Source organism: Hypanus sabinus, chromosome 19 (genome assembly GCF_030144855.1).
Source record: "Hypanus sabinus isolate sHypSab1 chromosome 19, sHypSab1.hap1, whole genome shotgun sequence".
Classification (NCBI taxonomy): domain Eukaryota; kingdom Metazoa; phylum Chordata; class Chondrichthyes; order Myliobatiformes; family Dasyatidae; genus Hypanus; species Hypanus sabinus.
Genome location: NC_082724.1, coordinates 71,601,514 through 72,178,229, shown reverse-complemented (window position 1 = coordinate 72,178,229; position 576,716 = coordinate 71,601,514). Strand labels below are relative to the sequence as shown.

The window sequence follows — 576,716 nt, the reverse complement described above, 5'->3', positions numbered from 1 at the left end:
CGTCAGATCAATTGATTCACAATTCATTAGCAGGACCAAATAAAGTAAAGCAGGGTCAAAGAGGAGTGGCCATTGTGTGAATGGACCAGTGTAGGAGTGGGAACTTGAGGCTTTGGCTCAAGAGGCTTTGGCAGGGAGGCTTTTGTAGTGATTGAATTAAGAAGTCACTAAATTACAGCTAATTAACTAAAGGGATGATGCAGGATCAGGTGATGTGCTGTGGCTGCATGATGTGGGTACTTGGTGACCACATTTGCAGCAAATGTTGGCTGCTCGAGGAACTCAGGTTCAAAGTTGATGACCTTCAATCTGAGCTTCAAACACTGCAGCACATCAGGGAGGGAGAGAGTTACCCAGATTCTCTGTTTCAGGAGGTAGCCACACCCATTAGGTTAGCTGCCTCAGATTCGGTCTCTGGTCAGGGACAAGAAGGCATGACTGCGAGTGACGTGGGTAGTGGGATCAGAGAGACTGTACTGGAGGAGCCTCAGCCCTTGAGCCTGTCCAACAGTCTGAGATCCTTGCTCCCTGTGTGGATGAGAGTGGGGGCTGTAGGAAGGATGAGCAACCTAACTCTGGCACCATTCAAGGGGTGGGGGGAGAGAAGAGAAATGTAGTGGTAATTGTGAATAGTATTGTGGTAACTTCTACTTTAAAAAAGGGCCACTCGACAATTTCATGCCCAAAAGAACATCTTTATCTGTAAAGAGCAAAACCCATACTTATGAGGCTTTCAGGTAACTCATGCGGCCTGGTGGGGGAACTATATATAACGCATACTGGAAGTAAAAAGAGCGACAGTAAAACATCGTCAACCCCGAACCAGCCTCATTACCAACAGCTTCCCGATTCGTATTAACTCACTGTTAATAACACTCACATTACAACAAGTATAGTCAAAGGAATAGACAAAGATCTCTGTCACAGGGAAAGAGCTTCTCGAAGGCTGTGTTGCCGGCCTGATACCCAGGTTCGGGACATCTTATCTGACCTGCAGAGGAATTTGCAGTGGGAAGGGAAAGTTCCAGTTGTCATGGTCCATGTGGGCACCAACAACACAGGTAGAATGAGGAAAGGGATTCTGCTGAGGGAATTTGAACCGCTAGGGACTAAATTAAAAACCAGAACCAAAAAGGTGGGAATCTCTGGATTACTACCTGAGCCACGTGCAAATTGGCATAGGGTCAAGAAGATTAGAGAGTTAAATGTGTGGCTGAAGGATTGATGTGGGAGAAGTGGGTTTGAGTTCAAGGGAAATTGGCAGCTGTGTTGGGGAAGGAGGGAGATCTACCAATGGGACAGGCTCCACCTGAACTGTGCTGGGACGTGGATCCTAGCGAATCACATCACTAGGGCCGTGGATAGGGACTTAAAACTAAATAGTAGCGGGTAGGTTCAACGGATTGGAGAAGTATGGATAAACCAAAAGAGAAAAGTGTGGATAAAGAAAATGCAGAAGATAAAAAAGAGAAAAGTAAGATTAGAGTAAAGAAAAGCAAGTGCAAAAGAGGAAAAGATTACAAGATTTTAAGGCCCAATGAGTGTAAAGGCACTTTGTTTTAATGCCCTTAGTATTTGAAACATGGTCAGTGAACTTATGGCACAAATTAGTACAAAGAGGTATGATTTAGTGACCATTACATAAATGTGGTTGCAGGTGGACAGAATTAGGAATTGAACATGCAAGGATATCAGGTAATACAGAAGGATAGGCAGGAAGGTAAAGGAAGTGGGTAGCACTCTTAATTAAAGACGAGATCAGGGTGATAGTGAGAGATGATGTAAGATCTAAGGAGCAGAATGTTGAATCCATCTGGGTAGAGATTAGCAATACTAAAGAGAAAAATATCACTGGTGGGAGTTGTCTATCAGTCACTGAATAATTTCATTACAATGGCACAGGCAATAAACCAAGATATATCTGAGGTATTTAAGAATGGAACAGCAGTTATCATGGGGGGCTTTAACTTGCATGTAGATTAGCTGAATCTAATTGGTCAAGGCAGTCTTGACCAATTAGTGATCTTGTAGTTAGGAATCCCCTTGGAAAGAGTGATCACAGTATGATTGAGTTTCTTATACAAATGGAGGGTGCAATAGTTCAATCTAAAACCAGTGTGTTATGCCTACACAAGGGAGACTACAGTGAAATGAGGGAGGAGTTGGATAGGGTAGACTGGGAACAGAGGCAAGAAGGTGGGAGAGTTGAAGAACAGTGGAAGACTTTCAAAGAGATTTTTCATGTGCTCAACAGAAGTATATTCCAGTTAAACGCAAGGACAGTAAGAGTGGGGAGAGTCAGGCTTGGGTAACTAAGAATGTGAATGAAGGCATCAAACTAAAAGCTTGTGCATACAAAGTCACCAAGAGAAGTGGGAAACCTGAAGATTGGGAAAACTTTAAAAAGGAACAAAGAAACACTAAGTGAGCAATAAAGAAAAGGAAGCTAGATTATAAAAATAAACTAGCACTGAATATAAAAATGGATAGTAAAAGTTTTTATAAAGCGGAAAAAGATGGCCAAAGTAGACATAGGTCCCTTGGAAGACAAGGAGGATTTGATATTGGGTAATGAGGAAATGGCAGAGGCCTTGACTGACTAGATTGTGCTGATCTTCATGGTAGAGGACACACCTAACATGCCAAAGAGAGATGATATGGATGTGTTGGGAGGTGAGGACCTTGATACAATAGCTATCACCAAAGAGGTAGTGCTGAGCAAACATGTGTGCCTAAAGATAGACAATTCCCCTGGCCCTGATGGAATGCACCCCTGGGTACTGAAAGAAATGGAAGATGTTATAATAGAGGCTTTGGTGATAATTTCCCAAAATTCTCTGGACTCTGGGCAGGTTCCAGCAGATTAGGAGATGGTGAATGTCACACCACTGTTCAAAAAAGGTAACCATAGTTCAGTTAGTTCAACATCTGTAGTTGGGAAAATGCTTGAAGCTGCCATTAAAGAAGAAATAGCGAGACATCTGGAAAGAAATGGATCTATCAGACAGACGCAGCATGGATTCAGCATAGGCAGGTCCTGTTTGACAAATTTACGGAATTTTTGAGGACATAGCTAGTGAAGTGGATAGAGAGGAACAGATTGATGTTATTTACTTGGATTTCCAGAAGGCATTCAATAAGGTGCCGTATAAAAGATTTAACCATAAGATAAGGATGCATAGAGTTGGGGGTGATGTATTAGCATGGGTAGAGGACTGATTAACTAACAGAAAGCAAAGAGTTGGGATACATGGGTGCTACTCTAGTTGGCAATCAGTCATGAGCGATGTGCCGCAGGGGTCAGAGCTGACCCCACAGCTGTTCACAATATACATTAGCGATCTGGAAGAGAGGTCCGAGTATAGTGTATCTAAGTTTGCTGATGATACTAAATTGAGTGGAAAAGCAAATTGTACAGAAGGTATGGAGAATCTGCAGAGAGATATAAACAGGTTAAGTGAGTGGGCAAGGGTCTGGCAGATGAAGTACAATGTTGGTAAATATGAGGTCATCCAATTTGGAAGGGAAAATGGAAGAACATATTATTACTTAAATGGTAAAAATATTTCAGCATGCTGCTGTGCAGAGGGACTTGGGAGTGCTTGTGCATGAATCACAAAAGGTTGGTTTGCAGGTACAGCAGGCTATCGAGAAGGCAAATGGAACATTGGCCTTCATTGCTAGAGGGATTGAATTTTACAGCAGGGAGGTTATGCTGCAACTGTACAGGGTGCTGGTGAGGCTGAACCTGGAGTACTGTGTGTAGTTCTGGTCTCTTTACTTGAAGAAGGATATACTGGCTTTGGAGGTGGTGCAGATGAGGTTCACCAAGTTGATTCCCAAGATGAGGGGGTTAGACTATGAGGAGAGATACATGAGAGTAACATGAAATTGAGTAACTCACTGGAATTCGGAAGAATGAGAGGAGATCTTATACAAACGTATAGAATTATAAAACGGATAGCTAAGATAAAGGCAGGAAAGTTGTTTCCACAGGTAGGTGAGGTTAGAACAAGGGGACATAGCTTCAAGATTCGGGGGAGTAAATTTAGGAAGGAGATGAGGAGGAGCTGCTTTTCCCAGAGAGTGGTGAGTGGTGAATTCTCTGCCCAATGAACCTGTGGAGGCTGCCTTAGCAAATATATTTAAGACAAGGTTGGACAGATTTTTGCACAGTAGGCAACCAAGGGTTATGGAGAATAGGCAGGTAGGGGAGATGAGTCCATGGCCCGATCAGCCATGATCTTATTGAATGGTGGAGCGGGCTCAACGGGCCAGATGGCCGACTCCTGCTCCTATTTCTTATGTTCTTACGACATAATTTTAAGATGATTGGTGGAAAGTATAATAGGCAAATTTTTGCACAGGGAGTGGTGAGTGTGTGGAATTCCTGCTATTGGTGGTAGTAGAGGCAGATATATTAGGTCATTTGTTCAAAGTTCAAAGTAAAGTTATTATCCAAGTACATATATGTCACCAAATACAATCTTGAGATTAATTTTGTTGCAGGCATATTCAATAAATCCATAACAAAATCAATGAAAGGCCACACCAACTTGGCCATTCAACCAGTGTGCAAAAGACAGCAAAATGTACAAATACAAAAAGGAATAAGTAATAAATAAGCAATAAATATTGAAAGCATGAGACGAAGAGTTCTTGAAAGTGAGACCATAGGTTATGGAACAGTTCAGTGATGAGGTGAGTGAAGTTACATGAAGTTATCAGCTCTGGTTCTAAGATACTCTTAGGCAGGCCAATAGATAATGGAACAAATGGAGGGTTATGTAAGAGTCAGGCTAGATTGATTTTAGGGTAGATTAAAAGGTCAGCACAACAGTTTGGGCTGACCTGCCTGTACTTAGCTATAACGTTGTATGATTTGCCTTTTAACTATTCAGTTTAGACCTCATAGTTGGAGGATGAGCAGTTAAATTGAACCATAATGTTCAATTCTGCTCCTTTGAATGCATGTAGTCACCCAAAGAGAGTTCTGATGAAGCCTAACTCCACCATCAAACATCTAAATGCAAGCTGTTGAGAAGATAATAAAATTCAGAGAACTGAAGAGATTTCAGTTACTGAAAACAATTTGGAATTCTGCTGATTTGAAAAGAGTTTTCAAAACAATTACTGTAGCTGTCTGTCACATTACGTGGTTCTGTGATGGCCCTTTGATCTCAGGGAAGTATAACAAAAAAGAGAAGAATATTGCAGAATGCTGCGTTCCGAGTGCTCTGCTGAAGTTGTAGTGTGAAGTTGCAATGCTACAGAAAGGTCACAGCTGTTAAAACTCTTCCCCAAAAGATGTGTCAACTCATAGATTCTGAGCACATTTGATTTCCTTTCTCTCTTCTGGAACAGAATAAACTGTGTTTCTACTACATTGTAGGGAAATTGAAGTGAAAGATAAACCTGGATTAAGATAATTAAACGCAGCATGGGCAGAATAAAGTTTCGGCTGTGACTTTCAACTTTAATTTTCAATAGTCTTGAGGAATACTCTCTTGCTTCTTTGTCAACAATCCATTTCCCAAACTAGCACTTACAGTTCAAGCTGGTTTAAATCACAAGCCTTATTTTTATGCGCTGTTACGTTGGGAAAAGAAAACACGTTTGCTAGAACATTTGGAATATGTACTATTATCCCATATTCATTCCTGATGAACCACAGATGGGGCTGCAGTAACACTTTATTCACCAGATGCAATTCACTTCAGACTGAAACAAAGTATAATTTGAATGTGAAAGGCTACAATGGACAGAACTGGGGATTCACATGCATAAATCTTTTAGAGGCCAGGACAAGTTATAAACACTTAATGCAGATGGAATTCTTGTTTAATTGCTCAGACCCCATAAATATTGTGGATGGTCACTGTGCTTTAAAATATCAAGCATTAGCAATTTCAATTTATTGCAGAGAGCACAGGGGTGATCTCCCTTAATGCTGAAAACTGTCTGGCATTTTAATACCAGAGGTGGTGATAGGTACTTTGATGCACAAAAGGTAAGAGCTAGAGTGGAACTGATTATGGGAAGCATCACACCAGCAGCAGGTCAGGCAGTACCTATGGAGAGGAATATGTAGCTGACCTTTAATCAGAATTGGAAATGAAGGGTGATGAAGCTAGAATCATTCCAGCATCGAGATAAGCAAAGCTGTGATAGCTTTGACTAGGAATTTTGACAGCACAGTGAAGAAGCGAGTGGAATCGTTGTCTCGGGGTATTGGATACCTGGGTTCAACCGTCCATGCAGTGTTTGCACATTCTTACTGTCACCACAGGAGTTTCTTGCAGCTGTTCTCTTCCCTCATACATCAAAAAGATATGCCTGCGTCGTCATCTATTATAAGATAAAGTTACTAAGATCACTGGGCCCAGAACACATGCACTCTTACAACTCAAACACACTTAATTTTACTTGTGCACAAGGAGAGCAACATGTGGCCCCTGTCACCCTCACTGTTCCGAACAGAAAACTGCTAGTTTTACACTGAATTGGCTTGTCAGTTATGGATATTGACCATATGGTAAATTGTATATGTTTATTTTTTATTCGTAAGATAATCACCATTCACAAAAGAGGTGTTAAAAGTCAATAGAAACTACAAACTGACACCCGATGGCACTTTGAAGCTTTTTTAAAACAATGATCCCTTTGTGGGTGTGCTTTTGGTGGTCCTGTCTCGCCTCTGTCTGGCACCCTGTGCTGTGGGAAGGGAAGCTACAGTATGTTCTTCCAGGTGGATTACAGTCTGCCACAGCCACAGACTGTCTGCAGTTAGCTCCACTGCAAATGTCCACTTTGTCTAGGTTTGATACACAAGACATCCTTACCAGGATGTTGTCTAACCCTTGCCTTACTACAATTTCCACACATGCATGTCAGTAGATTAATTGCTCATTGGAAGCAGACTCCAGTGAATCTAGGAAACATAGAAAGCCTACAGCACAATGCAGGCCCTTCAGCCCACAATGCTGTGCTGAATATGTGTTTACTTTAGAAATTACTTATGGTTACCCAAAGCACTCTATTTTTCTAAGCTCCATGTACCTATCCAACAGTCTCTTAAAAGACCCTATCGTATCTGCCTCCACCCCCCTCACCGACAGCCCATTCCACACACTCACCACCCTCTTTGTAAAAAAAACTTACCCCTGATATCACCTCTGTATCTACTTCCAAGCACCTTAAAGCTGTGCCCTCTCATGTTACCCATTCCAGCCCCGGCAAAAAGCCTCTGACTATCCACACGATCAATGACTCTCATCATCTTATACACCTCTATCAGGTCACCTCTCATCTTCTGCCGTTCCAAGGAGAAAAGGCTGAGTTCACTCAACCTGCTTTCATAAGGCATGCTCCCCAATCCAGGCAACATCCTTGTAAATCTCCTCTGCACCCTTTCTATGGTTTCCACATCCTTCCTGTAGTGAGGTGACTAGAACTGAGCACAGTACTCCAAGAGGGGTCTGACCAGTGTCCTATATAGCTGCAACATTACCTCTCGGCTCCTAAACTCAGTCCCACAATTGTTGAAGGCCAATACACCGTATGCCTCCTTAACCACAGAGTCAACCTGTGTAGCAGCTTTGAGTGTCCTATGGACTCAGGGCCCCAAGATCCCTCTGATCCTCCACACTGCCAAGAGTCTTACCATTAATACTATATTCTGTCATCATATTTGACCTACCAAACTGAACCACCTCACACTTATCTGGGTTGAACTCCATCTGCCACTTCTCACCCCAGTTTTGCATCCTATCAATGTCCTGCTGTAACCTCTGACAGCCCTCCACTCTATTCAAAACACCCCCAACATTTGTGTTATCAGCAAATTTACTAACCCATCCTTCCACTTCCTCATCCAGGTCTGGCTCTTGAAGTAACCATTCCTGCCCCTGAGCCATCCAAGTCTCTGTAATGACCACAATATCATGCCTCCAAGTATTGATCCATGCTCTGAGCTCATCCACTTTGTTCATGATACTCTTTGCATTAAAATAGACACATCTCAAACCATCAGTTTGAGTGCATCCCTTCTCTATCACCTGCCTCTCCCTCCTCTCACACTATCTACAAGCTTTCTCAATTTGTGAGCCAATGGCCCATTCCTGCGTCTCTTCAATTCAGTTTCTAACCCCGATCAATTCTAGTTTAAATTCTCCCCAAATGCCTTAGAAAGTCTCCCTGCCAGAATATTGGTCCCCTCAGATTCAAGTGCAACCCGTCCTTTTTGTACAGGTCACACCTGCCCCAAAAGAAGTCCCAATGATGCAGAAATCTGAATCCCTGCCCCTTGCTCCAATCCCTCAGCTATACATTTAACCTCCTCCTCACTCTATTCCTATTCTCACTGTCACGTGGCACAGGCAGTAATCCTGAGATTTCTACTTTTGCAGTCCTGCTTCTCAACTTCTTTCCTAACTTCCTGTAATTTGTTTTCAGGACCTCCTCCCTTTTCCTACCTATGTCGTTGCTACAATATGTACCATGACCTCCGGCTGTCCTCCTTCCCACTTCAGTGTATTGTGGACATGATCAGAAACATCCCGGATCCAGGCACCTGGGAGTCAAACTACCATCAGTGTTTCTTTCCTGCATCCACGGAATTGCCTGTCTGACACCCCTAACTATAGAGTTCCCTATTACTGTTGCCTTCTTCCTTTCCCTACCCTTCTGAGCCACAGGGCCAGACTCTGCGCCAGAATCATGGCCACTGCCGCTTCCCTCAGGTAAGCTGTACCCCCCCCGCCCCAACAGTACTCGAACAGGAGTACTTATTGTTAAGAGGGACAGTCACAGAGGTACTCTCTAGCATCTTCCCTCTCCTGACTGTTACCCACTTATCTGTCTTCTGAGACCCCAGTGTGACTACTTGGCTATAACTCCTATCTATCACCTCACTTTCCCTGACCAGACGAAGGTCATCGAGCTGCATCTCCAGTTCCGTAACGTGGTCCCTAAGGAGCTGCAGCTCGGCGCACTTGGTAAAGATGTGGCCGTTTGAGATGCTGGGAGTCTCCTGGACATCCCACATCTGACACCGAGCACAGAACACTGGCCTCACACACATACTTTCTGTTTCTATATGTATTTTTATTTATAGAGTTGGACTATATTTTTAGTGACACTGTATTTTACTGCTATCTTATATCTGTTCTATGTGCCTTGTGCTGTGAATGCCTGTTGGTTCTGTGTTTTGCACCTTGGTCCCAGAGTCATGATGTCTTATTTGGCAGTATTCATGTATGTTGAGTGACAATTAAACTTGAACCTGAACAATCAGTTTATGTACAGCCTAGGATCACTTTATGGACATATAATAATCGAAGCTATCTTATCATTTATATTTATGCCTGTTTCTGTTATTGTGTCCTTGATCTTTAGTGTATATTCTTCTGTGCTGCATCAGATCTGGAGTAACAATTATTTCATTCTCATTACACATGTACAGGAAATGACATTAAAGAATCTTGAATCCAGTAATTATGAGAGGCAGTCAGAAAACAGGAGATTCAAATGACTCCAGAAGTTTTACCACGTCAGCTAACACAGTAATTGGAAAGTGAGTTTGCACAAATACTCCTCCCTCCCCAATGCCCTTTTATGATGGGGACTGAATTCATTTTTACTTCACACATTGTACTTAAAGGCTAACCTTTTTAAATGTGTTGGTGTGAAAGGTTAATGGCAGTTAAAATTGGGGATTATACTTCTGCAGATGGGAGGTGGTGTCACACTCTGAGTGGAGGTGAGGCTGACGAGTCTGTTGAAATCATTCTGTGCACTAGAATTTACAGCAAAAAGCACTCTGAAAGAAGCTCTAATTAAACTCTAACACTAAGATAAATAGATTGATCGTTTACTTCCAGACTTTCTCTTGCTTTCATGGCAAGGTACGTCTTCAACTCCTCAGCATGACTGTCCTCTATTGATATGAAGCTCTGACCCTAAAGCTAGACCAATACTCTAGGTTCAAGATTACTTAAAGTCATTTCCTGTACGCAAGTGTAAAGGAGAACAAAATAATTGTTCTGGATTCGATGCAGCACAAAAAGTCACAAAAGATAAAGAGTGCAATGATAGTAAAAATACACATTCAATATAAATATATAGGACAGCTTATTAGGTAGATTGATTGTATGTCCATAAAGTGATGCTAAACTGTACACAGGAAATAATGAAGTAGTGGCGGAGTTATTGGGTGGAGGTGTTGCTCAGCCTTGCCGCTTTTGGAAGCTAACTGTTTATGAGTCTGATGCTCCTGGCAGGGGCACCAGGCAGCCTCCTCCCTGATGGGAATGACCGGGATCCTTCGTAATGTTACTGCTCTTTTTCTGTCTCCTTCCACTTTTCTGTATACACATGAAAGTGTGTGGATGCTGGAAGTCCAGAGCAACACACACAGCATGCTGGAGGAACTCAGCAGGGCAGGTGGCCCCTATGGAAATGAATAAACAGTTGACAAGAGACATAGGAGAAAGGGAAGGAGGATGGAACCCAGCAGGTGAGAATGAGTAAAAGCTCTGATTTCCATTCCCATTCCACCGTGTCAGTCCATGGTCTGGTCTTGTGCCACGATGAAGCCCCCCTCAGTGTGGAGGTGCAACATTCTGGCTGGGTAGCCTCCAACCTGATGGCACAGACATCGATGTCTCATTTCAGTAGACAAATTTGCTCCCCTTTCTCTATTCCCCACAATGACCTTCTACTTCAACGGTTTATCCATAGAATCAGCCTGAGCTGCTGAGTGCCTGCAGCAGTTGGTGTCTGTTCCTTTTCTGTATGATTGTCCTGATAGTGGGCAGGCAGGTGCCAGTGATGCATTGGGAACTTTTGACTGCCCATCATAGAGCCTTCTATGTGTCACGGTGCAGTTTCCGTACTGTGCAGTGATGTAGCTTGTCGGGACGCCACACACCATCCTTCAGCTTACCGTTCAATTGAACGAGATCAGCTTATTAAAAGTGATGCATAGGGTTCAGATGAGGAGTGTCCAGATAGCTGATGCGGCTAATAAATTAAAAACATATGAACTTAAGCATTGAGTGGAAAGAGTAAAACATGTGGTTAAGGTTCACATCTGCTATGTAATCTGAAAATAACCATCGAGAACTCCTTGGGGACAAATGAAATTTGAAAGAAGTAGAAAATAAACGCACAATATTGGAGTGCTGTAGTATTACTGTAGGCTACTGGTGGGAACTTATCAGCAAAGTATTTCATTTCACAAATTCTAAAGAATTGTGCGCCTGGTCATTTTGATAGGCGATTGATGAATGAGTAGAGAATGGAGAATGAGCAGCAATGCAGCTCGGGTTTCTGTACAGCCCCTGGTGGTGCAGCAGATAAGGACATGCAGGAGGACTGATGTCCTCACAGCTGACTGCTCACTCTGATGCTGGACTCCCTACTCAGAGACGCACTGCGTAAGTTGCTGAGCCACAGGACACGATATACTTTCTGTCTGACTCATCCAGTGTGCTACATTTTTAATTTTTTTAGTTACTATTGCTCAACTCTCTCCATATGTCTCAGAGCCATTTGGAAACAATGAAAAGGCTTTTCTCAGCGCAAGCTGTTGAAAAGTCATCACAGCGGTCTGTGGTTCTTGCCACGTGAGGCTTTGTTGTCACTCAAGGCCAGCTCCACTAGAAGACCCTATGGGCTACAGGGCTGCACATTACAGTGGTGCCAGTGGGAGCATGGGCTGAAACTAGCATGTCTCAGATGCAAAGTGATGTTTGAGAATACTGGGGAATGAAACAGGATAGCCAACATGAACATTCGGGTCTCCAGATTTAGGGGAACATTCACTTCTAATGGTTCTATCATTTACAGTATCAAAGCATCTTTTACACTGTCGATGGAAGGGTATAACAGTTGACATTTTGGGCCAAAACCCTTTGTCAAGACACCTCCAGCGTTTCAGCCCAAAATGTTTACAGTTTATTCCCATCCATAGAGGCTGTCTGACTAGCTGAGTTCCTCCATCATTTGGGGTATGTTGCTTAAGATTTCCAGCTTTTGCAGAATCTTGTGTATTTGTGATCTAGGAAATGGACTTGGACTTGGCAGCTCTATAGCCAGCAGCCTCTCCTCATGATGTCCTTTAAATCTATGGTAATATGGGTTAAGAGCAACCAGAGTCTACCCAAACAGGAGCCTGACATTCAAAAGTTCAAAGTAAATTTATTATCAATGTACATATACATCACCATACACAAACCCTGAGATTCATTTTCTTGTGGGCATTCTCAATAAATCTATAATAGAATAATAACTTTAACAGAGGAGCTTTAACATGATAGCTTTCTTGAACAGCATGTTACTGAATCTACAAGGGAACATGTTATCTTAGATCTGGTCCTGTGCAGTGAGATAGGTAAAATTAGTGATCTTGTAGTTAGGAATCCCCTTGAAAAGAGTGATCACAGTATGATCGTGTTTCTCATACAAATGGAGGGTGCAATAGTTCAATCTAAAACCAGTGTGTTATGCCTACACAAGGAAGACTACAATGAGATGAGGGAGGAGTTGGATAGGGTAGACTGGGAACACAGGCGAGATGGTGGGATGGTTGAAGAACAGTGGATCAAAAAGATTTTTCACGGTGCTCAACAAAAGTACATTCTAGTTAACAGCAAGGACAGTAAAGGTGAGGAGAGCCAGCCTTGGGTAACTAAGGAAATGAACGAAGGCATCAAACTACAAACGTAAAAGCTTGTGTATACAAATTTGCCAAGAGAAGTGGGAAACCTGAAGACTGGGAAAACTTTAAAAAGCAACAAAGAAACACTAAGTGAGCAATAAAGAAATGGAAGCTAGATTATAAAAATAAATTGCACTAAATATAAAAGTGGATAGTAAGAGTATTTATAATTATATAAAGTGGGAAAAGATGGCCAAAGTGAACATAGGTCCCTTGGAAGACAAGAAGGGGGATTTGATATTGGGTAATGAGGAAATGGCCGAGGCTTTGAATGACTATTTTGTGTCAGTTTTCACTGATTTGGATTTTGTCAGTCTCAATCCGAATTATAGGATTTTCAGTAAGATCTCTTTGCATTCTTCTGTACTCTGATTAGTATATCAACATCAACCTTTTCTGTAATCTTTGCAATGCAAGCACACCTTTCTTTAACAATGGAGACCAGACTGCATGCATTTTACCACGTCCCACTGAAACCCTGTAAAGTTGCTTCATAACTTTCCTACCATACTCCTTGCAACAAAGGTCAACATTCTGCAAAGTGTCATGGCCACTTGTTATGTTTGCCTGCTAACTTTTTCTGTTTTGTGTACATGAACAGCTAGATCTCCTTGAACCTCACTCATCTACAATCGTTCTCCAGTCACAACTCTGACTTTAAATTCCTCTTAATTCCTCATTTGCACATTCTCCATTTTGCTTATTCTATCTATATTGTATTGCAGATTCCAAAAATCTTCATTGCAACATGCTCTATAACATATTTTTGTGACACTGATAGACTTGGACACTCACTCTGAACCTTCTCTCTGAGTCATTGATGTTAGTCATAAATTATTAAAAGTAAAGTATTCTGGTTATATCATTCCTGTTTGAGAAACATTGCAGAGCACTCTCTCATGCTCTGGAAATTTTCTAGAAAGCCAAATATACTACACCTACAGTCTCACCTTTAACCACCTTATTTACTACAACATTATAGAACACCTGTCAAAAATTTTCAGAAAATCTCTGTGACTCTGCTAGGCATGCGATATGACCCAAATTTTATGGTTAGTGGTGCGGCAACAGTTTTGAGCACGGACCTCAAGGAGTGTTTCTCACAAAGACTCATTGCTCGCTGCAGCTTCTTCTGACTTTGGTGACAAATTGGCATATAGGAGGAAGCTGTAAAATCTGGTTGACTGGTGTCATAACAGCAAACTCTTGTTTGGTGTCAACAAAACGAAAGAGCTGGTTATTGACTAGATGAGAGTGAAGCTGGAGATCCATGAGGCTGTCCTCATTAGGGTGCTTTAATTTGGCATGACCAGAGGGGCTGACCTTGGATCGGCACGTAAGTGTCATCACAAACAAGGCACACCTCTACTTTCAATAGGTTTCAATAGGTGCATTTAATGCCAGAGAAATGTATACAATATACATCCTGAAGTTCTTTTTCTTCACAAGCAGCCACTAAAACAGAAGAGTTCCCCAAAGGATGAATGTTAGAACCCCAAATCTTAGAAGTTTGTGTAGATTCATCATGTCACTGAAAGCTTTGACTAGATGCAATGGGGAGAGTATCCTAATGGGTTGCATCACAGCCTGGTATGGAAACACTAATGCCCAGGAGTGGAAAAGGCTAGAGGAAGTGGTAGATACACCTAGTCCATCACAGGGAAAACCCTTCCCACCATTGAGCACACTTACATGGAGCACTGTACAAGAATCCATCATCAAAGACACCCACAGTCCAGTGCACGCTATCTTCTTGCTGTTACCAGGTACAGGAGGTACAGAAGACTTAGGTCCCACACCAGCAGGTGTGGGGACAGTTTATACCCTACAATCATCAGGCTCTTGAACCAGTGTGGATAACTTCACTCACTTCAACTCTGAATTAATTCTACAACCTACAGACTCACTTTCAAGGACTCCCTGCAATCTACGTTCTCAATTTTTAAAATTTACACCATTTGTCTTCATTTGCACATTAGTTGTCAGTCTTTGTTTATGTATAGTTTTTCAGAAACTTTATTGCATTTTTTTATTTTCCTGTAAATACCTGCAAGAAAATGAACCTCAAGGTAGTATATATTAACATAAATGTACTTTGGTAATAAATTTTACTTACTCAGCTGTCTGAAGGATGGTTTAATGGATGTGAGGTCATCAGGCTGATTGGCAGCATATCAGAAATCTCAAATACAGATTTTGAAGTAAATTTGGAACAGATATGTATTCATAGAGCACCTGCAGCTGGACCATAGTCCTCCTTACCTTCCTCATCAGAGTATCTATTCAAACTGCTGTTGGACCCTCATCTGAGACCTCTGAGCCAGCTCATTCCATCATGAGTGATGGAGTTTCCCTTCAGATTTCCCTTAAATATTTCACCTTCCTCTCTAAACCTAATTGCAGTCTCACTCAATATGAGGGGGTAAAACTCGAGTATTTTAGGAGCACTTCAGTCAGTCTGTCAACAGATTTCTGAACATGACTTTTGCACAACTTATTTTCTTTGGTAATTTAAGTGAGTTTATGTCTTTTACTGCAATCTGCAGCAAAAAAATTTCAAGACATAAATTGGTGATAATAAATCTGATCCTGACTCTATCCAGTAACCCCATATCCCCCATTCACTCCCAGTGTTCCAGAGATCTCAAGTACGCACCTTCCCTCCTGCATCAATTCTCCAGCCAAAAAGTTTCCTGTGCATTCCTCTTATTCCTGTACCTAGCGCATGCCGAGAATCAGCCCAGCAGTGAGCAGAGGAACAGAAGTTGTTCCTTTCTTGTTAACTATGAAAGTCAGAGAAGAGCACAAACTGAACCCTTAAAGAACTTCTTTGTGAAGCTAGAGACCCAATTTCATGCATAAGAGCTGGGGCAGGGCTTGTAGGCCATTACGTCCTTCAAGGTGAAGCGCAACAGCATAAGCAGGGTGATGGTTTACTCCCCAGTGAGCTCTCAATACTTTCTGCAGGTTTTGAAAGGAAGAATGCACTTGTGCAAATCCCCACAGCACCTGGTAATCCTGTGATCTCTGTCTTGGGGGCTGAGTGTCACATTAAAGTTTGTAAAACATTGAATGAACATCTGAACAGTTCAAAATGACGATTTAACTCTTTCTGAGCCCTTAGCATGTGGGGTCTGTATGTCTGTTACTGAGTAATGTGTATGATGTGTCTGTTAATGTCTGTAGCTGGACTCTAAGTCTTTTTTTACAAAACTAAAAAGTTTTTTTACATTACATATACACAAGGTGCAGCCATTCAATGTTTACAAGACAGTAGCTATACTGAAATTACTATATGTTTATTACCATCTATAAAACAGTCAATACCCCAGGGGACCAACTACTCCCGGAAGCCCCCCACTGTACCCACTGCGACCGCGTGCTTCCTCTCTCAGGACAGCCGGGCACAAATGTATCCTTAGAAAAGGGGCAGGCAGTCAGACTGAGCAGCCCTCTCCACTTCCTGCCGCCTCAGCCAGTCCCAGACAAGCCCACCAGAGATCCTCCTCACACCCCGCCCCTTCTCAACTGGGTGCCCGCAGATGAGGAGCGCGGCACTGAGGTGCAGCCAGAACCTCAGCAGCAGCCCCCTGAGAAACTCAAACATCGGCTGCAACCTCTCCCATTCAGAATTAAAATGTGAATGTTTGTGAAGCTGGCTTGATAGATTCCTTTTTGGGTTCAGGCTTATTGCTTATATTTAATATTAATGTTCTTTTGTAAGTCCAAAGAATACTTTGTGTTTTGGGAGTGACCATTAAAGTGTCTAACTGATTTATGAGAACTGTGTTAATGGACACAGGAAGTGTTTGAAAAAAGACAGGCTGTGTCTGAAACGATCAATGAGTTTATCTGTTTCTAGGTCTCTTTGTGCTTGTGAAACTTGTATTTATTGGGGTGCTCTTCCTGGTTTCCTTGGACTTCAGCTGAGGGCTGCAAATCATGATCAGTGCCTAGGATCCAGGAGTGGTGAGAGAGGTGGAATTTGGACTTCACTGACAACAGCAACAATCAAGTGAAGACTAAGAATCATGAACACTGACAATCATTTTGACTTGCTTTGAAGCATTTTGCATGTTTTACTTGTGCTTTTTATTTTATGATAATAAATTAGGCTAAGTTACTTTGTTGTGCTTGTACGCTTATTACCACATCTCCCAGACACTTGAATAGGTTGGGTCTGATCAACCCAACCCATTACAGGCCAATGTCAGAATATTTTGTAAGATGGTGAACCCTCTCAAGGTGTCAGGCAAAGCCAAAATATTATAAACATCAAAAATAAATTACAATGTATAATTTACTACATTTTGATATAGCTATGTGAGTTATCTCACTTAGACTTCAAGCAATGACATTAGAATATTTTTTGTAAAGGAATAAGAAAAAGAAAGAAGAATACTGTGCATTATCCAGACCATCACACTTGTTCTGCCATTCAATAAAAACTTGGCTAACATTTTAGCTCAGAACTAATTCCATAACCCTTGATGTCCTTATTGTCCTTAACCTATCGATTCCTTTCCTGAATATACTTAGTAACGACCACAATCATCTTCGATAGAGTCTCTATTCTCAATGAAGATATTTCATCTCATCATTTTCCCAAATGGCTGACCCTTATTTTGACTCTTCTAAGTACCACTTGTAGATATTCCTCCCAGGGGAATATTGACCCTGTATCTACCTCATCAAGCCTCTTAAGGAATGTTCACATTTCACTGTAATCAGTGAGAGAAGCTTGCTACTTTGTTCCTTGTAAGACAAGTATTCTAATTGCATCAAGTCACAGGCAGTACTTAAACTTTCAAACTGCCTTGTTCTAATTTTTATGTCCAGGGCAAGTTAAATACGGAAAGAGACTCTGGTATAGATTTTCAATCAGAGTGTGTAAAATCATCTGCACATTGAAATTGATACTCCTGTTCAATTAACTACTATTGGATGCTTGGGTACCAGCTTAAAATTCTATTGGTATTCATCTGTCTGTCACAGTGTTAGCCTGTGCTTTTGCTGGTCTGTTTCAGCAGCTCTCTGAGTTTCTGAGAGTAGGTGGCAATCAGAGTGTTTACATTGCCATAGCATCGTTAGTAATCATGGTGTTTTGAACATCAGCATTAATGTCTGCCAAATGATGAACAGGGAGTCTGAAGTTTCCCCATGTTTGCTAAGCAATGGTATGCCTTCTGAAAGTGGTCCTCTTGGTGTCCATGAGTTTGCCGATAAATGGCATTGCTTCACTGTCCTGATGGAAATATTGCCTTGCTGGTCCTGTCCAACAAATAACTAACTGGCTCTGAGTTCAAACCAGACTGCCTCTATTGAACAAAACCTTTATGTCCTCCTGTTGTGGATATCAATTGAAGAGATCCTACCTTGCTCCTCAGTAAATAAATGTAACACTGTGTTGCAAACTTGAATACAGTACTCATTTTCTTTTCAGATGCAATTAACAAATCTGCCTGATTTCAAGCCCACAGGAAATTAGAATCGCAGCCCAAAACATTGCTTGTTTACTTCCCACAATAGATGCAGCCTAACTTGCTGAGCTCCTCCAGCATCTTGTGTATTGTTGCTCAAGTTTTCCAGCATCTGCAGCATCTCTTGTGTTTAGGGAATTATGACTCACTGTTTAGGAATCCCACTTAAAGTTTATTTGTGTATATATATATATATATCACCTTTTGGACTTTACATAAAGATTAGTGTAGTGGTTAGCACAATGCTTCACAGTACCAGCAGTACCAGCAACCCAGGTTCAATTCCTGCTCTGCCTGTAAGGAGTTGATACGTACTTCCCCGTGATTGTGTGGGTTTCCTCTGGGTGCTCCAGTTTCCTTCCACAGTCCAAAGACATACAGCTTAGTAGGTTAATTGGTCGTTGTAAATTGTCCTGTGATTCGGCTAAGGTTAAATCTGGGTTGCTAGGCAGCACAACTCAAAGAAGGGCCTATTCCATGCTGCATCTCAATAAATAAATAGACCCTCCTGTTTGAATGCAGTTTTTTTTGCTCTAAGTTGAGTGGCATTAAATTTTTTTCAGGGGTGCACATACAATCTAACGCAAATCATTAGTGAGCCTTGGATTCATTCCAATTTGTCCAATGGCCCAACAGGTCCACCGCAGATGCCATTTCATTGGCTTTTCACTCAAGCCTGGAGCACTTGAACAGCAAGGGTGAATACATCAGGATGCTCTTCATCATTGAATACTGCTCAGTGTTCCAAACTAATCAATCATCTTCAAGACCTTGGCCTCAGTACCTCTTTGATCAACTGGATCCTCAATTTCCTCACTCAGAAACCCTAGTCAGTTTAGATTGTCAACAACATCTCCTCCAAAATCTCCATCAGCATAGGTGCACCACAAGGCTGTGAGCTTGGAACCTGCTCTACTCACTTTACACATAACTGTGAGGCTAAGCACAGCTCCAACGCCATGTTTAAGTTTGCTGAGACTTGCACTATCATTGGCTGAATCAAAGGTTGTGATGAATCGGGAGACTGAAAACCCTTAGAAGTTTGCAATGATTTGGCATGACATTTAAAGCTTTTGACAAACTTCTATGGATGTGTGGTGGAGAGTATGTTGACTAGTTGCATCATGGCCTAGTATGGAAACACAATGCCCTTGAATCCTGTGGCTGTACCCTTTAACAATAAGTACAACATTTTGAATGCTGTTGGGGGCAGGAATGACAACCTACCTGGGGAAGCAATAGTGGCCTTGTCTCTGGCACTGAGTCTGGCCCTGTGACTCAGATTTGCAGGGGGGTGGGAACCAAAGTGACCAGGCATCAATAGGGACGGGAAAAATACTGGAGGTTTGGAGAGTTGCAAGTGTTGTTTCCTTGTTCAAGAAAGGGAGTAGAGATAACCCAGGAAATTATAGACAAGTGAAATCAGTGGTGGGCAAGTTGTTGGAGAAGATCCTGAGAGGCAGGATTTATGAGCTTTTGGAGAGACATAATCCGATTAGGGATAGTCAACATGACTTTGTCAAGGGTAGGTCATGCCTTACAAGCCTGTTTGAATTCTTTGAGAATGTAGGTAGAGCAGTGATAATAGACAATAGACAATAGGTGCAGAAGTAGACCATTCGGCCCCTCGAGTCTGTACCGCCATTCTGAGATCATGGCTGATCATTCACTATCCATACCCAGTCCCTGCCTTGTCCCCATATCCCTTGATTCCCCTATCCATCAGATATCTATCTAGCTCCTTCTTGAAAGCATCCAGAGAATTGGCCTCCACCGTCTTCCGAGGCAGTGCATTCCACACCTCCACAACTCTCTGGGAGAAGAAGTTTTTCCTCAACTCTGTTTTAAATAACTGACCTCTTATTCTCAATCCATGCCCTCTGGTACTGGACTCTCCCAACATCCGGAATATATTTCCTGCCTCAATCCTATCAAAAAATTTAATTATCTTAAGCGTTTCAATCAGATCCCCTCTCAATCTCCTCAATTCCAGTGCGTACAAGCCCAATCTCTCCAATCTCTCTGCGTAAGACAGCCCTGCCATCCCAGGAATCAACCTAGTGAATCTACGCTGCACTTCCTCAATTGCCAGAATGTCCTTCCTTAAACCTGGAGACCAAAACTGTACACAATATTCCAGGTGTGGTCTCACCAGGGCCCTGTACAAATGCAAAAGGACATCCTTGCTCTTGTACTCAATTCCCCTTGTAATAAAGGCCAACATTCCATTTGCCCTCTTCACTGCCTGTTGCACTTGCTCATTCACCTTCATTGACTGATGAACTAGGACTCCTAGGTCTCTTTGCATTTCTCCCTTACCTAACTCTACACCATTCAGACAATACTCTGCCCTCTTGTTCCTGCTTCCAAAGTGGATAACTTCACATTTATTCACATTGAATGACATCTGCCAAGTATCTGCCTACTCACCCAGCCTATCCAAGTCTCCCTGTATTCTCCTAACGTCCTCTTCGCATGTCACACTGCCACCCAGTTTAGTATTGTCAGCAAACTTGCTGATATAGTTTTCAATGCCCTCATCTAAATCATTGACATAAATCGTAAAGAGCTGTGGTCCCAATACAGAGCCCTGTGGTACCCCACTAGTCACCTCCAGCCAGTCCGAGAAACACCCATTCACTGCTACCCTTTGCTTTCTATCTGCCAACCAGTTTTCTATCCATGTTGAAACCCTGCCCCCAATGCCATGAGCTCTGATTTTACTCACCAATCTCCTATGTGGCACCTTATCAAATGCCTTCTGAAAATCTAGGTACACTACATCCACTGGCTTACCCTCGTCTGACATCCTTGTTACACCCTCAAAAAACTCCAACAGATTAGTCAAGCATGATTTGCCCTTGGTAAATCCATGCTGGCTCAGCATAATCCTATTACTGCCATCAAGATATGCCACTATTTCATCCTTAATAATGGACTCAAGCATCTTCCCCACGACTGACGTTAGGCTAACAGGGCGATAGTTCTCCGTTTTCTCCTTCCCTCCCTTCTTGAAAAGTGGGATAACATTAGCCACTCTCCAATCTTCAGAAACTGATCCTGAATCTAAGGAACATTGGAAAATGATTACCAATGCATCCGCAATTTCCTGAGCCGCCTCTTTTAGAACCCTCGGATGCAGACCATCTGGACTCGGGGATTTATTAGCCTTCAGTCCTATCAGTCTACTCATCACAGTTTCTTTCCTAATGTCAATCTGTTTCAATTCCTCTGATATCTTATGACCCTGGCCCATCCATACATCTGGGAGATTGCTTGTGTCCTCCCTGGTGAAGACAGATCTAAAGTACGCATTAAATTCTGTTGCCATTTCCCTGTTTCCCATAACAATTTCTCCCAATTCATTCTTCAAGGGGCCAACATTGTTCTTAACTATCTTCTTTCTCTTCACATAGCTAAAAAAGCTTTTGCTATCCCCTTTTATATTGCTGGCTAGACTGAGCTCATACCCGATTTTTCTCTCCGTAGACCAGTGGATGTAGTGTATATGGATTTCAGTAAAGCATTTGATAATGTTCCCCATGCAAGGCTCCTTCAGAAAATAAGGAGACATGGCATCCAAGGGGACCTTGCTCTGTGGATCCAGAGTTCGCATTCTGCATGGAGGTCGGTGACCAGTGGTGTTCCACAGGGATCTTTTCTGGGACCCCTCTTCTTTGTGATTTTTATAAATGACCTGGATGAAGAATTAGAAGGGTGGATAAGTAATTTTGCTGATGAGACAATATTGGGGTGTTGTGGATGGTCTGGAGGGTTGTCAAAGGTTACAGTTGGACATCAGTAGGATGTAGAACTTGGCTGAGAAGTGGCAGATGGACTTCAACCTAGATAAGTGTGAAGTGGTTCATCTTGTTAGGTCCAATTTGAAGACAGAATATAATATAAATGGTAAGATTGTTGGCAGTGGGGAGGACCTGAGAGATATTGGGGACCGTGTTGACACAACACTCAAAGCTGCAGTGCAGGTTGACAAAGTTGTTAAGAAGGCGTATGGTATGTTGACATTCATCAACTGTGGGATTGAATTCAAGAGCCGTGAGGTAATGTTACAGCTACACACTTAGAGTACTGTGTTCAGTTCTGGTTATCTCACTACAGGAAGAACGTGGATACTATAGACAGAATGCAGAGGAGATTTTAAAGTATGTTGCCTGAATTGGAGGCAGTACCTTATGAGAATAGGTTGAGTGAACTTGGCCTTTTCTCCTTAGAGTGACAGAGGATGAGAGGTGACCTGATAGAGGTCTGTAAGATAATGAGGATCATTGATCGTGTGGATAGCCAGAGGCTGTCTCCCAGTGTACGAGGGGGCATCATTTTAAGGTGCTTGGAAATAGGTACCAAGGGGATGTCAGGGGTAAGTTGAGTGGTGGGTGCATGGAATGCACTGTTTGTGATGGTGGTGGAAGTGGATACAATAATGTCTATTAAGAGCCTCTTACATAGCTACATGGAGCTTAGAAAAAAGGAGTGCTATGCACTAGGGAAATTCTAGGCAGTTTTTAGGGTATGTTATATGGTCGGCACAACATTGTGGGCCGAAGGGCCTGTAATGTGCTGTAGATTTCTATCTTCTATGTTCTATATAAAGCCTAATGGATTTGGGTCAGTCCATTGGGTACAGCCCTCCCCACAACTGAGCACATCTACATGGAGCGCTGATGCAGGAAAACAGCATCCATTATCAGGAACCCCTATCATCCAAGCCATGATCTTCTCACTGCTCCCATCAGGGAAGGCACAGGAGCCTCAGGATCCACACCACCAAATTCAGTAACAGTTATCGCCCCTGAGCCAATGGTCTGTTGAACCAGAGGTCACTTTCACTTGCCCCCTCTGTGGACTCATTTTCAAGGACTCTTCATCTCATGCTCTTAATATTTATTGCCTATTTATTTATTTATCAATCTCTCTATCTATTTATTTATTTTCTCTTTTTCTCTTTCTTTTTCTATCTTCTTGTTTTATTTTGGGCACTTTGGGTGGTTAACAGGAATGAAACATAGAAAACAGAAACATAGAAAATAGGTGCAGGAGTAGGCCATTCGGCCCTTTGAGCCTGCACCACCATTCAGTATGATCATGGCTGATCATCCAACTCAGAACCCTGTACCTGCTTTCTCTCCATAGCCCTGATCCCTTTAGCCACAAGGGCCATATCTAATGAGATGAGATGAGATGTATTTCTCTCAAGGCATTTCTTTTCTTTGGACAGAGGACTGACAAAAAGAAAAATCTGCCTTCGAAATTAATTCTTTCATCAAACAAACCTTTCTGTGATTTGAGGACTTGTTTATTATAACATAAGAAAGGAAAATAAAATAGGATTATCAAAAGGATATGCAGTATAATATCTCAAGCAAAATTACAAACAAGAGATTACCATTCAATATTCTATAGTAAATATATAGGCACTAACACAGCAATTAACCACACTAAGGAATGCCAAGGAATGTACATGCAGCCAATATTTCAGCTTTAAGTATTTGTGTATATGGTATAATATTTGTGTATACAGTACAATATTTGTGTATATGGTATGGTATTTGTGTGTATGGTATAGTATTTGTGTGCATGTTATAATATTTGTGTATATGGTATAATATTCTGCATTTCAGCTGCCAATTCTTCTATTTTCCACCACAACAGACAGGAACGGACATTATTTCCTTTTCCTTACATTAGTTGTTCAGATAGGTCATCTTATTCCATTTCACCCTTCAGTAGATCCCACAGACACTTCCCCTTCACATAGAAATCCATGATTCGAAGAACCCTCGCTGTTTCATGCTCTTTTTGAACTGCAGTGCATTCTGGTCAATAGGACCATCGGTTAATCGGGGCAGCCACTTATTTGGGACAACTCTTAAGGAATAAAACCTAATCAAGAAAGTAGCTGGGATTCTTTTGGTTTATTTGGGATGTTATGTCACTTAATTGGGACAGGAAACTGTTGCTAAACTGTTTCTAACTAGCGTCAGTCACGCTCATTTACAAGGCTGTTAAACATTAGACCGTGCTTCAAGTGAACAGTTTTTAAGAAGTGTTGGTTATGTGTGTTTGACTTTGAAAAGCAATGATTTCTGTCACTGATGGTTGGCGAGAAATAAGTAGTTAGACAATTCAGATCTGTTCTGTTCACTGTGGTTTCAAACATCCAGGTGTGGAGAAGCCAGAAACAGCTGGGAGTGAAATGAAATGATTTCACTAGTTCAACAAGTTAGGAATGATGAACAATTTGAAGGTATCAACAATCATCTTGGATGTTACAATGAAAATGAAGATGAAGAATGCAGTCATCAGCAACATTGTAGAAAAGCAACCCATTATCTGAACTAGGTGTCTGGTCTGATTTTGTTCATTTACAGTCAAAAGAACACAATGCAGATGAATTCCTCCATTGATAAGTATTAAGAACTAATACTCAGCTTTATAGTACTGTAGCAATACTGGTAATGTTCTAATGTTTATACCTTTTTAACTATTTCCAGGATACTTTGGCTAATGGGGCAGCCATTAATTGGGAGCAAAACGTACTGTTCCTTATGTATCCCAATTAGCTGGAATCCATTGTATTTATTTTTATTATTTTTCAATATGACTTAAAGTATTTTTGTATTGCATTGTACTGCTGCCACAAAACAAACTTTATATTATAAACTTGATTCTGATTTTGACGTTAAATTATTCATTCTTACTCATACAGAAACTTAGCCCTTGTCTCCATTTTTCATTCAATTTATCAGTGTAAATTCTTGAGACAGCTTGTTACATTTTGAGATGTCTAATTACATGCTTAGCTAAGTCATTAATGGATTGCACAGAAATGTCAACTTTCTTGGTGCTACTGATGTCACAGTTGATCACAGCTTTCAGACTGTGTGTAAGGGAGATAACAAGTCATAATATCGTAAATTGAAGACCCATTGTGATTTTAGTTTGTTGAATAGTTAGATCATTCATTCCCCTCCCATTAATGCCCTTTCTATGAAATAAACATCTACTTTCTGAGCAGAAACATACTGCTCAGTGGCCACTTTATTAAGTACTTTCTCATCACCAAGGAGGAAATATAGGAGCCAAATGGCTCACAGTCAAAGATTTAGGAACAGCATCTTCCCCTGGCTTCAGATTTCTGAATGGTCTATGGACCCATGAACACTACCTCTATGTTCCTCTCTTGCAATACATATATGTTCATTTTTATTGTAACTTGAGTCTCTCTGTTGGTCAGGGTCAATGATAGTTATTGCGTCCGAGTTGTCTATGTGATATGCACACCAGTAGGCAGAGCAGGGTGGTACGATGTGGGGAGCAAGCTGATGCCCATGCAGCAGACGACTCTACTTCGTGCATCTGATGAATCCAGTGGAATGGCAGACCAGTATAATTCAGCAGCAGCAGCACTGCCGGTGTTGCCAGCCAGTGTTGAACTCAGTGTAGGACTGCCTATGGACTCCAGCTCTGGACCTTCCCCGTGACTGGGTACAGCCACAAGGCAGTGGAGGTTTCAGATCAGAGTTTTTTTCTAGATGAACTGCCAACTACGAATGATGAGCCCCATCTGTCTGGAGCAACTGGTTTCAGGGTTCCAATAACCTGCCTTTGACCCTCCTACTGTCAGTAGAAATGACTCTGCCAGGCTTAGTAGCCAAGCCACACGTGAAGGCCTGGAGTTAGAGCTGGTTGTCAGAGGCTATTTGAGATGTACATCATTGGAAGCATTTAATAGGTAGTGGGAACTTATCCCCACTAGCTCTCACGGCTATGACAAACTTGAGGAACCATGGTAATTGTTGTAACATACAGTAATTTCTTATGTTTTGTGGTACACAGCTGCCAGAAAGCAACAAATTTCATGACATATGTCAGTGAAAATAAATCTGATTCTGAAATCTTCTTACTCACAAGCTTGTGAACTAACATATGGAAGAGACGGATGAGAAAAAAAACACTTGGAGTGATTACACAGGCCTCAAAGGTTAAGGAAAAGAGAGGTCAAACTCTGAAATTAATTATTTTGTCAAATAAATCTTTCAGTGGCTTGTACACAATTTTATTATTATAAAAATTCAAAACGAGATTTATTAAAAAGATACATAGCAACTCAAACAGAATGGCAAATAAGAGACACATGTGCCTTGGAAACTACAGTTAAGTCACGTTCAGTGGTTATAGGCCAGAGATACCTTTAAAACTAGCATATAAAAATGACAACCAAATTATTAGTTCCTGGAATTGCAGCATGATTCCAAACTGAGCATTAACCAAGAAGAGGAACACAATGTCTTACTGCTTTTCTCATAAGAACTAAATTATATGACTACAATTTTATTAACTCTGTTTGCTTTGCTGGCACGTTAGTCATAACTTTACGTTTCAGACTATCTTCCTTTTCCAATCAGTTCAGCAAGGATGTGAAACATTTGTGCTCTAGTTCTTGTTGGAGAAGGTTATAAACATAAATGAATTGTAACACACTCAAAATGTTGGTGGAGAAAGTTCCCTTCTCCAGCTCTGTATCCCTTTTGCCAATCACCTTTCCAGCTCTCAGCTTCACGCCACCCCCTCCTATCTTCTCATATCATTTCGGATTTCCCCCTCCCCCTCCCCCTCCTACTTTCAAATCTCTTACTATCTTTTCTTTCAGTTAGTCCTGACGAAGGGTCTCGGCCCGAAATGTCGACAGCGCTTCTCCCTATAGATGCTGCCTGGCCTGCTGTGTTCCACCAGCATCTTGTGTGTGTTGCTTGGATTTCCAGCATCTGCAGATTTCCTCGTGTTTACGAATATAAATGAATTAGTTGATTCAACATTATTGAAGGATGCAAAACGCAGTTCACTTCTTATGAAGAATGGTAGCTTATTTGGAATCTAAGGCCACATGCTTTCTCAGTAGAGGAAGCAAACAAAGGTAATTTAGTCAGCATTTGGAGGAGCACATCCTCGATGTTATAATGTGAAGGTATGTGGACATCTGTAGCCACAAAGTGTACATTCATTTGGATGATTACTGGGGGAGTCCTAATTCCCCTATTTCTCACTCCTTCCTGTCCTGGCCCTGCTGCACATCTCTCTTCAACAGAATGTTGTGGAGTACACAAGAGATGAAATGGAAGAAAGCAAAACACTCCATTTAGGCTGTCCCCTTGAGGACAGGTCTCACCCTCCACAAAGGGTTCATCCAGTTCATGATGCCAGGAGCACAGGGCTTGAGGAATGAGAATCCGACCACTCTTAATGTCATCTGATCCCATTACAGTTAAAGTTGTACCACAGCCTCCTGCTATTTCCCATTCAATTTGTCCTAGAAGAGAGTGGACTTTCAACACACAAAATCACAAACCGCAAGAACTGCTCATTAACAATTGGATAGACATCATTCTAAGTCTGAGCAAAATTGTGCAAAAATTTTCCTAACACAATTGGAAAGGCGTATCCATCTTCAAATATCACTCATCCCCAGTTACTGAGTTTAATCAGTGTGGTAAATTTTCTTCTGTTTACAGATGTGATTCAACATTCCCATGTTCACACAATCTATTCCAGTTGATGAAAAGAACAAGTGATTAATAACATTACCAGCGTCCAAATAAAAAGTGGTCCTGGATGTCTGGACATTAACATTATGCAATAGTTTGCTGCCGGAGGTGATTCAGTCTTTAAATGAAGTGGAACCAAATTACTTAACATGGTAATTAGCAATTTCTCTCTCAGTATCAATGAAGTCTTGAATGCCAGAGATCCTCTTGCCTTTGAATGAGTTTTCCAAAGCAATTAGTCATAAGATAATTTTTGTCTCAGTTTTATAATAGGGTGTATAATAGGTAATAATATACAGCTAAAGTCGTGTCATCTCCAGATTAGTTGAAAGTTGACAATCTTAATGAGTACAGAATATACAACGAACCACAAGAAAATTAAAGTAGTTTACATGATATGCTATTGTCTATTTTCTGTAATTTATGCATTTTAATTGTTATTGGAATGCTTTAAAACTTGAATTTAAAATGATTCTGTGCCTTTTCTACTCTTCAGTTATTCAAAAGCTGCTTCCATCATGTTAGAATTATAAATTTATTTGGAATTTTTTTTTTGCTTTGTGTGAGATTCTGTTCTAGGAATAGGATAGTTTTGCCTTTTTCTTTTAAGTCCAAATATCTGAATTAAGCACTTAGTTGATCAATAAAGTGTAGACAAGACACTGTATAGCTTCTCTAAGCAATAAATCAAAATATCACTAAATTACTGCCCTGGTACAGAGTGTCCAGTTTTCAATCCAATCACTGATTCTCTAAAGAGTCCTGTTAATTTAGTAATAACTGCAGAACGGTTTCTTCCAGATTGCCGTGAATGGGTCCCATGCCTGCTTCTATCTAAATTCAATTAGAACTCTTATTAAATACCAAAAATAGCTTAAATTGCCCAAGAAATATAATGTTAATGTAAAAGCCAAGCAACACACTCGTGATTTCTAGTTCACTCCACTAGAGAGCTAGTGGGAATAGATAGCTGTTATAGTGTAGGAGATTTCCTTATGTGTTGTATTCCCACTTGGCAAGGGAAGCATTTTACAACACATATTGTAGAGTATTACAGCAATTATACAACACTTATATACAATACTGTCATAGTGTAGCAAGGGAAGCATCACACACATATATACAATACTATTATCGTGTAGGTAGCTTCTATAGGTGTTGCATTACAACACTTGGCAAGGGAAGTGTTACAAGTCAGACTTCCAGACCATTACAACCAGTGAATCAAGAACATTACAGTTTATGGTTGACTGGTTTCTTGACAGACTTCTGCAGGATCGGTTTGCCAGTGTCCTGTTTTGTACTCAGCTCTCCTCTTTCCTTGTTCTGCTGCTTCTGCAGGAGCTGTTTCATGAGCATTGCCTCTCTTTTGCTCTCTTTTTTCACCTGCCTAAGCGAACGCTTAATCCTCTTCACCTTCTCGCGCAGATGATTGTTAGCCTTCTCAAGGGATCTCACTTTCTGGGAGAGTTTCCGTACCCGATCTTCCTCCTCATAAAGGGCTTTCTGTACAGTTGAACACAGGAGCTAAAGAAGACATCAAAGGCATTCATTAGAATGTGGAGCATGAAGATACAGTGACATTTTTTCACTGTAATACTGGTTCAATGAGTTAATACTGTGTGCCAATCAAAGTACTGCATTTTAACAAATAAACTTTCAATATAAATCTACTACACTGTCACCATTTGTAATGCAATCACGAACAAGAGAAAATCTGCAGATGCTGGAAATTCAAGCAACACACAAAATGCTGGAGGAACTCAGCAGACCAGGCAGCATCTATGGAAAAAAGTACAGTTGATGTTTTGGGCCGCAATCCTTTGGCAGGACTGGAGAAAGAAAGCTGAGGAGTAGATTTAGTACGGGGAAGGGGAGAGAGAAACACCACGTGATAGGTGAAACCTGAAGGGGCAGGGATGAAATAGAATTTGACTGGTGGAAGACATACAGGGCTGGCGAACGGGGAATCTGACAGAAGAGGACGAGGTATAAGTCCAGGTAACTGTGAGAGTCCGTGGGTTTGTAATAGACACCAGTGGATAAACTGCCTCCAGAGATCGAGACAGTGAGATGGAGAAAGGGGAGGGAAATGTCAGAAATGGACCAGGCAAATTTAAGGGAAGGATGGGTACCCCTACACCTCCTCCCTCACCACCATTCAGGGCCCCAAACAATCCTTCCAGGTGAGGCAACACTTCACCTGTGAGTCTGTAGGGTTTCCAGTGCACCTGGTGTGGCCTCTTGTATATTGGTAGGACCTAACATAGATTGGGAGACTGCTTCACTGAGCACCTACACTCCATCTGCCAGAAAGAAGCAGGATCTCCCAGTGGCCACCCATTTTAATTCCACTTCCCATACTGTCGTGATGAAGCTACACTTAGGTTGAAGGAACAACACCTTTGGGTAGCCTCCAACCTGATGGCATGAATATTGATTTCTCAAACTTCCAGTAATGTCCCCCCTTTCATCATTCCCCATCCCCTTTTCCCTCTCTCACCTTATCTCGCCCATGGCCTCCCTCAGGTGCTCCAAACCCTCCTTCTTTCTTCTGCGGCCTTCTGTCCTCTCCTATCAGATTCCCATTTCTCCAGCCTGTATCTCTTTCACCAATCAACTTCCCAGCTCAATACTTCATCCCTCTCCCTTCAGGTTTCACCTAACACCTTATGTTTCCTCTCTCCCCTCCCCCCACCTCTTCTCCTCAGCTTTTTTTCTCCAATCCTGCTGAAGGGTTTTGGCCCGAAACGTCGACTGTACTTTTTCCACAGATACTGCCGGGTTCTTCCAGCATTTTGTGTGTACCCCCTGCAATCCTGTGTGTTAGAAACTTCAGGAACCGGAAGACACACACTCAACATTTTAGAAACAGCCTCTTCCCCTCTACCATCAGATCACTGAACAGTCCATGAACCCAAGAGCACTGCCTCACTATTCTACTCTCTTTTGCACTTTATTTAAATATTTCTTATGTAACTTAGTATTTTTATGTATTGCACTGTACTACTGCCACAAAACAACAAATGTCACCACGTACAAAACTATGAGCAGAATAGAGAAGGTAAATGTTGAACGGGGCAGGGTTTCAGATCCCTGGATCATTGGAGCCTCTTCTGGGGGAGGTACAACCTGTACAAAAAGGACGGGTTACACCTGAGCCCAAATGGATCCAATATCCCAGCAGGCAGGTTTAATAGAGCTGCTTGGGAGGGTTTAAACTAATTTGGCAAGGGGGATGGGAACCAGAGTGATAAGGCTGAGGAAGGGGAAACAGAAATAAATCAAAGACAGCATGTAACAGAGATGAAAGAAAGGTCAGGCAGGAGATGAGGCATAATCACGGCCAGTGGGATGAGTTATAGGGCAATAGAGGTGTGGTGCAGTTAAAACAGAAAACAACAAATACTGAACTAAAAGTGCTATATTTGAATGCACGCAGCCCAAGAAATAAAATGGACGATCTTGAAAGTCAGTTAAACATTAACAAGTATGATGTGTGGCCATCTCTGAAACTTGGCTAAAGGTTGGCTGCCATTGGGAGCTGAATGTCCAGGGATAGATGGTGTATCGGAAAGATAGGTTAGTAGGCAGAAGGGGTGGTGTGGCCCTGTGCATAAGAAATAATATTAAACTATTAGAAAGGGATGGCATAGGATCGGAGGTGTAGAGTCTTATGGGTTGAGTCAAGAATTGGCAAGTGTAAAAGGACCCAATGGCAGTTGTATAAATGCCTCCAAACAGCAGCTGGGATGTGGATTACAAATTACAGCAGGAGATAGAAAAGGCATGTCAGAAGGGCAATGTCATGATATTCGTTGGGGAGTTTAACATGAAAGTGGATTGGGAAAACCAGGCCAGTACTGGACCTCAAGAGAGAGAATTTGTACAATGTCTAAGGGATAGCTTTTTAGAACATGGAAGCCATAGAAAGGGTGCAGAGGAGATTTACAAGGATGTTGCCTGGATTGGGGAGCATCCCTTATGAGAATAGGTCGCGTGAACTTGGCCTTTTCTCCTTGGAGCGACGGAGGATGAGAGGTGACCTGATAGAGGTGTATAAGATGATGAGAGGCATTGATGGTGTGGATAGTCAGAAGTTTTTTCCCAGGGTTGAAATGGTTGCTACAAGAGGACACAGGTTTAAGGTGCTGGGGAGTAGGTACAGAGGAGATCTCAGGGGTAAGTTGATACTTGCATTTCAGTATGCAAGCTAGGACAGTACAATACAGAAAGCAAGTTTTTGCCCCTGTAGCAGGCTCCCTCTCCCCACACAGGTGCTGAATCCAAAGGAATGGCAGAGACTGTTACATTTTGCACCAGCAGCATCGCAGGAGTTGCCTTAGTGACTTTAGGGCAGGGCTTTTCTACAGGGTTTACTCCTAAAGTCTTCCCCATGAGTGGGTACCACCATAAAGCAGTGGAGGTTTGAGATCAGAGTTTTCCTTCTCCTACCAACCACGGATGACATGTCCCATCTGCCTGGATCAACTGGTTTTAAGGCGCCCTAAACCCACAATTGACCCTTCTCCTGTTAGTAGAAATGGTTCCAATGGGTTTAGTAGCTAAGCCACATGTGAAGGGCAGGAGCTGGACTTTGTTGTCAGAGGCTATTTGAGGCACATGCTACTGGGAGCATTTTATATGTAGTAGGAGGTTATCCTCACTACCACTCCTCGGCTGTGACAAGCTTAAGGAACCACGACATACGTCAGTGATAATCACTCATATTGCTTCAGGTAACCAGATGCCTGACTTGTGGAAAAAAAAATTATCATTATGCTAGAGTACCGGAAGCCGACTATTGGGAAATGTGCACATGCAGAAGCTGAGCTTGGATGAAACAGAGTGTCCTTTCTTTTCCCATATAAACACACTGAACACACCAAACTTCAAAGGCATGGAAACCTCTATGGGTTAGCAGCCATATGCTGGTGTTTACATAACTATGATCCACAGCTTACTGGCACAGAGCACTGGTTAGCCTCTTTCTGCTTGTTGTAAACATTTGTAATTCTCTCCCTCAGAGAAATGTGGATGTTGGGTTATTGAGGATGTTTAAGGCTGACGGCAATAGAGTTTTGTGTTCAGAATAACTGGATATTGTAACCAAGTGCAAAGGCAGACAGTATGCATAAAGTCTTATTGTTCAGGCGACAAAATGTTCCAAGTTTGGTTTCTGTTTCAAATGTTTATTTTCAGCTAAATCCATCCTATTCTTTTATCATAGGATGGATCCTAAACATCCTTAAGCAACCATTCAAAACAGCTGTAGAAAAACAGCTCAATGAAAATGAAACAACACCTATTTGGGACAGATTTAAATATGCTATACAGCAATCAGCAGAGGAGATCATCCCAGTACAAGAAATCCAACACACCAACAAGGGGTGGAGAACCCAAGAAATTCTAGATCTGATGGAACAAAGAAGGTTAGTGAAGAATAATGAAGTTGAATACAGAGAGCTAGACAGACAGACCAGAAAATCGTGCAATGTTGCAAAGGAAGAATGGCTGAAACAAACATACAATGAAGTCAAAGGCTATATTACCAACAGCAAAGAAATGCACAAGAAAATTAAGGAAATTACTGGAATTAAGAAAACCTCCTCCACAGGATGCATAAGATCAGCAGACAGATGCATACTAACAGATCCAAATAAAGTATGTGAGAGGTGGATTCAGTATATAGAGCAGCTTTTTGAAGATAATAGAGGGATTGTGGTAAACCATGTATACCTGTCTGGACACACCCCTCTGCTGACTGCTCCTGTGGCTCCTCCCACAGACCCCGGTATAAAGGCAATTGGGGCACTGCTCCTCCCTCAGTCTCCGAGATGTCGTGCTCCCTTTCACTGTTAATAAAAGCCTATCGTTCACTTCCTGTCGCCGAGATTTATTGATGGTGCATCAATTTTATTAGCAGCAATTTTAAAACATGGAGAGCATTTTACAGATTGGACCTCGACCCACAATCCCAGGAAGCCGGCGACGCTTTCGAACTCTGGCTAGCATGCTTCGAATCGTACCTGGAGGAGATTCATGTGACCGATCCTGCCACAAAGTGCAGGGTTCTCCTCTCCAGAGTCAGTGCAAGGGTCTACTCCATGATCAGAGATCAAACGCACTACTGGGGTGCGATGGATGCCCTCAAGACAATACCGGCGGCCGGTGAACACCGTCTACGCAAGACATCACATAGCGACACGGTGGCAGTGGGCCGGAGAGTCGAGCACTGCGTTTGTCCGGGCCCTACAGACACTCGTGCGGGCCTACGACTGCAGGGGACTGACAGCAGAACAGCACGCGGAGCTGCTAGTAAGAGACGCCTTCATCATGGGGATCAGATCAGTGTACGTGTGCACCAGCGGCTGCTGGAACACGCCAATCTTACCTTACATTTGGCGATCGAGCTGGCCGACACGCTGGAGGCCGCTCTGCACAATGCTGACGCTGTCCAGGCACATGATCTCCCGCCGGCCTCATGGACGCTGCAGACACCGCAACCCGCCGGCGAACTGACATCAGCTGCTGCCAGTCGTGAGTCCGTGAAGTCCCCGCAACGCACCGACGAGTCGACCACGGCTACTGCCAGTCGCAAGTCCGCGCAGTGTAACTTCTGCGGACTCGAAAAGCACCCCTGACAACGCTGCCCGGCCCAAGAAGCGACCTGCTCCAGCTACGGGAAGAAGGGCCACTTCGCCAAGGCCTGTAAGTCTAAACCACGAGCGGGGTCGGGCAGCGCTGCTTGTGAGAAATGGGGGCCGCCATCTTGCCTGCCCACCACGTGCGAGGCATGGGGGCGGCCATCTTTGTCGGCGCCACCTCGCCCCGCCTCCGACCCACGGGTGCTTACCGGGCACCAAGACGGCGGTTCAACTCTGGCCTCTGTGACCCTCGACCAAAGTGCTCCACACCAGCTTGCAAGGTCAATGATGGACATCCTGGTGGAGGGGTGCAGGACTAGCTGCCTGTTTGACACGGGCAGCACTGAGAGTTTTATTTACCCGGACACAGTGCAACGCTGCGGACTTGTGACACAGCCGGTAAGCCAGAAGGTCACCATGGCTTCGGGATCGCATTCCACAGACATCCGGGGAGGTTGTGTAGCGACACTGGTAGCGCAAGGCACAGAATATTGGGACTTTGCGTTACTGGTCATGCCCCAACTGTGTGCGCCTGTGCTATTGGGGCTCGACTTCCAGAGCCACCTGTAAAGTGTGACAATGGAGTATGACGGGCCCCTCCCACCAATCACTGTCACAAATCCCCAGTTCTGTAGGAATTCATCACATACCTCGCTACTGACCACACACACACACCAACCCGCACATCCCACCCAACGCCATGCCAACGGCCGCGCTACTGACACCACTTGCAGCCTCTCCACCCTCAAGATCCCTCCCCCACTGCTGTTCGCCAACCTGACCCCCGACTGTAATCCTGTGGCAACTAAAAGCAGGAGGTACAGCGCGGGGGACAGGACCCGTGGGTCAGAGGGGCAGCGGCTGCTCAGGGAGGGGATCATTGAGGCAAGCACAAGCCCAGGTGGTCATTGTTCGGGCCGAGCAGAAAAATAGGATGGTCGTGGACTATAGCCAGACCATCAATAGGTTCACACAGCTTGACGCGTACCCCCACCCCACATCGCGGATATGGTCAATGAGATAACTCAGTACAAGTTATAGACTTGTATATAGTCTATAGACCTAGACCTATAGGTCTAGACCTATAGACCTATATAGACCTAAAATCTATAGACCTAAAATCCGCTTACCATCAGCTCCCCATCCGCCCGGAGGACTGCCCCTACACCGCCTTTGAGGCGGGCGGCAGGCCCTATCACTTCCGGCGCGTCCCCTTCGGTGTCACGAATGGTGTCTCTGTCTTCCAGAGGGAAATGGACCGGATGGTGGACCAGTGCCAACTGAAGACCACGTTCCCATATCTGGATAACATCACCATCTGTGGTCATGACTAGCAGGATCACAACAGCAACCTCCAATGATTTTTCCAAGCGGCCAAAGCTCTTAACCTCACCTATAACAGGGACAAGTGTGTGTTCGGAACCACCCGACTTGCTATCCTTGGGTATGTCGTGGAGAACGGAGTCATTGGCCCTGACCCCGTCCGTATGCGCCTCCTGTTGGAACTCCCTCTTCCCACCACCCTCAGAGCCCTCAAACGGTGCCTGGGCTTCTTTTCCTATTGCGCTCAATGGGTCCCTCACTATGCAGACGAGGCCCGCCCCCTGGTCAAGTCCACTGCATTTCTCCTCTCAGTCGAGGCCTGCGAGGCCTTCAGCCGCATTAAAGGGGACATTGCCAAAGCAACGATGCACGCGGTGGACCAGACCATTCCCTTCCAAGTAGAGAGTGACGCCTCTGACTTCTCGCTGGCTGCTACCCTCAATCAGGCAGGAAGGCCGGTAACATTCTTCTCTCGTACCCTTCAAGACTCTGAAATTCCGCACTCCGCAGTGGGGAAAGAAGCCCAGGTCACAGTGGAAGCTATTAGGCACTGGAGGCACTATCTCGCTGGCAAAAGGTTCACCTTGCTGACCGACCAGCGCTCAGTTGCGTTCATGTTCAGCAACCAACAGCGGGGCAAAATCAAAAATGATGAAATTTTGAGGTGGAGAATCGAACTCTCCACCTACAACTATGACATCCTGTACCGGCCTGGAAGACTCAATGAGCCCCCTGATGCCCTATCCCGGGGAACATGTGCCAGCGCACAGCTCGACCAGCTGTACACCCTCCATGCGGATCTTTGCCACCTGGGGGTCACCCGGGTTTTCCATTTCGTGAAAGCCCGGAACCTGCCCTACTCCCTTGAGGAAATCAATACGATGACCAGGAACTGCCAAGTCTGCACTGAGTGCAAACAGCAATTCTACCATCCTGAAAAGGCGCAACTTATCAAGGCCACCCGCCCCTTTGAGCAACTGAGTGTCAGCTTTAATGGCCCCCTTCCCTCCACCGACCGCAATCTGTACTTTCTTAACATAATCGGCGAGTACCCGCGGTTCCCCTTTGCCATCCCCTGCCCTGATACCACAGCCACATCCGTCATAAAGGCCCTGCGCCAGCTCTTCACTCTGTTTGGGTATCCCTGCTATATCCACAGTGATAGAGGGTCCTCGTTTATGAATGACGAGCTGCGCCAATACCTGCTGGCTAGGTGTATTGCTACTAGTAGGACCATGAGCTATAATCCCCGGGGGAATGTACAGGTGGAGAGGGAGAAGGCCACTGTGTGGAAGGCCACACTCTTAGCCCTTAGGTCAAAGGGACTGCCGGTCTCTCGCTGGCAGGAGGTCCTCCCCGAGGCACTCCACTCCATCTGCTCCATTATGTACGTCCACCAATGCCACCCCTCATGAGCGATTCTTTTCTTTTCCCAGGAAGTCGGCCACCGGGAGGGACAACCCTACCAGCTTGGCTGACGTCCCCAGGGCCAGTACTGCTCCAGAAACATGTGAGGAGCAATAAATACTCCCCATTTGTTGGGAGGGTTCACCTACTTCATGCAAACCCCCAGTATGCCTACGTGGTCTTACCTGATGGGCGGGAGGACACGGTCTCTGTCCATGACCTGGCACCCGCAGGAGCACCAGACCCCTACCCCAAACACTCCACGGTGACTACGAACCCTGTAGCTACCGATGTATATACCCACGAGACACCAAGCACACCAAGCCCTACACAGACTCATCACGACACTCCCAAACCGGGCGCCACACACACGCATGAGGGATTACTGATGGCTAACGGGCTGGCACCTCAAGTCAGGCCGGAGCCAGCACAACCACCGTCACCGGTGCAATCACCACCGGTGCTACATAGATCGCAGCGACAACCATCGAGTCTGCTCCGCCATTCAATCATTGCTGATCCTTTTTTTCTATCTCCTCCTCAACCCCAGTTTCCATCCTTGTCCCTGTAACCTTCGATGCCATGTCCAATCAAGAACCTATCAATCTCAGCCTTAGACCAGCTCCACAACTGCATGTGGCAACAAATTCCACAAATTCACCACCCTTTGGCTAAAGAAATTTCTCTGCATCTCTGATTTGAAAGGGTGCCCCTCTATCCTGAGGCTGTGCCCTCTTGTCCTAGACTCTCCCACCATGGGAAATATCCTTTCCACACCTTCTCTGTCTGGGCCTTTCAACGTTCGAAAGGTTTCAATGAGATCCCCCCCACCCCCCACATCCTTCTGAATTCCAGCAAGTACAGACCCAGAGCTATCAAATGTTACTCAAATGATAACCTTTTCATTCCTGGAATCATCTTTGTAACATACAGGACTAAACATCTGACTTGATTGCCATCCAATCAATCACAGAAAGTATTCCCTCTCTCCATGCTAACAAAGTCCCTTCCAGAAATAGGGCAAGGCTTCTTCAACAGAGCCTTTGAAGCTCAGTACCTCTACCACAACTAAGAGATGCACAGGAATACGATCGTCTACAAATTCTTTTCCCATGGACTGACCTGGAGATTTATCTCTGTAATTAATCACTCTGTTATTTTGCTGAGTACAAATCATGGCAAACCCTCCTCAACAGCAATGTGGAGTACTTTCACAACACAGACTGCACTGGTTGAAGTGGATGGCTCGCCATTACATTCTTAAGAATAACTCAAGCTGGCCAGTCAGCATTGGCTTTGCCAGTAACACCTGTATCTTAGAGCAATAAAAGGTAGACTCCCTTCTCATTATGTTACCCATGAAATATGAACAAGACAAAATAGCAATGTTTGCTGATTTTCTCAAATGTCATCCACACACCCCCTAGGGCCTTCAGCAAAATATAACTATAAGGCAGCTTACCTCCTCCCCCTACCTGCTACCTATTCTAACTTGTTTCTCTCTTTCCCAGTACCGATGAACAGTCCTCAGGTTAACAGTTTCTTTTTCCACAGATGCTGAGTGCTTCGATCACTTTCTGATTCTGTTTAGTTCTTGCCTGCTTGTGATAGGCCTTTGGCGCCCGAAATGACATTCAGCTGGAAACCAAATGAGTGAGCATCAGGAGAGAAGTTAGATGTTTATTTTGAATTTTGCCCCTTTGCCCGGCCATCAGGACAATTGCAAATGATGATTGGATCCCTACAAACCGGATTCTTCCATTCCACATGTACAGCCTTGTCTATGTACACTTTAACCCCCCTAACAGTGTAAGCTCACATAAGAAAATTATAATATCCCACTTCTCTGAAACTCTTCCAAAATCAAGTTAAACACACTAAACAATATTCCAGCTAGAAAAGCTGAAAATAGAGATCACTGGAATGGAATCAGACAGCTGGAATTTAAAATAGATTCTTCTCAAACCAAAAACAGAAGAATTGCTCTTTCCCAAAACAAGAAATACATGTTATAATTGAAAACGAGCCTTTGTAAATTTGGTTTTCGGTTTGTGCTTTGTGGATGCATAATATCAGAATTCTTGATGCCAGACCACTGGTTTATTTAAATTCCTCAGCACTGTGAAATGATTTCAGATTGTACAGTTCTTGTCAAGCACCTTTTTGTTTTGGGTGATTTCAACGTTTAAGAGAAGTTTGGATAAGTTCATAGATAGGAGGGCAATAGAGAACTATGGTTCCAGTGTGGGTTAATGAGACTTGGCAGAATAATAGACTGCTACAGACTAGATGGGCCAAATGGCCTGTTTTGCACTGTAGTGCTCTATGACTTGTGACCGACCCCAAGCTGTTTTACTCAGCATTGGACTGCAATTTGGAGTAAAAGATGATGATTGTCTTTCTCCTCCTCTGCCTTTTCAATCCTTCTTCAGGAAGGCTGCTTGAATCACAAGGGTTCCTTCAGTAAAATAGGATTAAGCATGGACCAGATTCTAGAAAAGTGCTGATGTTGATCTGAAGTCGACAAAGTATGCATTAGGTAATAGAATATAAAGCTTTTTGAGATCTTAAAGAGTAACCCATCATCACAGTGGTACTCTGACAATACCAGGATCTGAATGTCAAATTGCAAGGAAGTAAATCATATATCATAATGGCATAAGTACTGTATATTTCCTGTGCACTTTCTCATATCTAGTAAGCTCCCACAACCCCCTTAATCTAAGTTCACCCCAGTTTTAGTACAACTCCCTTGCTGTTTGATATACCATGTGACTGATTTGTGGAGCTAAAAATATTATCAACGACCAAACAGCCAGTGCCTATATATTTGTTTCTGTTTTCTAAGTTTCACAAAACTTACATAAGATGAGAAGGACTTAGTTAGTTCTTCTTTAGGTCTTCTATTCCCAGCATGTAAATTATAGAAGTATTTTTATCACCAACCCACGTAGTGTTGTGCATCATAAAAAATCAGGAATAGAAATAATTTGAGTAATTTGACTTTATTCTCCTTGAAGAAGGGTAGTTTTGTCTAAATGCTTAAGCTTTCTGTAGTTATTTACAGTATTCCCCATTAATAGTTGTTACTACCTTTGAACTTATTAGTCATAAAACAGACACAATGGACTGAAGAGCCTGCTCCTCTTCTCTGTGGTATGTAGGCAACTGGACACAAACAACTCTACTAGGTTGATCTAATCATGTATTTGACATGCAATTCTTTAACTCAGATCCAATACAAGGGGGCAAGACATTATGGGCCAAGAATGGTGAAAACCTGACTTGAGGCAGAAGGCAAAGAGCCACTGTCAAAGTTCAGGGTAAATTTATTATCAAAGCACATATATGTCACCAGATACAAACCTGAGATTCATTTTCTTGTGGGCTTACACAGTAGACCCAAGGAACACAACAGAATCAAAGGAAGACCACACCCAATAGGACAAACAACTAATGTGCAAGACACCAAACTGCGCAAATATAAAAAGAAAGGAACAATGAATAATAACAATAATAAATGAACAATAAATATCAAGAACTTGAAATGAAGAGCCCTTGAATTGAAAGTGAGTCCTAGGTGGTGTGAACCGTTCAGTGTTGGTCCGAGTGAAGTTGAGTGAAGTTATGCCCTTCTGGTTCAAGAACCTAAACACAAAGTACACTGCAAATGCTGTGGTCAATCGAGATGTACAAACAAGCTGGATGAAAACGTTGACAGCTCATTTCAACGGATGCTGCTGAGTTCTTCCAACTTGTTTGTACGTCTTGGTTCAAGAAACTGATGGTTGAGGAGTAATAACTATCCCTGAACCCGGTGATGTGGTTCCTGAGGCTTCTGTACCTTCTTCCTGATAGCAACAGTGAGAAGAGAGCATCTCCTGGGTGGTGGGGGTCCCTGATGATGGATGCTGCTTTTCTGTAACAGTACCCGGTGTAGATGTGCTCAGTGGTAGGTAGGGCTTTACCTGTGATGTCTTTCTTTAGTTCCCCAATTAATAACTAAAATGAGTTTTGATTTACGTTTGAAAGGCAGCTAAAGGAACTGTAAGAACCAATGGCATATATAAAAGACAAGATAAGACTGCTTGTTTGTCAAAGTGGTCTGAAACTGGCAGCATACTCCCAGTGTGCATATATTGGGCAATCTTTTTTCAGATGTGTAGGTGCCCAACTGAGCAACACAAACTGACATAGAAGATTATGCATTTTGTACATCATATTATGCAAGTACAGTAATATTCAATGATAAGGCTCTTATTTATTAAATAAACTAATCAAGGAAGTCCTACCCGATTGTCCTCTTGCAGATCCCATTCAGCTGAATATACATGATGATGGACACCACTGGTACAGTTGGAGAACTGGAAGAGACTGGCAAACATTTGGTTGTTCTCAGTGGTGTCAGGGAAAATTGGATCCTGGAAATTGATTCCATGTGGCACAATGTTGTAACTTTCATCCAGCCTAAAAGCAAGTGGAAATTTCAGAATCTTATTCCAGGCCCCTGCTTTGCGTACATTCAAGCCGTGTTCCAGAATATGACAATCTGTTGGCATAAACTGGCAGGTCTAAATTAAATGGAAGCAAACTGTAAGTACAGGCAACTCACAGCTGATCAGATCTTTTAGCCCAACAAAGTGATGCCAACCACTGACATTTTGTTTATAAAGGATATCATGGTATACATCAGATAATGTTTGTACCTGCTCCTGGATAGCAGTGGTTTGTATTTGTGGTACACTATACTGCTGCCACAGAACAACTAGCTTCATGGCAGATGTCAGTGGTAATCAGTGATTGTAATTCCTTTATCTTCAAAGCTAAAAATCCACCCTTTCCTCAAAATCTGCATAATACTTGCCTTCTTCACAACAATGGAGATCAGTCTTCAAAAGTAAGTTATTAATTTGTCTGAATGAAATATCTAGAGGCCATTAAATATATCGAGGGCTTGGTGAAGTAAATGCAGGGATATTAAGGTTCATAGCCTCAAAATAAGGGTTGGCAATTCAGAATTGAGATGAGAAGAAACTTCTTCACCAGCATACAATGAGTCTTTGGAAGTCTCTGCTAAAGAGAGCTGAGGAGACAATGTCGCTGAATATACTTAAGAAGTATATTAATAAAGTGGTAGCATAGCAGTCAGTGTGACACTATTACACCTCAGGGCGCTGGAGTTTGGAGTTCCACCTTGATGGCCCCCATACCAGTTTGTATGTTCTCCCCATAAGCTGCGTGGGTTTTCTCCTGCATATTCTGGTTTTCTCCTGCATTCCAAAGATGTACCAAGTGGTAGGTTAATTGGTCATTGTGAATTGTCCCGTGGTTACGCTAGGGTTAAATCAGGGCCACTGGACAGTGCAGCTCGAAGAGTCAAAAGGGCCTGTTCTGCGCTGTATCTCTAAAGAAAAAATAAATAAATGCTTGGAGGATAAGGGAGACAAGAGATTTGGAGTTGTTGCAGGAATGTGTGAAACGATCCTAACAAATGCGAGAGCAAGTTCTGGGGCTGAATGATTCATTCCTGCTTCTACTTCTTACGTTCATTTCGAACACATTTTGAAATGTCAAGAGAATATTTTGAAAGCATTACATATGATTGGAAAGGGAATTCCTCAATTTAAATTTGTATTCATTCTGATGAATCAGTAAGTTACTTTTGAAGACTAATCTCTGCTGTTGTGAAAACAGCAAGCATAATACAGGTTAACAGAAAGGCCGGATTATTAGCTCAGAGGATAAAGGGATTAGAATCTTTCCCCATAAATGTATGGGTTTCCTTCCACATCCAAAGGATACGCTGGGGAAAATAAATAACCCGTTAATGTAACTGAACAGCAAAGAGAATCACAGGGGAGTTAATGAGCATGTGAAAGAGAACAAACTGCAGGGAATGGAATTGATGCGACTCCTCTTCTCTGAGCTTTCATGGACAAGATGGACTGAATGGTCTCTTTCAATCTTATGATAAGTAAGTAAGAAAGCAAGTAAGTGCACCGACACAGATCTAAGTTAAGTTAATGTCCTAGCACTGCAGACCCATGATGTAAATTCACCAGATCTGTACATGGTTAGAGAATTTTATGTGTTCAGGTTCTTATCTGATGCTAACTTATGATCTGACAAAACAGACCAGTATCTTCACAACTTAAGTAACCAAGCCCCAAACCAAATATTTGGGGAATATAATTTCTAAATGAAAAACTAGTAATAGTGAAACTGGTAGTTTATTTTAAAATTATATCTGATGCCCTTTAGAGAGAAGAGAAATCTTCTGTTTTGTTTTTTTATTTATTGAGATACAGCTGGAAAAGGCCCTTCCGGTTTTTTTCAACCATGCCCTCCAGCAACCTACAATTTATCCCCAGCCTAATCGTGGGACAATTTACAAAGTCCAAGTAACCTCCCAACTGCTATGTATTTAGACTACGGGAGGTAACCAGAGGGCCCAGAGAGAGAAAAAAACATGCATTCCACGGGGAGGTCAAACAGACTCCTTACAGATGACATTGGAATTGAACTCTGAGCTCTGCGCCCCCAAGCTGCAATAGAGTCGTGCTAACCACTATACTAATTGGCACACAATTCGACTGGACTTTGAGTTTCCCAGTTGCTCTAAACTCAGCCCAAGTTAGAATACCACCAATCCACGGAGGCATTTTAAAACAAAATGAAGTACAATTATTAAGTTGATTAATGTATCTTATGTGTTATCTGGCAGTCCGGCTGTGTGATTTACAGCTTAGGTATAGCAGAGGTTACTAGGTGGTCTTGCTACATGATTTATGGCATTAATCCTCATTACCCAGTGGTCAGATCATATAAATGATGATATATACAAATTTTCAGCCTATGGAAATAATTATTTTGTTTTAAGATAACAACAATGTGCAATCTCAGATGTTAAATTACAATGACTGCCATGGCATTGTTATATTAGAAATGCATTGCGTTTACCTTGATAGTTATTTTTTGCAAATACAAGTAATTGTATTGTTTACCTATTGTTAATAAAATTCTGTTTGTAAGTGTATTGGAGTTAATGGCAATTAAGGTGACATAATTAATTCTAACTAGTTCATGGAAAGGTTCCTGACTGATGTATTTGGTATTGTAATTATATCTGATGTAGAATACAGTGATATGTTGGTATTTACACTCTTACCTTATCTGTGAAGTTCATTGCCATGGGCAGCTGTAGAGGCCAAGGCTTTGTGTATATTTAAGGCAGATTGATCAGGACATGAAAAGATACAAGGAGAAGGCAGGAGATTGGGGCTGAGAGGATAATTGGATCAGCCATGATGAAATAATGGAGCAGACTCAATGAGCCAAATAGCCTAATTCTGCTCCTATAACTTATGCTCTTATCGTCAATGGTCTTAGTAATTCAGTTGTGAAAGATGATGGAAAATAAACAGGTCTAATGAACGAAGGTTGTTTGCTAGTTACAGATAACTCTAGTCCAAAGTAGACTTCAAGGCTATTTCTGAGTTCTTCATTTAGAAATCATTGCAAGGCTTTCCTAAATTGGGAGCAACCTACACAGGATGCTGGATGGACTCAGCAGGTCAGGCAGCATCTGTTGAAATGACTAAACGGTTGAACAGTTAAACACTAAAAGTCAGAACAAATAGACTGAGGAACAGCTTCTACCCCAGAGCTGTGGCCTCCATCACACCACTCCCACAGAACAGTGACTGAAACTGTGAGCACACACACAGACTCAAATACTTGTACTAACGGCACTTTGTGCATTACTGTGACATTCTGGTGATGCTGTAACTTATTTTCTGCTACTTATCTATTTAATACTGTTTTTCTATTACTATCTTGTTTTTATCTACTGCTTTATTTAATTGCCTGAGAGGAAGCCAAATAGAGTTTCATTGTACCTATGTATAATGACAATAAAGATCATTCAATTCAATTCAATTCAATTCAATTCAATTCGATATTTCAGACCAAGACCCTTCATCGGGAATGGAAAGTATGGGGAAGATGCCAGAATAAGAAGGAGGAGGACAAGTGAGAATGTGATGGCTGAAGCCAGGTGGGTGGAAGAGGGGAGATGAAGTAAAAAACTGGGAGGTGATGGGTAGAAAAGTGAAACGGCTGGTGAAGAAGGAATTTGATAGGGGAGAAGAGTGAATTGTGTGAGAAAGGGAAGGAGAAGCAGACCAGGGAGAGGTGATAGGCCAGAGTGGGGAATTGAAGAGCAGGGAAGAGGGAGGGGTAAAATATATGGAAGTTGGAGGAATCAATGTTTATGCCATCAGGTTCAAGGCTCGCTAGGTGAAATATGAATGGTTGCTCCTTCAACCTGAGAGGTGCCCCATTGTAGTCATCAGGTTTCTTAAGCTGGTGTATTTGTAGAAATGAGTTGTCCTTTCTGAATGGTTTACAACACCTATACCAACTCTGGAAAACTGACTTTAAAGTGGAAGAGTGCAGCTTATATGACAGTTCTCACTTCCATGCGCGCTGAACCAAATCTTGTGACAGATATGACACTTTACAAACAAGAGAAAGTCTGCAGATGCTGGAAATCCAAGCAACACCCACAGAATGCTGGAGGAACTCAGCAGGCCAGGCAAGGGTGAACAGTTGACTATTCAGGCTTGATGAAGGGACTCAGCCCGAAACATCAACTGTTACTCCTTTCTGTGGATGCTGCCTGGCCTGATGAGTTCCTCCCACCATTTTTGTGTGTTGACAGATATGACCCTTCATTGTTTTGAGAATTTTATCCTGAATTTTCTTTCAAGCTTTGTGCTAGAAATCTTTGGTGGTAAGCTGACAAAGATCAAAGTTAAAAGTAAATTTATTATCACTATACATATATGTCACCATATACCACCCGGAGATTCATTTTCTTGCAGGCATACTTAATAAATCCAATAGCCATAATAGAATCAACAAAAGACAGTACCAACAGGGTGGACAACCAGAATGAAAAAGATAATAAATTGTGCAAATATAAAAAGAAAGAAAATAATAAGTAAATAAGCAATAAATATCAAGAACATGAGATGAAGAGTCCATAGGTTATGGGAACAGTTCAGTGGTGGGGCCCACTATAACTCAGTCTGTGCTTTACATTAAATATAAACTAAAGTAATACAACTATGTTGATACTTGTATCTACCTGTAAAGGAAGATGTGTGTTAATTATGTCTGTTATTGAAATCCTTTGATAAATATGTTCATCTTTACTTTCCTTTATTACATGCAAAATCATCTTGGTATGAGCATTAATTTCCAACTAATTTTGTTTGCTTTATTTGCTTTACCTTGCAAATGAGCTTTAAAGTCTGCTATCAGAATGACTGTAATAACTGCTAAAGCAATTCATATGAACTGAAATGCAGAGTATTAAATGCAAAATCCATTGGCATATTTTAGCAAACTCCAGAACATTGCTAGTGACTGAAGAAAGCATCCTGAAACCAATCACATTCTCTTATTTTGTCAATGATCTTCCTTCCTCTATGTGATCCAAAGCAAAGATGTTCCCAGATGATTTCAGTGTTGCATTTAATTTTCAATTCCTCACATAACAATGTCATTCAGAGCATTATCAGAACCAAAATCTGCTGCTCTCCCTACTCTCTATCGATGTTCTTGAATATCACCACTTCCATAAGTTTAAAAAGACAAGCTACAAAAATACTATTCCAATGAAGATTTTCCTCAATGTAATCTGAACATGCTGTTGGGTGGCAATGCCAATCAGACTCATGTTTTAGTCTTGGCCTGGTCTGCTTCTTATGAACCCTTCCCTTTTTCATAAGTCTGAGGGGCATGGTGAAGCAGATCAGGTAGTTTTGAAGTCTTATCCTCCTTGTCTAGTCAAACGTCATGTCCAGACAAATGTTTGTGTATTACATCCTGATTGCAAACATCTTCAACACCATTGCCCATAGTCAATTAGATCCAGAGCAAAATAGCTTAATTGGGTTCTCACCCACCACTCTAAACAGTCACTCTCTCTACTATTATAGCAACTTGTTTTCTGCATGAACCACCTACAAGATGCAGTCCATCGATTTACCACTTCTGTTTTGAAACATCCTATCAAACATCTCTACCACCTAGAGCCACTTCGAAATCCCTGTGTAGCTCCACAAATCATCCTAACCTCAGAATATATCAATGTTAATTCTGGGATTCTCACCTAAAAACTATTGTTCAAGTCTGTTCATTTTCACTTCCCAATCTGTAATTATAGTTGTCCTTGAATAATATGAAAGCTTTTCAGTTCAAAGACCAAGAAAGAGCTTAAATTTTAGTGACAGTCTTCAAAGCTACTTTGAACTTTCATTTCATTCTTCCTATTGGTTAAAATTAAATGAAAAAGAAACATCCAAACAAAAAATCTTGTTAACAGTTTTCTAGCTGTCTCCTGTGCTCTGGAGACAATTCCTTCACCAATGGAATGCACCATCTCATGTCATTATTTTCTCAAAGAGATATTTGAATACTTTTAATAGCTTCATTTGACCTTATAGTAACTATTACATTTTGGAATATTTTGATTGAAGCATAGTTCCCCTTGTCCTTACCTACCACTCCATGAGCCTCCACATCCACAACATCATCTTCTGCAACTTTTGCCATCTCTAAAAGGATTCTACCAATAAATTTATCTTTACCTCTCTCCCACTCTGCTTTCCACAATGATCGTTTCCTCCGTGATTCCCCTGTTCATTTGTCCCTCCCCACTAATCTCCCTCCCAGCACTTAACCCTGCAAATTGCCTAAGTGCTACACCTGTCCAGTCACCTCCTCCTTCCCCCCCATTCAGGGCCCCAAACAGTCCTTACAGTGAGGCAATACATCACATCCAAATCTGCCGGAGTTGTCTATTATGTCCAGTGCTCCCAATGCAGCCTCTTCTACATTGGTGATGCCCATCATAAATTGGGACTGTGTTTTCAAATACTTTCATTCCATCCACCAAAAGTAAAAACTCCTGGTGCCCAAATATTTCAATTCCATTCCCATTCCAATTCTGGCCTGTTGGTCCACGGTTTCCTCTTGGCCAAGACGAGGCCAGCATCAGGATGGAGGAGCCACATCTTCTGCTCTGTCTGGGTACAGGGTAGCCTCCAACCTCCCACCCCCCCCCCCACTTTCTTCTATTCCACCTTTGACCTGTTCTCACCTGTCTATCACTTCCCCCAGGTCCCCTCCTCCTATGGTCCACTCTCCTCTCCTATCACAATTCTTCTTCTCCAGCAGTTTACCTTGGCCACCCACATGGGTTCACCTATCACCTTCGAGGTAACCTCCTTCCCCTTTTTTATTCTGACATCTTCTCCCTTCTTTTACAGTCCTGATGAAGGGTCTCAGCCCAAAACATTGACTCTTTATTAATTTCCATAGATGCTGCCTGATCTTCTCAGTTCCTCCAGCATCTTGTATGTGTTGTTTGGATTTCAAGCATCTACAGACTTTCTCATGTTTATAATCCCAATTTTGTTGCCAATCATATTCTGTCACACCCAAAGTGATTTCAGTACAAGTTCTGATGAAAGGTCATTGACCTGAAATGGTAGCTCAGTTTCTCTTGCCACAGATCTCTCCTGACCTAACAGATACTTTCTAGAATCTGAGGCTTTTTATTCCGATTCCATACATCTTTATCAGATGGTAGAAAACACCTGCATCTGCATCCTTGAACCGCTACCATTTTAATTTGGTGGGCATAGACATGGACTCAAAAGTCTCCATGAAGTAGAAGCACCTCCAACCCCTGAAATGAAGACAGATTGCAACTTCACCATCAGATCTGATGGACAGGGATAGCTGTTTCCCATTAACAAAAAATGTTTATCTCGTTGGGAAACATCTGCATCAAATAGAAGTATCTGTGGATTGGAACATCTGCAATGAATTAGAGAAATCAGCATAAGATGAAAATAGTGCATCTCTATCAGTTTGAAGTGTGTATCTGCGCCAAGGCAGAAGCATCTGCAGCATATAAAATTACCTCTGCTGGACAAATGTAATATTTTGATCAGATGGATGCATATGTCCTCACCTGGACAAATACAACTGCAATAGAAACATAGAACCACATGTACCGTAAAGAATGGGACATTTCTCTCTGACGGACATCTACCTCTTCTAAATCTGGACAGAAACATCTGCTTTTAAGAGGATATCATATTTCAACTCTTTGGAAACTTAAAGTTATAGAAATATTTGCATCAGAAAAAACATCAACATAAGATTCCTTCTTCTCCAGCCCTCTACCTTTCCCACCTAACACCTTCTAGTTGGTCCTTCTTTTTAACCTGAAGTCTTCTCCCTTCCTTTAGGGTCCTGATGAAGGGTCTCAGCTCAAAACGTCAACTATTTATTAATTTCCATAGAAGCTGTCTGACCTGCTGAGTTCCTCCAGCATTTTGTGTGTGTTGTTCTGGATTTCCAGCATCTACAGAATCTCTTCAGGGGCATGGCACTGTTGATCAGAGATAGTGTCACGGTTGCAGAAAAGATGGACGCCATGGAGGGATTGTCTACGGAGTCTCTGTGGGTGGAGGTTAGGAATAGGAAGGGGTCAATAACTTCACTGAGTGTGATTCATAGGCCGCCTAATAGTAACAGGGAAACTGAGGAGCAGATAGGGAAACAGTCCCTGGAAAGGTGTAATAATAACAGAGTTGTCGTGATGGGAGATTTTAATTTCCCAGATATTGATTGGCATCTCCCTAGAGTAAAGAGTTTAGATGGGGGGAGTTTGTTAGGTGTGTTCAGTAAGGTTTCTTGACATAATATGTAGATAAGCCTACAAGAGGAGAGGCTGTAATTGATTTGGTATTGGGAAATGAACCTGGTCACGTGTCAGATCTCTCAGTGAGAGAGCAATTTGGAGATAGTGATCATAATTCTATCTCCTTTACAATAGCATTGGAGAGAGAAAGGAACAGACAAGTTAGAAAAGCGTTTAATTGGAGTAAGGGGAATTATGAGGAAACTGGAAGTTTAAATTAGGAACAGATGTTCTCAGGGAAATGTACGGCAAATGTTCAGGAAATATTTGTGTGGAGTTCTGCGCAGGTATGTTCCAAAGAGACAGGGAAGTTATGGTAGGGTACAGGAATCGTGGTGTACAAAGGCTGTAATAAATCTAGTCAAGATGAAAAGAAAAGCACAGAAAAGGTTCAGAGAGCTAGTTAATGTTAGAGATCCAGAAGATTATAAAGCTAACAGGAAGGAGCTTAAAAAGGAAATAAAGAGAGCCAGAATGGCCCATGAGAAGGCCTTGGCAGGCAGGATTAAGGAAAACCCCAAGGCATTCTACAAGCATGTGAAGAGCAAAAGGAAAGACGTAAAAGAATAGAACCAGCAAGTGTGACAGTGGGAAAGTGTGCAAGGAACTGGAGGAAATAGCAGAGGAACTTAATGAATACTTTACTTCAGTATTCACTATGGAAAAGGACCTTGGTGATTGTAGTGATGACTTTCAGCAGACTGAAAAGCTTGAGCATGTCGATATTAAGGAAGAGGATGTGCTGGAGCTGTTGGAAAGAGCATCAAGTTGGATAAGTTGCCGGGACCGGATGAGATGTACCACAAGCTACTTTGGGAGGCGAGGGAAGAGATTGCTGAGCCTCTGGCAATGATCTTTGCATCATCAATGCGGACGGGAGAGGTTCCAGAGGATTGGAGGTTTGCGGATGTGGTTCCTTTATTCAAGAAAGGGAGTAGCAATAGCCCAGGAAATTATAGACCAATGAGTCTTACCTCATTGGTTGGTAAGTTGATAGAGAAGATCCTGAGAGGCAGGATTTATGAACATTTGGAGAGATATAATATGATTTGGAATAGTCAGCATGGCTTTGTCAAGGGCAAGTCGTGCCTTACGAGTCTGAATGAATTTTTTGAGGATGTGACTAAACACATTGATGAAGAAAGAGCAGTAGATGTAGTGTATATGGATTTAATCAAGGTATTTGATAAGGTACCCTATGCAAGGCTTATTGCGAAAGTAAGGAGGCATGAGATCCAAGGGGACATTTGCTTTGTGGATCCAGAACTGGCTTGCCCACAGAAGGCAAAGAGTGGTTGTAAATGGGTCACATTCTGCCTGGCAGTCGGTGACTGCTGGTGCGCCTCAGGGATCTTTTCTGGGACCCTTACTCTTCGTGATCTTTATAAATGACCTGGATGAGGAAGTGGAGGGATGGGTTAGCAAGTTTGCTGATGACACAAAGGTTGGAGGTGTTGTGGATAGTGTGGAGGGCTGTCAGAGGTTACAGCGGGACATTGATAGGATGCAAAACAGGGCTGAGAAGTGGAAGATGGAGTTCAACCCAGATAAGTATGCAGTTGTTCATTTTGGTAGGTCAAATATGATGGCAGAATATAGTATTACTCCTGGCAGTGTAGAGATTTGGAGGGATCTTGGGGTCCATAGGACGCTTAAAGCAGCTGTGCAGGTTAACTCTGTGGTTAAGAAGGCATACAGTGTATTGGGCTTCATCAATCGTGGAATTGAATTTAGGAGCCAAGAGGTAAAGTTGTAGCTATATAGGACCCTGGTCAGACCCCACTTGAAGTACTGTGCTCAATTCTAGTTGTCTCACTACAGGAAGGATGTGGAAGCCATAGAAAGGGTGCAGAAGACATTTACAAGGATGTTGCCTGGATTGGGGAGCATGCCTTATAGGTTGCGTGAACTCGGCCTTTTCTCCTTGGAGTGCTGGAGGATAAGGGGTGATCTGATAGAGATGTACAAGATGATGAGAGGCATTGATCGCATGGACAATCAGAGGCTTTTTCTCAGGACTGAAATGGTTGGCATGAGAGGACACAGGTGCTGGGGAGCAGGTACAGAGGTGATGTCAGAGGTAAATTTTTTACCAAGAGAATGGTGAGTGCATGGAAGTGGCTACTGGCAACGGTGGTGGAGGCGGATATGATAGGGTCTTTTGGATAGGTACATGGAGCTTGGAAAAATAGAGAGCTATGGGTAAGCCTAGTTTTTTCTAAGGTTGGGACATGTTCAGCACAACTTTGTGGGCCGAAGGGCCTGTATTGTGCTGTAGATTTTCTATGTTTCTATGTTTCTTGTGTTTATTAACATAAGACAGCAGGGTACTTTCTGATGAGATTGACATTTAGACCTGTTTCTGGAATGAAGCATCTACATCAGATTGAAACATCAGCTCCAGATTTAATATTTTGTTCAGATGGTCACATATGTTTGTATTTGAACAGGAATGTGGCAATTCAGCAGATGATGTTGTCTGGATAAAGATTGAAAAGTCTCCATCGGAGACAGCGGAATAACTTAGAGAAAAATATTTGCTTTTGGCCAAAAAACCCTCTGTTTTTCATACTCATTCCAGTCTGGCAATGTGAGCCTTTTACCTGTATCAGACAGACAGTAATCTGCTCCTGTTCCTTTCTAACTGGCATCCAGGTAGATATCATTGCTAACCAATGGACAGACACAACTTCTTGGCTCTGTGATATTTAGAAGAGCTGAAAAGAGACTCCTCCGTGGTGCAGAAATAAAATCTACCCTCATCAGAAGACCAAATATATGCATACTTAGTCCCTGAACCAGCCCATATGCAGACTCAATTATTTACCAAGCAATAGTTCGGTTAACAGAATTGTACAGTATAAATAAGCATTTCCACCTATAGTGAATGACTGAATCTTTTTCCCTGGTATATCTTGCACAGCAAACTCCTCAGTTACAGTTCACTCAAGGCCCGAACACCCAATCACTTTCTACTCATTAATAAAAGTTTCAATGGTCACCTCAGGCAATGGTTAAATCAATTTTTCAATCTTCACCCCGACAACTCTAACAAATTGCACTGTTGTTTCTTGGATTTTATCTAAATTATATCCTGAACAGTTCAGGGTCCATTGTCACAAGGAGGTGCTTTAGATAGCAAGTAAACTACCCCACACATTCACTAATAGTCCTTGAATCTAAACCTGTGGCAATTGAGTATATGGAGACAAAGGTTTAAGTTGCTTCTTGGGGAATCCCTGAAGTCTCTGGCACTTCACCCATGGGAAACGGATCAGAGAGCCAAGCTCAGAGAAGTGTTAGTGTACAGGGCCAATCAAACTAAACGATTCTCAACATTTGTGGGAACCGTGACCATTGTTTTAATGCCACATTGCAAATGGAATCCACGTAAATCTAATAGTGGGGATTGCATCTCCGAACTATAGGTAAAACAAACCCCAATTTTTGAGGCGTTGATTTGCCACACTAAAGCACCCCCTTTCCATATGACCACAGACGCACACTGCCGCTCACTGTCCCCAGTCTCTACCCAGGAGATTGTCCTACCTCACGAAGAAATAGTAGGTGTTGTTCTCCACGACGGTGTAAGAATGACAGGGGAAGTAACCGAGTCCAGTCAAGTTAAACCTGGCTCCGGCTGGCATTTCCAGCATACTGCCCCAGGCCTGGTCACACAGTAGCTCCACTTCTGCAGAATAGAAGAGGTCTGTGTCATACTGCCACGGGAGGTAGTTATGCACGCTGTAAGTGTCCTTGTAGATAGCCAACACCTTTGCGTAGAGGATAATTTCGGCCAGTTCAGCCCGGCACGGCTCACTTTGCGGTCTCCAGTCGTGGGGCAGCTGACAGCCCCAACCTTCTGTCAGAAAGGTCAGTACCACAAGGATATGGAGCCACCGCATTCTGACACCGTCCGATCCCGTAGTGCAGAGGGTCAGAAATCCGTCTCCAGACAGTGCAGCGCTGCTTGAGTAAATTAGGGCTGCTTTGATCTCTCACCAACTTGCGCTAACTTTCTCTGCTTCTTTCCTCCCTGCCCTCTGACCACTGTGCATCCTTTGAAGGTGCGTTACAGAATGCAAATAACAGCCTATCTAACGAGATCCATGTGGTTTGCTGTATGTGTGTGTTGTGGCTAATCTATCGCTGGGCACTGAATACAAATCCCTGAAAAAAAAACTTACAGAAGCAAGATCAGTTTTCAAGGGGGTTGGAGTCGCCAGCATTTTCTTAAAGTGACAGTAACCACAGTGGCATGGGTCCAGACCTGTTCATAAGGAACATATCCCGCTCTTGTTATTGCGGGCTGTCTGGGGTTCCAGCAAGTTGAATTTTTGCTTGAACCTTATTTCTGAATGTTATTGCAGTAATCTAGCTCCTCCAAGAATGCGCCAAATAAACCTTCCACTTCTGCGGTTTGAAAACATAAAGCAGGGAAAAATGCGCTGTTTTTGGAAAAGCTGCCGGTTTCAGAGTGGGAAGTACAGATTAGAATAAAGCTGCATTTTTGTGCTTTCAGAAGGATTTATTCAGTCTTTTTCTGGCTAATTTGGCATTTGGGGATGTGAACGTGCAAGTCATCTGGGGAATTTCACGTTGGTTTTCATGTTTGAGTCTTGTCTCCCCGTGGATTTCAGGCTTAAATTCGTAAACTGTTTAACAGGCATCGATACGAAAGGTTTGGAAAGTGGAGTTCATCCTTTTTACAGTGCACGACTGGGAAAACGAGGAAAATCCCAAAGCGAAAATTGTTTTCAGCTTGAATTATCTTTACCTGCGTGTTTCCCAAAGGCATCTGCTCCGTTATTTCCACCTTCCTCCCTGGAGGAACGTTACCTGTGGCCTCCGCAGCACGAAAAGGCATAAAGGACAGCGGGAAAGTGAGGGGGTCAGTCGGCTGGTCTGCGCGGAAACGAGCTCTCAGTCCAGCTTCTCCATGCCAATCAGCTTCAATTCCATAACCACGAATCTGCCCCAATGCCCCAATTGTAATTGTACTCCCTCACCGCCACTTCTTTTGGTCCTTCATTCCATAGACCGGGTGTGTGTAGAAGTTTCCCTCGGGTCCTTCGTAAATCTCTGCCACCCCACCCCCACCAAAGTTTTCTCTCCACAACCCTGTGGGAAAGATCATGACCATCCATCTTATTTTATATCCTCATGATTTTGTTGTTGAAAGGTCACCCCTCTGCATTCTACATTCCAGGGATAAAGGGGGGGCTTTCAAATTCTCGGGGGATTAAGTCGTGAGTAAAATCATTTTAGATCCATGAACAGACCCGTTATTACAATTTAGTTGCTTTTAAACATTTCATGTGTAATAGGTTATAATTGTTCCATCTGCCAAGTTAATGTCAGCAATTTGTGAAGAAAGTTTTGGAATTGCCATGTATGGGTAATTTGGTATAACCATATAATCATATAACAATCACAGCACAGAAACAGGCCATGCCGAACGCTTACTCTCACCTAGTCCCACCTACCTGCACTCAGCCCATAACCCTCCACTCCTTTCCTGTCCATATACCTATCCAATTTTACCTTAAATGACACAACTGAACTGGCCTCTACTACTTCTACAGGAAGCTCATTCCACACAGCTATCACTCTCTGAGTAAAGAAATACCCCCTCGTGTTTCCCTTAAACTTCTGCCCCCTAACTCTCAAATCATGTCCTCTCATTTGAATCTCCCCTACTCTCAATGGAAACAGCCTATTCACGTCAACTCTATCTATCCCTCTCAAAATTTTAAATACCTCGATCAAATCCCCCCTCAACCTTCTACGCTCCAATGAATAGAGTTTGGGTTTATACTATGTTACGCTGCCATTGTATCTAAAATCTCTCAAAAAGAAACAATAAAATAAAAAATAGAGTAACACACACAAAATGCTGGAGGAACTTAGCAGGTCAGGCAGCATCTGTGGAATTAAATAAACAGTCAACATTTCAGACCAAGATCCTTCATTAGGACACTTGAGGGTCTCAGCCAGAAACACTGACTCTTTATCCCTCTCCGTTGATGCTGAGTTCCTCCAGCATTCTGGACTTCCTGCAGTTGCAGAATCTCTTGTGTTGATAAAAATACGGAGTTGCTTTTAATTGAATAAGCAGTCTTAGCTAGGGGAAACTGATTTGCTCTTACTTCCTACAGAACTCTTACAAAAAGTAGTGGATACGGCTCAGTCCTGATGTTGGTCCAAAGCATCAATTGTTTACTCTTTTCCATTGATGTTGCCTGGCCTCCTGAGCTCCTCCAGTATTTTGTGTGTGTTGCTTAGATTTCCAGCATTGTCAGATTTTCTTTTGTTTGGGATATGGCTCAGTCTATCATGGGTAAAACCCTCCCCACCACTGAACACATCTGCACGGAGTGCTGTCACAGAAAAGCAACATCCATCATCAAAGACCCAGGCCACACTCTCATCTTGCTGCTGCCATCAGGTAGAAGGTACAGGAACTTCAGGACCCACAGCTCCAGATTCAGGAGGAGTTTACTTCAACCCTCAGGCTCTTGAACCAGAGGTGGTAACTTTACTCAATTTCACTCGCTCCATCACTGAACTGTTCCCACAATCTAAGGACTCTCTTTCAAGGACTCTTCATCTCATGTTGTCAATATTTATTGCTTATTTATATATTATTATTACTATTTCTATTTCTCATTCTTTTTGTAGTTTCAGTTTGTTGTCTTTTGCACTTTGGTTGTTTGTCTATCATATCGAGTGCAGTCTTTCTCTGATTCTATTGTGTTTCTTGGGTTTACTGTGTATGCCTGCAAGAAAACGAATCTCAGGGTTGTATATGGTGTCATATATGCACTTTGATAATATATTTACTTTAAACTTTAAATAGAGATATGGAATTATTTACATCTGGGTTATATACCACCAGAAACTCTGTCAACAATTTTAGCTGAAAGGTGGCAGGAGTGAAGGAGTTTAATTCAACACAGTATTCACTTCAAGTTCAACTTAGAATGCCATAGCAAAATAGAACCACATTCGCCTAAGTTGGAGTTAGAACTGACATAATCAATATTGGAGTCCTACTGTTTGTCTTGTTAAATGCAACTGAAACATTGTAAAGATACCTTTAATTCTGTCTCCACATGATCCTCCAAACTCACTGGAAGGACAGGGAAAACAATATCAGCATTCTTTTCCAGGCCAACTTTCCTTAATTATGATCAGTATGCTTGCTGGACTGGCTACGCCAGATTCCTTCGGTAGATTCACTGTTCTGAGCTCTCTCAACGGAAGAGAGACAGGAACTGGATATAGAAAAAGAGCTCAAAGCCACATGAAAAAATGCAATATCCTGCTAATTCTTGGAAGTACTGCCCCATGACTTTGGAAAAGAAGAATTTGGGATGACATTGGCAACCACAAGGCCATGCATTGGGAGTACACAAAATCCTAGTGTAAGTAGTGGCATCACCTTACCAACTACACACCTGCCTACCGTATTGTCTATTACTTGTCCCACCTGTGGAAGACTGTGGCTTCTACATTGGCCTCATCACCTCGGAATCTACAAAACTGGAGGGAAACAATTAAAGCACAGACCTGCCCTCAGTGCTATGTTTGTGTCTCCATTCCTATTTCTTCGTATCCTTGATGATCAAAACTGCTATGACTATTTACCATATGGATTATGGTGCATTGAAATTTCTAGGTAAAGTGGATTGATTTCAATTTCCATAACCTAACCCAGGAGAGTAAACAAGGAAGCGGGTATAGAGAAAACAAAGTTGAAGAGAGAGTGTGGTACCAGACAGGCTTAAGAAATAAATATCAGTGCATGGAAGGTGTGTCAGTGGACAGCCACTTTGCTTGGAATGAGCACTCATAATCTGGTCAGATTTAGCACTGCAAAAGGAGAAACATAGAAGAGAGGCATTTCTAAATTGAGGAACTGTAAAGCTGAAATAGGTTTTAACAGAATTCTAGAAACAAAGGCATCTTATTATTGGAACATTGAAGGGTTTAGACCAAGTATATTCTTAATAAAACATGGTTTCAATTCTTGATATGCCAGGTGGTGAAGACACTGCAATCTCAAAACTATAGTTATCTTGACAGAATATTGGGAGTGTAGAAATGAAAATTTAAATGAAATAAAGAAATCAAAAAGAGTAAAAAAGAAAATAATGGCAGGTAAAATGAAAAAAAAACTCTAAACTGAGTTATAAATAAAAAGTGAATGACACTAGGAGAAAGAGTAGAGTATAATAGAGACCGAAGGAATAATCTCACAATGAAGGTTAAAGACAAGTATTGTTCTAAATGTACACTTTGAGGATATAATAAATATAGAGGGATCTTGGGGTCCAAGTCCATGGGACACTCAAAGCTGCTGCGCAGGTTGACTCTGTGGTTAAGAAGGTATACGATGCATTGGCCTTCATCAACCGTGGGATTGAGTTTAAGAGCCAAGAGGTAATGTTACAGCTATATAGGATGCTCATCAGACCCCAATTGGAGTACTGTGCTCAGTTCTGGTCACCTCACTACAGGAAGAGTATAGAAACCATAGAAAGTGTGCAGAGGAGATTTGCATGGATGCTGCCTGGATTGTGGAGCATGCCTTATGAGAATAGGTTGAAATAACGCGGCCTTTTCTCCTTGGAGTGACATCAGAGGATGAGAGGTGACCTGATAGAGGTGTATAAGATGATAAGAGGCATTGATCCTGTAGATAGTCGGAGACTTTTTCCCAGGGCTGAAATGGCTAACACGAGAGGGCACAGCTTTAAGGTGTTTAGAGGTAGGTACAGAGGAGATGTCAGGTCTAAGTTTTTTACACAGAGAGTGGTGAGTATGTGGAATGGGCTGCCAGTGACAGTGGTGGAGGTGGATATGATAGGGTCTTTTAACAGACTTCTGGATAGGTACATGGAGCTCAGAAAATTAGAGGGCTATGGGTAACCCTAGGTAATTTTTCAAGTTGGTATGTGTTTGCGACAGCATTGTAGGACAAAGGGCCTATATTGTGCTGTAGGTTTTCTACGTTCTACAGAGACTGAACCTATTAGAGGATTTATCATAAGCATTAAAATAAACAATGGAGGAAATTATGGTACCGTGTGCGGAACTTTGTTTATTGAGCCTATATCAATACTTCAGACTTAAGTCAGCATAATAGCAGTATGGTTGAAAATGAGGAAAATGAAACTGTAGGCAGCACAAAGGCATCAATGGAATTTCTAATGGGCCAAAAAGGTGCAACTGGAATTTATTTAAGAGAAGTGTCAGAATGCATTTAGGGGGGTGGGGAGAATAAGATGACCATCTCCTTCCTTGATGTCAACAAGACAAAGAAGATGATTATCAATTTACAGAGAACTCGCACCACTCACATCCTTCTTTACACCAGAGGCACAGTAGTGGAAACTGAAAGCAGTTTCAAACTCCTGGGAGTGCACACCACACACAACCTCTTGGTCCCAGAACACATTCTACACAGTCAAGGAAGCTCACAAATGCCTCTACTTTCTGAGGAGGCTGAAGAGGGCTGGGCTTTGCACATCCAAGCTCATGTTATTCTACAAATGAGCAGTAGAGAGCATCCTAACAAGCTGCCTCACTCTTTACAATATATGAAAAGTGCACTGCGGCAGACAGGAAGACTCTCCAAAGGGAACCAAAACTGTCCAATGCATTACCGGCACCAGCCTACCCACCATCTAGGACATACATAAATATATACTGAAAGGTGTTGGAAAAAGGCTAGTATCATCACAAAGGATCTGTCCAATGCATTGCCGGCACCAGCCTACCCACCGTCAAGGACATATATAAACACACACTGGAAGGTGTTGGAAAAAGGCTAACAACATCATGAAGGATCCCTCTCACTCTACTCATGGACTGTTTGTCCCACTCCCATCAGGGAGGAGGCTCCATAGCATCCATGCCTGGACCATTAGACTCAAAAACAGTTACTTTCCCCAAGTGGTAGTGGATGAACACCTTCTCCCATTAATTCCACCATTACTTTATTATTGTCCATCAGTCACCTTATATACAACCCAGTGTTACTTTGTAGACATACTATGTATATAAGCCATCATATGTATTTATTTATTGTGTTTTTAAAATTATTATTATTTTTTTTTTGTCTTTTGTGGGTTTTTTCAGCTGTATCAGATTTGGGGTAATAATTATTTTGTTTTCCTTTACATTTGTACAGTATACAGGAAATTTCATTAACCAATCTTGCATCTTGAATCAGACACAATAATCAATTATGAGATACTAATAAGTTTAGAATGAAGAGATATTGGAGTGTCTGTCTGCGGTTCCATGAATGATGAAAAATGGGTGATAAAGACCATTCAGAAGACTCTTGCCTTTAAAGGCTGAAATGCATCTAAGAGCAGTGTGCATTAAGCTGAGGCTGTGTAAAATAGTGCAAAAGCCACAGTTATATCACATGAGAGGAAGCAGAAATATATAGGCCTGGAAATTTAGGTTATGCAAAATGATTGTGGAGATTTAATCAAGGTATACAATTTAACACAAGAGGTTCTAGAGATGCTGGAAATCTGGAGAATGCTGGAGGAATTCAGCAGGTCAGGCAATTTCTATGGAGAGAAATAGAGAGTTGATATTTCAGGTCAAGACACTTCATCAGGACCCTGGTTACAAAAGGTACAGACCGAGTGAATGGGAAACATCCACCTCTCAGCAGAGAGGACAATTATGAAGGGGATACAATTAAACTAATCGCTAGAAAGATCTGAAAGAAGTTGAGGAATTTACCTTTTGGCCAGTAAGTAACCAGGATCTGGAAGTTATAACCTGAGAGTGTAGTGGAAACAGCAACTTTTATTATATTTTACAAATACCCACCCACCAAGAGCCAGAAAATTTGATTAATCAAAACAGGTAATTTTTATGCCTGCATGGATTGACCTTCTCTCTATATATGGTGCTCTAAATATCTATAAGTCCCCGCTTAAAGAAACCACCACCATGGAAACCAAATGGTGTACTAACTGCTTTTCTGCACGATGCCTGTTCCAGCCTGGCAGCTGCTGGGAATCGTGAAGAGTCAGAATCAGGTTTAATAACACTGAAATATGTCATGAAATTTGTTGTTTTGTGGCAGCAGTACATTGAAATATGTAACTAAAGAACTATAAATTACAATAATATGTATATAAAATAAAATTAAATAAATAGTGCAGCAAGAAGGGAAAATACTGAGGAAGTGTTCATGGATTCATTGTCCTTTCAGAAATCTGATGGCAGAGGGGAAGAAGCTGTTCCTGAAACCCTGAGTGTGTGTCTTCTGGTCCTTGCACCACTTCCTTGAGGGGGGCAATGACAAAAGGGCATGCCCTGGTTATAGGGACCCTTAATGATCAATGCCACCATTTTGAGGCATTGCCTTTTGAAGGTCTCCTGGATGCTAGGGAGATTAGTGCCTATGATGGTGCTGGCTGAGTTTCTAACTTTCTGCAGCTTTTTCTGATCTCGTGCAGAGGCCTCTCCATACCAGACACAAACCAGCTGATTTCCGGTACGTTGCGTTAATCACTTTCAGCCACATTGCATCTCATTTATACATGGGTGGTGGAGATATAGAGGAATCTGAGAATTTGATTTAAACATCTAAACTTCTGATCAGTTTGTATTTCGGTACCATTAACATTGTTATTCTTTGGGAAAGTAAGTTACTGACCTTTAACTATTGAACTGCAGGATAGCTGTTATTGGTGCACCTTATGCTAAGCAAGTAGCTTGGTAGGTGTTACTCTTTCAAACCAATGTCTTTATTGTACTTTTGAATTGAATCAACTTTGTTATTTACATGTTTCATATACATGAGGAGTAAAATTCTACATTACATCTCAGTCTAAATATGCAATGTGTAACTTTTAGTAATGTATAATAAATAGCATGTACAACGGGATAGTCAATATAACATAGAAATACAGCTGTGTTAGCATGAGTTAAGCAGTCTGATGGCCTGGTGGAAGAAGCGGCCCTGGAGCCTGTTGGTCCTGGCTTTTATGCTGGTAGCCATTCCAACAACCAAGAACTTAGCAGGTTATTCATTCTGCTGGTACATAGCAATTCTATTGGGATGTGGCATTCTGATACAGTAAATCAGAATTCTTCCTTTCTGTACTTAAACCACTCCACCTCACTTAGAGGTAAATCATTCTACACTGAGCCCAAGATTTTCTCACCAAATGTTCTCTTATTGTTTTGGACAGATTCCCTTCCTTAACCTACGTCCATATTTCTTTCCAGATGCTACTCCATAATGATTTCACCTGTGAATAATCTAACGTGATATACCGAGAACCTGATTGTCAAGATCACATTTTCGTTTTACTTCCAGTTTGTTAAATGTTAGTTATGCATTTGGAATCAATTAATTCAGAATGGACTGAATTCAGATGGAGCTTAATCCAACAATGTTCCCCTAGCGTTGGAGTTAAAACTTGGTGGTGCTCAAATGTCTCAAAATGCAAAGTTCTTTCTCAGGTTGTATTCGATATATCCAAACAAACTTGACTTAGGTCTACTGATAAGGTGATAAAAACATTATTTTACTATAGAGCATCTGCAGGTACATGGAAAAATCTAGGATTAAGAAATAAACACACTCAGATCTTTTCAATAATAATTACTTCTAAGCAATAATACACAAAATACAGTATTTAAAAACAGAGTTCCTAAATTCGATGAAAGGTCTCCGGGGGAAATTTCCTCTCCATAGATGCTACCTGATTTACTGAATTCCTCCAGCATTTTGCGGGTGTTATTCTGGCTTTCCAGCATCTGCAGAATCTCTTGTATTTTTAAATTTGTTTTCACTCCATCTTCATTCTCCATTTCGGATTAGAGAAGGAGTTCCATTCCGATCCTCCTTGTGAATCTTAGGGAATTATTAAAGAGTTTAATTCTCAAGTTCTTCATACAGGTGGCTCCATTGACATGGATGCCGGGTCGTCCTGACCCTGTGTCCAGAGTTCCAGGAGAACTCTGGCGAACTCGGAGCTGCACGTCGCTGCCTGAGGGCTGAACCTTCTGGGAGCGGTACCCAGGGAGACAGGTCCCCTTGTAGCACAGAGTGGGTTCAGCTTTGTAGACTCACCCCTGGTGTTATGGTTTCCTGAAGAATTGCTGCCGTAAGGGCTCTCTCTCTTCAGGATGGATTTCGGAGCCATTAAAATTGCCTCTTGTGGGACAGACAGTCTCCGGTGCCCTTTGAACTCCTTTGAATTAAGATTGAAAGTGACTGAGGATCTTCTTGGAGAATGGGCATCCCTTAAAGAGAGTGTCTTTGGGAAAGACTCTTCTGTAGCCATACAAGCTCCTATGGAAGCTGAACGAGCCCGGGGCTTTATTTTGGATTGCAGCAAGCTGTCTGGGCCGTGGACCGACTTTGACCGCACACTAATGCCCGGACCATTTTTTGACGAACGCCCTTCAGCCTCTGGGCACTCCTTGTGTGGTAATGGAAGAGGACATGTCCTCTCATTAGCCTTATCTGGTCGTGAAATTTTACGCAACCACCTTTCATATTGGCTAGTCATTTGCGATTCCTTTTGGAGCCGTTCCCCTGTTGAGGCTGTATTTAAATACTCTATTTTGGCAGTGAGCCAAACTAAACAAACCTTTATCTAATGTTGATATAAATAAACTGTTCTGTAGTAGTCTATTAACCAGAGGACACAATGATAAACTGAGAGCTCAATATAATCTATGATTTAGTCGGCTTGTTTGTTGTGGTGGTCAGTTTTAACAAGCGTTAACTGACCTGGGGCATTCTAACTGGATTTGCTGGCCTATATAAATGACATATAATCTGTTTTTAAAATGGCGTTTAAAGTATTTATCTAAGTGAGAAATGATGATGATTGAACTTACACAGGGAAGGTTACCTAACACCTCAGTTTGGACGCGTGATTGTATACAACTGGACACTTCCTTGCCCTTCAATAATGCATGTTTCATTTTTGTGGCATTTTAACCATAAGATCAAAATTAGGCCTTCTGGCCCATCAAGTCTACTCCACCATTCAATCATTGCTGATCCTTTTTTCTATCTCCTTCTCAACCCCAGTTCCCAGCCTTCTCCCCGTAATCTTTGATACCATGTCTAATGAAGAACCTATCAGTCTCTGCCTTAAATACACCCACCAACCTGGTCTCCACAGCTGCCTGTGGCAATAAATTTCACAAGTTCACCACCCTTTGGCTAGGGGAATTTCTCCGCATCTCTGTTTTGAAAAGGTGTCCCTCTGTCCTGAGGCTCTTGTCCTAGACTATCCCGCCATGGGAAACATCCTTTCCACATCTACTCTGTCTAAGTCTTTCAACGTTCGAAAGCTTTCAATGAGATCCCTCCTCATCCTTCTGAATTCCAGTGAGTGCAGACCCAGAGCTATCAAATGTTCCTCGTATGATACATACCTGGAATTATCCTTGTGAACCTCCTCTGGACCCTCTCCAATGCCAGCACATCTTTTCTACAATGAGGGGCCCAACACTGTTCACAATACTCAAGGTGAGGCCACACCAGTGTCTTAAAAAGCCTCAACATCACATCCTTTTTCTTGTAATCTAGGCCTCTTGAAATGAATGTTAACATGGCATTTGACTTCCTCAACACTGACTCAAACTGCAAGTTATCCTTCAGGGTGTTCTGCACAAGAACTTCCAAGTCCCTCTGAATCTCAGATTCCTGGATTTTCTCCATGTTTAGAAAAGAGTCTGCACGTTTTTTTCTTCTACCGAAGTACATGACTATTCATTTTCCAACATTGTATTTCATTTGCTACTTTCTTGCCCATTCTCAAAATCTGCCTAAGTCCTTCTGCATCCTACCTGTTTCCTCAACACTAACTGCTCTTCCACCAATCTTTGTATCACCTGCAAACTTGGCAACAAACCGTCTCTTCCATCATCTAAATCATTTATATACAGCGTAAACAGAAATGGTCCCAACACTTACCACTGTGGAACACCACCAGTCACTGGCAGCCAACCAGAAAAGGATCCTCTTATTCCCACTCGCTGCCTACTACCAATCAGCCAATGCTCTAACCATGTTAGTAACTTTCCTGTAATACCATGGGCGCTTAACTTAATAAGCAGCCTCATGTGTGGCACTTTGTCAAAGGCTTGAAAATCCACACAACATCCACTGCATCCCTTTTATCTATCTTACTTGTAATCTCCTCAAAAAATTCCAACAGGTTCATCAGGCAGGATTTTCCCTGAAGGAAACCATGCTGACTTTGTACTATCTTGACCTGTGCTTCCAAGTACCTCAACACCTCATCCTTAATAATTGACTCCAACATCTTCCCAACCACTGAGGTCAGGCTAACTTGTCTATGATTTCCTTTCTGCTGCCTTCCTCCTTTCTCAAAGAGTGGAGTAATGTTTGCAATTTCCAGTCCTCTGGCACCATGCTAGAGTCCAATGACTTCTGAAAGATCTTTTCTAATGCCTCCACAATCTCTACCGCTACCACTTTCAGAACCCTAGGGTGCAGTTCATCTGGTCTGGGTAACTTATGTACCCTTAGGTCTTTCAATGTGTTGAGCACCCTCTCTCTAGTAACAGCAACCTACTTCTCTTCCTTCACACACTACAACATCAGGCATACTGCTAGTGTCTTCCACAGTGAAGACTGATGCAAAATACTCATTTAGTTCAGCAGCCATCTTCTTATCCCCCCATTATTATTTCTCCTGCCTCATTTTCTAGTGGTCCTATATCCACTCTCATTTCTCTTTTATTTTTAACATACTTGAAAAAATTTAACTATCCACTTTGATATTATTTGCTAGCTTGCTTTTATATTTAATCTTTTCCCTTTTAATGATTTTTTTAGTTCCTTCTAATGATTTTTAAAACTTCCCAATCCTCTATCTTCCCACTAATTTTTGCTTTGTTGTATGCCCTTTCTCTTGCTTTTACAATAGCTTTGAATTCCCTTGTCGGAATACAGTTGTACTATTTTACCATTTGAGTATTTCATTTTTGGAATACACTTATCCTGCACCTTCCTCATTTTTCCCAGAAATGCATGCCATTGCTGCTGTACTGACATCCCTGCCAGCAGCTCCTTCCAATTTACTTTGGCCAACTCCTCTCTCATACCACTGTAATTTCCCTTACTCCACTAAAATACGGCTACATCAGACTTTGCTTTCAAGTTGAACAAAATCGTATTGGGATCACTGGTTCCTAAGGGTCCCTTTACCTTAAGCTCCCTACTTGCCTCCAGTTCACTACATAACACTAATCCAATATAGCTGATCTCCTAGTAGGCTGAATGACAAACTGCTCTAAAAAGCTCTCTTTGGCCTTCTTGTGATCCATTGCCAGCCTGATTTTCCCAATCAACCTGCATATTAAAATCTCTCATGACTACAATAACATTGCCCTTTTGACTCGCCTTTTCCCATTTCATGTTGTAACTTGTGATCCACCTCCTAGCCTTTGTTATATAAGGCCTGTATATAACTGCCATCAATGTCCTTTTACCCTTGCAGTTTCTTAATTCAGCCCACAAGGATTCAACATCTTCCGATCCTATGTCACATCTTTCTACTGATTTGATGCCATTCTTTACCAGTAGAGTCACACCACCCCCTCTGCCTACCTTCCTAACCCTGTGATACAATGTGTAACCTTGGACATTCAGCTCCCAATTACAACCATCCTTCAGGCATGATTCAGTGATGGCCACAACATCATACCTGACAATCTGTAATATTGCAACAAATATTATCGATCTTATTTCTTATACTACACGCATTTAGATACAACACCTTGTGTACCATATTTGCTGTCCTTTCTGATTCTGCATCCCTAATAATTTGATACTCAGCCTGTTAGCTGCAACTAAGTCCCATCACCTGCCTGCCCTTTTTGCAAGTCTGATTGCACACTATCTTTACTTTTTTACCATCCAACCTTTCTTGAGTCCCTTCACTCCGGTTCTCACCTCTCTGCCAAGTTAGTTTAAACTCTCCCCAACAGCTCTAACAAACCTGCCCACAAGAATATTGGTTCCCCTCAGGTTCAGGTGCAACCCATCACTTTTGAACAGGTCATACCTCCTCCAGAAAAGATCCCAATTTTCCAAGAACCTGAAGCCCTGCCCCCTGCACCATAATGGAACTGCTATGTGCTTATTCTTATAGAAACGTGCCTCTAGGACATCACATGAGCCATCAATCTTCAGGTCATGCCACTCATGGACTTGTTCTAACATTATGTTGTGACTGTATTATGCTTTATTGTAACTGTATATGTGCTGGATTGTAACTGTATGTGCCATGTGTGACTGTATGTACTGTGCGTGAATGTATATACTGTGTGAAAGTGTGTACTGTGTGTGACTCTTTGTGCTGTGTGTGACTGTATGTCCTGTGTGTGTTTGTATGTCCTGTGTGTGACTATATGTACCACGTATGACTGTATGTGCTATGTGTGACTGTACAGTGTGTGACTGTATATGCTGTGTGTGATTGTATGTACTGTGTATGGCTGTATGTACTTAGTGTGACTCTATGTACTGTGTGTGACTATGTTCTATGTTGATTGTATATACTGTGTGTTACTGTATACTGAGTGTGGTTGTATGTACTGCATGTGTCTGTATGTACTGTATTGATTGTATGTTCTATGTGTGACTATGCATAGTGTGTGACTTATGTACTGAGTGTGATTGTATATACTGTGTGTAACTGTACTGTGTGTGATTGTATGTACTGTGTGTAACTGTACTGTGTGTGATTGTATGTACTGTGTGTGACTATGTACTATGTGATTGTATGTACTGTGGCTGTATGTGCTGTGTGTGAAAGTATATACTGTGTGTGACTATGTGCTATGTTGATTCTATATACGATGAGTTACTATGTACTGAGTGTGGTTGTATGTACTGCATGTGACTGTATGTGCTGTGTGTGAGTACATTGTGTGTGACTGTATGTACTGTGGCTGTATGTGCTGTTTGTGACTGTATCTGCTATGCATGTCTGTATGTGTTGTGTGTGATTGTGTGTGCTGTGTGTGACTGTATGTACTGTGTGTGACTGTATGTGCTGTGTGTGATTGTATATACTGTGTGTGACTATGTACTATGTGACTGTATGTACTGTGTATGACTATGCGCTACGTTGATTGTATATGATGTGTGTTATTACGTACTGCATGCGATTGTATGTTCTGTATGTGCTGTATGTGGTGATGTACTGTCTGTGACTGCATGTACTGTGTGTGACTATGTGCTGCGTGTGACTTTATACTGTGTGCCACTGTATGTGTTGTGTGTGATTGTATGTGCTGTATGTGACTTTGTACTGTGTGTGATTGTAATTTGTGTGACTATGTACTACGTGTGACTGTATGTGTTGTGCGTGATTGTATGAACTGTGGGTGCCTATGTACTGTGTGGGACAATATACTCTCAGTGATCATATGTGCTGTGTGTGACTGTATGTACTGTATTAATCGTATATACTGTGTGACTGTGTATACTGAGTGTGATTGTATGTGTGTGTGACTATATGTACTATATGTGTTTGTACGTTCTGTATGCACTGTATGTGACTGTATGTACTGTGTGTGATGGTATATACTGTATGTGACTATGTACTTGTGTGACTTTATACTGTTTGTGATTGTTTGCTGTGTGATTGTATATGCTGTGTGTGACAGTATGTACTGTGTGTGACTGTATATACTGTGTGTGATTTTATGTGCTGTGTATGACTATGTACTGTCTGTGATTGTATGTGTTGTGTGTGACTGTATGTACTGTGGATGCCTGTGTACTGTGTGTGATTGTTTGTACTGTGTGTGACTGTTATGTATGTGAATATGTACTGTGTGTGACTCTATGTACAATGTCTTACTGTATGTACTGTGTGTGATTGTATGTACTGTGTGTGACTATGTACTGTGTATGACTGTATATACTGTGTGTGACTCTATGTGCTGTGTGTCATTGTACTGTGTCTGACTGTATGTACTGTGCTGATTGTATATATTGTGTGACTGTAAGTTATGTGTGTGACAGTATGTACTGTGTGTGACTGTATATACTGTGTGTGATTTTATGTGCTGTGTGTGACTATGTACTGTCTGTGACTGTATGTGTTGTGTGTGACTGTATGTACTGTGGGTGCCTGTGTACTGTGTGTGACTGTATATACTGTGTGCGATTGTTTGTACTGTGTGTGACTAAGTTCTGTATGTAAATATGTACTGTGTGTGATTCTATGTACAGTGTCTTACTGTATGTACCGTGTGTGACTGTGCTGTGTGTGATTGTACTGTGTATGAGTATGTACTGTGTGTGACTGTTCTGTACATGATTGTATATAATGTGTGTGATTATGTACTGTGTGACTGTATGTATGTATGTGTGTGATTGTATGTACTGTTTGTGACTATGTGCTGTGTGTAATTGTATGACTGTGTGACTATGTAGTGTGTGCAGCTATGTACTGTGTGTGACTGTATGTGCTGTGTGTGATTGTATGTACTGTGTGTGATTGTATGTACCGTTTGTGACTATGTGCTGTATGTCTGTATGTACTGTATGTGACTGTATGTACTGTGTGTGATTGAATGTTTTGTGTGACTGTGTGTGATTGAATGTTTTGTGTGACTGTGTGTGACTGTATGTATTTTATGTGACTGTATGTGCTCTGTGTGATTGTATGTACTGTGTGTGATTGTATGTACCGTTTGTGACTATGTGCTGTGTGTAACTGTATGACTGTGTGTACTGTGTGACTGTGTTGTGCATGTCTGTATGTACTGTATGTGTCTGTATGTACTGTATGCGACTGTATGCACTGTGTGTGACTGTATATACTGTGTGTGATTGAATGTGTTTTGTGTGACTGTGTGTGACTGTATGTACTGTATGTGACTGTATGTGCTCTGTGTGATTGATGTTACATGTTTTGCACCTTGGCCCCAGAAATTTGATGTTTCATTTATCTGTATACACGTCTATGATTGAATGACAACAAACTTGAACTTGAAAGAAAGCATGATATCAATGAATAAAAGATGCTGGGCAGTATTGGTATTGGTTGCTTGTAAGAGTAGGGTCCCTTTTATTAATGGTACTTCTACTGATTCTCATGGCCATTCAAGGTGGAGGATAAGCATTCAGAATGGTGTTGAGGATCTTAAAACTGTGTGCCAGGACCATACAGAAGCTCCCCATTCCACTTCTCCAGTGACCCGGCTACCCATTCTATCAGCAATAGTCTGCAGTTCCCTCAGTTGTCTCCAAAATGACAAAGTCAAGTGGAAGCAAGTCATCCTCAGTCCTGGGGACAACTGCTTCTTTATCCTAGCGTGTTTGACAATTTTTGACAGTGTCTCTCTAGGGAAGATCGTTATAAAGAGCAATTTAAAAGATGAACTTTTAAGCCACATATATTCTGACAAGTTTAAGAAAATGTACCAAAGTAAAACTGACTAATATGCATATTTTTGCACCAGAAATGAATGTGAAGCCACAACAATGTGGTTAATTGTGCAGAGTTGGAACTATTTATCAGAAGTGCCTATTCCGTCAGAAACTGCATTATATTATCACTATCTGACTCACTCTTCAAATACATTGAGTGCCAAAATGGAGTAATCATATCATGCCGAAAACTTAATTCCTCAAATAAGTCAGGATTTGTCTGCTTTAGTTTTGCGCAGTCTCACTTGCACCACCTACAGACAAACCTGCAGACCCAGATACGCCAAAATCTGGAGTGGAAGTAACTCAGCTTCCATCGCAAGGACCTGCCTAAACAGGAGTCTATTATTACTGTGGTTTTAAACTATTGATATACAAACTGTTCAATACTCACTATTAACTTCTGTCTGTCGAACTTCACTTACTAATGCAGCTTTTAGTTATTCTTGAGAATTGCAGTATTCTACTTCACTCAAAAATATGTCATTTAGAGCTCTGAAGGGTTCTCTTCTTTCTGTCTCATTTATCTGCCAATCCTATTTTTATTACGTTGATTCTGTTTTATATTTGGGAATTATTATATTTTTAATATAGCAAGTTAAATTTTATTCATGATAAAAATATTTACAAGAATAAACTGTGCAATGCTTTTTCATTCTTATATTTATAGACAATTTTTAAAGTACATTCCTTAAAACTCTTCAGGGGTGGTACACACTACTCCAATAATTGAGAGGCTTCCTCACCCATGTTCCTATTTCAGTTGCTCATTAACGATTGTTCAGACTAGCTAGTTAGACAGAATAATGGTTGTATGTCCTATTTAAACAAGGGTGACACCCTCTGTACTATGTGCTCCATTTCTTTACCCCACTAACTAGAGGTAAATGTGGTCTATTTCAGAATTTGCTCTTGCAAAGAGGTGCAAATGCAATGAATAGTTAACGTGCTTCGTTTTTCAGTAAAGCATTGCATGAAACATTAAAATAAGTTTACTTTTATAGAGTCATTGAGTCATGGAACACTAAAGCCCCTTCAGCCCATTTATTCCATGCCAAACTATTATTCTGCCTAGTCCCATTGACCTGCAACCAGACCATAGCCCTCCATATCACTTCTGTTTATTTACCTATCCAAATTTATTGTAAATGTTGAAATTAAACCTGCAACCACCACTTCTGATAGTAGCTCTCACCACCCTCCGCATGAAGAAGTTCCCTTTCATGTTCCCCTTAAACATTACACCTTTCACCCTTAACCCATGACCTCTAGTTCTTTTCTCACACAATCACAGTGGGAAAAGCCTGCTTGCTTTTACCATATCTATCTCTCTTAATCTGGTATGCCTCTATTAAATGTTCCCTCATTCTCCTATACACTAGGGAATAAAATCCTTATATCTATCACTTCTTCCTTCTTTCTCAAAGATAAAAGTACTGTAACAATAACACACTTAAGAACACCATTGTGTGCAATAGCATGAAGAAACTCGATTCAGAAAGGCCACATTGGCCCTGTATCATCAGCAAACAAACAATAACCTGCAGGGGAGGTCATTAGTGTTTTGAATGTGGCTGACTGATTGGTTTGAACATGTTTTGTGAAACATCATTAGCTTTGTTTAACTTATCTATAACTTTGTTGTTCTGAGTTGTTGGAGGTGGATTGTGTGTCTGAGGTGGTGTTGCCACTGTGCTGATTGATCATTGAAAGGGTTATGGTGGCTATTGATTTCTTCTGCACTGAACAGAAAGTGGCATTCCTCCCTTTTTCCTCCCTTATTCCACCCCACAGCCTTCTAGCAGGCTTTCCATCATCCCAATTGGCAAAGCTTAGAGAACTAGGAACTATCTGTACTGTTTCACAATTTCACTTCATTAGAACAGGAAAGTGCCTTGTATCTACTCAGTATCATTCCCATTGAACGTGGCAGAGAATATATAAAATAGAATACATAGGATTATAAAAGCAACCAATTATATTGAAATATAGCTACCAACATATTTTAAAAACTAATTTGTGATATAGTTATATACAGGTTTCTTTATAAACATATTAAATAACAAAATAATACATTTAAAATATAGGCAAGTTAAATTAAATGTTATTTTTCAAAGACATATCAGTGGCCTGTTGTGCTTAGCTTGAGTAAGAACATAAAACTGTGGGTGGTCTTTGACAAAGCCACGCGGCATGTCATGTTGGACATATAATAGTTTTTAAATGGTTACAAATGCTGAAAATATGATTCACCATGATAGATTGTTGGAAGTGAAATTAAACCTCCCATAATTCGCTTTACAAGGCAAGGAAAAGCTTCTTTCACGGAACACCAGAATTTTCCAAGGCTTTTTGGTCAGGTCTATACCTTCGAGACAGCTTATATCACAAAGAAAAGGATTGCAGATCCATGGTTCAAATTCAATGCCATCAAGTTGGAAATGACTTTTGAAAGAGTTCTGAACTGTTTCCAGGTGTTCACAGATGACACTCTTCAAAGAAATTGACAGACAATTTTGTATCTGAACTTCATCTTGATAAAGATCTTCTTCCAGCATTTGAAAGTTTACATATCAGCAGCTCAGCCAAGAAAGCTTGCAATTTTTCAATAGCATCCATAATGGTAACTTCAGTACCTTGAATTGAAAGATTTATTTCATTTATATGATTCAAAGTATTTGCCAGATAAGCCAATCCATGGATTCAAACTGTTCCAAGAGTGTTTTTTCTTTTAACCATATAAGATATAACAATCACAGCATGGAAACAGGCCATCTCGGCCCTCTAGTCCTTGCCAAACTCTTAATCTCACCTAGTCCCACCTACCCGCACTCAGCCCATAACCCTCCACTCCTTTCCTGTCCATATACCTATCCAATTTTACCTTAAATGACACAATTGAACTGGCCTCTACTACTTCTACAGGAAGCTCATTCCACACAGCTATCACTCTCTGAGTAAAGAAATACCCCCTCGTGTTTCCCTTAAACTTCTGCCCCCTAACTCTCAAATCATGTCCTCTCGTTTGAATCTCCCCTACTCTCAATGGAAACAGCCTATTCACGTCAACTCTATCTATCCCTCTCAAAATTTTAAATACCTCGATCAAATCCCCCCTCAACCTTCTGCGCTCCAATGAATAGAGACCTAACTTGTTCAACCTTTCTCTGTAACTTAAGTGCTGAAACCCGGGTAACATCCTAGTAAGTCGTCTCTGCACTCTCTCCAATTTATTGATATCTTTCCTATAATTCGGTGACCAGAACTGTACACAATATTCCAAATTTGGTCTTACTAATGCCTTGTACAATTTTAACATTACATCCCAACTTCTGTACTCAATGCTTTGATTTATAAAGGCCAGCGTTCCAAAAGCCTTCTTCACCACCCTATCTACATGAGACTCCACCTTCAGGGAACTATGCACTGTTATTCCTAGATCTCTCTGTTCCACTGCATTCCTCAATGCCCTACCATTTACCCTGTATGTTCTATTTGGATTATTCCTGCCAAAATGTAGAACCTCACACTTCTCAGCATTAAACTCCATCTGCCAACGTTCAGCCCATTCTTCTAACTGGCATAAATCTCCCTGCAAGCTTTGAAAACCCACCTCATTATCCACAACACCTCCTACCTTAGTATCATCGGCATACTTACTAATCCAATTTACCACCCCATCATCCAGATCATTTATGTATATTACAAACAACATTGGGCCCAAAACAGATCCCTGAGGCACCCCGCTAGTCACTGGCCTCCATCCCGATAAACAATTATCCACCACTATTCTCTGGCATCTCCCATCTAGCCACTGTTGAATCCATTTTATTACTCCAGCATTAATACCTAACGACTGAACCTTCTTAACCAACCTTCCATGTGGAACTTTGTCAAAGGCCTTGCTGAAGTCCATATAGACTACATCCACTGCCTTACCCTTGTCAACATTCCTCGTAACTTCTTCAAAAAATTCAAAAAGGTTTGTCAAACATGACCTTCCACGCACAAATCCATGCTGGCTACTCCTAATCAGATCCTGTCTATCCAGATAATTATAAATACTATCTCTAAGAATACTTTCCATTAATTTACCTACCACTGATGTCAAACTGACAGGTCTATAATTGCTAGGCTTACTTCTAGAACCCTTTTTAAACAATGGAACCACATGAGCAATACGCCAATCCTCTGGCACAATCCCTGTTTCTAATGACATCTGAAAGATCTCCGTCAGAGCTCCTGCTATTTCTACACAAACTTCCCTCAAGGTCCTGGGGAATATCCTGTCAGGATCCGGAGATTTATCCACTTTTAAATTTCTTAAAAGCGCCAGTACTTCCACCTCTTTAATTGTCATAGGTTCCATAACTTCCTTACTTGTTTCCCACACCTTACACAATTTAATATCCTTCTCCTTAGTGAATACCGAAGAGAAGAAATCATTCAAAATCTCTCCCATCTCCCTCGGCTCCACACATAGCTGACCACCCTGATTCTCTAAGGGACCAATTTTATCCCTCACTATCCTCTTGCTTTTAATATAACTGTAGAAACCTTTCGGATTTACTTTCACCTTATTTGCCAAACCAACCTCATATCTTCTTTTAGCTTTTCTAATCTCTTTCTTAAGATTCCTTTTACATTCTTTATACTCCTCGAGCAATTCCTTTACTCCATGCTGCCTATATCTATTGTAGACATCCCTCTTTTTCCGAACCAAGTTTCTAATATCCCTTGAAAACCATGGTGCTTTCAAACCTTTAACCTTTCCTTTCAACCTAACAGGAACATAAAGATTCTGTACCCTCATAATTTCACCGTTAAATGACCTCCATTTCTCTATTACATCCTTCCCATAAAACAACTTGACCCAATCCACTCTCTCTAAATCCCTTCGCATCTCCTCAAAGTTAGCCTTTCTCCAATCAAAAATCTCAACTCTAGGTCCAGTCCTGTCCTGCTCCATAATTATATTGAAGCTAATGCTATTGTGATCACTGGACCCGAAGTGCTCCCCAACACATACATCTGTCAGCTGACCTATCGCATTCCCTAACAGGAGATCCAACACTGCCCCATCTCTAGTCAGTACTTCTATGTATTGTTGCAAAAAACTATCCTGCACACATTTCACAAACTCTAAACCATCCAGCCCTTTTAAAGAATGAGCTTCCCAATCTACGTGTGGAAAAAATCTACTTTCAGAAAAAGTGAACCTTCAGTCCTTAGTTCAAACAAACGCTTCAAGACTTGTCCTCTTGAAAGCCAGCAGACTTCTGTGTGGTAGAGAAGCAGTACATATTTCTTAACTAAGTCTTATAAAAATGTGATTATTCAGGGGGGCCTGCTTCTAAAAAAGTTGATGACTTTTAAGGCTGTTGACAAAACTTCTTTCAGGGTTGTTGGGAAAGTCTTTGTTGCCAGTGCATGTCTGTCTGAAAAAAAAACAGTGAGTTACAATGACGCGAGGAGCTTCCTTTTTCACTAAAGTAGCAAAACCAGATGCATTACCAAGCATTGCAGGCGCTCCATCTGTGCAAAGGGTATGAATTTTTCTTTCCAGTCAAAGTTTTGGTTGGCAAAAAAACTTTTTACCTTTTCCAAAATGTTAATGACCTTTGTAGTTTCCAAAAGGGACTCAAATAAGAATTCTTTTTGATGGTGTCAGCATCCACATAACAAACAAAAACAGGGAGTTGACTACATTGAGAGATGTCTATTGTTTCATCCAGTAGCATACTGAACAGGAATTACGAGGCTGCCAATCTGCTTCAAAATGTTAAAAGAAATTTCAACTATTTGAGAACATATCACATTTTTTGATAAGGGAACTGCTTCCAGTTTGTTCCTCTCTTTCAGTCCACAAAGCAGCTCGACTATTTCCAGTGCACATGGCTTTTCTGAAGTCTCTGCAGCAGTGTAAGGCTTCTTTTGTTTGGCAACCCGGTAAGCAACTCTATAGGATGCTTCAAGAAAATATTTTTGTGAAATGGCAAAACCCAAGTTTTGTACACGTCCCAGCTTTTTTTGAATTGGTCTTTCTTCGCATGATGCATTTGCAAGATGGACATGCGTGAGATGCTCTTTCAGTTTTGCTGGCTTCATACTTCTGTTCACAAGAATTTTTCCACACAAAAAACACTGTGGCCTTTGGTGTCCTGTCATGTCCATTAATGCAGCTGAAACTGTATATCATACCCTTCATATTTCCTTTTCTTCAACATTTTAACTTAAATTTGGCCTGCAAAAAATACAAAATAAATTAAAATAAAATATTTGACTTTTTTTGAAATTCAGTAATTTTGTATGGTTTTTAAGTAATTAGATAAATCTGCAAAGAAATAAGTAATCAGTATGTTAATTAAGTGTAAGATAGTCAAGAAATTTGTATGCGAAGTAAGTTAAATAAGGCAAGTTTTACAATTCAGTCAAAGATTTAATACTTTTAATGGCTGTTGGATATTCAGACAGACACATAGATTACAGCAGTAGCTCAGGCGTTCCTGGAATTCGGCTATTGTTGTGTATGGAATCGTGTGGTATTACAAAAGGCTATGTGGCCTTATGGAGAGGTAATAATTCTCATTTAACTGTCCAGTTTTGCAAAACTTCAATAAACAATAAAAACAACTCACCTCCTTCTACATATTGACCAACAAGCAATTGTAGATAGGGGAATAATGGAGAGCAACATGGATGTCTGGGTCACAAGTGTGAGAACACATGATTACATCATTTGGTGGCTGAACAGCTACTAGGGACAGAGCTGGCCAGTTACATCACACGAGTGTCTGCAGACAGGAATACTGCAATCATGTTCAATTTATTGGTGGGTCTAATAACTAACATAATTTCTAAGTAGTGATGAACATGCCATAAATGATAGTTTGAGATATTTGTAACAACTGTAATGTGATATGGAAGTACCTGTGATTTATATTGGTGACAAAATCACAGGTACTGCTAATATTACTATGGTTTGTTGTCTGCATTTATAATTGAAGGAAATGCTAAATTTCAGTTGGAGGTCAGTGAAAATAAAGATGTAAATTTTTTACCATCCAAGTTCACAGACCCCCTGGAATCTATCCACAGATCCTTGAAGGGTCAATGGACTGCAGGTTAAGAACCCCTGCACTAAGTTCCATCTGTAGCACCTGCACTATATTCCATCTGCCACTTCTTTGCCCATTCTCCCAATCTGTCCAAGTCCTTTGTAGACTCCTGCTTCCTCAGCACTGTCTGCCTTTCCAACTACCTTTATATCATCCGCAAACCTGGCCACAAATCTATTAATTCAGTCATCCAAATCATTGATATATAATGTGAAAAAGATGGTCCGCTGTCACTGGCAGCCAACCAGAATCAGCCCTCTTTATTTGCACTCTTTGCCTCCTGCCAGTCTGCTAATCTTCTATCCATGCCAGTACCCTTCCTGTAATACCGTGCACTCTTGTTTAGCAGCCTTGGGTGCCGTCTTTCAAAGGTCTTTTGTAAATCCAAGTATACAACATCCACTGACTCTCCTTTGTCTATCCAGCTTGTTAATTCCTCAAAGAATTCAAACAGAGATGTCATGCAAAATATCCCTCAAGGAAACCATGCTAACTTTGGCCTATTTTATAATGTGCCTGCAAGTACCCTGAAACCTCTTCCTTAACAATGCACTACAACATCTTCCAAACTGTCTGAAGTTAGGAGAAATGGCCTTTAATTTCCTTTCTTCTGCTTCCCTCCCTTCTTAAAAAGTGTAGTGATATTTGCAATTTTCCAGTATTCCAAAACCATCCAGATTCTATTAATTCTTGAAAAATCATTATCAATGTCTTCACAATCTCTTTGGCTATCTCCTTCAGAACCCTTGGGTGTAGTTTATCTGGACCAGGTAACTTATCTACCTTTAGAACTTTCAGCTTCCCAAGCTCCTTAGTAAAAGCAACAACACTCACTTCTGCTCCCTGCCTTTCAGGCATACTGCTAGTGCCTTCCAGAGGAAAGACTGGCACAAAATACTTATTCAGTATGTCTGCCATATTACTAATCTCCAGCGTCCAATATCCACATAACCTCATAACAATTACAGCACGGAAACAGGCCATCTTGGCCCTTCTAGTCCATGCTGAACACTTATCCCACCAACCTGCACTCAGTCCATAACCCTCCATTCCTTTCCTGTCCATATACCTATCCATTTTTTTTTTAAATGACAATATCGAACCCGCCTCCACCACTTCTACTGAAAGCTTGTTCCACACAGCTACCACTCTCTGAGTAAAGAAGTTCCCCCTCATGTTACCCCTACACTTTTGCCCCTAAACCCTCAACTTATGTCCTCTTGTTTGAATCTCCCTACTCTCAATGGAAAAAGCCTATCCACGTCAACTCTATCTATCCCCTTCATAATTTTAAATACCTCTATCAAGTCCCCACTCAACCTTCTATGCTCCAAAGAATAAAGATCTAACTTGTTCAACCTTTCTCTGTAACTTAGGTGCTGAAACCCAGGTAACATTCTAGTAAATCTCCTCTGTACTCTCTCTATTCTTTCCTATAATTCATCTTTCCTATAATTCGGTGACCAGAACTGTACACAATACTCCAAATTTGGCCTTACCAATGCCTTGTACAATTTTAACATTACATCCTAACTCCTATACTCAATGCTCTGATTTATAAGGGTCAACATACCAAAAGCTTTCTTCACCACCCTATCCACATGAGGTTCCATCTTCAGGGAACTATGCACCATTATTCCTAGATCACTCTGTTCTACTGCATTCTTCAATGCCCTACCATTTACCATGTATGTCCTATCTTGATTAGTCCTACCAAAATGTAGTACCTCATACTTTTCAGCATAAAACTCCATCTGCCATCTTTCAGCTCACCCTTCTAACTGGCCTAAATCTCTCTGCAAGCTTTGAAAACCTACTTCATTATCCACAATGCCACCTATCTTAGTATCATCTGTATACTTACTAATCCAATTTACCACCCCATCATCCAGATCATTAATGTATATGACAAACAACATTGGACCCAGTACAGATCCCTGAGGTACACCACTAGTCACCAGCCTCCAACCTGACAAACAGTTATCCACCACTACTCTCTGGCATCTCCCATCCAGCCACTGTTGAATCCATTTTACTACTTCAATATTAACACCTAAAGATTGAACCTTCCTGACTAACCTTCCATGCAGAACCTTGTCAAAGGCCTTACTGAAGTCCATATTGACAACATCCACTGCTTTACCCTTGTCAACTTTCCTAGCAACCTCTTCAAAGAATTCAATAAGATTTGTCAAACAAGACCTTCCACGCACAAATCCATGTTGACTGTTCCTAATCAGACCCTGCCTATTCAGATAATTATATATACCATTTCTGAGAATACTTTCCATTAATTTACCCACCACTGACGTCAAACTTACAGGCCAATAATTGCTTGGTTTACTCTTAGAACACTTTTTAAACAATGGAATCACATAAGTAATATGCCAATCCTTTGGTACCATCCCCGTTTCTAATGACATTTGAAATATTTCTGTCAGAGCCCCTGCTATTTCTACACTAACTTCCCTCAAGGTCCTAGGGAATATCCTGTCAGAATCTGGAGATTTATCCACTTTTATATTCTTTAAAAGCGCCAGTAGTTCCTCTTCTTTAATCATCATAGTTTCCATAACTTCCCTACTTGTTTCCCTTACCTTACACAATTCAATATCCTTCTCCTTAGTGAATACCGAAGAAAAGAAATTGTTCAAAATCTCCCCCATCTCATATAGCTGTCCACTCTGATTCTCTAAGGGACCAATTTTACCCCTCACTAACCTTTTGCTATTAATATAACTGTAGAAACCCTTTGGATTTATTTTCACCTTACTTGCCAAAGCAACCTCATATCTTCTTTTAGCTTTTCTAATTTCTTTCTTAAGGTTCTTTTTACATTCTTTATATTCCTCGAGCACCTCATTTACTTCATGTTGCCTATATTTATTGTAGATCTCTCTCTTTTTCCAAACCAAGTTTCCAATATCCCTTGAAAACCATGGCTCTCTCAAACCTTTAACCTTTCCTTTCAAACTAACAGGAACATAAAGATTCTGTACCCTCAAAGTTTCACCTTTAAATGACCTCCATTTCTCTATTACATCCTTCTCATAAAACAAATTGTCCCAATCCACTCCTCCTAAATCCTTTCACATCTCCTCAAAGTTAACCTTTCTCCAATCAAAAATCTCAACCCTGGGTCCAGTCCTATCCTTCTCCATAATTATATTGAAACTAATGGCATTGTAATCACTGGACCCAAAGTGCTCCACAACACATACCTCCATCACCTGACCTATCTCATTCCCTAACAGGAGATCCAACACTGCCCCTTCTCTAGTCGGTACCTCTATGTATTGCTGCAAAAAACTATCCTGCACACATTTTGCAAACTCCAAACCATCCAGCCCTTTTACAGAATGGGCTTCACAGTCCATGTGTGGAAAATTAAAATCTCCCACAATCACAACCTTGTGCTTACTACAAATATCTGCTATCGCCTTACAAATTTGCTCCTCCAATTCTCGCTCCCCATTAGGTGGTCTATAATACACCCCTATAAGTGTTACTACACCTTTCCCATTCCTCAATTCCACCCAAATAGTCTCCCTAGACGAGCCCTCTAATCTATCCTGCCAGAGCACCGCTGTAATATTTTCTCTGACAAGCAATGCAACACCTCCCCCTCTTGTCCCTCCAATTCTATCACACCTGAAGCAACGAAATCCAGGAATATTTAGTTGCCAATCACACCCCTCCTGCAACCATGTTTCACTAATAGCTACAACATCACATTTCCAGGTATCAATCCATGCTCTAAGCTCATCCACCTTTCTTACAAAGCTCTTAGCATTAAAATAAATGCATTTAAGAAATTCTCCTTCTTCTTTTTCTTCTCCCCTACATCTTCGATCTGAGCGCTCCCCTTCTCTATCAACTGCCTATCCTCCCTCACACACTGTCTACAAGCTTTCTCTATTTGTGAACTAACCTCTTCTCCCCTAGTCTCTCTAAATTGATTCCCACCCCCAACCATTCTAGCTTAAACTCTCCCCAGTAGCCTTAGCAAATCTCCCCGTCAGGATATTGGACCCCTAGGATTCAAGTGTAACCCATCCTTTTTGCACAGGTCACACCTGCCCCAAAAGAGGTCCCAATGATCCAGAAACTTGAATCCCTGCCACTTGCTCCAATCCCTCAGCCATGCATTTATCCTCCACCTCATTCCATTCCTACTCTCACTGTCACATGGCACAGGTAGTAATCCCGAGATTACTACCTTTGCAATCCTTCTTTTCAACTCCCTTCCTAACTCCCTATACTCTCCTTTCAGGACCTCGTCCCTTTTCCTACCTATGTCATTGGTACCAATATGTACCACAACCTCTGGCTCCTCACCCTCCCACTTCAGGATATCTTGGACACGATCAGAAACATCCTGGACCTTGGCACTAGTGAGGCAAACTATCATCTGGGTCTCCTGACTGCGTCCATAGAATCGCCTATCTGACCTCCCAACTATCGAGTCCCCTATTACTACTGCCTTCCTCTTCCTTTCCCTACCCTTCTGAGCTACAGGGCCAGACTCTGTGCCAGAGGCACGGCCACTGTCGCTTCCCCCACGTAGGCTACACCTCCCCCAACAGTACTCAAACAGTATCAATCCTCTCTTGCCTTTCTTTAACTTCTTATATATCTGAAAACTTCCTACATATTCTTTGATATTATTAGCTAGCTTACCTTCATATTTCATCTTTTGTCTCCTTATGTATTTTAATTGCCTTCTGTTGGATTTAGAAAGCTTCCGAATCCTCTAACCTCTCACTAATTTTTGTTAGCAAACACGAGGAAATCTACAGATGCTGGAGATATGAAAGTTATATTAATTTTTGTTATAATATTTTCCTTCTCTTTTGCTTATAAGCTGTCCTTGACTTCCCTTGTCAGCCACATCATCCTCCCTTTAAAATGCTTCCTATTCAGGACATATCTACTCTGTGCCCTCTGAACTGCTGTCAGAAACTCCAGCCATTCCTGCTTTTCTAACATCCCTGCTAGTGTTCCCTTCCAATCAACTTGGGCCAGCTCCCCTCTCATACCTCTATAATTCCTTTTACTCCACTGTAATACTGATTCAGTATATCTGACTTTAGCTTCTCCTTCTCAAACTGCAGGGTGAATTCTATCATATTATGATCACTGCCTCCCAAGGGTTCCTTTACATTAAGCTCCCTAATTAAATCTGGTTTATTATGCAACACTCAATGCAGGACTGCTTTTCCTTAGTAGGCTCAACAAGTTGCTCTAAAGTGTTCTTCAAATTCCATCTCTTGAGATCCATCACCAGCCTCATTTTTCCCAATTTATTTGCATTTTGAACCCCCATGACTATCATAACATTGCCCTCTTTACGTGCCTTTGCTACCTTCCATTGTAATTTGAACCTCAAATCCTGACTGCCATTGGGAGGCCTGTATTTTTACCTTTGTGGTTTCTTAACTCTACTCTCGAGGCCTCTACGTCTTTCAGTCCTATGTCACCTCTTTCTAAGGATTTAATTTCCTTCTTTTACCAACAGTACCACCCCACCCCTTCTGCCTATCTGTCTGCCCTTTTGATGCAATGCGTGTCCTTGGATGTTAAGCTCCCAACTGTGATTTTCTTTCAGCCACAACTCTGATGTCATAGCTGCCAATCTTCAAATGCACCACAAGATCATCTGCCTTATTTCATATAGTATGTTCAAAGATAACACCTTCAGTCCTGTATTCAACACTCACATTACACTTCAACTCATTGCTGACTGCAATTTTGCTGTACTATCTGCCTGTCCTTCCTCCCAGTCTCAATAGACACTGTATCTAGTTGTATACCAACCCGCCCATCCTCAGCCCTATCAATCCTGTTCCACTCCCCCTGCCAAATTAACTTAAACCTTTCCCAACCCTTGTGGTTCAAGGATACTCAAAACCTCCTCAAAAAGTGTAGCATCCTATCATCGCCTTCTCCACCGGCTGTTTGAAATAGAGGCGATGGCATTATGAACTGTGTTTGTTCATTTGGAGTGTGCAGATAGTCAGTATAATTAGCAGAAGTACATCTGCTCCCAGGCTACTCACCCACATGCTCTATTCTGCCTCTCTGTCACACCTTTAGTAGATTTTGTAGATTGTAGACTCAGTGGCCATTTTATCAGGTGCCTCCTGTACCTAATAAAGTGCTCATTGAGGGTATATTCATGATATTCTGCTGCTGTAGCTTACTTCAAGGTTCAGTGTGTTGTGCTTTCAGAGATGCTTATTGGTTTTTTTTGCATCATTCTCTTGAAAATCTTGAGGCTGTTGAGTGAATCCCAGGAGATCAGCAGTTTCTGAGATGCTCGAACCACCTGTCTGGCACCATGGTCAAAGTCACATTTCTTCCCCATTCTGATGTTTGGTCAGAATAACTGAACTTCTTGACCTTGTGTGCATGTTTTATGCACCGAGCTGCTTCCACATAATAGGCTGATTAGATATTTGCATTGACAAGGAGAGTACACGGTGTACATAATGAAGTGGTCACTGAGCCTACTGCCCTTACCATGCACCCCTGTGCCACAGAACTGGCCTGAGAGAAAGTCACTTTCAACTGCAAGGAGAAGATGATGGAAGAGAACAATAAGTGGCACTGAGGGCATTTCCCTGTCATAATCACTAGCAGTCACCACCATTAAAACTGGTTGAAACTAGGCAAAATATTCTTCAGTAGAATCAGCTGCCGGTTCAGACATGGCCGAAGTGCGGAGTGAGAGACACTGAAAGGGGTCGATAGTTCACAGACGAACAGTGTTAAAAGGAGAAAATAATAAACGCTAGGCCAAACAAGGCCATTAACTAAAACTCTGAAATGGAAAATGAAGCCTACACTGCAGCTGAAAAGAACTAAGAAAAAAACGAATACTGCCAGTCTTCAGAGTCATTTCACTGGACAGTACAATTTCTCAGGCAAGGCTGAATGCAGAAAATGAAGCATAGCTATGTCCAAGTCTCAACAAATACTATGACAGAATGAATGGAGTTAAATACTATCACAATGAAATAATAATAAACTGACATATTCACAAGCGCAATTGCAGAATCTGACGTGCTGCCGAATCCATGATTGTGATACTGTACTGCCAATACTTTGCCATGTTAAAACAGCTGTTTCTTTTCTCTATGTTTTAGTACCTTTGATTTATTACACTGAATAGAAAGTTAGTATTGAATTCTCACAACAGGAGGCATTATTTCTCTGGAGGAAAGCTAAATATTTTTTATGCTGAGAGATAGCTGCTAGCCAGGCACTATCATTTTAACAGAACAACTTCCAGTGGTACATTTAAGATCTCTGTTTTCAATTGACTTTAACATTTTTTTCACAAATATGCCTTCAGATGCCTTCACGAACAGTCAGAATCATCTGTATGGCTTTGCTAACTGAAAGATTTGCTGTTGTTTGTCCATTCCAAGTCTAATTAAAGCATTTAGTTCATGTGCTCTCAGTTGGAGAGTATGTGTTGGCTTCAAGGATATTTGTAGATTTCACTAAGGTTCTAAAATTAGTCAATGTAAATGTAAATGCAGATACTTATACATTATTTAACAACATACATATCACAACAACATGTAATATCTGATCACTGAAGTTAGTGCTTGCATAATCTACAATGCAGTATTGTGCATTCATGATAATTGAGTGAATAATCATTACCACACGTGATACCCAGCTCCCTAAAGAAGAACATTTTGTAATTTATTTATTGGAGAAAGAGTCTTTTCTGGCTGAATGAGCCACACTGCTCAGTAACCCACCTATTTAACCCTAGCCTTATCACAGGACAATATAATAACTGATACGTCTTTGGACTGGGACTTTGCAGCAGGAAGAATGTGCAAGCTTTCTTACCGAGGACTCTGACCTCTGGCGGCTCATGCTGTAACAATGTGGCACGAACCACAACACTATTGTGGTGTCCCATAATGAAACGTGCTTCAGGAGATGGACAAACCCATTAGACTGATTGATTGAGAAATAGGCAGAAATGCAACAATATCTGTCACTCTGCCTGACCCAGTCAAGATTATTTATGGTTTATATTTTTATTCATAAAAGATTGATGCAATGGTATTCTGTCTCAAAGCCGAATATATAAACTTCACAGTTTTGCAGGCCTGTGCTCAAAGTACAGGGAGTTGACTAATTGGATAGCTCTTTCAGAGCTCCATAGGTGTATAATTGTGCAGAATGCTCCCAGTCTGCACTGACCCCTTAAGTAACATCACCTGCATCAGTTAACCTATTGCCATTTATGTCACTAGGCAGCTGGTCAGAATATTCAGGTTGGTAATGAAGCTACCTGGTAAATGACCTCTAACTGATTGAAATGCCATTTTACATGAAAATCCAAATACCTTTTATAGTTTGTGCTCAATACAAATTCCACTCTTCAGTTATTGAGTAAGTATTGTGAATTGACTAACTGGCTGGATGCTCTGCTGATGTGTCTAGTGTGGGTCTTCTGTTGCTGGCAGCCTGAGTTCAGTCTGTGACTCAATGGGCTGCACACATTTGTCTTCCCTATTAAGATACTTGGGGGGACATATTATCATCAAATATAAACAGTTTCAAAGCCAAGGTCCCTGTTCCTAGTGAGACTTTGTTACAACAATCAGTAATCATTCTAGATCAAATGCCAGTTAAGTCTTTATGATCAGAGTAATTACTTGTGTCCAATTGTGACCAGTGCTCTGCAGGAGGAGTGCTCATATAATAGTTGAATAAAGGATGGGATAGTTTTTAGAATCACTTTTCTCAGATGACAAATTCCTTTTCTCCGTTAATTAATGTGCTTTTTCTATGATCAGAAATTAGAATAGTAAAACCACATGATCAAGAATCTGCCAGGTCAAATCTCACCTGAAATATATGGCTAAGAATATCTCAGGTCGGAACCTGCTCTTGCTGACCTTTAATAGTCTATCATTTAGGATAAAACTTCATCACTACATCTCATAAATATGGATGAGGATGTGCATTGAGAATGCAGACTGGCAAGTTTCTACAGCTACACTGTGGAGAGCATTGAGACAGGTTGCATCACTGCCTGATATAGAGGCTCCAGTATAAAGAATCGAAGGAGGCTAGAGAGGGATGTAGACTCAGCCAGCTGTATCACAGGCACAACCTGTCCCACCATCTGGGACACACCCTCTTCTCTACGACCATCGAGGTGGATGTACTGATGAAATGAGCTCTTTAGGCCTCTGCTGGGTGCTGGAGGGCAGTAGGCACCGAGGCTTTTAGAGCACCTGAATTGGTTGATTTTTGTTTAGTAAGAGTCATTAATCATTTAGAATTCCTTGCGTTTCTCTCAAGTGATTCACTCTTTGTAATGTGGTCTCCTGCTGCTTTCTGTTTGAGCTTGTTAAGTTTATTTTCATAAGCTCAGGGATTCCATGGTACTTGCACCATTTAAGCAGATGCAGAATTAGCGCCAATAGTGGGGTCCTAATTTAGAGAATGTTATCTTTCTCAGTGTTGTTCAGCCAAACTTCTTTTGGAATTATTATGAATGAACTGTTAGAAACATAGAAAACCTACAGCACAATACAGGCCCTTCGGCCCACAAAGTCGTGTCGAACATGTCCCTACCTTAGAAATTACTAGGTTCACCCATATCCCTCTATTTTACTAAGCTCCATGTAACGATCTAAAAGTCTTTTAAAAGATCCTATCGTCTCCGCTTGCATCTCCGTTATCTCTACATTAGAGTCTCTCTTTCCTCGGCACTTAGGTTCAAACATTGCCAGCACACACTGTGACACCAGGAGCCTGAAGACCACACTAAACATTTTAGGAGCAGCTTTTTCCCCCTCCCTCAATGGACCTCTGAACAGTCCATGAACACTATCTCACTGTTACCCAAAACAAAACGAAACAATACTGTTGTTTACACAAAACAACAGAATTCATGACATGGAACGTAGAAGAGGGCACAGTTTTAAGGTGTTTCGAAGTAGGTACAGAGGAGATAGAAAACCTACAGCACAATACAGGCCCTTCAGCCCACAAAGCTCTGCTGGACATGTCCTTACCTTAAAAATTACCTAGGGTTACCCATATCCCTCTACTTTTCTGAGCTCCATGTACCTGTCCAGGGGTCTCTTAAAAGACCCTATCATCTCTGCTTCCACCACCGTCGCCGACAGCCCATTCCACGCATTCACCACTCCCTGCGTAAAAAACTTACCCCTGACTATATTGAGAAATATACCTGACATAACCACTATATATACCTGGAATATAATCACTGTGTATCAGCTATTTACTATACTATGTAATCACTTCTATGTACTGAATATTAGTATGTATTATTTTACTAGACACATGTTGCTATGTGTTGTTTTCACTAGATACTTTGTACTCTCTTAGCTGCATATTATGGCGCTTACAGAATACCTGTTTGGTTAGCAGCACTATTAGCTGAGATGTATCCCATGTATTACACCAGCCTTTGTTTAGTACGAGATAACGGTGGCGGACAGGATGATGCGAGCAGGAATGTAATGTGAGGGAGGTTGTCTGGAAAACATAACCTTGGCTAGGAATAAGGTCCCAATGTGAACAGGTGAAAAATAATGGTGGCACACCGCGGGCTAGGCAAGAGCGATTAATTAATTCATATATAAATGATATGCAATTAAAACTCGATTGGGTATGCTGATGAAACCGAAATGTAACTGAGATAAGAAATTACTATAAAGAATGCTGTACACTGGAGCTCGGCGGGCTTTCGGTGACAAGTTCATTGATTGCCTCAGCCTTTGTTTGCAAATAAAGGTTTAATTTTCTTGAAGAATTGTCTGTGTCTCCAGGTCATTTCTAGTAACCACGACAACATCTCCTCTGTACCTACTTCCAAGCACCTAAAAACTGTGTCCTCTCGCGCTAGCCATTCCGCCCTGGGAAAAAACCTCTGACCATCCACACGATGTATTTTCCAACATTTTTGTACCTAAAAATCTTTCTGTGTAAGGTTTGACACAATTACATGATGACTATCATACCTTGATCTGTTTTTTATTCCAAGTATCACAGGTACACATATACGTTTTGCACCTGAAATCTGCATAGTATCCTGTGAAGTTAGCTTTGTTTAAAGATATATAGTACCTTGGCACAGAAATCTAAAATTTGAGTCTCCTGTTTTTTGTAATTTATTTTTTTATTGAAGTTCATCATCAAACATATACATAAAGTGTATTTCAGACATTGTACATATATATCATATAATCATATATATCACAAATCTCCACAAAGTATTTATCTGAGGTGTGCATTATAGAAAAGAGTGAAAAGAAAAAAACAAGAAAAATGAAAGAACTATGTACAAGTAAGGAGTGATCTTGATTCATTGATTTGTGAGAATAAAATCAGGCCTATGAGGCATTATGTAGTTAAACCATTTTTCCCAGTATGAATCAAATTGTTCCAGTTTATGATTAACAGATGCTGTTATCTTCTCCATTTTGTAAATGTCCATTGTAATTTTCATCCATGTATTTAAAGCTGGGCTCTCCTGTGATAACCATTTCCTAGTAAGAGTCTTTTTACCAGCTACCAACAGTATATTCATTAAATATTTATCTCTTTTCAACCATTCTTGAGGTACATATCCAAAATATATGGTCTTACTCTCTAAGGGTATTTCACATTTAAAGATGTCTTGTAGGGAATTGTGTATCCCCCTCCAATAGTTTTTGATAACAGGGCAGTCCCAAAAAATATGATAATGATTTGCATTTTGATTTCCACAATTTCTCCAGCAAACAGGGAGGTTACTATCATAATGGGATTTCTGAGAGGGTGTAATAAAATATCTTATCAAGTTTTTTCCATCCAAACTCCCTCCATTTCTGTGAACTGGTACACTTCCATTGATATCTCCATATTGTTGAAAATTTGTGACTTCTGTCCTTGTAAACAAACAACCTGCAAGAATTTTTATATGTACCCTTTCTGCTCTTTACTGAAGTTAGCAAGCATTAGTTCAATTATCCTTTATAGGGGCATATACTAATTGATTTATCATAATAGATTCCAAAATATTGTCCAACTATTAATTCATAAGTCCTTGAAAAGAAGGAAATGGACATTATTTTCTATTGCACTTGCTATGGCTTCAGCTAATTCTGAAAAGTTTTACAGCCAATGAATAGTTTCTGAAACATGATAAAAAATCAGAAAATGTTCAAAATATTCAACAGGTCAGACAGCATCTGTGGAAAAAGAAATAAAGTTAATGTTTCAAGTCAAAAACCCTTTGCTAGAACTCGTTAACTCCTTGCTCACTTAACTCTCAATCAGCTATCTTCAGCAATATCCCTGAACCACAACGTTTTCTCTCCTTGACTGAAGGGACTTCAGTAGGGACTTCCCTACTGAAGGGACTTGAATTTGAATTTGTTTCTGATTTCCATATCCAAGTCACATGGTGAAGTCAGTTTCCAGTTGTAAAACTGGAATGATGGCAAAAGAGGCTCAAGAAGAAAACCCAAGATGCAACACTTTGCAATACATTATGGGCTTCCAGACGGGTCGATGAAGATGTCGGGTGCTCTCCAATGAACCAGTTTAGCAAATGAGTCCCATGTTTTCTTATGCCTGGAGTAGAAGATTGTAGCAGTTTCTCCCCCGGGGCCGCAGTTTCCCCGCACCCACAAACACTGAGGTAAACTCATTAAACTTTCATCCTTGAACAACCCAATCCCACCTCCTCCTAGGCTGAGGACTGAACTTTTTAGAATCACAGATACCCAAATGCACCTCTGTCTTGGAAATTAAGGCCGTCTCAAATTACCAGAAGTTGGAATAGAATCAAGAATGACCTAAAGGATGGCAAAATATAACAAAAAACTGTGGTGTCAACTGTGAGCACTTTCCTGTCTGTGAGCTGTTGTCAGTGAAGTGAAGGAGAGTTCAGTAAAATGGCAGCAAATGAAACAATATAAAACACTGTGTTAGGCCACACAGAGCCTGTCACCTCCAGAAATGATAGCAAATAACTCACACCTCCACGTGCACTTTAAGATGAATAATATACCAGACTGTGTTACTATGGAAAGACAAAGCAAGTGGGGGTGCATTACCATGATGTATGTATTCACTGAAAATATAGAGCTTAATACACTTGGCAAAGCACCAAAATACATACTTGTAATATATTCCACAACACAGGATATTGTAACAATAAAGCATCTCAGCACTGATGTATGCAACATAAGCTTGAAGTATTCTTTAATAAATGATGGTTTAGCGCAGAGCTAACTTACTCAATGTGGCCTCTTAGACTGAGACTCCTGTATTGTGATGGCTTTCTCCCTGGTCCATTAACCTGAATGGATAGAAAATTGAGGGAGATGTTCCTGTGATGTTACTTGTCGTTTTAATAGTATCACTGTTTTTAGTTTGAATGATTGATCTGTGCAATTATTGTTTTGTTTTATAGATTTAATATAAATTGAATCCTTTATAACATGTCAAATTCATTTTATGATATTTCCCCATTCTCACCATAAAACAAGTCCATACTCTACTGTTGTATTTATTTGTCATGATAAATGGCAAGGTTCCGATACCCTTTAAAATCTCAGCCTCTGTGTGACTATAAATGATATATTTTGTCACACCTTTTTACAGGATTTTCCTAAATGAGGGAGAATATTGCCCGAAATAACAACATGAAAAACTTAAAAGTTCAGGCAATGTAACTCCACCAAGGAGATTCTTTGTTGAGATTAATTCTTTGTCAGATTAATTGTTGGGAATTTGCCAATTTTCCCGACAACTATAGGCAAAAGCTTTTGTGTAAACCATTTGGCAGTTTAACAGTCCTAATTTTGTGTGTCCTGAAATTCCTTCCTTTTTATTGCTTCACTTTCCTAAGAAGTGCAAATGAATATGTGGAAACAAACCATCTGATCAGAAACTTTTGTCATGATTGAAACATTACTATGTGCATTTTTTACATTTAACATTTATTACATGGAAAAGTCTTAGGTACATATATACTATATAGCTAATGCACCTAAGAATTTTTCACAGTGCTGGAATAATTTTATGCATTGTTCTGCATTGCTACAGCTGCAAAAAAAAAACCGTGACATACGTATGTGAGTGATGATAAAACTGATTCTATTGTGGAACTAGGAAGGGGTAGGGAGAGAGGAATCATTGCTTGAAAAAGGAGAAGGGAGAGGGGAGGGAGCAGGAAGTACCAAAGAGACATTCTGTAATGGTTAATAACTCAATTGTTTGGAATCAGATGACTTTGCCTGATGTCTCAGGGCTGGGCATGTCTGCACCCATGCCAACCCCTGTCCTAGCACTCCTTCTTTGCCATGTGTCCCACACCCCTTCCGCCGTGCTCCACCCTCGCCATTCCCGACATTCTTTGTTCCTTCCAGATTTAAATCTTGCTCTCCACTCCACGTTGACAAATACATTACTGTGCAAAAGTCTTAGGCACCCTAACTAAGACAGGTATATTCCAAAGAAGAAGAATTTTCAAATGGAAAAAGGATGCAACGGTGGCTGACAAGAGAAGTCAAAGCCAAAGTAAAAGCAAAGCAGAGGGCATACAAGGAAGCAAAAATTAGTGGGAAGACAGAGGATTGGGAAGTTCTAAAAGCTTACAAAAGGAAACTAAGAAGGTCATTAAGAGGGAATAGATGAACTATGAAAGGAAGCTAGCAAATAATATCTAAGATGATACTAAAAGCTTTTTCAAGTATATAAAAAGTAAAAGACAGGAGAGAGTAGATATAAGACCTATAGAAAATGATGCTGGAGAAATTGTAATGGGAGATAAGGAAATTTTCTCTGAATTAAGTTTTTGAAGAAGTTTGGAACTTGCCCATGTGTTCAATGTATTTAAGGTATCTAATCTGTGTGCAAAGTGAAGAATTCTGACACCCAGATATCATTAAATGGCTGACTTAAACTGTGAATACAAGAGAACAGAGTTCACCTCCAATAAAAGAAAGGGCTAGACAGAGCTGATTGGGCGAATTGGATAATTCCTAGTTTTGTACGGTACTCCTTAAAAGCAATATATCCAGTCTGTTGGTTTATAGATTAGTTTTGTCATATATACATCAAAACATATGGTGAAGTGCGTAGTTCAAGTCAGTGACCACTCAGTTCCAGAATATGCTGGAGGCAGGCAACAATGTCATCACGTTATTGGCACCAACACTTTATGTCCACAACTTACTAACCCTAACCCAAACGTGGGAGGAAGCCAGAGAACCCCAAAGGAAGGCACAAGGTCATGGTGGGTCATATTAACTCCTTGCAGATAGAAGCAGGAATTGACTCTAGATCACTGACACTAGCACTGTAAAATATTAGGCTAACCACTACATCGTTGTGCTACCCAGGCAGTAAAAATGTTTATGCACTTTACCCCTCATGACCAGCATGAAAGGCACCAACTAAACTGGAAAAAGCTTCTGGCTGGGAACTAAATTACAAGAAAATAGAACCACCATGTGAAGGCATATTACACCTCTTCTGTATTGATGTTTGCTATCAATAGAGGAATAACTGATCGTGCGGTAAGGAGTTCTCTTTCTACAATAGGTCAAAATGGAAAGAAAATTTGCCACTGAAATGGGTACTACGTGAATTAATCACACACACCCTCCATGATTGACTGTCCCAATAATAACTCTGTCCTAGAAAATTCACAACCTCAGCAATTGTTCCATTTGGCTCTCACCCATGATCTCCAATACTAATTATGAGAGGTCAGTGGGAGGTCAAATAATTTACGTTAGTCTGGAGTTCAAACATGTGAATAAAGAGCGGAACTTTACAGCACGGAAGGAGAACATTCAGCTCATGTGCTGGTTCACTGAAGGAGCCATCCAATTAGCCCTGCTTCCTCACCATGAATGACTATTGATGGTATATCTATTACCCTGTTGAGAATTGGTGTTGAGTTCAAGCTTCTAGATTGAAGGAACAAAATGGAAATCAGAAATAGAAATAGAAGTCGAACATTTGTCCTCTCAAGCATGCTCTACCATTCAAAAGGATCAAGACTGATGTCCTTATATTCGTTATTTCTCTGTGTTTATATATTCTTAGCCTTGGATCTGCTCATATACTAGTCAACTATAGTCACCAAAGGAAGGACATGTCAGAAGTAGACAATGGGCCAAGTGAAAAAAAATCCTTCATTTCAAGTGCTAAATGGTTGCAAGGAAATTAGACCAGCTTGGACTGAGCCCAGAAAACAGTTGTTGTATTAGATGCAGTTGTACATTATGTAAGGGTATTAGAACATAAAAAGTGGAACAGTACATCAATGGTCCAAAATATCGTCCCACATTTTTAACCTCATCTCAGATCAATCTAATTCTTCCTTCCCACAAAGCCCTCTCTTTTTCATTTATCTTTTTGCTGATATCCATGTGATATAGGCTTCAGTTTAGAATGGCACCAATGCCATTAGTATTTAGATGAGGAGAGAATTCAAACTGCAGAGATGCAAAGGGACTTTGGAGTCCTTGTGCAGGATACCCTACAGGTTAACCTCCAGGTTGAGTCGGTGGTGAAGAAGGCGAATGCAATGTTGGCATTCATTTCTAGAGGTATAGCATATAAGGGCAGGGATGTGATGTTGAGACTCTGTAAGGCACTCGTGAGACCATATTTTGGAGTAGTGTGTGCAGTTTTATGCTCTTTATTTAAAAAAGGATATACCGACATTGGAAAGGGTTCAGAGAAGATTTGTGGCAATGATTCCAGGAAAGAAAGGATTACCATATAAGGGACATCTGGCAGCTCTTGGGCTGTATTCCCTGGAGTTCAGGAGAATGAGACGGGATCTCATAGAAACATCCCAAATGTTAAAAGGCATGAACAGATTAGATATTGCAAAGTTATTTCCCATGGTAGGAGATTCCAGGACAAGAGGGCATGACCTCAGGATTGAAGGAAGTCCATTTAGAACTGAGATATGGAGAAATGACTTTAGTCAGAGGATGGTAAATCTGTGGAATTTGTTGCCATGAGCAGCTGTGGAGGCCAAGTCATTGGGTGTATTTAAGGCAGAGATAGATAGGTTCTTGATTATCCAGGCATCAAAGGGTATGGGGAGAAGGCAGGGGAGTGGGAATGACTGGGAGAATTGGATCAGCCCATGATTGAATGACGAAGAAGACTCGATGGACCGAATAGCCTACTTCTGCTCCTATATCTTATGTTCTTATGGTTTTATAATTCTATCAGCCTGTTATCACTAAAATTAAGATCACATATAACAATTGCTTTAGTTACAAAGTGAAGGCACAATGTTAAAGTGTGTTGAGTGATATGATGAAAGGCAATATAGATGTACCGTATGTGTGTAAATATCTGAATGCATTTTGTGTTATTTCAATGGAAACCTTCAGTCATCTAACCTGTATTATGACTCACATTTGGGATCTTCAGCTCCAAGATGTTATGGAACTGGATAATGATTGCAACATGGGTAACAATGAAGTGATAGTTTTATGCAGTTGTAATGCACCATTCCTACTGGAGAAAGGATTCTGATGCTGGCCTGTGTGCAGCTGCCTGGACTGTCCTGTGCTGCACCTTCTTCTGTCTGAGCAGCCTGATGTATGAGATTGTTTTCTTTCAGTCATCGTCCATTTCACCTGGAATTGAAAGGTGCAGGAAGATCATAAAATGGCTGCATTACTGAAAGCACATCAAGCCACTGTATTTCTGAAGGATGTTAACCAGAAAGATCTACCTTCTACAAATTAGTGAACAGAAACAAGGCAAGGTAAATGGACAAAGCAAAAGTATTTGTTCTTGCCATGTGGTTGCAGGAATGGAAGTGGCCATTTTGTGAGACAGTCCTTGCAGCTGCCATTTTGTGAACCGTTTGCTAAATTGGTTCTTGTTTGGGGGTAGCTTAATCAGAGCAAGTGAATGAGAATACAAGGCATTTCTGCTAATGATCTGCTAAAACCATTCTCAGGCTACGTTCACACTACACCGGATAAATCCATAACCAAAGCTTTTTCTCTTGGTTTTACCCTTTGTCCACACTAAAATGGTGTTTTCGTCCCCCGAAACTGGAGCTTTTCAAAAACACTCTCCAAAGTGTGTATTTTTGAAAATGCTGGATTGGCCAGATCAGTGTGGACGGGGTAACTAGAGACTTCTGAAAATGCTGTCAGACGGCAGTGTGCTATTTCATTGTTTTCTTGAACACAACCTAACAATTTCAGAACAGACAGACAGATGTACTTTATTGATCCCAGAACTGACGCCAGAAGAGTTAGAAATGTACTCACCAAATACTTTGACCCATAACTTACCGAATAAATAAGTATACTCACTTTGCCCTGTTTTCTGTCCTCGCTCGTATGAAGGTGGTTTACCTATTTATGCAAGTACTTCTCTGACAATAGATGTGTAACAGCCTAATGTAACATTGTATGGAAATACAGGATAACACTGATGCAGACATGTTTTATACATTTAACAAGGTGCTTTATTAATGCAACAGAGTTAGTCAGTTTTTCAATGTTCGTCGTCAGCCAGGTCAATCTGTCCGTGAACTTCCTGTCGGTTGCCTCCGTACGCTCCAGTATTTGTTTTTTTTTACAAGTTCCCCTGCGCGAAAGCCAACAGCTGTCCTTCGTTTTAAGTTTTTCTAGTCTGTAACTACACAAACGCACACTTTTACAGCGAGATTCGACACCAAACATGTCGCTTGTTTTCAGTAGATGTGTCCTGCGCATGCGCAGGAGGACGAGATTTGCCGTAATCTCCGTTTCAATGTGGATAGGGATATTTTTAAAAACATAGTGTGGACGCCTATCGTTTTTACACAAAACTGGTGTTTTCAAAATTATCCGGTCTAGTGTGGACATAGCCTCAGATAAGAAGCTGTTTATTATGTAAAATGGCATGCTTGCAAAAGAAACACCTTATTATCTGGCCATCTGATTCCAGTATTGGGTTGACCTGGTTGGATAGATTTGAACCAGTGAATGTTGGAAAGAACAAAAGGCATCAGGTTGGAGGCTACCCAAAACCAAGGAGATGTCCTCCTTTTGAAAGAAAGGGGCTTCCCTCCTTCCACCATCAACACTGCCCTCTACCACATCTCTACCAGTTCACCACATCCTCCCGCCACCCTATCAGAGATAGGGTTCCTCTTGTCCTCTCCTACCACCCCACCAGCCTTTGTATTCAGCACATAATTCTCCATAAATTCCACCATCTCCAATGGGATTCCACTACCAAGCACATCTTCTCCTGCCCCCACTTCCTGCAGGGATTGCTCCCTATGTGACTCCTGTGTCAATTCATCCCTCCCCATTGATCTCCCTCCTGGCACTTATCCTTGCAAGTGGAGTGAGCTACACCTACCCCTACATCTCTTCCCTTACTACTATTCAGAGCCCCAAACAGTCCTTCCAGGTGAGGCAACACTTCACTCTGAGTCTGTTGGGGTCATCTACTGTATCTGGTGTTTCTGATGTGTCCTCTTTGTATATTGGTGAGACCCAACATAGACTGGAGACCACTTTGCTGAACACTTATGCTCTGTCTGCCAGGAAAAGCAGGATCTCCTAACGACCACTCATTTCAGTTCCACTTCCCATTCCCATTCTGACATGTCTGTCCAAGGCCTTCATGACTGTCAGGTTGTATTCCATCTGGGTAGCCTCCAAGTTAATGGCACAAACATTGATTTCTCGAACTTCCAGTAATGCCGCACCTCCCCATCTCCTTCACCGTTCACCAGTCCCATTTTTCCTCTTTCACCTTATCTCCTTGCCTGCTCCCTTTGGCGCTCCTCCCCTTTTCTTTCCTCCATGGCTTCTATCCTCTCCTGTCAGATTCCCCCTTCCCCAGCCCTGTATCTCTTCCACCAATCAACCTCCCAGCTCTTTACTTCACCCCTCCCCCTCCCGGAATCACCTCCTGTCCTCCCTGTACATTCTTTATCTGACTCCTCATCTTTTTCCTCCAGTCCTGATGAAGGTCCTCAGCCTGAAACATCAACTGTACTCTTTTCCATAGTTGCTGCCTGCTCTGCTGAGTTCCTTCAGCATTTTGTGTGTGTTGCTTTGGATTTCCAGCATCTGCAGATTTTCTTGTTTGTGATAAGACATTACTTTGGTCACAAGGCTGGAGGAAGTTATACTGTTTGTAGACTTGAGCCACATCCAATGGGAAACTGGCACAGGTCAGTCAGATGAGCTTGAGCCAATGAAAATGAAACATCAACCATTAGTCTCATAAGGAATAGAATAAAAGTGAAGAGCACAGGCACCAAAAGCTCTGTGGAGACCAACCATCGTGGATCCCATATGAGAAATGTGGAGATTACTTCGGGATCAAGAAGAATGCCTGGCCAGCCTTTTGCCATATATTATTTTCTCTCTTCTTTGACTGTTATGGAGGGTCCAGGAAAGTCAGTGGGTGTGCACATGGGTACATAGTTTTGTAAATTCATATGTTTGTGAACTGAGCCAATCAGGGTACCTGTCAGTAAATACAGATTCTCTCTGTGCCGAACTGATCATTATTGTTGAGGGTTAATATGTGTAACAAGGATTTTACTTTGTGCACTGTAAATCTCCTCCTCATGTTATTCAGTATCAGAAACTGCACCTGCTTTCCACCATGCTCCACTCTCCTGTCCTATCAGATTTTGCCTTCATCATCCAATTACCCATTCCACCCACCTAGCTTCTGGTGCCAGCTACTCTCCTTCCCTTCCCTCCATCTTTTTATTCGGGTAGCTTCCCTTTCCTTTCCAGTGCTGAAGAAAGGTCACAGCCCAAAATGTCAACTGTTTATTCACTTCCATAGATGCTGCCTGGGCTGCTGAGTTCCCCCAGTCGTTTGTATGTGTTGCTTGATAATACAGATAGCTCACTCAACTATTATTCAAGTAACTATAATAATAAAGAATCAGTGAGGTTTGGATAGGTACATGGGTGGTAGGGTATGGAGGTTTACGGTCCTGGTGCAGATAGATGGGAGTAGGCCGTTTAAATGGTTTTGGCATGGACTAGATGGGCAGAAGGGCTTGTTTCAGTGTAGCACTTCTCTATGACTCTATGGTTATGGTTGTTACCTTAGTTTACTACCAGCAATATAACTTCGAAAACATACAGAGTGATGTGGGCAGGCTGCCTCCTCTTTCTTTTTGGACTAGAGGGGCCAAAAGGCCCATTTCCGTGCTGTAGTTTTCCATGGCTTAATAAATCTCTTTGTCATTTTGCAAGTTCTGCCTTTTGGGAACTGGGTTATACATTCACTGGACCACCAGTTGTAGCTTTATGGAGCTTACATTTATATCAGGAAGTTGTTCTGGGCACCTAAATCATCAAAGCCACTAGATTTAGATGAAGATTAGTTTTATTAGCCACATGTATACTGAAACATAAAAACATGCAGTGAAATGCATATTTTACATCACGTCAAATCAGCAGGGATTGTGCCCGGGCCTCACTTCCAGCATCAACTTAGCATGTCCACAGCCTGCTAACCCTAACCGTACGTCTTTGGAATGTGGGAGGAAACTGGAGCACCAGAAAGAATTGCACACGAACACGGGCAGAATGAACAAACTCAGTACGAACAGTGGTGGCAACCAAACTCTGATCGGTAATTGTGGATACAGTAAAGCAATTGTGCTTAAGACTATGTTGTTGTGCCACCCAATAGCGTAGACAAGGAGTATAGTGCGTATTCATACAGTGTGTGCACAGCAGATGACAGTGACAATGTGAAATTTGGAAATCTAAAGCCAATGTTTCTCTGGAATAAGTGGTGACCATTGAATTTCACCAATAAATCTTCATTTCCAAGGATTCTCCGAACTGTCCCCTTTCCAGTACAATGAGTTTCAAAGGTTTCAAAGGTACATTTAATGTCAGAGAAATGAATACAATATGCATCCTGAAATGCTCTTTCTTCACAATCATCCACAAAAAATAGAATGCCCCAAAGAATGAACGACAGTTAAATGTTAGAACCCCAAAGCCTCTCAAGTTTCCCTGCCTCCCACATGTAAGTGGCAGCAAGAACAATCCCCCCTCTCCCCACCGGCAAATAAAAGCAACGGCACCCACCACCGAGCACTCCAACGTGAGCAAAGCAACGGCACCCACCACCGAGCACTCCAACGTGAGCAAAGCAACGGCGCCCACCACCGAGCACTCCAACGTGAGCAAAGCAACGGCGCCCACCACCGAGCACTCCAACGTGAGCAAAGCAACGGCGTCCACCACCGAGCACTCCAACGTGAGCAAAGCAACGGCACCCACCACCGAGCACTCCAACGTGAGCAAAGCAACGGGATCCACCACCGAGCACTCCAACGTGAGCAAAGCAACGGCGCCCACCACCGAGCACTCCAACGTGAGCAAAGCAACGGCGCCCACCACCGAGCACTCCAACGTGAGCAAAGCAACGGCACCCACCACCGAGCATGCCACTTCTGCGGGCTGGAGGAGACCATGTACCACATGTACATGGAGTGTGTGAGGCTGCAGCCTCTTTTTGCATATTTGCATGGGCTGCTTCTCGCCTTCTGGCTGCATTTTAGTCCCACCCTGTTTATATATGGTCATCCAGTAAGGAAGGGGGCATGGAGGGCTGAGGATGTCCTAGTCAACTTGCTCCTGGGGCTGGCGAAATCCGCCATCCGTGGGTCTTGGAAACGGGTGGCGGGAGGATCTCTCCGGGCAGACTGCCTGGCAATGTTTAGGGGGTATGTTCGTGCCCGGGTAACTATTGAAAAGGAACACGCGCAGTCCACAACGGCCTTGGAGGAGTTTCGAGACCGTTGGGCTCCGCGGGGTGTAAATGCCATCGTAGATAGGGATGGCAACATTCTGGTGTAATGTCTATTGTCTATTTGTAGTGCAGTAATTGTGTTTGCCACTGTTTTGTATATATTGTATAGCACCGAAATTTGTAATAAAGGATTTTGTAATGTAAAAAAAAGAGCACTCGACCGTGAGCAAAGCAACGGCACCCACCACTGAGCACTCCAACGTGAGCAAAGCAACGGCACCCACCACCGAGCACTCCAACGTGAGCAAAGCAACGGCACCCACCACCGAGCACTCCAACGTGAGCAAAGCAACGGCACCCACCACCGAGCACTCCAACGTGAGCAAAGCAACGGCACCCACCACCGAGCACTCCAACGTGAGCAAAGCAACGGCACCCACCACCGAGCACTCGACCGTGAGCAAAGCAACGGCGTCCACCACCGAGCACTCCAACGTGAGCAAAGCAACAGCACCCACCACCGAGCACTCCAACGTGAGCAAAGCAACGGCGTCCACCACCGAGCACTCCAACGTGAGCAAAGCAACAGCACCCACCACCGAGCACTCCAACGTGAGCAAAGCAACAGCACAGCACCCACCACCGAGCACTCCAACGTGAGCAAAGCAACGGCGTCCACCACCGAGCACTCCAACGTGAGCAAAGCAACGGCACCCACCACCGAGCACTCCAACGTGAGCAAAGCAACGGCACCCACCACCAAGCACTCCAACGTGAGCAAAGCAACGGCACCCACCACCGAGCACTCCAACGTGAGCAAAGCAAAGGCGTCCATCACCGAGCACTCCAACGTGAGCAAAGCAACGGCGTCCATCACCGAGCACTCCAACGTGAGCAAAGCAACGGCACCCACCACCGAGCACTCCAACGTGAGCAGAGCAACGGGATCCACCACCGAGCACTCCAACGTGAGCAAAGCAACGGCACCCACCACCGAGCACTCCAACGTGAGCAAAGCAACGGCGTCCACCACCGAGCATTCGACCGTGAGCAAAGCAACAGCACCCACCACCGAGCACTCCAACGTGAGCAAAGCAACGGCACCCACCACCGAGCACTCCAACGTGAGCAAAGCAACGGCACCCACCACCGAGCACTCCAACGTGAGCAAAGCAACGGCGTCCACCACCGAGCATTCGACCGTGAGCAAAGCAACAGCACCCACCACCGAGCACTCCAACGTGAGCAAAGCAACGGCGTCCACCACCGAGCACTCCAACGTGAGCAAAGCAACGGCACCCACCACCGAGCACTCGACCGTGAGCAAAGCAACGGCGCCCACCACCGAGCACTCCAACGTGAGCAAAGCAACGGCACCCACCACCGAGCACTCCAACGTGAGCAAAGCAACGGCGCCCACCACCGAGCACTCCAACGTGAGCAAAGCAACGGCGCCCACCACCGAGCACTCCAACGTGAGCAAAGCAACGGTCTCCACCACCGAGCACTCCAACGTGAGCAAAGCAACGGCACCCACCACCGAGCACTCCAACGTGAGCAAAGCAACGGCGTCCACCCACCACCGAGCACTCCAACGTGAGCAAAGCAACGGCGTCCACCACCGAGCACTCCAACGTGAGCAAAGCAACGGCGTCCACCACCGAGCACTCCAACGTGAGCAAAGCAACGGCACCCACCACCGAGCACTCCAACATGAGCAAAGCAACGGCACCCACCACCGAGCACTCCAACGTGAGCAGAGCAACGGCACCCACCACCGAGCACTCCAACGTGAGCAAAGCAACGGCGTCCACCACCGAGCACTCGAACGTGAGCAAAGCAACGGCACCCACCACCGAGCACTCCAACGTGAGCAAAGCAACGGGACCCACCACCGAGCACTCCAACGTGAGCAAAGCAACAGCGTCCACCACCGAGCACTCCAACGTGAGCAAAGCAACGGCACCCACCACCGAGCACTCGACCGTGAGCAAAGCAACGGCACCCACCACCGAGCACTCCAACGTGAGCAAAGCAACGGCACCCACCACCGAGCACTCCAACGTGAGCAAAGCAACGGCACCCACCACCCAGCACTCCAACGTGAGCAAAGCAACGGCACCCACCACCGAGCACTCCAACGTGAGCAGAGCAACGGCGCCCACCACCGAGCACTCCAACATGAGCAAAGCAACGGCACCCACCACCGAGCACTCCAACGTGAGCAAAGCAACAGCACCCACCACCGAGCACTCCAACGTGAGCAAAGCAACGGCACCCACCACCGAGCACTCGAACGTGAGCAAAGCAACGGCGCCCACCACCGAGCACTCCAACGTGAGTAAAGTAACAGCACCCACCACCGAGCACTCCAACGTGAGCAAAGCAACGGCACCCACCACCGAGCACTCCAACGTGAGCAAAGCAACGGCACCCACCACCGAGCACTCCAACGTGAGCAAAGCAACGGCACCCACCACCGAGCACTCCAACGTGAGTAAAGCAACAGCACCCACCACCGAGCACTCCAACGTGAGCAAAGCAACGGCACCCACCACCGAGCACTCGAACGTGAGCAAAGCAACGGCACCCACCACCGAGCACTCCAACGTGAGCAAAGCAACGGCACCCACCACCGAGCACTCCAACATGAGCAAAGCAACGGCACCCACCACCGAGCACTCCAACGTGAGCAGAGCAACGGCGTCCACCACCGAGCATGCCACTTCTGCGGGCTGGAGGAGACCATGTACCACATGTACATGGAGTGTGTGAGGCTGCAGCCTCTTTTTGCATATTTGCATGGGCTGCTTCTCGCCTTCTGGCTGCATTTTAGTCCCACCCTGTTTATATATGGTCATCCAGTAAGGAAGGGGGCATGGAGGGCTGAGGATGTCCTAGTCAACTTGCTCCTGGGGCTGGCGAAATCCGCCATCTGTGGGTCTTGGAAACGGGTGGCGGGAGGATCTCCCCGGGCAGACTGCCTGGCAATGTTTAGGGGGTATGTTCGTGCCCGGGTAACTATTGAAAAGGAACACGCGCAGTCCACAACGGCCTTGGAGGAGTTTCGAGACCGTTGGGCTCCGCGGGGTGTAAATGCCATCGTAGATAGGGATGGCAACATTCTGGTGTAATGTCTATTGTCTATTTGTAGTGCAGTAATTGTGTTTGCCACTGTTTTGTATATATTGTATAGCACCGAAATTTGTAATAAAGGATTTTGTAATAAAAAAAAAGCAGCTTCTCGCCTTCTGGCAGCATTTTAGTCCCACCCTGTTTATATATGGTCATCCAGTAAGGAAGGGGGCATGGAGGGCTGAGGATGTCCTAGTCAACTTGCTACTGGGGCTGGCGAAATCCGCCATCTGTGGGCCTTGGAAACGGGTGGCGGGAGGATCTCCCCGGGCAGACCGCCTGGCAATGTTTAGGGGGTATGTTCGTGCCCGGGAACTATAGAAAAGGAAGATGCGAAGTCCAAAAAGGCCTTGGAGGAGTTTCGAGACCGTTGGGCTCCGCGGGGTGTAAATGCCATCGTAGATAGGGATGGCAACATTCTGGTGTAATGTCTGTTGTCTATTTGTAGTGCAGTAATTGTGTTTGCCACTGTTTTGTATATATTGTATAGCACCGAAATTTGTAATAAAGAATTTTGTAATAAAAAAAAAGGGTCAGACACAGAGTGAATCTCCCTCCACACTGTCCCATCACACACTCCTGTGGTCAGACACAGAGTGAATCTCCCTCCACACCGTCCCATCACACACTCCCGGGGTCAGACACAGAGTGAATCTCCCTCCTCACCCTCCCATCACCCCCTCCCGGGGTCAGACACAGAGTGAATCTCCCGCCACACCGTCCCATCACACACTCCCGGGGTCAGACACAGAGTGAATCTCCCTCCACACTGTCCCATCACACACTCCCAGGGTCAGACACAGTGTGAATCTCCCTCCACACTGTCCCATCACACACTCCCAGCCATCGTAGATAGGGATGGCAAAATTCTGGTGTAATGTCTATTGTCTATTTGTAGTGCAGTAATTGTGTTTGCCACTGTTTTGTATATATTGTATAGCACCGAAATTTGTAATAAAGGATTTTGTAATAAAAAAAAGAGCACTCGACCGTGAGCAAAGCAACGGCACCCACCACCGATGGTCATCCAGTAAGGAAGGGGGCAAGGAGGGATGAGGATGTTCTAGTCAACTTGCTACTGGGGCTGGCGAAATCCGCCATCCGTGGGTCTTGGAAACGCGTTGCGGGAGGATCTCCCCGGGCAGACTGCCTGGCAATGTTTAGGGGGTATGTTCGTGCCCGGGTAACTATTGAAAAGGAACACGCGCAGTCCACAGCGGCCTTGGAGGAGTTTCGTGACCATTGGGCTCCGCGGGGTGTAAATGCCATCATGGATAGGGATGGCAACATTCTGGTGTAATGTCTATTGTCTATTTGTAGTGCAGTAATTGTGTTTGCCACTGTTTTGTATATATTGAATAGCACCGATATTTGTAATAAAGGATTTTGTAATTAAAAAAAAAAAGAGCACTCCAACGTGAGCAAAGCAACGGCGTCCACCACCGAGCACTCCAACGTGAGCAAAGCAACGGCACCCACCACCAAGCACTCGAACGTGAGCAAAGCAACGGCACCCACCACCGAGCACTCCAACGTGAGCAAAGCAACGGCGTCCACCACCGAGCACTCCAACGTGAGCAAAGCAACGGCACCCACCACCGAGCACTCCAACGTGAGCAAAGCAACGGCACCCACCACCGAGCACTCGAACGTGAGCAAAGCAACGGCACCCACCACCGAGCACTCCAACGTGAGCAAAGCAACGGCACCCACCACCGAGCACTCCAACGTGAGCAAAGCAACGGCGTCCACCACCGAGCACTCCAACGTGAGCAAAGCAACGGCACCCACCACCGAGCACTCCAACGTGAGCAAAGCAACGGCACCCACCACCGAGCACTCCAACGTGAGCAAAGCAACGGCGTCCACCACCGAGCACTCCAACGTGAGCAAAGCAACGGCGTCCACCACCGAGCACTCCAACGTGAGCAAAGCAACGGCACCCACCACCGAGCACTCCAACGTGAGCAAAGCAACGGGATCCACCACCGAGCACTCCAACGTGAGCAAAGCAACGGCGTCCACCACCGAGCACTCCAACGTGAGCAAAGCAATGGCGTCCACCACCGAGCACCCCAATGTGAGCAGAGCAACGGCGCCCACCACCGAGCACTCGAACGTGAGCAAAGCAACGGCGTCCACCACCAAGCACTCCAACATGAGCAAAGCAACGGTCTCCACCACCGAGCACTCCAACGTGAGCAAAGCAACGGTCTCCACCACCGAGCACTCCAACGTGAGCAAAGCAACGGTCTCCACCACCGAGCACTCGAACGTGAGCAAAGCAACAGCACCCACCACCGAGCACTCCAACATGAGCAAAGCAACGGCACCCACCACCGAGCACTCCAACGTGAGCAAAGCAACGGTCTCCACCACCGAGCACTCCAACGTGAGCAAAGCAACGGTCTCCACCACCGAGCACTCCAACGTGAGCAAAGCAACGGCACCCACCACCGAGCACTCCAACGTGAGCAAAGCAACGGCACCCACCACCGAGCACTCCAACGTGAGCAAAGCAACGGCACCCACCACCGAGCACTCCAACGTGAGCAAAGCAACGGCGCCCACCACCGAGCACTCGACCGTGAGCAAAGCAACGGCACCCACCACCGAGCACTCCAACGTGAGCAAAGCAACGGCACCCACCACCGAGCACTCCAACGTGAGCAAAGCAACGGCACCCACCACCGAGCACTCCAACGTGAGCAAAGCAACGGCACCCACCACCGAGCACTCCAACGTGAGCAAAGCAACGGCACCCACCACCGAGCACTCCAACGTGAGCAAAGCAACGGCACCCACCACCGAGCACTCCAACGTGAGCAAAGCAACAGCACCCACCACCGAGCACTCCAACGTGAGCAAAGCAACGGCACCCACCACCGAGCACTCCAACGTGAGCAAAGCAACGGCACCCACCACCGAGCACTCCAACGTGAGCAAAGCAACAGCACCCACCACCGAGCACTCCAACGTGAGCAAAGCAACGGCACCCACCACCGAGCACTCCAACGTGAGCAAAGCAACGGCACCCACCACCGAGCACTCCAACGTGAGCAAAGCAACGGCACCCACCACCGAGCACTCCAACGTGAGCAAAGCAACGGCACCCACCACCGAGCACTCCAACGTGAGCAAAGCAACAGCACCCACCACCGAGCACTCCAACGTGAGCAAAGCAACGGCGCCCACCACCGAGCACTCCAACGTGAGCAAAGCAACGGCGTCCACCACCGAGCACTCCAACGTGAGCAAAGCAACGGCGCCCACCACCGAGCACTCCAACGTGAGCAAAGCAACGGCACCCACCACCGAGCACTCCAACGTGAGCAAAGCAACAGCACCCACCACCGAGCACTCCAACGTGAGCAAAGCAACGGCGTCCACCACCGAGCACTCCAACGTGAGCAAAGCAACGGCGCCCACCACCGAGCACTCCAACGTGAGCAAAGCAACAGCACCCACCACCGAGCACTCCAACGTGAGCAAAGCAACGGCGTCCACCACCGAGCACTCCAACGTGAGCAAAGCAACGGCGCCCACCACCGAGCACTCCAACGTGAGCAAAGCAACGGCGCCCACCACCGAGCACTCCAACGTGAGCAAAGCAACGGCACCCACCACCGAGCACTCGACCGTGAGCAAAGCAACAGCACCCACCACCGAGCACTCCAACGTGAGCAAAGCAACGGCGTCCACCACCGAGCATGCCACTTCTGCGGGCTGGAGGAGACCATGTACCACATGTACATGGAGTGTGTGAGGCTGCAGCCTCTTTTTGCATATTTGCATGGGCTGCTTCTCGCCTTCTGGCTGCATTTTAGTCCCACCCTGTTTATATATGGTCATCCAGTAAGGAAGGGGGCATGGAGGGCTGAGGATGTCCTAGTCAACTTGCTCCTGGGGCTGGCGAAATCCGCCATCCGTGGGTCTTGGAAACGGGTGGCGGGAGGATCTCCCCGGGCAGACTGCCTGGCAATGTTTAGGGGGTATGTTCGTGCCCGGGTAACTATTGAAAAGGAACACGCGCAGTCCACAACGGCCTTGGAGGAGTTTCGAGACCGTTGGGCTCCGCGGGGTGTAAATGCCATCGTAGATAGGGATGGCAACATTCTGGTGTAATGTCTATTGTCTATTTGTAGTGCAGTAATTGTGTTTGCCACTGTTTTGTATATATTGTATAGCACCGAAATTTGTAATAAAGAATTTTGTAATAAAAAAAAAGGGTCAGACACAGAGTGAATCTCCCTCCACACTGTCCCATCACACACTCCTGTGGTCAGACACAGAGTGAATCTCCCTCCACACCGTCCCATCACACACTCCCGGGGTCAGACACAGAGTGAATCTCCCTCCTCACCCTCCCATCACCCCCTCCCGGGGTCAGACACAGAGTGAATCTCCCGCCACACCGTCCCATCACACACTCCCGGGGTCAGACACAGAGTGAATCTCCCTCCACACTGTCCCATCACACACTCCCAGGGTCAGACACAGTGTGAATCTCCCTCCACACTGTCCCATCACACACTCCCAGCCATCGTAGATAGGGATGGCAAAATTCTGGTGTAATGTCTATTGTCTATTTGTAGTGCAGTAATTGTGTTTGCCACTGTTTTGTATATATTGTATAGCACCGAAATTTGTAATAAAGGATTTTGTAATAAAAAAAAGAGCACTCGACCGTGAGCAAAGCAACGGCACCCACCACCGATGGTCATCCAGTAAGGAAGGGGGCAAGGAGGGATGAGGATGTTCTAGTCAACTTGCTACTGGGGCTGGCGAAATCCGCCATCCGTGGGTCTTGGAAACGGGTTGCGGGAGGATCTCCCCGGGCAGACTGCCTGGCAATGTTTAGGGGGTATGTTCGTGCCCGGGTAACTATTGAAAAGGAACACGCGCAGTCCACAGCGGCCTTGGAGGAGTTTCGTGACCATTGGGCTCCGCGGGGTGTAAATGCCATCATGGATAGGGATGGCAACATTCTGGTGTAATGTCTATTGTCTATTTGTAGTGCAGTAATTGTGTTTGCCACTGTTTTGTATATATTGTATAGCACCGATATTTGTAATAAAGGATTTTGTAATAAAAAAAAAGAGCACTCCAACGTGAGCAAAGCAACGGCACCCACCACCGAGCACTCCAACGTGAGCAAAGCAACGGCACCCACCACCGAGCACTCCAACGTGAGCAAAGCAACGGCGTCCACCACCGAGCACTCCAACGTGAGCAAAGCAACGGCGTCCACCACCGAGCACTCCAACGTGAGCAAAGCAACGGCGTCCACCATCGAGCACTCGACCGTGAGCAAAGCAACGGCACCCACCACCGAGCACTCCAACGTGAGCAAAGCAACGGCACCCACCACCGAGCACTCCAACGTGAGCAAAGCAACGGCGTCCACCACCGAGCACTCCAACGTGAGCAGAGCAACGGCACCCACCACCGAGCACTCCAACGTGAGCAAAGCAACGGCACCCACCACCGAGCACTCCAACGTGAGCAAAGCAACAGCACCCACCACCGAGCACTCCAACGTGAGCAAAGCAACGGCACCCACCACCGAGCACTCCAACGTGAGCAAAGCAACGGCACCCACCACCGAGCACTCCAACGTGAGCAAAGCAACGGCGTCCACCACCGAGCACTCCAACGTGAGCAAAGCAACAGCACCCACCACCGAGCACTCCAACGTGAGCAAAGCAACAGCACCCACCACCGAGCACTCCAACATGAGCAAAGCAACGGCACCCACCACCGAGCACTCCAACGTGAGCAAAGCAACGGCACCCACCACCGAGCACTCCAACGTGAGCAAAGCAACAGCACCCACCACCGAGCACTCCAACATGAGCAAAGCAACGGCACCCACCACCGAGCACTCCAACGTGAGCAAAGCAACGGCACCCACCACCGAGCACTCCAACGTGAGCAAAGCAACGGCGCCCACCACCGAGCACTCCAACGTGAGCAAAGCAACGGCACCCACCACCGAGCACTCCAACGTGAGCAAAGCAACGGCGCCCACCACCGAGCACTCCAACGTGAGCAAAGCAACGGGATCCACCACCGAGCACTCCAACATGAGCAAAGCAACGGCGCCCACCACCGAGCACTCCAACGTGAGCAAAGCAACGGCACCCACCACCGAGCACTCCAACGTGAGCAAAGCAACGGCGCCCACCACCGAGCACTCGACCGTGAGTAAAGCAACAGCACCCACCACCGAGCACTCGACCGTGAGTAAAGCAACAGCACCCACCACCGAGCACTCGACCGTGAGTAAAGCAACAGCACCCACCACCGAGCACTCGACCGTGAGTAAAGCAACAGCACCCACCACCGAGCACTCGACCGTGAGCAAAGCAACAGCACCCACCACCGAGCACTCGACCGTGAGCAAAGCAACAGCACCCACCACCGAGCACTCCAACGTGAGCAAAGCAACGGCACCCACCACCGAGCACTCCAACGTGAGCAAAGCAACGGCACCCACCACCGAGCACTCCAACGTGAGCAAAGCAACGGCACCCACCACCGAGCACTCCAACGTGAGTAAAGCAACAGCACCCACCACCGAGCACTCCAACGTGAGTAAAGCAACAGCACCCACCACCGAGCACTCCAACGTGAGTAAAGCAACAGCACCCACCACCGAGCACTCCAACGTGAGCAAAGCAACGGCACCCACCACCGAGCACTCCAACGTGAGCAAAGCAACGGCACCCACCACCGAGCACTCCAACGTGAGTAAAGCAACAGCACCCACCACCGAGCACTCGACCGTGAGTAAAGTAACAGCACCCACCACCGAGCACTCCAACGTGAGCAAAGCAACAGCACCCACCACCGAGCACTCCAACGTGAGCAAAGCAACGGCACCCACCACCGAGCACTCCAACGTGAGCAAAGCAACAGCACCCACCACCGAGCACACCAACGTGAGCAAAGCAACGGCACCCACCACCGAGCACTCCAACGTGAGCAAAGCAACGGCGTCCACCACCGAGCACTCCAACGTGAGCAAAGCAACGGCACCCACCACCGAGCACTCCAACGTGAGCAAAGCAACGGCACCCACCACCGAGCACTCGAACGTGAGCAAAGCAACGGCACCCACCACCGAGCACTCCAACGTGAGCAAAGCAACGGCACCCACCACCGAGCACTCCAACGTGAGCAAAGCAACGGCGTCCACCACCGAGCACTCCAACGTGAGCAAAGCAACGGCACCCACCACCGAGCACTCCAACGTGAGCAAAGCAACGGCACCCACCACCGAGCACTCCAACGTGAGCAAAGCAACGGCGTCCACCACCGAGCACTCCAACGTGAGCAAAGCAACGGCGTCCACCACCGAGCACTCCAACGTGAGCAAAGCAACGGCACCCACCACCGAGCACTCCAACGTGAGCAAAGCAACGGGATCCACCACCGAGCACTCCAACGTGAGCAAAGCAACGGCGTCCACCACCGAGCACTCCAACGTGAGCAAAGCAATGGCGTCCACCACCGAGCACCCCAATGTGAGCAGAGCAACGGCGCCCACCACCGAGCACTCGAACGTGAGCAAAGCAACGGCGTCCACCACCAAGCACTCCAACATGAGCAAAGCAACGGTCTCCACCACCGAGCACTCCAACGTGAGCAAAGCAACGGTCTCCACCACCGAGCACTCCAACGTGAGCAAAGCAACGGTCTCCACCACCGAGCACTCGAACGTGAGCAAAGCAACAGCACCCACCACCGAGCACTCCAACATGAGCAAAGCAACGGCACCCACCACCGAGCACTCCAACGTGAGCAAAGCAACGGTCTCCACCACCGAGCACTCCAACGTGAGCAAAGCAACGGTCTCCACCACCGAGCACTCCAACGTGAGCAAAGCAACGGCACCCACCACCGAGCACTCCAACGTGAGCAAAGCAACGGCACCCACCACCGAGCACTCCAACGTGAGCAAAGCAACGGCACCCACCACCGAGCACTCCAACGTGAGCAAAGCAACGGCGCCCACCACCGAGCACTCGACCGTGAGCAAAGCAACGGCACCCACCACCGAGCACTCCAACGTGAGCAAAGCAACGGCACCCACCACCGAGCACTCCAACGTGAGCAAAGCAACGGCACCCACCACCGAGCACTCCAACGTGAGCAAAGCAACGGCACCCACCACCGAGCACTCCAACGTGAGCAAAGCAACGGCACCCACCACCGAGCACTCCAACGTGAGCAAAGCAACGGCACCCACCACCGAGCACTCCAACGTGAGCAAAGCAACAGCACCCACCACCGAGCACTCCAACGTGAGCAAAGCAACGGCACCCACCACCGAGCACTCCAACGTGAGCAAAGCAACGGCACCCACCACCGAGCACTCCAACGTGAGCAAAGCAACAGCACCCACCACCGAGCACTCCAACGTGAGCAAAGCAACGGCACCCACCACCGAGCACTCCAACGTGAGCAAAGCAACGGCACCCACCACCGAGCACTCCAACGTGAGCAAAGCAACGGCACCCACCACCGAGCACTCCAACGTGAGCAAAGCAACGGCACCCACCACCGAGCACTCCAACGTGAGCAAAGCAACAGCACCCACCACCGAGCACTCCAACGTGAGCAAAGCAACGGCGCCCACCACCGAGCACTCCAACGTGAGCAAAGCAACGGCGTCCACCACCGAGCACTCCAACGTGAGCAAAGCAACGGCGCCCACCACCGAGCACTCCAACGTGAGCAAAGCAACGGCACCCACCACCGAGCACTCCAACGTGAGCAAAGCAACAGCACCCACCACCGAGCACTCCAACGTGAGCAAAGCAACGGCGTCCACCACCGAGCACTCCAACGTGAGCAAAGCAACGGCGCCCACCACCGAGCACTCCAACGTGAGCAAAGCAACAGCACCCACCACCGAGCACTCCAACGTGAGCAAAGCAACGGCGTCCACCACCGAGCACTCCAACGTGAGCAAAGCAACGGCGCCCACCACCGAGCACTCCAACGTGAGCAAAGCAACGGCGCCCACCACCGAGCACTCCAACGTGAGCAAAGCAACGGCACCCACCACCGAGCACTCGACCGTGAGCAAAGCAACAGCACCCACCACCGAGCACTCCAACGTGAGCAAAGCAACGGCGTCCACCACCGAGCATGCCACTTCTGCGGGCTGGAGGAGACCATGTACCACATGTACATGGAGTGTGTGAGGCTGCAGCCTCTTTTTGCATATTTGCATGGGCTGCTTCTCGCCTTCTGGCTGCATTTTAGTCCCACCCTGTTTATATATGGTCATCCAGTAAGGAAGGGGGCATGGAGGGCTGAGGATGTCCTAGTCAACTTGCTCCTGGGGCTGGCGAAATCCGCCATCCGTGGGTCTTGGAAACGGGTGGCGGGAGGATCTCCCCGGGCAGACTGCCTGGCAATGTTTAGGGGGTATGTTCGTGCCCGGGTAACTATTGAAAAGGAACACGCGCAGTCCACAACGGCCTTGGAGGAGTTTCGAGACCGTTGGGCTCCGCGGGGTGTAAATGCCATCGTAGATAGGGATGGCAACATTCTGGTGTAATGTCTATTGTCTATTTGTAGTGCAGTAATTGTGTTTGCCACTGTTTTGTATATATTGTATAGCACCGAAATTTGTAATAAAGAATTTTGTAATAAAAAAAAAGGGTCAGACACAGAGTGAATCTCCCTCCACACTGTCCCATCACACACTCCTGTGGTCAGACACAGAGTGAATCTCCCTCCACACCGTCCCATCACACACTCCCGGGGTCAGACACAGAGTGAATCTCCCTCCTCACCCTCCCATCACCCCCTCCCGGGGTCAGACACAGAGTGAATCTCCCGCCACACCGTCCCATCACACACTCCCGGGGTCAGACACAGAGTGAATCTCCCTCCACACTGTCCCATCACACACTCCCAGGGTCAGACACAGTGTGAATCTCCCTCCACACTGTCCCATCACACACTCCCAGCCATCGTAGATAGGGATGGCAAAATTCTGGTGTAATGTCTATTGTCTATTTGTAGTGCAGTAATTGTGTTTGCCACTGTTTTGTATATATTGTATAGCACCGAAATTTGTAATAAAGGATTTTGTAATAAAAAAAAGAGCACTCGACCGTGAGCAAAGCAACGGCACCCACCACCGATGGTCATCCAGTAAGGAAGGGGGCAAGGAGGGATGAGGATGTTCTAGTCAACTTGCTACTGGGGCTGGCGAAATCCGCCATCCGTGGGTCTTGGAAACGGGTTGCGGGAGGATCTCCCCGGGCAGACTGCCTGGCAATGTTTAGGGGGTATGTTCGTGCCCGGGTAACTATTGAAAAGGAACACGCGCAGTCCACAGCGGCCTTGGAGGAGTTTCGTGACCATTGGGCTCCGCGGGGTGTAAATGCCATCATGGATAGGGATGGCAACATTCTGGTGTAATGTCTATTGTCTATTTGTAGTGCAGTAATTGTGTTTGCCACTGTTTTGTATATATTGTATAGCACCGATATTTGTAATAAAGGATTTTGTAATAAAAAAAAAGAGCACTCCAACGTGAGCAAAGCAACGGCACCCACCACCGAGCACTCCAACGTGAGCAAAGCAACGGCACCCACCACCGAGCACTCCAACGTGAGCAAAGCAACGGCGTCCACCACCGAGCACTCCAACGTGAGCAAAGCAACGGCGTCCACCACCGAGCACTCCAACGTGAGCAAAGCAACGGCGTCCACCATCGAGCACTCGACCGTGAGCAAAGCAACGGCACCCACCACCGAGCACTCCAACGTGAGCAAAGCAACGGCACCCACCACCGAGCACTCCAACGTGAGCAAAGCAACGGCGTCCACCACCGAGCACTCCAACGTGAGCAGAGCAACGGCACCCACCACCGAGCACTCCAACGTGAGCAAAGCAACGGCACCCACCACCGAGCACTCCAACGTGAGCAAAGCAACAGCACCCACCACCGAGCACTCCAACGTGAGCAAAGCAACGGCACCCACCACCGAGCACTCCAACGTGAGCAAAGCAACGGCACCCACCACCGAGCACTCCAACGTGAGCAAAGCAACGGCGTCCACCACCGAGCACTCCAACGTGAGCAAAGCAACAGCACCCACCACCGAGCACTCCAACGTGAGCAAAGCAACAGCACCCACCACCGAGCACTCCAACATGAGCAAAGCAACGGCACCCACCACCGAGCACTCCAACGTGAGCAAAGCAACGGCACCCACCACCGAGCACTCCAACGTGAGCAAAGCAACAGCACCCACCACCGAGCACTCCAACATGAGCAAAGCAACGGCACCCACCACCGAGCACTCCAACGTGAGCAAAGCAACGGCACCCACCACCGAGCACTCCAACGTGAGCAAAGCAACGGCGCCCACCACCGAGCACTCCAACGTGAGCAAAGCAACGGCACCCACCACCGAGCACTCCAACGTGAGCAAAGCAACGGCGCCCACCACCGAGCACTCCAACGTGAGCAAAGCAACGGGATCCACCACCGAGCACTCCAACATGAGCAAAGCAACGGCGCCCACCACCGAGCACTCCAACGTGAGCAAAGCAACGGCACCCACCACCGAGCACTCCAACGTGAGCAAAGCAACGGCGCCCACCACCGAGCACTCGACCGTGAGTAAAGCAACAGCACCCACCACCGAGCACTCGACCGTGAGTAAAGCAACAGCACCCACCACCGAGCACTCGACCGTGAGTAAAGCAACAGCACCCACCACCGAGCACTCGACCGTGAGTAAAGCAACAGCACCCACCACCGAGCACTCGACCGTGAGCAAAGCAACAGCACCCACCACCGAGCACTCGACCGTGAGCAAAGCAACAGCACCCACCACCGAGCACTCCAACGTGAGCAAAGCAACGGCACCCACCACCGAGCACTCCAACGTGAGCAAAGCAACGGCACCCACCACCGAGCACTCCAACGTGAGCAAAGCAACGGCACCCACCACCGAGCACTCCAACGTGAGTAAAGCAACAGCACCCACCACCGAGCACTCCAACGTGAGTAAAGCAACAGCACCCACCACCGAGCACTCCAACGTGAGTAAAGCAACAGCACCCACCACCGAGCACTCCAACGTGAGCAAAGCAACGGCACCCACCACCGAGCACTCCAACGTGAGCAAAGCAACGGCACCCACCACCGAGCACTCCAACGTGAGTAAAGCAACAGCACCCACCACCGAGCACTCGACCGTGAGTAAAGTAACAGCACCCACCACCGAGCACTCCAACGTGAGCAAAGCAACAGCACCCACCACCGAGCACTCCAACGTGAGCAAAGCAACGGCACCCACCACCGAGCACTCCAACGTGAGCAAAGCAACAGCACCCACCACCGAGCACACCAACGTGAGCAAAGCAACGGCACCCACCACCGAGCACTCCAACGTGAGCAAAGCAACAGCACCCACCACCGAGCACTCCAACGTGAGCAAAGCAACGGCGCCCACCACCCAGCACTCCAACGTGAGCAAAGCAACGGCGTCCACCACCGAGCACTCGACCGTGAGCAAAGCAACGGCACCCACCACCGAGCACTCCAACGTGAGCAAAGCAACGGCGCCCACCACCGAGCACTCCAACGTGAGCAAAGCAACGGCACCCACCACCGAGCACTCCAACGTGAGCAGAGCAACGGGATCCACCACCGAGCACTCCAACGTGAGCAAAGCAACGGCACCCACCACCGAGCACTCCAACGTGAGCAAAGCAACGGCACCCACCACCGAGCACTCCAACGTGAGCAAAGCAACAGCACCCACCACCGAGCACTCCAACGTGAGCAAAGCAACGGCACCCACCACCGAGCACTCGACCGTGAGCAAAGCAACAGCACCCACCACCGAGCACTCCAACGTGAGCAGAGCAACGGGATCCACCACCGAGCACTCCAACGTGAGCAAAGCAACGGCGCCCACCACCGAGCACTCCAACGTGAGCAAAGCAACAGCACCCACCACCGAGCACTCCAACGTGAGCAAAGCAACGGCACCCACCACCGAGCACTCCAACGTGAGCAAAGCAACGGCACCCACCACCGAGCACTCCAACGTGAGCAAAGCAACGGCACCCACCACCGAGCACTCCAACGTGAGCAAAGCAACAGCACCCACCACCGAGCACTCCAACGTGAGCAAAGCAACGGCACCCACCACCGAGCACTCCAACGTGAGCAAAGCAACGGGATCCACCACCGAGCACTCCAACGTGAGCAAAGCAACGGGATCCACCACCGAGCACTCCAACGTGAGCAAAGCAACGGCACCCACCACCGAGCACTCCAACGTGAGCAAAGCAACGGCACCCACCACCGAGCACCCCAACGTGAGCAAAGCAACGGCACCCACCACCGAGCACTCCAACGTGAGCAAAGCAACGGCACCCACCACCGAGCACTCCAACGTGAGCAAAGCAACGGCACCCACCACCGAGCACTCCAACGTGAGCAAAGCAACGGCACCCACCACCGAGCACTCCAACGTGAGCAAAGCAACGGCGCCCACCACCGAGCACTCGACCGTGAGCAAAGCAACGGCGTCCACCACCGAGCACTCGACCGTGAGCAAAGCAACGGCGCCCACCACCGAGCACTCCAACGTGAGCAAAGCAACGGCACCCACCACCGAGCACTCCAACGTGAGCAAAGCAACGGCACCCACCACCGAGCACTCCAACATGAGCAAAGCAACGGCACCCACCACCGAGCACTCCAACGTGAGCAAAGCAACGGCACCCACCACCGAGCACTCCAACATGAGCAAAGCAACGGCACCCACCACCGAGCACTCCAACGTGAGCAAAGCAACGGCACCCACCACCGAGCACTCCAACATGAGCAAAGCAACGGCGCCCACCACCGAGCACTCGACCGTGAGCAAAGCAACAGTAAAGACACAGACCTGCAGTCACCCCAAAGACTTGGCGATTCACCCAGTATATGACATACCACAGGCTCTCTACCCCTCTCTAATAAGGGAGAAAGAGGTGTCCCTGTTTCACAGTGAGAGGGAAGACATAACAAACAGCTCGCTGGTTTACGATGTTAAAAGTCCTTTGCATCACCTTTTGTGAGCTCTGTGCCCAAAGATCTCGGGTCTCTGGGCACACAGCCTTTGATCTTCCATCTCCCACGACACGCTGATCTCCTGCCCGGACCCTGACCTCTGGTCCCTCGTCTCCAGAGCCACGAGATCTTGGTGAGCTGAGTGCTTAGGCCGAGCACTTGGCATACCGAATTACAGCCAATCGTGAAACACCGAGAGCGGGTCCCATTCCTGCAAAGAGCCATAGTCAGCATGTAACTCCAGGTCAGGGTCTTCAAAAGAACCCTGAAAGGGAAACATTGAGATATTAAAGAGAGAAATAGAGCCATTTCCAAAGATACAAGCAAAGTAGTCACCATTAGGTGCCATTGATTCTCCTGTGCTGCTGAAATGTTCTCATTCCTGTTGTCTTCTCTGATGGGTAATTGCCAGTGCAACTTCAAGTACACTTTCAGAACATTGCCCTAAGCTGCCACAGGCTGCATTAACCTGCAGCAGACTTAACCCTACAGGGTGGGGATCATTAACGTGTGTCTGCAAACAAAAACCCTGAGAAACAGACGTTTGAGTTTACATTTGCAATATAAAAGAAAAAATATGCTTAACATGTAATTCCTTCAACAGTTGCCAGCAGTGAAACCCCTGCTCTTACCACAGGACAGAGGTTGTGTTCCACTTGGCATACTAACAACTTCCTGTGATGTCTTGTGGATTTAATTTCACAAAGCAGTTGTTGGTCTCACTAACTAACAATAACTAAACCCTTGCATGTCTGTCATTGGGCCAAGCTTGATTGGTCCTTGCTTTCGATCAGGCTCTCATTTCTAAGTATTTATTTATTTGCTCGTTTGTCTGTCTGTTTATTTATTGAATGCTTGAGATACAGCACAGTATAAGTTTTATTGGCTCTTCGAGCCATGCTGTCTAACAATCCGCTGACTTAACCCCAGTCTAATCACAGAACAATTTACAATGACTAATTAAAATAGCAGCCAGGAAATCCTTGGACAGTGGGAAAAAACTGAAGCACTCAGCGGAAACCCACATGATCACGTGGAGAAATGACAAACTCCTTCCAGTCACCGGCGGGAACTGAACTCAGGTCGTTGGTACTGTAAAGCATTGTACACTACTGTGATGCGCTTCCATTTATTGAATTATTTAAGATCATTAACAGTGACTGAGATCTGGTACTGTAAACTACTGTACATCTCTTCTTCAACCCTCTAAGTCACCCCCTTCTTGGTTAAGACATCTGGATCAGAAGTGGTCAAATAATTTCTGCTCAGGTAGGTTGGTCAATGTTTCAGACAAAATCAAAGCACTAAAACCCTCCAACTATTAGCCACCACTCATATGAATCCTACCTGGCTGTTTTTATTCTTCCTGTATTCACTGGCAAGGCCTCCCTTCCCACAATTCTATCTTCCAACCACACTCTAGGGGCTACTTACAATGACCAAATAAGTTACCAACAGTAATATGGATGGAAACCCACCAGCTCACCCTGACACAGGGAAAACATGCAGGCTCCTCATTTCCATTCACCTGTACACTAGGGTGAAGTTCCAGTAAGCTACTAACTCTCTAAGTGCAAATTTTATGGATGTGGGAGGGACCCAGAGCACCCATGCATCACAGGGAGAATGATTCCATAGAGAAGTAGTCGATGTCAGGATGCTTATTCTGCCTTTCCAGTTCTGATGAGGGGCCTCAGCCCAGAGCATTGACTGTTTATTCTCCTCCATTGGTGCTGTCCAATTTGCTGACTTTCTCCAACATCTTGTGTGTGTTGCTCAAGATTTCCAGCATCTGCAGAATCTCTTGTGTTTGCGACATAACGACTGTGAAAAGTAATGAAGGGGAAAGAAGAGGGCTCGGCATGGATTGATTCTGTGTGGTAGAGGTACTTCAAACCTTCCTGAAGAAATACAACATGTTATAATCCTGGGAGTCTCTGGCCCGTGGCCATTCAAACTGGAGAAGGAGTACTTGGGATAACATTAAGAACATTATAGGTGCTCACAGAAGCAGTGGGTAGGCAGTAGAAAGAGCACAAAACCTCAAAGGCTCCCGCCCAACCGTTCCGACAGGCAGCTCCCATGGAAGAGTCAGTGGTTCACATTCTAACTGGAATAACTCTGTCAGAACTCACCACCCCTCAGAAGGCATAGGGAGAACATGCAAGCTCCAGTCACACTCACCTACACACTTGGTAAGTGTGAGGTGGTAAACTTGAGCAGAAGTTTCAGTGAGCCATTGGTTTTCTGACCACACTTTTTTGGGGTGTGGGAGGGAACCAGCTCACCCAGGGAAAACCCATACATCACAGGGAGAATGATTCTTCACAGAACCCATGGGCCAGATGTTCCGAGGATTTGTTCCCAAAGGACTATCCATGAAGAAGAGTAACACCAGGGTTCAATAAATTCTACATGAGCCACAAAACTATTGTTTCTCTCTCAGAAGATGGTAATTCAGCTGTGTATTTCTGACATTTTCTGTTTTTATTTTGAACCGAGTTTCTATTTGCTTTAATTTCATAAGTCAGTCACTGTGAAAATCTGGAAAAAACATGAAAATTAAATTGCTTGGAGACAGATGGAACAGGTATAGTCTGAGGCAGTGATTCGTGAGCCTGTCCAGGCAAGTTTTATAGCGAGCATTGATTAACACCAAGAAACTCCCACAACATGTCAGTAAAACAATGTCTTCTGCTTAGTGGATGGAGGAGGGAAATTAATCCAAAATGATGATGCCCTTGGATTTTCTATTCTTTCAACTGGATATAAATACATCGAAAATTACTTATGTGCTTTGGCATTCATGGTCTGACAGAAATGTAATAAATGGGTTAAAATGTAAAGGAGTGGATAAGAAGTTTTTTTCCCACCGGGTCTGGTGTGCAATTCCCTTCCACAGAGGATTATGGAGGCCAAATCACTGATCATTTGTCAAAAAGGAAATAGAAAGTTTTCTAGGTATGTAACCCTAGATTCAGCTAGCGGCTTTGTGTGGATGCTGCGTGATGTGTTCCCCTGTTACAAATCAGTACCACAAAATAACAAACAGTACACAATAGGCAATTAAATGATTGAGCTTAATGTTCTTAATTTGCCTATAGAGTTACTAAATAAACAAAGAAGAAAATGGGTCCATTCTCATGAAACAGTCTTATGCGCAATGTTGGAGCTCACGGTTTTCCCGTCTGTTTGTTCCCCATTGATTTTTTTGCCTGGATGTCGATTCCTGACCCCATTCCAAGCCCACTCCATCCTGCAATACACGACTTCCCCATACTGGCATCTTCCCTCTCTATCTACCACTGAACAAAAGGCTGCATAGCCTTCCCTTGGGCCCACAAAAAAGAACAACATCTCCCCTCATTGGCCAGTGCACATTCCAAACCCCCCGTTATCTCCAGTCATAACCCAAACACTGTGCTACAGAGAAACCATTACATCAGCAGGGAAACCTTTCCCAGGTTGTTACACATACAAACATCATCAAAGGCTATGGAGAGTGTGGTTGAGATGAAGAATCATCCCTGATCAAACTGAACTGTAGAGCAGACACAAGGGACTAAATTCCTGACTCCCACTTCTACTCTGTTTCTGTACAGGAAGAGTAAATGCTTCAACATGCCTTGCTCAAAATACTGATTTCTCTTGGCACTGAAGGTTAATGACAGCAATTATCAGTTGGCCTTTGAGAATATAGAACATATAGCACAGTGCAGACCCCTCAGCTCACGATGTTGCGCCGACCTTTTAACCTACTCTAAGATCAATCTAACCCCTCCTTTCTACATAGCCCTGCATTTTTCTATGATCCATGTGCCTACCTAAGAGTTTCTGAAATGTCCCTAGCATATCTGCTTCAACCACCACCCCAAGAGAACGTTCCATGCACCTATCATTCTCTGTATAAAACATTTTCCTCTGACAACCCCCTATACATTTATACATTCCTCCTATCACCTTCAAATTATGCCTTTTTGTATTAGCAATTCATATTTTAAAGCTATTCTTTCAGTGTTCTTCCTTTCTGAACCCTTACCACTTCTCCTTACCCACTTATCAGCAACCCCTGGAGCCCCTCTTCCCTTTCTCCATGATCCACTTTCCTCTCCTATCAGATTCCTTCTACTCCAGCCCTTTACCTTCCCCACCCACCTAGCTTCACCTTCTAGCTTGTCCTCTTACCCCTCCCCAACCTTTTTATTCTGATGACTTCCCCTTTCCTTTCCAGTCCTAAAGAAGGTCTCAGCAAGAATCATTGACTGTTTATTCACTTCCATAAATGTTGCTTGACCAGATGAGTTCTGCCAGCAGTTTGAGTGTGTTACTCTGGATTTCCAACTCCTTCAGGATCTCTTGTGTTTGTCATTCATCCACTATAATGAACAACCATTTCCTCTATTCACGTAGTCCTTTTCAAGAGGTTGTGCATTTTATGGTGTAACCCAGATTTCAGGTTATGTCACTCATTATAGTTGACAATTTTAATGTACCTGGGGTGATGATCAAATGTTTAAATGGAGTCAACAAATCTTACATCTATGTAGTTCCTTTAAAGTACAGAATATCAGAAGGTATTAACAAAGAAGCAAAATGGGCAAATCTTGGAGTGAGTGACTGCTAGCCAAGGAGGAGAGATGAGACAGGTGAATTGTGAGAGTTCTCTTTTAAAAGCAGTAAGAAAACTGAGCAAATTGGAAGCTCCATTGAGCTGGATGAAAGTAGTTGAAAGCTCTGCCACCAACTATGAAGTGAATGTCAGGAGAATGGAGAGGAGGATTTATAGATGTAGAAAGGAATTTTAGGGGGCAAAACAGAGAGCTACAACCTTAATATATTGGGGATTGAGAGCCAAATAAATTATAGGAGAAAGAACAGGGCTAGGTATGGATGGAAGAGAGATGGAAGAGATTTACATTAGACTAGCAGTACAATATCAGAATAATAAAGTCTAAAAGAGACATGATAAAATGCCATCTACTCACACAAAATGCTGTAGGAACTCCAGGCAGCATTTACAGAAAAGAGTAAACATTTAATGTTTCTGGCTGAGACCCTTCTTCAGGCCCTGATGAAGGGTCTGAGCCCGAAACATCAACTGCACTCTTTTCCATAAATGCTGCCTGATCTGCTGTGCCTCAGATTTAACACCATTGTCTTTGAGTTGGAAGGTTATAGGCTCAAGTCCTATCCATAGGGAAGAACACAAATGCCCGAGTTAACATTTCAGTCAAGTACTGTGTTTTGCTTTCCTGGGATATTCTGAGTATAAGCCTTTAAACTATGTCTATGACTGTTGTCACAGGTAAGAAGTGGCACCATTTTGGGGGAAAACAATAAGTTGGGCTCTGAGAAATAGATACTGTCTAAAGTTGAATCAGCAGTTCTAAACAAACCACTGGGTAAATATATTGCTAGTAGTGGGAGCTTGCTGAAAACATATTGATTACTGCATTTCCTACATTACAATGCATTTCCAAAGAACCTCATTGGCAGTGAAGCACTTTGAGATGCTTTGAATTTGTAAAAAATAGTATATAAATACAACGTGTTTGCTGAAATCTAGTGACATGTAACATTATAAGCTCATTAAAGCCACAAGGAGACAACTTGTTACCTGACACTGAATACATCAAAATAATTAATATTTTCCTTTAAGGATCTTGCCTGACTTGGTTAATGCAGACTTTCTTAAGTCCTTTTCCAGTGAAGACAAGCTTTGTGCAATAGTTTAATGTCAGGTTATATTTCTGGATGATCCATCATCTGTCATAGTATCTTACATCCACAAAGTGCACTCTAATCTGTCCGACGTTACTGTTTCCATGTTACCTTGGAAACTAGAATTTTGAAGGTTAATGCTCAAATGTTTCTTAAATCTGCCCTGCAACGAGCTTCAACACAATTCAATCCATTCAATGCACCTGTGCCTCCCACAAGCCTCTACTGAGAAATACATTTTAGAGCTGTCACAAAGCTGTGCCGACCAATTAATCACTCGATGTAATGGAGTTCATTCTCATGGACAAACTCTGATGGAGCAAGTTCGGACTCCACTGGCAACATAACTACGCACTCTGACATGGTAAACAGTCAAGAAATACTTCAGTGCTCATGAACAATAAAGCAGTTTTGAAATCTGTTGATTTATATTAAGATAAGTAACAATCAAGTGTATTTCTAGTAATTTGTCAATGATGCCTTCAACATTTAGTGGTTATGCAATAATTCAAGCAAGAAAACAAAGAGAATTATTATCACTGTCTTATATGACATGAAATTTGTCGTTTGGAGGCAGCAGTACAAGGTAGACAAAATTACTGTAAGTTACAAAATAAATAAATAGTGCTTAAAAAGAATGAGATACAGTTCATGGACTGTTTCGAAATTTGATGGTGGAAGGGAAGAAATGGTTTTTGAATATTTGAGTGTTCTTCAAGCTCCATGAACTCATCCCTGATAGTAATAATGAGAAGAGGGCATGTTCAGATGGTCCTTAGTGATGGAAACTGCCTTCTTGAGACATTGCCTCTTGAAGTTTTGTAGAGGGCCTCAATGGTGGGGATATTTGTGTCCATGATGAAGCTGGCTACAATCCTCTTGGAGCTTTTTGTGATCCTGTGCATTGGACCCTCCATATCAGGCCATATTGTAACCTGTTGAAATGCTCTACACTATGCATCTATAGAAACTTGCAAGAGTCTTTGGCGACACATCGAATCTCCTCAAACTCCTAATGAAGCAAATCCTCCATCATGCTGCCTTCATGATTACATCAGTGTATTTGATCAGATGAGATGTTGACACCCATGAACTTAAAGCTGCTCATGCTTTTCCCCTACTGACCCCTCAGTAAGGAACAGTGTGTGTTTCTCCAAAGCCTATCTATCATATAAAGGCTTCAAGTCAGAAGTGGGATGCAATACTCTTCACTTGCCTAGATAAGTGCAACTTCTGTGGCACTCCAGAAGCTCAACGAGATACAGGACAAAGCTGTGTGCTTGATAGGCACCACATCCACAATAATCTGCACTTAGCAGACAGTTTTACAGGTTGAACAATACATTATTTAAAAGATTAAAGATTAACTTCATTTGCCATATACAGATTGAAACATCAAAATATACAATAAAATGCATCAAAAGATTGTGGTGGTGGCAGCCCACAAATATTGCCACACTTCCAGCACCAACATAGTGTGCTGACAGCTTTCTAACACTATATATCTTTGGAACGTATAATCCTATTTATCTTTGGAATGTGTGAGGAAACCAGAGCACCCAGAGGAAACCCACAGGATCATGTGGAGAACATAAAACTCCTTACAGACAGTGACAGGAATCAAACCCCACTCAGTGATTGTTGGTGCTGTAAAGCGATGTGATAACTGTTACATGCTACCATAAAAGTATTGGCTTCTGTGAGGTTCAGTGGAATGGGATGTACCATAACTTATAAGATCACAAGTGGTGCAAATTGAGATAATTTATCTGAAGGAGATACTGTGGAGAGAGAAGACCACTAACAATGTGTTGCTTGAGAATTCAACAATCTACCAAGTATCATAACTCCCCACCCTGAGTTGAAAGTAGCCCTGCAGTGTGATATGGGCAAGCTCTATAGAGAGACTCGAGATGCTTATTATTCTAAACTTGATACGTAGTTTACTGAATTTAAATTACAACTTGTCAAAGTGAATAGGGATATGGAGAGAGAAGTAAGTTACACTCTAGCATGATAGGCAATGATATTGTGAAAACTTGTCTGTAGTTTTGGTTAGCAAAGTGTCTTCCAAGGGCTTCGGCACTGGTTGTGTGCATAATGTAATTGAGTTCAAATAGGGTCAGCTTTCATAGGTAGCACTTAGCGTCTTTCCCCTAACAGGTCCAAATGAAAAATGAAGCCTGTGATTCTTCCTGGCCACCAACCATGGATATTACAGCTGGTGGTACTTTTCCAATGCTCCTAATTTAGGGGATAGCCTCTAAGTAAACTTAGAACCAAACCGCAAACAAGAGAAAATCTGCAGATGCTGGAAATCCAAGCAACACACACAAAATGCTGGAGGAACTCAGCAGGCTGAGCAGCATCTATGGAAAAGAGTACAGTCAACATTCTGGGCCAATACTCTTCATCAGGACTGGAGAAAAAAAGATGAAGAGTCAGTGTTAGAAGGTGGGGGAAGGGAGGAAGAAGCATAATTTGATAGGTGGAACCAGGAGGGTGAGGGGTGAAGTTGATAGGCAAAAGAAATACAGGCTGGAGAAGGGGGTATCTGAGAAGAGAGGACAGAAAGCCTTGGAAGAAAGAAAAGGGGGAGGAGCACTAGAGGGGATCTAGATAGCGTCCAAATTGATGACATGAACATCAATTTCTCAAACTTCTGGTAATGCCTCCCCCCACTTTACCATTCCCCATTCCCTTTTCCCTCTCTCACCTTTTCTCCTTACCTGCCTATCACCTCCCTCTACTGCTCCTGCTCATTTTCTTTCTTCCATGGTCTCGTGTCCTCTCCTGTCAGATTCCCCCTTCTCCAGCCGGCATCTCTTCCACCAATCATCTTCCCAGTTCTTTACTTCACCCCTCCCCCTCCCAGTTTCACCAGTCACTTGGTGTTTCTTCCTCCCCTCCCCTCATGATTCCTCATCCTTTTTTCTCCAGTCCTGATGAATCATCAACTGTACTCTTTTCCATAGATGCTGCCTGGCCTGCTGAGTACCACCAGCATTTTGTGTGTGTTGCTCAGTTCCAAACCATGTTGGACTATTTTAATACCCCCCCCCCCACTACCTGCCGCCACCTCACTTCACCACTGTTTCCTCTTTTTGTCCATTTACTGTAGGCATTTTGCTCTAAGAGTTGAGCCTTCATATGCTCTCAGGTAAAGCAATGTTCATTGCTGTGTTTTGCACCAGTGCACAATGGTTCTACAAGGAGAAGACCACAGCATTCCGTCCTCATCATGCACCAGTGCACCATGGTCCTACAAGGACAACCCTACAGCACTCTGTCCTCATCGTGCACCAGTGCACAATGGTTCTACAAGGAGAAGACCACAGCACTCCGTCCTCATCGTGCACCAGTGCACAATGGTTCTACAAGGACAACCCTACAGCACTCCGTCCTCATTGTGCACAAGTGCACCAAGGTTCTACAAGGAGAAGACCACAGCACTCCGTCCTCATCGTGCACCAGTGCACCATGGTCCTACAAGGACAACCCCACAGCACTCCGTCCTCATTGTGCACAAGTGCACCATGGTTCTACAAGGAGAAGACCACAGCAATCTGGTCCTCATCGTGCACCAGTGCACCATGGTCCTACAAGGAGAAGACCACAGCACTCCGTCTTCATCGTGCACCAGTGCACCATGGTTCTACAAGGACAACCCCACAGCACTCTGTCCTCATCATGCACCAGTGCACCATGGTCCTACAGGGAGAAGACCAGAGCACTCTGTCCTCATCGTGCACCAGTGCACCATGGTTCCACAAGGAGAAGACCAGAGCACTCTGTCCTCATCGTGCACCAGTGCACCATGGTTCCACAAGGAGAAGACCAGAGCACTCTGTCCTCATCGTGCACCAGTGCACCATGGTTCCACAAGGAGAAGACCAGAGCACTCTGTCCTCATCGTGCACCAGTGCACCATGGTTCCACAAGGACAACCCCACAGCACTCTGTCCTCATCGTGCACCAGTGCACCATGGTTCCACAAGGACAACCCCACAGCAATCTGGTCCTCATCATGCACCAGTGCACCATGGTTCCACAAGGACAACCCCACAGCAATCTGGTCCTCATCATGCACCAGTGCACCATGGTTCCACAAGGACAACCCCACAGCAATCTGGTCCTCATCATGCACCAGTGCACCATGGTTCCACAAGGACAACCCCACAGCACTCTGGTACTCATCATGCACCAGCACAGCTGTACACTACCAGTATCCAGCTTGTTTTCAACGTGCGAGCTTGGGAGGGCAGCACTGTTGAGAGGGGCCAGCACAGACACCCGCCATGCCAGACTACCTCTTGCGTCTCCTCTTCCTTCGTCCCCGGGTGATCCCATGGCATAAGAGTTTGGTCTGTGCTACAACCGAACCCATGCAGTTCCCTTGCCAATGCTTTGCATGACCAATATCCAACAGGGTCTTGCAATCACAAGTAAAAACATCCAAGACAATCAGTTATACCACTTGTTAGATCATTCAACATCTCCCTGCACCACCTCCAATGCCTTCCTCCTTGGCTAGCTGTAGAAGGCATAAAATGGGATACACATGTCTGGCTCCACCATGACTGAGAAACTTGCTGGTAGGATAGTGCTGATGTTCATAATATCCAGCAGGGGTACCTGGCACCTGTGTGGGTAAGGCTGGAATGGTCATTCTTCTTCCAGTTTTCTACCAGGATATGTGTTGGTGAATGGGATATTTTTTGCTTTTGAAAGACAATTGTTCTGATATTATTTCATCTGTTTTAAACTGGAACTTTACTTTAATCAAGGTTTGATATCTGAAGACCATAAGGGAAACAGGAAAATACTTCCTCCCAAAGGAATGATGGACTATTACAACTGAATAGTAAACTTTATTTTTATCTAACAAATAATAAAGAATAAAGAGTTGTGTCGCTATTTCCATGCTTAGGAGAAGAATGCTATACCTGTGTTTTGTTCTCAATTAAACTAAAAACTAAAAATGAGAAATGATGGGTGAGGTACTGGAAGAGTGCTGACAGTGCTTTAGGTAATTATTGAACATAGCTTTAGGTTGCTATCTCAATCTTAAATATTGGCTGAGCTACAGCAAAGCATAAAACAAGTGAAGCTGTTGTCGAGATTTTTTTAATCATAGTATCGTCAGTAGCGTTTGACAGCAAAAGAAAGTATATCGATGATGTATGGATGTGTAACAGACAGACTGCTGTAATCTCAGTCAGTAGTGAGCTGAGTACAGTAAATGCTAAAGACAGAGGGGACACCGATGATGCATAGAGCTGAAAACAAGAGAAGGCAGCAAGCTCTCTTGGTGATATATTGGTTTGTAACAGAGGAGCAGGAGGGGAGGAAGGAGCAATGACTGTTGTCATTAGTAGATAGATTTGTAAAAGAACAAGACAGAAAATGCATATTAGTGACTGATAGTGGTCTGTAGTGGAGAGGTGCAGTCTCTATTGATCTTTGCCAAAGAGAGATAGTAGTCTGCATTTGGGATCCTGTATTAAAGCAATTATTCGTAACATCAATACAGTATAGCAGAGTTATGCACCTGGTACACGTTATTAATGGCAGTGCCAGTAGCAGTAATAGTTCAAAATTTAAAATAAATTTATTTATTATTAGAAGTACAAGAAGTACATATATTTCAACATACATGACCTTGACATTAATTTTCTTGTGGGTATTAACAGCAAATACAAGAAATACCATTCAATTAATGAAAGACCACACCCAACAAGATGAACAAACAGCCAATGTGCAAAAGGCAACAAACTGTGCAAATATAAAAAGAAAGAAAATAATAAATAAATAAGCAATAAATATCGTGAACATGAAATGAAAAATCCTTGAAAGTGATTCCATAGGATGTGTGAACAGTTCAGTGATGAGGTGAGTGAAGTTATCCCCTCTGGTTCAAGAGTGGTATGGGGCTTGAGGCTCCTGTATCTCCTTCCTGATGGCAGCATGGCCTGGATGGTATGGGTCCTTGCTGATGAATGCTGCTTTTCCGCAAGCGTACTCCATGTAGATGTGTTCAGTGGTGGGAAGGGATTTAGCTGTGATGGACTGGACTGTATCTGCTGTTTTTTTGTAGGCATTTCCATTCAAGGGCACTGGTGTTTCCATACCAGGCCATGATGTAATCTGTTAATATACTCTCCAGCACACACCTATAAAGTTTGCCAAAGTTTTAGATGGCATGCTGACTATTTGCAACTTTCTGAGAATTCAGAGGTGCAGTTGTGCTTTCTTTGCAGTGACACTTACGTGCTGGATTCAGGACAGATCCTCTGAAATGTTAACAACGAGGAATTTAAAGTTGTTCACCTTTGTCTCTGATCCCCTAATGAGGACTGGATCATGGACTTCTGATTTCCTCCTCCTGAGGTTATAATCAGCTCCTTGGTCTTGCTCACATTGAGTGGCCAGATTTTCAATTTCCCTCCAATATACTGATCTGTCACCACATTTGATTCAGTGAATGGCAGTGGTGTCATCAACAAACTTAAATATTGCAATGGAGCTGTGCTTAGCCTCAAATTCATTAAGGGTAAAGTGAGTACAGCAGGGGTCTTGACGCACAGCCATATTGGTGCACCCATGTTAATCGTGATTGTGCAGGAGATGTTGCTGCCAATTCAAACTGACTGGGGTCAGCAAGTGAGAAAATTTATGTGCATGAGGAAGTACTGTGGCCTAGGTCTTGAAGCTTACTGATTAGTTTTGAAGGGAGGATAGTATTGAAAACATTGTCATATTGAGTTAATCTTCTTGTATATTTACAGTAACTATATCAACTTATACATTTACAGAATACTTCTTTATCTGGTAATATTATTCCAGAGGAACATTGTTTCATTTAGTTGTATACACATGTACAGTTGAATGATCATAAACTTGAACGAACTTGAAAATATATAAAGCTGGAAATAAAGTGTATAAACAAAACCTAACAAGTTTGGATATCATAGATTAAATAATCTTAGTTATGGAAATTATGTAGAGTTATTTTGTGAAGATCTACTCCAAATACAACTTACAGCTTTATTAATTTACAATATACAATAGGTTTGATGTGGCCAGGAATCGGAAAGTGGGTGTTAATGGTAGCTATACTGATGGGGTAGACATTTTGTTGAGGAGGGGTTGTTAGGAAATGATATGATTTGGCAGTGAAGGGGTTTGGGATGATGGTTATTCACAAGTTTGTTAATGACTTTGAACCTGAAATCAAAAAATTCCAAACTCTAAAATTTAGATACTGCTACAATGTGGGAGATGGTTAATATGGAAAAGCAGAACTGTTCAAAATGGACAAGTCATTGTAAAAAGGATCTCTGCACAGATAATTAGGATAGTATACCTGTAAGTGGGAGTCTAAATTACATGAAAGAGCAAAGAGATCTCGGAGAGTGAAGAAGTAATAAAAACAGAAGATGCCGTAGACAGTCAGTATATCATACAGTATCTGTGCAGAGAGAAGGCTCAGGTCCACTACACTGTCATCACTAATTCTACTGCCCTCACCTTGTGGCTACACAAAGCTATGCCGTGAGTTAAACATCTCAATAATCACCTGAGCCAGAAGCTTCCTTGGGAGTCTTTAATGAGATCTTACTTGCGAAACTGGCAAAAGTTATGTAAAATATATATTAAATTCAGTACAGCATTGTTGTGCACCTGAATATACTGATACAGTTCATTATTCTTGTAACCAATGTTATCCAAGGTCTCACACACACATGCACACACCCACACGACCACCACCACCATAACTATGCCACATAAAAAAAAGAGTAACTTATGGTATAATGTCCTAATAGTGATAAATGATAAACAAAGTATTTTCCTCAAAATATATCTACTAATTGTTTCCCAACATTGACAAAACCGAAGACTCACAGATATTGCTGTTCAAGGGCAAATAAAGAGGAGACAGGGATGTTTATCTTTCCACCATGTGTTTCAAATCGAGTTATCCCACACAGAAAATGATATAAAAATTATCTTACATTCAGGATGTGATGTACATACAAAACAAGCTGTGCCTCTACAGGCAGGAACACAGACTTTGTTTCTCTCATAGCAGGTCTCTCTCTAAATGACTTTCTCCATAATCTTTAATTTCAGATTTTTGAGTCTAAATGGGTTTGAGTATACATTGAATAAGGCTCGATCATTACATACTAGAGAGGTTTTGATATTTTATTATGTCATATAAGGGTGTAATTTGGCCCATCGAGTCAATGCTTACCTTAAGAACATTCCCACTTACCCTCTGGAACTTATTCTCCCTACATTCCTGTCAATATACCCTGATTTCTCACTAACCACCATCATCTGGAGTAACTTATCACACACACCCAATTACATTACTGTGCAAAAGTCTTATGTGTGTATATATATATATATATATAGACAGAGAGGGAGAGAGAGAGAGAGAGAGAGAGAGAGAGAGAGAGAGAGAGAGAGAGAGAGAGATAGATAGTAGGGCACCTAAGTCTTTTGCAAAATACTGTAGTGACTTTATTCCACTGTACTGCTGCTGCTGCAAAAAATCAAATTTCATGACTTATGTGAGTGATAATAAAAATGATTCTGGTTTGGGTCTCTATTGTGGACTGCGAGTGTGAATCATGGTTGGAAAAGGGGGAAGGGAGCAGGGACGGATCCTGGAAGCACCAGATAGACATTCTGTAATAATCAATAAACCAATTGTTTGGAACCAAATAACCTTACTTGGTGTCTGAGGGCTGGGTGTGTCTGCACCTGTACCACTGCCTGCCCTTGCCACTCCTCCTCTGCTACCCCTGTCCCACACAGCTTCACCATTCATCATTCCCAGCATCCTTTACTCCTGCTGGATTTACAAACTAGCTCTCTGCTCCACGTTGACAAATACAGTATCGTGCAAATGTCTTAGGCATCCTAACTATATATAAGTGCATAAGACTTTTACACAGTACAGTATATACCAGCATGCCCCTGGTGTTATGTTACTTCTGTTTAAACGTGCTGTGGGTTAACAGTAAAGAATCATATTCTCGAAGAATTAAATAACTTTTATTTACAGTAATAAACAAACACGTCTTAACCCAGCCACGTGCTGGAACATTCTAGCAATCCTGCGCATGCTTGGTGCTCTGTCCAATCATGTACTGGCACATCATTGCGTGTGATATCAGCACACTTGGGATCTGGAAGGAAACAAACACACTTGAAGAAATGCGCATGGTCTCAGGGAGAAGTTACAAACTTGATATTGACCACACTGAAGGCCAAGATCAAACCTAGTCACCCAAACTGTGAACCATCACCATTACCTGCTGCAACGTTGTGCCAAAGGAAGTTACAAACATTATTAGTGAATGAATATGTTGTTCTCTTTAATTCACAATCAGAAAACCAAGGTGTGGCTTAATACTGATTTGCAAAATTGTGAAGGAGATGTCAGAGAGCTTGAGTGTTTCTAGTTCTGGATGAGAACAAAAGTTAATCATAAATGATAAAGATTCACAAGAGATTACAGATGCTGGACTCTGAAGCAACAAACAAAATGGTGGTGAAAAACAGCAGAGAAGTGGACAATCGACATTTCAAGTCAAGATTTGACTGAAAGTGCTGAAATCCGGAGCAACAGACAAAACACAAAATGCAAAACTAAAACAGACCAAGATCCTTGGTACGAAATGCTGACCATTCATTTCCTTTCCCAGACGCTGCCTGACCTGTTGAGTTCCTCCAGCAAGAAAATGATATGTACCAACGAATCAGACGGAAAATTCTTCATTCAAAGTGTAATACAAGTGTGTCCTCTTCATCACGAGGACTGTTTTCAGTTATAGTAGAAATGCATATAATGGCAGTGGAGAAGCTAAAAGGTCCAGCTATATAGGACCCCGGTCAGACCCCACTTGGATTACTGTGCTCAGTTCTGGTCACCTCACTACAGGAAGGACGTGGAAACCATAGAAAGAGGAGATTCACAAGAATGTTGCCTGCATTGGGGAGCATGCCTTACGAGAATAGGTTGAGAGTTCTCGGCCTTTTCTCCTCGGAGCGACAGAGGATGAGAGGTGACCTGATAGAGGTGGTAAGATCATTGATCGTGTGGATAGTCAGAGGCGTTTCCCCAGGGCTGAAATGGCTAACACGAGAGGGCACAGTTTTAGAGTGCTTGGAAGTAGGTACGGAAGAGATGTCAGGGGTAAGTATTTTATGTAGAGAGTGGTTACTGTGTGGAACGGGCTGCTGGCGGTGGTGATGATGGGGTCTTTTAAAAGACTCCTGGATTGAGCATAGAAAAATAGAGGGATACGGGTAATCCTAGGTAATTTCTAAAGTAAGTACATGTTCGGCACAGCATTGTGGGCTGAAGGGCCTGCATTGTGCTGTAGGTTTTCTATGTTTCTATGTTATGTTAAGAAAGAGGATGTGCTGGAGCTTTTAGAAAGCATCAAGTTGGATAAGTCACCAGGGCCAGATGAAATGTACCCCAGGCTACTGTGGGAGGCAAGGGAGGAGATTGCTGAGCCTCTGGCGATGATCTTTGTATCATCAATGGGAACGGGAGAGGTTCCAGAGGATTGGAGGGTTGCAGATGTTGTTCCTTTATTCATGAGAGGAAGTAGAGATAGCCCAGGAAATTATAGACCAGTGAGTCTTACCTCAGTGATTGGTAAATTGATGGAGAAGATCCTGAGAGGCAGGATTTATGAACATTTGGAGAGGTATAATATGATTAGGAGTAGTCAGCATGGCTTTGTAAAGGGCAGGTCATGCCTTACATGCCTGATTGAATTTTTTGAGGATGTGACTAAACACATTGATGAAGGCAGATCAGTAGATGTAGTGTAGAGGGAATTCAGCAAGGCATTTGATGAGGTACCCCATGCAAGGCTTATTGAGAAAGTAAGGAGGCATGGGATCCAAGGGGACCTTGCTTTGTGGATCCAGAACTGGCTTGCCCACAGAAGGCAAAGTGTGGTTGTAGATGGGTCATATTCTGCATGGAGGTTAGTGACCAGTGGAGTGCCTCAGGGATCTGTTCTGGGACCCCTACTCATTGTGATTTTTATAAATGACCTGGATGAGGAAGTGGAGGGATGAGTTAATAAATTTGCTGATAACACCAAGGTTGGGGGTGTTGTGGATAGCGTGGAGGGCTGTCAGAGGTTACAGTGGGACATTGATAGGATGCAAAACTGGGCTGAGAAGTGGCAGATGGAGTTCAACCCAGACAAGTGTGAAGTGATTCATTTTGGTAGGTCAAATATGGACTCGTGGCAGTGTGGAGGATCACAGGGATCCTCGCAAAGCTGCTGTGCAGGTTGACTCTGTGATTAAGAAGGCATACGATGCATTGGCCTTCATCAATCATACGACTGAGTTTAGTAGCCGAGAGGTAATGTTGCCGCTGTATAGGACCCTGGTCAGATCTCACTTGGAGTACTGTGCTCATTTCTAGTCACCTCACTACAGGAAGGATGTGGAAACCATAGAAAGGGTGCAGAGGAGATTTACAAGGATGTTGCCTGGATTGGGGAGCATGCCTTATGAGAACAGGTTGAGTGAATTTGGCCTTTTCCATTTGGAGCGACGGAGGATGTGAGGTGAACTGATAGAGGTGCATAAAATGATGAGAGGCATTGATCATGTGGATAGTCCGAGGCTTTTTCCCAGGGCTGAAATGGCTAGCACGAGAGGACACAGTTTTAAGGTGCTTGGAAGTAGGTACGGAGGAGATGTCAGGGGTGTGTTTTTTGTGCAGAGAGTTATGAGTGCGTGGAATGGGCTGCTGGTGGTGGAGGTGGAGGTGGATACGATAAGTTATTTTAAGAGACTTTTGGATAGGTACATGGAGCTTAAAAAATAGAGGGCTACGGGTAACCCTTGGTAGTTCTAAGGTTTGGCACAGCTTTTTGGACTGAAAGGCTTGTGTTGTAGGTTTTCTATGTTATGTTGATATAAATAACAATAGGAGATTTAAATTGAATATATAAGATGAATAGTTTATGATTACGCTTTGTTTTCCATTGATTCCAATTGATGGCATCCGGTTGGCAGCATCCATCATTGAGGATTTTTACTGTCCAAGACATGTGCTCTTCTCATTATTGCTATCATGAAAGAGGTACAGGAGCATGAAGATGATCACTCAACATTTTAGGAAAAGCTTCATCCCCTCTGCCATAAGACTTTTTAGCAGCCTCTGAACAACGGCTCACTATTTTGCTCTGTTTTTGCACAACTTATTTTTTGTATTTTTAATTTTAACTTAGAGTGATTTTTTCTACGTAATGCAATGTACCACTGCCACAAAGTAACAAATTTCATGACATGTCAGTGATAATAAACCTGATTTGGATTCTGACCAAATGGAAATATATATAGTGAAATATTATTTGTTAACAGATATTGGAAGTATTAATGATTGAACATACGTAAGATAGTAAGTATATCACTGTAGAGAAATGGGAAAAAGTGAACCTCAGAAATATTGTCATAGTAACATGCACTTAGCAGTGGAGAACAATTCATTCAATCTGAAGTGCTTTGTGACTTATGAGAGAGGGCATTACATAAATTGCACTCTTCCCATTCACTGTTGAAGACTTGAACATGTAGTGTAGCTTTTTGTTGCCATCTGGTGATTGAATGCAGCAGTGCTGGCAAAATACAGCCTTTGGGAACCTGATGACAGGAACACCAATTTCTCCAACAAAATAGTAAGTTATCCTCCCTCACCTCTTTACCATTCCCCATTCTGTCCCCTTCTTACCCCTTCTCTTCTTTTCATCTGCCTATCATCTCCCTTTGGTGCACCTCTTCCTTCCTTTCTCCAATGATCCACTCTCCTCTTCTGTCAGATTCCTTCTGCTTCAGCTCTTTTCCACCTATCCCCTCTCAGCTTTCCACTTTGTTCCCCCCTTTCACCTACCCACCTCCTCCATCACTTGGTTCCCCTTCCAGCTTGTACTCCTTTCCCTCCCCCTTCTTATTCTGGCTTCTTCCCTCTTCTTTTCCAGTCCTGGCAAACGGTCTCGGCCTGAAATTTCAGCTCTTTGTACTTCTCCATTGATGCTGCCTGACCTGCTGAGTTCCTTCAGCAATTTGTGTTTGTTGCACTGGATCTCCTACATCTGCAGAACCTCTTGTGTTTAGCCTTTGGGAATGTTGGATCATTGCCCACAGTTAAAAGGATTTGTGTTATTTTGATATCAGTCTCTTTATAAATGCTGCAAAGTGAATTGTGCAGCAGTGGATGAATAAGCAGTAAGTGGAATAAAATCCTTGTGATGCTCTACAAAGTATTTAACCAGTGTACAAAGGCATTTAATACAAATATAGAACTGCAGAAATATGAAAGGTAGGAGGGAGGTAGTTGATGTATCAATCAAGCTGGGGAAGAAACAACACAGGTTCTGTTGCATATGTTGGATCGAGGTAGTGCAAGAGCCCTCCTGGAGGGAGTGGCTTAGAAATTGATCATTAATTGCTTGTCATTGCACACCAATGATTATTGTGGCCTTGCTCGTGGTCTTTGGGAATTCAGTGATGCTGAAAGCTCAGGATATTCATGATTGAATTGCCCTTAAGCGAGGACAGGACTTTCCTTTGTATGTTGTGCAGGAAAACAGGCAAACCTGAGGTCCAGGGGTTTGTGGGAGTGGTGCAATGTCTTGGGGGAGTGGGGCAGAGAGGATGGTCTAAGCTAGAGGGATCGGACTGAAGTTGAAATCTGGCAATTGGTGAGTTCAGCAACTGGAGTCATTGATTGGTGGGTTGATGTTGGGGCTGGAGCCTAGAATCGCAGGTGTCTGGGGCTTGAGAGGATTAGAACCTTGTAAGCAGGACTGATTGTCAGGTACCCAAGGCTTGTCGGGATGGTGGGGGGGGGGGGGTGGAGAAGGAGACAGATCAGGTGATTAAGGCCTGAGTTTAAATGGGTCTGAGAGCTTGGGAGGAGTCAGGCAAGTGTTGTAAGCTGTGGGAGTATGAGGATAGGCAGTGGGGCAGTTAGAGGGACGGAACCCGAAGGAGAGCAGATAATAAGTGATTTAAAGGAATTTTATCTTATATTCTCAGCCCCAGGTTAAGATCTGCTCAGGAATGTCCTCTTTAAACCATACAACTGCTGAGCAAGCACCGTCATCAAAAGTTAATTGGGGTGATGTTACCTAGTGACAGGTATCGTGCAGAACAACCTAATCTAATTTCTCCAGGTATTCCTAATATCGGCAGTGCTCGGAGAATGACATCACTATCAGAGGCTGACAGGAATCAGCGGATCCTCTCTGTTCATGACAAGAAGTGCCTGCCTGGAGTTCTAGATATATATACACTCCAGGATAAGACTCATACATTCACTAGCCACTTTATTAGCCTCCTGTTACTGTCTGCTTGATCCAGTACGGCCATTCTCCTCTGACCTTGCCCATTGAACTAACACTCACTGGATGTTTTTTTCCCACACTATTCACTGTAAACTCTAGGGATTGTTGCGCATGAAAATCCCAGGAGATCAGCAATTTCTCAGATACTCAAATCACCTCATATGGCACCAATAATCATTCCACAATTAAAGTCACTTAGATCACATTTCTTCCCCTTTCTTATATTTAGTCTGAACAACAACTGACCCTTGTGACTATGTCTACATGCTTTTATGCATTGAGTTGCTGTCACATGATTGGCTAATTAGATATTAATGAGCAGGAGTACAGCTGTAGCTAGCAAAGGTCACTGAGTGTAGACAGTAGAACAATGAGTTTGAATAGGATAGAAGTGGTGGGTGACTGAGGGTTTAAAGATGCCAGGAACCCATTGAAATCCAGAGATAATACAACACAACTAGGGTATAGCAGAATACTGGTTGTGGTAGAGGTGGAGCTATGTATACTCACCAAAATTCAAACAGGTTATTTTACTAACTGTGTGGAAATGTGGTCTGATAGTTATTCTTATGGTTAAATACAACAGAAAAGGTGTATTCATGAACATGAGAATTCCTGCTAAAAATCCAGAGCAACACGCATAAAATGCTGGAGGAACTCAGCAGGACAGGTATTATCTATGGAAATGAATTAGAAGTCAACATTTTGGGCTGAGACCCTTCATCAGGATAGTTTGCAATTTGGTTCTGTCTCAGATAAGGTGCTTGTAAAAATGACCCTAACTCTGTAGGCTTCATGTTATAGCTATACTGGTAAGAATGTGTGAACAGGAGTAAAGTAACAAAGTGCTTGTTACCGTTTCCTTTTAATGGGCTGCACATCCTTCATAGATTTCATATCTTTTCAAAATTTCCCTAACCTAGAGACACAACACAGAACAGGCCCCTTGGCCCATCAAGCTGCCCTGCCCAGCGACCCCCAGTGTAACCCTGGCCTAATCACAGGACAGTGACCAGTTAACCTACTGATATGAGTTTGGACAGGGGGAGGAAAGCACACACATTCCACAGGGAGGGTTACAAACTCCTTAACGAGATCGAACTCTGAGCTACAGTGTTGTGTTAACCACTATACTGCCATGGCTGTATAATTATGGGATGAAGGATCAGGGATTATGGATCCATATACATGTATTAGCAATTTGCTGTGGGGTGTTGGTCAGGGCATAGCATGCAACAATAAATAACAACATTCAACAACTACAAACAAAGAAAGAAGAATTATATAAAAATAGTATTATACAACTGAGTGCTGTGTATATATATCTTCATCAAAATTAGTAGAGGTTTTGATAAAGATGGCCACATTTCAGGAGAAAAAAAATAATGTTGTCAAATCTGTTTTGGAAAGCCATATGTAAAAAAGCCATAAAACAAGTGTGTGGTCTTTCTGGGTATAATACTAACACACCTGAAATAAAATGATATTGTTGTGGGAAACATGTGAACCTGTACTTCATCTGGAAATATTTACTGCAAAAATGGGTTCCCTTCATTTGGTTCTTAGGCCACTGATATCCTGATGAAAGCAAACAAGAACCCAAAAGAATTTCATCCATCATGAAATTCTACACTACTCTGTCCTTATGTCATCACATATTTTGTCTGGTCACTTTTATATTCCGGTTTCGTAACATTTCATACAAAGCACACAGTGCCACAATAGTATGGTGGTTATCGCAATGCTATTGCAGTTCGGGGTATCCGGAGTTCAGTTCAATTCTCATGCCATTTATAAGGAGTTTGTGCTTTCTCCCTGTGAAACAAGTGGGTTTCCTCTGGGTACTCCGATTTCCTCCCACAGTCCAAAGGCTGTAGGTTAGTAGGTTAGTTAATCTTTTAATTTCAAGTGCAAACACGAGGAAATCTGCAGATGCTGGAAATTCAAACAACAAAATGCTGGTGGAACACAGCAGGCCAGGCAGCATCTATAGGGAGAAGCACTGTCGACATTTCAGGCCGAGACCCTTCGTCAGGACTGATGAAGGGTTTTGGCCCGAAACGTCGACAGTGCTTCTCCTTATGGATGCTGCCTGGCCTGCTGTTTTAATTTCAAGTTCTTGTTTAATTATCATTCAACCATACATGAAATAACCAAACAAAGTATAATTCCTGCAGGGCCAAGGTGCAAAACACGTTACCAACAGCATATAGCACAATAGCTGATATAGTTATGATTTCAGGAAAAAAATATAGCCCAAATCCCTGAGTGTCCAGCTTGTTCTTGCACAGAGTAAATGGTCTCCGGATTAAACTGCAAACAGGAGGAAATCTGCAGATGCTGGAAATTCAAACAACACAAGTCCTGATGAAGGGTCTCAGCCCGAAACGTCAACAGTGCTTCTCCTTATAGATGTTGCCTGGCTTGTTGTGTTCCACCAGCATTTTGTGTGTCTTGCCTGGATTAAACTATTGTTCTGTGTGGTGTGGCTTGTTGGGCCGGAAGGGCCTGTTCTGTGCTCTAACTCTAAATAAAACATGCTTATGGAAGCAATCTGTGATGGTGGATCAAGCTTCTTCATCAATACAACTGGTTTCTGAAACCAAATCTCACAGACTATTGCTGCCAAATTCTTTGTAACTGGATGCATTTGTCCATGCATATGTCTACATACTTAGGAATAACTTTGTGAGCGATAAGTAATAGAAGCACTCAACAGGCCAGGCAGGCAATCCAGCTGAGTACATCCAGCAGGTTTTTTTGTTTGTTTTTACTTTGGTTTCCAGTTGCTGCACTGTTTTTCGAACCATAGAACCACAGAGCATTACAGCACAGAAACAGGCCTTTTGGCCCTTCTTGGCTGTGCCGGACCACTTTTCTGCCCAGTCCACTGACTTGCACCTGGACCATATCCCTCAATATACCTCTCATCCATGTACCTGTCCAAGTTTTTCTTAAATGTTAAAAGTGGGCCCACATTTACCACTTCATCTGGCAGCTCATTCCACACTCCCACCACTCTCTGTGTGAAGAAGCCCCCACTAATGTTCCCTTTAAACTTTTCCCCCTTCACCCCTAATCCATGTCCTCTGGTTTTTCTTAATTTTGATGTTTAATATTGTGTCCAGTTGGTCTTGTAATTTGCAGTATTGCCTTGCATTAATATCCAGTCAAAGAGTAATCTTTGATGTCAGTGAGTTAATAGTGTTTGTGTAATACGTACTAGAGAACCTTCGAGCATTTTCGCTCCATCCGCCACGACAGGTGGGTTTTCACATTTCCCATTTTAATCCTACTGCCCATTTCATTCTGACATGCTGGTTAATGACCTTCTCTACTGCCACTCTCAGGTCGGAGAAACACCACCTCATATTCCACTGGGGTACACTCTAATCTGATGGCATGAACATCGATTTTTCTAACTTCTGGTAATTTTTATCCCCTCTTCCTTCTTTCTTTTTCCACTCCCCATTCTGGCTTACCTCTTACACTTCTGTTTCTCTTCACCTGCCCATCACCTTTCCCTGTGTCCCTCCCACGGTCCACTCTCCTCTCTTATCAGATTCCTCCTTCATCAGTCCTATACCTCTTCCACGTCACCTCACAGCTTCTTACTTCATCCCCCCCCCCTCCCAGTTACTCACCTTCTGCCTCACCAGGTTTCACCTATTACCCGCTAGCTTGTACACCTTCCCATTCTACTTGTTCTGGCTTCTTCCCCATTCCTTTTCAGTCCCGATGAAGGGTCTCAGCCTGAAATATTGACTGTTTATTCCTTTCCAGAGATGCTGCAGATTTCCTTGTGTTTTTGAGGTATTAGAGAATTGTAAATAGAATATTGATGTAGCTTATTTGACTGATCAAAAAGATGCCTCATTATGGATCAACCAATCATATAAATTTATTTACAGCCAACAGTTCTCCACAATTAAAATCACAAGCTTTTTGTTACAAGAACTTTCTAACTTGAGTACATGTGGCTGCATTGTAAATGTATAAGCACTACTTGGTGAAACACTATGTGCATTCTTTGCTTCAGTATTCACTACGGAAAGGATCTTGGTGATTGTAGTGATGACTTTCAGCAGACTGAAAAGCTTGAGCATGTAGATATTAAGAAAGAGGATGTGCTGGAGCTTCTGGAAAGCATCAAGTTGGATAAGTCACCAGGACTGGATGAGATGTACCCCAGGCTGCTGTGGGAGGTAAGAGAGGTGATTGCTGAGACTCTGGTGATGTTATTTCATAATCAATGAGGACAGGAGAGGTTCCAGAGTATTGGAGGGTTGCAGATGTTGTTCCTTTATTCAAGAAAGGGAGTAGAGATAGCCCAGGAAATTACAGACGAGTGAGTTTACTTCGGTGCTTGGTAAACTAATGGAGAAGATCCTGAGGGGCAGGATTTATGAACATTTGGAGAGACATAATATGATTAGGGATAGTCAGCATGATTTTGTCAAAGGCAGGTTGTGCCTTACGAGCCTGATTCAATTTTTGTGGATGTGACTAAACACATTGATGAAGGTAGAGCAGTAAATGTAGTGTAAATGGATTTCAGCAAGGTATTTGATAAGGTACCCCATGCAAGGCTTATTGAGAAAGTAAGGAGGCATGGGATCCAAGGGTCCTTGCTTTGTGGATCCAGAACTGGCTTTCCCACAGAAGGCAAAGAGAGGTTGTAGACAGGTTATATTCTGCATGGAGGTCAGTGACCAGTGGTGTGCCTCAGGGATCTGTTCTGGGGCCCCTACTCTTCGTAATGTTTATAAATGACCTGGATGAGGAAGTGGAGGGATGGGTTAGTAAATTTGCTGCTGATACAAAGGTTGGGGGTGTTGTGGATAGTGTGGAGGGCTGTCAGAGGTTACAGCAGGACATTGATAGGATGCAAAACTGGATTGAGAAGTGGCAGATGGAGTTCAACTCAGGTAAGTGTGAGGTGGTTCATTTTGGTAGGTCAAATATGATGGCAGAATATACTATTAATGGTAAGTCTCTTGGCGGTGTGGAGGATCAGAAGGATCTTGGGGTTTGAGTCCAGAGGATGCTCAAAGCTGCTGCGCAGGTTGACTCTGTGATTAAGAAGGCGTATGGTGTATTGGCCTTCATCAATCGTAGAATTGAGTTTAAGTGCCGAGAGGTAATGTTACAGTTATATAGGACACTGGTCAGACCCCATTGCAGTATTGTGCTCCGTTCCAGTCGTCTCACTACAGGAAGGATGTGGAAACTATAGAAAGGGTGCAGAGGAGATTTACAAGGATGTTGCCTGGATTGGGGAGCATGTCTTATGAGAATAGGTTGAGTGAACTTGGTCTTTTCTCCTTGGAGCGATGGAGGATGAGAGGTGACCTGATAGATGTTTATAAGATGATAAGAGGCATTGAGCATGTGGATAGTTAGAAGCTTTTTCAAAGGGCTGAAATGGCTAACATGAAAGAGCACAGTTTTAAGGTGCTTGAAAGTAGGTACGGAGGAGATCTTAGGGGTAAGTTTTTTACGCAGAGTGTGGTGAGTGCATGGAATCAGCTGCCGGCGACGGTGGTGGAGGTGGATACAATAAGGTCCTTTAGGAGACTCCTGGATAGATATATGGAGCTTAGGAAGATAGAGGACGATGGGTAACCCTCGGTAATTTCTAAAGTAAGTACATGTTTGTGGGCAGAAGGGCCTGTATTGTGCTGTAGGTTTTCTATGTTCTAATGTTTCTTGATGTCAATTTGGATTAATTTGGAAAAGCAGCTTGTGTCACAGATATTTAGGAATACTAAATTCAGTCAAAGAAAGTGAGGTGAAACCAGATCTGTGGACGGCATCATAAAAACCTTACATAATGTGAATGAAACCCTTTCTCTGTGTAATCTGCTGAGGATAATCCTGTAAATTTATATTACAGCAAAACTGTTCAGCTTTCTTCAGTTCCATTCTTGTTAATACAATAATTTAAGTATGACAATTTGAAGCTACAAGGGGTGATAGATAAATCTGTGGCCTAAGGTCTGTTTCCTCAGACAGTGCTTATTTGCAATTTTCAATTATCTGAAACAGAAATACCATTTAAGTTATTAACTTCAAACTTTCTGCATAACCACTCAAAGAGTTGATCTGCATGTGCATGTAACGAGAGCTGTAAAACTCATCTCCGTCTACCTTAGGCCACGAACTTATCAATCACCTCTCATATTTAAAGACAAGAAAGTGGAAATCAGGAAATAATTATTAGATAGAGCAAATACTAACCAACTGGAAAATAAATTGGGTCAATCGTAGTGACTGGAAAGTAGAGTAAAGTGTTAAGAATGAGCACCCTGGAAAATCAATCATTTATAAAAGTGTGCTCTTTTCCCAACATATTGCAAATGTATAACTGGATGTTTAATCAGAGATAATTGAAAATACAACAGACAGTTGGAAATCTGGGGCATCAGACACAAAATGCCAGATAACTCAAGAGATCAGGCAAAGGCTTTGGAAGGAAATGAACACCTTATGTTTTGAGCTGACACCTTCATCATAACTGGAAAGTAAGAGGAAGTAAGGCAGAATTAAAGGGTAGGGGAATGATAGGTGAATCTAGATGAGAGAGGAAGATAGGAAAATAGAGGAAGCAGGGAGAAAGAGAATCAGATGAGATGATAGCTGGAAGAGGCAAAAGGCTGAAGATTGGAGAGCACAGTAGACCATGGAATATTGGGAAGAAGGTGGGAAACATGGAGAAAGGTGTGGATGATGGGCCAGTTGAGATGATAGGAGAAGGGAAGGAAGGGGGTATAAGGATAAGGCTACACATGCAAATCCATTGGTGTAATTTATTGCAAATGGTTGTCCCAGTGCAATCTCCTCAACATTGGTGAGATATAATGCAGACTGGAGGGTCACTTCATTAACAAACTTTGCTTCATCTGCTGTAACAGCCAAGATTTGATGGCGGTCACCATTTCCATTCTACTTCCCATTCCCACAATGACATGTCTGTTCATGACCTCCTGTTCATACTCTCAAGCTCAGAACAGACACAGATAGGAGGAGCAATGTATCATATTCTGTCTTGGTAGTCTTCTACCCAATGACATCTCCATAGATTTCCCTAAACTCCTGTAAGCAGTCAATCTGTTCCCCACCCCCCACTCCCCCAATTTGACTTTTCTCATTCCCCTGGCCCCTTCTTTACCTCATGTCTTTCCCCCCCTCTGCCCTCATGACCTATCCATTAATCATTCACATCTTCCTCTGGTTTCTCACCTCTTTCCTTTTATTCCATGGTCTATGGTCCTCTTGTGAGAATTCTTCAGCCCTTCACCTTTTCCCCTTTCTACCTTTTCAAATTCCCTCCCCAGCCTACACCTCTGCCTCTCAGCTAGAGTCATCTATCACTCACCAACTCAAGCTCCCACCCCTACCTTGCCCTTTTATTCTGGCTTCTGTCCTTTTCCTTTCCAGTCCTGATGAAAGGTTTCAGCTGGACATGTCAACTGCTAATTTTACTTCATAGATTTCACCTGATCTGCTGAGTTCCTCCAGCATTGTTTGTGGATTGATTACTGAAATTGTTTTTACTGTTTTATTAAATATTCATTGTCACTAGCCATTTCAGTAACCCACAACCTCAGCAATGCATTTTGTCTTGATCAGTTCCTTTTCCAACAAAAGGATAACCCAATGAACTTACTATCTCCCAGCGAATGAAACAGCCAATTCTTTGCCTTGATGTGAAAAAACCAACTTTGCCTAGAAGAATATAGAACATAGAACAGCACAGCATAGTGCAGGTCCTTCAACTCATGATGTTGTGCCAACCATGTAACCTACCCCAGAATTTCCATAACGCATAGCCTCTCTTTTAAAAAACCCTATTCCATGCATCCACCACTCTGTGTGTGAAAAACTTACCTCTGACATTCCCCTTGTACCTACTTCCAAGCACCTTAAAACTATGGCCCCTCATGTTAGCCATTTCAGCCCTGGGAAAAAGCCTCTGACTATCCACATGATCAATGCCTCTCATCATCTTGTACACCTCTATCAGGTCACTTCTCAACCGCCATCGCTCCAAGGAGAAAAGGCTAAGATCATTCAACCTTTTCTCATAAGGCATGCTCTCCAGTCCAGGCAACATCCATGTAAATCTTCTCTGCACCCTTTCTATAGTATCCACCTCCTTCCTGTAGTGAGGCGACCAGAACTGAACATAGTACTCCAAGTGGGGTCTAACTAGGGTCTTATTTAGCTGAATAAGAAGTAAAGCAATTGTGTCTGAGTAAAAGGCAAAATCCAGAGGAGTAATGTGACAGCAAACTACAACAACTTGGACGTGGCATGTTAGCGTCGTGGTTAGTGCAATGCTATTACAGCAACAGTGACCTGGGTTCAATTCCTGGCACTGTCTTTAAGGAGCTTCACTCCTGTGATCAGATGGGTTTCCTCCCACATTCAAAAGACATGCTAGTTAGTAAATTATAAACTCAAGAGATTATGCAGATGCTGCAAATCCAGAGTAACACACAAAATGTTGGATTAACTCAGGAGGTTCGGAGGCATCTATGGAAAGGAATAAACAGTTGACATTTTGGGCTGGGGCCCTTCGTCAGCACTCTGGTTCTGATGGATGGTCTCGGCTCGAAATGTCAACTGCTTATTCTTTTGCATAGATGCTGCTAGGTCAGTAGGTTAATTTGTCACATGCGTGTAACTGGGCATTGTGGGTTCTTTAGGCCGGAAAAGGCCTGTTACCATGTTGCATCTTTAAAAGAAACTAAACTCTAAGCTATGCAAATATTCATTAAGATGAACAGAATTCATCTCTTTGTGCTCTCAAAAAAATGCTCAGCTACCAAGGCCATAAACATTTGTAAGAGAGAAAGCATCATCTACATGTAACAAAATCAGAAACTGCTTTGTCATCCTGGGTTAGGCAATGTGGGCACAGCTCTGCCATTCCCTGACCAGAAGAGTACTTGCATACAGGTAAACCTGTCATGCTTTGTATTTCAAGGAATAGAATTTGTTGAAGTGATTAGGGGAAACATGCATACATCACTGAAACTAGGATCCCTTTAATTCTTTTGAATTGTATTAGTGCACAGAATGTAATTCTGAGCCAGTGGTGGGGAAGTTGAGTCACTGAAGGTAATTCAAATTTGTAGCAGAGATAATTGGAGTCTTTTCATAGTTCATTTAGTAGCAAAGAAATTTAAAAGCAGAATGCAAATAAGGCTGTGTAGTAGAGATGTCCTACTTCTGAATTCTTTTTAAACAAATCTATAATGCCATTTTATTGATGCAACGGAGCCAATAGATAAATATTTGATAATCTGCTTGGTGGTGATCAGCCGCCACAGTTGCTTTCCTTCTTTGGGAGATACAGTATGCTTAAGAGTGGCTCCACTATCCTGAGTACCATTGACCCACCTCTCCAATGACTGCAGGAGGATCCAATGAAAAATATGTGCTGATTGGTTCCTAGAGATACTAGCTATGGTATTTCTTTATAAGGCATTGGTCAGACCACGCTTGGAGTATTGCAAGTAGTTTTGGGCCCCTACCTAGGAAAGGATGTGCTGGTATTGGAAAAGGTCCAGAGGAAGCTGATAAAAATGACCCTGGGAATGATAGAGTTAATAAATAAGAAGTGTTTGATGATTCTGCACCTGTACTGGCTGATGTTCAGATGAAAGAGCGCAGATCTCACCAAAAACTATTGAACATTGAAATGCTTAGTATGTGCGACGAGGATGTTTCCTTTAATGAGGGAGTCTAGGGCCAGAAGACAGCCTCAGAATACAAGGATGTCTCTTTAGAACAGAAATGAAGAGAAATTTCTTTAGCCAGAGGGTGGTGAATCTTTGGAATTCATTGCCAAGTCATTGGGTATTTTTAAAGGGTTCTTGATTGGTAAATGCATCAATGGTGTTGGAGGGTAGGCAGGAGAATGCGGTTGAGAGGGATAATATATTAGTCACAATGGAATGGTGGGGCAGACTTGACCACTCAATCTAGGCCTTTCAATATTCGATAGGTTTTAATGAGATCCCCTCTCATTCTTCTTGGCAGGAGAATGGAATCGAGAGGGATAATTATCAGCTATCATAGAACAACAGAGCAGACTTGATGGGCTAAATGGCCTAATTCTGCTCCTATGCCTTATGGTCTTATGGTTTTATGTCATTGTGCTGTTACATGATATTGCATTTACAAGTCCTTTCTGTTGGTGTCTCCATCCCTCATCTTGCTAACAGTAAGTGAATGAACTCTACATACTTGGACTGCCATTCAGTCTTTTTCTCCTATTTTATATCTTACTAACTGCTTGTACATTCTCCCTGTGACTGCATGGGTTTCTCCCACATTCCAACGATGTACATGTTGGTAAGTCAATTGGTCATTGTAAATTGTCTCATGATTAGGCTTCTATAAAAACAGCAGATTGCTGACTGGCATGGTGATGCACCATCAATAACTCTTGGAGACGGGAGGCGAATGATAGGCTTTTATTATCTGCAAGAGACCATGATTAGCAGCAAGAGACCACCACACAACATCCTGGAGACTGAGGGGGGAGCAGTGCCTCCAACCGCCCTTATACAGGGGTCTGTGGGAGGAGCCACAGGAGCAGTCAGCAGAGGAGCGTGTCCGGACAGGTGTATGTAGTTCACCACACATGGTACCGATGGGCTGGAAGGGCCTGTTTTGCATTGTATCACCAAGAATAAAATGTGGTTAAGTGGATCAGCAAATTTGTGGATGACACCAAGGTTGGGGTGTAGTGGACAGCAAGGAAGGCTATCAGAGCTTGTGACAGGATCTGGACTGGCTGGAAAAACACCAGCTGGAAACTAATGCAGGCAAGTATGAGCGTTGCACTTGGGTAGGTGTTACATAGTAAACAGTGGGGCATTAGGGCAAAGGGATCTGGGAATACAGTCCAAAGTTCATTGTAAGTGGCGGCACAAATTGATAGTGTCATAAAGAATGCTCTTGGTACATTAGACTTCATAAATCAAAGCATTGAGCACAGGAGATGGAATGTTATGTTGAAGTGATATAAGACATTGGTGAGGCATAATTTGGAATATTGTCTGTAGTTTGGACACCTAGCTCCAGGAAAGACGTAAATAAGATTGAAAGTGTACAGAGAAAATTTACAAGGTTGTTGCTGGGACTGGAGGACCTGCGTTATAAGGAAAGGTTGAATAGGTTAGTAGTTTATTCCTTGGTACATAGAAGATTGAGAGGAGATTTGATAGAGGTATATAAAGTTATGAGGTTCTTGATAGGGTAAATACAAACAGGGTTTTCCACTGAAGTTCGGTGGGACTAAATTAGATGTCATGGGTTAAGGGTGAAAGGTGGAAAGTTTAAGGGGAACTTTTTGACTCAGAGGGTGGTGAAAGCGTGGAACGAGCTGCCAGCACAAGTGGTGCATGTGAATGAAATTTCAGCATTTAAGATCAGTTTGCCTAGGTACATGGATGATAGGGATATGCAGCTCTATAGTCCAGATGCAGGTCGATAGTAGTAAGCAGTTTAAATGTTTTACCATGGACTAGATGGGCTGAAGTGCTTGTTTCTGTGTTGTACTCTTTTAATGATTCCATGACTTGACCCACGATAGTGTGATGCTTGGGGAGGGGGCATGGTCAACAGCCCGCCCCTGCATTTCCTATGACCAATACTGTTTATTGTTCTTGTGTTAAAATGTTTTTGTGGGATTATTGTGGGAGGTTCCAGTACATTTATTGTTACATTGTAGCTTGGATTATACAGTTAATCGTTTGTGTATTTGTGGGTCACTCTAACTGTAAGTGGGGTGTGTGATAGTCACCTCCCCTGTCTGTATGAGACCGGTTGGGTTCACTCTCCGGGTCACGGTGCCCGATCTGTTTTGTATTTATCACAATAAAACAGTTGTTGAGATAATAAGCTTCCTCGTCTGTCAATATGGACCAAATGCTCACCACAGTATGTTTGAGTTTTTCACTGCCATCCTTGAACACTGCTGAGGTATCAGTATCTTACTTAATTCATTTTGAAGTGGCTTCATTGCAGGGGATTTGGCAAGCAAATGATGAATGTATTGCCAATCAACTTGTAGTTGTTTCAGCCAGTCGTGATCTCACAATGCTGGTCCTCCTGTTTTTACCACATACAAGCCCAGTGTGGCTTCGTGGTTGTTGTTTTGCACTGTCATAAACATCATTCCCACAGGAGTTATCTTTTCTCCAGTGTAAGTTTTTAGATATTTGCAGGCTTTAGTTTAGAATCTTTGAAGTGTCAGTCAAACTCATTTTGTGGATGATTGAAACGGGTTTCAATAGACAATAGACAATAGGTGCAGAAGTAGACCATTCGGCCCCTCGTAAATCTTAAGGCTACCCAGTCCTGAGTCACTCTCATCATGATCAGATTTTTCATCACCAGCATGCAGATTAGTGTTTTTTTTTGAAACTACAACTTGACTTTTTATTTTTTTCTCTTACCTGGCAATTCTATTTATTTTTGTCTGCCCAACATGCTCTTTGTATGTGTCCTACTTTATTTCATTTTCTGCAAGATTCACCTTAAAAACTGCTTTGTTCTGGCGTACGTGAGCCCCTGCCATAACCGTAATGTAATTTTATTCAGTCAGTTTGGTTTCCATTTAGATATTGAAATTTAGTTCATGCCCATTTTCATTGCTAACTGCAACTTAATTGCTTCTCTGTCTGCAGTGACCATTGAGGCAGCAATCTCACCAGTTCTTTCAAATATAAGTTGTTTCAGTTAGGAGGCATTTTTGATTGCTTTCTTGTAAGACTCCACAAACTAAATACTATCTCAGTCATCACTAAAGCCATTTCTGAACTGACAATGCTCAGAAAGTATCTTCAGTTGAGCCACATTCTCTGAAATGTACTCCCCTCGTTTTTGATTCCACTTACGAAACCTAAAGCTAAGTGCAATCAACAGTGGCTTCAATTCTAAATATTCCTGGATTACTTTGACAATATCTGCAAAGCTCATGTCTGCTGGTTTGGTTGGAGCAAGCTTTGAAGGAAACTGTGTCATTAAACCTATTTTATTCAGCAAAATTGGTATTTGATTCTCATTGACTAATTCATTTGCTTCAAACTACTGTTCAATTTGCTCAGTATATATGAGTGTTATCTTGTGCAGAATCAAACATGCCAATTTATCATATGCAGCCAGCCATTTCTGCTCTTTTTTATGATTACTGTCACCAGGTAATCACTCTTTATAAACCCGAGAATTCTTCTGTTTTCTGACTTTAAAAAGCTCAGTCGTTTCTTCCCTTCTGAAATCGTGCTGTGTTGCTTTTCTTTTTAATTCGAACATTCTGCCATGATGGGCTCATATTTTTACTCACCTCTCCTCACTTTTTTTTAGTTTGAATGTTTCACTGTGTTTCATCAGGTTGGTATTCACCTCTGGTTCATTTTTAAAACTCCTCATCGCCAATATATGATCATAAAACCATAAGACATAGGAGGAGAAATAGGCCATTTGGCCCATCGAGTCTGCTCTTCCATTCAATCATGGCTGATCCTTTTTTCCCCTCTTCAGCCTCATTCCCAGGCCTTCTCCCCATAACCTTTGATATTGTGTCCATTAACGAACCTATCTATCTCTGCTTTAAATACACCCAATGACCTGGCCTCCACAGCTGCATGTGGCAACAAATTCCATAAAAATTCACCACCCTCTGGCTAAAGAAATTTCTCCGCATCTCTGTTTTAAATGGACACCCCTCTATCCTGAGGCTGAGCCCTCTTGTCCTAGGCTCCCTCAACATGGGAAACTACTTTGTCTAGGCTTTTCAATATTTGAAAGGTTTCAATGAGAACCCTCCTCATCCTTCTGAATTCCAGCGAGTATAGACCATCAAATGTTCCTCGTATGATAACCCTTTCATTCCCAGAATCATCTTTATGAACCTCCTCCGAATCCTCTCCAATTCCAGCACATCTTTTCTTAGATAAAGGAGCCCAAAACTGTTGACAATACTCAAGGTGAGGCCTCACCAGTCCCTTATAAAGCCTCAGCATCACATCCCTGCTCTTGTATTCTAGACCTCTTGAAATGAATGTTAATATTGCATTTGCCTTCCTCACCACTGACTCAATGCGTGTTCTTCATAAGGACTCCCAAGTCCCTTTGCATCTCAGATTTTTGGATTTTGTCCCCATTTAGAAAATAGTCTGCTCATTTACAAAGTGTATTTCTACTACCAAAGTGCACTCATCTCAATACTAAGCAAATAGGCTGGTCAAGGGCTACATCTGCAGCATTCTGCCACCCACACTGGACACCCTACAATTCGCCTACCGACACAACTGATCGACAGTAGACGCAATAGCCACAGCTCTACACACCATCCTTACACATCTGGAAAAGAAGGATGCTTATGCTGTTCTTGGACTATAGTTCAGCATTCAACACCATAATTCTCCCCAGGCTCGACAAGAAGCTCAGAGACCTCGGCCTTCAACTTGCCTTGTGCAGCTGGATCCTGGACCTCTTGTCAGATTGCCAGCAGGTGGTAAGAGTGGGCTCCCTCACCTCTGTCCCTCTGACTCTCAACACAGGTGCCCCTCAGGGCTGTGTCCTAAACCCCTTTACTCTCTGTATACCCATAATTGTATCTCCACCCACAGCTTCAACCTGCCAAATAAATTTGCTGATGACACTATATTGATTGGCCTTATCTCAAATAATAATGAGGCAGCCTACAGAGAAGAAGTCATCACCCTGACACAGTGGTGTCAGGAAAACAACCTCTCCCTCAATGTCGCAAAAACAAAGGAGCTGGTTGTGGATTACAGGAGGAATGGAGACAGGCTAACCCCCATTGACATCAATGGATCTGGGGTTGAGAGGGTGAACAGCTTTAAGTTCCTCAGCATAAACATCACTGAAGAGCACACATGGTCTGAACATACTGGCTGTGTAGTGAAAAAAGCACTTCAGATGGTTGAAGAAGTTTGGCACCAGTCCCCAAATCATAAGGACTTCCTACAGGGATACAATTGAGAGAATCCTGACTGGCTACATCACTGACTGGTATGAGAACTGTACTTCCCTCAATTACAGGACTCTGCAGAGAGTGGTGCGGACAGCCCAGTGCATCTGTAGTTGTGAACTTCCCACAATTCTGGACATTTTCAAGAACAAAAAAGGGCCCAAAGGATCATTGGGGACCTGAGTCACTCCAGCCACTACCATCCGGGAAACGGTACTGTAGCATAAAAGCCAGGGCCAATAAGCTACAGGACAGCTTCTTCCACCAGGCCATCAGATTGATTAATTTTGTGCTGATAAGATTGTACTTCTATGTTATATTGACTGTCCTGTTGTACATACTATTTATTACAAATTACTATAAATTGCACATTGCACATTTTTATGGAGACAATATGTAAAGATTTTTACTCCACGTATATATGAAGGATGTAAGAAATAAAGTCAATTCAAGAAGCATGAACTGAGCAATAAAGAAAGGGAAGATAGGTTATGAAAGTAAACTAGCAAAAAATATCAAAATGGATAGCTAATTTTTTAAATAATTAAATAAAGCTGAAAAGGGTGGCCAAAGTGAACATAAGTCCCTTGCAGGACGAGAAGGGGGGAATTGATATCGGGTAATGAGGAAATGGACGAGGCTATGAATGACTATTTGTATTGTTCTTCATGGTGGAGGATACATCTAACATGCCAAAGGAAGTTGTTATGGATGTGATGAGAGGTGAGGATCTCAATACAGTAGCTATCACTAAAGAGGTAGTGCTGAGCAACTTGTGGGTCTGAAGATAGACAAGTCCCCTGGTCCTGATGGAATGCAGCCCAGGGTACTGAAAGAAATGGCAGAAGCTATAGTAGAGGCTTTAGTGATAATTCCTAAAATTCACTGGACTCTGGGAAGGTCCAGGTGGATTGGAAGACAGTGACTACCACACCACTGCTCTCAAAAGGATGGAGGCAAAAGGCAGGTAACTATTGGCCAGTTAGTTTAACATCTGTAGTTGGATAATGCTTGAAGCTATCATTAAAGAAGAAATAGCGAGGCATCTGGAAAGAAATGGATCCATCAGGCAGACGCAGCAAAGGCAGGTCCTGCTTGACAGGCTTACTGGAGTTCTTTGAGGATATAATGAGCACAGTGGAAAGAGGGGAACAGATGGACAATATTTACTTGGATTTCCAAAAGGCGTTCGATAAGGTGTCACATAAAAGACTTATCCAGAAGATAAGGATACATAGAGTTGGGGGTGATGTATTAGCATGGATAGAGGATTGGTTAACTAATGAAAAGCAGGGAGTTGGGATACATGGGTGTTACTCTGTTTGGAAGTCAGTGGTGAGTGGTGTGCCGCAGAGGTCAGTGCTGGCCCACTATTGTTTGCGATATAGATTAACAATCTAGAATAGAGGACTGGGTGTAGGGTATCTATGTTTGCTGATGATACTAAATTAAATGGAAAAACAAACTGTGCAGAAGGTACAGAGGGTCTGCAGAGAAATATAGATAAGTTAGTGGGCCAGGAACTGACAGATGGAATACAATATTGGTAAATGCGAGGTCATCCACTTTGGAAGAAAAAAATGGAAGAGCAGATTATTATTATTTAAATGGTAAAAGATTGCAGCATGCTGTTGTGCAGAGGGACTTGGGAGTGCTTGTGAATTAATCACAAAAGACTGGTTTGCAGATGCAGCAGGCTATCAAGAAGGCAAATGGAATATTGCTCTTCATTGCTAGAGGGATTCAATTTAAGAGCAGGGAGGTTATGCTGCAACTGTGCACCTGGAGTACTGTGTACAGTTCTGGTCTCCACACTTGAGGAAGGATACTGGCTTTGGAGGTGGTGCAGAGGAGGTTCACCAGGTTGATTCCAGAGATGAGGGGGTTAGACTATGAGGAGAGATTGTGTTGCCTGGGACTGTACTCACTGGGATTCAGAAGAAGGAGAGGAGATGTTCTGGAAACATATTAAATTATGAAAGGGATAGCTAAGATAGAGGCAGGAAAGTTGTTTCCTCTGATAGGTGAGACTAGAACTAGGGGACACAGCCTCAAGATTCGGGGGAGTAGATTTAGGATGGAGATGAGGAGGAACTGCTTTTCCCAAAGGTGGTGAATCTATGGAATTCTCTGCCCAATGTAGCTGTGGAGGCTACCTCAGTAAATATATTTAAGACAAGGTTGGATAGATTTTTGCATAGTTGGGGAATTAGGGGTTACGGAGAAAAGGCAGGTAGGTGGAGATGAGTCCATGGCCAGATCAGCCATGATCTTATTGAATGGCGGGGCAGGCTTGATGGGTCTGATGGCCGACTCCTGCTCCTGTTTCTTATGTTCTTTATCTTCCCGCTATTTTTAATGGTTTTTTTCTTTTACATTTTGCTTTGACTTCCCTTCTCAGCCACGGTTGACATTTGATGATATCTTCATGTTTGGAATACGTTTACCCTGCACCTTCCTCATTTCCCCCAGAAACTCATGCCTTTGCTGCTAGGACCTATAACACAGAACATGCAAGAGCACTGCACAGCAACAGCCCATTGGTCCATAATGTTGTACCAAACCAGCTAAAAAGCAAGTCAAAAACACCCAAGCACTAATTCCTCCTATCTACACCATGTCCATATCCTTCCATTATCTTTACATCCATGTACGTATTCAAATGTCTCATAAAACCTCTAATTTATCTGCCTCTACTGCCATACCTGTAGATGCATTCCATGCATCCATGATTCTCTGTATAAAAAACTTAATCCACGTATTTCCCTTGAACCTACCCCTCTCACCTTTAATGCCTGCCCTCTGGTATTAGACATTTCAACCCTGGGAAACAGATACTCCCTGTCCACTCTATGTATGTTCCTCATAATCTTGTAAACCTTTGTGAGATCTCCCCTCAGTCTCTGACACTCCAAAGAAAACAACCCAAGTTTATCCAGTCTCTCATGATAGCTGATAGTACAGCATCCTGGTAAACCTCTTCTGCACCCTCTCCAAAGACTCCACAGCCTTCCCATATATCGACACAACACTCCAGATGTAAGCTAAGCAGAGTTTTATAAAGTTACAACATAACCTCTTGACTTCGGAATTCAATGCCTCAACCAATAAAAGCCAGCATTCCATCAGCCTTCTTAGCCACCTTATCGACCTGTGTGGCCACTTTCAAGGAGCTATGAACTTGGATCCCAAGATTTCTCTGGTCAGCAAACACTGTTAATGCTTTACTATTAACAGTGTACTGGCTTTTGCCCTACTGAGGTACAACACCTCACATTTATCTTGGTTAACTCCAACTGCCATTTCTGCAATATTGTGCTGTATTCTCTGCCACTTAATATTATCCACACCACCACCAATTTTGATATTATCTGCAAATCTATTAACCAACTCATCTACAGATCCATCCAAGTCATTTATATACATTACAGGCAGCAGAGGTCCCAGCCCAGATCCCTGTAGAGCATCATTAATTACAGAACTTCAGCCCAGATAAATCCCTTCATCCGTGACCCTCTGTCTTCTATACGCAAGCCAGTTCTGAATGTGACAGCCAACTCACCACGGATCTCATGCATCTTAATCTTCTGGATTAGTCTCCCATGAGAGAGCTTGTCAGGTGCCTTACTAAAATCCATGTAGACAATGCCCACTGCTCTACGCTCATCAACCTCTCTCATCATCTTGTCAGAAAACTCAATCGAGATGGTAAGGCACGAACTGCCAGGCACAAAGCCATTCTGGCTCTCCCTAACCCCAATGTTACGTTTTGTAACTTTGAATCATTAAACTAATTCAAAGGAAGGCACTGGACTCTGAAATCTGAGTCTAACCTCGAGTTTGCTTTAAGCAAGGCGCGCAAGTATCACATGGTAGCGTGATAATGCATGCAAATCACATACTTTTACATATAACTTCTAATGAATTATTTAAATGAACAGAATGCTTAATCAAATTAATACAAGATTATTCAAATATTACTGGAATGTTAAATACACATTTGTCATTGTCATCAACAAAACTAAAGAGCTACACACACTAAATGCTGGAGGAATTTAGCAGGTCAGGTAGCATCTATGGAAAAGAATTAAGAGTTAATGTTTCTGGCTGAGAATATGAGGACTTATGCACAAGGGTCTTGGCCTGAAACTATGACTTTTTATTCCTCTTCATAGTTGCTGCTGGACCTGTGTGAGTTCCTAAAACATTCTGAGTGTGTTGTTCTGGATTTTTAGCGTCTACAAAATATCTTGTTGAAAGTTAAATAGCCATTTGTTGATCTCAGGAAGTGGAAGGGGATTGAATATGCACCAGTCTACATTGCAGAGTCAGCAGTAGAGAGAATCTCTTTAATTGACCAAATTAAGCAACTTGTTACTAGATGGTCCCCATTGTCTTTGTCATTGGTTGGTCAAATCAATGCTATTAAGATGATAGTTTTACCTAAATGTTTATACTTATTTCAAGCATTACCAATTTTTATTCCTAAATCTTCCTTTGATATTATTGACTCCAAAACATCCTCTTATGTATGGCAGAATAAAAATCTTAGATTAAGTGAAAAATATTTACAGAAGCCTAAGAAGGGTAGTTTGGGTTTGCCAAACCTAAGATTTTACTTCTGGGCAGGTAACATCTGATATTTAACATTTTGGACACAGAAATTGGTGGCATTACAAATCCCACAATGGGTAAATCTGGAGTGTAAATCTGTACAAGGTTTTTCATTGTTCTCTATTTTAGGATCTTCACTTCCCTTTGTCCTCTCTAAACTGAATAAACAAATGACTAACCCTATAGTTAAATATACATTACGAATATGGTTTCAATTCCGTAATTTTTTTGGTTTGAATAAGTGCATTTTGTCAAGCCCTATTATATCTAACTTTCTTTTTCAGCCCTCTCTTATGGACCAAGCCTTTGTGCTATGGAAAACGAGGGGTATAACATGTTTTCGTGACTTATTTTCAGATAATTGTTCCATGTCCTTTGAACAGCTGTCCAATAAATATAACTTGTCTAGAGCCCATTTTTTTAGGTACTTACAAATCAGAAATTGTTTGAATTATATGTTACAGTCCTTACCAAATTCATGCCCAATTGATATTACGGAAAAATTCTAGGTTTAAATCCCTATCAGAAGGGTTTAGTAGCAGTCATTTATAATATGATCATGAAAATACAACCAGGGATGTCAGATAAAATTAAGAATGAATGAGAAGAAGAACTTTAACATCCTTTACATACAGAGCAATGGGAGAAAATCTTACAGTTAGTTAACTCCTCTTCTATTTGTGCCAAACATGCCCTAATACAATTCAAGGTGGTACATAGGGCTCATATGTCCAAGGACAAATTTGCTGATGATACTAAGCTGGGTGGCAGTGTGACATGTGATGAGGATGTTAGGAGAATTCAGGGTGACTTGGATAGGCTGGGTGAGTGGGAAGAAACTTGGCAGATGGCGTTTAATGTGAATAAGTGTGAGGTTATCCACTTTGGGGGTAAGAACAGGAAGGCAGATGATTATCTGAATAGTGTAGAGTTAGGTAAGGGAGAAATACAAAGAGATCTAGGAGTCCTTGTTCATCAGTCACTGAAGGTGAATGAGCAAGTGCAGCAGGCAGTGAAGAAGGCTAATGGAATGTTGGCCTTTATTACAAAGGAAATTGAGTACAAGAGCAAGGAAATCCTCTTGCATTTGTACAGGGCCCTGGTGAGACCACACCTGGAGTATTGTGTACAATTTTGGTCTCCAGGGTTAGGGAAGGACATCCTGGCTGTAGAGGAAGTGCAGCGTAGATTCACGAGGTTAATTCCTGGGATGTCTGGACTGTCTTACGCAGAGAGGTTAGAGAGACTGGGTATGTACATGTTGGAATTAAGGAGATTGAGAGGGGATCTGATTGCAACATATAAGATCATTAAGGGATTGGACAAGATAGAGGCAGGAAATATGTTCCAGATGCTGGGAGAGTCCAGTACGAGAGGGCATGGTTTGAGAATAAGTGGTAGGTCATTTAGGACAGAGTTAAGGAAAAACTTCTTCTCCCAGAAAGTTGTGGGAATGTGGAATGCACTGCCTCAGAAGGTAGTGGAGGCCAATTCTCTGGATGCTTTCAAGAAGGAGCTAGATAGGTATCTTATGGATAGGGGTATCAAGGGATATGGGAACAAGGCAGGAACTGGGTATTGATAGTAGATGATCAGCCATGATCTCAAAATGGCGGTGCAGGCTCGAAGGGCCGAATGGTCTACTTCTACACCTATTGTCTATTGTCTATTGACAAACTTGCTCGATTTTATTCCCATGTTAATCCAATCTGTAACAGATGTCACTCTGAAGTAGCCTTATTGACTCAAATGTTTTGGTCTTGCCCTTGCTTGCAAAAATACTGGAAAGATATTTTTGGTATTACTTCAATAGTTTTGAATATTAACTTGCAACCTCATCCTAGCACTGCAATTTCTGGCTTACAAAACAGTTGTGTATCCCCCTCAGCTCGGCGGATGATTGCATTTGCCACATTAATGGCTAGAAGATCCATTCTACTGAACTGGAAAGAAATTAATCCCCCCAACTACATTTCAGTGGTTTTCCCAAACTATATCTTGTTTGAGTTTAGAAAAAATTAGAAGTGTCATTTTTGACCCTTCGGTCAAATTTGAAGAAACCTGGATACCATTTATTCAACATTTTCATATGAGTTAACCTGACCTTTCCCAAACCTTTTTCTCATCATCTTTAATTATTTGGATAGAGTTGCGGAGTTATTGACACTACTGTGTATACTTGATATGATACAATAGCCCATGTCGGTTAGGTTAGTTTTTTTAATTGTTTTTTTGGGGGTGTTTCCATTTTTCCACTTTTTTGTAACACACAATGAGTTTGGGAGGTTATTATACTTGGGTTATTAACTGTTTGTATTTGTATTTTAGCCTTATTAATTATGTACTCTCAAGTTCTCTGTATTTGCTGTTTTTCTTCTTATGTTTGTTTGAAAACTAATAAAAAGATTTAAAAAGAAAGAAAGAGAGAATCTGCAGCTTTAAACTCTTGGCAATTAACATACTAGCTGGCCTGTGTTAGGATGCAATCATACAGAAATCAGGCCGGGGGTGTTATTCTCTTCGGAGGATCACCTTGGCACCAAATACTCCTACAGACATGCTGTTGAAAGTATCCAGGCTTTGCCTGGTACGGTAGTGTGAAAGTGCAGAAATGTAAGAGGCACGGAGATTAGCACACACTGCCTATTACATCACTGGCATATCCAAGAGTAATATCGACAGGAGGCTCTGCCTCACGAAGGCAACACTCCTCATCAAAATCCCCACCATTTGGCCCATGCCTTCTCCTCACAGTTACCATTGGGCAAGAGTTACAGAAGCCTCATGTTCAATACCACCAGCATCAAGAATAATTACTTCCTTTCAGCCATTGATTTCTTGAACCAACCAGCAAAACCCTAATCACTATAGTCTAAAAACTGGCAAAACACAGTGTAGCACAGTGTAGAAACCGGCAAAACCTCTATCACCACAGTTTAGCAAATGGCAAAACCCCAATCACCACAGTGTAGTGACCAGCAAAACCCCAATAACTACTGTGTAGAGAACGGCAAGTCTCCGATCACTGCAGTGTAGAGACCGGCAAGTCTCCGATCACTGCAGTGTAGAGACCGGCAACACCCCGATCACTACAGTGTAGAGACCGGCAACACCCCGATCATCGGAGAGTAGAAACCGGCAACACCCCGATCACTACAGTGTAGAGACTGGCAAGTCTCCGATCACTGCAGTGTAGAAACCGGCAACACCCCGATCACTACAGTGTAGAGACTGGCAAGTCTCCGATCACTGCAGTGTAGAAACCGGCAACACCCCGATCACTACAGTGTAGAGACGGGCAACACCCCGATCACTACAGTGTAGAGACCGGCAACACCCCGATCACTACAGTGTAGAGACCGGCAACACCCCGATCACTACAGTGTAGAGACCGGCAACACCCCGATCACTACAGTGTAGAGACCGGCAACACCCCGATCACTACAGTGTAGAGACTGGCAACACCCCGATCACTACAGTGTAGAGACCGGCAACACCCCGATCATCGGAGAGTAGAAACCGGCAACACCCCGATCACTACAGTGTAGAGACTGGCAAGTCTCCAATCACTGCAGTGTAGAGACCGGCAACACCCCGATCACTACAGTGTAGAGACCGGCAACACCCCGATCACTACAGTGTAGAGACTGGCAACACCCCGATCACTACAGTGTAGAGACCGGCAACACCCCGATCATCGGAGAGTAGAAACCGGCAACACCCCGATCACTACGGTGTAGAGACTGGCAAGTCTCTGATCACTGCAGTGTAGAAACTGGCAACACCCCGATCACTACAGTGTAGAGACGGGCAACACCCCGATCACTACGGTGTAGAGACTGGCAAGTCTCTGATCACTGCAGTGTAGAAACTGGCAACACCCCGATCACTACAGTGTAGAGACCGGCAACACCCCGATCACTACAGTGTAGAGACGGGCAACACCCCGATCACTACAGTGTAGAGACCGGCAACACCCCGATCACTACAGTGTAGAGACCGGCAACACCCCAATCACTACAGTGTAGAGACCGGCAACACCCCGATCACTACAGTGTAGAGACCGGCAACACCCCGATCACTACAGTGTAGAGACCGGCAACACCCCGATCACTACAGTGTAGAGACCGGCAACACCCCGATCACTACAGTGTAGAGACTGGCAAGTCTCCGATCACTGCAGTGTAGAAACCGGCAACACCCCGATCACTACAGTGTAGAGACCGGCAACACCCCGATCACTGCAGTGTAGAGACCGGCAACACCCCGATCATCGGAGAGTAGAAACCGGCAACACCCCGATCACTACAGTGTAGAGACCGGCAACACCCCGATCACTACAGTGTAGAGACCGGCAACACCCCGATCACTACAGTGTAGAGACCGGCAACACCCCGATCACTACAGTGTAGAGACCGGCAACACCCCGATCATACAGTGTAGAGACTGGCAAGTCTCCGATCACTACAGTGTAGAGACTGGCAACACCCCGATCACTACAGTATAGAGACCGGCAACACCCCGATCACTACAGTGTAGAGACTGGCAACACCCCGATCACTACAGTGTAGAGACCGGCAACACCCCGATCATACAGTGTAGAGACTGGCAACACCCCGATCACTACAGTGTAGAGACTGGCAACACCCCGATCACTACAGTGTAGAGACCGGCAACACCCCGATCACTACAGTGTAGAGACCGGCAACACCCCGATCATACAGTGTAGAGACTGGCAAGTCTCCGATCACTACAGTGTAGAGACTGGCAACACCCCGATCACTACAGTGTAGAGACCGGCAACACCCCGATCACTACAGTGTAGAGACTGGCAAGTCTCCGATCACTACAGTGTAGAGACTGGCAACACCCCGATCACTACAGTGTAGAGACCGGCAACACCCCGATCACTACAGTGTAGAGACCGGCAAAACCCCGATCATTACAGTGTAGAGACCGGCAACGCCCCGATCACTACAGTGTAGAGACCGGCAACACCCCGATCACTACAGTGTAGAGACTGGCAACACCCCGATCACTACAGTGTAGAGACCGGCAACACCCCGATCACTACAGTGTAGAGACCGGCAACACCCCGATCATACAGTGTAGAGACTGGCAAGTCTCCGATCACTACAGTGTAGAGACTGGCAACACCCCGATCACTACAGTGTAGAGACCGGCAACACCCCGATCACTACAGTGTAGAGACCGGCAACACCCTGATCACTACAGTGTAGAGACTGGCAACACCCCGATCACTACAGTGTAGAGACCGGCAACACCCTGATCACTACAGTGTAGAGACCGGCAACACCCCGATCATACAGTGTAGAGACTGGCAAGTCTCCGATCACTACAGTGTAGAGACTGGCAACACCCCGATCACTACAGTGTAGAGACCGGCAACACCCCGATCACTACAGTGTAGAGACCGGCAACACCCCGATCACTGCAGTGTAGAGACCGGCAACACCCCGATCACTACAGTGTAGAGACCGGCAACACCCCGATCATCGGAGAGAAGAAACCGGCAACACCCCGATCACTACAGTGTAGAGACTGGCAAGTCTCCGATCACTGCAGTGTAGAAACCGGCAACACCCCGATCACTACAGTGTAGAGACTGGCAAGTCTCCGATCACTGCAGTGTAGAAACCGGCAACACCCCGATCACTACAGTGTAGAGACGGGCAACACCCCGATCACTACAGTGTAGAGACCGGCAACACCCCGATCACTACAGTGTAGAGACCGGCAACACCCCGATCACTACAGTGTAGAGACCGGCAACACCCCGATCACTACAGTGTAGAGACCGGCAACACCCCGATCACTACAGTGTAGAGACTGGCAACACCCCGATCACTACAGTGTAGAGACCGGCAACACCCCGATCATCGGAGAGTAGAAACCGGCAACACCCCGATCACTACAGTGTAGAGACTGGCAAGTCTCCAATCACTGCAGTGTAGAGACCGGCAACACCCCGATCACTACAGTGTAGAGACCGGCAACACCCCGATCACTACAGTGTAGAGACCGGCAAAACCCCGATCATTACAGTGTAGAGACCGGCAACACCCCGATCACTACAGTGTAGAGACCGGCAACACCCCGATCACTACAGTGTAGAGACTGGCAACACCCCGATCACTACAGTGTAGAGACCGGCAACACCCCGATCATACAGTGTAGAGACTGGCAAGTCTCCGATCACTACAGTGTAGAGACTGGCAACACCCCGATCACTACAGTGTAGAGACCGGCAACACCCCGATCACTACAGTGTAGAGACCGGCAACACCCCGATCACTACAGTGTAGAGACTGGCAACACCCCGATCACTACAGTGTAGAGACCGGCAACACCCCGATCACTACAGTGTAGAGACCGGCAACACCCCGATCATACAGTGTAGAGACTGGCAAGTCTCCGATCACTACAGTGTAGAGACTGGCAACACCCCGATCACTACAGTGTAGAGACCGGCAACACCCCGATCACTACAGTGTAGAGACCGGCAACACCCCGATCACTGCAGTGTAGAGACCGGCAACACCCCGATCACTACAGTGTAGAGACCGGCAACACCCCGATCATCGGAGAGTAGAAACCGGCAACACCCCGATCACTACAGTGTAGAGACTGGCAAGTCTCCGATCACTGCAGTGTAGAAACCGGCAACACCCCGATCACTACAGTGTAGAGACTGGCAAGTCTCCGATCACTGCAGTGTAGAAACCGGCAACACCCCGATCACTACAGTGTAGAGACCGGCAACACCCCGATCACTACAGTGTAGAGACCGGCAAAACCCCGATCATTACAGTGTAGAGACCGGCAACACCCCGATCACTACAGTGTAGAGACCGGCAACACCCCGATCACTACAGTGTAGAGACTGGCAACACCCCGATCACTACAGTGTAGAGACCGGCAACACCCCGATCATACAGTGTAGAGACTGGCAAGTCTCCGATCACTACAGTGTAGAGACTGGCAACACCCCGATCACTACAGTGTAGAGACCGGCAACACCCCGATCACTACAGTGTAGAGACCGGCAACACCCCGATCACTACAGTGTAGAGACTGGCAACACCCCGATCACTACAGTGTAGAGACCGGCAACACCCCGATCACTACAGTGTAGAGACCGGCAACACCCCGATCATACAGTGTAGAGACTGGCAAGTCTCCGATCACTACAGTGTAGAGACTGGCAACACCCCGATCACTACAGTGTAGAGACCGGCAACACCCCGATCACTACAGTGTAGAGACCGGCAACACCCCGATCACTGCAGTGTAGAGACCGGCAACACCCCGATCACTACAGTGTAGAGACCGGCAACACCCCGATCATCGGAGAGTAGAAACCGGCAACACCCCGATCACTACAGTGTAGAGACTGGCAAGTCTCCGATCACTGCAGTGTAGAAACCGGCAACACCCCGATCACTACAGTGTAGAGACTGGCAAGTCTCCGATCACTGCAGTGTAGAAACCGGCAACACCCCGATCACTACAGTGTAGAGACGGGCAACACCCCGATCACTACAGTGTAGAGACCGGCAACACCCCGATCACTACAGTGTAGAGACCGGCAACACCCCGATCACTACAGTGTAGAGACCGGCAACACCCCGATCACTACAGTGTAGAGACCGGCAACACCCCGATCACTACAGTGTAGAGACTGGCAACACCCCGATCACTACAGTGTAGAGACCGGCAACACCCCGATCATCGGAGAGTAGAAACCGGCAACACCCCGATCACTACAGTGTAGAGACTGGCAAGTCTCCAATCACTGCAGTGTAGAGACCGGCAACACCCCGATCACTACAGTGTAGAGACCGGCAACACCCCGATCACTACAGTGTAGAGACTGGCAACACCCCGATCACTACAGTGTAGAGACCGGCAACACCCCGATCATCGGAGAGTAGAAACCGGCAACACCCCGATCACTACGGTGTAGAGACTGGCAAGTCTCTGATCACTGCAGTGTAGAAACTGGCAACACCCCGATCACTACAGTGTAGAGACGGGCAACACCCCGATCACTACGGTGTAGAGACTGGCAAGTCTCTGATCACTGCAGTGTAGAAACTGGCAACACCCCGATCACTACAGTGTAGAGACCGGCAACACCCCGATCACTACAGTGTAGAGACGGGCAACACCCCGATCACTACAGTGTAGAGACCGGCAACACCCCGATCACTACAGTGTAGAGACCGGCAACACCCCGATCACTACAGTGTAGAGACCGGCAACACCCCGATCACTACAGTGTAGAGACCGGCAACACCCCGATCACTACAGTGTAGAGACCGGCAACACCCCGATCACTACAGTGTAGAGACCGGCAACACCCCGATCACTACAGTGTAGAGACTGGCAAGTCTCCGATCACTGCAGTGTAGAAACCGGCAACACCCCGATCACTACAGTGTAGAGACCGGCAACACCCCGATCACTGCAGTGTAGAGACCGGCAACACCCCGATCATCGGAGAGTAGAAACCGGCAACACCCCGATCACTACAGTGTAGAGACCGGCAACACCCCGATCACTACAGTGTAGAGACCGGCAACACCCCGATCACTACAGTGTAGAGACCGGCAACACCCCGATCACTACAGTGTAGAGACCGGCAACACCCCGATCACTACAGTGTAGAGACCGGCAACACCCCGATCACTACAGTGTAGAGACGGGCAACACCCTGATCACTACAGTGTAGAGACCGGCAACACCCCGATCACTACAGTGTAGAGACCGGCAACACCCCGATCACTACAGTGTAGAGACCGGCAACACCCCTATCACTACAGTGTAGAGACCGGCAACACCCCTATCAGTACAGTGTAGAGACCGGCAACACCCCGATCACTGCAGTGTAGAGACCGGCAACACCCCGATCACTACAGTGTAGAGACGGGCAAGTCTCCGATCACTACAGTGTAGAGACCGGCAACACCCCGATCACTACAGTGTAGAGACGGGCAAGTCTCCGATCACTACAGTGTAGAGACCGGCAAAACCCCGATCACTACAGTGTAGAGACTGGCAACACCCCGATCACTACAGTGTAGAGACCGGCAACACCCCGATCACTACAGTGTAGAGACCGGCAACACCCCGATCACTACAGTGTAGAGACTGGCAACACCCCGATCACTACAGTGTAGAGACCGGCAACACCCCGATCACTACAGTGTAGAGACCGGCAAAACCCCGATCACTACAGTGTAGAGACCGGCAACACCCCGATCACTACAGTGTAGAGACCGGCAACACCCCGATCACTACAGTGTAGAGACCGGCAACACCCCGATCACTACAGTGTAGAGACCGGCAACACCCCGATCACTACAGTGTAGAGACCGGCAACACCCCGATCACTACAGTGTAGAGACCGGCAACACCCCGATCATACAGTGTAGAGACTGGCAAGTCTCCGATCACTACAGTGTAGAGACTGGCAACACCCCGATCACTACAGTGTAGAGACCGGCAACACCCCGATCACTACAGTGTAGAGACCGGCAACACCCCGATCACTACAGTGTAGAGACCGGCAACACCCCGATCATCGGAGAGTAGAAACCGGCAACACCCCGATCACTACAGTGTAGAGACCGGCAACACCCCGATCATCGGAGAGTAGAAACCGGCAACACCCCGATCACTACAGTGTAGAGACCGGCAACACCCATATCACTACAGTGTAGAGACCGGCAACACCCCGATCACTACAGTGTAGAGACGGGCAACACCCCGATTACTACAGTGTAGAGACCGGCAACACCCCGATCACTACAGTGTAGAGACCGGCAACACCCCGATCACTACAGTGTAGAGACCGGCAACACCCCGATCACTACAGTGTAGAGACCGGCAACACCCCGATCACTACAGTGTAGAGACCGGCAACAGCCCGATCACTACAGTGTAGAGACCGGCAACACCCCGATCACTACAGTGTAGAGACCGGCAACACCCCGATCACTACAGTGTAGAGACCGGCAACAGCCCGATCACTACAGTGTAGAGACCGGCAACACCCCGATCACTACAGTGTAGAGACCGGCAACACCCCGATCACTACAGTGTAGAGACCGGCAACACCCCGATCACTACAGTGTAGAGACGGGCAACACCCCGATCACTACAGTGTAGAGACCGGCAACACCCCGATCACTACAGTGTAGAGACCGGCAACACCCCGATCAGTACAGTGTAGAGACCGGCAACACCCCTATCACTACAGTGTAGAGACCGGCAACACCCCGATCAGTACAGTGTAGAGACCGGCAACACCCCGATCACTGCAGTGTAGAGACCGGCAACACCCCGATCACTACAGTGTAGAGACGGGCAAGTCTCCGATCACTACAGTGTAGAGACCGGCAAAACCCCGATCACTAAAGTGTAGAGACTGGCAACACCCCGATCACTACAGTATAGAGACCGGCAACACCCCGATCACTACAGTGTAGAGACTGGCAACACCCCGATCACTACAGTGTAGAGACCGGCAACACCCCGATCACTACAGTGTAGAGACCGGCAAAACCCCGATCATTACAGTGTAGAGACCGGCAACACCCCGATCACTACAGTGTAGAGACCGGCAACACCCCGATCACTACAGTGTAGAGACTGGCAACACCCCGATCACTACAGTGTAGAGACCGGCAACACCCCGATCACTACAGTGTAGAGACCGGCAACACCCCGATCATACAGTGTAGAGACTGGCAAGTCTCCGATCACTACAGTGTAGAGACTGGCAACACCCCGATCACTACAGTGTAGAGACCGGCAACACCCCGATCACTACAGTGTAGAGACTGGCAAGTCTCCGATCACTACAGTGTAGAGACTGGCAACACCCCGATCACTACAGTGTAGAGACCGGCAACACCCCGATGACTACAGTGTAGAGACCGGCAAAACCCCGATCATTACAGTGTAGAGACCGGCAACACCCCGATCACTACAGTGTAGAGACCGGCAACACCCCGATCACTACAGTGTAGAGACTGGCAACACCCCGATCACTACAGTGTAGAGACCGGCAACACCCCGATCACTACAGTGTAGAGACCGGCAACACCCCGATCATACAGTGTAGAGACTGGCAAGTCTCCGATCACTACAGTGTAGAGACTGGCAACACCCCGATCACTACAGTGTAGAGACCGGCAACACCCCGATCACTACAGTGTAGAGACCGGCAACACCCCGATCACTACAGTGTAGAGACTGGCAACACCCCGATCACTACAGTGTAGAGACCGGCAACACCCCGATCACTACAGTGTAGAGACTGGCAACACCCCGATCACTACAGTGTAGAGACCGGCAACACCCCGATCACTACAGTGTAGAGACCGGCAACACCCCGATCACTACAGTGTAGAGACTGGCAACACCCCGATCACTACAGTGTAGAGACCGGTGAAACCCTGATCATTGGAGAGTAGAAACCAGCAAGTCTCCAATTACTGCAGTGTAGTGCCCGACAAAATCCCAAGCACCACAGTGTAGTGCCCGACAAAACCCCAAGCACCACAGTGTAGTGACCGGCAAAACCCCAAGCACCACAGTGTAGTGACCGGCAAAACCCCAATAACTACTGTGTAGTGACCAGCAAAACCCCGATCACCACTGTGTAGAGACCGGCAAGTCTCCGATCACTGCAGTGTAGAGACCAGCAAAACCCCGATCGCCACTGTGTAGAGACCGGCAAGTCTCCGATCACTATAGTGTAGAGACTGGCAAGTCTCCGATCACTGCAGTGTAGAGACCGGCAAGTCTCCGATCACTATAGTGTAGAGACCGGCAAGTCTCCGATCACTACAGTGTAGAGACCGGCAAGTCTCCGATCACTACTGTGTAGAGACCAACAACACCCCGATCACTGCAGTGTAGAGACCAGCAAAACCCCGATCGCCACTGTGTAGAGACCGGCAAGTCTCCAATCACTATAGTGTAGAGACTGGCAAGTCTCCGATCACTGCAGTGTAGAGACCGGCAAGTCTCCGATCACTATAGTGTAGAGACCGGCAAGTCTCCGATCACTATAGTGTAGAGACCGGCAAGTCTCCGATCACTGCAGTGTAGAGACCAGCAACACCCTGATCATTGGAGAGTAGAAACCGGCAAGTTTCCAATCACCACAGTGTAGAGACCGGCAACACCCTGATCACTGCAGTGTAGTGACCGGCAGTGTTCACAGCAGTGTAGCAACACCGTGACCACTTTGTTCACTTTACACCGAAGTGTATATACTTTTCTTCCTTAATTATGTTCTGATAAAAATTGTATATAATCTATGCTCATGCTTTTCTTGTGAATGCTGCTTATATGATGTCTGTGATGCCATTGCAGGTAAGTTTTTCATTACACTTGTGCGTACGTGTTCTTGTGGACATGACAATAAACTTGCTTTCCATCAGTGGTCCAGTGAGTCGAGGTTAATTTCATGACTCGACAAAGCCCTTTCTTGGAGAGATGGCAATACTATCTCCCATTTCACCCTGGCAAATTTGGCCCATGTATGTTTCCATCATCCTGCATGTGGTACTGCAGAATGAAGTGTTAACGTGGACTGCCGAAACATTCCTTAGATAGGGGTAGCCTGTGGTTTGAGCTATAAAGATCAAATAAAAACCTGCCCCACTTGACCACCAAAATAATCAGAAACAACAATCCCATTGCTGTCAGCAGGTGTCAGCGGTGTGTCGAGAGTTGAGCTGAATCTACTTACTATTTTTTAAAATCCTCTTCCTACTCAGCTTGATCTTTCTACGGGCTTACCCATTTTTCCCTTCTGTAATCACTGTCACCTCCAACTATAATCATGTTTGCTCAAATAATCAAAAAGGATTTAAAAATATAACTGAAATAAGAAAAATCTGATAAGAGGCCATCTATGTTAGAATTGATGAAATCAGAACGAAGACTTGATTCAGATTTATTCATCACATGTATATCAAGACATACGGGAAATGCGCCGTTTGCGTTAGCAACCAACACACTTCAGTATGTGCTGAGGCAGCCTGCAAGTATTGCCAGTTAATTTTGGTGCCGACATAACGTGCTTACAAGGCTTGGCAGAACAGCACTGAGAAAGAACAAAACAGAGCACAGCAAGCAACAAAGCAACAACAAAAGAAGCTTTCCTCCCTGCCACTCACCCATACGTCTGGACAGTCCTCCGTTCCCAGGACAGTTCTCAGGGCCTCCCACCTCCAGGCTTCGCCTCTGAATGTCCGCACTTCTGACTGATCTTCGGGCTTTCCCCTTTGGTATCGCCCTCCAGACTAGCTGATGACACGGGTCTGGACTCAAGGCTCAAAATTCATGTGATGGGGTTCTTACCTTTCATAATTATACAAATACCAATGACAACTATGTCACTTTTCTGCTATTCATTAATTCAATGAAAAGAAGATTATTGATCAGAAGTGACCTCTTTGGTAAACATCTTCAGCTTGGTTTGTTTCATCTTTTGGTTTCACAAGGCACTGATGCAATTGATATTAATGAAGACCTATTTGGTTTTGCAAATGCCTCCACTTGGAATGAAAGATTTAGGCCCCGAAGTTACAGTAATAGTGGATGGAATTGAGCTGCCTGCCAGCAGTGGTTCTGTGGCTGTCACCTACACAAGGACCTTGGCAGAGGCGATCATGAAACTACCCTAGCAGGTAGGCTGAGGCTGAGCTGTTTTCCCTCGATGCTGAAGGGTGACCTTAGACAGGTCTATAAAATCATGGGTGGTGCAGGGAAGATCGATGCAAATCCTTTTCCCCAGGGCGGGGAATTATAAAACTGTTAAATTGTTTAAGGTAAGAGGAGAAGAATTTAAAAGTGAACCGAGAGGCAAGTTTTTAACACAGGATGGTGGATATACAGAACATGTTGCCAAAGAAAGAGCTAGGAAGAATGGCAACCTTCAATTGACACTTGGATGGGTACATGGATAGGAAATGTTACAGGGTATGGGATTAACACAGGCAAATTGGACTTGATCAGGCAGGCATCTTGGTTGGCATGGTCAAGATCGTTGGAGGGCTTGTGTGCTGTACTGTTATGTCTGGCTCTATGCCAGCATGGGTGAATATGTGTCAGATGAAATCTAATTGGGGAACTGCAAGTCACTGTCTTAAAGAAAAAACAGGAAAAGTAATGTGATATAATTAGTTAACATTCAAAGTGGGGAATAATTAGAATAAATAGTCCCTGACTGTATCTGGGCAACCCTTTGAATGGCTGAGAAACAGATACAAAGGCTCACAAGATCCTGGAGTTTATAAATCAAGATTGACAGTGTAAAAGTAAGTTATGTTGAAATTCTACTGGTTCAGCTTCAGATCCTGATGCACCATCAATAACTCTCGGAGACGGGAGGCGAATGATAGACTTTCATTAGCTGCAAGAGACCACCACACAACATCCTGGACACTGAGGGAGGAGCAGTGCCTCCAATCGCCTTTATCCAGGGGTCTGTGGGAGGAGCCACAGGAGCAGTCAGCAGAGGGGCGTGTCCAGACAGGTATATGTAGTTCACCACAGATCCAGCATCCAGTTTTGGTTTCCACACTTTAAGAAGGAAGAAGGGAATTTAGAGAGGAACTGAAAGATTGCTGGAGCTTAAGGGTGAAGATTTTGACATGATAATTTGGAGGGGCTGGCTTTATTCCACTTGAAGCTGAGAACATTATGAGGTGTTTTGATAGAAATGTTAAAAATCACAAAGAACCTAGCAGAAGGGAAATTGTTTTGAAGAGCAGGAAACGAGAGGATGGACATTTAAAATGTTTGGTGAATGAACTAAAGGTGACAAAAGAGTTCACTGACTTGGAGTTTATTAATGACAGCTTTCAGTAAGAAATGTGGAAGGCATTTAAAAGAAAAAAGAAGTGTGGGGCAAGGAGAAAAGATAAGCTTTAGCTGTCACATGTATAAACATACATTGAAATATCAAAATGTGTTTTTGTGTCAAAGAGCAGCATAGTCCAAGAATGAGCTGGGGTCAGCCTACACTAGCATGTCCACAACCTACTAAACCTAACCCACACGTCTTTGGAATGCGTGAGGAAAAATAAGTCCAACCAAGAATTGACTGGGTTAGTGATACAAAGAACAGCATGGGTTCAGTGGGCTGGCCTGTTCTGTAATGCTACTAACATTCATTACTTCCAAAAATTTCCATAAATGAGGAATATTAATTTTTTACAATTCCATTAGATTAAGGTGAATTTTGATTTGATAATTTCTGACATATAGTGATTTTGCTTTAAAATAATCCCCCATTATCCATAAATGCTGGAGTACATTAACTTTTTCTCATGTCTATTAATCACTAATTAATTGAAAGTAGTTGCTTGTGGAGCTTGAAAAGGCACCAGCAATATTCAGCTCTTCCGTGGGTTTTCGTTGAACAGAAGGTGGTACTGGCTGTACAAGCAGAAAAGGTTGAGTGAGATAGAGTGATGACAAATAGTGACAAGATGGGGTTCATATTCACCTTTGTTGGATACATCTACCAGTATTGTGAAGAACATTGGGCCCCTTATCCAAGAAATGATGTACTAGCATTGGAGAGGGTCCAGAGGGGATCCACGACAATGATCCCAAGAATGAAAGGGTTAATGTATGAGGAGCATTTTATGAACTGTGCCCGTACACTCTGGAGTTTAGAAGAATGAGGAGGATCTCATCGAAGCCTATTGAATATTGAAAGGCTTAGACAGTCTGGACATGGAGAGGATGTTTCCGATGGTGGGGGGGGGGGAGGGGGGGGAGTCTCAGAATACATGGACATCACTTTAGAACAGGATGAAGGAGAAATTTTTATAACCAGAGGGGAGTGATCATGGAATTCACAGAGGTCAAGTTACTGGGTATACTTAAAGCGGAGATTGAAAGGTTCTTGATTGTTAAGGGTGTCAACGGTTATGGGAAGAAGGCAGGAGAATGGAGTTGAAAGGAAAAATAAATCAGCCGTGATGAAACTCGATGGGCCAAATGGCCTAATTCTGTTCCTATGTCTTTGAACTTGTACGTCTCTCCCACTTTCCCTTTTTACAGTGACTTGAGTACATAATGAGACACAAATGTTCTTGACTCATTTACTTCTGCATATTAATCATTCAGTAAGTGGTTACTAACAAAGGTGAAGTTGCCTCAATCATTTATTTACTCAATAGGAGGCAACAGGTCTTACAAAGCAGAATGCAAATAAAGCATTTTCACAGGAAACATAAATCCTCAAAAATTACCATGGAATCACATATGTTCAAACTAATCTGGTTGGGATCAACCGCAAACTATATGTCTGTTACTGCAGGATTTTATATCACTGTGTTTGTCATTATTTTTGTGACCCGAAAAGGAACCGTAATGCCCCATTAGTCAGGTTTTCTGGTTTACATTTCACTTCTGGTAAAAACAGTCTGCATTCCAGAGTCAACTCAGAACCATCAACTTCCTTATGAGCTGCAGCAACAGGACTTTGTGTAAGCTCATAATAATTATTATAAACAATTTGTTGTGTAAGGGCCATACCATAAAGTTAGATACCCCAGAGCAGTGGTTAGAGCCGCACTATTACAGCTGAAGGCATTGGAGTTTGGAATTCAATTCCAGTGCCACCTGTATGGAGTTTATACATACCTCCAGTAGGTTTCCTCCAGGTGCTCTAGTTTCCTCCCACAGTCCAAAGACATAGGGGTTAGTAGGTTAGTTGGTCATTGTAAATTGTCCTGTGATTAGGCGAGGGTTAAAAAGGTGGGTTGCTGATTGGCAAAGCTCGTTGGTCCGGAAGGGCCTGTTCCACATTGTATCGCTAAATAAATTAATAAAATACAAATAAAATGGGATGTTATCTTTCACCACTAACAATTACCAAAGTAACAAGCAGACCCGATGACACACAGAATGCAGAAATGACAGGCAGATATCTGACACAAAACCATGAAATTACAAGCAACTATGCAAACATAGATGCCAGATACTAAACACATCACAAGTGGACACACTGACACAGAAGCTAAAAATGATAAGCAAATGCAATGATACAGAATCCAGAAATAACAATCAGACTCAGTGGCACAGAACCAAGCTCCACCAAATCCCTGCGCTGTTACAGATGTCCATCCGATCTGGGTTTTAAGCCCATGTGCATTGATTTTTTTTCAGCAGAGGTGAAGCTTTTGTTTAATAGGGTTTCTTCAAAATTGTATTAAACAAGACTCTATACTCAGACTCTGAAGCATCGCTATGTTAGGCAACCATTCTGATTTTACACATGGTTTACATATGGCCACAGAATATTAAGGATATTGTTGACTCAGCTTTGTAAATCACAATCGTAATCCTTTCTATAATTGAGTAAGTTGAATTTGTTGTAATATTATTGTGTGTCACCAGTCACAAAGATTATACTGATGTATTTGTCATTCTAGATAACCTAGAACAGAAAACAGCGGTTTTATTTTGGGAAGAATCTTCGTCATGTAGTTTTGGGCTGCACATTATCATTTGCTTTTTAAGACTTTTCTCTGGGTTCTGTTGATTTATTTTGGCTTTGTTTCAGAGGGCTGGCAACAGCCAGCAGCCCCTACCTGTCATGTTCTGACAATTGCATTTTCGTGCTCGTGGTTGCTAGGAGACCCTGGTGGGCCCAGCTGTTCAGATAATGGTGAAGACTGTGAGAAAGTACAAAAGTGTAAGACTGAGCAATATGTTATTATCTAAGAGTGAAAGCAGATCTTTTTCAAAAGGGTGGAAGTAAACTTATTTTGCAGTCAAGAGAGAAAATGAGTGAGAGACAGGAGAATGTAAGCAGTTTAGATGCAGAGCAGCAGGAATGATAACAAGGGACATTATTCAGAGGAAACTCAACTGAACCCCACTGCTTGAGTGTGTTCCTGCATACACTATCTGAAAGTTACCTCAGACCTTTATTATGCACCTCCTTTTGTTTACGACAGGAGTTTTTCAGGATCTGGAGAATAGAAAGGCATTAATATTTGAGTTAGTGTCTCTTTATCAGTCCTACCCAAACAAGAAGTGTTCTTGCTGACATCTGATCTTTATTTCAATTGACTTTACAGTGCTGATGCACCATCAATAACTCACTCTGAGACGAGTTCACCACAAGTGCCACCTGCATCTGTCCTCGTTTCAGATTCAGATTTACTTATCACATGCACATTGAAACATCCAGTGAAATGCGTTTGCCAACACAGCCGAGGATGTGCTGGGGGCAGCCCCCAAGTGTCGCCACACATTCCAGCACCAACACAGCACAGTGCTCAGCAGAACAACACAGAACACAACAAACACCAAAACAACAGCAAAACAAGCCCCTTTCCTTCTCTCAACCCACCCACACATACACAGGCAGTCCTCCAATCCAGGATAGGCCTCTGGACCTCCAGTTTCCAGTCTGCATTCTGGCATCGGGATTTGATTTTGGGACTTCCGAATGATCTTCGGTATTAGTTTAAGTTTTCAGAAGGTAATCAGCCCAATGCCCTAACTAATTCTCATATCTCATGCAGATCTCTGTACCAATAACTGCATTCCTTCTGCCCCAATCCAGTTATAATTACATTAAGTAAAAGTCATTGCGTAGGGAATAGATAATCACAAATCACATTTCAGCATGACTGCAATTCAAAGCAACTTCATTGGCAATAGACTGATCTGGGGAAATCAATCAAAGGTACTATTTCTTTTGACAGAGGATGTACAAGCTGCTGCAGTAGTTCACCCATTTTCTTTCCTTCTTATTACTGGGATATCCAGCTAATCATCTCAGATTAAATCATAGCCTCTACAGGGAAAGTTTTGTAAATGACTATTTCCTATTCAAACAACTTAGAATTTTTGAGAACGAAAGGTGAACTTTGTGATCTGAATCTGAGTCTTTCATTTTAAATCTTAATAGATTTATTAAACAAAAATATTGAAAAATGAACCCTTTAAATCTCTATAATTCCAGAAAAACAACATCTACTATTTTACAATACCCATCCTTCCCATAATCAGTGGGCATAGCATTCTCATAGGTCAGATGTTCATACTGAAATCTGCTAATTACAGTAAAACTGGTAATCCAATATGGATTGTTGAGAAATGCCAATGGTTAGCTAAGCTTTTGTTCTGGAACACGAGTTAGGGGTCTGCAGTGTGAGTGAGAAGTGTGGCCAGAGCTGAGGGTCCGAGTACAGTAAATGACAGGGTACAGGTGTGAGGCCAGAGCCCAGGTGTAAGGCCAGAGCCCAGGTGTGAGGCCAGAGCCCAGGTGTGAAGGGAGAGCCCAGGTGTAAGGCCAGAGCCCAGGTGTGAGGCCAGAGCCCAGGTGTGAAGCCAGAGCCCAGTTCTAGAGTTCTCATACATTTTTTGGTCTACTTAACTCTGTCAGTTTCACTGCAAAATAACTGTGCAAAAGTTTAAGACAATTAGATAAATGTATACTAGGGTATTAAGAGATATCCAATATTCTAGTAAATCTGCTAGTCTGGCACCTCGAGGGTACTGGTTATTTTTTTATTATGCTTGACTTCTCATTGGTATTTAACTCAGCTTCAAAATAACTTTAAGCAATCCTTCTTGATAATGATGGACCACAAACTCTAATGAGAAGCTTCAGATGAGAAAAGCAACTTATAGTTTCCTTCTGTAACATTCAACTTACACAGGAACATATTGAAAAATACCTCACTGTGAAGAGTCTCCAGTCACCTGTAACTCTACAGCCCCTTTCAGTAGGCTAACTACAATTCATCCAAATTATCCTGTTGTGAAATCTTTTCTGTAAACTCAGTTTTTTGACAGAAATATTACCGAGCTTGCAAGAATTCTGTTACAAGTTCACAAGCTGCCTGGTAATAGCCAGTTAAAGACACAAAAGATATGACTGTTCTATTAACACACACAAAATGCTGGTGGAACACAGCAGACCAGGCAGCATCTATAGGGAGGACCCTTCGTCTTGAAGGGTCTCAGCCCGAAACGTCAACTGCGCTTCTCCCTGTAGATGCTGCCTGGCCTGCTGTGTTCCACCAGCAATTTGTGTGTGTTGTTTGAATTTCCAGCATCTGCAGATTTCCTCGTGTTGACTGTTCTATTGTTGGATAACGTTATCAAATACATGGATGTTGTTGGTTCAGTCACATCTCAAGTGTAAGCTCTCTCGATGTGATAAGCACTTATGGCCTTTATATTCGTCCCTGCTTCACTCCTCCCACCAACCACAACATCATTTTGTCTTGTTCCACATCTGTAAAACCCTCCAACTCTGAGAACTGGGTTAAGCAGAAGTTTTGTTAGACATTATGGTTGATCGTTCAAATGTACTTTTGTTCCTTTTGTTTCCTGTTTACGGCTAAAACTTTCAGCAACTGCAATATTTTGCTTTTTGATTTTTTTTATTTTAAGGGCTGTAACCGAACTGTGCATATTCATTGGTGCATTACATCACAAGCTGATTGGAGAGGAGCAAAAAGCCTTGACTGCAACTTTCATGTTAGTCATTAGGAAGGAAGGGTTGTGCCAACCACATTCTTCCTGTCAAGCCTATCAAAAGAACACAGTTAAACAGAACTCTGCATCCTCAGACCTCGCCATAAATCTGTAACAGAAAGCTTCAGCTGTCATTCAACAGCTGAGTGACGTCAGTGAAAGATATTATTAGAAGTAACACATAACCTTTGCTGTCTTCACACACTTCAGTTCACAAGATTCTTGAAATCTTTAAAATGGCTGGTTTATATTCCATGTACACTATTTTGATAAACTGCGAATCAGCCACATCCTTGTAAGTACAGTAATTATGAATAAATAGTTAAAATGCAGATAAAATTACAACCAAAAATGGATGATGGAGTGAGGGGAATAAGATTTGTAGAATAAGTAAGGGTTCATTCAACTCTGTCCCCTGTGACAGAAATAAATGAATAATATGCTAAATTTAAAAGTAACGGTTCAGAAAGCAGCTGTCATGGTTTCTTGTGAATGTTATTGTTAGTCTAGGGTACCTTTATCTGTTACAGTTGTTGAAGAATTGAGATTCTTGTGATCTGTGTTTTACAGCAAACTTCTTGCTTTCTATTACATGCACTATCAACATTATCATGCTTAGTAAGACATGTGTAATGATTATGTTGGTGCCTTCACCTGACTGACAGAATTGCAAAGGCTGCGTTACTAAGCCACTGTGATGTCAAACATGATACTGTCGTCTTCATATAATGGAGATCAAATATCTCCTTTTATTTTTCCAAAACAGAAAATTATCATTTGCTATCAATCAAAATTCATGTGAACTGTTGTGCTAGCCATTTTGAGAAGTATAACCTCAGCACTCCCGTTGGTAATTTGAACTGAACAATTTTAAGTGTTTCTATGTTGAAATATATTCCTATTAAAAGGAAATTACAATTTTGAACATTTTATTTACCCACCCACAGTGTTGACCAGTGAATAATTTTCTGGCACTACTAATTTTTTCATTGCTTGACCTGTCAGCATTGGATTTAATGGAACATTGTACCATTTTTTAAAGTATCAAGTTAGGTTTAATTAATAGTTTTGTCCTGTAAATTTTGAGCTTCAATATCTGCAATTATATGCTGTCCTTGTGCCATTCATAAATGAATGCATCATGACTCAATAAGTTAATAGGTGTTTGTGAGTCAGTGTTACTGAGGAAGAAATATTATAGTGAGTAAACTGGTGTAGTGTACCTCCATGACACACAGTAAGCTGCATAATTGTGACTCATTATCATTCAATAAACTAGCATCTTGTGACCTGGTGTCATGTAGCTAGCTGGTATATTGTATTTTGGTGCCAGTTTGTGAACTCTTATATTCTTAGGAACATTGAACATTTCCAAGGCAGAGACCTCACTGTACTCATGCATAATGTAATGGTCTTCAGTCTAATCCCATCCTCCTGAACTCCGAGGTCCTGCAGATCACTGCTCATAAAGTAGTGATCCAAATACTGTTTAACTGTGTTGAGCTCTCTCCCTCAACCATCCTTCAGCTGGCAAATGCTACATTTTCCCCACCCTCCAGGTGAAAAAATATTGTTTTCCTCATCTTACCTCCAATACTTCTTCCAATGAATGTAATTCTTTGCCTTTTGGTCTCTGTTAAGAGAAATAAGTTCTTATGTACTATGTCTAGGTCAGGGGTCGGCAACGTTTACCACTGAAAGAGCCATATGGACCCATTTCCCACAGAAAAGAAAACACTGGGAGCCACAAAACGCATTTGACATTTAAAATGAAATAACACTGCATACAACATTTTTTTTTGCCTTTATGCTATGTATAAACAAACTATAATGTGTTGCATTTATGAAATTGATGAACTCCTGCAGAGAAAACGAAATTATATTTCTGCATGCAACAAAAACATTTTGAACTCCGAAAAAAAGACGTTGGGTTGAAGGTTACTCCATAGTTAGCCTACCTTGGATCGAAGAATTAAAAGAAATCGTGCACTGGCGGGTGTCAGGCATTGGCAGTGGTGACGTATATTAATAGTGATAAAAAACACGTCGTAGCAGTGTGCTACACGCAGCGCTAAAATAACGACACTGCAGTCAAAGATAACTTTATTCTAAACTAAACAGCCTTGCTTTAAAGCCTCCCTCAACCCGCCCCCCCCCCCGTGGGCGAGGATGCTCCACAAGACACGTACTCACAAACCACCGTAGGCTATCTCCCTTAGCCAGAACGGTGGCTAATTGTGAGCCGGTTCGGATGTGCCAGGAAATGGGATCGCCACAAAGTTTGATTTAGATTGTACAAGATCACCATAATCTTCAAATTTCGAATTACATTTCAAAAACTAACAAACCATGGGGAGCCGCAGCACAGAGATGAAAGAGTCGCATGCGGCTCTGGAGCCGCGGGTTGCCGACCCCTGGTCTAGGTCCATCAAAATCTCTTACAGCTCAGCTGATTCTCCTCTCAGGCTGCTATGTTTTAAAGAAAACATACCGAACTTCCAACGTCCAGAGCAATCACACCTTTCTCATAATGTGATCGCCAAAACTGCAGACAGTACTCAAACAACACACACAAAATGCTGGTGGAACACAGCTGGCCAGGCAGCATCTATAGGAGAAGCACTGTCAACGTTTCGGGCCAAGACCCTTCGTTAGGACTAACTGAAAGGAAAGATAGTAAGAGATTTGAAAGTAGGAGGGGGAGTGGGAAATGGGAAATGACAGGAGGGGGTGGGGTGAAGCTGAGAGCTGGAAAGGTGATTGGCAAAAGTGATACAGAGCTAGAGAAGGGAAAGGATCATGGGACGGGAGGCCTAGGGAGAAAGAAAGGGGGAGGGGAGCACCAGAGGGAGATGGAGAACAGGCAGAGTGATGGGCAGAGAGAGAGAAAAAAAGGGAGGGGGAGAAAAAACTAAATATATCAGGGATGGGGTAAGAAGGGGAGGAGGGGCATTAACGGAAGTTAGAGAAGTCAATGTTCATGCCATCAGGTTGGAGGCTACCCAGCTGGTATATAAGGCGTTGTTCCTCCAACCTGAGTGTGGCTTCATCTTGACAGTAGAGGAGACCATAGTGTGAGAGAGTATCTTTCAGGAGAGTGAATGAATAGAAAACATCTAGTCTAGACCTGTGTACCTAGCCAGTCATTAAAGACTTGTGTTAATCAACCAGCTGGAGGGTTTACAGACATCTTCATTCTCTCACTTCAGCTGTCTGAAGTACCTACCTGCTTTAAGCAGTCTTCAATCATACTGGTACCCAACAAGAACATGGCAACCTGCCTCTAGTGACTTGTCCAGTAGCATTTAGAGATTGGTCATGAAGCATGTTAACTCCAGCCTAAGGAGTGACTTGGATCCACTCCTATTGGCTTACTGTCACAACAAGACAGAGTAATTATAGAATGTCTAAGGAATGACTTTTTAGAACAGCTTGTTGTTGAGCCCACTACGGGATCGGCTGTGCTGGATTGGGTGTTGTGCAATGATCCGGAGGTGATAAGAGAGCTTAATGTTAAGGAACGCTTAGGGAACAGTGATCACATTATGGTTGAGTTCACTTTGAAATTTGAGAAGGAGAAACTAAATGTGTCAGTATTTCAGTGGAATAAAGGAAATTACAATGGCATGAGAGGGGAACTGGCCAAGGTTGACTGGAAGGAGACACTAGCAGGAAGGACAACAGAGCAGCAATGGCTGGAGTTTCTGCAAAAAATGAGGGAAGTGCAAGACAGATATATTCCAAATAAGAAGAAATTTTTGAATGAAGAAGGACACTACCGTGGCTGACAAGTGAGTTCAGAGCCAAAGTAAAAGTAAAAGAGAGGGCATACAAGGAAGCCAGAACTAGTGGGAAGATAGAGGACTGGGAAACTTATAAAAACTTGCAGAAGGGAACTAAAAAGGTCATTAGGAAGGAAAAGATGAATTATGAAAGGAAGCTAGCGACTAAGATCAAAGAAGATACTAAAACCTTTTTTTAAGCATATAAAGGATAAAAAGACAGTTGAGGGTAGATATAGGTCCAATAAAAAATGATACTGAAGATATTGTAATGAGAAATGCAGTGATGGCAGAGGAACTGAAAGTGTATTTTGCTTCAGTCTTCACAGTTGAATACACCAGATATTCAAAACTGCCAGGGAAGTGAAGTTTGTTGCAGAGAAAATTACAACTGAGAAGGTGCTCAGGAGGCTGAATGGTCTGAGGGTGAATAAATCTCCCAGACCTGATGGAATGCACCCTCGGGTTCTGAAGGAAGTAGTTGGAGAGATTGTGGAGGCATTAACAATGATCTTTCAAGAATCGATAGATTCTGGCATTGTACCGGATGACTGGAGAATTGCAAATGTTACTCCGTTATTTAAGAAGGATGGGAGGCAGCAGAAAAGAAACTATAGACCTGTTAGCCTGACATCAGTGGTTGGGAAGTTGTTTTAAATCGATTGTTAGGGATGAGATTAGGAATAACCTGGAGGCACATGACAAAATAGGCCAAAGCCAGCATGGTTTCCTGAAAGGGAAATCCTGCCTGATTAACCTACTGTAATTTTCTGAGGAAATTACAAGCAGGGTAGAGAAAGGAAATGTAGTAGATGTGCTGTATTTGGATTTTCAGAAGGCCTTTGACAAGATTTTCAGAAGGCCTGCACATGAGGCTGCTTAGCAAGATAAACTTCCATGGAATTACAGGGGAGTTACTAGCATGGGTGGAGCATTGGCTGATCGGCAGAAAACAGAGAGTGGGGATAAAGGGATCCTATTCTGGCTGGCTGCCGGTTACCAGTGGAGTTCCACAGGGGTTGGTGTTGGGACCGCTGCTTTTTACGACATATGTCAATGATTTGGACTATGGGATTAACGGATTTGTGGCTAAATTTGCCGATGATACAAAGATAGGTGGAGGAGCAGATAGTATTGAGGAAACAGAGAGCCTGCAGAGAGTCTTAGATAGTTTAGGGGAATGGACAAAGAAGTGGCAAATGAAATACAATGTTGGAAAGTGTATGGTCATGCACTTTGGTGGAAGAAATAAACAGGCAGACTATTATTTAGATGGGGAGACAATTCAAAATGCAGAGATGAAAAGGGATTTGGGAGTCCTTGTGCAGGATACCCTGAAGGTTAACCTTCAGGTTGAGTCAGTGGTGAAGAAGGTGAAGACAACGTTGGCATTCATTTCTCAAGACAAAGAATATAAAGGCAGGGATGTGGTGTTGAGGCTCTATAAAGCATTCGTGAGACCACACTTGGAGTATTGTGTGCAGTTTTGGGCTCCTTATTTTAGAAAGGATATACTGACATTGGAGAGCGTTCAGAGAAGATTTACGAGAATGATTCCAGGAATGAAAGGGTTACCGTATGAGTAATGTCTGGCATGTATTCCCTGGAGTTCAGGAGAATGAGGGGAGATCTTACAGAAGCATTCCTAATATTAAAAGGCCTGTACAGATTAGAAATGGCAAAGTTATTTCCCATGGAGTCCAGGACAAGAGGGCACAACTTCAGAATTGAAGGATGTCCATTTAGAACAGAGATGCAGAGAAATTACTTTAGTCAGAGGGTGGTAAATCTGTGGAATTTGTTGCCACAAGTGGCTGTGGAGGCCAAGTTATTGGGTGTATTTAAGGCAGAGCTAGATAGGTTCTTGATTGGCCAGGCCATCAAAGGATATGGGGAGATGGCAGGGGAGTGGGGATGACTGGAAGAATTAGATCAGCCCATGATTGAATGGCAGAGCAGACTCGATGGGCTGAATGACTTACTTATGCTCCTATATCTTATGGCTTTATGGTCTTAAAGTCAACCGCAGACACCATTTCATTGGCCCCTCTCTCAGCTCTGGAACATCTGGACAATGGAGATGCAATCAATGCAACTCAGCATTCAACACTGTCATCTCCTTGAAATTCATCACTGAGCTCCTGTGCAACCTGATCCTTGATTTCCTCACTTGCAGTCCCTCGTCAATACAGATTGGTGAAATCTCCTCCACACTTATCATCAGCCCACAACAAGGCCATGTGCTTAGGCCCCAGCTTTACTCACTTTATACCGATGACCATGTGGCTAACTCCAGCTTCAATGCTGTATTCAACTCTAGCCTCTTGCTTTTATATTCCGTGTAAAATAATGTATCCACATGTTTTTATAATATCTGTGCAGCTGCCTTGCTACCTTTTGTGATGTATGTACAAACACTCTGTCATTTCACCCAGTTACACTCAGCAGTGCTGTATTGTACGGTACTTTAGTGCTGCCGTGTAAATTAATGAAATATGGTTCATTATTGCTTGATTAATTGGTGTTTGTGAATTGGTATTCACTGAGTAAACAACAGGTTTATGATTTGCTTTGTGTGACAAAATGAAATACTATAGCTGTTGATTTAGTTCAGGCCATCTTTAATCAATAGCCCACTTTTCACAATGAGCTTGTGTTATAAGGCTGCAAACTTCAATGTAGTATCTTTAAGCCCAGCCCCAATTCTTCCTTAAACACAACAATGTGTTGGCTTTGTCAAAGGGCAGTGAAAGGTGGTCCCTATTGCTGTTTCTCATTTCACATGAGCCTAGATTTGAAGATGATTGGATATTATCTCTCCAAAGGAAAAGGTCTCAGGGAGTGTATGACAATATGACAGTTTAATACGGATTCCCTCCTTTGCTCAATCTACATTGTTCCTTGTTTGTGATTTGGACTCAATGCTTCAGATCAGCAGTCTATGCCAGTAAATGTAGAGGAGGCTTGAACCAAAAGCAGAGCAGTGGAAATAATATAGTAGTAAATGATACTCTACTAATAAATTGCAAAATAACAAGTCGCAAGGGGCCTCAAAACAAGAGAGAACAGATACATAACACGATGAGCCAACAAGGCTAGGAGCAACTGGTTGAGACTGCTGAACGTGGTTGGGAGCTGAGTTTAAATAGGCTGCAGCCAATGAGTAGAAAATGAGTGCCAGGTGACTCTTGCTAGCTGGGTTGAGATTGGGAGATGCCTACCTGTACAGGCCTGACCGTCTAGGCCTCTGGATTAATAATATAACTGCCATACTACGTTACCAAATGTGTAAGGTGTTAGAAAGAAAACATCCCGCATCACCCCTCCACCCTCGCATGAACAACAAGCTAATAAACTGAAGCTTACGGGCAATGGAGGAAGGAAAACCAGCTGAGGGACATTCAAGTCTGGAAGTGACAAAGGGATTAGGTAGGATTCAAGATCAAAACATTTCAACAATAGACCAGATAAAAACAGGAGAGACAATTAGGCCCTTTGGTCCATTGAGCCCGGGGTAACCAGTTTACATTCATCCTGCACAAATCCCCCTTTTTAATTCTCCTTAAATTTCCATCAGGTCCACCACCATTTACTCTCTAGGAACAACTTACTGTACATCTGCCCTGCCAAACTGCTCGTGTTTGAGTTATGAGAGGAAACCAGAGCACCCAGAGGAAACACATTCAGTCACAGGGCAAATGTGGGAACTCCACATAGACAGCATCTGAGGCCAGGATTGAATCTAGGTCTGTGGTACTAATGCACTGCACAGATTTCAGACTTAAAGAATAACTCAGTGCTTAGCAATAAAATGGAACATTACTGAATGTGAAATTTGTGGGAATTAGGAAGTGAGAATGTTCAACTCTCACTATGGAAATTTTCAACCTCTCACTGCTACGGGCATAAAAAAAAGGCAGCAATTATACCAGTGCCTAAGAAGAATAATGTGAGCTGCCTTAATGACTATTGCCTAGTAGCACTCACATTGACGGTGATGAAATGCTTTGAGAGGTGGGTCATGACTAGACTGAACTCCTGCCCCAGCAAGGACCTGGACCCATTGCTATTTGCCTATCACCACAATAGGTCAATGGCAGATGCGATCTCAATGGCTCTCCACATGGCTTTAGATCACCTGGACAGCACAAACACCTACATTCGGATGCTGTTCATCAACTATAGCTCAGCATTTAATGCCATCATTCCCACAATTCTGATTGAGATGCAGAACCTGGGCCTCTGTAACTCCCTTTGCAATTGGATCTTCAACTTCCTAATCAGAAGAACTCTATCTGTGCGGATTGGTGATAACATCTCCTCCTTGCTGACGATCAACACTGGTGCACCTTGGGTGTGTGATTAGCCCACTGCTCTACTCTCTATATACACATGACAGTGTGGCTAGGCACAGCTCAAATACCATCCATAAATTTGCTGATGATACAACCATTGTTCGTAGAATCTCAGGTGGTGACCAGAGGGTGTACAGGAGTGAGATATACCAACCAGTGGAGTGGTGCTGCAGCAACAACCTTACTCAATGTCAGTAAGACGAAAGAGCTGATTGTGGATTTCAGGAAGGGTAAGATGAAGGAACACATACCCATCCTCTTAGAGGGATCAGAAGTGGAGAGAGTGAGCAGCTTCAAGTTCCTGGGTGTCAAGATCTGTGAGGATCTAACCTGGTCCCAGCTTATTGATGTAGTCATAAAGAAGACAAGACAGCAGCAATACTTTATTAGTAATTTGAAGAGATTTGGCATGTCAACAAATACACTCAAAAACTTCTATAGATGTACCATGGAGAACATTCTGACAGGCTGTATCACTGTCTGGTGTAGAGGGGCTACTGCACAGGACCGAAAGAAGCTGTAGAGGGTTGTAAATCTAGTCAGCTCCATCTTGGGTACTCGCCTACAAAGTACCCAGGACATGTTTGGGAAGCCGTGTCTCAGAAAGGCAGGGTCCATTATTAAGGACCTCCAGCACCCAGGGCATGCCCTTTCCTCACTGTTACCGTCAGGTAGGAAATGCAGAAGCCTGAAGGCACACACTCAGTGATTCAGGAACAACTTCTTCCCCTCTGCCATCTGATTCCTAAATGGACATTGAATCATTGGACACTGATGCACCATTAATAACTCTCTGAGACGTGAGGTGAGATATTGGCTTTTATTGACCGGAAGAAAGAACAAGCAGCATTTGACCACCATACTACATCCTGCAAACTGAGGGCAGGGCTTAGGCCTCAATCGCCTTTATACCGAGGTCTGTGGGAGGAGCCACAGGAGCAGTTGGGGGGGGGGGGGGTGCGTGTCCAGACAGGTATATGTAGTTCACCACAGACACAACCTCACTTTTTTTTAATATACAATACTGTATTTCTGTTTTATGCATTTTTTAAAAATCCATTCAATACACATAATTGATTTACTTGTTTATTTATTACTATTTTATTTGTTATTACTATTATTTTTTCTCTTCTAGATTATGTATTGCATTGAACTGCTGCTGCTAAGTTAACAAATTTCACATTACATGCCGGTGATAACAAACCCGATTCTGACTCTGAGGGGCAACAGCATGGTAATGTAATGGCTAGTTCAATGCTAGCACAGCTCAGGGTATTCCAGAGTTCAGTTCTATTCCGGGGCTGTCGGTATCTCTGTTTGTACGTTCTCCGTGTGAACCGCATGGGTTTCCTCCTACGTATCAGCTAGCAGGTTAATTGGGCATTGTAAATTGTCCTGTGATTAGGCTAGTGTTAAATAAGTGGGTTGCTGGCCAGTGCGGCTCGGTGGGCCAGAAGGGCCTGTTCCATATTCTGTCTCTAAATAAATAAAATCTACGTTACAAGTGTGAGTCAATGAGGAAAATAACCAAGCAGCTTGGCATCTGCCCTCTGTTTGTCAGTTGTTAACAAGGTGCACGAGGGCAGTGTAACCAGGTGTCACTCAATGGCGAGATGCCCATGGGCACAGCTGCACACAGATGAACCTGATAGTTACTGTCATTAAGTGTGACAATATGTACTATTGGAGCAGATGGCATGCCTCCGAGGCTGGCTTCTGCCTGCCTCTATCCCCTGAAGACAGTGGAAATACCAGGCTTTTTGGATACAGTACAATGCATCTTGACAAGTGCAGTAACCAGGCTATGCAGCTGATCATTCTGTTGCCGTGGCAATGACTGGCAGGAAAGTGGCATTTCCAAGGAAGCAGAAAAACAAGGACAGACAAATCAAAGTGATTTGCAGACACAGCTTTCTTTCTCTCTATCTCCATCAAACATCTGCAAAAGCAAACTGTGAGGAGTTCAGCGGTTGGGCATTGAGAATCTGCCACGCAGTGCGGGTGTCTGGATTCACTCAGGGATCTTCTTCCTCCTTTAAACTCATCAAAGGATTCCCACTGGGAGCCTGGTACAACAATCCCATTTTAACCTTTAGCAGTTCATGAATCCTTAAAGATCAACAGGAGAGTAAAATCCAAAACTGCCAACTGGTAAAAGTAACTGTAATTATCAGCAATAATTTGTTTTCTAATTAGTGTTGAGTTAACTCATGCCGTGGTTAATGGTTCCAAAGGGAACTGCTGGCAATTAGTAGATAAGTTTAGAGTTGTGGAATTGCTCTGAAACTTGGGAGCTGACTAATACATGATAGGCGACGGTGCATATGATCACTTCTCTCCATCTCTGGATTGCACATGCAGTCCAATGTCAGTGCCATGTCATCCACAACGTTAACTAGAGCTGGCCTAGGGTCAGCGTGGAACAGGGTCTGCCCTTCGGTCAGAACGGAACAGGGTCTGGCCTAGGGTCAGCGCGGAACAGGGTCTGCCCTTCGCTCAGAACGGAACAGGGTCTGCCCTAGGGTCAGCGCGGAACAGGGTCTGCCCTTCGGTCAGAACGGAACAGGGTCTGGCCTAGGGTCAGCGCGGAACAGGGTCTGCCCTTCGGTCAGAACGGAACAGGGTCTGGCCTAGGGTCAGCGCGGAACAGGGTCTGCCCTTCGGTCAGAACGGAACAGGGTCTGCCCTAGGGTCAGCGCGGAACAGGGGCTGGCCTAAGGTTAGTGTGAAATAAAGTCTAGCCTAGGCTCAGCACGGAATACGCCATTCCAGCCCTGGAGTCACACTGCCCCATCAACCCCTGACTTAACGGCATTGATATCTGGACCACCTTGTTTTCTCTTTCTAAGGTATGATGAAAGGTCAGTCATAAAAACATTAACCATTTCTCTTTCACAGATACTAAAATAACCTGCTAAGTTTTTCCAGCATTTTCTTCTTATCCAAAATCTTTTACTACTGATATTCATATCTGAACAGTGAGAAATCAGATAACCCTTATCCTCCCACTTCTAACTCAATAGTTCATCACAGAATAAAGTGGCCAGCCACTTTACTTTCTGGTTACAGAAGATGCTGAGACCTGGACTAAAAAAAGAGCTGCTGGAGGAACAACTGGATTCTAAAGACTATTATTGGTCAAGTGATCAACCACTTTACTGACAGGAGTTTCTGTTCAATAATGTGAAAGCTGTGAGTCTGTTCAAAAATTAAAATGTTGCAGATCTTTATCAATGCTAGTTATGTTCCATAAAATACAACCTGTGTCAAAGGTGAAGTTCAGCACAGTCAAGTCAAGCAGAACAGACCTGTACACATGAGAGTTGCTGGCTGATGATCTGAAGCAGAAATTCTTGCTGATATGTTTTTCCTTTCCTACTGAGAAGTTCTAAAATCCAAATTCCCAGACTGGTGGGTTAAAATTTATAACTTATCAGACCTTATCTGTGCAGAATATTTGAGCTGATGACTTCTGTAGATTTTCACAGCTAGCCAGCTGTATAATATTATCTGATTTGTCAGATTTTAATCTGCTTTATAATCTGATCAGAGCTGCATTATACTTCCTCATAAACACAGAGCTGCTCTGCTAAAATAATGTATTCCTCTCTCTCATGCAGCCTCCTAGGAGTGAGATTGAACCTTGCTCATTTTCACACTGAGAAGCTCACAGATCCACTTGCAGTTCATGGCAATTATCTACTCACAAATTCAACTGCACCCAACCAGTCATCGTTAACAGAATAATGCAGCCACTCAATTTGAACAGGGTGGATATCTCTTCACTCACAGATGTTTGTTTCACCAGGAAAGAAGTCTGTATTAATTTAGAATGTACATACATGGTGCCTTCTGCAACCACAAACATCTCAAAGCTCTTTACAGACAATAGAATAGTTTGGAAGTTTACCCACTTGTAATAGTGAAATAAATAAAGAATGTAAACTCTTCTATTCACTGAAAAGAGTAATATGTGGACAGAATAGAAAGGTTTTCTTCTGAGAGTTTGATTGTTAGTTCTTATGAGCTGTGTGGCATTTAGCAGAGATATTCAGGTTAAAGAGGCCAGCCATGGTTCTCTCTGTATATTGCAAACAGAGCCAACCAAGATATAGAGAAGAACAAAATGGTGTAGAGTTGCTTAGTCTGAAATGTTGAGCCACATTTTCAACACTCCAGATCCAGAGAATACACAGAACACTAAGACACATCTGTGCAAAGGGAATACAGAAAAGATGTAAGGAACATGTTTTAACACTAGCGATTTTGAAGATGCTGAAAGTCCAAAGCAACACACATAAAATGCTGGAGAAAATCTGCAGGCCAGGCAGTGTCTATGGAAATGAATAAACAGTCGATGTTTCAGGTCAAGACCCTTCATCAGGACTGGCTTTTCCCTTTTATAAGGAAAGGTGGAGGCTACTTTTAGTTATGTGTAGATGTATTTCTATACAGCAGATAAAGATTCCATACTGTTTAACTGGTCTGGTTACATATACTGGATAAAATCTCTTATCTGTTATAGGAAGAATATATTTGCAATTACATCCATCATAACTCAACACCAAACCACACCCTAGCTGATGTATTAATTTGGAAGTGCGATCATTTCTTGACATCCAGGCTAAATATATAGCTAATTTGCACATAGCAGGGCCACACAAGCACCAAAATATAGTCAAATTGGCACTGATTGAAAGAAAGATGTGCAGGACTAGAGGCAAGTTCTGAACTTCAGATGGTTCTATGGGATCTTCTACACCATTTAAATGAGCAGCCAAATCCATCACTAGATTAATTAGCTGATGGGGCAGTGAGAAACAAGCGATGTGCTGCTGTTAAGCCCCTGGCCTTCCCTGCACAGTGAGATCTCTGTAGGGGAATGCGGCCAATCTGGCACGTTCCAGAATGCAGGAGTACCTGCTGATGGACGCACTGAAACTCAGTCAGCCAACAAAAGAACTCTTTGGGGAAGGATCAATGTCTAGGCTCCATCTGCTGCCACATGACAGGGCTGCAGGAGTGGCAATTGTTTTTGGGCATCACGGTAGTGTAGCAGTTAGCATAATGTTATCACACAGCTCCAGCGACCTGGGTTTAATTCCTGCTGCAGACTGTAAGGAGCCTGAATGTTCTTCCTGTGAGCGTGTGGGTTTCCACTGAGTGCTCTAGTTTCCTCCCACACTCGAAATATGGACGTTAATAAGTTAACGGTTACAATGGGTGATGTGGGTTTGTTGGGCTGGAGAGCCTGTTACAGTGCTGTATCCTTAAATAAATGAAAATAATTTCCTTTGAAAATATGCCATCCTGCCTCCACCTACAGTTTAATGCCTTACGGTATCAGCCTGGATTAGAAGTGCAATTACTCAGGAGAAGTTTCAATTCAGTACACTACTAAGGGTTAATGAATGAGCAAAGTTTAAGATATACTACAATAAATATACTATGATTATTATATGATGTACTGTGATATACAATAAAATGTGGACAGTGCATAATGTACACTCCTCTCCAGTCCTCTTTCATTCAGAGAATTAACTTTTTTTAATTCAAGGGAGCAGAAGCCACCCATGGCTTTTGGGTTTACCAGGAACATACGTACATAGAACAGGCCCTTCAGCCCCAGAGTCAGGAACAGACAGCAGACTCTGTGGATGTGAACCGGACACTCGGATGGTGTGTGGCCTCCCGGGTGCCAGGGTCAGGGATGTCTCGGATTGCCCCTACAACATTTTGATGGGGGGGGGAGCAGCCAGATGTCTTGGTACATATTGGTACCAATGACATAGGAAGGACAAGCAATGAGATCTTGAAAAGAGAATTTAGAGAGCTCGGTAGAAAGTTGAGAAGCAGGACCTCCCAGGTAGTAATTTCTGGATTGCTGCCTGGGCCACACACCAGCGAGGGTAGAAACAGGATGATCTGGCAAGTTGATGTGTGGCTGAGAAGCTGGTGCAGGGGGCAGGGCTTCAGGTTCTTGGATCATTGGGATCCCTTCTGGGGGAGGTATGACCTCTTCAAAAGGGACGGGTTGCATCTAAACCTGAGGGGTACCAATATTCTACCAGACAGGTTTGTTAGAGCTGTTGGGGAGGGTTTAAACTAATTTGGTAGAGGGGTGGGAACCAGAGTGAAGGGATTCAGGATAGAATGGATGGTAAAAAAGCAAAGAAACTGTGCAGTCAGACTGCCAGGAAGGGCAGGCAGATGATAGGACAAAATTGTAGCCAGCAGGGTGAGTATCAGTGCATTAGGGATGCAGATGCAAAGTCTTATATCTCAATGCATGGAGTATAAAAAATATGGTGGATGACCTTGTTGCACTGTTACAGATTGTCAGGTATGGTGTTGTGGCCATCACTGAATCATGGCTGAAGAATGGTTGTAGTTGGAGCTAATTGTCCAAGGTTACATACATGCTGTATTGGAGGGATAGGAAGGTTGGCAGAGGGGGTGGTGTGGCTCTGCTGGTAAAGAATGGCATCAAATCAGTAGAAAGATGTGACACAGGATTGGAAGATGTTGAATCCTTGCGGACTGATTTAAGAGACTGCAAGGGTAAAAGGACCCTGATGGCAGTTATATACAGGCCTTCCAACTGCAGCTGGCTTGTGGACCACAGATTACAATAGGAAATAGAAAAGGCATGTCTGAAGGGCAATGTTATGGTAGTCATGGGAGATTTCAACATGCAGGTCGATTGGGAAAATCAGGTTGGTAATGGATCACAAGGGAGTGAGTTTGTTGAATGCCTAAGAGATAGCTTTTTTAGAGCAGTTTGCCATTGAGCCTACTAGGGGATCAGCTATACTGGATTGGGTGTTATGTCAAGATTAGGGAGCTTAAGGTAAAAGAGCACTTAGGAGCCAGTGATCACAATATGACTGAGTTCAACTTGAAATTTAATAGGCAGAAAGTAAAGTCTGAAATAGCAGTATTTCAGTGGAGTACAGGAAATTACAGTGGTTTTAGAGAGGAGCTGGGTAAAGTAAATTGGAAGGAGATGCTGGTATGAATGACAGCAGAGCAGCAATGGTGCGAGTTTCTGGGGAAAATGAGGAGGTGCAAGACCGATGGATTCCAAAAACAAAGAAATACTCAAATGGTAAACACTGTCTTTAATTACAACACAGTCTTTCATGGAAAGTCAAAGCTAATCTAAAAGCAAAAGAGAAGGCATACAATAAAGCAAAAATTAGCAGGAAGACAGAGGATTGGGAAGCTTTTAAATCCCTACAGTGACAGAAGAAAAAAGAAGACAACTTATTAATAAGAAGTTACAATATAATACACTCCAAACATATCGAACAGAAAAAGCAATTATGAGAACTAAACAGAGATATTATGAACTAGGTGAAAGATCACATAAGGTCCTTGCATGGCAGTTAAAAACAGACCAGACTTCTAAAACGATAAATGCAATTTGAACAAGAGTAAATAAAATTACTTATAAACCTTTAGAAATTAATGAAGCTTTTAAGAATTTTTATTCTGAGTTGTATAAATCAGAATCACAAAATGATAATGTCAAGATAGAAAGGTTTTTATCACAAATAACTCTTCCAAAATTAAATACGGAAGAACAGAAGGGATTAGATATGCCTTTTACATTGAAAGAGGTCGAAGAAGCCCTAGGATCACTTCAAAGTAATAAATCTCCAGGAGAAGATGGTTTTCCACCTGAATTTTATAAAAAGTTTAAAGATTTACTAATTCCTCCTTTTATGGAGTTAATACACCAAGCAGAAAGAACACATAAACTTCCAGAATCTTTTTCGACAGCTATTTTAATAGTATTGCCAAAAAAAGATAGAGATCTTTTAAAACCAGCATCAAATAGACCTATTTCTTTATTAAACACTGATTATAAAATAATAGCAAAAATTTTATCTAACAGATGATCTAAATGCTTATCAAAATTAGTACATATGGATCAAACAGGATTTATTAAAAATAGACAATCAGCAGATAATGTAACTCGGTTATTTAGCATAATTCATTTAGCGCAAAAGAGGGAGGAAATGAGCGTGGCAGTTGCTTTAGATGCAGAAAAAGCATTTGATAGATTGGAATGGGATTTTTTAATTCAAGGTACTGGAAAAATATGGATTAGGAGTATCTTTTATAAAATGGATTAAAACCTTAAATACTAATCCCAAAGCTAAAGTAGTGACAAATGGTCAAATTTCAACACCATTTCAGTTAGCAAGGTCAACTAGGCAAGTTTGTCCATTACCACCTGCTTTATTTGTGTTGGCGATAGAGCCATTAGCTGAATTAATTAGAATGGACCCAGATATTAAGGGTTTTAGAGTTAATCAGGAAGAATACAAGATTAACTTAATTGCTGATGATGTTCTGCTTTATCTAACAAACCCACTACACTCGTTGTGTAAATTATCCTATAGATTAGAAGAATATGGGAAAATATCAGGTTATAAAATAAATTGGGATAAAAGTGAAATTTTACCTCTTACTAAAGGAGATTATAGTCAATGTCGATTAATAACCCAATTTAGATGGCTGGCAAATGGTATAAAATATTTAGGTATAAGAGTTGATAATGATATAAAGAATTTATATAAATTAAATTACTTACCACTATTGAAAAAAATTCAAGAAGATCTTGATAAATGGATGGTATTACCAATAACATTAGTAGGTAGAGTAAATACCATAAAAATGAATATATTCCCTAGATTACAATACTTATTTCAATCATTACCAATACAATTACCCCAGAAGTTTTTTCAAGAGTTAAATAAATATGTGAGGAAGTTTCTTTGGAAAGGTAAGATGTCAAGAATATCGTTGGAAAAATTGACATGGAAATTTGATCTAGGAGTGTTACAACTTCCAAATTTTAAGAATTATTATAAAGCAAATCAACTTAGATTTATTGCATCTCTTTTTGAGAAAGATAAACCGGCATAGATTAGAATAGAACTAGATAAAATAGGAGAAAATATACCAGAAGATTTTATATATAAATGGGAATCTAAATGGATACGGGAAAAGAAAGAATCTCCTATATTAAAACATTTGATTGACTTATGGAATAAGATAAATGTTGACGATGAGATAAAGAAATCCTTATTAGCAAAGAGATCTTTAATTCAAAATAGACTTATTCCTTTTACAATGGATAATCAACTTTTATATAATTGGTTTCAAAAAGGGATTAGATATATAGGAAATTGTTTTGAAGGAGGTATATTAATGTCATTTGATCAATTAAAGAATAAATATAAAGTATCAAACAACACTCTTTTTTGTTACTTTCAACTAAGGGCTTATTTAAGAGAAAAATTAGGTCAAACAATGTTATTGTCAAAATCTAATGAAATAGAAACTTTAATTCAAAAAAGAAAGATTAAAAAATTCATTTCTTGTATGTATAATTTAATTCAAAAACCGGCAATTAAACAATGAGTCCATAAGTCAAGACAAAAATGGGAAAGTGACTTGAATATTAAAATTGAAGAAAAAAATTGGTCAAGATTATGTCTTGAGAGTATGACAAATACAATAAATGTCCAGTTAAGATTAGTGCAATATAACTTTTTACATCAATTATATATTACATCACAAAAAATAAATAAATTAAACCCAAATTTATCCGATCAATGTTTCTGATGTAATTAAGAAATTGGTACTTTTTTACATTCTACTTGGTCTTGTTCTAAAATTCAACCTTTTTGGACAAGTTTAAGAGTTTTATTGGAACAAATTATTGGAATACAACTTCCACATAATCCAATGTTATTTTTACTAGGTGATATTGAAGGGATAAAACCGATACCCAAATTGAATAAATATCAGAAAGAATTTATAAAAATTGCATTGGCAGTAGCCAAAAAAGCTATTGCAGTTACTTGGAAATCAGATACATATTTAAGTATAGATCGTTGGAAGAAAGAAATTTATAGCTGTATCCCACTTGAAAAAATTACTTATAATTTAAGAGATAAATATGAAACATTTTTGAAAATTTGGCGCCCTTATTTACAAAAGATATAGGTGCTCCGAAGATGAAATAATTGGTTATTTGGGGAAAGAAATAAATATATATACCGTACTAAAGTTATTACGAACTCCATGGAGCATGTGGGGATCTTCCAATATCCAGGCACTCTTTCTTTCTTTTTTTTTCTTTCTTTCTTTCTTCTTTTTTTTCTATAGGGATGCTAGTGGGGAGGGATTAAGGGGAGGGGGGGATGGGTAATATACTTTTTTTTTATACTTTTATTTTGTAACTACTTGAAATACAATAAAAAAAATCCCTACAGAAAGCAAGAAGAAGAATCATTAGGAGGGAAAGGATGAAATATGAAAGCAAGCTAGCAAACAGTATCAAAACAGATAGTAAAAGCTTTTTCAAGTATGTAAAAAATAAGGGAGATGAGAGTGGATATAGGACCGTTAGAAAATAAGGCCGGAGAAATAATAATGAGGGTGATGGAGATGGCAGATGAAATAAATGAGAATTTTGCATTAATCTTTACAGTGTGCCAGATGTTGAAGGGTGTGAGGGAAGAGAAGTGAGTGCAGTTACTATTACAAGGGAGAAGGTGCTCGGGAAGCTGAAAGACCCAAAGGTACATAAGTCACCCAGAGCAGATGAACTGCACCCTAAGGTTCTGAAAGAGGTAGCAGTAAAGATTGTGGAGGCATTAGCAATGATCTTTCAAAAATCATTGGATTTTGCCATGGTTCTGAAGTACTGGAAAATCACAAATGTCACTCGACTAAGAAAGGAGGAAGGCAGCAGAAAGGAAATTATAGACCAGTTAGCCTGACCTGAAAATCAGGTTGGAAATGGGTCACAAGAGTGAATTTGTTGAATGCCTAAGAGATGGCTTTTTAGAGCAGTTTGTTGTTGAGCCCACTGGGGATCAGCTATACTGGATTGGGTGTTGTGCAATGAACCAGAGGCAATTAGGGAGCTGAAGATGAAGGAACCCTTCGGAGACAGTGATCACAATATGATTGAGTTTAACTTGAAATCTGATAGGGAGAAGGTGAAGTTTGATGTAGCAGTATTTCAGCTGAGTAAAGGAATTTCCGTGGTATGAAAGAAGAGGTGGCTGAAGAAAGTTGGAAGGAGCTGCTGACAGGGATGACAGCAGAGCATCAATGGCTTGAGCTTCTGGGAAAAATGAGGAAAATGCAGGATAAATGTATTCCAAAAACAAAGAAATACTTAAAAGGCAATCCAGTAGAATGATGGCTGACAAGAGAAAACAAAGCTAATGAAAAACCAAAAGAGAGGACATACAACAAAGCAAAACTTGCAGGGAGATGGAGGATTGAGGAGCTTTTGCAAACCCACAGTAAGCAATCAAAAGAATCATTAGTAGGGAAAAGATGTAAGCTAGCAGACGATATGAAGGTGGATGGAAAAAGCCTTTTCAAGTATATAAACAATAAAGGACAGTTAAGAATGGGTATAGCACTGCTAGAAAATAAGGCTGGAGAATAATAATAGGGGACAAGGAGACAGCAGATGAACTAAGTGAGTATTTTGCATCAGTCTTCACTGTGGAAGAGACTAGCAGAGTGTCAGGTGTTGAAGGGTGTGAGGGAAGAGAAGTGAGTGCAGTTACTATTACAAGGGAGAATGTGCTCAAAACGCTTAAAAACCTAAAGGTACATAAGTCACCTGGGCCAGATGAACTGCACCTTAGGATTATGAAAGAGGAAATGGCAGAAATTGTGGAGGCATTAGTAATGCTCTTTCAAAAATTATTTGATTTTTGGAATCTGACATGCTGCAAAAATCTGAAAAGTTGCAAATGTCACTCACTCTTTAAGAAAGGAGGAAAGAAGCAGAAAGGAAATTATAGATCTGTCAGCCTGACATCAGTGGTTGGGAGGATGGTTGGGGCCACAGGAGACAAACAAGTAGATCACAGTCAGGAGAGGGAAGGGGAAGAGTCAGGTACTAGAGAGTACCCCTGTGGCTATACCCCTTGACAATAAGTACTCCTGTTTGAGTACTGTTGGAGGGGAGAGCCTACCTGGGGGAAGCAACAGTGGCCGTTCCTCTGGCACGGAGTCTGTCTCTGTGGCTCAGAAGGGAAAGGAAGAGGAAGCCAGTAGTGATAGGGGACTCTATAGTCAGGGGGTCAGAGAGACGATTCTGTGGATGCAGGAAAGAAACTCAGATGGTAGTTTGCTTCCCAGGTGCTGGGGTCTGGAATGTTTCAGATCACATCCAAGATATCCTGCAGTGGGAGGGAGAACAGCCAGAGGTCATGGTACATATTGGTACCAATGAGATAGGTAGGAAAAGGGAAGAGGTCCTGAAAAAAGACTACAGGGAGTTAGGAAGGAAGTTGAGAAGCAGGAGTGCAAAGGAAGTAATCTTGGGATTACTGCCTGTGCCACACGACAGTGAGAATAGGAATAGAATGAGGTGGAGGGTAAATGCGTGGCTGAGGGATTGGAGCAGGGGGCAAGGATTCAGATTCCTGGATCATTGGGACTTCTTTTGGGGCAGGTGTGACCTGTACAAAAAGGATGGGTTGCACTTGAATCCCAGGGGGACCAATATCCTGGTGGGGAGGTTTGCTAAGGCTACTGAGGAGAATTTAAACTAGAATTGTTGGGGGGGGTGGGGTGGGAACCGAACTGCGGAGACTAGGGAAGAACTGGCTGGCTCACAAATAGAGAAAACTTGGAGACAGTGTGAGAGGGAGGATAGACAGTTGATAGAGAAGGGATGTGCTCAGACCGAAGATTTGAGATGTGTCTATTTTAACGCAAGGAGTGTTGTGAACGAAGCAGATTCAGATTCAGTTTATTGTCATTTAGAAACCACAAATGTAATGCAGTTAAAAAATGAGACAACGTTCATCCAGAATGATATCACAAAAGCATATGACAAAACAGACTACACCAGAAAATCCATGTAACGTTTGGCAATCCCCAATCCAGAGTCCGGAGAGGCTGCTGCATATTAATATTGCGCTACCGTCTAGCACGTTCCCCGGAAAAGAGCTCCAAATCCACCAGGCAAAAACAAGGCCAAACACTAAAGCTGCAGGACCTGCACAAAACCATATAATTACAACATATAGTTACAACAGTGCAAACAATAGCATAATTGATAAAAAAAAACAGACTATGGGCACAGTAAAAATAGTCCAAGATGTTAAAGGACTGTAAGTTCAAAAGAAATCACCACAGTTTCCGCAAGTCCCCAGGGTCCCGACAGACTCGCCATCCCACATCGGCGGCAGAAGGGAATACCCCCGCTATGGACTTCCACGGCGCTGCCCGACTCAGCCTCGCAGACGCAGCACACAATGAAAGCTCCGTCAAACTCAGCCTCACAGACGCAGCACACAATGGAAGCTCCGTCAAACTCAGCCTCACAGACGCAGCACACAATGGAAGCTCCGTCAAACTCAGCCTCACAGACGCAGCACACAATGGAAGCTCCGTCAAACTCAGCCTCACAGACGCAGCACACAATGGAAGCTCCGTCAAACTCAGCCTCACAGACGCAGCACACAATAGAAGCTCCGTCAAACTCAGCCTCACAGACGCAGCACACAATGGAAGCTCCGTTGAAACCAGCCTCGCAGACACAGCACACACCGAAAGCGACCTGAGTCTGTCGAATCTCCGAGCTGACGACCGTCCCCTCTGGCACAGCTTCTCCGAGCACCATCCTCTGCCGAGCGTATTAAGACGGCCCCACCAACGGCCATCGGCAACGCGACCCCGAGGACTGGGGGCCTGTTCTTCCCAGCAGAGTCCTGGACCTCACAGCAGCAGCAACGAAGAAGGTCTTCCTGGAATTTCCTGATGTTTCTCCATGCTTCCACATCCATTTTCAATTGATTATGATTGCACACAGCACCCCACTTCACAAATAATAGCTAATCAGTTCCGGAGTGGCCGCTGCAAGCTGCGTCATGCTGCCATCTTGGATCCTTTCTCTACTGTGGTGTACAAAGACTGCAATAAATCTAGTCTGGAAGAAAAGAAAAGCTTACAAAAGGTTCAGAGAGCTAGGTGATGTTAGAGATCTAGAAGATTATAAGGCTACTAGGAAGGAGCTTAAGAATGAAATTAGGAGAGACAGAAGGAGCCATAATTGGCAGGCAGGATTAAGGAAAACCCCAAAGCATTCTACAAGTATGTGAAGAGCAAGAAGATCAGACAAGAAAGAATAGGACCTATCAAGTGTGACAGGGGGAAAGTGTGTATGGAACCGGAGGAAACAGCAGAGGTACTTAATGAATACTTTACTTCAGTACTCACTATGTAAAAGGATCTTGGTGATTGTAGTGATGACTTGCAGCAGACTGAAAAGCTTGAACATGTAGATATTAAGAAAGAGGATGTGCTGGAGCTTTTGGAAAGCATCAAGTTGGATAAGTCGCTGGGACCGGACAAAATGTACCCAGGCTACTGTGGGAGGTGAGGGAGGAAATTGCTGAGCCTCTGACGATGATCTTTGCATCATCAATGGGGATGGGAGAGGTTCCAGAGGATTGGAGGGTTGCTGATGTTGTTCCTGTATTCAAGAAAGGGAGTAGAGATAGCCCAGGAAATTATAGACCAGTGAGTCTTACCTCAGTGGTTGGTAAGTTGATGGAGAAGATCCTGAGGGGCAGGATTTATGAACATTTGGAGAGGTAGAATATGATTTGGAATAGTCAGCATGGCTTATGTCAAGGGCAAGTCGTGCCTTACGAGCCTGATTTAATTTTTTGAGGATGTGACTAAACACATTGATGAAGGAAGAGCAGTAGATGTAGTGTATATGGATTTCAGCAAGGCATTTGATAAGTTACCCCATGCAAGGCTTATTGAGAAAGTAAGGAGGCATGGGATGCGAGGGGCATTGCTTTGTGGATCCAGAACTAGCTTGCCCACAGAAAGCAAAGAGTGGTTGTAGATGGGTCATATTCTGCTTGGAGTTGGTGACCAGTGGTGTGCCTCAGGGATCTGATCTGGGATCTTTACTCTTCGTGATTTTTATAAGTGACCTGGATGAGGAAGTGGAGGGATGAGTTAGTAAGTTTGCTGATGAGAGAAAGGTTGGAGGTGTTGTGGATAGTGTGAAGGGCTGTCAGAGGTTACAGTGGGACATCGATAGGATGCAAAGCTGGGCTGAGAAGTGGCAGATAGAGTTCAACCCAGATAGGTGTGAAGTGGTTCATTTTGGTAGGTCAAATAGGATGGCAGAATATAGTATTAATAGTAAGACTCTTGGCAACATGGAGGATCAGAGGGATCTTGGGCTCCGAGTCCATAGGATGGTCAAAGCAGCTGCACAGGTTGACTCTGTGGTTAAGAAGACGTATGGTGTATTGGCCTTCATCAATTGTGGAATTGAATTTAGGAGCCGCAAAATAATGTTACAGCTGTATAGACTCCTGGTCAGACCCCACTTAGAGTATTGTTCTCAGTTCTGGTCGCCTCACTACAGGAAGGATGTGGAAGCCATAGAAAGGGTGCAGAGGAGATTTACAAGGATATTGCCTGGATTGTGGAGTATGCCTTATGCGAATAAGTTGAGTGAACTTGGCCTTTTCTCCTTGGAGCACCGGAGGATGAGAGGTGACCTGATAGAGGTGTATAAGTTGATGAGAGGCATTGATCATGTGGATGGTCAGAGGCTTTTTCCCAGGGCTGAAATGATTGCCACAAGAGGACACAGGTTTAAGGTGCTGGGGAGTAGGTACAGAGGAGATCTCAGGGGTAAGTTTTTTACTCAGAGAGTGGTGAGTGCGTGGAATGGGCTGCTGGCAACGGTGATGGTGGCGGATACGATAAGGTCTTTTAAGAGACTTTTGAGGTACATGGAGCTTAGAAAAATAGAGAGCTATGGGTGAGCCTAGTAATTTCTAAGGTAAGGACATGTTCAGCACAGCTTTGTAGGCCGAAGGGTAGTGCTGTAGGTCTTCTATGCTTCTATGTTGGAGTCAATTGTTAAGATGAGGTTACAGATTACTTGTTGACACAAGACAAGATTGGACAAAGTCAGCATGGTTTCCTTAAATGAAAATCTTGCCTGACAAACCTGTTGCAATTCTTTGAGGAGATTACAAGTAAGGTAGATAAAGATAAAGATGTTGTACATTTGGACTTTCAGAAGGCCTTCGACAAGATGCCACACATGAGGCTGCTCACCAAGTTAGGAGCCTATGGTGTTACAGGACCACCTCTTTTTATCCTGTACATCAATAACTTAGATGATGGAATAGATGGCTTTGTTGCCAAGTTTCCAGATGATACGAAGATTGGTGGAGGGGCAGGAGGTGTTGAGGAAACAATTAGTCTGCATAAGGACTTAGACAGATTAGGAGAATGGGCAAGTGATTAGCAAATTAAATGCAATGTTGGAAAATGCATGGCCATGAAATAAATATGCAGACTATTGTCTAAACAGGGAGAAGGTCCAAAAACCTGATGTATGGACTTGGGTCCTTGTGCAGAGCACCCTGAATGTTAAATTGTAGGCTGAGTCAGTGGTGAGAAAGGCAAATGCAATGTTAGCATTCATTTCAAGAGGTCTAGAATACAAAAGCAGGGCTTTATAAGGCACTGGTGAGGCCTCACCTTGAGTATTGTGAACAGTTTTGTGCTCCTCTTCTAAGAAAAGATGTGTTGGCATTGGAGAGGGTCCAGAGGAGGTTCACAAAGATGATTCCAGGAATGAAAAGTTTATCATACGAGGTACGTTTGATGGGTCTGGGTCTGTACTCGCTGGAACTTGGAAGGATAAGAGGCAATCTCATTGAAACTTTTCAAATATCGAAAGGCCTAGACAGAGTAGATGTGGAAAAGATGTTTCCCATGGTGGGGGAGACTAGGACAAGGAGGGAATGCCTCAGGTTAGAGGGATTCCATTTAAAACAGAGATGTGGAAACATTTCTTTAACCAGAGGGTGGTGAATTTGTGGAATTTATTACCATGGATAGCTGTGAACGACAGGTTGTTGGGTGTTTTTAACAGCATCGCTGTTGCCCACAAAGTAGGCTGCCCCTCTCCACATTGAAAGGAATGGCCAGGACTGATACAGATTAGCACTAGTGGTGTTGCAAGAGTTGCCAATTCACAATGAATTTAATATAGGGCTGACTTCCAGGCTCCATCTCTGAATTTTTCATCGGGACTGACTCTCAAGGCCTTCCTCATGAGTGGGTATAGCCATATAGTAGCAGAGGTTTGAGATCAGAATTTCACTTCTCCTGGATAAGCTACCAACCACAGCTAACAAGCCCTATCTGCCCAATGCAACTGGCATTAAGGCACCAGTAACCCACCTTAGTCAGGCTTAGTAGCAAAGCTGCATGTGAAGGCCAGGCGCTGGTCTTGGTTGTCAGAGGCTATTTGAGATGTACACCATTGGGAACATTTAATAGGTAGTGAGGGTGTATTCCCACTACTACACCCCACCCCTCCCGGCTATAACAACCTTATGGAACTTTGATTTGTAATAAAGCAACACAAATTTAGTGCATAGTGGGAGACTGTGGGGGAAAATTTTTACCTACAAATCATTATAAATTGGCACTACCAAGAAATAGAAGGGATAGACCAGTGCTCAGGGTTAAACAGTAACCATGTCGAGAAAAGGCAAGTTCCTATTCAAGCAACGCACACAAAATGCTGGAGGAACTCAGCAGATCAGGCAGCATCTACGGAAATGAATAAACAGTCGATGTTACAGGCCAAGACCCGTTTGCATTAAACTTGATAGATTAAACTTAAACTTCCTGTTAAACTTGTTTTGAAAGTGGCTAACATTTATATAAGATCATAAAGATATAGGAACCGAATTAGGCCATTTGGCCCTTTGGTCATTTCATTATTCTCCTAATAACCTTTGATGCCCTTAATAATCAAGAACCCATCAACCTCTGCTTTAAATCTACCCAATGAAGGTAACAAAGATGAAAATGTATTCAATCCTGTCTCATAATAACCAATTATTTGAACTGTCTCCAAATAATTCCCTCTTAAATAAAAGAAGATACATTTATAAATCCCCTTAATCATATATCTTAGAAATGTCCTAAATGTGATACATACAATGAGTCACTGCCACAAACAAAACACATATCGTAGTAGTAGGCAGCGTTCAATCTCAGGGGATTATGGGTTTGTGCCTCTGGTGGACTGTCCTCTCCAGAGTGCAAGCCTGGGTGGGAAGATTTGAAGAACTGCCTGTTGTCCATGCAGTGGGTTCCCCCTCTCCACGTCACTGATGTAGTCCAAGGGAAGGGCAATCGCTGATACAGCTTGGCACAGTGTCATCACAGAGGCTGCCAGGGTGAAGTTGTAAACAATATCAAACTGCCTTACGGTCCCCAGTTCTGGATTTCCCCCTTGGGGTTTACTCCCGATGCCTTTCCCATGGGTGGGTATGGCCACAAGGCAGTAGAGGTTTAAAAGCAGTTTTCCTTCTCCTAGTGGGCTGCTGTCCAAGGCCATATAGACAAAGCATAATCTTTCTCCTTTTTCATGAGCAAGGATTCAGTCAGTGAATTGTACTGACACTATAAATTTGTTAGATTCCGTTTTAAAAGAGCACACACTCAAAGATTATGTTGCTTCACAGGCTGTCATGATTCTGGGAATAATAAGCCCTCTAAATATTGGAAAAACCTTTCCTTCAGGTGAACATAGCAATTACCTCAGTAACCAAAATGTAGTTAGAATCTACTGTGTGTCTGAGGAGCAACTGGAGTCAGGCCCTCACACAACATTTGACAAGCACTGTATTAAGAGAAGCACTTGAACTCCCATGGGACAGAAGGCTGGGGAATGAGTGCTGGAAAATGCATTAGTAGAAGTCTGTAGCTACTTGGCACAGATACTGTGAGGTGAAGGGGCTGTTTCTGTGTTGGATAACCTCATAAATGTACTCGGCATTGTGTTCCTGATGTAACTGTACAGAATATCTGGGGTGCTGACGCAGTTCCACATTGAATTCGTTACATGCTTCTTGACCAAGTAGGGCCCTTGCTGTCTTTTGGAGTTCTACTCAATAAGACATGGCACAACCAGTCATTCAGCAAAACAAAAAATAGGGGAAAATGCAGTGAAAATCCCCAAAAATACTGCAGATGCTTGAATCCTGGAATAAAACATCTGTGGATTAGAAAGCTTTTCATCAGAACTGCTTTTGACAATGCCACTGTTCATGCTGCTGACAACAGCACCATCTGAAGAGCTGATAGATTCAGATTTTGCCGATGGTTTGTGAAATGACACTCAGCAATACTCAGAAAGATCCCGAACATGGAGAAGTGACCAATGGAGGTATTAAGATCAGAAGCTTAGCTTCACTTATGGACAAAGAAAGGGAAAGAAAATTAAAATGTGTTTTGCACATCTTAAGTATTTAAAAAAAAAGTTAGAGCAGACAAGGAAGCTGGCAATATTTACCTAGTTCCAGAGAATAATTCTGATCTGGCATTGAATCAATTGGAACTTAAATGGTAGCAATGACCTACTTCTAAGTGATACATTCCATGCCATTCTGTGTAAATTTTATTTTGGGTTCATTTTATTTTCATCATTCCTTAATTTGAACAATTTATTTTCTTCTCTTTGGACTGTCCTCTTTCCATGAACAAATATCTGTTGTTGCTGCTCTATTATTCAAATTTTATATTTTGAAACACCTTTTCACCATTTGTCCTATCTCACCTCTCCTGTCCACATTGTTTATCTCAGAGTACAAAACAGCATTTTTATCATAAACACAAGAGATTCTGCAGAAGCTGGGGATCCAAAGTAACAGGTACTGACAAAATGATGGAGAATCTCAGCAGGTCATGTAGCATCTGTGGAGAGGAATGAGGGGTTGATGTTTTGGGCCAAGACCCATCATCAGGAATGTGCTTTGTCCAATCCCAAAGAAGGGTCTTGGCCTGAGGCATTGACTCTTTATTCCTTTCCCTAGTTACTGTCTGACCTGCTGAGTTCTCCAGCATTTTGTATGCTTTACACTATTTTTATTCATATCTTTCCTATAAATAAACTTCTTTCTCCTAATATATCCTTTTGATTTTACTTCATTTTAAAAATATTATTTTTGTAGTCAGTCTTGCTTTTTGCATTTTATTACCCAGTCCAATTTGTTTTTCCAAATTGAAGATTTATGTTTTTGTTAGATAACCTAATTTCAGATTTTACAGAATAACTAGTATACCTATTCGTCGGGGACTATTGGTTATTCTTCCTAGAAGAAAGACAATAAATAATTTAAAATTGTTCTATTTTAAGAACAGCTCACTTGATTCCAGTTGGAAGCATTAGAACAATTCACCACTCCTTCATCAATGGTTAGCAGACGCTCCAGGAACATGTCACTCTAATTTTAACCCATTGGTCTTCTGCCTGCTTAATCCACTCAGTTCCTCCACATTTCAAATTTTGTTGACCTCAAGTGCTGTCGGTGTGGAGCATACATTTTTTGAGGAGAAGAAAAGGGGTGATGGGGTTTCCAAATTAGAGAGTGGAAATAGAAAGAGGGAAGGGAGGAGAAATTACCGGAAGTTGGAGAAATCAATGTTCATGCCATTAGCTTGAGAGCTATCCAGACGAAGTATGAAGTGTGGTCCCTTCAACCTGAGTTTAGCCTCAGTATGGCTGTTGAGGACCTGCTGGAACAGGAAGAGCAGGATAAACTGAAATGGATAGCCAGCTGAGCTGCCCCTAGTTTCTGAACTCCTTCTCTTTCTTCCATGGTCTACTGTCCTCTCCTATTAGATTAATTCTTCTTGAGCCCTTTACCTCTTCCACATACCCTTTCTCAGCTTCTTAATTCATCCCCCCCTTTCCCATCCACCCGACTTCCCCCTCACCTGTTCTCACCTACCATTTGCCAGTGTGTATGTCTTTCCATCCACCCCACCTTTTAAATCTGGCTTCTGCCCCTCTTCCTCTGCAGTCCAGATGAAGAATGTCACTCTGAAACGTTGACTGTTTACTCCCCTGAGTTTCTCAAGCATTTTGTGTATATTGCTTAATGTTTCTGCAGAATCTGCTGTGTATGTTATATGGTTATGTTTGCCCTCATTGGTCTCTTTACTGGGTTCAGGAGTCAGGAAATTATATGGCAGCTTTATAAAACTCTAGTTAGGCCAAATCTGGACTATTACATTCCATTCTGGTCACCTCCTTTTTGGAATGATGTGGAGGCCTTGGAGGGAATACAGCAGAGGTTTACCTGTTTGCTGCCTGGATTAGAGGGCATGAGATATAAACGGAGATTGGACAAACTTGGGCTGTTTTCTCTGGAGCACTGAAGGCTCAGTGAAGATCTCATCATGTTTCACAAGATTACGTGAGGCATATATCATAGAGTAGACAACCAGTATCTTCTTCTCCACATTGAAATAACTGATGTCAGAGAGCATGCATTTAAGGTGAGATGGGTGAAGATTAACGAGCAAGTGTGGGGCAAGTTTTTTACACAGAATGGTGGTGGGCACCTAGAGTGTGCTACCAGGTGTAGTGGTCAAGATAAGTAATCAGAGGTATTTGCGAGGCTCATAGATAGGCACAATATATCTGAAGAATACAGACATTATAAAGGCATAAGGGACTAGTTTCGTTTAATTACAAATTGTATTTGTTTGGCACAATGCTGTGGACCAAAGGGACTGTCCAATGTTAGGCAGTTTTCTGGAGTTATGTGGATATAGGTGAAATTCAAGAACCAAGCTCCAATTTTAACTGTAAATGTAAATAAGTTCAGGAAGTTTTCAATTATACCTCATACCTACCATACTGTTGAAAGTCTGAGGCACATAGATGTTGTTAGGGTACCTAAGAATTTGCACAGCACTGCAGCAATTTTATGTATTGCTCTGTTTTGCTGCCACAAAGAAATCAAAGTTCACAACATGTGAGTAATGATAAAACTGATTCTGCCATGGGTCTCTATTGTGGACTGACAGTGGGAAAGGGGCAAGGAGAGGGGAATCATGGTTGGGTAAAGGGGAAGGGAGCAGGATACACTAGAGAGACACTCTGTAATGATGAATTAACCAATTGCTTGCAATCAAATGATCTTGCCTGTGTCTCAGGGCAGGGTAAGTCGGCATCCGTTCCACCCTCACTCTCTCCAACACTCCTCTGCCAACTGTTCCACACCCCTCCCATGGTATTCCACCCTCACAATTCTGAACATCCTTTGCTCGCAACAGATTTACAAACTCACTCTCTGCTCCATGTTGGCAAATACAGTACTGTGCAAAAGTCTTAGGCATCCTAGCTAAATATGGTGCCTATAAAATGTATTCCCCCTTGGGAGTTTCCATGTTTTATTGTGTTACAACATTGAACCACAGTGAATTTAATTTAGCTTTTTACACTGATCAACAGAGAAAAGACTCCTTTGTGTCTCTACAAAGTGATCTAGATTAATTACAAATATAAAACAAAATAATTGATTGCATAAGTCTTCACCCCCCCCCTCCCCCCTTTAACATGACACACCAAATCATCACTGGGGCAGCCAACTGGTTTTAGAAGTCACATAATTATTTAAATGGGGATCACCTGTGTGCAGTCAAGGTGTTGCAATTGTTGGTAGTAAGAATACACCTGGATCTGGAAGGTCCAACTGCTGCTGAGTCAGTATCCTGGTAAAAACTACACCATGAAGACTAAAGAACACTCCAAGCAGCTCTGCAGAAAGGTTATTGAAAAGCACAAGTCAGGGGATGGATACAAGAAAACTTCTGTCACTGAATATCCCTTGGAGCACAGATAAGTCAATCAGCAAGAAATGGGAAGAATATGACACAGCTGTAAATCTGCCTAGAGCTGGCTGTCCTCAAAAACTGAGTGACCATGAAAGAAGGGGACTAGCGAGGGAGGCCACCGAGAGACTTACGACAACTCTGGAGGAGTTACAAGCTTCACTGGCTGAGATGGGAGAGACTGCATACTGTAACTGTTGCCCGGGTGCTTCACCGGTCACAGTTTTATGGGACAGTGGCAAAGAGAAAGCCACTGTTGAGAAAAACTGAGATGAAATCTCAGTCAGAGTTTTCCAGATGGCACGTGGGGATGTGAGGAAGTCAACTGGAAGAAGGTTCTATGGTCTGATGAAACCAAAATTGAGCTTTTTGGCCATCAGACTAAATGCTATGTTTGCCATTAGCCAAGCACCACGCATAATCAAAAACATACCATCCCTATCATGAAACATACTGGTGGCTGCTTCATGCTGTGGGGATGCTTCACTGCAGCAGGCCCTGGAAGGCTTTTGAAGGTAGAGGGTAAAATGAATGCAGGAAAATGCAGGGAAATCCTGGAGGAAAACCTGATGCAATCTGCACATGAACTGTGACTTGGGAGAAGATTTATTTTCCAGCAAGACAATGGTCCCAAGTATAAAGCCAAGGCTATACAGGAGAGGCTTAAAACCAACAAAGTTAATGTTCTGGAGTGGCCAAGTCAGAGGCCTGTCCTTAATCCAATTGAGAATTTGTGGCTGGACTTGAAAAAGGGCTGTTCATTCACGATCCTCACGCAATCTGACAGAGCTTGGGCTGTTTTGTAAAGAAGAATGGGGAAAAATTGCAGTGTCCAGATGTGCAAAACTGACAGGGACCTTAGCCACAGAGTCTTCAGGCTGTAATTGCTGTCAAAGGTGCATCTACTAAATACTGATCTGAAGGGGGTGAATACTTATGCAATCAATTATTTTGTGTTTTATATTTGTAATTAATTTTGATCACTTTGTTGAGATCTGTTTTCACTTTGACACAAAAGTCTTTTTCTGTTGATCAATGGCAAAAAAAAGCCACATTAAATCCATTGTGATTCAATGTTGTACAACAATAATGTATGAAAACTTCCGGGGGGGGGGGGGGGTGAATACTTCTTATAGGCACTGTATATGCGCCCAAGACTTTTGTACATTGACACAGCCACTGTCTTACTGTGTTTCCAAATGTCCTGCTGCTACCTAGAATAGCTCTTTTTGCCAATTGTCACATTCTCACTTTTTCATTTCCAGTCAGAATCACCTTATGTTGATACCCTTTGTAATAAATTCTTTAGTGTGTACACGGACCTCCCAGCAGCATGCCTCTTCTGTGGGCTGGAAGAGACCGTGTAACACATCTACGTGGAGTTTGTGAGGCTGCAGCCCCTTTTTGCATATCTGTGTGGGCTGCTTCTTGCCTTCAGTTTGTATTTTAGCCCCGCCCTAATTATATATGGTCATCCAGTAAGGAGAAGTGCATGGAGGAATGAGGATGTCCTTGTCAACTTGCTCCTGGGGCTGGCGAAAACAGCCATCCGTGGGTCTTGGAAAAGGGTGGTGGGAGGATCTGCCTGGCAATGTTTAGGAGTATGTTTGTGCCTGGGTAACTTGAAAAGGAACACGCACAGTCCATGGCGACCTTTGAGGCCTTCTGGGACTGTTGGGCTCCACGGGGTGTAACTGGCGTCATTGATAGAGATAGGAATATTTTGGTTTAATGTGTATTGTCTATTTGTAATAGAGTAATTGTGTTAGTCACTATTTTGTATGTACTGTATAGAACTGAATTTATAATAAGAAAATTTTGTATAAAAAAAAAGTACAAACCTTGCACCTAGCTTCACTTTATGTACATACAACTGGTTTATGTATATAAGCTAATCTTTTATATATATATATACACACACGACCACACTCAATGGATACGGAGTAATAATTATTTTGTTCTCCTCTATATTCGTTTTCTGAAGAATGACAATAAACAATCTTGAATCTAACAACTAAAGTATCAACAAACAAAACATTAAACTGAACTGAAATAATTAAAAAACAAACCCTTCTTTTCCTTTTTGTCTTCTGATCTGAGATCCACATGCTGATTTTCTAGAGAATACAGGAAAAGTAAGCACTACAGGGTCCCATATCCAGATTCCTCAAGAACTTAACTGGCAAAAAAATCCTGACAGATTTAACCCTCTAAATCTATCAGTAAGTTCTTGGCTTTGTGTTTTGCACACAAGCATGGAAGGTTTGAATTATAGCTGTTCAAACAATTCAAAAACCAACAATTCCAGTCAGAACACTGGCAAACTCAGCCTGATCTGGTCCTTTAACTTTGAAGTTTACTGTAGTTGATGTCAAATAGATAAATGTGAATTTTCAAATTCAAGTTTTAGAAGGTGTTCTCTCTTCCTAAGAGTCAAATGGCCTGCTTTGATAACGGTGGTTGAGGAAGACACTGGGGAAAGCCCCTGCTGTTTGAGAAATTAATTAAGACTTACTTAAATGTCAGCCTTTGCACAATGAGTGGTATTCTTCACTTTGAGTCAGAGATAATTGGGTACAAAAATGTGTTACAGAGAAAGAACTGTACAATTGCAAATGTCAACTTTGAGATGAGACATGTAACTAAAGTCTTGTTTACTGACTGAGGTGGATGTAAAAAAATCCAATGATAGTATTTCAAAGAGGGCAAGGAGCCATCCTCATGTCCTGCTCAACTCTTTTCAAGCTACATCACAAAAAAAAAATCATTGTCTGGTCACTGTAACATTATTGATTGTGGGAGCTTGTTTGGAGCAAATTGGTTGTCACATTTCCTTAGAGCAAGGTTCCCTACCTGGAGTCCTCGAATCCCTCGATTAATGATGGGGGTCCATGGCATAAAAAAGCTAGCTAGTAGTGTAGTGGAATCCACACTGGACTTTGAGACGAGTGGTCTTAGGTTCGAATCCAGCCAGGTCCTTGCATGCATGCTTTCCATCTGTGCTGGATTGAGCATTGAGCTAGCAACTTGGCCTCATAAAGAAAATAGATAAAATGCTAAATAAGTGGCAAGGTAGCAGCCTGATGTGTCACTAGGTGCAGAAAGGAACAACACACATGACTTAGAATCTGCACTCTAAAAGATGGCTATGAAGACCTGCAGCATTCAAAGTCACAAATATGCTAAAAGAGTGCAATTTCTTTGCTCAGATTTAGCAGAAATAAACCTTGTTCTCCAAAGTCTTTACATGCCCAATATCTACCTTACTGGATTGAGACTGCAGATTAAATGTAAACCAGGCTCATTGACTGTTGCCTTTCGGAGAAGGAAATCTGCCATCTAAACACAATCTGGCCTTGTTTGTGACACTAGACCAGCTGAGCTGTTTGACTCTTTGTTGTTCTCTGAAACAGCCCAATGAGCCTTTCAGTTCATTGCCAATTATGGATGGGCAGTAATTGCTGGCCTCGTCGGTTCCATCCACCTTCATGAACAAATAAATACATTAAACCTTTGATCTTATAGGTACTTTACTAGATGTTACACATAACAGGTCAGAATATCCAGCTCAACATTTGTTGGCTCCATGCCTGAGGGTCACAACTACTGTGCTGGCTGTTCAGCTGTTACTTGGCAATGCTGCCAACATCTCAATGTGTTGGTTGTCCATTGAATCGAACAATGACCGGAGACCAGTGTGGGAGAGTTTTAAGGTGGAAATTATTGGTTGTCCACCGTATCCAACAATGACTGGAGAGTTTTTCAAGTTGAAAACCCATTTTACTGGGGAATTTCCTCTCTCTTGGCCTTGGGAGCCTGGATCCAGTGGTACAAGTAGTCACAAGCTAATTGTTGAAGGAGATTGAATAATCCCAGCACACATGGAATTTACTTGACCAGCCCATGTGTACTCTGATGGTGCACAACCTTCAGAATGCAGGCAATTCAATGCAAAGTGCCAAACACCTGAATTTTCTTTTACTATTTCCATGGCAAAACCTTATCAATTATAAATTTAGAATATAACAGATAATTGCCCACAAAGATCAGAAGTATTGCTGAAGATTGCCCGTAGTGGTGTGCGTAGTGCTTTACAGAATTACCAGCCTGGGTTCAAAACCCACCGTTGCCTGTAAGGAGTTTGACCATGTGGGTTTCCTCCAGGTGCCCCATTTTCCTCCCACATACATGTCAGCAGGTTATTTGGTCACATGGGTGTAATTGGGCGACATGGGCTCATCAGGTTGGAAGGGCCTGTTATCATGCTGCATCTCTAAATAAAAAAGCAATTTATATCAAAAAAATTAAAATGGCTTACTGTAAGTAAATCTAATGAAATTTTCAAGCCAACCCTTCTAAAGGAGACATTGGATGGCGCTCGTTAGCTCTCAGGTGACCACACGTTGAGGGGTGAGAAACGAAATGATGTTTACATGGAAGAGGAATCAGGTGCAGAATTCACCTGGAGAGAATGATGATGTACTCTTCTCTGTAACCACAACCTCATGTCCTGAAGAAGCCTGAAACATCAACTTTTTATTCCTCTCCATAGATGCTGCCTGACCGACTGAGTTCCTTTGGTATTTTGTGTGTATTGCCTTGAATTTCCAGCATCTGCAGAATTTTTTGTCTTTATGATGTTCTGTAAAATGGTGTGTCTGTAAAATGAACAATGCCAAAACAGTGCCAAACAGATACACAGAACTTCCCTGCTAACCTGAACAGGCCAAGAATTGCTACGTATTTATCCTGGATAGCGCTATAATCTTGGCGGACAAACAGCTGCCCAATATTCCTCACCCTTGACTTCATAATTTGGAAGCAAGAACATTAGTATACGAGAGGGTATTTTAGATACAGTATCTTTTGAAATGCATTGTAAAAGAGCCACTTCACTTCCTCTCATCCATTCTGATTTCTGAGGCAAACATCAACTTAGGGATCAGAGCTCTGGCTGGAAACAAATCACTTATGGTAGTATTGCAGCCTCTCATTATAATAGTCATGCCCCCCACATGTTTCAAACAGAATCAGAATCAGATTTAATAGCACTGACATTCTGTATATCAAGAATTCCTTTGCCTTGTGGTAGCAGTACTTAACAATACATAAAATACTGTAAATTACAATAAGAAATATATAGATATAAATTAAATAAGTAGGACAAAAAGAGAGCACAATAATGAGATAGTGTTCATGGGTTCATTGTCCATTCAGAAAGCTGATGGTGGAGAGGAAGTAGCTGTTCCGAAAACATTCCTTGCAATGTGTCGGGCTTCCTGTAGTTCCTCTTTGACAGTACAGTTGTAATAAGAAGAGAACATGTTCTGAATGACGGAGGCCCTAAATGATGAAACATACTATAATTCATACACTCTGTTATTCATTAATGAGAGATTCCCATAAGGGGTGCAAGGTCATCAACATCTTTATCAGAATGGTAGAATTTGCTACCTTTTTTGTTTTTATCTAATTGTCTAACCACCTGCCTTTACTTACTAACCTTCCTAATAAACATCAATATTACAAACACAGCAGTTTTTGCTCGAGGATATTCTGGCTTGTGTTATATTCGGACCCTGTCTTGAAATGATATCTGTGGCATCTATTACTTATGGATTATTTTATTAATTTAAATGCTTGTCAGGCTATTTTTCTGACAGTGTGGCACTAAGAGAAACTTTGCCAATGGCTCAATGTACTAGAATTAATAAATGTAAATCCACAGGCAATGCATTAGTAAATTTTTGATGCATACATCCAGACCGCTACTGGGCTAGGTTCTGTGCTAATAACTGTATCATTTTTTTATTATTATTTTCTTCCTTGAACCAACATATGACATGAAATTAAAGGCTGCTCCCTTTAGAAACTCACAAGCCCTGCGGTCTCAGACTGAACCAAATGTTGAGCCATTCCTTCCCGTGGTCTCATTCATCCAAGGCTCTTCTACCATTCAACAAACAGGAGACAACACTCATTCATGGGGGATCCTACATTGTTGTCGGCAGATGTGAGGGCTTTTCCTTCTCCTAGTGGCTCACTGAGGAACTGAGCAGCAGGAAGGGTCTGAGTGAGACTGGCCAAACTGCTATTCTGCCTGGTTCCATCGACCCACACATAACCCTTCATACCACTACTGGCCATGTACTTACCCAATTTGTTCCAAAATGCTGAAATTGTACCCACCTCCACCAGTTTGTTCCACACTCTCACCACCCTCTGAGAGAAGAAGTTTCCCCTCAGGTTTTCCATAAGCATTTCACTTTTCACCCTTAACCTGTGATCTCTCATTCTAGTCTCACCCAACCTCAATGGAAAAGACTTGTTTGCATTTACCCTATCTATGCCCCTCATAATTTTGTATACCTCTGTTAAGTTGCCCCTCACTCTCCTATGCTCCGTGGAATGAAGTCCCAACTTTTTCAACCTTTCTCTATAACTCAGGTCCTCAAGTCCCGGCAGCATCCTTGTACGTTTTCTCTGCATTCTTTCTATTTTGTTTACATCTCTACTGTAGACAGTGACCAAAACTGCAGACAATACTCCAAATCAGGTCTTACCAACATCTTATACAATCTTAACTTAACATACCAACTCCGGTACTCAATACTCTGAAGGCCAATGTGACAAAAGCTCTCTCTACAATCCCATCTATCCATGTGTAATGTCAAGGGTTAGCCTACGTGCCAGTCAAAAGCCACCTCCACCGTGCCAGTCACTGATGAGCCTGTTTGAAGGATGTGATAGGTTTCTCCCATTGGCTGGCTTTCATGCTACTGGTCTCAGGCACAACAGGTGTATGGTATAAGAAAAGGGCTTGTGAGACACTCTCTTTCTTTTTGCGAGGAGCTCCCCTTCGGACTGGGTCACAACCAGGGCTGAAGAACCATTGGGAAGTGTGCTGCAGGCAGGAGGGCCCAAGCACAAACTTAGGTAAGCAGCAGTTTGTTGAATATTTCATATTGTAGTTGTGTAACTTGGGGGTATTTATCAAAGTACCTGTTTGAGTTAGAAGTGTTATTGAGTGTTTAGTATCATAGCTTTTGTAACTTAGGGTGGTTTAGAATAGTACTTGTTTGACTTAGATGCTTGGTTGAGTGTTTCACTATTGTTTGTAAATAAGTAGTAAACGTGCTTACTTGCAACCGGTGTCTTCTTTCCCATTTACCATATATGCAAATCAGCTTCCATATAACAGTGTGATAGGGTCCTACCTTCAGGAGTAATATATCTATTCCCAGATCCTTCTGTTCTACCACACTCTGCACAGCTCTACCATTAATTGTGCAATTCCTGTTTTGCCCCCTGAAAGAAAGCGAATGCCATCGACAAGTTGCACATATGGATCAGTTCCACCTGAAAAGCAGCAGGAACATCAGTAAACGTCTTGATCTATAAATTGTGGCTAGAGATAGGAACAAATGTAGATTCTAAATTTGTACCCATGTTCCTCAAAATATCAACCAAATAGAACTCACAGCAAAACCGAAATTGACTCTGTGATCCCAGTTTCAACTGTGAATGAATAGTGATCTTGGGTAACAGCAGAGATATCAAAACACCCTTCGCACGTGTTTCATGTCCAGAGCACCAGATTCAGCTTATACCTACTACAACATCAAATGCATGAGTGTGGTGAACATGAGAAAGTCTATAGATGCCACAAACAGAACTCAGCAGGACAGGCAACATTTATGGAAGTAAATAAACAATTGATGTTTCGGGCCAAAACCCTTCTTCAGGACTGAAATGGAAGGGGGAAGATACCAAAATGAAAAGGTGGAGGAGGATAACTAGAAGGTGATAGGCGAAGCCAAGTGAGTGGGAAATGCAGAGGGCTGGAGAAGAAGGAATCAGATAGAAGAGGAGAGTGGACGATTGGGAGAAAGTGAAGGAGGAGAGGACCCGGGGGAAGTGATAGGCAGGTGAGAAGAGGAAAATGCCAGAATGGGGAATAGAAGAAGGGAAAAGGAGGGGAAAAAATTTTACTGGAAGGAGAACTCAATATTCATGCCATCAGGTTGGAGTCTACCCAGACAGAATGTTAGGTGCTGTTCTTCCACCCGGTGGCCTCATCTTTGCACAAGTGGAGGCCATGGAATGGGGACAGGAACATGTCGGAACGGGAATGGGAATCAGAATTAAAACGTTTGGCTACTGGTAAGCTCTGCTTTTAGTGAATAGAGAGGAGGTGCCGACGAAGTGGCTTCCCAACTTAAGATGGGTCTCACCAATGTAGAAGAGGCTGCATCAAAGCTCTAGACACAATAGATTCGCAGGTGAAGTGTTGCCCCACCTGGAAGGACAGTTTGGGGCCCTGAATGGAGGTGAGGGAGGAGGTGTAGGGGCAGCTGTAGCACTTGAGCTGCTTGCAAGGAATAGTGCCAGGAGGGAGATTAGTGAGGATGCATGAATAGTCAAGAGAGTTGTGGAGAGAATGATCACTGTGGAAAGTAAAGGGGGGTGGTGAGGTAAAGATATATAGGATCCCTTTTGGAGATGGCAGAAGTTGTGCAGGATGACGTGTTGGATGCAGAGGCTCATGGGGTGGCAGGTAAGGACAAGAGGAACTCTGTCACTGTTAAGGTGGGATGAGTTCAGGAAATGGAGGAAATGCAGGTGAGGGCAGCAGCTGTGATGTCCTGGAAAGGAAAACGCTATCCTGGGAATAGATGCAGTGGAAGCAAAGAAACTGAGAAAAGGGAAAATCATTTTTACATAGAAACATAGAAAACCTACAGCACAATACAGGCTCTTTGGCCCACAAAGTTGTGCCGAACATGCCCCTACCGTAGAAATTACTAGGCTTACCTATATCCCTCTATTTTTCTAAGCTCCATGTACCTATCATGGAGGTGATTGGGTGGGAAGAGGGGAAAGTCAAGATGACTGTGGAAAGCAGTAGGTTTATAAAAAATGATGGTTGACAATTTGTCTCCCGAGATGGAGACGGAGATATTGAGAAAGTTGAGGGAGATGTTAAAAATGGACCAAGAGAATTGAAGGGCAGGGTGGAGTTAGAGGCAAAATTGATAAAAGTGGTGAGCTCGGCATGGGTGCATAAAGCAGCAAAATGTAATGGATGCAGAGTTGGGGAAAATTAAATTGAAAGATTCAAAGTACACTTATTATCAAAGTATGTATGAATTATACAACCTTGAGATTTGTCTGCTTACAGACAGCCACCAAACAAGACCTGGAGGAACCAATTAAAAAAAGAATAACACCCAAAGCTCAGAGAAGGGGAAAAAACACAAATCATATAAGCTATAGAAGGGAGCACAGAATTCCAAACCAAACTGATCGCTTAGCTCTGAATCTGCACAGCAGGCCAGAGGAGGCCAAAAGCCTCGACCTCAAGTCATCATATTAGCAGGGCAAATTGTTGTGAAGCTTGCAGATGTGAAGCAACGCATCAGGGGCAGTCTCACAGCCTCAGCAACACAGAGAAAGGAGTGAACATAGTGAGAGAGTGTGCAAAATCGGCCCAACTCTCTCTCCAGGTCCTGACACCCTGCCTTTCTAGTCTATCTGGACTGGAGTTTCAATTGTCCAAGCAGTGCATCGTGTCTCAAAACAGGTCCTGGGGCCCACCACAGCAATTGTTCTGGGCCTAGACCTTGCTGCCAGTCCAAAGCCGTTCTCAACCTCTCCAAATTGGTTTGGCATTTAGAGCAATGCAACCTCGCACCCGGGTTAATTTGATAGGCATCAAAACTCCTCTGCCTCGACTATCACTCACTCCAACTCCATCTGCAGCCTCATCTCAAACATATTATGTTTCGACTTTGCAACATACCAGCATGGCTCATCCCTCCAATCAGCTTCACCTTCAGTCACCTCTTCATTGTTTGTGGTGACAGTTTACCAGAACTTACTTCAGAAAAGGTGTCACTAATAACATTTGTTGTCAAAGTTCTTGCCTATCAAACTACCAGTAAGTTGTTGCTTGCCTTCGGTAGTGCTATCTTAGACCAGAACCAGGAAGGCTTCGAACATGGACTCTTCTACATAGTCAACCAAGAGGTAGGCATAGCTTGGGACCAACGGGTGCCTGTGGCTAACCCTCACGTCTGGAGAAATTGGGAGGAGCTGAAGGAAAAATTGTTGAGGGTGAAGACCAGTTCTGCCAGACGGAGGAGGGTGGTGGTGGAGGGGAATTGGTTGGATCTTTTGAAAAGAAAGAAGCAGAGAGCTTTCAGGCCTTCTTGATGGGGAATAGATGTGAATAGCGACTGGACATCCATGGTGAAGATGAAGCAGTTAGGGCCAGGGAATTGGATGTTACTGAGGAGATGAAGTTACACCCATATAATTTTGGATTTAAGTATTCTTTTGAATTAGTTTGATATTTTGAAGTTACAAAACATAATATTAGTGATGAAGTATTTTAAGACAAACCCAACACGGTTATTGATCTGTTGCAGTGAGATGTTCAAAATAGAATAAAATGCAGTGAGAGAAGTCCCAACACAGAGCAGCATGTGTTCTTTGGAAAGGAAAGCACAAACGAGTTTTGATTAAAATAAAGGCCATAAACTAAAGAATTCAGGGTTCAAAGTGTGAGTACTTGGTGATAACAATCATTATTTAAAAAATCAGAAATGGCTGGTTACATCAGAAAACTTGATGAGTTTGATTACACAATGGTAATTGGCTTATGTATACTGAGCTATTGGAACAATATTTTGAAGCAAATAAAATAGCCAATGAGACGTTACTGCCAATTTTGCTAAATGCATTAGGTATAAAGGTGCATAGTTTGCTTCAAAATTTGACTATTCCAACAAACCATCAGAAATTAACTTTGCTGCTATAGTAAAAATGAACTCTTAGGAACACTTAGAACCAAAGCAATTGTTGATTTCACAATGCTTTCAGTTTCATAAGCAGAATCAAGAAGAAGGGGAGTCCATTTCAGCGTAGGTGGCTGAATTGAAGAGATTGCCTGAGCATTGTCAGTTTGGAAATGAGCTTAATGATATACTAAGAGATTGATTAGTTTGTGGAATCTTATAAGAAAGCATTCAAAAATGGCTCCTAACTGAAGCACAGCTTACATTTAGAAGAGCAGTGGAAATTGCTGCTTCAATGGAAACCACAGAAAGAAATGAAATTGAGTTGCAGTCAGGAATGAAAGTGAGCACGAATAAAATTGCAACATCTAAATAAAAATCAGCCTGGCTGAACAAATTGTAGCAGGGGCTCACATACGCCAAACAAGTATAGGTTTAAAGGTGAAACTTGCAGAAAATGCAACGAAGTCAGACATATACAAAGAGCATGACAGGCATACGAAAATAAATGGACTGCACAGAGAATAGAAAGCATTAGAAGTTCAAGTTGCAGTTTCAAACAGAACATTGATCTGTATGCTGTTGAAAACATCTGATAATGATGAGAGTGAAACAGGACTGTGTAATCTTGAGATGTACAATGTGAAAACTAACAATAGACAAGCAAGATGACTTACACCATAAGTTAAATGGCAAATTAATTAAAATGGAATTGGATAGTGGTTCTGCTGTTTCAGTCATTCCACAAAATAAGTTTGAATGGCATTTCAAAGATACTGAACTGAAACCTACAGATATTCATCTAAAATCTTATACTGGAGAAAAGATAAATCCAGTGAAACATGCCACATTGAGCTTATACGTGGAATAAAACTGACGAACCGGCATTGTGGGATCATGATTGGCTGAGACGATGACAACTTGATTGGAGATCCATTCACCATTTGCATGCCACACTGCCTGTAGTAGAGTCACCAGAAAGCAAATTAAGAAAGGTACCAGATGATACCATAACCATCTCAATAGCATGAACCATTGCCCAACAGAGGACAAACAGGTGTTGGTGCCAACTCTGTGCCTCTGGTTCAAAAGCATATTGGACCAAGGAAAGTCCATGCTGCTCAGAGGGATTGTGAAAGTGATCTGACAACAGTTTTTATAGGCACCATATCTGAGAAAGCTTCTTATTTGTTAATTAGGTAACTAGTTGTGAAATGTGGCTTGGTTTTAAGCTGGAAGCAAGTTCATGGAGTTTCAAGAAAGTTGCAAGCATTCGGCATCCTAGAACCCGAAAGTGCATTAAGTATACGGCATGAACTCAGGTGCAAGACAAAAAGCTGCTTGTAAAAGTACAGTGGTGCTAGAAAGTTTGTGAACCCTTTACCTAGATAAAGAGAACCCAATTAAATAAATAACACAAAAAACATTATATTTGTTCAATTATTTATTAAGAAAAATGATCCAATATTACATGTATTTTGTTGGAAAAAGTACGTGAACCTTTGCTTTCAGTAACTGGAGTGACCCTCCACCCTCTTTTACAGCAATAACTTGAACGAAACATTTCTGGTAACTGTTGATCAGTCCTGCACATTGGCTTGGAGGAATTTTAGACTATTCCTTCACACAAAACTGTTTCAGTTCATCAGTGTTACTGGGATACCTTGCATGAACAGCCCTCTTTAAGTCAAGTCACATCAGTTCAATTGGGTTAAGATCCAGACTCTGAATTGGCCATTCCAAAACATGAATTTTCTTCTTTTTAATCCATTCTGTTGTGGACTTACTGTAGTCTTTCAGATTACTGTCTTGTTGCATCATCCGACTTCTATTAAGCTTCAGGTGATGGACTGCTACCCTGACATTCTCCTGTAAGATGTCCTGATACAATTTTGAATTAATTGTTCCCTCAATGATTGCAAGCTGTCCAGGCCCTGAGCCAGCAAAGCAGCCCCAACCACGATGCCCCTTCCAGTGTTAGGAGGTTTCGATGTTGGTGTGCAGAGACCTCTTTCCTCCAAACATAGCAGTGTACATTTCTGCCAGAGAGTTCAGCCTTTGTCTCATCTGTCCACAGAACGTTGTCCCAGAAGCATTGTGGAACATCCAGTTAATCTTTGAAATTTGAAATGTATGGCAATGTCTTTTTTTGGAGAGCAGTGGTTTCCTCCATGGTGTTTTTCCATGAACACCATTCTTGTTCAGTGTTTTTCTTAACTGGACACATAACCAGAGACTTTAGAAAGTTCTAGAGATCTCTGCAGGTCTTCTGATGTTATCCTTGGGTTTTTTTTCACCTCCTTCAACATCGTACATTGTACTTTTGGTGCGATCTTTGAAGGACTCCCAATCTTAAAGGGAATAGCAACAGCACAGAATTTCCACCATTTGGAAACTATTTCTCTTACTGTGGACTGATGAACACTCAGGTCTTTAGAAACACTTCTGTAGCCTTTTCCAGCTTCATGTATCTCTACAATTCTTCTTCTAAGGTTCAATGAATGTTGTTTTGATCGAGGCATAAATGGATCTTTGTTGACAAGAGCAGACTCTCAGTAAGCTGACTTTGTGTGTCTTTTTTAAAGGGCAGGGCCGCTCCACAGCCCACACATCCAATCTCATCTCATTGGTTGGAACACCTGACTCCAAATAGCTGTTGTGGAAGACATTACTCCAGTGGTTCACCTACTCTTCTGAACCACGACTGTGATTGTTTACATGTAAACATTAATGATAAACATAAATCAGTAATGATGAGAAGAAGTACAGTTGTTTGTGTGTTATTAGTTTAGGCAGATTGTGCCTGTCCATTATTGTGACTTAGATGAAGATATGATACAGTTATGATAACTGTCATAATACCATAATGAGAAAGTATAATGAAGTCCAGGTTGAGTACCCCGTATCCAAAACTACAAAATCTGAAATTTTCTTAAGCGCTGACATGACATCACAAATGGAAAATCCCACCAGACACTGTAAAGGTTCCCGGACTCTGCACATCACAGACAGTTCTGAGAAGTGACTCATATGTAATGAACATATGTTATTGAAAAATAGAAAAAAACACTACATAAGATGTACAATGAAAATTTTGATCGTGTAGTGAAAGAATGGATTCATCAATGTTGGTGTGAATGTATGCCGCTTAACAGTATGCTGATCATGAAACAAGCAAAGATCTATCACGACGAACTGAAAATCGAAGGTATTGCAGAGATTTAAGAAAAGTTACGGCATTAAAATTTTAAAGATTTTATAAGTTTTAAAGAGTCTACTGATCACAATGCAGTACAGAAATTCATTGATGAGCATTGATGAATTGAGAATTCATTGATAATCACTGATGAAGAGCTAGCACCAGAACAAGTCTACAATTCTGATAGTTTTTATACTTCAAACGAAACCTTAAAAAAAGTAAAATAAAAATACAGTGTACTTTAACTTTTTATCCCAGGTGGGTACTGAAAGCCTGCTGTTGTTAGTTGTTGTTCAACAGCTGTTACTCTCCCAATGGTGCTGGGCTGCTTTCTTTAGCCTGCACAGATTATATTGTCATTATATTGATGGTATATAATAATTTTTACTGTGCAATATAAGAAAGACTGCTTACTGGCAGCACATAAATTCAGAGTTGGAAATGATGCGATCCAAAGCTATCTCATTATATATTCTAAAATCTGAAAAAAAACCCAAATCTGAAACATTTCCAGCCCCAGGCATTTTCAGATAAGGGGTACTCAACATTCTTCATTTCTCAGGAAATCCTCTGCTGTTCCAAGCCTGAAGCCATGGTGTCACCGTTTACAGTCACCTATGAGAGAGGAGTCAGAGTTGGTGCACTCTACGCAAGCGAAGTGGCACTGTACTCAAGCAGACATCAGTGTTTGCTCAGCAGAAGACAAGCTGTATTGTGTTCAACTTAGACTGCTGCAACATCCATGGATTTAGGGTCTTGGACTACTTTTTTTGTGTGACTGTATATTATGTGTGCTTGCTGTTTTATGTGTACAATATGTTCCTTGTGCAGTGTATGACCGTTGGAGCTGTGTTTTGCACTTTGGCCCTGGAGTAACATTGTTTTGTTTGGTTGTATTCATGGTTACTCAAAAGTGACAGTCAGACTTGAACTTGCTGATCCAGGTCAGTCCTTGCTGGTAATATTAAAACAATGCTAGAAACTAAACACCTCATCAACCAATTGTTGCAATTGAAAAGGAACATTTGATATAGAAAACCAAGTAGTCCATTCATGTCCGATCCACTACTGCATGAAGTCATGACCACATTCTCAAATCCTTAATTATACCTCATTCATCATTGTCACTTTAACATTTCCCTTGACACTACACCATTTCATTGTTCTGCACTCATTACTGTATTTATTGCTACATCTATTATTACCAAGTGTATGGTTTACTCCATAAGCCTTACATGAGCAGGGAATTTCATTGATGTATATGATAATAAACTAAACTGAACCTGATCTTTTACCTCAGCACTACATATCCCTTTTGTTGTGTATTTCAGTAATATTGTAAATATATTGTTTGATTAAACATTCTTGTTTATTTAAATAATCAATTATGGATTGTATGTGAACTACATACAGTACATCATGACACTACCATGTGATATGTGCCTTGCTTAAAGTAAAAACGAAGTTAGATTTGCATTCCTAGCTCCCTTGTTTTCCTTTCAATTAGTTTCTATGTTTGAAGTTAGAAAATATAACACCTCTATAATCTAAAAATATTCTTTCTCCATGTCTTGAATGTTCTCCATGATTGATCTTTCTCAGTCTTCTCAGTAGAAGACTGCAGAGATTCAGTCTTAAACATTCCAGCTGGGGAAACGTCAGCTCCATGCTTGCACCTAAATCCCCTTAAGAACTTTGCCCACATCAATGAGATCACCTCTTCTTCCAAAGTATGGGCTCCATCTGCTTATTCTCCTTTCAAACATCAAACCAGCCATGCTAGGAATCAATCTATTAAAGAGTGGCAGCACTCCCTTCATCAAAAATATAACCTTTCTTTGTTGGGGAGATGAGCCCTGTACACATTATTCCAAAATGGTCTCACTAGGACTCTGCGTAATTGAAACAAGACATCTCTACTCATGTACTTGAAATCATGGCCAACATAGCAATGGCAATGTGGTGAACTATGTGTGCCCCTTGCTGACTGCTCCTGTGGCTCCTCCCACAGACCCCTGTATAAAGGCGATTGAGGTCTGAGCCCGGCCTCTCGGTCTCCAGGATGTAGTATGGTGGTCACTCACTGCTTGTTCCTTCTTCCAGTCAATAAAAGCTGATATCTCGCCTTACGTCTCAGAGTGAGTTATTGATGGTGCATCAATTTTATTGACTGAAAGTTTTAAAACATGGAAACCATTTTACGTCCAGAGAGATTGGATTTGGACCCCCAAGACCCTGAAGCAGCTCTTGCCTTTGAACTCTGGCTTGCATGCTTCCACTCATACTTGGAGGAGGTTCGTGCGACTGACCCCGCTGTTATGCACAGAATTCTCCGCTCGAGAGTCACCCCAAAAGTTTATTCACTTATCAGAGACCTGCCGACCTTCGAAGGGGCACTGGACGCCCTCAAAAGACAGTACCTGCGGCCAGTGAACACAGTCTACTCAAGACATCATTTAGCTACCCGGCGACAGCGGCCTGGAGAATCGAGCGCCGAGTTTCTCCAAGCACTACAGACACTCGTCCGAACTTGTGACTGCAAAACGCTCACGGCAGAACAGCATGCGGAGCTGCTGGTGCGAGATGCCTTTGTGACGGGACTGAGGTCAGTGTTCGTGGTTCAGAGGTTGCTGGAAAAAGCCGATCTTACCTTACGCTTGGCGATCGAGACGGCCGACATGCTGGAAGCTGCTCTGCACAACGCTGACGCTGTCCAGACACGCGATTCCACGAGCTCCCCGAACCCGACCACGGCTGCGGCCCGTCAAAAGCCCGTGCTGTGTTATTTCTGCGGAGTCGGAAAACACCCCCGAAAACGCTGCCCGGCGCGAGAAGCGACCTGCTCCAGCTGCAGAAAGTGGGGCCATTTCGCCAAGGTCTGTAAGTCTAAACTATGAGCAGAGTGCAGCGCTGCGGGTGAGACATGGGGGCCGCCATCTTGCATGCCCGGATGTGGGCGGCCATCTTGGTCAGCGTCAGCATGCCCCACCCCCGATCCGCCGGTGTTTACCGGGCACCATGATGGTTCAACTCTGGCCACTGTAACCCTCGACCAAAGCGCCCCACACCAGCTTGCAAGGTCAATTATGGACATCCTGGTGGAGGGGCACAGGACTAGATGCCTGTTTGATACGGGCAGCACTGAGAGTTTTATTGACAGTGCAACGCTGTGGACTCGTGAAACAACCGGTAAGCCAGAGGGTCACCATGGCTTCTGGGTCGCATTCCAAAGACATCCGGGCGGGTTGTGTAGCGACATTGGTGGTGCAAGGCACAGAGTATCGGAACTTTGCGCTGCTGGTCATGCCTCAACTATGCGCACCTGTGCTTCCACAGGGGTCCACAGGGGCTGGGCTTCCAGAGCCACCTCGAAAGTGTGACTATGGCATATGACGGGCCCCTCCCTCCACTCACTGTCAGGAATCCTCAGTTTTGTGGGACTTCATCACTACTGACCACACACACACAGGCCCACACATCCCACCCAGCACCATGCCGACAGCTGCGCTACCGACACCACTTGCAGCCTCTCCACCCTCAAGATCCCTCCCCCACCGCTGTTCGCCAACCTGACCCCCGACTGTAATCCTGTGGCAACTAAAAGCAGGAGGTACAGCGCGGGGGACAGGGCCTTCATTCAGTCAGAGGTGCAGCGGCTGCTCAGGGAGGGGATCATTGAGCCAAGCACGAGTCCTTGGAGGGCCCAGGTGGTTGTTGTTCGGACTGGGCAGAAAAATAGGATGGTGGTGGACTATAGTCAGACCATCAATAGGTTCACGCAGCTTGACACATACCCCCTATCCCGCATCGCAGATATGGTCAACCAGATAGCTCAGTACAAGGTGTACTCGACAATAGACCTGAAATCTGCTTATCACCAGCTCCCCATCCACCCAGAGGACCACCCCTACACCACCTTCGAGGCAGGCAGCAGGCTCTATCACTTCCTGCGCGTCCCTTTCGGTGTCACGAATGGTGTCTCTGTCTTCCAGAGGGAAATGGACCGGATGATGGACCAGTACCAACTGAAGGCCACATTTCCCTATCTGGATAACATCACCATCTGTGGTTGCGACTGGCCGGATCACAACGCCAACCTCCAACGATTTCTCCAAGTGGCCGCCTTACTTATAACAGGGACAAGTGTGAGTTTAGAACCACCCGACTCGCTATACTTGGGTATGTCGTGGCAAACAGGGTCATTGGCCCTGATCCCGACCGTATGTGCCCCCTGTTAGAACTCCCTCTTTCTACCACTCTCAAAGCCCTCAGACGGTGCCTGGGTTTTTTTTCCTATTACGCCCAATAGGTCCCCCATTACACAGACAAGGCCCGCCCCCTGGTCAAGTCTACCACTTTCCCCTCTCTGCTGAGGCCTGCGCGGCCTTCAGCTGCATTAAAGGGGACATTGCCAAAGCTACGATGCATGCAGTGGACGAGACCATTCCCTTCCAAGTGGAGAGTGATGCCTCCGATTTCGCACTGGCTGCTACCCTCAATCAGGAAGGCAGGCCAGTAGCATTCTTTTCTCGTACCTTTCAAGGCTCTGAAATTCGGCACTCCGCGGTGGAGAAAGAAGCCCAGGCCATAGTGGAGGCTATTAGGCACTGGAGGCACTATCTCGCTGGCAAAAGGTTCACCTTGCTGACCGACCAGCGCTCGGTTGCGTTCATGTTCAGCAACCAACAGCGGGGCAAAATCAAAAATGATAAGATTTTGCGGTGGAGAATAGAACTCTCCACCTACAACTATGATATTCTGTACTGGCCTGGCAGACTCAATGAGCCCCCTGTTGCCCTATCCCGGGGAACGTGTTCTAGCGCACAGCTCGACCAGCTGTACGCCCTTCATGCACAACTTTGCCATCCAGGGGTCACCCGATTTTACCATTTCGTGAAAGCCCGGAACCTGCCTTACTCCCTTGAGGAAATCAGGATGATGACCAGGGATTGCCAAGTCTGCACTGAGTGCAAACCGCACTTCTACCATCCTGAAACAGCGCAACTTGTCAAGGCCACCCACCCTTTTGAGCGACTGAGTGTTGACTTTAAGGGCCCCCTTCCCTCCACCGACCGCAATGTCTATTTTCTCAATATTATCGACGAGTACTCGCGGTTCCACTTTGTCATTCCCTGCCCTGACACCACTACCGCATCCGTCATAAAAGCCCTGCACCAGCTCTTCACTCTGTTCGGATATCCCTGCTATATCCACAGTGATAGAGGGTCCTCCTTTATGAGTGATGAGCTGCGCCAGTACCTGCTAGCTAGGGGCATTGCTACTAGTTGGACCACGAGTTATAATCCTTGGGGAAATGGACAGGTGGAGAGGGAGAATGCCACAGTGTGGAAGGCCACACTTTTAGCCCTTAAGTCAAGAGGGTTGCCGGTCTCTCGATGGCAGGAGGTCCTCCCTGAGGCACTCCACTCTATCCGCTCTCTGTTATGTACGTCCACCAATGCCACCCCTCATGAACGCCTATTCTCTTTTCCCAGGAAGTCTCACTGGGACCACCCTACCAGTTTGGGTGACGTCCTCAGGGCCAGTGCTGCTCCAGAGACATGCTAGGAGCAATAAATACTCCCCGCTGGTCGAGAGGGTTTACCTTCTACATGCAAACCCCCAGTATGCCTACGTGGTCTTACCTGATGGGCAGGAGGATACGGTCTCCGTCCATGACCTGGCGCCTGCAGGTGCAGCAGACCACTACCCTGAACACTCTCCGGTAACTATGAACCCTGTACCCGAGGTGACACCGCGCACACCAGGCCCTACACAGACTCCTCACGACACTCATATACCGGGCGTTTCATACGCATATATACCAGGCGCCTCGCACATGCGTGAGGGATCACTGATGCCTAGTGGGCTGGAACCAGCACAACCTCCATCCCCTGTGCAATCACCACCACCGGCATCTGTGCAATCACAGCCGGTGCTACGTAGATCGCAGCGACAGATTCGACCACCTGATAGACTAAACCTATAAGAAACTTCACCACATGGGGACTCTTTTAAAACAAAGGGGGTGTGAATGTGGTGAACTACGTGTGCCTGTCTGGACACGCCCCCTGCTGACTGCTCCTGTGGCTCCTCCCACAGACGATAAAGGCGATCAAGGCCTGAGCCCGGCCTCTCAGTCCCCAGGATGTAGTATGGTGGTCACTCACTGCTTGTTCCTTCTTCCAGTCAATAAAAGCCGATATCTCGCCTTACGTCTCAGAGTGAGTTATTGATGGTGCATCAGGCAATGTGCTAACTTTTAGTGTTGTGTGTACAAGTACACTGCAGTTCCTGTTAATACCAACACCTTTCAGTCTCTCACCATTTAAAATGGCCTACCTTTCTATTTTTGAAACAAAAGGGGGAGGCCCATAAAATCACCTAAGCCACGAAAACAACACACTACAGCTTGTGAAATCCTGAACTATAATCTTATAGTTTTACTGTAAATCTTGTATGGGATGTCCTATATTGTTTGGGAAAAATCTGCTTCAGATATAATTTGAGTCATTTAAATCTTGCCCAGTGAAGCAGAGAATGTACATAACAGATGGTCAAAACTTCCTCAGGGTGTAACAGAAAATCTCAGATCACCAGATACAATCTCAAGGATGATGACATAGAAGGCAACTTAAATCCTTGTTTATACAGAATACAGGCAACAACAACAAGCAAACGCCATCAACATCAGAAATGACAATAACAAAATTATTGCTTATATAATAAACCAATTATTTCCACTTATTGTAAGGAAGAAATAAAACAAACAGTTAAAGAATACTACTTCTTGTTTGTACATTTTAATAATTACTGATTCTTTGCACTATTGGGTTTTTTAAAATTAATATTATGTTTCTCTGTTCACAGGATAAAGTGCCAACAGGGTTTACATTTATATATATCCCTAAATGTTTCCACTGGCTATTTTAAAGGGAGATTCAGAGTCAATCTCATTGGTCAGTGTAGAGCCAGTTGTAATCCAGACAAAATGAGAATGGTGGAAGGCTTCCCTGAAAGGCAAAGGCAAGCAAATTTGGTAGCTTCATAGTTAAAACAGCACCTGCGTAAAACACTCCTTCAGAGGGTATCTTCCAGGTTGCCCACAAAACTGATTATTTCACTTCTTTTATGTCTGATTGGCATCTTAAATATGTTTCTGGAATTGGTAGAGCCTGCAATTTACAGTTTGAAGATTGGCTGAGTTCTCAGGGAACGGATGTTTTCAGGGAAATGTACGGAAGAAAAGTGGCAAATGTTCAGAGGATATTTATGTGGAGTTCTGCATAGATACTTTCCAATGAGACAGGGAAAGGATGGTAGGCAACAGGAACCATGGTGTACAAAGGCTGTTGTAAATCTGGTCAAGAAGAAAAGAAAGGCTTACGAAAGCTTCAAAAAACTATGTAATGATAAAGATATAGAAAATTATAAGGCTCGCTGGAAGGAGCTTAACAGTGAGATTAGGAGTCAGAAGGGGCCATGAGAAGGCATTGGTGGAAAAGATTAAGGAAAACCCCATGGCATTCTACAAGTATGTGAAGAGCAAGAGGATAAGATGTGAGAGAATAGGACCAATCAAGTGTGACAGTGGAAAAGTGTGTATGGAACTGGAGGAGATAGCAGAGGTACTTAATGAGTACTTTGCTTCAGTATTCATTAAGGAAAAGGATCTTGGTGATTGTAGGGATGACTATAAGCAGTCTGAAAAGCCTGAGCATGTAGATATTAAGGAAGCGGATGTGCTGGAGCTTTTGGAAAGCATCAAGTTGGATAAGTCACCAGGACCGGATGAAATGTACCCCAGGCTCCTGTGGGTGGTGAGGTAGGAAATTGCTGAACCTCTAGCAATGATCTTTGCATCATCAATGTGGATGGGAATGGTTCCAGAGGATTGGAGTGTGACAAATGTTGTTCCCTTATTCAAGAAAGGGAGTAGAGGTAGCCCAGAAAATTATAGACCAATGAGTCTTATGTCAGTGGTTGGTATATTGATGGAAAAGATCCTGAGAGGCAGGATTTATGAACATTTGGAGAGGCATAATAGGATTAGGAATGTTCAGCATGGCTTTGTGAAAGGCAGGTCATGCCTTACGAGCCTGATTGAATTTTTTGAGGATGTGACTAAACACATTGATGAAGGTAGAGCAGTAGATATAGCATATATGGATTTCAGCAAGGCATTTGATAAGGTACCCCATGCAAGGCTTATAGAGAAAGTAAAGAGGTATGGGATCCAAGGGGACATTGCTTTGTGGATCCAGAATTCTCTTGCCCACAGAAGGCAAAGAGTGGTTGTAGGTGGGTCATATACTGCATAGAGGTCATTGACCAGTGGTGTGCCTCAGGGATTTGTTTTGGGACCCCTATTCTTCATGATTTTTATAAATGACCTGGATGAGGAAGTGGAGGGATGAGTTAGTAAATTTGCTGATGACACAAAGGTTGTAGTGTGGAGGGCTGTCAGAGGTTACAGTGGGACATTGATAGAATGCAAAAACTGGGCTGAGAAGTGGCAGATGGAGTTCAACACAGATAAGTGTGACTCATTTTGGTAGGTCAAATATGATGGCCGAATATAGTATTAATGGTAAGACTCTTGGTAGTGTGGAGGATCAGAGGGATCTTGGGGTCCAAGTCCATAAGATACTCAAAGCTGCTGCGCAGGTTGACTTTGTGGTTAAGAAGGCATATGGTGCATTGGCCTTCATCAATCATAGGATTGAGTTTAGGAGCCGAGAGCTAATGTTGCAACCCTGGTCAGACCCCACTTGGAGTACTGTGCTCAGTTCTGGTTGCCTCACTACAGGAAGGATGTGGAAACTATAGAAAGGATGCAGAGGAGATTTATAAAGACGTTGTCTGGATTGGGGGGGGGCATGCCTTATGAGAATGGGTTGAGTGAACTCAGCCTTTTCGCCTTGGAGAATTGGAGGGTGAGAGGTGACCTGATAGAGGTGTATAAGATGATGAGAGGCATTGATCATGTGGATAGTCGGAGGCTTTACCCCAGGGCTGAAATGGCTAGCAGGAGAGGGAATAGTTTTAAGGTGCTTGGGAGGAGGTACAGAGGAGATGTCAGGGGTAAGTTTGTTATGTAGAGAGTGGTGAGTGCATGGAATGGGCTACCGGCAACGGTGGTGGAGGCATATATGATAGGGTCATTTAAGAGACTCCTGGAAAGGTACATGGAGCTTAGAAAAATAGAGCATTATGGGTTACCCTAGATAATTTCTCAGGTAAGGACATGTTTGGCACAACTTTGTGGGCCAAAGGATCTGTATTGTGCTGTAGGTTTTCTATGTTTCTGGGAAGCGAACATGAACTTGAGCTTGAATCTTCGAGGCATTGTGGTGTTCTCCACTTTGAGATGGAGCACAAGCTGATGTTCACTCCATTTCACCAATTAAAGCATCAATTATTCACCAATTAAAATGTAGAGGGAGATTGAATCATCAAAGCAAATGCAAAAGCTAGAGTTCAGTGCTGACTGCCTTGCCTTTGATCACTGTTTGGATCACTCTGCTGCTGGAGAAGAGGCCTGTGTGGCTATCAGTCTGCATTCGAACTGTGACTCTCTCTTTCGATGATGTCAGAAGATGTTACCGAGGTTCTGCGTTTGTGGATTTGGACTATGGACAATGGACTTTTTCAGTCTTTTGGTTTTTATATTCTGTGATTTCAGTTATTATCTCTTGGTTTTTTTTGTGCAGGGATGGGGGGGGGGTTTGATTAATGTTCTTGTGTTTTGTGCAGGGAAGGAGCATTTGGGGGGGCAAATGTTCTTGTTGGAACTGTTTATTTTTTTTGAGTGTGGGGAGGGGGTTTGGGGGCCAATGTTCTTGTGTTTTGTGTGGAGTGAAGGGATTTGGGGAATTGATAATCACATTGCCATTTTTTGTGTGTGGGGGCTGTGTTTGTTGTTTCTCTTTGTACTGACTTCCATGGTTTTCTTTGTTTCGTAGCATCTGGTGAAGACAAATTTCAGAGTTGTATATGGCATACATACCTAGATAATAAATTAATCTTTGAACCTTTGAACATTGTTATTGTTGATCATTTTTATTTCAATAAGCAAATTTAAATTATTGAACACCATGGCAGTATTCAAACCATGGATCAGAAGCCCAGTGCTCTTGGTAATTCAACCACCATGCTATAGTATCCCTGGCTCTATTGCCTGATAATAAAAGAGAAAAACAATACAGCATGGACTAAAGAAGGACTTGTTTGTGTTTAGTGCCTTGGAACACTTGGGAGTATTCTTCTCAGCCAGTAGGGTATTTTTAGTTATTTAGAGATACAACACAGAATAGCCCCTTTCAGCCCTTCGAGATGCGCCACCCAGCAACCCTCAACACCTCTGATTTAACCCCAACCCAATCACAGGATGATTTACAATGATCAATCTACCTGATAGGACTTTGGACTGTGGGAGGAAACTGGAGCACCTGGAGAAAACCCATGTATTCCATAGGGAGAATGTACAGGAACTTCTTACAAATTTTGCCAGGATGTACTCCAAATTCCAATGCCAGAGCTGCAACAGCATTGCCCTAACAGCTGCGTTACTGTGGCACATCACAGTAAATGAAGTCACGGAGTGGTTCTGGAAGCGCAGCACCTAATTTACACAAAGCAAGCTCCCACAAACAGCAATGTGATCACAGTAAAACCGAAGATGCTGAAAATACTTAGCACATCAGTCAGCATCTGCTGAGAAAGGAACAGAGTGAGTGTTTCTGGGTTTCATCAGATTTTATGTGTTTTTAATTTCAGGTTTTCAGCAACCCCACTTTTTTGTGTTCAAATGTTAATGATATCTATTGAGAGACAAAAATTGGCTAAAACATAGGAGATAAGTCCCTAGCTTTTTATTTCTACAGATTTCTAAATAAAAATTAGCATTTTCCTGGAGAATACTGAATATTTATAAAAGGTCAAGTTGCCTGATTAGAATGATTAGGGTCAACAAGTTGGCTTCACCAAAGAGTTTTGACCCAATTTCAAAAATTTCCAATGCCTGAAAAAATACAATGTCGATAAGTAAAATACTGCGGTTGATGGAAGTCTGGCTTAAAGATACAAACTGGGGAGTTGGCAGTACCATTGCAGAGAGCAAAAGAGAATCTTGCGAATTGCACTTGCAAAAATGTTGCATTACGTTGTACCGAGGTGCCATAGACACCTTATGGTTAAGCATCCATCTTATACGCTGTGATAGTTAAAGGCATCTATCAATCATCCCCTTCAAATTCCGCATTTTCACAATTGATGCGATTGGTTTTAATTTCCATTCTCCAGTCTCAAGGACGGTCTGACAAAACTGATAATCACTTAATTTGCAAATAACGAGTAAAAACATGATCAATATTAACTAAGTCGTCTTGAGCGAGCGAAGAGGAAAGTTATAAAAGCAGTCAAACAAAAATGTCTGACCTGTGGAAGACGGATAACGGTACCTCAGGTAGTGAATAGTGTATAGAGGGAACTTGAGAAGTTGTTGAGCTGTTGGGTAAATAAGAAAATGAAGTCCGCAAGAGAAAGAAAAGAAACTGCGACACCGTTAGCTTCAGGGGCACAGCAATGCAGGCACTTAGCGACAGCATTAGGCGGAGCGGCTGAAACTGAAAAAAGGGCGGAACAGAGATCATGAGGCAGATGCAGGAGCGATAAAGGAGAGAGAGAGAGAAGTGGCGGCGGCGTCTGGCTTTGTCTGGCCGCTAGGAATCTAAGAGGAGAACTCCGATGACCCGAATAGCTGGAATGTTGGAACTGATTCCCGAATCCCGCTACAGATAAAGTGGGAGGTGTTGACTTATAGCAGGTTTTATTTCACAGTGGCTGTTTATCTTCGGGACAATCACAGAAGACACGCAGGCTTCGGGTGATCGTATTCCACCCGGGTCGAACGGGTATAGCTTTAGCTGAGAGTCAGAAATGTTTGGATTTTGATCGCAGTGGAGTTTAAGTGGCTTTCGATCCCACACACGTTGGTTGGTGTCACCCAGCTGCCCACAAAATTCCCAGGAGCATCCCTGTGAAGAAGAGAACACTGAATATTTTGACTTCCTCATCGCGAGAAACCGAGGAGAGCAGATGGTGTGGGTATTGTAGCAAGTTTGGAAAGAAAGGAAAGTGACAGTGAGATAAGATGGTAACCAGGGAGAGGCATGAATGTCCTGAGGAGCAACTCTGGGATGAAGCACCTGCTGCAGGCAGCAAGTTCATTCAGAATGTGAAGAAGCACCATCACAAACACAACTTGAAGCACAGGTACCAGATCCTGGAAACCCTGGGCAGCGGAGCCTACGGCAAAGTCAAGAAAGCTCTGGAGAGAGTCACTGGAAGGACAGTAAGTAGGACTGGCTGTAATCTCACCCATTAAAAACTTTAGGTAACGTTGCAAATAGAGCCCTCTTGTAACCTGATGAGATTTAACGCGTTATACAGAGTTAATCTGTCTTTTTGTTAGATTGGAGAAAACTGGTCGGTGCGTTACTCTTTAGACAGTGTTGTCACTTAATGCAAGCATTTAAATAAACTACTGACTCACAATATTACAGATTATGAATACAATTAATTCACAATGGAACCAATGGGGTAATGTTTTAAACAGTAAAGATGCTTATTGTTTCTGAATTAAATACTGTATATAAGCAATCTGGTTTCAAAGAGATCTAGCTAATGTATTGAGGTTGAAGAGGAATGAATGACTTTAATAGCAGGTTAAATAAAGACACAAAATGCTGGTAGAACTCAGCAGGCCAGACAGCATCTATGGGAGGAGGTAGTGACGACGTTTCGGGCCGAAACCCTTCATCAGGAGTGAAGTAACATGGGATGGTCGAGGGGGGATAAGAAGTGGGGGGGGGGGTATAAAGTAGAGAGCTGGGAAGTGATAGGCTGGAGGGAAATGGGCTGGGGGAAGGTGGAGGATTATAGGAAATAAAAGAGAAAGAAAGGTAGGGCTGGGGGGAGATTATAGTGAGGGGGGAAAAGAGAGAGAAAGAGAACCAGACTAAAATAATAGATAGGGATGAGGGTAAGGGGAGGGCAGGGGTATCAATGGAGGTCAGTGAGTTGGATGTTCATGCTGACAGGTAGGAGGCTACCTAGGCGGGAGATAAGGTATTGCTCCATCGACCTGCGTGTGGCCTCATCTTGATGGACAGACCTATCAGAGTGGGACACTTAATAGCAGGGTAATTGTTTTCTTGCTCTGGTGGTAGGATTCCTGTTTTGGATGTGAGAGTTCAATTCCTGGACGAACCTTTATTCCGGGTGGCCCATACAGTTCAGCTGATAGTGCTATTACTTCACAGCTCCAGGGACTAGTGTTTGCATCTTCCCTCCCCTTCAGACACTGTGGGTAACCACCACCCCACCCCTCAGTGATACAGGTTCCTCCCACACCCAAGGGCCTAATCCAGCATCGGTATTGGCTGATTATTGTCACATGTTCCAAGATAGAGCGGAAAGTTTCTCTTGCATACTGTTTATACAGATTGTATCATTACACAGTGCATTGAGGTAGAACAAGGTAAAACAATAACTATGTAGTGTAAAAGTTAGCAAAAAGTACAGTGCAGGTAAACTGCAAGACCATAAATAGACAGACTGAGGCCAAGAGTCCATCTTGTTATACAAGTGGTCTGTTCAAGAGTCTGATGGGAGTGGGGTAGAAACTGTCCCTGAGCCTGTAGTACATGCTTTCAGGCTTTTGTATCTTCAGCCCAATGGGTCATGGAGAAGACTGTCTGGAGAAAGTGAGGCTGTTGTCCTGGAATAATAGTATTTTGAATTGTCACTACAGTGGGGGAATAGTACAGTATGACATTCAGAATGGAGCCGATAGGCGTGTTTAAAGGGAGTGATATTGATGGGATTACTCAGAGACCCAGCATACTGTAGATGGGCTGACAAGCCTCCTTCTGTGCTGTGAGAAATAAAAATATGAAATATTGGGTTCAGCAGGTGTTTCAGTGGGGTATTTATGTATTTGGTGTTTGGGAAGCATTCTGGACAATTTTTCCATGTTAAAAGCTACATAATTGCAGGTTGTCATTAAGAATGTAGTTAATATGGGATCATCACTGTAACTTGCTTCCTACTATCAATACCTAGAAGACCTCAAATTCCTCTCACTTGTATCTCCTTCACATTCCCAGTTCCTTTCCTAATCAAACAGCTAGATGGTTTAAATATTATATTACTGTTCCATTTTGTTTGGCAGCTGTGTCTAAATTCTCTAATAACAACCTTGAAAAATATCTTTACTAAGTAGACCGCAGTGATTTTCGAACCAGTACATTCTAGAGTGCAATTATGAATACAATCAATAACTTCTGATGTTGCCAACAGTCCCCACATCTGTAAATTAAATTCAAGATAATTCAGATTCAGTTCACAGTCATTTATAAACCACAAATACAATGCAGTTTAAAAAATGAGACAACGTTCTCGGGAATGACATCATGAAAAGGCACAAGACAGACTGCACAAGAAAAACCACATAATGTTTGGTAATCTCCAATCCAGAGACCGGAGAGGCTGCTGCGTATCGATATCGCGCTACCGTCTTAGCACGTTCCCCGGAAAGGAACTACAAACCCATCAGACACACCTAAAGCTACAAGACCTACACAAAACCACATAGTTACATAGTTATAGTTAACATGTAGTTTCAACAGTGCAGACAATGCCATAATTGATAAAAGACTAACTGACAAAAGACCACATAATTATAACACATAGTTTCAACAGTGCAAAGCAATACCGTAATCTGACAGAGCAGTCCATGCACGGTTTAAAAGAAAGTCTCAAAGTCCCGACAGCCCATCACCTCACGCAGACGGTAGAAGGAGGAAAAACTCTTCCTGCCATGAACCTCCAGCGCAGCAGCTTGCCGATACAGCACTTTAGGAGCTCCGACCACAGCCAACTCCGAATCCGTCCGAAAACTTCGAGCCTCCAACACCGAGCACCATCTCTGCAGAGCGCTTTGACTCCGGCACCGGCTGCCAAGCAACAGGCAAAGCCGAGGATTCGGGGCCTTCCTCCCGGAGATTTCTCCGATCGCACAGTAGCAGCGGCAGCGAAACAGGCATTTCAAAAGTTCCACCAGGTGTTCCTCCATGCTTCACACGTCCGTCTCCATCAAATCAGGATTGTACACGGCCCCTACTTGCAGACAACAGATATTCATTCCTGGAGTGGCCACTGTGTGTGTCGCGCTGCCATCTTGAAGGCCATCTTAAAGATAATACCTTTAGTCAAACCTCAATGGAGTAGACCAAAGTCAACCAGGATCCCAATCAATCTAATCTTTCACATCTTTATTGTCATTCACATGCCTTTCTCCTGAACGCTATGGGGATACTTCATCCATGAGTATACTTACAGTGTAAGTTCAGTTGTACCAGCTCAAGCTAACTAGAAAACTCAAGATCAGCTTGAAATTGGGCCTCAATATTTTTGGTGATTTCCTAGTTTACTAAAAGGAAGATATAAAGTTTTTTTTTCTTCCACATACATCTGTATATGTTTACAGAGGTAACAATAAACATGCAGAAAACTCATTCGCTCTGTGTATACACGCATGGATTAGTTCATTGCCAATATCACTCAAATTCCAGCATTTCGTTTACAAGCAGAATTACGAGAATGTTGAATAATTAAGTCATTATTAATCAAAGTATCCAATTAACTATCCAGTAATACAAACATTTGTAGATTTACTTACAAATGCATTCTGCATTCAATCAAATTTATTAAAGACATCTGATTGCCAGTCAGTAACGTGAACTTTATCATTATCTTCGTCAACAGGAACTGTATCGAAATATCAAGTGAGGCAAATGTTGGTTAAATTTACCTAATTAAAAAAGGATGAATGCTTAAAGAATAAGCTGGATTTTGAATCAACTCATTTATTTTAAACTCTCATTACATAAATTGTTAAATAGATAAATTGTATTATTAGATGTACTGTGAGTGCAGTGGAAAAAATGATCTTGCCTATGATCAATTCATGACAACAGTACAATGTAAGACAATAGCAGAATATTGAATGAAGTGTAACAATTACAGAAACAGTACAGAGCAGGTAGACAAGAAGGTGCAAGATCATAATGAGGTAAATTGTGAGGTCCAGGATCCATCTTATTTTTCCAAGGTACGCCACATCTTCTAACAGTGTCCTTGAGCACAGTGGTGCATCTAATAAATAAGTAAATATCTGTGGGTTCACCATTGAGAAACTGAGGAAGGCCAAATATACACTCAAAAAGGGCAGGAGTGCTGGACCAGATGGGATACTACCAGATGTCCCTGAGAACTGTGAACTGGACGACATCTTGCTGGACATAGGTAATACGGCACTGATGAAAGGCGACACAGCTGGTGTGCTACAAGGAGACACTCTGGCACACTACATCTTTATAATCGTCCTCGATTACGTTCTACGTCAAGCTATCAAAGTGTCATAAGGTGGGCGTTGGGAACAGATCCAAATGCAAGACACACTGAGGTACTAGGGAGAGGACCAGGTGTATCAAGAAAGCAAGGGAAGTGGGGAAGAAACAATGCTGGACAAGACTAGGAGACAGGGCATGGGCTAGGACTAGAGTAGGAAAGTGGGACCCGGATGAGGAACTAGGAACCTGGACAAGGACTCCGAGCCAGAGACTGGACAGGGACCCAGAACCTGGGTCTTGACTCGGGCTCGGACTCCGGATCCAGGCAAGGACTGGATCTGGGGGCAGGACGCGGGACTCCAGGGCAGGATGAGGACATGAAGCTCAAACTTAGACTAGATTGAGGGAGAGCAGGAACACAGAGCCTAGGTCAAAGGAGAGCAAAGCAGAAGTGGGGAGCAGCATAGCTGGACACAAACACTAGCCCTGGACGAGACCAAGACTCAGGGCTTGGACTTGGACGCGGACTGGAACCTCCCCTCGGAGCCTCGTACCCGGACTGGGAACCTCCCCTCGGAGCCTCGTACCCGGACTGGGAACCTCCCCTCGGAGCCTCGTACCCGGACTGGAAACCTCCCCTCGGAGCCTCGGACGCGGACTGGAACCTCCCCTCGGAGCCTCGGATGCGGACTGGAAACCTCCCCTCGGAGCCTCGTACCCGGACTGGGAACCTCCCCTCGGAGCCTCGTACCCGGACTGGGAACCTCCCCTCGGAGCCTCGTACCCGGACTGGAACCTCCCCTCGGAGCCTCGGACGCGGACTGGGAACCTCCCCTCGGAGCCTCGGACGCGGACTGGGAACCTCCCCTCGGAGCCTCGGACGCGGACTGGGAACCTCCCCTCGGAGCCTCGGACGCGGACTGGGAACCTCCCCTCGGAGCCTCGGACGCGGACTGGGAACCTCCCCTCGGAGCCTCGGACGCGGACTGGGAACCTCCCCTCGGAGCCTCGGACGCGGACTGGGAACCTCCCCTCGGAGCCTCGGACGCGGACTGGAACCTCCCATCGGAGCCTCGGACGCGGACTGGAAACCTCCCCTCGGAGCCTCGTACCCGGACTGGAACCTCCCCTCGGAGCCTCGGACGCGGACTGGGAACCTCCCCTCGGAGCCTCGGACGCGGACTGGGAACCTCCCATCGGAGCCTCGGACGCGGACTGGAACCTCCCATCGGAGCCTCGGACGCGGACTGGAAACCTCCCCTCGGAGCCTCGTACCTGGACTGGGAACCTCCCCTCGGAGCCTCGTACCCGGACTGGGAACCTCCCCTCGTACCCGGACTGGGAACCTCCCCTCGGAGCCTCGTACCCGGACTGGGAACCTCCCCTCTGAGCCTCGTACGCGGACTGGAACCTCCCCTCGGAGCCTCGTACGCGGACTGGAACCTCCCCTCGGAGCCTCGTACGCGGACTGGAACCTCCCCTCGGAGCCTCGTACGCGGACTGGAACCTCCCCTCGGAGCCTCGTACGCGGACTGGAACCTCCCCTCGGAGCCTCGTACGCGGACTGGAACCTCCCCTCGGAGCCTCGGACATGAGCACGGGAACAACAGAGCACAGAGCTGGGACCCCTCCCTGGGAACAGGACATAGGGCCCGGGCTTTATACAGAGTCAGGACCCCTCCTTGGGGCTAGGACATAGGGCCAGGACTCATGCACGGAACACAGAGCTGGGACCCCTCATTAGGAACAGGATGTAGGGCCAGGGCTTTACACAGAGTCAGGACCCCTCCTTGGGGCCAGGACTCATACATGGACACTAACCACAGGGACACAAAGAGACAGTTCCACGCTCAATGATAGATAGTTCCTTCTGTTGGCGTGGCAAAGCTCCAATCTTCCTCTGGCAATACAGGTGTGGGTAGCTGGCTGGGCTTCAGGCCAGGCTTCAGAGGGAAGGAAGGGAACAGTCCAACCTCAGGGTAACGGCAAAGATGGCCTGACTTACCCAACGGAGGCAAGGACAGGAAGAGACAGATCCTACCGTAGGGTATCGTCAAGAATGGCCTGACTTACTCCACATAGGCGAGGACAGCATACCAACGAGATGAACCTGCACCTACACTCGAACCCAGGACCACTTATATTCCTGGTCCCAAGACGAGAATCACGTACCTATGATCAAGCCCAAATGAAACAAGGGACAGCCGGAAGATGCAGAGTCTGGAGTCCATGGACTGGACCGTGAACCGGAACATGGATTTCGGACCGGACCATGACACAAAGATCATGACAAGCTTGGTTTTACCATAAAACCAGGACCAACCAAAAGGATCAAATCAGTTATGCTCACAGATCTCGATTTTGCAGATGACATAGTCCTGCTCTCTGGCCAGATGGAGGAAGCACAGCAGCTACTGACAAAAGTGGAAATTGAGTGCAATAAAGTTGGACTTCACCTAAACGCTAAAAAGACAGAGTACATGGCGTTCAACTGTGACGAAGGTACTCTCAAGACTGTAAAGAATGGTACCATTAAGAAAGTCTTAGACTTCAAGTACTTTGGGTCACGAATGATGAGTTTGGAGAAGGACATAAAGATACAGAAGGCGCTGGCGTGGAGGGCTATGAACGACATGAAGGAAATCTGGAGGTTGGACCTGACCAGAGGGCTCAAAAGGAAGATCTTCATAGCAGTCACAGAGTCCACTCTCACGTACGGATGCGAGACGTGGACACTCACCAAGACCATGAGAAAGTCACTAGATGGTTGCTATACACGAATGTTCCGGATGGCTCTTGACGTGAGTTAGCAACAGCACATGACAAACGTCGAGCTCTATGACGACCTACCGATGCTCTCTTCTAAAATCGAGGCCAGAAGACTGCAACTAGCGGGCACTGTCTACGCCACCCTGAGCCACCTGCCAGCCTAGTCATCACATGGGAGGATGAACCCTGGGTGCCCTCCCAGGAATAACATCTCATATACCGCCTGGGTAGTCTCCAGCCCCTTGGTATGAACATCAAATTCTCCAACTTCTGGTAATTCCCTCCCTCTCCCTTCCCCGATCCCAGCTTCATTGTGTCTCCTCTTCTAGCTGCCTATCACCTCTCATGACTCTGCCTTCTTCTACTACAAAGTGCTTTCCCCTTGGATTCCTTCTTAACCTCTCCAGCCTATCCCCTCCCCCACTGGTTGATCTTTCCTTTGATTGGTTTTCCACCCTCCCCCCACCTTCTTTATAGGGACCCTGCCCTCTCCTTCTTTAGTCCTGACGAAGGGTTTCGACCCGAAACGTTGACTGCTTCTTTCAACGGACGCTACCCGACCTGCTGAGTTCATCCAGCTTTTTGGAATGTCTTGATTTGACCAGAACATCTGCAGTGCACTTTGAGTTTAAATGTGGGATTGAAGTGTGAAAAGCAGTGACTTTCCACAAAGCCTTCGACTGCACGTCTACTGATGGTGTTTGTGAAGGAGATGCTGTTGCCAATGCAAATTAACTGAGGTGTGCAATATGGGGTATTGAATATTCATTCAAGTACAGTATGTATCCTCGCTGGATATTTGTCACCAACTTGACTGCGTGCAAGAAGAATTTCACTACTGAATCGGGGTTTGATCACTGTCTCTCTCTGTCCGGAGTTCATGTTCACCGATCAGGGTTTGATTCCTGTCTCTCTGTCAGGAGTTTGTCATCACTGATTGGGGTTTGATTCCTCTCTCTCTGTCAGGAGTTTGTGATCACTGATCGGGGTTTGATTCCTGTCTCTCTGTCAGGAGTTTGTGATCACTGATCGCGGTTTGATTCCTGTCTCTCTGTCAGGAGTTTGTGATCACTGATCGGGGTTTGATTCCTGTCTCTCTATCGGGAGTTTGTGATCACTGATCGGGGTTTGATTCCTCTCTCTCTGTCAGGAGTTTGTGATCACTGATCGGGGTTTGATTCCTGTCTCTCACTCAGGAGTTTGTGATCACTGATCGGGGTTTGATTCCTGTCTCTCTCTGTCAGGAGTTTGTGATCACTGATCGGGATTTGATTCCTCTCTCTCTGTCAGGAGTTTGTGATCACTGATCGGGGTTTGATTCCTGTCTCTCTCTGTCAGGAGTTTGTGATCACTGATCAGGGTTTGATTCCTGTCTCTCACTCAGGAGTTTGTGATCACTGATCAGGGTTTGATTCCTGTCTCTCTCTGTCAGGAGTTTGTGATCACTGATCGGGGTTTGATTCCTGTCTCTCTCTGTCGGGAGTTTGTGATCACTGATCGGGGTTTGATTCCTGTCTCTCTCTGTCGGGAGTTTGTGATCACTGATCGGGGTTTGATTCCTGTCTCTCTCTGTCGGGAGTTTGTGATCACTGATCGGGGTTTGATTCCTTTCTCTCTCTGTCGGGAGTTTGTGATCACTGATCGGGGTTTGATTCCTGTCTCTCTCTGTCAGGAGTTTGTGATCACTGATCGGGGTTTGATTCCTGTCTCTCACTCAGGAGTTTGTGATCACTGATCGGGGTTTGATTCCTGTCTCTCTCTGTCAGGAGTTTGATTGTTTCCCCCGGCTTTGTGGGTTTCCTCTTGTTGTTCCATTTTCCTCCCGCATTCTGAGAGCATATTGGTTAAGGGTAATAAATTGTGGGCATTGTACTTTGGCTCCAGAAGTGTGCCAGTGTTTATAGGCACCATCCTTGCTCATTTGCTTTGACAGGTACAGTGCATTCACTCTTTTGATGCTTTGATGGGCAGCTGACAAATAAAGCTCATCTTCAACAGCACAGAACCCTTCAGCTCTGCTGGATATTGTTGGTGGAGTGTTGTGCTAGCTGTCCCATTGATGTACCATCAATAACTCTGGGAGACGTGAGGCGAGATATAGACTTTTATTGGCTGGAAGAAAGCACAAGCAGCAAGTGACCACCACACAACATCCTGGAGACTGAGGCCGGGGCTGTGTCTCCAATCGCCTTTATACCGGGGTCCATGGGAGGAGCCACAGGAGCAGTCAGCAGGGGGGCGTGTCCAGACAGGTATATGTAGTTCACCACACCCAGTGCAATGCTATTTTCAATGGTAATATTTACACTGGGTGCTCGTTGTCTCTCCTGTTTCCATTTTTCCTGTACAAGGTTAATTTACGCAGACCACATTCCTCTCATTCCCTCAAAGAATATTGATATGTTTTTGGAAACTCTATTCCAGTAAAATTTGCTATAAGGGGCTTGTAGATGGGTGCATTTCTGGATTTGTGTTAATGGTTCTGAACTGAAGCCAATGTCTGCAGAGTGATTATCTCCTGCACTTTCATACCACAGGACTTGATACTACTTCTTGACCTTGGTTCCTCCCTGTGCTCGTGGGCCATGGACTTTCTCACAGACCGACCACAGCAAGTCAGAGTTGGTAAGCACACATCCACCACCCACATCTTAAACACAGGCACCCCGCAGGGCTGTGTGCTGAGCCCTATGCTCTACACACTCTTCACACATGACTGCACCCCCATCTATACCTCCACTCCATAATTAAATTTGCGGATGATAAGACTGTGGTTGGCCTGATCTCGGATGAGGATGAAACAGCCTACAGGCTCGAGGTGGATCATCTGACGGAGTGGTGTAAGGACAACGACCTGGTCCTTAACATTTCTAACACAAAAGAGATGATCATTGACTTAAGGAGATCAAAGGACAGAGTACACACCCCCCTCCATATACATGGGGAGGTTGTGGAAAGTGTGGAAAACGTAAAGTTCCTTGGAGTTATGTTGTCAAAGCAGCTGACATGGACCACCAACACCTCGCTGACGTGGACCAGCAACACCTCGCTGACGTGGACCAACAACACCTCGCTGACGTGGACCAGCAACACCTCGCTGACGTGGACCACCAACACTTCGCTGACGTGGACCACCAACACCTCAATGCTTGTTTAAAAAAAAAAGGCACAACAGACACTCTTCTTCCTCAGAAAGCTGAAACAGGCCAAACTCCCACAAAAGCTGTTGCTTAACTTCCACAGAAGCACAATTGAAACCATCCTGACCAACAGTGCCACAGTGTGGTATGCCAGCTGCACAGCCACTGAGCGACAAGACCTGCATCGCGTGGTGAAGGCGGCCCAGCGAATTGTCAGGATGGAGCTCCCAGGACTGGACACCATCTACTCCAGCAGACTCAGGAGGAAAGCAATCAGCATAACCAGAGACACCACACACACCAGCCACTCCCTGCTCGACCCGCTGCTGTCAAGCAAAAGGTTCAGGACACTAAAAGCCAGAACAAATAGACTGAGGAACAGCTTCTACCCCAGAGCTGTGGCCTCCATCACACCACTCCCACAGAACAGTGACTGAAACTGTGAGCACACACGGACTCAAATACTTGCACTAACTGCACTTTGTGCATTACTGTGATATTCTGGTGCTGCTGCAACTTATTTTCTGCTGCTTATCTATTTAATACTGTTTTTCTATTACTATCTTGTTTTTATCTATCCCTTTGTTTGATTGCCTGAGAGGAAGCCAAACAGAGTTTCATTGTACCTATGTATAATGACAATAAAGACCATTCTATTCCAAATGCTGAAGGAACTCAGCGGGTCAGGTAGTATCTATGGAGAGGAATAAACAGTCGATGTTTCGAGTCAATACCCTTCATTGGAACTGGAAAGGAAGGAGAACGAAGTCAGAGTAAGGAGTTGGGGGGGAAAGGAAGGAGAACAAGAAGGTGAGAGGTGAAACCAAGTGAGTGGGTCAGAGAAGGGAGATGAAATAAGAAGCTGGGAAGTCATTGGTGGAAGAGGTAAAGGGCTGAAAAAGAACGAACGTGATAGGAGAGTGGACCATGGGCGAAAAGGAAGGAGGGCAGCATCAGTTTGAAATGATGAGCAGGTGAGAAAAGAATTGGTAAGAGGAGACACAGAATGCAGCATGGTGAAAGAACAAAGGAGAAGGGGGAGAAATTACCGGAAGTTAGAAAAATCATTATCCATGCCATCAGGTTGGAGGCTGCCCTCGGAATGTGAGTTGTTGCTTTACCAACATGAGAGTGGCCTCATTGTGACAGTAAAGGAAGGCATGAACTGACATGTAAATTCAGACACATGGTCCTTATCGTATGCATCATCTTCCAGCTCCGCTCAACACCCAGTCCTTGCATCCTACCTGTCTGGCTTTAATCAATACCATGCCATTCCACAGAGCATCGATCCCTAAATGAGGGTGCCATGGTACCAGAGTGATTGATGCAAGGCTGTTAAAGCTCAGAGTGTTGGTGTTCCTAATTTAATTCCAGCATTCTCTGGAAGAAAGTTTGTACTTTCTTGTATGCACGTGGGATTCCTCTCACAGTCCGAAGACATAGCAGGTAGTAGGTTAATTGGACATTGTAAATTATCCCATGATTGAGCTGGGGTTAAATCGGTGTGTTGCTGGGTGGCACGGCTTGGTGGGCCAAAAGGGCTGGTTCCATTGTATCTCTAAATAAATGCTGTCATCTTCAGAGAAGCTTTCAACATGGAAACAGGCCACTCAGCTCAACCTGTGCACACTGGCACATGGGCACACTTATGTGTTCATCCTATCACCTAGCTGTTGGGCCCTCTATGCTGAAACTGTCATGTTGAAAGATTGGAGCGACTGGGCTTGTACACACTGGAATTTAGAAGGATGAGAGGGGATCTGATTGAAACATATAAGATTATTAAAGGATTGGACACACTGGAGGCAGGAAGCATGTTCCCGCTGATGGGTGAGTCCAGAACTAGAGGCCACAGTTTAAGAATAAGGGGTAGGCCATTTAGAACAGATATGCAGAAAAACTTTTTCACCCAGAGAGTGGTGGATATGTGGAATGTTCTGCCCCAGAAGGCAGTGGAGGCCAAGTCTCTGGATGCATTTAAGAGAGAGTTAGATAGAGCTCTTGTAGATAGCGGGGTCAAGGGATATGGGGAGAGGGCAGGAACGGGGTACTGATTGTGTATGATCAGCCATGATCACAGTGAATGGCAGCACTGGCTAGAAGGGCCAAATGGCCTACTCCTGCACCTATTGTCTATTGAAACTTACACAGACATGTTGTGAATGCTGCCACTGACCCAGCTTCAGCCACTCTCCAAGTCACAGAAACAAGCCCTTCGGCTCATCAGGTCTGTGCCAAACCAGTCTCTCTCCATACTCCTACCATCCAGGTGCCTATCCAAATTTCTCTTAACAATCGAAATGGAATTTGCATGCACCACTTGTACTGGCAGCTCATTCCACACTTTCACGGCCCTCTGGGTGAAGAAGTTTCCCCTCATGTTCCCCTTAAACTTTTCAAATTTCACTCTTAACCCATGGCCTCTGGTTGGAGTCCCACCCAACCTCAGTGGAGAAAGCCTGCTTGCATTTACCCTATCCATAACCCTCGTAATTTTCCATAACTCTATCAAATCTCTCAGTCTTCTACATTCCAAGAAATAAAGTCCTAGCCCATTCAATCTTATAACTCAGGACCCCCAGGGCTGGCATCATCCTTGCAATTTTTCTCTGTACTCTTTCAACCTTATTTACATCTTTCCAGTAGATAGGTGACCAAAACTGCACACAGTACTCCAAATTAGGCGTCACCCATGTCTTGTACAATTTCAATACAACATCCCATCTCTTGTACTCAGTACTTTGATTTATGAAAGCCGAAGTGCCAAAAGATTTCTTTATGACCCTATCTAGCTGTGATGCCACTTTCAATGAATTATGGACCCGTATTTCCAGATCCCTTTGTCCTGCCACTCTCCTCAGTACCCTACTGTTCACTGTGTAAGACCTGTACTGGTTGGCCTCATGAAATGTAACACCTTGCACCTGCCTGCATTAAATTCTATCTGCCGTTTTTCTTGCTGCCCCAGAAACCACTGCAAGCCATGTTAAAACATTAGAGAGTTTTTGACAAGAACAGATCATTCAGCCCAACAAAGCTTGCCAAACTCCTATTCACATGGTGTGTTGAAATAACTGTCAAATTTAGATTTGGATGTCTCCAAGGTACTGTTCTCAACTACACAATGAGATAATTTGTTCCATTCGTTCACAACTCACTGTGTAAGTAAATTTTTCCTGATGTCAGTCTGAAATCTCCCTCTAACCAGTCTACACCTATGGCCGTGCATCCTTGTTGATGGATTAATTTTGAAGTAGCAGCTGGCATCTAATTTACTTATACCCTTAATGATTTTGAACACTTTTATCAAGTCTCCTCTCATTCTGTGTCTACCTAGTCCAAAAAGATTTAATTATTTCAATCTTTCTTCATAGCTCACACCCTACAGACCTGGAATGAGTCTAATTGCCTTTCTCTGAGCTCTTGCCAGTACCTTCACATCCCTCACACAACATGGAGACCAAAATTGTACAGAGTACTCAAGCTGTGGCCTCACAAGCGCATTGTACAGTCTAAGGAGAGTGTGTCTAGACTCAAACTCCACTGTGCATCATATAGCCCAAGATTCTATTAGCCTTCCTAATGGCTTCTATGCATTGTCTAGATGTTGATGCTGATGAGTCTATGAGGACACCCAAATCCTTGTTATAACTCAAGACCCCCCCATTGTATATTTATATCTAATATTTGTACTTCCTATATGTAGTATTTTACATTTACTTACATTAAATTTCATCTGCCATTTATCTGCCCACATCTGGATTTAATTTAGATCTAATTGTATTGATTCTGCTGCCTGAACGTAATCAGCCTACCTCCTTAATTTTGTGTCATCAGCAAACTTTACTAGTTTGTTATGTGCTTATCTACATCATTAATGTAAATTAGAAACAGCAGCAGCTCCAAAACTGATCCCTGCAAAACCCCAATTCTAACAACTACTAAGTGTGAAAGTAATCCTCTCACCATAACTCCTTGTCTGTTTTTGAGCCAATTCTGCATCCATTTACATACCTTATCCTGAATCCCTGCCTCCTGTAATTTGATTATTAACCTCATGGGGTACCTTGTCAAAAACCTTCTGAAAGACAAAGTAAATGATATCAACCGCTCTATTGTTATCATAAATTTTAGTTACCTCTTCATAGAACTCCAGCATATTGGTAAACCAAGGTAAACTTTGGTTCCCTTTCTGAACTCATGCTGGCTTTCTGCTGACATGCCTGCTCTTATCAGTTGCTTTTCCCTCTCATTCTTTATTCCAGTTTCCATTATCTTACCTATGAGACACATTAATATGATACTGGTCTATAGTTACCAGGGTCAGTCCGGTTGTACTGGGACAATGTTAGCTCATTTCCAGTCCTTGGAGTTTTCACCAGTCTTCACTGACTTCTGAAAAATACATGTTAAGGGTTTGTGTATATAATCACTGACCTCTTTAACGACCCTTGGATATAGGTTGTCTGGCCTAGAGATTTCTTAGCTTTTAGCCTTTTTAGATGATGCAGGACATCACTTTCTAAGATATCCAAATCACTTGAAACAACCTTATTTTCCTCTACATTTACTGGCAAATTGCTAACATCTTTGCAGGTGAATACTTTAGCAAAATGTGAGCTAAGAATATATGCTATGTCCTTCTCTGCATAATTTATCACCCCAATGTTAGTCCCAATACACTTAACTTCCTCCTTGACTTTTCTTTTGCTACTAAAGTATTGAAAAAAATCTTTGAACAGGCTTTACTCACTGTCGACTACATTCCCAATCTTGATGCCATACCCAAATTTGCTGATCTAATTTACCACATTATCATCCAGATCATTGATAGGGACGACAAATAACAAAGGACCCAGCACCCATCCCTGTGGCACACCACTAGTCACAAGCATACAGTCAGAAAGGCAACCATCTACTACTACTCTCTGGCTTCTCCCACAAAGCCAAAGTCTAATCCAATCTGTTCCCTCATCTTGAATGCCAGTGTTTGAACTCTCTTGACCAGCTCCCATGTAGGATCTTGTCAAATGCCTTACTGAAGTCTATGTAGACAACATCCACTGATTTGCCTTCATCAACTTTCATAGAAACATAGAAAACCTACAGTGCAATACAGGCCCTTCAGCCCACAAAGTTGTGCTGAACATGTCCCTAGCTTAGAAATTACTAGGCTTACCTATAGCCCTTTTTTTTTAAGCTCTATGACCTATCCAAAAGCCTCTTAAAAGACCCTATCATATCCACCTCCACCACCATTGCTGGCAGCCCATTCCACACACTCACCACTCTCTGAGTAAAAAACTTACCCCTGACATCTTCTCTGTACCTACTCCCCAGCACCTTAAGCCTGTGTCCTCTTGTGGCAACCATTTCAGCCCTGGGGAAAAAGCCTCTGACTATCCACACAATCAATGCCTCTCATCATCTACATTTACTGGCCTCTATCAGGTCTCCTCTCATCCTCTGTCGCTCCAAGGAGAAAAAGTCAAGTTCACTCAACCTATTGTCGTAAAGCATGCTCCCCAATCCAGACAACATCTTTGTAAGTCTCCTCTGAGCCCTTTCTATGGCTTCCACATCCTTCCTGTAGTGAAGCGACCAGAACTGAGCACAGTACTCCAGTTGGAGTCTGACCAAGGTCCTATATAGCTGTAACATTACCTCTCGGCTCCTAAATTCAGTTCTGCAATTGATGAAGGACAATATACCGTATGCCTTCTTAACGACAGGTACAACCTGCGCAGCAGCTTTGAGTGTCCTATGGACTCAGACCCCAAGATCCCTCTGATTCTCCACACTGCCAGGAGTCTTACCATTAATACTATATTCTGCCATCATATTTGACCTACCAAAATGACCCACCTCACACTTATCTGGGTTGAACACCATTTGCCACTTCTCAGCCTAGTTTTGCATCCTATCAATGTCTCACTGTAACCTTTGACAGCCCTCTACACTATCCACAACACCTCTGACCTTTGTCTCATCAGCAAACTTACTAACCCGTCCCTCCACTTCCTCATCCAAATCATTTATAAAAATCACGGAGTAAAGGTCCCAGAACAGATCCCTGAGGCACTCCACTGGTGACCGACCTCCATGTAGAATATGATCCGTCTACAACCACTCTTTGCTGTCTGTGGGTAAGCCAGTTCTGGATCCACAAAGCAATATCCTCTTGGATCCCACGCCTCCTTACTTTCTCAATGAACCTTGCATGGTGTACCTTGTCAAATGCCTTGCTGAAATCCATATACACTACACCTACTGCTCTTCCTTCATCATGTTTAGTTACATCCTCAAAAAATTCAATCAGGCTCGTAAAGCACGACCTGCCCTTGACAAAGCCATGCTCAGGATCTTCTCCATCAACTTACCAACCACTAAAGTAAGACTCACTATAATTTCCTGGGCTATCTCTACTCTCTTTCTTGAATAAGAGAACAACATCTGCAACCCTCCAATCCTCCAGAACCTCTCCCGTCCCCATTGATGATGCAATGATCATCGCCAGAGGCTCAGCAATCTCCTCCTTCACCTCCCACAGTAGCCTGGGGTACATCTCATCTGGTCCTGGTGATGTATCCAACTTGATGCTTTCCAAAAGCTCCAGCACATCCTCTTTCTTAATATCTACATGCTCAAGCTTTTCAGTCTGCTGCAAGTCATCACTACTATCATCAAGATCCTTTTCCATAGTGAATACTGAATTAAAGTATTCATTAAGTACCTCTGCTGTTTCCTCCAGTTCCATACACACTTTCCCACTGCCACACTTGATAGGTCCTATTCTTTCACATCTTATCCTTTTGCTCTTCACATACTTGTAGAATGCCTTGGGGTTTTCCTTAATCCTGCCCGCCAAGGCCTTCTCATGGCCCCTTCTGGCTCTCCTAATTTCCTTCTTAAGTTCGTTCCTATTAGTAACTTCCTTAATAAGATTAGTTAAGCATGACCTACCACGCACAAAGCTATTCTGACAATCTTTAATCAGTCCATGTCTATTCAAATACTTGTATATCCGGTCCATAAGAATACCTTCCAATAACTTTCCCACTGATGTCAGGCTCACTGGCCTATAATTTCCTGGTTTATTTTTAGAGCTTTCTTAAACAACAGAACAACATTGGATATCCTCTAACTCTCCAGTACCTCACCTGTCACTAAGGGTGATTTAAATATCTCTTCTACAGCTCTGGCAATTTCTGCAATTGTCTCCTACAGGTTCAGATTGAAAACCTTATATCCTGGGGATTTATCCACCCTAATTAGCAACAAGACAGCCAACCCCTCTTCTGTAATCTGTGTAGGTTCCTTGAAGTTGATGCCACTTTGCCTCACTTCTATAGACTCTATATCTGTCTTCTGAATAAATGCAGATGTAAAATCTTTTTAAAGTCTCTCCCATCTGTTTTGGCTCCACACCTAGATTACCATTCTGATCTTCCAGAGAACCAATTTTGTCTCTTGCAATCCTTTTGCTTTTAATGTATCTGTAGAATCCCTTAGAATTCTCCTTCATCTTGTCTGCTAGGGAACCTCGTGCCTTCTTTTAGCCCTCCTGATTTCTTTTTTTAAGTATTCTCTTGCATTTCTTAGACTCCAGAAGCACCTCATTTGTTCCTACCTGCCTATATCTGCTATGCACCTCCTTTTATTTTTAATCAGGGCCTCAATATCTCTTGAAAACGAAAGCTCCCTACACCTGTTACCTATACTTTTTATTCTGATAAGCACATGCAAGCTTTGTACTCTCAAAATTTTGCTTTTGAAGGCCTCTCATTTACCAAGTACATTTTTATCAGAAAACATCTTGTCCAAATCCACACTTGACAGATCCTTTCTGATACCATCAAAATTGTCCTTTCTCCAATTTAGAGTCTCAACCTCTGGACCAGACCTACCTTTTTGCATATTTAATTTAAAGCTAATGGAATTGTGATCTACACAGATTTCTGTCACCTCCTCCCTCATTCCCTCATAACAGATCAGATATTGCACACTTTCTCTCGTTGCAACTTCTACATACCAATTAAGGAAACTTTCCTGAACATATTTGACAAACTCTATCCCATCTAGTCCTTTTATAGTATGGGAGTCCCAGTCAACATGTGGAAAGTTAAAATCACCTACTATAACAACCTTATGTTTCTCGCAACATTCTGCGATCCCTCTGCAAATATGTTTGTCGAAATCCTTTGGACTGTTGGATGGTCTGTAGTATAGCTGCTCAATGTGGTCTTACCTTTTTTATTTCTCAGTTCCACTCCTAACACCTCACTGAACAAGTTCTCCACTCTATCCTGACTCTGCACTGCGGTGATATTTTCTCTGACTAGTAATCCCACCTCTCCTCCTTTAATTCTTCCTGCTTTGTCATATCTAACACAAAGGAACCCCGGAATATTAAGCTGCCAGTCTTGCCTGCTCCTGCTGCAACCAAGTCTCACTAATGGCTACGAAATTACAGGTGTTGACCTCTTCGACAGTCTGCTTAAAGACAGTGGCTCTTGGAGTTGTTAGAGTCCTGGGAGAGTGAATTCAGACATGAAGCATTCATTGTTTAGGTGATTTACCTCGCCCACCCCAATGACTGTCTCCACGTTCTCTTACCTTCGTTCTTCCCAGACAACTGAAGTTTTAACATGCCGTAGAACACTATAGCTCAATACAGGCCCTTCAGTCCACTATGTTGTGCCAGCCTTTTAACATTCTCTAAAGATCAATCTAACCCTTCCCTCCCACATAGTCTGCCATTTTTCATTCCTCCATGTACTTATCTAAGAGTTTCTTAAATGCCCCTAATGTATTTGCATCTACCCCCACCCTTGACTGAGTGCTGACCAATTTGTGTTTTAGAAAAAAAAACACATTTCTGAAATTCCCCCTATATTTTCCTGAAGTCACCTTAATATTATGCTCCCTTGTATTAGCCATTTCTGTCCTGGGAAAGAGTCTCTGGCTGTCCGCTCAATCTGTGCCTCTTATCATCTTGTACACTTCTATCAAGTCACCCCTCGTCCTCCTTTGCCCAAGCCCGCTCATCCTATCCTCAGAAGACAAGTTTTATGAGGACATCAAACTGCAAACCCAATCCAGAAGAAAGAATGGGTGAGAACACAGAGAAAACATAGAACTGAAGGAGGTGCAGACCGCACCAGCGGCCACTTCAAGAACTACTTGCTCTTCTCCACATTTGCCTCAATATTTCCATCTTTATTGATGCTTTAATCGGTGAGAAATATAGTCTATTGTGGCTCTTCATCCTGCCTCAGAGCTTCTCCTCCTGGTAGCTCGTGCTTGCATTTCTGTCTTGGAGTTTTCTCATGGACCGCTGAATACTAGCTCACTCGATCGATCTACGGACTGTAAGTCACAGTCTTTAACAGTTTCAAAAACAAAACTAAGATAAGAATAGTAAGTAGAATATGTAGAAAAACTGAAATAATTGACTATCTGGAACATGTTCACCGAGGAATTGTTGCTCACTGGCACCATCTTGACTGGAACTACATCTTGCTCTTGTGACCATGTGGCAAGTATTGGGAGAAAGTCAAAACCACGCCACATATTTTAACCATGAATATTTCAACTCTTCCCCAGTCTAGTTTAACTTCGTTAAGGCTAATCTCCTATCTGGCCCCTCCATCCAATCAACATTTTTATGCCTATTGTGAGAGAATTATTGTGTGCTAAACAGTAACAAACGTTCGGATAATTTTCAGGAATTTTGTAAAACATTTTGGAATTGCAAGACTGAATTATTTGCAGACAGTTCTCAATGGCCACTTTATACACGAGTGGAAGCCAGTGTGGTCTTCTGCCACTGTAGCCCATCCTCTTCAACGTTCAAAGTGTGTGTTCAGTGATGCTCTTCCGCACTCTAGTGCTTGAGTTACTTTGAGTTAAAGAGATTCTTTGAGTTACCCCTTTTCTTCTCATCAGCTTGAACCAGTCTGCCCATTCTCTTCTGACCTCTTTCATTAATAATTTTATTTTTCGTTTCCAGCTGAGTTCTTCTAGCATTTTGTGCGTATCTCTCATAAGCAAGGCATTTTTGCTCGCTGGACATTTATTTTTTGTCTTTCACTCCATTCTCTGTTATCGGAGATAGTTATATGTGAAAAATGTAGGAGATGAGCTGTTTCTAAGATACTCAAACCACCCTATCTGGCACCAACAATAATATCAAAGTCATAGATTACATTTCTTCCCCATTTTGAGGTTTGGTTTGAACAACTGAACCTCTTGACCGTGTCTGTATGCTTTTATGCATTGAGTTGTTCCCACATTATTGGCTGATGAAATATTTGCATTAATGAGGAGGTGTACCTAATAAAGCTGCCACTGAGAGTATTTTTAAGTACTTTCTGTGTGACTGTGGTAAAGGCCCCCGAGAGCACATCTCTTAGTAGCATTGGAAGAGAAGAATTGTCAGGTTATCTAGTACCTCTAACTTGTTCCAGCATTCAGTAATATCCAGTACCTCAGTACTCCGAGTTGTTTGACACAAAATTCCCACTATTCCCCTGGTTTTCACAAACCTTTCAATCTCAGGTTTGAATATACAGTACTAGATGATTTCATATCCAGCACCTTTTGAGGCAGAGAATTTCAAAGACTAATAATTCTCTATGGAAAGAAACTGCTTCTCCTTTGAGTTCTAGAGGACGACCTTCCACTGTGCCCTCTAGTTCTAGACTCTACTAGTTCTAGACTCTTCAGACTCTGTCAGGATCCTTTATCTTGGTATGGAACACCTCATGTCTCTGTCTCTCAGATTATTCACAACTAGAATTTATTGCCAGAAATATACCTTCAGCATTAGCTTCTGAATGTTGCACCTTTTACTTAATTTAAAAATATATATTTACCTAAAAGCTCTACATAAGCTGTGTGTGTGCTTAGTCTTGCATCTGATCCGTGTGTTGTCCTATTTGATGATAATGACATTTATGGAGCATAAAGTATGTGGATTTTGTTTCCAGACCATCAATCCAGAGGACTGTATAAAAAATTCTAAGAACAAATTAAATTATCCCAAGGGAATGAGTGAATTTTAAGTAATTAAAGTGACCATGAAGCTGTCAGCTAATCATAAAAGTTACAACCTTTAATAACTTTTAAGGTAGGAAATCTACTTCCCTAGCTAGCCTCACCTAAGCATAACTCTAGTCTTGTGCATTCATACAAGAGTTCACAATTCATATCTGTGACATTTTATCCAAACTGGAAACGGAAGGATCTTAACTTTGAAGAAACAAAGAAAGAGAAGATATGAAAGAACCAAAGGGCGGCTGGTGACAAGGTGGAAGGCCAGCGATCACGTGGTTAAACGGTGCTGTCTATAGGGAGTTTGCATATTCTCCCTGTGACCCCATGAGTTTCCTTTGGGTGTTGTGATTTCCTTTTACATTCCGAAGAGGAATGGGTTAATTGGTCACACAAGTGTAATTGAGCAGCACAGGCTTTTTGGGCCAGAAGGGTCTGTTACCATAAGACATAGGGGCCGAATTAGTCCATTTGCCACATTGAGTCTGCTCCACCATTTCATCATGGATGAGTCATTTTCTTTGGTGGCAAGGTGGAGGTGTAAATGTAGCACCTACTTAGCACCCTAATCGGGATCACATGAAGTCAACTTTTGATGCCCTGACTAATCAAGAATCTATTAACCATCACCTTAAATATACTCAATTATCTAGCCTCCACAGCTGCCTGTGGCAATGAATTCCACAAATTCACCATCCTCTAGCTAGAAAAATTCTTCCTCATCTCTATTCTAAATGGATATCCCTCTCTGGTCTTTGACTCCCTCATTAACACTCTCTCCACCTTCTACTCTCTCCAGGGCTTTTCATATGCGATATGTTTTAATAAGATTCCTACCCCCACTCCCTCTGTTCTTCTAAATCTCAGCGAGTACAGGCCCAGAACCGTCAAACGCTCCTCATACCTGGAACGCCAGTTCATTCTTGGAATCATTCTTGCAAACCCCTTCTGAACCCTCTCCAGTGTCAGCATGTCCTTTCTAAGATAAGGGTCCCAAAACTGCAGACAACACTCCATATGAGGCCTCTCCAGTGCCTTATAAAGCCTCAGCATTACCTCTTGCTTTTATATTTGATGCACCATCAATAACTCTGAGACGTGGGTTAAGATAGGCTTTTATTGGCTGGAAGAAAACACAAGCAGCAAGTGACCATCACACGACATCCTGGAGACTGAGGAAGGGTCTGTGGCTCCAATCGCCTTTATGCCGGGGTCTGTGGGAGGAGCCACAGGAGCAGTCGGGGGGGGCGCGTCCAGACAGGTATATGTAGTTCACCACATTATTCTAGTCCCCTCATGATGAATGCTAACTCTACATTTGCCTTCCTCAGCACGGACTCAGCCTGCAAATTAACATTTAAGGAATTTGGGTTTTTGAATAGAATAGACTAAGTTTTGAATTTTTTCCCCATTTTAAAAAATAATCTAAGCTTTTATTCTTTCCACCATACACTTCTCAACACTGTATTCACTCTGCCCAATCTCCTAATCTGTCTAAATCCTTCTGCAGTATTATTGCTTCCTCAGTACAACTTACACCTCCACTAATCTTCGTAGCATCCATAAACCTGCCCTCAAAACCATCAATTCAGTCCTCCAAATCACAGATATATATAGTAAAAAGAGGCAGTCCTAACACCGACCCCTGTGGAACACCACTAGACACTGGCTGCCAATCAAAAAAGATTCCCTTTATTCTCACCCTTTGCCTCCTGCCAGTCAGCCTATCCTCTTTTCACAATGGTATCTTTCTTGTAATAAGATGAGCTCTTATCTTATTAAGCAGCCTCATGTGTGGCAGCTCATCATAGGCCTTCTGAACTCACATAACAGCCACTGATTCTCCTTTGTCTATCCTGCCTGGTATCTCCTCAAAGAATTCCCTCAGATTTCTCAGGAAAGATTTCCTCTTAAGGAAACGATGCTGACTTTGACCTATCTTATTATGTGCCTCCTTTGAGACCTCATCCTTAACAATCAACTCAAACATCTTCGCAACCACTAAGGTCAAGCTAACTGGCTTATAATTTCCTTTGTTCTGCACCCCTCCCCCTCGAAGAGTGGAGTGACATTTGCAATTTTCCCATCCCCCGGAACTATGCCTGAATCTAGTAATTCTTGAATGATCATTATACATGCCTCCACAATCTCTTCAGCTACCTCTTTCAGAGCCCTGGGATGTAGGCCATCTGGTCCAGGTGACTTTTCTACCTTCGAACTTTTCAACTTCCCGTCTCCCTAGCAACTACACTCACTTGTGCCCCTGACACTCTCGAACTTCTGGTACACTGCTAGTGTCTTCTAACATGTATGTATGTAAGACTGATGCAAAATACCTTGGTTTGATCATTTTGTGTGTGTTATTCAGTTTGTCTGCCATTTCCTTGTCCCCCATTACTACAATTTTCTTCATTTCAAACGTCATTTTCTAGAGGGCCAGTGTCTACTCTTGCCTCTCTTATAATCTTATCTATCCCATAAAACTTTGGCATCTTCTTTGATACTATTTGCTAGTTTACCTTCATATTTCATCATCCCTCCTGATGACTTTTTAGTTGCTTCTGTTAATTCTTAAAAGCTTCCCAATCTTCTGACTTCCCACTAATTTTTTGCTCTATTATATGCCCTCTCTTTCATTATTATGTTGCTTTTGACTTCCCTTGTCAGCCACAGTTGCATCATTCAGCCTTTAGAATACATATTTTGCTTTAGGATGTATCCGTTCTACACCTTCAGAATTCCTCCCAGAAACTCCAGTCATTGCAGTTCTGCTATCATTCCTTCTAGTGTCTCCTTCCAGTCAAGTTTGGCCAGCTCCTCCCTCAAGCCTCTATAATTCCCTTTACTCGACTGAAAAGCTGATACCTCTGACTTTAGCTTCTCCCTTTCAAATTGCAAGATGAATTCTATCACATTATGATCACTTCAATCTCCCTAATCAAATCCAGTTCATTCCACAACATGCAATCCAGAATAGCCCCTCCCCGAGCGGGCTCAACCACAAGCAGCTCTAAAAAGCCTTTTCAGGTGTTTTACGAATTTTCTCTTGGGCTCCAGCACCAACCTGATAGTCCCATATTGAAATCCCCATAACTACCGTGACATTGCCCTTTTGACATGCCTATTCTTTTTCCTGTTGTAATTTGTAGCCCACTTCTTAGCTACTTTTCAGAGGAGTTATATAAACTCCCCTCGCAGTTCCTTAAATCTATCCATTAGAATTCTATATTTTCTATGCTATATTTCAAAATAAAATTAATAAAAAGAAGTTAAAGAAGGTCCAAAGGTGGTTAAAAAGGGATGTATGAGTGAAGCCTGTGTCCTTTTGCCTTGCCATCACCCCATGGAGGTCTTGGAGATGGATGGAAGTGGATCAGAGAATTAAGTAACAGGTCACTGAAAACTCAGGTTCATACTTATGACTAAATAGATTTGTGCAAATCATACAATCTGCTTTTGGTAGAGAGGACAGTATCACAAGCAGAGAACGTAGTATATTAACAGTTAATAATGAAGGAAAAAAACTAGAAACCAAACCAGGCTAACAGCTTGCATTTATTTTACTTACAAGTAAGCAAGTTAATCATTTACATCTCTTAATTTGTGGTGTATTGTGGCAAGATGGTCCCAGTGTCTGCAAGTGTGGAGAATGAGTCATGTCAATAATGATCAGCTCTGTTGTACAACAGCTGTAAGCTGAGTTCCCAGAGGATATTGCTGGATTTCACAGAACATAGATTTATTTGGTGCCAGAATTTTAACATTTACACCGAGTCTGTATCTCATCCTAGTGGCCACAGGATGACCACAGGCAGTTCACTTCAGCTGCATTTTATTATTGTGTTGATTGTAAGTACAAGTTTTTTTTCTAATACCTTTAGGTAAACCTTGTGATACAAGAGCAGAATTAGAATATTCACTGTCGAATCCATTCCGCCATTCCATCATGGCAGATTTATTATCCCTCTCAACCCCATTTTCCTGCCTTCTCCCTGCAACCTTTCACAACCTGACTAATCAACAAATTAACAAGCTCCGCTTTAAATGTACCCGATGATTCGGCCTCCTTGATTTTACTGGGAAGCAAATACTTGCATGTCCAGCAGAAGTGACATTATCATTGAAAATGCTCATATATTTTAAGGACAACTAATATATAACTAAAGACATACTATTTTAATCATGAGTTAGTTATAAATAGTGAATCAAGGTGTTTACAGCCCAGTCGACACCTTGTGCTTGCCTCCTGTGAGATCACAGCCATTTTGAAGTGCCTCACCACTGGAAAGGGGGGGTCACAAGTGCTGAGCAGCCTTCAGCCTGCACAACATGAAGCCATGTTCATGGGTCATCCTGGTTCGTGCTGTTGGTACATCTTTCCCCGTACCTTTACATGGAAAAGAGATAAAGGGAAACTTCAAAATAACTTTATTATCAAAGCAGATATCTGTCAGCATATACTACCCTAGATTCATTTTCATAGTAAATAGAAAGAAACAACAGAATCAATGAAAAACCTTCCAAGACAGAGATGGACAAACAGCTATTGTGCAAAAGACTGTGCAAGTACACAAATAAATGAAAATAATAATAATTAACAAACAAACAAACAAACAAGCAATGAGCATCAAGAATAGGAATTGGTAAAATGAATCCATAGATTCAGAAACAGTAAAAGTACACCCATATAATTATAAATTCAAATTGCTGAAAACACTTAAAAATATCATTTGAACCACATTCATCAGATATGAATTAATTGTAAAAAAATTCTGAATTTAAACACTGGATGTGGAAGCTTTAGAGAGGGTGCAGAGGAGATTTACTGGGATACTGCCTGGATTAGAGAGTAGTCTTATGAGGATATCTTATGTGAATCGGCTGAGTGAGTTGGAGCTTTTCTCTTTTGAAAGGAGGAAGATAAGAGATGACTTGCTAAAGGTGTACAAAATAATAAGAGGCAGAGTGGACAGCCAGAGTCTATTAGAAACATAAAGAACCTACAGCAAAATACAAGACCTTCGGCCCACAAAGCTGTGCTGAACATCTCCTTACCTTAGAACTACCTAGGCTAAACCATAGCTTTCCATTTTTCTAAGCTCCATGTATCCATCCAGGAGTCTCTTTAAAAAAAACCCCATCATTTCTGCCTCAACCACAGCCACCTGCAGCCCATTCCACACACTCACCACTCTGGCATTTATTTTTTACCCCGGACATCTCCTCTGTACCTACTTCCAAGCACCTTAAAACTGTGCTCTCTCGAGCTAGCCATTTCAGCCCTGAGAAAAAGCCTCTGACTATCCACAAGATCAATGCCTCTGATTATCTTGTACACCTCTATCGGGTCACCTCTCATCCTCTGTTGCTCCAAGGAGAAAAGGCCGAGTTCACTCAACCTATTCTCATACAGCATGCTCCCCAATCCAGGAAACATCCTTGTAAATCTCCTCTGCACCCTTTCTATAGTTTCCACATCCTTCCTGTAGTGAGGCGACCAGAATTGAGCACAGTACGCCAAGTGGGGTCTGACCAGGGTTCTATATAGCTGTAACATCACCTCTTGGCTCTTAAACTCGATCCCACGATTGATGAAGGCCAATACACCATATGCCTTCTTAACCACAGTCAACCTGTGTAGCAGCTTTGAGTGTCCTACAGACTTGGACCCCAAGATCCCTCTGATCCTCCACACTGCCAAGAGTCTTGCCATTAATACTATATTCTGCTATCATATTTGACCTACCAAATGAACCACTTCACACTTATCTGGGTTGAACTCCATCTGCCACTTCTTAGCCCAGTTTTGCATCCTATCAATGTCCCGCTGTAACTTCAGACCACCTTTCACACTAGCCACAACACCTCCAACCTTTGTGTCATCAGCCAACTTACTAACCCATCCCACCCCTTCCTCATCCAGGTCATTTATAAAAATCACAAAGAGAAAGGGTCCCAGAACAAGATCCCAGAGGCACACCAATGGTGACTGACCTCCATGCAGAATATGACCCGTCTACAACCACTCTTCGCCTTCTGTGGACAAACCAGTTCTGGATCCACAAAGCAATGTCCCTTGGATCCTAAGCTTCCTTACTTTCTCAATAAGCCTTGCATGGGGTACCTTATCAAATGCCTTGCTGAAATCTATATACACTACATCCATGGCTCTACCTTCATCAGTGTCTTTAGTCACATCCTCAAAAAATTCAATCAGGCTGATAAGGCACGATCTGTCTTTGACAAAGTCGTGCTGACTATTCCTAATCCTATTATGCCTCTCGAAATGTTAAAAAATTCTGCCTCTCAGAATCTTCTCCATCTTCTCCAACTACTTGCCAACCAACTCACTGGTCTATAATTTCCTGGGTAACCCTATTCCCTTTCTTGAATAAGGGAACAACATCTGCAACCCTTCAATCCTCCCGTCCTCATTGATGATGCAAAGATCATCGCCAGAGGCTCAGCAATCTCCTCCCTTGCTTCCCACAGTGGCCTGGAATACACCACGTCCGGTCCCGGCGACTTACCCAACTTGATGCTTTCCAAAAGCTCCAGCTCATCCTCTTCCTTAATATCTACATGCTCAGGCTTTTCAGTCCGCTGCAAGTCATCTCTAAATTGCCAAGATCCTTTCCATAGTGAATACTGAAGCAAAGTATACATTAAGTACCTCTGCCATCTCCTCCAGTTCCATACACACGTTTCCATTGTCACACTTGATTAGTCCTATTCTCTCACATTTTATCCTCTTGCTTTTCAAATACCTGTAGAATGCCTTGGGGTTTTCCTTAATCCTGTCCACCAAGGCCTTCTGATGGCCCCTTCTGGCTCTCCTAATTTCATTATTATGCTCCTTCCTACTAACCTCATAATTTCTAGATCTCGATCATAACTTCATTTTTTGAACCTTTTGTAAGCTCTACTTTTCTTCTTGACTAGATTTACAACAGCCTTTGTACACCATGGTTCCTGTACCCTACCATCCTTTCCCTGTCTCATTGAAACTTACCTACTTAGAACCCCATATAAATATCCCCTGAATATTTGCCACATTTCTTCCGTACATTTCCCTGAGAACGTCTGTTTCCAATTTATGCTTCCAAATTCTTGCCTGATAGCTTCATACATATTTCCCTTTACTCCAATTAAATGTTTCCCTAACTTGTCTGTTCCTATCCCTCTCCAATGCTATGGTAAAGGAGATAGAATTGTGATCACCATCTCTAAAATGCTCTCCCGCTGACAGACCTGACACCCGACCAGGTTCATTTCCCAATACCAGATACTTAATATATTTAGATGTTTCTGAAAGGACAGGGAGGGAGGCAAAAGAGGTGGGATCAGAGATAGTGTCATGTCTGCAGAAAAGGAGGAAGTCTTGGAGGAGTTTTCTACTCAGTCTCTGTGGAAGTTAGGAATAGGAAGGGGTCAATAACCCTATTGGGTGTTTTTTATAGACAATAGAAACAGGGACATCAAGGACCAGATATGGAGACAGATTCTGGAAAGGAGTAATAAGAACAGGGTTGCTGTGGTGGGAGATTTTAATTTCCCAAAAATTGATTGGCTTTTCCCTAGAATGAGGGGTTTAGATGGGGTAAAGTTTGTTAGATATGTTCAGGAAGATTTCTTGACACAATATTGACTTTTCTGAAGGTAGAAATGGCTAAAATGAGAGGGCATAACTTTAAGATATTTGGAAGGAAGTATAGAGGTAATGGAAGAGGTAGCTTTTTCTTTACACAGAATGGTGAGTACATGAAACATTCTGACAGAGCTGGTGGTCCAGGCAGTTATATTAAGGACATTTAAGAAGCTCTTAGATGGGCACATGGATGAAAGAAAACTGGAGGGAACGGTTAGATTGATCTTGGCAACACACACAAAATACTGGAGGAACTTGGCAGGCCAGGCAGCATCTATGGGAAGAAAAGCAGTCAATGTTATGGGCCGAAACCCATCGGCAGAACTGGAGAGAAAAAGTTGAGTAGATTTGAAAGGTGGGCAGAAGGGAGAGAGAAACACCACTAAATGAGCTGACCCAGACAGAGTCGAATAAGATTGCAGATTATTTCTTTGGTAGCTGGTATTTTACATAGTAAGTAGTTACTCACCTGAGAATGGTCTCAGATTTAGCAAGTCATTACCTGAAACTCTTTGTTTCTACATTCAATTGCTCTGATTAGATTATCTAAGAGCAAGGATCAGTTCAGAGTCCACAAAATGGGAGGAAACAAAGTCAATCGGTTTGTCTGCATCCCTGTCCTTGATTCATCAAATCCACTAATTGCATACTGAAGTTTCTTCTGGCCAATAAGGGTGAACTCTATCACATTATGATCACTGGCTCCTAAGAGTTCCTTCATCTTAAACTCCCTCATCAAATCTGGTTCATTACAGAACACCCAATCCAGAATGGATCAAAACCACGAGCTGTTCTAAAAAGCCATCTTGTAGGCATTCTACAAATGCTCCCTCTTGGGATCCAGCACCAACCTGTATGGCCGGGCAGACAGAAATAAACCAGTCATACCTGTCAATCTCGCACGGTGCTACAAGGTCATCTATCTTATTCTGTGTACTGTGTGTGTTCAGATATAATGTCTTCAGTCCTGTATTCATTACTCTTTTTAATTTTTGTCCCTATGTTACACTTCAACTCATTCCCACTGATTGCAGTTTTGACTATTGTTTGCCTGTCCGTCCTCAGTCTAACTGTACTCTGTAACTGTTTGTATTCCAACTGCCCCATTCCCAATCCGATCATTGTGGCTCTTGTCTCCCAGCTCGAGCAAACCTACCTGTAATGGTATTGGTACCCCTTGTGTTCAGGTTTAAGCTGTCTTTTTTGTACAGGTTATACCTTTCCCAGATGAGATTCCAATGTTAAGCAGAAGGATTCCATTACAATATGTATACTAGGCTTTTAATGCTCCACATATTCTGTGCATTCAAATGCTGCCAAATTAAATTAAGCTGCAGATCCCTTGGAACACAGTGTTGTCATGCAGGATAACTCTGGGCAAATGAAGGAGGGGAAAGAGATTAGAATACGAGTCTGCAGCAAAAACAGGGCAGATATTTTGAATAAAAGGGAACAGCAGTATTTAATGGAGAACTTTGAACCAGGTGTGTGGTTCTCTGGGGCATGCAATGACTTGGTAAGCCACGAAGAAGAGCCTAAGAACCCTGCAGCATTCTGTGACTTCGGAAACTGAGAACAGGCTGCTTGGCTCAGCTCATCGAAGCTGACCAGTGGACTCGTTTCCATCTTAATCCTTTCTCCTAGCACTTTGTCCATAGCCCACTATGACTAAGCAATTCATGTGCTTAGATACACAGTCCTTAAATTCCATCTGTGAATATAGATTGTTGTTATGCATGACCTCAAAGATGTTCAAAGTCCAAAGTAATTATATCAAAGTACATAAACATCACCATATTCTACCCTGAAATTCATTTTCTTACAGACATTCACATTAGAACAAATAAATACAACAGAATGAATGGTTAATATTTCCATCAGTTACCCTACGCCAAGCTGGCTCTGACAGTGAGTCTGGCCCTGTGGCTCAGAAGGGTAGGGAATGGAAGAGAAAGGCAGTGGTAATAGGGGACTCTAGAGTTAGGGGGACAGACAGGTGACTCTGTGGATGAGAAAAAGAAACAAGGATGGTAGTTTGTCTCCCAGGTTCTGGGGTTTGTGATGTTTCTGAGCACATTCACAATATCCTGAAATGGGCGGGTGAGCAGCCAGAGGTTGTGGTACATATTGGTATCAACGACAAAGGTAGAAAAGGGTGGAGGGCCTGACAGCAGAATACAGGGAGTTGGGAAGGAAGCTGGGAAACAGGACCTCAAAGGTAGTAATCTCGGGATTACTGCCTGTGCCAAGTGACAGTGAGTATAGGAATAGAATGAAGTGGAGGATAAATGTGTTACTGAAAGATTGGAGCAGGGGGCAGAAATTCAGATTTTTGGATCATTGGGACCTCTTCTGGGGTAGGTGTGACCTGTACAAAGAGGACAGATTGCACCTGAATCCGAGAGTGACCAATATCCCGGCAGGGTGGTATGCTCATGCTGTTGGTGAAGATTTAAACCAGATTTTCAGGGTGGTGGGAACTGAAGTGAAGAGGCAGAGCAGGGGAAGGTTGGAGCACAAGTAGAGACAGCTTGTAGGGAGTTTGTGAGGAAGAATTGGCAGACGTTAGAGCAAAGGTGCGCTCAGCCTGATGGTTTGAGACGTGGCTGTTTTAATGTAACACCCTGGGAAGGGTTTCACTGCTGATGTAATGGTTTCTCTGTAGCACAGTGTTTGGGTTATGGCTGGAGATAACGGGGGCTTTGGAATGTGCGCTGTCCAATGAAGGGAGTGTTTTTGCTTGTTGTGTGCCTGAGACTGAGGTGATCTGGCGGAAGATGGAGAGAGAAGATGCCAGACAGAGGTTGTAGACAGCAGGATGGAGTGTTCTTGGAGTAGAGCCAGGAGTCGACGAAACCCAGAGGAATCGATTGAGGATCAACGGAAGGGAAACTGTGAGCTCCAACTTGCACACATTAGACTCTTTCATTAAAATGGGCCTTTTTTTGTTTTTCTTTACTAACCCTTTAGTCAAATTAAGAATTATGAAGCTAAATTGTTTAATTGCATATGGTGTACTGTCTGTTGTTTTGTGGTACTGATTTGTAACGGGTGAACAGATCATTAGGGTTAAACAAATCGTTAACCCAAACACCCTGAGCTATTATAGCTTTGTGCTAACCACTATGCTTCCGTGGCACCTTGTGCTGAACTACATATACCTGTCTGGACATGCCCTCCCTGCTGAGTGCTCCTGTGACTCCTCCCACAGACCCCTGTATAAAGGCGGTTGGAGGCACTGCTCCTCCCTCAGTCTCCAGGATGTTGTGTGATGGTCTCTTGCTGCTGATAGTGCTCTCGTCCAGCCAATAAAAGCCTATCTCTCACCTCACGTCTCCGAGAGTTATTGATGGTGCATCACACCCATAATTCTATCGTGATATTATAAAGTGATATTCTAGAGATATCTAGTGATATTAATTTCTTTCATATCATTAGATAGAGTAGTGGTCGCCAACCCATTGATCGCTATTGACTGGTCGATCTTTGAGACTTTCCCAGTAGATCCTGAAAAAAAAAGAAAAATAAATACACAGATACTGTTGAGAGATTGTTTCTGGGTTGCGGGGTTTTAGTTCCGTTCTTTCTGCCCAGTGCACATGTGTGTAGCTCCCCCGCCACACGCTGGTTCCCAACCACTGGGCCGTAAGGAAACAATATGAGTCAGCTGCACCTTTCCTCATTCCCTGTCACGCTCACTGTTGAACTTGAACCCATGCGAGGTCATTACCCAAGCATGTCAGGGATCACTGGATGGCCTTGGGTAACTGACCGCCTTGTGCGGACAGCAAGAAGTGCCATCGTTACCGACTTGGAGCGCGTTCAGATGGGCACTGTCTCTAAACCTGTTTAGCACAGTGGGAAAACCCAGTGCTAAAATATTCATAGATGACCTAATTCGGGCTCAGGGTTTTGTAAGTAGCAGAGCAGCTACTGAGCTGCGATCTACTGAAACAAACTTTTGTCGGCCGATAGATCCTACAAAAGGGGTGGACACGTCCTGTTGCACTCCTCGGTCGGTCAGTCTCTCCGGACTGCGACCGCCGCAGCCTCGGTACGGGAATAGATGCATTTGGCCAAGCGGCGGGCGGGCAGGAGGCTGTCTAATGAGGCAATAAAGCCCTCAAACCTGATTTGGCACCTTGAGTCCAAGCACCCTGCACTTAAAGACAAACCTGCTGAGTTTTCTTCCAGCGGAAAGTGCTGACAGTCATGTAAACTAAATTGTGGAATAGACTGGACATAAGGAACCTACTTAGAGTATCACTGTACTCCCATCATGTTTAACCACCTCCACCATCGGCTGGTCTGCAAGAACATTGTCAATATGAAGCCGGTCCGCGGTGCAGAAAAAGGATGGTGACCCCTGGTGTTCATACATTATTTTTACTTCCGAGTTGTGGGGTTTTACTTCTTGTCTTTTCTGCCCCAGTGTGCATGCATGTAACTGATCGATTTGGAGTCGATCTTGCCTTTCACTAGGGCCAAGGTAGGGGATCTTGGGCTTCAAAAGGTTGGTGACCACTAAGATAGAGGAATTTTATCAAGTTTAATACCACTAAGGTTAATTTTTGAGTTTATGTACTTTGGTCACCCAAAGGTTGTGTCCAGGGAAAAGGAAAACGGGAAAAGAATCAGGGAAGGAACAGCAAGAGGGAATCACTGGGATAAAGGAAAGGAGAGCTGAGATAAGGGAGTACCTTGAAAGAGAAGAGACAAGATGGGGACAAGTAAGAGGAAGTGGAAAGGGACATTAGAAAGGTAGAAGAGAAGTAAACTAAGTAAATAAGGGTAAAAAGAACAAGCAGAACCACTATTTAGTGTGATTAGATAAATCATTGCCAAGATTTATTTGCTCTTGTTGGAGAAATCTTGTTTTGCAAGAAGAATCTAAGGTGGTCAGATGTTAGATTTTACAGAGGGAATCTGTGGTAGACAGAAAAACTGAAGTAAAATACAGTAGATTATGGTTGATTGGGACCAGTATATTTTGGCTCAATTAAGAAGGTGACTTAATTAGCTGAAGTTTCAAGGAAATAGTTAAAAGGTATTAATAATACAAGCTGAGATACAGGTTATGTAATTAAGTGAAGTACAGAACAAATTTGAACACTACCAGTAGTAGGACAGTACTATAAAGCTGTGTATTAGTTTCCAAAGGTTATCTACAGAGCAATTCATCCAGGGTACACAATGAACAAAACCAGTACAGACAGCTGGTGCAGATAATGAACTACTTTCAACAATTGCACCCTTCACATCATCATTTGCATTGTAACATTCAGGATGATTGTTGATACATTTAAATCCTTTGCACTTCCTAACTTGTTGAAGTAGTGAAATTGTTTCATTTTCTCTCCTGGCTGATTGAGGCATCTCCAAGCCTGAATGCTTAAAACTGCAGTGAACAAAACAGTTCTGACTTGTCTTAGTGCTTATTTTGCTGAATATCAGTGACGAACATCACTGTCATTTGAACACAAACACTCGCAACTGATGCTATTTATAAACTGTTCACTCTAAGAATGGTGTAGTATTTAACGGCCACACAATGTGTGCAACTGACACTAGCTAGAAACTGTTCGGCAACAGTCTCCTGCCTCATTTAAGTAGCATGGTGTCCCAAATAAATGAAGGGAATTTTGGCAATTTTCTCAATCACATTTTGTGCTTCAGGAACTGTCTCAGGTAAGCACTGCCCTCATTAACCAATAGTACATTTAACTGGAATCTACTGTATTCCTAAAGACTGACTGAGGGGAACTCCAGTGATTGTAATTCTAGCAAAATTCATTAAGCGACTGCAAGCAGAGTAATTGTAAAAATCTTCAGCTAGGTTAATATTTACTGATAGCTTTTACTGGTTTTCATCAGTTAAATTTTAATTTTCTTAAGTATTAATGTTGAACACATGTTGTTCATAAGCATCATGAGCCTCAAAATATCTGTTGAGATTTGGGAATGGAATTTGCAAACATTCCTAGACTGAGATACCCTTGAAATAATCTGTACACGTTTCTGGAATGTTACAGCAACATGCTTTTCTGTGTAATGTTCTAACAGCAAAAACTCTGATAAAACTGTTATCAGAAAGCATGTTCATTCCAACTGAAAGCAATGCATTACTTTAGAGCATGACGTGTGCCTGATGGCATTGACTGCCTAGCTCTCCCTCACTGATGGCTAATTGACCGAGAGCAATTCAGAATGACGGAACCAGATCTGAATTTGGCCTTCAGGTGGATAAGTAAGTGGTAACATTTCTAAGTAAATAGCATCCTAAAACAGTGCAAATCCACAGAAAGCTGTGGATGGTGGTGAGCCCATGTGCGGAGTAAGGTCTAGCATTAACTCAAGCCAATGCAAGCAAAATCCAAATAAATAGAAATCCTACAATTAAGCACTGAGAGTTCAACACGAGTCTTATAAGTACAGACTTTCCATGAAGGAAAGTGGCAGGCAATAATTGACAAACAGAGTCTTAAAGGGAGAGTGGCAGCTAACCATACGCTGGAGAATTGGAGCGCTTAAATTTGAGTACTTGCCACTGTTCCGTTGGGACCATGACAGAAGCCTCCCTCTAACATCGGCTCCTGATGGCCCAGGATGTTCAGGATGGTGCTGGTGAAAGGTAGTGTCCAGGATGTCCAGTGAAGCAATCCAGTTTTTTTCTTCTGGGCCATACCACTCCAAATCCCTGTCCTTTTACCCAAATAATGCAGATGCCCAAAGGTCAACGGGCTGTGTATGTGGGATTGTCCATCAACAATCTGGGAGGCAGAGGTGGTTTGTGAAACCAGAGCATTTGAGGGCTTAAGGTGGGATATGTGGAATGTGTGGTGTATCTGCATGGTTCTTGGGAGTTGGAGACATAGGTAACTGAGATGATGTGTTGCAGGATTCTGAATGGACTGATGTAATAAGGGGCCAATTTTCTGCGTTCAAACTGGATGGGGAGATCTCTAATTGAGAGCCAGACACACTGACTAGGAAGAAATCCTGGTTCCTGTCTTTTCCAGTGGTTGGCCTGGCCTTGATGTTGCCACAAATTGTCCAACAACATCTTTCACCTTAACCCATTTCTGGAGACATATTTGGACCAGTTGGTCCTCTAATGGTACCCTCTCCTTTGCTTCTTGTTTTGAAAACAGCGGAAGACTGTACCCAAAATGGCATTTGAAAGGCAACATCCCGAAAGATAAATGTTGAAGTGTGTTGTGTGCAAGCTCTGCCCAAATCAGTTGTCACTCCAGGTGATAGGGTTCCCCGAGGCTAGACATCTGAGTGTTCTCTCTCGGTCCTGGTGGACCTTCTACATTTGCTTATTGGTCTGTGGATGGAAACTGGATGACAGACTGGCAGAGGACCCAGTGAGCTCGCGAAAGGTCTTCTAAAACCTAGAGGCAAACTGGGGGCTGCAAGCTTGGTCTCTTAAGCCAATGGTAGGTTGCGAAAGGGTATAAAGAGACAGACCTTGGAGCATTAGTCTACAACCATAATGATTACTGTATTACCCTGAGATGCCAGAAGTCCAGAGACATGTGGGACCAAGGGGAGTAAAAATGCAATAAGGCTGAAGTCCTGATGCTGTGCTCAGGGTTCTTTATTTTGTGTGTGGACATCTCATCTTAAGACATGTTCTTAGGTATCGTTAGTCATGCCTAGCCAGCTTTAACATCTCTTGACAAACTCTAGGGTGTGAGCCACCCCTGGATGCCCAGCCAGGATCGATGCATGTCCCCAGTTGAGCATCTCCAAAAGAACAGGTTTGGAACAAAGATATATCTGGAAGGACCATTATCCTCCATGTTGCTTTTGGGCTAGGTGCACTGTAATTTATGTTTCAGCAATGGCCACCACCACTCAAGCATTGGAATTAGCTTCCCCACTAGGTACTTTACACTGTCGAGAGAGGGCATCTGGTTATTGATGTCTTGATCTGGAGCAATAAGTAATAAGGAAGCTGAACCTATTAATGAACAGGGACCAACATGCCTGCGTGAAATTCAGCCTCTTCACTTCCATGATGTAGGCTAGGTTTTTGTGGTTAGTCCATTCCACAAATGGATGTTTGGACCCCTCCAACCAGTGCCTCCACTCCTCCAGTGCCAGTTTAATGGCCAGCAATTGCAGTTGGATGTCGCAGTTTGCCTCCATGGGTGGAAGACATCTGAGGTTGAAGGTGCAGGGATGTGGTTTGTGCTCCAAGGCAGCACCTACTCCCATGTCCGACCTGTCAGCCTTCATCATGAAAGGTCATTTTGGTCTGGTGGAACTAGGATAGGTGCAGATGTGAACCTTTGTTTTAACTCTGCAAAAGGCACCTCGGCCTCTGGGGTTCAATGGAAGGGCACAGTAGATTTAATGGTGGGATTGGTAAGTGCCGCTGCCACTGAAATGAAATTCCAGATGAATCGCCTGTAAGCACTGCTGGCGTTGTTTCTGAGGTGGGTTGTGGCCAATGCCACGTGGCCTGCATCTCATCAGGATCCATTTATAGCTTGCCATTAGATATAACAAACTCAAAGAGGGAGACTGTTGACAAATGAGCTTGATGAATAGTTGATCCTCAAGAAGCAATTGTAGAGCCTGCTGGATGTGTTTTTGAGTGGACTGGGAGAAAATTAGGATATCGTCTAGGTCGGGGGTCGGCAACCTGCGGCTCCCGAGCCATTTGTGGCTCTTTCACCTCTGTGCTGCGGCTCCCTGTGGCTTTGGGAAATAATTGGTCAGTATTTAATTAAAATGTATTTTATGTTAGTTTGTTAGCTTTTGAAATGTAATTCTAAATTTGAAGATTATGGTGATCTTGTACAATGTAAGTGTGGCGACACATTTTCTGACACATCCGAAACGGCTCTCAATTAGCCAGCATTCCGGCTAAGGGAGATTGCCTACGGGGGTTTGTGAGTACGTGTCTTTTGCAGCATCTGCGTCCATGGGGGCTGGGTTGAGGGAGGCTTAGAAGCAAGGCTGTTTAGTTCGAATAAAGTTATTCGACTGCAGTTTACTGACTGCCTGAACACACCGCTGCAACGTGTTTTTATCGCTATTAATATACGTCACCACTGCCAATACCTGACACCCGCCAGTGCGCGATTTCTTTAATTTTTCGATCCAAGGTAAGCCAACTATGGAGAATTCTAAAAAAAGAAAAGTGACTGAAGAAAACAGAACGTTTAATGATACGTGGACAGATTCATTTGCTTTCACTGTTGACGAGACTGGTTTACCGGTATGCTTAATATGCAATGAGAAACTAGCAAACAACAAAAAGTCAAATGTCGCAAGGCATTTCCAGAGTAAACACGCAGCCTTTGCTCAAAAATATCCGGATGGAGATGAGAGAAAAAAAGCCGTTTCGGAACTGATGCGGAAGGTTGATCTGAGCAAAAATCATTTCCAGAAATGGATGAAGTCAGGAAAATCAACGACATACGCCAGTTATATTGCCGCTCAGGAAATAGTCAGGCACGGGAAGCAGTTTACAGATGGTGAATATATAAAAGAATCTTTCATTAAGATTTCAGAACATCTATTCACGGACTTTAAAAACAAGAGTGAAATTGTGCAGAAAATCAGGGATATGCCCCTCTCTGCAAAGACTGTCAAAGACAGAACCATAAAAATGGCAGAAGACATCACAAGACAGCAAATTAAAGACATCAATTCAGCTGTGGCCTACTCGATTGCCTGTGACAAGTCTAAAGACAAAGGCGATATTGAACAAATAGCGTTGTTCTGCCGGTATGTAAACTCTGCCGGGCCACAGGAAGAACTGATTGAGTTGATACTTCTAAAAGACCAAACACGGGGGGAGGACATCTGTGAGGCTGTCTTGAATTGTTTAAGAGCCAAAGGAATAAAGACCACCCATCTGGTGTCAGTAACTACTGATGGGGCTCCGAATATGACGGGAACGCACAAGGGATTTGTGGCTTTACTGCAGAAGTCGCTGGACAGAAAGCTGCTGACTTTTCACTGCATCTTGCACCAAGAGGCACTGTGCGCTCAAACATTTCCTCCGGAATGCACAGAAGTAATGGATGTTGTCATTCAGATTGTCAATAAAATAATGGCAAAAAGTTTAAATCACCGTCAATTCCGTTTGTTACTGGACGAGATGGAAAGCGCATATTCTGATCTCCTGCTGCACAACAAAGTCCGGTGGCTGTCCAAAGGGGAGGTGCTGAAACGCTTTGTCGCGTGTCTGGAAGAAGTGAAAACTTTCCTGGGCAGCAAAGGGCTCAACTTTCCTGAGCTGGAACAGCCAGAGTGGCTGGAAAAGCTACACTTCATGGTAGACATGACAGCGCACCTGAACACGCTGAACACAGCTCTTCAGGGGAAAGGACGCACAGCCCTGCACATGTTGGAGGATGTCTTGGCATTCGAGCGCAAGTTGACAGTGCTTGCCAGAGATTTACAGAAAGGCACTTTGTCTCACTTCCCCAATTTGAGAGAGTTCAAACAAGGTCACGACATGATAATTTCGGAGTATTTACATTCTGCAATCATCGCAATGCAAACATCGTTTGGGAAACGCTTCTGTGAGTTCAGAGAGGAAAAAAACACATTATCCTTCCCGGTCACTCCCTTAAGCATCGATCCTTCCCTACTGAATACGACTGCATTGGCAGGTGTGAGTCAACCTGATCTTGAGATGGAACTGGCCGACATAGCCGACAAAGACATATGGGTGTCCAAGTTTAGACGCTTGACAGCAGACCTTGAAGATGTTGCCCGTCAGAAGGCCGTTCTTGCTCAGAATCACAAATGGAGTGATATTGAAAACCTTCCAAATCCGGACCAACTTGTGTTTGAAACATGGAATGCTGTGCCCGACATTTATGTAAACATGAAAAAGTATGCGCTTGGAGTCCTGTCGATCTTTGGATCCACATATGTATGTGAGCAGGTGTTCTCCAACATGAACTTTATTAAAAACAAACATCGCGCATGCTTCACAGATGACAGCTTGCGATCCTGTGTAAAGATGAAGGTGACGTCATACAGCCCTGATGTGCAGACGCTGTGCGCTGAGGTCCAGGAGCAGAAATCCCATTAACCAAGTATGATAAATATTTTAATTGCCTATTATTTTATGTATATTCATATTTTTTCATTGTTCAGTGAAATAGTCCTTTTATTTTTCAGGCTGACAGCTGGCTGATGATATTTTTGGTTTGCTGCTGGCGGAAAATTTAAGTTCGGCGTTTTTCATAAATACAAGAAGGACTCAAATAGACATTGAGTATTTTACTTAAAAGTAACTTTCAACCCAACGTCTTTTTTTCGGAGTTCAAAATGTTTTTGTTGCATGCAGAAATGTAATTTCGTTTTCTCTGCAGGAGTTCATCAATTTCATAAATGCAACACATTATAGTTTGTTTATACATAGCATAAAGGCAAAAAAAACGTTGTATGCAGTGTTATTTCATTTTAAATGTCAAACGGGTTTTGCGGCTCCCAGTGTTTTCTTTTCTGTGGGAAACGGGTCCAAGTGGCTCTTTCAGTGGTAAAGGTTGCTGACCCCTGGTCTAGGTAGACAAAGATGAAGTGGTGTAGCATCTCCTGAGTGCATCATTAATGTAATCTTGAAGTATCTCTGGAGAGTTTGCCAGTCTGAAAGGCATGACCCAGTGTTTGTAGCAGCCCATTGGTGTGTTGAATGCTGTTTTCCAATTGTCTCCCTCACAAATGCGCAATAGTTTGTTGGTGCTGTAGAGGTTTAATTTGGTAAATACTGTCGCTCCCTGGAGGATCTCAAAGGCTGTGTTCATGAGATGGAGAGGATACTGGTTTTAATAGCGGTCTTATTTCGCCCCTACAGTCTATACAGGGCAGTCCACCATTCTTCTTGGTGATGAAGTAAAACCCAGCCCCAGCAGGAGATGTGGATGGTTGAATAAACTCAGACATCAGAGCTCCTTGAACGTAGACCTCCAAGACTTTTCCATCTGGGGCCAATAGGTGCATAATCATTGCAGGTAGAGCTAAGAAATTGCAAGTGTAAAAAGATCCTGATGGAAGTTATATACAGATCTCTGTAGCAAAGATGTGGGCTGCAAATTACAACAGGACTTTCTGGGAGCAATTCAGAAGGTGCAGGATAGAAACATCATTAAGAAATGCATGTCAAAAAGTCGATGTTACGATAATTATGGGAGGGTGGGCAATTTCAATATGCAGGTAGATTGGGGAAATCAGGTTGATGTTGGATCCCAGGAGAGGGGTTTGTAGAATACTTGCAAGATTACTTTCTATAGCAGCTTATGGTTGAGTCCACAAGGGGATCAGCTATTCTTTTTGGCTGTTGTGCAACGAACTGGAATTGAATAGAAAGCTTAATGTTAAAGAACCCCTCGGGTCAATTATCATAGCATGATTATCATACCCTGCAATTTGAGAAAGAAAAGGTAAAGTCAGATGTATCACTATTACAGGAGAATAAAGGAATTGCAGTGGCACAAGAGAGGAGTTGGCCAGAATTAATTGGAAAAGAATACTGGCAGGGATGACAGCAGAGCAGCAATGGCTGGAGTTTCTGGGAGCAATTCAGAAGGCTCAGGATAAATACATCCCAAAGAATAAGTAGTTTAAAGGCAGGATGACACAAACATGGCTGAGAAGGAAAGTCAAGGCCCAAGAGAGGACATATAATAGAGCAAAACCTAGTGAAAAATTCGAGGATTGGGAAGCTTTTAAAACCAACAGAAGGCAACTAAAAAGTCATTAAGAAGGAAACCATAAAATATGACGGCAAGCTAGCTAATAACATTAAAGAGGATACCAAAAGTTTCCTCAGAAAGAGTAAAAGAGAGGCAGGAGTAGATATTGGACTGTTGGAAAATGATGCAGGATAGGTAGTAATGGGTGCTAAGAAAATAGTAATTGAACTGAATAGGTATTTTGCATCAGTCATCATGGTGGAAGACACTGGCAGTATGCCAGAAGTTCGAGCATGTCAAGGGACAGGAGTGAGTGAAGTTATCATTACTAGGGAGAAGGTGCTTGGGAAACTGAAAGGTCTTAAGGTTGATAAATTACCTGGACCAGATGGTTTACACCCCAGGGTTCTAAAAGAGGTAGCTGAAGAGATTGGGGAGGCATTAGTAATGATTTTTCAAAAATCAATAGATTCTGGCATGGTTCTGGAGGACTGGAAAATTCATATGCTACTGTACTCTTCAAGAAGTGAGAGAGGCAGAGCAAAGGAAATAGTTAGCCTGACATCAGTGATTGGAAATATGTTTGAGTTGATTGTTAGGATGTTTTCAGGGTACTTGGAGGCACATGACAAAATAAGATGGGTAGCATAGTTTTCTTCAGAGAAAATCTTGCTTGGCAAGAGAGCACCGTTTTAAGGTCCTTGGAAGTAGGTACAGAGGAGATGTCAGGGGTAAGTTTTTTACTCAGAGAGTAGTGAGTGCGTGGAATGGGCTGCCGGCAACCGTGCTGGAGGCGGATACAATAGGGTCTTTTAAGAGGCTTTTAGTTAGGTACATGGAGCTTAGAAAAATAGAGAGCTATGGGTAACCCTAGTAATTTCTAAGGTAGGGACATGTTCGGCACAGCTTTGTGGACCAAAGGGCCTGTATTGTGCTGTAGGTTTTCTATCTTTCTATGTTTCTTCTAAAGAATTGCTGGCATTGGAGAAAGTCCAGAGGAGGCTCATGGGAATGATCCTGGAACTGGAAGGGTTAAGGTATGAGGAGTATTTGATGGCTCAGCGCCTGTACTCGGTGGAGATGAGAAGAATGAGGAGAGGGATCTCATTGAAATGATCGAATATTGAAAGACATAGATAGAGTGGAAGTGTAGATGATATTTCCTATAGTGGGGGAACCTAGGACCGGAAGAATTTCTCCAGCCAGTGGGTAGTGAATCTCTGGAATTCTTTACCACAGACACCTGTAGAGGCTAAGTTATTCTGTATATTTAAGTTAGAGGATTATGGATTCTTCATGGTAGATGTCAAAGGTTATGGGGAAAAGGCAGGAGAATGGAACTGAGGGGGATAATAAATCAGCCGTGTTTGAATGCTGGAGCAGACTCAATGGGCTGAATGGCTTTATTCTGCTGCTGTGTCTTTTGGTCTTATGTTCCTGAAAAAGGAAAGAGCACTTAGAAAGTGAATAATCTGAACTATTTAGTTAATTGATTTCAGATTGATATATGTATTCTTATGTGGGATCTGTCATTACTGAATATGGATTATTCCATTGGCTTCAGATTAATGTTGTTTTTTCTCAAACCATCAAAAGCATGGAGCTAATAAATGATTCCAATATCATATGAGGAGCATTTGATGGTTCTGGGCTGTACTTACTGGAATTCAGAAGAATGAGGGGTGACCTCATTGAAACCTATCGAATTTTGAAAGGCCGTGATAGAGTGCATGTGGAGTCGATGATGCGTGAGTCCAAGACCTGAGACACAGCCTCAGAATAGAGGGACGTCCATTTGGAATGGAGATGATGAGGTATTTTTTAGGCCAGGGGTGGTGAATCTGTGAAATTCATTGCCATGGGCAGCTGTGGAGGCCAAGTCATTGGGTATATTTAAGGCAGGTGTCGATAGAACATAAGAAATAGGAGCAGAAGTAGGCCATCTGGCTTGTCGAATTTGCTCTGTCATTCAGTAAGATCATGGCTTTTCTGACCATGGACTCATCTCCACCTACCTTTCTTTTCCTCATAACCCTTAATTCCCCAACTATGCAAAACCTGATCCAACCTTGTCTTAAGTGTACTTACTGAGGTAGCCTCCACTGTTTCATTGGGCAGAGAATTCCAAAGTTTCACCACCTTTGGGACAAGCAGTTCCTCCTCATCTCCCGTATAAATCTACTCCCCTGAATCTTGAGGCTATGTCCCCTAGTTCTAGTCTCACCTAACAATGGGAACAACTTTCCTGCTTCTATCTTGTCTATCCCTTTCAAAATTTTAAATGTTTCTGTAAGATCTCCTCTCATCCTTCTGAATTCCAGTGAGTACAGTCCCAGACAACTCAAGCTGTCCTAGTAGTCTAACCCCCTCATCTCTGGAATCAACCTGGTGAACCTCTTCTGCACTGCCTCCAAAGCCAGTATATCCTTCTTCAATTAAGGAGACCAGAACTACACACGGTACTCCAGGCGCAGCCTCACCAGTACCCTGTACAGTTGCAGCATAACCTCCCTGCTCTTCAATCCCTCTAGCAATGAAGGCCAACATTCCACTTGATAGCCTGCTGCACCTACAAACCAACCTTTTATGATTCATGCACAAGCACTCCCAAGTCCCTCTGCACAACAGCATGCTGCAATCATTTACCGTCTAAATAATCTGATCTTCCATTTTCCCTTCCAAAGTGGGTGACTTCACATTTACCGACATTGTACTCCATCTGCCAGACCATTGCCCACACATTTAACCTGTTTATATCTCTCTGCAGACTCTCTTTATCCTTTGTACAATTTGCTTTTCTACTTAATTTAATGTCAGCAGCAAACTTAGATACACTACACTCAGTCCCCTCTTCCAGATTCTTAATGTATATCGTAAACATTTGCAGGCCCAGCACTGACTCCTGCAGCACACTGCTCACCACTGATTGCCAGCCAGAGAACACTCATGTATTCCAACTCTCTGCTTTCTATTGGTTAACCAATCCTCTATCTGTGCAAATATATCATCCCCAACTCTATGCATCTTTATCCTATGAATGTCTTTTATGTAGCACCTCATCAAAAGCCTTCTGGAAGTCCAAATAAATTATGCCTCTGTTCCTCTCTACCCATTGTGCTTGTCATATCCTCAAAGAACTCCAGTAAGTTTGCCAGACAGGACCTGCCTTTGCTGAATCCATGGTGCATCTGGCTGATGAATGCTTTTCTGACCAGATGCCTCACTATTCCTTTTTAAATGACAGTTTCAGGAATTTTCCTAACTATGGATGCCTGTAGTTACCTGTCTTTTGCCTACATCCTTTCTTGAACAGTGACATGACATTCACCTTCTTGTAATCTGTCATGAGCCGCCCAGAGTCCAGGGAATTATCACCGAAGCCTCTACTATAACCTCTGCCATTTCCTTTAGTACCCTGGGCTGCATTCCATCAGGACCAGGGGACATTCATCTTTAGGCCCACAAGTTTGCTCAGCACTATCTCTTTAGTGATTGCTATTGCATTAAGCTCCTCACCTACCATCACATCCATACCATCTCTCCTTGGCATGTTAGACGTATCCTCCACCATGAACACTGACACAAAATAGTCATTCAAAGCATCTGCCATTTCCTCATTACCCAATATTAATTCCCCCTTCTCATCCTCCAAGGGACCTATGTTCACTTTAGCCACCCTTTTCTACTTTATATAATTATAAAAACTTTTCATAATCTTTCCTTTCTTTATTGCTCACTTAGTAGTTCTTTGTTGCTTTTTAAAGTTTTCCCAATCATCTAGTTTCCCATTACTCTTGGCGACTTTGTATGCACAAGCTTTTAGTTTGATACCTTCCCTTACCTCCTTAGTTATCGATGCCTGGCTCTCCCACTGTTACAAGTTATTGCTTTTAACTGGAATATACTTCTGTTGAGCATTGTGAAAAAACCTCTTTGGAGGTTCCCAGTCTACCCTACCCAACTCCTCCCTCATCCCATTGTAGTCTGCCTTGTTTAGGCATAATACACTGGTTTTAGATCAAACTATGGCAACCTCCATTTGTATGAGAAGTTCAATTATACTGTGATCACTCTTTTCAAGAGGATCCCTAACTATAAGATTGTTAATTTTACCTGTCTCATTGCACAGGACCAGATCTAAGACAGCATGGTCCCTTGTAGGTACGGTAACATGCTGTTTAAGAAAGTCCCTTATGGTAACAGCTGTTCCATTCTTACATGCCTCAGATATTTCTTTGTTTATTGCCTGTGCCACTGTGATGTTATTATTCGGTGGTCGATAAACAACTCCCACCAGTGATTTTTTTCCCTTTACTATTCCTAATCTCTACTAAGATGGATTCACCATTCTGCTCCTTAGATCTTATATAGTCTCTCACTATCACTCTGATCTCATCTTTAATTAAGAGCACTACCTCACATCCCTTACCTGCCTGCCTATCCTTCTGTATCGTCTGATATCTTTGGAGATTTAATTCCCAATCCTCTCCACCCTGCAACCACGTTTCTGTAATGGCCTTAAATCATACCCTTTCTACTGATTTGTGCCACAAGTTCTCTGCCCTTGTTACAGATACTATGGGCATTCAGATGAAGTGCCCTTCCACTCAGTCTGCTTTAAAATCTAGTAATCTTTGTCTTTTTTGCGCTTGACTTTTCTGCACTTCACCCTTTTTTTTTAACTTTCAATTTTACTTTATCTTTATCCACATTTTTCTCTTTTATTTTATCCATGCTTCTCCAATCTTATCGGACAGGGCATGAAGGCTTACGGTGAGGAGGCAGGAGATAGGGGCTGAGAGAGGTATGGATCTGCCATGTTGGAATGGTGGAGCAGACTCAGTGAGCTAATTCAGCTCCTATATCTTATGGTCTTATGACACTGCTTTACAGCACTTGTGGCTCAAATCCCACCACTGCCTGTAAGGCATTTGTATGTTCTCCCTGTGATCTCTGGGTTTCCTCCCACATTTCAAAGATGTACAGATTCGGGTTAGTAAATTGTTAGCCTCCTATGTTGATGCCTATCAATGAAATGCCTGGGACTTGGGGATCAGACAAATTGAAGGTATGTGTAACCACATACTTTAAATAGTATACTGCCCGACCTGCTGAGTTCATCCAGCTTTTTTGTATGTCTTGTTGTGTATACTTTAAATAGTGATTTGGAGCTCTTAAAACAGATCTGTCGAATCAATGTGACCATTGAATCACCCCTAACAGGTGGACACATTGTCAGGAATCCTAAACCTTTCATGTACAGGCTTTGTTGAGGGTCTGAAATAATATGTACATTCCTCCAAGTTCATGTTATTGGTATGTGGTGAGTTTGAACTCTACTCTCTATGAAGGACAGACCTCGGTTGCTGCTGGGTTCATTTGAAACAGAGATTGCCAGAGTTCTAGAGATGAAGGAATTGACGGGCTATGGGCCAGTGCACCTGTGAACTTAGTGAATGACTATTTCCTGCTCTTTGTTACTTTGTTCATCTCAATTTCTGTTATTTTGCAGGTAGCCATTAAATCTGTCCAAATGGATAAGGTTCAAAAAGAACTAGATCGGATCCATATTCAGCGGGAGATAGAGATCATGTCATCTCTTAACCACCCCAATATCATAAGCATTTATGAAGGTGAGCATCATGATATTTTAAAAGGCTAAATACTTAATTAATAACCCCTGATCTGCCTTTTTTTAAGTCCTGACTTGTCTGTGAACATAGAATGTAGAACATGGATCATTACAAGACAATACAGGCCCTTTGGTCCATGATGTTGTGCCAACCTTTTAACCTACTGTAAGATAATTCGAGTGCTTCCCTCCTGCATAGCTCTCCATTTGTCTAACATCCACATGCCTATCTAAGAGTCTCTTATTTGACCCCAACGTATCTGCCTCTCCCACCAGCCCTGGCAGACCATTCCATCATTCCTTGTGTAATAAACTTCTGTACCTCTGACATTCCATGCATTAGTCATTTTCACTCTGGGGGAAAAAGTCAACCATATCTTCACCTGCTAGCTAGTCCTCCTTCCTCTCTCCCCACCTTTTTATTCTGGCATCATCCTCCTTCCTTTCCAGTCCTGACGAAGGGCCTCAGCCTGAAACGTGAACTATTTCTTCATTTCCACAGATGCTGCCTGACCTGCTGAGTTCCTCCAGCATTTTGTGTGTGCCACTCAATCTCTGTCTCTTATTGTCTTGTACACATCTATCAAGACACCTGTCACCTTCCTTAAATCTAAAGAGTAAAACCCTCTGAGAAAAAACTTGAGAGAAAAAGGAGTCATGGAAACATATCCTAGAAAGAAACCTTAGGCAAAGCAAATGATGCTGGTCAAACTGACCATTTCCATTGACAGCCAGTCTTGTTGTGGTCATCAGGATCAGGATTTTCAGAGCGATTTTGGCAGCTCAAAGCAGAAATGTCACCATTTCCCTGTGTTAGTGCCAACAGCACATGTGAACTTGTTGGTGGTTGGTTGTTTTGGAGTATCAATGCTCCAAGGTTGAACAGCAGTAGGGCACTGATTTGTGACAACTCCACGTCAGTGGCACTGCCTGAGAAACCTGTGCCAAGTTACAGTAGGTCTGATGAGGAATAGCACACTGCAGTGCAAATATAATGTGTGTAACATATGCTGTACAGCCTTGAGATTCATCTACTTGCAGGCACTTACAAAGCAAAGAAAGACAATAGAATTCATTAAAACACACACACAACAAGACCACCTCATATCCAATTTGCAAAAGAGGACAAGTCATGTAAATAGTAAAAGAAAAGTAAACATAAGCACATGGAGCATGAACTACAGAGTTCTTGGAAGTGGTCCACAGCTGGTTCAGTGCTGAGGTGAGTGAAGCCCAGCTAGGAGGCCGATGGTTGCTCCTGGACCGTGCAGCGTGGGACTCGAGTCTCCTGCACCTCCTGCAAGAAGACAGGGAGACGAGTCAAACGCAGGCAGGTGGCACTGAACACCTGTTTGTTTTCTGCTCTTGTCCTTGACAACTGAGATCAAGGGTATGGGTTTGAATAAGATTAGCAAACTAGTAACACAAGGAACCTCGGTGAGACATGTTCCCACTGCTGGGACCAAAACTGCTCAGAGAGCTCTCCCTAAAGTCACACATAATCAGGCTCCAGAGGCAGTGTGAAAAGAGTTTCAGTGAATTGCTAATCCAGCATGAACAAAAATCTCAAAGATGCCGCCTTGATGTGGGTTGTATGTTACTGGGGCTGTCATCACACAGGCAGCTGATTCATGGAAAAAAAACAAATCAAAAGCTGCAGACATTGTGATCGCTCCTATTTCCCATTCTAGTTTTATTTTTCAAAGGAATAAAAGTGCAGATGAAATAACTAACTCCCAGTTACGTCCATCAGAAGTAGGAAATGAGGATAAAATCAAGATTTATGGTGTGACTTTCTTTGTGGTGAAATAGTCTTCATGTCACACAGTAACAGCTGACCACTTTGCTGTGCTTATTTCACGAGCCTTTTAAAATAAACACCTCACAAATATTAAAGAACTGGAACATGGTTTTGCTTTATATAATTAAAAATAGTTATAATAAAATGAACTAATCCTGATAATTTTATGTGTTCTTTTCCGCAGTGTTTGAAAGTAAGGATAAGATTATCATTGTTATGGACTACTGCAGCAATGGTGAACTGTATGATTATGTAAATAAGCACCACAGACTCTCTGAGTGTGAAGCACGCAAAGCTTTCAGACAAATTGTCTCTGCAATTCACTACTGTCATAAGGTAAAACAACACCTTTTAGTAAGTATTGTGCTCGTATACTTACTTGCTCATGATATCATTGCCCAAAATGTATGGTGGGAGCCGGGATGAATGAAACTGACTACAGCTGTCCCTCAGGTACGACAAGGTCCTTTTTTGCGAACTGTTCGTAATACAAAGAAGCTTGTAAATCAGAAATGTGGCGTGAACTGAGTTCCCTCACAGAAGAAGATGCCTGCAGCCCCCTAGCAACCAGAAAATCCATTGTCCCGGTCTCCCAAACCCCCATTTCTACGTGTGGGCCGTGCATTGGTCTGTCATTCATAAACTGCAGCGCTTCTATATATAAATCCTGGATTTATCCTAAATTCCTTGCAGAATTATTCATTCTAATGTTATTTTCTTTACCAGCCATGCAGTGCACTACATCAGAATGCTGCACTCAAACATACAAACACATTTGGGTCTAATGTGTTCCGGTATAAACTGGGGCAAGAATTAGCACATTGTCATTTCTCTGGTGATACCAGAGACGGCAGATGCTGGAATCTGGAGCAACCAACAATTTGTTGTGGGAACTCAGTGAGTCGTGATGAGGGGCATTGATCATGTGGATAAGTGGAGACTTTTTCCCAAGGCTGAAATGACTAACACGAGAGGGCACAGTTTTAAGCTGCTTGGAAATAGGTACCGAGGGGATGTCAGGGGTAAGTTTTTCACACAGAGAGTGGTGGGTGCGTGGAATGCACAGCCAGTGGCGGTGCTGGAAGCGGATCAGTAGAGTCTTTTAAGAGCCTCTTGGGTAGGTACATGGAGCTTAGAAAAATGGAGGGCTGTGTGCTAGGGAAATTCCAGGCTGTCTCAGGAGTAGGTTTCACGGTTGGCAGAACATTGTGGGCTGAAGAGCCTGTAATGTGCTGTAAGTTTCTATGTTCTATCTGTCCTGTTTTTCCTGAAACCAAAACAAGGGTAATTCCTTTCCAAAATTATTCCTGTTGATTGGCGAATTTAAGAAATAGGGGAGAGAGAAAACAGAATTACACTCAGGTTAGTCCTGTAATGCTAGTAGGAAAATTGAGAGAGTCTATTAGAAAAGATATGATAACAAGACACTTAGAAAATATCAAGGGGATTAGCAATGCCAACGAAGTTATGAAATGGAATTCATGTTTGATAAACCGACCGGAGTTTTTAAAAATGGAATAGATAGGGTGAACCAGTGGATGAATTGTATTCGGATTTTCAGAAGCCTTCATAAACGAGAATAGTGTGGCAAAGTACAACACAAGGGATTTGGAGTGATATATAAGCACAGACTGAAAACCAGCTGCCAGGTAGGAAAGGCAGAGTCTTTTTGCTCATTGGCAGGCAGAGACTGCGGGTGGGGGGGGGGGGGTTACCACCAGATTCTATGCCTGAGCCACCGCTATTCACAATATATAACAATGATTTAGATGAAGAAACCAAGTGTAATATTCCTAAGTTTGCTGATGATGTGATTCTGAGTTGGAGTGTGAGCAATAAGGAGTTTATAGGCTTCATGGTGACAAGATGCGTTAAGTGAGCAGACAAATATATGATAGGTGCAGCAGAACATTGATGAATGATAATTATTCACTTTGGTAGGAAATATTGAAAAACAGTTGGAATCTGCTTATTATTGACACATACTGAGATACAGTGACTTGTGTACTTTTCATTTAGTTCATAGTATTAGTGCATTGAGGTAGAGCAAAGTACAAAATTAGCAATGCAGAATTAACTGCAAAAGCTACAGAGAAAGCGCAGTGTGGATGAGTGATAATGTGCTAAAGGCATAGACTGTGAGGTCAGGAGATCATCTTCTCATAAGAGGGAAACATTTAATAGTCTTATAACAGCAAGAGAAAGCTGTCCTTGAGCCTGGTGGTATGTGGTTTCAGGCTTTTTTTCCGATGGATATTCACTTTCCAGGGCCCGAGAGGTTTATTGCTAGTTTCTGCGGGCATTCGATTAATAAATACATTAGTGCAGCACAACACTGTGGGCAGTTTTCCTGTGTTACACTGTTCTCAAACCCATGACTGGGCTATGTTACTGGACACAGTACTTAGTGAGTCGAATGTAACCATTAAAATTCTTTTTCTTCCTTCATTTCACAAGAAGAGAATAAGTATAGGGAACTTTGGTTTTCAAGAGATCGTGATGCTCTGGTTAAGGGAAAAAGGAGGTGCATAGCAAGTATGGGCAGGCAGGAACAAATGAGGTACCCATGGAGTATAAGAAATGCAAGAGAACACTTGGGAAAGGAATCAGGAGGGCAAGAATATCAGACAAGGTGAAGGAGAGTCCAAGAGCAAAAGGACAAGACTGGTCCTCTGGGAGATCAGAATGGTAATCCATGTGTGGAGTCAAAATAGATGGGGGAGAGCTTAAATAGATTTTCTCCATCTGTATTTACACAGGAGATGGATAGGGAGTCTATAGAAGTGAGGTAAAGCTGCATCAATTTCATGGACCTGTACAGATTACAGACAAGGAGGCGTTTGCTACCATGAGGCAAATCAGGGTGTTTAAATCCCCAGTGCCTGACAAGGTGCTCCCTGCAGACCCTATGGGAAGCAGGTGTACAAATTACTGGGGCCCCAGAAAAGATATTAAAATCATCTTTAGCAATAGGAGAGGTACCAGAGGATTGCAAGGTAGCCAATGGTGTTCCACTGTTTACGAAAGCCTTTAAACATAAACCAGAAAATTACAGGCCACTGAGTCTGACATCAGTTGTGGGACTCATAGGAAGGTATTTCAAGGGACTGGATATATAATTATTTGGATAGACATGAACTGATTAAGAATAATCAGCATGGCTTAGTACATGATGGATATTGTCTAGCCAATCTTAAGAGTTTTTGAAGGTTTATTACCGGGAAAGTGGATGAATGCAAGGCAGTGGATGTTATCTACATGGACTTTACAAAGGCACTTGACAAGGTCCCATAAGGGAGATTCATTAAGAAGGTTCAGTTGCTCGGCATTCAAGATGAGGTAGTAAATTGGATTAGACATTGGCTTTGTGGGAGAAGCCAGAGAGTAGCAGTAGATGGTTGCCTCTATGACTGGAGGCCTGTGACTAGTGGTGTGCCACAGAGATCAGTGTTGGGTCCTTCGCTGTTTGTCATCGGTATCAGTGATCTGGATGATAGTGTGGTTAACTGGATCAGCAAATTTGAGGATGGCACCAAGATTGGGGGTGTAGTGGACAGTGAGGCAGGCTGTCATGGCTTGCAGAGGGATCTGCATCAGCTGGAAAAATGGTCTGAAAAATGGCAGATGGAATTCAATGCAGACAAATGTAAGGTTTTGCATTTCGGGAGGACCAAACAGGGTTGGTCTTACACAGTGAACGGTTGAGCACTGAGGAGTGTGGTAGAACAAAGGAATCTGGGAATACAGGAATTCATTGAAAGTGATGTCTCAGGTAGATGGGATCGTAAAGAATGTTTTTGGTACATTGGCCTTTCGTAATCAATGTATTGAGAACAGGAGATGCCATGCTATGTTGAAGTTGTATAAGATGTTGGTGAGGCTTTTATTTGGAGTGTTCTGTACAGTTTTGGTCACCTACCTACAAGAAAGATGTAAAGAAGATTGAATGAGTACTGAGAAAATTTACAAGAATGTTGCTGGGTCTGGAGGAGCTGAATTAAGTAAAAATTGAATAGGTTACGACTTAATTCTGTGGAATGTAGAAAATTAAAAGGAAATTTGATAGAGCTGTACAAAATTATGAGGGGTACAGACAGGGTAAATGCAAGCAGGCTTTTTTCCACGGAGGTTGGGTGAGACTCCAACCAGAGGTCAGGGGTAAAGGGTGAAAGATGAGAAGTTTAAGGGGAAGGTGAGGGGAAACGTCTTCACTCAGAGGGTGGTGAGAGTGTGGAATGAGATGCCAACACAAGTAGTGCATGCAAGCTGGATGTCAATGCTTAATTGAAGTGTGGATAGGTGCAGGATGGGAGGGGTATGGATGGCTCTGATCGCGGAGCAGGTTGAAGGGAGTAGGCAGCTTAAATGTTTTGACATGGACCAAGTGGGATGAAGGATCTGTTTCTGTACTGTACTTCTCTTTGACCCTAAGAAAGGGATGGAGCAGCTGTTGGTAACCTTGGGACTGGAAGAGGTAACCTTGGTGCAGTGGGAGATGCCACGCTCATCCTGCGGATGATGCACGTACTTGTTCCTTGCAGTGGTCTCTTTAATTATTGTGTTTCACATGGTCTGAGAAACCCAGCATGCTTGAATCAATTCTGAAAGAAAGGTGAAATGCGAGCTTCATTATGGTGTTTAAAGATGAACTTCCTTCTCTTGGGAACATGTAGATTTCCTGACCCCACAGCTTACTGCTTTGATATCTTAACTCTTTGTTCACTAAGAGCCCACCAAGCTCAAACTCTTTTAAGTGTTATTACTCCTCTTGTCATCAGGTTACAATCTCATTGATTCTGAAACTTATTTTTGACCCGTATAGAAAGGAGTTGTGCACCGTGACCTGAAACTAGAGAACATTCTCCTGGATGAAAACTTTAATGTGAAGGTAGGAGTTCCAATTTGCCACTCTTTTCCTGTTTCTATAAAATTCAAAGTAAATTTATTATCAAAGAACATACAGTATAGCTCAGTGAAGATAGGCATCACACTGCATAAATGACTTAATGGAGGACCAATCATTCTTATAATTTCACTGTTAGGTAGTCAGGCTGAAAGTTAAATGGCCAATATTGCTGAAATAGTGGAAATAGCAAAAGGGAGATGGATTCATCATTTTACTCAAAGTGATTCGAAAATTCAAATTACGAAGCCAAGTCTTATCAGAGATCCTAGCAAATGATGTGTCAACCAGCTCATTATATTATTATATATAATTATGTTCTGGTCCATTCTCCTCTCCTATCAGATTTCTTCTGTCAGCGCTTTATCTTTTCCACCTATTACCTCTCAGCTTCTCACTTCATTCATCACTCTCACCCACCTACCTTTCCCTTCACCTGTCTTCACCTATCACCTTCTCCACACAGCCTCCTCTTCATATACTGGCTCCTTTCCAGTCCTGATGAAGGGCCTTGGCTCGACATGTCATCTCTTTATTCTTCTCCATAGATGCTGAGTTACTCCAGCTTTTTGTCTGTTTCTCATTATAATATTGCCAGTTGTTTAAGCAATTAATCAGAAATTGTAGCGTCATTGAGGTTTATACAGCCTCTCCTGCAGAAATTAATTTCAACACTAAATACAGAGACATGAGGAGGACGGCCATGACATCATCTACCCAAAATGGTCAAGTTAAAAAAAATAAAAAAAACAGCTTTTCATCCAACAAAATTGTATTATTTTATTATTGTCACATGTACCAAGATATAGTGAAAAGCTTATCTTGCGTACAGTTGACACAGATCAGTTTTACACAGTACACTGAGCTTGAACAATGTAAAACAGTAACAATGCAGAAGAAGATGCAAATGTTACTGAAAAAGTACAATGCAGGTAACTGGAAAATGTGCAAGATTGAGAGGTGGAGAATCCACCTTAGCTTAAAAGAGCTTCATTCAAGAGTCTGCTGATGGTGTGATAGAAGCTGCACTTGAGACTCATCATACGTGCTTTCAGGGCTTTGTAGCTTCTGCCCAACACAGGGTCCATAGAGAGGAGACTGGTTCCTCTAATGTGCTGAGTTGTGTCCACAACTCTCTGCAGTTTTTTGTAGTCACATGCAGAGCAGTCGTCATATCAATTCGTTATGCATTCAGACAGAATACTTGCTATGATGAATTGATAAAAATTGGTAAAAATCAACAAGGAAATGCGGAACTTTAGGCTCCTGAGAAATCAATTGCATTACTGAGCTTTCTTAGCTGTGATGCCATTGTGTTTGGGCCCAGACAGCCTGTTGTTGATGTTCATACCTGAGCATTTAAAGCTTTTGACCCTTCTTGATATATAAAGGAGCGTGTCTGCAGCCTGCTTTCTGAAGTCAATGGTCATCTCTTTTCTTTTGTTGCCATTGAGAGAAAGATTGTTGTCATGACCCCATGTCACGAATATCACTAAGTTCTTTATCTCAAATTTGATCAGCAATAAGTGAAAGTTTCCCTACCATAAGAGTTGCTGCATCTGAAGCAGTAATAAATCTAGCTTCCACTCTCAGTTGCAAACATATGGAAATTGCTTAAGCTTCTGGAAAGATGGCTAATTCATTGACATGCAGCAAGCTAGTTAAAATTTTTGTTTCAAGTGACTGTAAGGAGTCTGTACGTCCTCACTGAGGAGTGCGTGGGATTTCCATTGGCTTAACAAAATCCTTCCTTACACACACTGTGTGTGTTGATAGGTCTTCTGATCAGCAGATGTATAGGGAAAGAGGTAAGTTGTAGATCATGGGACAGAGAGGCTTGTGAACGTTCTTTTATTTAATAATTTAGAGATACAGTGCAGAGCAGCTCTTCTGGCCCAATAAGCCAGACCACCCTAGGCTGATCACAGGTCAATTCACAATGACCAATTAACCAGCACATCCTTAGCCTGTTGGAGGAGACTGGAGCAGCCGGGGGAAACACACCTGCTCAGGCGAAGGGTGTACAAGCTTTTGTACAGAGGAGACAGGAATTGAACTCCAAAGTCCAACATCTTGACCTGTCATAGCGCTGTGTTAAGCCCAATGCTCCCATGCCACCCCAAGTGCAGGCGGTCAGGATAGAGGTGGGAGAAATGGGTCTTGATAGGAGGGGGAAGTCAGAATGAGGAGGGGGCTCCCAATAACAATGAGGGCTTGGGGAAGGATGGTTGGCAAAAGCCAAGCCCAGCATAATGGGTAAATATTTGTCCCAAAATATTATAGTTACATTGGAAAATTTATCATGCAGTATATTCACGTATAGTGTTTCACAATACAAGTGTAGAATTAAATTTATGTACAAGATTTACATTTGTTTTATTTCAGCGACGCAGGCCATCTAGCCCTTCAACCCATTCAACCAGCAACCATTGATAAATCTGATTAACCCAAATGTAATCACAGAACAGTTTACAGTGACCAATAAATCTAACTAGTACATCTTTGGAGGACACCAGAGGACTGGAGAAAACCCACACATTCCACATGGAGGACATAGAGACTCCTCACAAAATGGCACCAAAATGGAACTCCAATATCTGGAATGCCAGAGTTATAGTATATTATTATAATACATTATACTGTATTCCAACAATTATTTTGTATTGGGATATTGTACTATAATAGCATATTGGCCACCACAGTTGGCGTGATGCTATTACAGAGTTCAATCCTGGCTTTTTCTGTAAGAAGATTGTACATAACTGACGTTCAGACCAAAGGTTTAAGATGTGTCTATTTTAACGTAAGGTGTATTGTGAACAAAGCAGATGAGCTTAGAACATGGATCAGTACTTGGAAAAATGGTGTGGTGGCCATTACAGAGACTTGGATGGCTCAGGGACAGGAATGGTTACTTCAAGTGCCGGGTTTTAGATGTTTCAGATAAAACAGGGAGGGAGGCAAAAGAGGTGAGGACGTGGCATCATTGATCAGAGATGGTGTCACGGCTGCAGAAAAGGTGGACGCCATGGAGGGATTGTCTACGGAGTTTCTGTGGGTGGAGGTTAGGAACAGGAAGGGGTCAATAACTCTACTGGGTGTTTTTTTATAGGCCACCCAATGTTAACAAGGATATCAAGGAGCAGATAGGGGAACAGATCCTGGAAAGGTGTAATAATAACAGAGTTGTCCTGGTGAGAGATTTTCATTTCCCAAATATCAATTGGCATGTCCATAGAGCAAGGGGTTTAGATGGGGTGGAGTTTGTTAGGTGTGTTCAGAAAGGCTTCTTGACACAATATGTAGATAAGCCTACAAGAGGAGAGACTATACTTGATTTGATATTGGGAAATGAACCTGGTCAGGTGTCAGGTCTCTCAGTGGGAGAGAATTTTGGAGATAGTGATCATAATTCTATCTCATTTACAATAGCATTGGAGATGGATAGGAACAGACAAGTTAGAAAAGCATTTAATTGGAGTAAGGGGAACTATGAGGCTATCAGGCAGGAAATTGGAAGCCTAAATTGGGAACAGATGTTCTCAGGGAAAAGTACAAAAGAAATGTAGCAAATGTTCAGGGGATATTTCTGTGGAGTTCTGTATAGGTACGTTCTAATGAGACAGGGAAGTTATGGTAGGGTACAGGAACCATGGTGTACAAAGGCTGTAATAAGTCTAGTCAAGAAGAAAGGAAAAGCTTACAAAAGGTTCAGCGAGCTAGAGATCTAGAAGATTATAAGGCTACTAGGAAGGAGCTTAAGAACGAAGTGAGGAGAGCCAGAAGGGGCCATGAGAAGGCCTTGGCGGGCAGAATTAAGGAAAACCCCAAGGCATTCTACAAGTATGTGAAGAGCAAGAGGATAAGATGAGAAAGAGTAGGACCTGTCAAGTGTGACAGTGGGAAAGTGTGTATGGAACTGGAGGAAATAGCTTCAGTATTCACCATGGAAAAGGATCTTGGTGATTGTAGTGCTGACTTGCAGCGGACTGAAAAGCTTGAGCATGTAGATTTTAAGAGAGAGGATGAGTTGGAGGTTTTGGAAAGCATCAAGTTGGATAAGTCACCAGGACTGGATGAGATGTACCCCAGGCTACTGGGGGAGGCGAGAGAGGAGATTGCTGAGCCTCTGGCAATGATCTTTCCATCATCAATGAGGGCAGGAGAGGTTCCAGAGGATTGAAGGGTTGCGGATGTTGTTCTTTATTCAAGAAAGAGAGTAGAGATAGCCCAGGAAATTATAGACCAGTGAGTCTTACTTCAGTGGCTAGTAAGTTGATGGAGAAGGTCCTGAGATGCACGATTTATGAACATTTGGAGAGGTATAATATGATTAGGAATAATCAGAAATAGCTTTGTCAAGGGCAGATCATGCCTTATGAGCCTGACTGAATTTTTTGAGGATGTGACTGAACACATTGATGAAGAAAGAGCAGTAGATGTTGTGTATATGAATATCAGCAAGGCATTTGTTAAGGTACCCCATGCAAAGCTTATTGGGAAAGTAAAGAGGCATGGGATCCAAGGGGACATTGCTTTGTGGATCCAGAACTGGCTTACCCACAGAAGGCAAAGAGTGGTTGTAGACAGGTCATATTCTGCATGGAGGTCGGTATCCAGTGGAGTGCCTTGGGGATTTGTTCTAAGACCCTTAATCTTCATGATTTTTATAAATGGCCTGGATGAGAAAGTGGAGGGATGGGTTAGTAAGTTTGCTGATGACACAAAGGTTGGAGGTGTTGTGGATAGTGTGGAGGGTTGACCATGGTTACAGCAGGACATTGATAGGATGCAAAACTGGGCTGAGAAGTGGCAGATGGAGTTCAACCCAAATAAGTGTGAAGTGGTTCATTTTGGTAGGCCAAATATGATGGCAGAATATAGTATTAATGGTAAGACTTGGCAGTGTGGAGGATCAGAGGGATCTTGGGGTCTGAGTCCATAGGACACTCAAAGCAGCTGTGCAGGTTGACTCTGTAGTTAAGAAGGCATACGGTATATTGTCCTTCATCAATTGTGGAATTGTATTTAGGAGCTGAGATGTAATGTTGCAGCTATATAGGACCCTGGTCAGACCCCACTTGGAGTACTGTGCACAGTTCTGGTCGCCTCACTACAGGAAGGATGTGGAAGCCATAGAATGGGTGCAGAGAAGATTTACAAGGATGTTGCCTGGATTGGGGGAGCATGCCTTATGAGAATAGGTTGAGTGAACTTGGCTTTTTTACTGTGGAGCGATGCAGGATGAGAGTTGACCTGATAGAGGTGTACAAGATGATGAGAGGCATTGATTGTGTGGATAGTCAGAGGCTTTTTCCCCAGGGCTGAAATGGTTGCCACAAGAGGACACAGGCTTAAGGTGCTGGGGAGCAGGTACAGAGGAGATGTCAGGGATAAGTTTTTTACTCAGAGAGTGGTGAGTGCTTGGAATGGGCTGCCGGCAACGGTGGTGGAGGCGGATATGATAGGGTCTTTTAAGAGATTTTTGGATAGGTACATGGAGCTTAGAAAAATAGAGGGCTGTAGGTAAGCCTAGTAATTTCTAAGATAGAGACATGTTCAGCACAACTTTGTGGGCCAAAGGGCCTATATGATGCTGTAGGTTTTCTATGTTTCTATCCTTCCTATGGACTGTGTCGGCTTCCTCCCACGGCCCAAAGATGTATTGGTTAGCAGATTATTTGGTCAATGTAAATGTCCCGTGATTAGGCTAGGGTTAAATCAGTGGGTTGTTGACAGCACAGCTCGAAGAGCCAGAAGGGGCTGTTTAGTGCTGTATCTCTAAAAATAAACAAATAATTTTACTTCCAGATAATTTGCATCGGTAAATAGCTGGAGGAAGGTTCCAGCTCTTTCGCATTCCATGGGGTGCAGCGTGCCTCAATCATTGGTCTTTCTCTGGGGAGCCTTTGCTGTAGCTGCATCCAAGCACGTAGTTCTGGTCCTTGGAATGTGCCTGCCTGCAGCAGTTGATGATGGGAAGCTTCTTACACTAGAGAACAGCAGCTTTCTGGCAGACCAAAATGCTTCTTTCACCGATATAATAATTCTCTGGCAGCAGTTAACTTTCGCCTCAGTATGTGTCCCTGGGAACATCCTGTACACCACAGAATCCCTGTGCTGCACAGTTGTGTCAATGATCCTCAACAAAGACACTGCATTTCTTTCCAATCTCCTTGCCAAACAAACATTCCAGCAATGGATTAGAGTCTTATGAACAACCACCATGAGGCCAGGTCTTGTTTGAGTTGAGTCTGTAGCCAAGCTTGAAGGAACCCACCTCACCACCAGCCAAGCAAAGTCTTGGTACTTTGAACATAGAACACAACAGCACAGTACAGACTTCCAGCCCGCAATACTGTGCCAACCTTTTAATCTATTGTAAGATCAGTCTAACCCTTCCCTCCTACATAGCCCTCTATCTTCCCCATGGCTAAATGCTCTAACGTTTCTGTCTCTACCACCACCCTGGCAGGACATTCCACACACTCTCCAATCTCTGTGCAAAGAACTTACCTTTGACATCCCCCCCGTACTTTCCTCCAATCTCCTTAAAATTATGCCCTCTGGTATTACCTAGTTCTGCCCTGGAATTTGTTTTGGCTGTCCACTCGATCTATGCTTCTTATAATCTTATACACCTCTCTGAAGTCACTTCTCATCCTCCTTCACTCCAAAGAGAAAGTCCAAACTCACTCAACCTAAGACTATAAGACGTAGGAGCAGAATTAGGCCATTTAGCCCATTGAATCATACCTGATCCTTTTCCCCCTCCTCAGCACCAGTTCCCAGCCTTCTCCCCATAACCTTTGATTCTGTGATTCTGTGAATCAAGAACCTATCCATCTCAGCCTTAAATACACCCAATGACCTGGCCTCCACCGCTGCCTGTGGTAACAAATTCCACAAATTCACCACCCTCTGGCTAAAGAAATTTCTCTGCATCTCCATTTCTCTGCATGTCCCTCTATCCTGAGGCTGTACTCTCTTGTCCTAGAGTCGCCCACAATGGGAAACATCCTTTCCACATCCACTCTGCTTAGGCCTTTCAACATTTGACTCGCCTTTCTAAATTCCAGTGAGTACAAACCAAGAGTCATCAAACATTCCTCATCCGGCGTGGGATGGCGAGTCTGTCGGGACCCTGGGGACTTGCGGAAACTGTGGTGATTTCTTTTGAACTTACAGTCCTTTAACATCTTGAACTATTTTTACTGTGCCCATAGTCTGTTTTTGTCAGGAACGCGGCTGGATGGACCCAAACACAGGACGCATACACTGAAGTACTAGGGGGAGGACAGGATGGGGATGCCATGGCATTTAAGGGTAGAGCTGGAGTTCAGGCAGATAGAGTGCCAGGCAGGCAGAGCGGAGCGGGCTCCCGGGGTTCGGGCAGGCGGAGCGGAGCGGGCTCCCGAAGTCCCGGCAGGCGGAGCGGAGCGGGCTCCCGGGGTTCAGGCGGTCGGAGTGGAGCGGGCTCCCGGGGTTCGGGCAGGCGGAGCGGAGCGGGCTCCCGGAGTTCGAGTTCAGGTAGACAGGCTCCCAGGGTTCAGGCAGGCAGGCAGACAGGTCCCCGGGGTTCGGGCAGGCCGGCAGGTCTAGTTAGCTAGATAATCTGGCGGAGAGCCCTCCCTGGGTGGGCCGCATATATCCCGGGAAGGGCCGCCTCCCAGGTGGAAACACCAGAGGCCTAGGCATGACGTGGACCCCTAGGTAGGTGTGGGGCACAATCCCAGGGTTCGGGCAGGATGGGGCAGAACCCCCGCCGGGCAGCGGCAGACCGACCGGGCCTGCCCAACGGAGGCAAGGGGTAGGAACGGGCATAGGTTCAGAGTGACCAACACAACAGCCATGATAGCAGGAAAATTGGGAAAGGCCAGCAGACAGCGTGACTGCGCGAACAAAACAAACGAGCGGACAAGCGGTACCAGCGCATGGGAAGAAAGGTGGGGGAGAGGACCAACCTGGCAGTACTGGTACGGGGCAGAGAAGCATGATGAGGAGTGGATCTGAGCCCGGGCAGGATAACAGAAGAGTCCGAGAAGAGTTCGGAGCTGGCGGAGAATCAGAATAAAACGACCATCCGCCTGGTCCCAGTCCCAAGGCCCCTTATAAACACCTGCAGCTCAGTGAGTTACAGGTGTGCCTCCTTGAGCCAGGAGGGTCCTAACTAGTTCACGGGTGATGGGAGGGGCGACTGCAGGACTCAGAGTCCGGAGCCCTCGGACCGGATCAAGACCCGGAATGCGGATTCCAGACTGGACTGGACCCTGACAGTTTTTTCAATCAATTATGCTATTGTTTGCACTGCTGTAACTATATGTTGTAATTATGTGGTTTTGTGCAGGTCTTGTAGCTTTAGTGTTTGGTCTTGTTTTTGTCTGGTGGATTTGGAGCTCCTTTCTGGGGAACGCGCTAGACGGTAGTGCGATACTAATACGCAGCAGCCTCTCCGGACTCTGGATTGGGGATTGCCAAACATTATGTGGATTTTCTGGTGTAGTCTGTTTTGTCATATGCTTTTGTGATATCATTCTGGGGGAACGTTGTCTCATTTTTTAACTGTATTGCATTTGTGGTTTCTAAATGACAATAAACTGAATCTGAATCTGATATGATAACCCTTTCATTCCTGGAATCATCCTTGTGAACCTCCTCCGGACCTTCTCCAATGCCAGCACATCTTTTCTAAGATGAAGGGCCCAAAACTGTTCACAACACTCAAGGTGAGGCCTCACCAGGGCCTTTTAAAGACTCAGCATCACATCCTTGCTCTTGTATTCTAGACTTCTTGAAATGAATGCTAACATTCAAATTTTTGGATTTTCTCCCCATTTAGAAAATAGTCCGCTCATTTATTGACCATGCATTTTCCAACTTTGTATTTCATTTGCCACTTTCTTGCACATTCTCCTAATCTGTTTCCTTCTGCATCCTCCCTGTTTCCTACACACTACCTGCCCTCCACCGATCTTCACATCATCTGCAAACTTGGCAACAAAGCTATCTATTCCATCATCTAATTCATTAATATGCAGCATAAAAATAAGCGGTCCCAACATTGACCCCTTTGAAGCACTACTAGTCACTGGCAGCCAACCAAAAAAAGTTGCTTTTTATTCCCACTTACTGCCTCCTATAAATCAGCCAATGTTCTAACCATGCCAGTAACTTTCCGATAATATCATGGGCTCTTATAACCATATAACAATTACAGCATGGAAACAGGCCATCTTGGCCCTTCTAGTCCATGCCGAACGCTTACTCTCACCTAGTCCCACCTACCTGCACTCAGCCCATAACCATCCCTTCCTTTCCTGTCCATATACCTATCCAATTTTACTTTAAATGACAATATCGCACCTGCCTCTATGCTCGTAACACACCGCTACCACTCCCTGAGTAAAGAAATTCCCCCTCATGTTACTCCTAAACCTTTGCCCCCTAATTCTTAACTCATGTCCTCTTGTTTGAATCTCCCCTACTCTCAATGGAAAAAGCCTATCCATGTCAACTCAATCTATCCCCTTCATAATTTCAAATACCTCTATCAAGTCCCCCCTCAACCTTCTATGCTCCAAAGAATAAAGACCTAACTTGTTCAACCTTACTCTGTAACTTAGGTGCTGAAACCCAGGTAACATTCTAGTAAAGCTCCTCTGTACATTTTGTTGTCTATTTTGTTGACATCTTTTCTATAATTCGATGACCAGAATTGTACACAATACTCCAAATTTGGCCTTACCAATGCCTTGTACAATTTTAACATTACATCCCAACTCCTATACTCAATGCTCTGATTTAAAAAGGCCAGCATACCAAAAGCTTTCTTCATCACCCTATCCACATGAGATTTCACCTTCAGGGAACTATGCACCATTATTCCTAGATCACTCTGTTCTTCTGCATTCTTCAATGCCCTACCATTTACCATGTATGTCCTATCTTGATTAGTCCTACCAAAATGTGGCACCTCACACTCAGCATTAAACTCCATCTGCCATCTTTCAGCCCACTCTTCTAACTGGCCTAAATCTCTCTGCAAACTTTGCAAACCTACTTCATTATCCACAACACCAATCCAATTTGCCACCCCATCATCCAGATCATTAATGTATATGACAAACAACACTAGACCCAGTACAGATCCCTGAGGCACACCACTAGTCACCGGCCTCCAACCTGACAAACTTGGTGAGCAGCCTCATGTGTGGCACCTTGTCCAAGGCCTTCTGAAAGTCCAAATGTATAACATTCACTGCATGTTTTATCTATCCTACTTGTAATCTCATCAAAGAATTCCAACCGGTTCATCAGGCAAGATTGTCAGAATCCAATGATTTTTGGAAGATGAGATCATTACTACTGCTTCTACAATCTGTACTGCTACCTCTTTCAGAACCCTCATCTGGTCCGGGTGACTTATGTACCCTTAGGTCTTTCAGCTTTTTGAGCACATTCTCCCTTGTAATAGTAACTGCACTCACTTCTCTTCCCTCACACCCTTCAACACCTGGCACACTGCCAGTGTCTTCCACAGTGAAGACTGATGTAAAATACTCAATTCATCTGCCAATCTCCTTGTCCTTCATTATTATTTCTTGAGCCTCATTTTCTAGCAGTCCTATATCTACTCTCATCTCTCTTTTATTTTTCACATTCTTGAAAAAGCTTTTTCTATCCATTTTGATATTGTTTGCTAGCTTGCTTTCATATTTCATTTTTTCCCTTCTGATGATTCTTTTAGCTGCTCTCTGTAGGTTTTTAAAAACTTCCCAATTTACTTCCTGCTAATTTTTGCTTTGTTGAATACCCGTAAAATAGCCTTTTACGTTAGCTTTGACTTCCCATGTCAGCCACTGTTGTACTGTTTTGCCATTTGAGTATTTGCTTGCTTTTGGAATTCATCCATCCTGCACCTTCCTCAATTTTCCCAGAAACTCATGCCATTGCTGCTCGGCTGTCATCCCTGCCAACATCTCCTTCCAATTTGCTTTGACCAACTCCTCTCTCATACCACTGTAATTTCATTTACCCCACTGAAATACTGCTAGGCCAGACTTTACTTTCTCCCAGTCAAGTTTTACTGCCTCCTAAGGGTTCTTGTACTTTAAACTCCCTAATCTCCTCCAGTTCATTACATAACACCCAATCCAGTTTAGCTGATCTCCTAGTAGGCTAAACGAATCTATTCTTAAAAAAACTCGTAGATATTCAACAAATTCACCCTCTTAAAAGCCATTACCAACCTAATTTTTCCAGTTGACCTGCATGTTGAAATCTCTTATGTTCATCATAACATTGCCCTTTTTGCACTCCTTTTCTGATTCCTGTTGTAATTTGGTGCTCCACTCAAGCCTGTCGTCCAGGTTCACCCCCAGGTACTTGTGGGTCCTCACCACATCCACATCCTCACTATCAATAATAACAGGGAGCAGTGCAGAAATAAATAATGGAATAATGGAAATGAAAGAAAGAGTAAAAATAAATAAAAATACAGAAAATATCGAGAACCTGAGATGAAGAGTCCTTGAAAGTGAGTCCATAGGTTGTGGAATCATTTCAGTGATGGTAGTTATTCCCTTTGATTCAAGAACCTGGTGTTTGAGGGTTAATCACTATTACCCCATAACCATTGGGTATGAGGGATAACTGATAAAATATTAAATATTAGCAAATCTTGACTGATTCATGCAATGAAGTATTGAATGTTTTTATCTTGGAGATACAAGAGGCTATAGATGCTCTAATCTGGAGCAGAAGACAAGCTGCTGAAGGAACTCAGTTGTTCAGACAGCATTTTTGTAGTTAAGGGATGGTCAATATTTCAGTCCAGACCTTGCATCAGGATATTTTGACTTTTTTCCTTTTTTGTGTTAATGCTTTTTGTGTGTGGCCTCCATCGGTCGTGGTCCACCATGGGTACTGAGCCTCTGGTAGTCACTGGTTTGTCGAGCAGCGTCGACTCTGGCTATTGAGGCTGATCCTGGAACGGCAGGCTCTGCCACAGTTGCTGCATGTGTAGGGTGTCGTGGAATTGTTTTCCGCTGTGCTCTCCATTTAGCTCTCCGCTCCTCAAACTGACTCAGGATCACTCATTCACCTTGCTGTAGGTGTTGCTGAAGAGTACCTCACCATTTGTTCCGGTCGTCTGCTGTATCCTCCCAGCACTCTGTGTTCAATTTTAAGGCTTTCATGTCGCACTTGCAGAGGTCCTTGAAGTGAAGCTGGGGTCTACCAACGTTCCTCTTGCCTGTTGCTAGTTCTCCGTAGAGGATGTCCTTTGGCAGTCTACCATCCTTCATGTGACGGACATGGTGCAGTGCAGTCTACATTATCTTAAAAGTGTGAACATTGTGGGAAGTCCAGCCCGGGAGGGGACCTCAGAGTTTGGGTCTTTGTCTCTCCAGGTGATGCTGAGGATGCGGCGAAGGCTGAGCAGATGAAAACTATTGAGTTTCCTCTCCTGTTTGGAGTAGATGGTCCAAGTCTCGCTACCATACAGGAGGGTGCTGATAACACATGCCTTGTATAAAGCAGTCTTGGTCTTTGTAGTGAGTTTTAGATTCTCCCAGACCCACAAGGAGAGTCGAACAAAGTTTGATGTTGCTTTGCCGATACACCTGTTGACTTCGGCATTGAGGGAGAGATCGACCCCAAGTATGTGAACTCATGGACCACTTCTAGATTGTAATTGTCGATGGTAATGACTGGTGTCTCCACCACGTTCTGGGCAAGGATATTTGTTTTCTTTAGGCTGATGGTAAGCCTGAAGTCCTTGCGTGCCTTAGAGAAGCAGTTCTTGAGAGTTTGTAGTTGCCATTTTGGTGTGCGAGGTTATAGCAGCGTCATTGGCAAAGAGCATGTCATGCATTAAGACCTTTCTCACCTTTGTTCTTGCTCTCAGGCGCGCAGGGTTGAACAGCCGCCCATCAGACCCGGTGTACATGTAGATGCCTTCTGTCAATGACCCAAACGCGTGCTTCAATAACAGAGAGAAGAAGATGCCGAATAACGTTGAGGTCAACACACATCCTTTTTTGATTCCATTATGAATAGCGAAGGGTTCTGATGAGCTGCCATCGTACTGAACAGTAGCCCTCACGTCATCATGGAATGACTTGATGATACTTTGGAGTTTCAGGGGACAGCCGATCTTGAGGAGCATCTGAAAGAGCCCATCCTTGCTGACAAGGTTGAATGCCTTGGTCAAGTTGATGAAAGTGACATAGAGGGGTTTCTGTGGTTCCCTGTGCTTCTCCTGGAGTTGCCGGAGTGAGAAAACCATGTCGACAGTTGACCTTACGCGAAAACCACATTGGGATTCAGGGTAGACCTGTTCTGCCAGAGCTTGTAGACATGCCAGAGCTACACGAGCAAAGACTTTGCTGACAATACTCAGGAGGGAGATACCCCTGTAGTTGTTGCAGTTGCTCCTAACACCCTTGTTCTTGTACAAAGTGACGATTTTGGAGTCACGCAGATCCTGTGGTATGACTTCTTCCTTCCAGCACTGACAGAGGACCTCGTGTAAAGGTTGGAGGAGTGAGCTCTTGCAGTGTTTGATCAGGTCTGGAGGAATCCCATCATTGCCGGGAGCTTTCCCTGGGGCCAGACTGAGGTCCTCAATGGTTGGTTCAGAGTCGAGTTCATCCATGACTGGTAGACAATCGATGGCATCAATGGCTGAGCTAACAGCAACATTTTCCCTCGAGTATAGAGCTCAGGGTAGTGTTCCATCTGCTTGCTTTTATCAGTGATTATTTCACCACTGGATGACTTCAGGAGTGTTGTCTTGCTCTGCGATGGGCCAAGGGCCTTCTTGATACCATCACACCTCAATCTGATGTTGCCTGTCACAGCTGCTGTCTGAATGTCCTCACTGAGCTGGTGCCAGTACTCATGTGTACTCTGCCTTGCAGTCTGTTGCACTTTGCTTCTAGCAGCTCAAAGAGCCTGGGGTGTTTGGTCGGATGGTGAGTACTCGTACTCTGTGAGAGCTGCACACTTGGCTTCGGTGACAGGAGTCATGATGCTGGACTTCGCCTCAAACCAGTCACTCTTTTTGTTGTCTTCCTTCCAAAGATAGAGAGTGCTGGTGTCGCAAAGGTATGACCATCGTTCTGTTGCAGTATCTCCTTGTGAGGAGGTAGTCATAGCAGCCGGTGTGACTTGGCAAACTGGTCAACCTTTTCTGACTCTTTCATCTCTGTTGTGTTGATGCGAGGTTTTCCAGTTTGTTTGGAGTGGTGAATTTTCTTCGGACATAGTTTGATCTTGCAGCATACTAAAGCATGATTCGTATCGCAGTCTGCACTGTGGTATGAGCAGGTGATTAGTACAGAGTTGATGAAAGAGCGCCTGGTGATGATCAGGTCAAGTTGGTGCCAGTGTTTAGACTGTGGATGTCGCCATGAGACCTGGTACTGCGACTTCGTCTGAAAGTAGGAGTTAGTTACCCTCAGGCCGTGACAGGAGCAGAACTCCTGGAGACGTCCATTGTCATTTATTTTGCCAATTCCAAAGTAGCCAAGTCAAGACGGCCAGGAATCATTATCAGCTCCCACTCTAGTGTTGAAGTCACCAAGGAGAACGAGTTGCTCATTACTGGGAATATTCCTGACAACAGCTTCTAATTTGTGGTAGAACATTTGTTTGCCTCAGAGGTGGAGTTCAAGGTAGGGGCATACACACTGATGAGAGACACTGGGCCATGACTGGTGTGTAGGCGGAGAGTCATAAGCGGTTCGGATCCATTTTCTGGTGGCTCCACCATTTGCAACAAGGACTTCCTAATGGTAAAACTCACTCCATGCTCGTGGGGCTCGTCTTGGTTCTTTCCCTGCCAGAAAAATGTGTAGTCCCTTTCCTTCAGTGAATCCGCCAAACGTGTTTCTTGTAGGGCAACTAAACCTTGAGCCTTAGTAGCTCATTGTTAATGACTGCTGTTTATTGTGCATCTTCGATATCCTTGAGGTTTTGGTCAAGTCCAGTCATCATTGTGCGGACATTCCAACATCCCAACCTGAGGGGTGTTGTCTTATTCAATTTGTTTTCTTCTTGTCTGGTGCAGTAGTTACAGTCAGCTCTTTGTGGAATAATCCATTATCCCATGCACCCAATGAGGAAGACTGACTGTGGTGGGACAGCATCTTATCGGCTGGGGGCTGCCCAGCTTGAGGCAGGCGGTAGCTGTTCAGTGAAACGCGATGGTCTCTCCCACCATTGGAAGCAACCCCTAGTGCCATGCTCTAGGCATTATGACTTATAACCGGTAATTGCTGCTTCCCATGTTTGTCCAACACTATAAAGCGAAGCTGGAGTGGCCTCTCCAGGGGGCAAGCCAGGGCAGAATTGATAAGGAGTTCCGTTTGTTGCCCATGCATTGGGAACCCCCCCATGCTGATGACAGGTGCAAAGGAACGATGAAAGTCAATACGGTTTGATGCCAGCAGTATCACGGGAGTTGCCGTGCCAGTGCTGGGTACAGCAGTCAGCCACCTTCGGGAGTCCTACTCCGCATCTTTCCTCGGGGTTTACTCCAAAGCCTTTCCTATGAGTGGGTATAGATACTTTTGGCACTTAAGCGGAGGTTTGAAATTGGAGTTTTCTCTCTCCTAGATGAGCTACCATCCATGATTAACGAGCCCCTTCTGCCTGGAGCAACTGTTTTTAAGGCACCATTGGCCCGCCTTTGCCCCTTTTCCTGTCAGTGAGAACAGCTCCACCGGGCATAAAAACTATGCTACACTTGAAGGCCAGGAGTTGGACTGGGTTGTCAGAGGCTGTTTGAGATGCACGCCACGAAGAGCATTTGTTTAGCAGTGGGAGCTCGTCCCCACTACCACCCTTCAGCTATGACTACCTTTAGAACCTGTTAGTTACATTAATATTTGTTAAGAAGATCAAAATCAAACAACAATTATTGGGAAATAAATAGCAATAGAATATATTTTCCACACTGAATAATCATTTTATTTAAAATAAAAGATGGCAGAATATTGAGCATATTTCTGTATAAATGGGTTTGGAAGAAGATTGTATTTTAAGTAAGTAACTTCTAATTTTCTTCAATGAATTTAACTGATTGAATCATGCCCCCCAAAAAAGGGGTTAGCTTTCAGCTACACCAAGTAATTCAAAAATAGCTAAGTATACAATCCCTTATTTGGCAAGAATTCCACAACTAAGTAAGTGGAACTTAAAGAATGCCAATCATGCAAATATTCTTTCTTAATAAAATTCAGAATGTGCACCTCAGCATTAAGAATTCTTCAATCTTCACTTATACAACATTCTTGCACATGCAAGTACACTTAAATAGCCATGAGTCAATGAGAGATTAATAGGTCTGGTTTATAAATTGGCTCCCTTATTTCATGCCATTTTGAATACTTGGATGTTAAGCAACTTCTAACTCACTAAGTTAAATTGTTCCTGTAAAGTAATCAGCATCATGCAGTTACAATGTTGACAATATTGACAGTATTCACTTAATGACTGCCCAAAACTGACAGTTTTGCATTCACACAGTTAAACACTGAATTCCAGACAATGGTATCAGTGACATTATGCTCCTCCAGGACGTTAACTGTTAACATTTTCAAACAGGGAACTTTCTGAAGTTACTATATTAACAACTTTAACTTTTTTGCTCTGTATTCTAACTATTTCCTCCCATTAAAAGATAATCCTTGTGGAGTAAATGTTATTAGTGTTCTAGGCATTTTTTAGTGCTGCTGAATACAGGGTTGAGTCACAAAACATTATTTCATTGGTAAATTCCAAATCCTTGCAGAATAATTTTCAAAAATATATTGTTTTAAAACTAATCAGAATTGATTTTTACTTCAATTATGGCATAGCTATGATCTTATCTGTATGATACTATTTATGATTTCTCTAAAATATTTAAAGCTAGTTAAAATTAGAGTTGCCGATTTCCTAGTTTGCCCATCATGAGTGGTTGATTGATTGATGCTATTAGGGTTACTGGAAGCCAATCCTCTAATGCAGATGTCAAAATAAAATTCATATGAAAGAAGGAGAAACTCACAACATAGTGATTGCTAGATACATTTATGAATCATTCATCAATGACAGTGGAAGCAGTGTAGCAAAGTTTGGCTGAATTGCTGGAAATATTGTAGATTGTGTCACCATGTTGTACTTCAGTGATATTCAACTCATATTCGGAGTAAGAAGGCTGTGAGTGAACGGCTGATTTTTTGGAGCGAAGGGACTTTTTTACTTCTCGGGTTAAAGAGAGGCGAGACTGCGCAGGCGCGTGACGTCAGCCGGTAGAGTGCAAAAAGTTTAAAAAGAAGGCAGCCATATCCATCGGGCAGCGGAGTGGTAGAGCTTTGGCTCAACAGGCTTAGGCAGTAACGGGACAAGGCGAGGCAGGAAGTGTGTGTGTGTGTGTGTGTGTGTGTGAGGACAGTTTTCTGTGCTCGGTGTCAGATGCGGGTGGTCCTGGAGTCTCCCAGCCTCCCGGATGGCCATATCTGCGTCAGGTGTGTCGAGTTGCAGCTCTTGAGGGACCGAATTAGGGAACTGGAGATGCAGCTCAATGACCTTCGCCTGGTCAGGGAGAGCGAGGAGGTGACAGAGAGGAGTTACAGGCAGGTAGTCACACCGGGGCCATGGGAGACGGACAAGTGGGTCACAGTCAGGAGAGGGAAGGGGAAGAGTCAGGTACTAGAGAGTACCCCTGTGGCTGTACCCCTTGACAAAAAGTACTCCTGTCTGAGTACTGTTGGGGGGGACAGCCTACCTGGGGGAAGTGGCAGTGGCTGTTCCTCTGGCACAGAGTCTGTCCCTGTGGCTCAGAAGGGTAGGGAAGGGAAGAGGAAGGCAGTAGTTATAGGGGACTCTGTAGTCAGGCGTTCAGACAGGCAATTCTGTGGACACAGGAAATAAACTCTGATGGTAGTTTGACTCCCAGGTGCCAGGGTCCAGGATGTTTTGGATCGCATCCAAGAAATTCTGTGGTGGGAGGGAGAACAGCCAGAGGTCATGGTACATATTGGTACCAATGACATAGGTAGGAAAAGAGAAGCGGTCCTGAAAAAAGACTACAGGGAGTTAGGAAGGAAGTTGAGAAGTGGGACTGCAAAGGTAGTAATCTTGGAATTACTGCCTGTGTCATGTGACAGTGAGAATAGGAATAGGATGAGGTGGAGGATAAATGCGTGGCTGAGGGGTTGGAACAGGGGGCAGGGATTCAGATTTCTGGATCATTGGGACCTCTTTTGGGGCAGGTGTGACCTGTACAAAAAGGACGGGTTGCATTTGAATCCCAGGGGTCTAATATCCTGTTGGGGAGGTTTGCTAAGGCTACTGGGGGGAGTCTAAACTAGAATTGTTGGGGGCCGGGAACCGAACCGAAGAGACTGGGGGTTAGCTCACAAATAGAGAAAGCTTAGAGACCATGTGTGAGAGGGAGGATAGACAAGTGATAGGGAAGGAATGCGCTCAGATCTAAGGCTTGAGGGGCGTCTATTTTAATGCAAGGAGTGTTGTGAACAAAGCGGATGAATTTAGAGCATGGATCAGTACTTGGAGATATGATGTGGTGGCCATTACAGAGACTTGGATGGCTCAGGGACAGGAGGGGTTACTTCAAGTGCCGGGTTTTAGATGTTTCAGAAAGGACAGGGAGGGAGGCAAAAGAGGTGGGGGCATGGCACTGTTGATCAGAGATGGTGTCACGGCTGCAGAAAAGGTGGATGCCATGGAGGGATTGTCTATGGAGTCTCTGTGGGTGGAGGTTAGGAACAGGAAGGGGTCAATAACTTTACTGGGTGTTTTTTATAGGCCACCTAATAGTAACAGGGATATTGAGGAGTAGATAGGGAAACAGATACTTGAAAGGTGTAATAATAACAGAATTGTCAGAATGGGAGACTTTAATTTCCCAAATATAGATTGGCATCTTCCTAGAGATTTAAAAAAATCTGCTCGCTAGTTATTTAAAAACAAATTGGATAGGTATATGGACAGGAAAGGAATGGAGGGTTATGGGCTGATTGCAGGTCAGTGGAACTAGGTGAGAGTAAGCGTTCGGCCCGGACTAGAAGGGCCAGGATGGCTTTTTCCGTGCTGTAATTGTTATATGGTTATATACAGCAAGGGGTTTAGATGGGCTAGAGTTTGTTAACTGTGTTCAGAAAAGTTTCTTGATACAGTATGTAGATAAGCCTACAAGAGGAGAGGCTGTACTTGATTTGGTATTGGGAAATGAACCTGGTCAGGTGTCAGATCTTCAGTGGGAGAGCAATTTGGAGATAGTGATCACAATTCTATCTCCTTTACAATAGCATTAGAGAGAGATAGGAACAGACAAGCTGGAAAAGCACTTAATTGGAGTAAGGGGAATTATGAGGTTATCAGGCAGGAAATTGGAGGCTTAAATTGGAAACAGATGTTCTCAGGGAAAAGTATAGAAGAAATGTCACAAATATTCAGGGGATATTTGTGTAGAGTTCTGTATAGGTACATTCCAATGAGATAGGGAAGTTATAGTAGGGTACAGGAACCATGGTGTAAAAAAGGCTGTAATAAATCTAGTCAAGAAGAAAAGAAAAGTTTACAAAAGGTTCAGAGAGATACGTAATGTTAGCGATCTAGATTATAATGCTACTAGGAAGGAAATTAGGAGAGCCAGAAGGGGCCATGAGAAGGCCTTGGCAGGCAGAATTAAGGAAAACCCCAAGGCATTCTACAAGTATGTGAAAAGCAGAATGATAAGACATGAAAGAATAGGAGCAATCAAGTGTGACAATGGGAAAGTGTGTATGGAACCGGAGGAAACTGCAGAGGTACTTAATGAATACTTTACTTCAGTATTCACTATGTAAAAGGATCTTGGTGATTGTAGTGATGACTTGCAGCAGATTGAAAAGCTTGAGAATGTAGATATTAAGAAAGAGGATGTGCTGGAGCTTTTGGGAAGCATCAAGTTGGGTAAGTCGCCGGAACCAAATAAAGTGTACCCCAGGCTACTTTGGGAGGTGAAGGAGGAGATTGCTGAGCCTTTGGCGATATTCTTTGCATCATCAATGGGGAATGGAGGGGTTCCAGAGGATTGGAGGGTTGTGGATGTTGTTCTATTATTCAAAAAAATGAGTAGAGATAGCCCAGGAAATTATAGACCGGTGAGTCTTACTTCAATGTTTGGTAAGTTGATGGAGAAGATCCTGAAATGCACGGTTTATGAACATTTGGAGAGGTATAATATGATTAGGAGTAGTCGGCATGGTTTGTAAAGGGCAGGTCATGCCTTACAAGCCTGATTGAATTTTTTGAGGTTATAACTAAACACATTGATGAAGGAAGAGCAGTAGATGTAGTGTATATGGATTTCAGCAAGGCATTTGAAAAGGTACCCCATGCAAGGCTGATTGAGAATGTAAGGAATCCAAGGGAACATTGCTTTGTAGATCCAGAACTGGCTTGCCCACAAAGGCAAAGAGTGGTTGTAGATGGGTCATATTCTGTATGGAGGTCGGTCACCAGTGGAGTGCCTCAGGGATCTGTTCTGGGACCCTTACTCTTTGTGGTTTTTATAAATGACCTGGATGAGGAAGTGGAGGGATGGGTTAGTAAGTTTGCTAATGACACAAAGGTTGGGGGTGTTGTGGATAGTGTGGAGGGCTGTCAGAGGTTACAGTGGGACATTGATAGGATGCGAAACTGGGCTGAGAAGTGGCAGATGGAGTTCAACCCAGGTAAGTGTGAAGTGGTTCATTTTGGTAGGTCAAATATGATGGCTGAATAGAGTATTAATGGTAAGACTCTTGGCAGTGTGAAGGATCAAAGGGATCTTGGGGTCCAAGTCTATAGGACACTCAAAGCTGCTACACAGGTTGACTCTGTGGTTAAGGAGGCGTATGGTGTATTGGCCTTCATCAATTGTGGAATTGACTTTAGGAGCCGACAAGTAATGCAACTATATAGGAGCCTAGTCAGACCCCACTTGGAGTACTGTGCTCAGTTCTAGTTGCCTCACTACAGGAAGGATGTGGAAGCCATAGAAAGGGTGCAGAGGAGATTTACAAGGATGTTGCCTGGATTGGGGAGCATGCCTTATGAGAATAGGTTGAGTGAATTCGGCCTTTTCTCCTTGGAGTGACGGAGGGTGAGAGGTGACCTGATAGAGGTGTATAAGATGATGAGAGGCATTGATCCTGTGGATAGTCAGAGGCTTTTTCCCAGGGCTGAAATGGTTGCCACAAGAGGACACAGGTTTAAGGTGCTGGGGAGTAGGTACAGAGGAGATGACAGGGGTAAGTTTTTTACTCAGAGTGTGGTGAGTGTGTGGAATGGGCTGCCAGCAATGGTGGTTGAGGTAGATATGATAGGGTCTTTTAGGAGGCTTTTAGATAGGTACATGGAGCTTAGTAAAATAGAGGCTATGGGTAAGCCTAGTAGTTTCTAAGGTAGGGATGTGTTCGGCACAGCTTTGTGGGCCGATGTGCCTGTATTGTGCTGTAGATTTTCTATGTGCCTATCTACATTACAGATAGGGAAAAATCTGGCATTGCTTGGCCAATGTAACTTTTAACGTTACACAAGTACACAAGAACAATTTGAAATGGAATCAGGTGTAGGCCCTGAAGTTTTCCTGGCAATCAATATGATAATATCCAATCTATGCTAGCATTGATTCCTCTTCTAACCTTCTAAACCTCGATCTAATCAGAGATTTCCAGAGATCTACTACCCAATGAAAGAAAAAGTGGAATCAAGGAATCTTCACTGTGAAGTAAACACTCCAGAATGTTGTATCAGTATCTGACCATGTATGGAATCGATTCAGAGTCCAGACGAAGGGTCTCAACCAGATATGTGAAGTGTACACTTCCCTCCACAAATGCTACCTTGCCTATGGAGTTCCTCAAACATTTTGCATGTTGCTGTAGAAGCTTTTGTTTGCCAAACCAATGAGAGGTTAAATGATCAAATGTGAATGAGCAGCTGAATTTATCATTGTTGCCAGTAACTTTCTTTCCTCATTATTTTATATTTGTTTAGCTTGCTGACTTTGGCTTGTCAACCTTGTACCACAAGGATCATCTTTTGGAGACATACTGTGGAAGTCCCCTTTATGCTTCACCAGAAATTGTGAATGGATTTCCATATCATGGACCTGAGGTAAAATGAGAAGAATGGACTATGAACTAAATGTGCATAATCTGCTTTTAAAAAGCACATTTTTGCATCCAGAAATGTGCTGCTAAACAAAATTGTATTGTTAGCTTCAGATACATTAAATACTAGGTACTTATTGAAAAGGATTTCCTCTACAAGTATTGAAGGGAACACAAACACGTTAGCACTGACCGCAAAATATGGCCAAATAACTGTAAAAAAAGGTTGTAGACATTTTGTCCCTTGCTATACTTCAGCTCATTTACATTAGAGACCTGTAAAGATTCAGTAATACTTGCTCAAGTGCAAACTTGTGTTTATGATTTACACAATAACCATGACGGAAAAAGTAAAAAAGAAGAAACCACAATAAATAACATGATTGAAATCTGCTTCGATTGTGAAAAGACCATCTGGACACTTGTTTTGTAGAGAGCTGATGATACTGTAAAGCTCTCCCAGTGCTCAGGGTGTGGGTAGGGGTGTAGACAGAAGTGATGAACTCAGCTGTAAGCTCCCTGAGCAGGCAATGTGACCAGATTCAGCTGCATGCAGTTTATTTTATTATTATGTGTTACAATGTACGGCTGCTGCAAAACAAAACATTTCAGAATCAGGTTCAATATCACTGGCAAATGTCGTGAAATTTGCTGCTTTGTGGCAGTAGTACAATGTAATACAGATAATAAAAGCTATATGAAATATAGATATTTAAAAATTAAATAAATATTGCAAAAAGAGAGTGAAAAATACTGAGGTGGTGTTCTGAAGACTGGACTACGTTTAGGCAGGAGTAGATTCTGCCTATAACCCACTTCTGAAAGCACTTCATCTAGATAGTGGGTGACAGTCATTGAGACAGCTCACCCGGCTCTTCTTGGGCACTGGTATGATAGTTGCTCTTTTGAAGCAAGTAGGAACCTCTGACTACAGCACTGAAAGATTGAGATTCTCCTTGAACACTGCCACCAGTTGGTTAGCACAGGTTTTCAGTGCCCTGCCAGGTACACCATCAGGGCCTAATACCAGATGCTACAGAGATTTGCACAGATGGAGTTTTATTCTCCCTTTCAAAGCCCGCATAAAATGTGTTGAACTCGTATGGGAGTGAAGCATCACAACCATTCATAATGTTAAGTTTTGTTTTGTAAGAAGCAAACCTTGCCAAAACTGATATACATCAGATTCTGTGTCTAATTTCAGTTGGAATTGTTTTGCCTGTAGCTTGATCTAAGACTTCTTGTATAGTTCTAAATCACTTGTCTTGAATGCCACAGATCTAGCCTCAGTAGATTATAAATCATCTGGTTCATCTATGGCTTTCAGTTTGGCAATGTCCTTGAACAGGCACACTCAACCACATAGGTTTTGATGAAGTCAATAACAACTGTGGTATATTCATTCAGATTCGAAGATGAATCTCTGACTGTTGTCCAGTCTGCTGACTCTTCTGATACTGTAAACACTTATCCATCTCCCTTCACCATACCACCTCGGTCCTCATCACAGGTGCTACGGTCTTCATTCTCTGCCTAAATGCCAGGAGAAGAAGTACAACCAGGTGATCGGACCTTCCAAAGTGTAGGTGTGAGATGGCACAGTAAGCAATGGTGATGGTGGTATAACAGTGGTCAAGTGTGTTGGCTCTTCTGGTTCCACAGGTGATAGTTGTTCAGAGACTTACAAGCTGGTCTGGTTGAAATCTCCACAATGATCAGGGTGTGTTGTTCCATGACTGTGCTCTGCTCCTCCAGTGCCTGCCTGTGGTCAAATGTACACTGCTATTAGGATGACAGCAGACATGACACATCACATACTTTCTGATTTGGACAATTTAAGACAGTTTTGTAATTTTTATTCACAGGGATTAACACATTTTATCCTGTTTTAGGTTGATTGCTGGGCCTTAGGAGTTCTGTTGTATACGCTGGTGTATGGAACAATGCCGTTTGACAGTCAATGTTACAAAACTTTAACACAGCAGATCAACCTTGGAGAATACAGGAAACCTCCACAGACCTCTGGTATGGAATTAGAAATTTTAGCAACAGATCTCATAATTCAAATACTGATACTGTATTGACACTCTAAAAGATAACAACATTCCATTTTCCATCTATAATACAGAGACGCTGTTGAGAAAATCAGCATTCATTTCTAACCCTAGATGCTATTGAAGTTGTAGTGGTGGGGCACTGCCTTCTACGATGGCAGTTCTTCTGGTTAAAATATTGCTGGGAAGAGAATTCCCAGATTTAGACCCAATGATTAAGGACTTGAGATACAGTTCAAAATCAGAAAGGTATGTCGGAGTCAAAAGGGCTGATGATGGTATTTCCATGTTCTAGTCACCTCTGTCTTTGTTACGAGTGAACATCATGAATCTGGGATGTGCTGTCGAATATTCAAAGGCCATGAAGAGAAATTTCAGTGCACTTTGTAGATGATTCTCAGAGGAGAATATGCAAAGGGAATAAATATGGGAAAAAAGGTGGTAGATAAAATGCCTGTTTGACAATGAGTGTCAGCATGATCTCGGACAATGAACAAAGTAAGGAACCAGCCTATCTTTAAAAGATGTTCACTGACCTGAATATTGGCAAGGACAATGAGAATTTCATTGCATTTAAAAAATATTACAGATTTTCATCTTTGGTTCAAATTAACTTATTTCACTTTTTTTTGCATTATTGGTCAAGACTTCTACTGAAGTTTGAACTTATAGCCATCAAACTGAGAGGTATATACTGATCAAAGATGATGCTTATTTGATTCATAGAAGATAAATATAAAAGATGTGGAGATCAGTTGTTTTAATTATTATAGCAGAACTGGTGTCGCTATTTGTTTTCTAGAGCCAAGCCAGATTTATTTAGGGAACAAATTATGTGCAATTTGATTTTGCAGGTAACTACAAAGATTCTTGCCTGTGGTTTTTGGATTTTCCACTAGTTAAGTACCAATTGGATGGAAAAAAGAAATCCACAGGAAAGATGTAATGCATGACGAAGTAATTTCAATACATTTACTTTGTGTCCTGCACTTAGTTCATAATACTCAAGTCACTGATCTGATTGTCCTAATTGGATAATGGATTGTGAGAAATATGTTAATATAATGGAATTTTTATCAAACATTACCTGTGACTAATATATTTTATTCAAGCTATAAGGATGAAACAGTCCTTTGCCGGATCATTATATGTTGTCACGTTTTCATCAACAGGTGCCCATGGCCTAATTGATTGGATGTTGATGGTGAATCCACGGAAACGTGCAACAATTGAAGATATTGCAAACCACTGGTGGGTCAACTGGGGTTATGACACACCAGTTTGTGATGGTGTTCCTGAAAGCAATTGTCACTCACCCCTACTGGTTCGTTATATTGATTGGCAAAACAGAGATGGATATTCAAGTCAAGAGAAGAAGGAAACTGCAGAGTTCCCAGGAGTTGAAAATTCTGTGCATAAGTCTCCTAAAGCAGAAATTAGGCAAGAGGCTTGTTTAAAGAAGTCAAAAAAAGAAAATGATATCATACACCCACAATATGATGCAAAACTGCAAAAGATAACTTCCAAGGATACAGGTAAAAAGCCAAAGGGAATTTTGAAAACCAGGGCCAGCTTTGATAGTGATTTTTCAACTACAGTCACAGATACACATTCACAATGGATTGAAACCAAAACAATGACTGCAAAACCTGGAAACACCTTTTACAATCTATACTCAATACCAACTAACCTATACACCAGCATGCCACTCAAAGGAATCCTGAAGAACTCATGCCAAAGAGAATCTGGCTATTCTTCTTCTCCAGAAAACATTGAATCAATGGACAGGGATACAGCTGTCATTCCCTCAAAACCAAGTCATAAACAGTCAGACATCGTTGCAGGGGAGGTTGCATGCAGAAAAAAAGGAATTCTAAAACAGAATGGAAAATTTTCTATCAGCCTTGATCTACCTAATGATTGTTCATCATTCAAGCTTTCTGATTCTTTGAATGACCTCATCCTAGCTAGTGGAAGGCAAAGCATGAGTCGCCCCTCCAGTGTAATTAGTGATGACAGCATACTTTCTACTGACTCATCTGATTTCCTAGATCCCACAGCAGAAGGCAAAAGGTTATTTTCACAAAGCAAACAAAGCAGTTTAGGTTCAGAAGATGGCCTGCTGGAGTTGGATAAGATGGAAGCAGAGCCACAAACTGCCTAAAATGTAAGGTCTGACAATGTTAGCATGGGGAAAATTTTTCCATATAGGTATATGAAGATGTATGTTTATGGTAAGAGCAAAAAAAAACCTGTAATCATTTGAAGGAAAAAGTCATGACTTATGAATAGTCCTCTGCACAAATTGTACCCTAACTTTATTCAAACTAAACTAACTTGAAGAAAATGCTATTAATTAGATTTACTATGAACAATATGTATAGACAAAATAACTTATTGGCATTTATATATATATATCATGAGGTGATTCACTAGCAAAACTGTACTTACGTTAGTGACAAGGTTATTATGCTAAAAAAATTCTGTATTTTATCTGCATGCATGATTTGTTGGGGTAAGATTCATCATAAGACCATAAGATACAGGAGCAGAAGTAGGCCATTCAGCCCATCAAGTCTGCTCCACCATTCAATCATGGACTGATCCAATTTTTCCAGTTATCCCCACTCCCCTGCTCTCACCCCATAACCTTTGATGCCCTGGCTAATCAAGAACCTATCTATCTCTGCCTTAAATACACCCAATGACTTGGCCTCCACAGCCAGTCGTGACAATAAATTCCACAGATTTACCACTGTCTGACTGAAATAATTTCTCTGCATCTCCATTCTAAAAGGACATCCTTCAATCCTGAAGTCATGCCCTCTTGTCCTAGAATCCCCTACCATGGGAAATAACTTTGCCATATCTAATCTGTTCAGGCCTTTTAACATTTGGAATGTTTCTATGAGACCCCCCCTCATTCTCCTGAACTCCAGGGAATACAGCCCAAGAGCTGCCAGACGTTCCTCATATGGTAACCCTTTCATTCCTGGAATCATTATCGTGAACCTTTTCTGGACCCTCTCCAATGTCGGTATATCCTTTCTAAAATAAGGAGCCCAAACCTGGACACAAAACTCCAAGTGTGGTCTCACTAGTGCTGTATAGTGATTACAGGGACCTTCTAATTAGTTATGAGAATCATCCCAGATTGTATCTTTTTTTAAAGCATTGCACAAAGTACTGGATAACAGTATATCATGAAATTGTATTATGCAAATTGACAGTTTGTTAACAATATATGTGTGTAGCAGTGTTAAAGATGTAAAATTGTAAAGTATATGATCAGACAGAGAATTTAGTAAACAAAAGTAGGCAACTAATTTTTTCCTGAGTTTCATTTCAATTCTGGATCAAACAATCAACTAATTTTCAGGAGTAGACTTAAGAATTACTGTACAATAATAACGGAATAAACAAGAGAAAACATTAATTCAGAAAGGTCGAAGTCTACCGAAAACCTTTTCATTTTTATCAAATGCACAGTGGAAGAGGTTACAACATGATATTCCAGATCCCAAATAGCAATAGATGAAGTTGAGCTTGGAACATTGTTAGTTCAAGGCTCAGAGATGAAAATTATGAATAATTTTTGGGCAACACACACAAAATGCTGGTGGAATACAGCAGGCCAGGCAGCATCTATAAGGAGAAGCACTGTCGACGTTTCGGGCCGAGACCCTTCGTCAGGACTAACTGAAAGGAAAGATAGTAAGAGATTTGAAAGTAGTGGGGGGAGGGGAAAATGGGAAATATTAGGAGAAGACCGGAGTGGTTGGGATGAAGCTAAGAGCTGGAAAGGTGATTGGCGAAAGTGATACAGAGCTGGAGAAGGGAAAGGATCAGGGGACGGGAGGCCTCGGGAGAAAGAAAGAGTGGGGGGAAGCACCAGAGGGAGATGGAGAACAGGCAAACAACTAAATATGTCAGGGATGGGGTAAAAAGGGGAGGAGGGGTATTAACGGAAGTTAGAGAAGTCATCGTTCATGCCATCAGGTTGGAGGCTGCCCAGCCGGTATATAAGGTGTTGTTCCTCCAACCTGAGTTTGGATTCATTTTGACAGTAGAGGAGGCCATGGATAGACATATCAGAATGGGAATGGGACGTGGAATTAAAATGTGTGGCCACTGGGAGATCCTGCTTTCTCTGGTGGACCGAGCGTAGGTGTTCAGCAAAACAGTCTCCCAGTCTGCGTCGAGTCTCACCAATATATAAAAGGCCGCACCAGGAGCACTGGACACAGTATACCACACCAGCCGACTCACAGGTGAAGTGTCGCCTCACCTGGAAGGACTGTCTGGGGCCCTGAATGGCAGTGAAGGAGGAAGTGTAAGGGCAGGTGTAGCACTTGTTCCGTTTACAAGGATAAGTGCCAGGAGGGAGATCGGTGGGAAGGGATGGCGGGGGTGGGGGGGAAGACGAGTGGACAAGGGAGTTGCGTAGGAAGCGATCCCTGTGGAAAGCAGAAAGAGGGGGGAGGGAAAGATGTGCTTGGTAGTGGGATCCTGTTGGAGGTGGCAGAAGTTACGGAGAATTATACATTGGACCTGGAGGCTGGTGGGGTGGTAGGTGAGGACAAGGGGAACCCTATCCTGAGTGGGGTGGTGGACAGATGGGGTGAGGGCAGATGTGCGGGAAATAGGAGAGATGCGTGTGAGAGCAGAGTTGATGGTGGATAAAGGGAAGCCCCTTTGTTTAAAAAAGGAAGACATCTCCTTCGTCCCGGAATGAAAAGCCTCATCCTGAGAGCAGATGCAGTGGAGACGGAGGAATTGTGAGAAGGGGATAGCATTTTTGCAAGAGACAGGGTGGGAAGAGGAATAGTCCAGGTAGCTGTGAGAGTCTGTAGGCTTTAAGTAAATATCAGTAGATAAGCCATCTCCAGAGACGGAGACAGAAAGATCAAGAAAGGGGAGGGAGGTGTCGGAAATGGACCAGGTAAATTTGAGGGCAGAGTGAAAGTTGAAGGCAAAGTTAATGAAGTCAACGAGCTCCGCATGCGTCCAGGAGGCAGCGCCAATGCAGTCGTCGATGTAGCAACGGAAAAGAGGGGGACGGATACCCATATAGACTTGGAACATGGACTGTTCCACAAAGCCAAGAAAAAGGCAGGCATAGCTGGGACCCATGCGGGTGCCCATGGCTACACCTTTGGTTTGGAGGAAGTGGGAGGAGCCAAAGGAGAAATTATTGAGAGTAAGAACTAATTCTGCTAGACGGAGGAGAGTGGTGGTAGAGGGGAATTAGTTAGGTCTGGAATCCAAAAAGAAGCGAAGAGCTTTGAGACCGTCCAGGTGGGGGATGGAGGTATACAGGGACTGGACGTCCATGGTGAAAATAAGGCGGAGGGGGCCAGGGAACTTAAAATCATTGACAAATTTCAAAGCAAATAACTTTTGGGAATAGATTTCAATGATATTTAAGTATTTGCTTAAGAAGATATGTGGGAGTGAGTGTTATAGAAACATAGAAAACCTGCATCACAATACAGGCCCTTTGGCCCACAATGCTGTGCCAAACATGTACTTACTTTAGAAATTACCTAGTGTTACCCTAGCCCTCTATTTTACTAAGCTCTATAGACCTATCCAAGAGTCTCTTAAAAGAACCCTATTGTATCTGGCTCCACCACCCTTGCTGTCAGCACATTCCATGCACTCACCATTCTCTGCGTAAAAAAAAAACTTACCCCTGACATCTCCTCTGTATCTACTTCCAAGCACCTTAAAACTGTTGCTTCTCATGTTAGCCATTTCAGCCCTGGGAAAAAGCCTCTGACTATCCACATGATAAAAGCCTCTCATCATCTTATACACAGCTATCAGGTCACCTCTCATTCTCCGTTGCTCCAAGGAGAAAAGGCCGAGTTCACTCAACCTATTCTCATAAGGCATGCTCCCCAATCCAGGCAACATCCTTGTAAATCTCCCCTGCACCCTTTCTATGGCTTCCACATCCTTCCTGTAGTGAGGTGACCAGAACTGAGCACAGTACTCCGAGAGGGGTCTGACCATGGTCCTATATAGCTGCAACATTACCTCTCGGCTCCTAAATTCAATTCCACAATTGATGAAGGCCAATACACCATACGCCTTCTTACCCACAGAGTCAACCTGCGTGGATGCTTTGAGCGTCCTATGGACTCAGATCCCAAGATCCCTCTGATCCTCCACACTGCCAAGAGTCTTACCATTAATACTATATTCTGCCATCATATTTGACCTACCAAAATGAACCACCTCACACTTGTCTGGGTTGAACTCCATCTGCCACTTCTCAGCCCAGTTTTGCATCCTATCAGTGTCCCGCAGTAACCTGACACTCCTCCACACTATCCACAACACCCCCAGCCTTTGTGTCATCAGCAAATTTACTAACCCATCCTTCCACTTCCTCATCCAGGTCATTTATAAAAATCCCGAAGAGGAAGGGTCCCAGAACAGATCCCTGAGGCACACCACTGGTCACTGACCTCCATGCAGAATATGACCCATTTACAACCACTCTTTGCTTTCTGTGGGTAAGCCAGTTCTGGATCCACAAAGCAAGGTCTTCTTGGATCCCATGCCTCCTTACTTTGTGAATAACTGTTGCATGGGGTACCTTATCAAATGCCTTGCTGAAATCCATATACACTACATCTACTGCTCTACCTTCATCAATGTGTTTAGTCATATCCTCAAAAAATGCCACGCATTTATCCTCCACCTCACTCTATTCCTATTCTCACTGTTACGTGGCACAGGCAGTAATCCCGAGATTTCTACCTTTGTGGTCCTGCTTCTCAGCTTCTTTCCTAACCCCCTGTAGACTGTTTTCAGGACATCATCCCTTTTCCTACCTATGTGGTTGGTACCAATATGTACCATGACCTCTGGCTGTTCACCTTCCCACTTCAGCATATCGGGGACACAATCAGAAACGTCCTGGCATCTGCGAGGCAAACTACCATCCAAGTTTCTTTCCTGCATCCACAGAATCGCCTGTCTGACCTTCTAACTATAGAGTCCCCTATCACTGCTGCCATCCTCTTCCTTTCCCTACCCTCTGAGCCACAGGGCCAGACTCTGTGCCAGAGGTGCCGTCACTGTTGCTTTCCCAGGTAGGCCTGCACTTCCCAACAGTACTCAGACAGGAGTACTTATTGTTAAGGGGGATGGGCACAGGGGTACTCTCTAGTATCTGACTCTCGCCCTTTCCTCTCCTGACTGTTCCCAAGGCCCCGGTGTGACTACCTGCCTATAGCTGCTGTCTATCACCTCCTCACTCTCCCTGACCAGATGAAGGTCATTGAGCTGCAGCTCCAGTTCCCTAACGTGGTCCCTAAAGAGCTGCAGCTCGACACACCTGGTACAGATGTGGCTGTTTGAGAGGCTGGGAGTATCCTGGACATCCCACATCTGACACCGAGCACAGAACACCGGCCTCACACACATACTTTCTATTTTGTATGTATGGCTTGGATATCCAGCATCTGCAGATTTTCTCTTGTTTGTGATTGGACACAATTAATTATTGTGACTTTCCATATACTGAAATCATTGCCAGCTTAAATTATAAAATTGTTTCACAGTTGTATTGGAAACATATTCTTTACATGTTAAACATTATTATACACAAAATGAAAGCCATGAAAAGATTGGAATTTACAGATAGAGAACTAAAGGATTTCTTTGGTTCCCTCAGGTTGTTGTAGCTGCGTCGGAGGGAGGTGGAGGGTGGGGGTAGTGGGGATGAGCTCCCTCTGCCAATTAAATGCTCCCAATGGTGTGCATCTCAAAGAGCCTCTGACAACCAAGAGCACCTCCTGGCCTTTACATGTGGCTTAACTACTAAGCCCAGTAGAACCATTTCTACTGACAGCAGAAGGGGCAAAGGCTAAAAATAGTATTAGCTAGGGCTTCAGAGAATTTTCAGCTCTTTACCAGGACCACCTGCTTCAAGCAGGTTTCAATCAGACCAATGCCCAAGAAGAATGTGTTAACCTGCCCCTATAGCTATGATCCAGCAGCACATCCAACCACTGTGATGAAGTGTTTTGGAAAGGTTGTTCATGAAGCACATGAATTCCAGCCTGAGCAGTGACCTGGGTCAACTCCAAATTGCTTGCCATTGTAACAGGTCAAAAGCAGACACCATTTCATTGGCCTTTCACTCCGCTCTGGAACATCTGGACAATGAAAATGCATACAATATGATGCTCTTCATTGACTGCAGCTCAGCCTGCAAGACTATCATCCCCTCAAAACTCATCACTAAGCTAAAAGGCTTGGGTCTTAAAACCTGCTGTGCAAGTAACTGGATCCTCGATTTCCTCACATGCAGACTTGCGTCAGTATGGATTGGCAACAACATCTCCACATCAGCACAGGTGCAGCAGAGGCTTTAGTCACTTTATAACTATGATTGTGTGGCTACGTATGACTCCAATGCTGAATTTAAATTTGCTGTTGTTGGTGTCAAAGGCGGTAACACATTGCCAAGTAGGAGGGAGATTGAAAATCTTGTTGAATGGTGCCACAACAACCTTTTACCGAATGTCAGCAAAGCTAACGAGGGAAGAAGCCAGAGGTCCATGTGCCAGTCCTCATCAGGAGATTGGAGGTGTTGAGGGTCAGTCATTTTGAATTTCTTGGTGTTACATCAGAAGATCTATCCTGGGACCAGCACATACATAAGTACAAGAACAAAGAAGGCACAATACTGCCTCTACTCTTTTTAGGAGATTGCGTAGATTTTGCATGTCACCAGAAACTTTGAAAACTTCTGTAGATACGGAGTGGAGAGTATCCTGACTGGTATGTGAACACTAATGCCCTGGAATGGAAAAGTCCAGAGCCCAGTCCATCATAGGCAAAGCCCTCCCCATCACTGAGCACATTTACAAGCAGTGCTACAAAAACCAGCTCCCATCATCAAAGACCCCCCACTGATTCTACACCCAGCAGGCTCACTTTCAAGGACTTTTTTTTCAGTACTGGATTTTTTTTCATGTTTTCAGTACTGCATTTTGTTCATTTGCACAATTTGTCTTTTGAATACTGGCTATTTGTCAATATTTATTTCTATATAAATTTTCAAAAATTCTATTGTGTTTCTTTATTTTCCTGTAAATGCCTGTAAGAAAGCGAATCTTAAGGTAGTATATGGTAATACATATACTTTGATTTAAAAAAATTATGTTAATTTTGACTTTGTATTCTCATGGCCAAATGAGAAACTAAAACAGCAGTATTTCTATTATCTTATTTAGTATTCAAATAATTTGCAAATTAAGGAACATATATACCTTCAAGTACTTTAACTTTATGAGAAGCCATTAAAATATTTATTTTCAAATTCAGGGCAGAAGTTGGGAAACTGACGCTATTATGGTGCAGAAAGTAGTCTGAGATCCCAAGTAAATTTGAAAAATGTGCAAGAATAAAATGATCCAGATTGATGTGATACCTGGAAAGGTGCAAGTTATGAGGATGTTTTGCAGTATCTGTGGTATTAGCTGGAGACTTGAAGCCTGGTTTGACCAGAGCATCATCTAAAACAGTATTCCACTACCTTGGTTACTGCAGCATTGAATTGTGTTTGTTTTGATGATTATTGTTATGCTATGTTGGTTGTAATGATTTCAGCAACATTTGCTCCAAACGTGTACTGCAGTTTCATTTGATTTGGCTTTCTCTGTACCTACTTACTTATTTTGTTCAGTCCATTTTGTGGCCTCATTCCCAGCAACAGGACACCTTCCAAAGGTGGCATCCATCGATAAGGACCCCCTTCACCCAGGACTGACAACTTCTCATTGCTACCATCAAGGAGAAGGCACAGGAGGCTGAAGACACACATTCAACATTTCAGGAACAGCTTCTCTTCCACCATCGGATTTCTGAATTGACAATGAACCCATGAACACCACCTCAGAATTATTTTCCCTCTCGTTTTGTACTACTTATTTAACAATATACTGCTGATGCAAAACAACAAATTTCATGTCATATGCCAGTGATATTAAACCTTATTCTGATTCTAATTCTGACTCAGGAAATAAGTTTAATAACATCCGCAAATTTGCACATTTTCCTATGAACTTGTGATATAAATAAGATACAGATATCCCAGTATTGATCCCTATGACATCAGCGAGTTAGTCTGGTGGCAAGAATTTAAAAGGAGAGCATTTTTCTTCAGCGGTTTGATCAATGCACAACTGCACAGGCGCGTGACACCAACGAGTTACACTGCCAGGAAGAATTTAAAAAGAAGACAGCTTTATAGAGCAGGAACTTAGCAGAGGAAGTCAGGGTAGGAGGGCTTTGACGATAACGGGATGAGACCAGGAAAGTTACTTGTGAAGAATAGGAACAGGAAGTATGTCTGCGAGCTCAGTGTTTTCCCAGCCTCCAGGATGGCCAGGCAGGTTGTGTCTCATGAGCCTGATTGAATTTTTCGAGGATGGGACTAAACATGTTGATGACAGTAGAGGAGTAGATGTAGTGTATATGGATTTCAGCAAGGCATTTGATAAGGTACCCCATGCAATGGTTATTCACAAAGTAAGGAGGCATGGGATCCAAGGAGACCTTGCTTTGTGGATCCAGAACTGGCTTGCCCACAGAAGGCAAAGAGTGGTTGTAGACGGGTCATATTCTGCATGGAGGTCGGTGACCAGTGGTGTGCCTCAGGGATCTGTTCTGGGACCCTTCTCTTCATGATTTTTATAAATGTCCTGGATGAGGAAGTGGAGGGATTGGTTAGTAAATTTCTTGATGTCTCAAAGGTTGGGGGTGTTGTGGACAGTCTGGAGGGCTATCAGAGGTTACAGTGGGACATTGATAGGATGGAAAACTGGGCTGAAGTGGCAGATGGAGTTCAACCCAGACAAGTGTGAGGTGGTTTATTTTGGTAGGTCAAATGTGATGGCAGAATATAGTATTAATGGTAAGATTCTTGACAGTGTGGAGGATCAGAGGGATCTTGGTGTCCAAGTCCATAGGACACTCAAAGCTGCTGTGCAGGTTGACTCTGTGGTTAAGAAGGCGTATGGTGTATTGGCCATCATCAATCGTGGGATTGAGTTTAAGAACCAAGAGGTGATGTTACAGCTATATAGGACCCTGGTCAGACCCCACTTGGAGTACTGTGCTCAGTTCTGGTCACCTCACTACAGGAAGGAAATAGAGGAAATTTACAAAGATGTTGTTTGGATTAGGTAGCATGCCTTATGAGAATAGGTTGAATGAACCTGGCCTTTTCTCCTTGGAGTGATGGAGGATGTGAGGTGACCTGATAGAGGTGTATAAGATGATGAGAGGCTTTTTCCCAGGGCTGAAATGGTTACTAGAAGTGGACGCAGGTTTAAGGTGTTGGGGAGCAGGTACAGAGGAGATGTTTTTTACGTAGAGTGGTGAGTGCATGGAATGGGCTGCTGGCAAAGGTGGTGGAGGTGGATATGATGGGTTTTGTTAAGAGATTTTTGGATAGCTTTGTAAAATAGAGTACTATGGGTACCCTAGGTAGTTTCTAAAGTTCGGCACAGCATTTTGGGCCAAAGGGCCTGTATTGTGCTGTAGTTTTTCTTTGTTTCTAAAATGGTGGAGGTACTCAGCAGACCAGGCAGTATCTTTGGAAAAGAGTGAACTGTTGACCTTTCTGGCCAAGACATCGACTCTTTTCCTGGCCTGCTGTGAAATTAATTATTTTCTGCTGTGTGCCTTATAAAAATATAGTATATTGAAAATGGCAAATCTTTGAATGTTGACTTACAGGTTTACAAATATATAACTGAGTCACATTGCACTGTTCATTAAAATCTTTCTGCAGGTCAGCATAGGGTTATCTTTATTTGATTATGACAAGCTTCACGAGAGTGAACATGTTCAGTTTTCTAGGTACTGTGTGTCAATGTAATGTGCCTGTATTTAATTCTATAAAGAAAACAGCAAGATTATTTATTTTAATCTTTCAGGCGTTTACCTCAACTGCAATGAAAAATTTGATGAAACCTGTGCTAATGTCATCAACTTCAAATAAGTTAAAGTTAATAATTTGTTATTTCAAGCTTTAGGGAATATCTTATTAGATTACTACAATTTCCTCAGTATTCAAAGTAAAATATGATGAGAATCTCTCAAAACAATTGTCAGATGTTTAGCTTGTGTGATGTAGCAAAATACAACTAGGATGGTCTATTTCTATACAATTTCAGATGCTCTTCTGACATGTACAGTAATTTTGTTTAAATGCCAAGAATCTTCACCAGAATGTTAAAAGTTAATCAAAGCACTCATTCATATGCCTTGCAAGCATAATGAAACATGATGTGTGATCTTTTTGTTGTAGCTGCCTCAGCTTGTTAAGTTTAAAGTTGATCTTGAAAACATGTAACTCGTTCGTTGTTTATCCAGTGTAGCCTATAGCTGGAAAATTAGAGGATTAGGATGATAAAAAGTTACCACAACGAACTGTATTTGAATTCAGTCATTGATGTAAATGTGTTTTCTCTACTAGGGAATCTAATACCAGTCTTGTGTCACTAGAAGTCATATACAGGAGCAAAAAAAACTGTTGAATACTGCATTATAGTCTTCTCAGTACAGGTATTCCTGGGCTTTATCTTGATGTATTAACTTTGTATTACTTATTGTGACAATGGAGGGAAGAGATTCCACTCCGAAAATTTCTGTTTTACTGGGAAGTTGCACTACTTGGCCTGCAATGTTCTGTCAGTTCAGATCAATGGATTAAAGTCATAGCATGCAACCATTTAGGCAGAAGAGATGATCATAAATAATGAAGTTGCAAAACTGCTTCATTGCTCATCGTGAGGAGGTAACTGTAGGTCAGGAGTCCCTTCAACTGACTTATTAGGCAAACTTTCATTCTCTTTATTTGCTTATTGGAATGCATGCTCCTCTGTCAAAGTCAGCAGTTAGTACTCATCTTAATTTGCCCTTTAGAAGATGGTGATAAGCCACTTCTTGAAGCTCAGCAGTCTTTCTTTTGAAGACTCCCACAGTGCTGTTTGATAAGGAACTCCATGTACAATTAAAGTCTAGCAATGTATTTCCAAGTCAGGATGCTGCTTGACTTTGATGGAAATCTGCACGTGGTGGTGTTCCTACTGGATGGTGATTTAGGAAATTGTTATCAGAGTAGACTATGCACAGATATGTATATGGTATTCAATGCTCCAGTAATGAAGGGAATAAATATTAGGACGTAATATTACTTAGTACTGGTCACTTTACCGGAATATCATTGTTTTCTTGTATGCAATCTACAACTGTTTAATTTTCTGAGGAATTGCAAATGGGCTCAATATAGTGTGGGCATCACCCAATGAAGGAAAAAGGGCCATTGATGAGCCAGCAAAACATGACTGTGTCCAGGACACTGAGGAAATCCTACTGAGATGTGTGTCATTCTGAGGTGTTAGGCCCCACAAGTTATTCCTTTTGGGCAAAATATGACTCCAACCTTGGATGATTTTCATCTCAATTTCAGCTTTAGCAAGGCCAATGAAAAATCACTCTTGCTCAAATGCGGCCTTCCTATCAACAGGAGTTACTCTTAACACACTTCTGGAGTTTGGCTTTGCTACCAAGATTACGATGTTACCCATTGATTTCCATTTTGTTGATCTCTGATATGAATCAATTTTTGTTCATGATTCTTTAACTTCTGCACTGTTTTTACAGCATTTTGCCCTTGGCAGTAATATCTCATTTACACTGAAATCTTGGAAGGATAATGCATTTTTCAAGTTTTCACTGATCCTGTACACTCTGTACCCTTAAGTGAATAGCAACAATGGAAAGTCAATAAAAACTCTCCATGTTAAGAGAACAAATTTTATAAATTGGAAATAGCTGTCAAAACAAGATCATTACAAATATGACTAAGACCCTTCCAGGTGATAAGAACTTACATAAAGAATTACCAATTGTTTAATAAGTCTTACAATCAGAATTTTCTTAATTTCTTTGCATAATACAAATGGATGTTTATTATTTTTAAACACAAGAGTCAGATACAGATACATTGGTTTACATTTCAGATCCACAAGTTTCCTTTCACAGACTACAGCACATTACAATGGAAGCAGATTTGACAGCTGTGAAATATAGAGTGCCTATGCAATTAAAAAGAACAATGCAGGAGAGAATGTAACAAAGACAAGTGTAGATTAAAAACTGCACAGGAAAAGTATCTGTGAATGTACTGTAACTCTATAGTCTAACATTTAAGGTATCTAAATAAAATGATGGGTATAAAAATGTCAGGTCTTTCAAAGCTGACAGAATAAAGAAAATTTAAAAATTTAAAAGATCGTAAGAATTTCTAATTAACTATCAACGGCTTCACAGAAAAGGTAAAATATCAATGTTATGAATGTCAATGAAGACACTGTAGTTTTAAACAATGGTTAAGAAACACCAGCTTCAATGCATTAATTTTTACATTAATCGAATCAACATAAACTGAAGGCATGTGTTACGCATAAATGTAAGCAAAATGATATAAGTTTTGCTTTTAAAAATTGGTAGTATTTTCATTTTCATATCATTTTTTTCCACTTTGTCTCCATTTTTTAAAGAAATTTGATGAAACACAGTGTAATTACATCCTAATCAGATTCTTCACTGCTGTCAAAAAAGTTAAGATGTGTTTTATTCTGTGCTTCTCTTCCAAGTACAGTGTTTGTTGGACTATCATAGTACCCCTCATGACTTAGAGTTGGAGTTAAAGGACTAAACCATGACTGAAACACATGGTCAGATTCCATACCATTCTGCAGAAAGCCCTCTTGAAAAGAGCTTGGAGGTTTCCATGAAAGATTTCTCTTCACTAGTTTAGGAATCTCCTTCTTTCCTTTCTGCTGCTGTGAGTAATTTCTTTTCTTCACTTGTTCCAGCGAGATCTCATCTTTCACATGCTGTCCTTCTAGTGGGTATCTTCGCTTTTCAGAAGATGCCTTGCCAAAGATACTCTTTTCGCTACCATTTGACTGCTTTGGTCTAGCTGATGTAATCTTTAGTTCAGTCAAAGTAGCTTTTTTCAAATTGACATTAATCCTGTTTGACTTATTTGATGCTTTGATGGGCTTGTCCTTTTCCTTATTGAGTGGAATGCAGTTTCTTCTTTTAGTGGGGCATCTTCTGATCCCAATCTTTTTGCACGTCACAGCACTGCCAAAAGTGGTTCTATTCTTCATGGTTGTGTTTGGCCACCTGGTATGAGCATCATTATGTTTTAAACTTGGACTGAAGGAAACAATACCCCATTTGTTTTCTTTATTGTTATGCATTTTATGAAAAGGGGTAGAATTGCTCTTCAAGTCATTCTGGCCTTCAGCCAATTTGACACCACCAGGGATAAATGCTTGGGAAAATAGCCCATTTGTCACACTGACAGGATGTACAGATGTTATGTGATTTGAGTTAATTGCAGTGGAATATGTAGAAGTGTCTTCATTTCTGCCTTCACAATCTGAAGATGCAGTGATTTTTTTGGGAACAGAATCACATGGCCTTGGTCTAGGGCTCTCTGATAAAATGTTCTGGTAAACATTAAGATGACCATCTGGTAATATGTCTGTACACACAGCTTTGGTGTCATGAAGCTGATAATTGTCTATTAGTGTAGGCTGATGTTGGGATGATGTTCTACAATCTTCTGTACTTCTATAATAAGCTTCTCTCTTGCTAACAATGCAGAGGCTACTTGTACTTGGAGTTGTTTGTGTCATATTATTCTGTACTTGGATGATAGGATTTGTAGTAGAAGTAAGTTTATGAAGCTCAGATAGGATTTCAGTAAACTTAAAGTGGTCTTTAAACCAGCTGAACTGCTCACACATTTTCTGATGTTGTTGACATTGTGAGTGTTTCATTCCATCCAAACACTCCTGCACTGACTGTAGTTGAGTTTTAACATTACTCATTTCCATCTCCTTCTACAAAGAGAAAAGAAAGCACATTGTAAGTTCACAATTCAAAAAGTTCAGGTCCCCAAAATTAAATTTTCAAACACTGAAATTCAAAGGTACAAGCCTAAATTTGAGTTTCTTCCAGCTAAAATTTGGTATGTACAGCATCAGCATGAATAACAACTTGTGTGCTTGAATGAAACCAGACATTATGTTTAATGCCATTCCGTTAAAGGTTCCATGTTTAAGACTAAATATTCTTATCTATGTTATTAACGTCATGGTCATAAAGTATGGAAACAGGCCTCCAAGTCTATGGTAGGCATCAAGCACCTTTTTGTAGAAATCCTATAAAATTCATTTTTATATATTGGAATGGACATATATCAAAATTCAGTTATGTTTTACAACTCTTCAAATTGGAATGTGTTTGCTAGTTTCAAAACTCAGCCCAAAAATGCCAGCACTTTGCCTTGCACATATAGTCACAACGTAAAGAAGCATGTCATAGAAACAGTCTCTTTGACCCATTATACTGACTAGGTGTTCCTCGTGTTCCTGATCTAATCACCACGTATCCAACATGGGGTTTTGCACATCCACCATGGTTAGTCTTAGGAGAGTTGTTACTGCCTGTGCTCCCAAAATTTTCATTTTTATTCCTTTCCTTATCAGATCAGTCTCTGATGTTTTAGTTTTGTTGGCTCAAGGTCATCTGACCAACCTGTGCTAGTTTTCATTGAATGTAGCCCAGGGCTACAAGCAATATTGTTTTTAAAGCCTTCGCCTACAACTTTGTGCCTTAACTTACTTCCTTTGATCTATTATTTTCTGACTGGTTCAAATCAGGTCACCCAGACAATGGGCAACAAGATCACAGATTCACAAACACAAGAAAATCTGCAGTGGGATAGATAAAGGGGATGCAGTGGATGTTGTATATTTGGACTGTCAGAAGGCTTTTGACAAGGTGCCACACATGACGCTGCTCACCAAGTTAAGAGCCCATGGTATTACAGGAAAGTTACTAACACGGTTAGAGCATTGACCGATTGGTAGGAGGCGGCAAATGGGAATAAAAGAATCCTTTTCTGGTTGGCTGCAAGTGAATATTGGTGTTCCGCAGCAGTCATTGTTGGGGCCACTTCTTTTTATGTTGTATATAAATGTTTTAGATGAATGAATACATGGCTTTATTGCAAAGTTTGCAGATGATAAGAAGATTGGTGGAGGGGCAGATAGTATTGAGGAAACTGGTAGGATGCATAAGGACGAAGACAGATTAGGAGAATGGGCAAGGAAGTGGCAAATCAAATACAATGTTGGAAAATGCATGGTCATATGCTTTGGTAGTTGGAAATAAATGTGCGGACTATTTTCTAAACAGTGAGAAAATCCAGGAATCTGAGATGCAAAGGGACTTGGAAGTCCTTGAAGATTATCTTACAGGCTGAGTCGGTGGTGAGGAAGGCAAATGCCATGTTAGCATTAATTTCAAGAGGTCTAGAATACAAGAGCAAGGATGTGATGCTGAGACTTTATAAGGCACTGGTGAGCCTCACCTTGAGTATTTTGAACAGTTTTTGGCCCCTCATCTTATAACAGATGAGCTGGCATTGGAGAGGATTCAGAGGAGGTTTACCAGGATGATTCCAGGAATGAAAGGGTTATCATATGATGAGTGTTTGATGGCTCTGGGTCTGTACTCACTGAAATTTAGAAGAGTGAGAGGGGATTTCATCGAAACCTTTCAAATGGTGAAAGGCCTAAATAGAGCAGATGTGGAAAGGATGTTTCCCATGGCTGGAGAATCTAGGACAAGAGGGCACATCCTCAGGATAGAGGAGTGCCCTTCAAATAGAGATGTGGAGAAATTTCTTTAGCCAAAAGGTGGTGAATTTGTTGCCACATGCAGCTGTGGAGGCCAGGTCAATGGGTGTATTTAAGGCAGAGATTGATAGGTTCTTGATTGGACATGGCATCAAAGGTTACAGGGAGAAGGGTGGTAATTGGGGTTTAGGAGGAGAAAAAAAAGGATCAGCCATGATTGAATGGCGGAGCAGACTCGTTGGGCCAGATGCCTAATTCTGCTTCTATATCTTATGCAGCAGCTATAGAAAAAGCAAACAGTCAACGTTTCAGGTTGAGACCTTCATCAGGACTGGAACAAAAGAGATGTTAGATTAAGAAGGTGGCGAAAGGGGAGGAAGAAGTACAAGGTAGTAGGTGATGATTGAAACTGGTGCAGGGGGTGAAGTAAAGAGCTGGAAAGTTGATTAGTGAAAGAGAGAAGGGGGAGCTGGAGAAGGGGGAATTTGTTAAGTCAGGACAGAAGACATGGAAGAAAAGGAAGGAGGAGGAGCAATAGAGTGAGGTGATGGGCAGGTAGGGAGATAAGGTAAGAGATGGAAACAGGACTGGGGAATGGTGGGGGGGGGGCAAGAACTGGAAGTTTGAGAAATCAATATTCATGCCAACAGGCTGGAGATTATGCAGACAGAATATAAGGTATTGCTGCTCCAACCTGAGAGTGGCCTCATTGCGGCAGTACAGGAGGCCATGGACTGACATGTTGGAATGGGAATGAGAAGTAGAATTGAAATGGGTTGCAACTGGGAGATCCTGCTTTTTCTAGATCACACTCGGCTTCTTCAAGCCTCCCATTTTACATAATAAGCAGCCTATCAGAGAATGGTCTCAGGTTTAGCAGATTATTAGCTGAAACTCCTTGTGTCCACATTCAATTGCACTGATTAAGTTAGTCCAGAGTAAGAATCAGTTCATCAAACAGTTCACGGAACGGCCACCACCAGGACAGTCTCACAACATGGTTAGATCCATTCCCGTTCACTGATTGTCATTCTTTCTGGTTAACAATACTATCCTTTATAGTACAAAGAATTGGTTTAAAAATTTCAAGAGTTTCCCTTTGCTACTGGAAATGTCAGGTTGTGAATCAATATAATAAACAGAATAGGTAGCATTAACACTTTTTTAATATTCACTGGTGGTTTCATTGGAATTAGGCATTGCTTTTTTCAAATCTAATATCATTAATATTTTTGTAATGACTAGACGTAATTATTTCTTTAACTAATTTCTCAGAAACTTTCAAAGCAATGTGAAAACGCCAATGTTGCGATAATCATGAGGGATTTCAATTTGCAGATAGATTAGGAAAATCAGTTGGTGCTGGATCCCAACAGAGGGAATATGGAGAATGCCTAGAGATGACTTTCTAACACAGCCAGTGGTTGAGTCTACTCGGGGAGCTGCAACTTTGAAGGTGAACCAGATTTGATTTGGGAGCGTAAGGTAAAGGAACACTTGGGAGGCAGTGATTATAATATGACAGAACCCTCCCAGCAGTTAGAGAAGGAGAAGCTGAAGTCAGATGTATCAGTATTACAGTGGAGTAAAGGGAATTACAAAGGCATGAGGGAGGAAATTTGCATCCCAAAGATGAAGAAGTATTCTAAAGGGAAGATGAGGCAACTGTACTGATAAGGGAAGTAAAAGGCAATATAAAAGAAAAAGAGAGTGTGCATATAATATAGCAACACTTAATGGGAAGGTAGAGGATTGGAAAGCTTTTTAAAAACTAACAGAAGGCAACTAAAAAAACATAAAGACAGAAAAGATGAAATATAAAGGTAAGCTAGCCAATAATATACAAGAGGATACCATAAGTTTTTACAAATATATAAAGAGAAAAAGAGATGCGGGAGTGGATATTGGACAACTGGAAAATGATGCTGGAGAGGTAATAATGGGGGACAAAGAAACGTCAGTCTTCACTGTGAAAAACACAAGCAGAATGCCAGAAATGTGAGAGTGTCAGGAGCAGAAGTGAGTGTTGTTGCTATTACTAAGAAGGAGCCTGGGGAACTGAAAAGTCTGAAACTAGATAAGTCAGCTGGATCAGATGGACTATACCCCAGGTTCTGAAAGATCAGAGGTGCAAAAGGACTCGTGCAGGATTCCCTAAAGGTTAACTTGCAGGTTAAGTCATTTGTAAGGAAGGCAAATGCAATGGTAGCATTTTGAGGGAACGAGAAATCAAAAGCAAGGATGTAATGCTGAGTGTTTTTTAAGACAACTGGTCAGACTAAACTTAGAATAGAGTTAACAGTTATGTGCACCTTTTCTAAGAAAAGATATGCAGGTATTGGAGGTTCACGAGAATGATCCCAGGAAGGACAGTGGTAATGTTTGAAGAGCATTTGATGGCTCTGGGATTGTACTCACTGGAGTTTAGAAGAATGATGGGAAATCTCACTGAAACCTATTGAATATTGAAAGGCCTAGGTAGAGCAGATGTGGAGAGTTTGTTACATGTAGTGGGGGGTCTGGGACCAAAGGGCACTGCCTCACAATTGAAGGACGCAAAGATGAGGATGAATTTCTTTGGCCAGATGGTGATAAATCTGTGAAATTCAATGCTGGAGCAAACTGTGCAGGCCAGTTCATTTGGCTTATTTAAAGCAAAAGTTGATAGGTTCTTAATTAATAAGGGCATCGAAGGTTATGGCAAGAAGGAAGAAGAATGGGATTGAAAGGGATTATAAATCAGCCATGATGGAATAACAGAGCAGACTCAATGAGCTAAATACCCTAATTCTACTGCTATGATTTATAGTCTGATAAGTTGGTAGTAGAAATAAATCTTGATTTTTCCAGTTCCAGTTTACGACAATGTTAAAGACCAGGTTCAAAACAAAAATAAAACAAGAACTACTTTATAAAAACAATGAAAAGTTATCAGTAGCATTAGCAATGTGTACATAAAATAATTTATAGACTAGTTTCAAATTAGAGAATGTTTCTTTGTATTACAAACCAAAAATTAAACTTACAGCCACAAGTCTTTTATCCATTTCTAGAATTTTCTCTCTACTGCTTTTTGCTTCCAAAGCACTCACTATTGTTTCATAGTGTGTGTTTATGTTTTCTTGTACTAAACAATGAGAAAAATAATAAGTTAAAATAATGCACAATTCTACATTCATTCAAAGAAAAGATAGTGCTTTAAAATGTCTAGAAGTTTTAATGAGCATGGGGTGTCGGAAATGAGTATCATTTCTGGGTCACCAACGGGAAATCACTGCTGTGTATCTCAATTAGTAAGATTTCAAGAAAATATAAGTATATAAAAATATAATTATCTATCTGAATAATATTAAGTATCATCTTTCAATGTATCATTGGCCACTTTATTAGGTTCAGGAGTGGAACCTGGTGAGGTCTTCTGCTGCTGTAGCCCATCCACATCAACGTCTCGTATGTTGTGTGTTCAGAGATGCTCTTCTCCACACCCTTTTGCAATCTGTGGATATTTGAGTTACTATCAGCTTGAACCAGTCTGGCTATTCTCCTCTGACCGTTCTCATTAACAAGGGGTTTTTGCTTTGCTTAAACTACTGCTCACTGAACTTTTTTCACTTTTTGCACCATTCTCTAGGACTGTTGTGCATGAAAATCCCAGAAGACCAGCAGTTTCTCAGACACTCAAACCACCCTGTCTGGCACAACAATTATTCCATGGTTTTATGTCACTTAGATTATATTTCTTTCCCATTCTAATGTTTGGTCTGAACAACACCTGAACCTCTTGACCATGCTTCATGCACTGAATTGCTGCCACATCAATGGCTGATTAGATACTTGCATTAATGAGCAGGTGCATGGGTGTACCTAATAAAGTGGCCACAGAGTGTGTGTTCTGAGTGTATAATTCCTGGTTTAGCAACTGTATCTGGCATTCTTTAATTTAAGTGATCAGGTTACCAGAAGTGATTTCCCATTTCTTTGGGCGTGATGTTCCTGATCTTAGGAATCATGTTTATCACATTAGTGCCCCATCTAGTGGCTATATGATTATATTACACAGCTAAAATATACCCAAAAAAATCAGGATGACTTTTAATATCACTGGCATATCTTGTGAAATTTGTTGTTTTGTGGCAGCAGTACATTGCAATATATATAATAATTAAAACTATAAATTACAATAAGAAATAATATAAACACAAATTAAATAAGTGGTGCAAACAGAGAGTAAAAAATGAGGTAGTTGTCCATTCAGAAATCTGACGGTGGATGGGAAGAAGCTGTTCTTGAAATGTCAGGTGCGTGTCTTGAATCAATCAATTAAGTAATTTGTAATCATGCATTTACAAAATTATTTTTAAACTATATATCCAATACTAAACTGATTGTCAGGGTTTCAGCTGTCTTCAGGATCTTCGTTAACATCTGTAACAACTGAACTTGGATTTTCATATAATAGTTATTTTTAGTCCCTTGTCAACATAACAATTGGATATCAACAGCCCATATAAATGTACATAAAAAAGCTAGAACTTTAATTTAAATTTCTGTACATTGTGAGGCAGTTACAACTTACCCTATCTCTATTATAAAGATATGTAGAATTCAGTTGTTTGAGTCTAAGTCTTTAGTTACGTGTTTGACTCTATGTTAGTAATTAAGGCCATAACTTTTAACTTCAGCTGTAAAATGGATAGCGGTGCATCAACTACCAAATATACACCCTGCTTGTTGACTTTTCTTCAATTCACATTAAGACATAAAAAAAATTCCTTAATGTAACATATTAGTTTTCATAGATAAATCAATATCATATAACTAGAACATAGGGTTCAAGCCAAAATATAAATTAATATGTTACATATGCAGCAGCATGAAATAAAACTTCTGTTTTTCTAGTTTTACAAATGTGGTTTGTTGCAATACAGATTACAATACAGTTCATATTTCTTCCATATGCTGTTACTATGGTTACAGTCTATCTGAAGTATTCACTGGATATAAAATATAGTTCATCAAAAACCAGGCTTTGAAATAGAGGATCATTTCTGCAATCCATACTGAGATCTATGACTTAAGTTTCTGATGACTGATTCTAGGCATCTTTTAAAATAAACCATGGAAACTTGGAAATATTTGACACAGAAAGAAGGCCATTTGCACCACCACATTCATTCTATACAAAAAGGAGTTAATGCCAAATCCTTGTCCCTTGGAATGAAGCATTGTAGATACACTTCCTTTTAAATGTGATGAGTACATATATCTCCACTAGTACCATACGGTAATTATGACCTAATATTTTAATTAGTCATACTATGCTCTTGAATTCCATGTCTCATCTTATGAAGACAAACGTGTAAAGTTTTTCAACCAGCTGTTCTCCCTGTCAAGCAATCTTTAACAAACATGACAAAATAGGAACAGTAGGTTCCTTGATCCTTCGAGCCTGCCCTGCTGCTCAATATGATCATAACTGATCTATGCCAGCATCGACTCTTCTTCTGTGCCAGTTCCTCATAATTCTTAATTGTTCAGTCTTTCTAATAGTTCTCTCTCCATCTTAAATATATTTAATGATCCGACCTGAGATAGATAATTCCAGAGATTTTCTGCCCTCTGATACAGAAAACCTCAGTTATATAGTAGCTGCAATGCCTTTTTCATCATTCTCTCACTAGTGAAAACATGTCAACATCAACCATGTCAAGCCACCTGAGCACCTTGTTTGTATAAAATCACCCCTTCTGATTCTGAACAACCCAAAATAGTCTAGCTGTTCTTGATTGTATAATCCTCTCATTCCAGAAATTAACCTGGCAAATCTCCTTTGAATAGCTTCCAATGATACTTCTAGGTATGCATCATTCAAGGTGTGTCTTAACCAACACCTTGTACAATGGTAACAGATGATGAAGGGTTTCGGCCCGAAACGTTGTCACTACCTCCTCCCATAGATGCTGTCCGGCCTGCTGAGTTTTCCAGCATTTTGTGTTTTTACAATGTTAACAGAACTTTCTTATTCTTAAATTGCAAGCATTTTAAAATTAAGGTCAATGTGCCATTTGCTTTCTTAATTACTTGTTGGACCTGCATACTAACTTTTTCTGATACAAGAGATTGAATACCTAGATACCCCTGATCTTCACTAATTTATAGCCTCTCTCCTTTTGACTTTTCTTATCAAAGTATATAACCATGCTTCCTCACATTAAAGCTCCGTTAATCAGGTTTTCACCCAAACACCGACTCATCTCCCCCCTCCTTCTACACTGGTAAATCAGACCACCAAGTTGTGCTTCTTCTCTCTGCATGCAAGAAGAAGATGAGACATGAGAATCCTGAACATGAAGTCTTACATTGCTGGTCTGAGGAAATAGATAAGCTTCTATGACTGTTTTGAATTGGTGGAGTGGTCCACATTGAAAGATTGAGCAGCCAGCCTAGATGAGTCTGTCACCATTGTCATGGCCTTGATCAGCAAGTGTGTTGATGACTGTGTACCAACGAAGATAATCCAGGTGTTCCCAAACTGGAGATCACAGATGAACTGGAAGATCAATTCCTCACTGAAGTCTAGAATTGCAGCATTCAAATCAGATGACCTTGGCCTTTACAAGAAATCAAGACATGACCTCTGAAAACCTATCAGGGATGCCAAAAGGCAATACTACTCTAAAATTAAGTTCCAAAGCTATAATGGAGTATAAAACAAAGTCCAAGTCGAAAACAGAAAGGAATTAGAATGTCACCACCCATCTTGACTGCTTCCAGTGCACCTGACCACACAGTCACTGTTGTAGACATAAAACTTGTCTTTCAGAAAGTGAACTTGTGGAAGCTGCAAGGCCGGTTGACATCTCTGGCTCGCTCTAATACTTTGCAGATCAGCCAGCAGTGGTATTTGCAGGTATTTTGAACCTTTACCTGCTTCTAAGGTCCCCATCTGCTTTAAGACCACTAGAATCCCAGTTCCTCAGATAAGCAAGGTAATGTGTCTTAATGACTCTCTGGTGGTCATGATACTCACACACTATCATCAAGTGCTTTGAGAAGCTGGTCATGGCAAGTATGAACTCCCAGTCAGTATTTACCCACTGCAATTCATCTACCTCCAAAACAGGTCTATGGCAAATGCCATCTTTCTGGCCCTACACTCAACTCTGGATCATCTGCACAGTAATGACATCTATGTTAGCCTATTGCTTATGGACTACAACTCTGCCTTCAGTACTATAGTTCCATGCAAACTCACTTTCAAACTCTTGGAACAGACTACAATCAATAAAGATAGGCAGAAACACCTTTGCCACAATTATCCTCAGCATTGGTGCCACACTATGTTGTGCCCTCAGCCCCCTATTCTATTCCCTGTACACTCATGACGGTGAAGTCAGATTCTGCTCTAACTCCACTTAACAAGTTTGTAGATGATACCACTATAGTGGACCGTATCTTAAATAATAATGAGCCAGAGAATACAGGACAGAGATAGAGAGCCTAGTAACATGGTGCAATGGCAATAACATTTCTTTCAATGACAACAAAATAAAGGAGTTGGTCATTGACTTCAGGAAGAAGGGGCAGTGCATGGCCTCCTGTTTACATCAATGGCGCTAAAGTCAGGGGGGCTGAGAGCTTCAAATTCCTAGAAGTGAACAGCCTGTTCTCAGTACAATAATAAACTAATTTACCAATTTGCACTTAATCTACGTCCTGTAACAGAATCTCATTGCCTTCATCATAGTACACCCTTCCACCTATTTTCACATCTTTGGCAAACTTGAAATTTTACATTTTTTTCACTTCTCCAAATCATTAGCATAAACAGATAAGCAGTAACTGAAGGCCAAGAATAGATCCACAGGGTGGTCCAGCCTTAAAATGATCCGGCAATTCTAATGTACATGTTGTCAGTCCATACTAACACACTTCTACCAGTTATTATGTTCTGCACATTCTCTTAAATGGCAGTTTGTCAAATACCCTTTTAAAATCTAAATACACTGCATCAAAACGGGTTGCCCTCTATCATCTTCAAATTCATTATCTGATTATCTTATTTGTGGTGGTTTCCTGCAGTCTACAACCTGCCTCCTCAATACAGACATCCCACTTCTCCCAGTTCTGGGAGTCTCCCACATATTGATAGCAGCTCCCTGATGCCCGCAAATTACATACAATATCTCAGAAATCGATTTTTTGAGAGCGAGCAAGGGTTTCCTGCTCGGGTTTTTTTGCAAGGGTTTCCTGTTAGTAGGGAAGTGGTGTTAGATAAATTGAAGAGATTAAAGGCAAATAAATCCCCAGAGCCAGATGGTCTGCATCCCAGAGTGCTTAAGGAAGTAGCGCAAGAAATAGTGGATGCACTAGTAATAATTTTTCAAAACTCCTTAGATTCTGGATTAGTTCCTGAGGATTGGAGGGTGGCTAATGTAACCCCACTTTTTAAAAAAGGAGGGAGAGTGAAACTGGGGGAATTATAGACTGGTTAGTCTGACATCGGTGGTGGGGAAAATGCTAGAATCAGTTATCAAAGATGTGATAACAGCACATTTGGAAAGAGGTGAAATCATCGGACAAAGTCAGCATGGATTTGTGAAAGGAAAATTATGTCTGACGAATCTTATAGAATTTTTTGAAGATGTAACTAGGAGAGTGGATAGGGGAGAGCCAGTGGATGTGGTATTTTTAGATTTTCAAAAGGCTTTTGACAAGGTCCCACACAGGAGATTAGTGTGCAAACTTAAAGCACACGGCATTGGGGGTATGGTATTGATGTGGATAGAGAATTGGTTGGCAGACAGGAAGCAAAGAGTGGGAGTAAACAGGACCTTTTCAGAATGGCAGGCAGTGACTAGTGGGGTACCGCAAGGCTCAGTGCTGGGACCCCAGTTGTTTGCAATATATATTAATGATTTAGACAAGGGAATTAAATGCAGCATCTCCAAGTTTGCAGATGACATGAAGCTGGGCGGCGGTGTTAGCTGTGAGGAGGATGCTAAGAGGATGCAGGGTGACTTAAATAGGTTAGGTGAGTGGGCAAATTCATGGCAGATGCAATTTAATGTGGATAAATGTGAGTTTATCCACTTTGGTTACAAGAACAGGGAAACAGATTATTATCTGAACAGTGGCCGATTAGGAAAAGGGGAGATGCAACGAGACCTGGGTGTCATTGTACACCAGTCATTGAAGGTGGGCATACAGGTACAGCAGGCAGTGAAAAAGGCAAATGGTATGTTGGCATTCATAGCAAAAGGATTTGAGTACAGGAGCAGTGAGGTTCTACTGCAGTTGTATAAGGCCTTGGTGAGACCGCACCTAGAATATTGTGTGCAGTTTTGGTCCCCTAATCTGAGGAAAGACATTCTTGCCATAGAGGGAGTACAGAGAAGGTTCACCAGATTGATTCCTGGGATGGCAAGACTTTCATATGAAGAAAGACTGGATCGACTAGGCTTATGCTCACTGGAATTTAGAAGATTGAGGGGGGATCTTATTGAAACATATAAAATTCTAAAGGGATTGGACAGGCTAGATGCAGGAAGATTGTTTCCAATGTTGGGGAAGCCTTTTAGGACCGAGATGACGAAAAACTTCTTCACACAGAGTGGTGAATCTGTGGGATTCTCTGCCACAGATAACAGTTGAGGCCGGTTCATTGGCTATATTTAAGAGGAAGTTAGATATGGCCCTTGTGGCTAAAGGGATCAGAAAGTATGGAGAGAAAGCAGGTACAGGGTTCTGAGTTGGATGATCAGCCATGATCACAGTGAATGGCGGTGTAGGCTCGAAGGGCTGAATAGCCTACTCCTGCACCTATTTTCTATGTTTCTATAAGGGGGGAGAGGGAGAGAGGGAGGGAGGGAGAGAGAATGAATGACAGAGAGAGCATCCTGATTGGTCTCTCTTTGTGCTAAGTAGACCTATCAGTTTTCTCAGTGGGCGAGCTTTACAGTTGATGCCTCTCTCTCTTTCATTGTCCATCAGTTCAGTTTAGTGTCCTACAGCACCATTGCAGAGTGTTCCAAAAAAAGAAAATATAAAATGTACTTCACCCCAGACTAAAGTGTACCCCTGCCTAATAGGGGTCAAAAATAACAGTGTTGCTCACTGCACTGTTTGCAACAGTGACTTTTCTATTGCCCATGTTGGGTTAAATGACTGTAAAAGAGGTGAGTTTAACAGGTGTCATTCGTTCATTAGCATATCTAACGGTATTTAAACTAGCTGGCCAGCTGCTACGGAGCTACTCTATTGATGTCCGACATGATGAGGACGAACTCCCTGTAGACTTGCTTAAAGTTGTAATAGAATTTAAAAAATGACTCCATGATAATGTAAGTACATATTTTAATGTCACATTTTTTTGCATAAGACAATATTCACAGCTGTCTCACAAACACTTGTGAATCTGATGTCTTGCAAAATTAACAAATTCATTGACGCAGACTGCTGTGAGGTTGAGACTTCCAGCAAAATGCTCAAATCTGCCAAGCAAGCCACATCAGAGTATAAGGAAAGTTTGAAAAAGAAATAGAAAAGCTATTTGCATCAGCATTTAGCTATTAGCATTGAGACTGCCAACAAAATACTCAACAAGGAATATATATATATATATCATAGAGTAGTACAGCACAGTACAGGCTCTTTGGCCCACAGTGGTGCTGACCCTTAAACCCTGCCTCTTATTTATCCCCCCACCTTAAATTCTTCCATGGATTTGTCCAGTAGTCTCTTAAACTTCACTAGTGTATCTGCCTCCACCACTGAGTCGAGCAGTGCATTCCATGCACCAACCACTCTCTGAGTGAAAAACCTTCCTTTAATATCCTTCTTGAACTTCCCACCCCTTACCTTAAAGCCATGTCCTTTTGTATTCAGCAGTGGTGCCCTGGGAAGAGGCACTGGCTGTCCACTCTATCTATTCCTCTTAATATCGTGTTTACCTCTATCATATCTCCTCTCATCCTCCTTCTCTCCAAAGAGTAAAACCCTAGCTCCCTTAACCTCTGGTCATAATGCATACTCTCTAAACCAGGCAGCGTCCTGGTAAATCTCCTCTGTACTCTTTCCAATGCTTCCACATCCTTCCTATAGTGAGGCGACCAGAACTGGACACAGTACTCCAAGTGTGGCCTAATCAGAGTTTTATAGACCTGACAAAGGGTCACGACCCGAAATGTTGACTAATTCTTTCAATGGATGCTGCCCGACCTGCTGAGTTCATCCAGCTTTTTTGTACGTCCAGAGTTTTATGGAGCTGCATCATATATATAAACACACACAAACATATATATAAAACAAGGAATATATATATGTGTGTGTGTGTGTGTAAACATTTTCAATATGTGATCAAATAAACTGTTGTGTTCTTTCATAGTCAAATGTTCTGTATACATAAACCCTTGGAGGTCAACGGTGGGGAGGGATATGGGTTGCAGAGGGTGGGGGTGCTATCTCCCTGAAATGAGTTTTTGCAGGGTGGGATGTGTCACTACCAACCAGTTTTGCTAACATTTACAAACCTCCTAACTGGTCAAAGGTTCATTTACTATCAAAGTATACAAATCTGAAATTCTTCTTCTCCAGATAGCCAAAAACCAAGAAAAAGAAAAGAACGGCAGCATGATCATCAACACCCCCTCCAAATCCCTTCTCCCTGCACAAAAACTGAACAAAAAAATGAAACAGACACATTGACCCCCAAATCCCCATTCCCATGCACAAAAAATGAGAAAGATCTGGCCAAAAAAAAAGAATATAAAAAATTATAGGGCTGAAAAAAAAATCTATAATCCAAGTCCATATCTGAAATGCAGAAAACCTGGGTAACATTCTCCGGGCCCAGCAGCAGGCCTATCCTTCTCGTAGAGAAGCTATCAAAAGGCACTCTCCTCTCTCCAATAGCAGAGTGATCTCACCAGCGATCAAAAGGCAGGCAGCCAGTGCTCACCTTCAGCATTCACCTCAATGTTTCAATCTCCCTCATTGCTTTAATCCGTGAAATGGAGTCAAACATTGTCTCATGCCCCATGCTGCATCCTTCTCGCCATGAGGTTCCCGCATGCTGCCTCTGCCTCCCAGAATCCTCTAGGAGACAGCAGAGCAGTGAAATGCCCAAACTATCTCAAATCCGCAAATCACTGGCTCCAATAGTTCAAGCATCATATTCAAGAGGAAAAACAAATGAAAGACAGATAAAAGTAGTATGGTTTCACAATCTATCCAGAAGATGTTGACGAAAGGAGTGTTTTATAAGGGCGTCATCTTGACCAGTACGATGCAGCCACTGGTAAATCTGAATCACTGTATGTGCCACAAAAGACAAATTAACCTAAAACTCTTCTGTGTGTGCCTCTCTATACATAACCAGCCAATTTTACCTTTCACTTTCTGCCAATGAATTCAGAATTTATCCTTTTATCCCTGCAGCTTTTACTTTTCTTATTAGTCTACACATGGAAATTTGTCAAATAATCTGCTAAAATCCTTAAAGAATATATTAAATATGTTGCCATCATCTACTTTAATGGTGACTGGCTTTAATCCAGGCTTTATAGGTATTTGCTTTTAATGGAATTAAATCCAGACAGGCTCAGCAATGAGCAGACATTACATTGCATCGAACACCCAAGCTGGCTACTATATTCAAATTACCTCAGAGTACAGTCTAATGAAGGATGTCCCAATTTATTTAACTCTGTGCATCTGAAATAATTATGTGACACAGTTGTGTAGTGGTTAGCTCAACACTATTACAGCTTGGGGTGTTCCGGAGCTCGGAGTTCAATTCTGGCACCGTTCTGTAAAGAATCTCTGTAGGTTCTCCCTGGGAAATGCATTGGTTTTTCCTGGGATCTCCAGTTTCCTCCCACAGTCCAAAGATGCATTGGGTAGGTTAACAGGTCATTGTAAGTTGTTCCACGATTAGTTTAGGGTTAATCAGGGGTTGCTGGGGCAGCATGGCTCGAAGGACTGGAAGGGCCTCTTCCATGCTGTGTTGCTAACATAAAATCTTAAAGAATAATAAGAATACTGGATGATGTTCCACTTGTTATTTTCTATAATTTAAAAAGCCTTACAATAAAGTAAGCTTACTTGTTTTTGATAAATCTTCTAATCCTTCTAGAACTGTTTGGTTTTGTAGTTCTGTTTTCCTTTCAAGTTTATTAAAGGATGCCTTAATCTTTAAAATGAAAAAGTATGCAATTAGTAAACAATAACACATCTTTGTTTGCCAAAAAAGGTGCTATCAATATCAGTAAGAGAATACCTGACAATTACATTATTCTTTCATCTATCCAATTATGTAATGCAGAATTTTATGTGTTAATTTTAATGATTATCTTTTTGATTTTGAAGAAATGTAGTAAACAATTGTGTTATTATTATTGGTAGGATCAAGACTATTATCTCTATCAGTTTCCAAATGTTGCACACTGAATGATATTTTAATTCAAAAATCATAACCCAAGTAATTTACCTACCCGATATGGGTAAATTCCTTATTTTTAAGATAATATACTGTACTTCACTTGTGGAAATAATGGCTAGCATTCACTGACTACCATGGTAGATTGCACTATTTAGGCAAAATATTATCTAGGCAACAAGTTTATATTGTGACATGCTAGTGGAGGCATGAGTTCAGCACTAGGATGCAACAGTATAAATATCAGACTTTATGGTGTTCATGTGGCATTGTCACCTTAAACGATGTGAGGATCTGCTAATCTACAGAAACGTAAACTGGTAAGACAAATTATCTACAATTTCTGGATTTGGATGCAACATTGTAGGGAGTGCATACAACTGCATTTTCAAGAGTTTTATCCATTTTAAACATGGGCATGATACCCTGAAGAAAAAGACTATAAAAAGAAACACATGTGAGATGGGAACCTGATCAAGCAGGATTTTATTCTAAGACAAAAGCTTCATTTGGTTACAACAGACAGGGAGTGGATATATCCAATTGCACTAAAAATTTGCTAGACTGTGCTGTCGTATGACTCCACACACTAACTGAAAGAAGGATATCTATTTATAGATGTGCAACATAAACAAGCTTTTGCACTCAAGAGTGATGAGGAGCTACAAAGCACAAAAGCACTGCATGAAACAATTAAGGTCCAATTGGGATTTTTCCTCAGGATATATTTCCTTACATACAATTATGTAAACTTGGTAAATCTATTTTGGGAAAGAAGAGCAGTTTAAAAATAAATATAATATTGCTGTCTGACTAGAAGATATTAATTAGAAAAAACAGGACTGTTACTATATATTCACTGACTTTATATTCCCAACACAAAACATAATCCTTGCTAGTTGCCACAAGCAAGCAGCAACTATCAAGTAGTTAAGCCAGAGACTTTGATGGTTTCCAGATACAAGACACAAGAACTTTGGACATAAAAGAAGAATTGCAGATTGATGAGCCAGGAATATCCTTTTCCGATTCATTAGATAAGAGCAGGTGGAAGATTTGATCTCCTCCTTGAGGGAAGCATCAGAAATCTAGTTAACTGAGTGAAGAAAATGATCTTAATTGATCTCTGTACCTGATTGCCTGACTTTGTTTTTTGCTCTGACTCTTGGAAAGATTGGGACTAGCGGTGAAAGGAGAAAAAAAACACTTCAAGCTAAGTGAAAAAAATTTCCTTTGCTATGCCAGTGGAGTGCCAGCCATGAACAGCAAAACTAACCAAAAATGTTCAAGGTTCTCGATGTGCTTCCCTTGGATGTTATGGTATACTTAAGGGCTTATATTTGTAGTAGGGATGAACTTAGTGTAATCATGTTAATAAGAGTGATAGCATTCACTATCTCTCACATTACTTTGCTTTTACTCTGGCAGAATACCCACTGAATCCTGGAAAAAAAGCTTGAAAACATGCAGTTAAAATTTGAACAGATGTTGTTAGGACTTTAGGGGCTGACTTTATTCCCTAGAGTACAGGAGATTGAGGGATACCTTATAGAGCTATACAAAATTACGAAGGGTATAGATAAGGTGAATGCATATAGGCTTTCTTCCCCTCAGGTTGGGTGAAACTAGAACTTCAGATCATAGGTTCAAGGTGAAAGATAAAACATTTTAGGAAAAACTGAAGGGGAACATCTTCACTCAGAGGGTGGTGCAAATGTAGATAAAGCTGCTTGCGGGAACGGTACAGTAGATGTGGGTTCAATTCTAATACTTAAGAGAAGTTTGGATAGGTACATGCTTGAGAGAAGTACTCTATGGAGGACTATGGTCCAGGTGCAGATAGATGGGACTAGATAGAAACTAGGCCGGCATGGACTAGATGAATTGAGTGGCCTATGACTCTGAAAATAAACTGTACTGAAACAAGAAGACTTCTGAAGGTAACCCAGAAATTGGAAGAGCATTTTTTTATTTCTCAGAATTTCATTCAATTTTCAGTACAAAGACAGGCTTTTCTACCCAATAATTCCATGCAGAGGTGCATAAAGAATATAAATCTCTTCCATCCTTGTCTCTGCTCATCTCACCAGAATGATTTTTAAGGCTTCTGGTCATTGCTTCCCAATGGCACACATAAAAACACTACTGGGGTCCTTTCAATATTACTGATGAACTTATGTTTCCTGTCTGATTTGCTGGAACAGTGCACAATCAGAAGATAGGTTTGGGCCATGAAAATAGCTTGGTGCAAAGAGATTACATGCTGCTGTTATTGTAAGTATCGCCAAAATGAACTGTATTATGAATTGAGGCAATCATCAAGCATCCAAATGGGGAAGACAGGTTTCAAAGGCCAAGTAGTAAAAATGGTTTTACCCCCAAAGTATGCACAATGGGTTCCAAGCGACACACACAAAATGCTGTAGGAACTCAGCAGCCCAGGCAGTATCTATAGAAAAGGCTACAGACACCGTTTTGGGTCTACACCATTCAACAAGTCTCAGCCCGAAACATCGACTGTACTCTTTTCCATAGATGCTGCCTGACCTACTAAGTTCCTCCAGCATTTTGTATGTGCTACTTGGATTTCCAGAGTCTGCAGATTTCTCTTGTTTGAGAATGTGTTCCAGATATTATTCTGTACCACCCCTGCTGCTGAGGTGACCACTGAAAATATAAAAGTAATAAAATGAGAGTAATATTTAACCTTGCTGCATACATACCTCTTCAACGTTGTCCTGGAGTTTAGAAATCCAGTTATTGAAGTACTCACTAAAATGACAAAACAAAACATTAAATGGAATCAAGGATGTTATTGGAAAGTATTAGAGTGGCATGTTAGTCAGTTAGTCATTTTCTCTGTAGTAACTACCTTTCTTGCTTTTCTTTTGCTTTCCGCTTGCTGATTTCAAACTGTTCCAATAACCCTTTGGGTTTCCCAAAGCAAAGCTGAGTAACTGAGCTAGTTTCCTTATTTTCCGTAGCAAAAATATGTGGTTTAGCTTGGTATCTTTCATAAAATTTCAATTCACTCTGTAAATTAAAAGAAGTAAATGTTGGTACTTCTCAAGAAGCTTGATTTTTAAAACAAATTAAAACATACAATTTATACAAGCCTCATTTGGTATATACTAAACTCTCCTTAAATGAGTATTCAACGGAGGCAGGCATCTTTATTTTTGATGCCCTCAGCTATTGGCCTAAGCTACTGGAGATCTTTTGAAAATATAATGAGTAGGTCAGATGGGGGAGGAGGAACAAGTGGATGTGCTGTACTTGGATTACCTGAGCACTTTCAAAAAGGTTTCATGCAGAACATTAGTCAACAAGATTAATGTATATGCAGTTAGGAGTAATCAACAGACACAGGTTGAGAATTGTTATTCAGCAGAAAACTGAGTGCAAATAGAGGCATATTTTGGCAGTCTGTAGCTAAACACTATAAGACCATAAGACACAGGAGAAGAATAAGGCCAGGCAGCCATCGAGCCCTGTGCCATTTGATAAGAAATACTGCAGGGCTAAGTATTTGAACTAAGTCAAAGATTTTGCTGATGACATAGTTCTAAAACAAACTGCTAGAGGAACTAAGAGGGTCATGCAGCATCTGTGCAAACAAAAGGTAAGTCAATGTTTCACATTGAGACCCTTCATTGAATTCTAATGCAATATCTGGGAAACTGTGATGTAAACTTGTGGCAGCAAATACCTTGGTTCACAGCTGCTTTCAGATTTAGATGTAGTAAGAATGTTAGTGATTATTTTCAATTTGTTTTCCGATGTGAGTTGCTTGTGTTATTGTCAATAAATCAGAAAAAAATGATTTGCCTCTTGTGACTCTGTCAATATCTTTCTATAATTGAACAGTAGAAAGTGTAGAACTCAGGTTAATTCTTTATAATTTTCCACAAATTTACAGTAGATGCAATTGCATTTTAACTGGCACATAACTGACTGACTTTTTAAAGTAATGTATAGGGAAATGTCAATAGACAGTATGTTAGTTATATAACATTTATATGATGCTACCTGATGAAGTCCCTCTCAAGATACTTCTGTTTAAAGTTGATTGAACACAATTCGTTGACCAAGCTAGGAAATCAGCTAGGAGGCAGGAGAGAGTAGAAATACCAGGCAGGTCCTCCTTCCAGCATTATGGAAAAGCACACAGCAGTGTGTGGTTATCTTATTCACAAAGACAAAGGCCTGCACCATTTATCCAATAACATGCTCAAATTCAAGCAATCCAGTAAATATCAATTTAAACAGAAAATCCTTCAAATGCTCATGAGTTCAAATAGTGTATCTACTGGAAAAAAAATACATTTTATCAAAATTAAAAATAGTTAGAAATCATTTTCTGTTGAGTTCCTCCCATTTAGCACATCTGTAGCACCATCCAGTATGATGACGTCCTCAGTGGGAAGACAGAACTTCGTCTGTGATCACTTCTACTTCTGTTGTGATGAATAGACACATCTGTCACAGGTGGAGTGGTATGGATGAGATAAAGGAGGTTTGTGCTTTGTGTTGGTCCACTTAGTATGTATCCCATGCCCATGCAGCAAAATATTGTGCCTAGTGCAGTTGCAAACTGGATCCTCTTAAAAAAAAAGGAAAAACTGGGAAACATGCACATAATAATATTGTTGTGGTCTCCCCATCAAAGGAGTAATTGAATTTTGACCTGCAAGACAGCAATATCATTTAAATATTTATGTCACTATGCTGCACAGCACTCAGAAATAATTCTGTCTGTAAAATGTGAGCAATCTGTTAATCATAAATGTTGACAATGAATTATTTCAAAAAACAGTAACATTAAATTGTAAACCATTATCATGAGCCAAAAATAGATAACTTGTTTTTGACATGGGAACTGACTGGACTATCTAAATTACGTTATACCATGGAGATAGTCAAATATAATTGAAATTAAATAACAGACAAATATGATAAAAGATAGACTAGCAAGAATGAGAATTTAATTAACCTTAACTTGATTATCTGACTGGCATTTATTTATCAAATGATGATTTTTAAAACATAAATATTGGAGTATAACTTGCAATGGGGACTATAGCAATAGAACATCCTTGCCAATTGTCTGACCAATGCAATGTTTTACACTATTTCAAAATCCCTTGGGTGCCTATTATTTGGTCGGTACAATTAATATTTTACACAGGTCTATCTCTCAATCATCTTCAATTTCTCACTGCTGCAGTCAGAGGTTCCCACCTGCTTCAAAAGGGTGGCAATCCTACCAATACCCAAGAAGAACAGAGTGAGCTACCTGATAGATGCTGCCTGGCCTGCTGTGTTCCACAGCATTTTGTGTGTATTGTTTGAGCTACCTCAATGATTATCATCCAGTGGCACGAGCATCTACTGTGATGAAGTGCTTAGAGAGGTTGGTCATGGCCAGAATCAACTGCTGCCTAGGCAAGGACTTGGACCTGCTGCAACTTGCCTATTGCCAAAATAGGTGTACAGTGGATGCAATCTCACTGGCTCTCCACCCAACCTTGGATCACCTGGACAATAGTAATCCTTATGTCAGGCGGCTTTTATTGACTCTAGCTCAGTATGCCTGGGCCTATGTACCTCCTTCTGCAAATGGATCCTTGACTTCCCCACCAGGGGACCACAGTCTGTGGGGACTGGAAATAATATCTCCTCCGCACTGACGATCAACACTGGCGCACCTCAAGGATGCGTGCTTACCCAGTGCTCTATTGTCTATACACCCACATCTGCGTAGCTAGGCACAAATCAAACACCATCTAGAAATTTGCTGACAACATAACCATTGTTGGCAGAATTTCAGATGGCAACAAGGTGATGTACAGGAGCAAGGTAGATCAGCTGGCTGAATGGTGTCACAGCAACAACCTTGCACTCAAAGTCAGTATTACCAAGGAATTAATTGTGCACTTCAGGAAAGGTAAGTCAAAAGAACACACACCAGTCCTCATTGAGGGATCAGAAGTGGAAAGGGTGAGCAGTGTCAAGTTCCAGGATCTTAACATCATTGAGGATCTATCCTGGGCTCAACATATTGATGCAATTACAAATAAGGTATGACAGCAGCTATATTTCATTAGGAATTTGAGGAGAAATGGTATGTCACCAAAGAGACTCACAAATTTCCACATATATACTGTAGAGAACATTCTAACTGGTTTCATCATGATCTAGCATGGAGGGGCCACTACACAGAAGCAGAAAAAGCTGCAGTAACTTGTAAACTTAACTAGCTCCATCAATGGCACTAGCCTCCCCAGTATCCAGGACACCTTCTAAAGTCACACACAGAAAATGCAGCAGGCCAGGCAGCATCTATAGGGAGAAGAGCTGTTGACGTTTCGAGCCAAGACCCTTCGTCAGGACTAACTGAAAGGAAAGATAGTAAGAGATTTAAAAGTAGGAGGGGGAGGGGAAATGTGAAATGATAGAAGATCAGAGGGGGTGGGGTGAAGCTGAGAACCAGACAGGTGATTGGCAAAAGGGATACAGAGCCAGAGAAGGGAAAGGATCATGGGACGGGAGGCCTTGGGAGAAAGAAAGGGGGAGGGGAGCACCAGAGGGAGATGGAGAACAGGAAGAGTGATGGGCAGAGAGAGAGAGAAAAAAAACTAAATATATCAGGATGGGGTAAGAAGGGGAGGGGCATTAACGAAAGTTAGAGAAGTCAATGTTCATGCCATCAGGTTGGAGGCTACCCAGCCGGTATATAAGGTGTCGTTCTTCCAACCTGAGTGTGGCTTCATCTTGACAGAAGAGGAGGCCATGAATAGACATATCAGAATGGGAATGGGACGTGGAATTAAGATGTGTGGCCACTTGGAGATCCTGCTTTCTCTGGCGGACAGAGCATAGGTGTTCAGCGAAATGGTCTCCCAGTCTGCGTCGGATCTCATCAATATATAGAAGGCCACACAGGGAGCACCAGACACAGTATATCACACCAGCCGACTCACAGGTGAAGTGTCACCTCACCTGGAAGGACTGTCTGGGGCCCTGGATGGTGGTGAGGGAGGAAGTGTAAGGGCAGGTGTAGCACTTGTTCTTTTTACAAGGATAAGTGCCAGGAGGGAGATCGGTGGGAAGGGATGGGGGGGACGAGTGGACAAGGGAGTCGTGTAGGGAGCTATCCCTGCAGAAAGAGGGGAGAGGGAAAGATGTGCTTGGTAGTGGGATCCCATTGGAGGTAGCGGAAGTTATGGAGAATTATACGGTGGATCCGGAGGCTGGTGGGGTGGTAGGTGAGGACAATGGGAACCCATCCTGAGTGGGGTGGTGGGCAGATGGGGTGAGGGCAGATGTGCGGGAAATGGGAGAGATGCGTTTGAGAGCAGAGTTGATGGTGGAAGAAGGGAAGCCCCTTTGTTTAAAAAAGGAAGACATCTCCTTCATCCTGGAATGAAAAGCCTCATCCTGAGAGCAGATGTGGTGGAGACGGAGGAATTGTGAGAAGGGGATAGCATTTTTGCAAGAGACAGGGTGGGAAGAGGAATAGTCCAGGTAGCTGTCAGAGTCTGTAGGCTTATAGTAGATATCAGTAGATAGGCCGTCTCCAGAGATGGAGACAGGAAGATCAAGAAAGGGGAGGGAGGTGTCAGAAATAGACAAGGTAAATTTGAGGGCAGGGTGAAAGTTGGAGGCAAAGTTAATGAAGTCAACGAGCTCAGCATGCGTGCAGGAGGCGGCACCAATGCAGTCGTCGATGTAGCGAAGGAAAAGGGGGGACAGATACCCATATAGGCTTAGAACATGGACTGTTCCACAAAGCCAACAAAAAGGCAGGCATAACTGGGACCCATGTGGGTGCTCATGGCTACACCTTTGGTTTGGAGGAAGTGGGAGGAGCCAAAGGAGAAATTATTGAGAGTAAGAACTAATTCATCTAGACGGAGGAGAGTGGTGGTACAGGGGAATTGGTTAGGTCTGGAATCCAAAAAGAAGCAGAGAGCTTTGAGACCTTCCTGGTGGGGGATGAAGGTATATAGGGACTGGACGTCCATGGCGAAAATAAGGAAGTGGGTGCCAGGGAACTTAAAATCATTGAAAAAATTCAAAGTGTGAGAAGTGTCACGAACATAGGTGGGAAGTGATTGAACAAGGGGGGATAAAATAGTGTCAAGGTATGCAGAAATTAGTTCGGTGGGGCAGGAGCAAACTGAGACAATGGGCCTACCTGGAAAAGCAGGTTTGTGGATCTTGGGTAGGAGGTAGAAACAGGAATTGCGGGGTGTGGGAACCATGAGGCAGTGGATGGGAGATCCCCAGAGCTGATAAGGTTGGTGATGGTATAGGAGACAGTGACCTGGAGCTCCTTAGTGGGGTCATGATCAAGGGGTAAATAAGAGGAGGTATCAGAGAGTTGTCGCTGTGCCTCGGCCAAGTAGAGGTCAGTACGCCAGACTACAACAGCTCCCCCCCTTATCAGCGGGTTTTATAGTAAGGTTGGGATTGGTGCAGAGGGAGCAGAGAGCAGAGCATTTGGAAGGAGTGAGGTTGGAATTGGAACACGTTGTGGTGAAGTCGAGACGGTTGATATCTCGTCGGCAATTAGCAATAAAGTGATCCAGAGCAAGCAGAAGACCAGAGCAGGGTGTCCATGAAGACGAGGAGGGTTGAAGATGGGAGAAGGGGTCATCGGTGGGGGTCGGAGAGTCCTTGTCAAAGAAGTAAGCTCGGAGATGGAGCCGGCAGAAGAAGAGTTTGTCATCATGGCATAAACAGAACTCGCTGAGGTGTGGGCGAAGGGGGACAAAGGTGAGGCCCTTACTGAGGACAGAGCGCTCTGCCTCAGAGTTGAAGGTTGGAGGGAATAGTAAAGACCTTCTGAAGTCGATGCTTCTAAAAGGTGGCATCCATCATTAAGGACTCCATGACCTAGGACATGCCCTATGCTCAAGGAGATCCTGAAGACATATACTCAACATTTCAGGAATAGCAGGAGTAGCTTCTTCCATTCCACCATCAGATTTTCAAATGGACAATAAACCCATGAACATTTCCTCAGTACTTTTCCCCTCTTTTTGCACTACTTATTACATTTATACTATCTCTCTCTCTCTCTTTCTATAGATACACACGCACGCGTGCACACACGTGGACACACACACACACACACACACCTTTTATCACTATGTATTGCAATGTACTTCCGTCACGAAACAAATTTCACGGCATATGCCAGTGATATTAAACCTGATTCTGATCTGAACAAACTTCACTCCAATAACTTGTGAGTACAACATTGGGTGTGAATGAAAATGAAATTACAATTTACAACAGGCAATACCCCAAGTAGGCAGATACCTGTAGTACATAGGGTGCTATGGGAGTGGGAGTGCAAGATGATGGAGGAGAAGGTTGTAGGAAGGAGGATCTTGGTAAACATACATTTCTGTTACATCTTTTGTGTCAATGTCTCAGAGTAGCCTGTCAAATCCAGTCCCATTTGCTGGATGATCGCTGAGGTAAACTTCTGTTCCTTTTTTCATTTGTTATAGTCACAAAAGAACACTCATTAGTTTGAGCATTGGCTGAAAACTTTGGAATATGAGCAATCTCCAGTTAGTTTCAAAGTGTGAAGTGACCCAAGGTATGCCAATGTAACCTTTTATACATGGGCAAAATGAAAAACATAGCATTCCCTTCTTATTCTACTATGGGGACACCAATTTATATTGCTAGGACTGAAACATACAATGCATTATAACTGCCATCATTTAAGTTCACCTACCTCTAAGAAAACATTGGTGTTACTAGCAAGGATTGTAGATGTTGTCAATTCAATTTTAAGACTAGCAATGCTTTATGTAGAAATGATTGTTAACTACATTTACTCATTATAATTTTATCATGTGATCCTGTAGACAAAATATTGCTACACAATCAAATCTCTAGGAATGATAGCTCCTTTTTTACTTGCCCCTCATAAATTGAATCCTGAGATTGAGACACCCATTCAGACTAGTCTTACTTCATTGTGTTGTGAGTTCTGCTGGGAGTTCCTCTGGGTTCTTGAAGGCAGGTTAAAATCCTGAGACTCTGAATTTTCAGGGCAAAATTGTGATCCGAAAAGAAACTGAGAATCAGTCAAACTGGAATGGTCACTGGGAGCACTATTCCAAGTGGCAGATTTAGTCATCCTGTATTGAAAGAATTAGTGGTAAGCAAGCATTAAACATGCAATTAATTGAAAAATGCATTGATATGAAGCCAAATCTGTCAACTTATGTTTCGACTACAGATAAATTTTATTGATTACAGCTAATATTCAAATGCAGCAAGTGATTCGGAAGACAAATGCTCCACAGGTTTTTATAAGGAGAGGATTTGACTAGAGGAATATAATCTTACTGCAATTACTTAGAAACTTGTTAGGACCAAATCTGGAATATTGAGTAAAATTACAATGATGTGGGCCATTTTCAAACCAAGATGAGGACAAGTTGAGTACATTTTTCATATTTCATAAAAATGTAAAGATTCATCTACCAAAGTTTATGCTGCATCTCAGAGCAATTCTATCACTCCCATTACCTCATTATACTCACCTTTAGCCTTTATTCTCACATTATTCTAGCACACTGTTCTCACACGTTCTTTAAAACAGACCCCTGGCCTCATTTCTCCTTGAATCCACCTTCAGCAATAGCAATTTAAAAATAGGTAATTCACCAAACTGTCAGCATACATTTTGGATAAAGGAAGAAAACCCATGCAGTCACAGGGAGAATATGCCAATATCACCAGAGGTCAGAATTGAAACAGGTTGCTAAAACTGTTAGGCCAGTTCTGCTACATGCAACAGAGTATAGTACCCCCCCCCCCACCCCCACACACACACACACACACACACACACACACAGAGTGGGTGAATCTCTTGAATGCTCTACTCCACTAAACCTTGGAGAATCAATCATCTGGTTCATTCAAAACAGACATAATTTGATTTCTGAATATTAAACCAATGTTATGAGGAAAATTGTGTTTAAGAAGGTTCAACATGGTTTTGATGAATGGCAAAAGAGGCTTGAAAGGCCAAGAGGGCTACTTCCACAACCTAAACACTGTGGTTAATTTCAGAGCAGAGGCTGGGTATCCTTAAGTCAATAACTCATCTCCTGACAACCCAAGCCCTTCCACATTTAAAAAGCTCAAGGAAGAAATGTAGCGAAAGCTCTGATAGTGCTACAGGAAATCTAAAGTTCAGGCAGCATCTATAAAGGGAAATTAACAGTCAACATTTCAGGTCAGGACCCCTCATTGCAACTGGAAAGGGGGCAGCACCCAGAATTAAAGGGTTGGGGGTGTGGAGGGAGGAGGAGGACCACAGGTTGGTGGGTGATAGGTGAATCAGATGATGGGGAAGGTAGGAGACAGGAAGGTAGGGTGGGAGGGGACAGGACCACAATTTGAGAAATAAGGTGATAAGTGGAAGAAACAAAGGGGCTGAAGAAGACAGAATCTGATGAGAGAGAACAGTAGACCATGGAAGGAGGTGGGGATCCAGAGGGATGAAGGTATGGGCAACGGGCTGAATGAGGACAGGGGAGGGGAAAGAGAAGGGGTAAAGTGGCCAGAGGGATGAGGAAAAACAAAGAATGTGGATACACAGGGGAGCAGTTACTGGAAATCGGAGGAACCTAAATTGGTGCTGTCCAGTTGGAGATACCAAGATGGTATATCAGGTGTTGGCTCCTCCAGTCTGCAAGTAGCCTCAACTTGGCAGTACAGGAGGCTGCGGGCAGGCATGTCAGTGTGAAAATGGGAGGGGGATGTGGATTTCAAATGGCTGGCCACTGGGTGTCAAGGTAACAGAGAGCAGGTGCTTGATGAAGTGATTCCCCAATCTGCTTCAGGTCTCACTAATGCTGAGGAGGCTATATTGGGAGCACCATATGCAATAAATGACGAAACATGTCATACCTTTATGCTCAGGAGGCATTTCGATTCATGAAATTAAGAGTAAATAAAGATGGTATAGTTAGTCTTATATTGCGCACGTTTGCAGACAGAGCAGAGGTAGAAATGGGAGGTGTGGGGTAAGGGAACTATCAGGTTGGTGTGTGCCCTCCATCACCACTCTCCTCCATCTGGTGGAACTGGTCCTCACTCAATAATTTCTCCTTTGGCCCCTCCCACTTTTTTCAAACCAAAAGTGTAACCATGGGCACTCACATGGGTCCCAGCTATGCCTGCCTTTTTGTCGGCCTTGTGGAACAGCCTATGTTACAAGCCGATCCTACATTGACAGTGCTGCTTCCTGCACTCATGCTGAGCTTGTTGACTTCATCAGCTTTGCCTCTAACTTTCATCCTGCCCTCAAATTTACTTGGTCCATTTCCAACATCGCACACCCCTTTCTCGATCTGTCTGTCTCTGGAGATAGTTCATCTACTGATATCTTATAAACCCAATGATTCTCACAGCTACCTGGACTATACCTCTTACCACTCTGTCACTTGTAAAAATGCCAGCCCCTTTCTCTCAGTTCCTCTGCCCCTGCCACATCAGTTCTCAGAATGAGGCATTTCATTCCAGAACTAAGAAAGGGGCTTTCCACTCTCCATCAACATTGTCCTCACACACATCTCCTCCATTTCACACACATCTGCCTTCCCCCCCCCCCCCCAATGGGGATAAGGTTCCTCTTCTGCTCACCAACCACCCCATTAGTTTCTATGTCCAACACTTAATTCTCCATAACATCCGCCAAATCCAATGGGATCCCACCACCAAGCACATCTTTCCCTCCCCTCCACTTCCCATTTTCCACAGGGATCACTCCCTACTCGACTCCCTTCTCCATTCGTCCCTCTCCACTAATCTCCCTCCTGGTACTTACTCTTAGAACCGTGTTACCGCTGGTTTGACACATGTCATTGTTGTACGGTCAGTCGCGGCGCCAGTTAACGAGTTAAGCCCGGAGAGCACTATGAAGGTCGGATTTGCCCCGCCTGGCGGGACCAAGGTGCGACCTGCCCGGCAGGACTTCCGGCAGGCATCCCACCGACTTGACACATGCAATTTCTGTACAGGGGGATTGGCGGGGTTCCCGGAGATTTTCGGGAACACGTTTTCCAGAGGCACTTAAAAGGATTACCAGTGGTATGGTTGACACTCAGTGTGGAGTCCGAAGTAAGCAGGAGGCCCGGCGAGCTCCGATTTACAATGATAAAGCTTTATGCTTTCTGAAATGAAACCACAAAAGTCCAAGAATGCACCAGGGGTTGCGGACAGGGTCTGAGCGGGGACCATGGGCGACGGCCGGCAGACCAACGGTAGCAAAAGCTTTTTAAGAGAAAAGACGCACTGTGTGCACCGAGACAGAGAGGGGAACGAGCCTGCCACGGGTGCCCTCGTGAGTGTCGTCTGCCGAGACCTCTGTTTCCCGATCGATCTGGCTTCCAGGTGAGACGACACTTCACCTGTGTGTCTGCTAAGGTCATCTACTCTATCCAGTGTTCCTGGTGTGCCCACTTGTGTATTGATGAGAGACAATGTAGACTGGGAGACCACTTCACCAAGCACCAAAGTTCCATCCGCCCAAAAAAGTGCGATCTCCCAGTGATCACCCATTTCAATTCTACTTTCCATTCTCAATCCGACTTATCAGTCCATGGCCTCCTTTACAGTTGCAAGGAGGCCACACTCAGGTTGCGGGAGCAACAACTTATATTCTGTGTGTGTTGCCTCCAAACTGATAGCACAAACATCGATTTCTCGAACTTCTAGTAATTGCCCCTCTACCTACACCATCCCCAATTCCCTCTCTCACCTCATCTCCTTACCTTAAGAGCCTCCTTCTGCTGCTCCGCCCCCTTCCCTTTCTTCTATGGCCTTCTACCCTTTCCTATCAGATTCCCCCTTCCCCAGCCCTTTAACTCTTCTACCAATCAACTTCTCAGCTCTTTACTTCACCCCTCCCCCGCTGGTTTCATCTATCACCTACCACCTTGTACTTCTTCTTCCCCTCCCCTACCTTCTTACTCAGACCTCATCTTTTTTTCCAGTCCTGATGAGGAGCCTCAGCCCAAAACATCAACTGTTTACTCTTTTCCATAGATGCTGCCAGCCGGCTGAGTTCCTCCAGCAAGATTTAGATGAATCCTACTTAATTTCTAGGAGATTATAAAAGAAAAGAGCAAATGCTGTTTTGCTGCAAATGGTATGTTTATAATGTAGATTGGAGAAGTAGCATTTAATAAATGAACTTTGTTTGTTTGCAGATCTAAATTAACCAGAAATTGGACAGTAATTAAAGAGAACTTAGGTCCAAGTACTTTGCATATGAACATCTCCTGACAGACCAATATAACTGCATTGTAAAAATGTTTACAATGAGAAGGAAAAGGACACAGCATGCATAACTATATAAATATCTAAGATGATACAAAGTGCTTTGTGCAACTGCTTCCAAATAAAGCTATATATCATAATATACAAACATTGATCAGGCTCATCTAAAAAGGGCAAACAGGAGGAAGCAATGCCTGCAATAAACTTCAGATGCAACTATTACTGGATTTTCACTGCACTCAGCAATCAAATTTAAATATTTGCAACAAGCAATTGGATCTCTCTCTCTTTTAATACACTGAATTGTGTTTCAAATGTAGCACCCAATAACAAATCAAAATTTTGAATCTGTGATACCTTTGTTTTAAGCAAGTACTATCCAGTTTTTCTCCTTTTTAAAATGCATATTAATAAATGGCAGTGGTTTGCTGCACAGGCTTTCATGGAAATGGGGAAAACCATAGGAAGATGGAGCATCTAAAAGTTATGACTTTTCCACCTAAAAATGACTACATGCATTGATTCAGAGTAAATGAAAAATGAAGGTTGCAATTCATGATATTTTGATTCAATTTGTCAGTAAATTTTCAATAAACCTCATGCAAATTGATGTATGAAAAATGGTATTTGTATTTGGATAAATCATGACAGGTAATGTCCAGTCCAATTAACTGATATTCAGGACAGCTATCAAAACTTGTTGCAAACATTGCTATCAATGTGTGATTTCAGCATAAAAGAAATAATTACTTTTTTTCCAATCTATTTTCAGGGCAGTAGCGCCATCCATTCTCCAATGCCTGTGTATCAGGAATTACCTGCTCAGTAGCTCAATTTTAAAAAATATTGCTACTTACCCAGCTCCTGTTGGAATGTTTAACATCTCTCTGATGTTCCATATGTTTGAGTTCATTTCTGAAGTTTTTTCTAGAAGAAATTAAACTTAAAATAAACATTCTTGTACTACTTGTGTTCATGCAATTCAATGAATCAAGTTAAATAGTTTTAATCACAAATGAGGAAATCCAAGCAACACACACAAAACGCTGGAGGAACTTAGCAGGCTAGGCAGCATCTATGGAAAAGAGAAACAGTTTAAATGCATCTTCACATCAAGCAGAAGAAACATATATCATAACAATAAATCCTAAAATATCTCAAGGATTAACATTTCATCTTGGTTTTAAAAATATGATATTTTATTCATGTTTAGATCAACCATATCTTTGTTTTAAGTATAAGTGGTTTAATGAATGGAAAATCTACAGATGTAATGGCCCTAGTTAAGAAAGAATGAAGACAGAAGGTTGAAAATAATCTGCATACTGAACACCGCAGGTCAGGCAGCATCTATGGAGGGAAATGGACAATTCATGTTTTGGGTCAAGTCCCTTCATCTGGACTCAGGACTCAGGTCACTTCTGGATTCAGAAGAAAGGGCTCAGCCCGAAATGGCAACTGTCCATTTCCCCCCGAGATGCCTCCTGACCTGCTGGTTACCTCCAGCATTTCTATGTTGCTTCAGATTCCTGTTTCTGCAGTCACCTGTGCTTCCATGTAGAAAATTAAAGGCCTGTTAGTTTGCTATTCATTTGGGAAGGTTCCATTCCTGAGAACTATTCCTGAGCCAAGCAATTTGCAAGTCAGAAATGCGATCACAAGTTCCCACATAGTTTGTGGGACCATGCCTGCAGCTCTACAGAAGACAACAAATACATCCTGCTGGTATCCAAAGTACCTGATCATATGTCAGGCTCTACATAAATCCAGTGTTCATAAACTAGGGAGGAACTATTTTAAGAATAATGTGAAGGTATGTAGGGTGTAAACTGCGTGCAAGGGTAATTCTCAAAGTTTTGGTAAGGAAGGAAATGCAGTTCAGCAAAAATAAATGAAACAAGTTAACACTCTTGCCAATCAAGATTCAGATAAATGCTTGTTTTTGCTTTCTAGAAAGCAGTGACAATTATAATCATCAGACTATAGCGGACTAAGATTCTGGGAACAAAGTCCTTACAATCACAGGATTGAAAATAGTGTTTGGAGTGAATAGGGTTATGATGGAAATGTATCAATCTTACCCCCACAAATAGAATTAGAGAAATTGAGAAAGGGGAACATCAACAGTGAACCATCTTAAGACAAGGGAATAATGAAAATTAGAAGCAATGTTGAATACAGTTTCCAGTTTAGAACAGAAGACACTACAAAATAGTCAATATATAATGAAGTGGGATGAGAGATCCTGAGTAACATCAGGAGAAAATATGTTTTTCATATATAATGAAGTATATATATATGTGTGTGTGTGTGTGTGTGTGTGTGTGTGTATTATATATATAATGAAATAATATTCACACCTGACGAAGGGTCCCGGCCCAAAACATCGACAGTGCTTCTCCCTATAGATGCTGCCTGGCCTGCTGTGTTCCACCAGCATTTTGTGTGTGTTGCTTCACACATTAATTCTCATTAGGTTACGCATAACAATAGCTTGTAATAAGATCAAGGAGAGTCAAATAAGAATATAATCCCTGAGACAGCAAGTTTAATTAGACAGAGGAGGGTAATAGCAAATGGATTAATTTGGTCCTCTGTATAAAGAAATGCAGGGCTATCAAGACATTTTTCTGATATGGGGAAGGATTTATAAAGAGAAATGTACATCCTTAGTGAAAGGGGGATATTAGAAATACTGTAATGAAAAGGTGGAGTTAACAACAGTTCTGGAAAGGAAACAGTTTAAGTTGAGTACCCTGGAGTTTCAAGTCCAGAACCACAGAAGGCATAGCAAATGGGAAGGGAGCAACAATGCAAAAAAAAAGTCCAGAGGTTTGAAGGAAATGTATATATGCTGAAAACTAGAATGGGAGAGAGAAAAGCTATGAATGGATTTAAATACAGAGAAAAAAGATTGAATTAAACAACTTAGAGACAAGGAGTTAATTCTGGCCAGGCAAATGACTGGCACTTAATATGAAGTAGGACTGAAGCAAAAGCAGAGTTTTGGATGAGCTAGTGGAGGAAGAGAGACGAGCTAGGACAGCAGTGAAATAGAGTGGCTGTACAGAGAGGTAGCAGGTGAATGAGGCAAAGACGAGGCGAGTTCAGCTGCAGATAGGAACCAAGATTTTTATGCGATGGAATCTTTTGTCTGATGGCAGGGTTGAAGGCACAACTGTCCTCATGTAGTTGTAACTGTAGTTTATGCAAGCCACGATATAAGCTAAACAATTTGTCTACACCGAGTTATTAGAGGCAAAGTGTTTAAAAAAAGTCCACAAAGTAATATGTAAAATTTTGTGGGGGCATGTCTACAGATTAGATACATTATCATATATACGAGAAACTGCAAAAACAAAGGTGTTATCTTTCTGACTAATGGGTTTATATCATATTTTTTCTGGACAATATTTTATTAGAGGAATTAACTTTATGTTAAAAATAAATTATTGCATCTATTATACTGGTGATGATCTGAACATAATACGTGTCTACACTGTGACTCATGGCAATCTGCACTTATAAGAAAGAAAGAGGATAAATGTCACTATATTTTCTCCCAGTTATTTATTTTTATGTTCTTCAATTTATTATTCATTGTCTATCCTGTTTCACTTCCACAAATGATTTAATGGCATTTTGTTTCTACCCATGCAGGTTAATATTGAATGTTAGTTTAATTCTGTGGTACAAAACACACATATAAGTCTGTGGTTTCACACTCCACTTTCATATTTCAACACAAACTTTGATGATGCTTCGCTGTCATGTTTATGAAATGCTGCTATCACATGAGATAAAAAGCAAAGTTACATTTGCAGCATCAATCATTAAGGACCCTCACCATCTGGGACATGCCCTCTTCTTGATACTAACATTAGGGAAAAGATTCAAGAGCCTGAAGACCCATCCACAATGACTTTGCCATCACTATCAGATTTTGAAAGGTCTGCGAACACTATCTCATTATTCCTTATTAACTGGTTTTTATCTCAGCACTATACTTCTGCCACAAAACAACTAAATTTCACATCACATATCAGTGATAATAAAGCTGATACTGATTAGCCGCAAAAAAAAAAATCCATGGCAAGTTTTCCAGGCCCATTTTCTAACCATGATTTAGTCTTCAATCTCCCCAGCCACAAGACATGGCGTCAGGAGTTCCTCGGGGCAGTCCTAGGACCAGATGTCAACAGTTGTTTCATTTATTGAATTTTCTTTCTTAGTGGGGATACTCACTGAAATTTGCACCTTTTCTATTTCAATTGCAACTTCTCAGAAAATAAAGCAGTCCTTGCCTGCAAATGGTAAGAACCAGCAATGCTCAGGCAAATTAAGTAGGTCAGATGCTCTGTATCCTACAACAAGTATATCTCTCCTGATACTTCAAAGCCTTATAGCTGTCTGCAAGCCACAAGAATGATGCAATTTACTTCAATTACTTGAATGTGAAGCTCCAACAATACTTGTCACCATTCGTGACCCTAGCATTCATTTCTTCCATCATCATTGCACAATGTGCTATGTACAAAATGCACTGTGGGGTCTCGGTTCAGCTACTCTGACACCACTTCATAAATCAGGAATCTCCATCTCCATCCTAAATAGGCAAATGAAATAAAGATTAACTTTATCTGTCATAGCATGAGATGTGTCATTTTGTGTTACTGACCAACACAGTCCAATGACTGTGCCAGAGGCAGCCTGCAAATGTCGCCATGCCTCTGGCGACAGCATAGCATGGCCACAATTCGCTCACCCTAACCCTAACCGTTCGTCTTTGGGATGTGGGAGGAAACAGGTGCACCCAGAGGAAACTCACCAAGTCATGAAGAAAACATACAAACTCCTTATAGACAGCAGCATTCCAATCGGGGATCGCTGGCACTGTAGAGCATTGCAGTAGTCATTATACTACCTGCCACCATATTACTAATTTCCTTCCAAGTTGTACATCATCCTGGCTTGTCACTCGGTACATTAAATAGCATATGAATTACCTTCACCACTGTTTAATCACAATGCTAATTATGAGACCTTTCCAAATTTCCTCTGACTTAACGCTGACTATACATCAAAAATAATTAATTGCTTGTAAAAAATTTTAACACATCAAGAGATCAAGGAAAGGCCCCCTTTTTTAGGCAGAAGTACTGATAGTTATTGTACCATGAACCTAACTTGCATTCCTGCTGCACTCTGCTGTGCCATGAAAATCGATGCCAGGTCACCACTGTTGAGTTTGTTACTACAGAGAAATCTCTGGGATGGTGTCGAAGGTCTACTTTGCATTGCCTATTCCCACCCCCCCCCCCCCCCCCACAATACCACTAAATATTGGCTACAAATGTTGCACTTAGTAACAGGTTATGATTTGCTTCCATCTTCATATGTCATGAGCATATTTATTGGACAATTCATATTTCTTGCCAACCAGGAAGCATGATAGATTGCATCAACATTTACACTGAAAGAACCCAGCATTGATTCAACAGTAGCCCTGACGTCGTAAGTTCATGTTCACTAGATTAATATTAGATCAAAATTCCGCAATTTACAGCATGATGAAAGTTCTTTGCTCTCTGACCTTTATAAGGAAATCCTAAATAGCAAGCAGCTGTAGTGGGAACCAAGTAGGTCAGTAAGTTTGAGAACAATGATGAATGATTCCTTGAAGCATAACTGTAATTAGCATTGATAATAATTGGTTTTATGTTCTTTTAGCAACTTTGCCATGCATGTTACTTGGAAACTAGTCCATCACAGACAAAGCCCTCCCCAATGCTGAGTACTTTTAAACGGAATGCTGCCCCAAGAAAGCAACATCCATCATCAATGACCCTCACCACCTAGACTATGCCCTCTTCTAAACACTACCATCAAGCACTATGTACAGATGCCTTAGGTCCAGCACCACCAGGTTCAGGAGCAGTTATTACTCTACAACAATCAGGCTCCTGAACCGCTATGAATAACTTCATTCACCACTATTTCTATGACCTGCAGACTCACTTTATAACTCATGTTCTCGATAGTATTTTATTTGTACAATTTTACAGTATTATTTTATTTGCTTTGCACATTAGTTGTTCGTCGGTTTTTCTTCATGTATAATTATTCATGAAATTACATTGTATTTCTATTTTCCTGAAAATACCTGCATGAAAATGAATCTCAAAAGTAGTGTAATTTATATTAAACTTGGAAATATAATGTAATAGGAAACACATTTCAATCTAGTACCATTAGATTCCGCTTTCTCATAGCAATTAAAGATTTGGTTACCAGTTGACTGTTTAACACTTCTGTTAACATTCCTGTTTCTTAAACTTGCAGTATTATGAAGTCTAGCCATAACTGTGACATGCTTGACAACCCCCTGTAATCCCAATTATTAGACAAGTCAGTTTCTAGTCTTTTCGACTCCTTCTATGTGAAATGAAGAAACCGCTGAGGGCACTTGATAAAGCAAAAGCTACAGGACCTTACACCATTCTAACTACAGTACTGGACACCAGGCAAGCTCTTCCAGCAGATTTACAACACTATTATGTGAAATACTGTCCAGATTTATCCTGCAAACATGTAGAATCTGTATGGCTCCACTGTAAAATCCAAGGTAGGCACTTCATTACCCATCAGGCAGTCCTATCAAATCCACAACATTTTGATGTAATATGTCCAACAGGTTTTATCTATGAGCTTCCCCATCATTCTTCACCTGAGCTCTCTGGATTGAACTTATATGTGACTTTGGCCCCTAGGATCTTGGAGCTTTTCTACCTGCATCCCATTTGTAGCCAGTCACTCACCAAAACCAGACCTTAATCTTAACTATCCAGTATGATAAACCATTTGTTGGCATCGGAAAGGGTAGGATATAAATAACAGATCAAACCATGATCCTTCTTCTTGGCTCTTGTTATTCAGAGAACAAAACAGGTCCACATGGGAGTTCATCTCCAGCCAAAAGAGGGAAGGCCCAAAGATATGTTATGATGGGTAGAAAGGGGAAAGTATGTCCACATCATCTTCTAAATTAGAAAAATATTCAGTGATGAGGAAGTGGGAGATGCGATGGCAGATTAGACAGGAATAAACGGTCAACATCAATGTTCTCCGTACAATGACTGGCCATGGAAGCTGTACTGCTGCTGGCCATGTTTCTGTATGACCAACATGATGTGCAGCACTCTATCTTTTAAACAACTATTCTGATGGACTTGATATTGATACATCAGTCTACTGTTGCTTGTGGAGAATTTCTACCACCTTCAGTGTGAGGTACCCTACAATGTATATGATTTGAACTTCATGGTTGAACATACAAGTATGTGGAAACACATAAGCATGTTGGACAGCACAATAGTGTAGTGGTTAGCACACCACTCCACAGTACAGGTAACCAGGGTTCAATTCCCACCGCCGTCTGTAAAGAGGGTGTACATTCTCCTCATAATCACATGGGTTTCCTCCAGGTGCTCCGGTTTCCCCCTACTGTCCAAGGACGTAATGGGTGATAGGTTATTGGTCGTTGTAAATTATTTCATTAGGCTAGGATTAAATCAGGATATTGCTGGACGACATGACTCTATTCCATGCTGTATCTCAATAACTAAATAAATAAAAAACTCTGAGACATAGATGTAATTGAGAGAGTAATTCTTAAATAGATCTTGGGTAGTACTGCTACTCTTAGACAAGTTGGGGAGAATCCAGCATGCACCAATAAGTAAGGCAAGTAGCACCGTTATTCAGATGAAGTATCTGGTGACATTTTCAATTATCTTCACCATGCTTCTGAGTTAGTTAACATTAACAAATTCCTTATCGCATTTCAGAATTATATTTGACATTGATTTTAAATACCCTCCTTCCGATTTTGATCAGAAAATCAAAGCAGCTACTCTCTGCTCTATTCTGTCATAGCTTCTAGAAAGTTTCTAAAAGCTTTGAAATGATTGCCAACAACTGTTTAATGCAACAAGTTTCTTCCCTTGCAGCACTCCAGGCTGATTTCAATCAGCAGTAAATAGGTTTCATTTGACAACAGCCATTCAGAAAAGTGCACATCATGAATAGGCACCTAATGTGCAAAGAACATTGCTGCATGCGCTATGTCCAATAATCATGAAAATGAGGTGGGAAACTGTTGCAAGTCAATCTCACATTGTGTCATCTAATGAATCTATCACTACCTATAAATTTATCCCTTTAGCTGAAATATATTATGTAATTTATATTCTCAAACAATTTTAATACAATCTACTATAAAATAACAATAAATGTGCATTAATAGTTTTACATTTTCTAAATCTTTCTCCTCCAAGGAAAATTGGTGATGTATATATACAAAATGGATAAAACTTAAAATATACACACCTATAACTGGATACATTCTGACAGAAATTTAGACTTTAATCCTTTTATATTAATTTCTTTGGTCACAAATTTTAAATACCAGCAATTGCCCATCATCCTTCAACCGCTCAAAAATCTTAATTTATATTTTAATCACTATTCTTTCATATTTTCTCCAGTTTTTGTGCAGATTGATGTAATATTTCAACCTGTAGAGAAAGTCACTTTCATTTCTTTATGTGAGACAACATTTTCTGACCTAGAATAAATGATTTGTTCTCAAACCTCCATTTATGTTGTTTGTTAGTGTACATTTAGGGGTACATATTATCCAAATGCCCTCTTCCTATGATTAAAAAGCTTAATTTCTCCCCAGAGTTGCTCAGGTGAAAGATGAAACTTGCCAGTGTTATTATCTGCTAATTAAATATGCTGATGACACTACATTAATTGGCCTAATCTCAAACAATAATGAGGTGGCCTACAAGGAAGAAGTTATCTCTCTGAACAGTGGTGTCAAGAAAACAAGCCTTCCCTCAATGTCAGAAAAACAAAGGAGCTGGCTGTGGATTACAGAAGGAATGGAGACAGGCTAACCCCTATTTACATCAATGGACTGGGGTTGAGAGGTTAAACGGCTTTAGGGTATCCACATCACGGAAGACCTCGTGGTCTGTACACACCAGCTGTTTGGTGAAAAAGACATAACAGCGCCTCTTTCAACTCAGATGGCTGAGGAAGTTTGGTATGGGCCCCCAAATCCTAAGAACTTTCTACAGGGGCACGATTGAGAGTATCCTGACTGCACCCTGGTATGGGAACTGTACCTCCCTTAATCGCAGGATTCTGCAGAAAGTGGTGTGATCACCCCAAATGCATCTGTAGTTGTGAACTTCCCTTGACTCAGGACATTTACAAAGACAGGTGTGTAAAAAGGGCCCGAAATATCATTGGGGACCCAAGTCACCCCAACCTCAAACTGTTCCAGTTGCTACCATCCAGGAAACGGTACCGCAGCATAAAAGCCAGGATCAACAGGCTCTGAGTCAGCTTGTTCCACCAGGCCATCAAACTGATTAACTCACGCTGACTTGAGTGTATTTCTATGTTACATTGACTGGTCTATTTATCATAAATTACTGAGATTGCACAGTTAGAGGGAGACATAACATAAAGATTTTTACTCCTCGTGAAGGATGTAAGAAATAAAGTAAATTCAATTCAAATAAATGTATTTCAACAAAGTGATGCACACCTTGAGCCAAAAAAACCTCATGCCCACACTATCTCAAAATACTGATCATAATGAGTTCACTTTCTTGGTGTTTGCTAATGTGCCAGTAGGTGCTTGAGTCCCACTCTAATAACCTAAGAGCAAAAAGTGAATTGGCATGGTAGCATAGCAGTTAGCATAACACTATTATAGTGCCAGCAACCCTGATTTAATTCCTGCCGTTGTCTGTGAGAAGTTTTTAATGTTTTCCCTGTGACTGAGCTGGTTCTGCCAGGTGCTCCAGTTTCTTCCCACATTCCAAATTAAGTTAATTGGTCAGTTGGATGTGCATGGGCAGCGAAGACCCATTGGGGCAGAAGGGCCTTTTACTGTACTGTATCTCTAAATAAATAAAAAATGAATAATTTTTTTTAAAACAGATTGACACTCCAGTGCACTACTACTGGAATGCTGCATTTTCCAAAGAGCTGTTAAACCAGCATCTAGTTTAATATAAATACAACAGATTGCAAAGATACTAGAAATCCAGAACAACACATGCTGACGGAACTCAGCTGGTCAGGCAGCATCTAAGGAAATAAATAAACAGTTGACGTTTCGGCCCAAAATGTTCACTGTTTATTCATTTTCATTGATGGTGCCTGACTAAGTGCATGTGTCTATCAATTAAAAAATCAAACTCGTATTTCATGCCATTCTTCATCTTACTTGTACACTAGTACCATGCAGAGCACCGCCATCTATCGTTTACCAGTTTCTCATCCTCCCTTTATATTGGCTATGTCCTCTCTACTCTTTCAGTCCTGATGAAGGGTCTCGGCCCGAAACGTCAATTGTCTATTTTCTTCCACGAATGCTGCCTGTGCCGCTGCGTCCTACCAAGTTTATTCCTGTCCCAGATGTCTGCATTTCCAGCAGCGCTCTTGACCACCAGCCGGACGGTCCAATTCGGTCTGTGGGAGGAGCTGCCTTGGCCCGGGCCGATGCGGGCAGTGCGAGCGGCTGCAGGCCCCTGCCCCATGTGCTGACAGATGGCCGGCTGCCTCCCCCCTCTCACCCCATCCCGGGAGCTGGGGCCCGACACGCGTGTCTCATCTCTCGGGAGAAACGGTCTCGTTCTTGGCCACTAACTTTGATTGCAAGGCGACGCACCAGAGCAATGTTTGCAGAAAGATGGTGCCCTGAGGTAATTCCCCCATCCACCAGACTCGCAACTTTACCTCCTCCTCGCATTTCTACCTTTCTTAAGTGTCCCTTTTCCAATCTGTAAGCAGATTCTTTTAAAATCCCTTAATAATTTACCTACAGCTCTTCCTAAAAGCGACACCACCACCACCCCGGTAACAGAGGCCCGGCCCCGGGAAGGCGGGAACCACAACTTTGCCCCTGAAAAAGCGCGCATGCGTCATCGTTGTGACTGACAGCGTTATCCCTTCTGAGTGCGTAAAATCTGTTAGTTTTCCTGATGTCCACTAAAAAAATGTTTTCTAATTTACCATCTGTGCAAGCAGTCTATTTTTCCAATAAATTGCTGTCAACCTGCACTAAATTTTGCATGAATGAATTATTTAATTTGAGAGATTATCTACTATCAATTTATCCAATTCCATGTGCATATTCCGTGAATTAATAATTCTTGTTGGAACAAGATGATTGATATACATGCATTTCTCTTTTATCTATACAAAAGATGCTGACGTATGACAACGATTGAAGACGTAATTAAATATCTTTTTGGGTCTTTTTTTGCTGATGTGGAAGGATTTAGTCGATTATAGTTGTCATCTCGATGGGCTGAATGGCCTATGTCTTACGGCCTTATCTCAGATTTGTTCTTTAATATGGAAATCGTGCTCTGCTTCAAAGATCAATTTTTCAAGTTAGCATTGCCTTCCCGAAGTGATGCTCCCGACTATTCTCTCCTTTTCTGTTTCCCCCAGCAAGTTTAGAGCTTTGGAGAAGGTATTGTGCATCTAGCCATCCACAAACTTAGCACACCCAAAGCGCTGGAGGAACTCGGCAGATCAAACAGCATTTGTGGAGGGAAACGGACAGTCGGCATTTCGCTTCGACACAAGGTCCCGATGCAAAACGTTAACTGTCCGATTCCCCTCTCAGAGTAGTGTGTTTCTGTTCCAGGATTCCCAGCACCTACAATCTCCCATTCTTTCCACTCCTGAAGAAGGGTCTCGGCGCAAAACATCGACTGTTTATTCATTTCCACAGATGCTGCCTGACCGGAGTTCCTCCAGCATTTTGTGTGTGTTGCTCCAGCGGCTGCAGTTTACAATTGTTTACAATCTCTCAAGTCTCTTGTATCTGTTGTTTCCTGAGGATCCAGAACAGCATGGCTCCATTATTCAGTGCAGTTTTAAGATGAACCCTTAAGATAGAATTTGACTTGTGAGTGAAATAGCACACTATGCTCCGATTAGAATCATCTGACCTTTAATTCCGTCTGACTCGGGGAGATATATTGAAGGCTTGAATGAAGCGCTGAGGCCACAAATATGAAAACTCGCCTCGCTCTTCACTCCCAGCTCTCGGTTTCTTGTCTATTCTGTTTGTATCATCTTTCGGGACGCTTTGAATTCACTATTGTCATTACACAGTCTTATTTTTTTTCTCGCGTTCTATCTTTTGTCCTTAATGCTTAATTTCAAGATTGTTTATCATCATTCTTCAGTACGGAAGAGTAAAGGAGAACAAAATGATTGTTGCTCCAGATCCGATGCAGCAACAAAACACAATAATAAAAAAATAATAAATATAAGTATTGTACATAAGATTGGCTTATGGACTAATTGTTTGAACATAAATTAACGGTTGGCACAGGAGTACCCGTACATAAGGTGACTGACAGGGGATGATAAAGTAGTGAGGTGGGGTAGATTAATGGCTGGAGATGTTAATCAACCTAACAGCCTGGGGGAATTAGATATTACAGTATTGAGTGTAGTGGTCCTGGCGAGGGTGCTACGTAGCCCCTTCCCTGACCAACAGTCTATGAGCAGGTGGGTGGAATCCTTTGTTATGTTACTGGTCTTTTCTCGGCATCTTTCTGTATATGTCCTTGATGGCTGGTAGGCTGATGCCCGTGATGATCTGGGCAGTCTTAACTAGCCATTGTAGAGGAGAAATAGAGTTACGTCCTACATCTTACAAAATCTGTCCCATTGAGTTTAATTTACTTAGAATGTTTGGTTAGGGCGGCCAATCGCTACTTTATTCACAGGATTTCTCGAAGGACTGTTAGGTTACCGTTCTGCATTGAGGACAATTCTTGTAGTTTAGCAGTGCGGTTTGTATTTTGCTAACATATCCCAATCGACCACGCCCTCAAATGCGTAGTTTAGCAACGAGATAAACAGTCGAGGAAAGGCGTCAACACAAGCTCGACGCCGGCTCTAAGGAAATCCAGTCACAGATAAGGAAGCCCATGGCTGAGGCTATCACTGGATCTTGGGTAAGGAACTTGGTTTGGAACTTCATAAAGCAACGATTCCATTCTGCATAAGAAAGCATTGCCCGGCATTCATCTATACAATGATCCTCTCCCTTCTCTCAAGTTTCCGACTGGATACCATGGACATGCTCGCAGTAAATCGAGAAATGATATATTTCAAGAATACAGACTGCAGGCCAAGCCTCACCCTCCCGAGAAACTATTAAAGCGACTTCGGGTGAGTGTAAACATTTCGTATTGAACATATTTACCCAATGGATCCCGCCACTGAATTGGAAATGGGGATTGTACCATCCCATTGGCTTCTAATTTATGAATGTTCTAATTATTCTGCTGCCCAAATTGCGCTGAACCACGTTCACCCATCACAGTTTGGCAGTCTGGTAAGGAACAGTCCAGCTTTCAAATCTCTTCACAGCCTCAACCCTTACTATATTGGTAGCTTCCTGCAGCCCTGTGTCACCCCACCATATCTGCATTCCACCAGTCCTGGTCCCTATTGTCTACCACAGTAAAACAAGCTTCGCTTTTAAAGCTGCTGAGGTATAAACTCTGAAATTTATGCCCTATGTCACGACCAGGGGTCGTTTTTTTAAAAAAGATGCTTTTGTCAGTTAGAATGCGGACATTTCTTTTCTTGGTGTCACCTCCTGCATATGCTTCCTCCTTGGGTTGTTCACCTTCTGTGTTCAATTGTTTGTATTTGCACCAGATGTTGTTTTTTCATGCTGTTTTGCAACTGTCTTGTTTGGGATCTTGGGGATTGCTAAATTAAGCTCTTTGTATTTAACACTTTTCTTTAATTTAGGATAATTTAATTAGCATATTATTTTCAAAGTTTGGTGTTCCTACGTGGATTTCAACCCCTCCTTGCTCAGTCATTGTGGTTCCTTGATGGGTGAAGCTCACACCAAGTTCTTCAGTGTATTGGGAGTGCTTTCAGTATGTCAAGATTTGTAGTTTTTCTGAGCTCTTGCTAGTTTGTTTCTTTCTTGTTAATTTCTGTAATAAATCTTTAGTTTTATTTTAATTGCTGAAATCTCTGTGAGTTTGCTGGTGATCCCCATTATCTGCCTGTCTCTCTGTCTATGTGTCTGTTTATTTTGTACAGCATGCTTGCCTTTATTAGTCCAGGCATTGATTTCACCAGTCAGAAAGTTGTGTAGCAGTTTTCATTTCTGGTCACCCAGCTATCGGAAGGAAATGAAGGTTTTGGAGATGATGCAGCACAGCTTTACCAGGATGCTGCCTGGATTAGTGGCCCTGTGTTATAAGGAGAGGTTGACAGACTGAGATCTCCACTGTTTCAAGCACTTCCACTGCCACCCACCTATCTGAGACTGAGACATACTCGAAGCCCACAAACTACCAGTGCCTTTGGCCTCCTGATCTGTTTTGGCTGGTTGCCAACATTACAAGCTGCAACAAAGTGAACGCTGCTGGAAGAACTCATAGTTGAGCAGCCTCTGTGGTAGCCGGTGTCTTTCCTTTCTAGGGGCAAAATGCCTAATATTAGAAAGCATGCACTTAAGGCAAAAGGTGGTAAATTCAAAGAAAGCAAGTTTTTTTTTTACACAGAAGGTTGTGGGTGCCTGAATACACTGCCAGAGCTGATGATGTAGGTAAATATAATAGAGGCATTTAAACGGCTCTTTGCTAGGCACATAAATGTGCACAGAATGAATGAATATGGACATTGTGGAGGCAGGAGGGATAACGGTATGCGTTTAAATAGTTTGCCACAACTCCATTGACATATGGGCTTGTTCCTGTGCTATGTTCTAATGAGGATAAGAGTAACATATAGTCTCCCACCTTATTGTGAATTGCACTACTGTTTCAAAGAAAAACGTTTCAATTGAAGAGAGATTTTATGTTTTCATTTGAGGAATCGAGAGTTAAGGAAAACTGGTACAATGGGGGAGTTGAGCCCAACATAGAAAAGATACTGGGGGTGGTGGATATATGGAATGCACTGTCAAAGTCAAGTTTATTGTTATATACACCAGTGTAATGAAAAACTTACTTGCCAGAAGAGAATCAGATGCAATTACCAAACTTAAGAAGTATTTAGACAAACATTTACTGTATATAAATAAGACTTGGGTGGATGTGGTCTTATGCAGGCAAATGGAATTAGTGTAGATGGATAAAAAAAAGGTGAACATGGATGTGGTTGTCGAAGAGTTGATTTCTCTGCTGGAAGATTATACACCTCTTACAGTGTTTTTTTGCAGAGAAAATTTAAAACTAATTTCACTGCCATTCTCTGTCATTAGAGTCTCATCTAACTCCTGGTGTCAATGCATTGTATGCACTAATATGATTGTGGCTTCTACCCCTTCCTTTCCAGTCCTGATGAAGGGTCTCTGCCTGAAACATCGACTGTTTATTCGTTTTCATAGATGATGTCTGACCAATGTTTTGTGTGTGTTGCTCTGAATTTCCAGCGTTGGCAGAAGCTCTTGTGTTTATTCTCTAATACTCAGCTTTTGGAGTAACGTCTCATGTGGTTGATGTCATATGTTGTTCAATTAATCTTACATAAGACTATTTTAATTTTATAATGATAAAATTGCTATATATAATTAAAATTGTCATTCTTAATTGCTCTTCTTGGTCTGAAAATCAGTGTAAAATTAATCAACTAAATTTCCAAGCAGAAGAATTTAATTTTATGAAATTCTTTGATAAAGGTAAATGGTATCAACTGGTGGCTGTAAAAATTAAAAAAAAATGAAAAAGGAAGGTTTTGACCTTGTATCTAGAGCTTAACATAGAAACATAGAAAACCTACAGCACATTACAGGCCCTTCGGCCCACAAAGCTGTGCCAAACATGTCCTTAACTTAGAAATTACCTAGGGATACCCATAGCCCTCTGTTTTTCTAAGATCCATGTACCTATTCAGGAGCCTCTTAAAAGACCCTATTGCATCTGCCTCCACCACCATTACCGGCAGCCTGTTCCACACACTGACCACTCTCTGCATTAAAAAAAAACAAAAAAAAAACTTACCCCTGACATTTCCTCTGTACCTACTTCCAAGCACCTTAAAACTATGCCCTCTTGTGCTAGCCATTTCAGCCCTGGGAAAAAGCCTCTGACTATCCACACCTCCACACCTCTCATCATCTTATACACCTCTATCAGGTCACCTCTCATCCTCCGTCGCTCCAGAGAGAGATCACTCAACCTATTCTCATAAAGCATGCACCCAATCCATGCAACAGCCTGGTAAATCTCCTCTGCACCCTTTCCATAGTTTCCACATCCTTCCTGTAGTGAGGTGACCAGAACAGAGCACAGTACTCCAAGTGGGGTCTGACCAGGGTCCTATACAGCAGCAACATTACCTCTTGACTCTTAAACTCAATTCCACCTCATGCCTTCTTAACCACAGAGTCAACCTGTGAGGCAGCTTTGTGTGCCCTGTGGACTCGGACCTGAAGATCCCTCTGATCCTCCACACTGCCAAGAGTCTTATCATTAATACTACAAACATTCTACCATCATATTTGACCTACCGAAATGAACCACTTCACACTTATCTCGGTTGAACGCCATCTGTCACTCCTCAGCCCAGTTTTGTATCCTATCGATGTTCTGCTGTAACCTCTGACAGCCCTTCACACTATCCACAACACCCCCAACCTTTGCGTCATCAGGAAATTCACTAACCCATCCTTCTACTTCCTCATCCGGGTCATTTATAAAAATCACGAAGAGAAGGGGTCCCAGAACAGATCCCCGAGGCACTTGGAGGTGATTAACCTCCATGCAGAATATGACCCGTCTAAAACCACTCTTTGCCTTCTGTGGGCAAGCTAGTTCTGGATCCACAAAGCAATGTCCTCTTGGATCCCATGCCCCCTTACTTTCTCAATGAGCCTTGCATGGGGTACCTTATCAAATGCCTTCCTGAAATCTATATACAATACATCTACTGTGCTACCTCCATCAATGTGTTTAGCCACATCCTCAAAAACTTCAATCAGGCTTGTAAGGCATGATCTGCCTTTGACAAAACCATGCTGACTATTCCTAATCATATTATGTCTCTCCAAATGTTCATAAATCCCAGCTCTCAGTGTCTTTTCTATCAACTTACCAACCACTGAAGTAAAATTCACTGGTCTATAATTTCCTGGATATCTCTACTCCCTTTCTTGAATTAGGGAACAACATATGCAACCCACCATTCCTCTGGAACCTCTCCCGTTCACACTGATGATGCAAAGATCATTGCCAGTGGCTCAGCAATTTTCTCCCTCACCTCCCACAGTAGCCTGGAGTACATCTCATCTGGTCCACCTCGTCTTTCTGAAAGCTCCAGCTCATCCTGTTTCTTAATATCTACAAGCTCAAGCTTTTCAGTCTGCTGTAAGTCATATCTACAATCACCAAGATCCTTTTCCATAGTGAATACTGAAGCAAAGTATTCATTAAATACCTCTGCTATCTCCTCCAGTTCCATACACGATTTTCCACTGTCACACTTGATTGGTCCTATTCTCTCATGTCTTATCCTCTTGCTCTTCACATACTTGTAGAATGCCTTGGGGTTTTCCTTAATTCTGTTTGCCAAGGCCTTCTCATGGCCCCTTTTGGCTCTCCTAATTTCATTCCTAAGCTCCTTCCTGTTAGCCTTATAATGTTCTAGATGTTTAACATTACCTACCTCTCTGAACCTTTTGTAAGCTTTTCTTTTCTTCCTGACTAGGTTTATTACAGCCTTTGTACACCGCAGTTCCTGTACCCTACCATCCTTTCCCTGTCTCATTGGAACATACCTATGCAGAACTCCGTGCAAATATCCCATGAACATATGCCACATTTCTTCCGTATGTTTTCCTGAGAACATCTGTTCCCAATGTATGCTTCCAAGTTCCTGTCTGATAGCCTCATATCAATTAAACGCTTTCCTAACATGTCTGTCCTAACCCTCTCCAATGCCATGGAAAAGGGGATAGAATGCTCTTCCACTGAGAGATCTGACACCCAACCAGGTTCATTTCCCAATACTAGATCAAGTACAGCCTCTCCTCTTGTAGGCGTATCTATATATTGTGTCAGGAAACCTTCCTTAACACACCTAACAAACTCCACCCCATCTAAACCCCTTGCTCTAGGGAGATACCAATCAATATTTGGGAAATTAAAATCTCCCACCACGACAATCCTGTTATTATTACACCTTTCCAGAATCTGTCTCCCTATCTGTTCCTCGATATCCCTGTTACTATTGAGAGGTCTATAAAAAACACCCAGTAGAGTTATTGACCCCTTCCTGTTCATAACTTCTACCCGTAGAGAGTCCGTAGAAAATCCCTCCATAACTTCCTACTTTCCTGCAGCCATGACACCATCTCTGATGAACAGTGCCACACCCCCACCTCTTTTGCCTCCCTCCCTGTCCTTTCTGAAACATCTGAAACCTGGCTCTTGAAGTAACCATTCCTGCCCCTGAGCCATCCAAGTCTCTGTAATGGCCACAATGTCAGATCTCCAAGTACTGACCCATGCTTTAAGCTAATCGGTTTTGTTCATAATACTCCTTGCGTTAAAATAGACACATCTTTCCCGACATTACTAACTTTAAGGTCCTGCTTCTCAACTTCCTTCCCTGTAGTCTGTTTTCAGAACCTCTTCCCTTGTCCTACCTATGTCATTGGTACTGTTGCGTACCCCGTAACTGGGTGTCTTACCAGCAAAGATAGAAGTGTCCTTTGGAGTCTGGTGATACTATTTTCAACAATATTTATTAGCAAAAATATACAAAATAATATCAATGCGAATATACAGAGAACATACGTTAGCAATACTAAACCTAAAAGTACGGATATAATAATAATCACTAATAAACAAGCTCTATCGTTGTCTAGGGGATAATGAAGTGTCAGATGGAAATATAAAGTTCAGTTTAGTTCATGCAGGCTGCGGTAGTTGTTGGTTGTGGTGTTTCAATTGTTGGAGAGAGAGAAAGAAAGTGCAAACGGTAACAGCTTTTATCTTGCCAACCTTCCTTTATGATTTTGATCCGTCGATGCGTTGTTGTTGTGGCCATTCAGGCATGACCCCTCCATCCTTTAGCTAGACCGTTCTTCCGTGGTGGACTTGTCACCCAGGCAAGGGTGGACACACACACAAGCCTCCACCGGCCTCGCTACAAAACGCTGTGAGTTAAAATTTACCGACCCTTCGTTCAGTCTCCGGTCTCCCACCCTGTCTCGTGGGGGTTCTGATGCTCACTGGTTTCTCCTGGTGCGTCTGAGGGGTGTTGCCTCAGACCCCACTTTTATCCCCACTCACGGGGTCTCAGGTGTCAATCAGGTTGGGATGATGTAACCCATCAAACCAGCCCACTCTGGTTGTCCCCTGAGGGGTTTCAATGAATAGAACAGTACCAAGTAAACAATCCTTCTCCAAAAGACAATAGCAGTAATCAATGGTAAACCTACTTTTGTTAGTAGGAGCCATTCCACCATGGGGTACCTTTTAGCTGTGTCTCTCTCTCATTAACTTTCATGAGCTGTTATCACCAACAACTGCCCTCTGGCAGATTTCCTTTGTCTCTCTTACTTCCTCGATAACAGCATCAAAATAGTAGTGATTTGTGATTCTCCAAAAGGGGTGGGGGCATGGGTGACTCTGCACCCTTCTGCCCATCAGAGTTGTTCAGCCTTTGTAACAGTACCAATATGTACCACGACCTCTGGCTGTTCTCCCTCCCACTGCAGGATATCTTGGACGTGATCTGAAACATCCTGGACCCTGGCACCTGGGAGGCAAACTACTATTCGAGTTTCTTTCCTGCGTCCACAGAATCGTCTGTCTGACCCTCTAACTATCGAGTCCCCTATCACTGCTGCCATCCTCTTCCTTTCCCTACCCTTCTGAGACACAGGGCCAGACTGTGCCAGAGGCACGGCCACTGTTGCTTCCCCCAGGTAGGCCTGCACTTCCCAACAATGCTCAGACAGGAGTACTTATTGTGAAGGGGGACAGGCACAGGGGTGCTCTCTAAGCATCTGACTCCTGTCCTTCCCTCTCCTGACTGTTACCCACGTTGACTGTCTCCCGAGTCCCCAGTGTGACTACTTGCCTATGGCTCCTCTCTATCACCTCCTCACTCTCCCTGACCAGATAAAGGTCACCGAGCTGCATCTCCAGTTCCCTAACATGGTCCCTAAGGAGCTGCAGTTTGACACACCTGGCACAGATGTGGCCGTCCAAGAGGCTGGGAGATTCCAGGACTTCCCACATCTGACACCAAGCACAGAACACCAGCCTCACACACATACTTCCTGTTTGTATTCTACACAGGCATCCGACCTCGCCTCGACCCGTTAACACCGAAGCCCCGTTGAGCCAAAGCCTTCCTACTCTCGCTCCCTCTACTCTGACACCCGCTCTATAAGGTGTCTCCTTTTAAACTCTTCTCGCTGTTCTAACTGGCTGACGACCGTGCGTTTGCATAGTCATGCCTTGATCAAACCACTGAAGAAATCAGCTCAGCATATTACAACTTCAAACATCACATGCTGGAAAATTTAAACTTCAGAAATTGTCAGGAATTTATCATACTGTATAGTAGATAAAAAAGTCTTTGGTTTAACAGACTAAATAAATTTTTGTTCATGTATTGAAGAATTTTGAAATGTTGATTAATCTAAAACAAGAATAATTTGAAGAAACTTTTCAGGTAAACTATATGCAAAACATCAGTAAGTACTCATTGGTAAAACAATCTGTAAGATAACAGGGGTTAAGTCAACTTAAGAGCTGTAGCACCACTTCTTTCCTCTTGTTTTGTGGGGGCCTTTTTTTTTCTAATTATCCACTGATTAATAAGTCAAGTCAATTTTATTGTCATTTCGATCATAACTGCTGGTACAGTGCACAGTAAAAATGAAATGATGTTTTCAGGACCATGGTGTTACATGACACAATACAAAAACTAGACGGAACTATGTAAAAAACAGAGAGAGAGAAAAAAAACACAACTATACCAGACTACAGACCTATCCAGGACTGCATAGTGCACAAAACAGTGCAGGCATTACAATAAATAATAAACAGGACATTAGGGCAAGGTGTCAGTCCAGGCTTCAGGTATTGAGGAGTCTGATAGCTTGGGGGAAGAAACTGTTACATAGTCTGGTCGTGAGAGCCCGAATGCTGCGGAGCCTTTTCCCAGATGGCAGGAGGGAGAAGAGATTGTATGAGGGTTGCATGGGGTCCTTCATAATGCTGTTTCCTTTGCGGATGCAGCGTGTAGTGTAAATGTCCGTGATGGCGGGAAGAGAGACCCTGATGATCACCTCAGCTGACCTCACTATACGCTGCAGGGTCTTGCGATCCGAGATGGTGCAATTTCCGAACCAGGCAGTGGTGCAGCTGCTCAGGATGCTCTCAATACAGCCCCTGTAGAATGTGGTGAGGATGGTGGGGGGGGTGGGAAATGAACTTTTCTCAGCCTTCACAGAAAGTAGAGACACTGCTGGGCTTTCTTTGCTATAAAGCTGGTGTTGAGGGACCAGGTGAGATTCTCCGCCAGGTGAACACCAAGAAATTTGGTGCTCTTTACGATCTCTACCAAGGAGCTGTCGATGTTCAGCGGGGAGTGGTTGCTCCGTGCCCTCCTGAAGTCAACAACCATCTCTTTTGTTTTGTTCACATTCAGAAACAGGTTGTTGGCTCTGCACCAGTCTGTTAGCCGCTGCACCTCCTCTCTGTAAGCTGACTCGTCATTCTTCCTGATGAGACATAGTCATGTCATCGGCGAACTTGATGATGTGGTTCGAGCTGTGTGTTCCAGCACAGTCGTGGGTCAGCAGAGTGAACAGCAGTGGACTGAGCACGCAGCCCTGGGGAGCCCCCGTGCTCAGCGTGATGGTGTTGGAGATGCTGCCTCTGATCCGGACTGATTGAGGTCTCCCAGTCAGGAAGTCTAGGATCCAGTTGCAGAGGGAGGTGTTCAGGCCCAGTAGGCTCAGCTTTCCAATCAGTTTCTGAGGGATGATTGTGTTGAATGCTGAACTGAAGTCTATGAACAGCATCCGAACGTATGTGTCTTTTTTGTCCAGGTGGGTTAGGGCCAGGTGGAGGGTGATGGTAATGGCATCGTCTGTTGAGCGGTTGGGACGGTATGCATTCTACAGGGGGTCCAGTGAGGGGGGCAGCAGGGTCTTGATATGCCTCATGACGAGCCTCTCGAAACACTTCATGATGATGGATGTGAGTGCAATGGGATGGTAGTCATTTAGGCAGGACACTGAAGACTTCTTCGGCATGGGGACGATGGTGGCTTCCTTGAAGCACGTTGGAACGGTGGCGCTGCTCAGGGAGATGTTGAAGATGTCAGTGAGAACATCTGCTAGCTGGTCTGCACATCCTCTGAGCACTCTACCAGGGATGTTGTCTGGTCCAGCAGCCTTCCGTGGGCTGACCCTGCTCAGGGTTCTTCTCACATTGGCCATGGTGAGACACAGCACCTGGTCATTTGCAGGAGGGGTGGACTTCCTCGCCACCATGTCATTTTCCGCCTCAAACCGAGCGTAAAATTTATTCAGCGCATTTGGGAGGGAGGCAACACCTGCACAGTCAGGTGATGTTGTCCTGTAATTGGTGATGTCCTGAATGCCCTTCCACACGTGCTGTGTGTCGCCGCTGTCCTGGAAGTGACTGTGGATTTGCTGGGCATGTGCAGACTTTGCCCCTCTGATGCACCATCAATAACTCACACTGAGACGTAAGGCGAGATATCGGCTTTTATTGACTAGAAGAAGGAACCAGGAGTGAGTGTCCATCATACTATGTCCTGGAGACTGAGGCCGAGCGTCAGGCCTCAGATCGCCTTTATACAGGGGCCTGTGGGAGGAGCCACAGGAGCAGTCAGCAGGGGGCATGTCCAGACAGGCACATAGTTCACCACATTCACCCCCCCTTTGTTTGAAAGAGTCCCCATGTGGCGAAGTTTCTTACAAGTCAAGTCTATCAGGTGGTCGAATCTGTCGCTGCGATCTACGTAGCACCGGCTGTGATCGCATGGATGCCGGCAACATTGGTGATTGCACAGGGGACGGAGGTTGCGCTTGTTCCTGCCCACTAGGCGCCGGTGATCCCTCACGCATGTGCGAGGCGCCTGGTATAAATGCGTACGAAACGCCCGGTATACAAGTGTCGTGAGGAGTCTGTGTAGGGCCTGGTGAGCACGGTGTCACCTCTGGAGCAGGGTTCATAGTTACCGGAGAGCCTTCAGGGTAGTGGTCTGCTGCACCTGCGGGTGCCAGGTCGCGGATGGAGACCGTGTCCTCCCGCCCATCAGGTAAGACCACGTAAGCATACTGGGGGTTCGCATGTAGAAGGTGAACCCTCTCTACCAGCGGGGAGTATTTATTGCTCCTCACATGTTTCCGGAGCAGCACTGGCCCCGGGGACGTCAGCCAAACTGGTAGAGTGGTCCCAGTGACAGACTTCCTGGGAAAAGAGAATAGGCGTTCGTGAGGGGTGGCATTGGTGGACGTACATAACAGAGAGCGGATAGAGTGCAGTGCCTCAGGGAGGACCTCCTGCCATCGAGAGACCGGCAACCCTTTTGACTTAAGGGCTAAAAGTGTGGCCTTCCACACTGTGGCATTCTCCCGCTCCACCTGGCCATTACCCCGGGGATTATAACTCGTGGTCCGACTGGTAGCAATGCCCCTAGCTAGCAAGTACTGGCGCAGCTCCTCACTCACTCTATCACTGTGGATATAGCAGGGATACCCGAACAGAGTGAAAAGCTGGCGCAGGGCTTTTATGACGGACGTGGCAGTGGTGTCAGGGCAGGGGATGGCAAAGGGGAACCGTGAGTACTCGTCGATAACACTGAGAAAATAGACATTGCAGTCGGTGGAGGGAAGGGGGCCCTTAAAGTCAACACTCAGTCGTTCAAAAGGGCGGGTGGCCTTGACAAGTTGCGCCGTGTCAGGACGGTAGAAGTGCGGTTGCACTCAGCGCAAATTTGGCAGTCCCTGGTCATCGTCCTGGTCCTCCAGGGAGTATGGCAGGTTCCGAGCTTTCACAAAATGGTAAAATCGGGTGACCCCCGGATGGCAAAGTTGTGCATGAAGGGTGTACAGCTGGTCGAGCTGTGCGCTAGAACACATTCCCTGGGATAGGGCATCAGGGGGCTCATTGAGTCTGCCAGGCCGGTACAGGATATCATAGGTGTAGGTAGAGAGTTCTATTCTCCACCGCAAAATCTTATCATTTTTGATTTTGCCCCGCTGTTGGTTGCTGAACAGGAACGCAACCGAGCGCTGGTCGGTCAGCAAGGTGAACCTTTTGCCAGCAAGATAGTGCCTCCAGTGCCTAACAGCCTCCACTATGGCCTGGGCTTCTTTCTCCACCGCGGATTGCCGAATTTCGGAGCCTTGGAGGGTGTGAGAAAAGAATGCTACTGGTCTGCCTTCCTGATTGAGGGTAGCAGCCAGAGCGAAATCGGAGGCGTCACACTCTACTTGGAAGGGAGCGGTCTCGTCCACCGCATGCATCGTAGCTTTGGCAATGTCCTCTTTAATGCAGCTGAAGGCCGCGCGGGCCTCAGCAGAGAGGGGAAACGAGGTAGACTTGACCAGGGGGCGTGCCTTGTCTGCGTAATGGGGGACCCATTGGGCGTAATAGGAAAAGAAACCCAGGCACCGTCTGAGGGTGGTGGGAAGAGGGAGTTCTAACAGGGGGCGCATACGTTCGGGATCAGGGCCAATAACCCCGTTTTCCACGACATACCCAAGTATAGCAAGGCGGGTGGTTCCAAACACACACTTGTCCCTGTTATAAGTAAGGTTCAGAGCTGCGGCCACTTGGAGAAATCGTTGGAGGTTGGCGTCGTGATCTGGCCTGTCGTGACCACCACGGTCTCCATGTTTTAAAACCATCCAGTCAATAAACTTGATGCACCATCAATAACTCACACTAAGACGTAAGGCGAGATATCGGCTTTTATTGACTGGAAGAAGGAACCAGGAGTGAGTGTCCATCATACTATGTCCTGGAGACTGAGGCCGAGCGTCAGGCCTCAGATCGCCTTTATACAGGGGCCTGTGGGAGGAGCCACAGGAGCAGTCAGCAGGGGGCGTGTCCAGACAGGCACATAGTTCACCACACCCTCTGATGGCCCGGGACAGTTTGGCCCTCACTGTTGTTAGGGCTGCCTTGTTCCCTGCTCTGAAGGTGGAGTTGCGGGTCTTCAGCAGCGCACGCACCTCTGCGGTCATCCATGGCTTCTGGTTGGCACGTATAGTGATGGTCTTGGACAGAGTAACATCATCAATGCACTTGCTGATGTAGCTGGTCACTGATGCTGTGTACTCCTCTAAGTTGGTAGAGTCGCCATCGGTTGCAGCCTCCCTGAACATGTGCCAGTCAGTGTCCTCAAAGCAGTCTTGAAGAGCAGAGATGGCTCCTGCTGGCCAGGTTTTCACCTGCTTCTGAACTGGTCTGAAGCGCCTGACAATTGGTCTGTATGCTGGGATTAGCATAACAGAGATGTGGTCTGAGTAACCGAGGTGGGGGCGGGGCTCTGCCCGGTACGCGTCGGGGATGTTTGTGTAAACCAGGTCCAACACATTCTCCCCTCTCGTTGCAAAGTCCACATACTGGTGGAATTTGGGGAGCACTGACTTAAGGTTTGCGTGGTTAAAATCACTGGCGACAATAAATAGTCCATCAGGGTGTGGTTCTGCAGTTCACTAATAGCCCCGTACAGTTCACAGGGCTCCTCCTTAACATTAGCGCTGGGGAGAATGTACACACTGAATATAAGGACAGAGGTGAATTCCCGTGGCAAATGAAATGGTCTGCGTCTAACAGCCACAAACTCCACCAGCGATGAGCAGTGTCTGGAAACCAGCACAGAGTTCCTACACCATTCTGTGGTGATGTAAATACACACACCACCACAGCGGGTCTTACCGGAGAGAGCTGCGTCCCTATCCGCTCGAAGCAAGGCGAGCCCGTCTAACTGAATGGCAGTGTCCGAAATTCCATCAGTGAGCCATGTTTCTATAAAATCGTGCGCACAGCAGACTCTGCACTCCCAACAAGTATTTCCTTGGAGTCGGATGTAGTCCAATTTATTGTCCAGGGAGCGGACATTGGAGAGCAGAATGGACAGGAGAGCCAGCCGGCGAGGGTTTGTTTTTTGCCTGACACGGACCCCTGCCCGCTTGCCTCGCTTCCACTTCCTCGCACACCGCTTGTGACGTCTCCTTCACCGGCTACCAGCATCAGGCGACTCTGAGGATTGTAGGCCCGTTCCCCTCTGCAAGCCGAGGTCGTGTAATTCAGCCAGCAGATCTTTGTGAAGGTTTGTTTTTGGACGATCTCTGTATTGTAGTAGTATCTGGCGATGGTAGATAGCCGCTCTGTTATCCATGTGCCCTAATCAAAAGTTGTGTATTCAAACTTCAAATAGAAAATTAAATTAAAGTAACACCAGGTCTGAAAGGCCGCTGCTGCCATGCCGCGCCACCTCATGGGAAACTGTGTGGTTGTTACTCACGTTGACTGGTTAATTGAGTTCAGCAATTACTTCACATGGAAGTATTTGTTGCTGCCTCTGAAGACTGGCCTTTACAATCCACTATATTGTAAATTGTATTTATTGTAAATTATACCAGTGGCACAAATTAGCCATGTTAGTGGAATTGAAACTCACCTAGTTCCATCATTGCATGCCCCAAACAAGAAGCCCCCAATATTGTTACAAATAAATGAGCAATAATCAACAAAGGCCTCATTTTAATCACTTTGATTAAATAGAGCAATTCCAAAAACAGCTTACTTTCAAATAAATGTTTGCCGGAGTGGGAGGGGAAACAGTGGGTGTTATGAAGAGCCCCATTTCCACATGAATTTTGTAAAAACAATGAAGTTAAACATTTTTAATGGTGGACTGATCCCTGCTAAAGAATCCTGAGAAATGGCTGAGGAAAGACAGAAAAGCTTGCATTCTATATCTTTCAGTAAGGGAGTAGGAATATTTGTGACTCCACCAGGAATGGATCTCTCACTATTGTTCAGTCTGATTTGGGAGCCCGTAGTTACGATTTGGAGCAATTCTCGTGTTCTACACTACGTGTGGAGTGGGTGGCCACCTCCTTTTTGGCCTGCCCTGGAAGGTTAAAGTCTGGAATTTCATTGTTAGATCAGCTTCAGAGCTGTAGACGCTGGAATCTGGAGCAAAGACTCATGAAGAGCTCAGTGGGTTGAGCAGCAACTGTGGGTAGGGGCTAGGGTGGAGTGGATGGAAAGAAGTTGTCAACATTTCTGGACGAAAGTGCACGTCAGTACGATTCATTCTCCTTCCACAGAGGCTGCTCAGCTCGATGAGTTCTTCCATCAGTGTTTATTATGTTGCCGTTTGCAATGTTGGCAACCAGCCAAAAGAGATCAGGAAGCCAAAGGTGCCATTCGTCTGTGGGCTTAGAGTATGTCTCAGTTTGGGTTGTGAGATTTCAGTAGTTGGGTGACAGTGGAAGAGTTCTACAAGGAAGAAATTTTTCCTTGCGCATTAGAAAGTTAAATGTGGCATAACTCAAAAGAGTCACTTGGGCTCTCTTGGTCTCTGTACTCCAGAAATGATCCTCATGGTTTCCCATAAATACTAGTGTGGCAGTTCCTGAGTTAGGATAAAGAGCAGTTGAATAAGACAGCCAAATGAGGTCATGCCTACCGTGTTGGTTCTGCTAACCCAGGTAACTCCCCATCTGTTTCCATATTACATTCTCTCTCTTTGTCCATAGGTCTAGTTTTCTTGTGAAGTTTTTCCTCAAAGACATAGAGATTCTCCCCAAAAGCAGGCCAGGAATGTCCTTTTATCATCGTCTCTGAAACAGTCTTCACAATATAAAGAATAGTTGATCACATAATTCATAAAGTGGTACCACCTGAATCTTATATACATCACGTGTCAGCATCTACATCTATCAAGGCCGATAAGAGAGGGTGAAATTTAACCATGTCAAGTAAGCTGAAGGCTGAATGGAGACAGAGACACACAAAAACATAACCTTTAGAACTTATGATCCATTTGCTGTGTCAAGAGAAACAAGAGTTACTGTAGACATTGCAATCTTTTCCTGAATTGCTATGAATGTTACAGTTACTTTGGCATAGACAGGGTAAATATTCATTGTCTTTTTCCCATATTAGGGATTCAAAAATAAGAAATGGATAAAAAGGTCAACTTCGATGTGATTGGATGAGGAGCCTGTTTCTGTGCTGTGCAGTGATGAATCAGTGCTTTGATGAATTCAATAATGAATTGAATATGTAAATATAGTCTTCTGGAAATTTTGCACCTAAGCACCTATATAACGACCATAATGAAAATTAAATAGACTGGAAAATTAATACTTGAAATCTCCATCAGAATTTTCTCTGCACTAAATCTGTTTTCTAAGTGTTAAATGATCAATTCCTCGCTGGAGTTGACAACCATAGATTCACAACTAATGAAGAATCTGTTAAATATTCACTGAAATGTGAAATGTGAATATCAGCTATGACAATTGGAACCATGTACCGTTTGGCCTAATACATAGCTTTTCTTGAGAAATTTGCCACACAATCTTTGTATCCAGTGATTACTGAAAAATTTACTTTCCCCTGAAATGTCACAGTTTATCAGAAGGTATTCAAAGTCCAGCATAAACACTACATTTTCTTGGTGAATTATGCTTTCTTGCCATCAATAATGAATTATTTATTTTTCATAAATATCTATTAGATTTATATGTTTTTAAATTTGCAATGGACAATCCTTAACTTTATCTTCTAAAATATAGTCTAGTATGGGTGGGCCACTTAGGATAGTAAGTGACTAGGATGATCATAAGGCACGGGAGAAGAATTAGCCTATTCAGCTCATTGAGAGTGCTCCCCCTCTCAGAACCATTCTCCAGCCATCTACCCGTAACCTTCGATGCCCTTACTAAACAAAAACCTATCCACCTCCATATTTAATATACTCATTGACTTAGCCTCTACAACCATCTGTGGAAGAAAATTCCACTGATTCACACCCCCTTTCCAAAGAAATTCTTCCTCATCTCTGTTTTAGAGGGAGATCTTGCTACTCTGAGGCTGTACCCTTTGGTCCTGGATTTCACCACTGTAGGAAACTTACTCTCCTTGTCCTAGCAATGTGGGTGATAATAGAATACCTGGAAGAAATCTATCTAGGCCCTTCAATATTTGATAAATTTCAATGCCTCCCCCCCCCCCCCTTCGCCAATTCTTCTAAACTCCAGTGAGTACAGGTCCTGAGCAATGAAATGTTCCTCATATGTTAATCCTTTCATTTCTGGGATCATTCTCATAAAATTCCTCTTGACCATCTCCAATGTCACCACATCCCTCCTTAGATATGGGCCCAAAACTACTCACAGTACTTCAAATTCATGCTGGACAATGCCTTATAAAACCTCAGCATTACATACTTGCTTTTAAATTCTAGTCCTGTGAAAGTGATTGCTAAAATTGCATTTGGCTTCCTTACAACTGACTCAGCCTGCAAGTTAACCTTTAGGGAATCCTGTACCAGGACTACAAGTTCCTTAGCACTCCTGATTTCTCCCCATTTAGAAAATTATTCTTTCTAATAAAATGCATGACCCTGTGCTGTATTCCATCTGCCACTTCTTTGTCCATTCTCCTAATCTGTCCAAATCCTTCTGCAGTCTCCCTGCTTCCTCAACACTACCTGCCCTCCGTGTAACATTATATCATCTACAATCACCTGTCTTCCAGATCATTAACATATAACATGAAACGTAGCAAACACAATACCAATCCCTCCAGGACGCCATTAATCATTGGCAGTGAACATGAAAAGACTTCCTTTATTCCTATTCTTTGCCTTCTGTATCTCTTCTGTCCATGCTAATATCTTTCCTGTAATACTCGGGACTGACTCATGTGCAGCGTCGTATCAAAGGCCTTCTTAAAATCTAAGTAAACAACATCCACTGACTCTCCCTTGTCTATCATGCCTGTATTTCTCAAAGATTTTAACAGATTTGTCAGACAAGATTTCCCCTTAAGTAAACCCTGCTGACTTTGGCCTATTTTAAGGCCAAATACCCCTAAACCACATCCTTAGCAAATGGATTCTATCGTTTTGTCAACTTGAATACAGGCCTTATAATTTCCTGGCTTTTGCCTCCCTCCCTTCTGAAAGAGCACTGAAGCGATCTGTTGTACACTTATGGTGAGTGCACAGCAAGGATTCGTGCTGCAGCTTGGCTGCTATTCAGGTCAGCTTGCTTTTTAAACTCGGGTATCCAGTGGAGTGTTATATATTTTTTCCTTGTACATGAAAGCAATCTCACACACTGTGGTCCAGACTTTGATCAACAAAGTTAAATGCTTATTTTCTAGGAAAGTCCTTTGAAGCACAACTTTTCCAAACATGATAGTCAGCTGGTGTTTTACGACGGTGCGACGTATATGGAGAACGTAAGTAATAAAGCTGTACTTAATGCAAAGACTCCAGTGCTTCCAATTCTCAGAGTAGCTAGTAATACATCAATCACTTTGAGAAGGTGAGTGATAGTATATGTTCAGAGAAAGGAGAAAAAAAGAATCAATTAAGTGGAAGTAAATTGTGGAACAATCCATGAAATGTACTTATAGAATCTAATCACTTCTTATTTACAGAGAATCATGGGAATCATAGTTAGCTTGACATAATAACTGGATCTTGCTGGAGAAGTGTGTAAATGAGCGAATAGGGAGTGTGTTATGAATTCTCAGTGATCTGCCATTCTAAAATGAGCTAGATTTGTCTGCTGAACTTGCCACGTTAGGTTCAGATACTCGACAGCGTGTGGCTTTCTCTGCGAATACCAATCAAGCTCTCTGATTCAGAATGGTTCCATGCATCTCATTAAGCATTAAAATAATTTTTAAAATGGTTCATTCTCATTTCAGAAAGATCTGGCCTATTTCTCTAATGGTACATGCTGAATGTGCTAAATCCTTTTCATTCATTGGAAGGATAAGATAACCAACATTAACGTTTCTGTCAAATCCACTAACCTCTTCACCTCGTTAGTATCAGCTACATTGTGCGTGCAACATCATTCCAACTGGGACAGTCTATTCCAATCTGCTTGTCCTAGCAATGTGGGTGATAATAGAATAGCTGGCAGAAACCTACAGGGTCACAAGGAGAAATGCAAAATCTATGCAGGATTGAACTGGAACCAGTGAGGCTATAAATCAACTTCCACCGGTTTGCTGATGACTGGAGAACTTGGCAGGGTTCCAAGATTGGATTTGTCCACTCTCTACAAAAAGGTTAAATTTCCATTATGTAATTTAGAGATACAGCACAGCAACAGGATCTTCCTGCCAAATGAGCCAACACTGCCCAGTTACATCCACCTGACCAATTAACCTATATTCCTTTGGAATGTGGGAGGAAACACACACAGAACATACAAACACCTTACAGTCAGTGGCAGAATTGAACCCCAGTTGCTGGCACTGTAACAGCATTACACTAACTACTACGCTGCTGTGCTACCCAGTGTAGTTGTAGATTCACTAGTACAGCATAGCTAAATAAATGGTCAAATCGAGAGCAAACTTTCAGCACTAGACCTGGATTATTTTAGATGTTGTTTCAGATCCGTGGTGCATACCAAACTGCTTGCCACCCCCATCTCAGACGCTCTGACCACCTATCTGTTTTGCTAACTTCTGCATACAGCCCACTAATTAAACGAGTCAAACCTGTTCAAAGGGAGATAAAGACCTGGCCAGAAGCAGCAATCTCATCATTGTGGGACTGTTTTGAAAGCATGGACTAAAACACATTCAGGGAGGTGGCTACCTGTGACCATCGCGTTAATATCAATGGATATGTGAGATCTGTGACTGGCTACATCGAGGGTATCACCATTGTTCAACATATCTGTGTGAGGGCAAATCAAAGGCCATGGCCGACAGAAGAGATCCAAGCATGCCTGAGACATCAAGCTGCTGCCTTCAGATCAAGGAATAAGACAGCTCTCAGGTCAACAAGATCTGTGCTTTCCCACACAATGAGGAAGGCAGAATGGGATTACTCATGGAATATAAAGCCATTTGTGTGACACCAAAGAAGAGCTTCTTCCACCAGTAAAACTACTGAACTCCCTGCCACCACCCAGGTATCACGTATGAAGCGCCAATAGTGTTATACTGCCTTCTTTTTAACTTGTGTCATAAATGCACCTTATTATTTGTTAATTTATCTGTGGTTTTGTGTGTGTGTGTGCGTGTGTGTGTGTGTGTGTGTGTGTGTGTGTGTGTGTGTGTGTGTGTGTGTGTGTGTGTGTGTGTGTCTGCCTGTTCTCCATCTCCCTCTGGTGCTCCCCTCCCCCTTTCTTTCTCCTGAGGCCTCCCGTCCCATGATCCTTTCCCTTCTCCAGCTCTGTACCTCTTTTGCCAATCAGCCTTCCTGCTCTTAGCTTCACCCCAGCCCCTCCTGTCTTCTCCTATCATTTTGGATTTCCCCCTCCTACTTCCAAATCTCTTACTAACTTTTCTTTCAGTTAGTCCTGACGAAGGGTCTCAGCTCGAAACGTCAACTGTACTTCTTCCTATAGATGCTGCCTGGCCTGATGCGTTCCACCAGCATTTTGTGTGTGTTGCTGGTGTTTTATGTAATTGTTTTGTATTTCCCTTTTAAGAATAGTGAGTGTTTTTCTAACCAAGAATTGCTTTCCTTACCTATGTACTGTATGCTGGGTACATTGGATGTGGCAATAAATGGAAGCAGCAATGTTTACGTTATACTTAGCATTAAATCTGTACAAGTAATCACACAAACAGGGCTAAAATAGTAGGGGGTTACAGTTGTTGCTATGGCTATGGTATTCAGCATTTTCAGCTTTGTTTTGATCTCTCATGAAATTTGACTGAGGTCTGCCTGATCTGGACCTCAGTTCAAAGAACTGCTGAGCAAAGTGTACTGGATGCAGATGGATCCAAGAGCTGGAAGTTCAAAGGCTACTCAGCGAACAGCTGGGTAGAGCCCTGAGGGAGTGCAGCAATCAGAAGCTGTTGGGGTGAGTTGCTTTTCGTGCAACCATCAAGCACAACCCTCTGTGCTCTGTACCCTCCTCTGTCCAATAATCTCCTGACAGTAGCTTAAAGAGGTTAAAAATAAAACTCTGTGAGAAAGGGTTCTAAAAATGTTCTCTTCAGTCTCCAAAGGCAATGAAAAACTAATTCTAAGAAATAACAAAAACAGAAAGGTATGTTGCCAGGCTCATGTCCCCATAGAACTACCGGCTGTCAGTCAGCTCAACTCAGCTTTACGAGAAGAGATTGCACAAACCAGGGTTATACAAGGTTTCAAGCTATTAAGGGAAGAAGCAGCGTATTTGAAAAAGAAATGATTTCTGTTGACTGAAGTATCTAAGATCAAAGTGATAGCCAATTGTATCAGTGACGAAGAAAGGGAACAAAGGATGCTAGAAGTTAGGAAGACAAAGGATTCTGCAGATACTAGAATTCAGAGCAGCAAACTATCTGATGGAGAAATTTAGTAGCATGAGCAACATATGTAGGGGGGAGAGGAATTGTTAACATATCAATTCAAAATCCTGCAATAATACCTCTACCCCCCTCTGGTGCTCTCTCAATTTGTTGCTGTAGAAATTAAGCACAAATTTCTGCATACGGCAATTAATGGCAGACCAGTTGTTAGAGGTAAATCAAGCTTTGAATAAAAATAGTTCTAAAGGTTTGGTTGATCCAGTTAACAACAAAAATGTAAGACTGTATTGGACTGCCATTGAATAAAATAAGGAAGAGAAGGTTTGTTCTTTTTTAAATTAAAGATAGTGGTAAGAAGCACTAACAGGCTACAGGTAAGATAGAACACTAAATGTGGAACAGGCTCGAAGGATTAAATGGCTTGCCACTATGTTTTTATGTTCCAATATATCCATTTGTTGTACCTAGCAATATCAGCCTCCTTCTAAGACCTGGTATGAAGACTTGTACTGACTGCACAGACTATCAATATAAAGTGAGTGGGGTTTTGTGAAGCCTTGTCATATAAACCAGTCTTTTATAAGCACAAATAGGAATACATTAATAAAAATAATAACATGGTATAAATACAAGATAGATTTTGTTACAAGTTGTGTAGTTATTTATAATAATGAAATGTTCATTTCTTTTCTGACTAGTCTTATCCTGGTGATATCTTGGTACACAGTATCTCCAGTTAAGCTGCTGGAGGGTCAAGGCAGCTGAATGAAGGAGCCCCAGGAGATTAACACCAATCTGCTCAGATGAAGACTGACATTCAAGGAGTCAATGTCAGATATCTATAAAAGTCAGCATAAACTTAAAAAAACAAACTCACAGCCAATATTTCCCTTTTTGACCTTTTGTTATATTCCCACACATGCACAAAAACTTGCTATTTCTTTTGAGTTATTAATTTTTCATATTGCCCTTTTTACATAACCTCAATTTTCTATGTAGTCTTTTGTGTATAAAAACAAATAGTGCGTTTATCACTTTGAAATGTCTCAACTCTTCAAATGCAGAATTGTAATATGTTTCAGACTACGACTGGTACATTTCAAAGCCTTTGCTTCCTTTAATCTCTAATCCAGCTTGGGAAAAAGATTAAGTCTGGCAAAATGAAGAATGCTGGTGCAGATCACAGCCAGAGTCTGCAGGTGGAAAATGTTTACAAGCTTGTGCAACAGAATTTGAAGTCATTCCAGAATAAGGGTTATAGTATTAGGGCATCATGACATCTTGAGCAGCATTGAAGTACAAAGCCAAAGCTGAGTTTTAAGCCCATATTTTGGTTATTGCCTTATTTCTAGATTATTGTACATTTCTTCTGTCCTAAAAATCTTAAGTCTGTTAGTAAATGCACATCTCAGTTCAAATATAGATACAAATAATCATTCCCTTGCCAGTCTACATCCATTCTCCTGCAATTTGCTGTCATCTCACCCAGTATTTTCCTGGACCCGGTTTACAAAAAATGTGACCTCCCAGCTTTAAGGGTACAATTATGCTGTGTCTACCATTGAAACCAACAGAACTGGTCCCAAATTTCAAGTTTATTGTTATTCAGCTGCATACATGTATACAGTTAAATGAAACAGCATTTCTCTAGGACCAAGATGAAAATCACAGTACTGTACATATATTGCATACAGCACAGAAAACACAATAATATTAACAGATAATAAAAAAATATGTTCTGTAGATGCACAAGATGACATCAGTGCATATACAACATATAGTTGTATACTATATAATATACAATAGTTTTACTGCCACTGGAGTTGTCATGAATAGTGTGTAGGGGGTGGTATCAGGGCATTCAGAAGCCTCCCACCCTGGGGGAAGCAGCTGTTACCCAGTCTAACAGTCCTCGTTCTTAACCTGTGGCAACGTCTGCCTGATAATGGAACGTCAACGGGATAGAAGGGGTTCTTGACAAAGCTGAAGGCTCTGCCAATGCAGCACTACTGGTGTATGCTCTGGATAGAGAATGTCCTGTATTGGTTCACATTGGCAAAGGTAACATTGAAGGGGAGATGCATGCCCAAAATCGGGATTGCAACAGGTCCAGACTGGAATTTATACAGAGGGACTCATACTATTGAAGACAATGATCTGGGATGATAGGTTTCCCTCAGATGGCTGTGAAATTTGGTCAAACATAGAGTATTTTTCAGAAAACAGCCATTCAGATTGGAAGATCTGTCTGATATCAATGTCAGGGTGGGGTCAGCCAGAGTTAGGGTTATGAGGAATGTGGGTATTAGTGTTTGAGGTGGGTGGATGTCAGGAGAGTAACACCCATCCACCACTACTGCTGCAGAAGTATAAGTGTGTGATAGAGCCATGGTGAACTAACAGAAAAAAATTTCAGCCCTTCTTGGACCATCCATTCCATTCCATCATCTTTACCTCACTTCCACTGCTGCTTTTCCTAAGGCATGGAAAATATATCCAGTCATGACTAAAACTGAAAGAAGACCCAATTCCTCCTTAAACATCAACATTATAAATAGCACCTTCCTGCACCCCACAGCCCCATTCTTGCTCACCTTAAATTTCACCCTTTTACAACATCACGATAAAACTGATAGTTTTCTTCTGCTCTTCATTGGACTGAGCTGGCGGGCATCAAAGAGCTGGACAATTCTTCACTTTCCAGTTTCTGCTGCATTCCAGAATCCCCTCATTATAAATTGTGAACTTCAAACATGCTGGCAGCACTGGAGAGTTGAACAACAGGCCCATCTCAGCATGTGAAGAGATGTAAGAGCCCAAAGGTTTTCACCCGTTGTGATATTATTGGCCTTTCTCCCACATCAGTTCCAAACCTTATGAGCCTGACTTCTCTGACATGAATCTCATAATATTCCTCCTCAAGGTGTCATTGAGGCTGACTGAGAAATTATGCTGTTGTTTTTACATCAGTGCAAGTCACTTTGATGAAACACCCTTCAAATTCTGGCACAGTAATGAAATATTTTTTTATTGTGCCGCTTTTTTGAATGCAGGTTTTGGCTCTGCCCCAAATGTTCCATTACCATCACTAACTCTTGTACAGTTTAGAGTACAATATGTGAACAACAGATCCAGCTAGTGTCAAACAAATGCACAAAGTTTAAATATACTTGCAGCATTAAACTCTCCAACTGCAGCCAAAACTTGGAGAACGTCAGTGAAAGACATCAATCTGTCATATGTGCTTTTGTCACTCTGGGAAGGTTGTAAACTGTATAGGGTTATGTAAATAGTCACTACACTGTTAGCTGAAGACTTTAAATCCAAACGGTTTTCTTTCCCTTTTCTGTAGAACAAGGGGAAATATCGAACAAAAAGTGCTCTTGGAGGAAGCAGCGAGTTTAAGAAAGATTTAATTTCCTGGATTCCAACTCATTCTGAGGGTCAACAGGAGTGGCCAATAATATCCACATATCAAGCAGATTTCTGGCATCAAAGAAACCCACAGTCGACAGCAGTGATGATTCCTCAGCTGCTGGTTCCTCGTGTTCGACAGCTGATTACAATCACCCACCCTGGGGTGGAAACAATGCAAACAACATACCGTCAGTTCTACAGCCACTGCCAGCCAAACCCTAACATACATACAAACATTTACACTGGGAAAGTGCAGAGAATGCCCATGGAAAAGGAAGCAACGTTTGTCTATGTGAATCCAAGACCGAAGCTGGCAAATGGCAGATCAGGACCAGGATCCTCACTATCAGAGTGCTTCACTGTTGCTGACTGCCTTTCATGGAATGTCCCACAAAAACGTGGAGCAAGTGACTGAAAAATCCATGGGATTTGCAAGTTAATGCAAGAACAAAAACAACAGTGACCCCAGTGTTTTTAACAAGAAGTTGCTAATTCAGATAGAAAACACTTCATTTGAGAAAATCAGCAGACACTGGAAACCTGAGCAGCACACACAAAACGCTGGAGGAACTCCGCAGGCCAGTCAGCATCTATGGAAAAGAGAACAATTGACATTTCGGCCCAAAACATCGATTGTACTCTTTTCCTAGATGCTGCCTGACCTGCGGAGCTCCTCCAGCATTTTGTGTGTGTTACTTAATTCTCCTTTAATGTTTTACTTTACAAGTGAGTGGAATATTTCCCAGTAACCTTCTGGATGTGAGAAATAAATTACAGGTGGTACTGACCTTTTGCTTACTTCATTCATAATCATTCAACAACATTGGATACTTCTATTATTCAGCTCTGGTTTACCCTAATTTAGCACTGTTCGACCATCAGACAAAGGGAGTACAAAGAGTGGTAGTTGTGGGCAGAAAATTGTTACAGGTACACCAAAGGAATTACTTGCAATTATGCAGTGATTTTAAAGACATCCCAGGTGCCATATAGGAAGTGTAATCAAAGAGTTAATGAATGAAATGCTCTCAAGGAAGCTCCCACAAGCAGCAATAACCAGGTAAATCTCTTCAGTTATGTTGATTGAGAGATAAATATTAGCAAGACCACCAGTCTTGATGATGACCCTGCTGTTCTTTGAAATAGCACCAGGAAGTCATTGACATCTGCCTGAAAGGGCAAATGATTTATCATTTCTCCTGACATTGCAGAGTTCTCAGCCCAGCATGAACATGCCAGCTGGATCTTTGTGCTCTGGAGGCGAAGGATCTGAGTTTGAGATTCAAGATGCTGCTTGGGGAGAGCAGGATATGACTGTACATCTGGCTCTGTTAGACTTGAATGGCTCTTGTTTGCCTGCACAGGGTGCATTAAAGAAATGGGTTGCATCTTGTAGACACTAATCAAAATTTATATTGAACATTTTCAGTCATAGGTTTTAGAGAAATTGTAAGCCAGTTGCTATTGCTTTCCTTGTAGATAGCAGAAGTACGTGTGTCAATAAGTAATGGGTGAAATTACTTTTTTTAAAGAAATTACTGTTAACACATGTGACTAGTGAGTTTGAGAACAGCCATTTAAGTTGAAATATTTAAAGAAGGATTTATCAAATTAATTGAGAAATTGCTGGGATGGGGATCTTTGAGCTGATCAGTGCTGTTTCAGAGAGTATTCATCTTTAAGGACAGTTTGTTCATATGAAACTCACCTATTGTGATCATCTCTAATATGGCACTCAGTACATAGCGACTGATTATTGTCAATAATGTATCACTGAATGTAAAATTTAATTATATCATCTTACTCAAGTGTAAGGAAAACAAAACAGATTGAACACATAGTGCTGTAGTTACTGAATGACCAGTGTAGATTAGTGTTTTGCATGACAATATCTTTCGAGAGACAGATTATACTGAGAGAGATAAACTAGATCACTGTTTAGTAAACACGTACAACTTAGAGGCCACTCTATCTATCTGTCTAGGCAGCAGCCTTTCATCGGTGTGAGATAAACTACCACACATTCAAGAATAAATGCCTTTGAATATCAGATCCTCTTGTCCATCAGAGTCTTTGTAGAAGAATGACTGTGGCATCTCTTTGCTTTCACTAAAGATGTTTGTTTGTAGATAGAATGGAAGAGTTAATCTGATGCTGAAATGAGGTAATTGGCATGTTCACATGTGGTTACATTTACAAATTGGAAACAACCTTCACAATCTTCAAACAGAAATCTATAAGCAGAGGAGCTGAACCTTTTGCCCTGTCGACTTTGAATTCAGATTTCTCTTTATCCTGTCAGTGCAGAAATAACATTGTGAAATTATTTTGTTTGTTCTCTTATAAATTTCACACTGATGAGTAGCACATGGATAATAACATCTGCACCATTGTCAAAGCTCCCTCATGAATTCTTCAAAATGCCCAATTAATGTAGCAATTAAAGTGACAATTGTATGGTTGCATGTTCTGAGTATTGCTCTCTGCATTTCCAACATGCTCCCTCCTTGAACACACTGCACCTCTGACTGGAACTCGGAATATACAAACAATGCTTTTTTGTGGCTACCATCAGGAGGATGGTCATCAATCTCTGCTAAATACTGCATTACAGCTGCTGAATATACTACTCCAAACAGCATCTGCACTTAATCTGTTTGCTCTTCAAGTATGTCCTTCAGCTGTCATATATTTCACTTTTTAAACACCGGCACAATAAAGCAGTGATAGAGAATGTTAAATAGCAACATCTGGATAGCAGAGGGGCTACTGGAAAATTGCAATGGAAAGAGAAAGAGGGAGGTGTACAAGAGTAAATGCAGAATTAGATATGGGCATTGAAGAATAGATGGGAGTTAATGATGGGTACAGACATTTAATGTTTTCCAATTGTGCGTACACTGGGAAACAGTGTGATAAATAGGAAATTCTAGGAACTGTCTGCTCCAGTAGACTGGGCAGATGAGATCAATGGTGAGACCCAATGGCCAAGGATGTTGTTCTACAATGTTTCATGGAGTGCAAAGGATGTGACAGTCATGGTCATCCACTGCAACCAAGGAAGACCCCAGTCTGTGATGACTACTCATACCACCAGACACGGACTTCCGAGGTTGAGAGAGTGGAACAGCACTCTCCCACACTGGTCTCCCGTCATTGTTGAATATTGTGGACAGCCATCTAGGAACTGTATGATAGAAAGGGTATGCCTTAAAAATCTCATAGTGTAGGTCATAAAAATGTTAAACAGTGAAATAGAAATAAGGAAGTAGAGGAAAACATGATAAAGAGTACAATTGAGGAGCAATAAAATGGCAACACAAATAGGGATAATCAGTTTCCTGATAAGAATCAACATGATAGAGTAAACTATACCTCACAACTAGTTACCTCACTGATACATCAATAAATGAAAAAAGAACCCACATCTAAGTCAAACAATGTTCAGCCCCTCTTAATATGCCCTTGAGATATATTTACCTGTGAAAGACTGCATTGACCATTTCTAATCGTACTTAAGAAATAGTAATGGAAAAATAGTGACAGGGCATAAGTGGAGATTGTTTTGACCACTTCAGAGACCATTACATTTCAGTGATAACTTGCAGGACCAGAGTGAAATTTGCCTACAGCATGTTGTAAGTTCTCTTTTTAAATAAGGTCAAGGATTTATATATAATTAAATGGTTTAATGGAATGAAACTGTGCTACTGTAATTCTAAAAATGGATTTGTTGTGCTACTATCTCAGAATACTGTAAATTGAATAATCCAAAGGATGGAATAAATAATTGATTTTAAACATTTAACACAGAAAAGAAAGGTGACATCGCCATGGCTGAGAACATTTTAAAGAGACAGCAAGCCTGTGATAGTCCCTCTTCACTTCTGGATACTAGCTTGATACACAATGTTAAGTAAACATAAATAAAACAATTTAATTAGGCAAAGACCATGAGCTTTTTTATTGTTTGTTTTTCTATTTCCATAAATGATAAAGTTTTTGTATTATTCATTGCTCTTAAAGCTAACCCTGAATTGTACAATTTTTATAAGCCCCTTATGGTGTGCAAATATTCAACCTCTCGTTCAAACTTTAAGCAAGATAAAGGAAAAGACATTTGTATTAAGTTTTTAACCACAACAGTCCTCCTTTGATACTGTACACATATTCTGTACTGAATATTACTATAGCATGATGATTTGGCATAATAAGGGAATTTACAGTACAGCAATATCTTATGAATATGAGAGACATTCAGGCAGGAGAAGAATGACTCAGCTGTGGAACATCTCTCCAACTACATCAAGTAGATGGAAAAGCTATTAGGCAGTTGGCTCACTTGAACCATTTGACTTTATTAGAGGAAATCTTAAATGGAGAGAGAGCAAGAGAAAATCACATCGTTTATAATAATTGGATGCTACAATTTTAAGAGACACCTTACTAATATTTATTTGCTGAACTTGTTACCTTGCATTTCATTTGTAACAATGACATCACTTTGGCTGCTCAGATGTGCTCCCACTGCTGGCTTTCGTGGAACACTATTGAAGGATTATTTGATATTGTATCGCTGTAGTAATTTCATTGTTACTAATGTTACACAGCTAAATGTTATGTGATGGCACAAAGGTTGGGGGTGTTGTGGATAGTGTGGAGAGTTGTCAGTGGTTACAGCAGGACATTGATAAGATGCAAAACTGGGCTGAGAAGTGGCAGATGGAGTTCAAACCAGATAAGTGTGAAGTGGTTCATTTTGGTAAGTCAAATATGATGGCAGAATATAGCATTGGCAGTGTGGAGGATCAAAGGGATCTTGGGGTCCGAGTCCATGGGACACTCAAAGCTGCTGCGCAAGTTGACTCTGTGGTTAAGAAGGCATACAGTGCATTGGCCTTCATCAATCGTGGGACTGAGTTCAAGAGCCGAGAGGTAATGTTACAGCTATGTAGGACCCTGTCAGACCCCACTTGGAGTACTGTGCTCAGTTCTGATGGCGTCACTACAGGAAGAATGTGGAAACTATAGAAAGGGCGCAGAGGAGATTTGAAAGGATTATGCTGTGTTTGGGGAACATGCCTTATGAGAATAGATTGAGTGAACTTGGCCTTTTCTCCTTGGAGTGACGGAGAATGAGAGGTGACCTGATAGAGGTGTATAAGATGATGGGAGGCATTGATCATGTGGATAGTCAGAGGCTTTTTCCCAGGGCTGAAATGGCTAACATGAGAGGCAACAGTTTTAAGGTGCTTGGAAGTAGATACAGAGGAGATGTCAGGGGTAAGTTTTTTTTTTACGCAGAGAATGGTGAGTGCATGGAATGTGCTGACAGCAAGGGTGGTGGAGCCAGATACAATTGGGTCTTTTAAGAGACTCTTGGATAGGTACATAGAGCTGAGTAAAATAGAGGGCTAGGGTAACACTCGGTAATTTCTAAAGTAAGTACATGTTTGGCACAGCATTGTGGGCCAAAGGGCCTGTATTGTGATGCAGGTTTTCTATGTTTCTATAACACTCACTCCCACATATCTTCTTAAGCAAATACTTAAATATCATTGAAATCTATGGCTTTTTTCCAGGGATGAAATGGCTAGCATGAGGGGGCACAGTTTAAAGGTGATTGAAAGTAGGTACAGAAGCAATGTTAGGGGTAAGTTTTTTATGAAAAGAGTGTTGAGTGCGTGGAATGGGCTGCCGGCGACAGTGGTGGATGTGGATATGATAGGGTCTTTTAAGAGACTCCTGGACAGGTACATGGAGCTTAGGAAAATACAGGGCAATGGGTAACCCTAGGTAATTTCTAAGGTAAGGATAAGATCAGCACAGCTTTGTGGGCCAAATGGCCTGTATTGTGCTATAGGTTTTCTATGTTTCTAATTCCTCTTCTCCAGCCCTTTATCTCATTCACCAATCTACTTCCCAGCTCTTTCCTTCACCCATGACCCTCCTTTCAGTTTCACCTATCACCTACCACCTTGTACTTCTACCTCCCATCCCCCTCCTTCTTACACTAGCTTCTCATCAGTCCCGCTAAAGGGTTTTGACCCAAAATGTTGACTGTACTTTTTTGTAGATGCTTCCTGGCCTGCTGAGTTCCTCCAGCATTTTGTGTGTGTTGCTTGGATTTCCAGCATCATCAGATTTTCTTGAGTTTGTACATTCTCTCTGTGACCATGTGGGTTTCCTCTGACATTCAAAAATGTAGGGTTAAGGTGAGTAAGTTGTGGGTGTGCTATGCTGGAGCCCGAAGCCTGGTGACACTTGTAGGCTACCCTAGTATAATCCTCACTGATCTGACTTGATACAAGCAATGCATTTCACTCTAAGTTTTGATGTTTTGGTGTTCATGTAAAGCTAACTTCAATCTTAATTTTTGCATTATGTGCCTTGCTTCAGATAGAATATCTTCTAATCATATTGGAGGAACATGACACAAATTTGTTACACTAGCGGAACAGTATCTTAGATTTTAACAATATGGGACTGTTGTGGCACTGTTAGAACAGCCCATATTGATGTAAGTTTACGTCTAGAAGCTTACTGCAGTTACATCAGGATACAAATTGATAATAAACATTTCAAAATGGAGAGCATTGAAAATTATCATTAATACTTAAGGTACTTTTCTGAATGGGAGACAACCTCAGATTGGATTCTATAGATCACTTTACTATGGCATGTTATATCGGAACAAATATTGGAACTCTGGTCAACAACAGTGATGCAATAGACAGGGAACGAAACAAATACCTTTGGGCTCCACATTTGATTCTGCTTCCTCATATACACCAATATATGATGTTATTTAAGAAGGGAGGGAGGCAAATGAAAGGAAATTATCAGCCGGTTAGCCTGACTTCAGTGGTTGGGAAGATGTTGGAATCCATTATATCCATTACTAAGGATGAGGTTTCAAGATATTTGGAGACATCTGATAAAAAAAAGCCAAGGTCAGCATGTTTCCTTAAGGGGAACTCTTGCCTGACAAAACTGTTGGGATTTTTTGAGGAAATAACAGGTAGGATAGACAAAGGAAATTCACTAGATGTTTGCGAACAAGAGAAAATCTGCAGATGCTGGAAATCCAAACAAAACACAGACACACGCACAATGCTGGAGGAACTCAGCAGGCCAGGCAGTATATATGGAAAAGAGTACAGTCAACGTTTCAGACCAAAACCCTTTGGCAGGAACTGCTGAGTTCCTCCAGCATTTTTGCATGTTCAGTGGATGTTGTGTACTCGGATTTTCAGAGGGCCTTTGACAAGGTACTGCACATAAGGCTACTTTAGGAGCCCAAGGTATTGCAGGAAAGATGCTAGCATGGATAGAAGATTGGCTCACTGGCAGGTGGCAAAGAGAGGGAATAAAGGGGGCATTTTCTGGTTGGCTGCCTGGTACTTCACAGCAATCGGTGTTAGGCCTGCTTCTTTTCACATTATGTGTCAGTGATTTGGATGATGGAATTGTTAGGTTTGTGGCTAAGTCTGCGGACAATATGAAGGTTGGTGGAGGGGCAGGTAGTGTTGAAGGAGCAGGGATTCTAAGAGGGACAGACACATTTGGAGAATAGGCAAAGAAGTGGCACATAGAATATAGAGTAAGGACATGTATAGTCATTCGTCCTGGTATAAGGAATAAAGGTACAGGGAGAAAATTCAGAAAACAGAGGTGCAGAGGGACTTGTGATTTCCCGTGCAGGAATCCCTAAAGGTTACTGTTCAGGTTGAGTTGTATTGAGGAATACAATGTTAGTATTCATTTAAAGAAGACTAGAATATAAAAGTAAGAATGTAATGTTGAGGCTTTATAAGGCATTGGTCAGACTGCACTTGGAGTATTGTGAGCAGTTTTGGGTCCTTTATCTAAGAAAAGATGTGCTGGCATTGAGGATGCAGAGGTTCACAAGAAAATTATTCTGGGAATGAAAAGGTCACATATGAGGAGCATTAGGTGGCTCTTGGCCTCTACTCATGTTAGTTTAGAAGATTAAGAAGGGATCTCTTTGAAACCCATTGGATATTGAAAGGCCTAGATAGAGTGGATGTGAAGAGGATGTTTCCTGTAGTAGGGGGGTCTACACCAGAGGGCACAGCCGCAGGATAGAAGGTTGTCTCTTTAGAACAGAGACGAGAAGGAATTTCTTTTGTCAGATGGCGGTGACTCTATAGAACTCATTGCCACAGACGGCTGTAGAGGCCACGTCATTGGGTATATTTAAAGTGGGGGTTGATAGGTCCTTGATCAGTGAGGGCTTCAAAGGGATATGGATTGAAGACAGGAGGATGGGTATGAGAGGAATAATAAGTCAGCTATGATGAAATGGCAGAGCAGACTCAATGGGCCAAGTATCGTAATTCTGCCCTTAATGTGTCTTGTGATAGAAAAGTTGGCAGACGTATTATGGAACAAATTGGTGAAACAGTATAATGGAAACTTTACTTCCAATAGCACAAAAATCTTTCATTTTATGGTCTCTGACTACCATGGGACTTTACATTAGTATCAACACTGGGAATGTCACCGTCACCACATTATTTCGGTATCAGTGTATGAAATAGAATGCAACAGAATTGTATAAACTGACAAGGGCACACAATAAATAATTCAGTTCTAGAAAATGTCTCCAGGAAAATTACGATACCTTCCCTTTGTAAGAATCGCATATTGGTGTTGCAGAACCACGGGGTCTTTAGAACATTGGATCACTCTGGTGCAAGGTTGCCTTACTGAATCTAATCTGTTGTATGACTACTGCTAGAGTATAATACCAAATAATGAGGATTTGGTGTTACTACAGTGCTTGCATTTGGATGGACCTGCACAGTGGAGAGCAAACTGCTTACACTTTAGTGGCACAACTACAGAATAGATGATGCATAAATGAATGGAGATATTGGAAACTAAATAAAACTGAAAATACTGGAAGTACTAAATATTTGTGAAGAGAGAACTAGTATTAATATTTCAGACCAATTATCATTAATTTTAAACATTAACTCTGGTCCTTTCCATACAGCCCCTCTGTCCTGCCGTTTTCTGTATATGACTTCACTTGAACCAATGCGATATTATTTTGGAAGTCTATCATTTATGTGACATTATTAAAGAAACATCAATTACAGAACTGGAATCCTACTACGGGAATTTTGTAGCACTCAAACCAGTGAAATAAGACAAGTAGTAACGATAATACAGGAACCTCACAGGAATTGTACTAATTCCTAGCCACATAATTAGTTAAATTGCAATATTCTAACAGGGATTGAATTGTTAAGACAGATAAGAGTTCTATGATTACCTTATTATTATCTAGACTCCTTCTACAGCATTTCTTAAAAACTAGGACTGCACTTACACAATCTCTTTTTTTATCCTAATAGCCAAAAGTCCCTCACTTTCATTTATCTAGGCTTTGACAGTTTTGGCTCCCAATTCTGAAGCTTTTCCTTTCATAGAAAGGTTAGGCCTTTTGCTGGATATAGGAAACAACACCAGTTCCGTGGAATTCTTTCTTAAATTTTCTATCAATGAATTGTCCTCTTGAACAAAACAGGGAATTCAATAGAATATGCGATCGCTTACAATCTGTTGAGACAGCTTTGTTTCTTCACTTAATATTAAGTTCACAACTGTGAGACTTGTATATTCACTGATGCTTCTGTCTAAAGGTTGTAACAGTATCTCAGAACTCCATAGTTAACACATTTTATTTGAGAAAATACAATGTTAGTACTCAGCTAATTCAACAAGGGAACATAATCCTTGTGTTTAAAAGTTTCTTATGCACCTTTGTAAAACAAGTTATTTTCAAAGCTCTTACTGATAGCATTAATATCCTATATCAGAATCTTCAAACAACGCTGACAGAGACACTGACCAAGAAGTCCAAAATTAATTAACTGCTGATCCACGACATTACTATTTCACAGTTTCACTGCTCAGATACTCTCTCGGTCACACAAGGCTTCCACAGCATTACTGGGTCCCTGTGCAACACCACCAATCACAAAGAGCATGTTATCGGTTTGGAGGCTGGCACATGAGCAGCGTGGGACATTCATTGCAGGGAGACTTTCCCATTTCCTCTTGATTGGATGGAATCCTTCCACTGATCCAAGTGGTACTGGCTGGTTTCCTGCAATCCAAAGATATGGAACAAAATAAGGAATAAAAAATCTAACCATTTAAAGTTTATAGTTTTCCCTTCCAATCTCTGTCTTGGCTCAATTCCTTCTTGTTAAGTGCAACCTTCTGCTATCAGTCTTAAGTTTACCTTTTAACAATTTGAATCTGTGCCTACTTGTGTAATTTAATTCAATATTTTGGGTTTACTAATGTCCAAAAAAACCACAAGACATAGGAGCTAACTTGGGCCATTCAGTCCATCAATTCTGCACTGCCATCTCATTATGGCTAATTTATTATCCCTCTCAGCCCAATTCTCCTGCTTTCTCTCCATAACCTTTGACGTCATGACTAACCAAGAACCTATCAACCTCTGCTTTAAATATGCCCAAGTAACTCGGCCTCTACTGTTGGCTTTGGCAAAGAATTCCACAGATTCACCCACCACCTTCTGGCTAAAAAAAAATCATCTCATCACTGTTCTAAAGCAATGTCTGATACTGTACTCTCTGGTCCTCAGGTCACCACCGACAGCCTCCCATCCCCATTGTCTCCACGTCCTTTCCCAGGATAACTCTTGCTAACAACCTCTGGACCCGTACCAATGCCAGCACATTATTTCTTAGATTAGGGGCCCAATACTACTCACATTATTCCAAGTGGAGTCTGACCAATGCCTTATAAATTGCTATCCCATATACAGTATATAAAAAGGTTCACTTAGGAATCCAACATCAATTCTGACATTTCTTTTCTACTGTATGATAAAGAGGCTATTTTAACACATTGACTAAGGAAAAGCAATTCAAATAAATAAATGATCAATTACAATGTGTTAGACTTACACAATGTATTATGGCTAAAAGTTATTTTACTTAAAATGGTATCACAATAAGGAGTTATAAACTGTGAAGTCTTTATATTCACTTTCTGTTTCATCTTTAAATTGTATCATTGTCACATTAATCCAAGTATCGGAGGTACATTTTCAAGGAAATGAATCAGAATCAGGTTTATTATCACCGGCATGTGGTGTGAAATCTGTTATCTTAGCAGCAGCAGTTCAATGCAATACATAATCTAGAAGAAGAGGAAAAATACTCATAATAAATAAATCAATTACAGTATGCATACGTGAATAGATTAAAAATCATGCAAAAACGGAAATAATATTTATTAAAAACATGTGAGGTAGTCTTCATGGGTTCAAAGTCTATTTAGGAATGGGATAGCACAGGGGAAGGAGCTGTTCTTGAATCACTGAGTTTGTGCCTTTAGGCTTCTGTACCTCCTACCTCATGGTAACAGTGAGAAAATGGCATGTCTATGGTGCTGGGGTACTTAATAATTGGTGCAGCCTTTCTGAAACACCACTTCTTGAAGATGTCCTGGGTAGTTTGTAGGCTGGTGCCCAAGATGGAGCCGACTAAATTTAAAACCCTGTCCTGTGCAGTAGCCACTCCTCCCCACCCCCTATACCAGAGGGTGATGCAGCCTGTCAGAATGCTTTGAGTTTTGTTAACATACCAAATCTCTTCAAACTCCTAATGAAGTATAGCTGCTGTCTTGTTTTCTTTATAGCTGTATTGATAAGTTGTGACCAGGTTAGATCCTTAGAGATCTTGACACCCAGGAACTTGAAACTGCTCACTCTCTCCACTTCTGATCCCTCTATGAGGATTGGTATGTGTTCCTTCATATTACCCTTTCTGAAGTCCACAATCAGCTTTTTTCTCTTACTGACATTAAGTGCCTGGTTGTTGCTGCAGTACTATTCCACTAGTTGGCATATCTCACTCCTGTACGCCCTCTCATCTCAATCTGAGATTCTACCAATAATTTGTAGATGGTGTTTGAGCTATGCCTAGTCACACAGTCATGGGTATAGAGAGAGTAGAGCAGTTGGCTGAGCACACACTCCTGAGGTGCACCAATGTTGATCATCAGCGAGGAGGAGATGTTATCACCAATCTGCACAGACTGTGGTCTTCTGGTGAGGAAGTCAAGTATCCAATTGCAGAGGGAGGTACAGAGGCCCAGGTTCTACAACTTCTCAATCAGGATTGTGGGAATGATGGTATTAAATGCTGAGTTATAGTCAATGAACAGCATCCTAACATAAGTGTTTGTGTTGTTCAGGTGGTCTAAAGCCGTGTGGAGAGCCATTGAGATTGCGTCTGCTGTTGACCTATTGAGACGATAGGCAAATTGCAATGGGTCCAGGTCCTTGCTGAGGCAGGAGTTCAGTCTAGTCACGGCCAACCTCTCAAAACATTTCATCACTGGAGATGTCTATGCTACTGGGCAATAGTCATTAAGGCAGCTCACATTATTCTTCTTAAGCGCTGGTATAATTGTTGCCTTTTTGAAGCCAGTGGGAACTTATGCCCATAGCAGTGAGAGGTTGAAAATGTCCTTGAATATTCCCGCCAGCTGGTTGGCACAAGTTTTCAGAGCCTTACCAGGTACTCCTTTGGGGCCTTCTATGTTGCAAGGTTTCACCCTCTTGAAAACAGCCTAACATAATATCCAAGGATATTATCCAAAATCACTGCTAATCTACATTGTGTCCTTGGTGAAATCACTCAATTTTTAATTTCTGCCATCTTTTCAATCTCTGCAATTCTTTAAAATCTTTTTACTCTAATTCAACAACTATTTTTAGCATGAGAGTTAAATGTAACAACCCCTGGCCTTGCAATGGATTAGGAATTTCACTATGCTGGGTACCATGTTGCCCAGCGAGAGATAGAGGAGCCAGAAGCTTTGGTTCTGGTTGCTGAGAAGCAATGCAAGAAGGTTGGACCCGGACCTATTGGTGTGTTTCACTTGACAGGGGCTAAGACTTAAACATAAATACCTCATGTCCTGTTATTTGCGAAAACCTACATTGGTGCCTCAGATGCTCAAGGACAACTCCAGAGTTACTGGACATGTCTGCCAACAGTCAATAGGCAACAGGTGCAGGACTAGGCTATTCGGCCCTTCAAGCCAGCACAACCATTCAATGTGATCATGGCTGACCATCCACAATCAGTACCTTGTTCCTGCCTTCTCCCCATTTCCCTTGACTCCGCTATCTTTAAGAGCTCTATCTAACTCTTTCTTGAAAGCATCCAGAGAATTGGCCTCCACTGCCTTCTGAGGCAGAGCATTCCACAGATCCACAACTCTCTGGGTGAAAAAGTTCTAAATGGCCTACCCCTTATTCTGAAACTGGACTCCCCAAACATTGGGAACATTTTTCAGTCGCTTTGAAACTGGCAGAATTTTGGGGGCAAAATGCCAGCACTTGGTTTGTACAAGCTGAGGCCCAATTCTCACTGCAAGAAATCACTGTGGACCAGACCAAATTCTGGTTTGTAGTAGCGTTGCTTGGAAACTCTATGGCTGTGAGAATGATGAGCCTACTAGAACATCTTCCTGAACACAACAAATACCGATTGCTGAAAACTCACCTTTTACAGACTTCTGGTCTATCAGAGCTTGAGCATGCCAGACAGTTGCTCTCCTTGCCTGACCTCAGCAATGCTAGGCCTTCGGAGCTAATGGACTACAGGCTGCCTTTCCTGGGAATTCACCATCCTTTTTTTATTTTTAAAGAAATCTTCATGCAGCAAATGCCCGATCAAGTTCAGATAGCCCTTGTTAATGCACATGTGAAGGACTGTAAGGTGCTTGCTAAAATGGCCAATAGTCTATACTCATCCAAGCAGCAGTGCATAATTCCTTATCTTTATCTTGCCTCAATAAACCCAGCAAACAAGGCCCTCCAACATAAAGACACACATGGCTGCAAAACAGACGACAGTGGGCCTGTGTTTTTACCAAGCTTACTCTGGGACAAATGCCAGGAAGTGCCAACTGCCTTTCAGCTTCAACAGTGTCAATGCATGGGAACATCAGAGCAGCCAGGGATGTCTACTGTTCATTATGGATACCCTTTCAGGGCAATGCTTCTGATGCGACACGGGTGCTCAAGTGAGTGTACTTCAAGCATCACCTATTGGAGAATAGACAATAGACAATAGGTACAGAAGTAGACCATTTGGTCCTTCGAGCCTGCACTGCCATTTTGAGATCATGGCTGATCATCTACTATCAATACCCGGTTCCTGCCTTGTCCCCATATCCCTTGATTCCCCTATCCATAAGATACCTATCTAGCTCCTTCTTGAAAGCATCTAGAGAATTGGCCTCCACTGCCTTCCGAGGCAGTGCATTCCAGACCCCCACAACTCTGGGAGAAGAAGTTTTTCCTTAACTCTGTCCTAAATGACCTACCCCTTATTCTCAAACCATGCCCTCTGGTACTGGACTCTCCCAGCATCTGGAACCTATTTCCTGCCTCTATCTTGTCTAATCCCTTAATAATCTTATATGTTGCAATCAGATCCCCCTCAATCTCCTTAATTCCAGCGTGTACAAGCCCAGTCTCTCTAACCTCTCTGCGTAAGACAGTCCAGACATCCCAGGAATTAACCTCGTGAATCTACGCTGCACTTCCTCTACAGCCAGGATGTCCTTCCTTAACTCTGGAGACCAAAACTGTACACAATACTCCAGGTGTGGTCTCACCAGGGCCCTGTACAAATGCAAGAGGATTTCCTTGCTCTTGTACTCAATTCCCTTTGTAATAAAGACCAACATTCCATTAGCCTTCTTCACTGCCTGCTGCACTTGCTCATTCACCTTCAGTGACTGATGAACAAGGACTCGTAGATCTCTTTGTATTTCTTCCTTACCTAACTTTACACTGTTCAGATAATAATCTGCCTTCCTGTTCTTACTCCCAAAGTGGATAACCTTACACTTATTCACATTAAATGTCATCTGCCAAGTATCTGCCCACTCACCCAGCCTATCCAAGTCACCCTGAATTCTCCTAACATCCTCATCACATGTCACACTGCCACTCAGCTTAGTATCATCAGCAAACTTGCTGATGTTATTCTCAATGCCTTCATCTAAATCATTGACGTAAATCGTAAACAGCTGTGATCCCAATACCGAGACCTGTGGCACCCCACTAGTCACCACCTGCCATTCCGAGAAACACCCATTCACTGCTACCCTTTGCTTTCTATCTGCCAACCAGTTTTCTATCTATGTCAATGTCTTCTCCCCGATGCCCTGAGCTTTGATTTTACCCACCAATCTCCTATGTGGGACCTTATCAAATGCCTTCTGAAAATCGAGGTGCACTACATCCACTGGATCTCCCTTGTCTAACTTCCTGGTTACATCCTCGAAAATCTCCAACAGATTAGTCAAGCATGATTTGCCCTTGGTAAATCCATGCTGGCTCGGCCCAATCCTATCACTGTTATCTAGATATGCCACTATTTCATCTTTAATAATGGACTCTAGCATCTTCCTCACTACTGATGTTAGGCTGACAGGACGATAGTTCTCTGTTTTCTCCCTCCCTCCTTTCTTAAAGAGTGGGATAACATTAGTCATTCTCCAATCCTCAGGAACTGATCCTGACTCTAAGGAACATTGGAAAATGATTACCAATACATCCGCAATTTCCAGGGCCACTTCCTTTAGTACCCTAGGATGCAGACCATCTGGACGTGGGGATTTGTCAGCCTTCAGTCCCATCAGTCTACTCATCACTGTTTCCTTCCTAATGTCAATCTGTTTCATTTCCTCTGTTATCCTATGTCCTTGGCCCATCCATACATCTGGGAGATTGCTTGTGTCTTCCTTAGTGAAGACAGATCTAAAGTACTTTTTAAATTCTTCTGCCATTTCTCTGTTTCCCATAACAATTTCACCCAATTCATTCTTCAAGGGCCTAACATTGTTCTTAACTATCTTCTTTCTCTTCACATACCTAAAAAAGCTTTTGCTATCCTCCTTTATATTCCTGGCTAGCTTGCGTTCGTACCTCATTTTTCTCCCCGTATTGCCTTTTTAGTTAAGTTCTGTTGTTCCTTAAAAATTTCCCAATCATCTGTCCTCCCACTCACCTTAGCTGTGTCATACTTCATTTCTTTTAATGCTATACAATGGTTGTCAACCATTGTGGCCCCTTTCCCCCCTTTGAATCCTTCCTTCTCCGGGGGATGAACTGATTTTGCACCTTGTGCATTACTCCCAAGAATACCTGCCATTGCTGTTCCACTGTCTTTTCTGCTAGGCTATCCGTCCAGTTAACTTTGGCCAGTTCCTCCCTCATGGCTCCATAGTCTCCTTTGTTCAACTGCAACACTGACACCTCCTAGCTGCCCTTATCCTTCTCAAATTGCAGATAAAAACTTATCATATTATGTCAAATAATATGTCAAAGAAGACAAACTTATCATATTATGTCAAACAATATGTCAAAGAAGACAAAGAGCAATGAAACCTCACTGGAGGTCGCCAATGGCAGCAGGATGCAGACTTACAGGATACAACGGGTGACACTCTGCTTCAGTCGACAACACAACACATGGGACATTGTCTTGGCTGAAGTGGCTAGACCTCTGCTCAATGCAGAGTTCCTGTCTGCCGAAGGACTATTAATCAATCTTAATAACTACTGGTTTATGGATGTCAAGGTCTTTGGTCGTTACCCTGATTTTCCAGTAAATTCCCCACAACGACTCTGTCAAACGCACGCACCACACCACCACGTCAGTTTACTCTACTTCTGGGTGAATTTCCAAACCTCACCAATCCCACATTTTCAACTACAGTCACAATTCACATGGTCAAGCACCATATTTCTACAAATGGCCCACTGGTCCATGCTCGCACGTATAGACTGTACTCTGAAAAGCTGGCAATGACAAAGGCTGAGTTTGCCAACATAAGACTTGGTATTGTACACTCATCAAATCGGTCCTGGGCTTCAACGCTCCATGTGGTCCCCAAGTCTGATGGTGGTTTGCTGGCCTCATAGTCATCCCCGACACCATCCCAAATCATTATCCAGGATTTTTCAGCAGATTTAGCTGGGAAGATAATTTTTTTTTTCCAAAGTACACCTGGTTAGAGGCTACCAAAAGAGTACTGACTTAATAACTCTGTTTGTCCTCTTTGAATTTCTGTGCATGCCGTTTGGGCTAAAAAATGTAGCATAGACTTTGTAATGGCTGACAGATTGTGTATTAAAAGACTTACTTTTTCTTTGGGTTTACCTGGATGACATACATTCAGATCATCCAAATCTGAATACGTATCTTATCTCCTCACACTTTTCGAGTGACTACACTCTTTTCGAGTGACTACGGGTTGACTACTAACTGGCTAAATGCCAGTTTGGGTTGGCAAGCATTGAATTTCTCGGCTATTCCATTTCTGCAGAATGCATGAAAACCCCTCTCATCAAAGTAGCGACTATTATAGATCTCCCACTACCCCGCAATGCTAAAAAACTACAGGAGTTTTTAGTTATGGTGAATTTCTATCACGGCTTCATTCCTCAAGCTGCTGAATGTATGCTACCCCTGTGTAGTGCACTTAATGGCGATACCTCTAATCAAGTGCTTGACTGGTCAGTGGACATGACCAGGGCACTTGATGATACCAAACGAGTTCCTTCCAACATGATCCTACTGGTACATGCTCTCCCCAATTCACTCATAGCCATTAATACTCATGCCCTTTGCCATAGATGCTGCTTGGCCTGCTGTTCCTCCAGCATTTTGTGTGTTTTAAGTGGGTAGTCAGTGCTGGGTTCCTCTGTGGACTTCTGCTGGGGACCGAGGCAGGGCAAGTAACTGAATTTGCAGTGGGAACCACAATTCTATTAGTTTTTAAATAGTTATGGAAAATGATAGAAGAGGTCACTGGATTAAAGGCAGTAAGTTGTTAGGTCTTGGATCATATGCTCATTCTGAGGAAGGCAGTATTTGCAGGCGTACATCCCCATAGCCTGAACAAGTGCATACATAGAGGGACGTCAGATGAGGAGGAACTTCTAGAGCCAGAGGGAGGTGAGTTTGTGGTATTCATTGCCACAGGCCACTGTGGAGGCCAAGTCATTGGGTGTATTTAAGGTAGAGATTGATAGGTTCTTGATTAGTCAGAGCATGGAGGGATACGGGGAGAAGGCAGGAGACTGGAGCTGAAAGGGAAAATGGATCAGCCGTGATGAAATGGCAGGGCACACTCAATGGGCCAAATGGTAGAGTTCTGATCCTATATCTTATAATTATATCTTATAATTAAAAGCTTGTTAGCTTTTAATATTTTTTATTTCATTAAGTTATTTTCTGATTTTCTTAAAAATATTTTTAATAGTTTTTAAACATCTGACGATCAGAGACATTTAAAAACCTGTAAGTTTTTGGCAATTAGATCTGAGCCTCTGGATAATTACCTGAAGTCAATGAGGACCTTGCTGAACGCTTATTGCATGCACAGGGTCAGCTCCCTCATTGTTCTGCATCCAGGGCAGGGAATAGAATACAGACAGCCAGCAAGGTCTATGACTTAGCCACCAAGGTCTACGACTTGGCCTCCATAGCTGCCTGTTGCAAAGAATTCCACAGATTCACCACTCCCTGGCTAACGACATTCTAAAAGGATACCCCACTATTCTGGGTTTGTGTCCTCTGGTCTTAGAGCATGCCTACCATAGGGAACATCTTCTCCACATCCACTCTGTCAAGGCCTTTCACCATTTGATAGGATTCAATAAGGTCACCACTCATTCTTCTAAATTCCAGTAAAAACAGACCCAGAGCCATCAACTGTTCTTCATGTGACAAGCCATTTAATCCTGGAACTATTTTCATGAACCTCCTATGAATCCTCTCCAGTTTCAGCACATCCTTTCTAAGACAGGGGGTCCAAAATTGCTCACAATAGTCCAAATGAGCCTTCAACAGTGTTTTACAAAGTTTCAACCTTACATCCTTGCTTTTATATTCTATCCTCTCAAAATGAATGCTAACATTGCATTTTTCTTTCACATCACAGACTCAACTTGCACATTAACCTTTATGGAATCCAGCACAATGACTTCCAAGTCCCCTTGTGCCTCCATTGTTTATGTATTTTCTCTTCATTTAGAAAATAGTCAACCCTGTCATTTCTTCTACCAAAGTGCATGACCGTACACTTCCTGCAACTGTATTCCATTGGCCATTTCTTTGCCCATTCTCCTAATGTCTGAGTCCTTCTGTAACATCTCTACTGCCTCAAAACTACCTGTCCCTCCACCTCTCTTCATATTGTCTTCAAACTTTGCAACAAAGCCATCAATTCTATTATCCAAATCATTGATATATAATGCAAGATGAATCGGTCACACACACCCCTGTGGAACACCACTAGTTACCAGAAGCCAACCAGGAAAGGCTCCCTTTATTTCAACACTTCGCCTCCTGACAATCAGCCACTGCTTTATCCTTGCTAGAACCTTCCCTGTAATACCATGGGCTCATAGCTTGTTAAGCAGCCTCATGTGTAACATCTTGTCAAAGGCCTTCTGAAAATCCAAGTACACAACATCAACCAATTCTCCTTTGTCAATTCTGCTTGTTAGTTCTTCAAAGAATTCCAATGATTTGTCAGGCAAGATTTTCTCTTGAGGAAAATGTCTCTATAATTCTTTAAAACCATGCTAACTATGGCCTATTTTATCACGTACCTCCATGTGACCGGAGATCTCATCCTTAATAGTTGACTCCAACATCTTCTCAACTACTGAGGTCAGACTAACTGGTAGATAGTTTCCTTTCTTCTGCCTCTCTCCCTTCTTAAAGAATGGAGCGACATTTGCAACTTTCCAGTCTTGCAGAACTATTCCAGAATCTAGTGATTTTTGACAGAGCATTATCAATGCAAACACAATGTCTTCAGCCACCTCTTTCAGAATCCTGGGGTGTACACCATCCGGTCCAGGTTACTTATTTACATTCAAACCTTTCAGTTTTCCAAGAACCTTCTCTCTCGTTATGGTAACTTCAGACACTTCATGGCCCCTGACACCTGGAAATTCCACCATACTGCTAGAGTCTTTCACAGTGAGGAGTGATGCAAAATACTTCTTCCTTAGTGGGGATCATGACCCCACTAAGGAGCACCAGGCCATTGTCTCATATACCATCACCAACCTTATCAGCTCTGGGGATCTCCCATCCACTGCCACCAACCTCATAGTTCCCACACCCCGCACTTCCCATTTCTACCTCCTACCCAAGATCCACAAACCTGCCTGTCCAGGTAGACCCATTGTCTCAGCTTGCTCCTGCCCCACCGAACCCATTTCTACATACCTGGACACTGTTTTATCCCCCCTTGTTCTATCCCTTCCCACCTATGTTCATGACACTTCTCATGCTTTGAGTTTTTTCAAAGATTTTAAGTTCCCTGGCTCCTACCGTCTTAATTTCACCATGGACGACCAGTCCCTATATACCTCCATCCCCCACTTGGACGGTCTCTAAGCTTTTTGCTTTTTTTTGGATTCCAGACCTAACCAATTCCCCTTTAACACCACTCTCCTCCGTCTAGCGGAATTAGTTCTTACTCTCAATAATTTCTCCTTTGGATCCTCCCACTTCCTCCAAACCAAGGGTGTAGCCATGGGCACCCGTATGGGCCCCAGTTATGCCTGCCTTTTTGTCGGCTTTGTGTTCCAAGTACAAGTCCATGTTCCAAGTCTATACCAGTATCCATCCCCCTCTTTTCCTTCGCTACATCGACGACTGCATTGACACTGCCTCCTGCACACATGCTGAGCTCGTCGACTTCATTAACTTTGCCTCCAACTTTCACCCTGCCCTCAAATTTACCTGGTCCATTTCCGACACCTCCCTCCCCTTTCTTAATCTTTCTGTCTCCATCTCTGGAGATGGCTTATCTACTGATATCTACTATAAGCCTACAGACTCTCACAGCTACCTGGACTATTCCTCTTCCCACCCTGTCTCTTGCAAAAAGGCTATCCTCTTCTCACAATTCCTCCGTCTCTGCCGCATCTACTCTCAGGATGAGGCTTTTCATTCCAGGACGAAGGAGATGTCTTCCTTTTTTAAACAAAGGGGCTTCCCTTCATCCACCATCAACTCTGCTCTCAAATGCATCTCTTCCATTTCCCACACATCTGCCCTCACCCCACCCACCTGCCACCCCACTCAGGATAGGGTTCCCCTTGTCCTTACCTACCACCCCACCAGCCTCCAGGCCCAACGTATAATTCTCTATCACTTCTGCCACCTCCAACGCGATTCCACTACCAAACACATTTTTCCTTCCCCCTCTTTCTGCTTTTCGCAGGGATCGCTCCCTACGCGACTCCCTTGTCCACTCGTCCACCCCATCCCTTCCCACCGATCTCCCTCCTGGCACTTATCCTTGTAAATGGAACAAGTGCTACACCTGCTCTTACACTTCCTCCCTCACCACCATTCAGGGCCCCAGACAGTCCTTCCATGTGAGGCGACACTTCACCTGTGAGTCGGCTGGTGTGGTATACTGCGTCCGGTGCTCCTGGTGTGGCCTTTTATATATTGGTGAGACCTGACGCAGACTGGGAGACCATTTCGCTGAACACCTATGCTCGGTCCGCCAGAAAAAGCAGGATCTCCCAGTGGCCACACATTTTAATTCCACGTCCCATTCCTATTCTGATATGTCTATCCATGGCCTCCTCTATTGTCAAAATGAATCCAAACTCAGGTTGGAGGAACAACACCTTATATACCGGCTAGGTAGCCTCCAACCTGATGGCATGAACATTGACTTCTCTAACTTCTGTTAATGCCCCTCCTCCCCTTCTTACCCCATCCCTGACATATTTAGTTGTTTGCCTGTTCTCCATCTCCCTCTGGTGCTCCCCCCCTCCTTTCTTTCTCCTGAGGCCTCCCGTCCCATGATCCTTTCCCTTCTCCAGCTCGGTATCACTTTCGTCAATCACCTTTCCAGCGCTTCACCCCACCCCCTCCGGTCTTCTCCTGTCATTTCCCATTTCCCCCTCCCCCCACTACTTTCAAATCTCTTACTATCTTTCCTTTCCGTTAGTCCTGACAAAGGGTCTCGGCCCAAAACGTCAACAGCACTTCTCTCTATAGATGCTGTCTGGCCTGCTGTGTTCCACCAGCACTTTGTGTGTGTTGTTGTTTGAATTTCCAGCATCTGCAGATTTCCTTGTGTTTGATGCAAAATATTTATTCAGTTCACCCAGCATTTTGTTGTTCCCCATTACTAGCTTTTCAGTGTCATTTTCCAGTGGTCCAATATCCACTCTTGCCTCTCTTTTATACTGCATGCATCTGAAGAGACTTCTGGCCTTCTCTGTAATATTATTAGGAGGCTTACTTTGGTATTCCATTTTTACCTTATTAATGACCTTTTATTTGTCTTCTCATTTTTCAATCTTTTTTATTGATCTCCAAATAAAAAATATACAAATCGGAAGAGCAGCTTAACAAGTACATAATATAAAGGACATATAAACAGCAACAGTAAAAACAAAAAGTATATAACATCAAAATCAAATAAGTAAAATATTATGCTGTTATATATGCAATGGACAAAAAAAAAACTACAACTCCTCATAACAATCATAAGAAAAAGATTGGAAATTTTGTTGATAAGGAAAAAAAAAACCACTAACTAGACTAAAACAAAAAACAAAAAAAAAGAAAGAGAAAAAAAGGAAAGAAAAAGAAAAGAAAAAGAAAAATTGGGCAGTCCAATTGAGGATAAAATTAGAAAAAAACAGAGAGAGAAAAAGAAACACATCCTTCCAGTCATCTCCGAACCTTCATGGATAAGGAGTTTCCCCAAAGAGAATAAAGAAAAATAAATTAATAAAAATAAATTAAATCATGAAAATATTGAATAAAAGGTCGCCAGATTTGTTCAAAATTAAAGGATGTATCAAATGTCCGGCTTCTAATTTTCTCCAAGCTTAGACATGACATAATGGAGGAGAGCCAATAGAAAACAGTAGGCGGGTTAGATTCTTTCCAATGCAGCATAATAGCTTTCCTGGCCAATAAAGTTGAAAAAGCTATCACATGTTGGGCAGAAGCAGACACTTTGCTTGCTTCCTCTGGAATAATCCCAAAAATTGCTGTAAGTGGATTAGGTTGAACATCCATATCTTTAACTTTAGATAATATTCCAAACACATCTCTCCAAAAATTATTTAAACTTACACATGACCAAAACATATGAGTTAGAGTAGCCATTTCTGCATTACATCTGTCACAAATAGGGCTTATATTTGGAAAAATATACACCAATTTATGTTTGGACATATAGGCCCTATGTACTACCTTAAACTGAATTAAGATATGCTGTGCACAGATAGATGAATTATTGACTAAATAATAAATTTTACTTCATTGATTATCTGAAAGTGAATGTTGAAGTTCTACTTCCCAGGAGCATGGAACCCTATCATTAGGCGACATGCGAGCATTCATTAACTGTTTATAAATGATAGTTATTAATCCTTTTTGAAAAGGTTTAAACTGAAAAATAGCATAAACCAAATTTGAAGAGCAGGCCAAGGGATAATTTGGTAAAAAATCATGTAAGAACTTCCTAACCTGTAAATACCTGAAAAAATGTGTATCAGAGATATCATATTTATCCATTAACTGTGAAAAAGACATTAAACAGTCTTGTAAAAACAAATCTAAAAAAGTTTGTCTTCTGTTGGATTTTAAAAACTTCCCAATCCTCTAACTTCTCATTAATTTCTGCTCTATTATATGCCCTAATAATGATTATTAAATGATCCGAAGGGACCATTTAAAATAATAAGGGGGGGGGGGTGAAATGAGATTAGAAAGCAATACCCAAGAACTAATTCAACAAATTCACACACGAAGGGAAAAACCCTATTTTAGATTTTTATAGATGACTCCTCATCAGTACAGATGGGTGAGAGGAGAATTGGGTGCAGTATTTATGTAGAGGATGAAGATGGCCAGGAAAGGTAAAGAATAGCTTTAAAATTATCCAACACCAAGAGTGCACAAGCAGCAGAAGTGGCAGCTGTGGTATGTGGTTAGCACACCCAGAATGCTTTCTGCACTGATCAGTCATACATTCTGATAGTATGTATGTTTGTAATAGCCTTAGAGAACATTTGCCTCTGTGAGAAGCAAGAGGGTTGATTTCAACTGATAGGAAGCCCCTCCCATTTTCTGCTCAGTTGTGGAAGAATCAAAGGGGGAAGAATATGGAGTCACAAAAGTGAAAGCCCAGTCTAAATTACCCCTGAGGGGAATAAGAAGGCTGATGAGTTAGCACAACAAGACACTTTAAATGGGTAGGAATGGCAGCCACAGATTGGGGAGATGAGAAGGTAGAGGGAGCAACAGGTTAAGGTTATGGAGGGCTCTTGGACTAATGTGTAGATATATTATGTTGGATCTTCGCCACCCACCCGAGGAGGGTACAAGTATCTTGTAGTGGTAGATCCTTTCACTAAGTGGGTGGAAGCTTTACCAATTAAGAAGGAAAAGCCTCAGCAAACATTTTGTTTGAAAGGGTCTTCACTCACTGAGGATTACATTAGACTGTAGAATCGCATCAAGGCACACATTGTACAGCCTAGATAATGCACGATATCGTGGCACTTTCAGGGATCAAATAGAGACTTCATATACCCTATAGAGCACAGTCTAGTGGAATTATGGAAAGGATGAACCAAACCTTAAAAAATATGATGGCCAGAATGATGCAACAATATGGAAAAACAGGGCAAGCATTTTTGTTCATGTACTGATGATAATAAGGAATACAGTGGCATCATCAGTGGGCTACACCCCATATGAACTCATGACCAGAAGAGACACGGGAGGGCTTTCAGAGTTGTTAGGGTTTGACTTGTCAGAACCAGAATTAAATGTGATTGTGTCAAAAAAGTGGGTACAATAATTGGTAGAAGTACTGAGAAAGGCCAATATAATTTGGAGCAAGAAGGCTGTGAGCGAACTGCTGATTTTTGGAAAGAAGGGAGTTTTTTACAACTCGGGGTTAAAGTGAGATGAGACTGCACAGGTGCATGACGTCAGCCAGTAGAGCATGAAAGGTTTAAAACGAAGACCATTGTATCCAGCAGGCAGTGGAGGGAGAGGTAGCAGAGTGATAAGGCTTTGGCTCAACGGGCGTAGGCGGTAACGGGATGAGGTGAGGTAGGAAGTATGTGTGTGAGGCCGGTCTTCTGTGCTCAGTGTCAGAAGTGGGGGGTCCTGGAGTCTCCCAGCCTCCTGGACAGCCATATCTGCACACGATGTGCTGAGCTGCAGCTCCTGAGGGACCGAGTTAGGGAACTGGAGATGCAGCTCAGTGACCTTTGCCTAGTCAGGGAGAGCGAGGAGGTGACAGAGAGGAGTTACAGACAGGGGGTCACACCGGGGCCACACGAGACGGACAAGTGGGTCACTGTCAGGATGGGGAAGGGGAAGAGTCAGGTACTAGAGAGTACCCCTGTGGCTATACCCCTTGACAATAAGTACTCCTGTTTGAGTACAGTTGGGGGGGACAACCTACCTGGGGGGAGCAACAGTGGCCGTGCCTCTGGCACAGAGTCTGTCTCTGTGGCTCAGAAAGGTAGGGAAGGGAAGAGGAAGGCAGTAGTGTCAGGTGGTCAGATAGGCAATTCTGTGGACGCAGGAAAGAAACTCGGATGGTAGTTTGCCTCCCAGGTGCCAGGGTCCGGGATGTTTCTGATCACATCCAAGATATCGTGCAGGGAGAACAGCCAGAGATCATGGTACATATTGGTACCAATGACATAGGTAGGAAAAGGGAAGAGGTCCTGAAAACAGACTACAGGGAGTTAGGAAGAAAGTTGAGAAGCAGGACCGCAAAGGTAGTAATCTCGGGATTACTGCCTGTGCCACGCAACAGTGAGAATAGGAATAGGATGAGGAGGAGGATAAATGCGTGGCTGAGGGATGGTAGCAGGGCCAGGGATTCAGATTTCTGGATCATTGGGACCCCTTTTGGGGCAGGTATGACCTGTACAAAAAGGATGGGTTGCACTTGAATCCCAGGGTGACCAATATCCTGGCAGGGAGGTTTGCTAAGGCTACTGAGGAGAGTTTAAACTAGAATTGTTGGGGGGTGGGAACTGAACTGAAGAGACTGGGGAAGAGGAGGTTGGCTCACAAATAGAGAAAGCTTGTAGACAGAGCGAGAGGGAGGATAGGCAGGTGATAGAGAAGGGATGCACTCAGACCAAAGGCTTGGGATGCGTCAATTTTAATGCAAGGAGTGTTGTGAACAAAGCGGATGAGCTTAGAGCGTGGATCAGTACTTGGAGATATGATGTGGTGGCCGTTACAGAGGCTTGGATGGCTCAGGGGCAGGAATGGTTACTTCAAGTGCCGGGTTTTAGATGTTTCAGAAAGGACAGGAAGGGAGGCAAAAGAGTTGAGGGTGTGGCACTGTTGATCAGAGATAGTGTCATGGCTGCAGAAAAGGTGGACACCATGGAGGGATTGTCTACGGAGTCTCTGTGGGTGGAGGTTAGGAACGGGAAGGGGTCAATAACTTTAATGGATGTTTTTTATAGGCTGCCCAATAGTAACAGAGATATTGAGCAGCAGAGAGTGAAACAGATCCTGAAAAGTTGTAATAGTAACAGAGTTGTCATGATAGGAGATTTTAATTTCCCAAATATCGATTTGCATCTCCCTAGAGCAAAGGGTTTAGATGGGGGGAGTTTGTTAGGTGTGTTCAGGAAGGTTTCTTGACACAGTATGTAGATAAGCCTACAAGAGGAGAGGCTGTACTTGATTTGGTATTGGGAAATGAACCTGGTCAGGTGTCAGATCTCTCAGTGGGAGAGCATTTTGGAGATAGTGATCATAATTCTATCTCCTTTACAGTAGCATTGGAGAGAGATAGGAACAGACAAGTTAGAAAAGCGCTTAATTGGAGTAAGGGGAATTATGAGGCTATCAGGCAGGAAATTGGAGGCTTAAATTGGAGACAGATGTTCTCAGGGAAAAGTATAGAAGAACTGTGGCAAATATTCAGGGGATATTTGTGTAGAGTTCTGTATAGGTAAATTCCAATGAGACAGGGAAGTTATGGTAGGGTACAGGAACCATGGTGTACAAAGTCTATAATAAATCTAGTCAAGAAGAAAGGAAAAGCTTACAAAAGGTTCAGCAAGCTAGAGATCTAGAAGATTATAAGGCTACTAGGAAGGAGCTTAAGAAGGAAGTGAGGAGAGCCAGAAGCGGCTATGAGAAGGCCTTGGCAGGCAGAATTAAGGAAAACCCCAAGGCATTCTACAAGTATGTGAAAAGCAAGAGGATGAGACATGAAAGAATAGGACCTATCAAGTGTGATATTGGGAAAGTGTGTATGGAACCGGAGGAAACAGCAGAGATACTTAATGAATACTTTACTTCAGTATTCACTACGGAAAAGGATCTTAGTGATTGTAGTGATGACTTGCAGCAGGCTGAAAAGCTTGAGCATGTAGATATTAAGAAGGAGGATGAGCTGGAGCTTTTGGAAGGCATCAAGTTAGATAAGTCACCGGGACCGAACGAAATGTACCCCAGGCAACTGTGGGAGGTGAGGGAGGAGATTGCTGATTCTATGACGATGATCATTGCATCATCAATGGGGACATGAGAGGTTCCAGAGGATTGGAGGGTTGTGGATGTGTTCCTTTATTCAAGAAAGAGAGCAGAGATAGCCCAGGAAATTATAGACCAGTGAGTCTTACCTCAGAGCTTTGTAAGTTGGTAGAGAAGATCCTGAGAGGCAGGATTTATGAACATTTGGAGAGGTATAATACGATTAGGAATAGTCAGCATGGCTTTGTCAAGGGCAAGTTGTGCCTTACAAGTCTGATTCAATTTTTGAGGATGTGACTAAACACATTGATGAAGGAAGAGCAGTAGATGTAGTGTATATGGATTTCAGCAAGGCATTTGATAAGGTACCCCATGCAAGGCTTATTGAGAAAATAAGGAGGCATGGGATCCAAGGGAACATTGCTTTGTGGATCCAGAACTGGCTTGCCCACAGAAAGCAAAGAATGGTTGTAAATGGGTCATATTCTGCATGGAGGTCAGTGACCAGTGGTGTGCCTCAGGGATCTGTTCTGGGACCGTTACTCTTCGTGATTTTTATAAATGACCTGGATGTGGAAGTGGAGGGATGGGTTAGTAAGTTTGCTCATGACACAAAGGTTGGAGGTGTTGTGGATAGTGTGGAGGGCTGTTAGAACTTACAGTGGGACACTAATAGGGTGCAGAATTGGACTGAGAAGTGGCAGATGGAGTTCAACCCAGATAAGTGTGAAGTGGTTCATTTTGGTAGGTCAAATATGATGGCAGAATATAGTATTAATGGTAAGACTCTCGGCAGTGTGGAGGATCAGAGGGATCTTGGGGCCCTGAGTCCATAGGACACTCAAAGCAGCTGCGCAGGTTGACTCTGTGGTTAAGAAGGCATACGGTGTATTGGCCTTCATCAATAGTGGAATTGAATTTAGGAGCCGAGAGGTAATGTTGCAGCTATATAGGACCCTGGTCAGACCCCACTTGGAGTACTGTGCTCAGTTCTGATCATCTCACTACAGGAAGGCTGTGGAAGCCATAGAACGGATGCAGAGGAGATTTACAAGGATGTTGCCCGGATTGGGGAGCATGCCTTATGAGAATAGATTCAGTGAACTCGGCCTTTTCTCCTTGGAGTGATGGAGGATGAGAGGTGACCTGATAGACGTGTACAAGATAATGAGAGGCGTTGATCGTGCGGATAGTCAGAGGCTTTTTCCCAGGGCTGAAATGTTTGTCACAAGAGGACACAGGTTTAAGGTGCTGGGGAGTAGGTACAGAGGAGATCTCAGGGGTAAGTTTTTTACTCAGAGAATGGTGAGTGCGAGGAATGGGCTGCTGGTAGTGGTGGTGGAGGCGGATACGGTAGGGTCTTTTAAGAGGCTTTTAGATAGGTACCTGGAGCTTAGTGAAATAGAGGGCTATAGGTAAGCATAGTAATTTCTGAGGTAGGGACATGTTCAGCACAACTTTGTGGGCCGAAAGGCCTGTGGTATGCTGTAGGTTTTCTATGTTTCTATGTGGCAGCTCATTAATTAGGAAAGAAAAGGCAACAGAGCAAAGCCAACTTTGACTCAAAAGTCAATCCCGTAGAAGTCAGATCAGGAGAAAGTGATGTTTAGAATACAGAAACCCACCTTATGTTTAAATCCAAGGTTTGCATGACCCCATGAAATTATAGACAAAGCAAGTCCAAGTCCATCAGCATGCAGCCTACTGATTCCTCCAGATAATGTGGATGCTACCACATCAACCCGTTGACATTGATGAGGGGGAGCAGGAATATTATCATCACTGATACATAACAGTTGATGTGCATGATGGTCCCAATTTTGTAGACTTGACAATCGATATACATGGTAATCCTGATTTGCAAGATTTGGGGTTGGAACATCTATTCCAAGTAGATGGTGACAGTTTTAACCAAGGAGGAATCTTTTCATTCTGTCATTCTGAGAATCAGGTGAGTTTGTCAAGGAAAAGACAAAAACATGCTGGTTCCTGCCTCCCGTATCCTGAAATATAATTGGGTGGGGAGAAAAGATGGATGGCTTGAGTGCAAAGACAATAAGCAGCCTGGATTGAATGGGCTAGAAAACAAGTAGAAAACAGGGACTTAAAATGATTTATGGTTGAAACTTGAAATTGGAAAGGAGAACAGAAATTACACATGTTACAGGTTTAATTTAACATGACAAGAATAATGTAAAATTGACTACCCACAACTTCAAGCAGCTGGAACTACACCAGAGTCTAAATGTAGAGTCTAAATCAGCCAGTGTGACACAAAGGGGTAGGATCAGTGTTAGGAGAATCAGAGAAATTGTCACTTTGGTATCTGGGTATTAGCGTGTGCAGGGAATTTTTAATCTTACTGAAATATTGGTGCCTGAATGAAGCTTGACTACGGCAGAATTGTTTTCTTGGGTAAAGGAGTGAGCTTATGAGGTAAAATCACTTGACTTATTCAGTGTTTTACATTCAACACAATGATGCCTCGGGTAATCTGCTGAACTAGAAATCATTTCCAAATAAGAATTTCTTTGTGAGGTGCTCTTTGGTTGAATATAACATGCAGGTTTTTGACTGTATCTGCTCTGCGTGATTCAAGCTGGTTACTGATTGAGAATAAAGAGCCATAAATTACCGATTGTCACTTGCTGGGAAGAGGGCACTAAATGGATGCTGGCCTGGAGCACAGCCAATAAAGAGGTGTTAAAGGTCAGAAGACACATGCCCTAGAACCAATGACACTGAATTGCAATATTTGAATTAGTAAGAAATGAATATAAGAGCAGACATTTCAATTATGCTGGTGAAATTAACTCTGTAGGAGACCAACTATTGCAGATATGAGGTGCTCTGTGGACACATGGGGATTCGAAACGATATTACAAGGAACATGTGGCCAGCACCAGAAGTTCCTTTTAAACTGGTATTACATTTTCTGTTCATAGAAGGTTGGGAAACTTAGTAGGTGTCCACACAGGTACTTGTTTGTGTAAGCTCACATGTTCATCTGTTGAGGCAATAAAGGTAATTATCAGTAATTACAAATTCTCTCTGCTTCCCTGATCATTATTGCAAGGGGTGACTCTTGTAACACCATGTAGCTCCCTTCCTGAAGGGAGTGGGACAAACAGGTGAAATCCTTCATGATGCTACCAGCCCTCTTCTGGTACTTTTCAGTCAAACCAGGGTCAGACTTTTACAGTTACCGGCAGAGCACTGTCAAGTGTTGTAGAAGAGAGGCACCTAAGAGCACACATGCACAGTTTGTTTAAAGCTACTGCACAAGTAGACAGGGTGGTGAAGGAGCTATTTCATATGCTGGCTTTCAATTGGGTCATTGCATTAAGGAGGGGCCTTCCTGGAAGTATTGTCTACAGTTTTGGTTACCCTGTTAAAGGAATGTCACGATCAAGCTGAAGGTAGTACAGAAGAGATTTACGAGGATGCTGCCTGGACTGGAAGGTCTGAGTTGTAGGGAAAGGTTGGCCACAAGTGCAGGAGAATGAGGGATGACCACATTGAGAGTTTATAAAATCATGAGGAATATGGATAACGTGAAAGACCATTGTTGTTTTCCCAGTGTTGGGGGCTCCAAAACAAGAGGGCAAGGTACAAGACGAGAGGGATTTAAGAGCAGTAACTTCTTTATGCTCAAGTCAATGTACACTGGAATGAGCTTCCAGGGGTGGGTACAATTGCAACATTTAAGAGGTATTTGGATAGGTACATGGAGGGGAGGGGCTTAATGGGTTATGAGAAAAACATAGGCAAATGCAACAAGCAGAGAGCATGCTGAAGTTGGCATAGATTAGTTGGGCCAGAGTATGTTTCCATTACTAACTCTAAAGGAGATATTCAAGCTTTATAAACAGTGAAGAGCTGTGAAACTGAAACCTGGAGGTTCAAATTAACGTTATGGAAAGAGACTGGAGAGAAATGAAGATTTTTAGCCTGTAATGAAAACACCTAATGTTTTCAGAGACGTAGAGTACATGATAGATAAGAATATGAAATAAATTAATCTGAAGCATTACTTAAGTTTTCGAAATAGGGCAATGGGCCTAGATTTGAACTGCTAATAGATGCACATAAGGCTGAAAACAGAAGGTTCTACTTCACAGAGAGGAATAAAGCCAAGAATGGATTCTCAGATAGAGATTGGAAGCAAAAATCTTGGAAATTTTTTAATGCAGCTATGATGGAAATGCTTAGTTAGCAGCTGTAAAAGCAGACATCTTAATATTCAGCACACATTGCCTACTTGCCTCAAAAAGGCAAAGACTATATCAGTGCCTAAGAAGAATAATGTGGGCTACCTTAATGACTATCGCCCGGTTGCACTCACATTGACAGTGATAAAATGTTTTGAGAGGTTGGTCAGGACTAGACTGAACTCCTGCCTCAGCAAGGACCTGGACTCATTGCAATTTGCCTATCGCCACAATAGGTCAATGGCCAACGCAATCTCAATGGCTCTCCACTCGGTTTTAGACCACCTGAACAACACAAACACCTACGTCAGGATGCTGTTCATCAACTATAGCTCAGCACTTAATACCATCACTCCCACAATCCTGATTCATAAGTTCGATTCTCGACTTCCTAATCGGAAGACCACAATCTGTGTGGATTGGTGATAACATATACTCCTCGCTGATGATCAACACTGGTGCACCTCGGGTGTGTGCTTAGCCCACTGCTGTACTCTCTCTATACCCATGGGAGTTCGGGGAGCTGGGTTAAGCACAATAGGCAGCAATTCAAACAGAGAGAGGAGAAACTGGTTAAAAATTCTATATCTGAATGCACGAAGTGTCAGGATTAAGGCAGATGAACTTGAAGCCCAGGTGCAAATGGGTAACTATGATGTTGTTGGGATAACGGAGACATGGCTGCAGGGAGATCAGACCTGGGAAATGTACAAGGGTATACATGCTATCGTAGGGACAGAAATGTGGGCAGAGGGGGTGGGGTGGCCCTGTTGGTGAGGAATGAGATTCAGTCCTTTGCAAGGGGGACATAGGATCAGGAGAAGTAGAGTCTGTGTGGATAGAACTGAGGAACAGTAAGGGCAAAAGGACCCAAATGGGCGTTGTCTACAAGCCACCAAACAGTAGCATGGATATTGGGTGCAAGTTGAATAGGAAGTCAACATTGGCATGTGGCAAAGGTAATGTCGCAGTAGTTACGGGGGATTTCAACATGCAGGTGAACTGGGAGAATCAGATCGGTGCTGGACCTCAGGATAGGGAGTTTGTAGAGTACCTACGGGATGCATTCTTGGAAGAGCTGACCAGGGACAAGAGCTGACCAGGGACAAGACTATTCTGGATTTAGTGTTATGTAATGAACAGGATTTGATAAGCAATCTTGCAGTAAAGGAGCCATTAGGAGGTAGTGATCACAATATGATAAGCTTTTATCTGCAATTTGAGAAGGATAAGGGAAGCTCGGAGATGTCAGTGTTGCAGTTGAACAGGGGAAACTATGGAGCCATGAGGGAGGAACTGGCCAAAGTTGACTGCACGGATAGCCTAGCAGAAAAGACAGTGGAACAGCAATGGCAGGTATTCTTGGGAATAATGCACAAGGTGCAAAATCAGTTCATCCCCCAGAGAAAGAAGGATTCAAAGGGGGAAAGGGGCCTCAGTGGTTGACAAAGGAAGTCAGAGACTGCATAGCATTAAAAAAAAGGAAATATGACAGAGTTAAGGTGAGTGGGAGGGCAGATGATTGTGAAGTTTTTAAGGAACAACAGAACTTAACTAAAAAGACAATACGGGGAGTAAAAATGAGGTACGAACACAAGCTAGCCAGGAATATAAAGGAAGATAGCAAAAGCTTTTTTAGGTATGTGAAGAGAAAGAAGATAGTTAAGAACAATGTTGGGCCCTTGAAGAATGAATTGGGTGAAATTGTTATGGGAAACAGAGAAATGGCAGAAGAATTTAATGAGTACTTTAGATCTGTTTTCACTAAGGAAGACACAAGCAATCTCCCAGATGTATGGGTGGGCCAAGGACATAGTGTAACAGAGGAAATGAAACAGATTGACATTAGGAAGGAAACGGTGATGAGAAGACTGATGGGACTGAAGGCTGACAAATCCCCAGGTCCAGATGGTCTGCATCCTAGGGTACTAAAGGAGATGGCCCTGGAAATTGCGAATGCACTGGTAATCATTTTCCAATGTTCCTTAGATTCAGGATCAGTTCCTGAGGATTGGAGAATGGCTAATGTTATCCCACTTTTTAAGAAAGGAGGGAGGGAGAAAACAGAGAACTATCGACCTGTCAGCCTGACATCGGTGGTGGGAAAGATGCTAGAGTCCATTATTAAGGATGAAATAGTGGCATATCTAGATAGCAGTGATAGGATTGGGCCGAGCCAGCATGGATTTACCAAGGGCAAATCATGCTTGGCTAATCTGTTGGAGTTTTTCTACGATGTAACCAGGAAGTTAGTCAAGGGAGATCCAGTGGATGTAGTGTACCTCGATTTTCAGAAGGCATTTGATAAGGTCCCACATAGAAGATTGGTGGGTAAAATCAAAGCTCATGGCATCGCAGGGAAGGCATTGACATGGATAGAAAACTGGTTGGCAGATAGAAAGCAAAGGGTAATGGTGAATGGGTGTTTCTCGGAATGGCTGGTGGTGACTAGTGGGGTGCCACAGGGCTCGGTATTGGGACCACAGCTGTTTACCATTTACGTTAACAATTTGGATGAAGGCATTGAGAATAACATCAGCAAATTTGCTGATGATACTAAGCTGGGTGGCAGTGTGACATTGACATATGATGAGGATGTTAGGAGAATTCAGGGTGACTTGGATAGGCTGAGTGAGTGGGCGGATACTTGGCAGATGGCGTTTAATGTGAATAAGTGTGAGGTTATCCACTTTGGGAGTAAGAACATGAAGGCAGATTATTATCTGAACGGTGTAGAGTTAGGTAAGGGTGAAATACAAAGAGATCTAGGAGTCCTTGTTCATCAGTCACTGAAGGTGAATGAGCAAGTGCAGCAGGCAGTGAAGAAGGCTAATGGAATGTTGGCCTTTATTACAATGGGAATTGAGTACAAGAGCAAGGAAACCTCTTGCATTTGTACAGAGCCCTGGTGAGACCACACCTGGAGTATTGTGTACAGTTTTGGTCTCCAGGGTTAAGGAAGGACATCCTGGCTGTAGAGGAAGTGCAGCGTAGATTCACGAGGTTAATTCCTGGGATGTCTGGACTGTCTTATGCAGAGAGGTTAGAGAGACTGGGCTTGTACACGCTGGAATTAAGGAGATTGAGGGGGATCTGATTGAAACATATAAGATTATTAAGGGATTGGACAAGATATAGGCAGGAAATAGGTTCCAGATGCTGGGAGAGTCCAGTACCAGAGGGCATGGTTTGAGAATAAGGGGTAGGTCATTTAGGACAGACTTAAGGAAAAACTTCTTCTCCCAGAGAGTTGTGGGGGTCTGGAATGCACTGCCTCGGAAGGTAGTGGAGGCCAATTCTATGGATGCTTTCAAGAAGGAGCTAGATAGGTATATTATGGATAGGGGAATCAAGGGATATGGGGGCAAGGCAGGAACCGGGTATTGATAGGAATTGATCAGCCATGATCTCAGAATGGCGCAGCAGGCTCGAAGGGCCGAATGGTCTACTTCTGCACCTATTGTCTATTGTCTATTGACTGTGTGGCTAGGCATAGCTCAAACACCATCTACAAATTTGCTGATGATACAACCATTATTGGTAGAATCTCAGATGGAGATGAAAGAGTGTACAGGAATGAGATATGCCAGCTAGTGGAGTGGTGTCTCAGCAACAACCTGGCACTCAGTCAGTAAGACAAAAGAGCTGATTGTGGACTTCAAGAAGGGTAAAATGAAGTAACACATACCCATCCTCATAGAGGAATCAGAAGTGGAGAGAGTGAGCAGCTTTGAGTTCCTGGGTGTCAAGATCTCTGAGGATCTAACCTGGTCCCAACATATTGATGAAGTCATAAAGAAGACAAGACAGCAGCTATACTTTATTAGGAGTTTGGAGAGATTTGGCATGTCAACAAATACACTCAAAAACTTCTATAGTTGTACTGTGGAGAGCATTCTGACAGGCTGCATCACTGTCTGGTATGGAGGGGCTACTGCACAGGTCTGAAAGAAGCTGCAGGAGGTTGTAAATCTAGTCAGCTTCATCTTGGGCACTAGCCTACAAAGTACCCAGGACATCTTCAGGGAGCAGTGTCTCAGAAAGGCAATGTCCAGGGCATGCCCTTTTCTCACTGTTACCGTCAGGTAGGAGGTACAGAAGCCTGAAGGCACACACTCAGTGATTCAGGAACAGCTTCTTCCCTTCTGCCATCCGATTCCTAAGTGGACATTGAACCCTGGAACACTACCTCACTTTTTTTAATATACAGTATTTCTGTTTTTCCACTTTTTAAAAAATCTCTTCAACATACGTAAACTGTAACTGAGTTACGTTTTTATTATTATATTTTTCTCTTCTAGATGATGTATTGCATTGAACTGCTGCTGCTAAGTTAACAAATTTCACGTCACATGCCGGTGATAATAAACCTGATTCTATCCCTTCTGAAGTTCAGTGCACAGATAGTTATGTTATGCAGTGGGAACGATAAATTCCTCTCCTGGAGTTTCTCTGAAGTAATTAAACTGGGTTGAAAGAGTTTCCTCGTCGACACTTCTGGTCAAGCCTTGAGAGTAAGGGGTATTTTTTTCTCTGCTAACTGAAGAAATTGCTGGGGAGAGTACTTTCCTTTGACAGAGAAGGGAATTAGACAATAACTACAACAAAATGATTACTGGATTGCTGATTTTATTCTGATTCAGAAGCGTATTGAAGCAGAAAAGCTCAGCAAGCAGGGGAATGTTCCACGGAATATGATTATAAAAGCAAGTGCTTAATTAACTGTTGGAAAAGTGACACTCTGGAGATTAGAATTAACATACATGTCTTGTATTTTTCTTCTTTCTTTAAATAAAACATGATCAAATACTAAGTTAAAAAAGGAATAAATGAACCTGATTATGAAAGACATTGCAAAATTTCATGTAATTGCTTCAGGAAATATTAGCACCGGTGAATCTTTGGAAAGTGTCTTGCTACCAATGATTATTTGTTGCACACATTTGTGAAATTATTCTGAATTTCTTTACACTGTGAATGGCATATTTTCTGCTATAGGGTGAAATGCACTGGAAGTGACAACATGTGAAAGAGAATTGTACATTTATTGTGCAACTTGGCAAATATAACCTTTTTTGGACAAAACGATGGTAAATTTGAAATTAAAAACTCACAATTCTATGGAGAAGGATCATTTTAAAACATGCAACTCTTCTATAATATTAATAAGAAACATATTAATGCTTTAGTAAAGGAATTGAATATATCAAGTTCAAGTTTTTACCACTTCATTAGCATAGGGAGAAAAATAAGTCTGCTTATTAAATTAAACAGTAATAATAGAGAGAAAAATACTGGATTCAGAATTTGTTTATGCTTATTTGTTAACATGTAAATAAATGAGAATGCTATATAATAGATCTACATCCAATTCTAATTAGGGGGTCTGCACCCTGAAAAAAGAAATGAGATGTTTCTCTTTCTATATATTAGGAAACATTTGCAATATTTCCTCTTCTTCTCAAAAAAAAATTCTATTACTCTAATACACAAATGGGTAAACTGCAATTACTTTAACTAATACATTGAACTTCCATTTCCCTTGAGAATGGAACACAAGTACTGCTCACAACCCACTGGAATGTAACTGGTGGCCAAAGTGGTCACAGTTCCCAATCTTAAAAAAATATATTTGATTCCCCAGTGCTCTCCTTCCAATCAGGGGATTCATTTCTTTTCAGATATAATTACATGCTGAGCCTCCATAATCTATTGCCTTTGGATTATTAATGAATCAGACAAATGCTACAAGATTAAAAATTAGCAGCAGTGTCTGGACATGGAAATGATTTCAGTATCTTGTATTCAATTTGAAGGCAATCATGGTTAATGTAACTAGTACAAATGTGATACATGAAAAATAACTGTTTAGCTGTCAAAGGACAAACCTAGGCACAAGAGATTCTGCAGATGCTGGAAATCCAATGCAGCGCACACAAAATGGTGGAGGAACTCAGCAGATGAGGTAGCATCTATGGAGGGAAATAGAGAGTCAACATTTGGGGCTGAGACCATTCTTCTGGAAAAGAAGGTGAAAGATGGCTGAATAATAAGGTGGGGGGGGGAAAGGAGGACAACATTCTGCTGGATCCCTCCTTCTTCCCTCTCTCTACTCTTCTCTCTGATCAGATTATTTCCTCTTCATCGCTTTGCTTTTCCCAACCATCAGGCTTCAACCATCCCTTTCCAGGTAGTCCTCCATTCCCCCCCCCACCCTTTTTACTTTGGCAGCTTTCCCTTCCTTCCCAGTCCTGATGATAGGTCTTAGCCCAAAGCATTGGTTGTTTATTCATTTCCATAGATGCTGTCTAACCTGCTGTGCTCCTCCAGAATTTTTTGTGTGTTGCACAAAACTAGAGTTGTCCAAAATCAACCAATGTTTTAGAATCAGCTCTGAGTCAAAACTATCATTCTTGGAACCCTAAGATCATTGATTCAAGTTCCGCTTCATTGACTTGAGCATAAAGTCAGTGCAGATATTTTAGAGCAGTAGTGAAGACATGGTGCACTGTCTGAGACACTCTCTCTGTACAGGGGTTTAAACCAAGAGAGCACATATCCTCTCAATCATAAAATAATCTATTGGTTTGACACTAAAATGGAGAAGAGAAAGGAAATGATCTGAAATGCTCGTGATAATTATCTCTCAGTCAATCTCACCGATATTATCATACTGGTGTTGGTAGGGAGCTGTTGTATGCAAACTGATGTTATTACATGACAACATCAAGTGCTGTCCAAGGGCTGCAAAGTGCTTTAGCTAATCAGAAGCCGTGAAATGTCCTACATCAAAGCAAACCTTTCAAACCAGAAATGATGACATTGCTTATACAAGATAAATACTATGCGCCACGACAGCATAGCAGTTAGTGCGACGCTATTACAGCTCAGGATGTCCAAGTTTCGAGTTCAGTTCTGGCATCCTCTGTAAGCAGTCTCTGTCTGTCGTCCCTTTGGAATGCAGGTTACACCACTTTTATCTCACCTTCCAAAGATGTAGGTGAATTGGTCATTGTAAATTATCTCATGATTGGTTAGGGTTAATTGGGGTTGCTGGGGCAACATGGCTTAAAGGGTCAGAAATGCTTACACTGAGCAGTATCTCTAAATAAAATAAAATACAATAAATAAAAAACAGAGATTTATGTTGAGACTAGAAGATTAGAAAATAAGGACATGTGTGACCGAAAGTATAAAATTTAAAAGGATAATATAAACTCAGATGTGGTGTAATAATGGATATGACCAGCCAGACTAGTATCCAAAGGCCCAGATATTGATTATGATTCAGGAGTTCAAGTCCCACTATGACAGCTGGGAAACTTAAATTTTAAAATTCACAATTTAAAATATTGGAATGTTATTTAAAAAATCAATAAAGTTCATTCACGTCTTGATTTATATATATATATATATATATCCAGGATCAACTCTATGGTTGACTTTTACAATTTCATTTCAGGAGGGATGATAAATAATGGACAATGACATTCAGGAATGGTTTGGTGAATTCTCACCCCACTGGCATGGACCTGACTCCTTCCTAGATTTTTAAAAAATATATTTGTTTATGGAAGAATGTTTTAAAAAAACTAGGTTTTCATCTGTTCCATGTCAATGGCATGAGAATTTCTTTACCTGATACATCAATTTCCTCTGAATCAACATCACTAAATACCATAACACTGAATATTGACAGACTTTTCAAATAGAGTTGACATTCCTGGTCACGGATACTTCTATAAACGGGATTCTCTTCCGATGAATGCTGCCTGAACAGCTAAGCCTTTCCAACAACTTCTGATTTTATTACATGTGTCTAATATCCACAATATTTTGTTTTGCATTTGACAAGAAATGAATCGCTGATGTTGAGAACAAACTTAGTAGGGTCAGTGGAGATATGCACATTGTTTCAAAAATGGAGCCTGATTTAGAACATAGAACAGTACAGCACTAAACAAGCCCTTCAGCTCACAATGCAGTACTGACCTTTTAACCTAATCTTGAACCCTTTTCCCCTACATAGCCTTCCATGTTTCTTTAATCCATGTGATTAAGGTTTTCAATGACCCTAGTGTATCTGCCTCAACTCACCCGCCCTTATCAAAAAAAATTATCTCTGAAATTCACCCGAATTGCCTCCAAATCATGTCCCCTCTTTCTGCTCCGGGAAAAGTTCTCCTGCTGTCCACTTGACCTATGCCTCTTAGCATCTGATCCTCCTTTGATCCAAAGAAAAAAGCCACAGCTCGCTCAACCCATCTCATTTTAGCAGCAATGTCACCTGGAAGCCGTTTTTTTGTGAGTTCAGCAACTTTATAAAGGCCATTAATCAAATCTTTCTGTCCTCGACGTGCATATAATTCTGAAACTTGTCTGTTTTTGTGCATACGTTTCTCTTCTGTGTCATAAAATGGGCAAAAATGCTTCAGTGGATATTCAATACACAGCAATTTTGAATGCATTATTAAAATAAGACGAGCTTGAACTTGCAATAACAAATTGGTATTTCTGAACAAAAAATTGCTGCACTGTTAATTAACTGGAAGCAACAAAGTCACATGTAAAAGAGTTTAAAATATATAAAGCTATTGGTGCAGCGCTCCTAAACTTCTCTGTTTTTAGAAGTACACTTTCCAAATTTGAAGTTGAAGATGTAGTCTTGTGCCAGAGTGGAAAACAAAGAAAACTATAACAAGTACATCTTACAAATTTTTATCTCCCAAAATGGCCACATATAGTTTCCGACAACTAGGTCCCTCTTCCCAGCAGACAAAGGGAGGGAGAGGGTTAGAGAACAAAGCTTTGTCATTCCATCTGTGCTCTGGCTTTCCACGGCATTGAGATGCAAGAAATTTTCAGAGCTATTGGCAATAAGGGACCGTAGTTAGGCTATAGACCATGAAGTGCTCACTCTTGGCTCAAGGACACTTTCTACCTGACTGTTATCAGACCTGTCACAGGCTAACAGATGAGCTCTACCTCGCTGTGGCTCTTGCACTGTATTTGCCTACTTGCACTGGATGCTCTCTGAAGAGAGAGCAGAAAGAGTTTGATGACACTACATTCCACATTCTGTTTACTCCATTGATGTACCTACAGTATGTATGGAATGACTTGTATAGCTAGAATGCAAAAAAAGCTTTCCACTGTATAACATTACATGTGACAATAAAATAATTACCAATAACAAGTTGATCAATTTACAGCCTTTCCTATAAGTTATTCAGTGTCAAAATGCATGGGTATCCCTTCCATGCAAGGTCTTTCATTGAAGTCTATGTATAACACTGGGCGATACACAAAATCCTGGAGGAACTCAGCAGGTCAGGCAGATGCACAGAGGGGAGGTAACAGTTGACACTTTGGATTGAGACCTTCCTTGGGCTCTGCAGTTGAATTCCTCCTGTATTTGTGTATTAGATTGCATTTTCAGCATCTGCAGAATCTCTGCCCTGAAAACCTAATGACCTTTGAGAAAGGAACATGGACCATAATCACAGAGGGATTAGATTGGGCCACCCGAAACCAGTAATCCCCCAACTCTTCTACCTGACATTTGCTGGAAGCCTGAACAAAGAGAAGAATCCAGGCCTTGTACTTTCAGAAAGTACTATTGCAAACATTTTTGTTATTTTGAATCACCAGCAACAGTACAAATAGTACTTTGTGTTTATCATCAATAGAGTTCCTGACCCTTTCTTTAGCAAAGGTTGTGGGAACTTGTGCTGGGATGTGTGACATTGCCAAGAGACCATCTGAAGAAATAAAGCTGCACCTCAGTGCTGAACATCACTGGGATCTGTTAGATGTCAGTTCAAGAGGTGGCAGACATGCCAGCACATATTGAACATAAATAAACTAAGCTTTCATGGATGCAGAAGGGATTTTTTGCTCGTTGCGTAATGGGTGAATGACTTTGTTTTCCCAAAGGCTTGACCTGAGTACAATTCAAACCAACTCCCCAAAGTGACTAAATGAATCTCTGCATTCTTACTTTTCTCACTCAGAACATTTTATTTACATTTCTAACCGAGGATGAGATAAACTGAATTGCAAGGTCGAATGCTAAAGCAAACTAATGGCAGTTTCAAACAAAGATGGTGCAAACTTTGACACTGGTATTTCTGCATTGTACAGGTAAGCATGAGTTGTTGAGTCACATTGAAAACGGTCTTTGGTCTGTCTAGTCCATGCTGAGCTGTTACCCTGCCCAGTCCCATCCAACCATACTTGTACTATAGCCCTCCCTTTCCCTCCCGTTATGTACCTAATCAAACTTTGCTTAAACATTGCAATCAGACCCGCATCCACCACTTCCTCTGACAGTTTGTTTCATACTGCATTCCCCTCTGAGTGAAGCAGTGACTCTGGAGAATCTCAGAAGATTAGAGGTGTTTCTGGTATTCAAACACCCTGTTTGGCATCAAAATCATTCCACAGTCAAAGGCCCAATTCTTCCCCATTTTGATGATTGGCTTAAACAACAACTGAACCTCTTGACTAGGCCTGTGTGCTTTAATGCATTGAGCTGCTTCCACATGGGTGACTGATTAGATTTTATACTAACAAGTGGGTGTGCAGGTGTACCTAATAAAGTGGCCACTGAGCGTACATGACTCAAAAGCCATCAATGTGATTGATTCTTATGCTTTTCAGAAATGGCCCAGAAAAGCACCTGTCCAGAGACAATTAGAATTGGACAATATGTAGGTTTTTGGATATTAAGGGATTTCTGTGATTAGTACAAGAGCATGATGCTGAAGGTCAACCAGGATCTGACTGAACGATAGAACAGGTACTAGGGACTGAACTCTCTCTACCCCTGCACTTGTTTCTTATTCCATATTATGACAGGGTTTGTAAATCAGACGGGCATCTGGCTGTGAACTGAGTTTCCACCAGGCAGAAGGTGCCAGCAGCTGGCAAAGCTGTTATGCTGATCTCCCAGATGGTTGTTTGTATATATGGGCTGTATCTAAGTTGGACATCCTTGAGATGGAGCAGATTTATACTAACATTACCAGATCCTGGGAATAAACTAAAAAAAAAAGTCATTTAGAGTTTAAGAAGCATTCATTTCAAGAGGACTAGAATATAACAGCAAGGATGTCATGCTGAGGCTTTATAAAGCTCTAGTCAGACCGCACTTGAAGTATTGTCAGCAGCTTTGGCCCCCTTATGTACGAAAAGATGTACTAGCGTTGGGGAGAGTCAGAGGAGGTTTGCAAGAATGATCCCAGGAATGAAAGAGATAACATATGAGATGCATTTGATGGCTCTGGGCCTGTACTCACTGGAGTTTAGAAGAATGAGGGGGGATCTCAATGAAACCTATTGAATATTGAAACACCTTGACAGAGTGGATGTGAAGAGGATTTTTCTTATAGTGTGTGAGTCTTAGATCAGAGGGCAGAGCTACAGAACAGAACAGTGTCCATTTAGAAGAGACATGAGGAGCAATTTCTTTAGCCAAAGGATAGTGAACCTGTGGAATTCATTGCTATAGGTGACTCTGGAGGCAAAGTTGTTGAGTATAGTTAAGGCGGAGGAGTTTGATAGGTTCCTGATTAGTCAGAGTGTCAAAGGTTATGGGGAGAAGGCAGGAGAATGGGATTGAGGGGGATAATAAATCAGCCTGATGGAATGGCAAAGTAGACTCTATAGGCCGGAGGTCTAATTTGCTTCTATGTCTTATGGGCTAAGCTAACAATTCTCATGGAACCAAACTATCCTCCCAGGCAAAAATTTGACCACTGGTGGTATCTTCAATTTGGAGAATGTTCATAGTGATATCATGCACAGGCTTTCTTTCAGCCTTCTTACAAGAGTTTCTATTATCTTAACTGTCATTTATGTCTGTTCAATTACACTATTAATTGTGTTTTGCCCCCTTTCTTTAAAATGAAACACGAATTACATTTTCTTGCCTCTGAGCCAATGAAACTTTACCAGTTCTCTTCTTGATGCCAGTACACTGAAAAACAAAATTTGTTTGTACCGTTTTTCTTTATAACCCTATAAATTATTCTCTCTTGTACTAATGCCCTTTTGAAATCCTTGAATCATTCAATTTCCCCAACCTATTGACTCTGAGATTTGTATCATACTGTTCTCTTCTTTAAAAAAAAGCTTCTTACATCCCCCTCGTAAGTCTTGCTCCATATCATTGGCAGACTGACACTGGGCTTGGTATTAAAGATATTCAGATTCTCTAAATCCCTTTGGAGCTACATATCACTCTCTGGATAATCTCCCTGTTAGCTGTTGCTAAACTATCTGAGTAGAAAATAGCAAATATTCATAATATCCTAAAGGGATCAGAATTAAACTCCTCTTCTCATTATAGCACCTCGCTTTCCAAATATAATCTTGATGACCTGGAGACATTTCTTTCAGTATTCAGTATATTAATTGAGATGTGTGGGAGACTGTCAACTTTCCAGATTTGATTTTGATGACCAGGAAATATTCCCTTCCAGTATTCAGTATATCAATTGAGATGCATGAGAGGTTGTCAGCCCAAAATTTTCCTTCTCCACGGATACATCCTGATGATTTCTGTATTCTGTTACTTCACTGCTATATCTCTTCCAGAAATGGTAACTTGGAAGATATTCATGTCTTCTCTCTGAAGGGATTTCTCTCTGCCTCTTTTACCTTCATTGCCTTTTGCTTTGTTTCTTGTCTTTCACAAATGCATTGAAACACTGATCATCTTCAGAAACGCATCTTTTCAAATGCTTTGAGGCGCTGAACACAAACATACTACAAGCACTTAAGATGTTTACACATTGAGAGTTTGAACTCTTCTGGACTGTCATATCGTACGAAGAAGGCACGTTACACTACAGTACTCAGTTGTCTGGTGGAATCATGTGGGCACACTGAGGACACTACAGCTACCAAACTTATACTTTTGCAACCATAACTCTTTCCTCAGTGACAGCCTTGAGAGTTGATACATATGACTATGGACCCAATACATTAATTCTGCTTCTCTTGCCAAAAACTTCCTGAACTGCTGAGCATCCCTAACATTTACATTCAGTGGCCACTTTATTAGGTACCTTCTGTATGTTCGTGCTCTTCTGCTGCTGTAGCCCATCCACTTCAAGGTTCGATGTGTTGTGCATTCAGAGATGCTCTTCTGCACACCACAGATGTAATGCATGGTTATTTGAGTTACTGACACCTACCTGCCTGCTTGAAGCAGCCTGGCCATTTTCCTCTGACCTCTCTCATTAACAAGGCATTTTCACCCACAAGACTGTCACTCACCAAGGTTTATTGTTTTCACATCAATCTCTGTAAACTCTAGACACTGTTGTGTGTGAAAATCCCAGCAGTTTCTGAGATACTCTAACCACCCTGTCTGGCACCAAATGTCGAAGTCACTTTGATCACCTTGCTTCCTCATTCTAATCTTTGGTCTGAATAACAACTGAACCACTTGACCATGTCTGTATGCTTTTATGCATTGAGTTGCTGCCACAAATTGTCTGATTGCATACACACATTAACATAGAACATAGAATAGTACAGCACATTACAGGCCCTTCAGCCCACAATGTTATGCCGACCCTTAAACCCTGCCTCCCATATAACCCCCCACTTTAAATTCCTCCATATACCTGTCTAGTAGTCTCTTAAGCTTCACTAGTGTATCTACCTCCACCACTGACTCAGGCAGTGCATTCCACGCACCAACCACTCTCTGAGTGAAAAACCTTCCTTTAATATCCCCCTTGAACTTTCCACCCCTTACCTTAAAGCCATGTCCTCTTGTACTGAGCAGAGGTGCCCTGGGGAAGAGGCGCTGGCTGTCCATTCTGTCTATTCCTCTTAATATTTTGTACACCTCTATCATGTCTCCTCTCATCCTCCTTCTCTCCAAAGAGTAAAGCCCTAGCTCCCTTAATCTCTGATCATAATCCATACTCTCTAAATCAGGCAACATCCTGGTAAATCTCCTCTGTACCCTTTCCAATGCTTCCACATCCTTCCTATAGTGAGGTGACCAGAACTGGACACAGTACTCCAAGTGTGGCCCAACTAGAGTTTTATAGAGCTGCATCATTACATCACGTCTCTTAAACTCTATCCTTTGACTTATGAAAGCTAACACCCCATAAGCTTTCCTAAATACCCTATCTACCTGTGAGGTAACTTTCAGGGATCTGTGGACATGTTCCCCCAGATTCCTCTGCTCCTCCACACTACCAAGTATCCTGCCATTTACTTTGTGCTCTGCCTTGGAGTTTGTCCTTCAAAAGTGTACCACCTCACACTTCTCCGGGTTGAACTCCATCTGCCACTTCTCAGCCCACTTCTGCATCCTATCAATGTCTCTCTGCAATCTTCAACCTCCTCAAAGAACTCTATCAGGCTTGTTAGACATGATCTGCCCTTCACAAAGCCATGCTGACTGTCCCTGATCAGACCATGATTCTCTAAATGCCCATAGATCCTATCTCTAAGAATCTTTTCCAACAGCTTTCCCCCTTAATATCAACATGTTCCAGAACAATAACCTCACTCTATTGTCCTCACCGTCATCAAGTTCCCTCTCATTGGTGAATACCGAAGAGAAGTATTCATTGAGGACCTTGCTCACTTCCACAGCCTCCAGGCACATCTTCCCACTTTTATCTCTAATCGGTCCTACCTTCCCTCCTGTCATCCTTTTGTTCTTCACATAATTGAAGAATGCCTTGGGGTTTTCCTTTATCCTACTCACCAAGGCCTTCTCATGACCCCCTTCTTGCTCTTCTCAGCCCCTTCTTAAGCTCCTTTCTTGCTCCCCTATATTCCTCAATAGACCCATCTGATCCTTGCTTCCTAAACCTCATGTATGCTGCCTTCTTCCACTTCACTTGTCACCCATGGTTCCTTCACCCTACCATTCTTTATCTTCCTCACCCAGACAAATTTATCCCTAACATCCTGCAAGAGATCCTTAAACATCGACCACATGTCCATAGTACATTTCCCTGCAAAAACATCATCCCAATTCACACCCGCAAGTTCTAGCCTTATAGCCTCATAATTTGCCCTTCCCCAATTAAAAATTTTCCTGTCCTCTCTGATTCTATCCTTTTCCATGATAATGCTAAAGGCCAGGGAGGGGTAATCACTGTCCCCCAGATGCTCACCCACTGACAGATCTGTGACCTGACCCAGTTCGTTACCTAATACTAGATCTAGTATGGCATTCCCCCCTAGTTGGCCTGTCAGCATACTGTGACAGGAATCTATCCTGGACACACTTAACAAACTCTGCCCTGTCTAATCCATTGGAACTAATCGGGTGCCAATCAATATTAGGGAAGTTAAAGTCACCCATGATAATAACCCTGTTATTTTTGCACCTTTCCAAAATCTGCCTCCCAATCTGCTCCTCGGTATCTCTGCTGCTACCAGGGAGCCTATAGGATACCCCCAGTAGAGTAACTGCTCCCTTCCTGTTCCTGACTTCCACCCATACTGACTCAAAAGAGGATCCTGCTACATTACCCACCCTTTCTGTAGCTGTAATAGTATCCCTGACCAGTAATTCCACCTTCCTCCCCCTTTCCCCCCCATCTCAATCCCTTTTAAAGCACTGAAATCCAGGAATATTGAGAATCCATTCCTGCCCTGGTACCAGCCAAGTCTCCGTAATGGCCACTACATCATAATTCCATGTATGTATCCAAGCTCTCAGTTCATCACCTTTGTTCCTGATGCTTCTTGCATTGAAGTACACACACTTTAGCCCTTCTATTTTACTACCTTTACACCCCTTATTCTGCTTCTCTTTCCTCAAAGCCTCTCTATATGTTAGATCTGGCTTTACTCCATGCACTTCTTTCACTGCTCTATCGCTCCAGGTCCCATCCCCCTTGCAAATTAGTTTAAACCCTCCCGAACCATGCTAGCAAACCTACCAGCAAGGATATTGCTCCCCCTCGAGTTCAGGTGCAACCCATCCAATCTGTACAGGTCCCACCTTCCCCAGAAGCGATCGCAATGATCCAAAATTCTAAAACCCTGCCCCCTGCACCAACTCCTCAGCCACACATTCAACTGTCATCGCCTCCAATTCTTACCATCACTATCACGTGGCACTGGCAGCAATCCTGAGAACGCCACCCTTGAGGTCCTGTTCTTCAGCCTTCTGCCTAGTTCCCGAAACTCACACTTCAGGACCTCATCCCTCTTCCTGCCTATGTTGTTGGTACCAACATGTATCACAATTTCTGGTTGCTTTCCCTTTCATACCAGGATGACATGCACCCGGTCAGAGACATCCCGGACCCTGGCACCCGGGAAGCAACAAACCATGCAGGTGTCCTCACGTCCACAAAATCTCCTGCCTGCTCCCCTAATGAGCTGGTATATCTTATAAAGTGGCCACTGAGTGTATATCATTATATGATATACAGCCAATAGCTTGCCCAATTCATATTCAATTGCCATTTATATTTCTTCTTTTCTATTGGGATTTTTATGTTTAAAATTGTTGTCCGTCATTTCTATTTTCCTGAATTCGTTTTGCCTGCAAATTCTTTACGTACCTTTCCCTTTAGGCATGTTAACTTAGGGGTGAATTACAGTGACAGTTCATCAAATATGCTCTCACATACTAGAGGGAAAGTCATGGCTATCCCTCCCCTTCCCTCGCAGTAATATTACCTAGACCTCCAGCTGCAACCATTCTTCCTCCAACATGGCCCACAGAAAAATCTGCACGTTTCTCTCTCATTCTTGTGGAACGGGATGATTTCAACCAGTTTCCTAGAAATAAAAAGTAAACTTTTATTAAATAGAAGAAACAAGTGCCACTGAAGCTGAAAGATGATGAATACACAGTACATATACCCAGTCACTGAAATGTTACTATGAATATTATTTTGTGAATATATTATTTTCATCTGCCAGGAATTGAATATATGACTCCAATTTCTGTCTACAGTAATTCTGAAGCAATCATCATCGCAATTTCATTTGCTTATTAATATAATATGAGAAAATGTAGGTTAACCATCAAATTATTTTTTTTACCATTGGGATACATTAACATTCATTTTGGCTAACTAACTTGAACTGACTTGCAGATCAAAGCCCTGAGGTTTTCCTTTTTTTAAATATGTCAATTACTTTAAGTTCTCAATTTTAATAGTCTGGTCTTTTTAATGAAATAAATTAACTTTCATTCTCATGGTGAATAAGGACATCAAGTTTCCTAAAATAACGAACATTATCTTTTTCATTTGTCATCAGGACAGTCAACATTGGGATTTTACATTCATTGCTCCAGATAAGAATGTTCTAAACCAGCAATTATTGGGACTGGTGTTATGTGTATTTGATTAAGTCTTTATTGTAGACATAATTATTTGTCCAAGGTAGAAAGAGATTGGAGAAGTGGAGAGTATCATGTGAAGAATAATTGATTACTTTGTTTTGGGGTCCTTTACAGAAGAGTAATCACAACATGATAAACTTCATCAGTAGTGAAGTACTAAAATGAGGAACTAGGTCCATGAATGTGAACAAAGAAAACTATGAGAATCCAGGGCATGAGTTGGCCATGTTACAATTAAGATCTTTACTACATGGACTGTTGGTGATCAGCAATGGATACATGCACAAAAATAAGTCAGGAAAGAGGGCTAATGTTTTGAAGTTAATCTATACAAAGTGTAGGCATATAAAATTGAATGAAAAATATGTAGAACAAGGATTAGACAAAGTTTAGAACTCAGCAAACAAGGACAACAAGATTTAGAAGGGAAAATGGAGAGCAAGCTTACAGGTAAAGCTTACTTAAGAGAAATAAAGGTCGCAGCAGTCTACATTGGTGAAAATGACAACCAAGAAGGAAAAAAATAGCAGAATACGTAATCATGTAGTTTGGTTCTGTCTTCACATAGGAGTGTACGAAATACTTCCTCGGATATGAAGGGAACCAATAATTTAGAAAGTGAGAGGGACGGAAAGAAATCAGTATTAGTAAGGAAATAGAGATGAGGAAATTAATGAGGCCAAAGGCCCAAGTGCTGACAGTCCATGACCCATAGTAATAAAGAAAGTGGTCCTGGAAATAATGGATGTATCAGTGGTCATCTTCCAAAATTCTTTAGACTTACAAGCAATTTATACAGATTCATGGATAGAAAATGTAACACCAATATTTGAAATAGAAAGATTAAAACAATTAAAGATCAGAAACACAAGAGACTTCATATCTTTGCATCAGTAGTGGGAAATACAATACAGTCTCCTATAAAATATGTGATAACAGAGGATTAACTAGATTGGACAGCCAGGGTGGATTAATAAAAAGGAAGTCATGCTTGGCAATTCTAATGAAGTTTAGTAACTAGTAGAATAAATAATGTATGGTGTATTTGAACTTTCAGATGCCTTTTGCTGAAGTCTTATATCAGAGGATCATGCACAAAATGAAAGCACATGGGAGTGAGGGTAATATACAGCACATTGACATGGTTTAAGAAGTAGTTGACAGATAGGAAACAGACAGAAGGAATGAGCAAGTCTTTTTTTCTGGAGAAAGGCAGCGATAGGTGAGGCACCACAAGGATCAGTGCTTGGTCTTTAGCTATTCAGAATATAGGCATATATCAATTTTTTGGATAAGGGAACTAAATGTAATATCTCCATATATAAAGATGACCCGAAGCTGATGGAAGGCGTTGTTGGAATAGACCGTATAATTCAGTGTTTCCCAGTCTTTTTTAGTTCGATGCCCCTCTTAGTGATTTCAAGAGATCATCAAGGAATACACCAGACTCATATATGCCATTAAACAGTTCAAAAAGAATACTATATCTATGCCCAGATCTTCTGGGGCTTGTATCATTTCCACCAAAATTTCATCAGGTCCGGTGGTTTTTCCATGTTTCATGCTTTTCATTGCTTTAGTTATTTTTTCTTTGCTAATAGCTGGACCAGAATTAGGCTGTTTAATACCTGGGGATTCCCCTCTATTATCTTCAAAAAGCTGCTCTATATACTGAATCCTCCTCTCACATACTTTATCTGGATCTGTTAGTCTGGATCCATCTGCTGATCTTGTTGCATTTCTTTGCTGTTGTTAATATGGCCTTCTACTTCATTGTATTTTTGTTTCAGCCATTCTTCCTTTGCAATATTGCACAATTGTCTGATCTGTCTATCTAGCTCTCTGTATTGCACTTCATTATTCTTCACTAACCTTCTTTGTTCCATCAGATCTAGAATTTCTTGGGTTATCCACCCCTTGTTGGTGTGTTGGATTTCTTGTACTGGGATGATCTCCTCTGCTGATTGCTGTATAGCATATTTAAATCTGTCCCAAATAGGTGTTGTTTCATTTTCATTGAGCTGTTCTTCTACAGCTGTTTTGAATGGTTGCTTAAGGATGCTATCATTTTTAAGTTCTCTCAACATATACCTGTTCCTCTTTTTCCCACGTTTCAGCTTCTCTAATTTAGTTTTGATGGTAGCTATTACTGGATGGTGATCTGAACCACACTCTGCTCCTTTAGAATTTGTGATATTATTTCTAAGGCATTCATTGATGGTAATGAAATTTATTTGATTTCACTAAAGCTTTTGACAAAGTGCAACATGAAAAATTATTTCAAATTCTTGATAAACTAAACAATGATGGAAAAGACCAACAACTGCTTCAAAATTTATATTGGAACCAAACGGCGGCAGTAAAAAGTGATGATAATATGAGCAGTTGGACTAAAATTCAAAGAGGAGTTAGACAAGGATGTGTTGCCTCACAGGAATTATTTAATATCTATAGTGAAATGATCCTCAGAGAATTAGAAGACCTACATGGGATAAAGTTTGGGGGTGTTAACATCAACAATATAAGATATGTAGATGATGCCACCCTAATAGCAAGTGCTGCAGAAGACCTACAAATCCTCCCAGACAAAGTAGTACGAACAAGTGCAGATTTTGGTCTAACTATCAACCATAAAAAAAACCCAGAAATATGGTAATATCAAAACAGCAGGATACTCCCAACTGCCAATTATACATTGGTAACCAAGAGATTGAACAAAAGACCAGCTTTAATTACTTTGGTAGCTTTATACCATAAGATGCTGGAAGTAAAGTAGAAATAAAAAGAAGAATTGCCATTGCCAAAGCCAGCTTCCAAAAAATGAAACCCATTTTTACCAACATTCACATTTCTATGACAACAAGGCAAACATGGACTGTAACACCAGAACTCCAAGAAACTTAGAAACAACAGAAATGTAGTTTCTTAGAAGAATGCTGAAAATATCATATAGAGATAGGGTAACTAATGAGAACATGTCCATACAGAAAGATATTTAATAACATTAAATGAGAGGAAACTTGATTTCCTGGGCCATGTCATCAGAAAGGGAGAAATAGAATACCTTACATTACAAAGCCGTATGCCTGAGAAACACTGAAGAGGAATGCAAAGAAGAAAATGGACACTGCGAAAGAACTAACAGATCTAAGTGTGTGAGATATCATTGACGCTGCGTGGGATCATTCGATGTGGACAGCCATACCTGCCAACGCCCCTCTTATGCACAATACACTTTCCAGTGCCCCCATAGTGTAAAAAAAACCTACCATATGTTAACATGAGAAAAATAATTCTACCTTAAATTTTTGTCTTTAAATCTAGTTTACATAGTGCGCTGTACAGCAGCTTCGATATCAATATGACCCTTGAGTTTGTTGGTTTTTATCAAGCGTTGAAATAAATGGTTCAAGTTGTCCCAACGAAAGCCTTAAGTCCCAATGTGTAACAATGCCCAAGCAGATTCTGTTTTTTGGAGTATGTGGTTCACTGCACTGAAACCTCTCTCAACAAGGTAGGAGGATGAAAATGCAATGAAGAGCAGTTTTATTCTTCTCCAAAAACCAGGAAACTTCATATGACTGTAGCCAAATACCACAAAAGCTGATATTTTTGAAAAGCATTTTTGCTTCCTCACCATTCTGAATTTTGATAATTTCTTCTTGCAAGCTCTCATCCTGCTCTGCTACCTTGCAAAGAAATGGGTTAATCACCACGTCTGGAATTTCCAAATTGTTCAAATTCTTGAATTGATTCTGAAAATCCCTCTTCAGTGATTGCAGGTGTAAGCAGTATTCTTGCAAATCACCATCTATGAAAGAGATTGCCATACTTTCCATGTAGGGAAACTGTGAGAACATTCCTTTCCCAATATTTTGCTTATATATTTCCAATTTTCTGATAAAAGTGGATACTGCACTTTTTGCCTGTATTAAATTGAAATTCTCACCCTGTAGTTTCATATTTAGAATGTTCATTTTGTGATACAGATCTGCTAGATATGCTACATCTCCACTTAGAAGTTCAGTCTTGTTTATCAAGTAATTGTCGACTTTGAGTAAACATTCAACCACAGTGACAAAAACATCAAAGGAACATTTTAAGTAGCAGCACTTTGAGAACAGTGGTGCGCACTTCTGATACAGCAGAAATTATTAATCTTTCACCAATTGTAGGAGATTTTCCACACTTTGCTATTATTTTGGAAATGTTATAAGAAGCAATGCGACCACTATCAAGGTCAGTTTTTGATTTCTTGGCAAATGACTCAAGTGTGCAACACTTTTCATCTGCTTCATTCATCTTCTAGAACTGAGTAATACTATAAGTAGCCTTTTCAGGGTGTCTTTTACACAAATGTTCCTGCATTCTTGGTGGTTTCATGGCTTCATAGACATTACAGAATTACAAATAAGACATGGGGCATTGCTGATGTGACAGGAATGGAATAAAACTGCATTCCAATATGTAACATTGTATTAGAAGACACTAGAAGACATTAGAATACTGCAGCACAGTACAGGCCCTTCAGACCTTCATGTTATGCCGACCTAGATATTCCTTTAAAAAAAGTACTAAACCCACACTACCCCGGAACACTCTGTTTTTCTTTCATCCATGTGTCTGTCCAAGAGGCTCTTAAATACTCCAAATGTTTTAGCCTCCACCACCATCCCTGCCTGGCAAGTCATTCCAGGCACCTACAACCCTCTGTGTAAAAAACTTACCCCTGATGTCTCCCCTCCCTTAACTTTGTACATATGCCCTCGGGTGTTTGCTATTAGTGCCCTGGGAAACAGGTACTGGCTATCCATCCTATCTGTGCCTCTCATAATCTTGTAGGCCTCTATCAAGTTCCCTCTCATCCTTCTACTTTCCAAAGAGAAAAGTCCCAGCTCTCTAACCTTGCCTCAGAAGACTTGTTTTCCAATCCATTGCACCCTCTCTGTAGCTTCCACATCCTTCCTATAATGAGGTGACCAGAACTGAACACAATACTCTAAGTGTGGTCTCACCAGAGATTTGTAGAGTTGCAATATGACCTTTCTACTCTTGAACTCAATCCCCCTATTAATGAAGCCTAGAATCCCATAGGCCTTCTTAACTATCCTATCAACCTGTGCAGCAACCTTGAGGGATGTATGGATTTGAATCCCAAGGTCCCTCTGTTCATTCACACTCTTAAGTAATTGACCATTAACCCTGTACTCAGCCTTCTGGTTTGTCCTTCCAAAATGCATCACCTCACACTTGTCCGGATTGAACTCCATCTGCCACTTTTCTGCCCAACTTGCATCCTGTCTGTATCCTCTTGTAACCTTTGACAACCTACAGCTCCATCCACAACTCCTCCAATTTTCATGTTGTCTCTCGTAGGGGACCTTGCCAGAAGTATTGACACACTTTTTGTAGTTTCTGTTTCTTAGCAGGATTAGAATTCAAGGCTTCAGCATCTTCAGAATCATAGAGATTGCACTGTACGTATTTATCCATTATGATCATTAACATGGCTAAATTAAAATAAAACCAAGTGGGAATGCCTATCAGATGTTGATGACAGTAGTGAACTGACACAGATGGGACACTGGTAGCGGCACCTAAAGGAACAGCAAAGTGAAAATGAAAAGGATCACAACAGTGAAAATGACATTGACAAGGATTCAGATTAAATTCTGAATGTTAGTTGAGATAGAGCTGGTGTTCCGCAAGCTACCTTTATAACATTCCAGTTAGTGCAATTGACCAATCACATAAGGTCTCATAATCCCCAAAGATGGATCTTCACCGCATGTATGAAGCAGAATTCACTTGTAACACCTCAAAAGGACTCCTTGGGGTTAACAGGTTCACTGATTGGCTCCATTTCACTGTTAGGCTGTGGCCAGCACTCTATCATTGTGTGACCTGTTTTCTATAGATCTGTAGAGAAAGTTGAGAAGGTGTATTTGACTTACCAACTGTTAAATTACATGAAGTCATTCCATGCCACGAGTCAAACCCCCTTCCAAGAATCTTGAACACATCCCAATAACTTCTATTTACTCTAATACCCCCTTAGGACATGCAACTGCCCCCTTGGGGAGGGTGATACCACCCCGATTAGGAGGTATAATTCGTACTTTCTTTCCAATTTAACAATTTATGCCTACTAATATTTTATGTAAGTACCTACATACATGTAACTGTTTAGTATGTTTCCTAGTAGTCACAGTATGTATAGGCAATTCTTCAATCTGTCCCATAGTAATTACAGTTCTATCTTCTTCTGTAAGCTTCTTGGGGCTATCCGATTGCTAAACTCTTATCTGTTTTACTATCTTTCCTTTCAGTTAGTCCTGACGAAGGGTCTCGGCCTGAAACGTCGACAGTGCTTCTCTCTATAGGTGCTGCCTGGCGTGCTGCATTCCACCAGCATTGTGTGCATGTTGCTATAAATTTGATTGTTAAGTTTCTTATCTATGTTATAAAAAGGGAGAACAGATTGCCCTGCCAAGCTTAGTTTTTAGTTCTGGTAATTGTTCTTAGCTACAAGACTTCTTCAGGTCTACGTTTCCGACTTCCTTTATTCTAATCACACTTAATAAAATGATCATGAAGCACCAGGTTTGTGCCTCTTTCTTGACTTCTGAAAGAACCTTGGATCAAAAATATCAGAAGCCAATAGTGTGATCTGTGAGGAGATGCAAAGAGGCTTCAAAGTGATTTAGATAAATTGGGTGAATAGGCAAATGTATGGTGGATGCAGTTCCACATGGAGAAATGGGAGGTTCTTCACTTTGATGAGAAAGAAAAAAAGACACAATATTATCTGAATGGTGATAGATTAGGGAAAGGGAAAGTACAATAAGTCCTCTGTGTCCTTGTACACCAGTAACTGAATGCCAGCACCTGTTGAGGCAAATAATACATTCAGCTTTATTGTGTACACGAGAAAGAATATATACAGGATTTTAGTGAGATCTAATCTAGAGTTCTGATCTCTTTATCCAAGGAAACATGTTCTTGCCATGGAGCGGAGAATTACTAGAGTGACACATAAGAAAAGATTAGGTCAATTAGTGTTGGCTTATTATTGTCACATGCATTGCGGTAGAGTGAAAAACTTGGTGTACACACCTTCCATATATATCACTTCATTACAACAGTGTATTGAGAGAGTACATGGGAAAACAATGATAGAGTGCAGAATAAGGTGTTACAGTTACAGGTAAAGTGCAACGCAGGCACACAATAAGGATCAAGAAGCAGAGACTAGCTTGCAATCAAGCTTCATGTTCCAGTACCATCTTACACGAGGCAGGAGAATGGGGTTGAACAGGGAAGTAAATGACCCATGACTGAATAGTGGAGCAGACTCGAAAGACTGAATGGTCTCATTCTGTTCCTATGCCTTATGGTCTAATTGACATAGGTTTAGAAGAATGAAAGGGGTTCTGACGGAAACAGAACCAATTCCAAAAGGACTGGATACACTAGATACAGACAGCATGTTGGGAGACCCCAAAGAAGAGCAACACTGTCCAAGGTGTAGAGCACACCATTTGGAACCAAAGTTGGAAAAAATTACTTCAGCCAGATGGTAACACTGAGATCTAATTCACAAACCTAACAACTTGACACCCAGCCTATCACAGTCATCCCTGCATCCTACTGGCCAGGACTTAATTGGCTTGAGGTCCTTGTGAGATTATAAAGGACACAAAGAATTTGTAAAAGAAACAGCCTTTGTTTCTATCATATTTGGTGAAAATTATAATTTACTTTACAAGAAAACTGTGAGATGATGCCCAAGATAGTGACTGCTGACTGCTGTGTTTGCTTCCTATTGCAATTCAAAAACAATAATATTAATTCTTTCCAAACATAACTGCATTTCTGTTTGATTTTTCTATTAATTTAATATTTCATTTAACAGACAGCATTATTTTGCTTTGCTAAATATAAGTGTCATGGAATAGATTGGGGATGGCATGGTAGCATTGTTGTTGGCAAAACACTAATGCAGAGCCAGCGAGCCAGCTTCAGTTCAGCCACTGCACAGGTTTCTTCTGGGTGCTCCGGCTTCCTCCCATGCTCCAAAAACCAATGGGTTAGTAAGTGAATTCATCACATGGGTGTGAAGGCATTGGACAAGAAAGGGCTGCACTGTGCTATATCTCTAAATTAATTAAATAAGTAAGGAAGTAAATAAAAAAGTAAGATACAATTTTATAGTTCAGGTATGGAGTGAAGGCAGGTTGAGGGGTACGGGAAAGGCTGATTCAAGGTGGCAGTGGATGAAATCAGAACTGAAGGTTGGACTTGGGGTCTGTGTGTAATTAGGAAGCCATGATGATCACGTCTGGGATGGTGAGTGGAACAGGGAAAGAACTTGGAGTGGTGCTTCTGGTCCCAGTGAGAATAAGAGTGGTAAGCAGGCCAGGATCGATTGATGAAAGACATTTGCTGAAGTATTGGGGGAAATTGAGAGTGGTGGATAATGAAAACCTTAAAGAGTAACAGACAACTAAATGTAATTTGGATTAAATTACTCAAACATACAAATAAATTAAATTGGGCACCTGACAACAGCATCTCTTTACATTATGCAACTTCTGTGCATGTTTGGAAGCCTCTGTGCTTCAATGGTTCATGATCATGGAAAATTTGATCATTAATATCTGTAACACCCGATTGAAATTAGCAGATTAAATTCCTTTTCAATGTGTACAAAAATGGACTTTCTGAAACAATTGTACACTGTTCAGACCTATTAACTACTTTTCTTGATGTGAATAAATATTTGCCCATAAAATGAAAGCTGACAGAATTTGCCTATTTTGCTTTCAAACAAAAACGTGCCAGCGACCTATTCCCATGTGATTTCCTTTTCAGCAGAGAACCATACATCTTAACGTTGCCAAGAGCACTTCTCCTTCAGCAAATTACTTTATAATGCTATGGTGCACCATGGTGCGCTGAATGTAAATTCTAATCTGCAGACAGTAATGCATCTGAAATATAACAAAACTGGACCGATTTTAACAAGGTTTTGGTAGTGGTTTAAACTAGGGGGATGGGAAACAGGATGATAGAGCTGAGGATGAGCCAGCAGGTTTACAAGTAGATGATGTAATGAAGGACAAGCCAATGATTGGGTTCAAATGCAGATAGAGCAAAGAATTACATTGAACTTATGAGGCAAAATTCAAAGGGGTGAAGAATGCAGGACTGAAGGTGCTGTGTTTAAATGTGCATAGAATTCAGAATAAGCAGAAAAAGGTGAACAAATTCATGGAGCAGTTAGGGATTGGTCAGTATGACGTTGCGGGCATCACTGAGTTGTGGCTGAAAGAAGGCCATAGTTGGGAGTTTAACATTAAAAGATATAATTTGTATCAAAAGGACAAGCAGGAAGGCATGGGTGGTGGTGTGGCTCTGTTAGTAAGAGATGGAATTACATCTTTAGAAAGAGGTGACATAGGGTCAGAGAATATTGAATCTTTGTGGGTGGAGTTAAGAAACTGCAAGAGTAGAAAAAATCATTAGGGAGTTATATATAGGCCTCCAAATAGTAGCCAATATGTGGGGTTGAGATTGCAAAGGAGCTGGAAAGGTCATGTAATAAAAGTAAAGACACAATTGTAATGGGGACTTCAATGTGCAAGGGGATTGGGAAAGTCAGGTTGGTATCGGATCACAAGAGAGGGAACTTATTGAATGCCTACAAGATGGCTTTTTAGAGCAGCTTGTCCTTGAGCCTACTTGGGGAAAGGTTATCTTTGATTGGGTGTTGTGTAATACTGTACCCAGATTTTAATAGGGAGCTTAATGTAAAGGGACCTTTAGAAAACAGTGATCATAACATGATTGAATTCCTACTGTATTTTGAGAGGGAAAAGCATAGTCACATGTATAAGTATTGGAATGGAATAAAGGGAATTACAGAGGCATGAGAAAGGAGCTTGGCCAGGTGGATTGGAGAATACTGGCAGGGATGACAGCAGAGCAAAGATGGCTGAAGTTTCTGAAAATAGTTTAAAAAGCACAGGATAGATATGTCCCATAGAGGTAGAAGATTCTAAGATGACAGGGGTAGGTAACTATGGCTGACAGAGGAAGTTAGGGACTGCATAAAAGCCAAGGAAAGGGCATATAAAGTAGCAAAAGTGAGTGGGAAGTTGGATGATTGGGAAACTTTAAAAATCCAACAAAAGGCAACTAAAAAAAAGCTACAAGAAGGGAAAAAACAAAATATGAGGGCAGACTAGCCAAAATATAAAGCAGGAGACTAATTTTTTTCTGTGATATAAAGAGTAAATGGGAGGTGAGAGTTGATACTGAACCACTGGAAAATGATGTTGGTGAGGTCGTAATGGGGGGACAAAGAAATGGCAGATGAACTTAATGGGTACTTTGCATCTGTCCTCACTGTGGAAGATTCTAGCTGTGTGCCAGAGGCCTGTGAGTGTTAGGGAGCAGCAGTGTCTGCCATCGCTATTACAAAGGAAAAAGTTCTAGGAAAGCTCAAAAGTCTTAAGGTGGATAATTCAGATGGACTACATTCCAGAGCCCTGAGAGAAGTTGCTGAAGAGATAACAGATACATTGGTCGCGATCTTTCAAGAATCACTTGATTCTGGCATGGTCCCAGAGGACTGGAAAATTGCAAATGTCTCTCCACTCTTTAAAAGGGGAGGAAGGCAAAAGAAAGGAAATTATAGGCCAGCTAGCCTAAGCTCAGTGGCTGGGAAAGAGTTGGAGTCTAATGATAAAATAAGTCAAAAGTCAGCATGGTTTCTGTGAAGAGAAATCTTGCCTGACAAATCTGTTAGAATTCTTTGTGGAATTAACAAGCAGGGTGGACAAAGGAGAGGCAGTGAATGTCATTAGATTTCAGGAGGCATTTGATAAGGTGCCACGTGGGGTTGCTGAACAAGGTAAAATCCTATGGCATTACAGGAAAGATACTGGCATGGACAGAGGTTTAGCTGACAGGCAGAAGGCAGCGAGTGGGAATAAAGGGGGCCTTTTCTGGTTGGCTGCCAGTGACTCGTGGTGTTCCTCAGGGGTCAGTATTGAGACCACTCTTTTTCATATTGTTTGTCAATGATTTGGATAATGGAATTGATGGCTTTTTGGCACAGTTTGTGGATGATACGAAGATAAGTGGAGGGATTGGTAGTGATGAGGAAGCAATGTGCTTTCAGCAGGACTTAGACAAATTGGAAGAATGGGCAAAAATTGGCAGATGGAATACAGTGTTGGGAAATGTATAATGCCTTTTGGTAAAAGGAACAATAGTGCTGACTAATTGAAATGGGGAGAAGGTTCAAACATTAGAGGTGCAGAGGGACTTGGGAGTTCTTGTGCAAGACTCCCAGAAGGTTAATTTACAGGTTGAGTCTGTAGTAAAGAAGGCAAATGCAATGTTGACATTTATTTCAAGGGGAATAGAATATAAAAGCAAGGAGATAATGCTGAGCCTTTATAAGACATTAGTTAGCCAATATTTGGATTATTGTCAACAGTTTTGGGCCCCATATCTCAGAAAGGATGTGTTGTCATTGGAGATATTCCAGAGGAGGTTCGTGAGGATGATTCAGGGAACGAAGGGGTTAACATTTGAGGAGCATTTGGCAGCTTTGGGCCTGTACTCACTGGAATTAAGAAGAATGTAGGGGGATCTTATTGAAACCTACTGAATGTTGAAAGGTCTAGATAGGGTGGATGCAGAGAGAATATTTCCTATAGTGGGGATATCCAGAACTAGAGGGCACAGCTTCAAAATTGAGGGGTGACCTTTTAGAACAGAGGTATTGAGGGATTTTCTTAGCCAGAGAGCAGTCAATCTGTAGAATGGTCTGCCACAGACTATGGCAAAGGCCAAGTTCATGGGAATATTTAAGGCAGAAGTTGATCGTTTGCTGATCAGTCAGTGCATCAAAGGATATGGTGAGAAGGCAGGTGTATGGGGTTGAGTGGGATCCAGGATCAGCCATGATGGAATGGCAGAGCAGACTCAATGGGCTGAATGGCCTAATTCTGCTCCTATGTCTTATGGCCTTCAGCTCATCTTTGTAAAACTATGGAGATGTACAAACATTTGTATAATAAATAAATAAAGCAAAAAATCTTGGAAATGCTCATCAGGTCGGACAACATCTATAAAAAGAGAAAAAGAAGGCCTCTGAACATCGATTTCTACTTCCAGCATAAAAACATTTTCCTCCTCCTCCCCTCTTCTTCACTCCTCCACTCTGGCCTCTTATCTCTTCTCACCTGCCTATCACCTCCCCCTGGTGCCCCTCTTTCTCCCTTTTCTCCTATGGTCCACTCTTCTCTCCTATCTGATTCCTTCCTCTCCAGTCCTTTATCTTTCCTACCCACCTGGCTTCATCTATCACATTCTAGCTAACCTCCTTCCCTCCTCTCCTCCCCACCTTCTTATTCTGGCACTTTCCCCCTTCCTTTCCAGTCCTGAAGAAGGATCTTGGCTGAAATGTCGATTATTTATTCATTTCCATAGATGCTGTTGACCTGCTGAGTTCCTCCAGCATTTAGTGTATTTTGCAAAGGAGTAAAGATTTCAGGTTGAAAATCCTTCCCAGTTCTGAAGAACAATGCCCTGGAACATGAAGTGTTTCCCCTTCCATAGATGCAACCTGGCCTGATTTGAGCATTTTCCATTTTGATTGCAGATTTCAAGCATTTGCAGGTTTTAGATTCTCAGACCCAGTCACAATTTGTTTCTGAAACTGAAAATGGTTAGGTAAATTGATCTGCACTTCAGAAGGAAATTGTATTCTTGTTTAAGGTGGTCACTAATTTGTTTTATTTTAAAGGCCCAGTCTGAGAAGTACAAGCCAAAAGGTATGTTCGTGTCAGAACGATTATGAAGAAAAATAATTATGCTAAAAGTAAATAATATTATTTGTCTTGCAACCTAAATTAATTATCCAGAAATAGGATAATTTTGAAATCTGAGAATGAAATCAAGCATGATATCTTGAAAACACAGAAATTGTGTATTCTGGAAAGTGGAGAAATAAATGATGACGTGCTGGAGGAACTCAGTAGCATCTGTGAGAGGAAAGAATTGTTGATGTGTCATCTTGAAATCCTGCATCAGGACAGAGAGTGGAGAGATGAGACGGGGAGATGAGTGTAAAGGGGTGTCAAGAAAGGATTCCAAGTCAATTGGAGGTCTGAGGAGGGGCATAAGAAAACAGGCAGGCTATGCCAAGGAGGAAGTGGCATTGGAATACAATAGGAAGTGAATGATAGATGGGGCCAGACAAAGAGAGAGGTAAAAAGGGAAAAAGCAAATGGGGCAAAGTGGGGAAAGTGGAGTGTGATGATAAGAGACAGCTGCTGGAGGGAGATAAGCAGGAACTCAAAGTGGCAACAGTGATGGATTAGGATAAGTAAAGGAAAGAAAGGGAACCAATAGGGGAGAGGTAAATCAATCACAAACAGAAGAAAATGTGCAGATGCTGCAAATCCAAGCAACATACACAAAATGCTGGAGGAACTCAGCAGGCCAGACAGCATCTATTGAAAAGAGTAAATAGTTGATATTTTGGGCTGGGACCCTTCGTCAGAACTTTTGTGTTGTGTGGAGAGGTAAATGGCAATCAGAACCAAATGGAGTCTGGGGAATGAAAACCTGTGTATGAATGTGGTGGGGGAGAGGATAAAGATGGGTGAAGGGTGGCTGGGGAAAAGGGTTAAAAATGGGAGGGTTGCAGGAAGATTAGGAGAAGGGGGGAATATTGTTGGGGGTGGGAAGAGGAGTTACCTAAAATGGGTAACTCAATACTTATGCCATTGCATATAGACTTCTAAGGCAGAATAAAGATGTTACTCCTTCTATTTGCACTGGCTTCATCTTGGCAGAAGAGAAGGACAAGGATAGACAGGAAATGTTAGGAAGGGAAAGGAAGGTTACCTGTACTTCATTATGAGTTTAGTATGTCCCCAAAGAGTCCAGCAAATTTCTACTGAAGTACTGTGGAGAGCATTCTGACCAGTTGCATCACTGTCTGCTATGGAGACTCCGATGCACAGGATTTAAACAGCTACAGAGACTCAGTCAGTTCCACCATGGGCACAGCCCTCCCCCACCATTGAGGACAACTTCAAAACGTGGTGCTTCAAGAAGGCGACACCCATCATTAAAGACCTCCATCATCAGCACAAGCCTTCTTCTCATTTCTACGTTCATTGAAGCCTGGAGATGTACGTTAACATTTTGGGAACGATTTCTTCCCCTCTGCCATCAGACTCCAGAGCAGATGTTAAGCCCATGAACATGACCTCACTATCTTGGTCTCTTTTGTACTATTTATTTCTTTTATATATCTTATTGTAACTTATTGTGTTTTTGATGTACTGCTGTGGCAAAACAATGATGTATTTCAGAGATAATAAACCTGATTCTGAGATATGTACAATTATGTCAAAGGAAAAGAGTAAAGTTCCAAGTAGATATTTTATTTCTAAGATCAATTACCTATATACTTATGGGCAAATTTCAGAAACAAACATAGGGTTAACAAGAAGATTCTTATGTTTCCCTCAGTAATTTGGATTGTTTAAACATGAAATCTGAAAACATTTCAAACGGACAACAGGTACTTCTACTGAGAAGTGTTAGTATGAATCAAGAATCTCCAGGAGAAACTGATTAATTAATGATTCATGTTACCCTGTGTTTGTTTCTCTGCCTATGCTGAACAATGAACAAGGAGAACATGTATTTGATAGTTTAGCTGTTTCTCTGGATACTGTGATCATGCAGGGAAAGGTGAGAACGGATCTATATTCTTTTTCCAAAGTAAACCCTTCAGGAATGGTCTGTATTTGATGTCAAGTATGCTGCAATAAAAGGCATAAGAAATCAGTATTTAAGAGATAAGTTGCAAGCATGAAGAAAAGCACAGGGAAAATGTACTGAAGAACGGGTCTCACACAAGATTAGTGACTAAACAACAAAATTCAAGATGGCAGGAGCATGAAACAGCTTTCAAAAAATCCATTAGCATTTATTTCATGGTGACACAATCTCTGCGTCTAGGGGCTGGGTAGTGCTGATGGTTAATAGGTGATTCTCCAGAGAACTGCTGGCTGACAGCACAATCCAGACATCTTCACCTTTGTACAGCAGCGCAGGGGTATGAGGTTAGATGGGTGTGCATCTGACCTTCTGCAGTCCAGTGACAAGGTACTCACAGCTTTACACCAACTATCTGGTGCATCACACAGAGTGCAACTCATTTGACAGGGGTCATGAATGTTCACTGAAAGTAAGTTATTCCCTATTTTAATTTTAATGTTTAATTTGAAATTATTAACCTTTTTAAACTATTTAAGTGTTTTCCTACTGTATCTAATTGCATCAGATCATTTAAAATATATAGTAACAGTAAAAACAGTGACATATAAGGTGCCTGAAGGTTACCAGTCCTGTGATTTAACCATTACAGCACCACCATCCACTCTGAGTCTATGCAATACAGAACAGCACAGGAACAGGTTCTTCAGTATGAAATACTAATTAAATTAATGATACCTAATTACACTAGTCCCTTCAGCCCTTATATACTCCATATGCCTCCATCCTCTGCATATCTAAGAGAACCTTAAATACCATTATCACGGTCGTCTCCACTCTGGCAGTGCGTTCCAGGCACCCACCACTCCATCACTCCCTGTGTCAACAACTTGACCACAGATCTCCATTCAACTGTCCCTCTCTCACCTTAAATGGATGACCACAAGTATCAGACATTCCAACTGTGTGACAAGAATATCAGCTGCCTACGCCGGCCATAAATTTATAAGCTTTTATCAAGTACCTCCTCTGCCTCTGATGGTCCAAGGAAAATAACGCTAGCTTGTCTTCCTGCCTCTTAATCAAAGGAGTACTCTAGTAAACCTCTTCTGCATTCTCTCCAAAGCCTCCACATCTTCGCTACAGAATATAGAACATCAAACAGTACAACACAGTATAGGCCCACAATGTTGTGATAACAATTTAACCTACTCCAAGATCAATTTAATATTTCCATCCCACGTATCCTTCCATTTTTCTTTCATCTATGTGTATCATCCATAAGAATCTTTTAAATGTCCCTAAAGTATCTTCCTCAATTACCGCCTTGGCACGGTGGTCCACACCCTATCAGTCTCTGTGTGTACAACAACCTTCCTCTGACATCCTGCCAACACTTCCCTCCATGCAGCTTACAATTATGCCCTCTTGTATAAACCATATCCACTCTGGCTTCCACTTTATCAATGTCTCTCATCATCTTGTACACCTCGATCAAGTCACCTCTCATTCTCTTTCACTCCAAAGAGAAAAGCCCAAGTTTGCTCAACCTTTCCTTGCAAGACATGTTCGCTAATCCAGGCAACATCCTGGTAAATATCATCTGTAACACAGAAACATGGAAAGTCTACTGCACAATACAGGCCCTATGGCCTACAAAGTTATGCCGAACATGTCCCTACCTTAGAAATTACTTACCTTACCCATAGCCCTCCATTTTTCTAAGCTCCATGTACTTATCCAAAAGTCTCTTAAAAGACCCTATCATATCCACCTCCACCACTGTCGCCGGCAGCCCATTCCACGCACTCACCACTGTTTGAGTAAAAAACTTATCCCAACATCTCCTCTGTACCTACTCCCCAGCATCTTAAACTTCTGTCCTCTTGTGGCAACCATTTCAGCCCTGGGAAAAAGCATCTGACTATCCACACGATCAATGCCTCTCATCATCTCATGCACCTCTATCAGGTCACCTCTCACCCTCCGTCACTCCAAGGAGTAAAAGCCAAGTTCACTCAACCTATTCTCATAAGGCATGCTCCCCAATCCAGGCAACATCCTTGTAAATCTCCTCTGAGCCCTTTCTATGGCTTCCACATCCTTCCTGTAGTGAGACGACTGGAACGGAGCACAGTACTCCAAGTGGGGTCTGACCAGGGTCCTATATAGCTGCAATATTACCTCTCAGCCCCTAAACTCAATCCCATGATTGATGAAGGCCAATACACCATAAGCCTTCTTAACCACAGAGTCAACCTGTGCAGCTGCTTTGAGAGTCCTATGGACTCAGACCCCAAGATCCCTCTGATCCTCCACACTGCCAAGAGTCTTACCATTAATACTATATTCTGCCATCATATTTGACCTACCAAAATGAACCACTTCACACTTATCTGGGTTGAACTCCATCTGCCACTTCTCAGCCCAGTTTTACATCCTATCAATGTCCCGCTGTAACCTCTGAAAGCCCTCCACACTATCCACATCACCTCCAAACTTTCTGTCATCAGCAAATTTACTAACCCATCCCTCCACTTCTTCACCAGGTCATTTATAAAAATCATGAAGAGTAAGGGTCCCAGAACAGATCCCTGAAGCACACCACTGGTGACTGCCCTCCATGCAGAATATGACCCATCTGCAACCACTCTTTGCCTCCTGTGGGGAAGCCAGTTCTGGATCCACAAAGCAAGGTCTCCTTGGATCCTATGCCTCCTTACTTTCTCAATAAGCCTTGAATGGGGTACCTTATCAAATGCTTTGCTGAAATCGATATACACTACATCTACTGCTCTTCCTTCATCAATGTGTTTAGTCACGTCTTCAACAAAATTCAATCAGGCTCGTAAGGCATGACCTGTCCTTGACAAAGCCATGCTGACTACTCCTAATCATATTGTACCTCTCCAAATGTTCATAAATCCTGCCTCTCAGGGTCTTCTCCATCAACTTACCAGCCACTGAGGTAAGACTCACTGGTCTATAATTTCCTGGGCTATCTCTGCTGCCTTTCTTGATAAAGGAACAACATCTTTCTGAAGCTTCCACATCCTTCCTATAATGAGGCAAGCAGAACTAAACACAATATTCCAACTGTGGTCTAAACAGAGTTATATAGAGCTGCAACACTACCTCATACTCTATCCCCCAACTAATGAAGGTTAACATGCCATACACTTTCTTAACTACTTTGTTAACTTGCATGGCCACTTTGAGGAAGGTGGACCTCAAGATCCCTCTGTTCCTCCACATTGCTAAGAATCCTGCTGTTAACCCTATTCTCTACCTTCAAGCTTGACCTTCCAAAGTGTATCAATCCACACTTTTCCAAATTGAACTCCATCTGCCACTTCTCAGCCCAGCTCTGCTTCCTGTTAATGTCCCACTGCAACCTACAACAACCTTCTACACTATCCATAACACCACCAACCATTGTGTCATCTGCAAACATACTAACCCAACCTTCCTCTGCATTCAAGACTTTCGTAAAAATTACAAAGAGCATGGTAAAATACTCTCCTCCCAGCATAAAATTCTCTCTCTGTCTTCTGTGGGCAAACCAAACTGGAATCCACACAGCCAAATCTCCCTGGATCCCAAGCATTCTGATTTTCTAAACTGTAGTTGTCCTCATAATGAGGCAACTTCTGGCCCCAAAACCATGCAGAGGTGCACATCTCCCAGCCCAGCACCTGCCATTTGCATTTGCTGCATAGGGGTGAAGATGGTGAAATTCAAAAAGTAATTTCAAACATATCCTCCATTTCCGTGCCACTTTGCCTTTGAAGTGGAATTAGATGCAACGTATATTTTCTTATCAACATACACCACTTCAAAAAAAAAACAAAAATATAACTTGTATCCCAATGCAGTCCAGAATATGACAATAAGAGGGTTGAAAACTTCAATAATGCTACTTAGTTCTAATGGAAATAAAGCTTCAGATGTTAATGTTGGCTGGCAGTAATTCATGTCACACAGTAATTTTTAAATTTTTGATTACATGAATATTGAAGGAAAATCTGTCAGTATATTCCTTCACTGACAGATATTGTCTGCTAATATTTCCTAAAAAGTTAAAGCAAGAAGAAGAAGGAAGACTGCCTTTTACTTCAATTGATTTTTGTCAGCGTGACCATTGTTCACTTAGAAAGGTCATCATGGAAATTGAATCATGAATTTAAGAGCCTGGAAGAATCCATGCTTTGAGAACTAATCTGCTTTTATCAGATACTTTTCAGAATAAAATCAATCACAGAAAGTGTCACATCCAAGAAGAAGCTGTATATTTAAGATTATGTTTTGTTAGAAATTAAAATGTCCAGACTCCAAGCCCCACCATGAGTGATCAATTAAGAGCTGCACAAACTGGAAATGAATTATGTCTCTACGGGCAGAATGGTTCATTCTTTCACAGTGCAGCTTTTGATAATGATGGCTGCTATTGCTTTTAAAAAAAAGATACAAACATAAATATGGTTAAGTAAACAAATCAAAAGAGCTGGGGTTTCATATACGCTGGGCTTCAGGGAATCGAGGTGTAAGGAAAGGTTAAGTTAGTAACAATTATAATTTCAACCAACTTGCACATCATGCACAAAAATCCAGATTGGACAAAAATAGGGCTAGAATATCTAGCTAAATTACTTTTATCGCTGATTAAAGCTCCATATTAACAAAGGAAATGCTGCACAAAGCCCCATATGGCAGTTATTAGAGGATTAAGCACTGTTCTACAAATATGACAATTTGTAACTGATACCTAGCATCATGTCTCAGCATTTCCTGTGTTTAATTTCACCATGGTTTCTTGGCCTCTGCCTGAAGTTACATGTCAGATAAACCCGAATTAATTTAATCTGTCACCGGAGAGATTTCAGACACATTATACCTTTCATTCTTCACTGAACATCTATAGAAATACCTTTGTCAGTATTTCTACAGCAAGGTTATCAATAATACTATAATCAGGCACTTAAATAGCTCTTCTAATATACTGAAATTTCCCAAACTCTTTATTGGTCTCCCTTATTATACAAAGCTATAGAACTTCTAATTATTTCAGATTCTGACTAACTTATTTAGATACCACCTGTACATGAAAACATACAGTGAAATGTGACATTGATGTTAACTATCAACACAACCTAAGGATGTCACTGCATATTCTGGTGCCAGAATAGCATGCCCACAATGTCCAACAGAACACATCAACAGAACAATAGCAACAACAACAAAACAAAGTCCTTTCCTCCCTCCTCTCCACCCACCCACTTGTGACATATACCTGTTAGGGTGTATTCTCCGGATACCTTATGAGGTAACCGTAGCCATCAGCCAGGAGCAGATGTCAACAGGTGGTTCCCAACCTTCACAGAGTGTTTTGACTCTTAACCACGACACTCTCCAGTTGGTGGGCCGGCAGTGGTGGCCAAATCACTGCCCATCTGCTCCTGGCTTCCAGCTTCCCTCCTCTCGCCTACTCCAAATCCAACAAGAGGCTCGTTCTGCCTCTTCTCCCATCCTATGAGCTGCTTGTTTTTTGCTCCTTTTGTCCAGGCCCAGAGCTGACAACAACCGTCAAACCTCTGCAGCCGATCTCCACGGGAAACAACCATGCCTGCCATCCTTTTGCCCTCCTGCTGGTACTTCAAGGCCTTTCTGTCATGGGCCTCTTCCCATCCCTCCTCCCATGGCACTGACAGCTCAACAGGAATTATTTTCCGGTCTTCAGTTGACCACAATACAACGTCCAGGCAGAGGGTTGTGTGCACCACCTCCGGGAACTGAAGCCTCCTTTCCACATCGACCCTCATCTCCCAGGACCTGGCCGTTAGCAGCAGATTGGGCTTTGGTTGTTTGGTTACGAAAGGCCTGGCTCCCTCTTTGATGAAGCTGATGGCCTTCCTCAAATCTGTGCCTACCGTCCTCTTCTTGCATCTGTCTCGCTCTCATGTGACAGCAAGAGCCATCAGCACCTTATCATGGCGCCACCTATACCACCCTTGAATTAGAACTGTTTTACACCTGGACATTATATGAGCCAGTGTCCCCTTTTGACCACAGGGCTTACAGTTCGGGTCCTCCCTCATCCCCCATGTGTACAGATGTAATAGCGAAGGAAGGGGGTCGTACACTGATCGCAAGAGGAAGGAAATATGGAAGGGCTCCAGTCTCCATAACTCTGCCCATGAGATCTTGCACTTGGGCAGACCCCATTTTGTCCAGGCACCCTGAGACACTTGTTCCACTGCCTTTGACATACGCTTCTCTTCCTCACGGATCCGTACTTCTGCCTGCACCATGTCCTTCGGCTTGTGTTTCCCCACTGCCGGAAGTGAACTGTGCCGAGGCCTTGCTGCCCGACCCAGGGGTTGCTGATGGTATCTGGCAGCTTCAGAGAATACACGGCCCGCTGTACCGCTGCGTTGGCTGCCCACTTGCGCCCAGATCTGGTTGTGACGCCTACTTGCTTTACCAGGTCATCATTGTAATCTCTCAAGCTTAACAAGGCTCTGCATTTAGCCACCTTGAATTCCTCCACAACAGATGACAGGGGAAGGTGCAGCTGCCCAAATTGAATATGGAGGCCCACCGAAGAGAAGCTTGGGGGGACTCCTAACCATCTCCACAGGTGCTTGTTGGTTTTCCTCTCGATGCCCTCTACAGCATTCATGGGGAACTCATAAAGTGTGAAGAGCCAGAGAAGCCTGGGCAGAAGGTCGTATTGGTACAGCTAGGTCTTCAATTTACCGGGAAGTCCGGATTTGTCGGTCTTCTTCAGCCATTTGTCTATCTGCTTCACAGCATTGGGGACATTGGCCCCATCTGTCAGTGATGCATTAAACCACTTCCCCAAGCCTTTTATCAGGTTATCTTCGATGGAAGGGATGATCTCACCATGAACTGGGAGGCTAAATGTGCTAGTTATTTTGCCCTTTCTGATCACCTTGGTTTTTGCCCTTCTTGGCTTTGAAGGATATCGTCGCCTAAGTGGCTACGTTGTCTAGGGTTTCCAATATCCATCTTGCTTGGACATGTGACACAGTTGTTATAGTGATTTTGTTCACGAACCCTCATAGAACCGGCTGGGCAACGCCTGACTCCAGCATCGGGTCGCGGGTTATGTCTTCTGCTGTTGATATTGGAGGTTCATTCCCATAATAAATAGGGTGGGGGAGATGGATGGTGCACCCTGTTGGAATCCCCTTCTGGAGGTCCTGCCAACCAGTTGTGAAATGGGCTGATGTAAATCTGAGTTTGAATCCTCCTAGGCAGCTGGTGATCATGTCTCGAATAGCCACTGGGATATAGTAGTGGTCATGTCCTTCTAGGATGAGGTCATGTGGAATAGACCCGTAGGCGTTCACGAGGTCTTGCCAGACAACTGTTAGATTGCCTTTTTTCTGCATGACCTCACGGATCAAATGGCTAATCATTGAGGTGTGATCCAGACACCCTGAAAAGCCTGGAATGCCGCCTTTCTTGATGGATGTTTTGATACAGCGGTTCTGCGTCATGTAAGAAGTCAGTCTTCTTGCAAGCACAGAAAAGAAAATCTTACATTCCACATCCAGGAGAGAAATTGTCCTAAAATGGGCAAATGTGGAAGAATCCTCTTCCTTTGGAATCCCTCTGCCAATTTCATGCCGGTTAAGTCCTTGATGCCTTCTTTTTCGGCCAGTGAACTGCTTTTAAACCTCTCATTGAGCATCTTTAATTCGCCTCTCAAGTGTCGAATATCCCTTTCCCTCCTATTTGGTTGCCACGGTAACTCGGGGTGACTTCTCTGCTCCGTTGGGCCAAATCGTTCCTTAGCTATGGCTGTGAGTGAGTCAATCTTTCTGGGTACTGGGCCTGCTAAGGCAACTCCCAGGATGCCGTCTGGATCATCATCAAACTGCATCCAGGCGACATTATCTGACGATCTAGGCCATTTGATCCTGTCTTTCCTTGACGAAAGGATTGGGGTAGCCAAAGGGGAACTCACTTGGTCTATTGTTTGGTGCTGAGGCAACTCAAGTGCGGAGAGATCTTCAGCTCTGCGGGGTGCTTCCTGGCTGAAATTCCCCTTCGTCTCACCGGATACTAAGTCCGTGTGCTTTCTGGTCACTTTATCTCTGTTCCATACTCTAAACTATTTCATTGTTGGTTTCCAAAGCCCTAAACACAAGAAATTCTGCAGATGCTGGAAAGCCATTTCTGAAGTATACCATTCCTCTTGCAACACTGTTATCGTTTAATCTAATACCATCCTGATTCTCGGTTAACTTGGGGAAAGTATTAATTTGTAAATGAATTATGTGAAGAGTGAAGCAAAGTAAAATAGTTAAAAGCAAAGCTGGCAGAGGATTAGGGAATGAGCCCTCATTTGTAACTCAGGAGTGAGTTTGAAATGTATTGTAAACTTGAGAGGTAGAAAAGAAAGACAGGCATGGAAGTTTCACTAACGGGATAGGTGTTAGTTACCTCTCAGCTATATCTCCATCAGGGCAACAATATCTAACAATTTTTAAAACAATTTCTCATTTAGAATATAAATGGGGGAGGGTTGATGTGAGTCCACTGTTACATGTCAGAGCTGGGAGCAGGATATGGTGTGGGAAAGACAATATAAGACCAGGAAGGTCTTAAGAGACATTGATGGTTGCTTACAAGGTAGTAAAGACTACAATCCAGCACTATTTGGAAGATGCCAGGCCAGGGCTGTGGAGAACCTGACAGGATATTCCCCAGGACCTTGAGGGAAGTTTGTGTAGAAATAGCAGGAGCTCTGACGGAGATCTTTAAGATGTCATTAGAAATGGGGATTGTGCTGGAGGATTGGCGTATTGCTCATGTGGTTCCATTGTTTAAAAAGGGTTCTAGAAGGAAGCCTAGCAATTAAAGACCTGTCAGTTTGACATCAGTGGTGGGTAAATTAATGGAAAGTATTCTTAGAGATAGTATTAATAATTATCTGGATAGACAGGATCTGAATAGGAGTAGCCAGCATGGATTTGTGCGTGGAAGGTCGTGTTTGACAAACCTTATTGAATTTTTTGAAGAAGTTACGAGGAATGTTGACGAGGGTAAGGCAGTGGATGTAGTCTATATGGACTTCAGCAAAGCCTTTGACAAAGTTCCACATGGAAGGTTAGTTAAGAAGGTTCAGTCGTTAGGTATTAATGCTGGAGTAATAAAATGGATTCAACAGTGGTTAGATGGGAGATGCCAGAGAGTAGTGGTGGATAATTGTTTATCAGGATGGAGGCCGGTGACTAGCAGGGTGCCTCAGGGATCTGTTTTGGGCCCAATGTTGTTTGTAATATACATAAATGATCTGGATGATGGGGTGGTAAATTGGATTAGTAAGTATGCCGATGATACTAAGGTAGGAGGTGTTGTGGATAATGAGGTGGGTTTTCAAAGCTTGCAGGGAGATTTATGCCAGTTAGAAGAATGGGCTAAACGTTGGCAGATGGAGTTTAATGCTGAGAAGTGTGAGGTTCTACATTTTGGCAGGAATAATCCAAATAGAACATACAGGGTAAATGGTAGGGCATTGAGGAATGCAGAGGAACAGAGAGATCTAGGAATAACAGTGCATAGTTCCCTGAAGGTGGAGAAGGCTTTTGGAACACTGGCCTTTATAAATCAAAGCATTGAGTACAGAAGTTGGGATGTAATGCTAAAATTGTACAAGGCATTGGTAAGGCCAAATTTGGAATATTGTGTGCAGTTCTGGTCACTGAATTATAGGAAAGATATCAATAAATTAGAGAGAGTGCAGAGACGATTTACTAGGATGTTACCTGGGTTTCAGCACTTAAGTTACAGAGAAAGGTTGAACAAGTTAGGTCTCTATTCATTGGAGCGTAGAAGGTTGAGGGGGGATTTGATCAAGGTATTTAAAATTTTGAGAGGGATAGATAGAGTTGACATGAATAGGCTGTTTCCATTGAGAGTAGGGGAGATTCAAACAAGAGGACATGATTTGAGAGTTAGGGGGCAGAAGTTTAAGGGAAACACGAGGGGGTATTTCTTTACTCAGAGAGTGATAGCTGTGTGGAATGAGCTTCCTGTAGAAGTAGTAGAGGCCAGTTCAGTTGTGCCATTTAAGGTAAAATTGGATAGGTATATGGACAGGAAAGGAGTGGAGGGTTATGGGCTGAGTGCGGGTAGGTGGGACTAGGTGAGATTAAGGGTTTGGCACGGACTAGGAGGGCCGAGATGGCCTGTTTCCATGCTGTGATTGTTATATGGTTATATGGTTATAACCTTAAGGTTGTCTAAGAGGAGGAGTAGCAAAAGAGTTGGAAAGAAAAGTACTGAAGGATTGGGTCTGTCTGTGTGAAGGGCATCTAAGGACATGGTAAATAAGGAGTGCATGGACATATTGTTGTCATAAGGTAAGTAGGGCAACGACTTCTATCACCTGCACATTAAGTCCCTAAATTGTTGTCTGATGTGCCACTAAAACTCGACATATTGTTTCAGTGGAAATCTTGAAGCAAGTCTATCACTATCTCTACACAGATAAATTAATGAGCAATATCTCCAAAAACAACTGTAAAAAGTTAAAATTAGTTTTAAGTGGCACATTTTATGTTAATTAATGTTTGATAACGTATTTAGATAATTAGTGATATTTCCTGCTGAACCATTCTCCAGTCTTGAAATATTAATTTCATATGCTGAAAGCCCATCCCACAGAATAAACTTAGTGCTATAAAAATAGAAGAGTTTTACTTTGTGGTGGATCTATAGGCTGGGAGCCTTGCTTTCTGTCAAGCTCAGCTTTCTAAAAACAGCAGATGTGAGATCTAAAGATTAAGGTGCTGTTTTTGAATAAGTAAACTTCTAATCAATTTTTGTTTAGCTCCTGGTCATAACAGGGAACCAGTCTTCAGTACTTAATATTAATACTATCAGTTTGAAGTTAAAAGCACAGCTTTGCAAACAGAAGCACTGTATATATTGGACTTTCTGACCCCAGAGCACCTGGTCTATCTGATTAACAGGTGCAATATAAGAGAGCAGGTAATTTAATTTAGCCTGTTTTAGAACAGACAATGCTGTCCGAGTGCTTTCATTCAAGGAAGCTTGCAGACCAGATGGACAATATCATTTAGCATATCAGTAGCTGATCTATTAATAAATTGAAATAAACTGTGTATGCAGTCAGTTCACAGCATTAATGGTGGGTACCTGGGATCTCTGTCTCCAGACATTTTTAGACCACCTGTGGTAAAGCGTATCTGAAAGAATAGTATATGCGTGTAAAGTGACCCAAGTAGCAAAAAGAGAGTATAAATTTGGAGAGCAGTCTAGGCTTATCAGGAATGAGGTAAAGAACATAAAGAAGAATAGAATCCATTACTCTGCCTTCATCTTCTGCGATGGATGACTGGCTAATTTGCAGCTTGTGGGTATGTCTTTTTAGCTTATAGGAATTGTACCCGTGTTTTGGAAATCCTTCGTGTTTTCGACATGGTTTGTAATTTGGAAGTCTTTTATAAGATAGAATTCCTCTGTGAATTTAAAATGTGTTTTAAGAATGCTATTTGAATTTGTTTCACTGAATATAAATGAACTGTGTTTAAAGTACTTTGTTAGCTGGAAAAATCTTCTCCTTGTTTGGGGGGGCACTTAAATAGTGAGTACTGGCAGCTAAATTTGCCATGGACAATAAACAGGGGAGTGAACTAGTCCTTGAAGATTGGGTAATTACAGTATAGCCTCCTTTTAGTGACAGTACCTGTGGCTATTTATATTGGATAGAGCTTAAGATTTAAAACTTCAGTTTAAAACTTCGAGGTCAGCATCGCAATTTACAGTGCAATAAAAAGTACTTGTACTCTCCACCGACATGCATCTACAAAGTCTATGCACAACATGTCTTTCTCTTTTGGACAAACAAGAGTGGAAAATTGTGGGTTTGATTATAGTTATGAAATGTTAAGGTTTTGTGTTGGCTCCACAACCTGGCCGCTCTTCTGTAGCTCTCAGGAGAACACAGATATGCTGACCATTACATCACAATTTAGCATCAATAGTATCAGAGGAATTGAAGTTTCAACATTTAGAATTAGCATTTCATGGCCAGAAAGGTTATTTTTGGCATAAATTATCACTGATTATCCCAGAAAAATCTTGCCAGGCCAAGGCAGCGCCACACATAATTCCATATGAGAGTGTGGTATCAGTCACACATCAAGTGCAGTTTACACTGACAGCAAAATTAGAGGTTTCTTCTTTTTGTGGGGGTGCAATCTACAACCATTAATGTTCACTGATGGTGAAGCAAGACAAACAACATGCAGGGCAGGGTTCAGCAAAGATGCATCAATTATGGGCTCTCTGCTATGACATTGATCAGGGAGGAGGCTACGTGACATCCACAGCAGAACCACCAGGTCCAAAAGCAATGACCTTTCCCCAAAGCATTCAGACTGACCAACACCTCCAGGACTCTCCTGCGGTTGTGAATGGAGTAACAGCTTCTTGCAGTCACTCCTATCTCACTTACTTTACTGTTTCCAATCTGCTTCAAAACCTCACCTTTAAACATGATATTTTTTACTCTGAGTACAAGGGGTGCCAAAGGTACTAAAAAAAAAGTAGATGCTCCTGCATCCTTTGGATTCTATAATGGATTTGCTTTGAAAACACAGAAAGGAATCTTCTGACGAGTTCCAAAAACCTAGATCTGAATTTAAACTAATGGTCACAAAATAGGATTCTATTCAAAAAACCTTATCTGGGTATGATAAACGAATAGAAGAGAATAAAGAAACTCTGATGATTTTGCATGCAAGAATGGATGACCTGCAAAAGCAATCTAAATCTGATGAGAAATGAAGACAGAAGATTATTGCTTTAGAAAACAGAAGCAGAAGAAATGACTTATGAATTCTGAGTCTTGGAAGAGTTAATGGAAGGTGATCAGCCTACTAAATTCTTTGCAAACTTTTTGGTACAATTATTTCCTAAAATCTTACATTCTGCACCTATGATCGATTTAGCTCATAGACTGCCCGTGCCCACACCACCTCTGGGAGCCAAACCCAGATCAGTTATAATTTGTTATCATGAATTTCAAACAAAGGAACATTTAATTCGTGAATCTCGTCGAAGAGGAATGATTGGTTATAAGGGTCAGAAGATTAGGATTGTCGAGGATTTTTCACCCGAGTTTATGAATGAGCATACTAAATTCAGAGGTTATGTCGGAACTTTTTAACAAAGGTTCAAAGCCATCTGTTCGTTATTCTGCTCGTCTTAGAATCAATTGCAAGATGGTTCTAAAGAATGGTTTCTCTTGAGTGAAGAAGCCCGGGATTTTTTAAAAACAATGGATTGACTGTTTAGTATCTTGCTATATGAATAATTGCTTTTCTTACTTTTGGTGAACCTTCACAGTTAAACTTCCTTGTGATTTAAATGCTTTATTTAGAGAATAAAATTTTAATGAGTTAATACCGAGTGTGATTATATGTTATGAATTTTGAAAAGTTTTTTATTATTTCATACACTTTTCTCGAGGTTTTTTTAAATCAATATGGCTTAGTTTGGGTATTTTTCATTGTATTGTTTTGAAAGTGTAATAATTAATCTATCTGTGTTCTTGTTATGAGGGTTAATTATTTTTTTGGCTGTTATTTATACTAGCCTGGAATACAGTTGACCTTGGAATTAATTAGGAGTCAATCAGCAGGTCGTTTTGGGAGGATGATGTCATTAATTGTAGCTGCCAGCCTTCTTTTGGCTGGACCTCTGACTTTGGCAGGTGGGAGGGGCTATCTTTTTCTGGGAGCTGTTTTGGGATGTTAGCCAAATCTGTTGCTTGGTTACCTTATTTCAAGGCTTATTGTTTGGTTTGAATGTTCATTTTACTGGTTATTACTTTAATTTCTCTATTAAATAGTATTAATAATGGGTCATCCTACTAACTTACTCAGACTTAATGTGAAAGGATTAAATCACCCTGTGAAGCGGAATAAGATTTTTGCCTATATTGAAAAACTTAAGGCCCCAATTATTTTTTTACAAGAAACACATGAATGCAATTGGGACAACTTACGTCTTTTCAGTAGATGGAAAGGACTACATTTTTACTCCCCTTTCCAGGCTAAGTCTAGAGGAGTTTCGATTTTTATGGATAATACAGTTCCTTTTGTCCAACATAAAGTAGTGTCTGATACTAATGGGCACTTTGTCATAGTGTCAGGAAAATTAGATAATAAATTAATCTGTATGCTCTGTATCTGTATGCCAATCGGTATGCTCAAATACAGATGATCCAGGATTTTTTGAGCGTTTTTTTTTTTCGTTTCTGCCAAATTTGAGCCTTCACTCATTGGTGATGGGAGGAGATTTTAATTGTGGTTAGATCCAGTTTTAGATAGGTCATCCTCTAAAACAGCAACACCTAATAAATCAGCTTTGCTTATTCAATCTTTTTAAATGAAATGCAGAATTGTTGATATACGACGCTTCTTACATCCACTAGATAGGGGGTATTCATTTTTTTCTCATGTCCATCATATGTATTCCAGCATTGATTACCTTTTTATTGACAGTCAAGTGATTCTTTTAGTTCAATCCTGTGAATACAAATAAATTGCTGTTTCAGATCATGCTCCTGTGCTTTTATCTTCAAATCTCCCTGGTCTTCCTCAAATAACAGATCTTGGCTTTTTAATTTAACTTTGTTATCTGATAAAGATTTCTTAAAATTTCTGGAGGGTCAAATTATTCTTTTTTTTTTTGAAGGGAATACTTTGGAAGAGACTTCCAAAGGTTTTTATTAGAGGTCAAATTATTTCCTATAATTCAAGTGTCAAGAAAAAAGCTAATAAAGAGAGAATTGAGTTAGCTGGTCAGTTAAAACAATTAGACCAAAAACATGCCTTGGCTCCAGATCCTGCTTTATATAAAAGGTGTGTTGAAATGCAAACTAAATATGACCTTCTTTTAATATATCCAATTGAAACTCAACTTTAAAAAGGTATCCACGGAGACAAAACAGGTAAATTATTGGCTAACCAATGAAAAACCTTTATAGCTAAATGGCAAATTAAAGAAATTTATAAAGCCAATGGTGATAGGACAACTGACCATTTAGAAATAAACAATATTTTTAAAGAATTTTATTCTAAACTTTATAGTTTTGACCCTCCCAAAGATAACACTGTAATGAATAATTTTTAGATCAATTAAACATTCCTACACTTTCTGTTGATAACCAAAAAGAGTTGGATCAACCTAATTCATATGAGGAAATTGCCAAGACCGTACGTTCCTTGCACTCGGGGAAGGCTCCGGGTCTTGATGGATTTTCTGCAGAATTTTATAAGGCTTTTTCCTTACTGCTTATACCTCATTTATGTGCAGTTTTCTTGGACTCCTTTAAGTTGGGTAGGTTGTCGCAATCTTTTTATGAAGCTTCTATTTCGCTTATTCTTAAAAAGAATAAGAACCCAACTGAATGCTCTTCATACAGACCAATCTCCTTAGTTAATGTTGATACTAAAATCTTATCTAAAGTTCTGACCCATAGAATTGAAAATATTTTACCACCTTTCACTTCTGATGATCAGACGGGATTTATTAAAAATCAATATTCCCACTTTAATATTCATTGTTTATTAAACATTATTTATCTTCTAAGCAGATATCAGAATGTGTGATTTCTTTGGATGCTGAGAAGGCTTTTGGTCGGGTTGAATGGAATTATTTATTTAAAATATTAGAAAAATTTAATTTTGGGCCCAAATTTATTCAATGGATTAAATTACTTTATCTGTCTCTTCCTGCTAGGGTCCTTACTAATTTTCAGTATCCCAAACTTTTTCAACTTCAACGTGGAACTAAACAAGGTAGTCCCCTGAGCCCTTTGCTCTTTGATTTGTCTTTAGAACCCTTAGCCATTGCTTTTTGAGAATCTAATGATATTACTGATATTCTAAGGAGAGGGACTGTTCATAAAGTTTCGCTTTATGCTGATGACCTATTGCTTTTTATTTCTAATGTTGAGACTTCACTATCTCCTGTGCTTTCTCTACTTTCTTGTTTTAGCCAGTTTTCAGGATACAAACTGAATTTACATAAGAGTGAACTTTTTCCTCTGAATAATTTGTTATCAATTAATACTAACCTTCCTTTTAAAATTGTAAGAAATCAATTTACCTATTTGGGTGTAACAATTACCAAGAATTATAAATACCTATTTAATGAAAATCTTCTTACCTTACTGAATTTTGTAAAAAGGACGTTATCAAACTGGTCTCCTTTTTTGTTATCCTTGACTGGCCAAATTAACTCTATTAAAATGAATATTTTACCTAAATTTATATACCTTTTTCAGGCATTACCTGTTTTTATTCCTAAATCTTTTTTTGATTCTCTCAATTCTATTATATCTTCTTATATATGGAAAAACAAACATTCTCGACTAAATAAAGTTCATCTTCAAAAATCTAAGAAGAATGGAGGTTTAGCTTTACCAAATTTTAGTTTTTATTATTGGGCAGTCAATATACAAAATCTTACGCTTTGGACATATTATATTAACAATGAGGACTGGGTTTCTTCAGAAGTTAACTCTGTTATTAAATGTTCTATTATTTCTCTTCTCGGATCCTCACTCCCTTTATCTTTTAATAAACTAACTGAAAATTTGGTAGTTAAACATACTTTGAGGATCTGGGTACAATTTAGGAAATTCTTTGGTCTATTGAGATTTTCTTTGTCTAGTCCCATTTGTTGTAACTATTATTTTTAAACTTTCAATGGCCGATTCAGATTTTAAAGAATGGGATATAGTGGGTATTAAATGCTTCCAGGATTTGTTTGTTGGAGGAAGTCTTCTTTCATTTGAGCAAATGTCAGATAAATATAGTTTACCCAAAACTCACTTTTTTCGTTATTTACAAATTAGAGACTTCAGGCGTTTTCAACTATATACATTTCCTAAAAGTTCTGATAAGGACTTATCAGATGTAATTTTTAATTTGAAACCCTTTTTATAATTGTTCAATATCCAATATTTATGGTATGTTGCTAGGAATGAGAAACGCTCTTATAGACAAAATTAAATATCTTTGGGAACAAGATTTACAGACATAAATCTCTGAGGAAACTTGGAATGAAATTTTTAAATTGGTTAACACTTCATCGATATGTGCCCGTCATTCCCTCTTACAATTTAAAGTGGTTCATAAGGCTCACAATTCTAAAGATAAGCTATCTTGTTTTTATTCAGATATATTTCCTTTCTGTGATAGATGTAATAATGTAGAAGCTTCATTAATTTACATGTTTTGGGCATGTCCGAGCCTTGAAAGATACTGGAAGGAAGTATTCCACCTTTCTCGGTACTTTTCAAGGTATATTTTAAGCCTAACCCTTTGACCGCATAATTTGGTATTGTTGGAGGAAAAGACTTTATTCTGGAAACACCTGATTTGCATATTTTGGCTTTTACTTCTCTTATAGCTAGGAGGGCGCTCTTGCTTAAATGGAAGGATGCTGGTCTGCCTACTCATGCTCAATGGTTACGGGATGTTATGCCATGCTTAAATTTAGAGAAGATCTGTTGTTTGGTTTTTGAATCTAGCCAAGACTTTTATACATTGTGGGGATCAATTTTGAGTTATTTTCACAACCTTTGATTTGTTGTAAAGTACAGATGGTGGCTAATAATATATTTTGTTATATGATAAGGGTTTCCCCCCTTTTTTCTTGCTTTTTGTAACAGCTTTGACGTTGGTAGTGGGATTAGATTTTTTTTCTGTCTAACAAAAATATTATATTTCAATACTATGATTTAATTTAATTTTTATGAATACAAAGTTTTATGATTGTAACTGTATTTTTAATACAATGTATTTGGTACTATTTTATTTGTTTCATTTGACTTATAATATTGATCTTCTTGTACTCTGTATTCTTCTATGCAGAAACTAATAAAAATGTTGAAAAAGGACACCTCCACCACTGCGTTACCATTTCCCATTAGTCACGGTTAGCACAATGGCTTTACAGTGCTAGCGTTATCCTGCAGGATTCAACTCCCGCTGCTGTCTGCAAGAAGTTTGTGCATCCTCCTTATGTCCACATCGGTGTACTCTGTGTGCACCAGTTTCCTCACACATGTAATTAGTGTTAGTGAGTAGTCATTTTATGGGCATACAATCAATGTATATAAGCTATTTTATACATTTATATTTGTTACTTTTAAAGATTTTGTTCTTTATCTTTGTGCTGCATTGGATCCAGAGTAACAATTATTTCATTCTCCTTATACTTGTGTTGATGTCGTTGTGGCTATCCCTGAAGGCCGAGGACGATGGTCTTCATTCTGTTGATTTACTTATGTGCTCTCAAGTGGCTTATGAGTCCAATCATGGCTTTGAAAGTTCTTCCGTACTCAGTACAGGTAGTACCAGATGGCAGATCGGGCTTTGGTTGTTGCTGTCTCTCTTTCCGTTTTCTTCTCTTTTCTTCTAATTCTGCACATCTGTTGGCTTCGAAAGTTGTTGTTCCTTCTCGGATGGTGACTTGCCAGAGTTTCCTGTCCTTGCCATTGGTTTCCCAATTGTTGATGTCGATGTTACATTTCTTCATGTTGGCTTTTAAGACACTGATGCACCATCAATAACTCTGGGAGACTGGAAGTGAACGATAGGCTTTTATTAACAGCAAAAAGGGAGCATGACATGTCAGAGACTGAGGGAGGAGCAGTGCCCCAATCGCCTTTATACAGGGGTCTGTGGGAGGAGCCACGGGAGCAGTCAGCAGAGGGTATACATAGCCCAGACAGTATACATAGGTTACCACAGACATCTTTGAATCTCCTCTGCTGTCCGCCTCTTTTACATTTGCCTTCTTTAAGCTGGGAGTAAAAGATTTGTTTCGGCAGCCGTTCGTCATTCATGCAAACAACATGACCGCTCCGTCTTAGTTGGTTCTTGATGAATAGGCTTCAATGCTCGTTGTTTTTGCTTCATTTAGCACACTGACGTTGGTCCTTCTATCTTCCCAGCTGATATTTAAGATGTTTCAAAGCTAAATACTTGTGTATAGGAAATGGCATTAAACACTCTTGAAACATGAATCTTTAAAGTGAAAGAAGATAAATACTTTGGTATGGGGAGGGAAATTGAGACAAGGTGTTGGAAAGGAATTGTTATTTATTGCCTGTATGTAAGAGAGGTTGCTCTGTCCTCTCCTTCACAAACTCTTTCACCTTCATGGCAGCCTTTTCTGCAGCCATTCTTTAGCTGAAATGGAAAGATTAGTTGAAAATGTCTAAGATCAACACCACAGTCACAATTCATTCAAGCATCCCTGATGGGAAATGCCCAAGTCCTGTTTCAGTGCACAATCTCACACTTCCGACACATTATTTCCCAATTTCATGAATGTCTGCAGTAGGTGAAGGCGCAACACATTCCTCACACACTAAATGAGAGTGAAATCGAGTTTCCTGTTCACTCTCAATTAAGGGCGTTCATTCTTAATTTGAGGGTGACACATTCTCATTTTCCACCAAATTCTACTCTAAGGGAGATGATCAACCTTCACAGAATAGCATGGGAAGTTAACCCTATTCAGAATAGCATGGGACGTTAACCCTATTCAGAATAGCATGGGACGTTAACCCTATTCAGAATAGCATGGGAAGTTAACCCTATTCAGAATAGCATGGGAAGTTAACCCTTCACAGAATAGCATGGGAAGTTAACCCTATTCAGAATAGCATGGGACGTTAACCCTATTCAGAATAGCATGGGAAGTTAACCCTATTCAGAATAGCATGGGAAGTTAACCCTTCACAGAATAGCATGGGAAGTTAACCCTATTCAGAATAGCATGGGAAGTTAACCCTATTCAGAATAGCATGGGACGTTAACCCTATTCAGAATAGCATGGGACGTTAACCCTATTCAGAATAGCATAGGACGTTAACCCTATTCAGAATAGCATGGGAAGTTAACCCTATTCAGAATAGCATGGGAAGTTAACCCTTCACAGAATAGCATGGGAAGTTAACCCTATTCAGAATAGCATGGGAAGTTAACCCTATTCAGAATAGCATGGGACGTTAACCCTATTCAGAATAGCATGGGACGTTAACCCTATTCAGAATAGCATGGGAAGTTAACCCTATTCAGAATAGCATGGGAAGTTAACCCTTCACAGAATAGCATGGGAAGTTAACCCTATTCAGAATAGCATGGGACGTTAACCCTATTCAGAATAGCATGGGACGTTAACCCTATTCAGAATAGCATGGGAAGTTAACCCTATTCAGAATAGCATGGGACGTTAACCCTATTCAGAATAGCATGGGAAGTTAACCCTATTCAGAATAGCATGGGAAGTTAACCCTTCACAGAATAGCATGGGACGTTAACCCTATTCAGAATAGCATGGGACGTTAACCCTATTCAGAATAGCATGGGAAGTTAACCCTATTCAGAATAGCATGGGAAGTTAACCCTATTCAGAATAGCATGGGACGTTAACCCTATTCAGAATAGCATGGGAAGTTAACCCTATTCAGAATAGCATGGGACGTTAACCCTATTCAGAATAGCATGGGACGTTAACCCTATTCAGAATAGCATGGGACGTTAACCCTATTCAGAATAGCATGGGAAGTTAACCCTATTCAGAATAGCATGGGAAGTTAACCCTATTCAGAATAGCATGGGACGTTAACCCTATTCAGAATAGCATGGGAAGTTAACCCTATTCAGAATAGCATGGGACGTTAACCCTATTCAGAATAGCATGGGACGTTAACCCTATTCAGAATAGCATGGGAAGTTAACCCTATTCAGAATAGCATGGGAAGTTAACCCTTCACAGAATAGCATGGGAAGTTAACCCTATTCAGAATAGCATGGGACGATAACCCTATTCAGAATAGCATTGGACGTTAACCCTATTCAGAATAGCATGGGAAGTTAACCCTATTCAGAATAGCATGGGACGTTAACCCTATTCAGAATAGCATGGGAAGTTAACCCTATTCAGAATAGCATGGGAAGTTAACCCTATTCAGAATAGCATGGGAAGTTAACCCTTCACAGAATAGCATGGGAAGTTAACCCTATTCAGAATAGCATGGGACGTTAACCCTATTCAGAATAGCATGGGACGTTAACCCTATTCAGAATAGCATGGGAAGTTAACCCTATTCAGAATAGCATGGGACGTTAACCCTATTCAGAATAGCATGGGACGTTAACCCTATTCAGAATAGCATGGGACGTTAACCCTATTCAGAATAGCATGGGAAGTTAACCCTATTCAGAATAGCATGGGAAGTTAACCCTTCACAGAATAGCATGGGACGTTAACCCTATTCAGAATAGCATGGGACGTTAACCCTATTCAGAATAGCATGGGACGTTAACCCTATTCAGAATAGCATGGGAAGTTAACCCTATTCAGAATAGCATGGGAAGTTAACCCTATTCAGAATAGCATGGGACGTTAACCCTATTCAGAATAGCATGGGACGTTAACCCTATTCAGAATAGCATGGGACGTTAACCCTATTCAGAATAGCATGGGACGTTAACCCTATTCAGAATAGCATGGGACGTTAACCCTATTCAGAATAGCATGGGAAGTTAACCCTATTCAGAATAGCATGGGAAGTTAACCCTTCACAGAATAGCATGGGAAGTTAACCCTATTCAGAATAGCATGGGACGTTAACCCTATTCAGAATAGCATGGGACGTTAACCCTATTCAGAATAGCATGGGAAGTTAACCCTATTCAGAATAGCATGGGAAGTTAACCCTATTCAGAATAGCATGGGAAGTTAACCCTTCACAGAATAGCATGGGAAGTTAACCCTATTCAGAATAGCATGGGAAGTTAACCCTATTCAGAATAGCATGGGACGTTAACCCTATTCAGAATAGCATGGGACGTTAACCCTATTCAGAATAGCATGGGACGTTAACCCTATTCAGAATAGCATGGGACGTTAACCCTATTCAGAATAGCATGGGAAGTTAACCCTATTCAGAATAGCATGGGAAGTTAACCCTTCACAGAATAGCATGGGAAGTTAACCCTATTCAGAATAGCATGGGACGTTAACCCTATTCAGAATAGCATGGGACGTTAACCCTATTCAGAATAGCATGGGAAGTTAACCCTATTCAGAATAGCATGGGAAGTTAACCCTATTCAGAATAGCATGGGACGTTAACCCTATTCAGAATAGCATGGGAAGTTAACCCTATTCAGAATAGCATGGGAAGTTAACCCTATTCAGAATAGCATGGGACGTTAACCCTATTCAGAATAGCATGGGAAGTTAACCCTATTCAGAATAGCATGGGAAGTTAACCCTATTCAGAATAGCATGGGAAGTTAACCCTATTCAGAATAGCATGGGACGTTAACCCTATTCAGAATAGCATGGGAAGTTAACCCTATTCAGAATAGCATGGGAAGTTAACCCTATTCAGAATAGCATGGGAAGTTAACCCTATTCAGAATAGCATGGGACGTTAACCCTATTCAGAATAGCATGGGAAGTTAACCCTATTCAGAATAGCATGGGAAGTTAACCCTATTCAGAATAGCATGGGACGTTAACCCTATTCAGAATAGCATGGGACGTTAACCCTATTCAGAATAGCATGGGACGTTAACCCTATTCAGAATAGCATGGGAAGTTAACCCTATTCAGAATAGCATGGGAAGTTAACCCTATTCAGAATAGCATGGGACGTTAACCCTATTCAGAATAGCATGGGACGTTAACCCTATTCAGAATAGCATGGGACGTTAACCCTATTCAGAATAGCATGGGAAGTTAACCCTATTCAGAATAGCATGGGACGTTAACCCTATTCAGAATAGCATGGGAAGTTAACCCTATTCAGAATAGCATGGGACGTTAACCCTATTCAGAATAGCATGGGACGTTAACCCTATTCAGAATAGCATGGGAAGTTAACCCTATTCAGAATAGCATGGGAAGTTAACCCTTCACAGAATAGCATGGGAAGTTAACCCTATTCAGAATAGCATGGGACGTTAACCCTATTCAGAATAGCATGGGACGTTAACCCTATTCAGAATAGCATGGGAAGTTAATCCTATTCAGAATAGCATGGGAAGTTAACCCTATTCAGAATAGCATGGGACGTTAACCCTATTCAGAATAGCATGGGAAGTTAACCCTATTCAGAATAGCATGGGACGGTAACCCTATTCAGAATAGCATGGGAAGTTAACCCTATTCAGAATAGCATGGGACGTTAACCCTATTCAGAATAGCATGGGACGTTAACCCTATTCAGAATAGCATGGGAAGTTAATCCTATTCAGAATAGCATGGGAAGTTAACCCTATTCAGAATAGCATGGGAAGTTAACCCTATTCAGAATAGCATGGGAAGTTAACCCTATTCAGAATAGCATGGGACGTTAACCCTATTCAGAATAGCATGGGAAGTTAACCCTATTCAGAATAGCATGGGAAGTTAACCCTATTCAGAATAGCATGGGACGTTAACCCTATTCAGAATAGCATGGGACGTTAACCCTATTCAGAATAGCATGGGACGTTAACCCTATTCAGAATAGCATGGGACGTTAACCCTATTCAGAATAGCATGGGAAGTTAACCCTATTCAGAATAGCATGGGAAGTTAACCCTATTCAGAATAGCATGGGACGTTAACCCTATTCAGAATAGCATGGGAAGTTAACCCTATTCAGAATAGCATGGGACGTTAACCCTATTCAGAATAGCATGGGACGTTAACCCTATTCAGAATAGCATGGGAAGTTAACCCTATTCAGAATAGCATGGGAAGTTAACCCTTCACAGAATAGCATGGGAAGTTAACCCTATTCAGAACAGCATGGCACGTTAACCCTATTCAGAATAGCATGGGAAGTTAACCCTATTCAGAATAGCATGGGAAGTTAACCCTATTCAGAATAGCATGGGACGTTAACCCTATTCAGAATAGCATGGGAAGTTAACCCTATTCAGAATAGCATGGGAAGTTAACCCTATTCAGAATAGCATGGGAAGTTAACCCTATTCAGAATAGCATGGGACGTTAACCCTATTCAGAATAGCATGGGAAGTTAACCCTATTCAGAATAGCATGGGACGTTAAACCTATTCAGAATAGCATGGGACGTTAACCCTATTCAGAATAGCATGGGACGTTAACCCTATTCAGAATAGCATGGGAAGTTAACCCTTCACAGAATAGCATGGGAAGTTAACCCTATTCAGAATAGCATGGGACGTTAACCCTATTCAGAATAGCATGGGACGTTAACCCTATTCAGAATAGCATGGGAAGTTAACCCTATTCAGAATAGCATGGGAAGTTAACCCTATTCAGAATAGCATGGGACGTTAACCCTATTCAGAATAGCATGGGACGTTAACCCTATTCAGAATAGCATGGGAAGTTAACCCTATTCAGAATAGCATGGGAAGTTAACCCTTCACAGAATAGCATGCGACGTTAACCCTATTCAGAATAGCATGGGACGTTAACCCTATTCAGAATAGCATGGGAAGTTAACCCTATTCAGAATAGCATGGGAAGTTAACCCTATTCAGAATAGCATGGGACGTTAACCCTATTCAGAATAGCATGGGAAGTTAACCCTATTCAGAATAGCATGGGACGTTAACCCTATTCAGAATAGCATGGGACGTTAACCCTATTCAGAATAGCATGGGACGTTAACCCTATTCAGAATAGCATGGGACGTTAACCCTATTCAGAATAGCATGGGAAGTTAACCCTATTCAGAATAGCATGGGAAGTTAACCCTATTCAGAATAGCATGGGACGTTAACCCTATTCAGAATAGCATGGGAAGTTAACCCTATTCAGAATAGCATTGGACGTTAACCCTATTCAGAATAGCATGGGACGTTAACCCTATTCAGAATAGCATGGGAAGTTAACCCTATTCAGAATAGCATGGGAAGTTAACCCTTCACAGAATAGCATGGGAAGTTAACCCTATTCAGAATAGCATGGGAAGTTAACCCTATTCAGAATAGCATGGGAAGTTAACCCTATTCAGAATAGCATGGGACGTTAACCCTATTCAGAATAGCATGGGAAGTTAACCCTATTCAGAATAGCATGGGAAGTTAACCCTATTCAGAATAGCATGGGAAGTTAACCCTATTCAGAATAGCATGGGACGTTAACCCTATTCAGAATAGCATGGGAAGTTAACCCTATTCAGAATAGCATGGGAAGTTAACCCTATTCAGAATAGCATGGGACGTTAACCCTATTCAGAATAGCATGGGAAGTTAACCCTATTCAGAATAGCATGGGAAGTTAACCCTATTCAGAATAGCATGGGAAGTTAACCCTTCACAGAATAGCATGGGAAGTTAACCCTATTCAGAATAGCATGGGAAGTTAACCCTATTCAGAATAGCATGGGAAGTTAACCCTTCACAGAATAGCATGGGAAGTTAACCCTATTCAGAATAGCATGGGACGTTAACCCTATTCAGAATAGCATGGGACGTTAACCCTATTCAGAATAGCATGGGAAGTTAACCCTATTCAGAATAGCATGGGACGTTAACCCTATTCAGAATAGCATGGGACGTTAACCCTATTCAGAATAGCATGGGACGTTAACCCTATTCAGAATAGCATGGAAGTTAACCCTATTCAGAATAGCATGGGAAGTTAACCCTTCACAGAATAGCATGGGACGTTAACCCTATTCAGAATAGCATGGGACGTTAACCCTATTCAGAATAGCATGGGACGTTAACCCTATTCAGAATAGCATGGGAAGTTAACCCTATTCAGAATAGCATGGGAAGTTAACCCTATTCAGAATAGCATGGGACGTTAACCCTATTCAGAATAGCATGGGACGTTAACCCTATTCAGAATAGCATGGGACGTTAACCCTATTCAGAATAGCATGGGACGTTAACCCTATTCAGAATAGCATGGGACGTTAACCCTATTCAGAATAGCATGGGAAGTTAACCCTATTCAGAATAGCATGGGACGTTAACACTATTCAGAATAGCATGGGAAGTTAACCCTATTCAGAATAGCATTGGACGTTAACCCTATTCAGAATAGCATGGGACGTTAACCCTATTCAGAATAGCATGGGAAGTTAACCCTTCACAGAATAGCATGGGAAGTTAACCCTATTCAGAATAGCATGGGACGTTAACCCTATTCAGAATAGCATGGGACGTTAACCCTATTCAGAATAGCATGGGAAGTTAACCCTATTCAGAATAGCATGGGAAGTTAACCCTATTCAGAATAGCATGGGACGTTAACCCTATTCAGAATAGCATGGGAAGTTAACCCTATTCAGAATAGCATGGGAAGTTAACCCTATTCAGAATAGCATGGGAAGTTAACCCTATTCAGAATAGCATGGGACGTTAACCCTATTCAGAATAGCATGGGAAGTTAACCCTATTCAGAATAGCATGGGAAGTTAACCCTATTCAGAATAGCATGGGAAGTTAACCCTATTCAGAATAGCATGGGACGTTAACCCTATTCAGAATAGCATGGGAAGTTAACCCTATTCAGAATAGCATGGGAAGTTAACCCTATTCAGAATAGCATGGGAAGTTAACCCTATTCAGAATAGCATGGGACGTTAACCCTATTCAGAATAGCATGGGAAGTTAACCCTATTCAGAATAGCATGGGAAGTTAACCCTATTCAGAATAGCATGGGACGTTAACCCTATTCAGAATAGCATGGGACGTTAACCCTATTCAGAATAGCATGGGACGTTAACCCTATTCAGAATAGCATGGGAAGTTAACCCTATTCAGAATAGCATGGGACATTAACCCTATTCAGAATAGCATGGGAAGTTAACCCTATTCAGAATAGCATGGGACGTTAACCCTATTCAGAATAGCATGGGACGTTAACCCTATTCAGAATAGCATGGGAAGTTAACCCTATTCAGAATAGCATGGGAAGTTAACCCTTCACAGAATAGCATGGGAAGTTAACCCTATTCAGAATAGCATGGGACGTTAACCCTATTCAGAATAGCATGGGACGTTAACCCTATTCAGAATAGCATGGGAAGTTAATCCTATTCAGAATAGCATGGGAAGTTAACCCTATTCAGAATAGCATGGGACGTTAACCCTATTCAGAATAGCATGGGAAGTTAACCCTATTCAGAATAGCATGGGACGGTAACCCTATTCAGAATAGCATGGGAAGTTAACCCTATTCAGAATAGCATGGGACGTTAACCCTATTCAGAATAGCATGGGACGTTAACCCTATTCAGAATAGCATGGAAAGTTAATCCTATTCAGAATAGCATGGGAAGTTAACCCTATTCAGAATAGCATGGGAAGTTAACCCTATTCAGAATAGCATGGGAAGTTAACCCTATTCAGAATAGCATGGGACGTTAACCCTATTCAGAATAGCATGGGAAGTTAACCCTATTCAGAATAGCATGGGAAGTTAACCCTATTCAGAATAGCATGGGACGTTAACCCTATTCAGAATAGCATGGGACGTTAACCCTATTCAGAATAGCATGGGACGTTAACCCTATTCAGAATAGCATGGGACGTTAACCCTATTCAGAATAGCATGGGAAGTTAACCCTATTCAGAATAGCATGGGAAGTTAACCCTATTCAGAATAGCATGGGACGTTAACCCTATTCAGAATAGCATGGGAAGTTAACCCTATTCAGAATAGCATGGGACGTTAACCCTATTCAGAATAGCATGGGACGTTAACCCTATTCAGAATAGCATGGGAAGTTAACCCTATTCAGAATAGCATGGGAAGTTAACCCTTCACAGAATAGCATGGGAAGTTAACCCTATTCAGAACAGCATGGCACGTTAACCCTATTCAGAATAGCATGGGAAGTTAACCCTATTCAGAATAGCATGGGAAGTTAACCCTATTCAGAATAGCATGGGACGTTAACCCTATTCAGAATAGCATGGGAAGTTAACCCTATTCAGAATAGCATGGGAAGTTAACCCTATTCAGAATAGCATGGGAAGTTAACCCTATTCAGAATAGCATGGGACGTTAACCCTATTCAGAATAGCATGGGAAGTTAACCCTATTCAGAATAGCATGGGACGTTAAACCTATTCAGAATAGCATGGGACGTTAACCCTATTCAGAATAGCATGGGACGTTAACCCTATTCAGAATAGCATGGGAAGTTAACCCTTCACAGAATAGCATGGGAAGTTAACCCTATTCAGAATAGCATGGGACGTTAACCCTATTCAGAATAGCATGGGACGTTAACCCTATTCAGAATAGCATGGGAAGTTAACCCTATTCAGAATAGCATGGGAAGTTAACCCTATTCAGAATAGCATGGGACGTTAACCCTATTCAGAATAGCATGGGACGTTAACCCTATTCAGAATAGCATGGGAAGTTAACCCTATTCAGAATAGCATGGGAAGTTAACCCTTCACAGAATAGCATGCGACGTTAACCCTATTCAGAATAGCATGGGACGTTAACCCTATTCAGAATAGCATGGGAAGTTAACCCTATTCAGAATAGCATGGGAAGTTAACCCTATTCAGAATAGCATGGGACGTTAACCCTATTCAGAATAGCATGGGAAGTTAACCCTATTCAGAATAGCATGGGACGTTAACCCTATTCAGAATAGCATGGGACGTTAACCCTATTCAGAATAGCATGGGACGTTAACCCTATTCAGAATAGCATGGGACGTTAACCCTATTCAGAATAGCATGGCAAGTTAACCCTATTCAGAATAGCATGGGAAGTTAACCCTATTCAGAATAGCATGGGACGTTAACCCTATTCAGAATAGCATGGGAAGTTAACCCTATTCAGAATAGCATTGGACGTTAACCCTATTCAGAATAGCATGGGACGTTAACCCTATTCAGAATAGCATGGGAAGTTAACCCTATTCAGAATAGCATGGGAAGTTAACCCTTCACAGAATAGCATGGGAAGTTAACCCTATTCAGAATAGCATGGGAAGTTAACCCTATTCAGAATAGCATGGGAAGTTAACCCTATTCAGAATAGCATGGGACGTTAACCCTATTCAGAATAGCATGGGAAGTTAACCCTATTCAGAATAGCATGGGAAGTTAACCCTATTCAGAATAGCATGGGAAGTTAACCCTATTCAGAATAGCATGGGACGTTAACCCTATTCAGAATAGCATGGGAAGTTAACCCTATTCAGAATAGCATGGGAAGTTAACCCTATTCAGAATAGCATGGGATGTTAACCCTATTCAGAATAGCATGGGACGTTAACCCTATTCAGAATAGCATGGGAAGTTAACCCTATTCAGAATAGCATGGGACGTTAACCCTATTCAGAATAGCATGGGACGTTAACCCTATTCAGAATAGCATGGGACGTTAACCCTATTCAGAATAGCATGGGAAGTTAACCCTTCACAGAATAGCATGGGACGTTAACCCTATTCAGAATAGCATGGGACGTTAACCCTATTCAGAATAGCATGGGAAGTTAACCCTATTCAGAATAGCATGGGAAGTTAACCCTATTCAGAATAGCATGGGAAGTTAACCCTTCACAGAATAGCATGGGAAGTTAACCCTATTCAGAATAGCATGGGACGTTAACCCTATTCAGAATAGCATGGGACGTTAACCCTATTCAGAATAGCATGGGAAGTTAACCCTATTCAGAATAGCATGGGAAGTTAACCCTATTCAGAATAGCATGGGACGTTAACCCTATTCAGAATAGCATGGGAAGTTAACCCTATTCAGAATAGCATGGGAAGTTAACCCTATTCAGAATAGCATGGGAAGTTAACCCTATTCAGAATAGCATGGGACGTTAACCCTATTCAGAATAGCATGGGAAGTTAACCCTATTCAGAATAGCATGGGAAGTTAACCCTATTCAGAATAGCATGGGAAGTTAACCCTATTCAGAATAGCATGGGACGTTAACCCTATTCAGAATAGCATGGGAAGTTAACCCTATTCAGAATAGCATGGGAAGTTAACCCTATTCAGAATAGCATGGGAAGTTAACCCTATTCAGAACAGCATGGGACGTTAACCCTATTCAGAATAGCATGGGACGTTAACCCTATTCAGAATAGCATGGGACGTTAACCCTATTCAGAATAGCATGGGAAGTTAACCCTATTCAGAATAGCATGGGAAGTTAACCCTATTCAGAATAGCATGGGACGTTAACCCTATTCAGAATAGCATGGGAAGTTAACCCTATTCAGAATAGCATGGGACGTTAACCCTATTCAGAATAGCATGGGACGTTAACCCTATTCAGAATAGCATGGGACGTTAACCCTATTCAGAATAGCATGGGAAGTTAACCCTATTCAGAATAGCATGGGAAGTTAACCCTTCACAGAATAGCATGGGAAGTTAACCCTATTCAGAATAGCATGGGACGTTAACCCTATTCAGAATAGCATGGGACGTTAACCCTATTCAGAATAGCATGGGAAGTTAATCCTATTCAGAATAGCATGGGAAGTTAACCCTATTCAGAATAGCATGGGACGTTAACCCTATTCAGAATAGCATGGGAAGTTAACCCTCTTCAGAATAGCATGGGACATTAACCCTATTCAGAATAGCATGGGAAGTTAACCCTATTCAGAATAGCATGGGACGTTAACCCTATTCAGAATAGCATGGGACGTTAACCCTATTCAGAATAGCATGGGAAGTTAACCCTATTCAGAATAGCATGGGAAGTTAACCCTATTCAGAATAGCATGGGAAGTTAACCCTATTCAGAATAGCATGGGACGTTAACCCTATTCAGAATAGCATGGGACGTTAACCCTATTCAGAATAGCATGGGAAGTTAACCCTATTCAGAATAGCATGGGAAGTTAACCCTATTCAGAATAGCATGGGACGTTAACCCTATTCAGAATAGCATGGGAAGTTAACCCTATTCAGAATAGCATGGGAAGTTAACCCTATTCAGAATAGCATGGGAAGTTAACCCTATTCAGAATAGCATGGGACGTTAACCCTATTCAGAATAGCATGGGAAGTTAACCCTATTCAGAATAGCATGGGAAGTTAACCCTATTCAGAATAGCATGGGAAGTTAACCCTATTCAGAATAGCATGGGACGTTAACCCTATTCAGAATAGCATGGGAAGTTAACCCTATTCAGAATAGCATGGGAAGTTAACCCTATTCAGAATAGCATGGGACGTTAACCCTATTCAGAATAGCATGGGACGTTAACCCTATTCAGAATAGCATGGGACGTTAACCCTATTCAGAATAGCATGTGAAGTTAACCCTATTCAGAATAGCATGGGAAGTTAACCCTATTCAGAATAGCATGGGACGTTAACCCTATTCAGAATAGCATGGGAAGTTAACCCTATTCAGAATAGCATGGGACGTTAACCCTATTCAGAATAGCATGGGACGTTAACCCTATTCAGAATAGCATGGGAAGTTAACCCTATTCAGAATAGCATGGGAAGTTAACCCTTCACAGAATAGCATGGGAAGTTAACCCTATTCAGAATAGCATGGGACGTTAACCCTATTCAGAATAGCATGGGACGTTAACCCTATTCAGAATAGCATGGGAAGTTAATCCTATTCAGAATAGCATGGGAAGTTAACCCTATTCAGAATAGCATGGGACGTTAACCCTATTCAGAATAGCATGGGAAGTTAACCCTATTCAGAATAGCATGGGACGGTAACCCTATTCAGAATAGCATGGGAAGTTAACCCTATTCAGAATAGCATGGGACGTTAACCCTATTCAGAATAGCATGGGACGTTAACCCTATTCAGAATAGCATGGGAAGTTAATCCTATTCAGAATAGCATGGGAAGTTAACCCTATTCAGAATAGCATGGGAAGTTAACCCTATTCAGAATAGCATGGGAAGTTAACCCTATTCAGAATAGCATGGGACGTTAACCCTATTCAGAATAGCATGGGAAGTTAACCCTATTCAGAATAGCATGGGACGTTAACCCTATTCAGAATAGCATGGGACGTTAACCCTATTCAGAATAGCATGGGACGTTAACCCTATTCAGAATAGCATGGGACGTTAACCCTATTCAGAATAGCATGGGACGTTAACCCTATTCAGAATAGCATGGGAAGTTAACCCTATTCAGAATAGCATGGGAAGTTAACCCTATTCAGAATAGCATGGGACGTTAACCCTATTCAGAATAGCATGGGAAGTTAACCCTATTCAGAATAGCATGGGACGTTAACCCTATTCAGAATAGCATGGGACGTTAACCCTATTCAGAATAGCATGGGAAGTTAACCCTATTCAGAATAGCATGGGAAGTTAACCCTTCACAGAATAGCATGGGAAGTTAACCCTATTCAGAACAGCATGGCACGTTAACCGTATTCAGAATAGCATGGGAAGTTAACCCTATTCAGAATAGCATGGGAAGTTAACCCTATTCAGAATAGCATGGGACGTTAACCCTATTCAGAATAGCATGGGAAGTTAACCCTATTCAGAATAGCATGGGAAGTTAACCCTATTCAGAATAGCATGGGAAGTTAACCCTATTCAGAATAGCATGGGACGTTAACCCTATTCAGAATAGCATGGGAAGTTAACCCTATTCAGAATAGCATGGGACGTTAAACCTATTCAGAATAGCATGGGACGTTAACCCTATTCAGAATAGCATGGGACGTTAACCCTATTCAGAATAGCATGGGAAGTTAACCCTTCACAGAATAGCATGGGAAGTTAACCCTATTCAGAATAGCATGGGACGTTAACCCTATTCAGAATAGCATGGGACGTTAACCCTATTCAGAATAGCATGGGAAGTTAACCCTATTCAGAATAGCATGGGAAGTTAACCCTATTCAGAATAGCATGGGACGTTAACCCTATTCAGAATAGCATGGGACGTTAACCCTATTCAGAATAGCATGGGAAGTTAACCCTATTCAGAATAGCATGGGAAGTTAACCCTTCACAGAATAGCATGGGACGTTAACCCTATTCAGAATAGCATGGGACGTTAACCCTATTGAGAATAGCATGGGAAGTTAACCCTATTCAGAATAGCATGGGAAGTTAACCCTATTCAGAATAGCATGGGACGTTAACCCTATTCAGAATAGCATGGGAAGTTAACCCTATTCAGAATAGCATGGGACGTTAACCCTATTCAGAATAGCATGGGACGTTAACCCTATTCAGAATAGCATGGGACGTTAACCCTATTCAGAATAGCATGGGACGTTAACCCTATTCAGAATAGCATGGGAAGTTAACCCTATTCAGAATAGCATGGGAAGTTAACCCTATTCAGAATAGCATGGGATGTTAACCCTATTCAGAATAGCATGGGAAGTTAACCCTATTCAGAATAGCATTGGACGTTAACCCTATTCAGAATAGCATGGGACGTTAACCCTATTCAGAATAGCATGGGAAGTTAACCCTATTCAGAATAGCATGGGAAGTTAACCCTTCACAGAATAGCATGGGAAGTTAACCCTATTCAGAATAGCATGGGAAGTTAACCCTATTCAGAATAGCATGGGAAGTTAACCCTATTCAGAATAGCATGGGACGTTAACCCTATTCAGAATAGCATGGGAAGTTAACCCTATTCAGAATAGCATGGGAAGTTAACCCTATTCAGAATAGCATGGGAAGTTAACCCTATTCAGAATAGCATGGGACGTTAACCCTATTCAGAATAGCATGGGAAGTTAACCCTATTCAGAATAGCATGGGAAGTTAACCCTATTCAGAATAGCATGGGACGTTAACCCTATTCAGAATAGCATGGGACGTTAACCCTATTTTGAATAGCATGGGAAGTTAACCCTATTCAGAATAGCATGGGACGTTAACCCTATTCAGAATAGCATGGGACGTTAACCCTATTCAGAATAGCATGGGACGTTAACCCTATTCAGAATAGCATGGGAAGTTAACCCTTCACAGAATAGCATGGGACGTTAACCCTATTCAGAATAGCATGGGACGTTAACCCTATTCAGAATAGCATGGGAAGTTAACCCTATTCAGAATAGCATGGGAAGTTAACCCTATTCAGAATAGCATGGGAAGTTAACCCTTCACAGAATAGCATGGGAAGTTAACCCTATTCAGAATAGCATGGGACGTTAACCCTATTCAGAATAGCATGGGAAGTTAACCCTATTCAGAATAGCATGGGAAGTTAACCCTATTCAGAATAGCATGGGAAGTTAACCCTATTCAGAATAGCATGGGACGTTAACCCTATTCAGAATAGCATGGGAAGTTAACCCTATTCAGAATAGCATGGGAAGTTAACCCTATTCAGAATAGCATGGGAAGTTAACCCTATTCAGAGTAGCATGGGACGTTAACCCTATTCAGAATAGCATGGGAAGTTAACCCTATTCAGAATAGCATGGGAAGTTAACCCTATTCAGAATAGCATGGGAAGTTAACCCTATTCAGAATAGCATGGGACGTTAACCCTATTCAGAATAGCATGGGAAGTTAACCCTATTCAGAATAGCATGGGAAGTTAACCCTATTCAGAATAGCATGGGAAGTTAACCCTATTCAGAACAGCATGGGACGTTAACCCTATTCAGAATAGCATGGGACGTTAACCCTATTCAGAATAGCATGGGACGTTAACCCTATTCAGAATAGCATGGGAAGTTAACCCTATTCAGAATAGCATGGGAAGTTAACCCTATTCAGAATAGCATGGGACGTTAACCCTATTCAGAATAGCATGGGAAGTTAACCCTATTCAGAATAGCATGGGACGTTAACCCTATTCAGAATAGCATGGGACGTTAACCCTATTCAGAATAGCATGGGACGTTAACCCTATTCAGAATAGCATGGGAAGTTAACCCTATTCAGAATAGCATGGGAAGTTAACCCTTCACAGAATAGCATGGGAAGTTAACCCTATTCAGAATAGCATGGGAAGTTAACCCTATTCAGAATAGCATGGGAAGTTAACCCTATTCAGAATAGCATGGGAAGTTAACCCTATTCAGAATAGCATGGGACGTTAACCCTATTCAGAATAGCATGGGAAGTTAACCCTATTCAGAATAGCATGGGAAGTTAACCCTATTCAGAATAGCATGGGACGTTAACCCTATTCAGAATAGCATGGGACGTTAACCCTATTTTGAATAGCATGGGAAGTTAACCCTATTCAGAATAGCATGGGACGTTAACCCTATTCAGAATAGCATGGGACGTTAACCCTATTCAGAATAGCATGGGACGTTAACCCTATTCAGAATAGCATGGGAAGTTAACCCTTCACAGAATAGCATGGGACGTTAACCCTATTCAGAATAGCATGGGACGTTAACCCTATTCAGAATAGCATGGGAAGTTAACCCTATTCAGAATAGCATGGGAAGTTAACCCTATTCAGAATAGCATGGGAAGTTAACCCTTCACAGAATAGCATGGGATGTTAACCCTATTCAGAATAGCATGGGACGTTAACCCTATTCAGAATAGCATGGGACGTTAACCCTATTCAGAATAGCATGGGAAGTTAACCCTATTCAGAATAGCATGGGAAGTTAACCCTATTCAGAATAGCATGGGACGTTAACCCTATTCAGAATAGCATGGGAAGTTAACCCTATTCAGAATAGCATGGGAAGTTAACCCTATTCAGAATAGCATGGGAAGTTAACCCTATTCAGAGTAGCATGGGACGTTAACCCTATTCAGAATAGCATGGGAAGTTAACCCTATTCAGAATAGCATGGGAAGTTAACCCTATTCAGAATAGCATGGGAAGTTAACCCTATTCAGAATAGCATGGGACGTTAACCCTATTCAGAATAGCATGGGAAGTTAACCCTATTCAGAATAGCATGGGAAGTTAACCCTATTCAGAATAGCATGGGAAGTTAACCCTATTCAGAACAGCATGGGACGTTAACCCTATTCAGAATAGCATGGGACGTTAACCCTATTCAGAATAGCATGGGACGTTAACCCTATTCAGAATAGCATGGGAAGTTAACCCTATTCAGAATAGCATGGGAAGTTAACCCTATTCAGAATAGCATGGGACGTTAACCCTATTCAGAATAGCATGGGAAGTTAACCCTATTCAGAATAGCATGGGACGTTAACCCTATTCAGAATAGCATGGGACGTTAACCCTATTCAGAATAGCATGGGACGTTAACCCTATTCAGAATAGCATGGGAAGTTAACCCTATTCAGAATAGCATGGGAAGTTAACCCTTCACAGAATAGCATGGGAAGTTAACCCTATTCAGAATAGCATGGGACGTTAACCCTATTCAGAATAGCATGGGACGTTAACCCTATTCAGAATAGCATGGGAAGTTAATCCTATTCAGAATAGCATGGGAAGTTAACCCTATTCAGAATAGCATGGGACGTTAACCCTATTCAGAATAGCATGGGAAGTTAACCCTCTTCAGAATAGCATGGGACGTTAACCCTATTCAGAATAGCATGGGAAGTTAACCCTATTCAGAATAGCATGGGACGTTAACCCTATTCAGAATAGCATGGGAAGTTAATCCTATTCAGAATAGCATGGGAAGTTAACCCTATTCAGAATAGCATGGGACGTTAACCCTATTCAGAATAGCATGGGAAGTTAACCCTATTCAGAATAGCATGGGACGTTAACCCTATTCAGAATAGCATGGGAAGTTAACCCTATTCAGAATAGCATGGGAAGTTAACCCTATTCAGAATAGCATGGGACGTTAACCCTATTCAGAATAGCATGGGACGTTAACCCTATTCAGAATAGCATGGGACGTTAACCCTATTCAGAATAGCATGGGACGTTAACCCTATTCAGAATAGCATGGGAAGTTAACCCTATTCAGAATAGCATGGGAAGTTAACCCTATTCAGAATAGCATGGGACATTAACCCTATTCAGAATAGCATGGGAAGTTAACCCTATTCAGAATAGCATGGGACGTTAACCCTATTCAGAATAGCATGGGACGTTAACCATATTCAGAATAGCATGGGAAGTTAACCCTATTCAGAATAGCATGGGAAGTTAACCCTATTCAAGGTTCAAAGTAAATGCAAGCATCAAAGTATTTAAATGTCGCCATATATTGTCCTGAGATTCACTTTTATATGGGGAATCACAGCAGACAAAGAAATACAGTAGTATCAATGAAAACCACACACAATGACTGACAAATAACCAACCTGCAAGAGAAGACAAACTGTGCAAATACAAAAGAAAAATAGAAGTGAATCCTTAGGTTGTGGAATCAGTTCAGTGATGAGGTGAGTGAAGTTATCCACTCTGGTTCAGGAGCCTGATGATTGAAAGGTAGTAACTGTTCCTGAACCTGTTGATGTGGGAACTAAAGCTCCTGTACCTCCTTCCTGATGACAGTGGCGAGAAGAGAGTATGACCTGGATGATGGGGATCATCACCTTCAATAGAATCTGTCCCTTAACCAAAATCAGATTGAGAGTATTACAGTACTACCAATGCTGCTACAATTTCTGCATAAGAACAAGGACTGCATACTTTAAAACTTTCTTCACATGTATTTCATACTTTCCCATTTTACTTTGAGTATTAAAACAAAGGGCAAGACCAGCTACATAATACTATATTCTGGAAATCCGCCACATTGGTAATTCTGCTTTAAGGGCTGCAACTATTCGCTTATCTATCTTCTGCTTAATAAACACATGGTATTTCATAGCTTAAGCTGCAGCTTGATAGTTTTTGTTCCAAAGTCCATAAGATCCTGTGAGAGCATGTGATTTATTCAATCTGAAATGCAGTGATAAGGGTTTCTGTTCATTGTCTGAGGTACAGTTATCCAGTGCAGATATACGGTCAGTGGCATGGTATTCACTTGCAATGCTAGTTTGTAGAGCTGAACGTCTGGAAATTATCTGAGGCAAAGTCCAAAAGAATGGCATAAAAGGTAGTCAACTTCCTCCTTAGCTCTCATCTTTAATATAACACTTCTTCTAATGTGCTTTTATTTGTGCATTTACACAATTAATTCTTCATCGCTTACCACCCCATGAGCCTCCATATCCAGCACATCATTCTCTGCAACTTCTGCCATCTTCAATGAGACCCTACCACCAAATACATCTTCACCTCCCCTCTTATTCTCCATTTTCCAAAGGGGTTATACCCTCTGTGATTTCCTTGTCCATTTTGTCTCTCCCTAATAATCTTGCTCCTGACACCTATTCCTGCAAGAAGGAAAAGCTGCTCCATCCCCCTTTTCTTTCTTCCACGGCCTTCACCAATCAACTTCCCAGCTCTTTACTTCATCCCTCCCCCTTCAGATTTCACCTTTCATCTGTGTTTGGCTCTCCCCTCCCCTTTTAAATCTACTCCTCAGTTTTTTTTCTCCAGCCCTGCCGAAGGGTTTCGGCCCAAAGCATTGACTTTACTCTTTTCCTAGATGCTGCCTGGCCTGCTAAGTTCCTCCAGTATTTTGTGAGTGTTGCTACAACTGCTCATTCTCTTTCTCCCTCACCTTCATTCAAGGCGCCAGACAATCCTTCCAGATGAGACTATGCTTCACCTGCGAATCTGCTAGGCTCAGCTACTGGGTTTGGTATTCATGATGCGGCCTCCCCTGCGTTGGTGAGACCCAGTGAGAACTGGCAGATCACCTTCACTCCATCTGCAAAATGCAGGATTTCCCTGTGTCCAACCCATTTTATTCCAATCCCTATTCCCACTCCACCATGCCAGTCCATGGCCCTCTCTATGGCTATGATGAAACTACTCTCATATGAGGAATATAAGGAGCAAACCATCTGGGCAGCTTCCAACTTGATGGCACGAACATTGATTTCCCCAATCTCTGGTAATTTTCCCCTTCCCATTCCCCCTTCCCTTTTAAATTCCAACTTTGCTCCCTCAACCTCTTCTCTCTCTTCACTTATCATCTCCTCGTGGTGTTCCACCTCCTTAAATTTCTTCCATAGTCCACACTCTTCTCCAGTCTCTTCTCCTATCAGATTCCTTCTTCCCCAGTCCTTTGCCTTTTCCACCTATCACCCCCCCCCATTCACTTGGCTTCATCTCTCACCTTCTGACTTGTCCTCCTCACCCTCCCCACAGTCTTACTCTGGCACCTTCCCCTTGCTTTACAGTCCCGATGAAGGCCTCAGTCAGAAACTTCGACTGTTTATTCATTTCCACAGATGCTGCCTGAGCTGCTGAGTCCAAAGCGTTTTGTGTGTGTTGCTCTGGATTTCCAGCATCTGTAGCATCTCTTGTGCTTATAACTAACAGAAGGTTCTGGTTTTTATCCAAAAAATGGCTGGCAATGACAAATAAACTTCACTGAAGCCATTTAATTACAGTATGTTTTTGTCACGGATATTATTTATTGCCTATTTTTATTTGCCTGGGAGAATGTGGACGGAAGCAGACTTCTTTAAAAATTAGCTTTTTAGTCATATTTATATCCAGACATACAGTGATTGCATCGTTTGAGTCAAATCTAATCAGCGAGGGCTGTACTGTGCAAGTGTCAACCTGCTTCCCGCACCAACATAACATGCCCACGATTCCTAACCCTAACTCAGGCGTCTTTGGAAATCAGAGCACCAGGAGGAAACACACACAGTCATGGGGAGAATGTAGACTCCTTCCAGACAGCAGTGGGAATTGAACCACAGTCTTACTCCTGGCATTGTGATAGCGTTACACGAACTGCTACGTCCCCACTGTACAGTGTGCAGTGAAGTGACCAAGAGGCTTTTGAAATCACTGCTGTCATACCTGGTAGAGAACAAGGTGAAGAGTAATAAAATATGGCAGGAGACGGGGGGAAAAAGTTAGAGTGAAAATCACTTAAGTGTTCTTGTAAGATAAAATTATAACTGATGTGTTAAATTTAGATAAACTAGCATTGAAACAAGCTCTTCTGCACACTGTCCTCACCAACTAGCAGGTCTCTACTTACACTAATCCCATTTTTCATTCTCTGCATGTTCCCATCAGCACTCCCCAAGACTCATAAACCTGTCTACCTGGCAGGTTGGAGGAAACAGGAGCACCCTGAGGAAACTAGTCAGAGGGAAAACTTGGAAATTAGTCATAGAGCAATAGAGCGATACAGTACTTCAGCCTAACAAGTCCATGCTGACCACAGCAGCTTCTAAGCTAGTCCCAATGTCTCCTCTCGTCCCGATTCCACACAGCCAGCATCAATGGTCAGGATAGAACATGGCCACTGAAGCTGTGAGACAGCATCTTTACTGCACTAACTCCTATCAATACACTGTGCAATAGTTGGCTGTAAGAGGGAGGATGGGAGGATGAATACAGGGCCCTGCTGGAGGACTTTGTCAAGTGGTGCAAGCTGAATCATCTGCAGCTCAACATCAGTAAGACAAAGGAGATGGTGATGGACTTTAGGAAGACTAAGCCTGCACTGCTCCCTGTTACCATTGATGGTGAGAGTGGATGTGGTAAGGACCTACAAATACCTGGGGGTGCACCTGAATGTCAGACTTGAGCGGAGCAACAACACAGAGTCTGTGTACAAGAAGGGCCAGAGTCATCTCAAGTTCCTGAGGAGATTGAGGTCCTTTGAAGTATACAGGTCTCTCCTTCATGTGTTCTACCATTGTGCTGTCGCTAGTACAATCTTCTATGTGGTGGTGTACTGGGGCAATGACATCAACACGGGTGATGCCAACAGGCTCAATAAACTGGCTCTGTTGTAGGAGTCAAACTGCACACACTGGAGGCTGCAGTAGAACAAAGGGCACCACAGAAAATCCTGGCAATTCCGGACAATGTTTCTCACACACTGCACCTTGACTGAATAGAGAAGCACTTTTAGTAATAGACTGAGGCAACTACGCTGCTCCAAAGAGCTCTATATGAGGTCATTCTTACCCTTGGCCACTAGGCTCTATAATGAGTCAACCTATAGCCGGAGAAGTTATGACCCCTCCTGTTAAACTGTTTGTTATAACTTTTTAAAAAAAAAATTCTGACCTCTCTTCAAATTTCAGCATATCTGTGTATCTGTAATGCTATTGTGATACTGTAATTTCCTTTGGGATCAATGAAGTATCTATCTATCTATCTGCTTATCTATCATTTGACCACAATAAAGAGACAGAAAGGATATATGATCATGCATTGAAAACAGAATTGAAAAGACTGATAATGGTATGAAAACACTGCATCCTCAGCTATATTAAACCATTTTATTGGAACTTGCACATTATAAGTAATTTCTCCAAACCAATTTTATCTGTGAATTGTTGATTTAAATTTAAAATTTCCTCATAGATTTTCAGTTAAGAATCACATAGGTAGTTTGTAAAACAAAATAAAATTCACAATCCTAAATCTATTTGATACTCTGATGTCCCATTATAAATGCAGTATAATTGTTCAGCCAATTACTTCATTTGACTCTTATTAAGATATTCAGAACAAGCAATTAGAAATGTCAAGATTATGAATCATACGATGCTTGGAACATTACTTAGTAAAACTAAGGCAAAATTTTTATTATAAACATTGCTGTTATAAGAGAAATGCACGTTATTACTTGAACAAGGAATCAGAATTGGATCTGTTATCACTGACAAATATAGTGAAATGAGTTGTTTTGTGGCAGCAGTACAGAGTAATACATAAATTGTAGTATAAATTATAGTACAGAAGATTCTGGTTAATTAGACCATCAGTTAGTTGGGGGAGCCATTTATTTGGGACAAGTCTTAAATAACAAAAACTAATCAAAATAGCCGGGATTTCCCTTGTTTAATTGTGGCACCACACCAATTTATTGGGACAGAATTCTGTTCTTAAACATTTTCCAACTAGCGTCAGTTGCTCGCAAATCATGTGGCTGTTAGACACTACACCATGTTTAGAACAAACAGTTTTTAAATAGCGTCAGTTTCATGTGTTTGTGTTCAAAAAGCAGTGATTTTTCTCACAGATAGTTGTCAAGAAATAAACAGTAAGACAATTTAAATTGTTTTGCTCAGGCCCACAAATGCCAGAAATGGCTGGGAATTGCACATGAAATGATTTTGTTACTTCAGCGAGTTAAGAATTATGAAGTATTTCAGGGTATTGACCATCATCTTGAATGTTACGGTAAAAATGAAGTTTTGGAGGATGAAATCATTGAAAGTACTGATTGAAGGCAGTCTACTCTCTGTGCCAGGTGTCTGTGTAATACCACGTGACAAATAAACTCTGTAATGTTCATGCATCGGTCATTTTATAGTGAGTGAGTGTACTGCATATACTGCCCCTTCCCAAGCATTCCATTAGGCGTAAGCAATCAATTGTGTGCTGAAGATTGAATGCAAGCCTTTACAAGTCAAAGGCAGATTCAGTGCGCAATACTATAAGAGAATATCTTGCAGATTCTCAGAATTTTCAACTAAACACACTTGCATGTTTTTTAATGTAATATCCCTTTTTACTCTACATAAAATGATATTCACATTAAATTTAACCTACTCTCACAGAAGTCACCTGGCTCACTTGCTTAATGTCTGTATTTGTTGAAAAGTAGGCGTTGAACCTGAGCGTACAAAGTCAATTATTGTTTTGTTGTCTCCATCCTCTTCCTGTCCTGCCAGATCTCTTTCCTGGACAGTGGTGAAAATGACATGTCCACCAAGTCAATGTTTATTGCATCTAACTTTACAAATACTGCCACGGACAGGGTAAGTCTGCACTTCAGTGGCCTGGACTGTGACTCCCACTGAATCAGATGAGATTTCTTTCGTGCACTCAACAGTTGTTTCCATGGCTACCAGCATCCAGAACAAAGCGTCAGCATCATCATTTTCTTTTCCTGGGCAATAACAGACAGTGAAGATGAAATCGGCAACTCATCTATATCCAGTTATATTCAACTTTGCTGCAAACAGAACGTACATGAGGGGGTTGTTGTCACAGTAAACTGTGAATGTCAGGACATAGTACAGGTAATCCCTAAATTTTCCAGTAATTGTCCACTTCTAGGGAAATTCTAGGCAGTTTCTAGAGTAGGTTACATGGTTGGCACAAACAACATTGTGGGCTGAAGGGACTGTAATGTGCTTTAGATTTCTGTGTTTCTATGTTTCAAGACAAGGAATTCCAATTTCCTGTGATGTGGGTGGTAGTCGTTTTTTCTACATCCGTCAATGCTTGAACTATGGGCTATTACTCTCAATTTGCCATCTTGCTTTTAATACAACCCCTGACTGGAGGCATCACTGTGGAGAATGGATAGTTGTTCACAGTCTGGGAATCCCAGTGAAGGCGTCTCTATCTAAGTGATTGGTTTGCAAGAGGACACAAAGCTCCTCTCCCTGTCTGCCTTTGTAATGCTACCCCGACCGAGCTGATTTTGGTCACTGTCATCCCTGTGTTTTAACAGGTCATAGAGGTGGTCGGGATTTTGAGAGCAATCTTTAATGTACTGTTGATAGTAGCTTAATAGACCCGTAATCTTTCTCAGTTCTTCCACTGTGTTTGGCCTCTTTTCTTTCAGTGCTAAATCATAGAATTCCCTCCCTAACAGCACTGTGAGTGTACCTACACCTCAAGAACTCCAGCGGTTCAAAAAGGCATCACCACCTTCTCAAGGGCAACTAGGGATGGACAATAGATGCTAGCTTAGCTGGTGACGCCCACATCTATAAATAATAAAAGAAGCTGCTCCTAAATTCTTGCACTTGTGGGAAGGGCTGCCATTCAGGAATAGTTTTCCTATTCAGGTCCCTATAGTCAATAGAGAGTCCCTATAGTCCATCTTTCTTTCTGAGGCACACAATTGGTGAGGCGTAAGGTGAGGGTTAGATTTCTTGATCCACCTTTGGATGAGTAAGTTATGCAAGCAATCCTTCACTTTGTTGTAGAGGGGTTTTAGAACTGGGATATAAGAGTGGGCAACTGGTTCATCATCTTTGAAAGAGATGCTCAGCTGCAAAACTTTGGTATATCCAACATCACTGTCTGATTTTGAAAAAGCGTGACTTTCTTCTCATAGATTCTGCTTCATGATCTGCTGCTAGGTGGCTCACATTGACTGGGGGATCCCATAAATCAGAGTCAAGCTCATCCATATCATTCTTTATTTGATGTCAAATAGCAAGGTTGGATACAGCACCTTCTCACACAGTGACAGGGAACTCAAGCTTAACTGGTTGCAACGTGCTGAGTACTGCCTTCTCAGTAAGCAGGACGTCATGGACTGTTCTGTTGTGCACGTCAATGTATGGACGTGGCCCTCTCTGGAGTGGTACAAATGTTTCACACAGTTCAAGGCCTTCTGCTCATTTCTGGTTCAAAGAACATTATTTTGTCTTCCCTCACAAATGGAGACTGTGCATAGCATTGAACTTGTGCTGCTGTATGTTCGGGTACATTAACTCTCTCCCTGGTTGCCTTTACTCGATACTCACAGGGACTCTCAATGCAAATCAGACTGATCAATGCCTTGATTTTGCTTCTCTTAAGGCTAAGGAATGCAGCTCCTACAGTTTCATATAAAGGTTCTCCTTCTCTGTCTTTCAGACTTCTCTCATCATTCTCCATTATAATCTGTTCAGTCAGTTTGAATCCAATGATGGGTGGGGCAAGGGTCAACCTTTCAGAACTAGAACTGGTATGATCAATTCTTTTGCACCAGGCGAAGCTAATGTGAAAGTGATCTCACAACCCCACCCCACACATGGCATTGGCTGTCACCAGCTCTAATGCCTCAGGTGACTCTACTGCCTCCAAAACATCCCTCAGTTTAACTCCAGGTAAGTGCCTAGTTTTATACCGCTCGACTATGATGCACACTTGTGAACTTGGGTCCCATATCACTGCACCCAATGTCCCTGTAAGCTGCAGTCTACGAGGCACTGTCTGCCCACCAGTGAAGTTACAGGCAAAAGAAGATAATCATTATGCAATCATTATATAATTTAAAAAGATTTTAACCAATTCTAAGATCTTCTGTCGGGACTATGAATTTCAGTGTCTTGCAACCGTGGTGAACTACATATACCTGTCTTGTCACACCCCCCCCCCCCCCTGCTGACTGCTCCTGTGGCTCCTCCCACAGACTGTGCCTCCTTCCATGGACCCCGGTATAAAGGCGATTGGAGACACAGCCCCGGCCTCGATCTCCAGGATGTAGAGTGGTGGTCAATTGCTGCTTGTTCTTTCTTCCAGCCAATAAAAGCCTATATCTCGCCTCATGTCTCCCAGAGTTATTGATGGTGCATCAGCCACTCAATGTACAAAGCACTGTTGTTAGTTACCAGTACAAATGATAGTATCTCTAGAGTACAGGAGGAGGTGATTTGGCCCATTACATCTATGAACAGTTTCACCCTCCAGTTCTCAACTGAGCTGCAATGGTTCATTCACTGGCAAGATGCTTCAAACATATTCAGACATTTTCCTGGATAAAAATGGCATTAGGGGATACGGTGAGCGAGCAGGTAAGTGGACAAGAGGCTAGGTTTAGATCAGCCATGTGATCTTCTGGGCTAGTTTTCGATAGCCTGGATGGGTCGGAGAGGAATTTTCCAGATTTCATCTCCTCAATTGGCAAATCGTTTTTTTTTCCCCCCGGATGATCACAAGGGTTTGGGCGGGATGAATAATAAAATAAAATGGGCGGCATGGTGCCCTGTTGGTTGGCACTGTTGCCTTGTGGGATTCAGTGATAACTAGAGTTAAGATTGGATCAGCCATGATCTTATTGAATGGCAGAGCAGGCTTGAGGGGCCGATTGGCCTACTCCTGCTCCTATCTCTTATGTTCTTATGTTAAATGTCTTCAGAATTTGTGGAAAAGTCAACTCACAGTATTGATTTCTAAGTAAGTGGATTTAGGACTTAAGCAACCAGTCAAAAAAGTGACCCAGTCTCCAGATATGGCCAACTCTGATGAAGAAATTGTGCTGAACCAATGGATCTACACTGCTATTGAGAGGTTCATTTTAAAGACTGCCCAAGGGGACTGTGGATTCTAAAAGCTGCATTAGGACAGCATTTCTAGAATTTCATGGATTAAATAGGCATCCTTATATAAACTTCAAATTCATCAAATGAAATATCTGCATTTATTGATGATATGTAGGGAACAATGTGAAGATATTTTTGTGAATGTGAAGGTCATTTTTTTTCACAGGGAAAACTCTATCCATGGTCTCCAGTGAAATTGCATTGAGAGTACTATGTGGAAACAATTGGTATTCTTGCTGGTATTTCAGGTTAATGTGATTGGAAATTACAATATGTTTGAGAATTAAGGCATTTTATAGCAGAAAAAGGTGGTTGTGAGGCAGAAGATATTGCAAAATTGCAAGTACAGTGAAACTCATAACCTCTTCTTTATATCTCAACTGTGAAGTAAAGACGTCCTTATCTTTGGTTTTCTGAAACCTTGAAAGAACGATTAGGATCCAGAAGCTAATGGATTTTCTCTTCAGAGAAAACATAGACCAATGGGTTTTAGTCCAAAGTACCAAAGATTATACATGTTCTTAACCCAGAACAAAAATCTCAGAGGTATAATAAACAGCTATAATTGATTAATCAATCACTGCATCGTCTCTTTAATTGCTTTCAGTTTATACCATGCAGTCATTCAAGCAAAGATTTACTGCAACGTCTAATGAATCAGGGCTTGTTTCTTTCTCATTAGGTAATGCACAGATCTGCAAAGCAGAAACTTGGTTCAACTGTGTTGTACAAACCGTAAATCAAGCATTTCTCAAAAACCTAACTGAAACTAATAAGATCATTGTGCAAACCTCTGTTTGATATTTGTGGCAGTAGGTGGCTTAGAGAAGAGATATTACTTGCTAAAAGTTAAAACTGTCAAGCTACCCTCAACCCTCTATCTAACCCCTCCTCCAGCCTCTGTGCAGATGAATAAGTTTCAGTTCCAGCAAAGGATCTTCAGCCTGAAACACAATCTCCATTTACACTTTCCACAGTTGCAGAATCAGAATCACCATATGTGTTGTGAAATTTCTTAACTTAGCCGCGTCAATAAAATGCAGTACATGATCACATAGAAAAATACATAAGTAAATCAATTACAGGAAGAATACATATGTATGCTAAATAGTACAAAACAGAAATTTTAAAGAAGTGAGGTGGTGTTCATGGGTTCAATGTTCATTTAGGAATCGGATGGCAGAGGGGAAGAAGCTGTTACTGAATCACTGAGTGTGTGCCTTTGGACTTCTGTACCTCCTTCCAGACAGCAGCAATGAGAAGAGGGCATATCTTGGATGATGGGGCTACAATAATGCATGCCACATTTCTGAGACACTGCTCCTTGAAGATATCTTGGGTACTATAGAAGCTTGTACCTAAGATGGAACTGACTAACTTTACAAATTTCTGTGGCTTCTTTCGATCGTGTGCAGTAACCAACACCCCCCCCCCACCGCCCCCAATACCAGACAGTGAAGCAGCCTGTCAGGATGCTCTCCACGGTACACCTGTAGAAATTTTCAAGTGTTTTAGCCTGTGTTACTGAGTATTTCCAACATCTCCTGTTTTCACTTTGCTTGTTACAATATGAACAGGTTTTCAAAAATGCTGCTACATATATACCCTAGTTATTCTCATTGCTGCAGATTAAATTTGCCACTAGTATTCAAATAAAGATCCAAAATGATCTTCTAGTTACTGGTAATGATAGCACAAAATGGAATGAGTCCAAATTTAGGTGGAATCTTGCCAGAATGAATCAGAGTCCTATTTCTGGATGCCTGCCAGCTTAGACCAGCAAAACATCAAATGGAAATGCTGGTTGCTGTGTTTACTTGGATAAAGTATATTTTAACTTGGTAAAGGGTCCATAGGAATTCAGGCCAATAGACCCATCCAACAGTAAATTAAATATTAAGTAAGTACAAACCAAACGGCAGTACAATTTGGAAAAAGGCCAGTCATCCTGACTATGGGGGAGAAAATTTACAAAGGACTGAATCAAACCAAATCAATTACAGAGCCTTAAAATGCAGTACGATGTATCAATCAAATGGACAATGCAGCCGCATGGGGTAAAGCAAGAGATCAATGTTACCCACTGGGAAATTTAATTGCAAGTTAATAAATAAAGCTCTAATTTTTGAAGTATAAATATTCATAACTCCACCTTCGTTTACACAGCTGAACATCAGCAGGCAGTTAGAATGTTCTCTCTCTCAGTTACCAACATAGAACATTGAAGTGTAGAGTACAGGAACAGACCCTTGGGCCGATGGTTTTGTGCCAAACCAATTAGATTGGTAATTGAATGCCCAATTAAAGTAATCTCTTCTGCTTATACTCTATCCAATATCTCTCCATTCTCTGCATATTCTGAAGCAGCTAAAGGTACCACAGTAGTGTAGCACTTAGCACAATGCCTTTAAAGCTAGGGCATCAGAGTACCAAGTTCAATTTGTAAGGAGTTGTATGTCCTCCCTGTGGACTGTGTGGGTTTCCCCCTGGGTTCAGCAGTTTCCTCCCACAATCCAAAAATGTACTGAGTTATAGTAAATTATCCCATGATTGTGTTAGGGTTAAATTGTCAGGGGTTCCTGAGCAATGTGGTTCGAAGGGCCAAGAGGACTTATTCTGCGTTGCATCTCTAAATAAATAAAATTCCTGTATCATAATCACCTCCACAATATTAGTTATCTTAACCCTGGGAAAAGGATACCAGCTGCCTGCTTTATCTATGCCTCTTGTAAATCTTATAAACTTTTATTAGATCTTGCCGCAGTCTTGTTACTCCAGAGAAAACAACCCAAGTTTGTTCAACCACTATTTATAGTACATTCATTCTAATATAGGCACAATCGCAGTGAACTTCTGAGGCTTTTCAAAAGTCTCTAGATCCTCCCTATAATGGTATGTTGTGTCCAGAAATTAATGGAATATTTCAAAGGCAACCTAACCAGTTTCATAAAGCTGCAACATAACTTCCTTTCTCCTGAACTCAAGACCTCAATTAAAAAAAGCAAGTATGCCATGAAGCTCCTTTATCATGCTATCAACCTGTAGAGCTACACTGAGGGAGTTAACCCTTTATGTATCAGCACTCCCAAGGCTCTTGCAATTAAATGTGTAATGTCCTTTACATTTGATCTCTCACAATGCAACTGCAACACCTAACACTTGGCAGGAAGAAATTTTATCTGGCATTTCTCTGCCCATACCTGTACGTGATCCATTTCCTGCTGTATCCTTTTACACTCTTCACATTGCCGCCAATCTTGGTATTATCTGTGACCTTACCAGCCCATCTAGCTAAGTCATTTTCTTATGTCACAAACAGCAGAACACTGTGGAGCACTACTAGTCATGGACCTCAGGACACAGTAAGTCCCATTAATAACTATGCTTTTTTTTTCCATGGGCAAGCTAACTCTTTATCCAAATGGCCAAGTCACCATGGAGCCCGTGCACCTTTTGGATTAGCATACAACATGTCAAACAACAGCTTAGCAAGAACTGAGTTTTACCTTTCACTCTATTTGAATTTGGTGACCTATTTCCTGGATCTTATTCACTATTATTTCCAAATTTCCACATCAGAAAGTATTTATAAAAATATCCTTAATTAGAGGATGCAATTTATAAATAAAATTGAATTTATGAAGAATTTTTGACGATATTCATACAAGTTGCACCAAAAGGACAATTCTTCTTGATTGCCAAGTTCAGGAACAATAATTGGGAGCGTAGTTCCTAGAATTACTGAATCTACTCTGGGATGAGACCGATGTCAATGTCTGTTTTCAGTGCACGGGGAAGCCACACATGACACCTGGGAGATAATTTGTGATTGGCAGCTTTATTTGCATGACAATTACAAAGTTAATTTGCATAGGGACTGCCATAAAACTTTCAACTGTTCCCCTGACAGCATTGTCACTGCTCCCCTACAGCTATCTTTATTTTGCCTCGAGATCTGTAGAATCCTGTGCTCGTTGCACACAATCTCTGTGCATCTTTATTTGCCCAATAACCTACTATTCTATATATTGTCTGCTGGTTTTGGGGGTGGGGCTATGGATAGGGAACAACACAAAACTGGGATAGGGAAAACTAATGAGTGAAATTTAAAGAGTAATCAAAAATGGGTCTCAGCAAGATTTGCACAGGGATTTAGAGTTAACACATGGCAGGATCCTGATGGAAGGATAAAGATACATTCAGGCATGAATCTGCTGACAAGTGATGGTACAGCCCAGGATTCAGCCTTCTCTTTGACAGCTACTGAAAACTGAAAGGATATTCTGTTTAAGAGGAGGTTTTTTCTTTTGCCTACATTGCACTCAACTATTGACCTACTTCCTTTGGAGTTTGCGAAGATTCGGCATGACATCGAAAACTCTGACAAACTTGTATAGCTGTGTAGTGCAGAGTATATTGACTTGCCACTTCACAGCCTGGTACAGAAACACCAATGTCCTTTAACAGAGAATCCTACAGAGAGTAGTTTGTGCAGCCCAGTCCATCACTGTTAAAGCCCTCCAATTGAGCACATCCACATGAATGTAGCATCCATCATCATAGACTTCCACCTCCCGGGTCAAGCTCTTGTCTCACTGCTGCCATCAGGAAGAAGGTACAGGAGCTTCAGGACTCACATTGCCAGATCTAGAAACAGTTATCACCCCTCAACCATCAGGCTCTTGAACCAAAGGGGATAACTTCACTCAACTTCACTTGCCCCATCACTGAACTGTTCCCACAACCTATGGATTCACCTTTAAGGACTCTTCATCTCAAGTTCTCAGTATTGTTATATTGTTATTATTTTTCCTATTATTTATTTTTATTTTTGTAATTGCACAGTTTGTTGTTCTTTTTGCACATTGGTTGTTTTGTCTGTCCTGGTGGGTGTGGTCTTTCATTGACTCTACTGTCCTTTTTGTATATACTGTGAATGCCTGCAAGAAAATGAATCTCAGGGTTGTATATGGTGACATATATGTACTTCGATAATGAATTTACTTTGAACTATTTAGGAAACTCATCAGTTCTGCATCCACCCAGTCAATCCCCTTAAGAATTTCATGCATTTAGATAATAAAACCATAAGACATAGGAACAGAATTAGGTCATTTGGTCCATTGAGTATCCTTTGCCATTCAATTATGGCTCATTTAGTTTTCCTCTCAACTTCATTCTTCTGCCTTCTCCCTATAATCTTTGATGCCCTTACTAGGCTGAACAAGTTAGGTCTTTATTCTTTGGAAAAGGCTGAACAAGTTAGGTCTTTATTCTTTGGAAAAGGCTGAACAATTTAGGTCTTTATTCTTTGGAGCGTAGAAGGTTGAGGGGGGATTTGATAGAGGTATTTAAAATTATGAGGGGAATAGATCGAGTTGACGTGGATAGGCTTTTTCCATTGACAGTAGGGGAGATTCAAACAAGAGGACATGATTTGAGAGTTATGGGGCAAAAGTTTAAGGGTGACACGAGGGGGAATTTCTTTACTCAGAGAGTGGTAGCTGTGTGGAATGAGCTTCCAGTAGAAGTGGTAGAGGCAGGTTTGGTATTGTCATTTAAAGTAAAATTGCATAAGTATATGGACAGGAAGGGAGGGTTAGGGGCTGAGTGCGAGCCAGTGGGACTAGGTGAGAGTAAGCATTGGCATGGACTAGAAGGGCCGAGATGGCCTGTTTCTGTGCTGTAATTGTTATATGGTTATATGGTTACTAATCAAGAACCTATCAATTTCCATTTTAAATATCCCCAATGACGTGGCCTCCACAGAAAAGAAATTTCCACTCATCTCTGTTCTATTCTGAGGCTGAGGCTTCTGGTCCTAGGCTCTGCCACTATTGATGTCAACCTCTTCTAAACTCAAGGCTTAATTTTTCCTTGTGTGACAAACATGCCATCTCAGGAGTCAATCTGATAATCCTTCACTGCTTTCCTTAGGAAGGAAAGCCAGACCCATAGACAATATTCCAAGTTATAAGTCTCAGGTCCTTTCACAATAACGGCTAATGTACCAGGTGCCCTTCTAATTGGTTTCTATACCTGCATATCAACTTTCAGAGATTCAAGGTGATTAATGTCTTTCTGAACACCAACACCTCTCAATCACTCAGCATTGAAACAGCTTCTCCTCTGCCCTCAGACGGACTATGAGCACTACCTCGCTGGTTTGCTCTCTTTTTGCAAGGCTTACAGCATATTTTTATACATTTCTTATTGCAACTTGTAGTATTTTTATGTATTATCATGTACTGCTGCCACAAAACAACAACTTTCATGACATTTGTCATAATAAAACTGATTCTGATTAAGAAAATCCCCACCTTTCTATCTTCATACCAAAATGAATGAGCTCACATCTTTCCACATTATAGTTCACCTGCTAAGCCCTTGTCCATTCACTCTCCATTGTCTATCATTACAACTTGCACTTCTACCTGGTCTTGTATGCAACTTGACTACAAACTTGAATATATTACATTTGATCTCTGCATCCAAATCACTGAGACAGATTGTGAGCAGCTGGGGCCCTGGCACCTATTCCTGAGGCATCCCACTGGTCATAGTTTCCCACTCTAAAATGTTCCAGTCATTGTATGTTCTGACCTTTAATTATGAAGGCTACATTGATATATTATACAAAATATTGTGAACTCTTAATTTGCTTAATAAACGTTTACATGGCTTTTTAGACCATGAGACATAGGAGCCTCTCAGCCATAGAGTCTGCTCCGCCATTCCATCACGGCCTATTTATTATCCCTCTCAGTCCCTTTCTTAATATTTAGTCAATACATCATATCAACTGGTTTGTATTTATTCTGATTGAGATAATCCTGAATAAAAATCAGACTTGACAAGCATGATTTCTCTTTTGTAAATCTATGTTGAAACTGCCCAGTTCTAGTATTATTTTTCAAGTGAAATTTTACCACTTCCTTAATAATACAGTTCAAAGTAATTTTATAATCAAAGTACGTATAATGTCACCATATAATATCCTGAGATTCCTTTTCTTACAGGCATTCACATTAGAACAAAAAATTACAATTGAATCTATGAAGAGCTACAGAATGACGGACAACCAATGTGCAAAAGAAGACAAACCGTGGAAACACAGGAAAAAACAAATAATAGTAAATGAATAATACTGAGAACATGTGATGTAAAGTCCTTAAAAGTGAGTCCATAGTTTGTGGAATCGGTTCAGTGTTGGGGGTGAGTGAAGTTATCCATTGGTTCAGGAACCTGGCAGTTGAGGGGTAATAGCTGTTCCTGAACCTGGTTGTGGAATAGTTTGCAGTATATTCCCCACTTTATCCTTTGTTATATTATTTCTTGTGCCTTTCACTGTGAAGCATTTATAGAATCGCTCCCTTCTTATTAGAAAGAATCGAACTGCTGAATTAATTTGCATGTAGTGTCTGCTCAACTCCAGCCAAGAGAGGGCCAGAACAGAATTTAAATTAACTTTCTGCATCACTAACGAATTAAGGCTTTATTTTAATATCACTTTGGTAACTCAGGTGAAAATGCATTCCATCAGTCACAGCTTAACTCCACTTGGTTCATTTATAACTGTTTATATTGCTGGCAGCAGAGACAGAAAAGACTTTTGAGGAGTACAAGTGAGTGCACTCCTTGTTACTATGCACTGTGGCAAACACTGGGGGCCTGTTAATCAAACAAACATGTACAAGATACTCTAGAGCAATCTCTGATCCTTGTGCTGAAACGTTTTCTTAGTTTTGTTGAAAAACATTGTGATCCAATAAACCATGCAGATTGATTGTAAAAATCATAAACGCAAGATTTTCCTGATGCTGGTAATTTAGAACAACATACTTAAAATGTTGGGAGGAACTGAGCAAATTAAACAGCATCTATGGAGAGGAATAAACAATTTCTGTTTTGTCCTGAGACCTTTCATCTGGATTGGAAAGAGAAGGGACAGAACTGAGAATAAAAAGCTGGGGGTGGGGGAGGAGCAAGAAGTTACTGGAAGTTAGAGAAATGGATGTTCATGCCATTAGGTTGGAGGCTACAAAATGGAACATGAGGTGTTGCTCTTCCGACCTGAGTTTGGATCTAGCATGACTGACATATCAGAATGGGAATGGAAAGTTGAATTGAAATGGGTGGCCAGCAGGAGATCCTGTCTCTTGTGGCAGATGGGTGAAGCTGGTCAACAAAATGGATCCCAATTTGGGTTATTGTAGAGGAGGCCAAACTGGGAGCACTGGATACAATAGATATTCCTGATAGACTTGCAGGTGAAGTTTCATCTCTCCTGGAAGGACTCTTTGGGCTGAATGTTGGTGAGGGTCAAGTGTAGCACTTGTCATGGTCACTGGGATAAATGCCAGCAGGGAGATCAATGGGGAGGGACAAGTTACATAGAGAGTATTTCCTACAGAAAGCAGAGGGAAAAGGGAAGGGGAAGTTTTGAGACTAAGCACTCTGACAGGTGTTGGGTAATTAAATGAGGGCTGGATTTCCCCAGTAAATAGTAGGCCCTGGAGAGTGATGAGGTGACTGAGAGGTTCCAGTAGATAGTTCCCTGAAAGTGGCGATACAGGTACACAGGGTAGTAAAGAAATGTTTGGTGCACTACCTTCATTGGTCAGGGAATTCTGTACAAGTGTTGGATTTTCATGTTACAGATGTAAAAGGTGTCAGTACTTGGAGAAATGTTTACAGTCTGGTTACCCTGCTGTAGGAAGGATGCTGTCAAGCTGGAAATGGTGTAAAAAAGATTCAGGAGGATGTAACTGGAACTGGCGGGGCAATGCTGGAGGGGCTTGAGTTACCAGGAGAGACTAGGTAGACTGGGGCATGTTTTCCTGGAGCCTTGGAGATTGAAGGATGACCTTACAGAGATACATAAAATCATGAGGCATTGACACTGTTTGAGAAGTCTCATCACGTCACCAAAGACTCTGACAATGCAGAGCCTTCTGACTGGTTGCCTAGTATTGAGGCTCCAGAGCAAGAGGTAACTCAGCCAGTTCCATCATGGGCACTAGCTTCCACACCTTGGACAGCATCTTCACAAGACAGCTCCTCGAGGAGGCGGCAGCTACCATTAAGGACCCTCGCCATCTGGGACATGCTCTCCTCTTGTTATTTGCATCCAGGAGGAAATACAGGAAGCTGAGGACTCACAGTCAACAATTCAAAAACTGCTTCTTCTTTCTGTTTTGCCTTTGGATTTCTGATTAGTACATGAACCCATGAACACTTTGTGTCTCGTACTCAGTAGTCAGTTCTGTAAGTTACAGTAATCTTACTTCTTTGTACTGTACTCCTGCCAGAAAACAACGCATGTCATGCCGCGTGAGTCAGTGGAAATGTTCTTTTGCTTGGGGTAGGAGAGTCAAAAGCTAGAGGGCATCAGTTGCAGTTGTAAGGGGTCTTGAGGGACAGAATGTAGTGGTACATGAAACAGGCTGTCAGAGGTGGGTAAAATCACATCGATAGGAAAGGTTTCGAGGATGATCAGCCAAACACAGAAAAATGGGACTAACTCAGGTAGGCAACTTGGTCAACATGGACAAGTTAGGCCAATGGGCCTGTTTTAGACCAGTAAATTTTATAAATCTAACTTGTAAAGCATAAAACAATTGTAAGGACAGTCTATAATGTGTTTTTTTTCTTCATATTTTTTTTACTTGTTTTATCGACTTAATTTAAATTGTTGTTTATAAAGGCTTTCTTGTTCCAAGACCACCTTGTTTTACCTTAGGACAGGGGTTTCCAAACATTTTTATGCCACGGCCTAATACTATTAAGTAAGCGCGTTATGTTTTGTAACTTCCAAAATATTAAACTAATTCAAAGGCAGACATGAGAGTCCAAAGTATAGGTCTGACTTGGTGTTTACTCGAAGCGAGGTGCACACATATCACTCGGTAGCTATATGGTTTTTACAGCTATATAGCACCCTGGTCTGACCCCCTTGGAGTACTGTGTTCAGTTCTGGTCACCTCACTACGGGAAGGATGTGGAAAGGGTGAAGAGGAGATTTATAAGGATGTTGCCTGGATTGGGGAGCATGTAACGATGTGCTACACACAGCGCTGAAATAACGACACACAGTCGGTAAGCTGTTTTGAGACTAGTTTATTCAAACTTCGCGGCGCTGGCATTTAAATCCCTAGCGCTCGCCCTCTCCGGGTGGAAATGACATCAGAGGTGCATTATCAAAGTCTCCCCCCGCTCACTGGCTATTTGTGAGCCGGTTCACCTACACAGAAAGTAGGTCGCCACATAACCGCCCCCCCCCCCCAGAACTGGCGATACACCCCACAATGTCCACAGTCTGGGTCGGACTCTGTTTGGGAGGTCTGCCTCTGCGCCGCGGTGCCTGAACCTCAACCAACTGCGCCAAGTCTACATGGGCTGGTTTGAGTTGGTCCACCATGACAAACTCCTCTTTCCCCCCAATGTCCAGAATGTACGTGGACCCATTGTTGTTGATCACCTTGAATGGCCCCTCGTATGGCCGCTGTAGCTGTGCTCGGTGTCCACCCCTTCGTACAAACACAAACTTACAGTTCTGCAGGTCTTTGGGTACATGGGTTGGGGTCCGTCCATTCTGTGAAGTCGGTACGGGGGCCAGGTTGCCGAGCCTTTCGCGTAGCCTGTCCAGGACTGCTGTGAGTTCTTCCTCTTGCCCCCATGAGGCTGGTATGTACTCTCCTGGGATGGCCAAGGGCACGCCGTACACCAACTCAGCCGACGAGGCGTGCACATCCTCTTTTGGCGCTGTGCGAATTCCGAGCTGGACCCAGGGAAGCTCGTCCACCCAGTTAGGTCCTCTCAGGTGGGCCATGAGAGCAGACTTCAAGTGACGGTGGAAGTGTTCCACCAGTCCGTTCGACTGTGGGTGGTAGGCAGTAGTGTGGTGTAGCTGCGTTCCCAACAGGCTGGCCACGGCCGACCACAGGCTGGAGGTGAACTGGGCGCCTCTGTCGGAGGTAATGTGGGCCGGTACCCAGGTTGCGATCAGTGCTCAGGCGCAGGAATCGGCAGATGTGTCGGTGAGCAGGACCGTCTCTGGCCACCTCGTAAACCAGTCTACCATAGTTAGGAAGTACCGCGCTCCTTGGGACACTGGTAGGGGGCCCACAATATCCACATGAATGTGGTCGAACCTCCAGTGGGTGGGTTCGAACTGCTGCGGCGGGGCTTTAGTGTGCTGCTGCACCTTGGCTGTTTGGCACTGCGCGCACGTTCTGGCCCATTCACTGACCTGCTTGCGAAGTCTGTGCCACACGAGCTTGCTGGAGACCAGCCGGATGGTTGTCCTGATAGATGGGTGCTCCAAACCGTGTATGGAGTCGAAAACTCGCCGCCTCCAGGCTGCCGGGACGATGGGGCGAGGTTGGCCGGTAGCCACGTCGCACAGGAGGGTCCTATCACCTGGGCCTCCGAGAAAGTCTTGCAGCTGCAAACCCGAGACTCAGAGCATGTGACGTGGCTGCACCTATACCTAAGGCGAGGCATCACGGACAAGCTTCACTGGACAATGTGGATCATAACGTGTGAGTACAGTGTCTGATGTCACCATTTCCTTTGTCTTTTTAAAAACCATCTTACACAGCTTTGTCCAATGCTATTTCTTCCTGATCTGTAGTAATGAGGTCAAGGGGCCGAGCACAATAGCTAGATTTGACAGGAACCCGTTATATTAATTGTCAAATCCTAAAAAGAACCACAACTGTGACACATCCTTTGGCCTTGGGGCATCCACCACTGCTTGAAATTTCTCAGCACACTTGTGTAAACCTTGTGCGTTAATTGTGTGAGCACAGCAGGTGATGCATGGTTTAAAGAATTCAGACTTGTTGTGTCATGGTCTGAGCTCAAAATCTTCTTATCTTAACACTGTTTCTAGTCCTGACAAAGGGTCTCGGCCCGAAATGTCGACAGTGCTTCTTCCTATCAATGCTGCCTGGCCTGCTGTGTTCCACCAGCATTCTGTGTGTGTTGTTGTTTGAGATCTGAAGATGTTCTTTGTCATCTTCTGTAGCAACGATGATATCAACACTGAGAGCCTGGGCAGCCAGGCAGCACCTGGTCTGAAGCTTTCTGCCAGAATGCAGGTGCAGGTATTACTCTAAAAGTAAGTCAATTGTAGCAACAAAGCCCTTTGTAAGTGTTCATGTTGAGAAACACTTTGGAATCTTCTTCCATCTCCATCTGAGGCCTGGTAGGCCTCAACAACATCCATTTTGCTGAAGTGTTTCCCTCCAGAAAGGATTTTACAAAGATATTCCCAATCCAGGGCAGGCTTACTTTCAGTACACATTAAAATCATTTATTTTCATTACTGGGTTGATGGTGACCTTAAAATCACCACAGATCCTGACAGACCCATTCTTCTTGGCTACTGGGATCACTGGTGTTGGCCATGGGCTTCAATCAGCCTTGGAAAAAATCCCTTCATCTTCCATGTGACCTGTGATCTAGCTCACTGGCTACTTTATCACAGATGGTATAAGGAACCAGATGGACTTTGTTAAACTTGGGTGGGGCATTTTCATTTAACACAATTTTATCAATATGATTGAGTTTTCCAATGCCATCCTTGAACACTGCTGTGGAGTCATTAAGTATATTTCTTAGTTGCTTTCGTATATCTTTATTACAAGGAATATGGCATGCAAATGGTTAATAGATTTCCAATCAAGTTGTGATTGTCTCAGCCAATCATTGCCCCACAATGCAAGTCCTTCTGTTTTTACCACATACAAGCTCAATGTGGCTTGTTGGTTGTGTATTTCACTGTTACAAATGCCATTCTCACAGGAGTTATTTTTTCTTCGGTATACGTTCTCAGTTGGATATCTGCCGGCTTCAGCTTGATATTTTTGAAAAGCCATTCAATCATATTTTGTGGATTGCCTGAAGCAGCCAAGCCAATACCCAATTCCACTTTAAATAATTTGCCATTCAGTTCTGGGTAAGCCATAATATTTGTCTATTGTTAATTTTCACAATATAAGTTTCAAGGCTACACAGTCCTGAGTCACTCTCATTATATTTTTCATCAGCAGTATGCAGATTAGAGCTCATTTTGAAACTGCAACATGATTTTTGCTTTTTTTCTCTTCCCTGTGCAGTCTATTTACTTTTGTCTGCCCGACATGCTTTGCACACGTCCTATTTATTTCCATTTTCTGCAAGTTTTGCCCTTAAACCTGCATTAGTCTTGTGTATGTCAGCCTTGCCACAATGGTAACACAATTTGTTTAGCCTTACCGAATTCTATTTAGACATTACAATTTTGTTCATGCTCACTTTCATTCTTAACAGCTACTCAATTGCGTCTCTGTCTGTGGTTTCCATTGAAACAGTGATTTCAAATGTTCTTTTAAATGTAAGAAGTGCTTCAGTTAGAAGCCATTTTTGAATGCTTTCTTGTAAGATTCTAGAAACAGAATGATAGCTTTACTGTGTCATTAAGATCATTACCGACCTGACAAGGCTTAGACAATCATTTCAATTCAACCACATACCGTTAAATGGACTCCCCTTCCTTTTGATACTGCTTATGAAACCTACAGTGTTCTGCAATCAAGAATAGTTTTGGTTCTAAATGTTCCTGCATTACTTTGATAATATCAGCAAAGATCATATCTAATGGTGTAGTTGGAGCAGTCAAACTTCAAAGCAAACTGTATGCCTTCAAACTGAATGCACTCAGCAAAATTGGTACTTGCTTCTCATAGGCTATTTCATTTGCTTCAAATTACTGTTTCATTTGCTCAGCATATAAAATCCAGTTATCCGTTGTGTAATCAGAAGTGTCTACCTTTACAATGTAACTAGCCATTTCTGCTCCTTTTTGTCATTATTATCACCTGGTACTCACTGTATATGAACCCATGAAGTTTTCTGTTTTCTGACTTTGTTTTGAAATTGGATCGTGTCTCCTCTTCTGAAGAACATGTACTGTCCTGCCTTTTTTGCCAGCTCAACTGTATATACCCATGCTGGGCTGTGCTTTTGTTAAGTTTGAACATCTCGCTGTGCTTCAACAGATTGATAGCTATCTCGGGTGTGTTTTTAAAATAACTCATTGCCAACGTTAGGTTTTGTACCTTGGTGTTTACTTTAAGTGAGGCAAATGTAGTGCAATGATATATGCAATTTGTGCATTTGTACATGTAACCTGTAATGAATTATTAACGTGAACAAGAATGCTTAATCATACAATATATAAATATATATATTTAAGATTACTCAAATATTATTGTAATATGAAATATACAACAAAGGGCTCCACGGATGGCAGGTTGGGAACCCCTGTCTTGGGGGAGGCATTCACGAAGTGGGCCATACTCTCAGTAAATTAATTAATCCAAAGTACAGGTAACAGATTAATTGATTGATTGAATGATTGATTTATTTGTCTTATTGTTTGTTTATTTACTATATTTATTGAGATACAGCGCGTAACAGGCCCGTCTGCCCCTTTGAGCCAAACTGCCCATCAACCCCTGATTTAATCCTAGCCTAATCACAGGACAATTTACAATGACAAATTAATCTACCAATTGGTACGTCCTTGGACTGTGGGAAGAAACCAGAGGGCTCAGAAGAAACCCAGGCATTCACGGGGAGAACGTGGACGCTCCAGCGGTGGAAATTGAACTCAGGCTGCTTGTACTCTAAAGTGCCGTGCTAACCACTACACCACCGTGCCAACTTAGAATGATACTTCTTAATACATTTGGAAGAGGAATGAAATGTATTTGAAAGACTGGGCAACTTCTGTTCCTTTGTAACGTTTCAATATAGTGATTAATACTATTTTCAGGTAGCAGAATTACTTTGCATTTATTATGAAAATAAGCTCTCCATGTAATCACATGGAAAGAACTGAGGATAAGCTTTTAGAAATTCAACACACTAGCTTTTGTTTTGATACAAATGAATGAATGACCTTTTATCCTGTTCAATTTAGTAAGTGCAATTAGAAGCAGAGCCTGCTAGAAACTGAACAAAATATTATTGGATGTGACATGTCCAACAATCTGTGTAATCTCCTCACCACTCTTGATGACTGGAGATTATACATAATCTCACACCTTACTATTCTTAGTAACAAGAATTGTAAAGTGCATTACTGATAAAAGAGAGATTTTTTGTAGCTTGGTGTTAGCTGTTCTGTCTTGATGTAGTCAAATGCAAATTCTTTGAGTGGCTTATGCACAGCTGGTGGGAAGGAAAATGAGGCAGAGGGAGGAACTGTCTTAACCCCAGTAGAAAAACCGTGACAAAGCAAGTCAGAATCAGAATCAGGTTTATTTTCACCGGCATGTGTCATGAAATTTGATAACTTAGCAGCGGCAGTTCAATGAAATACATAATATAGAAGGAGAAAAAAAAACTAACTAAATAAATAAATAAATTACAGTATATGTATATTGAATAGATTAAAGATCATGCAGAAAACAGAAATAATATGTTTTTGAAAAGTGAGATAGTGTTCACGGGTTCAATGTCCATGGGGGTCATACTTGACTTGCAAGACATATTTGGTTTTCTGGTACAGACCTGGGTCACCAGACATGAATGCCACAGATCTAGCCTTCAGCAGATGACGTATCTCCTGGTTCATCCAGAGCTTTTGGATTGGGAATGTACAGTAAGTCTTTGTAGGCACACACTCATCCACACAGGTTTTAATGAAGTCAGTAACAACTGCAGCATACTCATCCAGGTTCGAAGATGAATCCCTGAATACAATTCAGTCCACCGATTCAAAGCAGTCCTGTAGGCGCTCCTGTGCTTCCCCTGTCCAAACCTTGGTCCTCACTACTGGTGCTGCAGTCCTCAGTCTCCGCCTATACTCAGGGAGTAGAAGTACAGCCAGGTGATCAGACTTCCCGAAGTGAGGGCGTGGAATAGCATGGTAGACATTCTTGATGGTGGTGTAACAATGGTCCGGTGTGTTGCTTCCTCTAGTATTGCAAGTAATCTGTTGATGGTAGTTGCCTAATGACTTTTTTCAGACTGGTCTGGTTAAAATCCCCCAAACGATGGTGAAGGTGCTACGGTGCGCTGTTTCGTGCATGTTGATCCCATTGCTCAGATCATCTAAAGCCTGATTGACAGCGGCTTGAGGAGGAATGTATACCGCTACCAAAATGATCCCGGAAATCTCCCGCAGTAGGTAAAAAAGACAGCACTGAACTGCTAGATATTCTAGGTCTGGTGAGCAGAATTGGGACAGCACTGATATATTTGTGCACCAAGAAGAGTTAATCATGAGGCATACTCCTCCACCTCTGCTTTTGAGAGACTCCATAGATTTTCTGGTGTAGTCTGTTTTGTCATATGCTTTTGTGATATCATTCTGGGGGAACGTTGTCTCATTTTTTAACTGCATTGCATTTGTGGTTTCTAAATGACAATAAACTGAATCTGAATCTGAATTTTTGTGTGCGAGAACAATTGATGTGAGAGCGGCTGAGGAGTTAAGATAAAGTGATAGTGGTAATATATCAGTCCCTGGACAGTCTGATTTTTCATGAAAATAAAGAATAAAAACTGCCTCCTTTCTGAACAGGCTTCTTTCCATTATCCCATAAAAAGAAAATCGACGAATCACATTTGAACACAACCCCCCACCCCCCGGACATCCTTGTTCTCAAATGATACACTGAAGTTGAATCAGTTGAAATTCTGATTGGTGTTGTCAGTGGCAACCATGTTATAGTAAAGGGGCAGCTGCAAAATGGACATTTAAGAAAGACCAGATTAGTGTGAATAAGGGAAGGCCAAGTATCTCAGTCCTCCTGAGTATCAGGGCAAGATTATATAAGGAGGCACAAGGACACTGGATTATAGAACTAAAAGTCTGCAGATCAAACAATATCTGTGGGTGCACTGAGACCCTGCATCAGGAACAAGAGTGTAAAGGAAGTTTGTCAGTATAAAGTTGGCAGAGGGAGGGATGAGACAGAGGTTAGTACATGATAGATGGAACCAGGAGAGGGGGGCAATGGTGGGCAATGGACCCAGGTGAGTGGAGGGGAAGGGGACAGTAGAGACAAAGGCCAGAAGGCGATAGGTGGAACCAGATAGGGGAGGGATGATGGGCAGATGGAAACAGATAAGGAAGGGAAGCCCAGAGAGAAGAAATGCAGGTGGACAGGTGTGCGGGTGACAGGCAGAATAAATTAGGACCCATTTGTACCACTGAAAGTAACAGCAAAAATGATAATAATGATGTATTCCTGCAACTATTCTTGGCTATATTGACTGCATACCCATTGACAATTTGGGCTTCCACTACTCATTATTTCTTCTTCAAATTCAAGGTAAAACCTCCGATCATTACAACATTAAACAGTATTTTGCAGCTTTAATAAAGAACATTCTAGCTTTTCCTCCTAAAGCTTTAAAATTTTGCTTTAGTTCCAAAAATAATTGCTCAGTGTAAGTCTCTATATGACACAGAGCATTTGACTACTGCTGGGAGGAAGGCAGAGAAAAACTCATTTACATTCCATCGCTTACAGCAAGATCAACTAATGAAACTGCCAGAACATAGATGTGGTGATACAGTTTATATTCAGGGAGTTAATCTGAAGTCTATTGCTGTTGTAATATGGGAAACGTTACAGGAGAAGAGAATACAATGATCAAGCTGAGTGCATTTCCCACTCATTGCATAATTCCAATGAGACTTTAATTGATAATATGAATATTCTATTCTGACAATAATCATAACTGTAAAATAATACACTATGGTATAAGTTAACACAGAGCGGCATAGTGGTTAGCACATCATTTTACAGCTCTGCCGTAAGATCAGGGTTCAATTCCTGCCGCTGTCTGTGAGGAGTTTTTACATGTGGGTTTTCTCTGGGATTCTCCCACGTTTGGGTTAGTGAGTTAAGGGGAAGCTATGATGTTGCCAGATGTACGGTGACACTTGCCCAATACAATCTCCACTGACTTGATTTGATGCAAACAACACATTTCACTGTATATTTTGATGTTTTGATGTACAAGTGACAAATAAAGCTAATCTTAATTTTATCAGTACCTACGTTGAGACGTGTCTTAGTTTACTTAATACAGTGCTAACCAAGTTGACAGGATGCAAACAGCGGGGTGACCCGTGTTCATGGCCTTCAATTATTTATGTTTTGGATTAATAACCTGGAGCACAGGGCAAATGAATGGTATCCAAGTTTGCTGATGACACAGAAATATGCACATTGCAAGAAATGACTGAAAAAAGGACATTGACAGACTAGGTTCATGAGCAACATCTTGGCAAATGGAGAATAAAAAGTCAAAAGGCTGACCATTATCCCAATGGGGAGAGATTATAGTGAAGGCATTGTTTTGGGATCCTGTACATCAATCACAAAATGTTAGCAGGCGGCTGCAGAAAATGATTTAGAGGACAAAAGGCTTTATTGTAAAGCTATTTGAGTTTAGAAATAGGGAAGTACAATTACAATTGTACTGTGTATTAAAGAGACCACACTTGGGAGTAGTGTGCACGGTCTTCATTTTATTTTCATTTGAGATAACAGTGCAGATCAGGCCCTTCTGGCCCAAGAAGCCACACCGCCCAGCCTAATCACAGGACAATTTACAACGAACAATTAACCGACTAGCCGGTGTGTCTTTGGAATGTGTGAGGAAACCAGAGCACCAAGTGGGAACCCATACGCTCACATGGAGGGATGTACAAACTCTTTTCAGGCAGTATCAGAATTTTTGGTCCCCTTTTATAAGAAGGGATATTGTTGTATTGGAAGAAGTTCAAAATGCATTCACCAGACTAAATCCTGAAATGAGAGGGTTGATAGTTTTAAAAAGTTTAATCTGTGTTCGTTGGAACTTGAAATAATGAAGGGTGACCTTTCTGAAATGTAAGAAACATCAAGGAGATTGACAGCTTGGTGAGGTGTTTCTAGTGGGTGGAGACACTCAAATGAAGAATCCTAGATAGAGGTAATGGGCAGATTATTTAAGGCGAAGATATGGAGACATTTCCTCTTGCAGAAGCTGGTGATTCAAAGGCAGAAAGGGATAGGTAGAAATTTCTTATTGCAGCGGGTAGTGAATCTCTAGAATCTATACCCTGGAGAGTTGTGGAGGCTGTATCATTGGAAATATTTAAAGTGAAGTTATATAGATTTTGGGTTTTAAGGGCAGTGAGCACCTGGCACAGATGAGGAGCTGCAGCCAAGGGCAGATAAGTCATGATGTTAAATGTTAAGTACAGGCTTAGGGGCCGAGTGGTTCATTCTTGTTCCTATTTTCATGTGTTCTTGTGAAGTTGATATTTCTGACAAAATTTGTAAAGGTAAATCTTGCCAATTACATCTAATAATCTTTTTATCTATTGTGCTAAATTTAATTAAGTTAAATATTGTAACCCAAGTAACCAAGGAAACATTTCACCAGAAATGCTCCAATGATTATTCACAGATGTCTTAAATATCCAAAAAATGTTCTTTGCTGATTACTGAAATTACCCTTGGCACTTGCTGCCTTCTTAGGAGCAGCAAACTAATTAATGACATTGATGCAAAAGCCTGAATATCATAAAACTCTCAGCATGAGCGATACGCAATCACATAGATATGGAATGATATTATTTGTGCTCACTGTCTTAAATTGTTCACTGATTCCCATGGGCCTTTGTCAATTACTTCTGAATAAGCAAGTTGGAGGCCAGATCCTCTTTACCTCTCTCCTATTACATTATATTGAAATGCCAGTGTTTTGACATAGATGTCTGAATTAGCACTTCAGTGAAAGGAAGCTGATACCAAAAAAAAGAGAAAGAAGGTAAAAGCAGAAGAATCAAGCCTGTTGATCTTAGGAACAAGATGAACAAATCACCAGAAGAGCCTGAAGGCCTGCACTTTCCTCAACTACATCAAAATTTACAGTTAATCATCAAATAAATAAGAGATAAAATAGTTGAGTTACCTTGTTCCATGTCAAATTCTTCCACCGTATTTACAAAGTGTGGCCTGGAATAGAAGTTGTGAGGGCCTGGTTGCTGTAGGCCGCCCATGCTGTAGAAGCATTTCTCGGTCATGGCACAGTTAGCGAATGCACGGCGGCTGGGAATACTGGCGTACTTCGTCCAGCTCTTTGTTTCCAGGTCTAAGGCCTCAAAGGCAGTCACTGGCAGTTTACCTTGTCTTCCTCCTGACAAAACAGCAAAACATTATTATTTGTGGATTGTATTTGGACAATGTGGTTTTAGTGCTCAGAACACTGTCAAAGAAACAGTTTAGTTTTTGCTTTCAGTAACCTTCACAAATATCTGAAGATATATAACAGCGCAGAAGTCCAAGCTTGAGATTTGAACACAGCAATGCAAGATCTACAAGGAGGCTCCAAAATGGCACAGATTTAGGCTACAGGCCTAGATCAGCTGCTAACCTGAGTCATCCTTGGTATTAAGGAGCTTCAGCCTGCCTTGTTTTCAATCCAGTGGTCAGTATGGTTGGATGATGATGACAGGAGTGTTCTTTTGCAATCTGGAGATAGGAGGAATAATCCCCATCATTCTGGGTACACATGACTTCAGGAAAATGTAATGAAACTAATCTCTCAATATGCACTGGGGTGTGTGGGTTAGCAAGGTTACATGATCTGTTAGTGATCATACAGATCTGGAAGGAGAACAAGCTTTCCTTCCACCTCAACAGCACTTACTAGGTCAGGTGTGAGAGAGAATAAGGCCAGCAGTGTTACGTGAATGATACTGAAAGTGTAAACCTTAACACGTGGAACAAGCCTGAAGAGTTTGTTCTTTATTCTAACCAATTATTAACATGGTACAAAAAGCAAAAGCACAGCATCAGCAATCACAATCGGGGTTCAAATCTTGCTGCTGCCTGTGACCACGTGGGTTTCCTCCAGGTGTTCTGGATTCCTCACACATACCAAAGACGGATCTTTAGGGTTAGTGAGTTAGCACAATCCTCGCTGGTTTGATTTGATGCTTTGTACATGTGACTGATAAAGCTAATCTTTATCTTTGACAAAATTGAATGTTGTAGGTACTTTAGTTAAGCATAAAGAAGTTAAAGTGTTTCGGCTTAATATTGGCTTCTGCCATAACTCTGATGGGATGATTAGGAATGGGTCATGGTACTGATATTGCCAGCTGACAAATCTGTTTACCTTGAATGGACAGAGCTATGCTATGGGAAAGATGGAATGAGCAGAGCGGAGGGGGACTGTGAAAGGGGGTGCATGCTACTGTGGAACAGAAAGGGATAACATCAAAGATAATGACTAAAATGACAGGGAGTGGGTTTGGATGAATGGCTTTTAGAGCCAATATAGATAGAATGAGTTTAATAACTTTTTTCGTGCCAAATCAGGAGGTATGCTCAAAGAGCAGAATGAGTGATTCATGTCCCGATTTCATCTGTTCCCAACCTCCATGTGTTCAACCAGAAAGACAAAAATGCATTAATTACATCAGCTTTAATAATGGCATTGCCCCCGGGACAAGTACAACTTCAGTGCCCCACTTCAACAATTAAAATAAGCATTATTAAAGTAGTTTAAAACAACTTTAACACACCGGTAGGTGTTGAAACAGAAACAAGTAAAGCTACAGCAATAACAGACTATTCATCCTGCCAGAAGTATTCATTTACCTAGGACAAAAATCTTGTTGCCCTTGAGGTAGGCCGAGGCTGCGTACTGGGGTGTCAGCATTGGTGGCAAGGGATGCCAGTGATCACTGGCTGGGTCGTACACACGTACCAGTGCTTGCGGAGCTGCGTCAGAACCCATCCCTCCCAGAGCGTAAACCCTGCCATCTGAAACAGAGAATGCAATCAAAGCAGGGGTGCAACAAAACAACAATAACAGAACCCAAAATGATCACAAATAAACCCAGTCATGGAGAGAACTTACAGAGAGTGGCAGGCTGGAACATGCGTTTCTGTAAAAGTGTTACACTAACTGCTACATCACTGTGCTGCTCTATGCTAGAAGAACTCAGCAAGTCATGTCCCATCAATGGAGGGGAATAAACATTCAATGTTTCAGGCCAAAACCCCTGATCAGGACTGGAAAGGAAGGAGACAGAAGGTGGGGAGGGGAAAGAGTACAAGCTGGCAGGTGATAGGTGAGACCAGTCAGCGTCTGTGAATTTGTATTGTCAAATTCAGTTCATCCAAACTCATTCTGAAAGATTTGGGGCTTATTCATTTACAGTGTTCCTTCATTTGGCTTATCCAAAATTTACTCTAACTTCTGCACAATGGAATTCTCACATCAGAATGTAAAACAAAAGGCAAAAAATAGTGGAAGCAAATAGGGCCATGAAAAGTATGGAATATGCATGACTTCCTTTGACTGATGATGTTGGTGTTGTACCATAAAACCATTAATTATGTGTATCCAGCACACAAAGCAAAAGGCAATCATGACCTTTTCTCTTTTTAGTGTGACTGATTTTCTTGAAATATAAATAATATGGTTGTCCTGAATAAGAAAATACTTAAATATAATGTTACATGATGCCACAAGAAGGAACTTTGCATAAATACAGGGAATACCTACTATTGCATGCTTTCTCTTTCCAAAGGAAGCAGTTATATTGCTGAGCTAAATGAGGTTGTGAGAGGAAAATTTAAGAATAAGGTCATAAGAGCAGAATTAGGCCATTCGACCCAATGAATCTGCTCTGACATTCCATCATGACTGATGTATTATTCATCTCAACCCCTTTCTCTTGCCTTCTCCCCTTAACTTTTCACACCTGTACTAATTAAGAATATACTGCTTTAAATACACCCAATGTCTTGGTCTCCACAGCCATTCATGGCAATGAATTCCATAGATTCATCACTCTCTGGTTAAAGAATCTCATTCTCATCTCTGTTCTAAAGGGGTGACCTTCTATCCTGAGGCTATGCCCTCTGGTCCTGGGCTCTCCCACTACTGGAAACATCCTCTCCACCTCTATCTATCTATCTATCTATCTATCTATCTATCTAGGCTTTTCAATAGTTGACAGGTTTCAATGAGATCCCCCCCATTCTTCTGAACTCTAGCAAGTGCAGGTCCACTGCCATCAAACCCTCCTCCTACATTAACCCTTTCATTCCCAAGATAATTCTAGTGAATCTCCTCTGAGCATAGCCAACATAAACCAAACTAAAGCTGTTTCAAAAAATGTATTCATCCTCTCAAGCCATATAATTTCTCTTGGAAATTTAAAAAGGAAACCCTTTGATGTGTTCCATTGTCTACTATTTTAATGCTGATGTTAATACATTAAAAATGAATTTTCTTAATTTAAGGCAGTGAATATCACAATGCTTAACCTGCTCTACTATGATCCAAGAAATGAATGAATTATTCATCCAGCCTCAAGTTTATATTTGACCAATTTAGAACATAGAATGCTGCAGTACAGGACAGGCCCTTCAGTCCACAATGCTTTGTCGACTTTTTAACCTATTCTAAGATTAGTCTAACTCCACCATGCTCCACCCCAAGCTCAGCTGTGAAAGGAGGAGGGTTGGCCATGGGCTTAGCAACCCGTTCCCGTAAAAACCCAGAGCTGCAGAAGACATCATCCTGTTAGAAGATGGGCTACACCTCGGGATAACTAGCCCAGGACTGAAGGCTGTGGTGAGCTGCTGTCAGTAGCCTATGTCCCAGTGGGAATGATGAGCTCAAATAAGTAAGAAAGATCAAACTAACCCTTCCCATCTATATAACCTTCCACTTTCTATCATCCACCTGTCTATCTAAGAGTCTCTTAATTGCCCTTAATGTACCTGTCTCTCCCACCGTCCCTGGCAGGCATTCCATGCCCCTACCACTCTCTGTATAAAGAAGGTATCCTTGTCGTCACCATGATACTTTCCTCCAATCACCTGAAAACAATGCCTGCTGGTAATGGCCATTTCTCCTTGGAAAATGGTCTGACAATTCACTTCTTATCAACAAATTAAATTCAAGTAATGAAATAAATCTGGAGTGTAAAACTGGAGTCAGTAATAATGACCATTAAACCCCTGGTTTGGTGATTGACTAATGTCCGTAAAGAAAGGTAATACATTGTCACTTGTCATTTGTTTGGTCACAGCAGTCTCTCCAGTCCAACAAATGCGTGTCTTAAATATTTTACTCATGAGCTCAAGAACATGTTTAATATTAGTAATATAAAAAACTACATGTCTGGCTCATTGGTAAGGCAAACAGTGGGGGAGCTGTGTGGCCTGGGCTGTTGCCTGGACCAGGTCCTTGTGCACAAGGCGATCCTTGCAGAAACATGTCTCCAGGACAACATCCCATGCACCATCAATCTTCAGACCACTCCACTTAGCTGATATTATTTTTGTGACTGTATATGCTATAGTAACTATATGTGCTGTGTGTGATGTAAGTACAGTATTCTACATCTTTGCCCCAGAGGAACGATGTTTCATTTGGCTGTATACATGCATATGGCTGAATAACACTTAAACTTGAACTTGAACCTGTTAGTCAACATGTACCTAGCAATATGCACAACTCTTAACTATAAATGACATTCTGAAAACATTCAGCAGGTGAAGCAACATCTGCAAAAAGAGAAACTGATCCAATATCTTTAATTTTAATTTTAACTTTTTTATTTAGAGATACAGCACAGTAACGGCCTAATGAGACTGTGACAGCCAATTACACCCATGTGCCCAATTAACCTACAAACAAATTCGTTTTTGAAATATGGGAGAAAACTGGAGCAGCTGGAGGAAACCCATACACTCCAGGGGAGAATGGCAGAATTGGTGCTGGTAGTAGTATTACACTACCCACTGCCCTACCATACTGCAATGGCTAGGAGGAGACAAAATGAGTTGCCAAACTTAAAGATGGTGAAATGTTAATTCTTTTATCTTTCTGTAAACACTGCCTGACATTATTTCCAGTATTTTCTGTTTTAATTTCAGATATTCAGCTGATTTTCATAGACTTAAGTCTTAAATGTCCTTTGAAATGGTCTAACAAATTATTTGGTGAAGAGGCAATCAGAAATAGACAACAAATGCTAGCTGGACATGCAACATCCACATCTTCTAAATTCATAAAAAATAAATAGATATCTCTATGCCAAGATTAGAGAAAAAATTTTCACATACAGTATTTCATTAAAGTAGTGCTTATGTCAGAAATTCTGATGATAATTTTGGAGTCAGGAACATGAGTATCAGGAGCGAAATGCACCAGGTAATTAACTCAATACACTTTCAACCAAAAATTAATTTTGCTTCCAATCAGCAATAGATATATTTATTTTGATTAAATCAAGAATTGATGTTATTTACCTTTCTATTAAATCACTATTCCTCAATGTACATGTATTAATCATTCTGTAAATAATTCCAAGTGAAAATAGCACCTAATCTGTCTACTGGCATTTAAGGAATAGAATCAGATTGTGGCCATTTCAAAGAACCAAAAGAAGTTGGAGTGGGTTGTAAATTTAGTCGGCTCCATCTTGGGTACTAGCCTATAAAGTAGCCAGGACATCTTCAAGCAGCGGAGCCTCAGAAAGGCAGCGTCCATTATTAAGGACCTCCAGACCTAGGGAAAGCTCTTTGCTCACTGTTCCCATCAAGTGGAAGGTACAGAAGCCTGAAAGCACATACTCAGCTATTCAGACACAGCTTGTCCCCTCTGCCATCTGATTCCTAAATGGACATTGGACTCTTGGACACAGCCACACTTTTTTAATATATATTGTTTATGTTTTTGCACTATTTTTAATCTATTCAATATATGCATACTGTAAATGATTTACTTATTTGTTATTATTATTAGTTTATTTATTTTTTTCTTCTGTATTATGTATTGCATTGAACTGCTGCTGCTAAATTAACAAATTTCATGACACATGCCGGTGATAATAAACCTGATTCTGATTCTGACTTGGCTGTTCCAAGGGCAAGAATAACTGTTTGATGTTATGGGGTTTAGATGTTTCAGAAGGGACAGGGAGAGAAGTAAAAAAGGTGAGATGGTGACATTGCTAAGTAGGCTAGTATCACAGCTGCAGAAAGGGAGGACATCATAAAAGGAGAATCTACTGAGTCAGTGTGGATGGAAGTCGTAAACAGCAAGGCAGCTATCACTCTATGGGAAATATTCAATATCTCTCTGCACTACCCCCTCCCATAGTAATAGGAACAATGGGAAACAGATATGTAGCAGATTTAAGATACAAAATTAACAGGATTGTTATCATGGATGATTTCATCTTCCCTTATATTGATTGGCATCTCTCTAGTGCAAAAGGCTTAGATAGGGGCAGAATTTGGCAGGTGTGTCCAGGGATCCACCTTACTTTTCTGTATCTTTACTCGACTTTTATGAATGATTTTGATGAGGAAGTAGGAGTGTGGTTGGTTTTATTGTGGATAGTATGGAGAGTTGTTGTATGTTACAATGGGATATAGAGAGCTGGGCTGAGAAGTCGCAGATGGAGCTCAGTCCAGAAGACTGTAAGTTACACATTTTGGTAGATTGAACTTGAAGGCGAATTACCGGGTTGATGATTAATTCTATCCTGATAGCATGTTTCTAAACCTCTTCTGCTCCTTTGTCATGTCTTGTGACCTCTCTAGGAAAGCTCCAGTTTATTAACATTTCAGAAAGACAAAGACTGATCCACGTAGAGCAATCGCGACTAATGAATTTGGAGATCAGTCGCCAAGTATTCAGCCTCTGAAAGTGTTGCATCTTAGTAATGATTTAAATTTTTTTGTTTAGTAAGCTTGGAACTGAATCAGAAAAACTTTAATTTTGATTCATAGAAGGTAAAAAGAAGATTAAAACAATTGTAGCAGTAAGGGATAACAGATTTAAAGTGAGTGGGAACTCTGTTTTTCAGACACAGATCAATCAGTTGATGTACGAAAGAAGCTGCCAGAGGAAATGGTATTGACAAGTACAACTAGTAGACACATATCCCTCTAAGACTTTCCTATCCATGGACATTTGGATATGTTTGTGGACATTTGGATATGTTTGTGGACATTTGGATATGTTCATGGACATTTTGATATGTTCGTGGCCATTTCGAAACGTTTATGGACATTTGGATATGTTCATGGATATTTCGATATGTTTGTGGACATTTGGATATGTTCATGGACATTTGGATATGTTCATGGATACTTGGATATGTTCCTGGATATTTTGAAATGTTTATGGACATTTGGATAAGTTAATGGACATTTCAGTAAGTTTATGGACATTTGGATATGATTGTGGACATTTGGATATGTCTGTGGACATTTGGATATGTTCGTGGACATTTCGGTATACTGGTGAACATTTTGATATGTCCGTACACATTTTGATATGTTTGTGGATATTTGGAAATGTTGATGGATATCTGGATATGTTCGTGGACATTTGGATATGTTCGTGGCCATTTCCAAATGTTTATGGACATTTGGATATGTTGATGAATATTTGGGTATGTTCGTGGACATTTGGATACGTTCATGGACATTTGAATATGTTGATGAATATTTGGATATACTCGTGAACATTTTGATATGCTCATGGATATTTGGATATGTTTGTGGACATTTGAATATGTTCATGGACATTTGGATATGTCTGTGGACTTTTTGATATGTCCGTACACATTTTGATATGCTCATGGATATTTGGATATATTTATGCAAATTTGGAAATGTTGGTGGACAGTTGGATATGTTTGTGGCCATTTCAAAATGTTTATGGAAATTTGGATATGTACATGGATATTTGGATATGTTTATGCACATTTGGAAATGTTGGTGGACAGTTGGATATGTTTATGGACATTTGGATAAGTTTATGGATATTTCAATAAGTTAATGGACATTTGGATATATTTATGGACATTTAGAAATGTTCGTGGACATTTGAATATGTTCGTGTATATTTAGAAATGAGTACGGGCATTTGGATATGTTTATGGATATTTGGATATGTTCATGGACATTTGCATATGCCCATGGACATTTGGATATGTTGATGGATATTTGGGTATGTTCGTGGACATTTGGATATGTTCGTGGACATTTGGATATGTTCGTGGACATTTGGATATACTCGTGAACAGTTTGATATGCTCATGGATATTTGGATACATTCGTGGCCATTTCCCAATGTTTGTGGACATTTGGATATGTTCGTGGAAATTTGGATATGTACACGGATATTTGGATATGTTTATGCACATTTGGAAATGTTGGTGGGCAGTTGGATATGTTTATGGATATTTGGATATGTTTATGGACATTTCAATATGTTTGTGGCCTTTTCAAAATGTTTATGGACATTTGGATATGTTTATGCAAATTTGGAAATGTTTATGGACATTTCAATAAGTTTATGGACATTTGGATATATTAATGGATATTTGGATATGTTTATGGACATTTAGAAATGTTCGTGGATATTTGGATATGTTCGTGGATATTTGGATATGTTTATGGACATTTAGAAATGTTCGTGGACATTTGGATATGTTCATGGACATTTGGATATGTTCGTGGACATTTGGATATGTTCGTGGACAGTTGGATATGTTCGTGGACATTTGGATATGTTTATGGACATTTGGATATGTTCGTGGACATTTGGATACGTTCATGGACATTTGGATATGTTCGTGGACATTTGGATATGTTCATGGACATTTGGATATGTTCATGGACATTTGGATATGTTCGTGGACATTTGGATATGTTCATGGACATTTGGATATGTTCATGGATGTTTGGATATGTTTGTGGACATTTGGATATGTTCATGGACATTTGGATATTTTCATGGACATTTGGATATGTTCATGGATGTTTGGATATGTTTGTGGACATTTGGATATGTTCATGGATGTTTGGATATGTTCGTGGACATTTGGATATGTTCATGGATGTCTGGATATGTTCGTGGACATTTGGATATGTTCGTGGACATTTGGATATGTTTGTGTACATTTGGATATGTTCCTGGACATTTGGATATATTTATGGACATTTGGATATGTTCATGGAGATTTGGATATGTTCGTGGACATTTGGATATACTTGTGGACATTTGGAGATGTTCGTGGACATTTGGGTATGTGCATGGGTATTTGGGTATGCACATGGACATTTAGATATCTTTGTGGCCATTTCAAAATGTTTATTGACATTTGGATATGCCCATGGACATTTGGATATGTTTATGGACATTTGGATATATTTATGGAAATTTGAATATGCTCGTGGACATTTGGATATGTCCGTACATATTTTAATATGCCCATGGACATTTTGATCTGTTTATGGACATTGGGTATGTTCATGGGCATTTGGATATACTTATAGACATTTGGGTATGTTCACCGACATTTGGGATGTACCCATGTACTTTGGGATGTGCCAGTTGACATTGGGATATGCCCATAGATATCCCGATATATTCATGGATATTTGGACATGTCATTGGCATCTGGATATGTTCATGGACAGAAACGGTTTAGAGGGATTTGGACCAAATACTGACAAATCAGATTAGCTGAGGTTGTCACCTTGTCATCCTGGACAAATTGGGCCAGTTTTCATTTTATATGACTCTATTAAGCCAAAGAATGAAAAGTTAAAAACGTTAGTTGCTTCATAAGCCAGGCAATCAGGGACACAACTATAAAAAGCACTGCAATTTTATTGAAATTAAAGGGACTGCTGTATTGTTTCAAAACACCAAACATATATCGACTTACTTATTGAGATCCAGCATGGAACAGGCCCTTCTGGCCATTCGAGTCATGCCGTCCAGAATCCCCGGTTTAATCGTAGCCTAATCATAAGACAACTGATAATATCCAATTAACCTTTGGACTGTTGGAGGAAACTGGAGCACCCTGAGAAAATATTCCATGTAGCAGATGTACGGACTCCTTACAAATGATTCAGAATTAAACACCGACCTCAGATGTCCCAATGTGTAATAGCACTGTTCTAATAGCTACACTACTGTGGCACCAGTTAGTTGGATCCAGTGGTAGCAGTCAGTGTTAACTATACTAATGAGCAAAAGAATTACATGCAACAAAAATTTGTCTTCTTGAAGATCTGAGTGGTCATCTATGAATGGAGCCAAAAGAGATGGGGAAGATCTTAAATAGGTTATTAAATATTGAATACCTTATCTCCCGCCTAGGTAGCATCCTACCTGCCGGCATGAACATTCAACTCTCAGACCTCCGTTGATACCCCTGCCCCCCCTTACCCCATCCCTATCTATAATTTTAGTCTGGATCTCTTTCTCTCTCTTTTTCCCCCCTCACTATAATCTCCCCCCAGCCCTACCTTTCTTTCTCTTTTATTTCCCATAATCCTCCACCTTCCCCCAGCCCATTTCCCTTCAACCTATCACTTCCCAGCTCTCTACTTCAGCCCTCCCCCCACTTCTTATCCCCCCTCGACCATCCCATGTTACTTCACTCCTGATGAAGGGTTTCAGCCCGAAACGTCGTCACTACCTCCTCCCATAGATGCTGTCTGGCCTGCTGAGTTCTGCCAGCATTTCGTGTTCTTATTTATTTCCAGCAGCTGCAGATTCACTCATGTTGCCATTATCGCATTTGTGTTTACTTGGGAGATCAACACAGTCTATAGAACTGAGCCAAAACAGCAATAAGGTCATGGACCGTACAGAGATTGTGGAGGAGATGTTGGCTGCCTTGAGGCAAATTAGAGTGAATCAATCCCCAGAGCCTGAGAAGATGTTCCCTAACACCTGTGGGTGGTAAGTGCAGAAATTGCCTAGAGTCCTAGCAGAGATATTTAAATCATCCTTCATAATGCGTGAGTTGCCAGAAATTTGGTATATAGCTAACGTCATTCCATTGTTTAAGAACTTATAGGCTGGTGAGCCTGAAATCAGTTGTGGGTCAGTTAATGGAAAGGTATTCTAAGGGATGGGATATACAAGTATTTGAATAAACAGGAGACTGACTAAGGATAGCAAGCATGGTTTTATGTGTGGTAGGTCATGCCAAACTAATCTTATAAAGTTTTTCAAGGAAGTTCCCAGAAAAGTTAATGAAGTTGATGTTGTCTACATAGACATTAGCAAGTCCTTTGACAAGGTATTGTATGAGATGTTGGTTGAGAAGATTCAGTTGGCTGGCGTTCAAGATGAGGTAGTAAATTGGATTAGACATTGGCTTTGAGGGAGAAGCCAAAGGGTGATATTAGATGGTTGTCTCTCTGACTGGAGGTGTGTAACTAATGGCGTGCCACAGGGATCGCTGCAGGGTCCTTTGTTGTTCATCGTCTATATCAATGATCTGGATGGTAGTATAGTACACTGGATCAGCAAGTTTGCAGATGGACGGTGAAGAAGGCTAGTAACGCTTGCAGCAGGATCTGGACCAGCTGGAAAAATGGGCTGAAAAATGGCAGATGGGATTTAATGCAGACAAGTGTGAGGTATTGCACTTCGGGAGGACCAACCAGGGTAGGTTTTACACAGTAAACAGTAGGGCACTGAGGAGTGCAGTAGAACAGAGGGATCTAGGAATAAAGTGGCATCACACATAGGTACGGTCATTAAGAAAGCTTTTTTGGCACATCGGTCTTCATAAATAAAGTACTGAGTACAAGAGTTGAAGTTATGTTGAAGTTGTATATGACATTGTTGAGGCCTGATTTGGAGTTTTGTATGCTGTTCTTTCTGGTCACCTATCTACAGGAAAGATGTAAATAAGATTGAAAAAGTGCAGAGAAAATTTATAAGGATGTTGCTGGGACTTGAGGACCTGAGTTACAGGGAAAGCCTGAATACATTAGGAATTTATTCCCTAGAACATTAAAGATTGGGGGGAGATTTGATAGAGCTTCACAGAATTATGAGAGGTTCAGATAGGGTAACTGCAAACAGACTTTTTCCATTGAGGTTTGGTGAGACTAGGATTAGAGGTCATAGGTTAAAGGTGAAAGGTGAAATCATTAAGCAGAACATGGGAGGGAGCTTTTTCTGTCAGAGGGTGGTGAGAGATCTGGCACTGGAAATGGTAGATTCGGGTTCAATTTCAACATTTTAAAGAAATTTGGATTTGTATATGGATGTGAGGGGTATGGAGGCCTCTGGACCAGGTTCAGGTCAAAGGGACTAGGCCAAAGGACCTCTTTCTGTGCTGTAGTTCTCTAAGAATATTGGCATTCTTTCATCAAACAAGGACCAAGATAATATTATCAGTCTCATCCAGATCAGAAAGACCCTGCAGTTGCATCTTTCATTAGAACTTGCAGAAAAAGCTCCAACATTAAACACTGAAATCCTCCATTAAGTTGAGGGCACAAATATGAAAAAATCTGCAAAGTCTGGAAATCCAAGCAACACTCACAAGGTGCTGGAGGAACTCAGCAGGCCAGGCGGCATCTATGGAAAACAGTCGATATTTCAGGCCGAGACCCTTCATCAGGATTGGGGCTGTGGACCAGGAACATGATCCTGAAAGAAAGGTACTTTCTAACGTACAATTTTTTTCCTGGAGCTTTAAATTTTTCATAATGAGGAATGGAGTTCTATTTTAAAAATCTGGTAATGAGTAAGGCTCCTAGTCGAAGTTCCCTTCCCCTGTACATTGGGGAACAGAGCTGAAGGTGTTGTATACTGTGCATAGATGTTCAGCCACCTGACCTTTCTGTGGCCAGAAGGAGTCCGTGTACCATGGAATGTGAGAGATTGCAGTCTCTGTTAAAATATCTGAAAGGCTTCTCCTCAAGTTGTTGTTACTCTTCAAGCCCGAGTTCCTGATCAACGATCACCCAGTGCAGAGTGGAGAGAGCTGCTCAGGGGATCTCCTATTGTGTATGCTCCCGAGCCTGGCCACCCACAGGTCCAGACAGCAGGCAGTCGAAAGCTCTGTCTAAGCCAACTGTCTGCCCCTCTTCCAGGGTTATGCTCAGGAGTCCTTGGAGGAGGAGCTTGTGGTCCCTATGGGGACAGTGGGGGATTTCGGAGAACAGTGGACCCTCAGCTGCTCAAATGAGATGTAGGTAGTAATAAAGATATTCGGAACTGAAAATAGTTTATAATGACCCAATTTATTTTATAGCAATTTGTTGGTGAATTGTAAGAAAAGTGAGTGAGAGCAATCCCTGTACTTAGGTAAGGCTACTAAATATTAAAGTTCAAAGTAAATTTATTATCAAAATACATATATGTCACCATATACAACCATGAAATTCATTTTCTTGTGGGCATATTCAATAAATCCATAATAGATCGATAGATAGATACTTTATAGATCCCAAAGGTTACAAGTGCACAGATATACAGATATTAGATAGAAAGAATAAAGGTAAGCACCCCAAACAGCCTAACAAGAGGGGGGGTTCATCACTTCTCTGGCTGTAGGTTGACTCATTACAGAGGGTAAGGATGAAATCATACGGTGCTCTTTGGAGCAGTGCAGTTGTCTTAGTCTGTTACTAAAAGTGATCTGCAAAGGTGGCATGCAGAGGGTGAGAAACATTGTCCAGAGTCGCCAGGATTTTCCACAGGGCCCTTTGTTCCACTGCAGCCTCTGGTGTGTTCAGTTTGACTCCTATAACCGAGCCAGCCTTTCTAATACAATCAAAGTTATAGGACTAAGGCGAATAATGGGAAAACATTGAAAGACTGGAGCGACTGGGCTTGTATACGATGGAATTTAGAAGGATGGTAGGGGATCTGATCGAGACATATAAGATTATTAAGGGATTGGAAATGCTGGAGGCAGGAAGCATATTCCCGCTGATGGGTGAGTCCAGGACTAGAGGCCACAGTTTAAGAATAAGAGGTAGGCCATTTAGAACAGAGATGCGGAAAATCTTTTTCACCCAGAGAGTGGTGTGCTCTGCCCCAGAAGGCAGTGGAGGTCAAGTCTCTGGATGCTTTCAAGAGAGAGTTTGATAGAGCTCTTATAGATAGCAGGGTCAAGGGATATGGGGAGAGGACAAGAACGGGGTACTGATTGTGTATGATCAGCCATGATCACAGTGAATGGCCATGCTGGCTAGAAGGGCCGAATGGCCTATTCCTGCACTTACTGTCTATTGTCTATTGTCTAAAACATATACAGATCAGCCGAGGCCACATCAAATGGTAGGAAACTCGAAGGGTTCAATGGTCAACTTTGTTCCTCTATTTTTCTTTCCACAGTTGATCGTAGAATGATGAAAGCCTAATTGCAGCTTGCTCTGACATGTGAGAAAAGTGACTGTTGTTGCATTTTAACCAGACAGAAATAGAACGTGGAGCAAACAGCAAACTGCTGCAGTGCTCTCCGCTCTCCTTCCTGACGCAGGGTGTCCACACACAGTTCCTTTCCCCACCACAGATGCTGCTCAACCCACTCAATTTATACAACAATTTTCTTACTCCAATATCTACAGCTCTTTGTGTCTCCATTAATTGAACATAATCTCTTCTTATTTATTTGGGTGATATGTTGATTCCTTCTCTCACCTGTGGATAAACTTTAAACTTAAAGTTGTCTATTTTCACTTACTTGCTTCCATTTACAATAAGAACTGCATCAATAATGCAATTGCATAGAATAGAAAGCAGTAGCCATAGGAGATGATTGGGCTTTTGACTGATGTGGGAAGAGAGTACAATGTCCTGTACAGTGCATCACAGTTCTGTGAGATGTGGATAAGTGGGTTTTAGTCCAGCCTTCAATGAAATGCTGTCAACACTTTCTGTTAAGGTGCAAGCATAAATAATAGGGATAATTGAGATGCTAGAATTGTATCTAATCATAAGGATTGGGAGAACGCCACAAATTCTTGCCTTTCTTGAAAGACACAATTATTGCTCTCATTTTGCACTATTTTATTTTTATGCATTTTTGTTATAGTATATAGTATTTTTATGCCTTGCACTGTACTGCAGCCAGAAAACAACAATTTTCACAACGTACTGTATGTCAGTGATCAAAAACTTGATTCTGATTCACTTGGATAATTAGTTTTTGCATGATATATTAGAATAAAATAATTGATTACTTCATAACAAAATAATTAAGATAGTCTAGGAATGACCAGGTATATTACAGGATCTGAAATTGTGTACTGAAACCACTCAGGTGCCTGCTAATTATTTTCCAAGTGTGCCACCATTGTGCTTACAAATGGGGTGCCATTCGAGAAGAAACACGAGAACTTATTCACCTCTGATACTGCAGAATTTTTTAAAACAGATTTAATTTGTATTATTTACATTACCGCCATTCGATGATTCAACATGTGATTCCTGTACAAGACCTCTCAAAAGAACACCAGAATCTGAGTTTTAATTATTGTATCTTCACTGTCCTCAGCAAATACCCTGTTTCCCTGGAGACACCTTGACAACCTGATGACATAATTATCTCATTTAAATAAACAAACAAATATTTTGCCCCTTAACCCTGCAGCTGTGCTGATGAGGTCCATCCTACTTTAGATAATATTCATTGTGAAAAAAAAATATTAACCTTTCAAGTGCTGGAATGACATTTATGATTTTTTGTTTCATCCAAGAGTGCTAAGAAAGATCTAAACACTGAATCATTAAAAGCACGAAAACAGGCTGAACTTGACTCTAGGAAATGTACTACACAAGCTGAAGTGAAGATTATTACTGAGTATGTTGCCTTAGTGTGTGTTTTCTTGACTCCCCCTTCAGGGATTCGAGAGAACACACCAGTTCTCATTGAGGGGTTAGCAGTGGAAAGGGTGAGCAATTTCAACATACTTGAAGAATTATCCAGGGCCCAACATCCTGATGTAATTACAAAGAAGGCATGTCAGCAGCTATACTTCATTAGATTTGATACAGTATGTCACCAAGACTCTAGCAAATTTCTACAGATGTACCATGGGGCACATTCTAACTAGTTGCATCTCTGGTATGCGGGTGGGGGGCACTACACAGGATCAGAAAACAGCTGCAGAGGGTTGCAAACTCAGCCAGCTCTCTATCATAGGCACTAGCCCCCCACCCAGCTCTCTATCATAGGCACTAGCCCACCTAGCATTGCCTCTGATGGGCAGCATCCATCATTAAGGACCCCCATCATCTCAGATATGCCCTCTTTGCACTACTGCCATCAAAGGGGAGGTACAGTTTCATTATTGTAATCTATAATATTTTCGTGCTGCCACAATCCAACAAATTTCATGACATATTCTGATTCTGATTCAATGTCATGTGCCTTTACCACTGTTTCATTCTTGCTTTTAATTTCTCTAGAATCATCAAGTGTGATTTTAACTCACTCCACCCACAAACTGTGGTATGAATCTGGGTCAAAAATCAAATTGCTATATCAACCCACTTCACTGCTCTTTGGATAATCCAGTTGTCTACTTCATGAAATGGAAATCCTCATTAATTTATGAAAATTGGGACAGGTTTATAACACGTCATTATTCCTATGACAGGAAACATAGGTTCAGTTCTTCCAATCCAATAGTTATTTATTGAGATATTCTTTTAGGACTTTACTAATGATCCCTGTGGAAGTCATGGTTTCCGGCAATATCTTCCCAAAAAGATACTTCCTGCTATACTACCCCTGGCTAGAATTACCCAGCAGTGATCTGTTTGTAGATTCCTGCACAATCCAGGAAATCTGGCAGAAGTATGACCATTCAAATAAGCTGCTGGGAAATAAGTCTTTTTTTCCATACTCAAAAATTGTCTGGTGACATAGGAGGAGGTCCTTCAGCCCAAAAATTCTATGCTGGCACTTAGGATAATCCCAATCAGCAACCCCCTCCAAATTTTCCCTGTGACCTTTTCCACACAGCTCTTCAATTCTGCACTCACCAACCTCCAGTCCAAGATTCTATCACATATCTACACAGAAGACTGGAAAATTTCAAATGTCACTCCACTCTTCAAGAATGGGGAGAGGCAGAAGAAAGGAAACTATAGACCAGTTAGTCTGACCTCAGTGGTTGAGAAGAAGTTGGAGTCAATTGTTAAGGATGAAATCTCAAGGTACTTGGAGGCATGTGATAAAATAGGCCTTAGTCAGCATGGCTTCCTCAAGGAAAAATCTTGCCTGATAAAATCTGTTTGAATTCTTTGAAGAAATAACAATCAGGATAGACAAAGGAGGATCAGTTGATGTTGTGTACTTGGATTTTCAGAAGGCCTTTGACAAGGTGCCACATATGAGGCTGCTTAACAAGCTACAAGCCCATGTATTATGGGAAAGATTCCACATGGATAAATCCATGGCTGACTGGCATGTGGCAAAGACTGGGAATAAAGGGAGCCTTTTCTGGCTGGCTGCCGGTGACTAGTGGTGTTCCACAGGGATCTGTGTTGGGACCAATTCGTTTTACACTATATGTCAATGATTTAGATGATGGAATTGATGGCTTTGTTGCAAAGCTTGCAGACGATATGAAGATAGGTGGAGGGGCAGGTAGTTTTGAGGAAGAAGAGAGATTACAGAAGGGCTTAGACAGATTAGGAGAATGGGCAAAAAATGGCAGATGGAATACAGTGTTGGGAAGAGTATAGTCATGCACCTTGGTAGAAGAATGAAAGGGTTGACTATTTGCTAAATGAAGAGGAAATACAAAAGAAAACTGAAGTGCAATGGGACTTGGGAATCCTTGTACAGGATTCCCTAAAGGGTAACTTGCAGGTTGAGTCTGTGGTGAGGAAGGCAAATGTGATGTTAGCATTCATTTCCAGAGGACAGGAATGTAACAGCAAGGATGTAATATTGAGACTTTATAAAGCTCTGGTGGGGCCTCACTTGAGTATTGTGAGCAGGTTTGAGCCTCTTAGAAAGGACATGCTGGAACTGGAGAGGGTTCAAAGGAAGTTCATGAAAATGATTCCAGCATTGAATGGCTTGTCATATGAAGAATGTTTAATGGCTCTGGGCCTGTATTCACTAGAATTCAGGAGAATGAGGGGCGACCTCATTGAAGTCTATTGAATGGTGAAAGGCCTTGATAGACTCGATATGGAGAGGATGTTTCCTATGGTGAGAGAGTCTAAGACCAGAGGACACAGCTTCAGAATAGAGGGGTGTCCTCTTAGAATGGAGATGAGGAGGAATTTCCTTAGCCAGGAAGTGGCAAATCAGTGGAATTCTTTGCCACAGGCAGCAGTGGAGACCAGGTTTTTAAGTATAAATGAGGCAGAGGTTGATAGATTCTTGATTGGTCAGGGCATGAAGGATATAGGGAGAAAGCAGGAGATTGGGGCAGAACATTGGATCAGCCATTATGAAATGGCAGAGCAGACTCAATGGGCCAAATGGCCTAATTCTACTCCTGTATCTTATGGTCGTGGTCTAATTCTGGGGCAACTAAACATCTTCCTAGATATTTCTGAGCATCTGGGTTGATTTTTTATTCTTCTTCAGATTTTACACAATAGGTTAGATTAATTTATTTTTGGACACTCTCCCTGGATATCTCTGTCAATGCCCACTGCTCTAGCAATGCTGTCAGTGCCACTATGCCAGTGCTGTTAGATTTAACACTCTGTTCTGACAACGAGCACATTGGACAAATCAATTCAGTAGCAGATGGCTTCATTAAAGCTCTGAGATGAGTAACAGGATCACAAAATAAAAACAGGGCTTTTTGCCATAATGAGGGCATGGAAGAACACCTGACAGCTGCCAAGACCCTTTAATCAAGCCATTTCACTGTGAACTATAAAATATTGAAGACCACAAGGAAGGAGCCTATTTGTGAAAGGGTAAATGTGACTAGTTGGGAGTAATCCTAAGTGAAGATAATTACCACAGCAAGGATATTGATGTTAAGCATTCAGAACGATTCATATCAGTGGCATAGCGGCAGAAGAGTAGCATTTCTCAAAACCACAGACAATAAGATTTCCAGACTGTGCAGGGAAATATTGGTACTGCATTTTTCTATTCTTTCACAAGACATGGGAGACAATGGAAAAGCCAGTGCATATTACCCATGACCAAGTCCCTTTGAATTTGAAGACTGTTAATAATCAACGATAATGCAGAAGATAAAGGCTAGACCATGTAATGTATTCCTGAATATACTCACACACATTAAGTATGTTAAACATTAAGGACATTCACCACCTGGGACACTCAACATTTTAGGAAATGCGTCTTCTCTTCCACCATCCATCAGTATGCTGCAGGAATACTATGTCATTATTCATCTTTTGTGCTATTTATTTATTTATATGGTAACTTATGAAATGTTTTATGCATTGCACTGTACCACTGCCACAGAACAACAAATTTCACCACTTATGTCGATGATAATAAACCTGATTTATACGTATTATGAAGACTCACACTACCAGGCAGGATACATGCAAATGGAATGTCCTGAGTACATCCCAACCAACCCCCAACTTCCAGAACTCATTGGTGGCTCTGCCTGCTACCACATATTTGCAGATGATGTCTGCATATCTTATGCCCAAGTCACTGGATAGCAGAGTGAAACACGTGCAAGTATCATGTTGTTGCAGGAACACAGAGCTATTTAACCTAACAGGATTGCACATATGTTCTGCTCAGAAGGTTGAGATGAGGCACTGAAGGAGCAGTCTGCACAGGTATGCCACTTGACAGGTAATGCACTGCCAGGTTTACCTGAAAATATGTGATGGACATGGGGAGGGAGTCTAGCTTTTCCATTAGCCAAATCTAGTCTATTTCAATATAACACAAGAATCACAGAAAAATATCAGAATCAGGTTTATCATCTCCGATAATAGATTCTAGTGGCAGCAATGCAGTGCAAGACATAAAAATTACTGTATGTTACAACAAGAAATAAAATAAATAATTAGCATAAAAGAGGCATAGCGCGGTAGTGTTCCTGGGATCATGGTGGTGGCGGGGGAGAAGCTGTTCCTGTACTTCCACTACGATGGTAGGAATGAAAAGAGGGCACAGCTCACTGGTTAATGATGGATGTCACTTTCTTGAGGCACTGCCTTTCAAAGATGTCCTCGATGGTGGGATGATGGAGCTCACTGAATCTAGGATATCTTGCAGCCTCTTTCAATCCTGTGCATTGAAGCCTCCATACCAGGAAGTGAAGTATAGGTGCTGGTGTGCCTTCTTCATGATTGCATTGATATATTGAGTCCAAGATAGATCCTCAGAGATATTGAAGAATAGCTGTCGGCTTGCCTGCTTTGCAATTGCATCAATATGTTGAGCACAGGATAGATCTTCAGAAATGTTGATATCCAAGAACTTGAAACTGCTCACCCTTTCCGCTGCAGATCCTTCAGTGGGGACTGGTGTGTGTTCCATCAAGTTTGAGGAGTTTAAGGAGACTTGATATGTCACCAAAGACTCACACAAATGTCTACAGATGTATGATGGAGAGCAGTCTAACTGGTTGCAACACCGTCTGGTATGGAGGGGCCAGTGCACTGGATCAGAAAAAGCTGCAGGAGGTTGTAATCTCGGTGAACTTCATCATGGACACTGGCCTCCCCATCATCAAGAACATCTTCAAAGGGAGGTGCCTCAAGAATACAGCATTCATCATTAATAACCTTCACTATCCAGTTCACAGCTTCTTCTCATTACTACCATCATGGTGCAGGAGCCTGAAGACACACTCAATATTTCAGGGACAGCTTCTTTCCGTCTCTAATAAGATTTTTAAATGGGCAAGGAACCCTTGTACACTACCTCACTAATTTTTCTCTCTTTATGGTCTCTGTTTGGATTACTTATTTAATTAAGTTTGTATACATTTTTTTTATTTTTTATTATTATGCACTGCAATCTACTGCTGCCACAAAACTCAAGTCTTCCGACATATGCTAGTGATATTAAACCTGATTCTGATTCTGATTCAGTTTTAAATAACCACCCAATTATCTTAGGATTACATCCCCAGTTTGAGGTTCTCCCATAAGCAAACATCTCAACATCAACTGCGACATAATTGCGTGAGATTCTGTATGTATTAATAACATCACCTCTCATCCTTCTGATCTCCAAAGAATACAAATCTACTTTGTTAATGCAATCTTCTCACCCCAGGAAGTGTGCTGGCATTATTCTCCATTTACTGGGAAAGTCAAATCTCCATATTAATACTATCAACAAGCTTTCATGTTAGTTTAGTATTTTAAAGCCCCTCTGTGCAAGCTTGACACTAAATTGATTTTATTCCAAATACAACCATACGATTTATTTTTGAGAATCACTGAGTCTTTAAAACACTTGCCTAGTGAAATACAAAGATGTGGCACACTATTGGGGAGGGTAATGCTCATTCCCACTACACTTTCAGCTTTGCAGTTCCCAAATACTTGCAACGTCTGGCCAATGGGCTGAAAAATCACTTGAAATAACTTCCTGACCATGACGATCAATTTCTGCTTCAGCATTTCCATTTGCCTCACTGTCTGCTTCCCCAGCAGTTTCACCACATTCAAGAAAATTGGATGCGACAAGGAAAGAACTAGGCTGATTTTCCTTTTGTAGTTCCCTGGTATTGACTTTATAGTTTCCAGAATTCCTCAGAACAACATGGGCTTCCATCTAATGACATAAACCTATTTGCAGAACGTGCCACACTTGAAAATGACAGGATGTTAGAGCTGTTGTAAGGAATCCTCGACTTCACTTGCCCCATCTTTGAAATGTTCCAACAACCTATGGATTCACTTTCAAGGTCTCTTCATCTCATGCTCTCGATATTTGTTGTTGTTATTATTTATTTTTCTACTTGCACCATTTGTTGTCTTTGCACACTGTTTGAACGCCCAATGGTCTTCCATGGTTCTATCCTGGTTGTTATTCTCTTATGGATTTGTTGAGTATGTCCACAAGAACCTGTGTTTCAGGGTAGTATATGTGTACTTTGATAATAAATTTACATTGACTTTGCTACTGCCATGAACGTTTATTTTCCTAAACAAGACAAACACCATTTATTTAAGTTTATTTAGTTTTATTTGGAGACATAGCGTGGAACAGGCCCTTCCCACCTTTCAAGCTGCACCACCCAGCAACCTTTGATTTAAGGGACAAATTACAATGACCGATTAACCTACAGACCTGTACGTCTTTGGACTGTGGGATCAGAGCTTTAAATTCCTGGGTGTCACTGCCTCGGAGGTCTTATCCTGGACTCATCATATAAATACAATTGCAAAGAAAGCACAACAGTGCTTCTACTTCCTCAGTGTCTGCAGAGATTCAGCATGTCATCGAAAACCCTGGCAAGCTTCTATAGATGTGAGGTGGAAAGTTTACTGACCGGCTGCATTACAGCCTGGTAATGGCATTGAGCAGAAAATCCTACAAAAGGTAGTGGATTCAGCCCAGTACATCACGGGTAAAATCCTCCCGACCATTGAGCACATCTACATGAAACATTGTCGTAGAAAAGCAGCATCTATCATCAAAGATCCTAATTATCCGGGCCGTGCTCTTTTCCCACTGCTGCCGCCGGGTAGGAAGTACGGGTGCCTCAGGACTTGCACCACCAGGTTCAAGAACAGTTACTACCCCTCAACTATCACGCTTTTGAATAAAAGGGGATAACTACATGTTCTATTTCTGGTGTTCCCCCAAATGATGGTCAGATGGTCTCACTATAAGGACTCTTTATCTTGTTATTTCATGCTCTTGTTATGTATTGCTATTCATTTATATTTGCATTTGCACAGCTTGTTGTCCATTGATCCTGTTTATAGTTACTGTTCTATAGATTTACTAAGTATGCTCACAGAAAAAGAATCTCAGGAAATGAATTCCATGCATCCCATCTGGAGGACATACAAGCTCCTTACAGAGGGCACTGAGACTGAACTCCAAACTCTGACACCTCGAGCAATAATAGTGTCGGGCCGACTACTAAGCTACTATGATGCAATGATAGTATGATTATAACACCAAACTAGACATAAGAGATAGCCATAGGACATAAAATGACATGTTGTCATTTCTGCTTCCACCACCAGTCCTGGAAACCCATTCAAGGCACCTACTATGCTCTGTGTGAGAAGGTTGCCCTGCATATCTCCCTTAAAATGACACCCCCCATCCACCCCGCCCCCCCCCCCACCACTGCCAAACCTTAAATGAACTTCTATTGTTTGCCATTTTGACCCTGGGAAAAATATTCTGATTGTCTGATGTATCTATATCTCTCATAATTTTATAAACTTCTATCAGATCTGTCCTTTGTCTCTGATTCTCCAGAGAAAATAATCCAGTTTTATAAGCTCACGCCCTCTAATCAGGCAACATTCCAATGTACATCTTCTGCACCGTTACCAAAGCTTCCCATAATGGAGTTATCAGAAATGCACAACACAGGTAGGTTTTTAAGAGTATTTTCAAGGTGCAAGGAGACAGAGAAATCTAAGAAAATGAATACAGAGTTCATTTTGACAGTTGAAGGGATCAAAATCGAGGATGTTCAAGATGTGGAGAAGGTGGATCTCTCAGAGGACTGATGGTTACAGAGCAGGGTGCAGGGAGACTGAGCAAACGGGGAGAATTTCTCCTTTGTTGATTAATAGTCAGCATGTAGATTGCCATGTGCCAGCAGAATCTGACCCAGAATCAGGTTTAATGTAGCCGGCACATATTGTGAAATTTGTTAACTTAGCGGCAGCAGTACAATGCAATACCTGATAAATGCAGAAAAAAATAAATAAATCAATTATAGTAAGTATATATTTATATGAAAAGTCGGCCCTCCTTATCCGTGGGAGATTTGTTCCGAGACCCCCCACAGATGCTCAAGTCCCTTATTTAACCTGTCTCAGTGCGGTGGTCTTTAGGACCCAGCGGAACCCCAAACTTTATTTAACCTGTCTCAGTGCGGTGGACATTAGGACCCAGCGCAGCTCTGAATCCGCAGTGTTTCTGTTCACGAAAATAATCACGATCATGATTGAAAATAAGGTGGAAGTAATAAAGCGATCGGAAAGAGGTGAAACACCATCGGTCATTGGAAAAGCATTAGGCCACAGTTGGTCAACGATCAGAACAATTTTAATGGAGCATGTGAAAGGCCCTGCCCCGATGAAAGCTACAAATATTACTAAGCAATGCAGTGGTTTAATTATTGAAATATGTATGTTTCTTAAGTGTCTTCTATGCATAGAAAGGTAAAATATGTACTATATACTTAGAGAAACGTTTGACTAACTGACGCTGAATAATACCCAATGTACCTGTTCCGACTTTAAATCCGACTTAAAGACAGACTCAGGAACGGAACTCATTCATAACCAGGGGTCTGCCTGTACTTTTAAGTCATTTCTAGATTACTTATAATACCTAATACAACGTAAATGCGATGTAGATAGTTGTTATACTGTATTGTTTAGGGAATAATGACAAGAAAAAACAAGTTACCTCAAACAGTCTAAATAGTAAAATAAAAAATCGTGCTAAAACAGAAATAATAAAAGTGAGGTAGTGTTCACAGGTTCGATGTCTAATTAGGAATAGGATGGCAGAGGGGAAGAAGCTGTTCCTGAGTCGCTGAGTGTGTGCCTTCAAGTTTCTGTACCTCCTGCCCAATGGTAACAGTGAGAAAAGGGCATGCCCTGAGAGATGGGGTCCTTATTAATACCTTTCTGAGGCACCGTTCCTTGAAGATGTCTTGGATACTACGGAGGCTAGTACCAAATGTCAATGATTTAGATGAGGGCATTAAAAACTATATCAGCAAGTTTGCTGACGATACTAAACTGGGTGGCAGTGTGACATGCGAAGAGGACGTTAGGAGAATACAGGGAGACTTGGATAGGCTGGGTGAGTGGGCAGATACTTGGCAGATGTCATTTAATGTGAATAAATGTGAAGTTATCCACTTTGGAAGCAGGAACAAGAGGGCAGAGTATTGTCTGAATGGTGTAGAGTTAGGTAAGGGAGAAATGCAAAGAGACCTAGGAGTCCTAGTTCATCAGTCAATGAAGGTGAATGAGCAAGTGCAACAGGCAGTGAAGAGGGCAAATGGAATGTTGGCCTTTATTACAAGGGGAATTGAGTACAAGAGCAAGGATGTCCTTTTGCATTTGTACAGGGCCCTGGTGAGACCACACCTGGAATATTGTGTACAGTTTTGGTCTCCAGGTTTAAGGAAGGACATTCTGGCAATTGAGGAAGTGCGGCGTAGATTCACTAGGTTGATTCCTGGGATGGCAGGGCTGTCTTACGCAGAGAGATTGGAGAGATTGGGCTTGTACACACTGGAATTGAGGAGATTGAGAAGGGATCTGATTGAAACGTTTAAGATAATTAAAGGATTTGATAGGATTGAGGCAGGAAATATGTTCCAGATGTCGGGAGAGTCCAGTACCAGAGGGCATGGATTGAGAATAAGAGGTCAGTTATTTAAAACAGAGTTCAGGAAGAACTTCTTCTCCCAGAGAGTTGTGGAGGTGTGGAATGCACTGCCTCGGAAGACGGTGGAGGCCAATTCTCTGGATGCTTTCAAGAAGGAGCTAGATAGATATCTGATGGATAGGGGAATCAAGGGATATGGGGACAAGGCAGGGACTGGGTATTGATAGTGAATGATCAGCCATGATCTCAGAATGGCGGTGCAGACTCGAGGGGCTGAATGGTCTATTTCTGCACCTATTGTCTATTGTCTATTGTCAAAGGTGGAGCGAATTTCACAACTTTCTGTAGCTTCTTTCAATCCTGAGCAGTAGCCCACCTCCACCCCCATTCCAGACAGTGATACAGCTCTGCACAGTACATCTGTAGAAGTTTTCAAGTGTTTTAGGTGAAAAATTAACTGCTGAAACTCCTAATGAAATACAACCACTGTCTTGCCTTCTTTACATCTGCATCGATATGTTGAAATCAGGTTGGATCCTCAGAGATCTTGACACCCAGGACCCTGAAATTGCTCACTCTCTCCACTTCTGATCCCTCTATGAGGGTCCGTTTGTATTCCCTCATCCTACCCTTCCTGAGTCCACAATCAGCTCTTTCGGATTCCTGACTTTGAGTGCAAGGCTGTTGCTGCAGCACCACTTGTTGGCTGGCAGATCTCTCTCCTGTGCAACCTTTTGTTTCCAACTGAGAATCTGTCATCATCAAATCTATAGATGGCATTTGAGCTATATCTAACCACACAGTCATGGGTATAGAGAAAGTAGAGCAGTGGGCTAGGCACACATCCCTGAGGTGCACCAGTGTTGATCGTCAGTGAGAAGGAGATATTATTACCAATCTGCACAGATTGTGGTCTTCTGGTTATGAAATCAAAGATCCAATTGTAAGGGGAGGTACAGAGGCCCAGGTTCTGTAATTTATCAATCAGGACTGTAGGAATAATGGCATTAAACGTTGATCTGTAGTCAACACACGGCTTCCTGACATAGATGTTTCTACTGTCCAGGTGATCTAAGGCCATGTGAAGAGCCATTGAGATTGCATCTGTTGAAAGAAAATTGTGGCATTAGACAAATTGCAGTGGCTCCAGGTCCTTGCTGAGGCAGGAGTTCATTCTAGCCATGACCAACCTCTCAAAGCACAGCCTACGCTTGTTCTGTGGAGGACACACTTCATGGATTAGTCAAGATATGCTTAAGTGTTTCAGCAGCAGATGACCTTGGCAAAGTCAAATGGGCTTATGGATCTGGAAAAAATGAATTAAATGATTGGTCAAATAAGTTGCCTGAAAGTGGGAGGATATTGTGTGGTGTTGTGGAACAAAGGCACTTTGGAATGCAAGTCTATACGTCAGGATATGTCATTAAAAATATGGGATGCTTCCTTTTATAGTCAAGGCATGAAGTATAATTCTATAATACTGCATGCAAGACTATTTACATGAGGAATACATCTAGTTCCAGTTACCACTTTACAACAAAGATGTGAATGCACTGGAGATTCATAAGGAAGTTGGAAGAACTGGCAATGTATAATTTTGAAGAAAGATGGGATAAAATGGGGTTGTTTACTTTAGAATAGAAGACGCTGGTTTAACAGAGTTATATAAATTATGATTAATTTCGAGTAAGTAGAAAAGATCAATTTTATTTGGTGGAGGTGTTAAAGAAGAATATAGTTTTAAAATAATTGGTTGAAGTATTAAAAGATGGATGAGGAAAAGCTTATTTCACTCAATATTTGGAGTTTACAACTCACTGCCTGAAGTGCTATCAACAGAAATAATCACAGTGCTTAACTGTACTTCTGGACCAGCCAACATTTGGGACTTCACCTAAAGCCTGGCTCAGGTCCACATAAACCATGTCTACCAAGTCTCCTTCATCAACTTTCTAGGTTACCTCCTCAAAACAATCTCAGTCAGATTTGTCAAACAGGCTATCCGCTCTACAGAATCACTTTATCTTCTAATTAGTCCCTATTTTTCCAAGTGAGCATAAATTGTCTTTCTTAAATTTTTGTCTAATACTGTAGAGCTCACTGGCCTGTAGTTTCCTGACTTGTTCCTACTGTCCTTTGTGAATAAATGAACAACATTAGCTGTCCTCAGGTCTTCTGGTACCTCACTAGTGGCTAATGAATATCCAAAAATCTCTGTTAGCGCTCTAGCCATCTCATCTTTTGCTTCACATAGCATCCTGACGTTGCTCCCATTGGGCCCTGGAGATTTATACAGCTTAATGAATGTCAATATCTCTAATACTTCCTCATTTTTGACACAGACATGTTCCAGATATCAGCATATTCCTCCCCGCACATTCACCACGTTCAACTCCCTGGTGAACCTCTGCATTTTATCCTCAATTACAATAGCTTAAACATTCCATAGAAAAGAGGAAATGAAGGAAATGATGGGCATTTTGTCTAACACATGGAAGCCTCTAGTTTGTAGTAGACCCACCCAAGAAGGAATTATGCTCTGGACAATTCATAAAGTATGGCAGATAATAGCTATTCATTTGCTTGGTCCAAAAAATTCCACAAAGTGTATGAGAGGAATGAAATCTTTGCATCAGTTAATCAGAATCAATGTCTTTAGTAAAGTCCATGTTGAGATAAATTATAAGTAAACTGCTTTCCTCCTGCCTCTGCTCATCACCTCATGGTTACTGCTGTGAATCACTTCTCAATATTCTCCTTTCCGAGGCAGAAGGTTCCAGATCCCAGTACAGAGGGTCCAACACCAAAATCCAAAATAATGTTTCAATGCAGCACCAACACAGCTCAGCTCCCTCAGAGAAGTGAGGTTTCAGCACAAATACAACTCATCTCCCTCAGAGAAGTGAGGTTTCAGCACAAATACAACTCATCTCCCTCAGAGAAGTGAGGTTTCAGCACAAATACAACTCATCTCCCTCAGTGAAGTGAGGTTTCAGCACAAATACAACTCATCTCCCTCAGAGGAGTGAGGTTTCAGCACAAACACAACTCATCTCCCTCAGAAGAGCGAGGTTTCAGCACAAATACAACTCATCTCCCTCAGAGGAGGAGTTTTCAGTATGAATACAACTCATCTCCCTCAGAGGAGTGAGGTTTCAGCACGAACACAACTCATCTCCCTCAGAGGAGTGAGGTTTCAGCATGAACACAACTCATCTCCCTCAGAGGAGTGAGGTTTCAGCACGAACACAACTCATCTCCCTCAGAGGAGTGAGGTTTCAGCACGAACACAACTCATCTCCCTCAGAGGAGTGAGGTTTCAGCACGAACACAACTCATCTCCCTCAGAGGAGTGAGGTTTCAGCACGAACACAACTCATCTCCCTCAGAGGAGGAGATTTCAGCACAAATACAACTCAGCTCCCTCAGAGGAGTGAGGTTTCAGCACAAACACAACTCATCTCCCTCAGAGGAGTGAGTTTTCAGATACAATATTAACCTGAGCAAATCAATATTAGTGTAACATCAAAGAACAAGGGCCAATATTAATCCTTCAATATTGTTAAATAGCTGATCCTAATCAGATTCCTGCTTATGAGATTCTACAGTATGCAAATAATCCGTTGCGATTCTCACAATACAATAAAATATTTCGGAAGAGTTTTATTGGACACTAAGTTACTCTGGGCAATACAGAAGTGTTGTGATAAATGTAATATAAGTGTGATTTTTTACCTTTCTATCTAATGCAACCAAATACTGATATTCCCCTGGCAAAAGGCAAGTCGAAATGAATACTATTCCCTTCATAAGCTGCTTGTTTTCAATGTTTCAATCCTTGGTCTAAACGTGTCACACAGAATGAGAAACATGCTCATGTCTTGCTTCCCAGTGAATATTAGAATTGCCTGCAGGCCTGAATGATGGTGTGGCATGTGGAACTGATCTAAATCAAACATGATTTAATAAGCTTTCATGGTTTTTACACATTCTGTCTGATGATGTTAGACAACTCTGTCACCATGGTTTTGAAGGAAGTGTGCAACATATGTGCACCAATTTTACAAGATGTACTGTATCTCCCTAGCAGACTGCTACGTTTAAACTCAAAAATTATTAAGATATTTGTTTAAATTAAGAGCTAAAGTAGCACACTTTGGAGCACGAGTAATCCTCCTCTAGTACCTGGGCAATACTGGGCAATTCCTGGCAGAAGTGAAGCTGTGATATACAATACAGTTCATCTACCTGTTGGTGACAATGAGAGCATTTCAAACACAATTATTCTTTATTAGTGGTGGATAATACTACAGAAAGAATTGTGTAATTATTCTGATTCCTCCTCCATTGCCTGATGTTGCCTTCAGGAAAAGACCCCTTAATACCTCACAAGATCTTAAATTAACAGAATTTCTCAGGTGTACATACACCTCTTATCACTCAATGTGCAATCAGAGGTCACCTTTGAATTTTAAGGTACTAATTGCCACAAGTCAGCAAGCATGACACACAAAATGCTGGTGAAACGCAGCAGGCCAGGCAGCATCTGTAGGGAGAAGCATTGTCAACGTTTTGGGCCGAGACCCTTCATCAGGACTAAACATGTATTTGTGTATCCTTCTGAACTTCAGTCAGAATGAAGCGTATGTATTTCATATTGTGCCTGGCCAAGCTCACTTCCTCCTTGTAGAACAGAAGCAATGGAAGAAAATTTATCAACAGTGTGAGGCTGGTCATATCCTGTTTTAGTTTCATTTCAAGTTCATTTATTTATCCATGTACATGCAAACATTCAGTGCAAAGCACAGTTTGTGTTAACAATCAACACAGCCTAAGGGTGGGATGTGTTTGGGGCAGTTCACAAGTGTCTGGTACATTCTGACACCAACAGGGTATGCCCACAATGTTCAGTAGAAATAACAAGCCCCTTTCCTCCTTCCTGCCCATACAACCACGCTCACATTCAGACAGTCCTACAACCCAGGATAGGCTGCCTTCAGGTCACCAATCTCCAGTGGAATATTGGGCACACAAACATTGGGCCTCTGGCACACCCAGGCCCTCAAATTCCAGACCTTTGGGTTTCAAGCTTCAGTAACAAACCCAGGACTCGCTGATGTTGGGACCCCGAATTCCTGGCCTCAAACTTAGCACTCTTGCCGAGTTTGACCCCAAAACCCAGGCCTAGAATTGCGGACTCGCTGATGCACGTATTGTGCCAAGGCGTTCACCGGCCCTCACTCCTCCTGCCCAGATGGACCTCCAATCCTGGAACCCAACAAGCTGGTAGACTCGCTGATCTGGGGGGAAGGTTGCACGTTCACATCACCAGCCTTCAAACATGGAGTGGAATGCGTTATAGTTAATATTATGAGAACCAAAGAAACATAATCATTTTGTATTGATTGTCTATTTCCCAGGTATATTTAAATATTTTGAACTTAAATGTCTAGGTGGCTGAGGAAGGAGAAGGAGCTTGCAATGCTAGGGGCAGAAGATGAAACAACAGAAGGAGTTGCAGGGCCTAGCCACTGGAATTCTCTCCCTCACCGCTCGAAGGTAGTGTCTTCAGCAAGCAGACGGCAGTAGTTGAAGGAATGAGGCACAATATGTGACTTTCTGAGTGTCCCAAGGATGAAGAAAGTCTTGTGAGTAAAGGATTTCCTTTCCTCATTGCAGTCTTCGAGGAACAAGAGATTTTACACATGGGATGTAAAGTATTGTGCTGGTTTTATTGAAAATTCTGTACTTATTTTTGCTCTGCTTTTCCACTGAATATTTGATGAATGTCAGAGGAAATGGAAATTGCAAGGAGGATGTGTATGTCATAAGCCAACAGACACAGGACATGACAAAATTTTACAAATACCAGAATTAAACCACTGAAGGGCAAAAAAAAAATTTCATCCCTGGCATTTACAGATCTATCTGGATAAGAGTACAAATAAAAATGAATAAGTGTTCAACACAAAGCCATCACCAAGAATGCAAAGATTCTGCAGTTGCTGAAAATCCACATATAACACATATAAAAAGCTGAAGGAACTCAGAAGTCAGGCAGCATCTATGGAAAGGCATAAACAATTGAGGTTTCAGAGCAGGATCCTTCATCATAGATGCTGCCTGGCCTGCTGAGTTCCTGCAACCTTTTGTACGTGGCACCATCAGTCAGGAAGGTGTACCAACAGGGAGAAATCCTCAGACGTGCAGCAATTACCTCAGCAACAGAAAGAAACTAATGCCTGCTTCTCAGAGGTGTATGGGTAAGTGTGAGACTAGCCTGAAGATCTGTGGTACAACGTTTGATACATTATCATACCAGGCACTGCAGTTAGTTGAGTGACGGTTCCCTGCAATAGAGGATGTTTTGCTGTTAGCTCTAACATCATTACTTCCCTTAGTGAAGGGCAACATAAAAGAAACTATGAATTACACTGACTACATTTTAAATTTTATGCAACACTAAAAGCAAACAGTATTTGAAATAAAGAATTTTATGTAAGTCAATTGATATTTTTTGAATTAATATGCATGCACCCTGTATGTGTCAGTGGATAAATCACAGCAAACTGAATATGTTCCTGAGATGCAGCATTACAGCAAGAAAAGGAGTGAGTCAGACATCAGGTTAGTCCATCTTTTTCAACGGGTCACCGAAACTCTACATCAATGCATAACGCCCACTACAAACAAACAAAGATGCCTTGCAGTTGTTACAAGCCCTTTTAATGTAATGGGGATACTATTTACAACAAAATAGTGGACATCACACAGCAGGTTGCTTGGTGAATTCTATAATGATTTATTTTTCACATTTACTGAGATTTTATAGGCTGGAGTCTGCACGCAAAAGAGAAGCGTGCTTCTGATTACAGGAGACCTGTTGCTAGGAAAGCAACCTCTGGCAAATATAGCTTTGGACGGGTGGAGTCAGGTGGATATTCAGGTATCATAGATTGCAAACATTTTGATACAGATGATGGCAATGTAATGTTAACTTTTGTGCATGTTCATTTTATTTCTTTATTCAGAGATACAGTGCGGAATAGACCCTTCAAGCTGCACCACACAGAAACAGTGACAACCTCGATTTAACCCTAATCTAATCATCGGTCAATTTAGAATGAGCAGTTAACTTAGCTGGTACGTCTGTGGGAGGAGACCGGAAGGACCACGCTTTCCATGGGACAGATGCACAGAGATTTCTTACAGAGGATGCTGCAACTGAATCCAGAACTCCAACTGTTATAACATCACATTAATGCTATGCTACAGAGGCACCCCAATCTGCTTGCTTGGCATGGTTATAAGCAAGACAGCTAATACACATTTAGTTCTTGATGAAGGTTCACATTTAAATCCTACTTCACACTACTGTTACAATTCTTGACTCTATGATTCTGAAAAATCTGCTGATTGACAGTCCAATTAAACATACCAAGTCAGGACTCGCATTACCTGAAGAACATTTTCAAAACCTGAAGATACATTCGATTACTGCTAATGTTGATCTCTGCCTCTGGTATATCTTCCAATAGCAGAATTACAGTGATTTGGTACAGGAGTGGAACCCAGCATGGTCCTCTGCTTCTAAGCCCGTCCACTTCATGGTTCAATGAGCTTGCATTCAGAAATGCTCTTCCGCACACCACTCTTGTGATGTGTGGTTATTTAAATTACTGTTTCCTGCCTGTCAGCTTGAACCACTGACCTCATTCATTAACAAAACATTTTCACACACAGAAATGCTGCTCACTAGATGTCGGTTTTCTTTCTTGTACCCATTTCCGTAAACCCTAGGGGTTGTTGGCAGGAAAATACAAGAAAACCAGCAGTTTCTAAGATACTCAAACTACCACATCTGATACCAACAATCATTCAAAGGCACTTGGATCACAATTCTTCCCCGTTCTGATGTTTGGTCAGAAATAAAACTGACCCTCTTAACTATGCCAGCATGCCTTTATGCATTGAGTTGCTGCCGCATGATTGGGTGATTAGATATTTATATTAATGAGCAAGTATGCATACAGTTATACCTAATAAAGTGGCCACTGAGTGCTATCAGCACTTCTTAAGGACGAGCTACTTCCAGGCTAAGCCTGAAAGCTGTTGCTTGTCCCTACCTTACTGAAAGCTCCATACGTTCTGCAAAGGAGAAAGTACAAATGAGATGAATGATCCATGATAGACTTGGTGAACTGTTTGATCAGAACTTAAAATTGGAAATGCGCGGGGAAGACTAAGAAATTGCTTTTAATGGACATTGGCAACACTGTGCAATCGACGGAGTAAGATTTCTATTTTCTCTGCAGATCACAATTTCTAGTTAGACCTCAGCCAAGCATCCTGGAATAGTCAAGCATTGCTTTCAGTTTCTGATCTGGGGAAGGCTAATGAGTTCTTTCATCAGTTCATCAGCCTTTTCCATTGGCGTGCAACATCCACTTCTAACCACACTGCTGCTGCGGAAGACATCTTTCTTACACTGCTGCTATTCAGGTCAGCTGGAATATGATCTGTGTCACTGTTAATTATTGCCAAATCAGTGGTAAATTGTGCTGATAGCATCTTTACTGTATGAATAAAGACATGTTTGTATATTATTCCAATACAAATCAAAGACATAAACAGGATTAATTTACACTGTACTTTTCCAAATTTCTTTTTCCCAAACAGCATGACAAAGGAGCAGATTTAGCCATTCAGCCCATCGAGTCTGCTGCATACCAACCAAACCGGAGATAGGTGAATTTCACAGAAGCCTCGTGTGATTGTTGATGAATTGCAGTTTAAGGGTAGATTGGATTTAAGCAGGTAGATTTTAATCCACACTATTTTCATAGCGCGTGGTATACAAAGAGGAGATTGTTGAAATAGTGAAAGCAAAGGTTTGGTCTGGGACACATAGGGACTGGCACTGCAAAGCTATAGCTTGGGGGAAGCAAATGACATTAAATCTAATACTAAAGGATTCAGGTGATTCATCCCTCTCAAAGAATGGTGAAGGTCATATAATAACAGTGCTGTACCCAGATGGTGCAGAAAGAGGTGCTGTGCTTTACTCTATAGGAAAATCTTCAGGTCAAATGGCTTTTACCAAGTCTTGTGCCGATAAGTATTAGACATAATGCTCAACCTGTTGTTCAGCATTGGCTTGAAAGATTAATGTTTGCAAACGTTTATGTAAATAGAAATACTAAATCCATTACTGTCTCAAGCAATTTAAAACCATTAAATAGATAAGAAAGTAATTGTTCAATATTTATACCAACTGATATTTAACAATAAGATAAGTCAATATCATATATTGATAAAATATACCACGTGCAAGAAACAGTAAATTTATAACCATAATAATCAAAAAATATCAGGATAACAAGTTGCTGAAAATATCAAGTTTAAACTTCCACTCTGTGGAATCTTTTCTGGCAACATAAAGAAATCTACTTTTGGTTTCATTCAGTTGGTTCAAATGTTATCTTTTTTTTAATTTGTACTCTTAGCTTTGCTCTTTTATTGGTATATTATGGTATAGATGAAGAAATTATCATGCATGAGATATAGACAAATAATTTAACAATATATCACACCAGAACAATATTAACATTTCAGTCATGATTGGAGCTATATTCCAATACAAAGCATGTCTCCAATATGATATAAAAATCCAGATTTCTCAGCTAACTTTGCCATATCTTACATAGTGCTCTGACTACACAAAGTCCCTATAACCTAATGATTAGATTTAATCAACTTTAGTCCTGCTACCGTTCTCTGATTCAGCCAAAGAACAACATAGACACTGACAAGCCACTGCACCCCAATAAAATGTAATTGTCTTCGTGACCAGACAATTAAACATTTCCAACATTTTTGTATGAATTCTCCTACCAAATCATGTTTAACTATAAGGAATTTAGCAAATGTGTTCTGCTACACATAAAGTGAATAAGCCTTTCTCTATCAGTAAGTAGCCCCCATGGCAATCCGCAGATGCTGTTGGATCACTCCAAGCAGCAGAAACCCATTGAGAAGCAGATTGGGTTAGTTTCACACAGTAGGGCTAACACCCTAATGTAACAGTAGCAACAGAATGACTCCAGTAATAGGGCATGTGCCGTCACTTTTTTGAATCATCAGAGGCCAATACCCAATATAATGAACCCATCAGAACTCATAGTCCAAATTGAGTGAAACACAGAGGACAAATGCCAAATTGTCTAAGCTGGGTTTTTCATCCAACTTGACTAAACACTGTAAATAATTAACACAAGAACAATGGAGAACAACTATAACACATTGATGATGTTTTGTTTCTTCTCTGTAACTAAGAGAAGATTGGAAGGGTAAGATTTGATCTGGAACAGAAAACTGAAGATAGTTCATCTGCTACCTGTTGAATCCCCCATTCCAGTCGCTCTAAAGGAACTAACTTTTGGGATGCCACTGTGCCCCTCCCCATGGTCATATTTCACACCCTGCGTATGTTAACTCTTCCTCAGTCATACACAGTCGATTCCTGCTAATTGGATCATTAGTTAAATGGGGCAGCTGCTCATTTGGGACCACTCTTAAAGAACAAAAACTATCCAAGAACATTCCCAGGATGCCCTTCATTTATCTGGGACACTGTGATGCGCAATTGGGACAGGAGACGATTGCCAAACAGGTTCTAACCAGCATCAGTTGCAAGCATTTGTGTGGCTATTAGATGCTACACCATGCTTAGAGCAAACAGTTTTTAAATAGCACCCAGTTGCATGTGTGTGTGTGTTCCTGACAACTATCAGTGATTTTTGTCACTAATGGCTGTCAAGAAATAAGCAGTAAGCCAATTCAGAACGTTTTGCTCACTGGGATTTCAAGCATTTAGGCTTGGAGATGCCAGAAATGGCCAGGAGTGAAAATAAAATTTTTCTACTACTTCGACAAATTAAGACCTATGAAGAAGTTGAAGGAGTCAACAATTATCTTGAATGTTACAATGAAAATGAAGATTTGGAAGATGTAACCATCAACAGCACTGTATGAAGGCTATCCATTATCTGCAATAGTTAAACTGTCTGCTCTAATTTTGCTCATTCTGGACACTGAATGAATTCCTCTGTCAATAACTATCAGGAACTAATACACAGTTTTATAGTACTGTAGTAGTATCGGTAGTGTTCTAATTTGTTCTGCATTTCAATTAAAGACATCATTTGTCATTCAGTTTGTCTGTTTTATACCTTTTTAACTATTTCCATTAAACTTCAGTTAATTGGGGCAACCGCTTAAATGGGCCAAAACGTAGTGGTTCTGGTGCATCCCAATTAACCAGAATCCACTGTATATAAATGGAGAAGAATGTTTTACATTTATTCTGCCAGACAATAATCTCCTCAGGCTCATGATGTTCCCTTTCTCTATCCTGCTTGTTGCTAAGCAGCAGCATAAAGTCATGTTGTTGAGGAGATTCTTGACTTTGAAATTAGAAGCATGCTGGGATATCAAAGCATGATTCTCTCTTACATAGCTTCAAGATAAAGCAATGAAATGTTTTTGCAACAATGAATTTCATTACTCCTGATTTCTCAGAACTTGACAGAATGAGTTTTCAATGAAGAGTGCATTTTAGCAAGAGACTTCTAAACACAGCATAATATGTAACAAGCAACGTCAGAAGAGAAGGCTCAGGAACCATTTGACAGAAGTTTAAATTGTTTATCGATTTCATGCTGGAATTTGAATATAAAATTTCCATTTAAATATATTATCATGGAATCTGAATAGATAAAAACTATTTAAAACCATGTTCTAATTTATATTATTGCACACTATATAAGATATTCCTTCATTTATTGCTATACAGAATCGATTTTACAATTTTATCTTTAAATTACCTATGAGTTCATGTTCACAAAAACTCTTGAAGAGAAAGCTCAATATGACTGAGAAATATTAATCGGCATACCTTTCTTGACAGCTGTGAGTCCCATTGAAGGTTGTCCCAGTGGTGTCCTTTTCTCCCATTTGCCTTCATCGATGTTAAAGATATCTACTGATCCTAAAGGACACTGGTCTTCATTCATGCCTCCAATAATGAGGACTTGCTTGTTCAAAATAACTGCTGCTGCCCCAGCTCGAGGTGTGGGCATTGAGGGCAGCCCTGTCCACTTCTGACTCACAACATCCAGCATTTCCACTTTGTCCAGAGGTAATCCTGTCTCACTGCAGCCTCCAAGGACAAACAATTGCCTATCCTGATAAATTGGAGTGCAGTACACACGCTTGGTAGGCATTGGTGGAAACAATTCCCAGTACAGAGACTTCACAGCACTCACTTCCATATCAGCAATAATATGTTCTCATTGAATTCCCAAAGAACATCAGATGCCTTTAGTCTTAAATTCCAGAGGATTAAACATGGACTTCATCGATTAAACATTTTTAAAGGGAACAAATTGGACAGATGATTTAGCAATACTGGAATTCAAAGAGGTAAGTACGTATAAAAAAGGTGAGAATGTATTCTATCATTACAGTTATAACCACAGCTTAATACAGGCTACATTCCTCGTGGGTTATTTTGATGGGTAATCCAAGGGCAGAACATGGAAGTAAACAGCTTGAGGAAAGGAGAGCACAGTGAAGGAACCTGCGTCTCAGAACCGGATATCATCCCATTTTCTTCTGGGTTAAACCTTCATAAAAGGAATATAAGTATTCATCAGGATTCGATTCCTATTTCAGAGAAAACAAAAGATATCTTTAGATAATCTATAATCTTCTTATCAATTTTTGAGAACAAACACATATAATTCCTGTATAGTTTGCACTCATCAGGAACTTGGATGTAGAGTCTAAATCTACTTTTATTTATAATTAAGCACCTAATTTTTACCAATCCAAAATAAAAACAGAAAATGCTGGAAGTATTCAGCAGATTAGGCAGCATGTACGGGGACAGAAACACAGCTAACACAGATGCAGGCCGATCTGTCTTTCCAGTATTTAATGGTCTTATTGTAACTTCCAACATCTGCAGTTTTTGTTTTTTATTTCCACTAATCCAAACTGGGTGAACATTAGATGATATTAGCATATGAGCGCATAATTCAGTACGAGATACTTAACCATATGGTGCCGAATTAATTCTGAATCTAGGGGAATGTAGAAGAGGTCAAAATTGATTGAGAAACTCAAGGAGTGGGGCAGTTCCACTAACTCATTCAGCAGCTTCTTTTTAGGAGGGATTTTTTGACAGCACCCCCCAAGCCAAGCAAACTTTACCACTAAGAAAGCCAAGACTGGAGGATTATGGGAATGCCAGAGCCTGAACATTTCTGCCCAAGTCACATATCAGAATCTGGTTACTATCACTGACAAATGTCATGAAATCTGTTGTTTTATAGCAGCAGTACAGTACAAAACATAAGAAGTTACTATCAGTTACAATAAGAATATATCAAAAATAAATAAATAGTGCAAAAAGAGAGCAAAATAGTGAGGTAGTGTTCAGGGATTCAGGGCCTGTTCAGAAACCTGATGGCAGAGGAGAAGATGATATTCCTAAAACATTGAGTGTGGGTCCTCAGGCTCCTGTATGCCGCTCTGATGGCAGTAATCACCCAGATTTAGAAATACGCTAGATCTTTATCCTCTACCTACCACCACAAAGAGAGCACTTGTAACAGGAGGAATGCAACAGTTTAATACCCAATGAACTGGGAAAATGGTGACAAGACCCATATCCAGTCAGGATGGTGCCAGCGTACAATGCTTTCAGAGTCAACATCTTCAAGATAGACCACAAAGCTATTTATTTTGCTCCATTTAGGTCTGTTATGTCTGTTTTTTTGTCTTGAATGTGTATCTGGGACTGCTGAAGCCTGTGATTTATAGTTTGGAGATTGTTTGGGTGATCCAGTGTTTTGCTGTCTCTGAGAGCTTCCCAAGAGACAGCAAACCTCGAGGCGATAAGTGCAGAGGACTCAACCGGTGTTCACGGAGGTGAATGCGGAAGTTGAGCAGCAGCTGCCTACCTTTTGACAGCTGGTGTGATCCCTGCTGCCGGAGAGGTTTTCCTCCTTCCGGATACGGATATCGATTTGATCTGTGGACCTTTTTCCAGTCTTATAGTTTTTTATATCCTGTTTGCTGCCCATTCTTCCTTGCTTTTTTGTATGTGAGAGGGGGATTTGGAGGGTCGACGTTCAGGGAAAGGGAGACTTGGAGGCTGGTGTTCTTTTTGCGTTTTGTGTGGGGGAAGGGGGTTTGAGGGTCAATGTTCCGGTCATGTTTTTTGTGCAGGGAGAGGGGTATTTGGGGGCCAATGTTCATGTTGTGTTTCATGTGGGGGGAGGTTTGTGGGGAGGCAGTTGATGATCATATTGACATTCCTTTTTTTCTTGGTTTTGTAGCTATCTGGAGAAGAAGAATCTCAGAGTAGTATACTTGGATAATAAATGAACTTTTGATTGATCCCAGAAAGAAAAAAGTATAATGATGGGCCACATCCTGCAGAGCAGCGAATATAATGAACTGAACAACTCTTGGGAGTCTCCCAAACTTCTGAACTGACTACCTTCACCTCTCTCCGTCCCTGTCTGCTCAGAGAGGACATGCAGGACATGACATTCCCTGCACTCCGCTTTCTTCAAAGTTGAGAGGAAAACTAAGTGAGCCATGATGGAATGGTGAAGAAGACTCGATGGACCAAGTGACCTAATGCTGACCTTATGATTTATGGTCTCATGGTCTAAATTTATAAAATTATGTAATTCATAAATCAATTGACTAGGTGGATACAGAACTGATTAGTTTCCTGAACAGCCCAAAGTTCAAAGTAACTGTATTATCTAAGTACATGGTTGTCACCACATCCTACCCTGAGATCCTGTTTCTTGCAGGCATTCACAACAGATACAAAGAAACACACTAGAATCAATGAAAAACTGCAAGAAACATAGACGGACAAAAAATCCAACGTGTTAAAGACAACAAGCCATGCAAATACAAAAAGAACAAATAATAATAAAAATAAATAATAATCGTTCAGAACTTGAATTAGTCCTTGAAAGTGAGTCCTTAGGTTATGGAATTGATTCAGAGTTAAGGTGAGTGAAGTTATCCATGCTGGTTCAGGAGCCTGATGAGGGGTTATAACTGTTCCTGAAGCTGGAGTGGGTCCTGAGACTCCTGTACCTCCTTCATGAGCATAGCAGCAAGACAAGAGCATGGTCTGAGTGGTGGGAGTCCTTGATGATGGATGTTGCTTTCCTGCGACAGCATTCCTTTTACATGTACTCAGTGGTGGGGATGTTGGTGGTTTTGGAGGTGCTATCAAAAAAATGCCCTGCAAACAAGAAGCTAATGGATGAATTGTTGCCTCCAAGAATACTTACTCTAGGACTCACCAATCTTCCCTGAGATTATATGAAACATAGTATTTTTTCAAAGCCCCTGCACTCCTCTAACTCTGGCCGTCTATCATTTATGTTGCTTGAGCATTTGCAATCAGTCATAATTTGCAAGCCCTTTATCACTAAAGATCCCCAGCTTTATCATCTGTATCATCTTAAGATGTCCTGAAAAATCTTTAAGAAGACATTCTGTAAAAACTTGAAATAAAAACGGAATGTGCTGACAATGCTCAACATAGCAGGCAGCAGTTGTGGAGACAGAAACAGGTTGAATCTTTCATGTCTATGAGTGTCAAAAAAAGAGTTTGAGCTGTAGGTAGTGATGAGGATGATGGGAAGAACAAAAGGAGAGAGTTTGTGGTTGGGTAAAAGACTGAAGACACGAGGGAAGATGATAAAAGGCATGAAAGGGACGATGCTGTCCAATTAAAGGTAGAGAAGGTTGGTGTCATGGGAATATGGAATGATTTATTTGAACTGTTGAACATGACAGTGAATCCAGAAAATTGTAAAATGAGTAGTCAACAGGTGAGGTCTTTCCTGTCCCTCAGCTTTTATTGGAATGGTATGGAAAGCTGAACTGAGGTGTCAGAATAGAAAGAATTAAAGTGAAAGTCACCAGACCCTGATATTTGTGTCTGTGGACTGACAGAGATGTCCCACAAAGCACATACCCACTCTGCATTAGCATTTTTAATGAAGAAGCAGCAGATTGTGAGCAGCACTAAATGGAAACAAATAATTGCAACAGATAAGAGAATGTCTACCTGATCTGATATCTGGTAGCAGTATGGTACAGCAGACTCACAGCTTCAGTAACTCAAGTTGGATCCTGCAGTCTGCATGGACTCTAGACATTCCCCTGCGACCACATGGCCTTGTACCAGGTGTCCCTCTTTCCTTCCACCTCCCAAGAATCATGCTACTGTAATTATCCAAGAAGAGCACGGAATGAGTAGGCATGGACTCGATAGGCTGAACCCCATCCTTCTAGGTCTTAAGAAAACTTGAGAAAAATCTCCTTGTGTGGCCCCGTGCCAGTGCTTGATAACACTTCTGTGAAATGGTGTGGGATATCTTGTTGCGTTAAAGGTATTGCACAAATAGACTCCTGTCACTTGGGTTTGAGCCCCGGCAGAGGGAAAGGATGGCCAGATGGAGATAAATGGGGTTCCGGGATTTTCAAGCCGAAAACTTCTCCAAGGGGGCCATAGGAACACAGGAGAACCTAAACCTAAACTATACACTGAACTGTAAGCAACGTATAGAACGGGATGCCTGTTGCTCCTACCTCAGAGCAGTTTAATGGAATGTCAGATGCCAAGGTTTCCTCAAATACTAATAATAAACACACCATTCTGAAAGTGTTAAAGAACATACACAAAGTGCTGGAGGAACTCAGCAGGGGAGGTAGCATCTATGGAGGGGAATATACAGTCAATGTTTTGGGCCAAGGTCTTATATCAGTACTGGAAAAGAAGTGGGATGAAGCCAGAATTAGAAGTTGGGGAGGGATACAAGCTGGCAGATGATAGGTGAAGCTAGATGAGGAGTAAGAGGGGATGGCAGGGGAAGATGGCAGGGGATGGCAGGGGAAGCTAGATGAGGAGGAAGAGGGGATGGCAGGGGAAGAGGGAAGAAATAAGAAGCTGAGAGGTGATGGGTGGAAGAGATAAAAGGCTAAAGAAGAAGAAATGTGATAGGAAAGGACATGTGATAGGAGTTTGGGAAGGAAGAGGTGTAACACAGGAAAATGATAGATAGGTGATGAGAAGAGAAGGGGTAAGAGGGGAGCCAGAATGGGGAATGGAAGAGGGAACCCAAGTTCTATTAGATTTAATTTGCAAACCCCTGTCGTGTGATCAAATCTTAACTTTGGCATATTTGAGTAATGGAGTAATATAAATGTACAGCACAGAAATAGGCCCTTCAGCCCATTTAGTTCATTCCAAAACATTTAAACTGCCTACTTCATCAACCTGAATCAGGACAACCATCCATAGACCTGTCTAAACTTCTCTTAAGCATTGAAATCGAGCTTGCATGCACCACCTGCGCTGGCAGCTAATTCCACACTCTCGTAACTCTGTGAGTAAAGAAGTTCCCCCTCATGTTATCCTTAAACGCTTCACCTTTCAGTCTTAATCCATGACCTCTAGTTATAGTCCCACCCAACCTCAGTGGAAAAAGCCTGCTTGCATTTACCCTATCTATACTCCTCATAATTTTGTATACCTCGGCCAAATCTCCCCTGCCAAATCTTCTATGTTCCAAGTAATAAAGTCTAAACCTATTCAGCCTTTCCCTATGTCACAGGTCCTCCAGACCCAGCAACATTATTGTAAATTTTATCTGTACTCTTTCAACTTTATTTACATCTTTCCTGTAGGTAGGTGACCAAACTGCACACAATACTCTAAATTAGGCCTCACCAACATCTTATACAACTTCATTATAACATCCCATCTCTCCTGTATTCAATTTATGAAGGACAATGTGCTGAAGACTTTCTTTAAGACCAAATCTATCTATTTTCAAAGAATCGTAGACCTGTATTCCCAGATCCACTTGTTCTACTGCACTCCTCAGTGCCCTACCGTTCACTGTGTAATACCTACACTGGTTTGACTTACCGAAGTGCAAAGTGTATTAGTTGAGTCTTCATTGCTTTCTCCACGACCACTACCCACAGTTGAATTTTAAGTGTTTCCTGTGCTTTCTGCTTCTATTTCAGGATTCCAGTATCCAGAGCACATTTTGAATTTGTGTCCAATATATTCACAACTTGTATTAACAGGGGCTGAACACTGTTACTGACAGAAAAAGACAGAGGTGTTGTTCTGTCTATGTACAGTGGATTTTGGTTCAGTGGGGCAGCCGCTTATTTCAAAAGCTCATTTAATATCAGAGAAATGGATACAATATACATCCTGAAAATTTTTTCTTTGCAAACATCCACGAAAACAGAGGAGTGCCCCAAAGAATGAGTGACAGTTAAATGTTAGAACCCCAAAGTCCCCACCCCAGTTCCCCCATCCCACACATAAGCAGCAGCAAAGCAATGACCCCTCCACAGCATTAAAAAAGCATCGCCCCCCCCACCACCGAGCACTCAAGCGTGTAGCAAAGCATCAATAAAGACACAGATTTGCAGTACCCCAAAGACTACTTGTTCACCCAGTAATTCGACATACCACAGGCTCTCTCCCCCTAATAAGAGAGAAAGAGATGTCCCCATTTCACAGCGAGCAGGGAGACATAACAAACAATTTGCTGATTTATGATGTTAAAAGCCTGCTGTGTCACTTCTGCCAAGGTCTGTGCCCAAAGAACTGGGGTCTCTGGGCACACAGCCAGCAGCCAGCAGTTTTCTGTGGTGGCACTGGCCTCAAGTTTGGGGCAACCCTTTAAACAACAGAACCTAATCGAGAAAATAGCTGGGATTCCTTTCTTTTATTTGCCACTTAAATGGGGCAGGATGCTGTTGCCGAGCAGTTTCTAACTAGCATCAGTTGTCTGCAGTTGCGTGGTCGTTAGACACTACATCATGCTTCAAGCAAAAAGCTTTTAAATAGCATCAGTTGCATGTATTTATGATCTAAAAGCAGTGATTTTTGTTACTGATAATTGGCAAGAAATAAGCATTAAGACAATTCAGAGCTGTTTTGCTCACTGTGCTTTCAAGCATTCATTCTTGGAGATACCAAAAACAGCCAAGAATGAAAATGAATTGATTTCACTACTTCAACAAGTGGGAAACTATGAAGAATTTGAAGATAATGACAATCATCTTCAGTTTTATAATGAAAATTAGGATTTGGTGGATGAAATCATCGACAGCATTGTATGAAAGTACTTCATTATCTGCACCAGGTGTCTGCACTGACTTGTTCATTCACAACCAAAACACACAACCTGGCACACAACCTGTTGATAAGTATTAGGAACTAATACACACTTCTATAGTACTGCAATAGTATTGGTAGCGTTCTTATTTCTTTTGTATTTCATTTAAATGCCTATTTTGTTACTCAGTTTGCCTTTTTATACCTTTTTAACTATTTCCATGAAACCTCAGCTAATTGGGGCAGCTGCTTAATTGCACCAAAAATTTACTGTTCCCAATGTGCCCACAACCGGAATCCACTGTCCATCCTTCAGCTGTTAGTGTACTCACATGGAAAAGCAGAGTACCAGCCAGAAATCAATCTGCACCTGAGAGTAAGGATGGTGCCGCGTGATTCTTCCAACAGTCCTTCACGCGATGAGGAACCATCTGTGCAACAACAGGGGCTGGGAATGGTGAGTGTGGGGAAATTCATCATGATTTTCCGTGCCATCACTCTGAAATATATACGCCATAACACAGTGATAGAGCCCTACTGTACAGTACAATGCTTCAGCCACGATGCTGCGCCAGCCCTTTAACATCTCCAACATCAATCCAACCCTTCCCTTCCACATCGCCATCCACTTTCTTTCAGCACGGACACACACACACACACTCAAAAACACACATGCACACACATACAGACAAACACACACACATACAGACATACAACACAGACAGACAGACACACAGAAACACACATGCACACGCTTACAGACACACACAGAAACACAATACACACACATACAGACACACAACACAGACAGACAGACACACACATACAGAAACACACATGCACATGCATACAAACACACACACACATACAGACACACACAGAAACATACATACACACACACACACACACAGAAACACAAAATTTCATCATTCACTCTGCTCATTTGATAGAGTAAAAATCAGGTTTTCTTTCCCTTTAGTAGCTTATTTAGATCCCTGCCAGACCAAAGGAAAACCCTAACACACTTTCTATGAGTGTTTCACCGTGAATATAGAGTTCTGCTTAATGTGACAGTCAGGATTAGATGCAAAGCCGATTCATCGGCTCAGGGTACAACATAAATCGTTCTTCATTGTGCAAGGATATTATTCCAGTTAGACCTGAGGTTTAGTTTCCTTAGCTCTAAGGAGCTTCATATTCTTGCAAACATTATTCTTTTCAATTTTTATGTCTTAAATAATTAACATGTGTTTTCCCGTAACTACTGGTTCTGAATAGTATTTTTTTTAATTTCCACTAAATCCTGGAATAAATGGCTTTTAATCATTGACAAGGAAACTTCCTAATTAAGCTGTTTTCTATTTTCAAAATAAAGCCGCACCAACTGTAATTCCCAACCATTTAATTAAGTCATTAATTATTCATAGTTTCAAACTAATTTTATATTTTTACATTTAATTAACTCTTTTTGCTGCTTATTTACAAACATATAAAAGACTGCAGAAATCACTTTAACCAGCACTAACTGAGAATGGCATTATCATAGATGTGATCAAGATTTAACCACATTTTATTTTCTACATTTCAAGGAAATCTACCTTCACCAAATTATGACTTAAAGAAAATTATAATAATCTCTTCACGTGCAGTATCCTTGGAGAGTTATAGTCATTATGTAGAAAACAGTAAATGTATTCATTACTATTAACGAGCACTTTGCTTTTGTTTCAGGGTAGGGGTTCCCAAACATGGACCCCTACTATTAATGGAGGGGGTCAGTGGACCCCAGATTGGGAACCCATGCTCTCTTGTTTTATACTAACTAGCATGTTTATGGGTAATTAAATAACATAATGTTCTTTAAATTAAATTTATATTTAAAAGGAGATAATGTCAGTAGGCAAAATACCTCTTTGATTAGTTATTATTTTTGCGTGTAGTAAATGTTTACTGCTCTCAACATTACATCCTGGATGAGTAATCATACTTACACCACTGGCTATATTGCTTTTCTTTGTCATTTCACAAAAGGATATCACTTAATCAAAGCGACGTTTAACGGATAAGTATGAGTATAAGCATTCTGCTAACTAATACACTCTGAACACAAATGCCAATGCAACCTATTATATTTGCATTAGAGGTGCAGAAGCAAAAAAGGTTGCAAATGCAGCACTCGAAGTTTCATAACTCAATGCACAGAGCATAAGAAAGAACGTGGATGATCTTTTTGCAATACTGCAGATTACCAGGTGTGATATTGTGGCCATCGCTGAATCGTGGCTGAAGGACAGTTGTAGTCCAAGGTTACACATTGTATCAGAGGGTTAGAAAGGTCGGCAGAGGGGGTGGTGTGGTTCTGCTGGTAAAGAATGTCATCAATCAGTAGAAAGATGTGACATAAGATTGGAAGATGTTGAATCCTTGTGGGATAAGAAACTGCAAGGGTAAAAGGACTCTATTGGCAGTCATATTCAGGCCTCCCAACAGTAGCTGGGATGTGGACCACAGATTACAACATGAAATAGAAAAGAATTGTCAAAAGGACAATGTTATGATAGTCTTGGGAGATTTTAACATGCAGGTTGATTTGGAAAATCAAGTAGGTAGTGGATCAAGAGAGTGAGTTTGTTGAATGCCTAAGCGATAGCTTTTTAGAGCAGTTTGTTGTTGAGCCCACTGGGGATCAGCTATACTGGATTCAGAGTATGCAATGAACCAAAGGCGATTAGGTAGATTAATGTAAAAGAACCCTTCGGAGCCAGTGATAACAATATTACTGAGTTCAACTTGAAATTTGATAGGGAGGGAATGAAGTCTGGTGTAGCAGTATTTCAGTGGATTAAAGGAAATTACACTGGTACGAGAGAGGAGATGGCCAAAGTAAATTGGAAGGAGATGCTGGCAGGGATGACAACAGCACAGCAATGGCATGAGTTTCTGGGGAAAATGAGGATTGTGCAGGACATGTGTATTCCAAAAGTGAAGAAATACTCAAATGGCAAAATAGTACAACCATAGCTGACAAGGGAAGTCAAAACTAATGTAAAAGCAAAAGAAAGGGCAAACAACAAAGCAAAAATTAGCAGGAAGATAGAGGATTCGGAAACTTTTAAAAACCTACAGAGAGCAACAAAAAGAATCATTAGAAAAGATTAAAAGCAAGCTAGCAAACAAGATCAAAGTAGATAGTAAAAGCTTATTCAAGTATGTAAAAAATAAAAGAGAGATGAGTGGATATAGGGCTGCTAGAAAATGAGGTCAGAAAAATAATAATGGGGGACAAGAAGATGTCAGATGAACTAAATGAGAATTTTGCATCTGTCTTCACTGTGGAAGACACTAGCAGTGTTCCAGATGTTGAAGGGTGTGAGGGAAAAGAAGTGGGTGCAGTTTCTATTACAAAGGAAAAGGTGGTCAAAAAGCTGAATGACCTGAGGGTACATAAGTCACCTGGACCAGATGAACTGCACCCTAGAGTCCTGAATGAGGTAGCGGTAGAGATACTGGAGGTATTAGAAATGATCTTTCAAAAATCATTGGATTCTAGCATGGTGCCAGAGGACTGGAAAATTGCAAACGTTACTCCACTCTTTAAGAAAGGAGGAAGACAGTAGAAAGGAAATTATAGACCAGTTAGCCTGACCTCAGTGGTTGGGAAGATGTTGGAGACAATTGTTAAAGATGAGGTTATGGAGTACTTGGTGACACAGGACAAGATAGAACAAAGTCAGTATGGTTTCCTTTAGGGGAAACCTTGTCTGTCTAACCTGTTGGAATTTTTTGATAGTGTCTCTCTAACCACTACATTATAGTGGTGTCCACTTCAAATTACAAGCACCAAACATAATCAAAAACTAATTAAAAGTAATAAACAGAAGTATAAACCCATGTATAATTTCTGGTAGGTGAGTAGAACCATGTAAAATGTTAAATCATTTTAAGTAAAACCTTTGTTATAATTAAGACCATAAGACATAGGAGCAGAATTTGGCCAATTGAGTCAGCGCTGCCATTCCATCATGGCTAATTTATTACCCCTCTTAATCCTCTTGTCCTAGTCACCTTTGACATCCTGGTTAACCAGAAGCTTATTACCCTCTGCTTTAAATATACTCATTGACTTGGCCTCCACAGCCATTTTTGGCAGTAAATTCCACAGATTCACCACCATCTGGATAAAGAAGTTCCTTCTCATCTCGATTCTAAATGGACATCGCTCTATTCAGAGGCTTTGCCTTCTGGTCCTAGACTCCCCCACTACAGGAAACTTCCTCTTCATATTCACTTTGTCTAACCCTTTCAACATTCAAAAGGTTACAATGAGATGTTCCATCATTATTCTAAACTCCAGCAAGTACAGTCCCATAGCTATCAAATGCTCCTCCTATATTAACCCTTTCATTCCTGTTATCATTCTCATGAACCTCCTCTATACCCCTTCCAATTCCAGCACATTCTTTTATAGATATGGAACCCAAAACTGCTCACAACAGTCCAAATACTAATAATCTGACCAATGCCTTATAAAGCCTTAGCATTACATCCTTGCTCTTATATATTCTAGTCCTCTTGAAATTAATTCTAACATTGCATTTGCCTTCCTCACCACTGACTCAACCTGCAAATTAACCTTTAGGGAATCTTGCACAAGGACTCCCAAGTCCCTTTGCACCTCAGATTTTTGAATTTTCTCCGTTTAGAAAATATTCCTTCTACCAAACTGCACGACCATAGACTTCCCTACACTATATTCCATCTTCCATTTCTTTGCCCATTCTCCCAATCTGTCCAAGTCCTTCTACAGACTCCCTGCTTCCTCAACACCACTTGCACTTCCACCTATCTTTGCATCATCTGCAAACTTAGCCACAAAACCATCGAATCTGCTATCCAGATCATTGATATATACTGTAATGTGAAAAGAAGTGATCCCAATACCAGTCCCCAGGGAACACCACTTGTCACTGGCAGCCAACTAGAACAGGCCCCCTTTATTTAGACTCTTTGCCCCCTGCCAATCAGCCAATCTTCTGTCCATGCTAGTACCTTTCCTGTCATACCATGGGTTCTTATCTTGTTAAACAGCCTCATGTGTGGTACCTTGTCAAAGGCCTTCTGAATATCCAAGTACACAACATCCTCTTACTCTTCTTTGTCTATTCTGCTTATTTTCTCAAAGAATTTCTATAGATTTGTCAGGCAAGATTTTCCCTTAAGGAAACCATGCTGACTTTTGCCTATTTCATCATGCCTCCAAGTACCCCGAAACTTCATCCTTAGTAATAGAATTCAACATCTCCCAACCACAGATTCAGGCTAACTCGCCTATAATTTCCTTTCTTCTGCCTCCTTCTCTTCTTAAAGAGCAGAGTGATATTTGCAATTTTCCAGTCCCCTAGAATTCCAGAGTTCCAGAATCAAGTGCTGCTTGAAAGATCATTAATATTGTCTTCACATTCTTTTCATCCATTTATTTCAGAACCCTGAGGCGTAGTCCATCTGGTCCAAGTGACTTATCTACCTTTAGAACTTCCAGCTTTCTAAGTACCTTCTCCTTAGTAATAGCAGTTATTTCTGTCTCCTGACAGTCTCAAATTTCTGACATACTACTACATTCTGACATTCCACAGAGAAGCAAGATACTTATAGTTATTAAATTAATCCACATTTCTTTGTACCCTATTAGTACCTCTCCAGTGCCATTCTTCAGCAGTCTAATATCCACTCTCATCTCTCTTTTTCTCTTTATATCTGAAAATACTTCTAGCATTCTCTGATATCTTTGGTTAGCTTACCTTCATGTTTTATCTTTCTCACCTCATGGTGTCTTTAGATATCTTATGTTGGTTTTTAAAAGCTTCTCAATCCTCTAACTTGCCACTAATTTTCGTTATACTACATTCCCTCAGCCAACCGGTGGTGTAGTGGTATCAGCACTGGGTCTTAATCTGGCTGGCCCCTTACATGCTTTCCACTTGTGGTGGGTCCAGTGTTCAGCTAGTAACTCAGCCTCAGTGAAAAAGCAGGCAAATGCTGAGGAAACAACAAAAACTGCTACCCGATAAGAAACAAGGTGCAAATGGAACAACAGCAATATGCCCCCTTTTTTGCTTTTATACTGTCTTTGACTCATCTTGTCATCCACAGTTGCCTCATCCTCTTCTTAGAATACTTCTTCATCTTTGGAACGTATCTATCCCACGTCTTCCGAATTGCCCCCAGAAACTCCAGCCATTGCTGTCTGCCATCAACTCTGCTAGTGCCCCTTCCAATCAACTTTGGCCAGCTCCTCGCTCATGCCTCTGTAATTCCCTCTACTCACTGTAATATTGATATATCTGACTTTAGCTTCTCCTTCTCAAACTGCAGGGTGAATCTATCATATATAATCACTATCTCCCAAGAGCCTTTTCCTTAGCTCAACTACAAGCTGCTCTAAAACGTGGTCACTTAGGCATTGCTCAAATTTCCT

At 42.3% G+C, this 576,716-nt stretch overlaps 5 protein-coding genes and 2 long non-coding RNA genes across 15 annotated transcripts; 4 read left to right on the top strand and 3 right to left on the bottom strand.

The window, feature by feature from the left end:
- Positions 1 to 26,271: 26,271 nt before the first annotated feature.
- On the bottom strand, positions 26,272 to 54,057 carry ccdc3b (coiled-coil domain containing 3b). Its single transcript, XM_059944905.1, has 3 exons — positions 53,475 to 54,057; positions 41,434 to 41,608; positions 26,272 to 29,291 (listed from the first exon to the last, which is right to left on the bottom strand). The coding sequence occupies exons 1-3, from the start codon at positions 53,828 to 53,830 to the stop codon at positions 28,998 to 29,000; spliced, it is 825 nt and encodes a 274-aa protein (XP_059800888.1). The 5' UTR covers positions 53,831 to 54,057; the 3' UTR covers positions 26,272 to 28,997.
- A 124,012-nt stretch (positions 54,058 to 178,069) lies between these two features.
- LOC132378047 (uncharacterized) lies at positions 178,070 to 222,914 on the top strand. Its single transcript, XR_009506874.1, has 3 exons — positions 178,070 to 178,171; positions 215,615 to 215,698; positions 222,147 to 222,914. It is a non-coding gene; the product is annotated as an uncharacterized LOC132378047 (long non-coding RNA).
- Positions 222,915 to 234,444: 11,530 nt separating this feature from the next.
- Positions 234,445 to 316,321, top strand: LOC132378046 (NUAK family SNF1-like kinase 1). The gene is made up of 7 exons (XM_059944695.1): positions 234,445 to 235,115; positions 281,977 to 282,097; positions 284,082 to 284,233; positions 288,720 to 288,785; positions 310,839 to 310,958; positions 312,847 to 312,979; positions 314,181 to 316,321. The coding sequence occupies exons 1-7, from the start codon at positions 234,915 to 234,917 to the stop codon at positions 315,170 to 315,172; spliced, it is 1,785 nt and encodes a 594-aa protein (XP_059800678.1). The 5' UTR covers positions 234,445 to 234,914; the 3' UTR covers positions 315,173 to 316,321.
- A 10,628-nt stretch (positions 316,322 to 326,949) lies between these two features.
- LOC132378042 (uncharacterized) lies at positions 326,950 to 369,552 on the bottom strand. Of its 4 annotated transcripts, none has more exons than XM_059944684.1 (8): positions 369,431 to 369,552; positions 359,385 to 359,454; positions 354,203 to 354,371; positions 347,078 to 347,238; positions 346,929 to 346,977; positions 343,872 to 343,959; positions 333,794 to 333,894; positions 326,950 to 328,964 (listed from the first exon to the last, which is right to left on the bottom strand). In XM_059944684.1, exons 1-8 carry the CDS (start codon positions 369,528 to 369,530, stop codon positions 327,636 to 327,638), a joined length of 2,067 nt encoding a protein of 688 aa, XP_059800667.1. In that variant the 5' UTR covers positions 369,531 to 369,552; the 3' UTR covers positions 326,950 to 327,635. The 4 variants fall into 4 exon arrangements, with proteins under 4 accessions (XP_059800667.1, XP_059800668.1, XP_059800666.1 ...); XM_059944685.1 differs by having other exon boundaries at positions 369,435 to 369,497; XM_059944683.1 differs by lacking the exon at positions 369,431 to 369,552 and adding an exon at positions 369,008 to 369,149.
- Positions 369,190 to 399,492, top strand: LOC132378044 (uncharacterized protein C3orf84-like). 3 transcript variants are annotated; one of them, XM_059944694.1, is made up of 4 exons: positions 369,190 to 369,314; positions 371,698 to 371,811; positions 389,025 to 389,102; positions 395,488 to 399,492. In XM_059944694.1, the coding sequence occupies exons 1-4, from the start codon at positions 369,288 to 369,290 to the stop codon at positions 395,965 to 395,967; spliced, it is 699 nt and encodes a 232-aa protein (XP_059800677.1). In that variant the 5' UTR covers positions 369,190 to 369,287; the 3' UTR covers positions 395,968 to 399,492. The 3 variants fall into 3 exon arrangements, with proteins under 3 accessions (XP_059800677.1, XP_059800675.1, XP_059800676.1); XM_059944692.1 differs by lacking the exon at positions 369,190 to 369,314 and adding an exon at positions 371,483 to 371,594; XM_059944693.1 differs by lacking the exons at positions 369,190 to 369,314; positions 389,025 to 389,102 and adding an exon at positions 371,483 to 371,594.
- Positions 386,199 to 565,413, bottom strand: LOC132378043 (kelch domain-containing protein 8B-like). 4 transcript variants are annotated; one of them, XM_059944687.1, is made up of 6 exons: positions 562,946 to 565,413; positions 527,300 to 527,464; positions 525,606 to 525,830; positions 444,082 to 444,183; positions 433,290 to 433,373; positions 404,795 to 405,693 (listed from the first exon to the last, which is right to left on the bottom strand). In XM_059944687.1, the coding sequence occupies exons 1-6, from the start codon at positions 563,319 to 563,321 to the stop codon at positions 405,497 to 405,499; spliced, it is 1,149 nt and encodes a 382-aa protein (XP_059800670.1). In that variant the 5' UTR covers positions 563,322 to 565,413; the 3' UTR covers positions 404,795 to 405,496. The 4 variants fall into 4 exon arrangements, with proteins under 4 accessions (XP_059800674.1, XP_059800670.1, XP_059800671.1 ...); XM_059944691.1 differs by lacking the exons at positions 404,795 to 405,693; positions 433,290 to 433,373 and adding an exon at positions 386,199 to 386,480 and having other exon boundaries at positions 562,946 to 563,321; XM_059944688.1 differs by lacking the exon at positions 433,290 to 433,373 and having other exon boundaries at positions 562,946 to 563,321.
- On the top strand, positions 558,466 to 563,075 carry LOC132378045 (uncharacterized). Its single transcript, XR_009506873.1, has 3 exons — positions 558,466 to 559,491; positions 559,669 to 559,806; positions 562,958 to 563,075. It is a non-coding gene; the product is annotated as an uncharacterized LOC132378045 (long non-coding RNA).
- Positions 565,414 to 576,716: the final 11,303 nt, after the last annotated feature.

Bases quoted from the DNA above. Each gene is read 5' to 3' on its own strand.
- LOC132378043 (XM_059944687.1), bottom strand. From the start codon at position 563,321: ATGGAAGTGAGTGCTGTGAAGTCTCTGTACTGGGAATTGTTTCCACCA. The intron at 444,184-525,605 runs GTAACTCAACTA...TTTTATTTCTAG, and splicing joins AGAATTTGACATGGAACAAG to GAAACTGGTTGAAATCATCC. The intron at 405,694-433,289 runs GTTTGTCCTTTG...TTTGGATTGCAG, and splicing joins GCAGAATCTCTTGTGCCTAG to GAAACCAGCCAGTACCACTT.
- LOC132378042 (XM_059944683.1), bottom strand. From the start codon at position 369,149: ATGGGGCAGGGGCCTGCAGCCGCTCGCACTGCCCGCATCGGCCCGGGC. The intron at 359,455-369,007 runs GTAGGACGCAGC...AATTTCTTCTAG, and splicing joins CTGGGACAGGAATAAACTTG to AAAAAACTTCAGAAATGAAC. The intron at 343,960-346,928 runs GTATGTATGCAG...TTCATTTTAAAG, and splicing joins TCCAGGACAACGTTGAAGAG to ATTAAGGCATCCTTTAATAA.
- LOC132378046 (XM_059944695.1), top strand. From the start codon at position 234,915: ATGGTAACCAGGGAGAGGCATGAATGTCCTGAGGAGCAACTCTGGGAT. The intron at 235,116-281,976 runs GTAAGTAGGACT...GTTATTTTGCAG, and splicing joins AGAGAGTCACTGGAAGGACA to GTAGCCATTAAATCTGTCCA. The intron at 312,980-314,180 runs GTATGGAATTAG...TTTCATCAACAG, and splicing joins GAAACCTCCACAGACCTCTG to GTGCCCATGGCCTAATTGAT.
- LOC132378044 (XM_059944694.1), top strand. From the start codon at position 369,288: ATGTTTGCAGAAAGATGGTGCCCTGAG. The intron at 369,315-371,697 runs GTAATTCCCCCA...CCTTCTCTCAAG, and splicing joins CAGAAAGATGGTGCCCTGAG to TTTCCGACTGGATACCATGG. The intron at 371,812-389,024 runs GTGAGTGTAAAC...CTTATTTTCTAG, and splicing joins AACTATTAAAGCGACTTCGG to GAAAGTCCTTTGAAGCACAA.
- ccdc3b (XM_059944905.1), bottom strand. From the start codon at position 53,830: ATGCGGTGGCTCCATATCCTTGTGGTACTGACCTTTCTGACAGAAGGT. The intron at 41,609-53,474 runs GTAGGACAATCT...ACTTGCTTTTAG, and splicing joins ACCTACTATTTCTTCGTGAG to GCTGGATGAAAGTTACAACA. The intron at 29,292-41,433 runs GTAGGACTTCCT...TGTCTTCTTTAG, and splicing joins ATCTGCAAGAGGACAATCGG to CTCCTGTGTTCAACTGTACA.